General features: G+C 40.9%; 2 protein-coding genes and 2 pseudogenes across 2 annotated transcripts; 2 read left to right on the top strand and 2 right to left on the bottom strand.

Moving 5' to 3' along the window:
* The first annotated feature begins 21,035 nt into the window (after positions 1-21,035).
* STK39 (serine/threonine kinase 39) lies at positions 21,036-330,695 on the top strand. The gene is made up of 18 exons (XM_060016642.1): positions 21,036-21,968; positions 84,991-85,103; positions 100,031-100,139; positions 103,449-103,590; positions 104,788-104,843; positions 129,437-129,546; positions 129,817-129,918; positions 132,338-132,471; positions 140,065-140,113; positions 140,216-140,281; positions 204,691-204,813; positions 204,912-204,941; positions 213,336-213,398; positions 215,142-215,209; positions 269,609-269,661; positions 273,820-273,888; positions 318,006-318,070; positions 329,145-330,695. Exons 1-18 carry the CDS (start codon positions 21,776-21,778, stop codon positions 329,217-329,219), a joined length of 1,620 nt encoding a protein of 539 aa, XP_059872625.1. The 5' UTR covers positions 21,036-21,775; the 3' UTR covers positions 329,220-330,695.
* Positions 330,696-356,987: 26,292 nt separating this feature from the next.
* LOC132428138 (lathosterol oxidase pseudogene) lies at positions 356,988-357,861 on the top strand (annotated as a pseudogene).
* Positions 357,862-448,885: 91,024 nt separating this feature from the next.
* Positions 448,886-450,395, bottom strand: B3GALT1 (beta-1,3-galactosyltransferase 1). The gene has a single exon (XM_060015681.1). The coding sequence runs from the start codon at positions 450,393-450,395 to the stop codon at positions 449,415-449,417; it is 981 nt and encodes a 326-aa protein (XP_059871664.1). The 3' UTR covers positions 448,886-449,414.
* Positions 450,396-545,056: 94,661 nt separating this feature from the next.
* LOC132427876 (coiled-coil domain-containing protein 117-like) lies at positions 545,057-555,180 on the bottom strand (annotated as a pseudogene).
* Between the last annotated feature and the right edge of the window lie 12,457 nt (positions 555,181-567,637).

A 567,637-nucleotide genomic window follows, 5' to 3' on the forward strand; every position in this document is an offset into this window, starting at 1 on the left:
GTGGGATCCTCCCGGACCGGGGCACGAACCCGTGTCCCCTGCATCAGCAGGCGGACTCTCAACCACTGCGCCACCATGGAAGCCCTGGAATTAATTTTTAAATTGAAAATATTTAAAAGTTAATTATATATATGAGGTGGAATACTTAAGCAAACTATTAAAAATTATAGAATATCAATTATGTGGAAATGTTTGAAAATTTTTATTTCAGACATAAGATGTCTGAAATAAAAATTTTAGTTAAATAGAGAATAACTCAAATTATGTAACATTTTGTGTCAATATTTAGAAATTTTATGAGGCATTGTCTTGCAGTAGAATATCACCTACTAATTTTATTCCTTTTTCTGAATTTCAGTGTTTTTCAATTTTTTGACAGTTAATATGTTAATTTTGAATAGAAAAAAAGTGCAATTTATTTATCTATTTATTTATTTATTTACCTATTTAAAGTATAGTTGATTTACAATATTATTTTAGTTTCAGGTGTACAACATAGTGATTCAAAATAATATTATAGATTATACTCCATTTATAGTTATTATAAAATACTGTCTATATTCCCTGTGCTGTACAATGTATCCTTGTAGCTTATTTACTTTGCACATAGTAGTTCGTACCTCTTAAACCCCTACCTTTATCTTGCCACTCCCGCCTTCCTTCTCCCTACTGGTAACCACTAGGTTTCTCTCTATATCTGTGATTCTGTTTCTTTTTTTTTTATATTCACTAGTTCATTGTATTTTTAGATTCCACATATAAGTAATAACATACAATATTTGTCTTTCCCTGTCTAACTTAGTTCGGTAAACGTAATACCCTCCGCATCCATCCATGTTGTTGAAAATGGCAAAATTTCATTCTTTTTAATGGCTGAGTAGTATTCGTGTGTGTGTGTGTGTCATCTTCTTTATCCATTCATCTGTTGATGGACGTGTGTGTGTGTGTGTGTGTGTCATCTTCTTTATCCACTCATCTGTTGATGACAAGTTGCTTCCATATCTTGGATATTGTAAATAATGGTTCAGTGAACATAAGGGTACATATATCTTTTCAAATTAGTGTTTTTGGATATATACCTAGAAGTGGAATTGCTGGATCATAGATTTTTGAGGAAACTCCATACTGTTTTTCACAGTGGCTGCACCAATGTACATTCCCACCAACAGTGTATAAGAGTTCCCTTTCCTCCACATCCTCACCAACATTTGTTATTTGTGTTCTTTTTGATGATAGCCATTCTGACAGGTGTGAGGTGATATCTCATTGTGGTTTTGATTTGCGTTTCCCTGATGATTGGTGATGTTGAGCATGTTTTCATGTGCCTGTTGGCCATCTGTATGTCTTTTTTGGAGAAATGTCTATTTAGGTGTTTCTGCCTATTTTTTGATTGTGTTGTTTGTTTTTGTTATTGAGTTGTATGAGTTTATATATTTTAAATATTAACCCTTTATTGGTCATATCATTTGCAAAGATTTTCTCCCATTCAGTAGGTTTTCTTTTCATTTTGTTGATGGTTTCCTTTGCTGTGGAAAAGTTTTTAAGTTTGATTAGGTCCCATTTGTTTATTTTTGCTTTTGTTTCCATTGACTTAGGAGACAGATCCAAAAAAATATTGCTACAATTTAGGTCAAAGAGTGTTCTGCCTGTGTTTTCTTATAGGAGTTTTATGGTTTCTGGTCTTACATTGAAGTCTTTAATCCATTTTGAGTTTATTTTTGTATTTGGTGTTAGAGAATGTTCTAATTTTATTCTTTTACATGTAGCTGTCCAGTTTTCCCAGCACCACTCATTGAAGAGACTGTCTTTTCTGCATTGTATATTCTTACTGCTTTGTTATAGATTAATTGGCCATAGTGTGTGGTTTTATTTCTGGGCTCTCTATTTTGCTCCATTGATCTATGTGTCTGTTTCTTGTGCCAGAACTATACTGTTTTGATTACTGTAGCCTTGTAATATAGTCTGAAGTCAGGGAGTGTGATATCTCAGCTCCATTTTTTTCTTTCTTAAGATTGTTTTGGCTATTTGGGGTCTTTTGTGTTTTCATACAAATTTTAAAATTATTTGTTCTAGTTTGAGAAGGATAGGTGTTAACTCTTTCTAAATATTTGGTAGAATTTACCTGTGAAGCTATCTCATACTGGACTTTTATTTGTTAAGAGGTTTTTTTTTAAATTACTGATTCAATTTCATTAATGGTAATTGGTCTATTCATATTTTCTATTTCTTCCTCGTTCAGTCTGGGAAGATTTTACATTTCTAGAAGTTTATCTGTTTCTTCCAGATAGTCCATTTTATTGGCATATAATTGTTCATAGTAATCTCTTATAATGCTTTGTATTTTTGTAGTATCACTTGCAACTTCTTTTTTATTTCTGATTTATTGATTTGGTCCCTCTCTCTTTTTTTCTTCATGAGTCCGGCTAAATTTTTATCAATTTTATCTTTTCAAAGAACCAGCTCTTAGTTTCACTGATATTTTCTGCTGTTTTTTTAGTCTCAATTTCATTTATTTCTGCTCTGATCTTTATGATTTCTTTCCTTCTACTAACTTTGAGTTTTGTTTGTTCTTCTTTTTCTAGTTCTTTAGATGTAAGGTTAGGTTGTTTATTTGAGATTTTTCTTATTTCCTGAGGTAAGCTTGTATTGCCATAAACTTTCCTCTTAGAACTGCTTTTAATGCATCCCACAGATTTTGGATTGTTTTGTCTTTGTTTTCATTTGTCTTCAGGTATTTTTTAATTTCTTCTTTGATTTCTTCAGTGATCCATTGGTTGCTTAGTAGCATCTTGTTTAGCCTTCACATGTTTGTGTTTTTTGCAGTTCTTTTCCTTATAGTTGATTTCTAGTCTTATACCACTGTGGTCAGAAAAGATGCTTGATATGATTTCAGTTCTCTTAAATTCACCGAGGCTTGTTTTGTGGCCTAGCAAGTTATCTATCCTGAAGAACGCTGCTTTTGGATGGAATCTTCATACCTATTAAATCCATCATGTCTAGTGTGTGATTTAAGACCAATGTTTCCTTATTGATTTTCTGTATGGGTGATCTGTCCATTGGTTAAGTGGGGTGTTGAAGTCCCTTACTTTTATTGTGTTACTGTCAATTTCTCTCTTTATGTCTGTTAATATTTGCTTTATGTATTTAGATGGTCCAATGTTGGGTGCCTATATATTTACAATTGTTATACCTTCTTCTTGGACTGATCCCTTGATCATCATGTAATGTTCATCTTTGTCTCTTGTAGCAGTCTTTAATTTAAAGTCAATTTTTTCTGATATAAGTATTGTTACCCTGGTTTTTTTTGAGTTCCATTTGCATGGAATTCTTTTTTCTATCCCCTCACTTTCAGTCTGTGTGTGACTTTAGATCTGATGTGAATCACTTGTAGGTAGCATATTTATGAGTCTTTTTTGGATCCATTTAGCCACTCTAAATCTTTTGATTGGAGCATTTAGTTCATTGACATTTAAAATAATTATTGATAGGTATGTACTTATTGTCACTTTAATTGTTTTTGGGTCGTTTTTGTAGTTCTTTTTTGTTCCTTTCATTTTTTTTTTGTTCTCTTTCCTTGTGAATTGATGATTATCTGGTTTTATGTTTGCATTTTTGAGTCCTTTGCCTTTTTTGTGTGTGTATAGATTTTTGGTTTGTGGTTTACCACGAGGTTTATACATAGCCATGTGTGTGTGTGTGTGCATGATTTTAAGGTGCAGATCTCTTAATTTCAAATGCATTTGAACAACTTTGCATTTTTACTCCCCTTCCCTCATGATTACTGTTTTCGACATCATATTTAACATCTATTTGTTTTGGGTATCCCTTAACTGCTTATTATGTATATAGATGATTTTACTACTTTTGTCTTTTAACATTCCTACTAGCTTTGGATATGGTTGATTTCCTACTTTTACTGTATATTTGCCTTTACCAATGAGCTCTTTCCTGCCATAATTTTCATGTTTATAGTTGTGGCCTTTTCTTTTTTTGCTTAGGGAAATTCCTTTAACATTTCCTGTAAAGCTGATTTGTGATGCTGAACTCAGATTTTGCCAGCACCAGTGTCCACATGGTAGAACGAGCTCCCCAAAATGCCTGGCACCAGTATCTGTGTCTCCAGGGTGAGCTCCAGTTGCCTCCTGCCTCTCCAGGAGACTCTCCAAGATCAGCAGGTGGGCTTGACCCAGGCTCCTTTTAAACTACTGCTTCTGTCTTGGATCCCGGAGTGTGTGAGATTTTGTTTGCACTCTTTAAGAGTGGAGTTTCTATTTCTCCCAGCTCTCTGGGTCTCCCAAAAGTAAGTCCTGCTGGCCTTCAAATCCATACATTCTGAGGGCCAGTCTTTCTGGCACAGGAGCACTGGGCTGGGAGCCCAATGTGGGGTTCAAACCCCTCACTCCTTGGGAAGAAACTCTGCAATTGTTATTATTCTCCTCTTTGTGGGTTTCTCATCTCAGGGTGTGGGTCTTTACTATACCATGAGTCCACCCCTCCTACCTGTCTTGTTGTGGTTCCTTCTTTATATATTTAATTGTAGAAGACCTTTTCTGGTAGGTTCTGGTCTTTTTCATCAATAGTTTTTCTGTAAATAGATGTAATTTTGGTATGCCTGTGAGAGGAGGTGAGCTCAGGGTCTTTCTACTCTGCCATTTTGGAAACTTCCCCAGTACTTGCTATTCTTGGAAGGAAGTAATCCAGATATTTGAGGCACTCAGAAAATTTAAACAAGGTTAACTGAGAACAGTATTTAACTTTGCTGCATAACAAATACCCCAAAACTTAGTTTTTAAAACAATAACCATTTATTTAGTTCATGATTCTGTGGATCAGCAATGTGGGCTGGGCTTAGCAGGGTGGCTTTTCTGGCCTCAGCTGAGGTAACTCATATGACTGTGATCAGCTGCCAGATTGACTAGGGGTGGCTGGCTATTGACTCGGGTGTCTTGGCAGTCTTCCATGTTGTTTCTCATCCTCTAGTAGGCTAGCCTAAGTTTGTTCACAAAGTCACTCAGCAAGTGTCCAACAGAGCTAGTAGAAGTGTGCAAGGACTCTCGAGGCCCTGGTGAAATTGGTACACATTTTTTCTGTAGCATTCCATTGGCCAAAGCAAGTTACAAGACCAGCTTCGATACTAGAGGTAAAAAAGAGACTCCACCTGTTAATAAAGTGAGCTGAAAAATCACATCATGTAGCAGTTTAGATAACAGGGGGGGAATAATTTGTGGCCATTTTTGCAAATCTATGATAGTGAACACTAGCCCTTATGTTATAAAAAGATAATATACTGACTGTTAAGGGTATGAATAATATGTAAAGATTTTTAATGGAGACTTTCCTGGTGGTCAATTGGTAAAAAAACCACCTTCCAATGCAGGAGATGTGGGTTTGATCCCTGGTCGGGGAACTAAGATCCCACATGACATGGGGCAACTAAGCCCATACACCGCAGCTACTGAGCCCACGCACCACAACTAGAGAGAGAAAACCCACACACCACAACTACAGAGAAGCCCGTGTGCTACAATGAAGACCCAACACAGCCAAAAGAAAAAGTAATAAATAAATAAAATAAAAGATTTTTAGTGATAAAATTATAAGTAATCAACCAATTCATATGTAATTACTTACAAAAGTTAATAAAATTCTACTTTTATAGTAGTTATTCAACATGGTAAAGCCCATCCACAACTTGCTATTCTTTTTTATATCTGGAAAACCTTAGTCATGCTAAATTTAATGAGCCTGATTCATTTTAGAAAAAAGAAATGTGGGAAGCAAATATAAGAATTCAAAACCAGACAAAAACGTGAAGCAGAGTCTACTTCATTGTCTATATTTACCATATGTATTGAATTTCTGCCAGTTTGCTTTTACCTAGTCATGAGAAATTTTATTCATGAGAAATTTTAATTGACTTGCATTTACATGCACAATGCATACACGTGGGCGCACACACACACACATTCCTATACAAATTCTCCCCCTCCAAAGAGTAAATCTACTCTCTGCACCTCTTTGAAGACAATTAAATGTTTACATACACGACATTGTAACTCACCTATACTCCAATAAAAATTTTAAAAAAAGAAAATTAAAAAAAGAAAAAAAAGTTTACATAGTGTTAGCATGTAGGTGCTGTAGAATTTCTATCCAGTATCTTTTCTCAAGAAAGTCTAGAAAACTATGTAAATAAACATGTGGAAAGTATGTTTTTATATACAGATTTATATATGGTTTAAAAATTTAGAATTTTTAAATCAAGGGTATACTTGGAGATCACCTTCAATCTTAGTTTTATACAGATAACTGAGATCCAGGAAATTAAGTGATTTAATACATTTAATGCTGGTAATTTCTGAATTAAAGGAATAATTGCATGAACTATCTGTAGTAAATATGGTGGATTGGTGCTTAACATCTCTTTTATCTTCCTGTACTGTGTTGTCTGGAAAACGAATAACTATACTTCCTAGCCTCCCTTGCAGCTAGGGTTCTGGATGTGATTTAGGACTGACCAATCAGATGCTTTTGCCACTGTGAGGCATAGGCTGTGCTTCTGCTGCATTTTCTTCCTCCACTGCTGGAAAAAATGATGATGGAAGTGTTTGCTTTTTCTGTGGGAGTATCAGCTAAAGTCCTATTGTTCAAAGAACGCTGCAGTATGCCTTAAGGCAAGGTGTGGACTGTTTGTAGGAGGTGTGCCACAATGCTGGAACCAGGAGTAGTGACATTCCTTGACCATGGCAGGTTGCCTGATCCTGTTGGTTTCCTGATTGTAGTAGTTTCCTGATCTTAAAGTCTTATTAACTATTAAGGTTCTGGAACTGGAGGATCCCTGATTATGAAAGATTCAGCAGCTCCCTTGGTGCCTATGTTAGTTTGCCAGGGCTTCTCTAACAAAGTTCCACAAACTGGGGAAGCTTAAGACAACATAAATGTATTCTTTCACAATTCTGCAGGCTAGAAGTTCAAAATCAGGTTATCAGTAGAGCCATGCTCTATCTGAAGGCTCTAGGGCCAATCCTTCCCTGCCTTTTCTAGTTTCTGGGGGTTGCTGGCAATCCTTGGCATTCCTTGGTTTATAGAGGCATCACTCCAATCTCTGCCTCCAGCTTCAAATGTCCTTTTTTCATGTGTCAGTGTCTCTTCTGTCAGTGTCCTTTTAAGGACACTAGACATTGGATTAAGGCCCACCTTAATCGAGTACAACCTCATCTTAACTTGATTACATCTGCAAGATCCTATTTCCAAATAAGGTCACATTTACAGGTTTCAGGTAAATATGACTTTTGGGGGGATAGTATTCAACCCAGTATAGTGCCTCAACAGTGAAATGTAGCTGTGGCAATCTTTCCTGAAAGTTCAATCCAGACTCAGTCCCTTTATCCCTCCTCCAAAATCTGAAAGTCTTTTAATATCCTGTAAACTAGCTAGAGTGGATTCTATTCTTCGCAAATGAACTCAGACAATATATTTTTGTACATTTTTTCCTTAAGTGTTCCACTGAAGGTTTTTTTTAATCACAGGTGTCAGTAAAAGAAAATTCTTCCTAATTTGAAACCTAAATCTTTCATACTCAGTCCTTTGAAATCTCAAGAGTTTCATTTTTAATTGCTACTTTTGGGTGCATCGACAAAGTCCTAATCAGATACAGATATGGGGAAGAGAACCAGAATTTTTTTTTTTTTTTTTTTGCGGTACGCGGGCCTCTCACTGTTGTGGCCTTTCCCGTTGCAGAGCACAGGCTCCGGACACGCAGGCTCAGCGGCCATGGCTCACGGGCCTAGCCACTCCACGGCATGTGGGATCTTCCCAGACTGGGGCACGAACCCACATCCCCTGCATCGGCAGGCGGACTCTCAACCAGTGCGCCACCAGGGAAGCCCGAGAACCAGGATTTTTTGAGAGACTACTATATGACAGAGACTTTATTAGTTAATTAGGCACTATAATTTGTTATCTGAATTTAACAGAAAAGAAAACTGAGGCCCAGGTAAGAGGCATAACTTTAATAATACTTTGCAGCAAATAAGTGGGAGTCTAATAAATTAAACAATAATGGTTTTTTTTTCTATAATTCTATTGTTCGATGAAGTACTTTATTGGAGAGGGAAAGGGTAGTTGAAGGATTTTAAGTGTCCCTGATTGTTAGATTAACATGGCATAAATAATATAATTATCCAGCAATGGAACCAACTTAAAATAAGAACTTCTAAATCTAAGAGAGTATTGTTTCCTCCAAATAAGTCACATTGGGAGCTATGTAGTGATTTCAAGTATTGCCCCAAGTATTTTGAATGTTTTCTGTTGGAATTACCATTAGAACTGAAGTCACTGTCTTTTGAATATCCTCAATGGCAAGTTTTCTTTCCTTTTTGGGTTGCTTTTTCCCTTTTAGAATGGCACTGATTTTAAAGACTAGTCAAAGGTTGTCCAGAGCAAAGTGTAGTAAATAAAGTGGATGATCAAGCAGTGATTTGTGCAGTGTACAATACCACAGATGTTTTAGAATTTCTGCATAATAAGCTTGCCTGACCGTTTGACCTTGTAGATTAATTCGGCATGGACAATACCATTTATGTTGATGAAACAAATTAACATTGTCTTCATTTGTGATTCAGGCAGGCATACTTTCTTAGATCTTTGGTTTCTTGGACTTTTCCATTCAAGAGTTTGGCATCTTCTTTTCAGGTGATACTTGAAATATCAAGTTTCCTTAGGTTTCTATTGTCCTCAGAAACACATTACTTTGTCCAACTTCTCTTGAAAGGTTAGAATAAATGTCAAGTCTTCTGTGTTTCTGTTCATCACTCCAAATACATGGCAGTCTTCACAGCACCTCTGCTTTGGCTCAGATTTTCTTTTGGAATGAAGCTATTTTTTTTTTTTTTTTGCGGTACGCGGGCCTCTCACTGTTGTGACCTCTCCCGTTGCGGAGCACAGGCTCCGGACGCGCAGGCTCAGCGGCCATGGCTCACGGGCCCAGCCGCTCCGCGGCATGTGGGATCCTCCCGGACCGGGGCACGAACCCGTGTCCCCTGCATCGGCAGGCGGACTCTCAACCACTGCGCCAACAGGGAAGCCTTGGAATGAAACTATTTAATGCTTCTTAAACACACGAAAAGATGCTCAACATCCTCCGAATGAGAGAAACAAAATTAAAGCTACAATCACCCTTTATCCACCTACCAGTGCGCAAAGATCAAGAAGTTTAATAACCACAGTATACTGCAAAAAAAACTTTCATAAATTGTCAGCCAGAGTGTACAACCCCTATGGTATGTAATTTGTCAATATCCTTCCGAGTTAAAAATGCACATACCCTTTGATGTAGCAATCCTAATTCTAGGAAATATCCCATAGGTGTACTTAGACACATGCAATATCATACATATACATGTTATTCACAGCAAACTTATTTATAACAGCAAAAGAGAGCAAAAGTAGAGGTTTGGTTAAATCAGTCGTGGCACATCCATGCAGTGGAATATTAATTAGCTCTCAGGAATTATTATGAAATATTCTAAATCTTGCTTTGAGAGATGGATACACCCTTGTATTCAATTCTCCAAATGTATGAAAATGAATCTTAGCATTTTACTAAGTGCAAATTTTACCCCAGTATAAAAAGAAACATGGACAGCATAGAGCTAGGTTAAAAAAAACAAAAAATTAGGACTCCATGACACCTTTTCCAAGACATTTGCTAAAGTAAAAAAATGGGACTATGGATCAGTATGTATGTTATTATTAGTATAGAAAACAACATATAAATATGGTTGCATAGGCATGGGATATCTCTTGAAGGATGCAAGAACAAGGTAATAGTAGTTGCTTCTAGGAAAGAGAACCACATGGGTGAAAGATAAAGGCAGGAGGGAGATACAGTTTTCACTTTATACCCTTCCTACTTTCAATTTTTATAACTTGTACATCTACTTATGTATTCAAAAGGAAAAAAAATTTTAATGAAGCACTTTCATAATCTAAATTTGTCATCAGCCACTATTCCCATGATTAATTGCTTATCTGAAGGAAAAAACCTGTCAATAGATACATGAACTCTTTGGGCTTCTACTGTGCTACTGTTTTCCACCTCACAATAAACATTCTTGCTATCTTTGAAAAAAATGTTTGTCCCAATAAAATAATATTTTCTTGACATGACATTACCTCCATAAGCTCTTTCTTTTAGTATAGCGAGTACCTCATTTGCTGAATTAAATCCATCTGTGGCAGTATCTGGGCAATACAAAATGGGCCATGCATTTTCATGAGAAAGGAAAAAATAATGGCCTTTCTTTATGCACACAGCTGGTTAAGGCAATGATCGGCTTCCTTTGACAGCCCAGTCACGGGAACACAAAGTGGTAAGCCGGCTATAATGCTCAATATTCAAATAATGTGTGCATTAAATGACTTGAAAATAACACCAAAAACACTGTGATTTTTTTTCTCTTTTTTCAAAACTTTCTTTTATGTTTTAGTGGAATTTTAAAGAGTTAAACTCATGAAAATGAAAACATTATTGGATTGTCTATTGAAATATGTGTCAAAATTCTGTAACATTACCTGGCCTTTTCTAGTCTCTCGAATTGCTTATATATACACCACTCTTCTTTGTATTTAAGGAACAACAGATTTGAAGACTACTTGACTGAACTATCTGCTTCATTGAGCTGTGAAATACTGTCATATAGCTTCTACTTGATTTGGAGACCAAACTAATAAATTATTTATATTGATTATTCAAATTAACGGTTACTTTAGCATTTTTAAAACACAGATTAACAACAGCCATCGTTCACAGAGTATTGTTGCAGGTGCATAAAGGTAGTTTTGGAATTAATATTTATAATATTTGGATGGAGGAATACAGGCACATATGGAATATTTGTCTCTTAACTCAAAATTACCAAAAATTGATGCTTGAAGAAAGAACACTCCACTCTTAGTGATTGTCTCCTGGCTATCTACAGCCTTACCTTCCGGCTTTAAATGGTCTCAAACTGCATAGTACCTCCGTAGGCATTTTTAATTAAAATAAAATTGAAATTTAATTTAATTAATAAAATTTTGTTTAAAAGTTTTAATGTAATAATAGCGAATATGCCTTGTCATATAGGAATATAGTGCTGAGTTTAAGTTTTAGCCTTTGGAGTCAGAGCATGTTTGAATCCTGGTTCTGCTGCAGATAAACTGAGATTAGGGTTCGGTTTGTTATTTAACCATCATGACCTTCAATTTCTCCATCTATAAAAATGCACATAATGTGATCTACCTCAGCAGGTTGTAGGTGAAGATCAGTCAGGAGAATGTATCTAAAAATGCTTAGTGCAGTGTATCCATAAACTATAGCTCTTGTTATTGTTGTAAAAGGAAATGCTTTGAATCATAGACATTCCTGAAAATTATCCTAAAGGAGTATATTATGATTCAATGTTATCTCTGTTATGAGGATTGAATTCTATTCATTCACTCAGTGATTCATTCACATGTGGGGTTCTGAAAGAGAAAGTCATACCAAAGTCTTCTTTATAGCAAAGGAAAAAAAATTTCTTTGTATCAAGAACAAAGCTTTTGTGGGACTTCCCTGGTGGTCCAATGGTTAAGACTCTACGCTCCCAATGGAGGGGGGCTGAGTTCAATCCCTGGTCAGGGAACTAGATCCTGTATGCCATGACTAAAAGATCCCACATGCCGCAACTAAGACCAGGTGCAGCCAAATAAATAAATAAATAAATAAAAAGTATTTTTTTTAAAAAAGAAAAAAGTTTTTGTGGATTAACCTGATTAACTTATAGTAAGAATAGTCTTTCGAGACATCATTTTTAAAAAATTTATGTTATTGAAGTATAGTAAGTCCCCTACATACGAACAAGTTCCATTCGAGAGTGCGTTTGTAAGTCCAATTTGTTCATAAGTCCAACAAAGTTAGCCTGGGTACCCAACTAACACAATCAGCTATATAGTACTGTACTGTAATAGGTTTATAATACTTTTCACACAAATAATACATAAAAAACAAACACAAACAATAAAGAACATTTTTAATCTTACAGTACACTACCTTGAAGAGTACAGTAATACAGTACAACAGCTGGCATACAGGGGCTGGCATCAAGTGAACAGGCATGAAGAGTTACTGACTGGTGGAGGGAGAGGAGGTGGGAGGTGGTAGAGCTGAAAGATCGTCAGCAATAGGAGACGGAGGGCAAGCTGCAATTTCACTCACACCTGACGTTGATAGAATGAATGTTTGCATCTTTGAAAGTTTTCAACTTAAAGGTTCATATGTAGGGGACTTACTGTATAGTGATTTACAATGTTGTGTTAGTTTCTGGTGTACAACAAAGTGATTCCGTTTTATATATATATATATATATATATATATTCTTTTTTGTATTCTTTTCCATTATGGTTTACTACAAGATATTGAGTATAGTTCCCTGTGCTATACAGTAGGACCTTGTTGTTTATCCATCCTGTATATAATTGTTTGCATCTGCTAAACCCAAACTCCCAACCATCCCTCCCCCGCCCCCACCCCCCACCCACCCCGACCTTGGCAACCACAAGTCTGTTCTCTATGTCTGTGAGTCTGTTTCTGTTTTCTGGATAAGTTCATTTGTGTCACATTTTAGATTCTACATATAAGGATATGTAAATACTAAATATCATATAGTATTTGTCTTTCTCTGTCTGACTTACTTCACTTAGTATGATAATCTCTATGTCCATCCATGTTGCTGCAAATGGCATTATTTCATTCTTTTTTATGGCTGAGTAGTATTCCATTTTATATATGTTCCACATCTTCTTTATCATTCGTCTGTCAATGGACATTTAGGTTGTTTCCATGTCAAGGCATCATTTTTGAACCCTTCATATATTTAACACTGTCTGAAGTCAAAGTCATTTTGAGACGATTCCTTTCCATTCTGCTCTTCTCTCCCAGCTTCTGGGGTCTCTCCACCAAACCCAGGCCATCAGAGAATGGTTAAAATAAGACCCTGTGACCCAATAACTTGAATGCTCTAGTTTTGGAGTCTTTGAGTCAAAACTACAGTCATACTCACCTGACCAGTCTCCGTCTCCCAAAACGACAAATTATTTGTTGACATGTCTGTCTGCCCCATTAGATGTTGTTTCTTTGAGAGTAAGGGATGGGGCTCATCCATCTTTCCATCATTCCACAACTCTATGCAGAAAGCTTGCACACAGTAGGTACACAGTTTGTTTCTTTAAAATAATGTACTGAATAATATTTTATTCTAACCATTTCAATGAAAATATTTTTTTTAAATAGTTACTCTTTCAATAGTTCTTATTTCAATTTTCTTATTACAAAAAGACTTAGTCCTTTTTAATGAGTATTTTGCTTTCATTGTCATTTGTTATGTCTAATTCCAGGAAAGCCACCAGTGACCACTGAGATTTTTAAAGCTGTCACCTATCTGGGAGCCCCCCCCCCCCCGACTCAGGTGCTTTTCTAGTTGTGGCTTTCCTGTGTCACAGTAATCTTCTCAGAACTATCACAGTTATTTTCAACTCTGGTTGCACATTAGAATCCCCACGCTGCCCAGTTTCTAGATGCAACTTATTATTTAGTAGAATCTAGGTGACACCCAGGCATGGGAAGTTTTAACAAGCTGGACAGGTGACTCTGATGTCCAAGCAGGTTGAAAACCACCTGGACCACCTATGTTTTACTCTTGGGGGGAGGGGTGACCAAAGTCTGCTCACCCTGGTCTAACCTGAGTGTGAGCTCTATGCCTTTTGAATCATGCTATGCAGAGTCTGCAAAATTCTGCTCCACTGGTCTGATGTGGACTAAAAATGTTTGGCCTGTGCAGTATTATTGTCTTATAATTGTGAAATATTTCAAGCGTACAGAACAGTAGGGTCACTAATGTAATAGAAACTCATGGACCTATCATCTAGTCTAACAAATCTTATCATTTTGCTATATTTATTACAGATTTTTATTAAAGCAATAAAACATTACAGATGCCATAGAAGCTCTTTATGTGCCTCTCCCCTGCCTACCCTCTCAAGGGATCACCACTGCCCAGAATTTGAAGTTTATCGCTCAGGCCCATGTTTCACTATGTATTTATTCAAAGACTGTGTTTAGCATTTTCTTGTTTTGAAACATTACGTATATGGTATCAGATTCTGTGCAGTATTTTATAAAGTCAGGCCAATATTTAAAAATGGAAATATTTCACATAAAATCAGATTTGTTGGCTTCTCCTAAAACAACCAGAAGATCTGGCAGCACTGGGCGAGCTTTCTGGCATGATGGTATACCATGCTGGGCCAACGCTGGTCGGTGTGACACTGTCCCACTGCTCACACTGTGTAGACATATGTGCTTGCACCTGGGCTGTGTCTCCTTGGATGCAGGTCTGGCCCCTGATACTGAACTTCCTTCCGTCATGATTCTTTGCTTTCTTCAAGGCCATTTCTGCCGTCCTCTCCTAACTGCTTAATAGCAAAGGCATCTACCTCTCTAGCTGCCTCTAATATCTACCTCTCCTTCTGCTGTTTTGTTGCATTTTTATTTTATTTTATTTTTTTGCCATGTTGTGTGGCTTGTGGGATCTTAGTTCCCCGACCAGAGATTGAACCCCTGCCATGGCAGTGAAATTGCCGAGTCCTAACCATTGGACCGTCATGAATTCCCTCTTTCGTCTGGTTTTCATTTTCATTTTCTTGCTATTTCCTGCCATTTCTCTTAGAGTTCTTGCCTTTAGCAGCAGTAGGGCATGGGTTTTTTGGTTTTGATTTGTAGACTTTGCCAGTCAATAGTAAGAGAAGTGATTTATTTTGATCAGCAAATCAACCCATCATATGGCATCTCTGGGACCTCTGGTTTGGGCTAGTCTGCTTATTTTAAGTGTTGTTTACATGTTTCAGTAACTTGGGGGCAGCTGGGGTGCTGGAAGATTGGACACTGGATAAAATGGGATTGTATGGGTTATACAATTCTTAAGGGCTGAGATAGTTTTTGTAAGGCCAACTGGCCCGAGGCAGGGGAACGCAATCAGACTCACAGGTTGCATCAGACCGAAACTTTCCGGACCACCCAGTTCCAGAAACTGACCAGGAGACTTTCCGGACCACCCAGTTCCAGGAACTGACCTGGGGACTTTTCCACCCGGCCCAGCCTTCCCGCCTTTCGAGGGGCGGGACTAACGGTCCCAAGACTGGTGCAACCGGCACCGGATATTGCCACGATACCCGAAGAGACCACCAAATAAGGAGTAACCTGCGCCCTCCCGGATTCACCACACCCCTTTCCCTTCTTCCCCTATGAATTCTGCCCAAACCCTCGCCCGGGCGCGCCTTCTCTGGCCCCTTTGTCTCAGATCAGTGAACCTCGCCCGGGAGTGTTCCCAAATAAAGCTTGTTTAAGCTCTCCTCCGTTTCTTGGTGCCGTTCCTTACAGTTTTGTCTTTTATTTTTCTACAGCATTTGGCAAAGTGTCATGCAAATTATAGTCCCTAAAAATGTATTTACTGAATGAAAGAATATTAGTAAGTTAAATTATTAAATGTTTTATTACATACCCCTTATAAACCAGGGCAGCCCCTGACCCTCTTTTGTTTTTCAGAATACAGGTAACTCAACATGCCTCTCTGATAAAGATCTGAGGCTGGCATGGAGGCCGGAGAGGCAGAGATGAAAGAGTGTTCAGGGTTTGTTGATAGTTTTGGTGGGAGGATTTTTTTAATAGAGAGGAAAAGAGAGGCTTTGAGACATCCTTGGTGTTTGGAAAATTTTGAAGTTGAGAAGGGTTGAACAAAAATTTTCAGAAAATGCTGTTTTGTGTAATGAACAGGATTCCTATTTGAGATTCTTCAGTGGAGACAGCAATAAAGAATCAAATTGCTTTTAATTACATTTTTATGTCAGTCTGCCTGGGACAAGACTATCGGGTTTTAGACAGGTTAAAAGACATATATATGCCACAGATTTATGATAATGCCTTTGGATGTTTTAGCAAAGGGCAAGCCTTGCTAAATATGGAGGTCTTCCCTATGCATACAGAGAGTAGGGCTTCTAGTGAGACTTCTATCAGGACCCAAATCATAGTCAGAAACCTCTAAGATAAGTGAAGAGGCATTAATTGTCACCAGAGCAATTTTGTCTGTAACATAAAATGCAATAGAAAGTCAGTTTCAACAGTAGGTTGGGAAATAAATGAAAACACGTGTCTGGAAGTTACAATTCATATAAGTTTAATTCCCTAAATCACATGAATTTAAAAAGCAGTGTCTTTGCAATCATTTAGCTTAAAATAGATTTAAGCCTCTCTTTCCATTTATGGTTGGGAAATAGGCACCAATGACTCCTTAACATTAAATTGTGTTAACCTGAGAAAACTGGATCACACCAGCTCTGGACTTGGGGTAACAGATATCATCAGCTGTGTCAGTGGCAAGCACATGACATCTCTATGGGTAAGCTCATTGTAGGATGCCTGGGTCTTCAAAGTTGGAAAGGTTCATATGTTCTCAAATGCATTTTTCAGATGGACATTTGACATCTGTGCTGAAAATTCATTCAGATATTTACTCTGCACTTTTTTGTGTTTTTTTTCCCCCCACTTAAAATTGGATTAAAAACAAGTTGTAGCGTAAGGTCCAGGGCTTTGGTAGAGTGATGGCTCCAAAGCAGTGGTTATTTCCATTGGTGCTCATTGCTAAATTTGGTCCAAATGAAATGCAGTTGGCTAAAGAACAAATCCCATAATCCCGCAGTATTACTTCCCTAGGGCTGCTGTAACAAAGTACCACAGACTTCAGTGGAGTAAAACAACAGAAATTGATTCTCTCCCAGCCTGGAGGCTAGAAGTCCAAAATCAAGGTATTAGCAGTGTTGGCTCCTACTGGAGGCTCTGAGGGAGAATCTGTGCCATGCCTCTCTCCTAGCTTCTGGTTGCTGCTGGCAATCTTTGGCATCCCTTCACGTGCAGACATATCGCTCCAGTTTCTGCCTCTCTCCTCACATGGCATCCTCCCTGTATCCCTGGGTCCAAATTTCCTCTTCTTGTAGGGATACCGGTCATTGGAATAGGCCCAGCCTAATCTATTTTGACCTAATCTTAACTTGCCAAGACCCTATTTGCAAATAAGGTCACATTCACAAGTGTTGGGGTTTGAGCCTTTGACACGTCTTTTGGGGCGATGCAGTTCAACCTGAGACCACCACCCTTGAGTCCCTCCCAGGAGGAAATTCTGGAGCCACTGCTATACTACTAAAGTGTGTCCCTGTGGGTAAGGTGTGTTACACATACCAACTCATTTCATCTTTACTGCAACCCAGTCATCCTGGGATAATTGTCCCTATTTTAAGAAAACAGAAGCTCAGAGAGTTTGAGCTGCCAACTAGTAAGTGCAGATCAAGTATGTAAATCCAACTATTACAGACTTAAACCCATACCTTTTCTACTATGGCCCTGCCATCACTTTAACTCAAAAAAATTGGGTGCTTGTCTTTGGAAGCAATTGTTGAAATAAATGTTCAGCTCTGTCACAACTTTCCCCTCAAACATAGTTACTAAAACAGGAATTATAAGAGAGTTGAAAATGGGAAATATGGTTATAGATATTCTTCACACCCAAGAACATCTGGCCTTTTCTCACCAGGCAATGGAAGTGACTTTACAATAGATTATAGGTTAGCCATGGGAGAAGGACCACCTGTCAATCAAGAGAACCTCTCATTCCTTCAATAGAAGTATTTCTAAAACACTGTATACATTGTACTTGTGTTCATCTACTTTTTTAATGGATTTGGGCAATTTGACTTTTAAAGGAAACTCATCTGTCATTAAGTTCCATTTTTCTGCTCCTTAAATAATTCTTAAATCTACCCCCTCATCATTATCCTCAATATCATGGCTTTATTCATATACACATTTCTCTAACTTTATTGCAGTGGCTTCCAAATCCGTCTCTCCGCCTCCAGTTTCCTCCCATCTAATCCACCCTTGGCATGGCTGACTCATTCTGATGCTTAAAAGCATGTTTTTATCCATTTAAAAAGTGTGATATTCATTCAACAAATATTTACTGAGGATATTCTGTGGCAGATGTTATTCCAGGCACTGGGATACGGCAATGAACCAAAGGAACAAAAATGCCTGCCCTCAGGGAGCTTATAGTCTGTACAGTTCATGATTGCCATTATTATAAATCTTTCTCTTCTATGTTTTGTTACAAATCTTGGCAGATAGGAATAATGATGAAGACATTGATAAGGGTTTTCATTTTATTGAACATTTACTGTGTCAGCCATTATGTTAAGCTGTTTACATACAAATTATGTTGTAACAACCCATGTCAAAGTTAGGATGCTGATTTTGTGAATGAGGACATTGAGACTCAGAAAGTTAAAGTCAGTCCAAAGTCAGAGATTAAAAAAAAAATTGTTGTTGGTGGTAAGATTTGAATCTGGCACTTTCTTTCTTCAAGGTCTTGGCCACTACACTACACATCTTCTTTTAGATGTTCAAAAGGTTGTACAGGAGGAAAAGCTTTAACTTCTCAAATTTAGTAACTGGAGGCCTGTGAATTAAACTGACAAAAGACAGATTAGCAAGAGGAAAAAACACAGTTTATTTGCATGTGAAATGCACATTTGTGTGGGAGTACTCAGTGATGAATAACTCAAAGGGGTGGTTAGAATTGGGGGCTTATATACCATTTTAACAAAGGGTGATAAATTATGGAAAAGTGACTAGACAAGGAAAAGGGAGTTTGGGCTTCTGGGGGTATGGGTAAGTTGTGGGAAGGTAACTAGGAAACGTATGGGGGAAACTACTGGTAGATAAGAGTTGTTTGTGCAGACTCATCTCAGCACTATCTCCATGATAACATTCCTGGTATGGGAGAGGGGGCACCTTTGCAAATGGAAATTTCCTTTATAAATGGAAATTTCATTTACAAAAGGGCAATTTATGCCATGTTTTTAGGCAGACTGGGGGAGGGAAGAGAACTCTTCCTGTGTCTATTGTGTCTTAATTGCCTTCAGCTCAAAATAATTCTTATGCCAAAGTGGCATATTTGGGGTAGCATATTCTGATCCTCTTCAGGATTTGTGAATAACTAAACTCTATTTAAACTCTTTGTAATGCAAATAACCACTGCAATAATCTGTTTATAAAATGACAATTTTGTATATTCAGTTTACCTAAAGCAGTGATTTGCTCTTCAGAGGACATTTGGCAACATCTGGGGTCCTTTTTGATAGTCATGACTGAGAGCGGGGGTACTACTGGCATCTAGTGAGTTGAGGCCAGGAGAACAGACCTCTACAACACAGAGAATAACCTGGCACAGAATATCAAAACTGCTCAAGTTAAGAAACCCTGACATATAATGAGGTAGTTGTAAACACTTAACAAAATTTGGCCTCTTATTTTTTCTTTCTAATGTTTTAAAGTCTCTGACTAAATGTAAATAAAGATAAATAAAGAATAAAGATATGTATTGAAATAATCGTTGTTTACATTTTAAAGGCTTCCTCCCCTGCCACCTTTCAGTTTAAATTTAGTAATAGGTTTTCAGGGGAAATTGCATATCAGTTAAATACTTTTTAAATACATATATTTCCTAGTTTTAAGTACCACTCTACTCAGTTGTTTATGGAAACATTAACTTAAAATTCGAATCCAATGCTTTTATATAATTTAAAAATATAATTCATGCTCTGTTCTTCATATATAAAAATGATGCCAAAGGCCACTGATAGTAAATGTTCTTTAAACTGATTTACTGGCAGTAGTGATGGGTCTGCACTCAGTCATCAGTTCTTACAAGTCATCATCCTAGGAGCCACTTGGAAAGTAGTCTGCTGGGTACAGATATCTGGTATATGACTACAGAACACTTGTTCTTTGTGGGAAACTAAGTGATCTGTGTTTGATTCAAATCTGTGCTATTGGTCTTGACAACATTATGTTTTCTTATTAAGTTCCAAGAACTTTCCTGGCCTTCACAGTTTCCCGGCCTTCATGGTTTGAAAGTCAAAATATAAATTCATGTGACAAAATGGAAGTCATATTCATTTAATCATTTTTCTTTTCCCTAAAAAACAGTCCTTAAATGTTCTTCGGCTTGGGAGTAGCACTTTAAGAGGTGAACAGTTACAGCATTCCTGTTCCCTATTCTTTCCCCCTTGAAACATCAGAGGCCTAGAATTTATTTGTTCTTGAAGTTGTCTGTTTCTTGACAGACATTAAAATTAATACAGTTTTCAAACACTCCTTCATAAAAGAATGTACAACTTCTCAGTTCAGCATAAATTTCTGTGTGTAGACCAGAGCACAGGAGTTGCTTTACCCCAAGTGTTCCATCATGCTGTGAGAGATTAAGCATACTCACCGTTCGGTTTCCGTCAATATTTTGATTAGACATACAACGTTTCTCCTAATGAATTTCTGGGTTTCATCGGAATTATCTTTAAAAAAAATTTAAGGAGATTTTTGTATATAAACACGGGAGACAAAGTATCACAATCTTTCTGATTTTCTTTTTTTAATATGCTCATTATTCTTATTCAGTAGTCCTTATCATGAAAACGACACAAGATAATTTTGGCCAAATGACCATTATGACCATTGGGTCACTGCACCGTTTCACCTTAAGACAAGGATGGTGCAATCTTGGTCATCTATACCAGGGGAACACACAGAACATTCAGCGTTAAATATGACACCTGTAATTAGGAAGACCTATGGTTATACCATAGCAATTTTAAGGATGAGGTAATTTTGGGAGTGATGAACAGCAGCAATTGTTTCCAACGCAGTTTATTTATGCTGCGGTACAAACTTTGACAACCAGTATGCTCTGTAAAAGAAATGCCTGCTATCTGTTGTCCTAACGGGTTAATGTGGCTTGTTATTAAGGGTCTAAAATTTGAAATAGTGTCCAAAGTTTTCTTACACTTCTTATTCTAGCTGCACAGGCCCTTTCATCACCTCCCTGGGATCCAAGCGGCTTGGAACAAATGAGTAAAGTCTGTGAACAGCCAGAGACCTAAGGAATCATGTTTCACTAAGAAAAAACCAGAAGGGCTGCGATTAGATTAGGCAAGGTGGGGAAAGGGATATTGGCAGGTAGGTGGCCGGAAAGTTACAACTCGGGTTGTTTTTTAACTGGCGTCCTACAAATGGCCGGCGTGTAGGTGTCTCACTCGCTGACTTGTAAATGAACTTCAGGTTCTCTTTACTTGGGGAGACTTCTGAACCTGAGAACCTGGCGGCGGTTCAACGACCCCGTCCTCGGGGTCCCCAGGGGACATCTTCCGGAGAGTCCGACTGTCTGGGGCGAAGGCGCACGGAAAGCAGGGAGTGAGGGGGCGAGGAACGCGGGCCCCGAAAGCTAACCTAACCCGGCCTCGCTCCCCTCCGGTGGAAACTTCCCCGGCCGCAAGCAGGGCGGGAGAGGGCGGCGGGGCGGCGGTTCCCCTCGCGGAGACAGAGAACTGCGCGCGCGAGGCGCGGGGCGCGCGGCGAGCGCGGCGGCCGCCGCCTCCTCCCCTCCCCGCCTCCGGTGGCGCTGCCTCCTCCCTCCGCCCGGCTCGGCCTCCCTTGCTCCCTCCCCTCGTGGCTGGCTCCAGCGGCGGCGTCGGCGGCGGCGGGCGGGGAGGGCGTGCGCCGGTCGAGAGGTGTCGGCGGCGAGGGGAGGGAAGGGAAGTTTCAAGTGGAAGGTCGTCCGCCGGCCGGCGCGTCTTCTCGCTCTCCTCCGGCAGCATCATGGCGGAGCCGAGCGGTTCGCCCGTGCACGTCCAGCAGCCCCAGCAGGCGGCCCCGGTGACACCGGCGGCGGCGGCCCCGGCGGCCGCGACAGCAGCGCCGGCTCCGGTGGCACCCGGGGCCCCAGCCCCGGCGGCGCAGGCGGTCGGCTGGCCCATCTGCAGGGACGCGTACGAGCTGCAGGAGGTTATCGGTCAGTGCTGCGGGCGCGGCGGGGCTGGCTCAGCCTGGGCGCTGAGGCCGGGCGGGAGGCGCGACCTGGGCGGGAGGGGACGCGGGATGCTGGGCTTGCCTCCATGCACGCCCGGGAGGCAGAGCGGTCGGCTTCTGGGCCTACCGGCTTCAACAGCTTTTTTTTTTTTTTTTTTTTTTAATTTATTTGTTCGTTCCGTGAGCGCTGGTGCTGCAGGAGGCGGCGCGGCGGATGTGACTCGCACTGCAGACGAGCCGCATGCTGCAAACTTTTATCTCCCCGATCGCTGGGGCGGCGGAACTGGGGACCCGGCAATGCCGCCGCATTTTCTTCCTCCCGCGCGCCGGGCCCGCAGCCTGTGGTCGGTGGCCACGCGAGCAGGCAGCCGCGGCCGGGGTGGGGTTGCGGGGGCGCCGCCCTCGGCTTCCAGCGCCCCCGCGCCGCGCCTTGGGGGCCGCGTCCTGGGGGACCCAGCGGGCGCAGCCGCGCCTCTGCTCTCCAAGCTCCGCGCCTCGGTCTCCCGTCAGCAGCCTCTCGGCGTGGGTAACCAGGCTACGTAGGAGTTGCGGAGGCCCAGGTTCTTTCCCGAGGCCGGGGAGGATGCTGGCCTCTCTGACAGCCGCTGCTCCACGCCCGCCTCACAGCCCGGCTCTCCGCGCCGCCCGGCGTTCCCGGGTACCCGCCTCTCGGTAGCTGGGCGCGCCGCCTACTGCCCAGCCCGGTCGCCCGTGGAAAGCAGGCACCCTGGCCTTCTGCCCTGCGCCGGGCCGATGCTTCCCTCTGGTCCAAGGCCGAGCTGCAAGAATGAAAGCCAAGGCTGTCGGTGATCTGCTCTCTGCCTTTCGGTGCCTTCTAGTCGGCCCACAAATACCACCTTATCTTACATTTTAAAAACTTGGCAAAGTCGAATGGCAAGAAGCCGGCATTACCTTTCCCTGGGCCAAACACGTGAAGGACCAGGAGAGTTGTGTTGGCCCTTATTGGATCATCTCGTCTGAGAGGCTTGTTAAACCCAGTTAGGGAACCCACCAGGTAAAGTGGGCCCTCAGCTTCTAACCTTACTGGCGCTGGGATGGGATGCTGCCTTCCCATATCTTGATATTTAAGTACGGTGATGAAAAAGGAATTCAGGATATTCCTCTTAAACTTTTTTTTTTCTTTTCATTAAAAAGAATGCTCCACTCCTCCCTTAAAAAAAAATTAAAACAGATACTAAGAATTTCATTAGGTGTTTAAACGAGCCTTTATCATCTGCTGCTGTGTGAATGAAACAGCATAGACTGAAATAAATACTGAAGGGCAGAACCCTAACCCTAACCTAGGTTATAAAAGCTCCAAATAACCTAAAATAAGCATCTGTACATAAAATTCTTTGAAAACCAAGAACTTTCATAACTTTTGGCCAAAGACCCTAAAAGGACGAGTCTTCCTGTCACTGCGTGGATTAAATATTTTCAAGGGCTTCTCAAAGCCTAGAGTATTTAGTGAAAACTCCTTTAACCTGGTAGCTAAGCCCCTTCGTCTTCCCAGTTTTAAGGCCTGCTCTCAACTGGCTTGCCCCCTCTCATATTCTGATTGCATTGATTGTATCCTGAATAGTCAGCTGTCTTAGGACCCGTCTGGCCTTCCATTCCTTGTTGCCTTTCACAGGCTCTTTAAGTGCCCATCTTTGTAGTGAATCTCACTCAGCTTTCAAGGCCAGTGTGAATGTTCTTGAGAAACCTTCTCCTTCTCCCAAGGCAAAGTGTGGTGGCTTCTGCCCCTCTTTTTATATCTCACCGCATGTAACTCCATAATTTTTATGTGGTCAACAAAATCTAAAGGCCTACTATGTCCCAAGCATCGTGCTAGGTACTAGCAATATAGAAATTAATAAAAATTGTCCCTGCCTTCAAGGACTTCCCAAGTAAACGACTCTGTAAGATGTGATGAGTGAGCACTGGTAGAGCACAAAGGAGGGATTGACTGCTAGGAGAAATAAGGAAACAGGGTATTCCACAGAAGACATCTGAGCTGAATTTTGAAGTCTGAGTAAGTTTGTAAGGTGCCTGATTATTTCCATTGCTGCCTTTCCTAGCTAGGAGTTCCTAGCTGTGAACTCTTCCAGGGTCTTATTTCTCCCTCTGTCTCCAGCACATAGGGATGATGCATACAAGTTGAATGATGGTATCAGCCACATAGTTTCCATAGGGTCAGGACCAGCACTTACTTATAATCAATTTATATGCTTATTTTGTTAATTATTAGGGTCAGTATGCAAGCTTTGCTTTTTTAAAACAATGTTCTGAGCTGATCAGTTTTGTCAACTAAACTGAAGAAAATCTTAGTTTAATTAAGGTGAGGGGATTGATTGCAGGGCTTCCTTCTGCTTGCAGTAGCAGCATTGTTAATTATGGTTGGTCCATTTAATTAAAAAGAAATTTACCTGAGGAATTTTCAAGCAGAAACACCTGCTTATTACTTCTACATTGATTTTTGCGCATTCACAGTGTGGAAAGGGCTTTTCTGCATTTAAAATTTATCTCGTAATTTTCCAACTGAAAGAGATGGCCTGTGGGGGGCCCGTGTTGAAGTCAAGTTGCTGGAATAGGGCTTTCCAGGGTCTTAATGTTTATAGGGAATTACAAACCCATTTCCATTTAGCGTTTAATGCTTGTTAAGTAATGAAGAGTGAACTTGCAGTTAAGCACTTCTGCTTAAACATTACACGCAGAAGTTAGTAGTTCAAACATTGGACCAGTTTCGACACGAGTGCGGTTGGACAGCCTTGGCCTCTCCCGGCCACAAGGCAGGTGTCATATGATAGGGCTGCGACAGTGTGAACCGTGACCAGCAGGAGGCTCAGATGTGCCTGAGCAGAAGGCCAAGAGAGGCAAGGTGTTTTAGCTTTGCAGCGTGGCACCGAGCACTTTTTCTTCTTCGTTTCCTTCTGGCAGAGGTTGGGGGTCTCAAGATTAGAGGAGAAGAGGCTTACTAAAGTCCAAACAAAGCAGGTTCAGTTGTTCGACTTCTGTTTTAGAAAAATAAACACAGGATTTTGCAAGTCTAAAAATAAAGTTTTCTCTTTGTTATATTGTTGTTCTTGTGTGGTGAAGGATCAGTGGAGAGTTTGTAATGGTAGTCTGGTTCTAAAGTTTGTGTGCGACCTGGAAATGATGTACAATCTATTGGAGGGAGCTTTATACTTAGGGGTTAACCATGTTATGAAATGATTAAATTCCTTGTTTTAGCCATCAATATGAGTAGATTTCAAATATTTCTGTCTCCTATAGAAATAACTGCTCATGGGAGGTGTTCTAGCTTAATACTCTTCAGCCTCATCAATCCTTGTTCCTCAACCCCCGCCCCCCCCCCCCCCCCCCCGCCATCTCTCAGATTCGCTCTTTAGAAGTATATGGGGCACCCAAAGATATGCTAGTTGAAAAATTAGTTTATTTGTTGGTGGTATTAATATTATCACTTTGATTTGCTAAACAAAGAACAAAAAGTGAATCATGTAAATGTTGACTTGGGCTTCCTTAATCGATTGAACAGCCTCAAGGAACTTTCCTGTCAAAGAGTTATATTCAATGCAGTATCAGTTTCCTTATTAGAATCGGATAGTTCTAGCAGGGTCTGTTATCTTTGTTGGTTTTCCTCTGAGAAACACTAAATAGACCCATGCCTCAGAGCATGTTTGATTTTCTTAGATACTTTTTGCAGGATGAGTCTGTCTGTAGTTTTGCACCTTATTTCTCAGCGTTGCTTCACTTTTATCCTGGGCAGTCATTTAGAGTGATCCAAAAGTACCACCTGCTGCATTTCTGGTTCTAGTCAACAAAAAGAATTTGGTTCCTAGACTCCTAACTGTAGTTTGACAGAGGGGTTCTCAAGTACTCTGTTTTCTCTCCCGGGAGCTTTGTTTAACCATTCCGGTGTATCTTCCCCAGGCACAAGTAATAGGCAACTCTCCAGGTCTTCAAGGAGCAGTAGCCCAGAGCTCTGATCTGTGCTCTCAGAGGTTCTGTGGAGCTCTGTGGTTTAGGGATTAGAACTGGTTTTATAGATGTTCTAGAGGGATCTTGAGGACAGTGGAACCATACTGCGTCACACTCTTTTGCACAGGACCTCAGAGGCCTGGAGCACTGAGTGTGTATTTTAATCTCCCAGACCTTTAAACCGGGCTGCTTTGCTGTTGCTGTCAGTTGTTAATTTGCCTTTTATTTATTTATTTATTTGGCTGCGCTGGGTCTTAGTTGCAGCACGCGGGATCTTTAGTTGGGGCATGCGGGCTCCTTAGTTGTGGCATGTGGGCTCGTAGTTGGGGCATGCATGCGGGATCTAGTTCCCTGACCAGGGATAGAACCTGGGCCCCCTGCGTTGGGAGCGCTGAGTATTAACCACTGGACCACCAGGGAAGTCCCATGTTGGCTTTTTTTTTTTTAGAAGAAACAGAGTCCTGAGATGCTTAGCTTCGCGCAGGTGTTTTGATTTTCATATCGTTTCACTATTTTTTTTTTGTAAAGAGAAAAATGTATATAGAACTGCTCTTTTCGTTTTTTTTCATTATTGTGGTAAAATATACAAATATAGGTAACATAAGACTTACCATTTTAACCATTTTCTAAGTGTACAGTTCGGTGGTGTTAATTAATTCAATAGAAATGCTTTTAAATGTGCTGTTCAAACTAGCATGTGGGAAAAATCTCTGGGTTAAGAGAAGCTAATGTTAGAATTTCTATAATACTTTATGCATTTGCTTTGTGACAGATAAAATTATAAATTTCCCCCTGTCTCTTATAAGTCTGTTGTATCCTCCATTTTTGATGGTGTTGGAGAGTAAATTAAAACGTGGCGGGCTCTGGAGTCAGATGGCCTGGCAGTGGCAGTCGCTGGCCTCGCGACCTTGAGCCAGTTATTTGGAGGTGTCTGTACTCGGTTTCCTCATTTTCGACCTGGAGATGATAACGATAGGGTTGCAGAGAAAGGGAGACTCTGGAGCACTTAGAACAGTGCCTGGCACAGGGCGAGCTCTCCGGGAGTCTGAGCCTGCGCTGCCGTGCGCTGCGCCGGCTGATCAGCTCCGAGTTACCGGCAGAGAATACTGCCCTGACTCTGGCCAGACTGTGGAGCGTCCTGTAGAGTTTCTCTGCTCAATTGGCATCAGGGAGTTTGCAGGAGGGGGAGTTGGCCCGCGAGCCCCCGCCTTTCAGTGGGCGGCGCCTTCCAGTGGGCTGCTGGCGGGGCAGCCTGAGGCCCCTGCGGGGAGGTAGCTGCAGAGACCTGTGGAACAGGACAGCTCGGGGCCTCGGGTGCCAGATGGCCCTCTGACAAGTGGTGAGAGCATCCTGCGGGAAGGTTGCTGGAGGTACGGCCCGTCGCGAAAGGGCTCTGTGAGCAACCTGCTCCGACTGCATTTTTCTCCCACCTCTGCATCCGCCCTGCGGAGGCTGCCGTGCTGGCAGGAAATGCTGCTGACTAAAAGAAATGGTCACAGTGTGCCCCAGCGGGTCAGGGGACGGGGCATTTGTCTGCAGATCAGGTCATCACTGTTGCTCTCCTGTCTCCTTCCTTGCCTTGCTGCTCTTCCCTCTACTTATAAATATTCTCGTCTCCCTCCAATCATTCACAGCAAAAGAGAACAAAACACCGACACTCTCACTACTCCTTCTTCCTCTAGCTCCTGCCTTATCTCTTTCCTTCCCTTCCCAGTGGAGAACCTCCCATCCACTTCTCAGCTCACTGCAATCTGGCGTCTGCCCTCTTGCTAAGAAGCCAAAATTGGAATGTCCACAGTCACCGTGACCTTCTGTGGCTGCAGCCAGTGGACACTGCAGGCTTTCCCTCTCTTCCTCTCTCTGCAGGAGTCGGCACCATCTGCCGTTTCTCCTGCTCCTTCCCCGCGTATCTCTGCTCCAGGATCCACTTCTCTATGGGTCTGAGGCTTCAACCACTGCCTAAAATGCCCAGGGCCTCTCTGGTCTTTGGACTGGTATGAGGGCTGCCTTTTAAACATCTTTGTTTAGATACTTCACAGAACCTCATACTCACAGTGAAACTCACTGCCTCGCCACCTTTGCTTCATCGTAATCCTGCTCCTTCAACGTTCTCCATCTTACACAAGACCCTTGAGTGTGAAGCAGAAACATGCTGCTCAGCCTGCGCTTGCCCGTCTCCCTTCTCTCCCACATCTGATTGGTCCTCAGTCCTAAATACTCTGCGTGCTGGATCCCTTCTCTGATCTGTCTCTCACTCTTCCTCTTGGCCATTGCCAGTTCAGTTCGGGCTCTTATCAGTTCTTAACTTGGATGACTGTAATGACTTCCTGACCAGGTTCCTTGTCTGCAGCCTTGCTTCCAGCTCTAGTGTGCCTTGCTACCAAAGCGATACTGCTGTACCCAAAGTTTTATCAGTTAACCCCAGGCTTAAACGCTTTTAGTGGCTCTTCCATCATCCTTAAGATGAACTCTGAGCAGGTGTTTAAGGCCTTCGGGAATTGTCTCTTGCCTCCCATTCACTGTTTCCCCCCTCTGCCCCACACCCTTTGTCATTTCTATTCTCAGGACAGACTCGCAGCCAGTGGGAACCTTTTTGCAGTTGCTGAAATGCTTCATGCTTTCTCAGCCCCTGCTAGGCAAGTTTTCCCTGTGCTTGGAACACCCTTGCACACCCCTTCCGTTCCATTTTCATGTATTTAACAGAGAACTCCGGTCTCTCCTTTTAAGCGTTACCTTTATTGAAGTATAATATGCACAAGGAAGAGTATACATGTCATAAATGTATAGCTTGATGCGTGTTCATAAACGGAGCCCACCCTGATCCGGTCTCCCTTTTAAGACCCGGAATAAATGATTTCACAGAAACAGCCTCTGCCCCTGAACCGCCTTCCCCTCTGCTCCTCTCTTGTCTCTTTCACCCCCGGTGGTCCTCATACCCTGTGCAGATGGTTTCCCTCCTTGCCCATCCCGGCACTCCTCCTTGAGGACAGGCCTTTGGCCTCCATAGCCCACACCTCCTATTAAAGATTCGCTAAGTGTTTTCTGGATGAAGCTCTGAATTTTAGGGATAAATGCCCTCCCACCCCCTGTGGAAGAGGAACCTTGCCTCGCTTCTGAATATTTGCCTCCTTGGATCCTGAAGATTTAATCTTGCCTGTGGTTAATGATGATGCTTATTCAGTTGCGTTTGGGCCAATCAGCTTAAAGGGCTCTGTAGAAATTAGCTCATTAATCCTCCCAGATCAAGAGTAAGCACTTTGAGTACTTGCACCTGCCTGTGCTGTGCAGGCAGGCAGGCAGCCAGCCAGAGGCCTGGCTTTCCTGAGGTCATTGTTCTGCGAGGTGGCCTCTGCAGATTAAAGGACCCGGAGCTCCCTGCCACAGTCTCTGCGTCCTTTCACTCAGGCATTGCAGAGCAGGGTGGGGGAAGTCCTAGCGCGCCTCTCCTCTTCTTCAGAGCTTTCCTTTCTTGAGTGTACCCATGAGCTCTCTCTTGCTGTTTGTGTAGTTATATATAACCCAACCTTGAAGATCTGTGGGCCTTCTTGCTGTGTAGAAATCAGGACTGTTGAAGAAGATCAGGGATACAGGTGAAACACAGCAGCAGAATATCAGACGGGTGGTTTTCAAAGGTTGATACGATGGCAGGAATTGTATTTTTATAAGTGACAAGGGACTGGGGGGTGATAGGATTGGTGTGGTACATGCTAAGACCATAGAACTGGATCTTTTAAAGTCAAAACCAGTCTAATAGGTATTGTAATTCCTCTGTGGTGTATTTTTGGGAAAGGTTTTTTTCCCCATTAAAAAAAAAAATTCTCCATGTAATCAAGTGAGGTTTTACGTTTTCCTCCAGGACAGTTTTGCTTAAATTATCCCCAAACAACTCCAAGATGGCTGAAGTGATTCAAGTGCTTCAGGTGTTTCTTTTTCCAAATCCGCTGTTCATTGGTCAAGTTTTTGCTGCTAAAGAAGAATTCAGTATGTTAATTAGAAAGGCATTTTAGATTCGGCTTAACTGGAAAGTAGAGGAGAAATAGCAGTCCTTTAGACAATGGATCGGCAGAGCTTTAGTTCAGAATTGATTTACATAAACACTTTGGGAACCTGATGTCAGTAAATGCTGATGTATTTCAAGTTTCTTCCCATTTGCCAAACAAATATTTGGGAATAAACTCTCACTTAAAGCTTTAAAAAACTTCTTGGACATTGAGGAATTAGATGAATTGACCTTTTAAACTAATTGTATATTTTGATGTATGGGAAAACATCATTTTAAGATAGAACTTAAAACATCATTTTAAAATAGTTTTATCTTCAAACTTCTTCCTAGTAAGTGGCATTTAGTATAACTCAGAGGCCTAGTCTGGGTGTTCATTCACTTCTTCGCTCAGGTGAAAATACACATCCTTGTGACATTTATGGGGTCCAGGTTTCCAACGTTTAGTCACTGATGTACCAGAAGAACTACTATGGTAAGTAGAGATGGATGACTTTCTATCATGTGAATGAGATCTTCATTGGGGGAATGTTTTAGAAGCCAGTGACCTGTGACAATTCTGAAACTTCTCACAATCACTCTATTTGATGGTTGAGGTCTTAGAAGAACTTGTGATCTTGTTTTGAACGGTAGCATCAGTTTGTACCGGGGCTTGTAATAAGGGGCATCCCTACTGGTTTCTTTCCTGCTCTGTTTTGTTTGGGGATTGAAAAGGATTCATTTTATGGATTGGTTCCTATTGGCGTATCTTGTGTTGTTGACATTTTACTTTGAATTATTTGGTCTGTCCTTCCTTCTTCCCTCCCTCACTTCATCCTTTCCTCCCTTCCTTTCCTTTCTTCCTTCCTTTGAAATTGGCAATGTCACCAGCCCCTTTCTTAATTATGAGATGACTCAAGAAAGCAGGGGAAGAGAGTGCCCAGGGGTAGGAATGATAGGTCAGTGCTGGCTTTTTAAGGTCAGCTCCTAAGTGAGGAATAGCATAGGAATATAGGGGGATAATGAAATTTAATTTTGGAGGAAACTGAAGAGAAAGTCCATTCCTGTTCCTTTGTTTCTACAACTGAAGATTCTAACAACTTAACTTAATTTGCCTGTGGTCCAGAAGTCCTTAGAATCTCAGGCCGATGCTTCCTACCCGGTTCAGTGTTTCTTTTTTTCCTTATATTTTGGCTGCGTTGGGTCTTCGTTGCTGCGCGGCTTTCTGTAGTTGCGGTGACCAGCGGCTATTCTTTGTTGCGGTACGCCGGCTTCTCCATGCGGTGCTCGGGCCTCTCATTGCCGTGGCTTGTCTTTGTTGTGGAACGTGGACTCTAGGTGTGCGGGCTCAGTAGTTGTGGCTCGTGGGCTCTAGACCGCAGGCTCAGTAGTTGTGGTGCTTGGGCTTGGTTGCTCCCCAGCATGTGGGATCTTCCCGGACCAGGGCTCGCACCTGTGTCCCCTGCATTGGCAGGTGGATTCTTAACCGCTGCGCCACCAGGGAAGTTCCCAGTTCAGTGTTTTCTTCTACTTACATCATGTTGATTCCTCATTGGTGGGAAGGAGGAAGTTAGAAATGTTATCGACTCAGTGAATTTTATAACTACCATTTTAATGAAGTAAATATATATCTTATCTGGGAACATATTTACCGTATAGATTTTATAGTAAAAATCTTTCTTTAGAGGGGTTGAAATGATCTTTATATATCTTTCTTCATTAGAGCATGTTTATTTAACACATAAACCAGGTGATATATAAACATAAAAGTTTCATTTCACCTATCATCTTTTGCCTGGCTGTTAGAATAGACTATAAATATATATTTTTAAAATTAATTAACTTATTTATTTTTGGCTGCGTTGGGTCTTTGTTGCTGCGTGGGCTTTTCTCTAGTTGCGGTGAGCAGGGGCTACTCTTCGTTGCGGTGCGTGGGCTTCTCATTGCGGTGGCTTCTCTTGTTGTGGAGCACGGGCTCTAGGTGTGCAGTTTCAGTAGTTGTGGCTCGCGGGCTCTAGAGCGCAGGCTCAGTAGTTGTGGCGCACAGGCTTAGTTGCTCCGTGGCATGTGGGATCTTCCCGGACCAGGGCTCGAACCCGTGTCCCCTGCATTGGCAGGAGGATTCTTAACCACTGTGCCACCAGGGAAGCCCTAGACTGTATTTTTAATCCTTAGTTAGAACCTGTCAGTGAGGTGGAACCTGTCAGTGTGTGTGTGTGTGAGAGTGTGTGAGTGAGAGAGAGAGAGAGAGAGAGAGGGAAATGGCAAATAAAAGGTTGAGGAGCAGGAAATAGATGTACTTCAGGGCTGATCATTAGCTGGAGCAGAGCTTCTGCACTAGAGCCAGGTCCCTGCTGCCAGGCTGATAACTTTATAGCAGTCAGAGCAGCAACGGCATTCCTAGCAGTGTCTAGTTCTGAGCTGTCCGTAATGGTAGCCACTAGCCACATGTGGCTATTTCAGTTTGAATTAATTAAAATTAAATAAATTTTGGGGTGGAAAGGAATGAAGAGGCAGAGCACAGAGGATGTTTAGGGCAGTGAAACTGTGATACCATATACCAGTGTGATACCATAATGATGGATACGTGTCATACATTTGTCCAAACCCACAGAATGTACAACACAGAGGGTGAGCCCTAACGTAAACAGTGGGCTTTGAATGCCAAGGATGTGTCAGTGTAAGTTCATCAGTTGTAGCAAATGTACCACTCTTTTGGGGGATGTTGGTAATGCTGGAGGCTGTGCATGTGTGGGAGCAGGGGGTACATGGGAAGTCTCTGCCTTCTTCTCAATTTTGCTGTGACCCTAAAACTGCTTTAAAACAATAAAGTCTTTAAAAATGAAATAACATACAGTTCCTGAGTGACACGAGCCACATTTTCAAGTGCAGCCAACTGTGACTACTGCAGCTGAGGAGCTGTATTTTATTTATTTAATTTTAGGTCTGTAACCTGCACTGTCCAGTAAAGTACCTTACTGGATAGTGCGGATACAGATTACTTCCATCACCACAAAAAGTCTTACTGGAGAGGGCTGGATGGTAATTTCTCAGAAATGTTCAGAAACTGACTAAATATTATTATGATGGCTGTAAATATCCCGAGGCTACCTCCTGATAACATGCTAAGGCATCGCCACTGACTTAGAAGTACAAAAGGAGACAAACAGTGCTAACCTGATTAAAAAAAAAAAATTGTTTTCACCCTGTGCTCTATTAGAAAGCGAATTGATTCATATTTTCAGAAGGACAGTTATTTTTTGTGTATGGTGAAACAGATACCCCTGCTGACGTAGAAAGACAGTTTTGAAGTATGAGTTTTTATCTTACTCACTTAACTCATTCTAGGATATTCTTGTGATTACTGTAAACACGGAATCCTCCCGAATGAGATCCAGTATTTTCAGAAGTATCAAAATGTTACATTTCCTTGAGAAATCACTTCAGAGTCTTGGGGCTGGATGTGGTAGACAGAATCACTTCAGTTTATCTTCTTTTATGTAATGAAGTAAGAAAGAACTGACAAAATAGTTTTTTTGGTGAAATTACAAAGACGTTGTGAAATTAACTCCACTTAGAAAAAAAATGATACCTGTGTCAGTTTTAGTCACTTAAATGGTGAGTTTGAATCATGGTCCCTTCTTTTCCCTTGATTTTAAAACATTTCGGTAATTGAGTAATTAAAGGATTTAATAGTTTAGTCTAAGTTATATAACACAAAGCAAATAAAACGTTCAGTATTGAAGTCAGTACCTTAACAGAAATTCAAACTCAGTCATCACTGTTTGGTTAGGACACCTTTTTTGTTAGGAGAGGGAATTAATGACATAGGGGTGGGTGAAAACAAATATCTGTGTAGGGAGATTAACTGGGTTTAATTTTGGGCAATTCAGAAACAGTTTGTACTTTCTTATGTTTAGTGTCCCTAGGGTGACTGGGGCCGCCACAGAGAATGCTTTACTATGTAATCCTTTTTTATTTTTCCTCGTAGATGCCCTTTCAAGTTTCTGGAGTCCTAAATCCAGTGCCTGACCTTCAACAAGGGCCGTTGCGGAAACATTTTTAATATGGCAGTTTGGGTGGCTGAAATAGTACTAGGGGAAGTGTCTCTGTGTGTTTTCAAATTAATGATCATTAGGACAAATTTAAGAATAGTGATATTTTTGGCATAAGTCTAGATCAGGACTAGATTGTATATCTTTACTAAAATAAATTCTCATTGGTTGTTTAAAAAGTGACAGTCTCGGGCTTCCCTGGTGGCGCAGTGGTTGAGAGTCCGCCTGCCGATGCAGGGGACACGGGCTCCTGCCCTGGTCCGGGAGGATCCCACATGCCGTGGAGCAACTAAGCCCGTGAGCCATGGCCGCTGAGCCTGCGCGTCTGGAGCCTGTGCTCCACAACGGGAGAGGCCACAACAGTGAGAGGCCCGCGTACCGCAAAAAAAAAAAAAAAAAAGTGACAGTCTCTAGGGTGAAGAGATAATGAGCCTCTTAGTTCATCTATAGCCATCTTCCTGATTGTTTCCATAGAAGCAGCAAGACTGTTTAAAGGCTATAATTTCATGTCCTACTCTTCAGAGCCCATTAAAAATAGGCAACATAGGCGGCTTTGTAGCTTATATATTTGCTTAAATAGTCTTAAAGACAAAGAGGGTAACTGCTGTGCGGTCACTGGGATAGGTAAACATTGCAGTCAGGCACTTGTTTGGCTTTTGCTTATAGGTTATGGTCCATTTAGCCTCCTGTATTAAGAGTGACATTTTTGGGAGTTCCATGGTGGCCTAGTGGTTAAGGATTCTGGGCTTTCACTGCCATGGCCTGGGTTCAATCTCTGGTTGGGGAAGATCCCACAAGCTGTGTGGCATGGCCAAAAAAGAAGAGTGACATTGTTCTCAGCTATACGTAGTTGTTTAAAAATGAAATATTCTCTTGGAGCTCCTTGGAAGAAAGGGAGTGACAAAAATGTGAAAAGGTGGTATTTATGGGGTCTGACCAACTTTAAAATTAATCATATCAGGACTGATATGCACAAGAAGTATTGTTTCCTTCAAGGGGACATAGTGGAAGGGGGTCCACTTATACTTTATAGCGACATTTTATTTTAAATTAAAAAATTACCCATTTCTATCAGCCCTCTAATGAAGAAACGAGACTGATTTTCTAATGTGACATTAATTTGCTCTTGAGGTATTGCCCAAGCTGTTTTTATCAGTTGTAGCTTGATCAGAATCGTTATTTAGCCTTACACAATGACTCTCGTCTGAACAGTGCTGTTAGTTGTTTAAAGTCAGTTTTGTTTACTGTTATTTTTAATAGATTCTGCATCACTGCTTCACAGAAGTAATGAGATTATCTGGGACTGTGGTTTGCAATTACAACGAGCAATTTGTCTAGAGGCAGGGATAGCAATAGCAAAAGCGGAGGGACTGTGAGGATGTGTAATAGAGGGGTTGGGTGTGAGATTCCAAAACCAGATCTGTGAAGCCAGAGACAAGATGGGATCATTGGAAGACAAAGACTAGCATGAGGCACCAAAAGACGTCGGATCTGAGCAGGAGTGAATAAGATGGAGAGTAAGGACTCAGGGACATTTCCACGTTTTGCAGGGGTTCAGCAAGGGGCCAAGGCAAGTAGGGACAATGTAACTTTTCCCAGAAAGTTTTAGTGGCAGCATCTTGCTGAGGTGGGCCCCTCATTTGAAGCTTTGCCTTCAAGGGAGGTGTCTCTGATGAACAGAAAGGCTCAGTGCTGATGGTCTCTGCGTCAGCTATGTATAGCTGTGTAACAAACCACCCCAAAACTTAATGGCTTAATATAATGACCTTTTTATTTGCTTACAGTTCCATGGGTTGGCAGTTTGGGCTTCACTGGGCAGTTCTGCTGGTCTCGCCTAGGGACAGTCTTTGACCAGCTGGGCTGGGGCTATCTATATTAAGATGGTCTCAACATGTATGTGGTGGTTGGTGCTGGCTGTTGGCTGGCCCTCTCTTTCCGTTGATTCCTCATTCTCAAGCAAGTGTGCCCGTACTTCATCCCTTGGCTGTGTTCCAAGGTAGCTGGAGTGGAGCTGCAAGGACTCTTGAGGCCTGGGCTTGGTGGTGACAAAGCGTCACTGTGTCTCTTTCAGTTGGTCAGAGCACATCACAGGGTAGCTCAGGCTCAGGCGGGAGGGAGATTGATTTTCCTGCTTGCTGGGAGGAACAGTAAAATCACATGGTAAAGGGACATGTGTACAGAGACGGGAGGAATTCTTATTACCATCTTTGCAAACTCTCTACCACACAGCTTTATGTAGCTCAAGGGTGATGAGTACACAATGTTTGTCATTCATTTAACATTCGTTTCTAACTTGTGGTAGGGGAGCTAATTACCTGACTGCCTTACCCCTGATTGTTATAGTGTGGTTGATTACAGGTTTCATAAACTAATTTTTTGTGTGAACCATCCATCAGCATGATTTTGGCTAGAAACGTGGCTTTAGAAATGTATAACTTTCTAAGAAATCTAAACATGTCTTTTCTAATGTAACATTTGAAGGGCAGAGGGGTGTGTGTTGTGTGTGTGTGTGTGTGTGTGTGTGTGTGTGTGTGTGTGTGTAATGCTGATCCTTTTTTAGCCCTGAGGTGTTCTATTCCAGACTGACCTTCTTAAAACTCAAGAGCACCACATTAAAAATATAGATTGTTTGCATGCATATGTAATTGTTTCTCCTGCCTCATAGAAGTCAGTGAAGTAGGTCTATCACAGCTCTAAAAACAACAGATTTTCTATGCATCACTCAGTTTAAAGGTAGATTGTTGCTTAGACAATTATGAAAGTTTCTTTACTTTGAAGTCAATCCAGCAATATTGTACTGCCCGTTTTATAGTCAGTTTTCAAAAAAGAATTGCCAGCCTATTAGGATAAAAATATTAGAAACCCATTAATAGTTATTGACAGAAGTTGCCCATCATATACTAAGGGCAGAAATCATAGAAGGACGGGAGTTGTGCAAGTATACCATTTTTTAAATTGCAATGTCTTTCTGGTAAACGCCCTTACAATATTATATGCTTTTAGATGTGGAAAGAGGGCTGGGTGTTATCTTCATACATATACAGATTTAAATGCTAAGTGGCTTGCTGTTTATTCCAAAGGGGAGACAGATCTGTACATGGATAAAATATGTGAAACCGGTTGGCTCAAACTGCTTTCTCACATTAAGGAAGAAAGGCTGAGAAAAGGATGTTACCAAGACCTCTGAGTTATTAAAAAAAACTCCACTCTAATTTATTTTAAAGTTCCAAAATATCATTCAAGTAATAATAGATGGTCATTATAGAAAGTTTGGATAATACAGGCGGATAAAAAGGGGGGAAAATCACCAGTTACCACCTGGCCCAGGACTAGATGCTATTTGTTTGTTTGTTTGTTTGTTTTGCGGTATGCGGGCCTCTCCCTGCTGTGGCCTCTCCCTGCTGTGGCCTCTCCCGTTGTGGAGCACAGGCTCCGGATGCGCAGGCCCAGCGGCCATGGCTCACGGGCCTAGCCGCTCCGCGGCATGTGGGATCTTCCTGGAACCGGGCATGAACCCGTGTCCCCTCCATCGGCAGGCGGACTCTCAACCACTGCGCCACCAGGGAAGCCCTAGATGCTATTTGAATTTTGCTGGAGGAGTGTAAGTTTAAATGGGATAGGACTGCAGAAAAACATAAATTGATAATTTTGGAAATTAATGCTTTTCAGCATTCCCGGTACTTTCACACTTAATTTGTTTAGAGCAAGAAAAATAAATTAGTCTTAGATTAATACTTGCTTGGCAAAAGTGATTTGTTTTTTGAGAACTTGGTACATACTGAGAGTCAAGCATACTTTATGATTACTGGACAGAGAACTTATGTGTATTTTTTCACACTTAAGTGTTCTTGGAATACATTTACAGTCTAATCTTAATGTCTGTGTTACAGTTCATTTCTTAGAAGTATCTGTTACGCTTTGGCTTTTGTCCTCTATGTGTTATGGATCACCGTATTTGGTACTTGGCTGATGGGAAGTGAAAACATCTTAACAGAAAGTTCTGGGATAGAAGTAAATTAAGAGTGAGTAACTTTCCCGTTGTTTGTGGGTGTGTTTGAGCACAGTAATGACTTTTAGATTTCACATTGACCTTTCATATCAAACCTCGAGCTGGCAGCGAGAATTTTCTAGATTGGTAAGATATCTTTCTGTAGAACTGGCTTTTTGATTTCAGGGACATGTGGGAGAAAGGAATCTCTAGGAATTTAATTTGATGATCTGAATGTTGAGCTTTTCGGTCTTTTAAGGTTGAATTGCATAGCATTTTGAACAAAAGGATGAAATACCTGTTGGCACGACTAGTCTTTATTTTATTAAAAAAGTTTTAAATTACAAAGATATAATAAATACTTTTGTGTCAAATAGGTGAAAATAACAACCCTCAAATTTTCATTCCCCAGCGATACACGCCCAATTGACCATACAGGGTATCCTTCTAGATGTTTTTCTGTGTATAAATATACACATAGATTTTTTCTGAATGTAAATATTGTACATGAAATGTGGTAACTGTGCATCATATTCTACCACTTAACAGATTTTACTTCTACAAGTAATATATATTACATGTATATTTTACTCCTGTGTATTTTTTATATGTATTTGTAGTAAAATATTATAAATATTCACAGCTTTCATTCTAAGTCATTTCTTATAGATCCCCCTCATTTTAAAATATGCCAATTTATTTCTGTTCCGGGTCCATTTCTATTCTGTGGATGTACTTTATTTAACCAGTCCTCTAGTGATTAACTTATTGGTTGTCTCCAGGTTTCCATACTTCTGTGGGATGGATACCCAGAAGTGGGATTGCAGGGACTAGTGGTATTGCCATTTGCACTTTTGCTAGATACTGTGAAAAATCTCCTGCACTTGTTATGTTAATTAATTGCCCTCTTAGTTGCTCCCATTTCTGGTCTTAAAGATAGAAGAGTGTTAGATTGAGATGGCATCTTGCCTTATTCCGTACTTGACCCAGACCTACAATATCTAAGACTAGGAGGAGAAAATGGCGGTGGGTTGGAAAGAGAAAAATAATCACCCAAGTTTAAGAAATCAAAGTTGCATCACTTTATGAACTAAAACAGTGTAAGGTCGTGCAGTTTATTACCATGGACAAATGTATGGAAAGACTTTCTGAATTGGTGAAAAGTCTGGGTTATAGAATGTAACTAAATTGATTAATATACCCATTTGGTTAAAAGGACCCGGGATTCACTAAAATTACCCCCACATCACAGGGCATTCTTTATAAAGGTAGATATGGGGATGGGGAGACAGGAATCTCATCCATCATCCCAGGTTTTGCAGCAGCCCAGGAAAAAACTGAGCCTCTAGGTCTTTGGGAATTGCAGTCAAATATGTTCTCGTGAACCCTGGGAGTGGACAAGACCTCAGCAGCAGGAATTTTTGGATCCTCACTTCCGGATCCTCTAACCTTGTGTGACTTAGCCAGTCACTGTGCGTCTGCTTTTGCTTGTGTCTACCTGTTCCTCTCTTCTGCTGAGTCAGGATTTTGGCTCATTCATAATCCTTACGGCCCTTTCAGCTTCTCTTTTCCTCTTTCCCTTTTAGCCATAGCATCGGCTGCTAATTGCTGGCTGTTTCTCAATCTTAATCCCAAAGATTGAGAATCTAGTTTTTACCAGAGTCCCTGCATAGACACCTCCCAGCCAATGAACTGCTGCCTTAAGCCCAGGTACCCTCCTCGGATAAGGATTTAACATCAGAAGCTCCCATCGGGGAAGGGAACTTGGATGTGGCAGGCACCACAAGTTAGTGTTTAATGTAACATTACTCTTAGATAAGTAACCCGTCTAGAGTGTAATCCTGAGTAATGCACTTTTTTAAAATTAAAAAGTATATACTTATGATATGCTTTAAAAGCAGTTTGTTCATTGAAGTTAGTAAATACTTCCCTGGGAAGCAACCCCCCTTTTCCCATATGGAATGTAAATTTGGAAAAATTGTGCCCTGTCACAGTTGTAAATTGTCTTCAGTTCTGCAATACTGATGCCTGGATCATGAGATATGGTCTTGCCTTTTCTGCTGGACTTGAAAGTGCTACGAAATAGTTCATTCATCCTGTTTATGTAATGATGGTGAAGTTCTGAAAAATATACCTAGAACCCGAAACTCCTGGAACAGCTCATTTTCCTATGTGAATATTTTTTTATCTCAACTGTATCTTTCCTGTGTACATTGAGAAGGGTATCGGGTTCTTCCTAATTTCGTTAGGTGTTTGGCGCTCCAGCGTTTCAGAGGTGAAGAGTTGCTAATATATTTCTCTGGAAGGTTTCTCTAAGCTGTTCTGTTTTCTTCCTGAGGGTTACTATCAAGTATCCACCCACATCCCCTTTTTCTTGTTTTCTTCTCTCCTTAACCCCAGTTTGCTTCTCCTTCAAGTAAAGGCTGGCAGGCTGAATGTTTCAGTGACTCTTGAATTCCTGAGTCCTTCATTTTGGTGCCTATGTCTCCCAGCATCTCAAAGGGCAGTTTCCGTGTTACTTTTAAAAATGAGAACCATGCTCATAAAATGCTGTCTTAGTGTGGTTTCAGATCACTTGAAATGTAATCTGATTTGCGAGGCAGCATTTTAAGCTCCTGTTACCAAAAGGTTTTGATTATCATTTTGTAGGAATTTTTGTTGGGTCAGAGAAAGATGAACAACATATTTTGCCTTTTGAAAGGACACCAAATGGTTTTATTTCATTTGGGGAAGTTTCTTCTGATGGTCTTGAATTCTGTGTTTTAATCTGATTAAAAATGCCTTTTAGCACATAAGCAAAATTAAACATTATTTTATTAAAGTCTGTGCAATGCTCTTTATTATTTTGGAGAAAAATCTCTTAAATACTTTTCTGGTAAGGCCATGCGTAATTTAAAGCTTTCATTTTGACAGCCTGGTCTTAGCTGATAGACATGCTAATCTCTATTTGATTGCTTTGGTGGGGAGTTGGAAATCACTGAGTGCCTGTCTTAGAGTGTGCTTATAACTGTGCTTTCTTTGGGTTTTCATTTTGTGAAATGATAAAGTGAATTTCCCTACATGTTGTTTTAGTATATTTGACTGTTCATCTGATTTCCAGATTTAAATGAAAAGTTTAACCGTTTTCCCTTTTGGTGACATGTCCCTTTGTTTATCCACCCCCCCACACACTTTTTTTTTTTTATTTTATAAATGCTGGTGAACACACATGTATGTGTAGAGGCCCTTTCATCTAGGAAAATGGATTTTTTTGTGTTTTAAGAATTTCCCATTCTTTTCTGTTTTGGTTTAATTTTCATTACATTCTTTTCATTCTCCTTTGGAAGTGCCAAAATGTGGCAGAAATACGATTACATATAGAATATAGGACTATATATCACTTTTTTTCTTAATGTGTATAGAGGGAAGAGAGATATATGGGTGTAAAGTTACATATGACCAAAGAAAAATTAGGGGTGATGCAAGTTATTTGACTCTTGGCGGAGAATTTTATTTAATACCTCCTGAGATATAGTTATCTTTTTTTTTTAATATTTATTTATTTGGTTGTGCTGGGTCAGTTGCGGCAGGTGGACTCCTTAGTTGTGGCTCGCAGGCTCCTTAGTTGCAGCTTCCAGCTCCTTAGTTGTGGCAGGTGGGCTCCTTAGTTGTGGCAGGTGGGCTCCTTAGTTGCAGCTCATGGGCTCCTTAGTTGCAGCATGCAGGCTCCTTAGTTGTGGCATGCTAACTCTTAGTTGTGGCATGCATGTGGGATCTAGTTCCCTGACCAGGGATCGAACCCATGTGAGATTGGAGTCTTAACCACTCTGCTACCAGGAAAGTCCCTGAGATATAGTTATCTGTGGAAAAAAAAAAAAGTCGAGAATTAAAATTCTTGGAGGTTTTTTTCCTTCTATATCATGAAGACTTGAGGACATGTAAAGATGATTCAAGTCGACAGGATGATTCCGATACAAATTTATGGAGTACCCACTGTATGCCAAGGACTGGACCAAGTACTTTACATACTTTATGTCTCATCTTTACCTTATTCCTGCTGGGATTGGTATGATTATCCCAGTTTTATAAATTAGGAAGCAGAGACTTGGGTGATCGCATTACCTTTTGAAGGTCACACAGCTGGATCTGAACCCAGTGATGTCTGATTGTAAAGCCCCTGCCCTTTCCAGGGTTTCCTTTGCCTCCTCTGCTTTTGCTAAGCCATCTGCCTTTAGGATTCTCAAGCTATCAGGACAAGGAGTTAATTTCCAGAAGAAAGGTCGCTTCTTTAAAAGCAGCATCACATGGCATTAAAGCTGGAACTTGGCACATTAGGCCAACTCGGCTTGGAGCCCATTGGCATCATTTACCAGCTTTGTGACTGCGAGGCAGTTCCTGGGCCTCATTGAGCTTCATGGTATTTCATCATCAAAATCAGGACCATCGTATCAGCTTTGCAGGATAATATAATGCATAATAAATAATAATGGTGATGATGATTATCATAATAGTAGTTAGCACTGAGGAGCTGTTATGTGTCAACCCCTGAACTAAACGCTTTTCATAGTTAGTTCATTTAATCCTCACAACAACCCGATGAGGCAGCTTCAGTTACCCCTGTTTGACATAGAAAGTCATCAGTACGTGAAGGCTGTTTTATTTATTTATTGCTGTGTTAGGTTCTTTGTTGCTGTGTGTGGGCTTTCTCTAGTTGTGGCGAGCGGGGGCTGCTCTTCGTTGTGGAGCGTGGGCTTCTCGTGGCGGTGGCTTTTCTTGTTGGGAGCACGGCTCTAGGCGTGCGGGCTTCAGTAGTTGTGGCACGTGGGCTCAGTAGTTGTGGCTTGCGGGCTCTAGAGTTCAGGCTCGGTAGTTGTGGCGCATGGGCTTAGTTGCTCTGCGGCATGTGGGATCTTCCTGGACCAGGGCTTGAAGCTGTGTCCCTGCATTGGCAGGCGGATTCGTTTTCTGTTTTGTTTTGTCTTTTAAACATCTTTATTGGAGTATAATTGCTTCACAATGGTGTGCTAGTCTCTGCTCTGCAACGAAGTGAATCAGCCATACATATACATATATCCCCATATCTCTTCCCTCTTGTGTCTCCCTCCCTCCCACCCTCCCTATCCCACCCCTCTAGGTGGTCACAAAGCACCGAGCTGATCTCCCTCTGCTATGCAGCTGCTTCCTACTAGCTATCAGTTTTACATTTGGTAGTATATATATTATATCCATGCCACTCTCTCATTTTGTCCCAGCTTACCCTTTCCCCTCCCCGTGTCCTCAAGTCCATTCTCTACGTCTGCGTCTTTATTCCCGTCCTGCCACTAGGTTCTTCATGACCATTTTTTTTTTTTTTTTAAGATTCCATATATATCTGTTAGCGTACGTTATTTGTTTTTCTCTTTCTAACTTACTACAGACTCTAGGTCCATCCACCTCACTACAAATAACTCAGTTTCGTTTCTTTTTATGGTGGCAGGCAGATTCTTAACCACTGCACCACCAAGGAAGTCCCAAGGCTGTTTTTATTATTTATATTTTCTTTAAAAAGATTATATTGGAGTATTGTTGATTTACAGTGTTGTGTTAGTTTCAGGTATACAGCAATATTATTTATATTTTCCACAATATTATTTATATTTCCTTTCCATTGGTACGGATAATTGAGTATTCGATAACTTAGAGAATCCACTGTCATTCAATAAACTTTACTTAACACCTGCTGTATGGTTATTAAAATAGGTAGTGATTTTATCTCCAGGCTTTTTATCTTGGTGATAACTGTTTCATATATAACTAATATTTTAACAGGTTTCTTTTGTGTTGTTAAACAGGATTAATCTTACAACTCAAGTACTTATTTAAACATTTCACAGACAGGAAAATCATGGACAGAAGTGCCTATGTTCCGAACCAATTTTTTTTAAAAATAAATTAATTTGTTTAATTTATTTATTTTTGGCTGCGTCGGGTCTTCATTGCGGTGCGCGGGCTTCTCATTGCAGTGGCTTCTCTTGTTGTGGAGCACAGGCTCTAGGCACGCAGGCTTCAGTAGTTCTGGCATGCAGGCTCAGTAGTTGTGGCTTGCGGGCTCTAGAGCGCAGCAGGCTCAGTAGTTGTGGTGCATGGGCTTGGTTGCTCTGTGGCATGTGGAATCTTCCTGGACCAGGGCTCTAACCGTGTCCCCTGCATTGGCAGGCGGATTCTTAACCACTGTGCCACCAGGGAAACCCCCGAACCAATTTTTATGTGTCCTCAAAATAAAGTAATGTCACTATGTTGATAGAAAGGGCTCTGGAGATTATATGAGAGGATGAGGAATCTTTAAAAAATGTCCTCTGCTGTCTGTCCTCCCATCCTTTCTTCTTTATCATACAACATACCCCCAAATTCAATCAATAAATATTTGCATAAAGCAGCAATTCTCATGGCCTGTCATCTACCTAAATCAATGATGGGGTCTTGGGAGGTTTAAAAAAGTTACTAACATTAATGCTGTTGTGTTGACAACTGTAGAGAACACAGAATTTTGGCAGTGGACTCAAATGCATTTCATTATAGAAGAGAGAAAATAGTAGAACTTCGCTCGTGTACTTCCCAACATTGAAACCAGGCTAAAAAATTCAGCCAAAACAGCAGACTGTTAAACATTTAAAAGAAAAGAAAACAAAACAAACCTGTGCAAACATACTACTCTCTAAATATTCCTGTAATACCCTGGAATCTCGTGGCTGGTAGTCAGAGGCCTCGTGTGGGTTAAGAAGGTTGTTCCGCACATACTGAAGAAAGTGGAACGATGGTTCTTAGAACCCAGAGAGGAGGGAAGGGATGAGTCTGTTCTTTAGAAAGACCTGAGCCGATGTGAGCTGGCCGAAGGTCCGAATTTATACACCTCCCTGCTTTTACTTGATCAGAGGGTGGGTTGATTGTCCTCCACCTATTTATTTGGTGTTCGCTGAGCTCCGGTGTGTGCCAGGCATTGCTGCATCTTGGTGGTGTAAAATGGAGCTCCCTTTGGGGTCTGACCTTGAGGAGCTTAGAAGGTCTAGAATATGGGCTTCCCTGGTGGCGCAGTGGTTGAGAGTCCGCCTGCCGATGCAGGGGACGCGGGTTCGTGCCCCGGTCCGGGAAAATCCCACATGCCGCGGAGCGGCTAGGCCCGTGAGCCATGGCCGCTGAGCCTGCGCGTCCGGAGCCTGTGCTCCGCAGTGGGAGAGGCCACAACAGCGAGAGGCCTGCGAACCCCCAAAAAAAGAAGGTCTAGAGGAGAAAACAGACAGGGAACCGATTACACCCCAGTGAGGTCATTCTGTAGTGGACGTGTGTAACTAAGATTCAGAGCTAATCACCTCTTCTCCAAAGTCCTTCTGACTTTACCATCAGCCTGTCATATAGGTATTGTCAGAATTTTAAAGGAAGGGATTTCAAATCCAAGTTGTGAAACTCCTGCCACCTACTGTGTGTTGTAAAGTTTGTTTCAAGGCAGAATTGTGGTGAGAGTTAGGACTAATGTTTCGATGAGATTTGGAAATCCTCTTCATAAAAAGCAATTTCTGAAGTTTATTACTGTCTATACAAACATGGGTTAAATAGTAACATTAGTTGAATATCTGTATATGTAAGTATGTGTATGTATGAATCTGTGTCTGGCTTTTTGATGCGCATGTATTAACATGCTTTTACCTTGTATATAAGCTGTGGACTCTTAGACAATCAGTGTTTAAACTTTCAACAAGGAAGAGAACTAATGAAAAGGAACAATGGTTTTTTTGTTTTTCCAGTAATTACATTTATCATTGTTCTGAAAACTCAACAAACGACCACAGGATGTGAATTTAATCAAGTTGTGCCTTTGAACAAAGATACCCTGGTTGTAGTGGAATTTTTTTACTTCCCATCATCCTGCCCACATGTTCCCTCGCCTCCGAAATCAACAGCAGTTCACTGTGGTTGAACCAACTTAACAAATAATAATTTCAAAAGAAAAAGAAATGGATTTGGGAAGCAAAAGGAACTATTGTTTCTACTCTGTCTCCTAGATCAGCATTTGAAATCAAAGATTTTAACCTTTTACTAGAAAAATATTTTTCTGTGTACGGTGGCCCTCTTTAAAATATACCCCCTTCTTTATAGCCTAGATTTAATTGGAGGTGCTATTTGAGTGAGTGAGGCAGGGTATATCATCTTAATCCCTTCAGTTGCCCACGTGTACAATTATATTATCTTTGACAGTTTAAATAAAAAGTTTTTTATTTTTATTTTTTATCCAGAAGAAACTAAAGCATTTAGTGGAGGAGTATTTAGAGCCAGAACTTTTCCTAGAAATACTGGCTTTCATTTGATGGACTGTTTTTCTTGATCCAGTAGAAATGCCTTGCCTTTGATTTCAGCGTCTCTTTTGGCATTGCCTATACATGTCATCTCCGTGAGAGAAAAAGCTCTGTGTCTGTGTTGTTGGTCTTCAGCACTTCATCAGTACTGTGTTAATAGCTACTCTTCCCAGTACTTTACATGCATATTTTATTTAGTACTCATATCAAGCCAGTGAAAAAACCAAAGCCTTAAGATTACAAAAATTTGCCAAGGACAGATTTGGTTTCTCTTTTTTCAAAGTCCATACTCTTTTTTTTTTTTTTTTTTTGCTGTACGCGGGCCTCTCACTGTTGTGGCCTCTCCCGTTGCGGAGCACAGGCTCCGGACGCGCAGGCTCGGCGGCCATGGCTCACGGGCCTAGCTGCTCCGCGGCATGTGGGATCTTCCCGGACCGGGGCACGAACCCCTGTCCCCTGCATTGGCAGGCGGACTCCCAACCACCGCGCCACCAGGGAAGCCCCGAAGTCCATACTCTTAACCGTCATTGTCATACAGCTTAGAGTGGCTTTCTCTTTGTCCCAGAATTCTCACCAGGTAAGCCAGCTGCACCACTGTCACTTCTCTGCAGAGAGATGCTTTCTTTGGCATTTATTGCTCTTGTTAATTGAGCCGCTTAGTTTCATCCCATTACTTTTTCTCACACTGAAATCTGTTAACAAAGAGAAACATTGATTATCACGATTATTCAGGTACACAAGGAAATGAAGACTGTTCATCTCTTTTCTGCATGAGTACTCCATAGCATGCCATTATGATCTGAGGTGCATTCCATGGTAAGATAAGCAAATAGTGCTTACATGATAAAGTTTAAAGCAAATAAGTCAATCAAAATTAGCAATAGGTAGATAAAAAACTAGATGAAAGCAAGAAAAGCAGGTTAAAGAAACTTGACTTGTCCTCCATCATAACATCAAGGTAAGCGATGGCCTGGAAGGCTGTCTGTGAAGCCTCATCGTTTGAAAGGTTGACTCTAAGAAATAGCTTCTTTTGTTCCTAAGCCTGCATTATTAGGCAGCACTGAGCTTGCCAGGAAAGTAGTCGAGAGACCAGAGTGTTTGTGCATTAAGAGGGGAGTGCTAGCTTGCTACAGACCACTCGGAGAACAGATCAGCGATGGACTAGGTAAGTTTTCTTCTTTAGCTGAGGGCATCTGTCTGATAGACATTGGGTTTGGACAGTGGAAGGACAAACAACCCTCTGTGATCTAGTAGGAGGGAAGTAAAAGAAGCCGCAGGAAAAGCCCTCCCCTCCCGAGGAAGGGGACAAGGGCTATGAGACCTCCTCATCATGGGGTGGGAGGAAGTCCCCCTACTCACGACTTACCTGTGCTCTGTAAGGCAGCTGACCAACAAATTGAGAGTTAAGTGTATATGCCGAGATGTGAACACATTCAAAGTGTCGATTATTTTTTTTTTCACTTAATGGCCGTAAAGAGTCACGTTTGGTTCACCAAGGTGCTTTAGGGACCACATAAGACTGGTAAGAGAGTGGAGAATTTTGCCTGGCCAAGGTAGCAGTGCCTCCCAAGGACTGGTGTTGCCTTCGTGGGTACCTGGGATCATTTGCTCATCTCTTAGACTAATTGGATACCTCTTCTCCCCTAAACAAATAGTACTAGATGGAAAAGGAACAGAGAAAAGCAGTGATCATCCCACATTTCATACTTCTCTGTTTGATTTCACTTTGAAGACAGGGCAGTCGGCGATCATAGCAGGTGATGTCAGTTGCCGTGATGTGTCTCTGCTCCTCTTACTTCCAGCCCTGCTCGTCTGCTCTTTTAGGATTTCATCTTTTTTTTTTTCTTGCATATTATTTAAGCCCCTCCGTGATCTATCTGGTCCTAGTCTGCTTTTTTCAAGTAATCTTTCATTACTCTAGACTTGTACTATTTCCTTCTTCCTGAAAATAAATGGTTAGTCCCACCTTTTTGCCTTTGTTGCTCCTTTGGCTACTTTCTAAGAGTGGTAGCATCCCTGTTATTTTCCGCCTGGTATATAAATTATATGAGTCTTTCAAGGTTCAACCCAAATGCCTATCGCAAACTCTTCATTTATTCAGTTCTTAGGGAAAATCGCCTATAACCAGATAATGCAGCTATGTGGGCATAAAGCTTATTTGCTCTGGTAACTTTTAAATCCTTGAGAATAGGAAACATGTCTGTCCCAGGTTTTATATCCTGAGTAACGTTAAACATGGTTCTTGCCACTTGGCAGGAGCCGGTGGTCATTTGTTGAGTGGCTGCATGAACATCAGTCTTCTGACCTGTTTGTGTCCAGTTCAGGCTTTCTCACCTCCCTTTTAGACCTTTTGGGATCCGTTTTTATTTATTTTACTTTTCTGGGAGTTTGGCGGGAGGAGGAGAAGTCTGTCCTCTGCTCTTGCCTTTGCTCTCTGTGCCTGGAATTACCTCTGGGGAAATGTGACACTTTTTGCTTTTGTCTCAGGCTTTCCAGGCTAATGTGGAGAAGTTTCTCTCAGGTCGGTGGTGTTCTTTAGGTGACTTGTTCTTGCCAACCCTCCTTGGGGAGCCTTCGTTGGGGAGGACGGGGAGGGCAGAGGATGTGGGCACCTCTGCCCTTACCTTGGTACGTGTGGCGTTTCTGTATCCCATGGTCACCGTTTCTGATGGTAGGACTTTGACCTGACCGGTCAGCTTCCCAGGAAAGATGATACATGTTGATACTGTGAAAGTGAACTTTCCCAAGACATTCTTTTGGGAATTTTCAACGCTTTTGTGGTTCTGTGCAAGTCACTTACCTACTTTGGACATCCAGGCCAGGCTGCAGGACCCTCTGTACAAATGAAACAAAATCTTCTGCTGTCCTGTGGGACTTCAGTGATGGACAGCACCAGTGCCGCTGATTCCAGAGAAAGGTTTTGTTGGGCAGAGCACAGGACTCGTCTGCGGTACCCTCTTCCAATTTATGTGGTCTGGTGCTGTGTAAATCCTTTCTTGGTCAGGATTCCCATCAGCAAGAGTAACTTCCATTTATTTCCTCCTTAATGATGACAGTATTATAAGATGTTTATATTATCCCTATACATATTGTATTTCCAAAGTGGAGAGAATTTAAGTGATTTGCTGCTAGTAAGCTTTTTCTAAGTCATGATGCTAGCATGGACTTGACCTTAAAATCAGTAGTTAATGCTTTTTCTTCTTTTTTAATACACATTCGCTTCCTGGACTGGCTTTGATTATCTATCTATCCATCCATCCATCCATCTCCATATCTATATCTATACCTATTCATTGAGTATATTCATGAATATATATATATATTCATTCATTCTATATATGAAGATCGGTAGGAAATTGAACAAGGTAGATCTGTAATGGAACACATTCCCCGTGTGACAAGGAATTCCAATATGTTACTTTCCAGGCTTCCTTTGTGGAAGGTTCTTCTTAGATAAGTGGGAAGAATGGGATGCTTTTGAAGATACTGGTAGAGTGGCAGTGAAACACATCACCTCTTTGGGTTTTGGGAGTTGGTTCAGGCTGGTAAGGAAATGCCTTGTGGTAATACAGCCCGGGCAGGCCTAAGAGAAGTCTCCTTTACCTGACACAGTGCATCTGCTATTGCTGAGAAGCCAGGGCTGGAGCTGACCTCATCCCTCATCCCAGCCAGGTGCTCCACCCTTGGCCACACAGCACCTGGGCTGGCTTTTTAAGGAGACCCTGCTGGGGAAAGCTTCCTGGTCCGGAGAAGGGACGGGCTGTGCAGATAGCTGCCCAGCTGGGGAGGCCTGATGCAGACGTGACTGAGACCTCCTTGGGAGATTGAAGTCCTCTCCTGTTCATGAGCTCATCTGTGGATAAGAGGTGCTGTGGTGGAATGGGCTTTGCCTTTAGAAGGTGGAAAGTACCCAAATGATGCGTTCTTTTGAGTGCAGCTTTAACGTTTCTCAGCCTAAAGACTAAAGACGTATTTCTGTAAGGTTTGCTCAAGCTAAGAATGGTGATTCGCCACTTCATTAGATGGCTCACCTCCCTGAAAAAAGACATTTAGCCTCTTCTCCTGGACTGCCCTGAACCAGGAATTTCTTGCAGGAATTCCAAGGACATCCTTAAACAGCCAAACACAACTTCTGCCTTGGTGTGTAGGCACACTTCTGTTTCTGTCAAAGTAAATCAGGCTGGTAAGTCATAAATTAGGAAAACATTTTGGGACTTGTGTTTATTTATTTAACAAGTAGAATAAATAGCTGGCCTCAGAAAACCCAAAACAAAACAAAAACAAAAATCCAATCTCGGGTCAGTTGACAGAGGATCGTTTTACTGTTTGCCAACAGTGAGGCTGTACCTTCTCTGGGAGGTGGGAAGCCTTTCCTCTGTCGTACTCTGATCTTATTTGCTGTCCCCTTCCATCTTTTGTCACCTTGCTCTTCTTGCCTCTGCCCCATGAGTTGGGTGGGGACATGAAAGCCTAGGAGGGAAGTGCTGGGGGCCCTTTCCTATCTCAACTGTTTATTTCCCTGTCTCTTCTCCCTGTTACAAAGTTTCTCCTTGATTTGCTTTTATCAAGTTTGTGAATGACTCCCTTTGTCAAGCTTATTGGAATGCCCTGTGGGAGGGATGCTATGCAAAAAAATAATTGTATTGCATAACTGCCCAGTCCTTAGAGATGCCAGATAGCCCTTGGCCCCAGAACAGACCCTCCTTGCTGGCAGGTCCTGTGAAAGCAGGACACAGTGTATGTGAGAGGTGGCTCTGTCCTCCACCCAGGTACCACAGGGATGACCTTTACCCCAGCTCTGATAAAAGGCTTATTTTAGGTTTCTAAAATGACTGTCTTTCCTTAGCCCAGAAGGGGGTGTTTTCCTGAGTGTATGTGTGCTTTCCCTGTGTGATTGTTTCCAGCTGCCGTTTCTTCACAAACGTCAAGTTTGTCTTTCCTGTGTCACCTCGAGGCACCTGACGTTTGTGACGAATTATTAAAAAGGGCAGCCTTTTAGTTTATTTTGATGAAAATAAAATCCCAGAGAATTCTGTTCAATACAGTATAATCGAGCAGGTGACATGTTGGTGTTTGGGATTTGGAAAAGCGATCCAGAAAAAAAGTAGAGTTTTTGGCATCGTAGTTGGAAGAGCAAGAAGCTCCAAGGTGAACTTCAGGGATTTGTTACTGACACTGTGTGTATCCTCTGAACTAATTCCAAGCCTTTAAACTTAATACCAAGCAGCCAGGCCAAGGCAGTCACTGGGCTTAGGGAAGGGCCATTTTGAGGCAAAGAATCGTGCAGTGTGCTCCTATCCAGATAACATTTTCCTCCCCCTGTGAAATCAGATTAAATCAACTTCGGTTTGGAGGGTGTGGAAATGGAGGGGGTGTCATTGCACTCTTGGCTGTTTTGTTTTGTGGTAGCAATAGTGATTAGTGGGAGGTACCTAGCTGTGAAGGATGCAGATGAGATAGCTCTAAAAGCTAACATTATTTCAGAATAGGATTTTATTTGGTACAGGCAGTTGCACACCGTGTTTATTATAAACCTTTCTTTATGAAACTTTCATTAATTGGCATGTTCTGTATGCGCAAGGGCAAAATATCATGTATGATGAAGTACAGCAGGTTCAAAGTGTTTGGGTCATGGTACATCCCTAGAGCTCCGAAACAATGACAGAGGATGATACGTCCTAACACAAAGAGAGCTCCAAGATATACACCAGTGGCTAAAAGCATCACATGGCAAAATGAAGAATCGAGGTGAATACCATTTCTTTTTTAAAAAAGAGATGGCAGCAGACCAAGGCAGAATTTGACCCCAGATGAGGAAGGTTCAACCACTCCGAAGTCTGTTCATGGAACACTGTCAGCAGGGCTCTTTTCCAAATTATGCTGTGTCACATTATTTTTTGGCTTTCATTTATGCTTATTCCCCTTACTCATGCCTTTCCCCCTTTGAACCTTTTTGCCTCTGTCTGTTCATCTTTTAATCTGTATATATTCTTGACAAACATGTTGTTTAGCGTTCGTTTCCCTCCCCCGCCCAGGTGAAATTCATGTAAACAAAATGACAGAAACGTCAAATTAGCCCTTTAAGAATGAACAATCCAGTTGCATTTAGTGCATTCACCATGCTGTGTAAGCACCACCTCTGCCTAGTTCCCAAACTTCCATCAACCCGCAATAAAACCCTGGCCCAGTCAGCAGTTACTCTCCGTTCTCCCGTATCCCAGCCCCTAGCAACCACCAGTGTGCTTTTCTCTTTTATTTTCCTTTTCTTGGGGGGCCATGCCGTGTGGCTTGCGGGATCTTAAGTTCCCTGACCAGGAATGGAACCCGGGCCTCGGCAGTGAAAGCACCAAGTCGTAACCACTGGACTGCCAGGGAATTACCCTGCTTTCCATTTCTAAGGCTTTACCTATTCTAGATATTTCATATAAATGAAATTACAGAATACTGTGACCTTTTGTGTGTGTGCATGTATTTTTGAATCAACTTAATTGAGGCTTAATCTACATAAATAAAAGGTGCACATTTCTTAGTGGACCTTATACGTAGTTTGTGTTTGCTTGTTTTGCATCGTTTGCATTTACTGACAGCACCCCCGTTTTGCAGACGAGGACTGAGGCTCAAGGAGGCTATTCCATTGCCCTGCAGCAGCGTTGTGACTGTGGATGGGCCGGCTCCAGAGCCCGTGCTGCTGACCACTGCTGTCCACGGCCTCTCAGCTCTCTTACACGTGCGGTTCCAGAGCTTACGTTTTCTCACGCAACGCGCTGTCTTTCCACACTGACAAAAAGTGGCTCTAAAATATTGCACTGTTTGTTTGTACCGTGGTAGAACTATCTCCCCATTGACGGGATGGATTTTTGGGATGTTTCTATTTTTTGTGTGTCATGAATCATATTGAAAGGACCATTAAGGACTAAAGAAAATTCTAAAGTAATATATGTTTATACATTATGGAAATATAGCCAAGCACGGAGAATAAGTGAAAACAAATATATGAGTTTCCTCAGAGGTAACCACTATAAACATTTTTAAACATAGCTTTCCAATCTCTTTTATGCATTTTTTTTTAGAGGAAAAGCCCTCTAGGAGAAAGGATGATATGTAAATGAAGTTTTATAATAGAAGGTTTACAATATATTATATAGATAGATTTTTTTTGTGGTATGCGGGCCTCTCACTGCTGTGGCCTCTCCCGTTGCGGAGCACAGGCTCCGGACGCGCAGGCTCAGCAGCCATGGCTCACGGGCCCAGCCGCTCCGCGGCATGTGGGATGCCCCCGGACCGGGGCATGAACTCGTGTCCGTTGCATCGGCAGGCGGACTCTCAACCACTGCGCCACCAGGGAAGCCCTAGATAGATCTTTTATATATTGTATATATAGCTCTTTTTATCTAATTAGTAATAGTGAATATTTGCTAAGTGCTTAAAATGTGACAGACTGTTTTAAGTGTTTTCTACCATTTCACAGGAATCACGTAAGGGGTGTTTTGTTATTACAGCACATGAGGAGGTTTATGCATGTTTTAAATTCATATAAAAGGTTTTGTGTTCTAGCTTTTACTATTTTTTACTTTTTTTTTTTTTAAACTCAGCACTATGTTCTTATGGTTAATCTATTTACCTTGCTGTGTTTACCTAGACATCAGTGCCACCTTATCTTTTCCTCTAACTCCATGCACAGGACTGTAGGGCACATCCTGTATGTGCCCTCAAGGACCTGCGGGAGGAGTCGCTGGGACATATGTCCAGGAGCAGGATACACGGATCACGGGAGGGTGTACTCAGACATATAGGCCAAGGCAGATCCTCCTCCAGAATGGCTGTGCTGGAATCTACGCTCCTAGTCTCTCTGTTTTCTATGGTTTCAAAGATATGTGTATAAATGTCTAGAGAAGGGACCAAAAAGATATATACACCACACCGGTGACACTGGGAACACATACAAGTGGACCAGGAGGAAGAGGATGGTCAGAGGGTACCTCAAGCCTTGCTGGTCATGATTTGATATAAGGAGGATGTCTTTGTGTGTAACTTGTCATTATAAGTTACTGCTTAAAAAGTCTGGACACCTGACCTTTACGTAAAGTTTACTGTTGTATTCTATGAATATGTTTGGAATTGTGAATGCATGGATGAAGATTAGTCGTGGCACATGGGATGAGGTCTTTCGCAGCTCGGTGTGTTTTGAGACCTGCTCTGAATAGTTATCCTAGTAGTACCTGTAAACCCTCTTTAGACATTTAATCCAGGCCCCCCACGTCAGGTGGCTCAGAGAGGTGAAGTGATTTTCCCAAGGGCGCAGGGTCAAGACGGTTGGCCAGGTTTGCTGTGGAGAGGTGGTGCTGGGGAGATGGGCCGGAGTAGAAGACTTCTCTCTGGAGGGCTAATGTTTTGAAAATCAAGGTTTGGGAGGAAGTCAGTGCTGCCTGACTGAGGTGGGGAGGGAACATTCTCAAGAACAGTGAGTTTCAGTAACTTCCTTGTCCAAACACTTAACTGAATGAATGTATTAGTTTGGTCTGTTTACTAAGCACAGGGTATTAAGATACTCTTTTCCTTATGAGCGCTTCTCTGTAGAGTGAAGGTGTGTGGCCTTCACGTCGGGATTCGAGCTTCCTTCTTTTCACCTCTTCTGAAGTGGGAGAAACAAGGGTTCCGGATGACTGAAGAGACACTTTTTAAAGGGACCATTCTGGTTCCTCGGGGATATTATTTTCAACTGAGATGCCTCATACTTTCTCAGGAGCCCAAATGCATAGCGAGCAATTGGTCACCTTTTACGTGCAGTTTATCTTCAAGGATTTCTCCAGTGCCTGCCCTGTCACCTTTACCCACACCCTGATCATGGTGCATAACTTGGTTTATAACAGAACCAGTGAATGTTTGTGTCTGAATTTTACTTTCAAAACCAGGAATAGGGATATTGGCACGAATGCACTGTGCAGAAAGAGGAGGTGTTTGCGCACAGCCACAAAGATAGGTGCTTTTCTCCTCTTGCCCGGTGGTAATACTGGTTTCCTCTGAGGAGCTACCTGGGGACAGAAGACAGCATGTTGTGGATGGTGCTTTATGAGGTAGACATAGGTTTACTGCTTACAACTAAGTAAAATAAAAAAGAATATATTGGAAGGCAGATGCAGATACAAAGTCACATCTTTAAGACAGGAATGTTTCCTACCACTACCTGTTGCCCAGAACTCACTGGTTTGGAGGTTAAAGGAACAAGGCATGGTTGAGAAGGCAGAACTGCCAGCTTCTGTGTTCTTCCCAGGGTTGGTGAACTCTGTGTAAACTAGAACAGAAATGACCCTTATGAACAGGTACACATGTGTGGTAAGTACCTGATGGATGTGTGCTGACCAATAAATACTACTATTTCCTCCTTCTGACTCATATAGTTGAAATGAAGGCTAGTCCCTCTGATTGCCGTGTATACTTATGTTGAGCAGGGAAGTTGAGCAATCCTGCTATATTAAGTAACAGTCTGGAGACAAAATAGGTGCAATGGGAGAGATAACAGTTGTGCTTTGCCTTCTGGGTGAATTTAAGTTAAAACCTTCTTATTATCTAGACTTACAGCTACTGAATAATCTTTTGCCCAGAATACTGAAGATGCAAGATTTTTAAGTTAGCTTGAGAGGAACTGAACAGTTTGTTCAGTGAGATTAGATGACCATAGAGAGAACGGGCTGATTAATTACCTTCCCTTTTTTTTTTTTTTTTTTTTTTGCTGTACGCGGACCTCTCACTGTTGTGGCCTCTCCCGTTACGGAGCACAAGCTCTGGACGTGCAAGCTCAGCGGCCACGGCTCTCGGGCCCAGCCGCTCTGCAGCATGTGGGATCTTCCCCGACCGGGGCACGAACCCATGTCCCCTGCATCGGCAGGCGGACTCTCAACCACTGCGCCACCAGGGAAGCCCCTTACCTTTCCTTTTGAACTATATAATTCCTGCTCATGCTTGAGATTTTGATGAGCACATTTTTGCTTTACTTCAGAGAAAGACCAGTGGAATAACAATTAAATTGTATAGCATTTTATATAGATTGCCTTTCAGATGAAAAGAAAACCTACCCCGGTGTTCCCACAGAAAACAAAAAGGAGATGAAAGAATTTTTCCAAGTGCCGATTTTAGATCCTTTATTCAAAGTGCGACAGTTTGCTTAACTGGTAGATAAATAAATGGGAGTGTGTGTCTTGATGTTTCTCTGCAGCTTGTATGATCTGGGAACTGGTAATGAAATTTGCAACACGCCTAAGATAGAAAATTATATGAAACCACGATATATATTTTCTTTCATAGCTGTTCTCTGAGCCAGCATGTGTGGGCCCCTTTCAAGAAGGGGAGGGAGAAAGGGTGATAAATGACCTTTGAAGTGAACTTCTGATACTTGCATTACAATTTTGTGGGTTTAAGCTTTTAATTTTTATAATTGTGGGCGATAGTTGTGAAGAGTTTCCAGTATGTTCTCAGTAGTAGTGTTACGACCCTTAAAAAATGTAGCACATTTATCTGCCTGTTTTATCTGCTCTTTTGAGTTCAGACCTGGCATACCCTTGCAGCATGGTGGTTTGGAGGGGGGGATTGGGATTTTTTTCAATTACATTAGTTTCTTATGGTAGGAGAAAAGTTATATATCTAAGTAGACATTCGGCTTCATGATTGAGTCTTATTCCCCACCCTCCCTCAAAAATGGTCTTTTGGTAGTCTCTTGATAATTTCCATCATTCTTTTAAATGTCTAACTTAACTAAAATTCATTTGATTTTTTTTTTTTGCTTAAGACTTTGATCACCATCAATGAAAATTTATCAAAACTGCTTCAGTGCAGTTTCTTCGTTCATGCCTGGGGATGCAAAGGAAAGGAGCAGAACCTAAGATTTGGGGGGTTAACCAAAACAGAAGGTAGGTGGGCTTCTCCGGGGTTAGGTGGAAGACGGTGGAACATTTGGTTTTAGACGGATTTTTGGTGCCCTTGGGATGTCCACTAAGCTTGTTCTCTCAGGTAAGCTGGGCGAGTGGCGTGGTAGAAGCTTAGTACAACAAAAGCGTATTTCTTGTTCTCAGAGTCTTTGGCGAGTCTGGGAGATGCTCCAGGTCAGCTGTCTTTCCTGCAGCAACTCAGTGATCCAGGCTGCTTCAATCTTGTGGCTCTGTCATCTGATTGCCGCAGGAGGGGAGGGGCTTCGGAAGCTTTCCGGTGCCTCAGCCGTGAAGAGTGACTCGTCACTGCCCACGTTTCATTGGTCCTGCCAGTCACGTGGCCTTGCCTATTGCAAGGTAATGCAGTGCTGTTGCCTTCAGGAAGGAGATACTGGTGAGCCCTCGTAAAGTCTGTCACGTTTGTCTAACTGAGGACGGGGTCTCGGAGGAGAGATTGGAACTAGACATGAGGATTTGAGAGAAGTCATTGTGTGCACTCAAAGGTGTAGCTTTCCATGATGGTTTCTCTGCACGTCGCTTTCTTCATAACCTAGGCTGTATTATGCTGCCCTAGAAAAATATAAAGGTAGCTGTTGCCACTGTCAAGGAAGTCAGGAAGGTTCTGTTGGTCCTTTGTTGATTCCTGTGCTGTGTTTACATTGTCTGCCTCCAAAAGTGTACTTGCACCTTGTCGATTGATCCTTTTGGGTGGTGTGAACTTGTAGGTTAGCGGGTCCTTAAATCTTTTTTTTTTTTTTTTTTTTTTGCGGTACGCGGACCTCTCTCACCTTTGTGGCCTCTCCCGTTGTGGAGCACAGGCTCCGGACGCGCAGGCTCAGCAGCCATGGCTCACGGGCCCAGCCACTCCGCGGTGTGTGGGATCTTCCCGGACCGGGGCACGAACCTGCATCCCCTGCATCGGCAAGCGGACTCTCAACCACTGCGCCACCAGGGAAGCCCAAGGGTCCTTAAATCTTGATGACAACAATTTGTCTTGGCCAGAGCTTAGGTGGTGAGCGGGTGAAAATGCTTATTATTATTCTCAATGGGATTAGGAGAGAGTTTGTGTGTACTCTCATGCATATTAAACATTATGAGGACACTGGCTTTCTACTATCTTTTTTCCCAAGAATGTTCATCACTTGCCCTTGACGTTGGAATGTATGATCATACTTCTGCCACTAAGCCCAAAACGTCCACAGAGAAGGGACCTACTGGGTCAGAGGATGAGCCAGTTTTGGTGGGTGTTTACTACTCTGATTCTTCGTCTCTGATCTTGCCTTACCCACCCCTTTTTCTTCTCAGCAAGTCTTCCTCTTTACTCTTCCCTCCATGGTCTTTGGGAGCAGGCAGACCTACAGTTGGAGCTTGTTCCTGTGACCAGCTGTTTAACATTGGGCAAAATTTACTCTTCAGTCCTCAGTGTTCTTATCTGGAACATGGGGCTAAATGGCTGCCTCATGGGCTTTTTAGTGTTTAGAGATGTATGCAAAATACTACAGCACCTGGTGCATTTAATTGCTCGATAATTGTTAGCTATGTTTAGAATTATTTCCCGTATTTCAAGGCACTCATGAATAATTCCTTCATGAAAGCTTACTTCATTATTTCACCAAGCCGTGGATGTTATTTACTCCATTGATCTGCCAAAGCGCCTGAGATCTCTGCTAACATTTTGTTTTTTTCTTTATGTGTATTCATGTACTGAGACTTAACATGCTGTGGGGCAGTGAGTATCCTTAACTCATTGCTGATTCTGCTGCATTGCCTTCCCTGTGTGGTGCAAGTAATGGGTGCTCAATTAAAGATTAAATTGGCCCAAAATGAGACAGAAGGGGAGAGTTGCTTCCCTAGTTAGCATATATATATATAGATAGATAGATACACACACACACACACACACACAGATGTGTGTATATGTATGTGTATTCTCACTGTTTATGTAACTGAAACTTTAACGTAACAAAAAGGGGGAAAACAAAAGAAATAATGAAAACGCTGCAAATGGCATAAACAGTAATCATAAAGCAGCAGTTCACGACTGCTCAGAGGACAGCTTAATACGACCTTGGTCATTTATGTCGCCGAGAAGGTGGCTTTCATTTCTCTGCTCAGCTGCTTGCAAGGCTCACAGCTTTCTGACTGGTTCTGCCTATGGGAAGTTGTACCCGTTGAGGCAAAAGAGGGGTGTTAAATGAGTCTCTCCTGGGGGCTTCCCTGGTGGCGCAGTGGTTGAGAGTCTGCCTGCCGATGCAGGGGACACGGGTTCGTGCCCCGGTCTGGGAGGATCCCACATGCCACGGAGCGGCTGGGCCCGTGAGCCGTGGCCACTGAGCCTGCGCGTTCGGAGCCTGTGCTCTGCAACTGGAGAGGCCACAACAGTGAGAGGCCCGCCTACCGCAATAAATAAAAAAATTAAAAAAATGAGTCTCTCCTGAAGTCGGAGACTCATTAAGTGAGTGGATTTACCCACTGTTATGCTCGTATTGTAGACCCAACTTGTGTCAGTGGAGTTGGTTTCCTTTCCTCTTAGAGGGGCCTCATTGGTCTTCCTGCCTCTGCCAGGCCATCAGAAGAAGCTTGGAGACGTGTGTGAGTCCCCCCGCCCCTCACTCCCTCAGTACCTCGGATTGATCGCCGTCTTTGAACGCTGGATCCTCCAAGACGTCCTTAAGAAAGCTCTTGTTTTCTCATTCCTTTATTCTCTTCGATAAGTGAGTGGAATGTTGGGGGTCTGCCTTATAGTCTGTAACACCATAAAATGTGAAAGAATGTAGAGCCCGTAGTGTGCGGAGGCAAGTACTCTCATTTTACAGTTAGGGGTCACGTGCTTTGCTCAAAGCCCCCCAGGGAATTGAGAGTTTTGATTTTCGGCTTTTTGCTACGGCACTTGGCGCATCAGGTGTCTCTTTGTGCTTGTGCCAGGAAGTGGGTATTGTACTGTACGCACCCGACAGAGAAACATGGGTAAACATGTCCCCTGTGGGATTTTTGGAGACCAAAGAAGGCCCCTGTGAGGACATTGCTGTCCTGTGTGTTGTGATTGGGATTGTGCTGTGCCTTGGTGTCGAACCAGATGGATGTGACGGGGTTGATAGAATTATATACATTTACAAAGCTGCTTAAAAGGAACTGACTGCTAAAACGCACTTCCTCGTTTCTTGCCTTAATTGTCAACAGTAGGGCTTTTATAGGATTGTCCTCGACTGAGTTGCTTGTTCAAAGATCTGCTACTAAGGGAGTTGAATGTATATATTAAAAAACCCATTACAGTAAAACTTATTATAGTCCATATAATTCTCAATAGTAATTTATTTATTTATTTATAACTTATTTATTTATTTTTGGCTGCATTGGATCTTCGTTGCTGCACGCGGGCTTTCTCTAGTTGCGGCGAGCGCGGGCTGCTCTTTGTTATGGTGCACGGGCTTCTCATTGCGGTGGCTTCTCTTGTTGCGGAGCGCGGGCTCTAGGCGTGCGGGCTTCAGCAGTTGTGGCGTGCGGGCTCAGTAGTTGTGGCTCATGGGCTGTAGAGCGCAGGCTCAGTAGTTGTGGCACACGGGCTTAGTGGCTCAGCAGGTTGTGGGATCTTCCTGGACCAGGGCTCGAACCCGGGTCCCCTGCATTGGCAGGCGGATTCTTAACCACTGTGCCACCAGGGAAGTCCCTTAATAGTAAGTACTTTAAATTTGGCTTCAGAGATTTTATTTTTTTAAACTTTAATATTATAAAGTACATTTTAATTGCAAAACAATGCACGCTCATTGAAGAAAAATTGGAAAATGTAGAAAAGCACAAAGAAGAAAATATGTCACCCGTAATCCTATGGCCAAAAGAGGAAGCAATATTTTGGTGTTTACTGTATATTCATAAAATTGGAATTACATTGTACATATTTTATAACCTGTTATATTAAATATAGTATTAATTTCCCCTTGTCATTACATATTATTCTAAGATAGACATAGGGTTATTTAAAAATTGCTTTCAACATTTTCTCAGGAAAAATTTTCAAACATGCAGCCAAGTTGGAAGAAACATGCAGCAAACCTGGAAGAAATTTACAGCGAATACCTATATGTTCATCACCTATATTTTACCATTAATACTTTACCATACTTTTTTCATCACTTATCCATCCATCCACCCCCTCTCTTCATCCGTCAATCCATCTTACTGCATTTTCCCTGCATTTCAAAGTAAATTTCCGTGCAGTGTATTGCTTTTAACCAAGCTAGTTAACCTTCATAATTGTTTTTGGTTTATACCAATATTCAAAGGAATTTGTATTCTCTGAACACATACAAAGGAAGGCCCGGAAAACTTGCCAAGAGAATTTTGTTGGGTGTAGTGAGAAAGGACATCCAGGGACCTAAAATTTGCCTTGGAATAGGGTGTGTGTCATTAGCATCTGAGGTGGCAAATGAAGAACCAGGAAGAAGGATCTCCTCCTCACTCATCTGCTTTTATGCCTAAAGCTGACTTCAGCATGGGGACAAGGAGAATCTTTAGAGGGTCCAATACTTCTTTCCCTTGTGGTTCTCAATGCTGTCAGAGCCCCCAGTACTTGGTAAATAGCGAAGGTGGATTGACTTGTTGGGAGGAAAAGCACTTCTGCTCCAGTTGGGGCGGTTGACTCCCAGCTGCCCTGTGGCCCCGGGAATGTGCTTTCCTGCTTGCTTCTGCCTAGGGCTCCCTGGGCAGGAGGTTGAGGCCCTGTTGCTCTGCTCTGTAACTGCACTCTCGCTTCTGCTGGGGACAGATTTCCTGCTAGTTTAGGTGGCTTCCTGTTTGAGTGAGAGGTTCTTTCTTCTGTTTTGGCGATGGTGGTGGAATGTTGAGGGCCGGCGTGGGCCGACGACCTAGGTGGCCACAGAAAACACCTCTGGCTCGTATCTCTCCGATGCCTGCTTTTAAAGCTGTATATCCTAAGGGGCCAGACCGGGTGCAGCCACCTTGTTCTGTGTGCAGTTCCCAGCATATAGCACCTTGTGTGCTTAGCCCCTTAATAAATGCTGATAGCCGAGGAGCCTGTCCCTGTTAAACCCTCCAGAATCCCTGTAGTTAGTTCTACTCTGCTAGCACGTGGTACCCGCTCACAAGCATTTTAAGAACACGCATTGGTTCTACCAAGCGTGTCACCTTTTCTTGTGTTTGCAAGTGGCTGTAGGCCCTGGAGAGAGCAGGCTCTGTGCCTCGTCCTTCCCCTTCCTCTTTCCCGTGTTTCACATTCCAGGGTGTTCAGTCTCGGTGTCACGTCAGCGCCGCTGAAAACTATAAGAAGCCTCAGTCCTGCCATTGGTGACAGCTCTCACCTGTTTTTTCTCATAAACCCAACAGCCTTCCTGGGAACTGGGGTCTGTGGAGCCCTGACTTGACATAACTAGGCTGCACACGGCCATTCCCCTTCCCTTATTTTTGTCTTCATCTCTTCCTTATTCTTGTTTTCCTGAGGGCAGTCGATTCTTAGCCGTCTCAGGCACATCATCTGGTTTCTGAATTATCCAGGTTCCTTGATTTTTCCCTCGGGCAATTTCAGTTCTCATTGTCTGGGTTGGCTGGGACCCTGATTGTTGGAAAGAATGTCTAGTTTCTCTTGCGCCCCACCTGCTTTCTCTCCCCTCTAATTCATGGAGATTTGGACCTCTGGAACATTTGTCAGTGTCTTCAGAGATCTTTGGTTGTCCCAGCTGGGGAGGGCTGAGAGAATGCTACTGACCTCTCATGGATAGAGGTCAGGGTTGCTGCTAAACATTCTACGCCATCTAGGGATAAGCCCTTACAAGAAAGAATTATCTGATCTAAAATGCCGATAGTTCAGAGGCTGAGAAACCCTGCCCTAGATTTAAAGGTGCTTTTTGGGAAAATCTTCCCATCGATGGCATTATATGACCTCCATGCCAATATTACACCATCCCCTATCAGAAAGTTCATCTGTACATCCAGCCTAAGTCTCTCTTTTTTTTTTTTTTTTTTTTTTTTTTGCGGTACGCAGGCCTTTCACTGCTGTGGCCTCTCCCATTGCGGAGCACAGGCTCCAGACGCGCAGACTCAGCGGCCATGGCTCATGGGCCCAGCCTGTCCGCGGCACCTGGGATCTTCCAGATCCCAGGTGCCGCGGCCCAGACCGGGGCACGAACCCACGTCCCCTGCATCGTCAGGCGGACTCTCAACCACTGCGCCACCAGGGAAGCCCAGCCTAAGTCTCTTATGCTTCAGTTAGTTGCTCTGAAGTGGAGATGAAAATGTGTGCTCACCGTCTCCTGAGTATGGTCATACTCTCCCAAGCTGATCTCAGTTAACTTTTAAAATTTATCCTCTTATAGCCTCTTTTCTGCCTCTCTTTTTAATCTCTTGAGATGTCTTCCAAATTTTTCAGGTATTCATATTATGTCTCAAATTGTAGTGACCCAATCCAGAGGCAGCATTCTAGCAGTTTGGCCAATACTGCATGCGACGAAAGTGGTTATCTTTGGGGTGGATCTGGTCGAGGTGGGAGGGAAAATCATGACCAACCAGGTAAATGACTGCTAGGAGAGCAAGAAAACAGCTACTTCTCCTGCTCATTAGAGGGAGTCCTTTTCCACATCAGGGAGACCTGGGTAGAAATCTTTACCCTGCCACGTGCAAAAAGCGGGCCACAGGCCTCAGTCTTCTGAGCCATAAAATGGGGATGAAACACTTCAGAGGGTTGTTGGGAGTGTAAAGTGAACGGGACGATGTCTGTACGAATGATCATTAGCTCCTTGGGATAAGTAGGGACTTGGTGTTTTAATTAACTGCGTCCATGGTTTTCGTTGGAGAAGATACTCAAAATTGGGAAATCTACAGAGGTAGTTTGAGTTTGATGGTGGTTTTCAAACTTTATTGTGCAGAAGAGTTCCCAGGGTGCTTGTTCAAGCATGCAGGTCCTCAGGCTACAGCCCCAGAGATTCTATTTGGGAAGTTTGGCCGAGTCTGGGCATTTGTTTTTTTTCAGAGTAACCCAGGTGGTTCTGATGCCGGTGGTGCACAGGTAACACTTGGCGAAATCCTGGCCAGTGGCTACCAGGTGAGCTTGAATGAGGAACCCCCGCCTTCTCAGGAAGCCTGGCTCCAGCTAGTTGGTTTCTGTTTCTCTGGGGCCATTGACAAAGAAGAATGTTTTAGAGCTGTTTCAAGCAGGACAGAACTGTTCTTTGTTCTCGCTTTTAATGGTAACTGGAGGTATCTTTTTTTAATTTTTATTTTATGGAGGTATCTTTTTATTGGATGGTCTCCTCGAACGTTATTTTGACTCAGAGTCCTAAGTCTCGCGGGAACTAGCTCAGGAACCCGGGCTGGGGAAATCTCCTTGACCGTTGGATGATGGAATTGTGATCTGGGGTGGAGAAGGGGCACGTTGGAGGGAGGTGGTGCTTATCCTTAGTGGGGGTTTTGGAAGGCTTTGGGGAAAAAGAAGTGAGCCGTGGACGGGATTCCTCCCGGCTCCAAACTGCATTCCTTTAGGAATGGGATGAAAATGATCACGTTCCATCCATTTGCAAATTGTTCGTATCTAGTTTATCTTTCCTTTCGTTGAGTTATGCCTGGCAATCTAGAATACTGACCACATTAGTATTTTAAAAAGTTTCTTTTTGCAGCCGAGGTTTGAGGAATGGGAGGATGGCTCACTGAGCGGACCCCTGATGACCAGAGTTGCTAAGTCCTGAAATGAATGTTTGTGATTTCCTGACTTAAGGACAAAGTAAACATCCAAGGCATGCCCAGGAATATATTTTAGTGCTTCCCCTGTGCTGCAGCTTCGGGTCTGCGTGTGTTCTCAGATCTCTTTCTGTGGCATATATTCTACCCACACTTTCTGTCAGGCACAGCTTCTGGTTGCCAGCTAAGGTCCGGCCTCTGCAATGTAGGCTGCGACTCCAAAATATTTTAAAAGAAAACCTTGGAAGGAATTTTCATCATTTATTTAATAAATGAAAGTGCTAGGTAGAAATCAGAAGTCAACCAGGGAGTGTAGCTGGAAAATGTAAACCATGTGAGATGTGCCTTTAAAGTTTAAAACCCTTCTTGGAATCCCCTCCTCTCCTTCCCTCAAGAACTCCCTTTAAAGTCCTGTCTGTTGAATTTAATGAGTTTGAAGCTGTGAATATGATTCTTACATGAAAAGTGTATAAGCCAAAGAGTCAGGTTGCTTTGGTTGATATTTTTCAGTCCTGCATATAAGTTGTTTGTTAAATATGTCCTAGTTTCTCTGAGTTAATAGAAGATTGTTTTGTTTGATAATGTTGGGTCCCTGAGCCCATGGCAGGTGGACGTTTCTGTGGATTTTATCATAATAAAACCAAATAGAGGACATATTATTTGTAAACTGGTACAAAAATAAAAGGTGAATGTTCAGTGGTTAAATGGTAGTGAAAAATGAGGAAGAAGGATTTGCTTAACTGAATAGTTTTTTTCCATTCCAAGTTTAACTAGTAGTATCCTTTAAATACATTTGTTTTAGAGTCAGGAATGAGGTTAGGTAGTAGTTGGGTGTGGCAACTCTTTGTAGATTTAAAGTGCGCTGATCTCTAAGACTAATGGTGTGGCATTTAATATTTCCATGGATTTTTTTTTTTTTTTTTGGTCTCGTAAGTCATTGCCTTTTCCCACTTCTTAAATATTTTGATATGGTTTTTGATATGTTTTGATAAAAGCATGGAAATGTTACTTTAAAGTTCAAGAGAGAAACGAAGGTGAATGCAAAATAAACATTATTTTGCTGGCCATATTTGGTCATTTTGGTTCTGGCTGGAGAATGTGAGGAATTGTAATACAGGTCAGATACCATCATGAAACATAATAGGACATCCGGCTACTCTTAAAGCCCAGACATTTCCAAGGCCCTGCTGACAGCTTAATTATTTCAAGCAATATTTGATATGGCTGAATACCAGTTGTCCAAAGAATCTGGACATCCTTTTGGAGTCATTGTCCAGTGTGAGCCCTGGCAGAAGATGTGAAAGTCTGCATGGACATAATGTTGAGATGCAGGGTTCCCATTTCCCTTTTCCCTTTACAAAGGGAATCAGCATAAAGTGGTGCTTCTCCACCAGTGACTTTGAAATAGGATACAGTTTGCAAAACTGAACAACTTCCTCCGTTTTCTAGGATGGAGTTCAGGTTCTCCCAGGATGGGATCTGATGCCTAGATAGCCATCTCTTTTTCTCCTTCAGACATTCTCCTGAAATGATGGGCCTCATGAGTTAAGGATGGTGCATAAAAAGGTGGAAGAGGTGTCCCACTGTGGTCTCTGTGGCCGGTGGGGGTCTTCACAGAGGCTGCTGCTGGCCTCCTTTTAAAGCTGAGAACAAACTTCAGTGGTGTAAGCCTCTTGTCTGCTGAAGGGTATAACCCCTTTAAGGATCAGGGTATCAAAGGATATGGGATTTTTCTTTTAAGCATTTCCTGAAGCTAAAGCCCCTGGAAGCCCCGCCCTGCACCCCTGTGATACTTTTAGCATTGCCTAAAATACGATGCCACAGTGGAGAATCTGGAGGACAGCTGGGAAGCTGGCGATCGGATGAGCATGTTCCACTTTTTTTTAGTCACTCCTCAAGGAGTTAGGAAGCCTTAAAGGGAAGGCACAGCACAGTATTCTCGCTATATATAACATTTATCTCTATGTGTACTTTTTTAATTTAAAAAAATTTTTTTTAGTTTTTATTTTGTTATTGGAGTAGAATTGCTTTACAATGGTGTGTTAGTTTCTGCTGTGCAACGAAGGGAATCAGCTATACATATACATGTGTATAGTTCAGAGTTACCTGCACGTGTTTAAATGTAAACTATTTTAATGTAGTACTATTCTTAAAACATTCAGAGTTGCCTCCTGCAGCATTTCATCTGTGGACTCTTACCTGTAAGTACTCAGCCACCTAGTGAAAGCTAAGACTTCGGCGAAAATTACAGTGCAGAGAGCGTGATGTCTCCTCCAAGTCCATATTCCGTTCGCTTATTTAAAAAAAAAAGTGCACACTCTATGGTGCAGGTTCAGCTAATTTCCTGCTGGGTTGGTGAGTTATTCTTGTATCCTAGGTAAATAATCCTTGAATGAAATTGATGTATTTCTTTTTACTCACTTGGTTTGGCAAATCATTGACAGACAAATGATTTTATTAGCAATTTAATGACTTAACAAATAGAGCAATTTTATAAGAGCCTTGAAGCTTGTGCATTTGGCATTGTTTTAGCGTTTATTTGCGCCAAAGGTGGGTTATCCCTTTGAAATTGTTAGATAAAACAGAGAGAAAGGAGAATTCAAATGCCCACTTTTAGGGTTAAAGGCAATAGTTTATGGTTTAGTAACGTGTCGGGATATTGTGTTGCAACTAATATAATTATAAACATTTTAGAAACGTGAAAAATGTTTATGATCTAATTCACAATGCATTAGCAGAATACAGAGCTATAATTACTGTGACTGTATATGTGAGTGCATAGAAATGTGTGTGTATATATGAATAAGGATTAGAATGTAATATGCAACTATGAAAATAGCTGTATTTGGGTAGTGGGATTTAAGAAAAATTATTTAAAACATTCTTTGTCCTTGTTGTTTAGTATGGTTTAATTCTAAGGAAGGGAGGAAAAAAGCTTTCATTTGACTGGTTTATTTCTTTTAAGACTCTGAAAGTAAAAGAGTGGGACGGAAAAAATGCCTTCAAATACTAAATATTTATATTTCTTCTTTTCGTTTTATAAAGTCTTCTTCATAGGAGTCAGCATCCACAAATATCCATTAGTAAGAGATGACCGAACAATTTGTTTTTTTCCCCGGAACTCTCTCTTGAATGTGTGCAAACACATCCCCCCCCCCCCCCCCCCCCCCCCCGCTTGCTGGCCTCTTCTCACTTAGTAAATGGGAGATGGCAGCAATTTGGTTTTTACATCTCTTTCCCCTGCATCCTCAGCCTTCTTTGCTCTTCCTGTTGGAGGTTGATTGAGCAATGCCTGGTAGCTCAAGCCTTTTAAATGTCATCTGGAGCAAGTAGAATTTATTCTGGTGGACAGACCAGTCCTGGTGGACAAGTTTTGGGAAGGGTGAAGAGAGAATCGAGGCTGTTCGTTAGAAAATTCAGTGATGATTATAGTAGAGGCGATACATACTTAGCTTTAGTACCTCAGTATTTCCCCCCCAGGTAATTTCCAATCCATCAGCTCTCATCCTTGCCCAGATTATCATTAATTTGTGCCCACATATTTATGGCAGCTCCCTAACCAATCTTGCTGCATCTACTCTTTCTCCACATACAACCATACCTCCATAGAGCAGCCAGAGTGAGCTTGATAAAATATGAACCAGATCATCTAATTCTTCTTTTCAAAATCCTCCAAAGCACTTATTTTGGTCCACAAGTCTCTCTCCATATGGTCCCTGCCTACCTGTCTGACCATCCCTTTTTCCATCTGCCTTCTTAGTCAACAAGTTCTGGCTACGCTGCCTTTGTCTGTGTCCCTTGAGCTCTCCAAACTCATCCCTGACTCAGGCCCTTTACACGAGCTGCTCCTCTTCTTGGCACGCTCTGCCCACAGATCTTTGTATGGTGGCTTCTTCTCATCCACCTGATGTCAACACCTTAGCGAAGCTTCCTTGACTGTCACAGCTCCGGGACTCTCCCCACCATTCAATATCACGCACGTCTGTTTTATTTTTTTCACAGCACTTATCGCAAAATAAAATTATTCATAGATTTAAAAAAATCTAGTCCCCACCCCCATTAAAATGTAAACTCTAGGAAGGCAGGCACTTTTTTTGCTCTCTGCCTCCAGAACTTTAAATAGTGCCTGGCATGTACAGGAAGCTCAGTGGAATCTGTTGAATGAATAAACAAGTACATATTCTCGGTCCTTATATGATTATATGACCTATAAATAGAAGTTCTTTTCAGCTCCAAGATACTGTTATTCTTTGCATGTTGAAGGTGTTATTACAATTATTATACATGGTTAGTAGATCAGGCTTTTGGTTACTGCCCCCCCGCCCCCCATTGGTGATGGAGTTGTTATACGTATCTATCCGTTTTGTTCTTACTCGGACGGGATGGGCTGAAGCAACAAAGTGAAGCTAGGTGATACATGAGGAGATGGAATCTGAAACTTGGGCTTTTTCAGGAGTTTGGTCCGCATACCATAGGCCACAGCCCAGAGCCTAGACCTGAAGGCCTGGCCATTATCACCAGCAGGTTTTTATTAAATTATGTGCAGGAGGGGTCATCTTGGTGGTGAACGAGGCGAATGAAGAGGGTAGGTAACTGCCTACTGAGAGCTTAGAGTTCAAGGTAGAAACATTAGTTAACCAAAAACTTGACAGCAAATTAATAAAACTAAATTACTTCCTATCATTTGTCGAGTAAATGAAACAGAAAGGAAATAAAGAAGTTTATCTGTTAAAAGATCAATTTAACAGGTACTTATTAATCCAGTTCAGCCCAGCTGTTAAAAAAGGTAATCAATGAGTGACTACAAGACATATTGAAACTCATGCCATCCTAAGCAGCTCTCCCTAGAATATACATCTGCTTCCAGAGATATGGTCACAGATATGAGGATCTGGGCCTCATGCTGTAAGAAGGTTTCAATTAAACAATATTAATAATGATTCTTTTTCTTGAAGTATCATACTAAGTAATCTGTATATGTTGAATTTAGACATCATATTGCTCTTGTAAAGACTAATTGTTTCATGTGAATGTGACTAGGGGCCTGATATATATTGAATAAAAGCATTTGCAGATGAGTATCCTTAGTTGATTATAGTATTTGAGGAATCATGTTTTCTGGATTAATAAATTTCCAGGTAACTGAAGCCCAACTTAATTTCAACCGTAGTTGCTGGAAATAATTCTAAGTTTAATTACACTTTGTTTACTGAGGCAGGGAAGGAGAATCGTCCTCATCTTTCATTTGTGGTGAATTTCTGAAAATATACCTGAAAAGTAATGAACTTTACATGTTAAGGGGAGAAGTGTTGAATCTTCATTTCTGAAGAGCTAAATACACATAAAATTCCTAAGTGTGGTTCCTTGGAGAAAGGGATTTGCTCCTTCTGGTGTCTTGCAGGCCGGGAGCCCATTCCCCAGGCTGGTCCCTCTGTTTTTTTGGGTTTTTTTAAAATTGAAGTATAGTTGATTTACAATGTTGTATTATTTTCAGGTGTATAGCACAGTGATTCAGTTATATATGTATATGTATGTTTGTATATATATATATGTATATATATGTGTGTGTGTGTATATATATTCTTTTTCAGATTCTTTTCCCTTATAGGTTATTAGAATATTGAGCATAGTTCCCTGTGCTTGATTATCTGTTTTATAGTTCCTTGTTGATTGATTATCTGTTTTACATATAGTAGTGTATATATATTAATCCCAAACCCCTAATTTATCCCAGTGCCCTCACCCCCTACTTCCCCTTTGGTAACCATAAGTTTGTTTGCTATGTCTCTGGGTCTGTTTCTGTATTTGTATCTTTTTTTGTTTGTTTTAGATTCCACATATAAGCAATATCATATGATATTTGTCTCTGTCTGGTTTACTTCACTTAGTATGATAATCTCTAGGTCCATCCACGTTGCTGCGGATGACCTTATTTCATTCTTTTTCATGGCCGAGTAATATTTCATCGTGTATATATGTACCACGTCTTCTTTATCCATTCATCTGTCGATGGACATTTAGGTTGCTTCCATGTCTTGGCTGTTGTAAATAGTGCTGCAGTGAACATTGGGGTGCATGTGTCTTTTTGAATTAGAGTTCTCTCCGGATATATCAAGCTGGTCCCTTTATCCCTGACTCCCCAGTCATCTGCTTTCCCATGCCTCATACCTCCCTCCCCAGTCAGCCATAGGGGGCTAGGAGGTGGGTCAGGCAGTTTCTAAACTTTCTACTCCCTTGTTAGGAGGTAAGTACCAGGAACCTTTGGGGGTGATTTGGGGAAGCTATAACCCCTGTGCTTTAGCAATTCAAAGAGGGGCCCTTGGACCAGCTACATCATACGTGTCACGGGGGAGCCTGCAGAAACATAGAATCTCAGGCCCCACCCCAGACTTACTAATCAGCATCTACATTTTCACAGGATACCCAGATACCTTATGCTATCTGCACATCTTCCAGTTCCTGTATGGTCCTAACACTTTGGCCGCCAGCTTTAAGACCATGGGAGGGAGAGTTCTGAATTCCTGCCAGGCCCCACCGATGGCAATGTGGGATCCTGCAGGAAGACCCACGAGGTAGGGCTGGCGGAGGCAGGGGCTGACAGCTTGCTGCTGCTCCCGTTGGGGCCCTTCGCGGGGCACTTCTTCCTCCTCCTGCTCATACAGCCGTGATCTCAGGCCTGATGGGGTTACCAGGACACTGCTTCCCCTGTGCCTCTTCTTTTCTTCTGTCGTTTCAGACTGCCTGCGGCATCATCCCCCTGCCGCTGGGTGAAAGTGAGGCAAGAGAGAGGCAGGGAAAGCCCTTTCCCCTGTAGGGTTGCCTGTACTTCCTCTTGGATGGTGTAGTTTGGGGGAGGGAGACCAGATAAGCAGGAGTTTGATCATGAGTGAAGTCAGATCAGATGGAGACATAGGGAGGGGTGGGTGGCATTAGCGGGATGGACTTTTTTCCTTCTGTCCTTGAGCTAGGAGACGTTTTTTACTTGCTGCTTCATGGATCTGGTAGCCAAGGATATTTAATTATCAGAGAAGTGGATCTGGAACAATGAATCACTTCCCTGCGTAATTTTCTGTACACCCAGTCATGGTGGTGTAAGAGTTGGTTGTCAGTGCTGGCTACCAGGAGTAGGGTTTAATGGGGTGGAGTTGAGAAGAAGCTGGCGGAAGCTGAGGCTCTGGGGAAGCAGAGGTGATCTCAGGGAGGGCGTTTTTCTGAAGCTTGTAGTAGGTCTAGTTCTAGTTTCCATCCGGGTGTCTGGGATAATCATAGTGTTGATAATATTCACAGTCAGAACATAATTAAACACCTAAGTGCCAGGCATGTTCCTTTATATGATTACATTTGCCTGTATCATCTCATTTAATATTTACAGCTATCCTGTGAGGTGGAGGTGGATACTGTTGCCATTCCCTTTTTGTAATTGAGGAAACTGAGGCACAAATGCCTGAGCAACTTGCCCAAGGTCTCATGGCTGCTGGGGCTGTCTGGCCCCAGGTTCCCACTTGTCATTACTACATGACCAGGAGGAAGTCGAGTGGGCTAGGCCTGGAAGTACAGAGTGAACATTTGGGGAGTGTTAGATGCTAAAAAGGGCTATGATAGAAATTGTGTTTGAAAATAGAGTGAAATGAGAATTAAATAAAAAAAAAAGAGAAAACCTGGCCTTTGTTAGGGGGAGCTTGGAATAGGCCCCATCCTCCTATTGGAGCCAATGCACATCAAACTCCTTTGGCTCCTTATTAAGTGATTGTCTCTAAGCGCTAGACACCTTTCTAGACTCGGCTTGTATATTGGGCTGGTACCCGGCAAACCACGTTCCTCCTTTGCCTGCTGTTCCCTGTTAAGCTCTGCTAATAGAGGGGTGCTGAGGGATTCTGGGAGGCTGGAGGAGGGAGAAAGGACATGCTTCATCCTGCTTGCTTACGGTCCTTATCAGCTTCCTTCCAGAAAGGGTCTTTCACTCTCTAGCAGCAGTTGGTTCCGGTCTGCAGCTTCTTTCTGCATCCTGGAACCAGCCTCCTGACATCCCTCAGAGATGCCATCAGACGGCCTCCCAGCCCCATGTGGACCCTCACTGAGAGGCCCTCCTTGGAGCTCCCGAGGTGTTAGCCCCTGCTCCTCGGACATCTGGGTCCCAGCTCTGCGGGTCTCCTCCTCTAAGCTGTCAAATTCTCATAACCCCAAGCCCCCTCTCTGATTCCCCCGGCTCTAGGAGACATAGCTGCTTCCCGCAGCTACTCTGTGTCACTCGTCTTTTCATTTCTCTAACGCCTGTGGAACAATTCTTTATACTAAATAATATCTGTTACAAGACTTCGTGTAACTGGTTTTCCTGACTGACCTCTGGCTGATAAATTTTCCCAAGACCTGGTGCCCTGGCTGGCGAGGGGGCAGAGAAGCCAACACTCAGGATTTGTGGTTCTCAAATTTAAGCACGTAGGGAAATCGCTGGAGAAGCGTATTAAAGATGCAGATTCCAGGCCTCTATTTGCAACAATTCTGATTCAGTAGGTTGGATATGGGCTCAAGAATCTGCTTTTTAAACAGTTACACACTATACAGAAAATAGATAAACAACAAGGACCTACCATATAGCACAGGGAACGTATTCAATATCTTTTAATAACCTGTAATGGAAAAGAATCTGAAAAATAATACATCTATATAACTGAATCACTTGGCTGTACACCTGAAACGTAAATCAACTGTACTTCAACTAAAAAAATACAATAAAATCAGTATCATAAACAAAACAAGGAATCAGCTTTTTAAACAGACGTCTTAGGTGTTTCTGAGATGAGTTCAGCTATTAATTACTCTGTCTCGCAGGCTTTGAGAAAAATCTGCCCAAACCCAGGGCTTCTCATGGGGACTGTTTCTTAGATCTGAGGCGGTTGGTTGTCTTGGGGCTTAGAAACAGACTTGACTTATTTTTCTTAAACAGGCTTGGGGCTACGGATGTGCTAAGCTTAGACCAGGGGCCCCCAAAGTTGTACTCTGGTCCCTGGTGGCTGAACACCCAACCCTTGCTCAGCGCAGCAAGCTCTGATGCAGTCAGCTGGGAGAAAGGAGTTTTCTGCCCAGTCGTGTGTTGTCCACTTGGCAGGCCTTGCCGTCCAGTGAGGGGGATGCCTTTTTCTTATTCCTACAAAGACAACGTGCATGTGGCTGAGATGGGTAAGTGGAACCGACCTCGATGTGTAGATGCTGGCTCTTCCTTTTGCATTTAGAGCCCTTCCCACTTCCCGGTGGCGTAAGGTTGGAGCAGGAAGGAGCTGGAGACCATCCCCATACCATGTTAAAATACCGTATGAGAACCAGGGCACTCAGCGTCTTTTGGCCTTTGCCAGTGGGTGTATCTGTTTATCTGTGTGAATAGCAATGGACATTCCTTTGTGGAATGTTGGCTTCTATTTGGTTGATTTAATCAGTAAAATGAGTGGGTTTTGCTGGGAGGAGTTGCTACCCCCTCAGAGCAGAACAGGAAGTTTTTCAGTCTTGCCAGATCATGGGGTTTTGAGTTTACAGGGGGTGAGGACTTCAAAGTGACCTTTACTGAGTATAAAAATCCAGTTTGCTCTGTAGGGATGTGTCCCTCCTGCAGTCTAGGGCCTGATGCAGTGTTTCCTAAGATGGATTTGGAGGACTGTCATCGGCTCCTGTCTGTCACATCTCCACATTACCAGGTGTTTGATGTCACCTCTTTGTCATCAAGTGGAATCATTGAAGACCCTACTTTATTTTAGCCTGCCTCATTTTGCACGATTCCTGCATGCTGAGCAGTGGCCAGGGGATTCACTTTTTCAAAACTGAGGGTCCCAACCCATTCTGGTGGGACATTGCTCTTCAGTCTGAGCTTTCCCGTGACACTTGACGACACCAGACTTGAAAGGGATGTTCTACAAACCATAAGTGCCTTCAGGCAGATGGCCTTGCAGGCAGATGGCCTTGCAAGGCTTGTTCCTCCACGTTAACTGCCATGTCTACCAAAAGCTACCTACTTACACACACACACAGTGAGCATACTGAGTAAAAGTGCTCTGCCTCCTTGCCTCCAGGTTATATAGCCTGTTGGGCTGAGATGACTCTGTATAGACCCAGCTTTGGGCACAGCTACACCTCCCTTGTTTACCTTGTCAACCCAGGGAGAGGTGGATGGGAGTTTCATCCACTTAGCAAACAGTTATTGAGGACCTCCTGCGTTCCAGGCAGGGGCCTCAGTGGAAGGGTTGGTTCTAGAGTCATAAGGCTGTGGAGACCAACTCGATGAGCATGTTAAGTGCTGGCATGAGACTGGACTGCGTCCTTAGGGGCAGAGAGGAAGTGACTAACTCTGCCTGGGGCTGTTAAAGAAGGCAGCATCTCAAGTGATTCATAGCTAATCCCTGGGACTGTGTTGTCAAAGCCCCCCACCCCACCCAAATAGGATGATCTTTTTCTTAAACAATAAATACACATTCACGGACAGAGAGATCATATGTTTCACTCCAACTTTTCTGTTGGTCAGCATTAGAATTAGTGTCAGCGTTAGAACTCGAATCTTAGAATAACTATTCTGTTTCAGCTTTAAGGGATCTGACCTTGAAGTGAGTGCTCTTCAGACTACAGCTGTCCCCCTTATCCATGGGGGACGTGTTCTAAGACCCCCAGTAGATGCCTGAAACAGCAGATAGTACTGAACCCTACATATACTATGTTTTTTTTTTCCTGTACATACCTACCTATGATCAGGCTTTACCTGATCGCAGCTTGTGATACCTTGACAGTTGATCTGATAACCTTAGATGGCTACTAAGTGACTTACAAGTGGGATACGCTGGACAAAGGGCCGATTCACGTCCAGGATGGGATGGAGTGGGATCTCATCACACTACTCAGAATGGCACAAACTTTAAACCTTGCAAATTGTTTATTTCTGGAATTTTCCATGTAATGTTTTTCGATCACGGTTGACCTTGGGTAACTAAAATCATGGAAAGCGAAACCACAAAAAAGGGGGGGACGACTGTAATTGTGAAATGTTTTTTAAACTGGCAAGTAATCGTATTTACAGAGTGACTCTTTTATCTACTGTGTATCATTAAGGAAACCAAAAATGTCTAGGAGTAAATCACAGTATCAATCCCATTGAGTTAGACGGAAGTTAGAGTCTGATACTCAGCAGATTCTTATCCCATACATACCACTCCTCTTCAACCAGGTACCTAGACTTTACCTGTATCCCTTAATAATAATTTTCTTTGTGTTAGATAATCCCAGTCCACTTTCCGAGTTTAGTAAGGGTAGTATAGAGCTGTGTTTAAAATTTTTAAAACATATTTAATTGTTGCTTTAGGTGTAGCTTGAGGTCCAAGGTGAGCATATGACATTCATTCCAGTTTGATTCCACACACCAGTTTCCCTGTATCTCCCTTACGATCAGAGCCCCGGGTGACTTTTTGTTTTTCTGTGGTATTATCAGATGGCTCTTGCTGAGTTACACACAAGCCTTGCTTTTCTTTGGTGAGGTCTGTGACCTCTAAAGGTTTTAACAAGCCAGGCTTTCCCAGGGAAGGTAGTTTATCCAGGTCAGTGGTGAAACACAAGTTCATTCACTGAGTGACCATTTCTGTAGTTCACCCTGGTCTTTATGATTTTTTTATAGTAAGCTCTAAATCTGCTCCAACAACCCCAGAAGGAGGCTCTGCTCACTGGTTCTTTTGACCGAGGCAGAAGGACATAACTCAACCAGCTTGGCTGTTACACAAGCCAGGTTGCTTAGGAGGGTCACCTGTTTGTAGCTGCCATGAGAAATGTGGCCTTGCTGTGCCTGGCCTGGTGTATCCTGACAGGCCAGCAGTAGCATCTGTTTTGTAAAAGAATCTGTCCAGCAGATTGCACATAACACCTGTCTCACTGTTTCTGTTCTTTGTGTTTGACTTGAGAGTTTACTGTGCCCGTGTTCCTTCCACATAGAACGCACCAAACGACCGAATAGCTCTGATGGCTTTCTCTTTGTATGAAGTAGCAGGATGCGGTGGATGGCCATGTGGTGACCTGCTGTAAATGAGTGTGGGCCCATGTCCTGAGTATATTCGCGTATTATGTTGAACCATAGGAAATGTGACCATTTTTGATCTAGAAGAATGACAGCTTCGTATGTGTAATCGAATAGATAATTTTAAATTTGTACCTTCAGGTAAGGAAGGGTACACATTTGAAGCCAACTATCAGTCACCCAGGGAGGCAAATACGGCCTGTGGCGAGCTTCTTTTTTTTTTTTTTTAAATATATTTAAAAAATTTCTTTGTTTTATTTATTTATTTTTGGCTGCATTGGATCTTCATTGCGGTACACGGGCTTCTCATTGCAGTGGCTTCTCTTGTTGCAGAGCACGGGCTGTAGGCACACGGGCTTCAGTAGTTGTGGCTCGCGGGCTCCAGAGCACAGGCTTAGTAGTTGTGGCGCACGGGCTTAGTTGCTCCACGGCATGTGGGATCTTCCCGGACCAGGGCTCGAACCCGTGTCCCCTGCATTGGCAGGCGGATTCTTAACCACTGCGCCACCAGGGAAGCCCATATGGCAAGCTTTTATGTGACTTACCATATTTTTATGTTTTTAAACATAAATTGCTAACCTTAATTTAGGAGCTCTCACACAAAATTCTGGATTTTCAGCTTTTCTGCGAGAATCAGAATCTTGCCCCGGTAGGTCAGTGATGTCACATGGCGCCAGTGGACTGAGGCAGAGTGGCAGCTGTGTCCCCGTGGAGCTCACGTGTGTGTCCATTCACGCCCTGGCCAGCTTGTGGTCCTCCTGGGACCTGATTGGCCTCATGAGCTATGAGGTTGGACACATGACATAAATAGGGCACCTCGAGCAAGTTGGGTAAAGAGAGAATTGGAAGAAATCACCAGCTGGACCAAAGTCATCTGTTTTGTTTACTGCATACCAGCAGCCAGCACCTCTAAAAAGAAAGCCTGATACAGCTCTGGACTCTATTCACTGAAAAAGGACAGCTATGCATAATTAAGGAGCTTTCTCAGGTGCTAAGAGATGCACAAACTCTTGTTAAAGTTTCGGCTTGGTGCTCTTCATTTAAGCAGCGTACGATGACAGAATGTGCTTCCCTGGCCACCATTCCTGTCACAGGCTAATGTAATACCTCTCCCGTTTACCTTTTTGCTTTTTAAATCCTGACATTTATGGGAAGGGGTTACTCAACAATCGACCAATTGTCCTAACTTTAACATGAAAGTTCTTGTCGACTCATACGTATTTTAAGAGTTCCAGATATTTATTGTTACACTGTTTGTAATGTGGGGGGAACTGGACATAAAAAAAGTACTCATCAATAAAAGAAGGGCTGAATAAATTGTGGTACATCAAACACCATGAAATACTATGTGGTGTTAACATGACAAATTGACAGGACACCAGCTGACCTGGAGGGATTTCCCTGAGGAGTAATTCTAGCTGAGATTTAATTAGTACTTCCTGTGTGCTAGGCACGGTTCCAAGGGCTTTCCATGTATTAACTCACTGGATCTTCACGGCTGCCCTGTGAACTCGGTGCTATTATTGACATCTTACAAGGGAAGAAACTGAGGCATGGAGATGTTAAGAAGGTTGTCCAAGGACAAGCAGTTAGTATGTAGCAGGGCTAGGCTATGAACTCATGCAATCTGGATGAACAAAGACTTCTTAAAATCATTTTGTTTGGCTAGGTGTCAAAGTACATTTTCAGCGAGAAATGTAGCTATAGGATATTAATTCATAGCTGTTCCTGAATTCTCTGGGTTATTCTCTTATATCTTAGACGCTTAAACTCATCATGCTGTATCAGACCTTAGAAGTCATTTAGTCTTCTGGTTTTCCTGTTTGGCCCACCTGTTCCCCTGCTTTTAAACCAACTGAATCTTCCTGGTGAGCAAAATGAAACTCAGTCCTGACCTGGAGCTACTTTGCCCTCTCTCTTTTCCCCAGTCCATCTCCTTCATGTTACAGATGGAGAAGTGAGTCCCAGAGAGAGAGCCTAACATTTATTGAGTCGATGTTTTCCAGGGATGTGAAACTCATTGTTATTAAGCCTTGCAGGTAGCTTTTATTATGCCGATTAAGGAAACGGAGGTATAGGTAGAAATAGGGCCAGTGTCACAGAGGGAATCAGTATCAGGGTTGGATAGAATCCCTGTCTAACCTTCTTCTCAAGGGTCTTACTGACCTACGACTTGAGAATTACAGAGGCCTTCCAGAGGCCCTTCAGTTGTATCTTGCCTCTTATTGCTGCTGGAATTAATTAGGAAGTTTTTGAGAACTTCTAACTTATATGGCATAATTTAGCATAGGTGACCGTGGGAGAGTGGCTTCAGAACAGACAAGGAAAGCGTTTTGTATTAGTCAGCTTGGGCTGCCATAATAGAATACCTTAAGAATGGGTGCCTTCAACAGCAGGAATTTATTTCTCCCTGTTTTGGAGGCCGGGAAGTCCATGTCAGGGTGCTGGCTGATCTGGCTTCTGATGAGAGCTGGCCTCCCTTCCCTTCCTGTCCTCAGCCACGTGGTGAGGGGCTAGACTTGATGGTCTTTAAGGCTCCCTGCACCTCTAAAGTTGTTCTTGATCTCTCTTAACAGTTGAAGGAAATCTTTGGATTCAAAATAGACTGTTCCAAATTGTCCAATGGGTGGTTAAACCCATTCATGCTGTGACAGTCACCTCAGGTCATAAAGCTTTCATATTTATTCTTTCTAGAGATGAGAAGCTGCCAGTTGTTCTTTAGTCAGCTGTAGTTATAAAGCAGTAACAATCCTCTAGGTGTATGGCTCTAATAAAAGACTTGCCCCAACACTCCCTCCCCCTTTTAAATTTAAAAAATATATTACTATTTTTTAAATTAAAAAAAAGTTTTTTACAATTTTTAAAGATTACTTTCTACTTACAGCTGCTACAAAATATTGACTGTATTCCCCATGTTGTACAGTACATCCTTGAGCCTATCTTTTTTTTTTTTTTTTTTTGCGATACACGGGCCTCTCACTGTTGTGGCCTCTCCCGTTGCGGAGCACAGGCTCTGGACGCACAGGCTCAGCGGCCATGGCTCACAGGCCCAGTGGGATCTTCCTGGACTGGGGCACGAACCTGTGTCCCCTGCATCAGCAGGTGGACTCTCAACCACTGCGCCACCACGGAAGCCCTGTAACATTCTTTATATTAAAGTCTGTTTTATCTCATATGAGTATTGCTACTCCAGCTTTCTTTTGATATCCATTTGCATGGAATATCTTTTTCCATACCCTCACTTTCAGTCTCTGTGTGTCCCTAGGTCTGAAGTGGGTCTCTTGTAGGCAGCATATATATGGGTCTTGTTTTTGTATGCATTCAGCCAATCTATGTCTTTTGGTTGGAGCGTCTAGTCCATTTTCATTTAAGGTAGTTTTCCTATTACCATTTTCTTAATTGTTTTGGGTTTGTTATTGTAAGTCTTTTGCTTCTCTTGTGTTTCCTGCCTAGAGAAGTTCCTTTAGCATTTGTTTTAAAGCTGGTTTGGTGTTGCTGAATTCTCTTAGCTTTTGCTTGTCTGTAAAGGTTTTAACTTCTCCGTTGAATCTGAATGAGATCCTTGCTGGGTGGAGTAACCTTGGTTGTAGGTTTTTCTCTTTCATCACTTTAAATATATCCAGCCACTCCCTTCTGGCTTGCAGAGTGTCTGCTGAAAGATCAGCTGTTAACCTCATGGGAATTCCCTTGTATGTTATTTATTGTTTTTTTCCTTACTGGTTTTAATATTTTTCTTTGTATTTAATTTTTGAAAATTTGATTAATATGTGGTTTGGCATGTTTTTCATTGGATTTATCCTGTATGGGACTCTCTGTGCTTCCTGGGCTTGATTGACTATTTCCTTTCCCACATTAGGGAAGTTTTCAACTGTAATCTCTTCAAATATTTTCTCAGTCCCTTTCTTTCTCTCTTCTTCTTCTGGGACCCCCCCTTATAATTCGAATGTTGGTGGATTTAATGTTTTCCCAGAGGTCTCTGAGACTGTCCTGCATTCTTTTCATTGCTTTTTCTTTATTCTGCTCTGCAGTAGTTATTTCCACTATTTTATCTTCCAGGTCACCAATCTGTTCTTTTGCCTCAGTTTTTCTGCTATTGATTCCTTCTAGAGAATTTTAAATTTCATTTATTGTGTTGTTCATCATTGGTTGTTTGCTCTTTAGTTCTTCTAGTTTCTTGTTAAATGTTTCTTGTATTTTCTCCTTTCTGTTTCCAAGTTGTTTTTTTTTTTTGTGGTCCGCGGGCCTCTCACTGTTGTGGCCTCTCCCGTTGCAGAGCACAGGCTTCGGACGAGCAGGCTCAGTGGCCATGGCTCACGGGACCTGCTGCGCCGCGGCATGTGGGATCTTCCCGGACCGGGACACGAACCCGTGTCCCCTGCCTCGGCAGGCGGACTCTCAACCACTGCGCCACCAGGGAAGCCCTGTTTCCAAGATTTTGGATCATCTTTACTATCATTATTCTGAATTATTTTTCAGGTAGACTGCCTATTTCCTCTTCATTTGTTAGGTCTGGTGGGTTTTTACCTTGCTCCTTCATCTGCTGTGTGTTTCTGTCTTCTCATTTTGCTTATCTTACTGTGTTTGGGGTCTTCTTGTTGCAGGCTGCAGGTTCGTAGTTCCCATTGTTTTTGGTGTCTTCCCCAAGTGGGTAAGGTTGGTTCAGTGGGTTGTGTAGGCTTCCTGGTGGAGGGGACTGGTGCCTGTGTTCTGGTGGATGAGGCTGGATCTTGTCCTTCCTGTGGGCAGGACCACATCTGGTGGTGTGTTTTGGGGTGTCTGTGAACTTATTATGATTTTAGGCAGCATCTCTGCTAATGGGTGGGTTTGTGTTCCTGTCTTGCTAGTTGTTTGACATAGGGTGTCTAGCAGTGTAGCTTGCTAGCCGTTGAGTGGAGTTGGGTCTTAGCGTTGAGATTGAGATCTCTGGGAGAGCTTTTGCCGTTTGATATTACGTGGGTCCGGGAGGTCTCTGGTGGACCAGTGTCCTGAACTCGGCTCTCCTACCTCAGAGTCTCAGGCCTGACTGACACCCGGCTGGAGCACCAAGACTCTGTCAGCCATATGGCTCCAAACTCCGGAGATCCACAGTCAGAGGCCCTCTTTTGCATGTGCTGTCTCTCCCCTTCTGCCATTTTTAATTTTTTAATTAATTGATTGATTTTTCGTTGTGCCAGGTCTTAGTTGCAGCATGTGAATTCTTAGTTGTGGCATGCATGTGCGATGTAGTTCTCTGACCAGGGATCAAAGCTGCGTCCCCTGCATTGGGAGGCGAATTCTTAACCACTGAGCCACCAGGGAAGTCCCTGTCTTTTCATTTTGTCAGTGGTTTCCTTTGCTGTGCAAAAGCCAACTCAACATCCCTTCCCCTTTTTAGAATTCTTCTTTGTGTCCATATTCTTGCGTTTGTCTGTGGAAACCAGAAGGCTTTTATAGTCAAGGGCTTAACTGACTGGGCGTGGTAGTCCCATGTCATGTACACTTATTTTACCGTTTCTGGGAATTTGTTTTCTTCTTTCCTGTTTTGCAGTTTTCCCAATGTGAGAATGTTCTGGGATGTGGATGGAGGATGGAGGGGTGGGATTGGGGGGCGATTTACAACAGGTAGGGCTGAGCTTCCCATCAGCAGCTTGTTAAAGACTTTTGTTGATTTCTCTGCTGGGTACCAGGCCCAGCGCTAACTTGCTACTTATCACTTTCTCTGTGGCTCCCTTCAGTGATGGTCTCTTGTTCTGGAGACCTTGACTGGAAAATACACTCTGCTATCAGCAGGGCTCTTTGTAGTGTTTGGCCCTGGTATCTGGAGCATTCTGGATTGAGCCCAACATGCTGCGATCTGCAGGGCTGGTGAGGTTGATCCAGTGGGACTTGGAGTAACAGCTGATGGAGAAGCAGTGAGGTTAGGGACAGGCAGCCCCTTTTAAACAACCTGTGACAGTGGCGTTTGCTCCTTGCACTGAGCTCTAGAGAGAGTGAGGTTCTCTAGGTCGTTTCTCTTTTCTTAAACCATATAGGGCAGAAAATGTTTTCCTAGGAAGGGCAAAAGAGGGAAGGAAAGGGAGAGGTGCGCTTCTGACTTGTGGGAGGTAGGAAAAAACCATGGACGTTAGAGTCCTGCAGACCTGACTCAGATCCCGGCTCAGGTACTTGTTAACTGTGTGGGCAAGTTTTCCGAGTCCCAGTGTTCTCACATATAAAATGAGGCTAATAACAAAAACTGCACAGGCTTGTAACAAGAATTATGCGAGGAAAATGCCGACTATATAGTGGGTGGTCAGTATCTGTGGAGTTTCTTCCCCAGTGAACACAGGTGGGACTTCCTGGAACAGAAGCCGTGAACTTGGAGACCTGTCTTTGGAGCATTAGGGTGACCTGCTCGGGTCATAGATCAGGGGGCCAGAGCTCATGATGAGACCACAGGGCAGAACTTCAGTGCTTAAACACACCCATTCAGGCGCTTCTTTGGGGTGGGAAAGCCTTGATTTGCACAAGAAGTGTCGTGCCTTTCTCTCACGTGTGTCAGGAAATCTAAAACTGGTCTCCCCTCCTTATTGACAAAAGATCCTCCCTCCTGCCCTTTGGACGAGATTCGGTGACTCATTTGGGAAAGAGTACCCAAAGAAAAACTTGAAGGAGAAAAGTGGACGGTCACATCTGCCCCCTTTTGCACAGTCCCGAGTACAGGCTGTTTCTCTCCTTGGCAGTCTTGCAGGGAGAGGATTTATGTGATGAGAATGAGATTTTTGGTATTCTTTGCAGAATTGAGATGCCTTAACCTGGAGGTCTTTTTGCCCCTACGGAATACAAATCCGTTTAGGAGCTCTTTGTTCTCTGCCACAAATCATTACACGTCTGCAGTTTGCTCTTATAAAATATGGATGCTGACACGACTCTGCCTCTTAGGAATTTGAGTGCATTAGCTAATGATCATGAAACCTTAGAAATGGGAAACGCATATGAATGCTGAGAGCTTTTGTAATTACACATTTGCATCATTTTGCTTGGTATCCTTGAAGAGTCCTGCTTTCAGCATGAGAATACTCAGGTTGATTCCTGTTCTTCTAATTGTAGAGCAAAATTGGAAGACATAAGCTCACAGAGTGCTCAGAGTAGATAATAAGTTGTCACAGCATCTCATGGAAGCCCTGAAGTAGCTCAGGCTGGAGTGGTTTGGTTTGGGCTGAAGGGGGAGAGGAGCTTGAGATACTGTAAAGGCACTGAAATGGGAAGGCATCAGCACGAGACGATGGTAATGGCGTCCACGCAGGGGTGTGCTTAGATGCTTATGTCTCTTATTCTTTTTTAAAATAATTAATTAATTAATTATTTTTGGCAGCATTGGGTCTTCGTTGCTGTGCTCAGGCTTGCTCTAGTTGCGGTGAGCGGGCTTCTCATTGCAGTGGTTTCTGTTGCGGAGCACGGGCTCTAGGTGCACAGGCTTCAGTAGTTGTGGCTTGAGGGTTCCAGAGCACAGGCTCAGTGGTTGTGGCGCACAGGCTTAGTTGCTCCGTGGCATGTGGGATCTTCCCGGACCAGGGCTCGAACCCTGGCAGGGCTCGAAATTGGCAGGCGGATTCTTAACCACTGCTCCACCAGGGAAGCCCTCTCTTATTCTTGTGACATGAGACCCATCACTTTCTCAGCCTTTGTTCTGGGCAGCAGTGAACACCCTGTATTGCAATGGGCTCTTTTTTTTTTTTTTTACACCTTTATTGGGGTATAATTGCTTTACAATGGTGTGTTAGTTTCTGCTTTTTAACAAAGTGAATCAGTTATACATATACATATGTTCCCATACGCAATGGGCTCTTTTGATGTGGGTCACCTTCCTGGATCGTTAAGCCTCTGAAGTGCAGGTACTGTCTTTGTATTCTCTAGAAACATGCAGTTTTTCCTTTTTCTCCTTCATAGAATTATTTTCGGACTTAAGAAACTCTTTAAAAAGATGTCAAATGATAATGTTTTGAATACTTGGAGTAGAAACTTAAAAAAATAGATATTAATTTGTGAAGGGGGTCACAGATAGTAACCAGACAGCGTGCCACTTGATAGCTGATGTTGTTTTTATTTCGTTTCAGGCAGTGGCGCTACAGCTGTGGTGCAGGCTGCTCTATGTAAACCCAGGCAAGAACGTGTAGCAATAAAGCGGATCAACTTGGAAAAATGCCAGACCAGCATGGATGAACTATTAGTAAGTAAAAGTGAAGGGGATACTGCTCGTTGCTTTTCTTAACTCATGGATACATAGAGATGGGCCGGAGAAGCAGGAGAGCAGAGAGCAGAGGCAACTTGGTGTTTTCTCCTGTTCGGACACACTTATTTCTTGGAAAGCAGCCCACATGGCTTTTTTCCCCTTATGATTGTGTTGTGTAATATACAGCTTACTTTGCTTTGACAAACAGAATTTTGCTCGGTCCTCATAATCCCCAGGTGGGGAGGGCCTCAGTGTTAACACTCTTTTTTATGAAATGAGGGAACAGACTCAGATGACCTAAGGTCATGTGATACTGAGTGCAGCGACTCAGATGACCTAAGGTAATGTGATACTGAGTGCAGAGTTAGATGGTGAGCTTCTGGTCCTCAGTCTTGAATCCTGATGCAACTAGGACTTACTCCCTAAACAATTTGCTGGTCATTTTGGCTTTCATAAATTACAAAATCTCCTATAAATTTCAGTTGTTCAAAATACTGCTGGGTAGCTTGCATTCTTATTGGCTAATGACAGGAGTTTATTTTTTGTACAGGGCAACTTGTACTTCTTCTAAATAAAGTACATTACATAAATAACTGGAGCTTGTCGGTGTGGATATGACTGTAGTACCATTGGTTGGTTGAAGGAACATTTGCTTTAGGCTTAGCTGACTCATTATTAAATGAAGAGCTTGGCAAATGGTTATTAGTTGCCCAGCAAACTGTGAAGGGTTTGAGAGTTTAATCTCATAAATATAGTTGTCGATCCACCTGCCAATTTTCTTTTTTTTCCTTTTGGTCGTTTATTTGAGGATAATAGAATACTGCAGTGGAGGAGTTAACTGATTGGTTATCCCAGCACTAATCCCAGGACAAATATTAGTCCAATAGCTCCATACACGCTACCAAGTGTAATGACAGTTGGCTCCCGATGAAGAAGCCTTTTGTTAAAGCCTACATTGGGGGAATGGAATGTCATTAACAAGAGCTTTTTTGTCTTTACTCAGAATATAGCTTTTACTTCAGGCATAATTACAGTACACAACTATAGTATAAATTAAGTACTAGGATAAAGCTGTACTTTTCCAGATCTATTTGGTCTTACATTTCAAATTGGACTACACAAAGCATAGTTTTCACTGGGATTGAAGCAGCAGATTGCCTTCTAAACCTCAGATTAAAGGAAGGCCTTCCACAACTTAATGTTAATTTCCAAAAAAAAAAAACTTTTTTTTTTTTGCATATATTTAAGGCTTTTACTCTCTTCGAAATTTCAACTGTGCTTTGCTCTTACTGAAATTATTACTGCATACTTCTGTTGCTTGTTATCACGGTGACCAATAAAATTGTGCCTTTGTCATCGGACCAGTTTTCAAGATCACTTTCCGGAGTGGAAAAAGCTTTAAACAAACTGTGGAGAGAGCTGTGTCCTGCTTTCGCCACTAACTTGTTTTTCAGTTTTCGTCAAGTTACCTAACGGTTCTGCACGCTTTAAAAAGAGCTGAATCCCAAGATCTCTAAGATCCCATTAGGAGTCCTCAAGTTCTGTGGCTATACAAAGTACACATTAATTTTTAAAAAACCTTGGAGTATACATTTATACTTATGCCCTATTTGGAAATAGCACTCTTGGCCATGACAACTTTGCCCATGACAGTTGTATTTGATCGTGGTGTTCTGTTGGAGGTCTCACAGCCATCTTTTTACCACCAGCAGAATATTTATACAGAATATGTGTAAGGCTTGTGTGTACTTGTATCTGACAGCTCTGAAAGCAGCCTGCTGGGCTGATGCTTTGGTCTCTGGTTCCTACCAAGCTGTCAGTTGCCCAAAGCTTCCGTGTTTTCCCCTTGCTGACTTCTTACCAGCAGTCGGCTGCCAGCGATGATAGCTGTGTAAGGGTCCTAATGGAGGCATGAGGGAGAGACTATCATTCCGGGCCATTTTCTCTATTACCCCGGCACCAGGAACCATAGCTGTGTCATTTGGAGTTGCTCGTAATTTAGCCAGAGCTGTCAGTGTGAGGACTGGTGCTCTTATGGCTTTGTGCTTGGCTCCATTAATCTGAGGTCTTAAGATTTACAAGTTTGCTTATTAGCAGTTAACTTATTTCTTTCATTCTTCCCCCCCTGCACCCCCGTCCCAGCAATGCCCATGTTGTGTTAATGGAGTATAGTGTATGTGCATAATTATCTGTTTTTCATTTTAAAAGATGTATTGATTTGTTGCTCTGATCTTTCCTTAATTTTGAACCTTTGACCTTTCGATGTCTTGCTATTTCTAGGGATGGGGAGAATGGCTCTGGTTGTTTAGGACACAAAACTCCCAGGTCCTTTGCAAACAAAAAGAAATGGAATTTACAGTACAGGCTGCCTAAAGTTGTCAGGCTTCTGTAGCCCAGCTATCGGCCCGTGATTGTGTGGCGCAAAGTTGCTGTAATCCTTTTCGATTTCTAATCCTGCTGCTGCTCGCGCTTTTATTATCTCTGTGGGTTCACATTTTGGCAGTGTTTGGACATCCGGTATCCTAATAATCCTTTAATTCTGTGTGTGTGTGTATTATATACAGGTCAGTGCCTTGTGTCATTTCACAAACTGTCCCCTGTGTTGACTGGAAACCATTGTCCTTAGAAGAAACAATGGCCGCTGGAATCCTTATCTTGTGGGAGTGTTATGTTATAGAAGTCACAGTTATCAGCTATTTGCTGGCTACAGGAACAGCTGCCTCCCCTGTTGAAACTCTCACCTCCCACCCCTACTGTCTGCCCTGTCCCTACCCCGCTGCCCTGACTCCCATAGGTGGGATTTACCCATGGAGGTTGGGTGTGATGGCAGAGAACAGTTTTGGAAAACTGACCCTGGACTCTGCTTCTTTATGTGATGGAGGCTGTCCGAGTTTTCCATGGTCATAGAGTTTGTTCGAGGTTTGACTGAAGAAGATTCGAGTGGTCATGATTTCTTTTCCTTTTTTTAAATTTATTTTTTAATTGCAGTATCATGATTTCTGAAGCAAAGTAATAATCACGGTGTCATCTTCTCTGAGAATGAAGGGAGGAAGAGAAATGTTCAGTGAGATCACTGGTGCTAAACAATTGGTAATTTAAATAAAATTTATGCTGTTGAAATAAGTACTGTAATATCCTCAGAGATACTAATTTATTTGGTGAATACTTGAGTTTCTCCATTGTGCTTAGGCCCGTAAAAAGGATGAGTTTGGGGTATATACATGAGAGGACAAAGGTATACGCTCACTAAAAATTCATTTCATTTTAACAATTAGATTAGAACATCCTAGAGTAAATGTTTTCCTTGGCATCACATGAGTAGCATTTAACCTACTCAGTCTAAACTAATTATTTTTCTATGCATTGTTTTGAATTTTCTTATGTGTTTTTGACTTTGGCTTATACATCCTAATCTTGCTAGGTTTGATGATCTTGGTGGTTAATTTTCCAGGAGCCAAGGGGTTTTACTGGTCTGTTCTATATTCTTAACCATCCCAACCTAGATACTTTGATAATTTCTGAGAGTTGTTCATCCCATGTTTGTTGTTAACCCCATATTTTGTTAATCCCACAGTGTTAAAAATGACTAATTATAATTAGCTTAACACCCTCTGGAAGATATAGTTTTAGAGCAGAATTTGTTCACTCCATAGTTATTAAAACCCTGCTAGATGGTAGGCACTGAGCTAGATGGTGGGAAAGCAAAGAGGGGTCTTTTTTGTTGTGGAGCCCAGGGACTGGCCAGTGAGTCTCTTCATTTTGGTACTGGGTTGGTGAGATGTTTGAGCTAGGAATATCTTTCTGCAGAGTTCCTCTTTATTTGTCTAGAAATGGGTTAGCAGATTGATAGATTCTCTAATGTGTACTCCATTGAGGAAGTTCTTGCTTTCCAGTAGGAACTTAAGGCTTGCTAAGTGGGTCTGACCCACCGTCATGCAGACTAGTATATTCTTGTTGAAGATGGCCTCGAGGTTTCTTGAAAGGCCTTGGTTCTCTGGTTTGTGGTCAACCTCAAAGGTTAGGGATGCTACTCGAGGGCACACTTGGCTTCCGTTAAAATTTATTACGTGGGTGGAGAATTTATTCCATGGTCAGATGACTTTTCTGAAGTCATCTATCTTTTTCAGTCTCTGTTAAACCAGGTGACAGTGAATTCCATAAATGTGACACAGTCCTTCCTTTTATTTATCCTAAATCCCACTTTTTTCAGCCTTCAGGGCACACTCTCCTTTAGTTCTACCCAGGGATTGTTGACCATTTCGGGTCATCATCTCACTTGACTTTATGATTTTTAGATTTTAATCATATCCTTCTCAATTTTTTTTCTCTAGACTAGAATTCTCATATTTTTAGTCTGTCCTTGGTACTGAGTCACAGAAAACTCAGTACCATTTTCTCATTCTTTAATATACATCAGTGCTATCAAATCTTACAGTTTAATTCTTAGGGGCAGGAGTGCTTTACGTGTAGGAAAAACCATGGCCCTGGACTTGGACAAAGTGCTTATTTCTTAAAAAACACCTATGCACCAGTGATGAATGCTGCAATTTGTGGTAGAGGGAAGATTGCTTCCTGGGTCAGAGGGCCTGCATTCTCCACTTGGGTCCTGGACTTGGGATGAATCACTTTCACTTCTGGTGCACAGTCTCCTCATTTGTTCAATAAGGAAGTATACTCGAAGGCAAAAATTTATTTTCACCACCAAAAGTTCTATGATTCTGTGTATTTAAAAATTAATTCTTTTAATGAAATCCCCTTTTAAAATCATTTAAATAGAAACACTAATTACTAGCAAATTATGCTTTATAATTCAGGATGCTTTATAATTCAGGATAGTGTCAAGTCACTCCAGTGTTGTGGTGTAACGGTAAAAATTCACCATAAATTCGTAGATTTGGGTACACAGAGGGCCATCTGTTTCTCCTATGTACATAATGAAAAAATTTCTGTCTTGAAATAGAACAACTCTAGCATTTGCCCTTCTCTTCCTGTATCATCTTATAAAGATATTTTGCTCTCACTGACAGTATTTGTAAGTAAATCGTGCTTACATTGCTCAGAACGAAGCCCTGCTCATTTTGCTTTCTGCTATAGTGCTATTTTATTTATATATTTATTTTTTAATAAATTTCTTTCTTTCTCCTCCCGCCGCCCGGCGCGGGCTTCTGATTGCAGTGGCTTTTCTTGTTGTGGAGCACAGACTCTAGGCACGTGGGCTTCAGTAGCTGTGGCACGTGGGCTCAGTAGTTGTAGCTCACAGGCTCTGGAGTGCAGGATCAGTAGTTGTGGCACATGGGCTTAGTTGCTCCGCAACATGTGGGATCTTCCCAGCCCAGGGCCCGAACCTGTGTCACCTGCATTGGCAGGTGGATTCTTAACCACTGCGCCCCTAGGGAAGTCCCTATTTTATTAATTATTTTGCTTTTCTCTTGATCTGCAGTTCCCTCTGTACTCCCCTTTCTCTACCCCTGACCCTTTACCTTTTCCCCCTCACTCCTTCCATACTTTCCTTCCATTTCTTTAGAGGAATGAATTAGCTATGATTTGTAGGTTATTTTAGAGAATAAAGCTCTAGATATTGACTTTGCCCAATGGTCATTTGAGAGAATAGTTATCTCTTATTATCTGACACAGGCTTCTCTCTTCCTTTTAAAATTAAATTATAGTATTTGGGGACCTCTAAGCAGTTCCTCTAGTCAGAAGGCGTTTTTTCCCTTTTAATTGAGATTTTAAAAAATGAAGAAGAAAATTTCTTCTGGTGCATTTTAACCCAATCTCTGTAATTGTGTTAATACTTTTGCAAATCTTGTTTATTATAGAAAAAAATTTATACCAGTTTGAGGACATCAGCTTAAAAAGCTGGAAGCTATAATGTATGTGTTTTCTCTGTTGTGTCAGTGAAAGTACTTTACATTCTTTTTGAACTGAAGAACTTTCTAATTAGTAAATTAATTATTCATATCCCAGCACATCCCTTGTGATATGTGGTAATAAATTGCATTTGGCTATTTCTTGTAGAATCTTTTGTTCCAAGGGTATAGCGTTAAAATATAAGCCTACTTCACTGAGTGTAGTACTATTTTGAGCATTTCAGTCTCAAGTATTACATTTTATAGTGTCATTTGTCCCTTGCCACTTGGCTTTGTAATTATTTTCATATGATTTGATGTTTGTGCTTACCCAAGTATAGTCCAATTGAGGGCAGAATTAGAAATGAGAAACTTTTGGATAATTTGAGGACGTACCATTTTGTTTTGTTTTGTTTTGTTTTGTTTTTTGCGGTATGCGGGCCTCTCACTGCTGCGGCCTCTCCCGTTGCGGAGCACAGGCTCCGGACGCGCAGGCTCAGCGGCCATGGCTCACGGGAGCGGCATGTGGGATCTTCCCGGACTGGGGCATGAACCCGTGTCCCCTGCATCGGCAGGCGGACTCTCAACCACTGCGCCACCAGGGAAGCCCAGGACGTACCATTTTTAAGAAATTAGAGAATATCACATATGCAAAAGTAACTTATTTTTACAGCTCTAAAGTTACATTAGCTTAGGAATATGTATAATTTGGCTGGAGAAAAATAATTTTCTTTTTGGAACGTTAAATTTAAAAGTTATATCATAGCAGATCCAGATAATAATTAAATATCCTAATTGAATTTACTTTTAAGTATTCTTATACATTTGTTAGAAATGGCTTGCTAAAATGTTTAACATCTCTCTCTTTTTTTTTTTTTCAAAATGTAAACAGAAATTAACATTTCAAGGCCCCTCAGGTTTCTGGACTTACATGTGCTTGGTAACAGAGAGACCCAGTACATACTCATTTTCAGAGTAGGAGAAAACGGGGAAAACATTCCCAGATTGAATGAATACAACTTCAGTTACATCTTTTTTTTTTTTTTTTTAATACTTCACTTTTGCCATCCTCATAAACTTCTGGAAAATGTTATTGCTTGGGTTGAGACAGATGGTTCTGTTCTTTCCTATGTTATTGTCTTTCTTATTTTGGTTTGATTATATTTCCACAATTAATTAAGCTGACTCTGAAAAAGAAGGACTCGGAAACAGGGAGAAGCCTGAAGAGTGTTCAGCGGGGTTTCTGCCTCTGTTCCCTGGCAGAACCCCAGACTGCAGATCATACCCAGGCGTGGGACACGGGAGGCTGCAAAAAAGAAACACACGTTTCACCTCGCACTCTTATCCTTCGGTGATGAAGGCAAAAATAGCAGCAGTGCTGAAAACTGGCCTGGAGGTTTCTAGCAGCATTAATTGGCTGACAAGAAAGATGCTTCGTGTTTCTGTTTTTAACGAAGTCTTCGACTTTTTTTCCCCCAGTATACCCAATCATGGACAGTTAAATGATCAGATAGCAGTTCTTGACAGCTGAGTCTGATTCAGATTCCTGATGGCCAGCTTAAGAGCTTGCAGAACCCATAAGGCATCCTTGTTACTGTTTGCTGAAGAACTTTTTCAGCCAACTCTGAAAGAAAATGGTTCTTCCCCATTGAACTTTGCACATCACTCCTTTACTCTTTGCTTTCTTTCCTCTCCTTGGAAAGAGTTATTTTCTCTTGGTGAAAAATAACTATGGCGGCGACTTTTTCATTTCCAAGCAAAATTCTTTAGTCTTTTGGGGAGCAGTTTTTGCAGAATGACCATCATTCATAACCAAGCAGATAGGCCCTGGGATGGGCATTCTGTTCTGTCGGAAGTAGATGTTTACCCATTGTGATTTCTCTGCTGATTTCAAGGGATTTTCCAGACCTACCTCCAGCTCCCCTGATACTTTACCTTTTACAACTGCTCTCTCTAGTTTTAAATACTTCTCCACAAACACTGATTAAGGCTATCACAAAATTTGTTTCCCTTTTCCTAATTTCTTACAAGTGTTTCCCTGTCTTCAAAACATCTAGACTTCCCCCATTTCTAATCCTGTCTTCATCTGGACTGTACTTGGATAGACAGATACCAAATCATATGAAAATAATTATAAAACTAACTGGTGAGGGACATTGGTTGATTTACTCATAAATAGTACAGGTCAGAATATTTGACTTAACTCTTCCTTGAGTAGGTTTTTTCCTATTGGTACTCTTATTTTAAAAGAGGCAGAAGTTTGCTGCATATGTGGCATTTAATTTTTTGTAATTAAAAAACCCTCACAATGACATTTCTCATGATTGAAAATGACAGTCCAAAAAATACAGTGCTCTTAGGAGAGCTTTGTCATCTTTTCCTTCCAGTTCTTGGCTGACATTTGAAATCATTGAAGTTTATGGGTTTTTTTTTTCTTTTTCTTAAAAAAAAATTCAGCTACTTACAGTATTGGGTTACTTATGAATGTTGATGAGCTTACCCTTCATAATGATGCTGATGTTATGGAAGTGCAAGCCTGACGACGACTTTCTGAAAAGTTTTCAATTAACGCGGTGACCCTCATATCATTTAAGGAATTCTTTAGATGCTTGGAGGGTGTTGCATACATTTTAAAGATGTATTTGGTTATCTCTTGCATTTGGAAATATACGTTTTATTTGATAGTATTTGTGGGTCATATATTTATTTTTCCTTTTTAGATTAAGTTGCAGTGTGGAAATGTGCTTGGGAGGTAGATGTTTCTCTCAGCATTTCATTGAAAGAATGAATGCATCTCAGTGCTTAGCTGGAAAGCAGCGCTTCTCAGCCTTCGCTACACAGTAGAATCACCTGGGAGCTTTTGAAAAATTTCATTCCCAGGCTGTGTCGTAAACCAATTTTACATCAGTGTCTCTGGGGCTGAGATCCAGGCATTGGTATTTTTTAAAGCTCCCGAGGCAGCCAAGGTTGAGAACAAGTACTTCAGAATAAAGTTAGAAGTAGCACCTCCTCAGATTTAACTGCACGTGATGTTGGAACTTGGGTGGGTGTGACTTCTCAACCAAGGCTGAGTAGGATATTTTGCCACCAGTATCAGATAAAGAAGAATTTATTTAAGATTTAGCTAAGGTATTAAAATATGCTAATTTGGTTAAGTATAGTTTACTCTTTTGAATTCAGGATCCATTTAAATCTCTTTCCTTTTAGCACTTTGTGAATCGCATCGTCTTCAGGACAACAGAAACTAGACTTTAACTTTTTCCTAATTCTTCTGTCTCCAAGCTCTTTTTTGTTTCTCTTTGTTCTGAAAGCTTTGCATAATCTGTTTAGACTTCTTAATTTCAAAAGCGTTTGAGGCAGCATACTAGATACATGAAGTATGATAAGGTGGTAGAAATTAAACACAGGATGAGATACTAAGGGAAAACACAGTTGAGGATGTTGTAGAGTTAGGAATGAAGCGAAAAACTCATGGCCCGATGACCTGGACACGTGTTACAGGACACTCCTTGAGCCAGCAGGGCGCAGAGCATGTTCATTATGTGACGTTTCTGTGGGGAAGGGTGAGGGCTGCCGCTAAGGGCTGTCTCTGTGCCTCTGAGACTTCAGTCGGGAACGTGGGACACATGGGGTTAGTGATCAGCGTGGGTATGCTCACACACAAAGAAGGAACTGAGACATCGAGGGACTGACTTTCAACCTTCCTGTCATGTGCTAGGCCTTCTGCAGGGAGTTGTATAGATCTCATTTTGCTTATTTCACAACAGTCCTGTGTAGATGGCATTATTAAGCTTGTATTACAGAAAAGGATTCTGAGGCTCAGAGATGCTGGATGACCTGCGCAGGTAATCAGGCTGTGGTCAGTGGCAAAGCCAAGCTTCCAAGCCAGCTGTGTCTTAGAGTGCAGCCCTTCCGAAGTGGCTCCTGCTGGCTCACATCCCTGTTAATCATGGTTCCTGCTTATTCTCAGTAATAGTAATAGGAGAAAAAAATTTTGGGGGGGGATGGTTAGACAAAGGCCATATAACAATAGTAGAAAGTTGCTCATAAATATTTAAACACAGTTTTGTTTTTTTTTTTTTTAAATTTAAAACTTTCCCGGCTTCCCTGGTGGCGCAGTGGTTGAGAGTCCGCCTGCCGACGCAGGGGACGCGGGTTCATGCCCCGGTCCGGGAGGATCCCACGTGCCGCGGAGCGGCTGGGCCCGTGGGCCATGGCCGTTGGGCCTGCGCGTCCGGAGCCTGTGCTCCGCAACAGGAGGGGCTGCGGCGGTGAGAGGCCTGCCTACCGCAAAAAAACCAAACCAAAACAAAAAAACTTACCAGTTTTTGGGGGTAGTTTTTTTCCTCCCAGCTCATCACATTTTCAGGGTAGGACGCTTTATGTTTTTTTGTGCAGCCAAACCTAGTTTGTCCCATATAAGAGGGATGTGTCATGTCCTGTTTCGGCGAATTCATCCGGGCTGGGCCAGCAGCAGTGTGTGGGTGTCCCTCTTTGATCTGCCTTCAGCCCACATCGCTCCCAGCAGAGATGCTGCTGTGGCTGCCACTTTGGTGTTAGCAGGTGGAAAGGGTTTTTACTCGCTGCCCCATTTTAGGTCGCTTTTCCCACTCTTGTGAAATTTCACTTGTACTGCGTTTCAGGTGAAGCTGCAAGAGCCGATCCAGCTCTTCAAGCCACTGGGAAGCTTAAGTACCGTGCTGTGGCTTGGTTTGGCACTTGATGACATGTCTGAGTCAGATTTCACTAGACTTCCAAGGGAGCCACTGTGTTACATTCCTTGACTATAGTTTTGGCAAATGTGTTGCCTGGGTTTCAGAGTTCTGTGAGTTCTTCCAACTTTGACCTCATGTTTTTCTCTCGCTTTGAATTTTTTACCCTTTCCCGTAGTTGTGAAATTCAAACCACTTTAATCCCACGATCTCCCACATTTCCAGCTTTGCCTCCTACCCCTTTCACGAGGTCTCACTCAGCTAGGCCTCGCCACCGGGCCTGTTCTCCTACCCTTCTTTCCAACCCTGGGGCCTGGGTTGCAGCCAGTCGTCTGTGCTCCTTCCTTTCACATCCCCGCCACCCGAGGGCCTGTCTGCCTGCCTTCTGCCACTTTGTCACTCAAAGTCTGGTTTCTGGACCTGAAGCATCAGCATCAGTTAGAAGCCTCTTAGAGATGCATAATCTCAGCCCCCACCCCAGACCTACTGGATCAGAATATGCATTCTCACAAGGTCTGCAGGTGATCTGTTTGCACATTCAGGTTTGAGCAGCGCTGCTCTAAGTCACACATCTTCCGTAGATTGTGTCCTAATTGAGGGAATAGAGTGTTGGAACCCAGCTATTCTGTAGGAAGAATTGGATAAAAAGAATTCTTTTTTCATCCATTTATTCATCTTTGGGTGATACTTTGGTTACTTTTAGGGATGGAAGGGATGAGTATGTTTGGGGGTAAATGGCTTTGCCTACCCATGTGGGTAAAGTTAAGGCACTGGGAAAAGCTTGGATAATTTAGTTGATAGGCTGTTACCAAGAAAGGATTCATACAGCAACCATCATCACTGTTGAAAGGAAATGGGGAGAGTAGTTCTGTAGAAAGAATATTTGACTCAAGTAATAGTTATATTTTTCAAGTTATAAAAAATATATAAGGGGCTTCCGTGGTGGCGCAGTGGTTGAGAGTTTGCCTGCTGATGCAGGGGACGCGCGTTCATGCCCCGGTCCGGGAGAATCCCACGTGCCGCAGAGTGGCTGGGCCCGTGGGCCATGGCCGCTGGGCCTGCGCGTCCGGAGCCTGTGCTCCACAACGGGAGAGGCCGCAGCGGTGAGTTTCCCATGTACGGGGGGGAAAAAAAAATATATATATATATATATATATATATATATATATGTATACATAATTGTCTTGGCTGGGTGGGGGTCCTCTTTCAGGCTGCAGACTTCTCTCTGCTTCCTCATGTGGTGGAAGGGGTGAGCTGGCTCTCTGAGGTCTCTTTTATAAGGGCACTAATCTCATTTTTGAAGGCTCCACCCTCGTGACCTAATCACCTCCCAAAGGCCCCACTTCCTAATACCATCAGCTTAGGAATTTTGTAGGGACACAAACATGCAGAGCACAGCAAAATTATAAATACATTTGACCCCTGAACAATGCAGGTTTGAACTGTGGAGGTCCTCTTATACTTGTTTTCTTCAATAGTGAATACTATAGTACTACATGACTATGGTTGGTTGAATCTGAGGACATGGAGGAATGAAACCTTGGATACCTAGGGAGGATTTTTGATGAACGAAGGGTCGGCATCCCCTACGTTGTTCAAGGGGAAACTGTATAAAAATTTTGTATCTCTGTAAAAGGCAACTAAGCAAAAGGTTTATATATAAATTAATTTAAGGGTTGGATAGGCCAGTATAACACCTATTTCTTCCTTTTTAAAAGTGTATTTCTACCCCGTTTGTGGAAATATCACTTAATATGGGGGTTCAGTGGTAGCACAGGTCATATCCCAAGGCAGAGTGACCGGTGTTTTTCCCTAAGGCAAGTTTCATCCTGTCATTACACATTAGAGGCTCTACTGCATGGAAAGGCTGTGTGGTAGAATAGGTGGTGTAGGAGTGGGGGATATGGACTCCTGGCCAAGCGGTGAAGAGGGCAGTGAGATTATGAGTGGTCAGACTGATGCAAGTCCCACCTCTCTTCTCAGGACCCACCTCTTCTTTGATCTGCCCTTACTCTGCTCATAGGGGTATATTAGTAGTGGTAGTATCTGTGTCTCTTCTTTTTTTTAATCCTCAGGACTTTTAAATATCCAGCTGGTACCTCTAAGGCCCTGAAATTTGAAGGAATAGAATTTGATAAGTTACATCCATAGGCTATCTAAAACAGTTTCTCCATAGGTTAATTAAAAGAGTTTCTCTCTCTCTCTCTCTCTCCCCCCCCCCCCCCCCCCACACACACACACACACACACAGAGTAGCTCACTGCCATCATCTCAGAGAATCTGATCCTCTAGGTAGGAAGGGATACTGGCCATCTAAATGCAAAGGTCTAAAAAAAACGTCTTTTTCCAGACTCTGACCCGGCTTTGCTTCCATGCAAAAGAATTTCCTTTCATATGAGCACCGGTTGTTGATTGTATGCTTTAATGATTTAAAAGTTTGGTGTTAGAGAGCTAGAAAGGCATTCATTTACATCGGATATAAAATGGTGAGAATGCAGAGCGCACACACTTGGAAGACACATTATTCTCATTTCTGTGAATAACGGGGGCATCTGTTTAAACTGGACCCTACATAGAGCTGCAGGCCTTCAAAGTGGGCCATCCCCACACCGAGCAGATGCTAGCCACTTGAAATAGGAATGCTGGTCAGCGTTCCATTTCTCCTTCAGAAGCGTCTTATGGTATCAAAACCTAACACCAGAAACAGATGGAAACTGGACCTTAGGTTTCAGATCTTCTTCAAAGGACAGGAGATGCTGAATTGAAAAGTGTTAGATATAGAAAACCTGTGATCAGTGAAGGGGATGAGGAAAATGATGAAGGGGAAGTATTGTCATAGAATGCAAGGAAAATAGAAAAATAAGTGATTTTCTTACAAGTTTATCCATGATAAAAAGCACCTAAATAAATGCATGTATTAAGATGTATATATGTGTTATATATCATGGTATTTAGGCCAAGTTAATTGACATGTAGGGTCACCTTAGTAATTTGAGGATTAAAGTAGTACTGGATATATAAAGATAGCAGCTCAAATTGGAATATTCTGGTTGGCAACTTTCAGTTAATGCAAAGTAGACACTCATTGTTGAAAATATTTACAGGATGCACAGATATACTTTTATTTCATCATAAATACATAATGACATAAGTGAGGTTTCTGTGATGACTTAGGTTAGTCATTCTTGTGGCTTTTGGTCAGCACCTTGAAAGTGAGTTACACTGGTCTGGTACCTTTGATTGAGGGTTAGCATTCAACTGACTTTTTTTTTTTTTTGCGGTACGTGGGCCTCTCACTGTTGTGGCCTCTCCCGTTGCGGAGCACAGGCTCCGGACGTGCAGGCTCAGCGGCCATGGCTCACGGGCCCAGCCGCTCCGCGGCATGTGGGATCTTCCCGGACCGGGGCACGAACCCGTGTCCCCAGCATCGGCAGGCGGACTGTCAACCACCGCGCCACCAGGGAAGCCCTCCACTGACATTTTATAGGAGTCATGTGGCGGTAACATAAAACAGCAAACCAAAACCAACATGAGCTTGAGTATTGCAGAAAACTGTGGCTTGTTGAAGTTGCCCATGTGTTTGGTTTCAAAGCTTTGTTGTTTTGTCTTTTGATAAAACTTTTTTCTAAACTGTGACCCACAGAGCATTATTTTCCTGCATTGTTCCTGTGGATTCAACTATGACAGTTTGTCTACTGCAGGACTTCTCAGAGCCTTTGACAGTACTAACATACCCTGTGACGTGACGCCTGTAAACTGAGATGTAGTATCTGATGTTGCCCAAGCTTATTTCGTTTTACCAGCTGCCTCTCCCACCCCCACCTTGCTTTTTTCCTTGATGGAATATCTGCCATGGAAGATAGTTTGGGAAATGGTACTCTAGCATTTTTATAGGTAGTTTTTCATGTACCATCACAGCAGTGCTCAGAAACAAGCAGTTTTGTTGCCCCTTTTTGGATGAGTGAGGAACACCAGGGTTCAGGTTGGCACCAGGACCCAGGTCTCCTAATAGCTCACCAGTCTTTTATCTCTCTGTCGAGGCTTTGGGTTCAGGTAGGAGGCACTTATCACATATGGCTGCTGGGGGGGGTTGTAGAGCTGTGTGCTGATCTGAAGTTCCTCTGTCCTGTGGCTGGTCCTCAGGGCTCTGGGGTCTCCTGTAGAGGCCTTCCTAATTCTAGCAAGTTGATAACGAGGGTGAGAGAGTTAGTTCTCGTGTGGTTTCTGTGAAATAATGGTTTAGGCAGCCCCTTGCCCAGGTGTGCTTTAAGTAGGAAAGTTACCCAGATATTCAACTATGCACTTGTGTCTTGCTTCCTGATTTTCGCCCCATGGTACATGTCATGTTTTGCTTTTTTTATAGAAAGAAATTCAAGCCATGAGTCAGTGCAGCCATCCCAACGTAGTGACCTATTACACCTCTTTTGTGGTAAAAGATGAACTTTGGCTGGTCATGAAATTACTAAGTGGAGGTAAGTGGATTTTGTCATTTTTGTTTGTTTGCTTGTTTTCTTTTTTTCCTTTTGTGCGAGTCAGCATATTGAATAAGACTTTAGATTTGATCCCCTTACTCCCGTATTTATAAGTTTTCTTGGTTTATTCTTTGCCTAGAGAGTAAAGTCCGGATTTCTTCACATTGATATTCAGAGCCTTTCATAATTCAGCTTAACTTGTAGAATATCTGTGTCCTCTTTTACCCCGGCCTTCCAGGTGTGGGTGAGACTCCCCAGATGCCTTCTGCCCTCTGAGGTCTCTGTGTTGTTACTTAGCCCCAGATGTCTGTCTATCCTTCTCCATGTGCCCAAGTCCTAAAAGGCCCCATCCTCTCTGTAGCCACCCCTTACTCTCTTTAGAAAAGTTAACCAATCCTTCCTCTTTAAAGCTTTCATTCTTAACGTTATTCAAGTCTCTAACACACTGTAATGAGTTATTTCAGTGTGGTTTACTAAAGGTCCGTGGTGATGGAAATGTTCTGCGGCTGTGCTATCCAGTTTCTACTAGTGGCTCTTAAACATTTGACATGTGGCTAGTGTTACCCAGGGACTGAATTTCTATTCAATTTTAATTAGCTTACATTTAAATAACCTCAGGTGGCCAGTGGCCTATGGTATTGGACAGTGTAGTTTTAGATTGTGGATTTCATGAAGAAAGCATGTGGGAAGGTGAAGGAACTTTGCCTGCCTAGCCTCAGATCACGGAAGTTAAAAAAGCCACGGACAATTAAATTTATAAGACACTTTCCCATTCCTGTATTTTATCTCTTTTAATCTTTGAACGTCACGCTTTGATAGGGGAGGATAATGATAACGGTTAATTTTCTTGAACACTTCCTCCGTGGCTGGATCCTGTGCCAGGTGATTTACTGACTTTATTTCATTGTAATCTGGACAACACCATTGCATGGCAGGTGCCCTGATCCCTGTGTTTCAGAAAGGACACCAGAGCTCAAGAGAGTTAGGCTGCTTGCCCAAGGCCACACACGTCGTGCCTGTTAGTGCTGGGATCTGGACACGTAAAAGCTACCCTGCGCTGCAAGTATCATCACCTTCATTTTACAGACCCGAAAACTGGAGCTGAGAAAGCCCGAGGGATTCCTTCCTAATACCCAGCATCCCCATACCTCTCAGGTGTTCTCTTTGCAGGGCGTCCCTTCCTGTATATCCATCTTACTGAGACGTGAAGTATGGTTAGGAGTAGAGGAGAACATTTGTTGGTACCTGGACGAAGCCAGAACTGACAGTGCAGGGTTTATTTGGTGGAGCCCATTTTTATCTGCAGACCCAGTTCAGCTAAGGCTAAATCAAGGCAGCATCACAATTAAAAAAATTTTTTTTTTTAGAGAAACTGTCTTGGATGCAGCAGAGGCCCTGCACTGAGATGACGAAGGCATTGTAATCGCCTTGGGTCTGCTTGTGTGGGTCTCGGTAGGGAGCCTGGGAGAGCTTAGTTTGGTTCTGTTTCCAGTCTTGTCAATCCTATTAGTTATTGTTTCCTTGAGTGCTGACTCTGGCTTTTAATTAAAAGGGAGAAGAAAAATGGAAGGAAAAAGGAAGCCCGTTGGAGCCTACCGCAATGTTGAGTGTCAGGACTGCTTCTTGGTTCTGCTGAGGGTGGTGCTGTATTGATAAGATGATCTTAACCTGGCCTCTCCTTGTAGGGGGTCCACTAACGGAGGAAACAAGAAATTCTGGTGACCTGGGGCCCTGTGGATTTTAATTCCTCTCTTTATTTTTATCCCAATTAACCTTTTATAAGCTTGAGAATATCCCCTGTGCCCTTTCCTAAGGACTGGATAGAAAATTTCATTGTCTTTTTAAAAGAATCCAATTTAGTCTCCCCTGGCCCTAGGTAAGAGGAACAGGTTTCCACAGGTAAGGGGAATGTGGGCAGATGTAGCCTTTCGCTCATTTTGCTTTCAGCAGGCCAGAAATGCATGCATGCCTGGTATGGTATATCCTTAAAAAAAAAAATTAAAATGTTTTTGGAAGTATCGTTTTCTAAATGACCCCCAAATCCAAGAGTCAATGAATAAAGAGATGTTTGTTTCTCCCTGAGGGGAAAGGTATGCATTTGTTTTCTTCTATATTATTTTATTACATCAGATCTCTTACTGAGTGGCAGGTGGCTAGCCTGGTGTAGTAATATCTGATGGGGAAACTCAGTCCTCTTAGTTAAATCAGGGAGAGCCTGAGATAGGCTGTTTGGTAACTCTTCAGAAGTGTTGAACCCCCAGGTAATTATGGCTCTTAAAGTGACCGGGAAGTTTGGAATATTAATTAACATGTGTTGAAGCATGAATTCACAGTGCCAAGGATACTAATCTGTTTATAGTAACAAAATACTATGTATTTATTTCTTTATTATTAAACTCTGTACATCACGCCTCAAGTAAATGTAAATGAAGATTGCCTGGAGTCACAGAAGGGAATCTTCTGGTTATAAGCAGGGGTCTAAAGGCAACAGACATTTTTTCTGTCCTCCTACCTGAGGTTAAGGAAAAACTGCGCTTCTTTCTCTCAGCAGTTCCCTGCTGTCTTTTCTCCAGGCCTCTTATTCGTTTCTTTTTCAGTTTAGGCATCCCGAACCCTCTTTTAATCTGTAACCAGTTGCATGTCTACGGAAAAGGGACTAACTGTGAAGTGGCCGTGGACAGTCTTCTGCTTCCTGACCCAGAATCCCTCTCATTAAGTTCAGCTAGATGTGTGCTTGCAAACTTGGATTTAGTGTTTTTCTGGTCACGGGCTACCATGCAATTGTTTGTATGCCTTGGGAATATTTGTGTTAAATAAACAAAGCTATATTTTGTTGTTCTCGTTTAGCTTTTTATTTTTCTAAGGATTTTAAAAAAATATATTATTTATTTATTTATTTAATTTATTTGTGGCTGCATCGGGTCTTAGCTGCGGCACACGGGATCTTCGTTGAGGCATGCGGGGTCTTCATTGTGGCTTCTCTCTAGTTGCGGCGTGTGGGCTTTCTCTTCTAGTTGTGGTGCGCAGGCTCCAGGGCGCGTGGGCTCTTTAGTTTGCGGCACGCGGGCTCTCTCGTTGAGGCGCGCGAGCTCAGTAGTTGTGGCTCTCGGGCTTCGTTGCCCTGCGACATGTGGGATCTCAGTTCCCTGACCAGGGATTGAACCTGCGTCCCCCGCATTGTAAGGCGGATTCTTTACCACTGGACCACCAGGGAAGTCCCTCGTTTAGTTTTTTAAATAAGGAGGACTATTCTGGAAAGGTAATGAAGGTGCTTATACAGTTGTCTAATTCTTCTTTCTGTCCACTTAGGTTCAATGTTGGATATCATAAAATACATCATTAACCGAGGAGAACACAAGAACGGAGTTCTGGAAGAGGCAATAATAGCAACAATTCTTAAAGAGGTTTTGGAAGGCTTAGACTATCTACACAGAAATGGTCAGATTCACAGGTATGACCCCTGCAGAGATGTTTAAATTCAGCTGTTCATATCTTCAGTCCTAGTTAGTAAAGAATGCTAAGGAAACACACCTCACAGGTAGGTATTGACATATCTCTAACTTAGGTAGTTTAAATAGATGGGAACAAAGTACTTAAGAACGAAACAAGAGAACAAGTTTTGATGAATTATATTGGTGTATTGGTTTATCTGCTTTCACTGAGATAGGAGTAGACTACAGAAAGTACTGTGGGGACTCAAAAAAAATCAGTTTACATTTTATACTCATTTGAAGTATACTCATTTGAACTGGATAGCATCTCTAACTTTCTAATGCAGGCGAGAGTGTTCCAAACATTTAATATGTTAATTATTTTTGACATGGTGGTGGAAGAGAAGGAGGGGAGGCACTAATTTCATCTCTTTTGTGGCATAAAATGCTACTTCTTTAAATAGCTAAACAGCATCGCATATGAGTGCCTGATGCTTCAAATGGGTTAGTGCTCCTTGGGCCCTTAGGAATTGTTGCAAGTAAATAACCACTTACCACTAATATAAATATTGCAATTCCCTTGCCCTGAGCTATAAGTGAGCTGTATGTTTAATGGTATCTATTATGTCTTTCAATAATTAGAAAAATATTACTTTAGAAGGCAAACTTATAAATTGTCATTTTTCTTAAGTGTTAAGACTACTCAGCACAACTTCTACATAGTGAAGAAATACGTTACAGAGTATTGTAATTAGTATTTACCATCAGTCTCTCCCCAGAGGAGAGACTGATCAAATCCATTGTTTCAGAGGCTGAGGGGATTGATTGGAAATTGCATCACAGACACATTTAAGTGGAAGTAGAACCGCTTTACATAGACTGGGCTTTAATTCTCGATAAAATGATAGTATTGTGTGTATATGGCAATCTGTAACTCTGTAACATGAAATAATCTACTCATTATCGTTTTAATTAAATCTGGATAATGATATCACATAAACTGTTCGTTACTAAAATCCTAATCATCCCCCAGGAGCAAACTATAAAATCACAATGTACCTTTGTAACTTTTAAAATCTGTGATATAATTTTAATATTTATAAAATAATAATTTTGTCAAACATCTCCATTGTATGATATGTATTAAAGTCTCCCTGAGTGAATATAATGTCTGTACTCCATAATTAAATTCTCTCTTTTTTTTTTTTTTCTAATAGGGATTTAAAAGCTGGTAATATTCTTCTGGGTGAGGATGGCTCAGTACAAATAGCAGGTAAAGCTGGCAAAGATAAAACATTCTTTACCTGTTTACAGAAGTGTTAGGGCTTCAAAGAATGTAGACTTGTTCCTAAGAAATGAACAAATTGCATGTAATCTGTGTTTTTAAATTGAAGTATAGTCGATGTACAACATTATGTAAGTTACAGGTGTACAGTGTAGTGATTCACAATTTTTAAAGGTTATAGTTATTATAAAATATTGGATATATTCCCTATGTTGTACAGTGTATCCTTGTAGCTTATTTTATACATAGTAGTTTGTACCCCTTGTACAGTCCCTCCCCCTTTCCCTCTTCCCCTTGGTGACCACGAGTTTGGTCTCTATATCTGTGAGACTGCTTCTTTTTAGTTATATTCACTAGTTTGTTGTATTTTTTAGATTCCACATATAAGTGATATCACACAGTATTTGTCTGTCTCTGTCTGACTTATTTCACTTAGCATACTACCCTCCAAGCCCATCCATGTTGTTGCAAATGGCAAAATTTCATTCTTTTTAATGGCTGAGTAGTATTCCATTGTATGTACCACTGTATCTGGGCTGCCCTATCATAGAATGTTTCGGTCTGAGGTATAACATGTTTTCCTGCTATTTTAGAATGTGGCCTTTTAATAAAAAACAATTTTACTTTTAATTTTTTTATATTTTCTACCTTCCAGATTGAGTAATGGTGATATTTATATAACTGTAAGAAGCACTTTTGAGAGTTTTTGGTTGAGTTTGAAAGTTTAAAACCATTGTACACGTTAATTTTAAACCTTTTATTTCTCAAGAGGTAGCTGAAAGAATTGTGAACTCTTAAAATCTAGGGCTTATTTTGCTCTTAAATTTGACCCTTCATGGTGATTCTTGACAGTTGATAGGCATGGCAAGGCAGTACAGGTCAAATGAGTGAGAGCCTCAGGCGGGAGCCTTCTACGTGCAGAACCTCTCATTTTGTCAATGCTCCTAGAATAGCCTGAAAGGCCTGGTTCACAATGTAGCCATGTTCATACCAACTCTTGTGTTACGCCCGATCTGGGAAGGTCTGTCTCAGCATCCTCTCAGCCATCATTGCTTTGGGCATTTTTGGCCGAACAGCCCTTCTCCATAGTGGACTGTCCCTGTCATCGCAGGGTGTTCAGCCTTCTGGCTTCCGGGCATTAAATATCACCAGCAGCACGTCCTCTCAACATCCTTGGTGTGAAGATCATCCATCTAGCTTGCGTTGTTGACGAAATGCTGAAGATGTTGAATCAGCCTAACCTGCTTCTATTTGAGTTGGAGTGGAAGAGTCCTACCTTCTAGCATAGGTTTAGGGTCTTTACATGTCTAGTTATTAGAACAAAGTTGATGGCATTTCTTTGTCCCACTCTTGTTTCTAGACAAATCTGAGAATCTGGGGTTATTATTAGAAATGTGAGAGTTCAGCAGAAAACAAACCCACCCTCAACACAAAGGATAAGCCTTGAGTCACCTCTTTGTTTCATTGTTTGCTCCTCTCTCGGTACCAGAGGACCAGTCAGGTGATGATGCCCTGGCCTGGATGGCGAGCGTGATGCTGACCGTAGGCTCTGTATTTAGTTAGGTACACTTACGGGGACCCTTATTGAGTTATTTTTTAAAGAAGAGACAAGGTGTCTTGAAAATACAAAAGGGAAACTGAGAATTTGTTTCAGATCAAATGTTTCTTCCCTAGGGACCTAATAATGGAAGTGTTATCTTGTAATAGTCCTCCCCTTTGAAAAGATAAATTCAGTCAAGTTCGAGACCGCTGGGGAGGCACTTGTTGTGTCAGTTGAGCACAAAGGCTTTGGAATCAAACAGGCCCAATTTACTACCCACTGTGCAACATGGGGCAAGTTATTGCATCTCTAAGCCTCAGTTTCCCCATCTGTGAGATGGTGATGATAATGCCTATCATTCAGGAAGACGTGGATTTCCTGTGCAGCTGTTGAATCATAGGATTCAGACCCCTGTAAGTGCAATGTGCTTTTGGGAGTTACCGAGTGTTCTAGGTAGAGAGGAGATGCCAGTTTGCAGTCGGGAGGTATTTCTATACAGGCATTTTTATTAAATTGTCTAAAAAGATCCTAGAAGAGAGGACCTTAATCTTTAAAACTCCAGTGAAAGGCTTCCCTGGTGGCGCAGTGGTTAAGAATCCGCCTGCCAATGCAGGGGACACGGGTTCGAACCCCGGCCTGGGAAGATCCCGCATGCCGCAGAGCAGCTAAGCCCGTGTGCCACAACTACTGAGCCTATGCTCTAGAGCCCGCGAGCCACAACTACTGAGCCCCCTTGCCACAACTGCTGAAGCCCACGTGCCTAGAGCCCGTGCTCCGCAACAGTAGAAGCCACTGCAATGAGAAGCCCACATACTGCACCAAAGAGTAGCCCCTGCTCACCGCAACTAGAGAAATCCGCGCACAGCAACGAAGAACCAAAGCAGCCAAAAATAAATAAATAAAATAAATAAATTTATTTAAAAAAAAAACACTCCAGTGAATTGGTAATGAATTTTTTAAATTAAAAAAAAATATATATATATATATTTATTTAGGCTACGCCGGGTCTTAGTTGCAGCATGTGGGATCTTTAGCTGTGGCATGTGGACTTCTTAGTTGTGGCATGAGTGCGGGATCTAGTGTCCCAACCAGGGATGGAACCCGGGCCCCCTGCATTGGGAATGCGGAGTCTTACCCACTGGACCACCAGAGAAGACCCTGAATTTTTAATTTTAAAGAAATACACACATTTATACCTATTTTTTTTACTCATAATTTTATATTCTCTGTTTTACAGAGGATCTTCCAAATTGTGTAAGTTTTATGTCCCATGAAGCCTGGATCCACCGTTGCTTACTGTTGTTGCATGAAGTAAATGAATGTGAGAAATGCTTAGTGTGACCCCCAAAGTGGCAATAGACAGGAAAAGACAGTCTAAGCTTATTTATCATGATAGCGATGGAGGTGTCCCAGTTAAATATGGTATATGGTGTATCTTCACTGTGGAAGACCTACCAATGGAGAATGAAAAGTTCTCTGTACACTGACATGAAAAAAAATCACCAGGCTACGTGGTTAAGTGAACACAACAAGGTGAAATACAATGTATATAATATGCCACCTTTTGTGAAAGAAGTGGGGAGAAATAAGAATATATGTATTTATGTGAAGAAACGTTAGAAGGATAATGGCAGTGGGAGCAGGGGTGGACTGCTGAGTATAGACCTTTTATAACATTTTGAATTTTGAACCATGTGGAAGTATGACCTAGTAAAGCAAATGAAAAGAAATGACTCAACAAACTTAATGAACTCGCAATAAGTCAGAGCCATTGTTAAACCTTTTATTGTGGAAGTTATCAAACGTAGCCCAAAGTAGAGAAGAGTAGGAGGAATCCTCTGGTACCCATCACCTGGCTTTGGTCCTCATCAGTCTTTGGCCAATTCTTGATTCACCTCTCTTTCCCCTCCCTGCTTTGGAGGCTCTTATCATTATTGATGCTGACTTTTGTTCTTGAGTCATCTAAGTTAGTGCCTTATGTATGCGTATCTTGTCCTTCCTCTAGAGAGTGGCCTTTATCCCACAGGCTAGGGACATTATGAAGAAAAGACTTCAAGTAAACAACTGAAAGTTTCAAACCGTCCAGCATCAGATAGTCTAGCTGTTAAGAAGATAATCTCTGAGATCAACTGGCTTGGTTGAAATTCCCTGGTTACCACTCAAGCTCTGGGACCTTGGTCAGGTGACTCAACGTCCTAAAGACTCAGTTTCCTTAAAGGGAGATACAGGTATAACCCACTTCATCTTTTTTTGTGAAATCAAATGAGGCTCTTCATATCTAGCAGTCTTATAACAGTGGCTGGCACATTATAGATACACAGAAAATAGCAGCAGCTGCTACTGCTAATCCTATTACCGCTACTCTTTCTACTGTTAACTACCGCTACTACTGTTACTCCAACTGACAGGATCGCACCAACCCCCTCTCGCACTGCCTGGAGGTCATATGTACCTCAAATTTGTCTTGCAGGAGGTTCAGCTCTGAGGAGCTTTATGCGTTATAAAAAGGGGATGCTTATTAATTATGGAACTTGGAAGCTAACTTGTCATTAATCTTGCTCTAAGCTGATAAAAAAGTACAGCTAATTTTCTCTGTTTTGTAATGAAATGATCATTTCTGACTAAAAGGGTCAAAACAGCAGTGAACTGCCTTTGAAATTCAGAGGCAGGTCAGCCCCTGGCTTATTCTACCACCTGCTACTCTGCCAGTCACTCCGTTCCATTATTCTTTTTTTCCTTTTTTTTTTTTTTTTTTGTGGTACACCGGCCTTTCACCGTTGTGGCCTCTCTTGTTGCGGAGCACGGGCCCAGCCGCTCCGCGGCATGTGGGATCTTCCCGGACCGGGGCACGAACCCGTGTCCCCTGCATCGGCAGGTGGACTCTCAACCGCTGCGCCCCCAGGGAAGCCCTCATCCCATTATTCTTGTCAGATTACCGACCCGAGCTCCTTCTCTGGGCCTTCAGGAGCACATTGTGCTTTTCTTTTTTCTCAGTTGGGATCCCCCGAGGTAAGATTTCCCGACTTTTTCTCTCCCTCTCAGGTCTGTGGGTTTTTTCCTCACCCTGGGTGGTGGTGTTGAGTGGAACCAGCTGGTGGGTGCAATGTTTGGCTCCTGGGTTCGGAAGCGCCCGTGCAGGAAGCCACCGCTTGGGTTGTCATGAGGATTAAATGTGTCAGTGTCTGTGGTGCTTAGGACAGTGCCTGGCACATGGTGAGGACTTTATAGACAGCCATTCCGGGCTTTCCTTGGTGTCCTTTTTGTGTGTGCGACTTCATGCTTGTGTAATGACGTTACCCGGAAGCCTCATTTCCGGGTGAGTAATGGTCGGCTATCAGGCGTGTAAGTTTCCACTTTCTGTTGATACATCTCTGGAGCCATTATAGCTTTTCTAGAATTCACAGTGAATGTTCTCCGTGTCCTCTAACCTGAGCATAACATTGAGTTTATACAGTATTTAAATTTTTTGTGTGGTTTTAGCTCTAAAATAAGATTATTGCATTAAAAAGAAACAAAAACATTTGTAATGATTTCTTGGAAGAGCTGGATGCTGCTGCTCTCCCCGTGTTACAGGAGTTTGACTTTCTTAGTCAGGCAGTGGGTCACTGCCTGAAAAACTCGGACCAGGAGTCCTCAGGTCTTTTGCTGGCATCTTGGGTGGGTGAAGTAGGGGAGGAGGGTGGGAGAGTTGAAAGCAGAGACTCACAGCAACAGCAGAGCTAGACCATCTCTTTGTTGCTGTTATATTTGGACAAATAATCCACTGCTTTTACTCAGATTATTTGTATTCTCTTCCTTTCACATCTTTATGCTATCTAGGCTATGTTTTTTGAAATACGAGTTAAACTGGGGAGAACTTTGCATTTATTTCTTTGAATGTAATGTTTGTTTACCTTGAGAGTATTAATACGAGTATTCTTTTAAAAAGAATTTTCTTGCTATTCTAATAGAAAACATAACATTTTTTATTAAAATCACTCACTCTATATGTACATATACGCACACACACATATATGTGCGTGTGCGTGCGCGCGTGCGTGTATTCTCTTTTTCGGAACTTTTTATTAGAAAAGGGAACATTAAGGGGCCAGGTTCAGACCACTAGAAACTCTTGCCTTATTATACAGCCAACAAGTGTGGTGAATAACGCTGGTATGCTTGGTTCTATTTTCAGCAGTTCCAATTCCATGGGTATTATATATATTTTTATTGAGTGTGGCTGTAAAATCAGTACCTAACGTGTATCGAGTGTTTCCTGTGTGCCAGGCCTGGTTCCATGTGCTGAGTGCACCGTGACTCATTCAGCCTCACTGCAGCCCCGTAGGGAGGTGCTCTTATTATGCCTACTTCACACGCTAGAAGCTAAGATACGGAGAAGGGAAGTAAGTGGCCCAGGTCACACGTAGAGTAAGTGGTGGAGTCAGGCTTCAGCTTTGGGCAGTTTGGCTCCAGAGCCTGTGATGCCACGTCTGTGGGTTTTCTGGGAAGACAACCCTAAATCTGGATTTGAGTGATCTCAGTTTTTGGTGGAAGACCAATAGCAATCACTAGCGCTTCTCCATCTCTGCAGATCGATTCTGTTTGGGACCAGGGAAGATATTTAGCACCTTTTCCCTCCTTGCTCACAGCATCACGGGTAAGGTTTTAGGGGATGGGAGAAGCCATCATCTTAGGCATCATCTGGTGCAGGATTAAGCGTGGTAGTGACACCACACTCTTTTCAGACTAAAAAACTTCAGGTTAAATGTAGTGAATTAAAACCTGAGGATTGCCTACTCAGGGTTTAAAAGAAAATGCTTTACTTCTTACTAGATCTTCTGTGCTCAGAAAACCTGTGTGTGTGTGTGTGTGTGTGTGTGTGTGTGTGTGTGACCTCCTGATAATAAACTTGGAGCAGATGCCTAGGTAAGTGTAACAGATTTTGCTACAATATGATAGAAGGAGTGGCTATTTGAATGGCATGCTTTTCCCACGGCCTAGCATTTTCTTTTCCAATATGATGCTCTGTCATAAACTGTCAGGACGAGCTTAGTGCTTTGTCTGGCAAGTGTCTAAGGCTGTTTGTCCAGAATTATGAGAGATGCTATTTTAAAACATTCATATAAAACAGGTCTCTTTGGGGTGGTCACTACAAATATATTTATCTTAGGATTTTTAAAAAATAGTGAACACTCTTAATCTACTCTAAAAATGTTAATTTCAAAACGATTGATTTCTGAAGAACTTTCCAGAAACATACAACTGCATTATGTAAGGTAGATCTGATGCTCATTTTCACTTACTTTTGCCTTTTAGGTGTGTGTATGTGAGTGAATTGTGAATTTCCCATTCCTAGTTTTTCACGACAGAAATCAAATCTGGTTCTAGCTAACTGTGGCAGCCTAGAAATTTAGAAAGTTATCATCACATCTATCTCAGTGTATCTGAGCCCATACATATCAGCTTATGCCCTAGGTTTTTCACTGTCTAAGGCACATTGGTGTGACTTTGGGTAGCATCTCTGTTTTCTGGGAGGGAGATTTTTTCCTTAGTCAGCCTTCAAATGCATTTTCAGCTTTAGTCAGTTTCTTGAATACTGAAAACTCTATGACTAAAATTTCTGCCAGGAAAACTTGCAGCTAGACTTAACTTGCTTCCAGTATTCAGATATTATTCTCAAGGAGCCAGAGGAAAGTGCAAGGTGGTGGAGTTTTTATACCCAGAGCTGCTGGGTTCTTTTGTGTTCCTTCTGTGTTCTTTGGCTTTGGTAAAGTGTATTGGATGGGGGGAGGAAAGGAATATTTCTCATGTTATAGGGAAGAGAGGCTGCTGCTTCAAGCAAGGTGGTTTGGGCTCCCTAGGTGCACCGGAGGCAGCCTCTGATTAGTATAAGAGAGCTCTGAAGCCCATGAGGCATCGGATCAGGAAAGGATGATGTGGCCATATTTAAGGGTGCTTTGGTCTAGAGCATGGGCTCTGACACCTGACTGCTGTGAGTCCAATCCTGGCCCTGTAGCCAAGTTATTCAACTTCCCTGCGCTTCAGTTTCCACATCTGTGCAACGTGAAAATACCAGAGGGTTAAAGGAGCTAACACACATTCCATTTTAGAATTAGTGAGCGCGTGTTGCTTTTGTATTGAAATGGGGTCGTGCCCTTTAATTATGCAAGGTGTCCTAAGATCACAGGGAGGCGGCCGGGAAAGTGAGATTGAAGGCACCTCGTGTGACCGCCTGCCATATCATTTTGCTCTCCCTCTTTCTTTCTTCTTTCCATCCATTTCCTCAGTATCACCGGAGTAAAGAATCTGCAATGCAAATCTCACCATCTGATTACCTGGCCTAAAGTTTAAAACTTGCTGATGGAATAAAGCCCTGGTTCCCTAATGTGGCATATGAAGGCCCTGACTGTTTTTCCAGTCTCGTCTGCCACTGCTTTCTCTTTACTTCTTTGTGATCCCCCTTCTTTACCTGGCTCACTTCTTCTCCTTCACGATTCAGTTCAAGGTGTTCTTTCCTTGAGAAAGCCTTTCCCATCCTTTCCTCTACCACCCCCGTTCTCACTGCATTAAGCACCTTACCCTGGTGGCTTGAAAGTGCCCTTAATACATTCCAACTAGATTGCCTATTACATGATAGTGAAATTGGGTCTCTATGTCCCCCTTTTCCCTCCAGACCGTATATCAAAACTTACCAGCGGTAGAAACCCCATGGTGTTCATCTCAACACTCCCTATTAGTGCCTGGCACGTGGCAGGTGTTCACGACCTTTTGGCCAATGTGATCTGAGCGGTCTCACCGGGCTCTACACCCATATGCATCCATCAGTGATAGGGGTGCTCGTGTGAGTCACAGCTGAAAGTTCAGACAAGCAAGAATATATCACCTTAACAGAGAGGAAGGTGAAAGTATTTAAAATATTTAGGCACATACACTAATGCATACTTTTAAGGCTGAAATAATTTTTTTTTAAATATAATTCAATTTAGTAAATTTCTCCAAACCAGTCTCCAGAAAGTTATGAGACTTACATCAACTAACGCATCTAAACAATTCAGGATATAGTTTCAATTATAATAATAAGTGAATTATCATTCCACGTGAAATGTCCATTTTATTAAGCCTGAAATAGTTTTTTAACAGACACGTTTCAGCTCTGATTTTAGGCAAGCTCTGCCGTAGCCAGCTGGCGATGAAATGATTAATTAAGTCAAGGAAGCGTGGAGCAGAAGCGTGAATTTAAGAGACATTGGGCACACTCAGAAAATAGAGTACAGTGCAAATTAACATCTTGGGAGAGGGTATAAACTGCTTTATAGTGAACCAAAATATGTTTTGAGTTTCAGGAAGTTTGATAGTTATGTGAATTACGGTTTAACAAATTATGCCAAAATTCTCATTTATTCCTTTTTTGGGGGGAGTTAAGTAAATAAAGACAACAAATTAATGTGGCTTCCTGAATTTCGGGATCTAGACAAACGGTACCATTTGGTGAACCCTCTGGTGTGAACCACGTATACAATCAATTCTGGAAACTTAGTTTTCCTTTCCATTTGTATACCATCGGGGAGAAATACTTGGGGAGATTTTCAGCAGCCTCCCATCCTTTAACAGCTGCTAGCAGTTGTTTGAACAGCAGTCTAAGGAAATCTTACTGAGTGAACTCAATGGGGGAGGACCACTTTGCTCTGTATGCCTGCTGGAATCTTTCCTCAGCTGTGCACATTCAGCTGCAGGGGGACAGGGTTGAGCTTCAAGGAAGAGTGCAGGAGGACCCTTCTCCCTCTGTCCGCCCTTCTCCCCTCCCCTGCCCCTTCCTTTCCTCCCTTTCTCTCTCTTCCTCCCTTCCCTTCTTTCTTCCTGTCTTTAATGGCCTGCACTGTCATTATTAAATTAAATTTCATGTATTACCACAAGCTGCTGAGGTCTGGGGAAAACAAGAGTTTTTTTTTTAATTGAAGCTTAGTTGGTGTACAATATCATCTTAGTTTCAGGTGTACAACAAAGTGATTCAGTTATCCATACATATGTACCTGTTTTTTTTTTTTTTCAGATTCTTTTCCCTTATAGGTTATTACAAAATATTGATAGGAGGTCCTTGTTGGTTATATATTTTATATATAGCAGTGTGTATATGTTAATTCCAAACTCCTAATTTATTCCTCCCCATACCCCCTTTCCCCTTTGGTCACCATAAGTTTGTTTTCTAAGTCTGCGGGCCTACTTTTGTTTTGTATAAGTTCATTTGTATCATTTTTTCAAGATTCCACGTATAAGTGATGTCACATGATATTTGTCTTTGTCTAGCTTACTTCACTTAATATGATAATCTCTAGGTGCATCCGTGTTGCTGCAAATGGCATTATTTCATTCTTTTTTATGGCTAAGAGTCCAGTGAATACACACACACACACACACACACACACACACACACACACACACACACACATCTTCTTTATCCATTCATCTGTCCATGGACACTTAGGTTGCTTCCACGTCTTGGCTACGTATATAGTGCTACAATGAACATTGGGGTGCATGTATCTTTTTGAATTATGGTTTTGTTTGGCTGTATGCCCAGAAGTGGGATTGCAGGATCTTTGGGTAGATCTATTTTTAGTTTTTTAAGGACCCTCCATACTGTTCTCCCTAGTGGCTGCACCAGTTTACCTTCCCACCAGCAGTCTAGGAGGGTTCCTTTTTCTCCACACCCTCTCCAGAGTTTTTAGACTGAGAGCAGAGCAGTTCAACTCCGTGCTTTGCTGGCTCATTTTTATTGTTTTCGTTGACTTTTTGTTTCCCAGAACCTTCAATTGTTCTAACAAAAATGGTCCTTCCCTGGTGAAAAGGTGAACGTTAGGTGCTTGGGTTCAATGCCTCTGGGGTGGTTAGTTGACAGATATTTATTGAACATTTACTATGTTCCAGGCACAGTCTCTGAGCTGATCTGTCGTCAGCAATGGAGACTTCGTGTCTGCTGTCCTGGAGTTTACGGCTCAGGTGAAACAGACAGCTATCAACAATTTGCTATGACATTTAATTTAAAATATTTGTAAGTGGAGAGAAATGCATATACCCGAGGAATTTAAGTTAGCCACTCTAGGTCTAGTTTAATATGTTGTCCTGGGGATAAATCTTAAATATGTATTGTACATATGAGTAATTTGGGACTAGGCATTTTTGATCAATAACGTCTCATAAGTTACTGCATGTATCATATGTAGATCAGAGATTTTTAGGAAATTTAAATAGATTTAACATGTATTTACACTCTATGTAATATAATTTAACACTTGATTTCACAGAGTACACTTGAGAACACAGTCATCAAGGATTATCTAGCCCCCAGGTCACTAACTTGCCCTGTGCCCTCCCTCAAGTTCTTTGCTGGCCATGTATCACCTATAAAGTGAGGCTCTTAGGCTCTCCAGTTTCCTTTCAGCTCTAAAAATTGTATAACTGCAGTACAGAAGAACTCTGTAACCCCCATGCCCCCCAACAAACTGCCCTTCTCACAGTCTTCCCTGCTTCTTTTAATGGCAGCTCTATCCTATGTAATAGGGCAGAAATCTAGTGTTCCTGACCCTTCTTCTCTTATACCCCATGTCCTGTCCAATTTGTCAGCAAATGCTATTGTGAACCACGCCTCACCACCTCCCCTGCAGTCATCCTGGTCCGAGCCACCATCATCTCTTCCCTGGATTATTACCGTAGCCTCCTAAGAGGTCCTCTTCTGTCCTTGTCCCTGTGTGCTTAGCTGTTTACACGGCATCCAGAGTGATGCTGTTAAAATAAGCCAGCTTGTATCAGGGCTTTACTCAAAACCTTGTAATGCCTTTCCACCTCAGTCAAAGTCCTAGTGGTGGCCTCCTGGGCCTTACAAGATCTAGCTCCTCCTTAGCTTGTTGACCTCATTTCCTAGCCCTTCCTTTCCCTTACTTTCCTCCAGTCAAACTGGCCTCCTTGCCACTCATGCTCCTGTCTCATGTCCTTTGCATGGCTTGTTCCCTCTACCTGGAATGCTGTACTCGATACCTCACATGTCCCATCAGTGAGGCTTCCATGGATGGCATCCTGTGGTGAATTGCAGTGCCTCTGTCCCATACTCTCCATCCCCTGATCTTTTTATCTTTATTGTACACATTAATGTATTCTACATTAGTGGTTCTCAAGGTGTGATTCTAAATCAGCGGTATCGGCATCACCATAAGAGCTTGATAAAAATGCAAGTTCTTGTCCTCTTCCATCCCTAGTTTCTGCTGAGTCAGAAACTCTGGAGGTGGGGTCCAGCAATCCATATTTTAAGAAGCCCTCTCATGATTCTGATGCACACTAAAGTCTGAGAACCACTGCTGTCTATTGTGCTTCATAATTTTATCCTCCCCACCCCTGTCCCGACTTAAAGTCAGCTCCATGAAGGCAGGGGTTTCTGTTCCTGGTGCTAGAGTTTAGAATGGAAATGGTACTTAGTAAGAGCTGAGGAAATAGTGGTCGAATGAATGAAAGAACATGTGACTATGTAGGAAATTTAAATTAAAAGAATACTGAGCGGGGCTTCCCTGGTGGTGCAGTGGTTGAGAGTCCGCTTGCCGATGCAGGGGACACGGGTTCGTGCCCCGGTCCGGGAGGAACCCACATGCCGCGGAGCGGCTAGGCCCGTGAGCCATGGCCGCTGAGCCTGCGCATCCGGAGCCTGTGCTCCGTAACGAGAGAGGCCACAATGGTGAGAGGCCCGCGTACCGCAAAAAAAAAAAAAAGAAAAAAAAAAAGACTACTGAGTAATAGAGTTTAATGTATGTTCCTCATATTTTAGTGACTCTGCTCAGTGTTAGGAGTTTTAAATATGAGGTTTTCTTTATCACAGATTTAAAAATCTGCAGATCTTCGAAGATTGCGTTATCCCCGACTAATCCTTCTTGAAACTTTGTGCAAATGACGTGAATTGTTGCTTTAAATACTTGTGGCAACTGGAATTGTGCTATTTTAATCATCTCCCGTAGGGACCATCTCTTTAAAAGTGTACAGATAGGTCATTCTGGTTTATTGGAAGCTTCTGATAGTCGAGCTAGTTGCGTGGAGATTTGTATGAAGAAGACCACCTGGAGGTATATGAATATTGCATTGGAAGTTTAGACTCACTAATCTTTGATCTGAGTTGCTTGTGCCAGTCTTTGTGGGTATGGCCAGCCAGGAGCCCCCAGCGACTGCAGAGCACGCCTTTGGCTTCGGAAATGATGATCCCTGTATGATATGCTTACCTAGTGTTCCCCTCGCTCTGCTGTCAGTTCAGCAGAGTCGGTCTTACAGATGACGGTACTGAGGACTGCTGAGTGATTGTGGCCTCGTTGGAGGTCATTCTGAAGGTCATAAAAGCAGATCACGCCAGACCTCCCCAGACTTCGCTTTTTATCCTCGGCTGACTTCCTCGCCATTAGGCTCCCTGCCCCCTCCCCCACCCGCTTCTTCACGCTATGCCTTTTTTTTTTTTTTTTTTGCCGTACGCGGGCCTCTCACTGCTGTGGCCTCTCCCTTCGCGGAGCACAGGCTCCGGACGCTCAGGCTCAGCGGCCATGGCTCACGGGCCTAGCCGCTCCGCGGCATGTGGGATCTTCCCGGACCGGGGCACGAACCCGTGTCCCCTGCATCGGCAGGCGGACTCTCAACCACTGCGCCACCAGGGAAGCCCACGCTATGCCTTTTGACAGCTCAGCGGTCCCGGGGTTCAGTTTCTCAGCTGAAAAATAAGGCAGGTTGACAAGATGTTTTCCGAGGATCAGAAAACAGATCAGTTTGCATCAGAGTGTTTCAGTGTCCCTTCATTAGCCTCACTCACTAAAGGCATTCTCAGTCCTGTGTGAAAGCATTCACAGCAGAGGGTGATCTTGGGCATGGAGCAGAGAGTAAGCCAAGCATCTGTCCTGTGGCTACTTTCACCAGAGCGTCTTTAAAACTATCCCTCCCACTCCCACTGGGGAGCCAGGGAGAATGAGTTTGTGACTTGGGGAGTATCTGTGGCTTTCCTTTGCTCACTGTAATTATCATAGTTGATAGAAAGTTGACCACGAGTGGGCTCTTGGTTGTGTCTGTCTTTAGACTTGAGAAAGCTGGCTCTTGCCTGCACCTGCAGCACACCTGGTCTGGGTTTACTGCTCCAGCCTTCCTGGCCCCCCTTTCTTCTGCTGCTGCCCCGCCAGGTGTGGCCTCTGGCTTCATGTCTCCCAGGAAGTTCACCTGCTTTGGGCTTTGGGGGAGGGTTCAGCGACTCTGACATAGATGGGCAGATTATCGGTAGTTTGCCATTGTCTTAAACTAGTGTTCTCCTTCACGCTGGGGCTAATTGGCTGTATTAGTCAGCAGAACTGTGAGCCAAATGTGAATTGACACCAGCCACCACTTATTCTTCTTCTTGTCTCTTTTAAGCCTGTGTTGTCTTGATTGTGAGAATGGTTGAGGAACTGGCAGCCTGCGTAGCCTCCAAATTTTTACCAAGAATACCTCTGTTGAATTTTTAATATAATTTGTGTGTGTCATTGTGGATCGTTGTTGACTCCATGGACGAAGTACAGATAAGTGCTAAGAGCTCTTCCTGTATAAGTAGAAATGTAGCACATCTGAAGGAACCCTGTTGACGGTAATTTCGAGAGTCTGCCCACATGAAATACCAGCCCTGGGAAGGTTTGCTTCTTTGTGGGTTTGTTTTGTGTGTGTGCTTTGAAAGGTGAAACTCTAGCTTTAGGGAATAAAAAGATGTCTTCTAATTTCTTCTTTTGCCATCAGAAAAGGCCGTGAAATTATTATTCTCTGATGTTTCAAACACGGTCAGGACTGCCTCTCCCTCATTAATAGATGGGAAACGTGGACTTGTGCAGAGCAGCTAGAAGTGACTCCCTAGGGCCCAGGCTCTGGAAATACGGCAGATCCTGTTTTCTGATCCTGAACGCCTTGGACACCGTGCCACATGTGGGTGGGGCTGCAGTCTGTAGAACCAGCCCAGGCCATTGAGACCACTTGCTTACGAGAAGGAATAAATAGAATTGAAAACCAGGAGTCTGATTCAAGGAAAGAAGTTTGGGTAGAAAGCAAGGTTTTTCAGAAAACTCTCTTTGGTTCTATCTGGTCCCTCTTGGGGTCCCTCCCTCCTGAGCAGGACAGGTGGTGTCCCCCACCCCCCCCCATAGTGAGGCGGTGTGTGAATAATTGATTACTAATAGCAGATAAGGTGCCGACATATTTCTTATTGACTTGCCTAAAAATTGAGTGGATTCAGTGTTATCACTTCAATATTATAATGCTATCACCCTCACACAACTGCCTTTCAGAGCTTTCATGAGGGGGAGAGAGAGAGAGAGGTTTAGTGTTACAGATAACCTGTGCTGGGGCTAATGCTTACCCGCAGCCCGGCTCTTCTATGCCCTGGCACCTCCAGTGAGCAGCTCTTACGGACGGACTGTTAATAAGTTTTGTGGTTTTAACTTATGGAAATGTATCATAAAAAGATTTTGTACAAATCTGAGCATTCCCACAGAGGTGTGCCACGTGTGTGAATTTGTCCTGCGTGACACATTAGCATCGCTGGGCCAGACAGTTCTGTGTAGGACATGATTTTCGTTTGTAGTGTTGGCCTTGTACTTACTTGTCATAAAATACATGAATGTGCACTCGACTTTCTCCAAGCCACTCTCTTTCTACTGCTGTGGTTCTCTTCGCCAAAGAGGTGAAGGAGGGAAGCCGTGGAGCTGGCTGTACTTGGAGGTCTTCCGGTCATACTGAATCGTGCCGTGGTGCCTGCTAGGAAGACGGTGCCCTTGAGCAGCGCTTCTTCAGCTGCATTGCGCATCGAATCAGCTGGGGCTCTTGCTATAGTACAGATTCTGTTCACTAGGTCTGGGGTGGGATCCAAGATTCTGTGTTTCTCAGAGGCTCCCAGGTGATGCTCATGCTTCTGGTCTATGGACCCCACTTTGAGTAGCAAGGACCTAGACGAGAATGTTGAAGATACCTCTCTCTCCTATTTTCCTGGAAGTGTATTATTGTTCCATTTTTGGAACATTTATGTAAGCGTAGCCCCAAACAGAACTATTGGCAAACAAGTGAATTAGGCTCTTCTTGTAGTATGTTTTTTTTTTTGCCCCCTTGAGACGCTGGTGCATTTATTTGTTTTGATTTGTGCCCCTGGTATTAAAAGCCATGCTTAATACTGGAACTGTTTAAAACTCCAGAATTGCGCTGTGTGCCGAATCGTTTTCTTGCTGCTTTTTACCAAGCCCATTTGGGAATTGCATCGACTTTGGCCTCTGATGCAGTGGTTAACTGTTAACAGTTAGGGAGTATGAATAAACATGACTGGACTGGGGAAAGACAGGGGATTGTAAAGATTAAAAAGCCTTTGGGTACAAATACCAGAGGGCTTGACCGTCAGGGGATGAAGCAATACGGACGTTTAACAATCTCATGTAGCATCAGTCTGGGGTATACTGTTCCAGGGTTGGTGCAGGAGCCCAGGGTATCACAGAGGTCTTGGGCTCTTTACTACTCTCTGTTCTGCACCTCAGTCATGTCAGGCAGCCCATGTCCCCACGGGCTCCTTTGCTCCCGGCATCACATCCTCATGTGACAGTGTCCCTAACAGGCAGGGGGAGTGGAGAGGAAACCACCCTGGTAGGGTGGTTCTTGTGTTAGGCAGAAAATATCCCCACGAGTGTCTGTACCGTATTCCTCTTGGATCCCATGGGTCAGGACTAGGGCAGACCCTCAGACCATTCACCAGCCCAGGAATCAGACACCATGATTGCCTTAGATCTGTACAGTTAATCCCCCTGGGGCCCGGCACACCAAATCAGGATGCTGGTAGAGATCGGGGTATGGATGTTGGGTAGCAGATCACCAGTGTGTGCTGCCAGGGACTTAATATTATTAGGAAACTACTATATGCATTCTGTGCCCCTCATTTTATAGCTTGTGAAACTGTTGCTCAGGGAAGTGAAGTGGATGAGCGGGGAGTGTAAATGGCATCACACGCAGGCCTGTTCGATTCCAAAGTACCTTCTCGGGGTGGAAATGTGGTTCCTTGCTACTCACTGTGTCCTCCCTCGGTGCCTCTCCTCTCCCCTGTAGCTTCAGGGATCATTGATGGGGACACACTGGGAACGATCAGGACCCCATGGTGTGCCACGTATCCCACACCAAGTGTGTCACTATTTGGCCTCTTACTAGTTATGCCCACACCACTGTTAGAGTAGAGAGAAAACTTCGCCTATGAGTAAAGTGACATTCCTTCAAGAAGGAAACCAGCCTGGTGAACGTTGGCGGCCACTGTGTAGGTCTCGCCACATCCTGCCTTGGCCCGCTGGGCTCTGGGCTCTGCTTCTTGCTCTGGGTTTGCTGAGTTCTGCAGGTACCTGGAGGCGCCGCGTCCTCCTGGAGGACTTGAGGCATCCCCTCTGCCACCTCTGAGTCAGTGCTGCCCTGCGCTCTCTCCTGCCTGGTTTCAGGGGTTCCCAGCAGGCACGAGGCAGTGCTGCCCTTGCCTCCCCACCGTCCTGCCCCTGCAGACTTGCTTCTTATTGCCTGGAGGTCTGATGACACCCTGAAGATGGCAAGCCTCCAGGAGAGTGAAGAGTTGTTCCTGTTTAATTTACAAACAGAAATAAAACAAGCAGTAAAACTGGTAGAAAAGGCTGGGTTTAATTATACATTAAAGAAAAGTAAAATGGAGAAACAAGTGATTAGGTCAGTTAAAAAAGCGAAAAGCACTGTGCTCAAGGATGTGATAATGGGGTAAACATTGCAATCAGAAGGAAAGAATACTGGGAGACTGTTGGCTCCTACATACAGGATGAATTGTGGCCGGGGATTCTGCCTTGTTATTCTTCAGATGCCATGTGGGGAGAGAGTTTGACCAGAGAGGGCTGTGATCAGAACTGTGCTTTAGGAAGAGTAATCTGCATGGAATAAGTCTGGATTGCAGTTGGAGGAGGCATGCCTCTGATTCTGTAATTGCTAAAGCCTTCACTTATCCTGGTCTGTGTCTTTGCTCTCTCACCAAGAAAATCTGGGGGCAGAAAGGACACCTTGAAATTACCAGCAAACAGAAGATGATACCTTAACATAATTCTTCTATTCGTGTTGTTTAGGTCATGTAATAGTCACTCTATTTCAATTAATGTCATATTTTCCCATGTTAGCTCTCACTAGAAGGCTGGCATTGTGTTTGAATCAAAGCTGTGCAAAATCAAAGCGACACCCACGCCGGTTGGACACTACTGTGCCTACGGGGGCGCTGCACCACTGACACACGTTTTACTATAAAAACAACATGAAAAGAACGAAATACGTCATTTAAAGCAAAACAACTGTTCATGCAGTTCCTAACAGAATTAAGAAAATATTTGCTTCTGTTTTATACCCATTATCATAGTTTGCATAATTTAAATCATAATGTGCTTCTCTATAGGCTTCTTCATTCACCAACATTGGATGTATAACATTTTAAGGACACCTGTGAGACTCACGAAGGCCGGATGCTGGCAGCCCTGAAAATGTTTCCTGGGTGTTCAGAAGTACATTTCAGCTTTGCCAGTAAAGTCTTGACTCTCTCATGAGAAAAAAACAACAACTGGGAATCAAACCAAATTATGCAGGGATTGTTTTTGATGATATAAATATGACATTTAGGATTAACCAGAGAACCTCAAGCCAGTTTTTCTATGCTGGGTGATCACAACTTGATCTTTACTCAGGGAAGAGCGTAGGAGTTGTGGAATATTAACCCCATTATTCCTTTTTGTGTTTCCGGTACCTAAGAATACACCGAATTTTCCCAAAAAGGAGCCTGGGGCTATGTGGCTAAAACTCCTCTGTGAAGGACTGTGGATTTCATTCAGACCTTCAGTAACTTGGTATATGGTCCTTGGCAAGTTATTTCATCTTGTTTATTCCTTCCTCTTTTTTAATTCCAGTACTCACTAAATTATCACATTTCATTAAGGATTTGTCTCATGCTTTCGTTTTTCAGAGTCTCTCTTCAAATATAGACCCTGTTGATTTTACTCCTGGGCTATGGCTGTGGTCTTCCTGCTTCTAGCCTTTCTGTTTTCCTGAACATCCCTGCATGATTTCTTGTCCCCAGCTCTCCTCTTGACTAGAGAGAAAGCAACAGTAGTCCAGGGTAGTAACTGGATCAAGTACAGCTTCCTTTACCTGCAACTCAGACTCTGTAGTTGGGCTCCTTGACAGGCTCAGTGCTTCTTCCCTTTTCCAGACCATGGCCTCTGGGAAAGAGAGGCTGCTTCTGGCAGGGAACTACCAGGGGCCCCTGTAGCCACTGTGACTCTCGCTGCCCCAGACCTGCAACCAGCCACTCGGAGGTCTAAAGGATCAGTATCTGTTGCAACCCATTTTGAATATGATTTAGGAAGCTCTGAGCTCTCAAATGTTGGTTCTATTACTCTCTAGCCAAGTATGGAATGGACCTAAGCCATTTTTTTTTTCCATGCACAACTCAGGTTCCCTTTCACAGATATTAGTAGATTTTATAGATGTTTGAGGTAGGTTCGGGTCGGCTAACTCACCTACAGCGTCACTCCCAGGTTTTAAGGAAATCAAGATTCAGACCAAATATTGCCCTTCGTTAGCAAGCAAGAACCCTAGAGATTTCTCCCAGTTTATTCCGTAAGCTCAAGGAGATTCCTGCTCTCTGTCCTTCTAGGTGAATGAAAAATTCACTCGAAGCCGACATGCCAACGTTCCAGATGCAGTTTTCTCGTACACTTGTGCTTGGCATCTAGAATCTAACTAGGCAGAAAACTGGTTAGGGGTTTAGCTTCCTCTTGGGCCTGGCTGGATTCTTTCTTTCTGTTCATGCCAGATGGGGAGTATATCTAAAATATTTTAGCCCCTCTCTGTGTGCTCACTACTTTGACTTTTGCCAGTGAAAGCCTGTTTCTAACATGCATCTTGCCTATCAGCAGGTGACTCTTTTCCCCAACAGTAGTCCCTTTTGGGCATTCACCTGGCTCATACTTATCTATACTTAGATACGGATAACAGAAATACTTCTAGCAGCTGCCTCTGGCATCGTGAATCAAGTGCTGCGAGACCCTTCTAGCGCTGGGCATTCTGGCTCAGAACACCAGTTGACCACCTGGGTTGCAGTACCACAAATATAATATCACACGGTGTATATTGAAGTATTGTAGGTAAATTTTAGACATCATATAACAACACAGTTGGCAGACTAGTTTTGCAGGTTAAATCAGGCAGGCGGAATTGCTTTATCTTGCTTTTCCACTTTTTTTTTTTTTTTTTTAATGAATTTGTTGCCAGCGACAGCAAAAACGAGAGGTTTTACATCAAGATCTCAGTGTTTGGCTTTCTGTGGGAAAATTGGGGCATCTGCAAAAACAGGGCCATTTTCCTCTATGACAGTTTTCTTTTCCAGCCGAACAGCAGAAGCTTGCTTTAGACCTGGGGATGGGCTCCTGGGAAGGGCCCTGCACTTCCTAATGTCCCCCTGTGCTGAGACAGATATCAAGTGCCCTTCACCATTGAGATGGAGCTATTGGTTTGCAGGACCCCCTTCCCTCCTTCTTATTCCTGCCTGGGCCCCTGTAAGTATTTGAGTTTTTGAGCCATGCAGCTGTCAGACAGTTTTTCTTCTTGACGCAACACTTGTGCTTTGCTCGTGCTGCTTCTCTGTCTGGAAGGTCACTTCCTTTTGGGCTCGTCTGTCCAACACTCAACCTCATCTTCAAGGCCAGGTCCAAGGCCCACTTCGAGATGGAGTCTTTCATGGCTATTACAGTCCTAACTCTTCCACTTCTACATGGACAGCAGAGCATAGCGTTTGATTCTACACGTTCTGTTTCATGCCTTCTCCCTCCTTGATGGTAATATTCTTAAGGTCAGGAAGCATGTTCTTCTCGTATTTTATATCTACCACTGTAAAAACGTTCATGCTTATCCCCTCAGCCCAGTTGTAAGGCAGAGAACAGTAGCTTATTGATCTGCCTAACAATTATTATAAAGCCTATTTATCCATGGTAAAAAGAAGTAGAGGGGTGTTATAAATGTGAAAATAATGTAAGAACAGGCATAACCAAGAAGCCTGAAAGGTTAAGTGCCTTGCTGGAGTCACACAGTTGGGGAATAGCTTCGTCTTCAGCCTAACCACCGAGCATCCTGCCTTGGTTCCTTAGGGCTGTGCGATTTCCTGGCAGGTCTGCTACTTGCTAAATCAGGTAGCTGCACCCCAATCGCCTGCAGGTCCTCCACAGGGCTTAGTGTTCACATATCAAAACAAGACAGTTCCCAAAGTCACTTAAATCGTATGCCACAAATGAGGGAAAGGTGATGAGGGTACATCAAACTTAACCATACAAGGCACCAAGAGTCAGGATGCCAAAGATGCTTCTGTCATTTTGTTGTTGTTGTTTTTGCGGTACGCGGTCCTCTCACTGTTGTGGCCTCTCCCGTTGCGGAGCACAGGCTCCAGACGCGCAGGCTCAGCGGCCATGGCTCACGGGCCCAGCCGCTCCGCGGCACGCGGGATCCTCCCAGACCGGGGCACGAACCCGCGTCCCGTGCATCGGCAGGTGGCCTCTCAACCACTGCGCCACCAGGGAAGCCCGCTTCTGTCATTAATAAGGACCAGCAGAGTGTCCTCTGCTGATGGTCCTCCCCTTAGTGGAGGGAACAATGCACTGGGATGATGCCAAGGTTGGAATTTGGGAGTAGTGTTAGATGAGGCGGGAGAGGAAAGGGGAGTCAGATTTGCATGTTGTTCTGAGGGATTCTGACTTTATCCTGGGGGAGCAGGGAGCCTTTAAAGACTTTTAAGGAGCCGTCAGGCCTGTGACATAGAAGTGCCTGGCTGCTGCAGGCTGGTCTGGGGAAAGCAGGGAGGTGGTGACCTCGGAGGCTGCCCCAGGACTCTTGGGCTGGGGAAGGAGAGAACTGGATGGATTCAAAAGATGTGAGAGCCTTTTCGTTACCAGGATGACCGCACTCTTTCTGGTTTGAGATGCAGTTATTCCTTGAGGCTGACTAACTTGATGTGTAGCCTTTGATTCCATGTTGCCAGAGAAATGTTCATGGTTTCTGACCCACACGTATCTGCCTCCACTCCCCTGGGCTGTCTGGAGGTCCCCTTCAGCAATCAAGGGCACTTTTCACTGTTTTCTGCTCTGCCACCTCCACTGCTCTTGTCACATGTAAGCTGTCTCCACAGCATACACCCATCTTCCTGTTTACACAAGCACCCTACAAAGTTCAGTCCAAAAGTTCTCTTTCACAGTACATATAAATCCTTTTCTATATACACTGGCCATACGTATGAGCAAATTGTACATTTATTCTGTAGTCATAGGGTGAGTAGATGTTAGGATTGGTGTTTTCTGCTTCTGGAATTTTTCTTCTGAGCTTTAAAGATGTTTAACCGTCTGTTTAGGAGTTAAAAGTGAGTGTTCTAAGTGGAGTCTGTGAATACAAATGTGAATCAGGAAAATACATTGAAGAGGCATTGTCAATAATGAATTGCAACTATGCATCTCTCTCAGCAGTTTTTGCAGCTTTAAAAGGTGTAATGTAATCAGATGTTTTTGGTTTTTTTTGTTTAATTTTTATTTATTTATTTTTGGCTGCCTTGGGTCTTCATTGCTGCGTGCGGGCTTTGTCTGGTTGCGGCGAGCGGGGGCTACTCTTCTTTGTGGTGCGCGGGCTTCTTACTGTGGTGGCTTCTCTTATTGCGGAGCACGGGCTGTAGGTGCACGGGCTTAGTTGCTCCGCGGCATGTGGGATCTTCCCAGACCAGGGCTCGAACCCGTGTCCCCCTGCATTGGCAGGCGGATTCCCAACCACTGTGCCATTAGGGAAGTCCCATCAGATGGTATTTTTAAGGAATTAAAAACAATTATTGTTAACAATGGATTTTTGTCTAGATTATATCTTTTAGGAAGATATATGTATATTTGGGGTGTAGAGTTGCTTCAACTGCATGGAAAAGAATTTATTTTTCCTTAAAACAACTTTTACCCATATCCTTAATTATTTACAGATGATATGTATTTATTTAATATTATCATGTTACACAATTATTTTAATAAAAACAGAATGTTGGATTCACTGTTAAACTTCTTTTCCGAAATACAAATGAGGTTGAAATTTATATTTTCGAAAGCCTTATCATGTTGTTTCTTCCTCTAGCCAAATATAGTAGATACTTACAAATGATTAAGTTGACCTAGCTCTTCTGTAAGAGAATGAATTTTATCTCCTCCTACCTGAAGGAGACCGTTTCAGTGGTTTCTTTTCAGAAAGCTTGATTTTTCTGACTGTAATGTAAGAGTTCAAATAGAGTTCAGCACATACATGCAAGTTAAATTATATAGCATTTTCAGAATATACTTTTGCTCACTATTAACACGAGAGTAGCAGTTGGAATAAAGACACCCTTTGTCAATTTTTCCTTTGACTTGAAGTTGTAATCCTATTGGGATTTGAGTGAATTTAAACGTAAATAAAATGGAACAGGCAACAGATTTCAACTCGGGGAACTGGTCCCAGTGTTATTGCATAACTTAATAATGTAGATCTAACGCAAATGCTAATATTTGACCTTGGTTTGTACTTGACGCTGTTCTTTGATAATTGCCATCATCCTGGCAGTCACCGAAGGGGGCCAGCAAAGGAGAGTCATGTGAGAGCAGTTTGAAGGGGTCCACACTGCATAATCTGCTGCAGTGTTTTGAGGTGTTGACATCCCTTTTTTATAACTGTTCACCAGCTTTCTATTGAGGTGCCCTTGAGTTGGCTCTTACTGGTAGGTCTGTACTAGCCCTAAGTAGTTGGTAGTTTAACTTACTAACTAATTTTAACCATTAGTAAAACTCTAAGCACAGATGCATGCATTAATAATCACTGGGTATTCCCTCTCTACTTTCACATATACAAACATAATTTTTGCATAAATGCATGCACGTATACAGTATGCTTAATTAATTCATGTCCTCACAAGAAGAACTCCTAATATATAATGGATGTCAAGAAGAGTATTATTTCATTCTACAAACCTTTCCGTCTATATCTATGAAAATTATCCAGAAAGCAAACGTTGAAAAAAAACCCAGTCTTTACTGACTGGGCTTATCCTTTGTGTTGATTGCTACGTGTGGGCAAAACTGGGCATGTTGGCTTTAGGTACCTGGGTTTGTGGATTTGCCATTATGATTTTGGCTAAAGTGTTACTGAGCACTGTTCAAGGAAGGGCATGGGAATGTGGAAGTTGTGTGTTATTCATGCTTTATTTCAAGGAAGAAATCCGCTCCCCAAACATTGATGATGTGGGATTAAAGAGGCTAGAAAATAATCATAATAAAAGAAAACATAAAAAGAAACACATGCTAGTTTTACTACCATTGATGCTATTCTTATAAATGATTTTCTAAAATGAATCTTAGCTAAAAGCTAAGATCCTTTAATTTAGGGCTTTGGAAAGCCCTAAATGTATGTATGTATATTTTTATTGTGGTCTTTTATGGTTAGTTATGACTTGTGATACCTTTTTGGTAGAAAATATAAAAATGATATGCTGAGCTTTTGGACTGGTGAGCTTGCTGACCCATAACCTGTGATGAGGGCGTTCTCTGAAGTGTAGGGCAGGGGTACCCAACCCCCAGGCCACAGACCGCTACCTGCCCACGGCCTGTTAGGAACCCGGCCGCACAGCAGGAGGTGAGGGGCGGGTGGGCAAGTGAGCGAAGCTTCATCTGCCGCTCCCCATTGCTCCGGCTGGCATTACCGCCTGAAGCATCGGCCGTCCCTGCCCCCGGGGAAAAATTGTCTTCCACGAAACCGGTCCCTGGTGCCAAAAAGTTTGGGGAACGCTGGTGTAGGGGATGGCGGGTGGCAGGACTGCCCTGCTGTATGGCTGAGAGAGCTCCACAGTGTTTGGAGCAAGTCATCACCATTGCGAGGCCCATCAGGAAAAGAGATGTTCTTAAAGGCAGAATTTGTAAGCCATAATGTCTTACCTAAAATAAGGGTGATTTTTTTTTTTTTTTCTTTTCAGATTTTGGGGTAAGTGCTTTCTTAGCAACAGGGGGTGATGTTACCCGGAATAAAGTAAGAAAAACATTCGTTGGCACCCCGTGTTGGATGGCCCCTGAAGTCATGGAACAGGTGAAATAAATTAATAAATAAAATAAAAGTGATGTTTTGATTGACATAGTATAGTTGTACAATACATGTCATTAGTACACTAACATTTTGTTCAAATCAATCATTTTACTAGAATGCGTCATGCAAGATTTAATTCCCGATTGCTGGGCCTTAGCAAAGTAATCTCAAGGTTGTGCACACACGGCCGTGGACTTCTGACATAATATGGACCCCGTCATGTATAACATGCCGGCTGTATAACTGTGTTTTTTTCCCTGCTTCCCTTCTTAGGTGAGAGGCTATGACTTCAAGGCTGACATGTGGAGTTTTGGAATAACTGCCATTGAACTCGCCACAGGAGCAGCGCCTTATCACAAATATCCTCCTATGAAAGTAATTGCTCTTGGAAATATTATGTCGGGTTTGAAATATGATTTAACAGAATCCATTCTCTTAAACATAGTCATTTCTCTCTTAGACCCAAGGGGAATTAATGGAGGGGTGCAGCCAAGTTAAATATTAGCTGATGCTCTCAGCGGACAGAATGGGACAAAAGTAGCACAGTTGCCGGCTTTGAAGCTTGCTTTGCGTTCTTAGCACAGAAGAATGTGATCAGATTGGTCGATGGAGGTTGATAGATGAGACAAATGCTGGTCATTACTCTCTCTATCACCGAATACCCCCAGCTCCCCAAGAAAAATCTAAAAATAGATTATAGTGATATCATCTTTACAGATGGATTTCCCAAATTTTCAGGCCTTTTTTTCCCCATGGTCTGTAACATTTCACTCCTGTTCTCATAGTGTCATGTTGGTGACTCATCTGAAATAAGGGAGCCCAGTGTTTTTAGGAACTAACATACATTTGGATACCATTTTTAGATTTTTGTTATTTTATTTTTTTGGAAGTTACCCTTTATTGTTATTATTTTTTAAAATATTTATTTATTTATTTGGCTGCATGGGATCTTAGTTGCGGCCTGCGGGCTCTTCACTTCGTTGCGGTGTGTGCGCAGGCTTCTCTCTAGTTGCAGCACACAGGCTCTCTAGTTGTGGTGCTTAGTTGCCCCTCAGCATGTGGGATCTTAGTTCCCTGACCATGGATGGAACTGGCATCCCCTGCACTGCAAGATGGATTCTTAACCACTGGACCACCAGGGAAGTCCCTATTTTTGTTATTCTTTTAACTAGCCTACATCATTATTTCTCTTAGTTTTGAGGTGGTGGGGTCAGGGCTAATTTACCCAAATGGATTTTGTTTTGTGGCTGAAATAGTGGAATGGAAATTATGAAGGTATTTTACAGAGAATATGGTCCATGTTTGTTTCAACTTTTTCCTAGGAGTTTATCGGGAAAGTTTTAAGAGGATTTAGAAAAAAAAAGACCTGAGGATAAAAAAAAAAGTTAAATGATTTTACTGATTAAAAAGTTAATACGTTCTTATTGTAGAAAATTCGAAGTCCAAATAAGAATAAAGGTGAAAAGTCATCCATAATCTATCTCATCAACCACAGACAATCCCTATTAAAGTTTTAGTGTAGTTATTACACTGTTTTTCTCTCTATATTTATCTACATATTTTTTAAATAGTTAAGATTTGGGGGTTGTGTGTACACACCTGATTTTGTCAGCAGAAAATTTTAAATTGAGGTGTAAACAACTGAAGTGACCTTTTGGGGGAAAAGCACTGAAACAGCGCTGAGGACTTTTCTTTCATCTGGTTTTTCTCTATTATTTTTTTCTTATTTCTTGTTTGCTTTCTTTCCCTACTTTTTAGTGTTTTCCACTTGAATCCAGTCACATTGCTAATTCTAGCCTAAAGTCCTGCAGGACTTTTCTTAAAATCTCACAGATCTCCCACTTTTCTTCGGTTTGCTATTATCCTCCACAAACAATATACTGTCACTTTAATCCTTCATCTGTTCACGCATCTGAAAGCGTTTGAACAGTGTCTTGGCGTGTATAGCATTTGCATAAATTAAGGCTGATGTATGCATTAATGAGTTTTTTTTTCATTTTATAGGTCAATAGTTTGCTACAAATTCTACACTTTTTTTTAAAAAAACAAATAATTTTGACGTTAGTGTGAAAGAATGGAATTTTTTACCTTTTCGATGTGAAACCTGTGTTTTGATTTTGTTTTGTCCCTTTCCAAAAGCAGCATGGACTTTTGTTCTGGTTATGGTTTTTAGTAACTCACTTGTGTCCCAGCTATCTGTCAGTGTCTTACTGTCTCAGTTTTGCCAAGCCTTTGAGCAATTTTCTGTATGTTTTTTCATTTAAAAAAGAAAAAGGGAGACCATGTGTTACCTCTTGGGACGTTGTGGATTTATTTTTAGGGCTGGTAATGTATTACAGAAGCCTTGAGTACAGGCGGTCCCTTCCTTAGTAATAACCTGTATACGTGAACATTCCCTGCTGCTCTGGGCCTCTCTTTTTCTACCCTCCACTGCCCCCTTTCCCAGCCAGAGCACAGCCTGCACTAAGCTGGTGCTGGAGCTATGTGCTCCTGCAGGCCTTGTGAGAGCTAGTTCCCAGGAAGCCCTTGTCCTGGCCCCTTTGGGAGAGCACTCTTAACACATAGAGCAGATTTTGTAAGTTCTGTCAATGGAATAACAAAAAGGTGAAAGGGCACGTGAACAGGTTTGCAAAGGGAACTGAATACTTTGCACACTTTCTAGAAGATGAAAATCATGGGGAAGCACGTTTGTACCTAATCAAGGAGGGTCTTTGAGGCTTTGCTGGAAAATGAAAAACTCAGTTGTAGCAACTGCTGTCCTGAGATCCTGTCTTCCTGTTTGTTTCTGCTGCAGGTGTTGATGTTGACTTTGCAAAATGATCCACCCACTTTAGAAACAGGAGTAGAGGATAAGGAGATGATGAAAAAGTACGGCAAGTCCTTTAGAAAATTACTTTCACTGTGTCTTCAGAAAGATCCCTCCAAAAGGTATGTCAAACTGGGTGGATGAGTGAGTGATCATGACTGGGTGGGGTCCTGACAAAGCTTGGTTTGTGGATGGGGAAGGGCTGTGTGAGGAGTCCTGAAGTTTAGTTCTATCCAGTTCAAGGGAAATCCAGCTCTGGTCCCCAGATTTCCAACCTGTTAGTGGAAGCTTGGGTCCGAAAGGGAGAGAAGTGAGTGAGGACGAGGGAGAGGCAGAGGAAAATTTTCCGTGTTAATAAGATTGGTGGTGCTTGTTAGGTGTGGGCTCCGTCATCAAAGGAAGTGAAGTAAAACAGAAATCAAAAGCAATTGGCAGTGGTGAATTCAGAAGCTGAGCTAATATTCTGCACTGTGTAGGTTGCGCTGACCTCTCAGGATTTGAATATCCTGCCAGCTCCAGTCTAAACCAGGCAGAGCTGTTGCATTTTGCATGAGCTTCCTTTGAGCCGCAGAACAAGTTGTTTGTGCTGTTTAAAAGATTATCAGTAAAGAAGATTAACATTTTTACATTCGAAAGATTAATCGTATAAATAGAAGCAAATGGTTTTAAATTAACTTTAGTATTTCCTCTTTATTCTTGGGTTATTGCCCTGCACTGAGGTATGTCTGTTTTTTTCTGAGTTTTGTTTCTTCTTCTTCATTTCTGTGAGTTTGAAATATCCTGGGTGGTGATAGTAGAGCCCAGTGTCCTTTGTCACTTGAAGGGGAATGTTAAGGACGTGAACTGAGCATACACCTTGGGTGGGGAGAGGCCCTTTGTAGTGCTTGTCTGTGTGCTGCATTGTCCTAACGTAAGGTGAACTTGGATTACACACCTGGAGAGGCTGCTGAGAAGTTACTGGCTACCCTGATCCACCCAGGACTCCAACTTGATACCTAACGTTCTAAAACATAAAAGCTGGCTTCTCTTTTGGAACTTTCTTTTTCAGGGAAGGACCCTGCTTTTCGAAGGATTCCTTTATCCTTAAGTTCTTGATGAAACTTAAGCCTTTTGCCTTCGCACAGCGATCTACTGTTTGAGCAGGCTACCCTTCTCTAGAATAAACATAGTTTCCATTATTATACCTGTTCTCTGTAGGAGCTCTGTTCATTCCTTTACATTTTACTGAATTTGCCTTGAATCTTTTCTATATCAGTTAGTTACCTCTCTCATGGAGCCAGTTTAAAGACTCTTTGCTGTTAAGCATTTTGAAATTATTTATTGTAAAAGGGGTGCAACACTTGCTTGTATTTGGTGTCATCTCCAAGCGTAAGTTTTTAGCATCACCGAGGAGACAGACTTTGATCCTCTAAAGCCCAGTGAGAGAAGAACTTGTTTTCCCCTTTAGAAAGACTGGGTTGTGACTTATGGTCTTTGTGATTCTCAAAATAGTTGAGATTCCACCTAGTGGTGATGTGTAATGCCGCACGATTCCAGCTCTTTCCAAAAAGGATTCTGTAGGTAGAACTGTTAGTGTACTAACTGATAAATATATTTCTTTAGGAGACTTATAATTTGGTCAAAATAAATTAGATTAGACCGTCATACATTATATTTAACAAGCCATCCTTACTTCTCAATAATCTTGAAAGTCTTTCCAGTTTTTATTTATTATATGAGCTCAAATATCAGGTTCCCACCACCCCACCAAACAACAACAATAATAACAGCAAAAGTTTTAGAAGAGAGCCATACAGAATTTATTCGAATTCTCACAACATCTTTCCCTCAGAGTATTCTCTTGGTAACATTATTGATTTACAAAGTATTAATAGGTTAAGAACTTCTGTTAGATAATTTCTGTATAATGTAATCTGTTCTCACTATCGTGCAGTTGTCCTCTATAACAAACAGAGAGTGTCACTGGTGTACAAACTTCCCAGGTGATTTTTTCTTGTAATGAAAAGACACGACGTGGGAAGTTTGGGGAAAAAAGATTCAGGAAATGTGAGAATGGAAAAAAGCAATATTATAATTGTTGAATTATTTATTATACAGGATGCAATTAAAAAATATGTATTCATGACTGAATTAATAAGTAAACATCTAATTGCTGCTCAGGTCTGAAAGAAACCTGTGAGTATTTCTTATCTTCTCTGCCTTTGTTTATATTGTCCAAAGATTTTTTCCTCTTCTCCTGTCCCCCTTCTACCTGTCTTTCAATACTTAGTTCAAAGGCCCCAGGTTCTCAAAGGTACATACATCTGGGTGCGATTCCTAGCCCTACATCATCTGCATGACTTAGTTTCCTTGTCTGTAAAATGGGCCTAATAACACCACGTCATAGGGTTGCTATGACGATGGAGATGATGCCCTTAAAGCAGAGAACAGTGCCGGAGCATTCCTAAGTATTCAGGAAATTGGGGTTGCCATTCATTATTTGCCTTTTCTTCCTGACCAAGTAGAGTTGTTGCAACCTTGAGTTTCCTGCAGTATGTTGATGATATGTCTCTTGTAGCACTTATCACACTGTGTACATTTATTGACTTACATATTCAATTTCCTCATGAGTTTCTGAGTTTTTTAGAAGGAGAATCTGCGCCTCTCATCTTTCTGTCTCTCTTTTTGTCCACAGTGACTGGTCTGTATTACGTACTCAGTGGTATTTCTTGAACACCTGCAAACAATTGGGAGCTTGCAATTTGGGGATGATTTGGACTCATTGAAAAGAGTTTCGGAACCAGACCAGATTGGAGTGGGTTGAGGAGTGAAGGCAAGAGTTTCGATCATTGTATTTATTTCTGTTGCCAGCATATAGATCCTCTGCTTGTAATCTAAAAGCAGTTGACTAGTACTGAAATCCTGGTCTTGCTGAGTACCTTTTTAGCAATGAATGAAAACATATATCACAGGGGAACAGTGACCAGGACAGAATCATTCCTATGCTGGAGCCCTCAAGCTAGCTGAGAAGGAACTGTGCTTTCTGTCAACCTTGAGAGCTCGTGGAACTTTCCTATTGCCTGAGAGCTGGGTGTCAGAGCTGTTTGCCTCATCCAGGTCTGTGCCCTGCATTTGCATAGGTAAAGATTTGCTTATATTTGCACAGCAGAACACTTTGCTATTCTTAAAAAAAAAGAGCCTTAATCTTGGAGGTTATATACTTCATATGGATGACAACTATAAAAGTAACTATCATTTTTTTTGGAGCAACAAAGGGGTGGTTGTTGCATAGATAAATCCACTGGAAACAAATAAAACTTGGAATATTTCTTCTGAGGGAAGGGGTGGGGTGAGAAACGCAGCTCTGCCAGACGTCAATGTATTGTTCTAGAAATTTGCATTTTAATTCCTATTGAAACTGTATCACATTCATCCTGAATCCTTTGAAAATTATTTTAAGTCTCAGTGGACTTTGGTTCATCCATATGTATTGGAATCCTTTAAGGGATTTTCTTCTGAGAATGTTGGTACTTGCAGACTTCCGCATTGTTTTTAAGGATTTAAAATTGAATCATTATTCAAAGTCTGGGCCATCATTTTGGTTGCTGGTATATAGCATTTTAGCATTTCTTGTAAAATGGTGTTTGTGTTTACATTATATTGTATTGCTTGATAATTGGTAGTGGACATGTAAGACAGAATGGTGCTTGCAGAATTCTTTCGTCTGTAGTACTTGGCTAAGAGACAGGCAGCACTGATGGTTCCACATTAACCCTACACTAGTAGTTTCTATAGCATAAGACTAAAACAGACAAAACACGCAAAAACCCTAAAATCAGATGGGCAGCACACATCTTGGCTTCTCTCATACCTTCTAATCACTTTCTTCCCTTCCTCATTCTTTCCACTTCCACTTTTCCGTGCTTTTTATGGAGATAGTTTGGCACATGTAGGATTCAACTCCAAAATTCAACACCTGCTATTTAGTTCTCTGTATAGAGTAGAAATTACCTATTATTTAACATAAATATTAAGCCTGTTAAAAAAAGGAGCGTGGCTTCTTAAACCACTTCTCCTTCCTCATGTCATTGTGTTTCTGTATCTGTTGATGAAGGCTGAGGGTGGAGTCCAAAGGAAAGAGTTTTCTCTGCAGCATGCTTTTCCCCTTTACAGTTTTGGTTACTATAGAAATGACCTTGCTGGGGAAGGGAAAGTATTCCCAGCCCTTTGTCTCCAGGTATGCCTGGCATTTCCCAGCCTTCTCTGTACATGGGTCCTACACTTGACCCTGGGTTGAGGAGGGAGGAGGTGGGGTGCGGAGGAGAGAGGGGGTTGTCTGTGGCCCCCCTCCTCAGTGCCTCCTGTGTACAGACGCATCCCTCGCCTTTTCTTTTTTGTTAGCCTGAGTCTTGTTTTCATTACATCATTCTCCTGCTCTCTACCATATTGAGTAGATACTTAGAGTGCTGACTAACTCTGGCTCCAGAAGCTGTGGTTTGGGGCTCCAATGTCTAGTGGCATCATTTTTACCCCATATTTGATGATAGCATGAAACTGAGCTGTAGCAGTTTTGTGCTCTGTGTTAGGCTTTGGGGATATAACAAATGAATACTGTGTGGTCCCTTTCTTGGAAAGGCTTATAACCTAGTGGGGTGGAGGCAGGGAGATACAGATTATTGCAAAGTGTGGTGGATTGGTGTGTGAGCACCAAGGTGGGAGCAATGAATTCCGCTACTTGTAGGACCTGGGAGAAACACCTCTGAAGACGGATGGCATTTAAATGGGTTCTTGACTGATGAGCAAAGATATGCCAGTTGGTCACAAAACATTCTAAAGCAAGAAAAGCAGTGTGTGCTTTGTCGTGAAAGAGCAAGAGATGGCGGAGACCATCACCGTAGCTGGAGGATAGAGTTCATGTGGGGCGTGATGGGAAATGGGGCTGGAGGAGTCGGGGTCTCAGGCCACTGGAATCCATTAGGAGGGATAAGAAATTGTTTTCGTTTAGAAGCCAGCTAGGGAGCAGTGTGGGTGATTGGTTGGAATGAGAAGAGAGAAGTGGCAGACAGACTCACCGGGAGGCTGTTTCGTAACGCTGTTGACCAGAGGGGATGAGGGTTTCTACCAAAAGAGTGGCCTTGAGTTCCTTCACCATCTTGATTTTCTTCGGTTTCTTTTCTTTTCACTCTAAAAAGTTAAATCTAAGTTATTTTGTATGCCTCTTGGTTTTTAAAATTTGGTTTCATGTGGTAAGGTACCACACATGGTCAGTCCCTTGTGTAATGGTTCCTCTTATATGTTTTCTCAGTAGCCCTCTCCTTTCCCCAAACACAATTCATGTGTTTGAATGTTCTGACCGTCCTCTTCCAGTCTGACAGCACACTCTAACTCTTATCTGCCAGACTGTAAGTTGCTGAGCGTAGTATTTCTGTCTGTCATAGTCATTAGAGTGGGCCTAGCGCCTAACATGATGCCTGACAAACAGCAGATGCTCAGTATATATTTACTGAGAGAATGAAATGATGAGTTTGGAGTAGCTGGAAGCCCAAAACTTTGCCAATCATCACTAAGAGTAGTCTACATTAAAGAGACAACCAAAGTTAAGTCACTTCAGTTATCCTTTTTAGTTCTAGTGCGTGGTAAACAAGGTCCAAAAACAAAGTCCAAGGTACAAATTCATGAATTTGAACGAGCTTACCAAGGGATACGGAACACAAAATGTAAAGCGTGGCCCACCTGTTGTTTAGACCTTTGTTTACTCCAAGCAATTAGCAATTAGGGGCTCTTGGTTGCAGGGCTATGGCGATTTGGGGTTCTTTGTTAGGTACCCCTAACCAGTGTTCCACTTGAAATTGAGGAAAAGAGCAATAACAATTGAAAGAGAAAATTTCTTCGCACAGAAATACGGTTTATGGCCCCTGCAGACTTACACAGTTTGTATACCGTTGCACTTAATGATGTTTCCTAATTCTTTTATACGCGTGGGTTTTGTCCCTGGAAACATTTTAGTGGGGCTTCCTGGTTCAGAGCACTGGTTTCCAATATCTTCAAGTGTGAGGACTCCCTTTAAACTTGGATCCGCTTAACACAATATTCATGATCCCTTTGGCAGTCACTGCCTGAGAGGAGACCTAATGATATTCAGTCATGCTTCCCTCCTCCCTCCCAGTTTTTTATTATGAAAAATTTAAAGCATACAGAAAAGATGCAAAAATTGTAGTGTTTGCTTCTACAACAACACTGAGATTCAGCAGTTATTCACATTTCCCATATCTGCTGTCCCTATTACCCACATTTTATTTGCTGAACAGTTTGAAAATAAGTAACAGATGTAATACCTCAGCTTGCATTCCCTCCAAATACAGACGCGTTCCTACGTAACCACAATGCTTTTCCACACTAAGTAAATGAACAGTCATTTCCTAAAATTGTCCTATACCTGGCACACTCACCTATCTCTATCTCTAAATGTCTCTTGCAGCCTCTCCCCGTCCTGTTCAAATCAGGACTCAGGAGAGGGGCATGTGTTGCGTTTGGTTGTATGTTCCTTTAAGTCTGTTTTAATCGAGAACAGTCCCCTCACGTCTCCCCTTTTCTTCTATGACACCGACTTTTTGAAGAGATCAGCCCAGTTGTCTTGCTGACTGTCCTATCCTCTAGGTATATGTGATTCTTCCTGCATGGCTGCGGGAACTATTGATGAAAGAAGCTGTTCTTTATGGAAGAGTGCCAGTTATTAAACATAGAAGGAATGAGAGAAGTAGAAAATCAGTGTTCTGCCACCTCCAATGAAATAATTATTTAAGGCAAAGATGCTAAAATCATCAGGTGAAAGTTTCTCCGGAACAGGATATTCATATCGTGGCAATGTATCATCCAACAGAATACTTGCCAGTTGCAGTGGCGAAAACTTACCTTTACCGTGGAGAGATCTTGGGCCTGGGGACCACGCGGTTATTAAACTTAGCATCCCTCCCGCTGAAATAACCTATCATTATGTGCCTCCCCCATGCTGCAGTAAGATGTGTGTCATCTACGACATGTTCTTCCCCCAAATGCTTGTGTCAACCTAGCCAAGCCTTCAGACCCAACTTGCGTTTTATGGGAAATACAGTACAGAGAAACAAGTTAAATGACACCACGAGGAAACAATCAGACCAATCCCATAATGCTTTAAGATGAATTTGCATTCTGTTAATCACCATTCTATTAATTACCTTCCCCTGAAAAACAATAGTCCATGGACACTTGAGACCGGGTTACTCGGTGGCCAGACAGAGCTCGTACACATGCTGCATCGTCCCCTTGCAGAAACTTCTGTTCTTGGGGAATCATAGAACACTGTGGACACAGTTTCTTCGATAGGGTCATATCGCAGCTTGTACTGCTTCTTAATAAATACAGGGATTCAGCTCACAGACGTGTCAGTCTGCCACCTTTTAGAAACACTGAATTCACTTAGTGAAGTGTAAGGATGAAGGATGGAAGGTCGATCATGCCCCAGGTATTTCACTTGCAGGAGTTTATGTAGAGGAGGAGTTTTGCAGTAGAGGCGTCTGGAAGGAACCGGAAAATTGGCACCATTTCATTTGGTGCCCGCTTATGAGTAATTTAGTCTGTGGCTTTGCTATTCCTGAAACTGGTCTTCCAGAAAGACTCTAGGATTAACTTGTTTCGTCAAGGCAGTGTCTTTATTGAGCGGTCATTGTTTCAACTCTAATTTATTATTGATCTTTCAGGCCCACAGCAGCAGAACTTTTAAAATGCAAATTCTTCCAGAAAGCCAAGGTAACATGCTTAAAAACCCAAGTAAATCTGCTATTTTGAAATCACTGTGAATTTCAGTGTCTTGTATTTGATGTTAAACTGTTGGGAATATTTGTTTTGCAGAACAGAGAGTACCTGATTGAGAAGCTGCTTACAAGAACACCAGACATAGCCCAAAGAGCCAAAAAGGTAAGTGCTATGAGCCCTCCTGCCGCAGTGGGAGCTGCTCCCCATCCAGGGAAATGGAGCCTACAGAAAAATAGGAAAACGATTTCACATACTCCGGATATGTTATGTAGAGGTTATCTGACCAGCGATTACTCAGATAACTGAGCCTTTTGGTTATCTCAGCCTGCTGCTGTGTGTTTGGGTGTGAAGCTCAAATGACTTCAACTTTCCACTTATCAGCCTGTTTAAGGAAGGTCAGAGGGGAGGGGCTTGTGTTGAGGCTTAAACACTGCAGAGGTAAAATATCTTTGAATATCTTTTGGGGCTGGGGGAGGGGGGGATTTTTTTTTTTTTTTTTTGCGGTACGCGGGCGTCTCACCGCTGTGGCCTCTCCCGTTGCGGAGCACAGGCTCCGGACACGCAGGCCCAGCGGCCATGGCTCACGGGCCCAGCCGCTCCGCGGCATGTGGGATCCTCCCGGACCGGGGCACGAACCCGCGTCCCCTGCATCGGCAGGCGGACTCTCAACCACTGCGCCACCAGGGAAGCCCTGGGGATTTTACTGAAGAGGGACAGTCATTTTAAATCAGTTTGAAATGACAAAACGAAAAACAAAACTTTTTTTGTTTGTTTGTTTGTTTTTTTTACGGTATGCGGGCCTCTCACTGTTGTGGCCTCTCCCGTTGCGGAGCACAGGCTCTGGACGCGCAGGCTCAGCGGCCATGGCTCGGGCCCAGCCGCTCCGCGGCATGTGGGATCTTCCCGGACTGGGGCACGAACCTGTGTCCCCTGCATCGGCAGGCGGACTCTCAACCACTGCGCCACCAGGGAAGCCCAAAACTTTTGTTTTTAATGGTTATTTTAAATATCTGTGGGATATAGGTTCTTTCCTCATAAAAGACCCATGTATTTTTTTGTAGTCTACGCTGTGTGAACTAAATTATGCTAATAATTACCTGAAAAACTTTGCATTCTAGTATTTAGATTTTTTTTTAAGTGGTATGTATGTGTGAGTGTATTTATTTATGTGTTTTTACCCAGAGTTTTATTTATTTGTTATTACAGATTTCATCATGGTATGAAACCTAACAAAATTTAACCTCTGGTTTGGTTTGGCTTAGTTTGATTTGAAAATTATATTACATATTTATAATTTAACATATTGACGTAGTCAACAGATTTAGAAAGAGGAAGCTTCTTTGTTTTTTGTTTTCCTTTTTACAATTAATAGTTACAGGGAAAGGTGATATGAATCTGAGTTGTCTGCTCTGTAAATAAAATTGACAAAGAAATAGGCGTGAGAGATTGCATCTCATCATGCCTAGGTGTGGGTAACTTGGACTGTTAACTTCCAGACATTGCCCTTTCGAAAACATTGGATATGGAACACATTTAGCTGATGCTTTAGAATTGCTTTAAATAGATTTTAAAATAGACTTCAAGAAATGACCCATTCTGTTTGGGTATCGAGCCCCTCTCCTGGACCTGCAGAATCCTTTGGAGTGGGCTAGTTCCCGGGCTGTGGGCCTGGGCCAGGAATGGGGGATTGCTGTGCTGACTGTGCAGCCCTGAGCCACAGTAGGCCTCTGGGACAGCTCAGAGGGAAAAGTGAACCTCTAGCGATGGTCCATCAGAGTGGCACATCCCACGGGGCAGCGCGGAGAAGCTGAAGCTTCAGTTTGAGGCAACAGAAAGTCAAAGTGCCCAACCGAGTGCGAGGGCTCCATCCAGAGGGCTGAAGGAGGTGCCTGGAGCACTTCTCTGGGGTGTCGGAGTCTAGCACTGGGGCCTTTTGATCAGATAACTAAAACGCCAACCAGAGTTGAAGAAAGCTGTTAAGAAAGCCATTGATTTGGACAGTATGTGTCCCCAAAGGACATTGTTTTTGGTTTCCCTCTGATCTCATCCTGTCGCTGTTTCCCGGGAGGAACTTTCCCAGGCCTGCATCCTTCCCAGAGCTCCAACCTCACACCTTCAGCCCCCTGTGCAGTGTTTGCAAACTGTGTGTCTTCCCTCCCAAACCTCATCTCCCTGTGCTGTCTGCTGCTTTCTGAGCCACCCGACCTCAGAGCTCGGGGGTGATTATTAGGCCTCCTTCTTTGTCTTCCCTATCTAAACCCACTCCAAGTCCTCTCCACGTTTCCCTCTGCAACGTTGCTTGGAATGTTTCCTCCTGTTTTTTTTTTGTTTGTTTGTTTTTCTTTTTGTTTTTTGCTGTATGCGGGCCTCCCACTGCTGTGGCCTCTCCCGCTGCGGAGCACAGGCTCCGGACGCGCAGGCTCAGCGGCCATGGCTCACGGGTCCAACCGCTCCGCAGCATGGAGGATCTTCCCGGACCGGGGCACGAACCCGTGTCCCCTGCATCGGCAGGCGAACTCTCAACCACTGCGCCACCAAGGAAGCCCCCTCCTGTTTTTAATTGAACCTTTGCAGTGGATTTCTAACTACTCTCCTCCCCCACCCCATTCCTCCTTAGATACTAGTGCAAGATTAACTTTCTAATCGTGGCGCTTAATTGCTCAAAAGTGGTTGCCAAAATTAAACAAAAACAAAAGGAAATAAATGGGGGAAAAAAAAAAGGTTCCTATCAAATAAAGTCCAAGCCCCTTAGCCTTGAATTCATGACACCATTTCAACTTCCCGGCTTATGCAGTTGACCCTTGAACAACCTGCCAACCCTCTGCACAGTCAAAAATCAGAGAACAGTTTATAGTCGGCCCTCTGTATGTGTGGTTCCTCTGTATCTGCGGATTCAATGAATTGTGGGTTGTGTTGTACTGTAGTATTTACTATTGGAAAAAACCCATGTATAAATGGACTTGTGCTCTCCAAACCCGTGTTGTTCAAGGGTCAACTATATTCTAAACTCCAGCGAAACTTGAACCGTCTATAGTTCTTACTACATAACCCATACTTTCCTTTGAGATTCCATCAATGAGGAATCTGTTCAGGCTCTCACTTTGTTTTCTTTCCTTTTTTTTTTTTTAAATTTAGATTATTTATTACATATTAGTGTGTTGTGCATTCCAGATTCCATTTTGCACGTATCTTAAACCATAAGCAGCCGGAGTTTCGGGAATTATGATTTTCCAAGCGTGTCTTCTGTCCTTTTACTAGCTCCTCAGGGATTGTTTTGGCATCCATCCCTTCAAATGGAAAATGGCCACACATCTGAGAGTCACACAAAGGAGGAAAGGGAGAATATAAATTAGTTCTTTAACCATCTTAGTAGAGAAGACAGGGGCCCATAATAATGCTCTTCTGGCTCTCCAGCTTCATTAAGTTGGCTGTTTTCCTGTCATAATTCTCATTTTAAAGTGCACTTTGGTTATCAGCTATACTTTACTCCTTGCCAGTAGGTTCCGTGGCAGGTACACCGTCCTGGTCAGCATCAGTCAGTGTGTGTCTTGTTCATAGTAAGTGCCCACAAAATGTCTGCTGACTCAATGAACACATGCTTCAGTGGACCAAGGAAAGATCATTTGAAACGCTGTGTGTCTATCACTTGAACCTCCCAAGTGCTTGGCATATACTTGTTCCTAGGCTTCCTGTTAATAATAGGCAGACTGCCCTCATTCCCCTGGACTCGTGATGTTGATAAGCAACCATACTTTCCTTGTTTGAAACTCCTCATTCGGGCTTACTGGCCACTAGGAAGTAAATATTATTTTAATTGCCATGTGCGTTGAAAACCTTTGTGGCGCTATGTCTTTCCTTGTCTTAGGTCCTTACGGTGTTTAGGTAAATTTAATTTAAAAGTTGATACAGGGGAGTCCTCAGTGTTATTTGTGTTATTCACCCTTGGACTTGTCTTGATTGGCACCTGCTCAGCTGTCTCCCTTCCTGTTTGCTGTGGTGCCCACTAGTTGATGGTGCTCTAGTTTCTTGGTGGGCATTTGTTCCTTAGACGATAACTGTCGATGTTGATCCCTTGACTTTGGTCACCTCAATTTGTTGTTTTTAAAACAGGAACAGACAGTTCATTGATACTCCAGTGTTGACGTGACAGCTGGGCCTGTTGACCAAGCTCAGGACATTTAGGCAACCATGTTAGATTTGAAATTTGTTGTCATAAAGCATAGTCTCTGCTTCTCCTCCTTTATGGTAATCAGTATTAAGAGCTATTTTTCAGTAACATGAATAACTCTCATATTTAAGAGGGAGAAGGACTGGTATTGTAGCTGCTCTCAGGAGGGCCTGTGGAGCCCATCGGTGTGGTCTTCTGGTGTGACAGAGACAGAGGCTCATTGTATTCATGTTTGCCCAGGATGTGAAGCATTAGTTGAGAGCCACATAATTCCATGTGGGTATGTGATCTTCCCTGCATCCACAATGACTCCTGTAAATCAGGAAAAAAATAAAACAGGCCAGTGTGGCTTCTCTGGTAATTTAGTGACATAAAATGATTTTTTTTTTGGATGTATTAATTGCAGAAATCAGGGATATTTGTGGGTTTTTTTGTTTCTTTTCTTTTGAAGGTAGCGTATTTGGTCCATTCTGGGTTCTTTTGCTAAAAGGTAGTGTTGTTTAGGGATCATCTTAATTTTCTTTTGCCTTGATTTTTCTGACTGTGAAATAGAAATTCTGTCTGACCCTAGGAATGTGATAAAGGGTAATGGGAGGTTTGATGTTTCTGGACCTCAGCACACTCTGGAACTTGTAAATGAGAGAGTGCTAATAATGACCCGTGAGAACAGGGTGAAGTGCAGCTGTATAACTTCTTTTCAACTTTTCGCTTATCCTTGTGCATGAGAAGAAAAGGCTTCATAGCCATTAGTCCTTCTCATGTGGCTTTTTAGCGGCCTGTCTCCAGCCATCTTTTGAGGTTTGAAAGCTTGACCGCGAGGTGTTCCACCATTTACGCTACTGGAATCACTGGGTAGAGAAGGTGTAAGTCATTCTGTTAGAATCAAATGCAGATTCTTCAGGCTGTGTGCACTTTCTGTAGGAACATCTAAGTGTCCGAGTTGGCTGATGTCTCTGTTTTACGTTAGCAAAATGAACCTTGAGTCACCACACTCACACTCATATCATATACTTTTCTGTGGCTAAAACCCATCGATGCAGGGCAGGGCAGGGGCAAAGGGATGTCTAAATGCCAACCGCTTAGCCAAACGTGTATTGGCCAGAGAAAGGATGAGGTGGGGAAACGTAATACACAGTGTATCTTTTTATTATGGTGGTCTGTGTTTTCATGGGAAGTGGAGTCACTGGAGGATTTTTGGTTTGAATTTTCTTAATTATGAAATTGAGAAGTTAGAAACAGTTAGTGATTATCAGAAGGAGGAAAGGGGTATTGCGTCACTGCTACATTTGGGCGGAACCACTGTGAGTTGGAAAAACTAGGGTGGTATTTGTGGGTACCAGAATTTCTTATATCAGTCTCTAAGATTGCTTTCATATTAAGGACGCAAGGCTGTTGGTTCTTTTTTTTTTGTGGTACGCGGGCCTCTCACTGTTGCGGCCCCTCCCGCCGCGGAGCACAGGCTCCGGACGCGCAGGCTCAGCGGCCATGGCTCACGGGCCCTGTCGCTCCGCAGCATGTGGCATCCTCCCGGACCGGGGCACGAACCCGTGTCCCCGGCATTGGCAGGCGGACTCTCAACCACTGTGCCACCAGGGAAGCCCTGTTGGTTCCTTTTGATCCTCCTGTGTGTGTGCTTAGGAATCAGTAGGTAGGAATATTACAATTCACATTTATTTAATACTTGACATGCATTGATAACTTCTACTGTTTTTACTTTTTGTTTTGAAATAATTTCAGACTTACAAAAATGATACCAAAATAGTACAAACATTTCTGTATATATTTTTCTCACTCTTTTTTTTGGAATGTTTCAAAACTATAGACATGATGACCATTATCTTTAAATATACTTCAGTGTGTATCTTCTAAAAACAAGGACATTCTCTAACATAGCAGTATAATTGTCAAAATCAGGAGATTAACAGTGACAGGATTAATTTTCAGATCTGATACCAATTTTGCCATTGGTCATTTACCTGGTCCAGGATCCAATCCAGAATCATGTAGTTGTTATGTCTCCTTTAGTCTCCTTTAATCTGGAATAGTCTTTCTTTTCCTTTTACAACTGTGACACTTTTGAAGAGTACAGGACAGTTATTTTATAGACTGTCCGTCAGTTTGGGTTTGTCTGATATTTCTTTACGATTAGATTCAGTGTATGCATTTTTGACGGGAATATCTAGGAAGTGATGCCACGTTCCTCTTGGCATATCATGTTGATTTAGTCCTTTACTGGTGATGTTGGCACATGCGGAAGGAGGTATCTGCCAGCTTCTTCACTGTAAACACAATTACCTCTTAATAGGAAGAATTCATTAATGTTACATTCCTTCTTTATATTAAACATTAAAAAGTAAAGTGAATGTCCTGGGTCATTAGTCTTTTTTCAAGGAAACATATCTGCTTGGTGTCATTATGGTTGTACATTCATAGGAGGTTAATGATAGGATTTCCATGATTTCTGAGCAATCTTGCAGACAAGGAACCCTTTGCTAGCGTGTGACGTTCAGATTGAGGTGGGAGGTGGCAATGGTGCTGCTCCAGTCTGCACCGGGTCTGGAAGCAGAAACAGCTGGATTTGTGTCCTTTGTTGGGTGAGCTGCCTAATCTTTCTGATCCTAATCTGTCAAATGGAGCCAAGGACAAGGACGTTGTGCTGCCCTGGGGGTGAGAGATGATCTGCCCAGGGAGTCTGGTGCTGTGTTTGACTCATAGCCAGTGCTCAGTCCAACAGTGGATGCTGTGACTATCATGTAAATAAGGAGAATAATTTTTGCGGGTATAGGAGACAGGCATTTTAGAACTATGTAGTAAAACAGGGAGTGAGGAAAGCGGCCTGGTAGCGGGCAGGTGGGGATGGGTGATGTGGCTGTTTCTCTATTGCTGTTGCTTTGGGTGGAATGGAGTAAGAGCCCATGGAAGCCTACAGAAAGAAGGAAAGAATGACGCTCGTTATTTCATCACCATTGCCTATTCACCTGTCTTCGCGTGTTCTTTTCTGCCCTATCAAAGTACTGACAGTGGGCAAGGGCCAGGGTGGTCCCTCTCTGTAGCAATCCCCTCTACTGGGTGAAGTGCAGGATGTGTGTTTGTAAAGCGCCTAAGAATAGTAAGAATTAAATGCACACAGAGCTGTTATCCTTTCACAGCTTTTAGATTGCTTTCGTATATGCTTCCTTATTTATTTTAAACAACTGTGCTCCAAGACAGGTAGGGCAGGTATTAGTATTATTATTATTTTAAAATTTATTTATTTATTTATGGCTGCATTGGGTCTTCGTTGCTGCGCACGGGCTTTCTCTAGTTGTGGGGAGCGGGGGCTACTCTTCGTTGCGGTGCACAGGCTTCTCATGGCGGTGGCTTCTCTTGTTGCGGAGCACGGGCTCTAGGTGCACAGGCTTCAGTAGTTGCAACACACAAGCTCAGTGGTTGTGGCTCGCAGGCTCTAGAGCAGAGGCTCAGTAGTTGTGGCTCACGGGCTTAGTTGCTCCGCGGCCTGTGGGATCTTCCCGAACCAGAGCTCGAACCCATTTCCCCTGCATTGGCAGACAGATTCTTAACCACTGCACCACCAGAGAAGCCCCAGTTTTTGTAACCTGTTTCACTGCTGCTTGGGGCACCACCTGCTGCTGTTCCTGTTTCTGCTGCTGCTGTAACAGCTGCTACCATTACAACCACTGCTACCAGTAGTGGACATTGAGGTGCAGACAGATAAAGGACACAGTCCAGCCAGTGAAACTCACCTTTCAGTGGGGGACACAGTGCATCACAAGACCTGGAAAATTGAAAGAGTAGCAGAGAATAAATACTTTAGGATATGGGCATAGAATATGTACTACAGGAATGGAAAGGGTCATGGAGCTGGTCAATGGGGGCACCTGGGGAGGGGAGAGAGGGAAACTCATACTTACTGTGGGCCTTCATGCACATGCAAAACACTTGGTTTACATCTATCTCATTACTGAAGACTTATAATAATCAATGAAGTCCTAAGTAATAGGACAGAGGATATCACATGTTAGATTATTAAGACGGGTTAAGAAAAAGCTATGGGGCTTCCCTGGTGGCGCAGTGGTTGAGAGTGCGCCTGCCGATGTAGGGGACACGGGTTCGTGCCCTGGTCCGGGAAGATCCCACGTGCCACGGAGTGGCTAGGCCCGTGAGCCATGGCCACTGAGCCTGCGCGTCTGGAGCCTGTGCTCCGCAACGGGAGAGGCCACAACAGTGAGAGGCCTGTGTACAAAAAAAAATAAAATAAAAAATAAGAAAAAGCTATGAATATTTTGAAATCTGAATAGAAAAGAGCAACCAGGATCATAAATGTCTCCTGGTTTGCAATCCTTCAATTTGCAGGCCTGAAAATTGAGACCTAGGGTGGTTGGGCCCCGACCAAGGTCATGCTGTCATGTAGTGGCTGAATCCGAAGCGAGCCTCCCAGTTTGCTATCATTTAGTTTCTTCCTTTTAGTCGATAAAGAGGGAAAATGACTGAATTTTTGCAAACTTGCTCTGTTTTTCCCTCCTGGAATCTTATAATTAATTTATAAGATATTGAAGGTTATATATTATCAAGAAACCAGAGAAGAAATTAGGTGATGTCAAATGCTTGATGGGTGGATTTTTAGTTTTGTTTCAAGTCTGCCCAGTAGAGGGCAGCAATGGCTTTTAATTCTCTGCGGTTGTGGAACGGGAGCTGAGCAAAAGTTTCCAGCTTGGTTGAAGGTCTCAGGTTCGGTTGGAGTAGAAGGATCCAAAGTATGTTAGGCCCCTACTGAACTACTAGGTACTAGCACCAAGTACTAGGCACCTCAGTCAGTTGGGGTGTTTGTTTGTTTTACTGGGCAGGAGGTTGAAGGGTGATGGTTTAAGTACTTCTTGTTATTACCAATTTCAGTTTTTTTTTTTTTTTTTTTTTTTTGCAGTATGGGGGCCTCTCACTGCTGTGGCCCCTCCCGCCGTGGAGCACAGGCTCCAGACGCGCAGGCTCAGCGGCCATGGCTCATGGGCCCAGCCACTCCGCAGCATGTGGGATCTTCCCGGACCAGGGCACGAACCCACGTCCCCTGCATCAGCAGGCGGACTCTCAACCACTGTGCCACCAGGGAAGCCCACCAATTTCATTTTAAATTACACTTTCTATGAACATATCACAGTAACCTAACATTTATGTTTTACATAGTTCATGTCAGAAAGAAAAATCTCAGTGTTGAAGATATGATTTGAGAGCTTCCAGTATTTTGTGGTCAAACTAATACCGTTCTGGGTGGTGGCAGAAAGTTCCAGAAGGTTCAGTGGTCCCTGCAGTCCTCCTCAGAGCCAGTAAAATAGGGAAGGAGAGAGTCAAAGTGTATATACCTGTGAAGCAGAAGTGAACAGAACTCTGTACCCGTCACCAGGTATGTTATGCGTTTAACAGAAACACTCCTGATGATCCAGGTAGGCCCGAGGGTGCGTGTCCTCTTATTGCTTTGTGTTTCTTTTCCGCTTCCTCTTGTTTAAAAACAACTGTATGTGCTTGGGACTGTATCTTATTGAGGAACTCACATGCTCACAGGGGAGAGGACTAGGGTGGTTGGGGATGTTAGTTTTCCTATTTTAGAGCTGAGGGAACAGTTGGCCAGAGGTTAACATTATTGGTTTAACTGGACAGGTGTTCCCAGAGGGTAAGCTCACTGATGTGTTTGCTATTTTTAAAATTTTAAATGCATTGCTTTTCATCAGTTTAGCGTGCAGAGTTCATAAAGTGATTTTGGTCACTAGGGGGCGCTATCAGAATAGTTCATTTACTCAGTCTCTGTGGACAGGAATTGCTTCCTCGTCTATAAAAACCCTTGCAGCTGTGGATGTCTTCCTTTTGCTCTATGCCTGCTGTAAGGAACTTGAGTGGTGTTTGTGCTGGGGGTGAATTAGGCAGAGGGAAGGATAGAGGAAAGAGCAAGGGGGAAAAAGCATCATAAATCACTTTCAGTTCAGTTGGTGAATTGAATTTAAAAATGCGTATATTCTGGGTAAGTGGCCTCTTTCTGGTGGCATTTGACTTAGAGCAGAAAGGATCCTCTCTGGAAATTGTGATTTGCTAATTCTGGCGGCCCAATTTAGGACGAATGTCTGTATTTTCAGGTTGATGTATTTTTTTTTTTTGCGGTACGCGGGCCTCTCACTGTTGTGGCCTCTCCCGTCGCGGAGCACAGGCTCCGGATGCGCAGGCTCAGCGGCCATGGCCCACGGGTCCAGCCGCTCCGCGGCATGTGGGATCTTCCCAGACCGGGGCACGAACCCGTGTCCCCTGCTTTGGCGGGCGGACTCCCAAGCACTGCCACCATCAGGGAAGCCCTGAGGTATCTTTTAAAGATACCAACTGCTTAAGAGAATGTTTTAAACTTTTACAGATCTCGGAGATCCACTTTTGGAAATTTAAAAATAATGACATACATTCTGAAAATATTGTGAGAGATAGTGTTTGTACAACTTAGTTTGTAGAGAACTGATTGTTTTCTGTTACTGGAAATGAATAGGCAGAATCAGTGGCCTTATTTCCCATCCAGCTGGATTTTTGAGACCTGTGTGTTCAAGTGCATTATGTGCTTCATTTTTGCCTTTGGGAAACTTGCTAACTTTTTCCCAAGCTTGTGTGCCTCACCTAACTTTTGGAAACTTAACTGGCATGTGTGTGCTAGGAGAGGGGCCCTGACTGTCTGCCCATCCGGTATTCACTGAGCATCACTGTTAGCATACAAGGTACTGACTGTCGTTAAGGTGGCTTGTCTTTATTCAGCTTCATAGCTCGCTCTAATGCTAGCATACCATGTTTCTTAAAAGTAAATAAACCACGAAGAATGGAAAGGAATTTGTCTATGGTTGCAGAAAAACTAGGATAAAAACTTAGCAGATGCCTTTTTGATCTTGTCAAAACCGTAATATGATTGATTGTTCCTTCTCCCTGGTTTAAAACCAGTCAGTGGCCTCTTGTCAATTACAGGGTAAGGTTCAAGTTCCTGCTGCTGATAGATTAAGGTCCATGTCACTTGCAGGATAAGGACCACGCAAAGCTCCTGTGATCTGTGTTTGGGCCTCGTCTCCAGCCTTTCATTCATCCACTTGCCACCTCACCCTGGACACACTCCTGTAGAATTACTGATTCTGCTTTCCTACCAATACACTCCTGAAATCCCATGCGTGTTCTCCATGAAGGTGCACGTACTGGTCCCTCTGTTTTGGCTTCTCCCTGAGCTTGTAGCTTTCCAATGCTAGCGCCTCTTCAGTGGAGCTTCCTCGTACCATACCCCGAGCCCTGCACGCCAGACGGTTCATCCGTCCTTCTTTCCTGCTGCTTCTGAAGCTCAGGCATAATTCCCTTGTTGCACGTTACACCGTTGGTAGTTTATTTCCTCGCACTTTTGCCCTCTGTACCAGACTGTGAGCTCCTTGGGTGTAGGAATGGTGTCTTGTTATCCCCCATGTGCCCAGTACCCAGCACAGTGTCTTGGTCAATCCATAAGTACCTCTGGAATTGAAGTTCAGCGAGCAGGGCTGTGAAGTTATGATGACAACTTATGTAGGGGTTGACGTGAGAGCACGAGGGGAGGCAAAGCAAATCTGCTTTTAGTTGTAACGGAGAATTGCTAAGATGTTTTTCGGTTGGTGCTGTGTTCTTGTATTTCAGGTCTAAGACTCAGAGTTTCTCTGATCCCAGGTTTAAAATCCTTTGTTATCTCCAACTTGCTAAGAGTTTTGGGTGAGCCAATTAATTTTATTCATCTTTGCCGCCTTACAAAATAGAATGGTTAGATTTTATTATCTAACAATTGGGCATTATCCACTTTGGATTACTTGGCAGCAAAAATTTTGTCCCTAGCATTCAGCATGTTTCTATGTTGTCATTTTCTTCACCCAGCCAGTATGCATATAAGTTTTCCTGTTACCTGAAGCCACATCTAATTAGGAATATATTTCTAAACTAGATTTAAATTAATTTTCAGTACTCTCTCATTTTGGGTTACCTGTTACTTATCTCTTCATTTAGGGGAAATAATTTAAACTTAACGTTTATATCAAGATCCTGTAAATCTTTAAAACATGTATGACATTTTGGAGAAGGGAAGGATAGAAGAGACAGAAAATAATGGAACTTTTGTACATAATTCAGAAAGGAAGAACTCCATGCCAACGGAAGAAACGCAGATGTTTTGCCCTATTTCCTAGCTACATTATGGTCATTCTGGAAATGTGTTGAGGCCAGCAGAGGGCGTGGTACACATGCCTGAAAATCATGTGTGGTGGGGTAGAGGACTCTGCCCGTTTTATGTTGATCAGATTTGACTGACATAATAGAGGTATGTGGCTCTGTTTTTTAAAAAAAAAAACGGAAGTATTTTTAAAAATTTCTTTTACTTTGAAATTCAGTAGCTTTAAAACAAATTAAAATTCAAGAGGCCCAGTTAAGGTTGCACTTCGTTAGAGGATTTTCTAAGCTTCCCATAAAATTAGTCTCACAAATTCAAATACTGATTTAGAAGGGTGTATAATAACTTTGTAATTTGTTTCTCACATATAGACATACAGAAAGGCAAAGAGCCTTATATTACAACTTACAAAGCAATAACAGAGCTAAGAGATTCAAACAACGGCCCTTAATTTAACCCAAATTTAAAAGACCATTTCAAATTGTTTTGGTTGTTGTACAGCCAGCCTGTTGGCTGATTGTAATTGAATTGGGGAGGAACTGGGAAGGTCCTGTTTTATCCAGATGGGAAAGATCCCTTAGGGGATAAGGACAAAGTTCTGAGGGGGTGGGCTTTCTCTGTGACTTTTTGGAAAGCAAAAGGAGGTAGAGGAAGGAGAGAAAGGAAGAGGAAAATGAGAATCCAAGCCTGGAAAGAGGCGGAACAGGCCTGGAGAGAGGGAGAGGCACATGATCAGGAAGCTGGGATGCACAGAAGTCTGTGACTGAAAGTTATGGCCAAGCTCAGGCTCTGCGACAGGCCCCAGCCTGACCGTGGCTCTACCACTCACTCATGGCATATTCTTGAGCACCAGCTGAACCCTCTGTGCCTCATCTGTGAAATGCAGACTTCCCATTGACCTTCTGGGGTGAAAACCAGAATCCTTAATCAGGCCTCTAGGGCTTGGCATGGTTTAGTCCCTTCCCCACCCTTAGGACTTCTCTCACACTCTCTACCCAGTTTTCCATGTGCCCAGTGGCCCAAGGCTATTACAGGTGCTGCTTTCCCGTGTGTTCGGAAGGGTCAGCCCCTCCATCTTCAGCAGACCTCAATTTCAGCTTAGTCGTTTCTCCAGAAAACAAAATTGGAATCATGCTGTATTTACTGCTCTATGATCTACCTGCATTTTCATTTAAAATATCTGTGGACATTTTTTGTGTCAACAAACATAGATTTACATGATGACTTCGTTTTTCTTTTTTATTAGCAAAAGAGAATAGTTCTTTCTTTTTATTGAAGTATAGTTGATTTACAATATTATATGTTTCAAGTGTGTAGCAACGTGATTCAGATACTTACATATATATATTTCAATTATTTTCCACAAATAGATTTTTTTTTGAATTTCATTTTATTTATTTTTTTATACAGCACGTTCTTATTAGTCATCAGTTGTATACACATCAGTGTATACATGTCAATCCCAATCTCCCAATTCATCACACCACCACCACCACCAACTCCCGCCACTTTCCCCCCTTGGTGTCCATACGTTTGTTCTCTACATCTGTGTATCAATTTCTGCCCTGCAAACCGGTTCATCTGTACCATTTTTCTAGTTTCCACATATATGCATTAATCTGCAATATTTGTTTTTCTCTTTCTGACTTATTTCACTCTGTATGACAGTCTCTAGATTCATCCACGTCTCTACAAATGACCCAATTTCGTTCTTTTTATGGCTGAGTAGTATTCCATTCTGTGTATGTACCACATCTTCTTTATCCATTCGTTTACGGCCATTTAGGTTGCTTCCATGATCTGGTTATTGTAAATAGTGCTGCAGTGAACATTGGGGTGCATGTGTCTTTTTGAATTATGGTTTTCTCTGGGTATATGCCCAGTAGTGGGATTGCTGGGTCATATGGTAATTCTAGTTTTAGTTTTTTAAGAAACCTCTGTACTGTTCTCCATAGTGGCTGTATCAATTTACATTCCCACCAACAGTGCACGAGGATTCCCTTTTCTCCACACCCACTCCAGAATTTGTTGTTTGTAGATTTTCTGATTATGCCCATTCTGACTGGTATGAGGTGACACCTCATTGTAGTTTTGATTTGCATTTCTCTAATAATTAGTGATGTTGAGCAGCTTTTCATGTGCTTCTTGGCCACCTGTATATCCTCCTTGGAGAAATGTCTATTTAGGTCTTCTGCCCATTTTTGGATTGGGTTCTTTGTTTTTTTTAATATTGAGCTGCATGAGCTGTTTATATATTTTGGAGATTAATCCTTTGTCCGTTGATTCGTTTGCAAATATTTTCTCCCATTCTGAGGGTTGTCTGTTCGTCTTGTATGTAGTTTCATTTGCTTTGCAAAAGCTTTTAAGTTTCACTAGGTCCCATTTGTTTATTTTGGTTTTATTTCCATTACTGTAGGAGGTGGATCAAAAAAGATCTTTCTGTGATTTATGTAAAAGAGTGTTCTTCCTGTGTTTTCCTCTAAAGAGTTTTATAGTGTCCAGTCTCACATTTAGGTCTCTAATCCATTTGGAGTTTATTTTTGTGTATGGTGTTAGGGAGTGTTCTAATTTCATTCTTTGACATGTAGCTGTCCAGTTTTCCCAGCACCACTTATTGAAGAGACTGTCTTTTCTCCATCGTATATCCTTGCCTCCTTTGTCATACATTAGTTGACCATACGGGCGTGGGTTTATATCTGGGCTTTCTATCCTGTTCCATTGATCTATATGTCTGTTTTTGTGCCAGTATCATATTGTCTTGATTACTGTAGCTTTGTAGTATAGTCTGAAGTCAGGGAGTCTGATTCCTCCAGCTCCATTTTTTTCCCTCAAGACTGCTTTGGCTATTCGGGGTCTTTTGTGTCTCCATACAAATTTTAAGATTTTTTGTTCTAGTTTTGTAAAAATGCCATTGGTAATTTGATAGGGATTGCATTGAATCTGTAGATTGCTTTGGGTAGTATAGTCATTTTCTCAATATTGATTCTTCCAATCCAAAAACATGGTATATCTCTCCATCTGTTTGTATCATCTTTAACTTCCTTCATCAGTGTCTTATAGTTTTTTGCATACAGGTCTTTTGTCTCCGTAGGTAGGTTTATTCCTAGGCATTTTATTCTTTTTGTTGCAATGGTAAATGGCAATGTTTCTTAATTTCTCTTTCAGATTTTTCATCATTAGTGTATAGGAATGCAAGAGATTTCTGTGCATTAATTTTGTATCCTGCAACTTTACCAAATTCATTGATTAGCTCTAGTAGTTTTCTGGTGGCATCTTTAGGATTCTGTATGTATAGTATCATGTCATCTGCAAACAGTGACAGTTTTACTTCTTCTTTTCCAATTTGTATTTCTTCTCTGATTGCCATGGCTAGGACTTCCAAAACTATGTTGAATAATAGTGGTGAACATGGACATCCTTGTCCTGTTCCTGATCTTACAGGAAATGCTTTCAGTTTTTCACCATTGAGAATGATGTTTCCTGTGGGTTTGTCATATATGGGCTTTATTATGTTGAGGTAGCTTCCCTCTATGCCCTCTTTCTGGAGAGTTTTTATCATAAATCGGTTTTGAATTTTGTCAGAAGCTTATTCTGCATGTATTGAGATGATTATATGGTTTATATTCTTCAGTTTGTTAATATGGTGTATCACAGTGATTGATTTGCATATACTGAAGAATCCTTGCATCCCTGGGATAAATCCCACTTGATCATGGTGTTTGATCCTTTTAATGTGTTGTTGGATTCTGTTTGCTAGTATTTTGTTGAGGATTTTTGCTTCTATATTCATCAGTGATATTGGTCTGGAATTTTGTTTTTTTATAGTATCTTTCTCTGTTTTTGGTATCATGGCGGTGGTGGCCTTGTAGAATGAGCTTGGGAGTGTTCTTTCCTCTGGAAGTTTTTGGAAGAGTTTGAGAAGGATGGGTGTTAGCTCTTCTCTAAATGTTTGATAGAATTCACCTGTGAAGCCATCTGGTTCTCAACTTTTGTTTGTTAGAAGATTTTTAATTACAGTTTCCATTTCATTACTTGTGATTACACAATCATTTTTAATGTCTGTACAATATTCTAGTGTAAGAATGACTACAGTTAATAATAAGTTATTTCTTGATGGACAGTTAGATTGTTTCCAATTTTTAAATTTTATTTTTTTTGAGAATTTGTTGCATTCTTTTTTTATTTTTATATATTGTTTTTGTTTGTTTTCTTCATATGTTTCTTTTTTTAAATTTTTATTTTAAATTGGAGTATAATTGCTTTACAGTGTTGTGTTAGTTTCTGCTGTACAGTGAAGTGCATCAGCTACATATATATATATCCCCTCCCTCTTGGGCCTCCCTCCCACCCCCTCCCATCCTACCCATCTAGGTTCAGAGCACCAAGCTTAGCTTCCCATGCTTTATAGCATGTTCACACCAGCTCTCTATTTTATGCATGGTAGTGTATATATGTCCTAATCTCCCAGTTCGTCCCTCCCTCCCCTTCCCTGCCGTGTCCACATGTCCATTTTCTGTCTGTCTATATTCCTGCCCTGCAAATAGGTTCATCTGTGCCATTTTTTCTAGATTCCACATATATGCGTTAAGAAGCGATATTTATTTTTCTCTTTCTGACTTACCTCACTTAGTATGATCATCTCTAGTTGCATCCATGTTGCTGCAAATGGCATTATTTCAAAATTTTTTATGGCTCAGTTATATTCCATTGTATCTATGTAGCACATTCTCTTTATCCATTCATCTGTTGTTGGACATTTAGGTTTTTTCCATGTCCTGGCTATTGTAAATAGTGCTGCACTGAACACTGGGGTACATGTGTCCTTTAGAATTATGGTTTTCTCAGGGTATATGCCCAGTAGTGGGATTGCTGGGTCAAATGATAGTTCTATTTTTAGTTTTTTAAGGAACCTCCATACTGTTCTCCACAGTGGCTGTATCAATTTACTTTCCCACCAACAGTGCAAGAGGATTCCCTTTTCTCCACACCCTCTCCAGCATTTATTGTTTATAGATCTTTTGCTACTGGCCATTTTGACTGGTGTGAGATGATACCTCATTGTAGTTTTGATTTGCATTTCTCTAGTAGTTAGTGATGTTGAGCATCCTTTCATGTGCCCCTTGACCATCTGTATGTCCTTGGAGAGATGTCTGTTTAGGTCTTCTGCCCATTTTTTGATTGGGTTGTTTGTTTTTTTTGCTGTTGAGCTCCATGAGCTGTTTGTATATTTTGGAGATTAATCCTTTGTCTGTTGCTTCGTTTGCAAATATTTTCCCACATTCTGAGGGTTGTCTTTTCGTCTTGTTTATGGTTTCCTTTGCTACTCCAAAGCTTTTAAGTTTAATTAGGTCCCATTTGTTTATTTTTGCTTTTATTTTCATTACTCTGGGCGGTGGGCCAGAAAAGATCTTGCTGTGTTTTATGTCAGAGTGTTTTTCCTATGTTTTCGTCTAAGAGTTTTATAGTGTCCGGTCTTACATTTAGGTCTTTAATCCATTTGGAGTTTATTTTTGTGTGTGGAGTTAGGTAGTATTCTAAATTCATTCTTTTTCATGTAGCTGCCCAGTTTTCCCAGCATCACTTTCTTTTTCCCTTAACATCTTTATTGGAGTATAATTGCTTTACAATGGTGTGTTAGTTTCTGCTGTATGACAAAGTGAATCAGCTATACATTTACATATATCCCCATATCTCCTCCCTCTTGTATCTCCCTCTCACCCTCCCTATCGCACCCCTCTAGGTGGTCACAAAGCACCGAGCTGATCTCCCTGTGCTATGCAGCTGCTTCCCACTAGCTACCTCTTTTACATTCGGTAGTGTATATGCGTCCATGCCACTCTCTCACTTAGTCCCAGCTGACCCATTCGCCACTACGTCCTCAAGTCCGTTCTGTATGTCTGCGTCTTTATTCCTGTCCTGCCCCTAGATTCTTCAGGACTTTTTTTTTTTAGATTCCATGTATATGTGTTAGCATACGGTATTTGTTTTCCTTAATGACTTACTTCACTCTGTATGACAGTCTCTAGGTCTATCCACGCCTCTGCAAATTACCCAATTTCGTTCTTTTTTATGGCTTAGTAATATTCCAGTGAATACATGTGCCACATCTTCTTTATCCATTCCTCTGTTGATGGACCTTTAGGTTGTTTCCATGTCCTGGCTATTGTAAATAGTGCTGAAACGAACATAGGGGTGCAAATGTCTTTTTGAATTATAGTTTTCTTAGGATATGTGCCCAGGAGTGGGATTGCTGGGTCATATGGTAATTCTATTTTCAGTTTTTTTAAGGAACCTCCATAGTGTTCTCCATAGTGGCTATATCAATTTACATTCTCACCAGCAGCCAGCACCACTTATTGAAGAGGCTGTCTTTTCTCCATTGTATGTTCTTGCCTCCTTTCTCATCAGTTAGGTGACTGTATGTGCATGGGTTTATCTTCGGGCTTTCTCTCCTGTTCCACTGATCTATATTTTTGTTTTTGTGCCAGTACCATACTGTCTTGATTACTATAGCTTTGTAGTATAGTGAAGTCCGGGAGTCTGATTCCTCCAGCTCCGTTTTTTCTCCTCAAGACTTCTTTGGCTATTTGGGTTTTTTTGTGTTTCCCTACAAATTGTAAAATTTTTTGTTCTAATTCTGTGAAGAATGCCATTGGTAATTTGATAGGGATTGCATTGCATCTGTAGATGGCTTTGGGTAGTATAGTCATTTTCGCTGTATTGATTCTTCCAATCCAGGAACATGGTATATTCTTCCATCTGTTTATGTCATCTTGGATTTCTTTTATTAGTGTTTTATAGTTTTCTGAGTACAGGACTTTTGCCTCCTTAGGTAAGTTTATTCCTAGGTATTTTATTGTTTTTGTTGCAGTGGTAAATGGGATTGTTTCCTTAATTTTCACAAATCACTAAAATTAGAAATGAAAAAGGAGAAATTACAACTGACACCGCAGAAATACAAAAGATCGTAAGAGACTACTACCAGCAACTATATGGCAATAAAATGGGCAGCCTTGAAGAAACGGAGAATTTCTTGGAAAGGTACAATTTTCCAAGACTGAACCAGGGAGAATTAGAAAATATAAACAGACCTATCACAGGTAATGGAATTGAGACTGTAATTAAAAATCTTCCCGGACCAGATGGCTTCACAGGGAAATTCTATCAAACATTTAGAGAAGAGCCAGCATCCATCCTTCTCAAACTGTTTCAAAAAATTGCGTAGGAGGAACACTCCCATGTTCGTTCTACGAGGCTACCATCACCCTGATACCAAAACCAGACATTGATATCACAAAAAACGAAAATTACAGACCAGTGTCACTGATGAACATACATGCAAAAATCTTCAACAAAATGCTAGCAAATAGAATCCAACATATGAAAAGAATCATATACCATGATCAAGTGGGTTTTGTCCCAGGAATGCAAGGATTCTTCAATATATACAAATCAATCAATGTGATATACCGTATTAACAAATTAGGGAGTAAAAACCGTATGATCATCTCAATAGATGCAGAAAAAGCTTTTGACAAAATTCACCACGCATTTATGATAAAAACTCTCCAGAAAGTGGGCATAGTGGGAACCTACCTTAATATAATAAAGGCCATATATTACAAACCCACAGCAAAATCATTCTTAGTGGTGAAAAACTGAAAGCATTTGCATTAAGAGTAGGAATAAGACAAGGATGTCCACTCTCACCACTATTATTCAACATAGTTTTGGAAGTTCTAGCCATGACAGTCAGAGAAGAAAAAGAAATAAAAGGAATACACATTGGAAAAGAAGAAGTAAAACTGTCACTGTTTGCAGATGACATGATACTATACATAGAGAATCCTAAAGATGCCATCGGAAAACTACTAGAGGTAGTCAATGAATTTTGTAAAGTTACAGGATACAAAATTAAGGCACAGAAATCTGTTGCATTCCTATACACTAAAAACGAAAGATCAGAAAGAAATTAAGGAAACAATCCCTGTTTCCAGTTTTTTTTAATTTTTCACCGTACTGGAATGAGCATCATTGTATGTGCAGTATTGCATACAGTGTTACCTATTTTGTTAGGGTATGTTCCTTGGGATGGAATTGCTTGGTCAGCTTGGTCAAAGAGTGGATGCCTTATAATTACTGATGTCCCTTGGCTTAGTCATGTCTAAAATGGGAGGCCTTGTATTTCAGATCTTTCCCTGAGTCTCAGGTCTCTCATCTGTGAATAATATATTACACACACACACACACACACACACACACACACACACACACGCACACACAGATGCTTAGCCCAGTGCCTGGCATTTGATATTTAATATTATTACTTACGTATTTTTGGTATTGAAATGTTTTCCACGTACATTTATTTTATTTCACTCTTTCTTAGATCTGCAGTCAGCTATTTTGTAGAGAGTATTGGAGGGCTTCTAGCAATTTTGCAACCTTGAGACATTCACTAACTTTAGGAGAGATTAGAATGTACCATGTACTAAAAGCTGATCGATAGAGAGCCTATTATGGAGGTCCCAGCTTGGGGTCCTAAAGTCTTAAGGCCATTAAAGGTATTTTAGAGAGTGCCATTGGTGGTGAAAAAGCATGACAAGGCCGATTCTTCTGTGGCTTGTTTTTGGATAAGGAATTATTTTCAATGTTAGGACTGGGCTTGAGTGTACAGTTTACGAGGTGTTTTTGCCCATTATTCTGTCACTGTGATCTCTTCTGTCCAGAACAAACAAATGACAAACCAGCTGCCAGCCTGTGCGTAACGATCAAACCATTTTCATTATCCCTTGGTTTATGGTGTTAGTGTGCTCATTATGAGGTCTGATGTCAGTCATTTGTGCTGCACAAGGTGTTGGTCATGCCCAGCATCTACATTCAAAGGGTGGTACTACACAGTTTGGGTACTGAGCTTTTCCTGTTTTTTGTTTGTTTGCTTTTGTTGTATACCAGTGTTCTGGTTCAGGACCAATTACAGCTTTTAAAATTGTAAAATTGTAAACCCCATTTAAAAAAAAAATCATTGTGTGCCATGTTTTAAGTAAAGTTAACCTTGAGATTATACTTCCCATCAACTGCCCTTTGGCTGGCTTTGAACCTTCGGGGTGTCACCCAGCTTCTCTGAGCCTCGATTTTCTCGCCTTCCCAAACTCCGAGGGTTTTGTAAAGTTTCAGTGTGACAGTTTATATCAAATGCTTTTGCAGCATCTGTAACATAACAGGGATTCATAACTGCCTTTGCCTTATCTCCCTTTCCTCATTGTGCATCAGGGAAGGTTTTGTAAGGAAGGAGAGTGTTATTTAAGTGAGCAGGAAGAAGTATTTAAATGTCATGTGAGGATTGTTTTTTATTTTGTCAAGGAAATTAAAGTCTAAGATTAGAGAATTTTATCCCTCTCCTTCCTTCCCTCTTCCTGTCTCTGTAGAGGCCCAGCCGCTAACCCTTGTTCTTCAAATAAAACTATGCTCCTCCTTCTGCCAACACACACAGTCTTACTAGTTTCCTTGAGGACTTCAAATTATTGAAGTTTAGCTAGAACTCTTATTATTTATTCTTGTTTTAATATTAAGATTTTTAGTTTCTTCATTTATTTATGAAGACTTAAGTTATAATTAGAAAGGTTCCCTATTTAATGCATTTTTAACAACTATAATGAGTTTATCTGTTAGAACGAAGTTATAAAGTTTTGTGAAATAAATGATGTCTAATCCAGCCCCTCCACCACTGATGTTTTCTGTAATCGAATGTTACTTCCGTGGGACCCTCCTGCTTTTCTCTTATTTACCACCTCCAGAGATGTTCTCCTGTCCTTTTTCTTTACAGAAGCTTAATAGCTAGTTGTTCTGAAACTTCCTGTGTAGACACCCAGGTCCCTTAACCAGAGATCCACATTCTTAGGTCTGGGGCCATTACCCAGGATGCTGCATTTTTCATAAGCAGGTCAGTTGATAGTTATACAAGGGATCGAGGCAAACCTGGTCTGTCTCCAGGTTTGGAAGGAAATTATATTGCTAAGCACACTTTACAAAAAGTTAATAGTCCTGGTACAAAGCTACTGGGCTAGAGATAAGAAGGCCCCTCTTCTGCAGAGCAGTATCAATCCGCAGAATGGGGAAACAGTGCCAAGAGGAGCCAGAACGAAGATGCAGGCGTAGAAGGACGTGCTTTTACTCCCTCTTGTGAGAACACCAAAATCAGAACCATCTGCTGGACAGTCATCGACAGGAAGACACTGGAACTCACAGTAAAAGATACCCCACATACAAAGACAAAGGAGAAGCCACAATGAGACAGTAGGAGGGGCAGAATCACAGCAAAATCTAATCCCATAAATGCTGGGTGGGTGACTCACAGACTGGAGAACTTATACCACAAAAGTCCACCCACTGGAGTGAAGGTTCTGAGCCCCACATCAGGCTTCCCAACGTTGGGCTACGGCAACGGGAGGAGGAATTCCTAGAGAATCAGACGTTGAAAGCTAGCGGAATTTGATTGCAGGACTTCTACAGGACTGGGGGAAAGAGAGACTCCACTCTTGAAGGGCACACACAAAGTAGTGTGCACATTAGGACCCAGGGGAAGGAGCGGTGACCCCAGGGGATACTGAACGAGAGCTACCTGCTAGTGTTGGAGGGTCTCCTGCAGAGGTGGGGGTGTGTCTGTGGCTCACTGTGGGGACAAGGACACTGGCAGCAGAAGTTCTGGGAACTACTCCTTGGCGTGAGCCCTCCCAGAGTCTGCCATTAGCCCCACGAAAGAGCCCACCCAGGTAGGCTCCAGTGTTGGCCTGCCTCAGGCCAAACAACCAACAGGGAGGGAACCCAGCCCCACCCATCAGCAGTCAAGGGGATTAAAGTTTCACTGAGCTCGGCCCACCGCCAGTCCTCCCATCAGGAAACCTGAACAAACCTCTTAGATAGCCTCATCCACCAGAGGACAGAGAGCAGAAGCAAGAAGAAATACAATCCTGCAGCCTGTGAAACAAAAACCACAATCACAGAAAGATAGACAAGATGAAAAGGCAGAGGGCTATATACCAGATGAAGGAAAAAGATAAAACCCCAGAAAAACAACTAAACGAAGTAGAGATAGGCAACCTTCCAGAAAAAGAATTCAGAATAATGATAGTGAAGATGATCCAGGACCTCAAAAAAGAATGCAGGCAAAGATAGAGAAGATGCAAGAAATGTTTAACAAAGATCTAGAAGAATTAAAGAACAAACAAACAGAGATGAACAATACAATGACTGAAATGAAAAATACACTAGAAGGAATCAATAGCTGAATAACCTGAGGCAGAAGAACAGATAAGTGACCTGGAAGACAGAATGGTGGAATTCACTGCCACAGAACAGAATAAAAAAGACAGAATGAAAAGAAATGAAGACAGCCTAAGAGACCTCTGGGACAACATTAAACTCAACAACATTCACATTATAGGGATCCCAGAAGGAGAAGAGAGAGAGGAAGGACAAGAGGAAATATTTGCAGAGATTATAGTCGAAAACTTCCCTAACATGGGAAAGGAAATAACCACCCAAGTCCAGCAAGCGAAGCGAGTCCCATAGAGGGTAAACCCAAGGAGAAACACGCCGAGACACATAGTAATCAAATTGTCAAAAATTAAAGACAAAGAAAAATTAGTGAAAGCAGCAAGGGAAAAACGACAAATAACACACAAGGGAACTCCCATAAGGTTAACAGCTGATTTTTCAGCAGAAACTACAAGCCAGAGGGGAGTGGCATGATATACTTAAAGTGATGAAAGGGAAGAACCTACAACCAAGATTACTCTACCAGGCAAGGATCTCATTCATATTCGATGGAGAAATCAAAAGCTTTACAGACAAGCAAAAGCTAAGAGAATTCAGCACCACCAAACCAGCTCTACAACAAATGGTAAAGGAAATTCTCTAAGTGGGAAACACAAGAGAAGAAAAGGACCTGCAAAAGCAGACCCAAAACAATTAAGAAAATGGTCATAGGAACATACATATCAATAATTACCTTAAATGTAAATGGATTAAATGCTCCAAACAAAAGACACAGGCTTGCTGAATGGATACAAAAACAGGACCCATTTATATGCTGTCTACAGGAGACCCACTTGAGACCTAGGGACACATACAGACTGAAAGTGAGGGGAAGGAAAAATATATTCCATGCAAATGTAAATCAAAAGAAAGCTGCCGTAGCAATACTCATAGAATAGTATAAAATAGAGTTTAAAATAAAGAATGTTACAAGAGACAAGGAAGGATACTACATAATGATCAACGGATCAGTCCAATAAAAAGATATAACAATTATATATGCACCCAACATAGGAGCACCTCAATACATAAGGCAACGGCTAAGAGCTGTAAAAGAGGAAATCGACAGTAACACAACAATAGTGGGGGACTTCAGCACCTCACTTACACCAACGGAAAGATCATCCAAAATGAAAATAAATAAGGAAACAGAAGCTTTAAATAACACAATAGACAAGATAGATATAATTCATATTTTTAGGACATTCTATCCAAAAAGAGCAGATTACACTTTCTTCTCAAGTGTGCACAGAACATTCTCCAGGATAGATTACATCTTGGGTCACAAATCAAGCCTCAGTAAATTTAAGAAAATTGAAATCATATCAAGCATCTTTTCTGACCCCAACTCCATGAGATGAGAAATGAATTACAGGGAAAAAAACATAAAAAACAAAACACACGGAGGCTAAACACTATGTTATTAAATAAAAGAGATCACTGAAGAAATCAAAGAGGAAATCAAAAACTACCTAGAGACAAATGACAATGAAAACACGATGATCAAAAACCTATGGGATGCAGCAAAAGCAGTTCTAAGAGGGAAGTTTATAGCTATACAAGCCTACCTCAAGAAACAAGAAAAATCTCAAATAAACAATCTAACCTTACACCTAAAGGAACTAGAGAAAGAAGAACAAACAAAAGCCAGTGTTAGCAGAAGGAAAGAAATCATAAGGATCAGAACAGAAATAAATGAAATAGAAACAAAGAAAACAATGGCAAAGATCAATAAGACTAAATGCTGGTTCTTTGAGAAGATAAACAAAATTGATAAACCAATAGCCAGACTCATCAAGAAAAAGAGGGAGAAGACTCAAATCAATAAAATTATAAATGAAAAAGGAGAAGTTACAACAGACACCGCAGAAATACAAAGTATCCTGAGAGATTACTTCCAGCATCTCTATGCCAATAAAATGGACAACCTGGAAGAAATGGACAAATTGTTAGAAAGATATAACCTTCCAAGACTGAACCAGGAAGAAACAGAAAATATGAACAGACCAATGAGAAGTAATGAAATTGAAACTGTGATTAAAAATCTTCCAACAAACAAAAGTCCAGGACCAGATGGCTTCACAGGTGAATTCTATCAAACATTTAGAGAAGAGCTAACACCTATCCTTCTCAAACTCTTCCAAAAAACTGCAGAGGAAGGAACACTCCCAAACTCATCCTATGAGGCCACCATCACCCTGATAACCAAAACCAGACAAAGATACTACAGAAAAAGAAAATTTCAGACCAATATTACTGATGAATATAGATGCAAAACGCCTCAACAAAATACTAGCAAACAGAATCCAACAACACATTAAAAGGATCATACATCATGATCAAGTGGGATTTATCCCAGGGATGCCAGAATTCTTCAGTATACGCAAATCAATCAATGTGATACACCGTATTAACAAATTGAAGAATAAAAACCATATTATCATCTCAATACGTGCAGAAAAAGCTTTTGACAAAATTCAACACCCATTTATGATAAAAATTCTCCAGAAAGTGAGGTAGAAGGATCCTACCTCAATATTATAAAGGCCATATATGACAAACCCACAGGAAACATCATTCTCAGTGGTGAAAAACTGAAAGCATTTCCTATAAGATCAGGAACAAGACAAGTATGTCCACTCTCACCGTTATTATTCAGCATAGTTTTGGAAGTCCTAGCCATGGCAATCAGATAAGAAAAAGAGTTAAAAGCAATACAAATTGGAAAAGGAGAAGTAAAACTGTCACTGTTCACCGATGACATGATACTATACATAGAGAATCCTAAAGATGCCACCAGAAAACTACTAGAGCTAATCAATGGATTTGGTAAAGTTGCAGGATACAGAATTAATGCACAGAAATCTCTTGCATTCCTATACACTAATGATGAAAAATCTGAAAGAAATTAAGGAAAAACTGCTATTTACCATTGCAACAAAAAGAATAAAATGCCTAGGAATAAACCTATCTACGGAGAAAAAAGATCTGTTTGCAGAAAACTATAAGTCACTGTTGAAAGAAATTAAAGATGGGACCAACAGATGGAGAGATATACCATGTTCTTGGATTGGAAGAATCAATATTGAGAAAATGACTATACTACCCAAAGCAATCTACAGATTCAGTGCAATCCCTATCAGACTACCAATGGCATTTTTTATAGAACTAGAACAAAAAATCTTAAAATTTGTTTGGAGAAACAAAAGACCCAGAATAACCAAAGCAGTCTAGAGGGGAAAAAATGGAGCTGGAGGAATCAGACTCCCTGACTTCAGACTATACTACAGCGCTGCAGTAATCAAGACAATTATGGTACAGGCACAAAAACAGAGTCATAGATCAGTGGAAGAAGATAAGAAGCCCAGAGGTAAACCCACTCACCTGTGGTCAACTAATCTATGACAAAGGAGGCAAGGATAGACAATGGAGAGAAGACAGTCTCTTCAATAAGTGGTGCTGGGAAAACTGGACAGCTACATGTAAAAGAATGAAATTAGAACACTCCCTAACACCATACACAAAAATAAACTCAAAATGGATTAGAGACCTAAATGTAAGACCGGACACTATAAAACTCTTAGAGGAAAACACAGGAAGAACACTCTTTGACATAAATCATAGGAAGATCTTTTTTGATCCACCTCATAGAGTAATGGACATAAAAACAAAAATAAACATATGGGACCTAATGAAACTTAAAGGCTTTTGCACAGCAAAAGAAACCATAAACAAGACGAGAAGACAACCCTCAGAATGGGAGAAAATATTTGCAAATGAGTCAACGGAGAAAGGATTAACCTCCAAATATATAAACAACTCATGCAGCTCAATATCAAAAAAACAAACAACCCAACCCCAAAAGGGCAGAAGACCTAAACAGACATTTCTCCAAAGAAGACATACAGATGACCAAGAAGCACATGAAAAGCTGCTCAACATCACTAATTATCAGAGAAATGCAAATCAAAAGTACAGTGAGGTATCACCTCACACCAATTAGAATGGGCTTCACCAGAAAATCTACAAACAACAAATGCTAGAGAGGGTGTGGAGAAAAGGGAACCCTCTTGCACTGTTGGTGGGAATGTAAATTGATACAGCCACTATGGAGAACAGTCTGGAGGTTCTTTAAAAAACTAAAAATAGAATTACCGTATAATCCAGGAATCCCAGTACTGGGCATATACTCAGAGAAAACCATAATTTAAAAAGACTCATGCACCCCTACGTTCATTGCAGCACTATTTACAATAGCCAGGTCACGGAAGCAGCCTCAATGCCCATCGACAGACGAATGGATAAAGAGAATGTGGTACATACATAGAATGGAATATTACTCAGCCATAAAAAGGAACCAAATTGGGTCATTTGTTGAGACGTGGATGGATCTAGAGACTGTCATACAGAGTGAAGTAAGTTCAGAAAGAGAAAAACAATTATCTTACGTTAACACATGTTTGTGGAACCTACAGAAATGGTACAGGTGAACCGGTTTGCAGGGCAGAAATAGAGACACAGATGTAGAGAACAACCATATGGACACCAAGGGGGGGAAGCCGTGCAGCGGTGGGGAGAGTGGTGTGATGAATTGGGAGATTGGGATTGACATGTGTACAGTGATGTGTATAAAATTGAAGACTAAGAAGAACCTGCTTCAAAAAAAAATAAAATTTTAAAATTTTAAAAAGTTAATAGTCCCTTTTCCTAATTGTTTACCCATAATTAAAATGCCTATATTTCATCCGCTGATTTTCTCCTTTTTCCTACCCACCTTTCGGCAGTGTTGTCTTCTCCTCTCTGTCATTTACAATCTGAGCTCCACTGGAGCAGCCTCTCATAGTTGTTGCACATCAGACCTATCTTATCTGCATTCCATCAGCTGCTAGCAGGGCTATACCATGTGAAGTAGGGTTGTGGTATCTTCTTAAACCATGGCTTCGTTTTGTGTTGCATAATAGATCTTATATCCACTATTTAAGTGGGCCTGTCAGTCTTGAGGGTGCTCTGATTTTACTGGCACTATTAATGTAGGCACTTGTTTCTACCATCCCCATAATGCTGGTTTCTTTGGTGCGTAATACTGGAAGGTGTGGGGCAGTCTTACGTGTTCTGGTGGCAGGATGGATGTATGAGCCTTCAGCATACCCTAGTTCAGAGTTGTGCCCAGGACTCCAGAAGTAGCTGATAACCTTGCAACTTGAAAGATGGCTAAAATGTAGATGGTGCCTCTTGGCTTCTGGCAGAGGCAAACACAAATATTTTTTGAAGGAACACTTTCCTCCAAATATAAATAAAACATTAAAAATAAAGAACTAGGGACTTCCCTGGTGGTCCAGTGCTAAAGAATCTGCCTTGCAGTGCAGGGGACGTGGGTTTGATCCCTGGTTAGGGAACTAAGGTCCCACATGCCGCAGGGCAACTAAGTCCACACGCCACAACTACTGAGCTCAGACGCCTCAACTAGAGCCAACGTGCCACAAACTACAGAGCCCACGTGCTCTGGAACCTGCGCGCCACAACTACAGAGCCCACACGCCCTGGAGCCTGTGCGCCACAACTAGAGAAGAGAAAACCGCATGTAACAACTAGAGAGAAGCCCCCGTGCCACAACAAAGAGCCTGTGCGCCCCAGCAAAAGATCCCGCATGCCTCAACAAAGATCCCACATGCCACAACTAGGACCCGATGCAGCCAAAAACAAATAAAATAGATGAATAATAAATAAATCTTAAAAGAAAATAAACAACTAATTTAGGTAGCACCCTCCCAATGAAATTCAGATGTTAGAATTATCTATATTATGCATTCTATTAAAAATCATATATATAATGTTAAAAGAAATAAAAAATAGAGAATCGTAAAAAGGAACAAGCAACACAATATCAAAAGTGACCAGCAGATCTGAAAAAGAAACAGATTTTAGAAATGAATCTTATAACTGTTAATTAAAATAATAAAAATAACAACCAAACAAATAAATAAAGAACATCAGTGGAAGGTCTTAGATGAAAAAATATTTGGTGATTAGACAGATTAGACACGGATGAGAACTGCCAAATTGAAAAAATTACCGAGAATGCAACATGGAGAGATAGGAAGATGAAAATGATCAGACAGAGAGGTTAATAATGTACGGGATAGAATGAGAAATTATGACATAAATCCAGTCATAGCCTCAGAGGAACCCAGAAGATTTGAAAGATAGCAGTCCACAGACAGAGGAAAAGTATTTTGAACCATGAAAATAAATGGAATCTGCACTTTGGTATTTTGAACTAAGATTGCAGAACCCCAGAGATAAAAGGAAGATCTTCAAATGAGCTAGCGAAGTAGAACAGATCACCTATAAGGGAATAATAATAACCCGACCGACAGCAGACACCTCAGTAGGAACAATCAAAGCCTGAAGCCAGAGGAATCAGTTAATATCTTCAAAGTTTTGAGAGAAAATTAAAAATTTCTGAGACTGAAGATGAGATGAAGCCACTTTAAAATGAACAAAAACAGAAAATTTATACTTAATGAACCTACATCGAAGGAACATTCAGGAAGAAGAAAAGTGAAAACGAGGTAAGCATCAAACTTGAACTAGGAAAACAACAATGTTAATATGAAAACAGTAGAAGGAAGGAATGATAAAGACATGAGAAAAAATTAGTGAAATTGGAAACAAAATTATATCACAAACTACAGTTTTAGCAGAGATTAAAAAGAAACTGTAATAATACTATGAATTACTGTATGCCATATATCTAGAGGAGATGGATAAATTCTAAGAAAAATGTCACTGAACAAAATTAAGGTAAGAAAATGAAAAATTGAGAAGTCTTATAGGTTAACAGACTGGACAGATTATTGTTTATTATTTCTATTACCTTAAGTAAATTCTAACAAAGGGTGTATACGAATTTTAAGTAGAAAAACTATAAAACTTATTGGAGGATTTTGAAGAAAACCTAATAAATGGACAGGCAAACCATGCTCATCCATAAGAAGACTCAGTATAATGAAGAAGCCAGTCATCCTCAGGTTGATTGATGGAGTCAGTGCTCTTCCACATCAGATTTTCTACAAAGACTTCTGAGAAACTTTATTCTAAAATTTATTTGAAGAACTAAGGCCCAAGAATATACAATGTAGCTCAATAAGACATTGTGATATTGGGGATAGACAGGTGATCAGTGGAATAAAATAAAGAACTCAGAAACAGACCCTTGGTAAATGACAGAGATGTATTGCAGATCTGAGTGGAAAGAGGGAATAATTAAGTAAATATTTCTGGGACAAGATACACATCCCTATGGAAAACAGTTTTTTTTCTGTCAATACACAAATGTATAACTTCATTCCTGACTAACCAGAAATTTAATGTAAAGGCAAAACTTGAAAACTTTTTGAAAAAGACAACATACTACTTTGGAGCAGGGAAGTTTTTCTTAAAGTAAGATTGGAAAGGTCTATCCATGAAAGAAAAGACTGTCACCTGCATTAAAGTTAAGGACAACTGTTCATCAGAGGGCACCATTAATGTAATAGAAAGACAAACCTCAGGGACTTCTCTGGTGGCACAGTGGTTAAGAATCTGCCTGCCAATGCAGGGTACACGGGTTCGATCCTTGGTCTGGGAAGATCCCACGTGCCGCAGAGCAACTAAGCCTGTGTGCCACAACTACTGAGCCTGCGCTCTAGAGCCGGTGAGCCGCAAGCACTGAGCCCACGTGCTGCAACTGCTGAAACCTGTGTGCCTAGAGCCCGTGCTCTGCAACAAGAGAAGCGAAGCCACGGAAATGAGAAGCCCGTGCACCACAACGAAGAGTAGCCCCCACTTGCTGCAACTGCAGAAATGCTGCGCACAGCAACGAGGACCCAACACAGCCAAAAAACATAAAAAGAAAAAGACAAACCTCAAACTGGGAAACGATATTTTTTTGTTGGTTTTTTTTTTTTTTTTTGCGGTACGCGGGCCTCTCACCGCTGTGGGCTCTCCCGTTGTGGAGCACAAGCTCCGGACGCGCAGGCTCAGCGGCCATGGCTCACGGGCCCAGCCGCTCCGCGGCACGCGGGATCTTCCCAGACCGGGGCTCGAACCCGCGTCCCCTGCATCGGCAGGCGGACTCTCAACCACTGCGCCACCAGGGAAGCCCGGGAAACGATATTTTTAAGACATACACAGACAAGTGATTTTTGTCTAAAATATACAAAAGACTTCTTCAAATCAGTAGAAAAATGAATATAAACACACAAGCAGGCATTTCCCAGATGAATAAATATTAAAAACAAGTGCCCGAGAAACATAGCAAAAGATGCTCAACATCATAAATATTCAACAAAATGTAAACCAGAAAAGCAATGAGGTACTGTTGTATCCCTATTATATCAGCAAAAATTAAGAAGCCTGGTAATTCCATGTTTTGTTCGGGATGTAGACCTACTGCACCTCTTATAAATAGCTGGTGGGAGTGAAAAGTAGTACAACCAATTTGGAAGAGAATGTGGCACCTTCTTATAAAAGTTGTTTCTACGTCCTATAGCCCAGCAATTCTACACTTATGGAATTTATATCCAGAAAACCTTTTGCACACCCATGCCAGGAGACATTTATGAGAATGTTCAGAACAGCTATGCTCGTAATCATAAACACAAGAAAATAACCCATATATTCTTACATAGGAGAATGAATAAATGTTGTCTACATGCACATCAGAATATCATATAACTGTGAAATTGAGCAGCGTAGATGAGTCTCAGAATTTAATATTGAGTGAAAATAGGCAAAATGCAGATGACTAGTCAGAACGATACCATTTTTATAAAACTTAAAAACAAGCAAAACTAAATGATATGTGTAGAGATAGGTATTTGAGATAATATTGTTTTTAAAAAAGAAATAAATGACAGCAAAAGTTTTGTGGTAGTGACCAGGACTGGGACAGGGCAGGAACAAGTGTCAATGTAGCAGTATTTTAAGTTGGATATTATTATTATTATGCGTTATAACTTACATATATGGCACATATGTTCATTTGTATGTATCAAAAATCATATAGCAACAAGATAAAGAGCCAGACAACCTGGGTTCCTGTTAGGGTACTTCTGTTCACTAAAGGTTCAACCATGGACAAGTTACCTAACCTCTTCAAAGATCAGTTTCCTTATCTGAAAAATGAGGTGATAGCAATGGTACTTATATCATTGAGCTGTTGTGATTATTAAATGGGACTCCACTAGGCTCAAGTTAGTACCAAATACAGAGTAAGTGTGTAGTATATTTAGCTTTTATTTCATTATCTTATTCTTAAAACATGATATGTGATGCTAAATACTTCACCTAGAATTAAAGTAGACAGTGTTCCCACACAGAATGCCCTTCTGATCGTACGGCAGAAATGAGATGTTCACAATATGCATAAATAATACATGTTGATTTACTCAGAAGGGTTAATGAGTTTAGTAGAGATTCCTTGACTCTGACAGACCAAAGAAGAGGTCTTCTGGAAGGAGGAGCAACTTTTATGCCCGCTAAGTCTTGTAAATTCTGGAATATTAGCAAAAGTGTTCCATCATTTCTTAAGTACAGCGTGAGAACATTAGAGAAAGGCCGTTTTCCAAAAGTGGGTCACAGGTTCATACACCATGGGGTCAAGACATCCCCAAACAGACATCCCATTGTGCTCTTAGAAGTAGTCACATTTAACTTCAGTGGGTATGAATGGAGCTCAGTAACTCCAGAAGACATTTTATAATGTAAAATGCAATTCCAATTCCAACGGATAATTTAAACTGGCATGTATATTCTGTAGTAAGTAGGATTTTGCCAGGGCTGTTGAAACAGTTGTGCTAGAATTAGAAAGAGAGCATTTAAAATTTGGTTGGTTTGAAAATGTTTTGACTGCACACATTGCGAAGCACTAAACTGGATTCGTCAAGAATGGCATTATTGGTGGAAGAGCGGAAGTCGCTGTATAACGTGGCGTGTTACCCCGAGCGTAGGAAAGTATAAAAATTTTTCTGTGTGGTCACAAGACATATCACCAAGAACAGTGTTATCGTAGCTGTTACCACTCGGTGGATTAATAAGGAATGTGAAAATGTGTAAAATTTCCAATAATGCCCCAATGTTTGGTTATATTTACACATATGTTCATTTTACTATTCAGTGTAACTGTGGCAGAGAAAAGGCCACATATTCCACTAAGCAGTCTGTTACAAAGTTGAACATAGGTACATAGATGTAAAGTGATTTTTTTTTTTAAGGTGAACTAGCGAATCAGTCCAGATTTCCTTTATTTTGTGGCAACTCCCTGATGAGGGATGTTTGAACTAATTCCACATTTAAATGCTTTACAGAGGCTGACAAGCAGGTATGTTGTGTGTACTGTGAATGAAGTATAATTATCCTTCTGTCTTTTAGGACAGGTGCTTTCTTCTTTCAAGTAGGCACATGGTGAGGTGACTCTCTCTGAAAAGCTTCAGATTCCTAAAATCTTTGAAAAGGTTTTCCTATAGCAGGTCCAGTCCAAGACCTATGGGTTTTTAAAAGACCAATTCATCATGTTGTAATTCATCATCTGAAAATTAGACTCAGAAAAAAAGCAAAGTTTAGAATATTTGAGAATAAGACCTGAGGATAAAATCATAGTCACCTCTGAGGTCCAGTTTAATGGCCCTGAAGTTAATTAACAATTATTTAAAAAGTATTTTGTAAGCAGTGACCTTGATGCTAAATAGATGTTTATGGTCAAATAATCAGCTGAGATAGTTTTTTACATTCAAAGCTGTCATATGAGACAACTGCCGTTCTCCAGGTGACTCATATATTGTAAAAAAAAAAAAGATCAAAAACGATTGCTTTAGTTTTTTTTGAGTGAGTTTTGTATTATGTATTACATGTAATTCTGGATTATAGTTTAAGATTCAACCTAGGTGCGACTTAATCCGGGATATAGTCTGTTCTTTTTAAATTTTAGTTCTAACGTAGGTATAGTCAATAGGAGAGGAAGTATTGATAACAACAATAACAGTAACAGGAATAATAACCATGATAGCTAATCTCTATTGAGTTTAAACTAGGCAAATACTGTGCTAAGTGCTTCCCTGAAATCTCACTGAATCATTGCATAATCCTTATAAGGCTGGTACTGTTCTATCTCCATACTGCAGATGAGGGAACTGAGGTGCATAAAATGTGATTTTATGTGGAATCTCACCGCTGGTAAGTGTTAGGGTGGGGATGTGTACAGAGGCAGCCTAGCTCTAAAGCTGATGTTTAAAAAGAGTATGCAGTTCCGCCTCCACACTGAGCATCATTACTTTACAGATATATTGGAGACTTGTTATATCACTGTTTCAATGTCTGTACACTAGGACTGCAAGGCAAGACTGCCTTAAACGAAACCATCATTGTTCTTTAAAAGAAGACGGAATTCTTATCTTGAATTTCATTGCTAAAGTGAGGTTCTGGAATAAACGTAGCCCTTCAGTAGGACACAGCCGATTTCATTTCTCCCAGAATTTGGAGTCATTACTCACACAAAGTTTTGCCCTTTTGGTTATGAAGCCTGCAAACCCTGGCTTTAAAAATTTCGATTAAATGTGTACATCTCCACACAATCCCTCTAAGACATGATTGGTATTTCCTGTATATGTAAGCTCCTCTAGGAAATGGTGTTTGCTTATTTAAAAATTTCCCTTTAATTTTCCAGGTTTTATGGCTGCACTGTGTCAGCGTAAGCTTGCCTTTGAAATCGATTGATAAGCCCAGACCTTTTATTTCTATGCTAATTAGATAACGTCGTATTGTGGGGAGTTTCTGAAGTATGCCCACTGAAACAAGGCGGCCATCTGCCTTTCCGAGGTCTGATCTGTTGACTTCCGTTGTTTTATAAAATGACTTCAAGGTACCTGCGTGGGCTGGATCTGGTTTGCAGTTTGCTGAATCGTTGAGTTATGTTGTCCCTAATGGAGCCCAGGCCTTGTTTTGTTCCCAGAGAGCATCAGGTTGGAGGGAGAGCACAGGAAGCTGTGAAGTTCATCGGAATGAGTAAGGTGGACTGAGTTCTTTTTCTCATATTAATGAGTTTTCTGGCCATAATTAGAGGTTATAATGAAGAAGCACTTTGAAAATCCAACCTACCTACCACTGTCAGACTCACCTTTTAAAAATAGTTTTTCACATGTTTATCTGCCCAGTACAGACACAGATTCTTAGTTTTCACTCATTTTAACCCAGAAAGGCAGCATGTTATACAGTTCTTTGCCTTGGGTTTTTTTCACTGAATATATTTTCATGTGTGTACACAACTTCCCCATTCTTTTGTATTGCTACCTAATATTCTGTTCCAAGGCATATTATAATTTATTTAACCAGTTCCCTATTGTTGGAAATCTGGGTAAGTTTCTAAACTTTTGCTATCACAAGCATTGCTTCATTAATTATTCTTGTATACATGTCATCTTGCACGTATTTAAGTTTTTCTGTAGGTTAAATACTCAAAACTAGAAATGCAGGATCAAAGGGTGTATGTCATGTGGGTAGATATGGCCCAGTCGTCTTCCAAACCGTCATGATTTTTAGACCCCTCACCTCTCATTACTCTGCAGTCAGAATGCTAGGCTTCAGTTAAACTAATTAGGAGCCCTAGTTAGTGGCCCTGGAAAACTTGATAAAGATTTTCACCTATTTTCTGACTTTCTCAAAACATCCTTTCCTTCTATTCCTTCCACTCCACACCTTCACAAATCCTTCCCAAACACACAGGAAACCCTTCTCTCTTATGGGCTCACAGCCTCACAGTTTATGTTGCTTTTCTTTTCTGAATGTTTATGGCGTGTACACACTGTACTCAGTTCGAAAATCCATCTTATACTACTTGCAACTTAATTGCTTCTTTTGCAAGGTCTGGCCTTCCCAGCAGGTTTATCAGCAGGAGGAGGGCTCTTAGCTTTCTTTTTCACATTTTGTATACTTCTTAGTGCCTAGGACAGTGCCATTGTGGGATTCTTTTCTAATCTTCTGAGGAAAACAGATTTATTGTTTTGGTTAAAAACACCTGCTTTTTATGAGGAAAAAAAATGGTACGAAAAAGTGCCAGATATAGAAAAACTCCCTGAACTGTCACTACCCAGAGACAGCTACTCTTTTTTTTTTTTTGCGGTACGTGGGCCTCTCACTGTTGTGGCCTCTCCCATTGCGGAGCACAGGCTCCGGACGCGCAGGCTCAGCGGCCATGGCTCACGGGCCCAGCCGCTCCGCGGCATGTGGGATCTTCCCGGACCGGGGCACGAACCCGTGTCCCCTGCATCGGCAGGCGGACTCTCAACCACTGTGCCACCAGGGAAGCCCCAGAGATAGCTACTCTTGACATGTTGTCACACATCCAGTTCTCTCTTGATGGATAAATATACAGATCTACAGATAGATGTGCACCATTTTACACGTGACCTCACAGTGTTCCAATAATTAAGTACCTTGCTTTTCTTCAATAGAAGATTTAGATCTTTCCCCATGTCAACTGGTATGGTTCTATATAATTTTTAATGGCTATATAGTAGTTGTTTTTACACACACATGGTAGTTCATTTAACCAGTACTGAACTGATTGACCTTTGTGGTTACAGTTTTCTCTCTGAGTCAGCGCATCTGTCAGTACTAGTGTGATGATCTCTTTAGGTAAGGTAAAGTCTTGGAAATGAAAAAACTGTGTTAAAGCATGGGTAAATCTTATGGGATCTAAATAATTACTCATAGAAGAGAAGAAAGTTTAAAGCAGCGTTGAGTACTTTTTCCTAGGCAGCTGTCAAATTCTGATAGTTAGCTGTGGCCTTCAGTACAGCATTCAGTCATCAAAAAGTGTTGTGAAATATTATACATAAATAAAAGGAAAAAAAATCTCAAAGAGGTACTCTAGGAGAAATAACCTTGCATGTATTCGTGAGTGTACAAAAGAATCATTGCTTTCTGCCTTTTATCCTGCAGGGCAGTGACTACCTGTCTTTCTCCTTCCCCAAACTATTTTGGAAAGCTTGTCTAATTTAGAATATTGTAAAAGCATTTTCTCTCCTGCCAAGGTACAGAGAAGAGCAGTGTTTTCTGTTTCTTGGAGAATAGTTTGCTTAGGAAAGTACACAATCTGATAAAAGAGCCTGCAGCTGTGGGCTATTTTGAAGCCTACTTGAAAACACTCTGATATGTTCCTTTACTACTCCACTTTATTTCAGCAAAGATTTGAGATGGTTTACAAAGATGAAAACAATGGGCTAGATAAAATTTATTTGATAGATGAGGAAACGGAGGTAAAGGGAAATGAGGGTAAGAAAGTGCATAGAAAGCACTAACTAAGGATAGTTCACAAAATACACAAGCAAGATGAAATTGCTATCTTCGGCATTGTAGAATAGTTGCACCTGGGCACTTTTGTATGGTTCAAACACAATATTAAGTCATGTGTACTTGCTCGAGAGGGGCCTCAGGTTTGGCCCTGAGCTGGCGTGTGGGGTTGTAGCCTCATCGTTGTTATGATCAGAACACAACCCTCCTACTCAGAAGAAGTCAAATATTCCTGATATTGAGGCCAAAGTGAAAATTCACCTAGAGAGGAGATTTTTAAACAGTGTAAATTCAGGAACCCAGAATATCACAGCTGGAAAGGCCTTAAGAGGCCGTCCTGTTCAACCTTCTTAGGATCGTGTGAGGCCTTGTATTGGCCTTGTAGTTGTGTAGTGCTTTTCAGGGGACTCTGGAGGGAACAGAGTCTGCCTATGACCCGACCTTGAGTCAGTTGCTTCACCTCTCCAATCCACAGTTTCTTTGTGTACCAAATAGGAGTAAAGACTGGTTCTCACCTCATGAGGTTGTCATGAGGATTAAGATAATGCAAGGGAGGGAAATGCAAATGAAAACCAACCACGATGAGCTACTACTTGGTGCCCATGAGGATGGCTGTAACCAGAAAGACAGACGATAAGTGTTAGTGGAGATGTGGAGGAACCAGAGCCCTCATACACTGCTGGTGGGGATGGAAAATGGCAGCTGCTTTGGAAAACGCTCTGGCAGTTCTGCAGAAGGTTAACGTATAAACCAGAAATGCCACTCCTAGGTGTGTACTGAAGAGAAAACACCAGAACTTGTATACAAATATTCATAGCAGCATTATTCGTAAGAGCCCAAAGTGGAAACAACCCAAACGTCATCAACTAATGAATGGAAAAAAGGACAATATATTGCATGATTCTATTTATATGAAATGACCAGAAAAGGCAAATGATTAGAGACAGAAAGTAGATTAGTGGTTGTCTCGGGCTGGAGGCTATGGGGGAAGTAGGGAATAACTGCTAGGGACATGGGGTTTCTTTTGGGAGTGATACAGTTTTTCTAAAATTGATTGTGGTGATGGTTACTCTGTGTCATGTACTCTTTTCTTTTTTAATTTATTTTATTTTTATTTATTTTTGGCTGCATTGGGTCTTTGTTGCTGCTCACGGGCTTTCTCTAGTTGCGGGGAGTGGGGGCTCCTTTGCAGTGTGCGGGCTTCTCATTGCCGTGGCTTCTCTTTTTTTTTTTTTTTTTAACATCTTTATTGGAGTATAATTGTTTTACAATGGTGTGTTACCTTCTGCTTTATAACAAAGTGAATCAATTATGCATATACATATATCCCCATATCTCCTCCCTCTTGCATCTCCCTGCCTCCCACCCACCCTATCCCACCCCTCTAGGTGGTCACAAGGCACCAAGCTGATCTCCCTGTGCTATGTGGCTGCTTCCCACTAGCTATCGATTTTGCATTTGGTAGTGTATATATGTCCATGCCACTCTCTTACTTTGTCCCAGCTTCCTCTTCCCCCTCCCCGTGTCCTCAAGTCCATTCTCTAGTACGTCTGCGTCTTTATTCCCGTCTTGTCCCCAGGTTCTTCATGACCATTTTTTTTAGACTCCATATATATGTGTTAGCATACGGTATTTGCTTTTCTCTTTTTGACTTAATTCACTCTGTATGACCGACTCTAGGTCCATCCACCTCACTACAAATTTTGTTTCTTTTTATGGCACAGTGGCTTCTCTTGTTTTGGATCATGGGCTCTAGGTGCGCGGGCTTCAGTAGTTGTGGCACGCGGGCTCAGTAGTTGTGGTTCACGGTCTCTGGAGCGCAGGCTCAGTAGTTGTGGTGCACGGGCTTAGTTGCTCCGCGGCATGTGGGATCTTCCCGGACCAGGGCTCGAACCCACGTCCCCTGCATTGGCAGGCAGATTCTTAACCACTGCGCCACCAGGGAAACCCCGACATGTACTCTTTTTTTTTTTTTTTTTGCGGTACACGGGCTTCTCACTGTTGTGGCCTCTCTCGTTGCGGAGCACAGGCTCCGGACGCGCAGGCTCAGCCGCCATGGCTCACGGGCCCAGCCGCTGCGCGGCATGTGGGATCCTCCCGGACCAGGTCATGAACCCGTGTCCCCTGCATCGGCAGGCGGACTCTCAACCACTGCGCCACCAGGGAAGCCCCCGACATGTATTCTTTAAATAGGTGAATTGTATTGTAGGTGAATTATATTATTTATGCATATATGTATATACACACAAGAGATAACGCACGACAAAGTTCTTAGTGTAGTGCAATAAGCAGTATACTGAGTAAACACTCAATCAATGTAGCCTTTTCTTTTTCAAACAGATGATGAAACTGAGGCTCAGGGAGGTGAAATGCCTTATCCTAATCAGGTGGCTCCCTTGGCCTAAACCAGAGCCCGGTTCTCCTGCACCTAAATCAGAGTTCTCTCCTTCTTCAGGAGAGCAGCCGTAGAGACCCTATGGTTTCTTCTAAGGAGATCTTGGATTGTTTTGACTTCAGTTGACCTTCATTTGACCTTGAACCTTTCCATCTTGAAAGGATTTTTGAGTTTCCCAATTGTGGATGCAATATAAACTGTGAAAGAGTCAGCAAAATTTTCAGCTAACCATGATAAACTGCTTAAATTGATTCATGGCCCTGCCTGCTATTGACTTCTCAGAGACTGAGTAGCCTGGCTCAGAGTTACCCAGGCACTTGGCTTTTTTTTTTTTTTAAGTTAGTTAATTTATTTATTTTTGGCTGCGTTGGGTCTTCCTTGCTGCGCACGGGCTTTTCTCTAGTTGCGGCGAGCAGGGGGCTACTCTTTGTCGTGATGTGTGGGCTTCTCATTGCAGTGGCTTCTCTTGTTGCAGAGCACAGACTCTAGGTGTGTGGGCTCAGTAGTTGTGGCACACAGGCTCAGTAGTTGTGGCACACGAGGTTAGTTGCTCTGTGGCATGTGGGATTGTCCCGGACCAGGGCTTGAACCCATGTCCCCTGCATTGGCAGGTGGATTCTTAACCACTGCGCCACCAGGGAAGCCCCCAGGCACTTGGCTTTTTAACTTTTTCTCCATGCAGCCTGTGTTTAGCCATTTCACTTTTCAAACTTCTCTCTTGAAATAGGCTGGGCAGTCAAAAGCAATGGAGACCCGTCTCTCGAGTTTTCTCAGTAGCAAATCTGGCATAACTTTTGAAGCTGTAGTTTTGGTGTCAGGTGAAATTTGGGTTTCCCATTACAATTTTTTTTAAAATGTTTATGTCATGGGGTTTTTTTTTGTTTTTTTTTTGGCCGCTGCGTTTAGGAGTTGACTGGTCGTTGTGACATGAAAAAATTATGGAGCTCAGTATCAACCTGATAGTCTCAATCCAGTGAAATTGACAGAGTTTTAGATGATTTGAATTATATCAGTTTGTTGTTGATTAGTGTTAAGGAACATATAAATTATCAATAACTTAAACAATGTGCATGTTTAATTTTGTATAAAGCTTAGGGCTTTAAAGGGTATAGCTGAGGGCTTGACAAATATTACAGTGAAATGGAAACTTTCTGAAAATTAGATTTCAAGAATATTTAGGTTTCCAGAACAGCTTTCCCTTTAGAAGTAGTTGCGGAATAAAGCAGTAAGACCCTTCTTTGGAGCATAAAAGTAACCTCCAAGTAATAAACATGAATAAAAAGTTAACAGAGGTTAACTCTTCACATTAACAACCCCACTTATGTTTGGATTGGTAATTTCACTCTGTAGATGTGAAGGCACACTCTGATATGTTTGGTCACTATTGATTATTATCTATTGGTTATCTACATTTTAAAAATTTATTGAAGTATAGTTGATTTACAATGTATTAATTTCTACTGTACAGCAAAGCGATTGAGTTATACATATATATTCTTTTTCATAGTCTTTTCCTTTATGGTTTATTACAGTATATTGAATATAGTTCTCTGTGCTATAGTAGGACCTTGTTGTTTATCCATTCTGTATATAATAGTTTGCGTCTGTTAATCCCAAACTCCCTCCCAGTGCATCACTCCTCCACCTCCCATCCCCCTTGGCAACCACAAGTCTGTTCTCTATGTCTGTGAGTCTGTTTCTGTTTTGTAGATTAGTTCGTTTGTAACATTTTAGGTTCCACATATAAATGATACCATATGGTATTTGTCTTTCTCTTTCTGACTTATTTCACTTAGTATGATAATCTCTAGGGCCATCCGTGTTGCTGCAAATGACATTATTATTTTTTTTAATGGCTGAGTGATATTCCATTGTGTATATATACCACATCTTCTTTATCCATTCATCTGTCAGTGGACATTTAGGTTGTTTCCATGTCTTGGCTACTGTGAATAGTGCTTCTGTGGACATAGGGGTGCATGCATCTTTTTGAATTATAGTTTAGTCCAGATATATGCCCAGGAGTGGGCTTGCTGGATCATATGGTAATTCTATTTTCAGTTTTCTGAGGAGCCTCCATACTGTTTTCTATAGTGGCTGCACCAGTTTATATTCTTACCAACAGTATAGGAGAGTTCCCTTTTCCCCACACCCGCTCCAGCATTTGTTATTTGTAGACTTTGATGATGGCCATTCTGACCGGTGTGAGGTGGTACCTCACTGTAGTTTTCATTTACATTTCTCTAATAATTACCGATGTTGAACATCTTTTCTTCTGCCTACTGGCCATCTGTATGTCTTCTTCAGACATGTCAGACATGTCTGTGTAGGTCTTCTGCCCACTTTTCGACTGGGTTGTTATTTTGTTGTTGTTGAGTTGTATGAACTGCGCCAATTTACATTCCCTTATTGGTTATCTATTGCTGTGTAATAAATTACCCCAAAACGTAGTGATGTAACCTAGCAGCAGCCATTTTATTATTCTCTCTCATGGTGCTGGGGCATGATAGGCTCAGCCAGGTGCAACTTGATGGGCTATCTCGTGTAGTTGAAGCCATCAGTGACTAATGGCTTCTTGAGGCTGGTTCGCTCACATAGCTGGAAGCAATTGAAGATGGCTGTTGTCCGGGACCTCAGCTGGGACCACGCGTGGCCTCTTCGTGTGGTCTCTCCTCATAGTGACTGGGGTCCAGGACTGAGCTTCCCCAGTGGGCCAGGCAGAAGGTCTATGGCTTTTATGACCTAGCCTTGGAAGCCAGGTAACATTGCTGCTTCTGTGGTTACAGGCTGACCCAGATTCACAAGGAGGGAACATGAACTCTACCCGTCAATGGGATAAGTGTCAATGACGCATTGTAAAAAAGCACATGGGATGGGAAGTCTCATGATCATGTTGAAAAACACCATCTGTGTGGTCAACTCTTTCAGTAAAAGGCAATCATGGGAGGAGGAGACAAGAAATAAAAAGAAGAACCCGAGGGGTTGGTAGTGGTATGGCAACAGTGAGTTGCATACAGCATAAATGAGAGTGGGAGGTAAAGGCGGGAGATGAAATGGTTCAGATGGAGGGATAGGGGAGGCAGGATGGAAGCCCTGGTGCATAGGGTGTCCCTGATGCTTATTGGCCCCACAGTCACAGGGTCTACACCTAAGGATGTGCCCTTGATAGTATCTCAGTCATGAGTACAAGGCATATTAACCCATCCCATTCAGCATCTGGGAGGTGGCAGGCCCACACTCTAGTTGCCGTAATAAGCTGGCCAGGATGGCATGTGGTAAGTACAATAAGTGTAGTATCAGAATCGCCTCGTGATAGATGGGGATTTCCAGTCTTCCTGTAAGGGGAAGTAAAAGATACTAGTAAAGAAATGATCATGCAGACCTCGAATGAGAAAATGGACACTTAACAGTTGTCTGTTCTCATTCCCTGTTTCCTTTGCAACAGATATTTATTTATTTGTTTATTTATTTTGCGGTATGCGGGCCTCTCACTGTTGTGGCCTCTCCCGTTGCGGAGCACAGGCTCCGGATGCGCAGGCTCAGCGGCCGTGGCTTACGGGCCCAGCTGCTCTGCGGCATGTGGGATCTTCCTGGACTAGGGCATGAACCCGTGTCCCCTGCATCGGCAGGCAGACTCTCAACCACTGCGCCACCAGGGAAGCCCCAGATATTTATTTTGATTATTAAAATATGTGCACTTGATAAAAAGGATCAAATATTTATTGGGTGCCTACAGTTTGCTAGGCACTATTCTAGGTTGGGCTATTTGAAGGGTGAAGATGAGTAAATCTAGTGATGACTTTGGATTGTTTTACACAGCTGTTTCAATTACTCTACAGGAATTTTGAGAGAGCATTCTTGTTAGCTTGCTACGAGACCTCCAGGAAATCATTTAGCTTCGCTGAGACTCTCTTTTTCAGACTCTATCTGTAGTGCCCATTTGCACAGCACTTGGAGGTGTTGGAGACATGTTTGGAAAATGAAAAGCACACAGAAGCACTTAATACATGCTGAGTTTAGCACCTGTATAGATTGTGATCCCACCACGTGTTCCAAAGCAGAATCATATGACATAAATTCTGGCATAAGTTCAAGCATTTACTGAGTCTGCCTTCTTTCATTACACTACTCTTGGTTAAACATCCGGAACGTGCCAGAGTACCAGGCTCTGGGGTTCAGGGAAGAACAAGCTGGGCAAAGTGTCTGTTCTGTGGAACCTACCTAAGGAGGATTCCTCTGTGAAAAGGATCCAAAAATGCATATGACTTAGTGAAAAGGTGACAGGGCCACATGAGCACACGTAGCCAACTGTGTGCAGTTTCGGAGGTGGTACTTCTCTTTCAGACAGATACGGTATGGAAGGGGTTTCAACTGGTTAAAAAGCAGTCAGCAATGATGCAGTAGAACTCTGGCATTTTCAAAGAAGTCATCGCTGAGTGCATTGTACTGCCTGAATAGTTTCAGAGTGCTGGAGAAATGGTCTACTTGGTGGTACTTGTCAACTTTAACGCAGGCTGGTGTTCAGAACCCAGGTTTAGTAGGACAAGGACACAGTAGCATGTGTTAAGAAAGGGCCCTACAATAATAAGTTAATAGCTTGTTCTGTCTCCCTTGTGGGTATTTTGGGCACAGTTATATCCTATGCAAGATTTTTTTCTATGCTCACTGATTCAACATAGATATTTATAAGAGTATAATTCAGAATATAAATATAGAAAAGGTCTCATAAGGGAGTTTATCTTTAACTCAGACATTGTATCATTAATACTTTAGATCTCATTATTACATTATAACCTGAGTCCAACATCTTTCTTCCTGTATGGAGGCCTTAGAGGACATTTGCGGCCTGATGCCATCTTCATCCACTCTTTATTAACAGTGTTTATGATGATGAGCTCAAATATCCAAAAACAGTTGTATCGGGCCGGATATTTCTAAGAAAATAGGTAAGTCTACAGCAGGTTTTAAAACTCCACATATTGGGATGTAGTCCACAGTGATTCATTCTCTGAGAATTCTTGAGGCTGAGGATATGCCCAGTTTTTGGTTTTTTCTGGAGAAGTCAGTACAAATCAACCTTTTTTGAACACCTGCCAAGTTTTGGGGTCCTGGCCTAAAAATGGTTTATACATGTTCTCATTTGTCCTCATAATAAGCTGGTGAGGTAGATATTATCACTCGGTTTTGCAGTGAAGAGACAGACACTTAGGGTAAGTATTGGCGTCTAGTGGGTGGTCAAGTTGGAACTTAGCCTCAGATCTCTCTGACGTAAAAGCCCCTTTGTTGGCATCTGCTGTGTTGTACCATCACCTAGAGGAAAAATTCTAATTTCGTCTTCGTTCTTTGCTTTATTTCCCAAATTTTCTATAGTAAATGTGAATCAATTTTATATGCTAGTAATCTCAACCAATACCATTTAAACATGTATCGTAATGCAGTTAGACTAAAAAACATTTTTTTGCGTGTGATGTGAAAAATATAAAACTACATGAATCTGAACATTACACCCCTGTATTTAGCAATTAGATAGGTATTATAATTAATTCTTAAAATAAAATGTAGTAGACATATAAGTATTAAAGTTTCTGCTTCATTTATTTTTCTTGGGAAGATAAAACCTATTGATTTAAGATCTTTACCCCCAGATTCTAAATTGATTTTCTTATTTCATTATCATCGTGTTTAGGGCAAGGACAAGAAAAGCATTTCCTTCCTCTTTGTAGACATTTATGTATACAGAAAGATTATAGGTGATACTTGAGGGAGTTTGATGATTAAAGGAAGAGAGATACCTAAGTGGCTAGAAGACTCAGTAAAGTTTCTGGTAATAGTGGGGATTTGAGCATTTTTCCCCTTTTCTTTCTCGTGCCCCACCACCATAATTTGATTTTAGGAGCAGTTATCAGTACTGTGAGAGACAAATTAATTTAGATAATTAAATCAGCTAATTTTAGGCTGTTTCTTTAATCCCCCCTCCCCACAAATCCATCCTTTTTGGCATGGAGCTAGTTGCAATGGTCCCTTGGAGGTTTTGCCTCATTTGGTCTCGGATAGGACCTGACAAGCTGCATTTTTAACAAATGATCTGGGTAAGTTGTATGATTAGTCATATTTGAGAACTCCTGGGTGAGAGGAAAGCCTGCATGAAGACAAGCAGTAGGAAATGAGATTTTAAAGTTGGGTTGGGTCCAGAGCGTGAAGAGCCTTGAATCAGAAGGCATGGGTCTGGTGGTGCCGTAAGCTGTGGGGAGCCGATGAGGGGCACCTTGTGAGCCAGAAACAGCTGTAGAAGTCAGATTGGAAGCGGTGGAGAGCAGTGGGCAGCCTGAAGGAGGAGCTATCGGCTGGCAGAAGCTGTTAAAGACCTCGAGGCATGAGATAATGAGGGTTTGAACTAGAACCGTGGCAGAGGTATAGGGAGGAAGGGACATGAATAAGCACTATTGAAGTGTCAGAGTTGAAAGAGCCTGGCAACTGATGGAGGTGGAAGGCAAATCGCAGAAGGGAGACAACAGAAAGAGATTGAGGCTGTATGGTTAGCAGGCTGGCAGTTGAGCAGGGAAGAGGGATGCCAGGCTTGTTGGCATCTTACTGGCGTTTGAAGCGCCACTGGGGCTTCCGTTTGAAGGTGTCCTGCAGGGAGACAGAAATGTGGAGCTCAGGAGAGACTGTGACTGCAGGAGCTGTGCTTTAGCAGTTCTCCCCACATAGGTGATTGTGGAAACCATGTGATCAGGTGAGACTGCCAAGGAGGACATTGCAGGGGTGATGGAGAAGGCCTGGGGGAGCAGTTATGGAGCAGGTGGAGGATGGAGAGAAAGAAAGTGCTGTCACAGGAGCCAAGAAGGTGGAAGTGGTCAGCAGTTTTGAATTTTGCAGAGAGGGAAAGGAAAATGAGGTCTTCTCAAAGGACATTGGATTTAGCTCAGTTTTCATAGTAAGGGGAGAAGCTGGACATTCAGATTAATGAGTAAAGAGATGGTGATGAAGTGCAAGTGGGTAATGTTTCAAAGCTTGATGGTGAAGGGCAGGAAGAGACCGTCATAGCTTGGGATGTGAGGAGACTTTGAGGTCACTGGAGACTTGTATATATTCCAGAGCTCCATGTGGAGGAGGCCTGGTGTGTGTCACAGAGGAATCTAGAGGGCAGTGGTTCCAAAGACACTGACTTTTCATGTATCAAGTTCCAGGACTGTGCTAGGGCTCCAGAGGTAAGACTCAGCCTTCATCTGTAAGTATCCCGAGAGAAGGATGAAAGTTGACAGTATGGATTTGAGCCTGGATGACTCAGGGGTGGCAGCCCCACAGACGACGGGAGGACGTGGGCAGGAAACGCCAGTGGAGCATCAGGATCAACGCTCCGATGAAGCGATGCACAGATGCCAGCCCGTGTCGAGGAGGGCGGAGGGCAAGGCGGCCAAGGACTTCATCGAGGACGTGGTGCTTTTGTTGTCCTGGGTAGGATATATGCTCCTTCGCCAGTAGGCAAGGAAGCTTCTTGCAAGTTGGGAGCCAACCTGGGCACATGCTTGGAAATGTATTGGAAGAGCGATTGTCTGTGTGATTGAAGTAGAGGGAAGATACTCGCAGGTGAAGCTGGAGGGGTGGACAAGAGCCGGAACAAAAAATGTCATGTGGGGCTTCCCTGGTGGCGCAGTGGTTGAAAGTCCACCTGCCGATGCAGGGGACACGGGTTAGTGCCCCGGTCCGGGAAGATCCCGCATGCTGCGGAGCGGTTGGGCCTGTGAGCCATGGCCGCTGAGCCTGCACGTCCGGAGCCTGTGCTCCGCAACGGGAGAGGCCACAACAGTGAGAGGCCCGTGTACCGCAAAAAAAAAAAGTCATGTGTCTTGATGAGGAGTTTAGGCTTTTACATTTGCAAGTTGTTGTTTTTCTTGATAGCTTTGGGGAACTGTGAGAAGAATTTAAGCAGAGATGTGCAGTGATGTAGTTTGCCTTTAGGAAGACCGCCCTGGCAGCAGTGTGGAGGATGGCTTGGGGGCAAGGTTGGCGGCAGCAGCCAGGTTGGAACCTAGTGCTTAGTCCAGGCGAGGATCGGTGGGCACTGAAGGTAGAGCAGGCAGAGAACAGGCAGAGGAGACACTTAGGAAGCAGAGTGGGCGGGACTGAGGATTTGAAAGATTTTCATGGGGATGGGAGGTTAAGAGGGAGAGGGAGAGGGAGAGGTTTCAGGAGAAGGTGAGGTTGACTTCCTTTCTGACATCGAGACTGTTCGGAAGGTAGGAAGAAACATTTACTGGGGGAGATGCTGAATGTTTAGAATGTGGTGAGCTTCATGGGATGCCTCTTATCAAGTGGAGAGGAGAGTAGACCAGTGTCCGTGTCAGCAAATCGTGGGAGGGTGTGGCATGGAGACAGAACACTCTCAGCACAGGAGCCATAGCTGAGACCAGTGTATGCAGATGATACCATGGAGTGTGGAGCCCACGCAGACACACACACACACACACACACACACACACACACACACACGCAGAGCCTCTCGACTCAAGAACTAATGATACATTTTCTGAATTTTCTGGGTGCCTTCTAACTTTCCAGTCTTAGCTATCTACAGGTTAGACATTGGACTCTTACTGGCATTAGGTAGAAAAGGAAAAAAAATGATGGCATCCAAATATATTTAGCTTTACTACCAATTAGCAGATGGTATGAGATGTTTGGATCCTTAGAAGAAGAGCGTCAGATCCCACAATAAGACTTGGATTACTTGTAAAACTCATTTATATTTCAACGCGTGCTCCCACCCCACCCCGTCCCCCGGCCCTTACCAAGGACACCAAAGCTCCTTGGTGTTAAAAGGAGCTCCTTGCTCCTTTTTTTTAAAAAAAATTAACCCCATGAGAATATACAACTATGTTCTTTCTTTTATTTTGCTTTTTAAATCGGTGGTTGGACAGATAATTGTCTTTGGCAAATACATGAATTAGAATATATAGTTTTTCGGAATCTTTCACAGGGAAATCTATGTTACTTACTTTGCTGCTCTGGCAATCTCTTCTTAGTACTAAATGAACTAACAAAAATAGAATTTATGGGCCTTTTCAGCATTGAATTGAAACACAGTTGAGACCTTGCCCCAGAAATAAAACTCCTGTCTGGAGCATTTTTATGCTGGAGCCTTCTAAAAATTTATTACTGAGAATTAATTTTCCTGGTGATGTAAAGGAAGTGAGTGTTCTCCCGCTGGAGGTGGTGTTTCTTGTTAGCAATAAGAAAACAATGAGGCTCTTACGGTGTCTTTTTAGTTGAAAAAGCGGCATCTAAGTCAGAGCCTGCTTAAGTGGGTATGATGGCGTGCCTTTTTTTTTTTTTTTTTTTGCGGTACGCGGGCCTGTCACTGCTGTGGCCTCTCCCACTGCGGAGCACAGACTCCGGACGCGCAGGCCCAGCGGCCACAGCCCACGGGCCCAGCCGCTCCGTGGCACACGGGATCCTCCCAGACCGGGGCTCGAACCCGTGTCCCCTGCATCGGCAGGCGGACCCTCAACCACTGCGCCACCAGGGAAGCCCCGACGGCGTGCTTTTTAAGAGAGACCCTAATGAGAACTATTACAGATTTAAGAGTGTGGATCGTATATGGGTCTTGTTTAGATCCTTTTTTGAATAAATAACTGAAAAAGACATTTTTGAGATAGTGGGACAAGATTGAACCTAGACTGATATTTAATTCTACTAAGGAATCATTGGTGATTTTGTTGTTCATGAAAATATCGTGATCGTGTTTTGAAATGTTCTTCTCTATTAGAGATGTGTGCTGAAGTATTTACAGGTAAAATGATATGAAGTCTAAGGATTGCTTTGAGAATACTGAAGCGTGAAGAGTTGGGGTGTAAAGATGAAATCGCAATGGCAGGACAGTTCGTTTAAAAAAAAAAAAGCCTTAACAAAGGCTAAAGTAGGAAAATGTAGAAGCCAGGAACAGGAGGGAGTTGAAGGTCTGCTTCTCACCCCATTTTGACACTCCTGTGGACGCGTGTCGCTCTTTCTGCACATACAGTGGTCATCGTTTTGCCTTTTTGACCCGAGAATCCAGGAATATAGCACCACCGTTAGATTGTGCTGTTGTGATTGTAACACCGCACCATCCGGGACTCGGGCAGTGGTCTGGGCAGTTCCTATCTCATCCTTCTCAGAGGCTTCAGCCCCTTGTGGAAAAATGACCATGCAGGGTATTCCTTGTCCCCTGTTACATTTTTGAAACTTTAGACTGAGTAAGACATGAGATGATAACTTGGGTGGAGTGGTCTGTAAAGACAGACGGAAGGGGATGAGAGTAGAGATTTCAACATGAGGTATGTTTTTGCATAGAGACCTTATGATGTAATTGTTGGCTCTTCTTTCTTATCAGTTCAAATTTGTACTGGAATCAGACTCTTCACACTTTCAAACCAAAGTGTAAGTCAGTGCTGTGTGTGTATTTTTTGTTTTCTAACTAAACCCCCATCTGAAGTCTCTGCCCTTTGCAGACAGCAGGGTAGCGAACTGAGTCCATTACAAAGGGCACACGATTTCAGCTGATCACCACGGACTTGTTTGCTTCTTTGAATTATTCCCAGCACAGTGGGTTGTTAATATGTTGTCTCCGAGGCAGATGGGCCCATCCATTTTGATCACCAGCTTTGCTCTTAATTGACGTTTAGAACTATGCCTTTCGTCTCAAGATCTTCAGATGCTTCGAGGAAAGCCCAGAGTTTCCTTGACACCAGCTGCTGCTTTCCTTAAACAGGAGGAAGAAATTTAGCCCCTCAGCTTCCTCATACGCATCTGTTAAGCATGTCACCACAATGACAGGGTCCATGATGGCAAAGGGTAGTAGCTTTCTGAGGTCGTGATAAAATGCCTTTGAGCTGCAGGTTGAGATATTTTGGTCGAGAACTTTACTGTGTCTGTATGTTTTATCCAAGGATGATTTAACTATCTGTTATGCAGTAGTAGTCTGTATTGGGTGCTGATTCACAGAGCCGGGTTTTCTGTTCACTGCAGCAATTTTCAGGTATGTTCTGGCTCTAGGGATTATGGACGTGAGGAGCTAAAAGGGTTTCAGGATGTCATGGGGATGTCATGACATCCATGTCATGTCAGGATGTCATGCCTTTCCCCCCATATCCCTTCAGCAACCCCATGATGCTGTGTCTGCCGCCCCTGACATCCCTCTCCAGGGGAAATGGTGAGAAAAGGATGGGGAGAAGTTCCCTCCTGGTGCGAGTTTTGCTTTGGCAAAGCTATTTTTTGGGCAGCAAAAAAATGTTATTTATGCATTTAGCAAATATATATTTGTCACCTACTAAATAAAAGATACTCTAAATATATAAGGACTCAGAATAGATTGAACTGTGTCTTACCACCAGGCCACGTGCTTTCCCAGCTCCAGATTTTCTTGCATGCTGGAACATCTTCTTAATATCTTTGGAATTTCGTAGCAAATACCAGATTAACAAAAACAGCAGAATCCATTGCTCTGGACATAATATAGAAGAACACAAACTCATCCACTTGGCTAAGAGAAATGTAAAGGCAGCGCACTGACAAGGACCAGCTCCTGTCAGTACATGTCCTGTGTGTGCAAAAATTTGACGATCATTTCATCGACCAAATAGTGTACTGTAATGGTGAGTCTTCATTCCAGAATTCATTGCATAAAAATCAAACATTAAAAATGTTGGAAATCCTAAATTGTTACACTTGTAGTAAATGCAGGTGCACATAAGTTGATCCCATTGTCACATCAAGGTTTTAGAAGGTTTCATCATTTTCAGTCTTGAGAATTTGTTTGAAAGCTCGTATTTCCATCACTTCCTCCCCTCCTGGAAAAGTCATTGTCTTTGAACATCGTTTAGAAGTAGGAAGTGGTTACTTTTACTTTCTGTTTTATACACTCCCATGTTGTTTGAATTTTTTTTTAAAAAACATATGTGTATCTTTCATTTTTAAATACCTGTTTTCCAACTGATAGCATCATAGATAATAATGATTAAAAATTCAGAAGATACAAAAGTGTGAAGGGGCAGAGGGAACATTTCTTCTCTACTGCTGATGGAGTGAGCAACCCCTAGATTAGTGTTTGATTAATAACTGCGGACGGTAGCGTAGCCAGGTCGACACCTAAACCCAGCCATCACAGTGTGTCTCTCTGCGGCTTGTTAGAATTCTTCTGGTCCTCGTGGTCAGTTCTGCTGCCTGCCTGGAGCTGCGTGCACTTGGCCGTATGCTCTTCTTTCTCGTTCCCACGCCTCCTCCCCCTGCAATTAAGTTAACTTGGTAACTCATTGCTGTATCCAGAGCATCTTTGGCTCTGCTCCACTGCCAAACATTTATTCTCCCTTTTCACCCTTTGGTTTTTCTCATCTGTGTTATTTGTCTTACCAGGACAGAACGTTCCCATTGTTTTCTTTATTAGCTGAAGTCACAGATCAGCTTGGCACCCATTCCAGCAGGAGCTTTCCTTCTCAAAGACGGTAGCTGCAAAATTGGATGCTGCTCTCTTGGCTTCTGGCTGTTGTTATTGTTCTTTGTCACCCTAACTTGGGGAAATGCCATATTGGAGGTTTGATAGGACTCAAACAGAATAAGAAATCTAATTACTTTTTGTTGTGTGCTGCTGCTTCAGAATAGCTCCCTTCCAGCTTCCAGAACATTCTCTCTCACGGCATTGCCCTTTCATGTTGGATTTCCGAAGTTACAAAATTCCATTGTCATTATCTGAAGAGCGACATTTATCAAATTGGATTCTTTCACATTGGAAACTGTTCAAGCATTATAAGAAGTCGCTACAAGTGTGTCCTTCACTGAACTAGCCCGGTGTTTTGAATTGTTATTATTGAATTCTAAGAGTCTTTGTTTCTCTAGAATTTCTTCTAGTTGCCTATAGAACATTTCAATTCTCTCCTTTTACATTCTAGCAAAAGGGAATGCCAAATTTTAGCAGAACCAGATAAGCATTGAATTCCAAGAGGTCAAAAAAAAAAAAGTTAATGCAAATCACTGGCAAAAGTTCCAAGATTTAGCTGTAGCCAGTTATCTGTCATTGATAGAGATGGACTTTTTTCTTCTTGGTATTTTAATGAGTAATAACAGGGTCAGACAGAAAAAAATGTGTAAGTATAAATTAAAATCTGAGGGTTCAGATGCCCAGAAAATCCAGTCAGAAAACACTGACCAAGGAGCAAAGTATGGTAGAGCCTGTCATTTGTCATGGGAAGGGGTATCAAATATGACCTACGAATTTTTAAAGAATTCCTAACTACACAAAAATGGAAATGAAATTCAATAAATAACCTCATCACCATCTTTATTCCGATTATAGCAGCTTCAGACAGTAACAGTCATTTTAATAAGCTTCTGTGGGTCAGGGGTTCGGGATAGTGTTAGCAGGCTGCCCTCTGGTCATGTGCAGCTTCAGTCAGATGGTCAGGCCTTGTCTTCATGGGTTCTCTCTAGGCTGGCAGCATGGAGGCCTCAGGGCCGTCGGACTGCTTATCTAGTGGCTGCAGGCATCTGCTGCCCATATTCCAGTGAGCAAGGTGGAAACGGCATCACCTTTTCTGATGCTTGGTTCTGTCGGTTACAGGCAAGGCACAGACCCACCCAGGTTTAAAGAGAGGACACTGGACTCCGTCTCTTGACAGTGAGGGTGGTAAGATTCTGGAAGAACACGTGAGGCAGGAGGTACTGATATGGGCATCTTTGGAGAGAAGAAGTCTGCCCTGGTCTACCCTCTGGCCACAATAATTCACATCTCTCCCACATGCAAAATACACTCTGCGCTTCCAAAACCCTCCAGAAGTCTCATCCCATTATGGCTTCAGGCTCAGGCTCAAAGTCAAGGGCCTTACCCTCTAATCGTGTGCCTGACACACACCCAGAACACGACAGGATAGGCCTCTTAAAGGTCTGCCCCAAAGAGGGAAAACCAGAGGCACATGGGACCATGACAGTTGTGGAATTTGGCCAGTTGCCTGTTGCCTGTTCCTCTTCCACTGCTCTCTTTGGCTCTTGGTTCCACGCTCTGGGATCTTACTTATACTTTTTAAGTGACCCTTCCTTTTTCAAAAGAAAGAGCCAGGGCTTCCCTGGTGGTGCAGTGGTTGAGAGTCTGCTTGCTGATGCTAGGGGACACGGGTTCGTGCCCCGGTCCGGGAGGATCCCACATGCTGCGGAGCGGCTGGGCCCGTGAGCCATGGCCGCTGAGCCTGCGCGTCTGGAGCCTGTGCCCCGCAACGGGAGAGGCCACAGCAGTGAGAGGCCCGCGTACCGCAAAAAAAAAAAGAAAGAGCCAGTGTTTGCAGCTGAGTAGCCTTCTCAGACTGCTTCCTGCCCCTAAAAGTTTCGGGAGCTGAATGCTCTTTTCATTTTGTACTCTCTCTGTTTTAGTCGAACCTGGCAGTAGTTTCACAGTACAAATGTCTAAAAAACTTTGTGGGTTTTCTTTGACTGTTGATGGGTTCATGCCTTAGACAAGAGCCATGACCTCAAGACGCTTTGTCTACCTTGGGCTCCCTGTGACGCTGAGGGACCACACCCTTAAGATTCTCAGAAGCCTTATTATGTAATATAGAGTTTCTGCAAGGTTTGCTCTTCCGAGCCTTAGAAAGCCTTAGGTCTGTTTGAAAGCGTCCAGAAGGCACCGCCTTAGATCTTTCTGAAGTCTTAACAGAGTGTCACACAGTCACACCCTGGATTTGGTCTTCGCCTTGAAGCCCTGGCTGGGTTTGAGAACTGCTGGGTGTCCGGAGAGGCTGGGGATGAGGAACCATTTTGTATTTAACCGTGTGTCCTTTTCTCTCATCTCTCTCTGCTCACGTTTTATCACAGGCAGCGAGCAGCACCCAGGTGTCCATTCGAGTACCCTGCCTGGAAATCTCTTCAGCTAGATCATTAGGTCCATTTCTGTTCCCGCTTTACCGCAGATATCAGTGTTGCCAAACTCTGTCACTGCACAGCCGGGTCCTCTCATCCTCCAACGTCCAGTAATATTCTCCTCGCTTTCCTTTACGCCCTCACTAACCACCTTCTTAAAACAACAGTCCTTTCATTATCTTCCATTATCTTGCGTGTCAGGAATTCAGGAAGGGCTTGTTCTGATTTGGGGTCAGAGTGGAGCTGAAGCACTTTTGCTAGGAACCCAGGCCACCAAGGAAGCCAGTCTGACTGCCCCGGAGGCTCCTGGGACTGTTGTTGCTTTAAGTCACACAGTTTGAGTGTGATTAGTGACATGTCAGTAGTTCCTGGAACCAGTAACACTACTGTTTTCTTTCTGGCCTTTGTCACCCTGAAGTCCCAGTACGTCTGCTTTCAGGAATCCAGATTGGATCATTCCCCGCACCCCCACCCCCCGTGGCCACTGGAAAGCCTTTCTGCTTTTCAACTGTCTGAATTCTAAGCCCCCTGACTTGGTAGACCACAGAGGGTACAACTCACAGGCCAAAACTATCCCACAGACACATCATTTCTTAGGCTGTGCAGGAGAATTTTATTTTATCTTGATGTACACTTGTTAACATGAAAAAAAATGAAGAGCATTCACATAAAAATCCACTTCTCTGGAAGAATCAGAAGACCTGGCAACACTGGGATACCTTCCTGTGGCAGCAGTCAGCTCGTGCTGGGCACTCCCTTTGGGTGTGTGTGGTGGTGATGAGGTTGGCCCTGTCCAGACCTCCCAGGTCCTCACTGGGTCTGCTTTCCATTTCCTACCTGGCTCCTGCAGGCCTTTGAAGTGGCCATTCTTATTGTACAAGTGTTCCACACAGCTTTCCAGCCTTATTCTTAGCTGTTTCCTTAAACCCAGCCCCTAGACCAGCCCCAGTCCCATGTGACCCAGCCCTGGCACATGAGTCAGCAGAACTCTATAAGTTCATACCTTCCCACTGGGTGGAATAACTTCTCCACTTCCTCTGCCTGGTGAGTTATACAGGTGGTCATCCTCTCTTCTGAGATTTCACAGCGTTTGTATCTCTGTTGTAGCATTCACATTTTCTTGAAATTATTAGCTTAAATGTCTGTCCACCTCTCTGGATTGTGAGCTACTCCAGGATGTAGGCTTTTATTTTATTTGTCTTTTGTCTAGAACTTGTCACCAAGGCAGGTATTAAGTAAGACTTTGTTGACTGACTGAATAAATGATTCTTTGAAAAGGCTAAAGCTAGCTCTCTTCCCTGTAAGAGTATACAGTTCAGTATGTCATCTGTTAAATGTAACACAGAGTAGAATGATATAAAGGTGCAGGCAGAATACCAGTGAAGCTTCTTGGATTGGAAGAAAAGAGGTAAGTAGAGATTGCGGAAGGGCAGATCAGGCCAAGATATGTATGTGATACACATGTAAAAAGGTAGAGTTGTGTAAGTATTTAATTTGTTCAAAACTGTACTGTGGGTGTCTGATGGCATATGGTGGGAAATAAGTCTTGAAAAGGTAATTTGGAGCAAGGGTATGGAGAGACTGGAATATTAAGGAATCTGAACTCATTCTGTAGGCGATAGTGAACTCTTGTTGTTTTTTTTTCTTTTAGAGAAAGTTCTAATCTGTGACTTGTGGCAATATGAAGGAGAAAATAGGCAAGAGTGTAGAGGCCAGAGGATTGATTAGCCGTTCGTTTTAATAGGAGAGACAGGAGATCAGCGTTGAAGGGGACCTGATCCAGCACAATGGTAGCTGAGGAGGTGAAATCTGCAGAATATAGTGTTTGATAGATTTGGCTTGTGAGAAAGGTGATAATATTCATGATAATAGCACCTGTCATGTCTTGAGTGTTTATTTATGTGCCAGGCATCATGTTAGGAACTTTATATGATTGTGCCCTTTGGCCAGAATGACAGGGGTGGGGGAGTTTCAGAGGTCTTTTTTTTTTTTAACCCAAAATGGAATTTTATTTTGAATTGAAAAAATTTATAGGAAATATGTGCCTTGTTATCCAGTGAATGCTTCATGCAGAAACTTTATATGTATATACAAACACACACACACATACATACCCATGCACTGTAGAAATAATACATTTATGTGTGTATTTCTGTTTCTTCTGGGATTAGAAGGTACAGACAGAAATGTCAACTAGGCTGGTAGTTCTCCATCTTTCACCATTTTACTTCTGCCAAATAATCTATCAAATAATCAAGGTTCCAAATTGTTATAAACAAAATGAATGATCTTTCAGTGACATTTACGTTTACCATTGATCTGTTGTCATGTTAATATTTACAGGAGATTTGAGAACCTAGTTTCATGCTTTAACTAGAAGGATCTTTGTTTCCATTTTGCAGAAAAATTAATCAGGTATAAAATTTTTGATCCTGTTTGTAAAATTTATCATGCATTCCTAGATACAAAGGAAGCTTGAAAATACTGTGATACTTTACTTTCCAAATCTAAAGATTAGAAAAAAAAAGTTTTCTGGTCAGTTTGAACTTATGGACATAGGTGAAATAACAGAATATCTACTCATAATAATTTATTAGGATAACTATATATACCTGTTAAATAACTTGCGCAAAACATTTTTATTTAGAAATACACCATTTGTTCTCCTTTCTTACTGTGTATCAAGCAGTATTATTTACGCTCTGACTTGCAGTGTTGGCAGTAACTATCATAAAACCAATGTTTGCATCATCTAACACAGTTTTTCAGAGGACGCCCTTTTCACTTCTATCTACGTTAAAAAAATATATAGCCCTGTGTTTCCTCATGATGCTTTCATAAGAAGTGTTATCCCAAGCCATATGTATCAGTTTGAGAAATGTTAAGATAGTTTCCCCCCTGCTCCCGTACTTATATTGGTATATGTTTGGTATATAAAAATCAATTACTGTGTTGCTTTTAAAGGTGAGATTTGAGAGGCTTGTGTAAGAAAATTGAGATATTTGCCATTGCAAAGGAAAGTAGTTATTTCCAGGAATAACTACTAAGTTCTTGTGAAATGTTGTCAAATTTTAAAATGTTTCCGTGAGCTGAGTCTTAGTGGCGTGCTTGTAAACCTTGAGAACTGCCACTTTGGCAGTAAGAGGGGAGTGCAAATCCTAATTTGTACTATTTTTCTATTTCCATTGTGTAAATACTCCTACCCTGGCCAATTTAAGTGAGCCTTGTGAAGTCAGGTGTCTTGTAAACTTTCTGAAATGCTAACAGTGGGCTCTCCTGAGCTAGCAGGAGCCAGCTGCACCCCGGAAGTGTTAACTAAGACAGGCGACCCTGCAGAAGTGTCGGAGTGAGGCTGGGGTGGAGCATTAATAAATGGGCTGGAGATGGCGAGCTAGAAATTGATCAGATGTTCATATCCAACAGAGCATTTGCAAAACAAGACTAAGAGATGAAGTCTCCAAGGTCATTGACTTCCATGGAGAGAGGGGGCTCTGGAGACTGTGTGTTTTAGGTCACTAGACAACGTCGTCTAGTGAGCTGAGAGCAACCATTTTTGTGTTAAAGACAGAGAACAGCGGGAGACAGAGCAGGACAAGAGAGGAGGAGGAGAAAGGTTACCAACACAGGTTTGGAAAGAGTGTGAAACAACGGAAGAATGGATTTCAGCTGTGTCTGCAGGATCACATTATAGCAACAGAGAGGAGTGCTGAATCACACAGTTGTGACGTTGTTAAATCTTGGGGAGAGAAAGCAGGCAGTTTTCGTGGCCAGATGCGGACAGATAACATTTTGTATGAGACTGAAGATTGAGGAAGTGAGGGCAGCAATCAGAGATGCTCTTTAGAAAAATGTTGACAGTGAGAGGGGAGAGTGATGGAGTGATGGAAGCAGCAGAAACTGAGCCCCCTCCCCGCCCTTTTTGTTGGGGAAAGAAGTATAGGAGATACTTACACATGTTTGTGATGGATGTAGAGGATCCAGAGCCTGGCTGTTTGTGTCTTGAAGGAATGAATGAGTGAATGAATAAATGAGCACAGTAGGAGGCGTTGGTGTTGTAAAGGAAAAGGAATCCATTTTCGTTACACACTGGAGGGAAAGAGGCTCGGGGGGGTGAGGGTGTGAAGACTTTTCTTGGGAATAGAAAGCTTGGGGTATAAGTTGGATGGCCCTGTTGCTCTCAGGGTCGCAGGTGAAGTTATTGGGGTGAGTGGGGTAGGGCGGGATGGGCACTCCTGTGAGTAGCGGCAGCAGGGGATAGCCCTGGAGTCTGGGGTGGGACTTCCAACGCCCTCACTCCCAGCTGCTTGAGCTCCAGCCGGTTGTTTAAATTCCCCTGCGCCTCGGTTTTCCCTCTGAAAAAACGGGGGGAATAAAATGGTTCTCAGCTCCCAGGGCTACTGTGAAGGTTAAATTAGTTAATATGTTTCAAATGCTGAGTCACTTTTGGTACATGAGTAACAGCTGGTATCAAGGGCTGGGGAGGCGGACTTAGACTAACAATGAGCACAACTCCTCAAACCTGAGGGACCAGACTAACAATGAGCACAAGTTCTCAAACCTGAGGGACCATGTGAATCACCGGCGAGCTTGCGAAAAGGAAGATACTGATTTAGTGGGTCTGGGGTGGGGCCCAAGAGTCAGCATTTCTAGGTGATGCTGTTGCTGCTCATCTGGGGACCATGCTTTAGTGGCAGCGTTGTAGCAGGACTGTTGCCCCGACTAGGAGCGGCCAGTGGTCCCCTGTGACATCACCAGGCAGTGTGCCTCCTCTCCATTGGCTCAGGCTGAGCCCAGGCTTTCCTCCAGGTGTGGGGCGGCCAGGAATGGGCACGGGGCCATGGGGAACTAACAAGTGCAGCCTCAAGAGCGTCAGCTGTGGGCTCGAGGCTTTATATGATACGGGAGAAGCCAGGCGGGGTTGATGGAAGAGGCGGAAGCAGACCGAGGGCCTGAGAGCACAGTAAGGCCAGGCAGTAGGCGTGGGACGGAGGTGCCTGAGAGCTGGTGGGCACAGGGGCCAATGCCAGAGTATAAGCTATGGGGACAGGCAAATATTTACTGCTGAAAACTTGGTGAGTCTAATTTTATTTTTTGGTGTTTAATTTCTGATGACTTAGAAGGCTTTTTGTTTGCTTGGCTGTGCCTCAAGGACATTATAAAGGGCAGTTGATTAGAAACAGGTTTCCTACTTCTGGTTAGTAGAATGCCTGAGGAGAGAAAAGTTACTGGGTGTTGCTTCCTGCCATGTCCAGGGTGTCCTTGGTGGGCAGATGTGAGGTGGGTGGGCTCCCCATCTTGGGTTCAGGCTACATACAGTCAGGCACGTAGTTTGTCCGGCAGGTGGAGGGGAGGTGGAGAACAGGATTCCCAGAGATGGGAAAACCATTCCAAGGAGCTCCTGAAATACCACTCCAGGGAGAAGTTATGTGGCAGTGGAAGTAGCTGGCCGGTGCCTTGGGAGGAAGGGCATGCAGTACTGAGACGAATTCTACTAAACTATGGTCAGTATTTCTTTGGGTCACATTCATCCTTTGTTCAGGAGTGTGTTAGAGAAACACACTTGCACTTCTAACATATTTAACCCCTTGTATAGAAAGTGCTTCCGTTGGCTCTCTTGTACGCTCTTGTATACATCCTTCCTCCTGTTCTGGTGTCTGGGGCCAGGTGGCATCCTGAGATACTGTATGGAGGTCCTGGGTCCTGGTATTTATAGACAGCTCCTGTTCGAAGGGGCACCCCTGGGAAGATGAGTCCCGGAACAGATCCAGGGACTGTGTCCCTTGTTGCTGCCGTTCCCTCTCCCTGGCCTCCCCATCCTGGCTCTGCCTCTGACCTGACCCCATGGCCACAAGAACTGGCCGGGGAACCACACCGTTGTTCCCTCTATCTGTCTGGTGGAGCCTGACTTTTTGTGGGAATCAGAACTTCATTTCTTTAATGGATTTTCATAAAAATGCTGTTTCAAGGAAGAGAAGATAATATTACTTTCCTTTTTCAGAGGTATGGTATAAATAGAACTGCTCAATTGTGTTTTATTCCCAGTTTTGGGAATAAATGTTATTGCATGTAAAACTTGGTCTAACCTCGCTACTGCCAGCTCTGACCTGAGGAATTTGTGGGCTTATGAATAGCTCTAGCTGTCACTTGAGCTCATTTCTCTGAGAAGCACTGGGTTATTTTTTTAAATCGCCAACAGAGAAAAAATTTCATTTAACCACCTCTTGGCTTTACTCAGTGAGTGAGCCATTTAATAGAATAAGAGCAACGTAACGGGAATGCAGTCAGAGTTCTGAGGGTGGGTAACCTCCATGCTCATCACGGTAGCGGATGGGGGAGGATAGAAGCTTTTACGCATCTTCTTTTGAAGCATCTATTTTGTAGATTATTCTTCAGTTCCTAAATAAAAACCCCATTTGTTTAAACTATATGAAACTCAGTTGCCTTGGCTCAAGACCTAAAAGCTTCCTGTCATCCCTACAAACTCCCCACAAGGATGTAATTTTGTAAAATTGCTTTCTGGTCTCTTCCGCAGAGGTCAATGTCGCATAAATACACTGTGAAACCTGGGTTTCACATTATGCTGCGAGTTTTTTCCTTTCCAATAAACGGAGACAACAGTCTTAAGGAATAAATTTGTATTCTTTTTCTTGCTACGCTTACACCAGTATTTTATGCTACCTAGATTTTTGAGTGTTCGTTGTCTTAATTTCGACATTTATTTGTTTAATCAATATTTACTACTTAAAGGCCCATCCCACCATTTCTTTCAATGCCTGAGGCTATAATCCTAGACATTTTGCTTTATCTTTCTCTCTTCCAGCAAATAAAACTAAGAGGAGGGACACAGTCAGGGTTATAAAATAAAATAGAAATAGAAGTTGGCCATTTTATTGTCTGTAGTTGGATCCCACTTGAAGAAACAAAACGGACAGCTTTTGTAAACATAGAGCGAGGGGAAAAAACATAAACTAAATTTTAGGGTGTGAAGCTGCACTATCTCTTTTCAGAAAGAGAGATTTCCCTGCTGTGATCTTTTGAATGAGTACTTGAAGAATACTAATTCGTCAACCGTGCTTGGGTTTTACAGTCTGAGTGAAGGTAGAGTTTTTTTCTGTTTATGATCCACAATTTTACTTTTCTTCTCACTTCTTAGTTAATATTAATAGTATGTTTTGTAGTAGATGTGGCTTTAAATGCTTTCTTTTAATGTAGTCATTATCAGATTTTCCTCCGTATTGCTCTCGTCATGATTAGTGTTGCTAAGAAAATAATTAATTTTACTGTATATGTCAACAGAAGATCTCTTCTTTATCCATTTCTTTGTAGCTTTAAAATGAGCAGTCTGTTCTAAAAAATCCTGAAGTGTGTTTCAGCGTCTTTTCTACAGTACCTTGCCAACATCTATAAGCATCATTAAAATCACTGTCATTAAATAGGTCTTTCCAATGACTCAAAATGCAAGTGGAAAAAGTATCTTATGCCAAGCACAGAAGGAGTTTTTACTAAGTGCTAAGTGTTTTGAAGGTGAATTAGTGGAGAAAAAAGCTTTTTAAAAAAAATTGAGCACAACCGTTTGCAATTATGAATAAGAACCTTTTGCTTGTTTTTTAAGTTTCTACGTCGCAGCTCAAGACCAAGTGGTCAGGCTTACTTGTACAGGTTCCACATGGTAATGCCTTCAAATCAAACCCAGCCCCAGGTCTGCATTGTTTATGACTTAACATTGATCCAACATGTGTGAATGATTACTTTACACCTAAATCCTGTGGTATTTCCCTTGGAACTCATGAACTTCCTGTGGTATAAACTGGATAGTTTCTATTATGGAAAATAGTCTTTCTTCATGTCATACTCTTTCAAAGTCTTCACAGGACATTTTTAGACAGCTGGTTTTTCACAGTTACCATTCAGTGGCATAGGAAAACTTGCATTTGAATGGGAATCTGAAGGCTTTTTTTCTTGCCTTCATTTTGCTTTTACACCTGTGTGATATCTTGGGTCACTTGCTGGGCCTTCGTTCTCCCATCTGTAAAGTGAGGGGGTTTGACTAGACAGTCTCCAGGGTCCCTTTCCACTTGCGGTTTCTCTGAATCAGTGGATCACTGGTTGTTATGTTCACGTCATGTTCGCTTGCTACGTTGCTTTGTTTAACCACGTCTCAGACCATGTTTTGCTCTGTATTTTAAATTGAAGTAGAGTTGATTTACAATGTGCCAGTCTCTGCTGTGTAGCAGAGTGACTCAGTTATACACACATATGCATTCCTTTTTCATATTCTTTTCCATTATGGTTTATCACAGGATATTGAATATAGTTCCCTGTGCTATACAGTAGGACCTTGTTGTTTATCCATTCTAAATGTAACCGTTTGCATCTACCAACCCCAAACTCCCAGTCCCTCCCTCTCCCTCCCCCTCTTCCCCCACCTTGGCAACCACAACTCTGTTCTCTGTGGCTATAAGTCATCTCCGTCCATTTTTTAAAGCAAATTACTTTGGTCAGAGGCTCATTATTCTCAGTCATCCGCTCCTTTGAAAAGTTTTGCCTTTTCAACCACAGAGACACGTGGAGAGCATTCCCCGTGGACCACATCTCTACCCTAGCTCAAAAAAATACGAAATAATGGCAGAAAATTGTTATCATCTGTTTAGTTCATCTGACACGGCTGCTGGTTGTCTTGCTGTGTTCCTGGCAATCGTGAAAGGCGTGTTAAGAATAGCCTTGATGTTGTGTTGTTTTGCTCAAGTAGGTTGAGCAGAATCCTGGGAAAATAAGCACGACGTCAGGTTCTGAAAAAGAGCAAGGTGGCAACAGAAGGATATTTGCGTTTTTGATATAGGTTGGAGATGGCTGATGCCCTAGACTAGTATGCTTCTTTAGGCTGCCTGAGTCCCTTGTCTTCCCTTAGTCCTAGTCTCTTGCTTGCATGCATTTCCTTAAGCAGTTTTGAAACCTACCACGTGGATGGACTTTCACGTGTAGTGATTCATACAGTGTTAACTGAAGCCAAAGTGAAAAATGGGCTTGATCCTTCATGGCTGACGTGTGTTGTACTCTTCCAAAATATTTTATTCTACACAGAGTAAAACATTTCAAGAACTTAATATCTTTGGAAAGAGGATGAGTGTAGGAGTCTGGAGGCTGTGTAGTCTTTTGGGGTATTCACTGCTAGTTACCCCTGAATTCATAACCCCTCAGGTTACTTTCAAGGTAAGTGTGTGTTGTGTAACCCAAAGAGCTGCACCCGCAAACACAGGTTGTGTTCAGCTGGTGAAGAATTGGGTGGATTTGTTTTGGTCCAGGTGAGAAGAGTTCCGGGGTCAAGCGGTCACCTTCATAAAACCGAAGACGGTGACTGGGAGTGGAGTGACGACGAGATGGATGAAAAAAGTGAAGAAGGGAAAGCTGCGTTTTCGCAAGAAAAGGTAAAATGACATTGATGATGATTTTCTAACCTGTGTCAATTTTATTTTTGTGTTTTTGGGGGCGTGTGTGTACTAATGAATATGTAATTGTTTTACAGTCACGAAGAGTAAAAGAAGAAAATCCAGAGGTGAGTGGTGGTTATTTATTTAGTTCTTTGCCTCGTCTCCCCCCCAGCCTCCTCCCACAAGTATCAGTCTGATCTCTTTGGGGAAGAACCTTCAAACTTTGTTCTCGTGGTATAGAAAAAAAAGAAAAGGCACATAGGCTTTGCGGGTCTTGATACTGTCTGAGTTACTTTGGAGCTGTGTATATTGGGGCAGATTACTCTCTGAGCCTCAGTTTCCTCCTCTGTCAAATGGGGGTGATCACAATACTTGTAAAATTGCTGTGAGGATTGATAAAATCACATACATGAAGCACTCAGTGGAGTTCTTAGCACAAATTAGTTACTCACTTCATCTTAATTCTTAGGATTACTGTCACTTAGAGAACATACTAGGCATACAGGAAAATGTCTCCTAGATTTTTAGTTTACCATAAAGCAAGATATTAACATGGTTAGGAACTCTAGGTTAAATTTGTTGGTTTTGATTTTTAAATCTCCCAGGTAACTTAGTAGGCAAGGAACAGTCTTTCCTCAGCCTCCCTTTGAGAACTGGTCATCTTTTGATTAACTTCACTTCCTCCACTGGTTAATTATTCTAATGACTAATGATGACTGTAGTTCAAAGGACTTCCTCATTCTCCTAGAGGAAGTTTAAGCGTATTTAAATAGTTCCAAGTATTTTACAAATCTAGTATTTAATGTGTACTTTGATAAATTCTCTTTAAGAAAACAGAAGACTTCGGGCTACAGATGATATCCATCCCAACTTTCTTTTTAAATTTCCTTTTAATTAAATGGAGTAAATCTTATCATTCTGCTTTAAGTGGCAATAACCAGCTGCACCATCTAAGAAGAGAGCATCAGAGCTACAAGCCACTCTTCCCCCTGTCATTCTCCCCCACCCTGGCTCTAGTCTCTTTTCATTCTCATGCCTCCTTGATGGGCCTTTCCTAGGGATTTTTCAGTCTGCCTGCCTCCTACTGGTAACTCTCCTTCAGATCCTGTTTCCTCCTATATTTATCATATGAATTAATCTCTCTATTTCGTACATCAAATATGAGCTTTGATCAAGAAGTTAGAAGGATGGTGGTGTGCTCCACAGTAGGACATGTTGGCTACACACATATCCTGCTGGATTTTTGCAATGATCTTAACCCATTATCATGAACTCTGCCGTCTTCTTGCCCACTGTTTTATCTAGAGTGAAGTGCACATCAAGGTTTTTCATCTATTTCTAAGAGTGACTCTAACTAAAAGTGTCAGTTCTCCTTAGAAATAGAACAAAATAACATGATTCAAGTAGCGTCATTGACTCAGAAATCATTCGTTATTGGTTCACTGCAGGACATTTTCGTTGGAAGATATTCACTGGAATTCTGCCTTACTAGTATAGGCTGATGGCTGTAGGTCTTTCCTCATGAGGATTTGTTAAGTTTATTTTGAGAATATCTTACTCTGTACTCGTTGCAATTGCTCTGATAACTGATCTGTTATTTGGATAATAGCAGTATCTTTCTGGCAAACGTATTTTCTTCGTAGACAGGAAAAAGAGTAGTGTATAGCATGCTGTCAGTTGTTCATCAAACATCCCTGTCAACCTTCTTGAGTGGAATTTGAAAGTCTTAGGCACCTTACTGTATCTAGACTCGCTTGATTTCCCAGTGGCATATGTCTGTTCCCATACTGGCTTATAATTAAGGAAGCATATAGATAAGCTTCTTATTTCTGTGGAAGGATACATTAGTTTGAATGTAAACACTCCCCCCAAACTTTAGGAATCACCAGCTCTCTCTGCTATTACACAGCTTCCCACGCCACTTTATTGTTTTTGTTTTTTGGGGGGTATTTTTCGCAAGGCTGGCATTTCAGCATCCTGAGCTGTGTTCAGAATCTCTTCAGTGTTGGTTCCTGTGTCCTTTCAGCTTTTGATTAAAGTAGCCCCCTGATTTACCAGTCACACCAAGTCACTTTTTGGATGTGAAGCAAAAAATATTTTTTAATCTATTATAAAGGGAATTAAAATGGTTGAATATGTAAATATTCAACAAACATAAAGCATATAAATGATATAAACATAAATTATATATATATATAAATAAATATATATATATATATAATATAAATTATATATATAAAATGTGTGTACTGTGTGCACTGTTTCAGTGGAGGTTAGGGATACATCAGTGAGAAAAACAGAGTGCAATCCCTGTCCTTGTGGGGCTTCCATTCCAATGGGAGTAGATAAACGATATCCAATAGCCTTCATAAGTAAGTAAGTTATGTGGTTTGTTACAATGGAATAGGAGTAATGGAAAAAAATAGAATAGGGTAGAGGGTGAGGTAGTATGGTAGGGGTTTATAATTTTAAAAGGGTTAGTCTGGATAGGCCTTACTGAGAGGCACATAAAGACTTGTAAAAGGGCTTCCCTGGTGGCGCAGTGGTTGAGAGTCCGCCTGCTGATGCAGGGGACATGGGTTCGTGCCCTGGTCCGGGAAGATCCCATATGAGCCATGGCTGCTGAGCGGCCATGAGCCTGTGCTCCGCAACGGGAGAGGCCACAACAGTGAGAGGCCTGCGTACAGCAAAAAAAAAAAAAAAAAAGACTTGTAAAAAGGTATGGGAGAATTAAATAGAAATAACTCTGAAGGACCACTTTTATCCTGCTACCGCTCTTACCCCTATGACTGTCCTATCTTTCCAGAGGTTATAAGTTTGCAATGTTTTCTTCCAGACCTTTCCTGCTCGTTCACATACAAATATGTACATAAAGAAGTCTAGCATATCATTTAAAAAATATAAATGAGATTATAAAAACTATAAAATTTTGCATCTTGCCTTATATCTTGGAAATCTTTCCACAGTAGTTGCTATAGATCTACCTCTTTATTTTTAACCGCTGAGGAGTACTACCTGTCAAAATGGTTTATTTAACCATTTCTTTCTTCTTGAGCATTTAGGTTGCTATTGCAAACTGTATTCCATTAACATTTTTTGTGTACGCACTTAGAGGGGCGCACATATAAATAAAGCATAGGTACATAGAACTGTGATTTACAGAATCTGCTGATTTGGGATTTTTATAGCTGTTATCAAAAGCTGTATCATGTTAAATATCTTATTGTATTTGTCAGTTATACCTCAAAGCTGGGAAAAAAGGCTGTATACAGTCTCAGACAGTATACCTTATACCTTTAAACATCTTTTAAAGGGAAAAGATGTACTAAATGGCACATTGAAATGCCAGTGTGTTTACTTCGTAATAAGCTTTTCAGTAATATGTGTCATTGAAATTGCAGTTGAGATATTTACTTGACTATAAGCCACTAGGTGACTGGGGATAGTATTTTTTTCATGTCCGTGTTCCCTTAGCATCTAGTAGACATGCTATATGTATTTGTTGGTGACATGGAAACCTATGCACTGAGAATCAGACTCTAAACAAGTGCCTGAATAGGTCTGTCATATTTATAAGTAGGTAAGAAGTGGGGGAAGGATCAGAAGACGTTTTATAATCGAGCTGAAGTTCAGAAAAAGTAGTCTTAGTAGTTCCACACTTAAGAGTGAGATGCTGCAATAAAGAAGGGGCATTTTAGAAATGCTTATTTTGTAAGGGGCTATTTGGCTTCCTGGAAGTATAGGCAGAGTGTCCAGGTATTACAGCACTAGTTGGAGAAGACTGAGAAGGCAAGGGTGGGGTATTTGCCAGAGGGACCTTGGGTAGATGTGCCTGGTACAGGACCGTATTTGGAGATGAGAAATTCCAGTGTAAAACGTAAAGTTCCAGAGTTACACCACTTGTCTAATGAGATTCGTAGCCAAACTTAGTGAGAAATTGGTCCTAGTGTGTTCTTAACCTGGTTTTTAAGAAATAGCCTTGCAAAGTATTTGTCACCTACTAGTAATTATTAGTTTGTAATAAGTAAATAATTCATGCTAATTTCATTTATTTAGTATCTTATTCCACTTGGATGGTGGAAGCCAGTGGAGACTAAAGGTTAATAATATAACAATAATAAAGAAGTTAGTTAATTGGACAAATGTTTAATCTGATTTCCCATGGAGCTGCGTTAGGCACTGTGGCATTGTGGGAATTATACAAAAGCACAGAAGAGGGCCTTCTCTCCAGAAGCTGCTCATCTCTTTGGGGGTAGGGCTTGGGAGTGGTATTTGCAAGGACAAATACCAAATAAGTGGTATTTCTTAGGTAGGGTTTCCTAGTTGATACAACATCCTAGCTTATATAAAACCTTTCAATTATTATCTCATTATTGATTTCTTTTTTTTGCTTTATAAAAAATTTTCATTGTTGTGGTTTGATCTTCTTTTTGTTTTTTTTTTTTTTTTGCGGTACGCGGGCCTCTCACTGTTGTGGCCTCTCCCGTTGCGGAACACAGGCTCCAGACGTGCAGGCTCAGCGGCCATGGCTCATGGGCCCTGATCTTCTTTTTGACCAGTGATTTTGGAATCCTTTTGTCAGTCTCCAAAATAATCAGTACACGTCTTATAATTCTTTAAGCAATTTTTATACCTTAATTTTTTATATAAAAGTAAAACTGACTTTATTTTTTATTCGTTTTAAATTTATTTATTTATGGCTGCATTGGGTCTTCGTTGCTGCGTGCAGACTTTCTCTAGTTGCAGCGAGCAGGGGCTACTCTTTGTTGCGGTGCGTGGGCTTCTCATTGAGGTGTCTTCTCTTGTTGCAGATCACAGGCTATAGGTGCGTGGGCTTCAGCAGTTGTGGCTCGTGCTCAGTAGTTGTGGCTCGCGGGCTCTAGAGCGCAGGCTCAGTAGTTGTGACGCACGGGCTCAGTTGCTGCCTGGCATGTGGGAAGTTCCCGGACCAGGGCTCAAACCTGTGTCCCCTTCATTGGCAGGCAGATTCTTAACCACTGCACCACCAGGGAAGCCCTGACTTTATGTTTCAATTCACACTTTCTTTTGGTTTCATTTAAGTGAGGAGGACATTTTCCAAGGCTTCTATTAAGGAACCACTCGGTTTATAGTAGCCCTTCTGTTAGGGGTCATGAAAACATGGTCTGCAATCCTGGCTCCACATCAGAAAAACCAAAGGCTTTAAAAATGTGGATCCCTAGACCCAGCAAATCAAATTGTGATTTGGTGGTTTGGGGTGATGTCCAAGGCAACTCTGATTTTTAAAAAATCTGTTCATGTGATTCTGATACGTGACTAGGATGAAGGACCCACTGACTAGGAAAACCGCACTAGTCGCTCTGAATCCAAAAGCCCAGACTGGAATCCAGGAAGATTGAGTGCTGCAAATACCTGAAGATTTGTTTTAAATACCTGCCTATCAGAAGTCTAAAAAAAAAAAAAAACCCCAAACAAGCAAACAAAAAAACAAAACGACTAAGACATTTCAGAAATCCCTTGGAAAAGTTGTCCTTATTTAATCAAGTGTAATGGTGCCAGGTGGGAAGGTTTGATGACAGAAGCCCTGTAGGGCCCATGACAGGTATATTGAAGAATTTTGTTGTAGGTCTAGGCTAGGTTAATAGTTTCCCAACTCTGATATTTTGTTCTGAGGAGAAAATCCATTTGGTTTGGATTTAGGTTGAGTGTATTTTACCAGAGCTTAGACACAGTGTGAAAGCTAAATTCATTGCTTATGTTACTCAGTGCTATTGCTGGATGATTGTTAAAACTGCCTTTAGCTTTTTGAAATTATTTCTGATGACATTGTGTTTTCCAGACGCCTGTCAGCTCTCATGTTGTCTTATACCCATTTGTAGTTGGAGGCAAAGATTTGATTTCTCCCTCCAAATTGATTGTACTGGATCACAGACGGCTTTTGCTTGATGCTTTTATGATGTCACTTTGTAAAAGGTGTTCTTATTACAGGTGACTGGCTTTCCAACTAGTTGTTGTTAAACTTAGAATCTCCTGTAATTCTGAAAATAAACCTTTTGTTTTGGAGTAATTTTAGGTTTACAGAAAATTTGCAAAGATAGTGTACTCTGTAGGGTTCCTGTACATTCTTCATCCATGCTCTTTTACCGTTAATTTCTTTCGTAGCCCTGACGTGTTTGTCACAACTAAAAACCATCAGTGCTCCATTACTATCCGCTACATCTCAGATTGTATTTGTATTTCATTAGTTTGTCCACTAACATCCTTTTTCTGTCCCAGGATCTAATCCAGGATAACACAGTGCATTTAGCTGCAGTATTTTTAAAAACAGAAAATGAGAAGATTAGATAGAGCACTATGAAAAATTAGAAAGTGGATGTTGTCCCTTTTTTGTCTCTATTCCAAGGTGCTTTCCTCTTTCACTCAGTCCCAGAGGCCTGTCTCCAGGGCCGTGTCCAACATTAATCTGTTATTCTTCTCTTCCCCTGCTATCAAAACACCCATTCTCTCAAGTATCCTTCTTAATAGCAAACTGTTTAAAATTTTTAAAAATTCCAATAGACAAATTTATATTATACTGTTAATGAATGACAGCTGCTTAATGTGTTAGGTTTCTTGTACGTTTTTACATTTAAAAATGCATGCCCAGAAGTCATGCCCTAAACTGGTAGAATGGGGTCCATAATGGTGAAATTTGGCAGACTACAGTTGGTTGTCAAGGAAGATGTTTTGTGCAGGGAACCTCCCTCTCCAGCACTCCTGTCCACTCTGCACATTTCCTGCCCCAGTGGGAGCCGGAGACTGGTTTCTTCATCACGTGCAGGGTTACATCTACACAGTGAGGTTGCACGGTAATAGCTCTCTGTGCCCCTAACTGTCCGGGAGTAAGGGACAGGGCATGAGATGGGCCTCCCCAGGGGAAAGAGAAGTTGTCACCTCTGGTAAATGCCATTAAGAATTTTCCATATTACAAACCTTCTTTGACTAAAGGTAGGATATTCTGTAGGTGATGTGATGTGGCTTTTGGTAGTATCTCAAACCTTAATTAAGAATGAACTTATTAACAAAACGGAAACAGACCTACAGACATAGAAAACATATTTACGGTTACCAAAGGGGAAAGGGGGGGTATAAATGAGGAGTTCGGGATTAGCAGATACACACTACTGTATATAAAACAGGTAAACAACGAGGTGCTACTGTGTAGCACAGGGAACTATATTCAATATCCTGTAATAAACCATAATGGAAAAGAATATGAAAAAATATATATATGTATAACTGACTCACTTTGCTGTACATCAGAAACTAACACAACATTGTAAATCAACTATACTTCAATAAAAAATAAAAAGAAAAAAATTTAAGTTTAAAAAAAAAAAAGGTTGTGGAATCAGTCTGAAAAATTCTTTACAAGAGATCATTTGGGATAGACCAAGGCCCTCTGGCTGGTTAATGAACACAGGTTGTTTGTTCTTCTAACATAGTCATTTCCCCCCAACATTTTAATATGAAAAACTTCCAAAATATTGCAACATTAAAAACATTTTATAGTGAACATCCACCCAGCAATCACCTGGATTCTGCCATTACTATACTTCGTCTCATGCACAGCCATCTATTCATCTGTCGGTCTTTGTTTTTGGATGCAGTTCAAAGGAAACTGCAGACGTGGGTATACTTCCCCTTATTTCTTCATTACTAACAGAGTTATTTTCGCAGAAGCAGAGAGAGTAAGAATTTTACGCTCTTAAACTTTAGAAAACTCTTGCCACAAAGAATTTCTGATGACTTCTGATAATTTTAGAATCGATAGTAAGTTTAGGGAATAATATATATTTTTCATTCTTTGTCAATGTTGCTTGTTTCTCTTTTAGTTTGCCTTTCAAGTTTTGTTCCAGGGCAGAGTTCACAAAAGTAGGGATTGAGGCAGAAATATTTTGGGTATCACATGAGGGTCAGGTTTCCAGCTTGGAGAGAAAAATATAACCTATTACTCTAGCTTTTCTTTTGGGGAAAATGTGTTTTAAAAATCCAGCTACCCTTACATATTTTTGAAATCCAGTGCTGTGAATAAATTGTTCAAAGTAATGATTAAAGGGGCAGGTTGTGCTAATCCTAACATCCTTTCATTAGGGGGCCCTTAACTTGCGATGAAGTTGTGTGACAAGAAAAAAAATGGTCGTTGGGCATCTTTCTGTTATCAGGTTTAAAATATCAAATAGTCCCTGCCTTTTCACTTTAGCTTGGTGGTTCTCTAAAAGCTTAAGGATCACCTGGGGCACTTATTAAAGATACAGATTCTCTTCTGTCTCCATGAAATTCTGAATCATAGGCTGGATGGTGCCCCGGAATCTTTAACGTGTGTCGTAGGTGATCCCAATGCAAGTAGTCAAAGGACCACACGCTGGGAAATGGTGCTTTAAAATTACTTAAATTATTTAAGATTTTTGTCTCTGATAAGTGAGACTTACTGTAACCACACTGAGCTTAACGTCTTATTTTGGTGTTCTTACGTGCTGTAACGGTGGCTCTGTTAACAGATCGCAGTGAACGCCAGCAGCATACCCAAGCAGATACAGTCCCTGTCTGTGCAGGACCCTCAGGTACGTTTCTCTGCCTGTCATTTACGTTGTAGACAGATTTTCTTTTTTCTTTTAACAAAACCTGACATTTTAGAAAGATAGACAATATCAGGGTGGTGCTTCCAAAGCAGGGGCTTGTAGACACTTTTTTAATAAGTATGGAGAAGAGAGGACTGTCACTATTGACTGTGATTTTCAGGGCCTCCAACCTTTAAATGATAGGTTCAAGAGCAAGAATTGATTACCAGACTGCTTTTGAAATTGCTGGTACTGTGTGAAATGAGAAAAGGAAAGAAAATGACTCACCATTCTGCTAGATTCCAGCCACAAAACATTATAATTAATTGATACTTTTCTTTTTTGCTCCTGGTTGGATTTCTAAACTGTTTTTATAATTCTTTTATCACTGAATTTTATGGGCCAATTTATCTCTACAACTCGCCTTGTAAAAATAATAGTCCAGTGACGGTGAATGAATTCATATTAAAAGTTATATGACGGAACACGTGTGCCACGAGTTGTGTCGGGTGCTGATGAAGGATGCTGAGCTATCCAGGGCAGGGGCTGTGGACATAGAACCAGAATGCAGGCCCCCGTTCTGGTTTTGCTGTGTAATTAATAGGCAAGCCCTTCAGCTCTCAAAGTGGTTACACTTTCAAGTATCACCAGCCGGAGGATCACATCTTCCCTCCAAAGCTGCATATTCCATTTAAATGTATTTCTGTTCTACCTGATCTGTATTTTATGAAACAGCTGTATGCAGAGGAGAGAGAGTGATGGGATTTCATGATTGCAGGTTAGACATCTAGTCCTTGACCCTTATCTTTTATACCTGAGGAAGCAGAGATTTGCAGAGGTGAAGTGGCTCAGCCGAGGTTGCACAACTACTTAGAGGCAGAGCCTTTACATTGTATTGGGCAACTCAGTAAAACACCTTGAAGTAAACTGTAGGGATTGGTTGAATGATAAAAGGAAAGGTAGGGGTAACAACAGGTCACAAGGCAAAGAGTAAAGGAAACAGGAAAAGGGATAAGGATACCTAGTAGTAAGTAACATGGTACAGTTTGACTCATTTTCATATACATTATTTTGTTCTCCCAGGAAACTTTTGAGGCAGGTATTATCCCCGTTTTGTAAATGAGAAAACGAGTCCGGAGAATGACTCGCCCACAGTCGCATAGCTGGTCAGCGGCAGAGCCAAGTCCTGACCTAAAATCCGTTATTTTTCTACTCCAGTAGGAATGGCTCATGTCCAGGAATTGGTAGGAGTAGGGAGAGGCTGTGTAGCAGAGGCAGTCATAACTGATGATCTGTGTTCAAGGAAATAGACTCTAGGGGAGAAAGGCGAGAAAGGTAAACTGTGGCCTCACCTACTAGGTTCCTCCATCCTCTGCATCATGAGGTTTAAAGTGCACAACCTTTGTGCGTCACCCAGGCCCAGTCGGTACAGTCCACGGCTCGGGTTGCAAGGTTCCCCTCTAGATGGCTTTCCTTTGGACTTAACTGCTGCTTATACCAGTTGTTCCTAGGGCCCGTCCTCCTACTGAGGCTTTCTGTATGAAACATTTGAATCCACAGTTGTGATGGGAAGTAGACACCATTCTAGTGTTCACACAGAGGTCTTATATGGACGAATAAGACCTGCATGCGTAAAGAGCTAGATTTGAAATTTCCAGGAAGAAAGGGCTCTATGAGTCAAGGGCTATCATGATTTTATGCATGTATTTCCCGAGTTTATAACAGTTTGCTGTTTTGTTTTTAAAGGGCTTACTCAATGCTAGTGAAGACTACAGAGAAGCTTCTTGTGCCGTGAACCTAGTTTTAAGATTAAGGTAAATAATATTGTTTATTTTGCATCACTTTCCCTACGTATAGTACAATATTCTGATCTCCTTCCGTAGCTTTTCATAATATTAGCATAAAATAAAATTGTTACCTTGTTTGATCTCCCCAAATAGCCTGTGGGTGCTGTATTCCCAGGACTAATTGCTCTCTTCTAGTTGCTTCCCCAAGAAGAATAAGAAAGAAAAGCACCATGTGAGTGTATTCGCAGGCTCAGTGTACCCTTCATTAAGTTTTTTTTCCTTGCCTTTTCTTCCTTGGGTTTTTCTTTCTCTTTTTTTTCTTTTCTTTTTTTACGTTAGATCACAGTAAGAGATTTTTAATGAGTTTCTTTCTCACTTCAGCAGTCAGTCTCTGACAGAAATAAACCATGCTTGTACGACAAGTTGCCTGTTCAGAACATTCTTCAGTGACAGGTTTGATCAGCCACTGTGTTGAAATGATAGATATATTATGAAAGAACCCTTAGTCTTCCAGGAAATGGATACAAATATGGTGCCTGACAGTCTAGTCTTTGTATCTAGTGAATGAAAGCTTTCTATTTCAAGGATTTTTAAAAATAAGGTCAATTGAATGTGCATTCTTTGTTAAGAATTTGGAATCTCAAGACAAAAGAAATTTGCTTGAACTTAATTGTAAATAGCTGAACTTACCAGGTCAATCACCGTCACATTTTTTTAAAAAGATTTCTATTCGAGTAGTTGCTTTACAATGTTGTGTTAGTTTCTACTGTACAGCAAAGTGAATCAGCTATACGTATACATATATCCCCTCTTTTTTGGATTTCCTTCCCATTTAGGTCACCACAGAGCACTGAGTAGAGTTCCCTGTCACATTTTTGAAGGCATTTTAAAATATGTTCTCCTTTGACAATTAAACGAATAGAACACATGGCTAATGGGCCTTTTTCAGAGCCATGGCTATAAAAGGTGGATTCATTTTCAAGGTTAGTTTCCAGCCCTCTGAATTATCATAATCTGTCGGGGTAGATTATCTTCGCCATAATCGCCCCTTCCTCCTGATGGTCATTCACAATCTGCAGTGCATTTTCCCATACTTACCGTGGGAACCTCACCGTGACCCTTGGTGCAGTTTAATTCAGAGTTGATTTCCAAGTCAAGATGTGAAATTATTACAAGACTATTTTCCTTCTATTTGAGAGTAACCTTGCTTGTGATTCACAGTTAGTGTATCTAGCAGTCTCCAGAGAATGAAATAGCCCTTTCCCCTTTCGTTTGACTTTGGAAACAGGTACTCCTTTTATTTTTCACTTGTTCATTTATTCACTTATAAATATTCACCGATCTTTCTGAGAAAGCAATTCTGTGCGGGGCTCAGTGTTTGTCTTTGAGACGCAAGGGTGAGCGAGACTACGGAGGTTACAGGCTAGCCCGCTGAGCATGCAGTGTTGGAAGTCACCTTTAGAGCCCAGTCATCCAACCTCCTACTTGACATACGCAGGAGTCTTTTCTTCAGTGCCCCTGCTGGGTATTTACCCAGTCCCCGTGCATACTTCAGTTCACTCTTTTTCTTTGATCACCTCTGTGATACTGAAAAGCTTTAATTGCTATGTCCTCTTGAAGATTTAGCTGACCTTCCTATTCTGGGCTCAAATTCTGACCCTTAGAGCACATATCAGGTTCTCTGGATAAGTCTCCTGAAGAGTGTTAAAATGCATACTTTAAACCTTATTTCCAAATATTGTTTTGCTCTAGGTACTGGGACAATATAAAACAGTTGCCTTCTCTCATTTTTCTGAGAGCCATTTGTTGTTTGCCAGTCTTGCTCTTCTCCTTTCCTAGGCAAAACAGCAAAAGTAACTTTAGCCTTGCTTCTCACAATATAGTTCTATATCCCCCTCACAATCATCCTTGTTTACTCCTATTGACTTTTAGTCTGTATCTGCTTTTGTTACCCTTTTTCTCATGGGCTTAGGTGGTGGTTTTCCTGAGTTCGTGGCTTGGGTCACTAGTCTTAAAAGATTCTCCATGAAGAAAGAGTTCCATGTTCAAATAAGTTAAGAAACAACGGGTAATATCCATCTATTACACATACACACACACACACACACACACACACCTTTTTTTGGAAATCACAAGGAACATTAACATTAAAGGTTCTAAGAAGTTCTGCAGGAGAGGAATTTGTTTAACGTTGTTTACTCTAAGACCTCTTCAACTTCAGAACTCTTTTCATGGTATTATTTTCCAGTTTAACCTTGTCCCTTTTAAATGGAGCACCCATATTTAAATGTAGGTCTCCAGATGTGATCTGAGCAGGCTAGAATACAGTAGTTAGATCATGTGATTTTTTGCAGTTCACACTGTATTTCTCCTAAATAGAGAAATTTATAAATTTCTCCTAAATCAGTCCAAGTTTTCATTGCCTTTTGAAATACCTGTGTACTTTGGTGATGAATTTAGCATGACCCAGCAGTCAAACAAAAACCTCTGATTGTGTTTTTTCCATTTGAAGGGCTACCAAGGCTGACTCTGAACTGCAACTTATGTTTTAAAACTCTGTGCACATCTTAGCATTTGTCACTATAAGAGTGGACCTGGTGGTTTTGACTCATTGCTCGCCCACCGTACATTTCACTCCTGACTGTCAATGTGTTATATTAGTTACAATGTTTGTATATACATCCCTTGTCAATTTGATGACCCTGTCTTTTGCACCTTTATCCAGAACATTGATTATCGTGTTCAACAGTTCAAGTAGGACAGAACCTTCTGGAATCTGTTAGAAACTGCTCACTTTCTGAATGCCTTTCAATAATTAACTAGTATTTTTTGGTATAGTTGCTCAATCAAAAACAAATCCTATTGACTCGACTGCCTTTTAGTCAACATTTAACTGACTATTCAAAAGGCTATCATAACAGGATCCATTAAAAGTATTTCTGAAATTAAGACATATCAATGATATTTTCAAAAAATGGAAGTGGATTTTAGTATAACTTATTTTTAGCAAACACATGTTTATGCCTAATTGCTTATATGCATCTTTTTTGTTGTTCAGTGGTTACAAGGTATTTATTTAAATTCGTGTTTTTTTACATTTAAGAACTCATGAATCTCTCAATATGTTGCTGGACCCCTTTAAGGGCAATCCTTGTACAGTTGTGAACAGTGCAGGGGTTAGGAACACTGACCCCCAGCGAAGTTGAAAATCTGCTTATAACTTTACAGCTGGCCCTCTGTATACACAGTTCCACATCTACAGATTTAACCAGCTGTGGGCTGTGTAGTCCTGTGGTATGTATGTATTGAAAAAAAAATCCACATATAAGTGGGCCTGCACAGTTCAAATCCCTGTTGTTTGCAGGTCAACTGTACTTTAATTTGAGAAATAGCCTTTGAAAGTTAACAGTTAAAAGCTATTAAGTTTTGGGGATCACTCTCTGCTGATATAAACGTAAGCAGCAGCCACTCTCATTCATCCTATAGATATTTATCAAGCACCTACCTTGTGCATGGCACTGTTCTAGGCCCTGTGACGCAATAAGGGAAAAAAACAAAAGACAAATTTCTTGCCCTCCAGGAGCTTACATTCTAGAGGTAGGGAGAGGAGCAATTCAAATACGAGCATTACTGATACGATGTATCAGGTTCTCTGAAGGAAAAGCTTCATCAAGAGGCTAGAAAGTCTGAGGGTGCTGTTCTGTATTAAGGAAGGCGTGTTAGTTTTCTATTGCTATGTAACAAGTTACCACAAATTTCGTGGCTTAAAGTAACATCCATTTATCATCTCATAGCTTCTGTAGGTCAGAAGTCTGGACTCGGCCTACTTGGGTCCTCTGCTGTGGCTCACCAGGCTGCAGTTAAGACCTGCTCACCTGGAGCTTGAGGTCTTCTTTCAGGCTCATTTGGGCGTGGCCAGAATTCAGTTCCTTGCAGTTGTGGACTGAGATCTTTGGCTCCTACAGGCCATCCCACTCCAGACAGTTCACAGCCTGACTTTGCTTTTTTCAGGGGCAGTTGGAGAACATTTCCCCTGCACTCCAAGGGCCCAGTCCCTCTGTTAAAGGTTTTTCACCTAATTAAGCCAGTGTCATCTAGAATAATCTCCCTTTTGATTAAGTCGAAATCAACTGATTTGGAACTTGAATTACATGTGCAAAATCCCTGCACCTTTGTCATAAAACATAACTTAATCACAGGAGTGACAGCCCATCATATTTAAAGGTCCGGGTCACACTCAGGGCAGAGGATTATGTAGGGCGTGTACACCAGGGGACAGGAAGGTTGGAAGCCATCATAGAATTCTACATACCATAAAAGGGCTCTCTAGTTAAAGGGATAGTTGAGCAGACCCCTGACAGAAGTGAGGAACCAAGCCATGAGGTTGCTTGGAGGAAGAAAGTTCTAGGCAGAGCAAACAGTGATTGCAAATATTCTGAGCAGGAAGGATGTTCTAAGTAGTTATAGAAACAGCCAGGGAACCAGTATGGCCAGAGTGGTGGTGGGGGGTGAGGTCTGAAGGTTAGCAGGGGCTGAATCACGTAGGGCCATATAGCCTGTGGTGAAGACCTTGGATTTCACTGTTTGTGGATGGGAAACCGTGGTGGAAGGTTTGTGAGCAGAAGAGTTACAACGTGGAGACTAGGCCATATAGAGACCATTCAGGGTGGAAGCAGAGGGCCCATTGGCTGGCTATTGCCCTGGCGCAAAAAATGATGATGTGACCTGGACCAGGGAGGGAAGTAATGGAGGTGGCAAGCGATTATCAGATTCTGGATGGAGGAGAGAGGACTTAAAAGGTTTGGGCCTGAAAATACAGATGAATGGAGTTGCCATCTTCTGAGATGAGGAGGGCAGTTAGAATCTCAGGTTTGGGCAGAATCAAGAATTCAGTTTTGGACAAGTTCAGTTTGAGTTGTCTAGCGGAAATCTATCTCATGATGTCAAGTAGGCATTCAGGTACACGAGCCTAGATTTCAAAGGAGATACATTTCTGGGTTAGAGAGAGAAATTTGAGAACTGGTGCATACGGTGGTCCTGTAAGTCAAACAGAGGAAGTCTCAAGAAAGGAGGAGTGAAAAGCTGCATCAGTTGTTATCAGTAGATCAAGTACAATGGGATCTGGGAATTCGCCATTGTGTTTGGCAAAATATCAATACATTCTTAACCATTCTTGACCTTGGCAAGAGTTATTTTAGTGGAGTGGTGGGGATAAATGCTTGATAGAATTGGATTCAGGACAGAGTGGTGAGAGAAAGCACAATGTAACAAAGATAGATGACTTGTTAGTATGGATAACTCTTGCTAGAAATTTGCTGTACAGGAGGAGCAAAGAAATGGGGTGTTAGCTCAATGAGAATATGGGATGAAGGGAGGGTTTTTTTTTAAAAGTATTGTTTATTGGAAATGATCCAATAGAGAAGGAAAATGGAATGAAAGACGGGACGTTTGTAAGTCTGATGTCCTCAGGTGGGTGGGAAGGGATGATGCCCAGGTATCCATGTGGAATGTGCCTTAGACAGGAGAATGGATAGATGTCTGACATTGCAGCCGCAGTGATGGAAGAGCAGGCAGAGGTGCAGGGAGCTTGGTGATTTGGGGTATGGGCTTGTGGAAGTCTTCTGTTAATTCTCTTCTCTCAGTAAGGTAAGGAATATCATCATTGAGAGTGAGGAAGGAAAAGATGTTCAAGGTTGGAGAAATGAGGAGATAATTGTGTAGGAGAGCTGGAGAGTCAATTCACCAGGGAGATGTGATAGGATGAACAGGCTTCACCGGTGATCACTTGAGGTTAGGGATTGTGAATTTAAAGTGAACTAGTAGCTTGTTCCCTGAAATGGACATTATCCTGATGTCCCAGAATATAAGTGCGTGTGAGTGTGATCATCATCTAAATGGAAACACAGCATTTAAAAACATTCCTAGAGGGTTCTATGGGCACACCCTCACAGGCCCCAGCTTGAGTCACTTTTTAAATCATGAACAAATACAGGTCATAGAGTTGCCCTCAGTGGTCTCTTGTGTGCGGGGTGGCAGTCTCCTGGCCTCTTCTTTTACCACCAGCACCCCCTCATAGGTCCAGCTTCTCTTAGAACCTTCAACGTTACATGCTCATTGAGTATCAAAATCTGCCATCTGGTGTTGGTCCCTGCCATACAATTTCTGCACACCCCAGTCCCCATGTGCAACCTACTCTGGATCACTTGTACCACCCTGTGTGAGAGGAAGCTGGAAGGTTGTTCTGGCCAGTGTGGATCGGATTTAGGAAATCCATGTGCTGTTTTGTACCCTTTTCATTCATTTCCATCTAGACCACAAGATTCTGACGTATGTATATGGTACATATATAGACACATTTATATACATACGCAAACATATGCATATACACACACACACACAAATATACCCTCACTCTGTCCTTGTGGGTCACTGGTCTAGACAACACGTGGCTATTGGGTGTTAGGAAACAGCGTGCCTGCCTTTCTTATCCCCTGAGGCTATCTGGGCATGACATGTATGTGTATCGTGCTCCACAGGCTAGTGAGTAGACACCGTTTCATGCCAGCATTTCACCGGTTGTTAACTAATGCTGTTTGGATGGCTGCTTTTTCCATCTCTTGGAAAGGTCACTCTGACTTTCTTTTTGAAATAGCATTTTATAGACCTACCTGCTAGGAATATGGCTTCCTTCTCCAAGATGCTGGGTAAACCTCACCTTCATTCTCTAGGTAGGAAACTGGAAAATACTTTTCACAACGCCACCTTCTGAAAAGAAAAGACAAATACATTTTAGCTACAAGTAGTATATTTATTTCTCCACTTCTCATTCTGGTGATCATAGGCAAAAGACTGAGGAGACAAAGGCTAATTTCTTCTTTGAAAAAATATAATATTGCTTTAACTTGCTTTTAAAACTGATCTGTTATATGTAAGGTTGGAGAAAAAGGATTAGACCTTACATCTCCATGTTAAATGCTGAACATAGTTAAAATGTAGTTTTTTCTTTTTCCATGTATGTACTTTTCTGCAAATATTCTCTTGTCCATTGTGTGTATGGTAATGTTGTCGAAAAAAATGAGTGTCATAAATTTAGGTACAAGATAAGGAAATCCTCTACGTCTGAGGAGAAAAATACCAGCTCCCAAGTGAGCCACCTCATAATTTATGTAACTGTCTGTAGATGTTATTACAGTTTCTGGTTTGAGTTAGGCATTGCACAAATATTTTGTCATTAGTATATTTTTCATAAAATAGAATAGTCATATTTGGCATAAAACATGTTTTCTTAGAGTCAGGCTCAGTGATTTGGAAAAATGATAAACTTATCAGTTAAATTGTTAATTCCTTTGTGTTGGGTGCTGTTCACGCTTTGACCGTGCAGCCCGGTGGATTGCAGTTAGTTTAGCTGAAGGCAACTGTGACAGTTATCACACATAGATGCTTTGGTCTATCCCATCAATTTGCTAATAATGACTTTAATTGGTTATTATGTAGGAATATCATTAGACCTTGATGGGCCAATTAAAGACCCTAGACCAACAAAATAGTTTTCCTCTTTGTGGGGGAAGAGGATCTCTGGAGTAGGATATTTATTTTACAAAAATCCTTTAGCATGACAGTATTACTTACTTTGACTTATTACTTTAGTTTCTCTTTTAAAAGGTGAACTTAGATATGGGTAAACTGTAGAGTTAGTAAGTTGTAATTTCATAAAGAAGGCTGAAGCTGCTAAAAACAATGTTGTTTAGCATTAGTTTGCCTGAATTCTAATTCCATGTTATCGTCATTCAGGAGGGATTAGAATTCTTAAATGATTCTCTAGTCTGTAAAATCAGGTTAATTCTCGTCAAGTGGTTGGGGGGCTTGATTCAATTTTCCCCCAAAGGTTAAGTAGTGTAGTCATAGTGACCAATTGTGGCAGTGCTTTTTAGTACATGGTCTTTCCCCCCCCCCCCCCAACAAACTACTTATTTACGGCTTTCTTTGTGCAAGGCTTTGTTGAAAATCCAAAGTTGAATATGACAGGGTCTCTGCACTCGAAGAGCTTACTGTGTAGGCAGATAGATCAGACCCTGCACAAATGACTCTAACACAAGGTAGAAAGTGATAAATGCCATAAGAAGACGGATGAAAAGAAGAGCTCTGGGTAGTTAAAGGAAGGTGAGAGCCCTTGTGTCTGAATGTTATCTTTGGATTACTTGTTCCCATAGTAACCAGTGTTTATTTTTTTCAACACCCACGTTTTGCAAAGAGTAATGGTTGGGTTGAATCCAGGGGCAGTGTCAGGCTGTGGTCTTTGGTACAGGCCTTATCAGACTTAAATGATTCCTGAGAAGACTATGTTTGTTTTTCAGTAGAGTGGTGTGTATTATTATGTAGGTGCCAAGTTATTAGAAATACTGTTCTTTAGTATGAAAAATACTTAGCATTTAATTTTTTGGAATGTTCTCCTCCGGTAATTTCCTTTCCTCTGAGAATTGGAGTCGCTGTTGTACTTCTTGGCTATATTGTGAGTGAGGTCCTTCAGAAAGATGAGGTTCCCACAAGGGACCAGGCACAGCGATAAGCACTGTGTATGCATTTTCGTGTTTAATCATCACAAAACCTCTGCAACGTCGATACTGTTGTTTCTGACATCTCACAGGTGAGAGACTAAGGCGTAAAGTCGTGGGGGTTACTTGTCCAGTACCTTCCAGCTCAGATGAAGCAGAGATGGGTCTTGAACCTGGGTCTGTTGAGCATGCTGGTCCTTGCTGTTTACCACTTGACCCCGTGGCCGTGCTCTGTTCAGTTCCATTCTGAATGCCATTAGAAACCCATGTATTTTTAAGATTGTTACATTTACCTGTCTTCTCACTGACATTTTACCTAAGTATTCTTTTAACAGTGTTTCCTGTTATGCCCATCATTAAATATTATGACAGGAATACCTGAAAATATTATTTTAGAGGAGATACTAAAGTTGATGATGAAAACAGCAGTCAGCATCTGTAGTGTCTTACAACTTTAAAAGCACGGTCACATCACTTGCCTGATTTAATTTTTTTCTTTCATCCTGTGTTTGCTGCTTACAGGTGAAAAAGCAAGATCAGGGATGTTAAGTAACTTTCCTGCAGTCACAGAGATAGTACACTTAGGCTGGAGACTGGGTCTTCTGATGTTAATCCAGTGTTATTGGTGGTGTGGTATAGGTAGATGGTATAAGTAGAGATGATACAGGGTAGTGCAGGGTGTAGATCTTTTGCATTTACAAAATCCTTCTGCCGGTAAACATGCTAAAGGAAGGAAGATTTGTATTCCGAAAAATTTGGTAATGCATGAGAAGCAAAATAGAAGAATTAAAAGCCATTCATTGTGAGATAATGTCATTTTCTTTCTGACAGTGGAGCAAGCAGATGTTTGCAAGTGCAAATACTTTCAGCAATAGGGAATGTATAGAGTTCTGTATTTTCAAGCAATGTATGGTCATCTTAGAAATTTAGAAAATCAAAGTAAATTAAAAGAACAAGAAATAAAATCTTCTATATCTCACTACCCAGAGATACGTCATTACTAGCCTCTTGACAAATATTCTTCTACTCTTTTCTACACTTAGGTTAATAATGTTATAGTATAAATTTTTATTTTTTATTTTTTTATTTTTTGCGGTACGCGGGCCTCTCACTGTTGTGGCCTCTCCCGTTGCGGAGCAACAGGCTCCGGATGCGCAGGCTCAGCGGCCATGGCTCACGGGCCCAGCCGCTCCGCGGCATGTGGGATCTTCCCGGACGGGGGCATGAACCCATGTCCCCTGCATCGGCAGGCGGACTCTCAACCACTGCGCCACCAGGGAAGGCCCTAGTATAAATATTTTATTTCACAAAACACGTAATGTTTTATGGTCTGCTTTATTTAGTAATGTCTTTGATATCTTTTCATATCTTTGAGTATAAATCTACACAGTCCTTTTGGATGGCTTCTTTATATTTTGACTGAGTGTGCCAAAACATGTTACTTTAAAAGTATTATTTGATATTTACGGAATTCCCAGTTTTTCAGTATGGCAGTATATGAAACCTTATATGTGCAAAAATGATGTTTTAAAACTGCCCAGTGGAAAAATCCCCTTTAGCATTGGATTTTGACCTTGATGAAGTGCTCTCAGACTTTGAGAAACCTGGAGATATAAAACGGAGTAAGCCCAGTATCAAAGCACCTGGGGATTCTAGGGGCTGGTTGTGGCACTTGGGCCAGCAAGAGGTGTCACTGTCCATGTGGCAGCTGACACTGCTTCCTTACTCTTCGTTAGGGCTGAGTTCTTAGGCACTGCACTGAGAAGCCATCAAAATGAATGATTCCTGAGTGTAACATGCTAACAACAGTAGAACACAAACACCGAGTTCCATTTTGCAGCCATTCTTTTGGGTTCTTCCCTCCAGTGCATGTTCTTTAAGAAATCCTCCCTTGGCTGCTTGCTGTGAGCAGCCTGGGATTAGAGGAAGTGACGTGTGTGGGACGTAACTGTTGGAGGAGATGACAGACTGCCTTTATTCTCTTAGAGCCTTACACAGTGCCTAGCATGCGATAGACCCTTAATACATGTGTATTGCACAAGTGCCAACGGAATGATTCTTAACTAAAGGCATTTTCCACAAACTTTGAATATCAAGATGCCTCCCAAGATTTGTATGTATGTATGTGGCTAAAGATGTTACAGTAGAACAATAGTTTTTGATGTTATAGTGGAAATGTGTACAAAAAGTACTTCTTTACTAGATTTTCTCTACAGAAATTCCCACGTGAGATAATACTTTAGGTATAATCTATTTTATTTTTTAAAATACATACGGACTCCGTGCTATAAGAATTGCAAGATGGTTTCTGTGGCAGAGATGTGAACAAAGTCATGCTGAAAGAGGATCCTTACAGGAGCATCCTCTGCCCTGCCTACGTATCCAGCTTGGATTACTTCCTGTAGGGTTGTCACCAGCATCCATTGGCCATACCTGCCTCTGGGTCTCAGCACCAGGTCTCAACTTGTGAGTTTTGAAGTGTCGGTGTGTTACGCTTCTTCCTCCAGACTCCTGTCTAGTAGAAGTTTCCCTGTTAAAAAGTCTTCCTGAGTCCTACAGGCAGCTTCAAGGTGGCAGCTGGCGTGTCTCTGTGGAGCTTACCCACAACTGCAGCTCTGTTGCAGAATGTTTTCAGGGCAGCTCTCATCTAACCTCGGAAGGGCAGTGAATCGTGCAGTGTCACGTGACCAGTCACTATCGGTGCCAAGAATAGAACCCCAGAATCAGCCTGCGGAGGGGTTGCCTCCTTGCCGTCCTCTCCCTCATCGTAAGTTCCGCCATGCTCTGGCCAGCAGTCAGTCTTAATTGCTGGACCAATTGTTTGGTCACATTTCTGGGACTTACACGTCTCCCCTGAACTCTTGCATCTTTCTCATGAGCTTTTTTAATGTCATCGAACAGATAGGCATGAAGAGAAAATGTCTTAAAATAGTGGGTACCTTAAGAAGATTTGGTGTCATTTAAGTCAATGTTAATTACCTGAGATACCTTGGCTGGCAATAGCCTGAAATTTTAGCAAACACCTGAGTGTTTTAAGTTATCCTTTCTGTCACTTTGCAGAGTCTGTCTCTTATCCTTTTTTATATTCCACCTTTCCTAGCTGCTGATGACGTAACCTGATGCTCTTAGCATTCTAAGAATTCTCCTCTCCAGTTTTATCACGGAAGGTTTTCTCTTAGGACGCGTCCTCTTGATCAGAGCTGAATAATTCTGAGGTCTGTTTGCAAAGTTATTTCAGTTACCATATTCCTGGAGATAACGAGCGGTGAGATTTCTTCCTCAAAATGTTGAGTCTTGGAAAAGCAACAAGCATATTTCAGTTTGGAGGCTTTCTCTGCATTAACTTTTCTTTCCCCATTGAAACCAGACTCCCTGGAATATACTTTCAACTTTATTTTGCAATTCTCAGAGTGCTAGAAAACGTTGTTCTTCTTGTAAAATTGATACAGTTGTTAACTGGTGGTGTCGTGGGAAGTCTCTGCTGCCCAGTGAAATTCATTGATTGGTCTTTGTATTAGTTTTCTATTGCTGCTGTAATAAATTACCACAAACCTAGTGGCTTAGAACAGCACAAATTTATCATCTTTATTATTTATTCTTATCTTACAGTTCTGTAAGTCAGAAGTCTACATGGGTCTCAATGGGCTAAAAAATCACAGCGTCGGCAGGGCTGTGCCGTTACAGGAGCCTCTAGAGAAGAATATGTTTCCTTGACTTTTTTTTTTTTTAAAGACTTTTTTTTTTTTTTTTTTTTGCGGTACGCGGGCCTCTCACTGTTGTGGCCTCTCCCGTCGCGGAGTACAGGCTCCGGACGCGCAGGCTCAGCGGCCATGGCTCACGGGCCCAGCCGCTCCACGGCATGTGGGATCTTCCCGTACCGGGGCACGAACCCGTGTCCCCTGCATCGGCAGGCGGACTCTCAACCACTGCGCCACCAGGGAAGCCGAAGATTTTATTTTTTAAGAGCAGTTTCAGGTTCAGAGCAAAACTAAGAGGAAGGTGTGGAAGTGTCCCATTTACCCCTGGACCCCACACATGCTCAGCTGCCTTCCCCGTGTACACCCCCAACAGTGTGGTACATCTGTTACAGTCCGGGAGACTACAGTGACATGTCCGTATTCTTCAAAGTCCTGTAGTGTACACTACAGTCCACTCTTGGTGTTGTACATGCTATGATTTTGGACAAATGTATCCACCATTATAGTACCACGAAGAGTGTTTTCACTGCCCTAAAAATCCTCTGGGCTCTGCCTGTTAGCCCCCTCCCACACTCCTGGCAACCACTGATCTTTTTACTGTTTCTGTGGTTTTGCTTTTCCCAGAATGTCATATAGTTGGAATGTGCATTTAAGGTTCCTCCACGTCTTTTCATGATTTGATAGCTCATTTCTTTGTAGCCATGAGCACTGTGCGTTTTCTGTATGTTCCACAGTTGGTTTATCCATTCACCTACTGAAGGACATCTTGGTTGCTTCCAAGTTTGGGCAATTACGAATAAAGGTGTTATAACACATCCACGTGTATGTTTTTGTGTAGACATAAGTTTTTAGTTCCTTTGGGTAAATACCAAGCAGCATGATTGCTGGATCGTATGGTAAGAGTATGCGTAGTTTTGTAAGAAATTGCCAAACTGTCTTCCAAAGTGGCTGCACCATTTTGTGTTCCCACCAGCAATGAATGAGAGTTCCTATTGCTCCACATTCTCACCGGCATTTGGTGCTGTCATTATCAATGTTCCAGATTTTGGCCATTTCTAATGGTGTGTAGTGGTATCTGTGTTTTAATTTACATTTCCCTGATGACATGTGATGTGGAGGATCTTTTCCTATGCTTATTTGCCATCTGTGTATATTCTTTGAAGTGTTTGTTAAAGTCTTCGGCCCATTTTTATTTTTCTTATTGTTGAGCTTCAAGGGTTCTTTGTATATGTTGGACAATAGTCCTTTAGCAGATACATCTTTTGCAAATATCTTCTCCCAGTCTGTGGCTTGTCTTCTCCTTCTCTTGACATTGTCTTCCGCACAGCAGAGGTCTTTAAATTTAGTGAAGTCAGATTATCAATTATTTCTTTCATGGACTGTGCCTTTGGTGTTGTATCTAAATAGGCATCACCATACCCAAGGTCATCTCCAGGATGCAAACTAGTAAGACGATCATCAGGGCTTTCACTTACTCAGAAATTGGAGTTTATTTTTCTTGCTGCTTTCATTTATGTCATTATCCAACATTACTTATGTTTCCTAGGTATTAAGCGGTGGCTGGGAGGGAATTGGTTAACTCGGGGAGTCTTTGCCTTCTCCAGTTCACTCTCATAGACCTGGAGTGTTCTGCAGTGCTTGTTTCACACTGTTTCTCCTTGACTCTGCATCAGCTGACAGTTCACAGAGCATCTGGGCAAGGGCCTGCCTGTTTATAAGATGCTCAGTCACCACAGGTTATCAGTGCTGTCACTAGTTACTCCTTTTGCAAATGGCGATTAAAAAAAAAAAATCATCTTCTCAATAGCATGATGTATTGGGTTGTTTGCTGGAGTTGACGATGTTTAGTCTGAGGGCTGCTGTTGAGACTGTAACATAGGTAAAGGAAGGTGTGTGGCTAGGGGCTGGAGGTGGCCTTTCACAAATGGCTAAGCTTGGCCCAGTGTTTATGAAAGACTATGAAAAACATTAACTTACCTGAACTTAAAAGCATAGTCTGAGAAAGAGGTAGAAAATACTCACTAGATTTTAGGGGACCACAGCAAAATGAAAGCTCGTCACGTGATAAGGCTCTTAATTTAATCAGAATTTCACTGCATAGAGAAACTAGAGATTATCTTCCGAGTTCCCAGCCTCTGGGCCACGTGGAAATCGGACCGTTACACAAATACGGGAACTAGTCTTCTTAAAATTTTTCAGAAAATAAAACTCTATCCTTTCCTCTGATAATCTGCTTAGCTCTGTGAGTTTTCCCAGTGAGGTATGTAGTTAAGTAACTTTAATCTCCAGAAGAAAGTATGAGTTTTGGTGGAGTTTTTAATGCATTTGGACACTGAAGATGCTGGAAAGCACATCTGGCCACAACATATTTATGTAAGTCTTCTTCAGAACCCTCGGCTCCTTTTTATCTGCAGAGGTATGTCTCTTATCAAGGAAGTGGTGGAGGGCTTCTGCCCTGGGTGGTTTCCACTTTCTCCGACACAGGGAGCCCCCAGCACCAGGGGTTGCCCCTCTCACGCCCATTGGTTTGGGGCTCTACCTGTGCTCGTCGTGTGTAAGTCAGAGCCCACTTCGGTGGGTTCTCTGTGATGACTCGTCAATTTCCTGAATGGAGGTTTGCCCACTTGCCAGCTGGTTGCCTTTGTTGTCTGAATGGAGAACCTCTGGGGATTCATTAAAATCAAACTGCACATTTGTCTGGAGTTGGTTCTAGATTTTCATGCAGCGGAGTGGGTACGAGGTCAGCTCGGTGAAAAAGGTATTGGAGTTTTTGTACTTTGATCCATTCTCTTTTTATGGCTTGATTGAACCATTTTGCTCCCTCGCTCAGAGAGGTCTTTCTCTGAGAATGTTCAGATGAAGTATTAGTCCTTTAAAAGGCTTAAAATGAATGTTTACGACCACAGCAAGGACTATACCATTTTAAACTCTTGCGTTGTAAGTCACACCGAGGATCCTCCGCAGGTGGGCCTCTTGCCTGCATTAGGCTACCTGCTGTGTGGCAGGCAAGTGTAGTGTTTGCTCAGAGTTCCCTGAGCAATATGCGAGTAGCTAAGATAAGTCTTTTTCCTTTCTCAAAATATTCTGTCTCCCTCACTACCCCCTCTCAGAAAATCTAGAAGAAAATGAGGAGGTGAAAAAAGCAGGGCTAGAAGATATTTAATAATCCTTCCTTCATTCTTTTTAATCAGATTGTTGAATACTCAGTACCGTCTGGGGTAAAAATGAAAGTTTTACTTTTCTTTCGTCACCATTTTCAAAGGGCTTCGTTGAGTCTTCCTTTGCCATCTTTTAATGGTGTCTTGGGCTGTAGGCCATAATTCTCCGGTGAGCTATGACATAAAAAAGTCAAGTCTAGTTGAAACTTCAGTCTCTATTCAATTTAGCCTTTATGTCTCCTCCCCTCCCCCACTTGTCCCCTCTGGCTGAGTAGGGGACACACTCAGCTCTTTCGCCCATTCCACCCTCCCTTTTCTGCACTGCTTTCTCCTCTCGGTTGTCACTGCTTCGAAAACACTAACTGGCTGCCAGCGTCCTCTTTGGTGGGGACCCTGCTGGGACTCTCTGAAGAGTTCTGATCCAGCCCCTTCTTCCCTTCACCTGGGCGGGTGGGCAGGAGGTCCTCAGGAGTAGGACCGTGGCAGGATGGCTTGGTTTTGACTGCCTTCCCCTTGACTCCTTTGGCAAACCAAGCGTGAGTGTGTATACAGGCTCTACGGCCGCTCCTTCTCTCCACGCTGCTGTGTCTCCCCAGTTCTCTTCTCCTTGCTCAGGGAGTTAGGAGTAGGCTGATAAAGTTGATACATTTGCCCCATAAGCAGATAAACATGTGGAGTGAGATGCCCACCTTTCCTCCTTACAGGCACCTCTGATGTGTTAAGTGATGCTCTGGGAGACTTCTGTAGTTGGCTTGGTATTGGGGCTGTCCCAGCACATTCTCTGGACCAGTAATTCACCATTGAAGATTGTTTGACCTTCTGCACCCACACCCTCGAATTTTGTTCATATAGGTAAGGGTCGAGGGAGTCATAGGTCATGACTGGTGCTAGTAGAGTGATTGTGGTAAGTTATTAATAAGGGTTGGAGTGGCTGACCTCTAATATTTGCAGCACTCTTTAGAATACGTGGTTTCTGATGCCTGTCTGTCCTTGCCTTAGCATCCTGGGAACCAATTCTGGAGTAACAGGAAGAGATCCACTCAATGTCTGCTGATACAGGCATGCATCTCCATGTAGAACTACTTCTGGGCAAGTTACCTAGGGAATATCATGAAACATAACCCTTGGCCTTTGAGGATCATATTACATTTTAATTTAAGGAAATAAAAATAGAAACATAGGAAATATTAAGTAGCTGTATCAGGCATCGTGTGATGAATTGTTCAAATAAATGTAATTGAGGATAAATGGTGCAGTAATTGAGGATAATGGTGCAGTGGTGCAGTGTCCACTGGATTAGCCCACCAAGACCACATCTCTGACCTGTTACAAGGGCTGTGGCAGGGGGTGAGTGAGGAGGTGACTGTGTGGGGTGCCCTCCAGCTGTGCTGTGCAGCCGCTAGCTGTGCTCTACAGACTATGAGGAATGGGAGGAGTGAAAGAGGAAATGTGAAAAGGTACTAATGCACAGTTTTTTTTGTTTTTGTTTGTGGTACGCGGGCCTCTCACTGCTGTGGCTCCTCCCGTTGCGGAGCACAGGCTCCGGATGCGCCGGCTCAGCGGCCATGGCTCACGGGCCCAGCCGCTCTGCGGCATGTGGGATCCTCCCAGACCGGGGCACGAACCCGCGTCCCCTGCCTCGTCAGGCGGACTCCCAACCACTGCGCCACCAGGGAAGCCCCCTAATGCACAGTTTTAAGACTAACTTGATTTAAAAATAAAAAAAGCAAGCTGAATTTTGAAATATTATTACATTCTCGGTTGCAACTTTTTCGGCGGGGGAGAGGGGTCTGTCATACTTGCGAAGGTGCGAATGAGAAATGTACCTTTGAGAACTGCTTTTCCTTTTTAATAGAAATTGCAAGGAGCTTGCTGTTTGCTCACTGCTTTTCTTGCCTGTCTCTGTTACCAGGTGTATTCCTATGCGGTGTACTGATTCATTTTTCACTGTATTTAATTGATAGGGAATGAAAAATGCCCACCCTCTTTGGTAATGGTCCTGCTAAAATTGTCACTGTGCTTGGGTTTTCGGATACGGTTGGTGGTTTTGCCCCCGGTTTGCGGCTTGCTGCATTCTCAGCCTCCTTCCCCCAGTCTGATTTGTCTTCTGTGACCCATGCCCAACATGCTTATCACCTCTCCTTTCACTTGATACAGTCTTCACTGTCCTTCCTAAAAAAGCTGTCACTGGTTTCGCTGAGTCTGCCCCACTACAGTGCAGCAGAGACAGTGTATGAATTCGGGGTGTTGATGGACTTAGTAACATGTACCTTTTACTCTTCCGCTTTCTTTTCTTTTTGTAAGCTCCTGGTCTTTCTGTCCTTTCCTTTTTGTTTCTTAGAGAATTATTAGAGGCTACTCTCTTCATTGTTGTCATCTTTTATATAAAACAGCCTTTGGGTCATATTCCAGTATTGTATCCAGACTACCTTAAAGACAAACCAAGCTGCTGCTCGGTAACCTCTCTAAGCCTAGAATTGAATTTATGACATTCATTAAATCACCATGTTTTAAGGACTCGAGATTTATCTTAGTGGCCTTGGACTTCAAGTTGTGTGTTGAGTGATAAGGAAAAGACATTTTTTTCCCCCTTTTATTCTCTACTGTATTACTACTGTTGAAGCTGGAAGGTTCATTAAGTTTAAGCTTACCTTAAAGGGAGTCTATCTCAGCCATTACCCCGACAATACCCTTGATGTCCTCAATAGTATTTCAGGGACCTTTCCTCTGTCCCTCAAAAGTCAGCTATTATTATTTACTGACATTCCTGCCTAACTCAGAAGAAAGGAGCCACATAAAAATGATACACTTTAAACAGCCTATGGATACATTTAGTGGCCTGTGGAGCTGCTCTCAAGGAAAGTGGAAGGTGGACTGTGGACACCGTCTCTGCACTCGCCCCACGGCCTTGCTCCAGCTTGCCGATAACACCCAGAAAAGAGCGTGTACAGTTGTCTGGAACCCTAATTTTTGTGACTGCTGCCCAGGGGACACCTTCAGATTGTCTGGCTCAGGTAGCCAGCAGGGCTTACACTTGTGGCCCCTCAGAATTGTATATATGTGTATACTTTTAAAAGCTACTGCCTGAGGGTCTGGCTTCCAGTCAGCATGAGCCTAGGTGCTGAGATCCTCCCCTTTGGGACACTGACAGGTCTTGGCACACCCTCAACATCTGGGAGCCATTAAAAATATAATAGACTGCTTGGTCAAGCACAGAGGTTTAAGAGATGAAGAGCCGGGACATGGCTGGGCAAAATAGTTCATCTCCTACTCCTTCAAGATGGCGGAGATGGTTGTTTCATCTTCTGTATACACAGAAAGTCAAGCAACATAAAGAAACAGAGGAATATGTTAATGAAAGAACAAGATAAAACCTCAGTGGGGTACCAAAAACCTCAATGAAATGGAGATAAATTAATTTACCTGATAAAGGGTTTGAAGTAATGGTCATAAAGATGCTTACTGAACTGAGGAGATGAATGGATGAACACAGTGAGAACTTCAACAACGAGACAAAAAATATATGAAGTACCAAGTAGAAGTCCCAGAGTTGACAAATACAATAATTGAACTGAAAAATAGAGTGGGTCAGTAGTAGACTAGATGAAACAGAAGAAAGGACCACTCAAGTCAAAGACAAGGCAGTGGAACTGACCCAATCAGAGCAGCAAAATGAAAAAAGAATGAAAAAATGTGAAGATAGCTTACGGGACTTATGGGGCAACATCATACAGACTAACATTTGCATCATAGGACTCCCAGAAGGAGAAGAGAGAGAAAGGGGCAGAAATCTTATTTGAAGAAATAATGGCTGAAAACTTCTCTAACTTGGAGAAGGAAACAGACATCCAGATTCAGGAAGCCCAGAAAATTTCAAATACCCAAAGAGACCCACACCAAGACATGATACAATTAACTTGTCAAAAGTTAAAGACAAGTTGAAAATATTAAATGCAACAGGAGAAATCAACTTTTTACATACAAAGGAACTCCCATAAGACTCTCAGACGATTTTTCAGCACAAATTTTGCAGGCCATAAGGGAGTGGCACAATTAATTCAAAGTGCTGAAAGAAAAAAAACCTTCCAACCCCAAATAGTCTACCTGACAAAGTTATCATTCAGAACTGAAGGATAGATTAAAAAGTTTACCACCCAAGCAAAAGCTAAAGGAGTTCATCACCACTAAACTGGCTGTATAAGAAATGTATAAGGGACTTGTTTAAGCTGAAAAGAAAGAACACTGTGAACAGTAACAAGAACACATATGAAAGAATAGATCTCTCTGAAAAAAGTAAATATGCATTAAAGGTAGTGGGTTAATTATAAAGCTAGTTTGAAGATTAAAGAAGAAGTAGTTTTTTAAAAAACCCCATGATTACAATAGTTAGAGATTCACAAGATAAAAATGTAAAATGTGAGATCAAAAACATAAAATGTGGTGGGGGAGAGTAAAAATGTTGAGCTTTAGAATGGAATCAATTTTAAATTGTTATTAACTTAAAATAGACTGCTATAAGTTGTTATATGTAAGTCTCATGGTAACCACAAAGCAAAAACCTATACTAAGTACAAATGATCAAGAGAAAGGAATACAAGCATACCATTAAGGAAAGTCATCAAACAACAAAAAAGAGCAAGAGAAGAAATGAACAGAGAGGAGCTACAAAAACAGCTACAAAACAATTAACAAAATGGCAATAAGCACATACCCATCAATAATTACTTTAAGTATAAATGGTCTAAATCCTCCTGTCAAAAGACACAGAGTGATGGAATGGATAAAAAACAAGACTCACCTATATGCTGCCTACAAGAGACACAATTTAGGTGTAAGGAAACACACACACTGAAAGTGAGGGGATGGAAAAAGATACTCCATGCAAATAGAAACCAAAAGAAATCTGGAATAACTATACTTAGACAAAGTAGACTTTAAAATAAAGAAATAAGAAAAGTCTCAAACAGCCTAACTTGACACCACAGAAAACTAGAAAAAGAAGAACAAATAGGCCCAGAGTTAGTAGAAGGAAGGAAATAATAAAGATTAGGGCAGAAATGAATGAAATAGAGACTGAAATGACAATAGAAAAGGTCAATGAAACTAAGAGCTAGTTCTCTAAAAAGAAACAAAACTCACAACCCTCTAGATAGATTCACCAAGAGAAAAGGAGATAGAACTCAAATAAATAAAATCATAAATGAAAGAGGAGACATTACAACTGGTATCAAACAAATATGAAGGATCATAGAGACTACTATGAACAAGTATATGCCAAGAAGTTGGACAACATGGGAGAAATGGATAAATTCCTAGAAACATACAACTTGCCAAGCCTAAATCAAGATGAAATAGAAAATCTGAACAGACCAATTACTAGCAAGGAGATTGAATCAGTAATCAAAAACCTCCCAACATACAGAAGTCCAGGATCAGATTGCTTTGCTGGTGAATTCTACCAAACATTGAAAAAAGAATTAATACCAATCTTTCTTTAAGTCTTCCAAAAAATAAAAGAGAGGGGAATACTTCCAAACATATTTTATGAGGCCAGCATTACCCTGGTACCAAACCCAGAAAAGGATGCCACAAAAAAGAAAATCACAGGCCAGTATTCCTGATGAACATAAATGTAAGAGTCCTCAACAAAATATTAGCAATCTAAATTCAGCAATACATTAATGATCAAGTTGAATTTATCCCAAAGATGCAAGAATGGTTCAACCTCTGCAAATCAGTCAATGTCATATGCCATATTTACAAAAAATAAGTCATATGATCATCTCAGTAGATGCAGCATAGATCTCAGTAAATACAGAAAAAGCATTTGACAGAATTAAACATCCATTTATGATTAAAAAATCTCAACCAAGTGGGTATAGTGGGAACATACCTCAACATAATAAAGGCCATAAAAGACAGGCCCACAGGTAACATCATACTTAACAGTGAAATGCTGAAAGCTTTTTCTCTAAGATCAGGAACAACACAAGGATGTCTACTCTTCCACTTTTATTCAACACCGTATTGGAAGTCCTAGGGAGAACAGTTAGGCAAGAAAAAGGAAATAAAAGGCATTCAAATTGGAAAGGAAGGAGTAAAACTCACTATTTGCAGATGACATGATATATGTAGAAAACTGTAAAGACTCCATCAAAAATTGTTAGAACTAATAAATTCAGTAAAGTTGCAGGATACAAAATCAGTACACTAAAACCTGTTACATTTCTTTATGCTAATAACAAAATGTCAGAAAGAGAAATAAAATCCCATTTATAATTGTATCAAAAAGAATAAAATACCTAGGAATAAATTTAACCAAGGAGGTGAAAGTCCTGTCTATTGAAAAGCACAAGATGTTAATGAAATAGAAGATGCAAATAAATTGAAAGATATCCTGTGCTCATGGATTGGAAGAATTAATATGGTTAAAACGTCTGTACTATCCAAAGCAATATACAAAATCAGTGCAATTCTTATCAAAATTCCAATGATATTTTTCACAAAAATGGAAGAAACAATTCTAAAATTTGTATGGAAGAACAAAAGAACCCAAAGAGCCAAAGCAATCTTGAGAAAGAAGAACAAAGCTGTTGGTATTGTGTTCCCTGATTTCAAATGATCTTACAAAGCTGTCATAATTAAAACAGTATGGTATTGGCATTAAAACAGACCCATAGATCAATGGAACAGGATGGTCAGTTAATTTGCAGCGTACGAGCCAAGAATACATAATGTGGAAAGGACAGTCTTTTCAATACAAAAGCAAGAATAAACAAGTGGAACTATGTCAAACTAAAATGCTTCTGTACAGCAAAGCAAACCATCATCAAAATGAAAAGGCAACCTACTGAATGGGAGAAAATAATTGTAAGTCATACACAGGCATACCTAGTTTTATTTTGCTTTGCTTTATTGTGCTTCACAGATATTGCATTTTTTACAAATTAAAGTTTGTGGCAACCCTGCATTGTCAGATGATGGTTAGCATTTTTTTTAACAATAAAGTCTTCTCTAATTAAGGGAGGTGTATTGCTTTAGACATAATGTTATTGCACACTTAATAGACTACTGTATAAACATAATTTTCATATGCACTGGGAAACCAAAAAATTTGTATGACTTGCTGTATTGCAATATTCACTTTACTGTGGTGGTCTGGAACTGAACCTGCAATATCTCCAAGTTTTGACCATACCTGATGAAGGGCTAATAATATCCAAAATGTACAAAGAACTCATAAAACTCAATAGCAAAAAAAAATCCCGTTAAGAAATGAGCAGAAGAACTGAATAGACAATTATCCAAAGATGTCTTATAGATGGCCAAAAGGTGTGTGAAAAGATGCTAAACATCATCAGTCATTAGGGAAATGCAAACCAAAACCATAATGAGACCAAACCAAAACCAAAATCTTACACCTGTCAGAATGGCTGTTATCCAAAAGACAAGAAATGGCAAGTGTTCTTGAGAATGTTGAGAAGACATTCTTGTGCACTGTTGGTGGGAATGTAAATTGATGCAGCCATTATGGAAAATATCATGGAGCTTCCTCAAAAAATAAAAAAATAGAACTACCATATGATTCATCAATTCCAGTTCTGGGTTTTCATCTGAAGAGAATGAAACTAATAATTCAAAAATATGTATGCACCTCCATATTCATAGCAGCATTTTTTACAGTAGTCAAGATATGAAAACAATCTTCTAAGTGCCCATCAATGGATGAATGGATAAAGAAGATGTGGTATATACATGCAACAGTACATTATTCAGCCATAAAAAGAATGAAATCTTGGTATTTGTGACAACATTTGCGACTTTGAGGGTATTATGCTGAGTGAAAAAGTCAGACAGAAAAAGACAAAGACCACATGATCTTTCTTATAGGTGGAATCTAAAGCAAACAAACAAATAACAAGGTCAAAGATACAGAGAACTGACCGATGGTTGCAAGAGCTGGAGAGGGTTAGAAGTTGATGAACTATGGTTCTGTTTTGTTTTATGGGTTTAAATAAATTGAATGGAAAATTTAAAGATAATGACTTGAGTCAAAGAAGAATAAATAAACAGTGCATTTTAACACGTTGCGGCTTTAAAACAGCCTCTCCAGAGAAAGGTATAAGAATTTTTATAAAATGCTGAGATCCCCATTCTAGGGGATTTCGATACTGGTTAATCTGCACCCTCCTGAGCTCACTTAAAAAATGGAAATTAGAACCCTCTAGTTTTCAAGTATACATAATCTGCCAAAATTACAAGGTCAGAAATTTGGAGAACGTAAAAATCTTCACAAAGTAGTAGGATGTGCTTTTTTTTTTTATTATTATTAAGAAGATGATTTTATTTTGAAATACATGTACACTAAATAAATTCCTCTCAGATACATAAAACAGAACCTAAAAAAATGACAAGAAAAATAAATAGTTGTTGACTTTAACAAATCATCCTCATATAAGATTAAATAAATATCAAATTTATAAATTTTGATAACATGATTAACAGTTTAAATATATGTAATGAATAAATGAATAGAGAATACAAATTTTTTTAATTCAAACAGAAAGTCACAAAAATTATAATCGTACTCATCAGTTCACTCACTCCCATGTAATTTTTTTTATCTTGATCTTTTGTTAGCACTTTTATGAATTCATCAGTTTTCCATTCGAGTTCTGAAAATGCTTATTCATTCAGTTCAGCAATATAGTCAGTTACCAGAAACCTGTACTTGTTGGCGTCTTTTCCATGAATTCCTTGAAGATGAAGCCCTTTTATAGGAACATATTTGCAAAAGCATCAGACTTCACACAGAACTGTCTGTAAATGACAAAAGATTTAAAAATGGCCACGGTTAAAGATTTGATGAAAGTTCATAATAATTCAGTTGACAAGGAAATTTAGTTATTTCTGAGATACACATTTTAAAGTAATAACTAGAATTATGACATAACATTATACCAGAAAATATAAGATTTTTAGAAATTTCATGTAATGTCTGAAACATTATATTAACATTCCATACAAATAACCCAAAGAAACTTTATTATTAGTTGTTTTGTTTGTTTGTTTGTCTATACTGCAGGTTCTTATTGGTCATCAGTTTTATACACATCATTGTATACATGTCAATCCCAATTGCCCAATTCAGCACACCACTATCCCCACCCAGCCATGGTTTTCCCCGCTTGGTGTCCATATGTTTGTTCTCTACATCTGTGTCTCAACTTGTGCCCTGCAAACCAGTTCAACTATACCATTTTTATTTAATATATGATATACGATATTTGTTTTTTTCTTTCTGACTTCACTCTCCATGACAGTCTCTAGATCCATCCACATCTCAACAAATGACTCAATTTCGTTCCTTTTTATGGCTGAGTAATATTCCATTGTATATATGTACCACATCTTCTTATTCCATTCGTCTGTCGATGGGCATTTAGGTTGCTTCCATGACCTGACAGCTGTAAATAGTGCTGCAGTGAACAATGGGGTGCATGTGTCTTTTTGAATTATGGTTTTCTCTGGGTATATGCCCAGTAGTGGGATAGCTGGATCATATGGTAATTCTATTTTTAGTTTTTTAAGAAACCTTCATACTGTTCTCCATAGCGGCTGCATCAATTTACATTCCCACCAGCAGTGCAAGAGGGTTCCCTTTTCTCCACACCCTCTCCAGCATTTGTTGATTATAGATTTTCTGATGACGACCATTCTAACTGGTGTGAGGAGGTACCTCATTGTAGTTTTGATTTGCATTTCTCTAATAATTAGTGATGTTGAGTAGCGTTTCATGTGCTCTTGGCCATCTGTATATCCTCCTTGGAGAAATGTCTATTTAGGTCTTCAGCCCATTTTTGGATTGGGTTGTTTGTTTTTTTAATATTGAGCTGCATGAGATGTTTATATATTTTGGAGATTTAATCCTTTCTCCGTTGATTCGTTTGCAAATACTTTCTCCCATTCTGATGGTTGTCTTGTTTATGATTTCCTTTGCTTTGCAAAAGCTTTGAAGTTTCATTAGGTCCCATTTGTTTATTTTTGCTTTTGTTTCCATTACTCTAGGAGGTGGATCAAAAAATACCTTGCTGTGATTTATGTAAAAGAGTGTTCTTCTTATGTTTTCCTCTAAGAGTTTGATAGTGTCTGGTCTTACGTTTAGGTCTCTAATCCATTTTGAGTTCATTTTTGTGTATGGTGTCAGGGAGTGTTCTAATTTTATTCTTTTACATGTAGCTGTCCAGTTTTCCCAGCACCACTTATTGAAGAGACTGTCTTTTCTCCATTGTATATCCTTGCCTCCTTTGTCTTAGGTTAGTTGACCATAGGTGCGTGGGTTTATATCTGGACTTTCTATCCTGTTCCATTGATGTATGTGTCTGTTTTTGTGCCAGTACCATACTGTCTTGATTACTGTAGCTTTGTAGTGTAGTCTGAAGTCAGGGAGTCTGATTCCTCCAGCTCCGTTTTTTTCCCTCAAGACTGCTTTGGCTATTCGGGGTCCTTTGTGTCTCCATACAAATTTTAAGATTTTTTGTTCTAGCTCTGTAAAAAATGCCATTGGTAATTTGATAGGGATTGCATTGAATCTGTAGATTGCTTTGGGTAGTATAGTCATTTTCTCAGTATTGATTCTTCCAATCCAAGAACATGGTATATCTCTCCATCTGTTTGTATCATCCTTAACTTCCTTCATCAGTGTCTTATAGTTTTCTGCATACCGGTCTTTTGTCTCCCTAGGTAGGTTTATTCCTAGGCATTTTATTATTTTTGCTGCAATGGTAAATGGCAGTGTTTCCTTAATTTCTCTTTCATATTTTTCATCATTAGTGTATAGGAATGCAAGAGATTTCTGTGCATTAATTTTGTATCCTGCAACTTTACCAAATTCATTGATTACCTCTAGTAGTTTTATGGTGGCATGTTTAGGATTCTCTATGTATAGTATCATGTCATCTGCAAACAGTGACAGTTTCACTTTTTCTTTTCCAATATGTGTTCCTTTTTATTTCTTTTTCTTCTCTGATTGCCGTGGCTAGGACTTCCAAAAATATGTTGAATGATAGTGGTGACAGTGGACATCCTTGTCTTTTTCCTGATCTTAGAGGAAATGCTTTCAGTTTTTCACCATTGAGAACGATGTTGGCTGTGGGTGTGTCGTATATGGCCTTTATTATGTTGAGGTAGATTCCCTCCCTGCCCACTTCTGGGCAGTTTTTATCATAAATGGGTGTTAACTTTTGTCAAAAGCTTTTTCTGCATCTATTGAGATGATCATGTGGTTTTTAGTCTTCAACTTGTTAATATGGTGTATCACATTTTTTAATTTGCGTATATTGAAGAATTCTTGCATCTCTGGGATAAATCCCACTTGGTCATGGTGTATGATCCTTTTAATGTGTTGTTGGATGCTGTTTGCTAGTATTTTGTTGAGTATTTTTGCATCTATATTCAGTGATAGTGGTCTGTAATTTTCTTTTTTTGTAGTATCTTTGTCTGGTTTTGGTATCAGGGTGATGGTGGCCTCATAGAATGAGTTTGGGAGTGTTCCTTCCTCTGCAATTTTTTGGAAGAGTTTGAGAAGGATGGGTGTTAGCTCTTCTCTAAATGTTTGATAGAATTCACCTGTGAAGCCATCTGGTCCTGGAGTTTTGCTTGTTGGAAGATTTTTAATCACAGTTTCAATTTCATTACTTGTGATTGGTCTGTTCATATTGTCTATTCCTTCCTGGTTCAATCTTGGAAGGTTATACCTTTCTAAGATTTGTCCATTTCTTCCAGGTTGTCCATTTTATTGGCATAGAGTTGCTTGTAGTAGTCTCTTAGGATGCTTTGTATTTCTGCGGTGTGTGTTGTAACTTCTCCTTTTTCATTCCTAATTCTATTGATTTGAGTCTTCTCCCTCTTTTTCTTGATGAGTCTTGCTAATGGATTATCAATTTTGTTTATCTTCTCAAAGAACCAGCTTTTAGTTTTATTTATTTCTGCTGTTGTTTTCTTTGTTTCTATTTCATTTATTTCTGATCTGATCTTTATGATTTCTTTCCTTCTGCTAACTTTGGGTTTTGTTTGTTCTTCTTTCTCTAGTTCCTTTAGGTGTAAGGTTAGATTGTTTATTTGAGATTTTTCTTATTTCTTGAGGTAGGCCTGTATAGCTATAAACTTCTGTCTTAGAACTGCTGTTGCTGCATCCCATAGGTTTTGGATCGTCGTATTTTCATTGTCATTTATCTCTAGGTATTTTTTGATTTCGTCTGATTTCTTCAGTGATCTCTTGGTTACTTAGTAACGTATTGTTTAGCCTCCATGTGTTTGTGTTTTTTACATTTTTTTCCCTGTAATTGATTTCTAATCTCATAGCGTTGTGGTCAGAAAAAGTGCTTGATATGATTTCAGTTTTCTAAAATTTACTGAGGCTTGATTTGTGACCCCAATGTGATCTATCCTGGAGAATGTTCTGTGTGCACTAGAGAAGAAAGTGTAATCTGCTGTTTTTGAATGGAATATCCTATAAATATCAATTAAATCTATGTGGTCTATTGTGTAATTTAAAACTTCTGTTTATTTATTTATTTTCCTTTTGGATGATCTGTCCTTTGGTGTAAGTGAGGTGTTAAAGTCCCCCACTATTATTGTGTTACTGTCGATTTCCTCTTTTATAGCTGTTAGCAGTTGCCTTATGTATTGAGGTGTTCCTATGTTGGGTGCAGATATATTTATAATTGTTATATCTTCTTCTCGGATTGATCCGTTGATCATTATTAGTGTCCTTCCTTGTCTCTTGTAACATTCTTTATTTTAATGTCTATTTTATCTTATATGAATATTGCTACTCCAGCTTTCTTTTGATTTCCATCTGCATGGAATAGCTTTTTCCATCCCCTCACTTTCAGTTTGTATGTGTCCTTAGGTCTGAAGTGGGTCTCTTTTAGACAGCATATATATGGGACTTGTTTTTGTATCCATTCAGCAAGCCTGTGTCTTTTGGTTGGAGCATTTAATCCATTCACGTTTAAGGTAATTATCGATATGTATGTTCCTATGACCATTTTCTTAATTGCTTTGGGTTTGTTTTTGTAGGTCCTTTTCTTCTGTTGTGTTTCCCACTTAGAGAAATTCCTTTAGCATTTGTTGTAGAGCTGGTTTGGTGATGCTGTGTTCTGTTAGCTTTTGCTTGTCTGTAAAGCTTTTGATTTCTCCATCGAATCTGAATGAGATCCTTGCCGGGTAGAGTAATCTTGGTTGTTAAGTTGTTGCCTTTCATCACTTTTAGTATATCATGCCACTCCCTTCTGGCTTGTAGAGTTTCTGCTGAGAAATCAGCTGTTAACCTTATGGGACTTCCCTTCTATGTTATTTGTCATTTTTCCCTTGCTGCTTTCAATAATTTTTGTCTTTAGTTTTTGCCAGTTTGATTACTGTGTGTCTTGGCATGTTTCTCCTTGGGTTTATCCTATATGGGACTCGCTGCGCTTCCTGGACTTGGGTGGCTATTTCCCTTCCCATGTTAGGGAAGTTTTCAACTATAATCTCTTCCCATGTTAGGGAAGTTTTCAACTATAATCTCTTCAAATATTTTCTCTGGTTCTTTCTCTCTCTTTTCTCCTTCTGTGACCCCTATAATGCAAATGTTGTTGAGTTTAATGTTGTCCCAGAGGTCTCTTAGGCTGTCTTCATTTCCTTTCATCCTTTTTTCTTTAATCTGTTCCGTAGCAGTGAATTTCACTATTCTGTCTTCCAGGTCACTTATCCGTTCTTCTGCCTCTGGTATTCTGCTATTGATGCCTTCTAGTGTAGCTTTCATTTCAGTTATTTTATTGTTCATCTCTGTTTGTTCTTTAATTCTTCTAGGTCTTTGTTAAACATTTCTTGCATCTTCTCGATCTTTGCCTCCATTCTTTTTCCGAGGTCCTGGATCATCTTCACTATCATTATTCTGAATTCTTTTTCTGGAAGGTTGCCTATCTCCACTTCATTTAGTTGTTTTTCTGGGGTTTTATCTTGTTCCTTCATCTGGTATATAGCCTTCTGCCTTTTCATCTTGTCTGTCTTTCTGTGAATGTGGTTTTTGTTCCACAGGCTCCAGGATTGTAATTCTTCTTGCTTCTGCTGTCTGCCCTCTGGTGGATGAGGCTATCTAAGAGGCTTGATGGGAGGGACTGGTGGTGGGTAGACCTGACTGTTGCTCTGGTGGGCAGAGCTCAGTAAAACTTTAATCCACTTTACTGTTGATGGGTGGGGCTGGGTTCCCTCCCTGTTGGTTGTTTGGCCTGAGGCAGGCCAACACTGGAGCCTACCTTTGCTTTTTGGTGCGGCTAATGGCAGACTCTGGGAGGGCTCACACCAAGGAGTACTTCCTAGAACTTCTGCTGCCAGGATCCTTGTCCCCATGGTGAAACAGAGCCACCCCCTGCCTCTGCAGGAGATCCTCCAACAGTAGCAGGTAGGTCTGGTTCAGTCTCTATGGTGTCACTGCTCCTTCCCCTGGGTCCTGATGCGCACACTACTTTGTGTGTGCCCTCCAAGAGTGGAGTCTCTCTTTCCCCCAGTTCTGTCGAAGTCCTGCAATCAATTCCCACTAGGCTTCAATGTCTGATTCTCTAGGAATTCCTCCTCCCGTTGCTGGACCCCCAGGTTGAGAACCCTGACATGGGGCTCAGAACCTTAACTCCAGTGGGTGGACTTCTGTGGTATAAATGTGAGTCACCCACCCAGCAGTTATGGGATTTGATTTTACTGTGATTGCGCCCCTTCTACTGTCTCATTGTGGCTTCTCGTTTCTCTTTGGATGTGGGGTATCTTTTTTGATGAGTTCCGGTGTCTGCCTGTCTATGATTGTCCAGCAGCTAGTTGTGATTCTGGTGTTCTCGCAAGAGGGAGTGAGAGCATGTCCTTCTACTCCGCCATCTTGGTTCATCCTCCAGGATGTGCTTTTGACAGCGGTGGGGGGAGAAACCAGGGAAAGGATTGCAAAAGGACTGTGGTGGTGTTAGCAGTGGCCCGCATCTTTGACGGTGGTGAAAAGTTATTCCTGCTTTGTGCTTTGACTTCATTGTAAGCTCATGTACCCCTTCTTGCTGCCTCACTCTTGCAAGGAGAATTTGCAGGGGAAATCCACATTTGCATTGCTTCCGTGTCTTAAGGTTTAGAAACAGCTGCAACACGACATAATCAAGCAGGGAAATATTGTTTAGTTATATCTAGGGGATTGTTTGTTTGCCTCTTTTCTGTACATACACACTTAATTGCTCCTATTACTATGGTTTATATTCATTTTCAATTAAAATATTAGGACTCCAGATTAGGCTTATCACTATTAGTTATTGGTGAGTGGTTCTTTGCTATCAGTGACTAATACATAGAACTCCTCAGATTAATTCTATTTGCTCAACAATTTTTTTTCTTTTTTTCGTTTTCACCATATGTCAAGCACTGTGCTAGGCAGACAGAAATGAATAAAACAAGCCAAAAGATAAATGGAAACATACTCTGGTTTCTGAGTAGAAAGTGGCCTTTGAGCTATGTTTTGTATTTGTGGTCAGGATTCTGTAGTTGCAGATTGATTAGGTGGAGTTGGGCAGTGGGGGCCAGAGGGGTCGAAAGGGTAATAGCTCTTAACCATTTTCGGGATGGTTATAGACTTAAAAATCAGATGCAAGCTATGGGCTGCTCCCCCCCCCCACCCCAATGTGCATATTTAACAGCATTTTGCATGCAGTTTAAGTGGGTTTGCTGATGCTCAGAAACCCTTCGTAGACGCCACAGGTCTCCTCGATTAGAAAGCAGGGAGCTAGAATTAGAATCCTTATAACCTGTTGTTACTGTTGTTGTTGTCTTTCTGTGAATGTCCAGGCTCCATTGTAACCCCTACCTTTGAACTGTGTTAACCTGAGTTGAAATATGAATTATGTCATAACATATTTGTTTGCTGTTTTGAATGTGCAAAAGGAAGATTGCTCACTTCTACCATAGAGTATAGGCTATGTGCAAATGCGATTTGTAAAGAGAGAACTCTTTGATAGGTAGGTAGGTAGATGATAGATAGATAGCGATAGGTAGGTAGATCGATGGGGTGATATTAACGCAGTGGCAGAACAGATGAATGGACACTGCCATAAGTGTTCAGAAAATAAGTTCTGTGCATTTGACCCCTTTGCAGTTTGAACTGCTTATTGCTCATTGAAACAATTAGGTATTTGTGAAAAATGGAGCAGTGAAGGATGTAAGCACCGATTCAAGCCAGGATGCATGAAGAGAGATTTAAAATCCTCCAGTAAAACCCATGCATTTAAAACACTGAATCCAGGCGCCCGCTGAAGCCCCATAAGCTTCAGTCAGTGGTCTCCACTGTAGGCCTTTGCCCAGGATCCATCCCCATTTGCTCTAGGTCTACTGCTTTCTTCCCTGACTCCATTCCCAGAGTCTTAGGTCGCACTCTGGCTTCTCAACTTACTTTTGGCTGATCTGGTTTTGGTGAGCCCCTTGGACTTCCTTCCTGAGTTGCTTTTGGTTCCTGCCTAATTCTCCCCTCTACTTTCCTCTCTGGATCCGTGTCCTCCTTTGTCAGAGAACAGAAACATCCCACACGGGCCAGTCCCCAGGTTCTCTATAGAAGGAGTGCTGGTGGACTTGGACATGTAATTCATGTAAAATTATGAATAGGCCCATAAGTGCTACATAATATGTTTTGAGAGTATATCTCCTGTTAGAAATGGGGGAGTAAATGTTGTGAGAAAAAAATACTTTTAAATTGTGTCATTTTAAACCAAGCAAGAGTTACTTAACTAGAGGAGCTTTGTGATGTTCATGGAAAACAGCGTATTGAATAGTGACTTGGAAAAGGGGGATTGGTGTCATGTGCCATAGAGATATTTAGAGGTACCAGAACTCAAGTGTTGGTTTAACCACATGATATACACGAATGACTTCTTATTTCTACCTTGCCTTTTTTTCCAGAGAAGACTTGAGATAACTTAAAATAGGAAGACATCAAGTAGGAGAAATAAAATGAAACTAAAATGAGATTTTAAAACTATTTTGAGAGTGGAAAGAGAATTGGACCAGGAACCCAAAGTGATATAATTACAACCATTGAGAGGTAAATTTAGGTCTCAGCTTCTTAGCAACCAGGAAATTATAGTAGTCTATGTAGTTCTCCTTTCCCGATAAAAGTAAACCTGTACCATTAAAAGATTATATAGAGAGGTAAGCTTTTGCTTGAAACTAAATTCAAGAGAAATTAATCTCGTGGTTCTTTCTATAAAGAACCTTGGATAACAGAGCAGAAAACTCGACTCCCTGTATTTTTGCAAAAAGTGCAAGAAGTGTTGTTGAATTGTTTTTTTCTTAGATAGACCCTCCTTATAAGTCAAGGGCTTGTCCTCTTTGAATTACAGCATAAAGTTATCTCTTCAGGGGCTAAACCAGGTTCAGGTTTATATTCTTTCTGCTCATCAGCTCAGAGAGGGCCCTGAGCTTAGGGAAGTTAAGGAGATGCTTTTGGCAGGGAGAGGATAGCAGTTAGTCCAAGTTAAGAGTCTGACAACCGGAGTGCTCCTTTGCAGCGCGTTGTTCAAAGAAAATTCTTATGTATAGATATTAGATGTGCAACTAGCACTGTTGCCATTCTCATAGGAATATTCAAGAAGCTGATTTGTACAGCACCCGTATGGAGGAGTCCTCGTTTGCAAACCTGCTGCAGAGAAGGAACAAAAGGCCTCTAATACTTTCCCCCAAGTATTCAATTTATACCCTGTGATTCTGAACCGTACAATACAGAAGAAGTGTTTTTAACTGGAGCAAAATTATTTCACAAGTAGATGTGATTAATGGCTTCCTCTTCTATAAGCCTAAGGTACATCCTTTAGAACTTTGATTATATTAAATGCTGTGGTTTCAATACATCTCCAAGAGTTTTGCTGGAGGGTCGGAAGGATTGCACACTTTTTATTTTAGCGTTAGCAAATGTTCATCACAAACACTCCATGTTGGTTTTAGAATCCTTTTTTTTTAAACAAAATCAAAAGAATCATCTGCTCTGGGAGGCTCCTAGTAATTTCAATCCTGGCTTCTTCCTACCAAGCAGTAAGCTCCAGGCAGACAAGAACCAGGTCTGTTTTTTTATTTAAATTACATTAAATGCTTAACTAAGCATTCACCTGTGTATATGATTAACATTCACTTTATTTTCTTATTGAGATATAATTAACATACACATTATATTAGTTATAGGTGTGGAGCATAATGATTCAATATTTGTGTTGCAAAATGATCACCCCAGGAAGTCTAGTTAACATCCGTCACCACACATAGTTACAATTTTTTTTCTTGTGATGAGAACTTTCAGGATCTACTCTTATCAACTTTCAGGTATACAATACAGTATTATTAACTTTAGTTATCGAGATTAACTTTAGTCACCATGACTATAGGTCTGTTTTGTTCATCTCTGTATGTTCTGTGCCTCACACATTCCTGCCATTAGAAGAGCTTATTAAAACACTTGTTAAAAGGATAAATGAAGCAGATTCTTACCTTCCTCTATGCTGTGTTAAAAGGGCACGACACCACGAAATTTAAAAACCAAGGCATTATTTAGACGTATTAATGAAAGAGAAATTGGAAAGAATCCCTTCTGAGAGTGAAATCGATGTTAGGTTATATTAGGAGATATACTGTGTTTTCCATTTCGATTATACATAAAATATAAGGGGGCACGTGTATGGGACCTGTGCACCTTTATCAGGTAGCAGCTGCCATGTAATAAAAGAAAGCTCTTTTCACTCAGTTTAATTATTTTGAGATTCACGCGTGTTGCATGTATAAACAGTTCACTCCCTTTTATTGCTGGGTAGTATTTTATTTAATGGATATACCTCACTTTGTTTATTCACTCACCTACTTATGAATATTTGTTTCTCCCCCCCCCTTTTTTTTTTTTTTACTATTATGAATAATGCCGCTATGGACATCCATATACAAATCTTAATGTGGACTATATTTTGATTTCTCTTGGGAAAATACCTAGTTGTAGAACAGTCGGGTCAGATGGTGGGTTTCTGTTTAACTTTTTAAGAAACTGCGAAAACAGTTCTCATAAGTGGATTTTCCATTTTGTACTCCATCAGCAGTATATGTGAGTTCTAGTTCCACTACAGCCCTGCTGTATGGTATGGTCAGTCTTCTAAATTTTAACCATAGGTGCGTAGTGGGATCTCATTATGGTCTTAATTTTCATTCTCTGATTAGGGGCACTGAGCGTCTTTTCATGTGTTTAATAGCCATTTGTATATCTTTTAAAATCTTGTGTCAGTATTTTATTGAATTGTCTTTTTATTACTGAGTTGTAGGAATCCTTTGTATGTCCTGAATATGTCCTCTGACAAATATATGTATTGTGATTATATTCTCTCATACTTTGGCTTGCTTTTTGGTCTCTTAATAGTGTCCTTTAAAAAAAGTTTTAAATCTTGATAAAAAGTTCAATTTATTAATGGTTTGTGCTTTTTGAATAACTGTTTACCTCAAGGTAAAATTCTTACCTCAAGGCTGCAGATATTTTCTTGTTTTTACCCTGTTTTCCTCCAGAAGTTTTATCATTTTAGCTTTTACCGTTAGGTCTGTGGATATTTTAAGTTAATTTTTGTGTATGGTGTAAGGTAAAGGCCAATTCTCATCTTTGTTGTTCTTACAGATAACACAGTTACAGCCTCATTTGTTCGATGAGCTGAACATTTGTCAAAAGTTTATTTGTCATAATAAAAATAATGTTTGGGGGGGGAGGGTTCAAAAGAATAAACTGAAAGATTGTTTCCCATCTAAACCATACACCTACATGTTGGTGTCTTTCTTTCAAGCACTATCTCCCTGCTTGCATATGTGTTTTTAATTATTGCCATAGACATGGCTTTGTAACCTAGCTTCAGGTAACATTCCTCCAATTGTTTTTAGATTATCATCTCAACCTCACTCAAGGATCCCTATTTCACTGTTTTTTTCCATTGGTGACCAAAAATACCTACCTAGTTGTTGCTTTTATTTTTTAAGTTTGAGCTCAGTTCTGCCTTTTCTTTTAAGTCTTTTTTACCCAAATGATGATGAGTTTTTGTAGCACATCATCTCTTTCAAATCTTAGTGGATCGTTTAAAGAGATTTTTTTCCCCCTGCATTATAAAAGTAATACACATTCATTAGAGGAAAATTGAAAAATGCAGAACATTATAAAGAAGAAAATGATTGCCCATCACTCAGAGATAAGCGCAATTAAGGTTTTGGTGTATTTCTTTCTACTTCTTTTACTCTGCACATATATTTTTTTGTTGTTCCAATTATGCTACATATGCAGTTTTGTTTTCTGCTTTTAATACTGCTTTTAATATTACATTAGATCCATTTTCTCATATCATTAAAAATCCTTTACAGACAACATTTTAATAGCTACATAATATTGCATCCTGTGGTTATTCCACTGCAGTTTATTTAACTGTCTCCCTATCATTGGGGATTTAGTTTGGTTCCAGATTTTTGTTGGACCCAAAATGCTGTAAAGACTGGCCTTATACAGAAAACTGTCAACTTTCTCATTTTGTATGTCAAATTCATAGATGTAGAATTGGTAGATCAAGGGGTATTTTTGAAATTTTGTAAACATATTGCCAAACAACCTTCTCAGAAGAGAGTATCAATCTATATTCCCAATAGCAGTGAAAGAAAGTCTAACGGGCTGTATCTTTGCAAGCGTTTCACGCTTTGCTAATTTAATTTGGTAGATTAAAAAAGTAGTAATTGGATTTTTAGTTTGCATTTCTGTTGAGCCAAATCTCAAAATCCCCAGGTAGACAAAGTCAGGGAGGGCATGAAAAGACCATTTGATTGCTATAGGGTGTCCAAGCCCAGTAAAATAACTTACCCCTTTATAAGAAGAAATTGAAATTTCTATTATTACCCTGAAAGAATTCACACCACCTTCCAAAATGTGTTTTAGTCTTAACAGAGCAAGCCTAAGGCTTTCCCTTGAAATTGAAAAGTTTATTAAAATAGCAAAGAAAAGAAATTAGGTTATTCCGAACTTATCTGTTCTTAGCGATTTACCTGCTGAAGTCCAGCGATCGTTGAGTGCTCTCACCTTATCCCTTTAATAACGAAATGTGGAGGAGCAGCTTCTCCATAGCAGTCTCTATGTTCCCTCTCCTTTCCTAACTTTTCCCTAAAAAGACAGTGTGCGTGCTCTTGCCCTCACCCTTCCTCTATAGTGGGCAGTAGGAATCTAGTGGCTAGGTTTCCCTGCGGGCTTTTAGGAAGCAGAAGCAGGGCATCTGTGGGAAGCCCTTGACTTAACGAGTATCCGGGGGTACTGCTCTGCCGAGCGCTCAACCAGACAGAGATACCCAGATAAGCCTGGAACTATATGTCACCCTCTCCCCTTAAAATCTCTGCTCCTGAGCCTGTTGTCTGTTGATATGGGTAGACAGTTTTGCTCCACTTAAGAACTGTAAGCCCAGGGCTTCCCTGGTGGCGCAGTGGTTGAGAGTCCGCCTGCCGATGCAGGGGACGTGGGTTCGTGCCCCGGTCCGGGAAGATCCCACGTGCCGCGGAGCGGCTGGGCCCGTGAGCCATGGCCGCTGAGCCTGAGCGTCCGGAGCTTGTGCTCCTCAACGGGAGAGGCCACAACAGTGAGAGGCCCACGTACCGCAAAAAAAAGAACTGTAAGCCCAGTTTCAGACAGAGCTTAGCAGAGCTCTCCACTGTAGGGCCAGAATCTTTAGGCTTGCCTGATGCCACGGAGAAAACAATACGGCATCTGTTTTCCCACAAAGGCACATGGCGACATGTTTCTGACTCTGATGGAGTCCTGGAGTGTAACCTCCAAATGACTAACAAGCACTGGAATGGGCGAGGGTGGGGAGCCCACTCTGTGAGTCTTGTTCATCCTCTTGCCACCGGGCAGCGAGTCCTTCCCCTGTGCAGCCTTCACAGTACCGCAGTTTTGCTCACGGCACAGTAGCCACACAGATCTGGGCTAATCTCACAGAAAAAATATTCTGAAGTTATGCACTGATCTTTGGTAAACCTGCCCTTGTCTGGTTTTACGTAAGAAACCCGCAAAGGGGTATTGAAATTCCTTAGTCATTTTCTTCCTGGCTTGAGAGATCTGAATTTTCTCTGTGCTTGAGCATTTATTTGCCACTTTATTTTAGGAAATGTGAAGTCTGGGGATGACCTCCGTTCTGTCACCGCTGCCTTCATAGTAGCAGCAGTTCCCTTGCTATTTAAGTGTGTGTGTTTAAGGAGAGGGTGGTAGGGATGGAGAGTAGCAGAATGGGGTAGGCATTTGGAAGGTAAAGAAAGAGGTGTTCCTGGTCCCAACATCTGAGATGGGAATTCTCTTAAGGACAGCACATCAGACACCTTTGATGCACCTCAGCTCGCTCACCTGTAGAGTTTCTCTCCAGCTCTGAATGCTGTGACTGGTCGTAAACCCACTGGGCACAGTCTGTTCATCATTTTGTCTCTGTACGCTCTCTCCTCCCAAGACTCCACGTTGCCTACGTGTGTCCTCTATGTGTATCTGAGTTGAATGAGTGAATTTCTCTGCTTGCCTCATTTAAAACTCACCCAGATACATTTGATCACATCTTCTCAGTTAAATGGCCTGTAAAATATTGTTTGAAGTTGAAAGAATTACATATTTGATGCATATTTTTACTTATGTTATTTTTGTCAGAAGAAAGGGAGGGCGAGGTAAGAAAGGATCAAACTCTTCTCTCTGGTTTGCTTTCAAGAACTCCCCACTAGGATGTTTTAGAATTGCAAAAGTAGTAATATTACTTTATTATTCTAACATTAACAAGAGTTTGTAAGAAAGCATGCTGGTGATCACATGTAAGATAACTGGAGTGAAATGAAATCAAGTCTTTATGCATCCCAAGCAAAGGGAGACCGTCATCACAGGCATCCTTATTTCCAGCTTTTAAAACTCCTCAAGAGTGGGAATCATTTTTTCATCCGTAACCAATCAAAAGCATGAATAACCTTCTGGGCACAGGAGGTTCCCAGAACAAGCTTGAATCATCAACAGCCAACTTTGATACCAACTCCAAGTCTTTCACATACACAGCTGTGTGGCAGCCAGGTTGAGGCCCTAGTTCGTAGGAAGCCTTTCAGGTCATTTTTATTAATGGCCACATCAACGGGCTGGAGGAGATCCGTTTGCTGAGGCGCAGATAAAAATTAGTGTTGTATTTCTTTCCCCCTCCCAGTTGGCTCAGTGGGAGATCCTATTAGTGTTCTAAAAAGTTATATAATTGGCTTGACACCCGCTGCTCACTTGGTGAGCCAAACTGGTTTTTAATGTTGAGAATACAAAACATGGAAGTGTCATCTTCATAACGCGCCATGCTCTCACTGATAGCCGAGAGCGTTTCCGATGACAGATCTGTAATAACGGTGATGATGAGAGTCACAATTAAATAGCACTCTGAGCTTGGAGCACTGTTCCTTCAGGCCTTCCTGAGTCCAAGGAGGCCCTCAGTGGTGGAGAGTATATAATACGAATGACATGTGTGTGCTGTCTCCTGGTGCAAAGGAAAGAAAGTTGTCAGAAATGCTGGTCAAAGCATCTGCAAAATGGGTGCTTTTGTCGTGTCTCCTTCCTCAGGAAATTCCCCTAATCCCACAGACAGGATTGCGTACCTTAGGCATTGTTTCATTCTTCTGCGTGTCTTTCTACCTTCACGTAAACTGTGATCTTTGATTTAACCGAACAAAGTGGAGAATTTAAATTATTCAGAAGAGAAAGAGATATGGGCTGGATTATCAAGAGAATTCTCAGCTCTTCATGGGTTTATTTCACTTTCTGAGGGTTATGGAGGATTCCAAAGCAGGCCCAGTTACCAGTCGCTTTGTCTCCTTCAAAAGCTCAGCTGGAGGGCTTCCCTGGTGGCGCAGTGGTTGAGAGTCCGCCTGCGGATGCGGGGGACGCGGGTTCGTGCCCCGGTCCGGGAAGATCCCACATGCCGCGGAGCGGCTGGGCCCGTGAGCCATGGCCGCTGAGCCTGCGCGTCCGGAGCCTGTGCTCCACAACAGGAGAGGCCACAACAGTGAGAGGCCCACGTACCGCTAAAAAAAAAAAAAAACAAACAAAAGCTCAGCTGGAGAGTGCCAGTCTCCTCCTCCCCATCGATTCAAGCATTATTGGGATTCTTAAGGAGAAATAGAGACTTTTACCCCCCTGAATGAAATCTTCTTATGTATGTTGGGTCTTATGGTTAGAATCTACTGTAGGACTCAGTGGAGGACTGGATACCTATACTACTGCTCAGGTTAGGTGAAGGCATAAGAAGGAACAGATCTCAGGGCAGGGGCTAATAACAGACATAAAGAACTCAATGGCGAAAGAGTGTACTTATTACTACTGTTGTTGATATTTAACGAATACTGACTAGAATGCTTGCTGTGTGCCCGGCCCTCCCATGCCTTCTCTCTGATCCTCCTACGAAGTACTTACTGTTTCTACCTTATTTTACAGAGAGCGATACTAAGACTTGGATAGTTAGGTGAATTGCCAGAAAATGTCATAAGTAGTCAGTGTTGCAAGTCAGTGTTACAGTTGACATGTGAACTCAAGAATGTTGTCTCCAGAATCCAAGCTATGATAGGCTTAGTGGACCAAGCAAGAAAAGTATGTTTTGTGCCCTTTGACTCCCCATGAAACCAACTCAGATTTCAGATAGAGGGTAGGAAAGGACATGAGGTAGAGAAGAAGCCAGTTATAAGGAGACGTGCTCCCTTGCCTTTTTTTACTGAAATACAAATAAGTCTGCTGTTGACATTACAGCAGCCTGAAGCACAGTGCACAGGTGCCGTAGCAGCAGCATTTCCTAACGACTTTTCCGCCACCCAGAGCCTTGGCGCCAGGCAGCTGAGCCCACAGCTCGTATTTAACGTGAGTCTTGTCCAGGTTGAGCCCACCCCCTGGATGCTGACTGTTGGCTCACTGCTCACGACAGATAGCTTCTTGGCCAGAAATCTCTTCAGTATAACAGACCCTGCTTCCCTCTCCCAGATTCATTCCTAACGTGACATCTGCTCTTTTAATCATAGCTCTGGCCCACATAGCTACTTAAATGCCCACAGCCCAGAAGCTCATTTTTTAGGTTATTTGGATATTTACGTAGGGTTGGTTAACTCCATACCTAGGAGTTTTGTCAGGTGTACTTACATTTAATACAATGTCATGCAGCTGGTAAGGAGGAATAGTGTACCATTTGAGTCAGTTTGATATCCTGAATATTTATTGAGAACTTACGTGGCAGACACCATGGGGAAGACATGACATCGCATCACGGCTCCTCTGGCCCATCCTTTGGATTCTGTTCTTTAGCTTAGAACGCCCATGATTGTTCACCTTTACCATCTCTTTATCTTTCTTATGGATATTTAGTGGCTTGCTTAGTTTTGTTATCAACTAATTCTCTGACATTACATTACACTTGACAGATAATCAATGATTATTTTACTTTGCCTCACACCAATGGAAGGAGGCTCTCCTGATATGTTAATCATATTGGAAAGGGCCCCTTGACTTTTCTTTCTGAACCCCTACCCCCTCCCTAGTGTAGCGGCACTTATTTTTTGGACTTCCTTTATGAAAAGCACATCTGTCCACCTTACAGTAAAAAAACAAACAGCAAGTACTTTGCAGGATGTACCGTATAAATATTTCTGTAGAGTGAGAACTCTTCTTTATCCAGCCTGACCTCCTTCATTTTTATTTTTATTTTTATTTTTTGCGGTACGCGGGCCTCTCACTGTTGTGGCCTCTCCCGTTGCGGAGTACAGGCTCCGGACGCGCAGACTCAGCGTCCATGGCTCACGGGCCCAGCCACTCTGCGGCATGTGGGATCTTCCCGGACCGGGGCACGAACCCGTGTCCCCTGCATCGGCAGGCGGGCTCTCAACCACTGCGCTACCAGGGAAGCCCCTTGACCTCCTTTATTGTATTTTTACTTAAGAGATCTAAAAAGCTAAGTCAGTCCCAAAAACTTGTCAAAGATCAACAGACCTGGTTTAAAGATCAGTCACTTAAAAAAAAAAATCGTGAAGGAAATCCTTGGATATATCTTTTCAATCAGTGATTCCAAGATACGGAAAATGTATGAAACCTGCAGTCACGCTAAGTCCTTCACTTTGTGGTGCAGTTACACACGTGGGTGTTGATTAATAAACATTCCCAGCATGTTTTTCAGAATCACTGAATTTTGAGTTATGGCTCCAAATGGTTCCAAGACTCACACATGAAAATCAGTTTTACTATTTGACGATTTGTACAGCATGTGTTTGAACCCTGGCCAACGACTGTTTGGAGCATTTGGAATAAGATATATTACACCAGTCTGCTTTTGAGTCTTGTCCTCAGATATGCCTTTTGTGGAGGAGACAGCGTGGCACCATTGCAGGGTAGCCTCCATGATTCAGCTACGGGTCTTTCCAATTTTGTTGAACTGCGGATACTTGGAATTTTCCAATAAGGACGGTTGGATTTCTGGGTCATCAGTGCCATTTTATTTACTTTCTCTGGGACTGTTGAAGGGATGGTTTCTTCCTGAAACACTGTAATGAGTGCCATACATTAGTGCTCCAGAGGCCAAGAACAAATTTAGTGGTTGCTAAAGTTTATTGTAAATGTTAACTTTTAAAGATTTGCCAGGATCAGATGAGAAGGAAGAAGGCATCACGCGGTGGCTGCGTTTTAAGGGCCACTTTACAGTAATAAGAGTCATGCATTCAAGAGCATCACGGGGGTTTTCAAAAGGACCTCCATGGAAAGCAGATAAGATCAACTACAGATTTCCGTCTTCCTGCTCGTGGCGATCTTCAGATTTAAAAAAGAAAATCAATTTTGTAAAAATACCTGTAAACACTTCCAGGTATTTACCCTCACTTTAAGTCATATCATGCAAATAATGAACTCCTTCACAGCCCTTTGCCTTTTTGGAATATGTTAATCTGAATGAAGCCTCTCACACTCTGCTCTCTGTGCCGTTTCAGCCCTATTAGGTCCAAGAATTGGAGAATCACGTAATGCCAAGTCTCAGAACACAACAAGTGGTTGCTTTTTTTTGGCCTTGAGAGAGGTTTCGAATTTTTTAATTTTTGTTTTCACATTACCCTGAACAAAGGTCCTGTCCTAATCCAGCCTCCTGACAAGTGTGGCCTGATGTACTCTAATATACATTTATTTCCTTCAGATGCCCATCAACAACCTATCAAATGCCTAGTAACAAGATTATTTTCTGTGCAGCTGTGTATTTTATAAAGAGCCATTTGCGGAAGTAATTTCAGAAATGTCCAACTTGAGGATTTATGCTATCTTTGACAAAGGGTCATCCACACTAGCTTGTAAATACATTTAATTGTAGGCCATTTCTCTGAAATGGATCAAAAGGGGAAATATTGCTCAACCTCATTTATCATTAAATATAATTGTCTTCAGATCTTACCTGTGGAAAAACCAAGGAGAACTATGCTTACATTTCTAACCTAGAGGACACTGGAATTAACACTTATTATTCATTAGGCCTTTATAGTTTTCTCCTTCATTGGATGGGTATTTTGTTTTATTTTTATTGAAGTATAATTGACGTGCATTATATTAGTTTCAGGTGTGCAACATAGAGGTTTTTTTTTTTTTTTAATTTATTTTATCTATGGCTGCATCAGCTTTTTATTTATTTATTTATTTATTATTTTTGGCTGTGTTGGGTCTTCGTTTCTGTGCGAGGGCTTTCTCCAGTTGCGGCGAGCAGGGACCACTCTTCATCACGGTGCACGGGCCTCTCACTATCGTGGCCCCTCGTTGCGGAGCACAGGCTCCAGACGTGCAGGCTCAGTAGCTGTGGCTCACGGGCCCAGTTGCTCTGCGGCATGTGGGATCCTCCCAGACCAGGGCTCGAACCTATGTCCCCTGCATTGGCAGGCAGACTCTCAACCACTGCACCACCAGGGAAGCCCCAACAACATAGAGATTTGATATTTGTATATTTTTGTGAAGTGTTCGCCACAGTAACATTTGTCACAGTACATAGTTACAGAATTTTTTTTTCTTGTGATGAGAACTTTTAAGATTTATTCTCATAGCAACTTTCAAATATACAATAGAGTATTATTATTTTAAAAAAATTTTATTGAAGTATAGTTGATTTACTGTGTTGTGTTTCTGGTGTACAGCAAAGTGATTCAGTTATACATATATATGTATTCTTTTTCATTTTTTTAATTATGGTTTATCACAGGATATTGAATACAGTTACCTGTGCTGTACGGTAGGACCTTGTTGTTTATCCATCCTATATACAGTACTTTGCATCTGCTAGTCCCAAACTTCCAAACCAATGCTTCCCCCCTTCCTCCCCCTTGGCAACCACAAGTCTGTTATGTGTGTCTGTGAGTCTGTTTCTGTTCAGATACATTCATTCGTATCATATTTTAGATCCCACATATAAGTGATATATGGTATTTATCTTTCTCTTTCTGCCCTAGTTTGCTGAGGATGACGATCTCTAGGTCCATCCATGTAGCTGAAAATGGCATTCTTCTTCTTCTTAAGACTGAGTAATATTCCATACAATACAGTATAATTAATTATAGTCACCCTGCTGTACATTACAGCCCCATGGCATATTTACTTTATAACTGGAAGTGTGTACCTTTTGATCCCCTTCACCCATTCTCCCCACCACCATCTCTGGTGACCACCAATCTATTCTCTGTGTTCATGAGCTTGGGTTTGTTTTGTTTCTTTGCTTGTTTTGCTAATCTTTAATGTAGCTTTCCCTGGATTCAGTTATACATATAAATCAATAGGAACATTACAAGAATAGGAAAGTTAAAATAAAGCGTGGTTCTTGCTCCTTTTGTGATCCCCTAAGGTTTAAAGACTTCTGTTTTCATCTACTCACTTTACATTTATTGCAACTCTACTAATGTTCTTTTATGGCTGACTCTCTTGATTAGTAGCACAAATTCTTTAAAGCTTTTAAGCAAAAAGTTATCCTTTCTGTGTTCTGAAGCAACAAAGTTTGGTGTTCAGCTCAGCACATGTGCAAGTTCTTGGCCAGACACAGAGCTTCCTTTTGAAGTTCAGACAGCCTGCAGCCCACCTGCCTTATCAGCTAGTTAGCCAGCTCTCATGGGGAGGACATAAGTCAGTCTCCTACAGGTTCACAGCAGAGTGTTACCTCTGCTTCCCATGTGTGTTTTAGCTCACGTGAAAGATCTGTGTTTCATCAGCACACAGACCATCAGACTCCTTCCAGTACTTGCCAGAGTTCAGTCATGAAATCGCCCATTGCAGTACTTGGCAAAGACACTCTGGGGGCATCAGGAAGCTGTCCGCGTAGGCCATTCATTTCTCCAGGTTCTTTGAGCTCCCTCTACTGAGGTAAATCATCAGGAAACAATGTACCTTGGCTATATTATTTCAGCTCCCAGCAGAAATGCCATCATTCAGGTAAGATTTAATATTGTGCCTTCAGCACATGGGAGAAAAAAAATCCCATCTTTTGCACCACATAGTTGAAGACATTTGTATGAAAAAAAGTTTCTGTCTTTTACACCATAGATCTGAAGACGTTACTCAGTGTCCCTGATAAAGGGGCTTTCATAAAAAATGTCTCCGTGATATTAATGCCAAGGGGGGGAAATGTGCCTTGCATGTTTCCTTTTTGGTAAATTAAGAACTGTATCATGCAGTATTTCCTTTTTTCGTCTTAGCTGCAAGCAAACAGAGCTAAGTTCGGTGCGCTGTTGGAGTACTTGACATCTCAAGCATGTGTAATGTTCCCTTTAACTAATTTCTGTTCTTTTCAATAATCAAATGTTTGGTTACATACTTGATTTATTTTGAAAGTACTTGCATCCTTTTTTTGCAAGAATTAAACGAACCAAATCAATAGTTAGCAAGGGAGATGATACTTGGCCATAATAGAGTTTGTAGCATTTGGTGCTTTAAAGAAGTAAGCTTCCATTGTCTTGCAAATTTACTCATTCTGGAACCCTGTAAATACCTTCAGCCCCGCCCACCTCCCCACATACTATATCCAACTGCATAAATACACCTGCCTTAACCTGATGTCTAGAGCCCAGTTGCACATTTATTGAATTCATGTCTTAGGGGTACCTTTATGTTTTTATTGTATAATTGACTTGGCCTGTTGATGCAGGATCCTGATTCATTGAAGAGAGGTTTCCATCACAAAAACATTGATGAGTCTGGGTTTTCTGCAGTAAACCCTAACACACTTCAAACTTTCAGGCACAGATGTTAACAAAGGCTGCTTCTATACTTACATCAGTGGATTATAATCAAGAGGCATACACAAAACCCCTAAGTAAGAAGTGTGCTTAATATTTTTTTCCTGCTACTAAGACACGTGAACTCCGACTCGACTAAGTTTCTGTTCTCACCAGCCCTACACTGCATCTCCCTTTTCCCTGTGGGTGAACATGGGTTCAGTAAATATGTTCGCCGGACATTCTGAATGCTGAAAAGGACTGCTACCCATGAAATATGGTTCCACAGTCTTGACAGGAAGCAGAGCCCTTACACAGGAATCTGTTTGCTCATGATTTACCACAGCTCAGATGTAACACAACTGATTTTGTACTGTGTAGGTCAAACATTATTAAAATTTTACAATTAGGCTCTGAAGAGAATATGACAAAAATGTTACCATTTTAAAATTTCTGGGTGGTAGGTACATGTGTATTTGTTTTGTTACTCTTGGCACTATCCTCTGTGTCTGTCATGATTTTTGAAAGCATGTACTGGAGAAAACCGGACCAGATGTGTGTGTTTAGGTTGGAGAGTGGATCGGGTTGGGGAGAGGGAACAGCTGTATCCTCTTCTTGGCGGGCATGGAGATTTTCAAGAGGTTTCTGTTAAAGAACAAAACCTTAACCTAGTGTGGACTCTTGCCAGATGAAAACTATTGTTTGTAGACAGGAAAGGCGATTATTTATGATAATTTTTTGCATGTGATTTATTCATAGGTGTCAGCCTGGTACAGAGCATCAGAAATCTCTGTATGCAAGGCTCTGCATATGCACCTCTAATTTAAGTGTCTGCTGTGTGAAATCATAGGCAGCCAGATTGTCTGCTCCCTGCGGGCTGCAAATCTAAAAGGGTCCTTCAGCACGCCCCACAGCAGCGGGAGGCTTCAGAGTCCTTAGCCTGTGGTTTTAGTTGCAGAAAAACCTGCAGACAACCAGCACGTAAGGTCACATTTTTTGGTGTGTCAAGATACCTTATTTAAAGGAACCCGTGTCTGTGCGTGTGCAGGTGTGTCCGCTTGCACATATGCATGTGTATGTTTGTCACTGCTCTTGTTTTTTTTTTTCTTTTCTTTTTTTTTGGTTAAAGGGAACAGTATGATATCCTGATCTATTTGACATTGATCATGAGCTATGTGATGCTGCATGGCTTCACGTAGACTAGAATTCTGGATGCTACGAACTTATATACTTTCTAGACTATAGGCATAATCCTGGGTGTCGAGGTATAAGGCTGAGAGGAATTTTCACTTTCACTTTTTAGGACACTCACTGGTCTAAAAGGCTCTTTTGAGGTAAGTCAAATGCAAGGCCAGGGGTTGGAGGGGAGAGGGAGGTATAGGACTCAGTTACTATTCTCACACTCCTGGAGCATGTGGCTTGTGGTACGTGGAGATACATACGTATAGGAGAGCTTTGGTTTCAGGCAGGCCTTTGGGGCACGGTGCTGGTGGGTACAGCGGTGGCTCTCCACCTTTACTTCTGCCATCACATCCATCATACGTGAAACAAATTCCCATCAACAACACTGTCATTGCATGCAGTAATTCTTAACTAGGGGCAGGGGGTTACTGGGGGCAAAAACTTCTTTCTTTAGAGATTGTGCATCCGTCCCCTGCCTGCAGCTTGAGAACCACCAGGTGGAGAATAAAGAGCAGTCATCTAGGAATCTCAGTCCCTGGTTTGGGTGTCCTTTCCGCCACGAGTGGCTACTAAGATAGGGCTGATACCTAGTAGGTGATCAATACGGATTTAGGGAGTGTTGAGTGAATTAACCAGCTGTGTAGCCTTAAGCAAGCCACTTAATCTCTGTGGCTTCTGTTTCCTCACCCGAGGAATGAGGGAAATGGATTAGATGACCTCCAGGGCCCCTTTCAGTTGTAAAATTATATGATTCTGTGATTGGACCTTTACCCCAGAGGAAGATTAATTTGACAGGAGTATGAAGGATGGATAGAGTGAGAGCCAAGAGGTGGGGGATGCTCCTTCCTCTGAATCAGTCTGATATTTCCTTTTATGCCCCTATTTTTAAAGCACGCGTTTACCTTGGGGTCTTCCCGGTGATTTTACGTAGATCCGCTGTCATTCTCTGGGCAGATCGTAAACTCATTCAGGACTGGAACCGTGGCTTTCTGCCCACTTCTGTGTGCCTCAAAACTTAAGGCATCACAATGCCTGTTAGTGGCGTGAGGGAGCCACGTGGTGCTTTCACACAGTTCGTTTAATCTGTGAGGGAAGCTGAGGAAACTGCAGGTGAGGCAGGGGAAGCAGCTGGTGAGGGTCTGAACTGCAAAGTGAGCTTGGATGAGTCCAGGTGAGGCTCCAGCTTTTACGGCAGTCTAGTTAGCTGACTTAAAGACCCCGTTCTGGGAAAGCCCGGGGTGAGGTAAACGTGGCCTGGCCATAGGAAGCTTCTTTTTTCTCTTCCTGATTCTTTTGTCACTGGCCTTACGCTGTAGGTGTCCTTCAACTTATCGCTACGTTGGCATTTTTCACATCTCATGAAGTACAGCAGTTTTCTTCCTGGGCTACACATTCATCTACCAAAGGTCACACCCTGAGTACTAGCTCTCTCACCTTTTGTGGCCCTTTTCGCTTCTGCTGTACATCTTTAGTTTTAGCAGCAGCTTTCTCTGTGTATATCTGCATGGTGCCTGTGAGTGTGGATAAAATACTCTTTGGTCATTAAACCATTTATTCTCATGTGCAGCAGATAATGGTGGTGACCTGCCCTTGGTCAGTAGTAGTGGCGTCTTAGAGAAATGGATGACCTGAGAAACTTGAGGAAGGTATAGCCCACGGGTCATGGCAGGTGGCTGGTCATGGTGGGGAGACGGACAAGAGCAGGTCTCAGAGGGTCATCCTAAGGATTTGGAATCTTGCTTTAAGAATAAGGAGACGGAAATGGAGTTTTTCAGCAAGGGAGTGACCTGACTGGGTTTTCAGGTACAAGCTGACTCTTTCAGGTACAAGCTGACTCTTTCAGGTACAAGCTGACTCTCCTCTCCTCTGGAGACCGTGAGCTTGAATGTGGAGAGACCAGTTAGGAGCCCCTGCAGACTCAGGGCGGGGCTGATAGAGCCTCAGGTAAGGGTTGTGCGCTGGCAAAGACGATGTGTAACGTTTATTAAGTTCTAGATCTAGTCCAGACGTGCTGTTCAGACACCTGCTTTTGGATATATCCTTTACCCTCTCTGAGCCCCCTCCAGTTCCTCATCTGTAAAACAATAGGGGTAATAGTCATCCCTACCTGAAGGGTTGTTTTGAGCATGGAATGAGGTGACACATGTGAAGCCCGAAGCACGTACCAGCAGGTTGTAAATGTTATTAATGATTATTTTCCCCACCTCATAGTTGAGGAAACGGATTCCAGAGGCCAGACAAGCAGCAGGTGGATCTGAGCTCAGACCTCTCTCCACAGTTTCACAGGCTCACCTCCTTAGCACCTCGCTGCCTCCTGTTACGGAGAGGTGTCCTGTGTCTCTTCCTAAACCCGTGGGAAAGGATGTCAGGATGTCAGTTCAGTGCCAAGAGTAGGAAAGAAGCAAGCTGAGTGATGCTCCAGCTGACTCCTAGCCCAACATGTTTGAAAGGTCCCCATCCTGCTCCCGAGAGGGGGAGACGCTCTAGGGGTCCAGGAGTCCCTCTGGACTTCCTTGGACACCAGCAACTTTCCCCTCACCTGGCATGTTGTTGGCTAAGAAAATCCCCTGCTGCTTAGGAGGGAGGGGCCACCTCTGGATCCTGGGAAACACTGTACCTACTGCCCTTACAGGGATCCTGAGTGGTGTTACTCCAACTACATCCTTCAACTTCAGGGCTTGGGGAACTGGTTGACTTTCAGCCTCACTCCAGAGCACCCTGTGATGGAGGATACACAGCGCCAATGGCACTTAGAGTTTATGATGCCCTTTGGCAGTGAGTGGTCTTTGGACTTCTAAGCGTTTTGCTTCCATCTGGTTCTTGGGGGGGGTGCATGCGCCCCCATGTGTTTGTTGGCACGGACTAAGAGACATTCATGTGCAGCTGAGGAATGCAAATAGTTCTGAGCTGGCCTTTTAGTTTGGGAGCCCTCCAAAAGCAGTAACTCTTTCAGGTTGTCTTGACATGGTAAATTAAGAGGTGCAGGAAAGTGCTACATCCTGGAAAATATATACTTCAACTGTCCAGGCCTCCTGCACCTCCACCACCAGGAAGGGTACGTGTTCACTCATGTGTTTGTCGTCACCACCCTCTTAGCCAGAGGCCTCCATTGAGTGTTCACTGTGTCCCTTGCAGATGAATTGAAAGAGCAAAAAGAAAACCCCTACGCATGCCAGTCTGTATCTTGGAACTTCTCACTTTGAATGGACATAGCAAAAAATAAAATTTAACGAAATTAAGCCCCAATCCTGCTTCGTCGTAACCGGGTGGTGCTGAGTAGAGGGTGCCCCCTTTCAGTGGGGAATAAGTTTTCCGGCTGGCGTAGTCCCCACATTTCCCTGGTTTTTGTTTTAAATACACTTTCTGCCATACTCCTTTAACGTTCCTGCAGTAGTGCTTTCAAATTGCTTGTGAGAGTATAAATTGATACAACGTAAATGAAAGGGAATTTGACAGTATCTAGCAAATTGTAAATATATGTATCCTTTGACCAAGCAATTTTCTTCTAGAAAATTTATTTTTATACTCACATATTTGCCACGTGACATAAGAACAAGGTTATTCATTGAAGCATTATTTATAATAGTGAAAGACTAGAAACAATCTATTCATAGACTGGTAACTGGTTAAAGAAGGATATGGCATACAACAGAATACTACGTCGCTATAAACGAGCAGAAAAGAATGAGAAAGCTCTCTGTGAACCTATACGGAGAAATTCCAAGGTATATTATTAAGTTAAATAAAAGGCAAGGTGCAGAGCAGCACATAGAATGCTACTGCCATCTCCCACTTGAATTAAACAGGCTAGAGGGAACTGTATGTGTATTTGCTAGAGCACACGTAGAAAATCTCAGGAAGGACGCACAGAAAGCCTGCAGCATGATTGCCTCTGTGAGGTAGACCAGGAAGATGAGTGACAGCAGTTGAGAGGGCTAGATTGCATGGAATACCCTATTGTACTTTTTGATTTTTAAGCGATTCTTAAGCCATATGATTGTATTACCTATTTTAAGAAAGAAATTTTTCTGCCTGAGCCCTGTAGGCATTTGCGTCTGTGATGCAGTGTATACTCCAATAAGAAATAAGGGATTGTGCCTTACCAAGTTTAAGAGTTGGTTGTTTTGGGACTTTTTTTTAGGATTGAAAGAGTTTTTTTTAATAAGAGTTATTAAAGGTCCCCTGGGTCTTGAAACTGTTGCTCTCAAGTTATTAACGTTTCCTCTGGAAAGTTGCACAGACATAGTGTCTGGCTTTAAATCATACCTATTTTCAGCTTCCCTTACATCAGGAGTATCTTGTGCCATATCAATTAAAGTAAGTGTCCTTTCAATTAAAGGTGTTAAGTATGAGTCCAAAAAAGATTAATTCTTTGTGAAAGGATGACCTTCAGTAGTTAGATCCAATTAGGCAGTTTTCCAACTATATTTCATCCTGATGGGACAAGTCTACTACACACAATGAATCACTGTGATCTTTTCAAAGGTGGGTATTTTAGGTTCAGGGTCATAAAAGAATGACGTGACTAGGCAACCTCCATAACTTGAGCCACCGTTGATGTAGATCAAGATTATGGATGTTGGGTATGTATTACTTCTGTGGGATTGATACGTAAAGAATAAGGATGTGCATCATGATATGTTGGATGTGGTTCTCATACCTCTCCGCTCATGACCTTAGTAGAACAAACTAATTTAGACAAGCCTGATCAAAAGAAAAAGAGGAAAGGAACAATGGCATAAATTATGGTCACACCTAATTCCTTTTCTTTTTTTCTCCTTCTGTCATTTCATTATTAAACACACTATAAATACTTGCTTTCCTAGTGATTATTTTTTCTTTTTGAATTGTTGTCCTAATTCAACCTTTGCTGATGCACAACACACAAAACAAAGGCGTAAACGAATGCTTGCTGATCTTTTTACAGTAGCATGTAAAATGTTGGGGAATATTTGTTTTCACTCAAAAGTTAAAGGGAATCGAACATTTGTATTTGCATTAGGTATTTCCAGTATGGAATTGTTGCTCCTCACTCTGCCACTCATTAACTTTGTAAAACAAAACCATTGAATGTACTCACCAAGAAATGGGAAACAAGTAATACCTGCTTTGTATATTTCAAAGGTTTATTATCAGGATCAGATGAAATCTGGTATCAGTATTTCTCAAAGTGTGGTCCTGTAACCCCCAGGGGGTCCTTGAGACCCTTTCAAGGAGCTTATGAGGTGGAAACTATTTTTATAATATTAAGAAAGTATCGGCCTTTTTCTCTCTCATTGTTTCACATACATACAGTAGAATTTCCAGTAGCTGGCTACATGATATGTGATATTGCAGCAGATTGAATACAAAGGCAAATATAAGAATCCAGCTACCTGAAGACAGACATTACAGAGGTTTACAAAAATAGAAAACAATGCATACTTTTCACTGATTTGTTTTTCTTTTGGAAAGTAAAATAATTTTATGTAAAAAAAATTTTTTTTTTGACATTAACATGTGATGGGCTGATTATTTTCATTTTCAAGTGAATTAATAAATATTTTAAAACTTATCAGTTTTAATTCCTAATACAGTAAGTATTGATAGATACAACCGACATAAACAAAAGTTCCTTAGGGGTCCTTGATACTTTTTAAGAATGTAAAAGAGTCCTAAGACCAAAAAGTTTGAGAACTGCCAACGGATATGAAAACACTGTGTAATGTGTGGTGACATTGTAGTTTATGAAGAAAATTCAGGCAACATGCAGACAGCCCTTCCAGTGCAGGCACTGGTTGCTCACTCCACCTCCAGGGCAGGCTTGCTTTCCCTGGGGTCCAAGATGATCTCTGAACCATCTACAGTTGCCTGCAATTTCACGTGTCGGTCATGTGTCTGCTTTTTTAGTGGGAGCATTCACAATTTTCACAGTTTTCAGATTCTCAGAAGGTCCTGAAAGAAGCACAGCTATAGGAATTGCTAATGTCCGCTAGTTCCCATTCTGTCTTCGAGAGGAGTAACGATAAAGTCGTGGTGCGGACACCCGAGAGGAGATTCTGAGGTTCCAGGCTCTCATGTCGGTAGCCTGGGCTTGGTTGTCTCTGGAGTTCCTGACCCTTTACCTCTCTGGTTGTGGGAGGTATTAGACTTGGGTCAGCTTCTCTAGGCACTGGGAGAAGGGCTTTCTCTCAGTTGGTACCATGCCTTTGTCATCGTTCTGGGCCTCCTCACACTTGGTGTCATAGGATGTGGTAGGACATCAAGAACCACCATCAGGCTATGGACCAAAAAGGGCCCATAGACTGACATCATCAAGATTCGGGCACTGTACCTAGAGACCAGGATATATTACCAGAGTTTTAGAGTATCAGAGGGTTTGATCAGACTTGCCTGGCACTGGAAGGAGGATGTTCAGGGCTTGGTGTTCACACCATCTCTGTCTCTGTCTCTGGCACTCCTGGCAGCTGAGCAAAGGGTTGAATGCATACAGAAATTACTATTTCATATGTCCTACTGCAGTTCCTTAAAAGTTTTATTTAATTAACTTTAATTCTAGCATCTGTCGAGAGTTACTCATAATATTTTAGTGTTCTTATGAGAAAATAAAGCCATTCTGATTATAACTCACGGGCCCTTACTGTTATGTCTTGAAATTAATATGAATGGAAAAATCATGTCTTAGATACTTATTTGTTCCATATTTCCCCAGTGTCATTTGATATTTTGATTGAATGTACATATATGTGTCTATTGTAGTTTTATGTAAGCATTTTAAATTTCTTAAAAGTTTTATATATTCAGTGGGCAATTTCGTAACATTCAGAGGTCCCCCTCTATTTATTTAGATAAAATTTTTAACAACAAAATACACATCTTATTCTGGACATTTTTGTTGTATGATTTAATGTATAGTGCTGTTGTGAAGTTTATCGCTAAGGCTATCTTCCTTGTTTGTTTCACTTTTAAAAATAATTTGAGGGGACTTCTCTGATGGTACAGTGGTTAAGGCTTTGCCTTCCAATGCAGTAGGTGTGGGTTCGACCTCTGGTCGGGGAGCTAAGATCCCACAGGCTTCACGGCCAAAAAACCAAAGCAAAAAACAGAAGCAATATGTGACAAATTCAATAAAAACTTTAAAAATGGTCCACATCAAAAAAAAAAAAACTTAAAAAAAATAATTTGATAAAATACTATTTTCCCAGGAAAAAATATGAAAAATGTATTGAATACTATTTATGCTAGACTAAAAGCTTCTGAAATTTTTAATTATGGAATTAAATTTAAGGTTACTGATTTAGTGTAGATTTTATAAAAGGAGCATTTAGTTTTGGAATTTTGTGATACAATCATGTTTGTATAAGGTAAATTCAATCAGTTAAACAATATCTCCCTTTATTCTTGTCATAACTGCCTCTTCCAGTGGAAGAAGTATCTAGAAGTAACCCAAAACTATTAAATGCTATCTATATGTCAGTAGCATCTTGTAAAAATCGGAATACATTTAGTTTGGTTAAACTCTGCTTCATTAGATTTTAATGTGCTATTTGTTATGTATTTCAGGAACTCCAGAAAGGAACTTAATGATATACGATTTGAGTTTACTCCAGGAAGAGGTAAGCTTTAATTGAAATTATCATTTTATTGCTACCAAGAGCATTTCAGAAATTGATTACTAGCATGTAGTTATAATTTGCTATTCAAAAATGTGTTCTCTAAAAACAAAGGAGGGAAGGAAGGAAGGAAGGATTTGCAATAATTGTGGGGAATCCAAACCGAACCCACTACTGACTGCATGAATTCCAGTGACACGTGCTGCACAGAATATACGCACTTATAAATTACATCTGTGAGCTCAACCATGAAAAGAAGTGCTGGCGTGGTGATTCGGGGCCTAAAGGACATTATGATGAGTGTGATGAGACGCGCGTAGCAGTCTTAATTAGGGTTGAGCAACAAACAGTGACATCAGACCAAAAGGTAGCATACTTTGCCTCTCTGTTGTCGGTTCAGATTACACGAAGCCTGTGCTGAGGAGTATCTGGGCCTCTACTTGCTGCAGGCACCGCTAGGAAACTTGGTAGGAACAGTGCTAGTCTTGCAGCTGAATATAATTTTAGTATTTTGAGTAGTTATTAAAATAGTTTCAAGGCTAGACTGGTTGCTCTTTTAGCGCCTGGATGCCTGGAAGTCATTGAGCCATGTCCTGTTTCTTGGTGTCTCTAGCACCTGGCAGGTGCCTGGTATGCACGAGAATCTCAAGTCATTTTGGTTAATTATTGGATACAGGCTTTGGAGATCACGACATCAGTTGTTAAACAAAAATTGCTCTTTGCACTCTTTAGTGCATAACCAAAACAGTCTAGAGAAGTGAAAAACAGATGCTAATGCTAAGACTGGAGCTGTTGACCTTGATCTCTGGTTTCAGACTTTTATATACATGAAAACAGCTTCGATGTCTCATTAGTCTTATACATTTGAACATATTAATATATGTAAGCTAATAACATTCTCTATTTTATGTATTAGAACTCCACGTAAATTTTTATTCGATTAAATAAATTGTATTTGCTAAAATTTTGAAAACCCGAAACTTTCTAGCTTGATAGCTAGTCAGTCAGTTAACTGCTTGACCTCCCTGCTATTATCAACTGTAAGAAGACACAAACTCAAATGCTTACAGGAGCCAAAGTGAATGGTGGGAACTTCAGAAAACCAAAGAGTTCTGTCTAAATACATTCGGGTTCAGTGCCCACCAAACAAAATATGTTCCTGGGCCATAGGTGGTCAGTCATAGATTCATTGGCCCTGATGTCTAGTCCCCTGTAAACACAAAGATTTCATGATTTCCAGTATATTTGAATTAAACATATCTTTTTACAAAAGAAATGTGAATAAGGCCCTGGTGAATTTGCTAACTGATCTTTCTTTCCGGGGGCAGTCTTTGACAATGTAGAGTCAGTCTGTGAAATTGAACAGTTGCCGGTTGCTGTTATCAAAAAGCTGTTTTGTCATAATATAAAGATATGGAGCAGCCAATACTGTAATAAAATCTAGCAGTTATATAATAAATGTTTCAAGTATAGTAAGTAAAAGAATTCTTATTTTAAGGGTTTCTTTTCATCTGATTGTGTCAGATTGACAGTGGCAATAAGAATCAATTCTAATTTCAAAGGTACCAAGGAAATGAATTTCTGAGTTGAGGATTGCTGGGGATAAGACGGCCTTATCAGCATTACCTGGCCCTTTGTGCTAGCTTTGGCAACCTCATTTGCCATGGTTAGATTCAGAGTCTCTGCTTTTGTGGCCCAGACAGAAACCATAGTGCTTGCTTCCTGATGATAGCTGGCCTTCCCTGGGGAGCGAGCACAGCCGTTTAGTTTCAGAAACACCATAGCTATATCACTGTACCTCTGTGATTACTGATGCTGTCTGCATTTGAGATGTTGTTTGCGCTCGATCTGTGCATGCATACCATATGTACTATGTCTCTGGCGTATACACAGATAAATATATACGTCATTGAGTGTGTAATATGAACATATCAAATATTCTGTCGTCATTTGAGGGCAAGCCCTTTGTGCTTACTATGTTGCTGTAATGATCTAGAAAGCAGGGCGTACGTGATTATGATTATTTAACCCGTTTACACATTAGGAACGTCAAGCAGCTTAAAGAAAAATAAATTACCGATTACCTTCAAGTTTTTGTTCTAAACTATTACTGATATGTTACTTAACTTGCATGAAAAATAACTGCTTAATGGCACACACACAGACAAGGAATATTTCCATTTTGACCAACCAGCACAACCCTTTTGCTATTTTAATATGACTCATTTGGTACCCAAGAGTCCTGAAAATAGTCAGAGGTGCTGTACACTTTGCTCATTTGGGAACGTTAATTTGCTTCCGTACGGCTTTAGTGCTAGCCCTCAATGTGACTTTGTTGATTATTCCATTCTCAACTACTTTCTTTGATTATAGCTCCTTACTCAAGTGTAAGATCTCACTGATACTTTAGAGATGGTGGTAACACATCCAGTTGCTTTTAACCCCTGACTACTCTGTGCCCGGTGTCTACGAGGCAGGCACTTTAATTCAATAGGCTTCTTTTCCTGCAGTTTCTAGTGGCATCCAGGGAGATGGCGATTGTGAGGCTGAATGTTCTAAAGCTACATCATTTTCAGAGTAGAGCCTTTCATTCTGCTACCTTGGGTTCCATGCTATGAGAGGTTTTATCTCTGAGAGAATTTTATAAGGTGTTTCTTGTACTTCTGACAGTTAAGGACAAGGCCCAAGATAAGCCCACCTTTTTTTTTTTTTTAAGCCCACCTTGTATGGAATTTCATTGTTTAGTAAGAGTCCTATGTTTTTCTTTTCCATTTTCTTCATTCCATTTCACTGAATGAGTAAAATGATAGAATACCACAGATTCTCTGAAAGTACAAAGAATATATATCAGCTCTCAAATTTTTATTGGAGATTTAGGAAATAGGGCCATGTATGAGGGAGAAAGAGCACAAGGGTGTAAGCAGCATTTCACGTGACCTTTGGCTGCCTCATCATCATCAATTACCATTTGTTGAGTAATTACTATGAGTCAGACCCTGGGCTAATAAGCACATTAAAGCCCAGTGTGAAAGATAATTATACCTTCAGCTATGTGCTCACGCAGGCGCGCACACACACACACACACACACACACACACACATGCACACACACACACACACACACACACACACACACACACCCTACCTGAGCCCACTTACATAATCACCACATGTGAAACACAGGCTAAGCAGGGAAACCCAGTCTGTGTTGAGGGCAGGCTTCAGCATAGCAAACTGCAATTCAGTTTAGGTGCTTGTTTGATTCAGGAGCTATGCTTTCCCAGTTTCTTCTTATCCAGCTATAGTATGGGCTATTTGTGAGAATATCAGGCTGCCATGGAGACCATGTCATCTCCCTTGTGAAAACATAGGGGTTCATAATGGTTCTTTGAGCACATGGCAATTTATCAATTTCCCTTTACAAAGTCTTCATACAGACTTCTCACTATTGTCGTGTTCGTCTATAACCTCTCAATTAAGTAATTTCAGTTATATTCACTTGCTACAGCCTGTTCAGTCCCATCTTTATGAGATTGCTAACTCCTGTCACTTACCATTGAGAAACTACATTCTTTTATCCAACCACATTTTCTAAGAGAATGAGTCTGTTGCTATCAAATGATCAAAGTCATGTTAAAGGATTTTCTTAATAGCATAAATTTAAAGAGCTCATCTTAATAGTCCAACAAGCTCATAGGCTGTTTGTACCAAATATAAGGTTGTATCAAATGCTACGTCTTCAACGTTTGCCATAAATTCTAACTCAGTAGCTACTAATGATAGAAAAGGATTGATGGTGGCTGGAGTTTACCTTGGCAAGAAAGAAGAGCAGTGTTCATAGGGAACAGTTATGAGCTAACTTCTAGAGGGGCATTTGAGAATAACTCAGATAGTAGACAAAGGGTAATAGTTTTTTGGTTCAACAAAAATGAAACAATAAGTTTGTAAAACCTCTGTTGAATAAAGAGCAGGATGCAAATTGTACGTGGCAAAAGTATTTCACATTTTGCTTCTGATTTTTCCTCCTGATAGAATCTGAATTGTTGAATTGAAACACACATGGATGATTTTTCTAAATGAAAAATCTATATTTTACATTGTACTGGATTTTGGGGTTTTATTGTATGGTTACTGATACACCTTCATTTCACGTTTGGGCAGATACGGCAGACGGCGTTTCTCAGGAGCTCTTCTCTGCTGGCTTAGTCGATGGTCATGATGTAGTTATAGGTAAGTCACTTTTTAATGCATGTAGTGTCATTTTGTTGATACATCAAATGGAAATGCACTTAGAAACAAAAGTTTTCATAAAGGAATAATTCTGTGAATTTCTGAAAATTTCTTGAATTCTTATCTTTTATGTGAAATGGGTATATTTAAGAGTCATATTTAACTTCCTGTTTCAAAAGCTCTTAAATGTAATTCTGTCCCATTTGTCTGGATGTGATTTATCCAATGCAGAACGTCACTTATTGGAGATAAAACAAAGAACCTAGAAGACCGAAACGTCCATGACATAGCAAACCCAAGATACTATAAATTCCATGCAGCAAAGTATGGGAACTTCTGAGGTCCTTTCTCTGAGTTTCTCTATTCTTTTTCCTAGCTCTTAGTAAGGTTCATTCATTATAAAGTTTTAAGGTTGGTTAGGACTTAACGATCATTCAGGCCAGTTCCACCATTGTGTAGACCAGGAAGCGAATTCCTAAAGTGATTCAGTGGTTTGTCCAGGGCCATGCAGCTGGGTTGCGGCAGAACCACCACACTTTGAGACTGTGGCTCTTTCTACTACTTTTAGAATCAAGAAAAGGCTGCGTTGGAACTAGGGGAGCCTGCTAGCTCTAGGCATGCTGACAGGAGCAAGAAATGACTGCTGGCCAAGCAAGGCAGAAAAGCTGTGTAGAGGCAGAAAGTGTCATCTAAGAAAAAGCATAGCCTGATTCTACCTAGGGTGAGGGTGAGGGTGAAGGGCTCCACACTCTTCAGCAAATTCTGAGTTTATGAAGATTTTATAATGTAGCCTATTACTGCATATTGGTAATGAAGACCCTAAGTAATAAGGATGAGTTAATATTAATTATGACATTATGTTCATTATATTGTTAATTATATATAATTATAATAACACTATAATAGTATTATGGTAAAAGTTTCTTTAAAAATATTCAAATCAAAACCAATCCTTGAAATAGCCTGGGCCCCTTAAATGATATGTTTTAACTTTTTAAAAAAATCACATACTTGAAATAATCCTTCCCCCAAAATACTGGAGTGTGTCACTAAGAGGGAGCTTGAGGTAGATATACTTACCCATCAGAATAGTTTGTTCTGGGCTTCCCTGGTGGTGCAGTGGTTGGGAGTCCGCCTGCCGATCTAGGGGGCATGGGGTCGTGCCCAGGTCCGGGAGGATCCCATATGCTGTGGAGCGGCTGGGCCCGTGAGCCATGGCCGCTGGGCCTGTGCATCCAGAGCCTGTGCTCCGCAACGGGAGAGGCCACAACAGTGAGAGGCCCGCGTACCACAAAAAAAAAAAAAAAAAAGGAATAGTTTGTTCTTAGAATCTCTATAATATACATCATTATAAAGTGAATTGTTTGGGCTTCCCTGGTGGCGCAGTGGTTGAGAATCCGCCTGCCGATGCAGGGGACACGGGTTCAAGCCCTGGTCCGGGAAGATGCCACATGCCGCGGAGCAACTAGGCCCGTGCACCACAACTACTGAGCCTGCGCTCTAGAGTCCATGTGCCACAACTGCTGAAGCCCGTGCACCTGGAGCCCATGCTCTGCTACAAGAGAAACCACCGCCATGAGAAGGGTGCGCACCACAGTGAAGAGTAGCCCCCGATCGCTGCAACTAGAGAAAGCCTGCATGCAGCAACGAAGACCCAATACAGCCAAAAGTAAATAAATTTATTAAAAAATAAAGTGAATTGTTTTATGTAAATAAGAGTAACAGGGAGTTTAGTGGGAGATTGGAATTCTGACTAAAGAATTAGTACCTAATATGTTATTGGTATACAAATATTCATAAATGTAGGTACAAAGATATCTTTGTAATTAGAAAAAAGTAAGCTTTTCCTGATTAATTACACATGAAGTGTACACATTGGCCTCACAAGGGAGCTCTGTTTCCTTTGCCAAGTGGTACATGTGTAAAGAGATAGAGACATATTTTAAAGGAAAGGGACATGCACATGGACCTACAGGTGTGTGTATATATTTCCTTGTATATTGTCTTTCATACTTTACTTTAAAACCTTGTGAGGTCCCATGGCCAGCTGAGTTCTTCCCTCAGTTTTCTGATCAAAGTGAGGGGAAGATGAGTAATAAGATCAATTCAACTTTGGCATCTATTGTATCAGTAAGTTCCATCTCAGAATTCTTTATGTTAACAGTTGATAAACGTAGATTCTCTCATTTGAAAAAATGAGCACACACCTCTGTGTCTTAGTTTACCTGAAGAAATAAGGAGAAAAGTTAACGGCTAGATCACGATACCCTGTAAGGTATTGGTATATTTTCCTTAAAGAGAGCTATGGTCCATACCCAAAGCAGCCAGAATTTAAAATTAATTAACAAATAAAAAATAATTTTAAAACACCCACTAATGTCTCCTATTTGGCAAAAAAGTTGAGGAGCACGTGGTCTTTTGATTTGAGGTCATCGTGGCAGGTGGTAGGGCGCAGGAAGAATGAAAGAGATTCGTGGAGAAGTATCAGGTCACATCTTTATTTAAGCATGATCTTGCTTCAGGCCTACCGTCAAATTTAGTGTACTTCTTTTTTCGCCCCAGGCTCAGCTAAGCTAGAGGATTTTGGATTGTTGAGTTTTTTAAAAGTGGAAATTAAGGCATAATTCACATCCAAATTATTGAGTGTGATTTAAATAACCAGAAAGCTTGGGGCTTCCCTGGTGGCGCAGTGGTTGAGAGTCCGCCTGCCGATGCAGGGGACACGGGTTCGTGCGCCGGTCCGGGACGATCCCACATGCCGCGGAGCGGCTGGGCCCGTGAGCCATGGCCGCTGAGCCTGCGCGTCCAGAGCCTGTGCTCTGCAGCGGGAGAGGCCACAACAGTGAGAGACCCGCGTACCGCAAAAAAAAAAATAATAATAAATAAATAACCAGAAAGCTTCTGTTTTTCTATGCTGTATTTATTCTTCCCCAAATTTTTTATTTTGCCTTTTCCCCCTTCTTAGAGCTGAAGTGTAGAGTGTTGGAGTGAGACTGAGCGTGTGCACTTGTGTGCACAGGTGCAGTACTGACCACACCTCACAGGGACAGCTCACCTAAGAGTTACAATGTCTGCATATTTCATTTGATCATCACATTAATTCTATAAGGTAGAAAGGACAGGTTTTAATCAATATTTTATGGACAAAAAAGGGAGGTCAAAAGAAGTTTCTGGGTTATTATAACTTGTCATAGTCCCTGAACTTGGATCTTGTGATTCCAAGCCCAGAGCCTAATCCTGAACCTGACACTCTGTGTACAATTAATCCAATATCTTTAGCCTTGAAGAGGGACCTAGATAATTTTAACTGGTTTCGGTGTCTCTTGGGGGGAAAAAAAAAAAAATAGCTTGCCCTGTTTTTCCTGTATCAGTAGATGATTTATATTCTAACTGTTGACTATTTGATAGACAGGTGAAATGTGTTTAATTCTGTCCCCTCTAACCCCTCTCAGCCCCTCCTGCATCACTTACCTCCCTCTTTACTAGATTTGTCCCGCCAGCACATGGACATGTTTTTGTCTCCCATTCTAAAACCCTCTCTTTACTCCACCTCCCATGACAGCTACTTCTCTTCATGCCCTTGCAACTAAAGTCCTCAAAAGAATTGCCCCTGACTTCAGTTCTTCTTCTACCACTGTCTCTTGAACTCACTCCAGTCAACTTCCTCACTCCACTCAGACTATTTTTTCCAAAGCCATATCTGGGGAAGGCATACCCTTGGTAGATAAAATGGTAAATGCAAAGATAGATGTGGCTGGAGTGGAGTGAGCAAGATGGAGGGAGAGAAGGTACATGATCTGTGAATGACTGCCTGCCACGCTCCTAAATCCAGTGGTTAATTCTCAGTGACCTGTCAGCAGCATTGGGCATAGTGGACAATGCCCTGCTCCATAAGTGTTTTCATTTGGTTTTTAAGACTCCATTCTCTCTTGGTTCTCCCACCTTATTTATGTTTCCTTCTTAGTCTTTTTTTTTTGTTTTGATTTTTTGTTTTTTGCGGTACGCGGGCCTGTCACTGCTGTGGCCTCTCCCGTTGCGGAGCACAGGCTCCGGACGTGCAGGCTCAGCAGCCATGGCTCACGGGCCCAGCCGCTCCGCGGCATGTGGGATCTTCCCGGACCGGGGCACGAACCCGCGTCCCCTGCATCGGCAGGCGGACTCTCAACCACTGTGCCACCAGGGAAGCCCTTTAGTCTTTTTTGTTGGTTCCTCTTCATCTCTCTGACCCAGAAATATTGACATGTCCAAGGACTCTTTCCCTGGATTTCTCCTCTTTAGTCACTCACATCCTTGGTGATACCATCTGGTTTCATGGTATTAATGCCTTCCACTCTCTAACTCCCACATTTGTATCTCCAGCACAGACCTATCCTTTGAATTCCAGACTCATATTCAGCTCTCTTTTTGGCATCTTCACATAGAAGGCTAATCACTGTCCCAGGTTTAATTAACATCTCCAAGAACCAGCCTCTGTTGTTCCTCCCAATCTGCCCCTCCAGCAGCCTTGTACCCTAAGTTGATGTCAGCTCCATCTTTTCAGGTGCATAAGCCCCAAACCTAAGAGTTGTCCTTGACTTTTCTTTCTCTCATAGTCAATATCCAGCCTATCTAAATGTACCCGAGACCCAGCCATTATTCACCATCTCCCATCCTGTTTCAAACCCCTCTCATCTCTCAGTTGAATTATTGCCTTCATCTAGTCACTGGTCTCCCTGCTTATGACTTTGCCTCCTTTCAGCCTATTCTCATCACAGCAGCCAGAGAGATACAAGTAAAACATAAGTCAGATACAAAAGGCCACACATATTATGATTCCATGTATATGAAATGACCACAATATGCAAGTCTGTAGAGTCAGGACATAGAGTAGTGGTTGCCAGGGCCTGAGAGGGACAGGGGGAAGGGGAGTGACTGCTTAGGGGTCTTGGGCTTCCCTTTGCAGTGCTGAAAGCATTCTGGAATTAGAAGTGATCATGGTTGTACAGCCTTGTGACTATACTAAAAACCACTGAATTGTGCCCTTTAAAAGGGTGAGTTTTATGATATATGAATTACATCTCAATAAAAACGTGTGAGCGAGATCACATTAATGCTTTAAGTCAAACTCTAATAGCTCTCCATCCCACAACTCAGTGGCTTACAATCCTCTATATGATCTGTCCCCTGTCATTTCTCAGACCCTTCCCTCTCTTTGGCTCTCCCTCTTCCGCATTTCACCCCAGCCACACTGGCCTTTATACTTGGGATTCTCCTTCCCCAGGTACACCTGGGTATCTCCTAGTGCTTAAATGCTGCCTCTCAAAGGGGCCTTCCCTGCCCGGCTACTTAGAATTGCAACCCGCTCCCAACTCTCTACCCCCATCCTTACTTAAGTACTTTACCTAGTCTCTCCCCATCTAATAGGCTATATTTCATTTATTCATTATTTAACTATATAGGATTTTCCCTTGAGCATGAGTTTCTTGAAGGCCAGGATCTTTGTTTGGTTAAGTGCTATTTTCCCAGTGCCCCAAACTACATTTCATATAGTAGCCACTCAGTAACTTGTTAGAGATAAACAAATACTACCTTGAAATATAGAGATATCTCGTTAACACTTTCTAAAGAAGGCTATTTTAAGTATAGGATTCAATTATTTTAAGAATCTTGCTTTCAAGAGTACAGAATTCGAGTGGCATTTCACAAGTACGAAGTACATTCACTTGACAAAGTTTGCATCAAAAATAGTCCAGTTCAATTGAGAACATTGGCACGTAGAGGTCTGGGTGATTTCTTGTGTGTGTATTTTTTCAGTTTCCATAATATAAAACAGCTAACATTTAAATAGATTAAACATTCCTTTTTTTCCCCCACCAGAATTTCCTCTTGAATCAGAGTAAATGCTTCGGGCAATATAAAAAAAACTGAATAAAGCAATAGTATATGTTACGGTGCAGTGAGTGTTATGACTTTTACTATAATGTGGCAGACAGAATGTTACAAAAAAATTTTTCAGTATCCAGCTTCAGGGTAATCTGCCTTTAGTGCCAGCCTTCACAAAGCAGAATTTAGACTGAAGGAGCAGTTTAGTGACATGGAGTGATTGCTTTCTCACACAAGCAGAGCAGCACAGAAATTAAATGCAGCATTTGTAGACTGAAATCATAAACCCAGTTCAGTTGTGCTTCAATGCAGCACTACCTTAGGCAAGAAACAGAAAATATATCTAGGCCTTGTGTAAATCAGAACTAAGAATGACAAGCCCTCCTGGGTGGGTGTTGGTTTAAAGTAAGTTAACTTTGCAAGATGCAAAACTTGATGCATGTATGAATTTGCTTCTCTTGCCTTGCTGGGATGGCTGACAAATAGACCAGATGTGAGTCCTTGATCCATTTGTTTCAAAGAGGGACCCTCAGTGAGGCAGCAGAGATACTTGGTCCCTTTGCCTCCTAGTTCAGAAACAGCCCATCTGAAGTTTTCTCAGCAGTAGAAGCAGAGAGGAGAGAAAATTAAAAACAAATTCATGTAGAAAAGAAAGCAAAAGTTCTGAATTCTCTTCACGTCTTATGCTACATGATACTTTTGAGTCTCTGTTGAATGAGTGTTAGGACCTCAGCAGTGGAAGGAACGCTGATGAGTGTGTTAAGCTAGCCGGTTACCTCTCCTCCTTCTATCTCCATGGCCCGTTCCAGGGTCCAAGATTTGACAGTGAGTGAATGTGGAAGAGGTAGCCGCTGGCAGCTTCCTTTTGAGAAAGTGCCTACTGACGGCTCTTTGCTGGGTTTTTACACCACCGTTTCCTGGCTTTGTAACATATATCTTTTTTTCTTTTCCCCTTTAGTGGGTTGAGAACCAGATGTTGGAATTTCTGTGTCCTGAGAAGGGAGCTCTGTTTCTGCATTTATTTATACAATTGTCCTTTGAGGGATTTTGTGCCTAGGTAACTAGTTAGCATGGCCCTGGAATCTAATATTAGCTATATATATTCCCATAAGCTCTCTCAGTGGACTTTCGGACATTCTGTTGATGTCCCTGGCATGCTGTTTTCCTGCACATGGAGAATCCTTTTCAAAACCTGTCTGCCCTCAAAGATTCACTGTAAATGCCACCTCCAGGAAGCCTTCTCTGATGCTCACCCCCTCCCTAACGAAATCTAGAGGACAGTTTTTTCTTGGCCTGAACACCAGAGAACTATTTTTACCTTTAGCAACATGTGTCTTTCATCCTTCTCTGCTCCTGGCACCGACCTTCTCTTTGTGAGGAGGTTGAGTGCACCTTTAGGGAAAGGCCTGTTTTCTATTTTTTTGAATCTCTACCATCCTTTCCACACATAGGCACTTAAATATGTTTTTGGATAAATGAATAATTTTAATTCCATTTGGGCAATTTAACACTGGAATAGTTCATGAATTGATGACCTGGGCAACACAAATATTATTGTACCCTCTCAAAACTGAAGAGTAATTCACCATGATTGGTTTCTCTCTCTCTCTTTCTCTCTCTCTCTGCCCACCTTCCCCTTCTTTCTCTCTTTCTTAAGAATTGACTTTTCACATGACTTTTGAGTCTTGCCTCTTGGGTAGGAAATGTGGTTGCTCTCGAAGGCCTTCTGTCTTCCAGTGCTTGCTGGAGTTACAATGTTTGTCTCAGAAGTATAGACTGTGAGATGGCCTGCATCAGAATCTTACCTTGGGTGCGTATTTAAAATGCACATTTCTTTTTTTTTTTACGGTACACAGACCTCTCACTGTTGCGGCCTCTCCCATTGCAGAGCACAGGCTCTGGAAGCGCAGGCTCAGTGGCCATGGCTCACGGGCCCAGCCGCTCCGCGGGATGTGGGATCTTCCCAGACCGGGGCACGAACCCGCGTCCCCTGCATCGGCAGGCAGACTCTCAACCACTGCGCCACCAGGGAAGCCCATAAAATGCACATTTCTTGATTCCAGCCTAGAGTTATAGAATCTGGAGTCTTGAGCATAGAGGGTGGAAATTTGCATTTTTAACAAGCATCCCATGTGATTCTTAAACACAGTAGAATTTTGTGGTTACTTCTTCAGTTCTGCTTGTGGTAAACTTTGGAGACTGTTTTAGCTCATTTTATCATCTGTATCTCCTTTTCAGTCTCACTAATCTCCTTTGCTTTTCTGCCTGGATTCTCTTCTCCCTTTAGGAGTCTCTTTTAAAACTGTGCCAGTTAACTTTTAAAAACTGTGTGTGTATAAATGGTGTAGATGCGTGGAGGAGCCTCATTGGTATAAATTTTTACCATAATGAGTTATTACAGTTTTATTAAAACTATTGTTGCTTGGGGTGCAGTAGGTCTTCCAGGTGGCCTTCACCTTTTATGTTTCTCTACAATGGCAACGTATCTTTAGGCTCCAAAGTATGCAAGCAACAGAATATTTGCTCGTTCGTGAGCATATGGTTGGATGTGTGAAGTGCTTTGTTCCCCCAGCTATAGCCAGGGATATTTAAGTCTGTTGTGAGAGATCCAGGATTTATTGAGCAGCCGCGCACTTTTACAATGCAAGTCTTGGAAAAGAGTGAACATATTCTATCTTACATTCAGTTCAGTGATTATTCTGTGATGTTTATTGATGTTGAAATTCAATGAAGGAAAACTGTCATTAAAAAATAGTGTCTCTGTTAACTAACTGTACTATGATTTTTAAATGGTGGCAGGTAATTTTAAAAAGGAAGAAAATTCGGTAAGCCCTTCCTGGGTTTAGACAGGCTTAGTGTTAGTTAAATGATGTCAATAAGTACAGTCGAGTGATTCCTGATTAAAAGTTGTCTGTATGTTAAGTTTAATAGGCTAGGGAATTAGGGACTATAAGTGGCTTGGGAGAACTATACTGATTACTTTCCTTGTATATATTTACTAGAAATGTTGAACAGTTTGATATGGCGCAGGGTTACCATTTTCAAAAATGTGCCACTGCCCATTTGATTGTAGCTCATTGCTCCTGGTTTTCCAAATACCATTTTTTCTTTAAAAAATCCTTATTGAGGGCTTCCCTGGTGGTGCAGTGGTTGAGAGTCCACCTGCCTATGCAGGGGGCATGGGTTTGTGCCCCAGTCCGGGAAGATCCCATATGCCGCGGAGCGGCTGGGCCCGTGAGCCATGGCCGCTGAGCCTGCGCGTCCGGAGCCTGTGCTCCGCAACGGGAGAGGCCACAACAGTGAGAGGCCCGCGTACCGCAAAAAAAAAAAAAAAAAAAAATCCTTATTGAGGTATTAATGCCTAAGTAGGAAAATTTATTTTTAATTTTAATATGAAAAAATAGTGTACAGAAATTATTTTAAAATATCTACAAGTGGTAGGCTGGACCATCTAATATATATAAAAAATATACCATGCATTAGATGACTGACCATCTTATTCAGCATTTGTACTCTTTGGCAAGGTGGTAGAATCACAGTTTTGCTGTTTAAATATTTAAAGAGCTGTTTGCTCTGTCGAACGCTGGGAGCCAGGCCTGAATAAATATGCAAAGAACAAGCCCGTACACATACACACACTCAGCATTAATTTGGTCAGAGACCTAAAAGTTAATATATTTTTTAAGTTTGTTTAAGTGCAACAGGAAGACAGACTGAAGTAAAATACAATTTTTGTTTTAACAAAGTATCATTTTTATAGTCTTTTTGACCATACTCCTCCTGTCCCCCAAAATTCAAGGAAATTAAACATAAGGAAAGTTTCCCTAGCAAACCAAATCAGAACCCTGAAAGAAGCTGCCTACTCCTATGGCTGAACCCACTGCCAGCCTTAGCCACCCCCTCTGCTTACTTATCTGCAGATTCCAATGGAAAATGACTGACTATCCTGATAAGGGTTGGCAGACTTATTGTTTACAAAGACATCTGATTTGGGGGGTGTGGGGGGTGATTCAAAATTACTTTTCAAAATGTGGGCAAAGGTTATTTCCAGGAAGTTCTAAAAAGCATAAAATCTGTAATTACCCCCAAAGGTGTTCTCAGTTTCTGTATCACATGATTGTGAATCAGTACATCAGTAGACCACACCGTAAGCTCTGATTTTCTAATTAACTTTGTCACTTTTTATTTAGTTAGGAGTTGTGGATCCTCTTTAAAACCACTGATAAAGTTAGACTCCAGTTAAGATCTGTGCTTAATTTCACTTAAGTGAAACAAGAGCTTGCTAGTGGATTAGTTTTAGACATCCACTGTCAGAGTCTTGCTGTTTTCAATTACTTTAAATTGTCCTGTTTTAATTTATGTTAATCTGTCTTGTAAGTCTAGAATCAGATAACGCCTGAGGATTACGTTCAATCCAGCCAAACTTTCTGACTAAAGTATTACCATAAACCCCAAATACCGATCCCTACTTGTACTGAGAATGTCTTTCTGGTGGAAGTAAAGTAGGTTTAATCTGGTGCAGGAAACCTAGTTTTTCTGATATTATATATTTTTCTAACACTACCAAGTATATAGGATTTAAAGGAAATGGCTCTTTTGCTGAACAACCTATTTCATTAGTAGATTGATCTGTTTTGGGCTGTAGTGTGTGTGTGTGTGTGTGTGTGTGTGTGTGTGTGTGTGTGTGTGTGTGTGTGTGTGTGTGTGTGTGTTTACCCACTTCAGAAATCTCTGGCCCATGGAATTTTAACTATTCCATCAATAGTACAATATTGCAGATATAAGTAGATTCTTAGTTGTGCTTGTTAGTACATTGACAAGCAGATCTCTTAATACCAAGCCAAATCTCTGCGGCATTTTTTACTCTATTAGTAAAAAAAAAAGACACTGCCTCCTAATTTCTTCTATAACAGAAAATAAACTTGTAGATCCAATCAAGAACATTTTAAAGCCAAGAAAGAAAATTAGGTCAACATTTTTGACGAAATGTGGGCTTATTATCCTTTTATTTTTGGCTTCATATCCAATTACACTCTTAACCTTGATCCTATATCTTGTATTTGGTTAGCATTTTTCTAAAACAAAGAGTTCCTTCCTGCTGACTCTTAAGAATACCTTCTTCTTAATCCTGCACTACTTACGTTTAGCATCCAAAAGGTGTCTAAGAATGTTTCACCCCAGATTCATTTAAAACAAGGTTAGGCCCTGATTGGTCACATTCTAATAGACACACGCCCATGTCTGAGGAGCCATAGACCCACCCAGCAGGAATCTGTTGTCAGGATATCATTTGAATAGCCGTGGGTGTAAACCCGCAGGCTGGCTCCATGCCCCTTCTGGCCAGAGTACACTATGGCGGAAAGTGAAGAAGAGGCTGTCCATTAGACCTGGCAGACAGGTTTGGGTAGTTTTTTTAAAAATTTTGCCGAATTTTTTAATAGGCAAAGATTAATGCCTTAATCTTCACCCTTAGGGAACTTGGTCAGCCATGAGAAGATTGTTACTTGAAATAAGAATGCCAGATTCAAAGCATCTTTTCAGTAATAGGCCCCCAGGAGGTCTGATTTATAATGGATTTTGAGCCTCCTTACCGGTCTGTGATTGTTAGCCGGGTCTTTAGAAACTCAGTGTGCTCGTGATCCTTTTCTTCATTGGAGGGATGGATCCGGGGTCAGAATTCTGCTGCCAGGTCTCTGCACTTTCTAATCTGTCTGTGATACGCAGGGTCAGAAGGACAGGAGAGACTTCCAAATGGCATAGGCAGTAGCCTTGCTTTCCTCCCCTGTGAGCTGACTGTTCATTCCTCACACAGACTTCTCACTGTTCTGCTTCTAATTCTTGCAGTTGTCAGTGGGACTGATTGATAAGGTGAGAATGGCATACACTGGAAATCTGATATCTAACAGAAAGGTAGAATACAGGTGAGAGGACATGATTTGGACAACACAACTCTTGGGAAGCATAAAATGCCAAAGGTTATCTGACTCATGGGATTCTTGGCCCTGGCACAGTAGACTGGAGCTCTAAGGATTTCTTTAAAACTGAAAAGTTGGGGATTTTTCCTGGTGGCACAGTGGTTTAGAATCCGCCTGCCAATGCAGGGGACACGGGTTCGATCCCTGGTCTGGGAAGATCCCACATGCTGCGGAGCAAGTAAGCCCGTGCACCGCAACGAAGAGTAACCCCCGCTCTCCACAACTAGAGGAAGCGCGCGCACAGCAATGAAGACCTGACGCAGCCAATAAATAAATAATTTAAAAAATAAAAACACATGGAGTTTTAACAAAAAACAAAAAGATGAAAAGTTGGCTTTTTAATTTAGTGCTTGTGAAAATTGTCATTAGGTGAGGAATGGGGATGAGAAATTAACTTGATTTTTTTTTTCAGAATGGATTTTTTTTTTTAACATCATAAATACAGAATTCTGCACTTGAAAGAGCTCTGAACAGTGGGTTTACATGATTCATCTGCAATAATTAAATAGAACAGCTCAGGCTTGTTGGCGTACCCTGAAATATCCATGCAGATCAGATGTCTGCAGACTAAATAGTTCTTAGCCAATAATAACAGATATTCCTCTGGGATATTACTGGGAGTCTCCAAAGGAATGTGTCCCAGGGGTTCTTAAATCGCTCTGTTAGTGCTGGTTACCATGTGGCAGGCTCATTGGCTCCCACTTGTTCCCTGCCCAAGAGACTCTTGAAGAAGCCTCACCAGCGTCACCAGCCAGCATGAGGGCCTGAGTGCTCACCTCAGGGGTGCTGCTTCCAGAAGGCCCCAGGGGCCTTCTTGCGATTCAGCCAGAGTGGTGGTTGCTTTCATGCAGAAGTGGGGAGAAGCGCCTTCTACCACACTTGTCATCCAGGCCCTGAAGCTGCCCTCCTTCATTTACTCCATAAATAAAGCGTCACATCTACGCTGTGCTGGGTACACCAGGTGAACGAAAGAGACGGGGTTCTTGTCCCGCATGAAGCCTCCAGTCTCACAGGAAAGGCAGACATTAAGTCAGTACACAGGTAGAAGTGAAATTACAAATTGTGAGGAGTGTGCAGGAAAAACAATGTGCTACAGAGACAATAACCAGTAGTGGGGGTCTGGGGGTGCTTCTCATTTAGATTCAAGAGCAGAGTGAGCCACTCTGAGGGAGAAATATTTGAGTGAAGTCCTGGATTTAGCCTGGCCATCCTGGGCAGACACACAGCCTGTGCAAAGATGATGAGCTTTGTAAAAGGTGACCAGTGTGGCCAGAAGAGGTGAGCGAGGAGAGGGTGATATGAAATAAAGCCAGGTAGGAGCGAGGGCTGGATAGTGTAGGACCTTGTAAGTAGCCACTAGTCATAACGCCTTGTGAATACCAAGTTCTAGTTGTTCAAGTTCGATTGTCTCTACGTAGGTAAAGTAGAAATCCTGCGCCTTTCTTGCCTTTTTCCTATCAGGGCAAATAAATGCTTTCCTTTAGCCTCATTTATTCTGCCAGGGAATCTAAGCAGTTTACGAAAGTTTGGATCCCTTTGCTGCCTGAACTTGGTGCCCATTTTGACCAAAGTGAGTAGGAACCACAGAAGGAAAGGACAGTAGCCCTGGAGGATTTGAGAAATAAAAACTGAATGGTGTTTCAACATTCTAGGTTCATTTAAGTTTGAGGGCATCAGATAAGTGACTTGGGATTTATTGTTTGGGGATCAGGAGAATTTCAGAGATATCTTCCAGTAATTCTGAATCCAGTTATTCCATCAAAGGGAAATAAGGATTCCTAGAAAAGACAAAACTTGGATATTAATTGCAGACATTTTCTTTATGTTAATTGTAACCAAGGGGCCTTCATGTATATTCCCAAAGAGGATGAAGTATATTTTCCATTTCATAATATTGCCTAATTCTCACACAAATTATGGAGTGGGCTGAGATAGTACTATACATACAGTAGAACTATTATCATTATAATAGAGTACAGAAGACGTAAAATCTTCATGTTCATTGGGTTAAAGAAAACTTGCCATTTCAAGTCCATTAATTGCAGTTGAACTCGGTAAATTTGTTTTCAGGGACTAATACTCTAATACCTAAAGTAGGCTTTCAGGTGGCCTCATGTTCAGAATGCAGGCGTGGTAAAATAACTTCTTGTTTAGCTACCCTTTGTCCTGGTAAACTGGCTATAGAGTTGTGACTGTTTTCTCACAGTGGCGATTTCTAGAGTGTTTATCAACTAGTAAAGCTGTCTGACGGTGCTGGTCATGCCTTTTTTACCCTCTCCCCTTTATTGGCTTTATTCTCTATGGAGTTCTTTCTAGGAAAAAATCTTTTCAAACTTCTGAGAAGTAGAGATAATAAAAACATTAAATGGCATAGAAATTACTATACAAGCTTCCAGGCTCCTTTACCTGACATCTCCTATAATTATTTAAATAACCGATTTCAGATTGGTTATTGGTAAATTTGGGTAAAATCAAATTTTACCTGTCTCTTGAGTGTCTGCTTTCCACAGTCCCTGCTTTTTGTGATTAAGCTCATAAAACATCCTCCATCTTATTGCTTAGACTCTCCAAATCCGAAGCATATAGAGACCGCGTGGTGTAGGGAAGGGAGTGACCGCTTTCGAATTAGACAGATTCGAGTTCAGATCCCAGCTCTGTCAGTTATTAGGTGTGACGTTGGGAAGTTAGTTCTTCTCTCTAGTCTTCAGTTTCTTCTTCACCCATAGAGGGACCCACTTAACTCGTAGAGCTGTTATGAGTGTTACTTGATTACGTGGAGAGGTTGGTGTGATAGCGGGCCCACAGAGGCACTCAGTAAGTTCTTTCCTCTTTCTATTTTGGAGTGAATTCATCTGGCCTCCTATCCACTATGATACTTCTTCTGTGAAATGCCAGTCGGAGAATGTAAGGCAGTCCTGCAGTTTCCCAGAATAAGATGGGAGTTCCTTGGCGGGGGCTGGAGGTAGAAACTCCGCTTTGGGGAGAATGACCGAAACACTGCGGTCTACATAGGGTTCATGAGAGTCACTGTTAGTCACCTCTGCCGCCTCTGTGCTAGCACTGGGAGTTACCTTCCCCCGTTACTGCTCTGGCCCAAGCAGTGCTAGAAAGTGGTGTAAAAACAACAGAATGAACAGTGACACGCAGGAACAGGCAACTAGATAACTGGTCCTACCCAGTTGTTTACTGGAGGTCAGCCTGGTGTGTGACTCTGAGGACACCTCCTTGTTGAGTTTTCTGCCTGCTTCCCTGGGACTGAAGTTTCTCATTCCTACTGCCTGGGAAGACGTCACACACATGTGTACCGGGTGGCCTAAGAAGACAGGTCCAGAGAGAAATGTGAATTCCCTTGTCTCCCTGAAGCTTGCCTTTGAGCTCTATTTCCACAGCAGTGAGCTGCCTCTTTCTCCATCACCTTTTGAGTTATAGTTCCTTCACCAAAGACCTACCTCTTTCTCTGAACTTGGCGGCAGGAATGTCCACCAGCTTCAGGAGGAGTTTACACGCCTGCCTCAAGGAAACACACTGCTTTCTCATGGGCGTGTGGCGGTGTTCATCAGCCTCAGCAGGACAGCCCAAACGGGAGACAGTGCAATAAGCCTGATGCTTCTGCAGAAGGATAGCCAGCCTCCATGAACTTGACCCGCTGAATTAAGTGGTGCTCGCAGTTCCCTCTGTAAAATGCACTGGTGATGCCCAGGGCGTGCCGGCTGCTCACTGCTGGGAGATGACACTCTAGTCTGTCCCCCCAGCGCCACCCCCATGTCAGCTCCCACCAGGGAAGGTCCATGTTTAACAAGAGTTTGTTCCCATGTTTGTTTATGCAGGTTTACTTCTTACTAAAATTATATCATTTAAATAAGTGATAAAAGATTAGTTCCAAAAGTGAGTTGTTTGTTCAAAAAACCAAGTGGGATGCTTGGGGAAATCTATTAATAAAGGCAAATTGTTACCTACATGGGAAAAGAATCTAAAAAAAGGGTGGATATATGTATAACCGATTCACTTTGCTGTACACCAGAAACTAATACAACCTTGTAAATCAACTCTACCTCAATAAAAATTATTTTTTAAAAAGGCAAATTGTTGGGACTTCCCTGGTGGTCCAGTGGTAAAGAATCCACCGTCCAATGCAGAGGATGCGGGTTCGATCCCTGGTGATGGAACTAAGATCCCACATGCCTCGGGGCAACTAAGCCCATGCACCATCACTACTGAGCTCACGCGCCTCAAAGAGAGAGCCCGCGTGCCGCAAACTACAGAGCCCACACACCCTGGAGCCTGCGCGCCACAACTAGAGAGAGAAAGCCCACACACCACAAGTGGAGAGAAGCCCGTATGCTGCAGCTAGAGAGAAACCCAAGCAGACCGCACGCCGTACGAAGAAGATCCCACATGCCTCAACAAAGATCCCGTGTGCCACAACTAAGACCCGATGCAGCCAAAAACAGGGAAAATAAATAAATAAAATAAATATTTTTTTAAAAAACCAAAAAACAATTCATTAAGAAAAAAAGATAAATTGTTAAGCACAAACTGTTATTAAATTCTGTATAGAAAAGATAATTGTAAAAGAAGAGATTTTTTAAATCTAGGATTTTTGTTGTGTGTGTGGTATGCGGGCCTCTCACTGCTGTGGCCTCTCCCATCGCGGAGCACAGGCTCCGGACGTGCAGGCCCAGTGGCCATGGCTCATGGGCCCAGCCGCTCCATGGCATGTGGGATCCTCCCGGACCAGGGCACGAACCCGTGTCCCCTGCATCGGCAGGCGGACTCCCAACCACTGTACCACCAGGGAAGCCCTCTAGGATATTTTAAATGGCCTTGACCCTACATCACAATATTGGTAAAGGAGTGTACATTAATGTGATTTAAGTTAAAACATTAATCTTAAGGTTTATTTGTATCACAGTTTCATGTTTCCCTGCTTAAACTGCCTTTTTACATTAACCAACCAAATACCACTGCCAACTTCGTCATATTATAGTATTTCTTCTGCATCTACACACAGGATTGACTACATAATTTGCACAGCCCAGTGCAAGATGAAAATGCAGGGTCCCTTGTTCTAAAATTAATAAGCTCAAAATGGTGACTGCGGAGCATTAAAACAAGCACAGAGCCCTTCTAAGCCTGGGGTCCTGTGTGTCTGGACGGGCCGAGGGGGCGGGGAAGGAGAGGTGGTCGAGGGGCTTACTAGCTCTCTGACTGTCTCTACTGCTGAGGAGCTTCCCCTGGTGAGAGGCACCATTGTTGTGAATTACTGGTTGGAAGGTCTTTATCCCGAGCCAGATGCAGTCTCTTTAATTTCTGGCCTCTGGAGCAATGCAGAACACATCTAATCCCTTTTTCAAGTATTTATTCAAATATTTAAAACTGCCAAAGCTTCCCCTTATCTCCTTTTCTTAATGAACTTTCTTGGGTGGCAATATCCTTTTTAAAACCGCCTCTATCTCATCTCTCTTGATGCCCTGTAGTTTTTCTGAATCCTCCTGAAGGGTAGTGCCTGTCAGTATTGTATACGCACTCCAAATTCCTAATGCGATAGGGGGGTTGCAGGGCTTGGGGACGCCTCATTTGTGAGGGGAATACTACATTTCAGCTAATGGCATCAAATACTATATGAGAAATTTAAATAAAATAGATGTCATTGTTTTACATTGAACTTCTCAGCCAAAAAACTATTTACTCTATTTTAATTTTTTTCATGTTTTTATTATTATTTCAAATATCCAGAGAAGTCTGTAAATTACTGTAGACGTACGCACTTATCACTGAGATCTCATTGTTTTTGACATGTTTATTGCATGTCACTCCCTTCCTGCATCCCCTTTTAGAATCTTTTTCCCTCCGGATGCTACTTACCCAGTGTGCTCTTATTCTGCGTTTGTACAGTTGATTTTTATGACCTGAAGGCTTTAACTTTGTCTGTTATTAGTTTTCTTTGTTTGGGCCCATACAGGGTCTCTGTAGCTGTGGGAGTTCTAAAATGAACACTCTTTCTGGCATAATTTTTAAGTTTATTTAAATTCTATGAAATGAACCTTGAAAGCATTATGCTAACTGAAGTAACTAGACACAAAAGGTCACATATTATATATGATTCCATTTCATATAAATATCCAGGATAGATAAATCCACAGAGACAGAAAACGGATTAGTGGTTGCCAGGAGATGGGGATGGGGAGTGGCTGCCTAATGGGTGTGGGGTTTTCTTACAGGGAAATGAAAGTGTTTTAGAACTAGATAGAGGTTGTGGTTGCACAACATTTTGAATGTACTAAATACCACCAGATTATTCACTTTAAAAAGAGTTACTTGTTATGTGAATTTCATCTCAATGAAAAAAAAACAGGGCTTCCCTGGTGGCGCAGTGGTTGAGAGCCCGCCTGCCGATGCAGGGGACACGGGTTCGTGTCCAGGTTCGGGAAGATCCCACATGCCGCGGAGCGGCTGGGCCCGTGAGCCATGGCCGCTGAGCCTGCGCGTCCAGAGCCTGTGCTCCGCAGCGAGAGAGGCCACAACAGTGAGGCCCGTGTACCGCAAAGAAAAAAAAAAAAAAAAAGCCCATGAAATGATATTTAAATATTTGCATTGAGCATTGTGTATAAATATTGAAATCAGCAATGTTGATATTTCTTTACTAGTAACTGTATTATGAGTATCATTTACTACACACCTAACCTCAAGTACTGCTTTTTTCTTGGTAGGTGGGAAGATGGTTATTGACGGTGTAGCAATTCTTGTAGATAGTGTTTTAAGAACAAATTATGTTCGTATAATATTTGAGACTGTCATTTCCTTGCGCTCATAGCAATGAAAGTTCTGTCTTTATTAATGTCTTGGGTACTGGTATGTACTCTTGCCATTCACTTAAGCTGTTCACGGGTTGGTGTAAGACTGTATTCCAGAACTGGCAAAAGAAATTGGTTGGGTCAAACCCAGAAGGTTTTCCATTGTGGAGACTCCAAAGGAATCTCTCTCGGATAGTGTGAAAAAATGGCTCCATTTGTATTTAGCCTGTTGACATTCATTTCCAAATAAAATACATCATTCCTGGCAGATTACAGTGTTTTAAGAAACTGATAAGACCAAGGGAATCTTCTTCTCTGTAGTTCTATGTTTTTGTAGGAACAAAATCAGTGCCTATCACTGATTTGCACCCAGAAACCACACTGGGTGAAAATGGACTCTTAACATTTTGAAGAATTTGAATGATTCTCCAGGGGAAAGTGCATTTTCAGTTGGAGTGATTTAAGCTACAAGTAGCAGAAAAGGCTGTTAAAATGGTTTTCACAGAAGGACTCCTAGCTTATACAACTGGAAATGCCTAGAGGAAGGGAAGGTTTCAGGGTTGTTAAGCATCGCAGCAACATCAATCAGGACCTTCCGGTCTTTCCTCTCTTAGCCCGGTTCTCCACAGCTTTGACTTTTATCCCAAGTCACTGTCCTAAGAGGCTGTCCGGGGCAAAAAGTGCTGCATGTTTCCTACTTCACATTTGGCTTTTTGTGGTCCTTACTAAGGAGCAAGAAAGTTTCTCTCTTAGAAGCCCCCAGCAAGCCTTTCCCCCTCTGTCATTGGTCCACATTGGCTTACCATCCATCTGCCCAGCCCTAAACAGGCCCCATGGGGGTGGGGCGCTGAGATACCCATGAACTGATTGTGGGGCATCAGCCAGAGTAGCCACTGCTGGCCCTGTGGTATTCTTGCCCATCTTCTATCTTTTTGTTGTTGTTGTTGTTGCGGTACGTGGGCTTATCCCTGTTGTGGCCTCTCCTGTTGCGGAGCGCAGGCTCAGCGGCCATGGCTCTCGGGCCCAGCCGTTCCGTGCCACGTGGGATATTCCTGGACCGGGGCACAAACCCGTGTCCCCTGCATCAGCAGGCGGACTCTCAACCACTGCGCCACCAGGGAAGCCCCATCTTCTATCTTTTAAAATTGTCTTCTTTTAAACTGTCTACATTCTTGGTGTAGACAAGAAATATTTATCGTGCTGTGTTTAGGTTATGCCATGGTAGCGTAACATATCTTTCAAATGTGCTATTGAGATGTGCTATTTGCAGCCCATTTTCAAAAGCAAGGAATATTAAAGAGGAAGAAGAACCAAAATGTGCCTTCCTTTGTGCTCATATTTCATTGGTGAGCGCCTCATACTTGACAGAAGAGGAGAATCTAGGTTGTGTATGCACCCGTTTTGGGATTCTGCATGCTGTATAGGTTTTTTTTAATAGACAAGCCCTCTTTTCAAGTTGGTGCACACTTGGTGCCTCACTGCTGACTGTGTTGTTTTGTTCCATTTCTTTAACTGCATTTGGTATGCAAAAGCTCAACCTTCATTATGTATTATACACTTTCCCCTGACTTTAAACCATGACGCCTTGTGTTGGAATATGTTAAAAAATAAGTCCCAAACTGTGAAAAACTGATTTTTAAAATTACTTCAGCCTGCATTTTCTATCTCATGTCTTAATTTAATCACAGTTCTTGAGGAAATGAGCCTAGGCAGTCTTAATTGAGTGTCTCTCTGCCTGTGGAATTTTTTTCCTCTGTTGGCATCCCAAAATTGAAATCTGTTGAGCTTCAAGTTTTTACTGCAGAGCCTCGGAACCACATTTTAGTCATTAGTCCATCCCGCATCCTTTTTTCTGCCCCGGCTCCGGTTCCCAGCAGTTCCTTCTGTTTTTTTTTTTTTTTTTTTTCCCTTTGCTCTACTGCAGAGGTTACCACCTAGTGGCCCAGGCTTGGATCTTCCCTACAAATGTATTCTGTCTGGCTTAGACAATGTTATTAAATTGGGGGATCAGTTGCCAACATTTAAATATAGAGAGAGAGTGGACGTAAGGTCCACTTCTGGCTTGTCTTAGAAAAACCAGATCTGAAAACAACTGGCATAAATTCCTAGATGGAAAAATTCTGCCCCCTCCTCTCTGAATGACTCACATGATCTCCCTGGCCCCTGGAGACATCTGAGTTTCTGACCCCTGTAGAGTGCGCCATCCTGTTTTCTTCCTTCATCATAGCATATCGGCTCTGCAGACCTAGATAAAGTTAGCTTAAGAGTAGTTTTCTGAGCAAAATACAGGTACAGTTGTTTCCTCTTGAAGCAGGCTATTGACATAAGGCTCTACAGCTTTTTAAAGCCTCGCATCTCCCTTATAACTCGTTGGAAATCAGCATCATGCTTAGACGTGATCTTGGACCAGAAGAATTCAGTAGGCACCTAATTGGCCAGTTTGGGAAACGATTTAATACCGAACCAGTAGATCATAAAGTCCTACACCATTTCCCGTAAGGGAGGAGGAGCCATCTGTAATCACGAGGATTTACACAGACTTCTCAGGGGGCCAGGCCCTCGGTCGGTCGCAGCCAGTGCCTGCAGGAGCACCCCCTGTAAGAACCCCCACTGTGGGGTCACCCCTCCTGGGATTCTGTCTCCTATACAGATTCCCTGCTCATTCATTAATTCTTTATTGATAGAGCTCAATCAGTATGTGCTCCCCATCTGACATGTAAAACTGCAGCGTGAACTTACATGCCGTACTCCTGTGACTCGGTAATCAGGCGGCAGCAGCAACACATGGTGTTCTTGTTCAACGTTGATTACAGTGTCATCCTAACATCCCCTGATTGCTCTTGAGGATTATAGTTTTGAACTACCTCCAAGACCTCTCCCACCCCCATCAGACAAACTCGTACTGAAACTCTAACTCGCATCCCTTTAGATTATTTTTAGGCAGACTGTCATTTCTTAGGTCACCATTCTCCCACTTCCTAACCAGGAGCTGAATATTCCAACGCTAATGATAGGCTCAGACCAGGCACACAACTTAGAGTAATGCTCTGTTCTTGGCTTTGTTTTTCTAGTCTGATTTAGATGTTTGTCATGGGAAGTTCCATCACTGGAGAAGTGTGTAAGTTGAAGGAAACTCTTATGTTCTCCCAGTAGTGATTTATAACACTTTTATGATTAATAGGATTGTGCAGACCAGCAAGTTTTGAAAGTGTTTATAACATCCACTCAGTAATCCCAGATAGTAAGTGCTTGTTACTTTACCCATCTAGGTAATCTGGGTGGTCCTTACAACTGAAGCTAGTTCCTCTCCATTATTTCACTATGGCATCCCCTCCTAGTCCAGGTTCCTAGGTTTCTGCCACTTGGGACTCTGTTTGGGCACTGTGGCTAGTAATGCCTGGTAAAAGGTAGTTTCTGGAAAATGCTGGGCGTTCAGTGGCTCTGCTGAGAAAGTACACTCATTACTGGACCCAGCTCCATGCACACAGGGTTTTCTTCTGCTTTCTTGACAGGTGTACCTTAGAACACTAGAAGAATAAAATAATATTGAGTGCTTAGTAGATACCAGTAAATATTTGTTGATTTCTTGGATGAATGAATGATCGAGTTCACTGAAGACATACCCGTGTACATGCTATAAAAATGTATGAGGTTCTTCTTTGCTGTTGGGTTGTTTTGGTCTCAGTCAAATTGCCGGCATGTGTCAGCAGCCGAAATTGGGGTCTGCATTTGTACTGTTCAGATTCATGGGCTAAGCCGGATGGGCATCCTGGAGCTTTATGTCTCGGAAACCAGAAGCTGGAAGGCAATCATTTTTTACTACATTACCCAGGCAAGAATGAATTCATCATTTTTATCTCACCATTTCTCATTAAAAGCCTCATGCCCGTATCTCATCTAGAACACTGCCAAATTTCGGACTCTGCTACAGTAAGGATTGAATGTATGTTCGAACAGCGCACTGTGGGCCTATGGCAGATCAACTTTTGGGAAATGGAAAACATATATATTTGACTGACCTCCAGCCAGCCAGAAATAAATCCCCTGTATAATCTTGCCACAATGTCATTTGGTTGTGAACAGGGCGCCTCATTTGTCTTATGAGAGCCTGCATATCAAATGCCAGGGCCCTGCAGTCTTTTCTGCTTCTCTTTTGTAATCCCAGGCAGCTGCATCTTGGATAAGGTGCATTGGTGAAGAGATATAGTTGTCCTCCTTTACTTTGTCATTAGCTGCATTCTTACCTTATTGAAATATATGTTGGATGAGGTTTTGTCTTTTTTTTTTTTAGTTTAGTTTCTAATAACCATTTAGTTGGTGTTTGACCATGTTTCTAATTTGTTCTTAAGGCTTCAACCTATTGCTTCTTTTCAGTTAGACTTGGTATTATATCTCACGTTCAATTCTATTCTAATAGCAGCTAGAAATTATTTAATCTACCATCACTACATTTAAAAATAAGTTCTCTTATGCATCGGCGTGGGCAACTTGGATCATGCTTTTCCTGTTGCCTAACACCCTGTTTACTTACTTATGCTTCTAATGGGTGATTGATGTGTTTTCTTTTTTTAGTTCAGAGTTTCCTGCAATTTAAAAAAGTCCCTGTCCCTAATGTCTGTGATGGAAATAACATTTAATGGGACCAGGTGACTATTTCATTTTTGCTCTTCTAGAAAAAAATACCTGTTTCTGGATATATAAATAGGGATGAAAACTTACAAACAATATCCTTTTGAAGTTTCTTGAATAACCATTCTGCACTTTGGAGTCCAAACCTTCAACTCAGTCCCAGTCACTCCACTACCCACTTGCTGCCTGGCCATCCTTGCCAAGGACCTCTTAGGTGTCGAATTTACCCCCCCTCTCTTCCAGCATTGGTTGAATGTTTAGCATCCTGATTTTGTTTTACTTGTTCTTGCATAAAAAGCAGACAAATTCCCTGAACCAGTTGCTGCTGGTTCTTTAGGGACGATGGACAGGAATGTATTGGGTAGCAAGGGAATTCCACCAGAGGATGGCTATTTAGTGAAGACAATTTACCTGACAGTTCGCTGTAAGGGTCAGTTCCCTGATGTTATTACCAAGCACTGGACTTTCAAAACCACACGCATGATCCTGCGTTCACCACAGTTTTTCTTATTCCTTGTTTTGGAGAATGACTGGCTTTATTGCTTAGAGGATGATCCGTCCATATGGTGGCTCCTTACGATGACTGGGAGTGGGTTCAAAGCCCTGAAGCAGCTAATGAGTGATGGACCATTGGTCACATCCTCAGCCCTGCCCTAGCCTAGTCTCAGCCGTATTAACTAAGGGATGTCAGTGTTGAGGAAGAAAAGTAACAGCTGGGAGTACTTCTCACCCTGGGTCTTTGGGCGTTGAACACTCTGGTCTGAGTATGGTGAGGTCTTCAGTGTGCTCTAGGTGAAAGCCATAGGTTGTTAATTGCACCCTATTTATCAGTGTGGCTGCCCTCACACAGAGCATAAGCAAGCAGTGAAGCTGCCTATCTCCTCACCCCCTCTGCCTGCTAGAGGCATTTTTCTCAATATATACAAATACCACAGTTTTTTTTAGGTGGTTTTAAACACACTCATCTCTCACGAATTTTATGTGTGAATTTCTAAAGATTGTCATTTAATGTAAACTAAATCGACTCTGTTACCATCTTCTATTCAGGCAACACTTTTTTCCCCCTTACATTGACAAGATGAAGCCTTCATCTAAGGAAAAAGTTTTGTTTTGTTTTTCTTAAAGCAGGAAAAAAGACATAGAAACATCAATAACAAAATAATCCTCAAAGCTTACTTTTCTACTACTTTAACTGGGACCAGCTGTCGAGTGTTTTCAGTGTTGAGGCATCTGAAAATTTTTGGCTGAAAGACACTAAGATCAAAAAGATGATGGTATGTTCTGTTGGGAAGTATTAGCCCCAATTCTTTCTAAAACAGTCAAGCTGGAGGACACAGAGGGCTTTGCGATGTGTGTTTTGCTTTGCTGCTTCTCTTGGTTCACTATTTGGATCCCCAAGGGGATCTTCATAGGAGCCTCGTGATTGCTTTGCAGTAGCAAAATTGGCTTTTCGATGAGTTGGAAGCTTCACTGGCGCCTGCTCTTTGATGTAGGGGAGAGGATCCATACGTGAAGGGCACCAATAGTGCTTCTTAAATCCCAGGTTTTAAGTATCTTCAAACAGTAACTGTATGTTTTAAGGAGGTAGCTATCTGAGAGGCAGCACGCACCGTGGCTGTGTACACGAGCTCTGGAGAGCCATATTGCTGGAGTTCAGGTCCTCCCGCCATCCCCTCCCTAGCTGCGTGACCTTGGGCACGCAGTGCTTTCTCTCTCAGTGTCCTCTGTAAAACGGGGCAAATGCTAGTTCCATCCTCACAGGGCAAGCGCCTGCGAGGATTACAAGTTGTTACATATAGAGCATGTTAAATCTCAGGAAACATGTTATCATTAATAATAGTTTAGAAATAGAACCACTTCATTATTCCAGTTTGCAGAATTCCTCAAAGTCAAAATCAGCTCCGGGGCTCGTTCAACCAGTGGTCGCTAGCAATCAGTGAAATTAAAATCTCATTAAAAGGAACACAGGAAGTCATGATTAACTGGGCGTTATTTGGAGGTTTCAGTATTCCCTGGGTGGCTTAGTTGCAGAATGCTCTTTGATTGTGAAAACATCAGGATCTCAGCCAGCTGGGGTTTACCTCTGCCGTGCCCTTCCCAGGACCTGATTAGAAGTTCAGTGATCATCTCCTTAATGATCTGTTCTACTAAATGACTGGACAGTCATGAACAAAATACACCAGTAAGAAAGAGAAATATTATTTACCTTTTGCCTCAGGATTAGCATGTCATATTTTTCTCATGCATGCTCTGCTGCCGTAGAAATTTCTATGAAGAGTGATGTTATCACAGAGTTTACAAAGGCTGCAGTCTGTACGACCTTTCTCTTCTCACAGTTGGCTAATCTAAGTCTGTTAACCCTCTTCTTCACGTCCTAAAAGTATAGGATTATGATAAGCCCGGGGAAGGGAAAGGGAACAGAGGGCTTGTAGTAAAACTACAGTGAGGCTGGGAACTGCATTGTCTTTGCTTGCGGCCCCGTGCCCGCCGTGCCCCCCTTCCCCCCCCCCCCGCCCCCAACCCCGGTCTTTTGAACCTGGAATCGACTTTCATTGCATCTCGCAGCATTTCATTCGATTTCTTCCAGTGGGTAGGAAAAGCCAGGCCTGCCCAGAGTGAATGAGATCTTGCTGCCTTAAACAGCCCCGGAATAAGTAGCACAGACCTGTTTTCCGAGGCTGCACACACAGTCCACAGTCTTGTTTGCTGTTTTCACTGCTGCCAAACATTCTTCTGATTTTTTTTATTCCTTTGTGCATTATTGATGATCATCCCCAAGTCAGCATCTCTTTTCTGGCTCCTCTTGTATTTTGACTGCCTGTGACTCCTCTGAGTCCTCGGTCTCATTACGGCACTCAGCGTGAGCCCCCACTCGCGTCCTCTGACAAACGCAAAGACAATCGGAGGCCTTATTTATATGGATAGTAAGCTACCTGCGCTTCATGACCTCACGGTGTTCCTTTCTTGTCTGTTCCCTTGCCAAAAGTGTTTTGTTCGTCTCCCTCCAGTTTTTGTTCCCCAAATCAATGTGATATCTCTTCGGCTTATTTTTTACCTGCTATCTGTCGTAAAAGTCGAAATCCATTTGTTGTGCTCAGGTAGCTAAGGTTGAAAGACAGCAAGTTGATCTCTTCTCTCTTTATTGGGGACAGGATGGAAATCTGAAATTCAGTTCGTTTTATTATGTTTCATGTACGTGCAAGGAACTTGTGACAGCTGACCCCTTTATAAATGTATAACATCTCTGAAAGGTTGATAATCTTCTCCTTCAGAAGTTCCAATATCATTGCAAGAACCGAAGCAAAAACTTCCGTCGTCGTTTCCCAGATTGCTTTGGGTTGCTGTTTTTAAGCATAAGAATGATTTAGTCCCCCTTCAGTCCTTAGAGACCCAGCACATCCTTCCTGCGGGCTGTCTTATTTCCCCTGGCATTCTTTCAAATAATTTCTGATAACAGCAACAAAAAGTATCTTTTTGATAATTATCTCGACTGGGGTTGGCATTAAAAGCAATGTTCCTGAAGCATACATTTAAGATTATCTCTGCTTTCTCCACCCCAAACAGGGTTGGAATGTCTCATAGATCAGTGTATTGTGCAAGCAGGCAGTGCTGGCTGTGCACATTATAACTGGTGAATTCCAGTCTAGAGAAATATTAGTGGTTTAAAGATTTAGAAAGGCTGTGATTATGGACTCTGTGATATAAGTGTCTGGCATACTCTGTATTTTCTTTCTTCCCCCAAATACTGCATTTTATTTAATGAATAAGATAGAAGTTCAGGCCCATTATAACAATTTTCGATATAAGGTTGTTTTGAAGCTGTTGGATTTTTACGATATTTACTTTTTAAAAGTACCTTCTTAGGGATTATAGTAGGTGCTGAACAAATGTCTTGATACCCCAAAGCATGCAATTTAATATTTATTATTGATAATAGTAATGCACTTGTGGAGTCCTTGAGGCTATGTGTTACTATTTAGACAGCCACTGTTCCCCCTAAATTAATGTCATTTATCCACCAAGAATTCAGTAAGGCTGCTGGTTTCATTAAGATGCGCTACCATGGGAGGGAAGCTCAAGGGGGAGGGGATATGGGGATATCTGTATACATATAACTGATTCACTTTGTTATACAGCAGAAACTAACACACCATTGTAAAGCAATTATGCTCTAATAAAGATGTTAAAAAACAAAAAAGGATGCACTACCATGTCATAAAGTTGTAACTGGTGTGCTATGAAAATGGGTAATGAAGAAGGATCAGAACGTCCTTCTGATGGTAGTCAATCTCAGATGTAGGATAAACAACTTCCTCCCAGTCTTGAATGATGTACAGCAATCCTGCCTGAAGAAGAAAGGCCTGGATGCCCCTTCTCACATCAGGACACGCTGTAAGCTGCTTTTCCACTGACACCTTTATTCATACAGTATTGTGGTAAAACAAACAAATGTACAAACAAAAAATTCCGAACTTCTTCCACCGAAGATTTCTTTTCCCACTCCTGTTTATTTTTTATCTGTTTATAATGATAGCTCTTACTTCTCCATTACCCTGGTGGTAAGAGAACAATATCAGGAAAGAAAAATGAATTCCCTCATAGGGGGTTTCTTATCTGTCCAATTAGGGCAACTAACATAGCGAGATACGGTGATTTCTCAATTAATGAATCGTCTGGAGGAAAAAAGCTCCTCTACGTAAGATTAGTTGCGTTAAAACCCACATCCCTTGCACACAGGCATCTTAGAATATATGAGGCAGAGCTGCCTGCGTGAGAGTACTAAAGTCGGGTATTTTAATGCCCACTTCAATTTCTCTTAACCCAGACAGTGTACTTTATTTATGAACCTCTTTCGCAGTCTATGTGAGAACATCAGTTTCCATGAGCAGTAAATGTGAACACTGCTGTACATGTATAAAGCTTTGCATTTAAAAATGCATTAAAAAGTTGACATATTTAATGATATTTTCAGTTCTAATCAGCGTGTATCACATGCCTGTTAAAATATTTTTCCTTTTACAAAGCCAAACCCAAAGTTTGTATTTCTCCAGACTTTCATAAATAATGAGTGAGTACAGTTAACATCGTTATTACCTGGTGTCATGTTTAAAACCTTGTTCCTACAAGATGAAGTCCACACTCCTTGGTGGACCAGGCGTAGACGACTGGCCCCTGCCAGCTCCTCACCTGTGTCTCCCCTCGTCCCTCAGCCCAGGCTCGCTCCGGGGCACTGGACCACTGCAGTTCGGCGCTCAGCCTTGCTGTGCTCCCTCCCGCCTCTCACGTGCTCTTCCTCTGCCTGGAATGCTCCCGGTCACCTGGCAAACTCCTCCTCTTCTTTCAAGTATCACCTCTTCCTAGAATCCTGCCCAGAACTCTCCAGGCAGTTGGCCTCTGTGCCGTCCTTGCTCTGTATTCCTCCCCGGCCAGCAGCACTCATGTAGCCATTCCTTTATGAATCTGCCCATACACTAAGCAAGGCAAGGTCTGCATTACTCTAGTCTGTACCTCCCCCAAATCTAGCAGGAACACCAGCTTGGGGCACGCACTTTTGTAAGAATGAGTTTACTAGCAGTGCTTATGGTATACAGGCTGGAACACACACCTGCTTTTAAAAAGTCTCGGATTTTAATAGGCAGTAACTTGAATGTTCTCATCCCCAGCTTCTCACACTCCGTGCCCTCCCCCCGCAGCCTTTGCCCTACAACACAGAGGAGCTGAGTTCTCAATAGCCTGTCTCCTCGTGAGCTACTTTCTGATGATGAAATATACATCTGAAGGATCTTTGAGTTAGTACTACTGCTCCCCCCTCCCCCCTCGAGACTCTGGAGGGTTGAAAACAGCAGAAATTAGAGTCCAGAAGGCTCTGAGCTTTCAAGTTGGGATGGGAGCAGGCGCAGGAAAGTAGGAGAACATAGTCCAAGTCGCGTATTATGGTTCAGGGAGAGGAGACCTCTGGGCCTTAGGCTACATATCTAGCATAATTAGAAGGTGGGATAAGCGTGAGCTGTCATACCCAGCCTCCAGCATCTGGGAGACCTAATTTAGGAGGCAGGGACGGGGATGTCTCAAGTTCAGTGTACTATAATCAGAAGGTACACTTGAGGGCTTCCCTGGTGGCGCAGTGGTTGAGAGTCCGCCTGCCGTTGCAGGGGACACGGGTTCGTGCCCCGGTCCGGGAGGATCCCACATGCCGCGGAGCGGCTGGGCCCGTGAGCCATGGCCACTGAGCCTGCGCATCCGGAGCCTGTGCTCTGCAACGGGAGAGGCCACAACAGTGAGAGGCCCACGTACCGCAAAAAAAAAAAAAAAAAAAAAAAAAAAAAGGTACACTTGAATGCCTGAACTCCTTATAGGTTTGGTGAAATTTCGGGAACACAGAGGCTTTACCCCTTCCTTCCACAATAAAGGAGAATAATTCCATCTCCACTCATTTCTGATTACCTAACATTTCCTTACTGTGAAATCTGTCCTATCCATAATGAGAAATCAAGGCTCAGATTTAATTGCAGATTCCTAGAAGAGTTAACATGTTATCTTTGAAAAAAATTACGCCACTAGTTTATTTTCATTCATCCCATCATTAGTTATGTGCACCTTCTTTGAGGCAGACCCTGTGCTGGGTATTGGGTGTACAACAGTGAGCTAAACAGACCTTGTCTCTCTCTCTCCATGCCTCCTTGGCCTTTGCCACTTGGGGAGAGGGAAGAGTTTGTTAAGCACCTAATAAGGTCGAAGAGGTGACTTCTGTGGGATGAGATGGTCATGTACAGTGGAAGGGGGAAGGTCTGATACAACAAGCTTTTATAACTTCATCCTGATCAGCTCTGCTTATCTTCTTCATCTTTGTGGGGGGAAAATATCAGCTTCTGAAAAAATACTTTCTAATCATGGCAACCAGGCACTTTCCAATCTTTCCTTTGTTCATTCGTTTAGTGCCTGCTGGGCACTAGGCCCAGTGCCGGGTACTGACTGGAGATCTACAGGTGATTTGACGGTGTCTGCTTTCAGGGAGCCTCAGTCTAGCTCCCTTGTAATAAGTAGGGCGACCATGTCCTTTATTTTTTAGGCTATGGCCTAACCTAGAGTGAAGACCCAGTCAACCCATGAATTGCTTTGATTTCTTATTATTAAAGAAGAAAATTATTCAACTTTGCTCTGTACCTTTCACTGGCTACTAAACCCTTACGTTAAATGCTTTGGAACATACCACAAGTAAAGAAAGAAACCTCAAGAAGTGAAGACAAAAGAGGTGTCCGTCTCTGGAGCAGTGCCAGGTGATGTGAACAGAAGGCCAGCTCGCTCCTCCTCTGCGTGGGCGGGCCACATGTGTGAGGAATGTTTGTCTTTGGAAGGCTGCCACCACGGTCCAGGCTCAGAGTCCTTCAGATCTCACCGCTGTTTGTGCTCATGCCAGATGGCTCTGCCTCAGTTGGCTGCATTGGCCCATAATTTAAGTAGCATTCCTCATATCAGTGTGTTTACTGTCTCATTAATTTTAACTTTTCCAAAGCTTTTCCCAGTTCAGAAGCTACTGGGTTAAATCTCAAGCTGTGTGCGCCTTATTAATATACGATTATTGGAAAACCTCTTTCTAAAACAGATTAAGGTAAAGCAAGAGTGACAATAAGAAAAAGTCCTATGAAGTTAAGTGTTTTATTTCCCTTTGGCCTGTTTCCTCTGGCTGATGAGAATTTTTCTAAAATGTGTATGATTTTACAAGGTTGTAAAGACAGCTTAAAGACATACACAGACTTAGGTTGTACAGACTTATTTCTGTAAGTGTTTTTGTTTTTAATCAAGGGATTATAGGCACTGAGGGAGACACAAATTGTTTTTAGTCTTACACACATTGGAGAGCAGTCGCCCTTTTGTCTTAGTTTGTCCTTAGTTAATACTTGCTGTGTTACAAGTCTTCCCTCCACGGTGGCTGTGAGATTGTCATCAGAATCCCAGAGTATGTTTTGCCTTCGTGCTTTATACACACGTAGTCTTGTTAATATTTCCAGAATGTGCTCCTGGGTGTAAGACTCTTCTCTTGGAATCCAGACATCTAGATAATTCAGTAAAACCTTTTTGCTGTAGACCTGGAAAGGCTTTTCTTGATGCCTCTAGAAATCAAAGTTGGATGAATTTCCTGTGTCTTCTGCCTTCCATGGTATGATCATTTCCTTCTTTCCTTTAATTCAACTCAGACTTACGACCTACACATTAAAAAAAATCCCTAGTGGAAGAGGGCTGAGGTTTCTGCACTGTACAGGAAGCTCTAGATTTTCCAAGACGTGGGCTGGTACTGCCTGCGCTCTGTCTGATACCTGTATAAATGCTTTTTATTCATTTACTGGATGATCTAGAAGAAGATCTGATAGACACTCTGCAAATCTTACCTCTCAGATGAAGAAATGCCTATGGTTCCTCAACAAAGGCTTTTGATTCTTTTTAGAAAAAGCCTTCGACTTAACCCGGAAAAGCCACACTTGTATTTGTGGAACTCCTAAATACTTTCATTGTCAGAAAGTGGCTGTAACACAACTTCACTAAATATGTACACTTTAAAACTACAGTGAGATTTCACTACACATTAATTAGAATGGCTAAAATTAAAATGACCGATCATACTAAGTGTTGACAAGTGTGTAAGAAATTGGATCTCTCATACACTGCTGGTGGGAGTACAGAAGTGGCACAATCACCTTCCGCAACATTTTGGCAACCGCTTTAAAAGTTAAACATATATCTACCATGTGATTTAGCCTTTCTACTCCTAGGTGTCTGCCCAAGTGAAAGGAGAAAGTATGTCTCTACAAAGACTTGTATTTGAATGTTGATGACGGCTTTATTTGTAACAGCAAACCCTGGAAACAGTCCTAATGTTCATCAAGAAGTGAACGCATAAACAAACTTCCATATACTCATACAATGGAATACTTCTTAGCAATAAAAAGGAAAGAACTTTTGATACCGCTGCAACATGGACGGATTTCAAAATGATGATTATTTCATAACAAAATGAGTACATACTCTAAGACTCCACTGGAATGAAATTTTAGAAAATGCAAACAGCGCGTTTACCGTGACAGAAAACAGAATATTTGTTTCCTGGAGAGAATCAAAAGAGGGGAAGGTGGGGAGAATCATAAAGGGTCTGAGGAAGTTTTGGAGTGTGACGAACATGTTCGTTATCCTGCTTGTGGTGATAGTTTTACTGGCGTATACATGTGTCAAAACTTACCACGTTGTACTCTTTAAATATGTGCAGTTTATTGTATGTCAGTTATACTTCAGCAAGGCTGTTATAAAGAGAAACAAAAGGCCCCACCTCCAAGCTGCCTGCGTTAGTGTAAGAAAAGATGGTAGTGAGCATTTGGAACAGTGATTATTAAGGTTATAAAGGACATGACCCCATAAGAAACTGGTAAAAGGTAAACACCCTTTCTCCAGTAATGTAGTCACAAAATTTTGCCTACAGTTTAGAGGGGTCCACGACTAAAAGCCCCAGGTTAAGACACCTATCGAATTCTTCCTATTTTTGGAAGAACTAAAGCACTTCTCAACAACTGTGTCTCCTAAGCAATAATCCTCTTTTCTTTTCCAAAGCAAATAAATTAATTCTTACCTTCATCTCAGATGAATGCTGGGTATTCTTGGCAAGCACGACTGTAAAGTTTAGCCGTTCTTCATGGTTAACTATAAACGTACTGGCACGTGACCTCCACCAGCTGAATGAGGCTGCAGTTTCATTGATGGTACCATTTCATTGCTTTCAAAATGAACAATAATAACATAATGCTTATTGGACACTTTCATTACCATGCTGCTGTCCAGTTCAGAAAACTCTACCTTAGGCACAGTAAAGGAAATTCAGGATAAAAATGCCAATTTTATTATTATATTTTAGAGGACACGTTGAATGCCAGCCACTTGCGCTATTCCATACTGTTTCAGACTTTCCCATTACGCCAAGATAATAGTAACAAGCTGGAATTTGCCCAAACCTTAAGGAGGACGGCAAGGGCATTTCTGTTTCTTTTATATCCTGTAATCCCTTCCTGCTATATGTAAGTAACACTAATACTCAGCTCTGTTTAAAATTTTGACCTCAAAGGTTGCTTGCTTATAGTACCTGTAACATTCCTAAAATCTCTCCCAACTACTGCTTTTTCTCATCATCCAGGATCCTGATTCTGAGCTAAATGCAAAGAAAAATGTCGTATGACACACTGATTTCCCCCCTTTCCTTGAACATTTTATTTATCGTTTGTACTGTCTTAAAATTTCGTTAATGAAAACGCCTTCTAAGGTGATCTTACCATGTCTGTCCGTGCGTGGAGTCTTAAGGTTTCCCAGGGAAAAGACTCAGAGGCATAGGTTTGCATGCAGGTGGTTTTTCGAGGAGTGCTTTCATGATTGATATCTGTGAGGGCGTAAAGGAAGTAGAATTTTGCAGATGGAGGAATTAAAACTAGGATTCAACCACAGCCAAAGCCTCCGCTAATCCCATGAGGAGCTTTGGATCTGAGCTGACTCTTGCGATTGTCCTGCCTCAAGGCACCAGGGCCTTTTCTGCTGTCGTGGGCAGTCACTGATGCGGGCAGCGTTTGGGGAGAGGGCAAAGACTCGGGGTGAGATAGTACTCTTTGGCAAAGGGAATTCCCAAAGAGGGGCGAGGCTGAGGGTCATGAGCCACCAATAACCCCCACAGATAGGAGGACAGTTGCCTCATTCCCAACGAGAAGATCTGGACAGCACAAAATAGTATTCACTCTGTTCTGCACTGGCGCTGCGTGGACCCACCTGGGAATCATTCCTCCAGGAGTGCTTGGTCTCATTTCCTGGGGGAGAGCTGAAACAGGGAAGGTTAGTGGTGTGACTTTTAGTCCCCACTGTGGCAGCTGGTCTTGAGGTCACAGTGATACTCACCACGTCCATCCTCTACTACCCACTGTAGATTTTCTTTGTCTGGGGACCCCCTATGCTAGTCTGGCTGGTTTACCTGGAGAGTGACCTAGACTCTCCTCTCTGGAAAAAATGAATGCAAAACGGCCAATCTTGGTGGTTCCTTGTAGATGAAATGGGGTGGAGGTAGCAGAGATGAAAAGAAGTAAACCGTTGCACATCTGTATTAATGGCAAAACTGTAGGAAATTGCGGATGGCTTAGACGTAACAGATGACAGAAATAGGTCAAGATAAATCCTGGGTTCCAGTTCAAGATGTTGACACAGGAGGGTCCTGAACTCACCTCCTCCCCACAGACACACTGAATCTGTAGCCACCTGTGGAACAATTTCCGCTGAAAGAAACCCCCAAATTAGCTGAGCGACTGCTTCATATCAGGCAAATGAGAGAAATCCACATTGAAATGGGTAGAAGGGGTGGAGACACAATTTTGCCATGACCCACATTGGGAGGGGACTGAACTCCAAGCTTCTCCCTGAGGAGCAGAGGGTTTGAACCCCACACCTGGCACCCCAGATTTTAAGACCCGCTCCTGAGAGATGAGCCCCCAGACCATCTAGCTTTGAAAGGCTGGTGTCTGCAAGACACACAAGACTATAGTGGACTGAGAAACAGTTGTCAGAGGGCTTACGGGACTCACCGTGGCTACAGCCAGGGCCCAGCATGTGATAATGGATGTTAACTAGATCCCTTGTGGCGATGATTTCATAATATATACATACATCGAAATAATACCTTGTACACCTGAAGCTAATATAGTACTATATGTCAATTATATCTCAGTTTTTTTAAAGACGGCTCATCTTTATTATAGTTGATTTACAATCTTGTGTTAATTTTTGCTGTACAGCAAAGTGATTCAGTTAAACATATATATAAACATTCGTTTTATATTCTTTTCCATCACGGTTTATCACAGGATATTGAGTATAGTTCCCTGTGCTATATAGTACGACCTTGTTGTTTATCCATTCTATATACAATAGTTTGCATCTGTTAATCCCAAACTCCCGGTCTATCCCTCTCCCACTCCACCCCCCATCCCTTGGCAACCACAAGTCTGTTTTCTATATCTGTGAGTCTGTTTGTTTTGTAGATAGGTTCATTTGCGCCATATTTTAGTTTCCACGTATAAGTGATATCATATGGTATTTGTCTTTCTCATTCTGACTGACTTAGTGTGACAGTCTCTAGGTCCATCCATGTTGCTGCAAATGGCATTATTTCATTCCTTTTTTTAGATTTTCATTGGCGTATAGTTGATTTACAATGTTGTGTTAGTTTCAGGTGTATAGCAAAGTCAATCAGTTATACATATATCCACTTTTTCTTTTTAGATTCTTTTCCAATATAGGCCATTATAGAATATTGAGTAGAGCTCCCTGTGCTCTACAGCAGGTTCTTATTAGTTATCTATTTTATATATAGTAGTTTGTGTATGTCAGTCCCAATCTCCCAATTTATCACTCCCTCCCCTTATCCCCTGGTAACTGTAAGTTTGTTTTCTACATCCGTGTCTCTACTTCTGTTTTGTAAATAAGTTCATTTGTACCTTTTTTTTTTTTAGATTTCACGTATAAGTGATATCATATATTTGTCTTTCTGTGTCTGACTTAACTTCACTCAGTATGACAATCTCTAGGTCCATCCATGTTGCTGCAAATGGCATTATTTTGTTCTTCTTTATGGCTGAGTAGTATTCTGTTGTATATATGTACCACATCTTCTTTATCCATTCATCTGTCAATGGACATTTGTTTCCATGTCTTGGCTCTTGTGAATAGTCCTGCAATGAACATGGGGGTGCATGTATCTTTTTGAATTACAGTTTTGTCCAGATATGTGCCCAGGAGTGGGATTGCTGGATCATTCGGTAGTTCTATTCTTAGTTTTTCAAGGACCCTCCATACCGTTTTCCATAGTGGCTGCACCAGCTTACATTCCCACCAACAGTGTGGGAAGGTTCCCTTTTCTCCACACCCTCTCCAGCATTTGTTATCTGTAGACTTTTTGATGATGGCCATTCTGACTGCTGCGAGGTGGTACTTCACTGTAGTTTTGATTTGTATTTCTCTAATACTTAGTGATTGAGCATCTTTTTCATGTGCCTGTTGACAGCCAGTCTTCAAAGTCATGGTTGCCTAGGATACTCAGTATTCATTTGAGATGAGCCAAGAGTTAATTGATTTGCTTTGGGAAAATAAACTAGATTATTTCAGGAGACACATTTGTAGAACTTCTTCTAAGATATGAATAATTCTTCTATAAAAGGATATTAACCTGGGGTTTTTAGAATCTTAGAACCCTCTATATTGACACTATGTGTCAGGCAGTAGCAACATAGCAGTGAACAGACAGACAGAGTTCCTGGACTCATCGAAGCTTATGTGCCTCGTGCGGGGATAAGTGAAAAGCCATATCCAAAACGTCATAAATATATAGCATGTCTGGTGATGACAAGTGCTATGAAAAAACTTCTGGGTAAAGAAGTAGAGAGTGCAGCTGTGGAGGGGTGTTGATAGGGTGGCCAGAGACATGTGAGCAGCAACTTGGAAGGGAGAGCCATGGAGAAGCAGCGTTTCTGGCAGAGGGAATGGCAGGTACAGAGGGTCTCCGGTGGAAGCCTGCTTTGAACACTCAAGGAGCAGCACAGAGGCTATTGTGGTTGGAGTAGGGGCAGCCAGAAAGAATGGTGAGGGATGAGGTCAGACAGGGACCAGGAGACTTGCTCATTGTAGAGACTGTGGTTTTTAGTCTGAGCTGCACCGCTGGCAGGGGGCTTTGAAAAGAGAAGTCACGTGGTCTTATTATATGTTAGAAGGCTCATCGGACTGCTGGGTGGAGGCCAGACTTGAGGGACTGGGATGGGAGCAGGGAGACGATAGGTGATTGTACGAATCTCGACAGGATGATGGTGGCTATACTTGTGTCGTAGCAGTGGAGGTGGTGAGAAATCGTCAGTTTCTGTGTATGTGGATATATGTCACACACACATATATGTCAAAGGTAAACCTTTTGCAGAGGTGGGTAAGATTTTGCCTGGGTTATCAAAGAGTTTAGTGGGGAAATCAGGTCTATAACAGATAATTTCAGCACACAGTGGTAGAGGTGTAGAGGAGAATGGGGGTTACAGAACCCTTCCTGGGGAAATTCGGGGTAGGAAATGACAAAAAGTAAACCAGGGAGGTAGGACCATAGAGGGTCTGTTGGACCACATTAAGAACTTGAGCTTTATCCCAGAGTTGATGGGAACAGTTAAACAGTATTACCTAAGGAGGCAACACGTTCCAATTTATGACTTAAATTCTCCAGGTAACTCAGGTGTGAGAAACAGGGCTCTTGAGAAGTTTAGACTGAAAGCAAGGAAACCGGTTAAGATTCACAGTTGTCCAGGGTAGAGGCAATAAGCTAATGTTTATTATGTACTTGCTATAAATCAAACACTGTTCTAAGAACTTTGTTACTAACTTAATCCTCAAAACAACGCTGTCAGGTAGGCACCATTAATATCCACATTTTACAGATGCATAACTTCAAGCACGAAGAGGCCAAGGAAACTTGCCCAAGTTCATGGGCCACACAGCTCTAAGCAGGAGGATTTGAACACAGGCAGTCTGGCTGGAGAATTCAGGCTGTTGCACACTGTGCTACACTGCATCTCCTGAAGATAAGCGCCAGAGATTAGGGGGAAATAAAAGGGCAAATCTCTTTTATTTTGTCCCAAACTGAATTGTTAATTAGCCCTAATTTTGCATTACTGTTATAGCAGTATCCATAAGAAACTCACTCTCCTAGCCTCTCCTTTTCTCCTTACTTAGAGCTTGGATTCTCTTTTGGCACCCATGTCTCTTTCTTCGCAATTTCATGCTGCCTTTCTGCACCAATGCAACCTACAGAGTGTGTCTTTGAGTAAAACACATTGTGACATTATCGTCGTCAGGTAACCCAGGTCTACGCTTTTGTCTCACCTTAGAATTTCTTACTAGGGGAATACATCAGCCTTGGGGTTCATTTGGTGTGCTTTTCCCCACAGCTTTTGTCTGAGAAGAGCTCAAATTAAATTCAGTCACCTCCATGAGAACATCAGTACTATATGAGATTGTTGTGAAATACGCTGGTGCGTAGGGAGAAAAGTGTATCTTTTGAATGATCACTCAGAATACAAACACAAACTGTAAATAGTCATTATCTAAATGCTACTTTTCCTAACTGTCAAAATGTGCAGAATTGGAGTAGTACAGGGAGACTGTAGAGAAAACAGTGTCTGGAGAATGCCTGACTTAGTTTGCCAGAGAAATGTCCCCTCTGCTGCCTGGCCTCTGGTAGATAAACCCTGGGAGACTCTCTATTTCCTTCTCTGTTTAGATTCAGGAGGGTATTGAGCATCAGCATCTTGTTCCATGTGGTTGTTAATGATATTATTACAGCTTCATAAAGGGCAGTACTTACTGTACATTAGGCCAAATGTTATCCAAAAGAGCAAACAGAGACTTCCAGCCCTGACAGAGATTCAAGCCTGAAGTGTGATGCAGGGACACAAAAATAGCAAGAAACAGGGCTTCCCTGGTGGCGCAGTGGTTGAGAGTCCGCCTGCCGATGCAGGGGACGTGGGTTCGTGCCCCGGTCCGGGAGGATCCCACATGCCGCGGAGCGGCTGGGCCCGTGAGCCATGGCCGCTGAGCCTGCGCGTCCGGAGCCTGTGCTCCGCAAAGGGAGAGGCCACAACAGTGAGAGGCCCGTGTACCGAAAAAAAAAAAAAAAGCAAGAAATAGATGGCTCACACAAAGGTATCATGTACTCCCAGTGGTAGGGCAAGAGGCCCACAGTCCCTGGGGCCTTAGTGAGTGTCACCTGTGTCCTGTGTGGTCAAGAGACAGAGAAAGCACTGAGACCAAAGACAGTGGGCTGTGGAGCACGGAAGGGACAAGTTCAAGGAATAACACAGAGCCTGCATCAGAAACTAGGGGAATGAGTTTTTTTTAACATCTTTTTTGGAGTATAATTGCTTTAAAATAGTGTGTTAGTTTCTGCTTTACAACAAAGTGAATCAGTTATACATATACATATGTTCTCATATCTCTTCCCTCTTGCGTCTCCCTCCCTCCCACCCTCCCATCCCACCCCTCTAGGTGGTCACAAACCACCTAGCTGATCTCCCTGTGCCATGCGGCTGCTTCCCACTAGCTATCCACCGTACGTTTGGTAGTGTATATATGTCCATGCCACTCTCTCACTTTGTCACAGCTTACCCTTTCCCCTCCCCATATCCTCAAGTCCATGCTCTAGTAGGTCTGTGTCTTTATTCCCGTCCTACCCTTAGGCTCTTCATGACATTTTTTTTTTCTTAGATTCCACATATATGTGTTAGCATACGGTATTTGATTTTCTCCTTCTGACTTACTTCACTCTGTATGACAGACTCCAGGTCCATCCACCTCACTACAAATAACTCAATTTCATTTCTTTTTATGGCTGAGTAATATTCCATTGTCTATATGTGCCACATCTTCTTTATCCATCCGATGATGGACACTCAAGTTGCTTCCATGTCCTGGCTATTGTAAACAGAGCTGCAATGAACATTTTGGTACATGACTCTTTTTGAATTATGGTTTTCTCAGGGTATATGCTGAGTAGTGGGATTGCTGGGTTCGTATGGTAGTTCTATTTGTAGTTTTTTAAGGAACCTCCATACTGTTCTCCATAGTGGCTGTACCAATTCACATTCCCACCAACAGTGCAAGAGGGTTCCCTTTTCTCCACACCCTCTCCAGCATTTACTGTTTACAGATTTTTTGATGATGACCATTCTGACTGGTGTGAGATGATATCTCATTGTAGTTTTGATTTGCATTTCTCTAATGATTAATGATGTTGAGCATCTTTCATGTGTTTGTTGACAATCTGTATATCTTCTTTGGAGAAATGTCTATTTAGGTCTTCTGCCCATTTTTGGATTGGGTTGTTTGTTCTTTTGTTATTGAGCTGCGTGAGCTGCTTGTAAATTTTGGAGATTAATCCTTTGTCAGTTGCGTCATTTGCAAATATTTTCTCCCATTCTGAGGGTTGTCTTTTGGTCTTGTTTATGGTTTCCTTTGCTGTGCAAAAGCTTTGAAGTTTCATTAGGTCCCATTTGTTTATTTTTGTTTTTATTTCCATTTCTCTAGGAGGTGGGTCAAAAAGGATCTTGCTGTGATTTATGTCATAGAGTGTTCTGCCTATGTTTTCCTCTAAGAGTTTAATAGTGTCTGGCCTTACATTTAGGTCTTTAATCCATTTTGAGTTTATTTTTGTGTATGCTGTTAGGGAGTGTTCTAATTTCATTCTTTTACATGGAGCTGTCCAGTTTTCCCAGCACCACTTATTGAAGAGGCTGTCTTTTCTCCACTGTATATTCTTGCCTCCTTTATCAAAGGTAAGGTGACCATATGTGCGTGGGTTTATCTCTGGGCTTTCTATCCTGTTCCATTGATCTATCTTTCTGTTTTTGTGCCAGTACCATACTGTCTTGATTACTGTAGCTTTGTAGTGTAGTCTGAAGTCAGGGAGCCTGATTCCTCCAGCTCCATTTTTCGTTCTCAAGATTGCTTTGGCTATTTGGGGTCTTTTGTGTTTCCATACAAATTATGAAACTTCTTGTTCTAGGTGTAAAAAATGCCAGTGGTAGTTTGATAGGAACTGCATTGAATCTGTAGATTGCTTTGGGTAGTAGAATCATTTTCACAATGTCGGTTCTTCCAATCCAAGAACGTGGTCTATCTCTCCATCTATTTTTATCATCTTTAATTTCTTTCATCAGTGTCTTATAATTTTCTGCATACAGGTCTTTTGTCTCCTTAGGTAGGTTTATTCCTAGATATTTTATTCTTTTTGTTGCAGTGGTAAATGGGAGTGTTTTCTTAATTTCACTTTCAGAGTTTTCATCATTAGTGTGTAGGAATGCAAGCGATTTCTGTGCATTAATTTTGTATCCTGCAACTTTACCAGATTCATTGATTAGCTCTAGTAGTTTTCTGGTAGCATCCTTAGGATTCCCTATGTATAGTATCATGTCATCTGCAAACAGTGACAGCTTTACTTCTTCTTTTCCAATTTGGATTCCCTTTATTTCTTTTTCTTCTCTGATTGCTGTGGCTAGAACTTCCAAAACTATGTTGAATAAAGGGGAATGAGTTTTATTTGGGAAAGCCAGGAGGGATCAGAAATGACTTGATGGCCACTGAGTAAGCAGGGTTCAGAAGCCCCATAATTTATTTTTGGAAACTAGGGTATCTTAAAACATTAAGCATATACTTGAGGAGCTCTAAAGTAACAGCCAGCCCTACCCAGCCCTTCCTTCTCAGCTCACGTTCTGGGTAAGGAGCGTTTTTATTTTAGAAATCCGGGTGCAGTCAGGAGAAGGGAGGAAACAGTGACACCCATCTTTTTTAATGAGCATTGCTACTAGAAGAGAAGTTAGCATCACCCTGAATTTTATGTGACATCAGTTAAATGAAGTTATTTTGTAGCACTTTATAACAAATTAGAATCAACGAAATTGAAAATAAGCGTAGCACCTGGGATGAGTAATCAGGTAAGTGGCCAGTTTTGCTATTTTTGCTTTGAGCTGAAGACAGAATTTGAATTTCTAATGTCCCCCGAGGTGTAGGGTTCACAGTTGGGGACATGGTTTCTGGGATGACTGTTTAAGATGCCAGCAGGTCATTGTTGCCCTCCAGGCTACAACTTGCTTGTAGCCATGTTTCTTAGAAATTGGCCCTACCACAGATGCGTGTCCACCAGAGAGAGGGTTGTGAATTAGTGTAGGACGCAGCTCTGCTTTGGGTGGAACATTAGAAAGCAGACTGGAAATAGATGACCAGAACAAGGCAGTAAGTCATCCACATTTACGGGGATGAAAGAACTGAAATTCATGTGAAGACTTTACGGCCACTCGTGAAATCAGCCCAAATCCAAGGAACTATTAGAACACTTTCATGCTTTAAGAAAAGGGTGACTCTGCTCAGTTGCTGCAATTTTCATATAGTCAGAATGCCCTGACACCATCAGTACTGGCTTTAGTGGGCAGGATTTTACAGCAGAGCTTTTCACTCCATGAGCCAATGTTTCTTGTGTAGACTACTAGATGATTTTAGTATCTGAGATAAGTTTAGGAAACTGTGGAGGAGGCCAAAAGAAGATTGAGGTTGGTGGCCCAGGGTCTGTACATGATGTGTGTAAGTTTGCTGCGTGGGCAAAAACGAGGGAGAGAAAAAGATGAGTGGGGGAGACGGGTGTTAACAAAAATGAAACTTTGTTACTAAGATTGGAAGTATTAAGAGGGCAACAGATGAAGATAAAATGGTGCTTGTAATTGTGGTTTATGAAGAGAAGCAGGCCAGGGCTTCCCCTGGTGGCACAGTGGTTAAGAGTCTGCCTGCCAATGCAGGGGACATGGGTTTGAGCCCTGGTCTGGGAAGATCCCACATTGTTGCAGAGCAACTAAGCCCGTGTGCCACAGCTACTGAGCCCGTGTGCCACAACTACTGAAGCCCGCGTGCCTAGAGCCCATGCTCTGCAACAAGAGAAGACACCGCAATGAGAAGCCCATGCGCTGCAGTGAAGAGTAGCTCCCGCTCGCTGCAACTAAAGAAAAGCCCATGCAGCAACAGACCCAACGCAGCCAAAGATAAAATAAATAAAATAAATTTTAAAAATTAAAAAAAAGAGAAACAGGCCATATTGAATATATAATTTTTTTCCCTCCACAGCAGATGGATTAAATGAAACTAATCTGCCGAGAAATTCTTGTGTCTGGGTTGTTTTCAGTCAACCTTAGAGAAAAATAAAATTGGCACAGATTTCTTTCTACTTACAAACTTGCTACTTGAAACACTCTTCTCAAAATATTTATATGTTTACTATTTTCTCCTAAATTGGTTTTCTTTTTCCTTAAAATATTCAGATAACTTTTCAGATGCCTAATTACTGAAGCAGCAGGGGGTTTTCCTCATGAAAAATAAAAATGATGAAGAGGACCTCTCTCCTAATTTCTTCAATATAGTAACTTCACTTTCTTTGACCAATAGTACTTACCTGACGTTCAGGTTTGGTCGTGGAAAGAGAAAGGTGTTAAATTTCCATCGGCATCGCCTGTTGAGGATTCTGTTCATAAACAGTACCCAAAGCAAGAAAGGCTGACTTCTCTGTGACAGCCTCAAATACGTCACGGCGCCACAGAGAGCAGGATGGGGTCTCTGATGAATCTGGCCAATACTAAAAACATAGCTGCACTGTTGAGCTCCAAACGGACAGCCTCTAGTGCTTGACCCTGTTCAGCCAGTTCCTGTGTTGCTCAAGGTGGTACTTCACTGCTTTGACAGATCATCGTGCCCTGAAAGCACTAAAACACATGCCTGAGTCGTAGAGGTTATCCACTGTATTTTGTTGCTTTGATAAAAATGGGTGCAGAGAATTGAGTGAATTTATAGGGACAGGCCTTCGAAATGCTGACCTATTATTTCCAGAGAAATGGGTCGTTGTGATACCCCTCCTCTGCTTTGTACTGCCCTCTCCTGGCTAACAGATCTCTTAATAATGAGTGTTGAGAAAAACCAGGTGGTGGAAACAATGGGGGGCTACTATCATTTCTACTTTCCACTAGAAAGTAATTTCTCATTTTATTGTAGAAAACGTGGGGTCAGTGTATAGTGATTAATTCAGATGTGCTGAAGATGTAGGTTGTGATAGAAAACGTCTTTATGAGAGTAGTTTGGTCATTTGTATGGACTTTGTAATGACTGTGAAAGAGATGATTTTGCAGGTTATTGCATCATTAGTCAGATTTTCTGAATCATTGATGTGAAAATCCAGTTATTGGAAATAATTTGGACGCTTTTTCTCCATGTTTGTATTTTACAGTGGCTGCTAATTTACAGAAGATTGTAGATGATCCCAAAGCTTTAAAAACATTGACATTTAAGTTGGTAAGTGGAAAGTTATGGAACGAAGGTAAATATTTCGCCATGCTGTGCCAATAAGGAATAATATCATTATTAACCTGTCCCGTAATTCTGCTGTTGGTTTTGGGGGTGGGCGTCCGTTTTTGCATTCATCATTTACCTGGTCAACATTTGGGAAGATTTTCTGGGGTGTTTTGTTTTGTTTTGTTTTGTTTTGTTTTTTTGTTTTTTTTTTTTTGTTTTTTTTTTTTGTTTGTTTGTTTTTTTTTGTTTTGTTTTTTAATTGGAATATAGTTGATCTACAGTGTTGTGTTAGTTTCAGGTATACAGCAAAAAGTGAATCAGTTATACATATACATATATCTACTTTATTTTTATTCTTTCCCCATATAGGTCATTATAGGTTATTGAGTAGAGTTCCCTGTGCTACAGAGTAGGTCCTTGTCAGTTATCTATTTTATATATAGTAGTGTGTATATGTCAATGCCAATCTCGCAATTTATCCCTCCCCTCCCTTTCCCCCCTGGTAACCATAAGTTTGTTTTCTACATCTGTGACTCTGTTTTGTAAATAAGTTCATTTGTACCCTTTTTTTATTTTTGGATTCCACATATAAGCGGTATCATATGATATTTGTCTTTCTCTGTCTGACTTACATCACTCAGTATGACAATCTCTAGGTCCATCCATGTTGCTGCAAATGGCATTATTTTGTTCTTTTTATGGCTTGGGAACAGTTTCTGATCGTGACTGGAAAGTTCCTCTCCCATGAGCATAGCTTGTTCTTTTACCATCACATCTTTAATAAGAGTGGCCATTTGAGAAGTCTTGAAGTCTGTACCCTTTTGCTTCCAGTTTGTATGGCAACTTGACCATAAAGACAAAATTAAACTGAGTTTGAAGCAGCACTCTTAAAGCTTTCCTGAAGCAAAAGCCAAGTGGTTCTAACGTTTAAAAATTGAGGCCGATTGTTGTAGAAGTGGTTTAAGTAATTGGAAGCGATTGTAGAACAGCCCTCTGAAGACTAGTGAGCAATGACATAACATTTTAACTCCACATTTCAAATCACGGTAACAGATTCTTGTGGAGAGGAGATATTCCAGCAGTTTTTCTGCACTAGCAGATTTTAAATGTAAGAACTAGAGTAGCCATAGAGATACAGATACTGAGCATTCTGAGGTCCTTGTGAAACTAAGAGATTGTGATCATGGCCAGAAATGGAGAGAAGTCCAAGTAGTCAAAAGTGACGATTTTCCTGAAGGTTTTTGCAAGCAGGATGTTAAATGACTCATTTTTTAAATTATAAATTATTCTTATCAAGGGCCAGTCTTGAATGCTGCAAGCAATTTAAGATCTAGATGACCAACACTTTGTTTTTGCACAACATACGTTGATGGTCTGTCTTTTTTATTTCTCGTGAAAATTTAATGGAAAATGTGCATGGCCAGAAAATGCTAAATGATTCGTTACAGCAAATGTTAACCTGGTGCTAATTAACTTTCTGGGTCTTGCTCCTCAGCTAAATTCAGAGGGCCAGGCTGAGTGATAAAAGAAAAACACAAAGATTTTCACAGAAAGAATTTAGCTGAAGAAATTCATTTTGTTTTGATAACAAAAGAACATTTTAGTCAGACAAAGAGTGAGAAATTAACAAACTGAAAAATTCATCTTCTAGCTTGGGGCTCCTCTGTCACCTCTATTATGTTTCTAATTCACCTGCATCTTCACAAACATGTTTCACTTATATGAGGATATATGGATGAGAAAGATGACACCCTGTGTCTGCATTTCAAGCCAGTAGTAATGTTTCTTCGGTTTTTTTCTACTGCAAAAAAAGAAGTTACAACATACCACCTCCTGAACATTTTCCCAATTTTGAACATGTAAACCTAGAGATAAGAGATTAAAACTTTTATGCTGGTTTATTCCCATTGTCTCTAAACTCGCCTACCTATAAAATAGGAGTAGCAACCCCAGGCCTTTCATAGTACTGAAGGTTTTGTAGAAACATCCACTATACTGTCCCTGTGAAACTAGTTCCCTGGATTCGCTCTCTTGAGTCTGTCCTTCTCATCCCCATTCTCAGCCCCCTAGCGGGATCCTCTTATCTTCCCAAACTGAGCTTCCTGCCTACAACTTGCCAGCCTCCAGCTCTGTTTACTACACTGGGGCTCTAGCCCGCGTAATTCTTCCTTAATTCCAAAATGCCCCAAATACTTGACTGGCTCTCCACTGTCCTCTTCTGAAACTCAAACCCTGATCATGGCTAAAGGAAGTCCTCCCCAATCAGACTTCCTTTTAGGTCCTGCGCCACCTTTCTTTATCCCCCCATTCACTTCTTCCCCTAGTCCTCTCTCCTCCTATTTTCATCAGCTGACCCTTTGTATGTACTCTTCCCTAAAATACCCTTCTCTCCCAACTTCTCCAGGCCTGCTCGCTGTGTCACCAACACCTAGACACGTTCCAGTTTTCTGCCTTAATTTCACTTCTCCAGCAAGCTTTTTTCTGGCATCCGATCTTGGCCTCGGTGCTCCTCCTGTATTCTCTCCCCGAAAGGTTATATTATATTGAAATTGTGTAGAATCTTATTTGTGTCTCTAATAAGTTCAGAGGCTCCAGGCAGGCAGGGACTTCTGTTGGATTCCCTGCACGTAGTAGGTACTTGATCATAATTAATAAAATATATCAGAGCACAAACCTCATTTAGGAAAATTTCTCTCAAAATGCCTTGGCCTTGCCTGCAGAAATAACAAGAATCACTGCTATTTCATGTGCATCCACCGTTTGCGGGCCATTGCATGAGGTGTTTTACCTACTTCAGCTCAGTTAATTTAGTCCTCACGAGCCTCCAAGGTGGTGATGTCATTGGGTCCATTTTATGTCTTGGGAATCAGAGGCTCTGTGAGGTTAACTTGCCCAGGATCAAGCAGTGCAGAAGCTGGGAATTCAACCCTGATCTAGCATCACGGCCCAGAGCTCAACAACTATTCAGTCTTACAGGCGGGACCTTGCAGCCTTATGGTTTTACAGGTTTCTGTTTGTGGATTCACCTTTTGGATGACTAGACACACTTACACTGGTTGAGACCAGATCTCCTTTGTACCTTAAGCAGAGTGAGTAATGTTGGCCTGTCTGGCGAAGGAGACCTGCAGGAGAAGCCGTGCAAGTTTTTCTTTCCCCTTATAGCTTGAGAATGGATCGGAATGTGTGGCATTCTCAGTAAATGGAAATTGATGGCTTTCCCCCCAAAGACAGTTAAAGGTGTTAAATAAAGCCAAACTCAGGAGTGACCTTCTGTTTCTGTCAGTTAACTCTCCATCCATCCCTAGTTAAAACCTGAGAGGGTTTCTTTGTGGCTGTCGGTTGCCAGCCAGTTTGAGACCCATTTGACGGAGCTCATTTGAAGTGCTCCTTGCCTTAATCTTCTGTCGGACACTAATAACATCCTGGTAAAACCATAGAGATCCAATTTGGTTATTTTATTGAAGACTAAAAGATCAAAGTGTTTCGGAAGCATTTTTCCTCCTAAGCGGCTACTGCTTATAGCCCTTCATCTCTCAGCTGTTTATCATTTTAATCTCAGCGCTTTCTTTGCTTTCTAAAGGAGAATGTAAGGGGCCTGAAAATTATCTAAAGAGTAGTAGTTAGTATTGTGGTTCTTCACCTGGCTGCACAGTGGTTTCACTCAAGGAATGGTGGAGACACTTTAAAAAATTACGAATGCCTGCGTCCCGTTCCACATAGCCTAATTTAATTGTTTTTCGTGGAGTCTGGGCTCTGGGAACTTGGAAGGCGCCCCTGATGATTCCAGTGTTTAGCCGAGGCTGGGAAGCATTCTATTTGTAGATGACTCCTTCTCCAATCTCTTTCCTCTCCCAGCTCCCACCACAATGTAGGCTTGAAAAGGCCTCAGGCTTGAAAAGGTGTCTCTTATATATCTGCTTATATAAGAAGGACAGTGGCCTGAGGGGCAAGGATATTGGTTATTTAAAGAAGTACATGTACTTTTTTTCCTCCACCCAATGAGATCTTTAGCTTCCTTTGACAGGTAAGATAATAAGTGAAGTATGATTTCCGTTGTTGACGTGGCTGGGAGCTGGGAGATCAGTAAACCTTCTTAACACTTTCAACAAAGTGGTTCAGGCATAGGCGGCATTTCAGCTCAAGTACTATGTGCTTTGAGTTTGACATATCAGTATGGTTTTATCGTTGTAAGCCTCAAGGCAAGTCTTCATAAATTTTTTTAAGTCATGCTACCTTGCAGTTTTGTAAAGTAGGTAAGTCTTGGCTGCTTTCAGTGTGGGATTTTTAAAATCGTGTTAGTGAAAATGTAAAATATTTAATTTGTTCTTGAAGAAACAACACAAATTGTAAGTACAGTTGACCCCTGAACAGCATGGGTTTGAACTGCACAAATCCAGTTAGACACGAACTTTTTTCAGTAAACACCTACAACAGTACTAACAAGCTGTGATTAGTTGAATTCGCAGATGCAGAGGAACCATGTTTAAGGAGGGCCAAATATAAGTTACATTTGGATTTTCCACTGCTTGGAGGGTTGGAACCCCCAACCCCTGCATTGTTCAAGGGTCAACTGTGCATGTAATTAACATCCAGTTGGTACACATTTACATGAGCCGTACAGATTTTAGTTTCTGAAGTTTAATCACATAGATTGCAGATAACTATACTTCAATTTAAAAAACTGCTGATTTCCAAAGTTGTGTTAATGTCTGCTGTACAGCAGAATGATTCAGTTCTACACATATATACATTCTTTTTTAATGTTCTTTTCCATTATGGCTTATCATAGGATATTGAATATAGTTCCCTGTGCTATTAGAGTAGGACCTTGTTGTTTATCCACTCTATATATAAAAGCTTACATCTGCTAACCCTAACCTCCCACTCCATCCCTCCCCCAACCCCCTTCCCTGTTGGCAACCACCAGACAATTCTCTACGTCCGTGATTCTGTGTCTGTTTTGTAGGTAGGTTCATTTGTGTCATATTTTAGATTCCACATATAAGTCATATCATATGTTATTTGTCTTTCTTTTTCTGACTTCACTTAGTATGATCATCTCTAGTTGCATCCATGTTGCTGCAAATGGCATCATTTCATTCTTTTTTATGGCTGAGTAGTATTCCGTTGTATATATGTACCACATCTTCTTTATCCATTCATCTGTCGATGAATATTTAGGTTGTTACCATGTCTTGGCTATTGTGAATAGTGGTGCTATGAACATAGGGGTGCATGTATCTTTTTGGATTAGAGTTTTGTCCAGATATGTGCCCGGGAGTGGGGTTGCTAGATCGTATGGTAGCTCTATTTTTAGTTTTCTGAGGATCCCCATACTGTTCTCCATAGCGTCTATACCAACTTACATTCCCACCAGCAGTGCAAGAGGGTTCCCTTTTCTCCACACCCTCTCCAGCATTTGTTATTTGTAGACTTTTTAATGATGGCCATTCTGACTGGTGTGAGGTGTTACCTCATTGTATTATAGTTTTGATTTGCATTTCTCTAGTAATTACTGACGGTGAGCAGCAGATAGCAATTTTATAAGCATTGGTAATTAATGACTAAAGAGCCTTATTTCCCGAGGCTGCACAACTAAGGCAACATTCCCCAAAGTACAGGTAAAGCCAGGACTGAAATGATATAAAAACTAGCTGAGAGTATTAAACTTACTCCCCCTGCTGAAACTGTCAGTTCAAGAAGGTCCATGTAGCATAGCAGCTGTCTCCTGTTCAGTGTGAAACAATGGTTCTGCAAAGTGTGGTCCCCAGATGGACAGTGTCAGCTTCACCTGGAAACTTGATAAAAATGTGAATTCTGGGGCCCCATCCCAGGCCTAAGGAATCAGAATGTTGGGGGAATGGGGCACAGGAATCCATGTGTTAACACGCTCTCCACGTGATTCTGATGCTGACGTTTGGGAACCCCCGTTCTAAAGGAAAGGGAGGTTCACACTTTGTGGCACACTAGGGTAGAACAGAGGTTCTCAAACTGCTGAACCTTTGAATCACCTGAGGAGGTCAGAAACTCTCCAGGTGGTGAGGAATCCTTATGATCGATGCTGGACAACCGCATCTTCAACTCCTCCGCAGGATGTGGGCCACACCTGCTGGTGTGTCAGGAGGGATGGGGAAGTGGGGGCTTTCAGGAATCAGTACAGACACTTGAGTGAGAGCAGTGGTGTTACACTATCATGCTACAGTCCTGATAACGGATACATTTTCCTTTGAAGCGGAGTTCTCAAAGTGAGGGTACTGAACTTCTGGGATTCCTTGAAACCATTTTAAGGGACCCTGAGTGTCAAAACTTTTCATAGCAATACTAAGGCGTTACTTGGCCTTTTCCATTGTGTTGACATTTGGTGTAAAAGCCATTGTGGTTAAAGCTACTGATGTTGGCACACATCAAGGCAGGAACATCAAACCGTAGTAGTAGGCATCGTCTTCAAAGCACTCATTCCATCACTCAGCAAGTAAATAAAATTTTAAGAAATAAGTGGACCTGGCTCAAGTCCCCACTTGAGAACACATCTTTTTAGTATTCTGTGTGATGAGGCGGGAAGCATTTCTTCAGTACTGAAGTATGATGGTTGTCTCCAGGAAGAGCACTGGTGAGTTGTTTGAGTTGAGAGCCGAACTAGCCACATTTTTTTTTTCATGGAATATCACTTTTACTTGGAAGAACAACTGACAGACATTGGCTATTCAGACTAGGGATTTGGCAGACTTGTTTTTCGAAATGAACCAAGTAAGCCTGACACTTTAAGGAAAACAACTGACAATATTTGTTGTCGATAAGAAACTTCAGATTTCAAGCAAAAACAGGATTTTAGAAAACTTGTATCTGCCATGGTAAGCTTGAGAGAAACACCCCCCGCCCGACCCCCAGTACTTAAAAGGCATTTCTGATGAGATTGGGGATGGGTAATATTAATAAATATGATTTGTTGATACTGTTTAATGTCAACATTTGGAAGGTTTGCATAGCTCAGTGATGCTAAAACATCATACACAGGTAACAGATCCATTCAAAGGTAAAATAGACCACTGTTTACTATAATAGAGTTATGAAAAGTTGAATGTGATGGTTTCACATTCTACATTGCAACTAAGCTTTAAGAAAATACCACTTGGCAGTCAGCCTCGCAGTGGTCCCCATGGCAGAGAGTGCAGTTGAGAGGAAGATCCGGCCTTCTTCCCTGGGCCCTCCAGGTCCTCCTGCCTCGGGGCCAGCAGGGGAGCTGAGGGGCCCGGGGACAGGCTCAGGGCTGTGTCCCCCGGCGTCCTCTCAATGGCCACCCACTGGCTGGGCCCGGGCCTTGAAGCAGCAGCGAACCTCCCTCCCCCATCCCACCTCCACGACGGAGTGACGGCGACTGTCTGCAGGCTCGCAGCCCATGGAGGCCTCAGCAACTGGAGTATATATGGACACTGCCATTAAGGGTAACCAAATAGTTGATGAGGAGAAGTTTCTTTTTGTAGAAGCATTCAGCTAGCAAATAAGGAAGGAATGATAGAATATCATCATTTTGCAGCCCCTGATGAATGAATGGATCTTGACAATGCTCACCATTGGCCTTATGAAAAGACGTGCTCCTGAATAAAAAGGAACGTGAATCTGAAAAAAAAAAAAGAAAAAAGAAAATACCACTTGGCAAGTTTCGGCATAGTAACAAATGATATCCACAATTATCTGGAAAAGCTATTAAGATACTCTTCCCTTTTCCAACTACCTATTTTGTGAAAGACTGGATTTTCTTTATACACTAGAGCAGTAGAGCAATAGAGTGAATGCAGATGCAGGTGTAAGAAGCCAGCCATCTTCTATTAAGCAAAAGATTAAAGATTTGCAAAAATGGAAGAAGTAGTGCCACTCTTCTCATATTTTTGTTTTGATTATTTATTTTTCATGAAGATTTTATTAGCACACAGTGGGTTTATTTCTATAATGTTTAATGAATCAGTAAATGAATACTTTAGAAATAACTATTTTCTAAGATGGTCAGTAGCAGATAATCTACATAAACATGTTTTATGTTTTAAAATATATTTAGTACTTTAACATTACTAAAAATATTTTTTATTGAAATAGTTGATTTACAACTTTGTGTTAATTTCTGCTATACAGCAAAGTGATACATTCTTTTTTTTTAATATTCTTTTTCCATTATGGTTTTATCATAGGATACTAAATATAATAGTTCCCTGTGCTATACGGTAGGACCTTGTTGTTTCTCCATTTATATCTATAATAACTTTAACCCCAGCCTCCCACTCCATCCTTCCCCCAACCCCCTCCCCCTTGGCAACCACAAGTCTGTTCTCCATGTCCATGGGTTTGTTTCTATTTCGCAGATAGGTTCATTTGTGTCATATTTTAGATTCCACGTAAATGATACCATATGGTATTTGTCTTTCTCCTTCTGATTTACTTAATACGATAATCTCTAGGTCCGTCCATGTTGCTGCAAATGGCATTATGTCATTCTTTTTTATGGCTGAGTATTTCATTGTATATATTGTACCACATCTTCTTCATCCATTCTGTTGATGGACATTTAGGTTGTTTCCATGTCTTGGCTGTTGTGAATAGTGCTATGAACATAGGCGTGCATGTATCTTTTTTGGATTAGTTTCATCTGGATATATGCCCAGGAGTGAGACTGCTGGATCATATGGTAACTCTAGTTTTCTGAGGAACATCCATACTGGCTGCACCAACTTACATTCCCACCAACAGTGTAGGAGGGTTCCCTCTTCTCCACACCCTCTCCAGCATTTGTTATTTTTAGACTTTTTAACGCTGGCCATTCTGACCGGTGTGAGGTGGTGCCTCATTGTAGTTTTGATTTGCATCTCTCTAATAATTAGCGATTGAGCATCTTTTCGTGTGCCTGTTGGCCATCTGTATGTCTTCTTTGGAGAAATGTCAGTTTAGGTCTTCTGCCCATTTTTTGATTGGGTTCTTTGTTTCTCTGTTGTTGAATTGTATGAGCTGTTTGTATAGTTTGGAAATTAAGCCCTTGTCGGTGGCATTGTTTGTTTGCAAATATTTTCTCCCATTCTGTAGATTGTCTTTTCGCTTTGTTTATGGTTTCCTTTGCTGTGCAAAAGCTTGTAAGTTTGGCTCTGTCCCATTTGTTTATAAAAATAATTTTTTTAACATCTCTAAGTCGGTACAATAAATGTAACCCACAGAGACAGAACTGTTTGGAGTTCTTGATAAAGTTTGAGAACTGCTGCGTTAAGGGTTTCTGGTCACTTTTCTCTAGATGCATGTTGCCCTCGTGAGCATTTTGCAAGCCGCCAAGAGGCAAGGACTTGGCCTTAAGAGAGAGCTAGCAAGATAGTTGGAGGAGGGAGGGCTGAGTGCCTTGAAGCAAAGCCAAACCCCCGGCCTGTGCCTCTTTGCCAGGAAACAGAACATAGGACGGGACGCGGGCCCCCTATGCCGTGTACCCACATAATCACTGGTTTGACTGACTACACATTCTCACTTCTGTTACTCTTCACTGGAAGGATTTTAATGTTTTTATTTCTAGCCATTTTAACCTCCTGCTATTCACATTTACAAATTTCTGATGTAGCTTTCAAATGCACTGACGTGCTTCACACTTGCTAGTCTGACCTTTGTCAACAGCAGCAGCAATAGCTTGACCTCAGATGTTTGTCAGTTGTCTACACAGATTGTCTCTGCCCGCATCAGTGGGCTGAGTAAATGACGCTGTTAGCAATAGCGACAAGGAGAGAAGGGAAGGTTTAGGGAAGGATAGGATAGGTTTAGGGAAGGGAGGATAGATCAAGAAACAGAGGTAGTAGAAGGAGAAAATTGGTGGGGTGGTATGGTAAGCATTACAGTATCAGTATGCCTGCTTTGTTCAGTGATAAGGAAAGAAGCACTTCTGACCTTTCTGACCCTGGCAATGCAAACAATGGAAATTGGAAATGGTATTTTACTGAATATCTTAAGTGAAGCTAGAGACATCGTTAGACAGACACAAAGTTTGTTAATATTCCTACTCTTTAGGCTATGGATTTTATTAAGCATAACTGCTCACACTGTTATTTTAAGGATAATTATTTTAAAATATTAAGTTATATGTTCTAATTAGCTGCTTATTTTATTGGAGCAATGCTAAGAGCTTCACCGTGATGATTTTGGAAAGGGCTTCGTACCCTGGGAAACTAATTGTTTCAACAATAATTTAGCAGGCATTAGGCCAAGAAAAGGTTTGTATGGCCCTTTGGTAATTAATTGCCCATTCACAGGCATTCAAACTTCCTTCCTCCCACTCGTAGTACTTACATAATGTCCAGTTGTGATTTTTGTACTACAGAGTGAAGAGGCAACTTAGAATGGTGATCTGAGTACTCTGTGTGCGTGTGTAGGAGAGGGAGGTCAAAAAGAGGAGAATAAGCTGAATTAGGGCCAGTGAAAGCTTTGATGGGCAATGGCTTATTTGCAGTTTCTTTGGATTTTGCAATGATAAAGTATTTGGCACTCTATAACTTGGTAATAAATAATATGTCCTAGATTATTATAAATTGTTTATGGAAAAACTTGTTATGGTACCTTTCCGTGTAAAAATTACACATATTTAAACAACAGTTGTCTGTCATGAGCTGTTCCACTACTTGGTGACCACTTTTTTTTTTGGCCAGTTTGACAAAGGAAGTGATTTTGATAAAAACCAAATTACCCTTGAGTGTGACCTGTTAGATCTCTTCTGCTCACTTTCATAATATTCTTTTAAAAGTAAAGCATATTTAAAAGCATTTTACTTAGTTGTTGAGATTGTGTATGTATGTACCTTCTGCGCAGTCCTGTGGTTCATCGGTGGTTCCAGTGGTGGTGGTTTCACGGGTAACAAATCCCCTCTGTACTGGAGGTCCAGATTTCTCAGGGTCGTTAGCGCCCAGTAGTCACTGAAGAAAGTGATTCTTAGGATGTCTCCTGGAAGAGATGGGACACGTGGCCCCATGAAGACGGTGCTTGGATCTGCCGTCACACGAACAAGTCTGTAAAAAACCAGTAGCAACCAACCAGCACTGAGCGTTTCTTTTTCCCTTTTCAGGCTTCTGGCTGTGATGGGTCGGAGATTCCCGACGAAGTGAAGCTGATTGGGTTTGCTCAGTTGAGTGTCAGCTGATGTCTGTCCCTTGATGTCGCCCTGATCTGCCATGCCTCCCCCTCGCCGTGCCCTCCCCCCAACCTTTCCCTCCCCTGCCACTTCCTCCCACCCCCTAGCAAAATCAGAGGATTGTGAAGAGGCCGGCTTCAACATAACGGGATAAAAAAAGAATTTTTTTAAACTTAACAACACTGAGTTCTGCTTTATTCTATAGCAACCCACAGTACGAGAACAAGCAAACACCACAGCTGCACGACTGTTGCTCATTTTTCCAAAAGCTATTTAATACCCTCAGCAGTCAATTCGGATCTCCCTTACGTGAAAAGAATCTGAAACACACTCAGGTGGTCCTATTTATTGGCAACGAAAGGAATTTTTTTCTATCAGAAGCCTATTTCTTCTCTCATTGTTGTCCTTCCTTTCTGTTATAATACTTTATTGTACATCTGACAATACTGCCTCTTCTGTTGTATTTAGAAATTAATATAAAATTAAGATTTATTAGCCGAACTTGAATTCTAGTTTTAAAACTGACTGTGAATTTTATTTTTCATATATTTATGCATTACACACCTTAGCTAGAAGAAAGAGAAAAACGTTTTTGATTATATATGCTTCTTGCAGTTACTCTCTCGTTATTTAAACAAAAAGTTTCAGGTCTATCTTTGGAGTATTTATAACTTGTGATTTTTTGAAATGACTGAATTAGGAACTAGGATGCTTACTCTTTTTGGTTTGCCTGAAAACCAGTCCACAAGCTGATTGTCTCTTGGGAGAGGGAGGTGCCTTGCAAAAACAAAAAACAAAAAAACTTTCACATTAAGAATGTGCCTGAGGCTGCTTTACTCTGGAATAGTCTCAGATCTAAAATTTCCTCTACATAAAGTGGCATATGTAAGTTTTGCTTCACTGGGACGTTTAGGATATAAAACGTTGCCATTCTATTAGCTTGCTAATTATGTACCCACCTCTGATTTGACATCTCCTGAAGTGATTGATAGGATCTGTCGTTCCAAAGGTGATAAACTTGAACATATACCAGAATCCGTGTTTTACTTGAAATTCTGCAGAATACCCAGATGGAGTGAAAAAATAATAGAAAGGGTTTTGTGCAATGACCAAAAGGTAAAACGCTGTTAAGTTTCAAGAATAAATACTTTCAACCCAAATAGCCCTCTGCTTGACTGTACATTATGGAATAGTAAACCTTAGGATTTTCAAAATTGGAGTCTAAACTTTCAGGGAGGTGGCTCCCAGATGGTAGCATTTGCTCTTTCCTAGCTAACCCTAGATACGGCAGCTCTTTAATGTACTTTAAAAAGCAAATATATATTACTAAGGACAAAAAAGTTATTTATAATTGCCTTGTCATAATTGTTAAGGTGTTCTAGAGCCATTTGCATACAATTTAATGTAATTTCATTCCATTCTATTGTTTACACAACAATTACTCAAAGATGACTGCAAAGGTAAAAGGAAAATAAAAGTGTATTATTGCACAAAGAGGTAGTGTCACATTGTTTCATTCCTCCTCTAGGCAGTGTCTGCATTGCTGCAGTGATATTTAGTGCTTTCATAAAATGCCTAGTGAGAATTAACTGGTGAAAAGTGCCCCGGAGGAAGACCAAGGCATCCATCAGGCATCCGTCCAGTCACAGAAAATCAGGTATGACAATTGCTTGATAAAAGAATGAAAGACAAACATTCACGCTCCATGTAGACAGTCTGTCTTTAAGTCAAAAACCACAGGGCTGCAGGGGACAAGTGAGAAGAATTCCTTCCAACTGCTAAGGCAGGAGTGGTTATAGGACTTGTCCAGGGCCTTTCAGAGCTTCCTGCAGAGCTGGCCTCCTAGGGCCCTGGCTTCCTGACATCCACTGCACAACTTGTGGCCAAAAAACAGTGTAAGAAAAGACCCTCATATTCTTCTCAGAATAAAACGTACATGAGGAACTGTAGCGCTCTCTTTTGCAATATAGTAAAGAATAATGCTATATTTTCTTTACGCCCATATTCCCATATCTTTCCTAATGGTATCTGAGTGAGCTTACATATATTTATATACCAAGATACAGACTTTCAAACACATAAACAAATTAGGATGAAGGGTCAGTAAGATTTGGCTAACAAGATGAATGCAAGTATGAAGTTAGGACACAAGTTCATGATGAGGTCCTGCACCATTGCTAGAGCAGCACACAGATTGGGATTAGAGCTTCCAACACAGCAACAGTGAAGAGGAACACTTTTTTTTTCTCTCAAGGAGAAACACGATTTTTCCTAGTACTAAACCCTGAGATGAAATTCTTCTTGGAAGTTTGAGTTATGTATTCAGAAACTTAAAAACTCTCAAAGCATTGATACATATATCGCAAGTTTTGAACACTTACTTACCCTTTCTAGTACTTTCTGCGGGGGCCCAGATGGGTAGGGTATATGATAGGAAATGCTGGTCAGCCAGGAGCTGAGAGTGTGATCCAAGCAGTTGCTCTCACTTGTGGTCTAGAAAGATAAAACACATTTAAAACTGAGCGGAATGAGTGGGCTACGTTTCCTTTAGGCAATGCTCTGTGACTGTTTCTCCTAATCAATCAGGCTTTTGATTAAACCTGACACATTGTGATTGTGCTCACTGGCAAAGACCTAAACTTCGCTAACACAGATATTTGGACAGCTTCACATGCTGTGACAAACAGGAGGGTTTACATTTCTTCGTAAAATCAAGGCACTCACATCTCATACCTAAATATATACAAAAACTGTCCCACATCCCATGTGTCTCTACTGTGGTCAACTTGCAAAGATCTAAAATAGAAGGAAGTTATCATTATCTTTTTTTTTTTTTTTTTTGTGGTACGCGGGCCTCTCACTGTTGTGGCCTCTCCCATTGCGGAGCACAGGCTCTGGACGCACAGGCTCAGCGGCCATGGCTCACGGGCCCAGCTGCTCCACGGCATGTGGGATCTTCCCGGACTGGGGCACGAACCCGTGTCCCCTACATCGGCAGGCGGACTCTCAACCACTGCGCCACCAGGGAAGCCCCAATATATTGTTCTTGTATGAACAAAATGGTTTTCTGTATATAAGACAGCTTTTAGAGACACCTACAAATCGTGTGTGATGAAAACTTAATTTCTTTTTCCAAATAATTATCTGTGTAAAGTTATAAATTTCCCTATGTGTTGTTACATACATGCTGGTAAATATGGTCTATCTTCATGCCTCTTCTTCATGTGGGAGTAGGGTGAAGTAGCAGTCTTTAGGGGAAGAGCCAAGAATTCTCTCAAAAAACAAATCTAGTCCCATATAGGATCCTAGCATGGGGAATTTTTATATCAGGATTTTCACTCATCTCAACAGTGCACCTGTGGTCTATTTTGTGTTGAGCAATATACCTTCCTGGTGAACCCTCCAAGTTAAATTGGTAAGCAGAATCTACAGTTAAGTAATTAAATTACAGAGATGATGAACATGAGCTAATTAACATTGGAGGACTTCTGCCCAGTTAGGATTTGCATTTGATAGTAAATAATCTTAGGTCTTCTTTTGCCTTAGAGGTGTATTTGATAAGAGAAGCTGTCACTTAGTGAGGCCCATTAAGTTTGTGACAGTACAATCATATGATCAGTTTAAAATATTTATCCATTCATATAGCAGAGAGCATGCTTCTAGCTCATCCAAAAGTGGCTTTAGCCAATTATGATACAATTAAAGGAACTCAAATATATCCCTATTTTTCTGCTGCACACATTTATTGTCTAATTTGTTAGGAAATCCTAGCCCACTTCATACTCTCACCAGGACATTAAGGGGCAGGTTGGGTTTAAGTATAAGTGGTGTGCCAGGGTGGGTGGTACTAGAAACTACCCTTAGGGCCAGAATGTCCCAACCTAGAACTATGTAATGCTTTCTAGGGTTCTAAGTTTCAAGAGGTCTATTACTAGGCCAAATAGGCATAAACAACTGGTTTTCAAGTGACAGTTTCCATTGTATATTGGCATGAACTAAAATTTCAAGTAATGAGCTTTGATCATACGAGAGTGTTTCCTTTAAGCTGATGCAATACTTGCTAGAATTAGCTGCTTAGGATGTGCACTACCAAGAATGAGTAAAATATTTAATGCATATAAAGAGTGGAGACTGTAAAGGCATATTTTAAAAATATTAAGTGACTGACTCCCTCAGGGACCCTAGACACAATATCAACACCCAAAAACACCACATGAAAGGAGCTGGCACTCCACTGGAATAGACACGCCATAAAAAACAGTCAAAAGTACCTGTTTCCAGAAGGTCCCAGTGGTTGCCTCGGTGCTATTTTGCCACAGAGAAAAAGCGTGGTCCAATAACAGTGATGTTTCTTTACCTGTCTTCTTATACCTTGCTCAGCATGTATGGCTGGTTTGGGGACCTAAAAAAAAGGAGAAAAATTTGCACTGTTAGCATACCAGCTACTGTGCATCTATGTCAAACCAATGGATGCTAAGAAAGGTACATAAAACTTCCCCACATGAATTGTAGCATACAAAATGAGCATCATTGGCTGAAGAGGTTTGCTGAACCTGTATAATGCAGCTTATAACTCAAAGGGCAAGGAATATTATTTAAAATTACCATCTTATGCTATTATTTGAATTTGCTACAGAATGAAGACAGGTATTATTGTTTAGGTAAAATGTTCAGTAAACTAATGAGTCTATAATCTGGAAGAAGTAGGATAGCGCCCTTTAAAAAATGGTATAGAGGGCTTCCTTGGTGGTGCAGTGGTTAAGAATCAGCCTGCCAATGCAGGGGACATGGGTTCAATCCCTGGTCCAGGAAGATCCCACATGCCACGGAGCAACTAAACCCATGCACCACAACTACTGAGCCTGCGCTCTAGAGCCCGTGAGCCACAACCACTGAGCCTGCGTGCCACAACTACTGAAGCCTGTGCTCCGCAACGAGAAGCCACCGCAATGAGAAGCCCGTCACCGCAACTAGAGAAAGCCCGTAAGCAGCAGTGAAGACCCAACGCAGCCAAAAATTAAAAACTAAATTTTTTTTTAAATGGTATAAACAACACTCCAGTCCAACCTCCACCCAGATGGACAATTTGGTATTGAACGATTCTGGCAGCAGCGCTTAGATGTGTAAAGTAACATTACGTTCAAAATTAGCAGGTGCTCAGAGTGAGATTGAGTACATTCAGGTAGATTTTTCACATACAAAAGTAGTTTTCTTCTCTCTGCAAACTCTATGGGGTTCTGAAGAAAGAAAGAAGTGAATTAAGAGGAGGAGATCAAGATGGCGGAGTAGGAGGATGCGGAGCTCACCTCCCCGCCATGAACACATCAGAAATACCTCTACATGTGGAGCAATTCTCACTAGAAACAAACTGGAGACTGGCAGAATGACTTATACAACCAAGGCTGTGAGAGAGATCCACACAGAGTCAGGCAGGAAGAGGGGAGAAGCAATCAGGTCAGGACCTGTGCCCCTGGGAGGGGACACAAAAGAGGAGGGGGATTACACAGCCTCAGAGATCGTCCCTGGGGAGTGAGGGGTCTGAACCACATATCAGGCACCCCATCCCTGGGGTCCAACACTGGGAGGAAAAATCCCCTTAGCAGGTTTGAAGGCCAAGGAGACTGACAGCAGGGCTGCCAGAAACCTAGACTACTCTTATGAAAGGTGCATGCATGCTTACTCCCTCAACAAGGCAGTGGAAGCAGATTGAAAATGACCCAGGACTTTGGCTGGTTTTCTGCAACTGCCCCATTGCAGGCCCAAGGCCAAGCTGAGCACCCACCGTGGCCCCTCTTGCTCTGCAGAGCAGCTCCACACTAGGGCAAAGGCTGCTGCAGCTAAGTGCATAGCTGTCAGGGACAGAGTCTGCTCAGACCTGGCAAGGCATCCATCCTGGTGTTCACAGGGGTGAAAGATCAGTGCTCTGACTGGTGCCGGGACCACCCCAGCGCACACTGTGGCCCCTCTTGCTCCACAGCACAGCTCCCCACTAAGGCAAAGGCTGCCACTGCGGAGCAGAGTATGCAGTCGTGGAGGATGGAACCAGCTTGGACCCAGCACTGTAGCTGAACAGGGTGAGGATGGCCATCACTGGCACTTGCAGAGGCAGCAGATTGGGAGTGATCTGGAGCTTTGACTGGTGAGGAACAGTCAAAGCAATGGAACACCCCAGCTCACACCCTGGCCTGCACGGGACACCTACTCCCACAATGCTCCCCTGCAGGGCAAAGGTGCCCATGCTGGGAGGGAAGAGAGCACACACTTAGAGGGAACATTACCTGACCCTCAGGGCTTCTGCTCCAGCAACTTTAGACCCGCCCCCTCCCTCGATAGGGTGATGTTGGCCACTGGGCAGAGGAGAAACCCCCTGTCACACCTGGCTCTAGCTCTAGCCCTCCCCCATCTCTGCCATCTCCAAGTTCCACCTCCTAGCAAGGTGATAGCTGCCAGCACACCTGGAAGAGGAATGTGACTCATGCTCACTTCAGATCCAGCTCACCCACAAAAGCCACTGGGCACATGCAGACTGCATAAGGATACTCCCACACAAGGACACCCCGTCAGGACCAGGATAGGTAACTGTTTCATCTAATTTCATAGAGACAGAGAAAGATAAGCAAAATGAGAAGACAGAGGAGTTTGTTTCAAATAAAAGAACAAGAAAGAAAAAAAACCTGAAAAAAAATGAACGGAACAGAGATTGGGGCTTCCCTGGTGGCGCAGTGGTTAAGAATCCACTGGCCACAGGGGACATGAGTTCAAGCCCTGATCTAGGAAGATCCCACATGCCGTGGAGCAGATAAGCCCATGTGCCACAACTACTGACCCTGCGCTCTACAGCCGGCGAGCCAAAACTACTGAGCCCACATGCCTACAGCCTGTGCTCCACAATAAGCCACCACAATGAGAAGCCCACACACTGCAACGAAGAGTAGCCCCCACTCACCACAACTGGAGAAAGCCCACGCACAGCAACGAAGACCCAGTGCAGCCAAAAATAATTTTTTTTTAAAAAAATGAATGAAACAGATAAATGATTTACCAGATAAAGAGTTCAAAGCATTAATAATAAGATGCTAACTGAACTAGGGAAAAGAATAGATGAACACAGTGTGAATTATAACAAGGAACTAGAAAATAAAAAAGAACCAATCAGAACTGAAGTATATGATAACTGAAGTGAAAAACACACTAGAAGGAATTAACAGCAAACCAACTGATACAGAAGAACATGTAAGTGATCTGGAAGATAAAATAGTGGAAATCACCCAATCAGGATTGCAAAAAGAAAACAAATTTTAAAAATGAAATCAGTTTAAGGAAACTCTGGGACAACATCATGTGTACCAACATTTGCATTATAGGGGTCCCAGAAGGAGAAGAGAGAGAAAAAGGGGTTGAAAATGTATTCAGTGAAATTATGGCTGAAAAGTTCCTGAATCTGAAGAAGGAAGTACATCCAGGTACAGGAAGCAGAGAGAGTCCCAAACAAGATGAATCCAAATAGATCCACACCTAGGCATCAAAATTAAAATGGCAAAAGTTAAAGAGAGAATTCTTAAGACAGCAATAGATAAGCAACGAGTCACATACAAGGGAACCCCCATAAGTCTATGAGATGATTTTTCTGCAGAAACATTGCAGGCCAGACGGGAGTGGCATGACATGTTTAAAATGTGGAAAGGGAAAAACCAACAACCTAGGATAATCTCCTCAGCAAGATTATCATTCAGAATTGAAGGAGAGATAGAGCTCATCGTACTACACCAACCCTAAACGAAATTTTCAAGGGTCTTCTCTAAGTAGAAAAGAAAAGGCTATATAACAAGAAGTTAGAATCTATAAGAAAGGAAAAATCCCACTAGTAAAGGCAAGCACATAGTAACGGCTGTGGATCAACCACTTTAAAAAGCTAGTACAAAGACTGAAAAAGAATTGTAAAATCAACTATAACTACAACAAACAGTTAAAACATAAAGATATGAAATATGACATCCAAAACACAAAATGGGGGGAGGGGAGTAAAAAACAGATCTTTTAGAAAGTATTTGAAATTAAATGACTACCAGTTTAAAACAAATAGATATAGGTATAGGTCAACATGTATGAATTCCATAATAATCACAAATCAAAAATTTACAATAGATACACAAAACCTAAAGAGAAATGAACACTAAGATACCGTTAAAGAAAATCATCAAACCACAAAAGAAGAAACAGAAAAAGAAAAGAACAGAGAAGAACTATGAAACAACCAGGAAACAATTAACAAAATGGCAATGAGTACATATGTATCAATAATCATTTTAATACAGCCACTATGGAGAACAGTATGGAGATTCCTTAAAAAACTAAAACTAGAACTACCATAGGACCAAGAAATCCCACTACTGGGCATATACGCAGAGAAAACTATAATTCAAAAAGACACATGCACCCCAATGTTCATTGCAGCTCTATTTACAATAGCCAGGACATGGAAGCAACCTAAATGTCCATCGACAGATGAATGGTAAAGATGATGTGGCACATATATACAATGGAATATTAGCCATAAAAAGGAACAAAACTGGGTCATTTGTAGAGACGTGGATGAACATAGAGACTGTCTGACCGAGTGAAGTAACTCAGAAAAACGAATATTGTATATTAACGTGTATATGTGGAATCTGAAAAAACTGGTATAGATGATCTTATTTACAAAGCAGAAATAGAGACACAGACATAGAGAACAAACGTATGGATACCAAGGGGGAAAGTGGGGGAGGATGGGATTAATTGGGAGATTGGGATTGACATATATACACTAATATGTATAAAATAGATAACTAAGAAGAACTGTATAAAAACTAAAATTCAAAACTAAAATTCAAAAATAAAATTTGTAAAATGAGGAAAAAAGACATAGAATGGCTGACCAGATTAAAAGACAAAATACATGTATATGCTGCTTACCAGAGAGTCACTTCAGAGCTAAAGGCACACACAGACTGAAAGTGAGAAGATGGAAAAATATATTTCATGCAAACAGAAATGACAAGAAAGCTGTGCCAGCAATACTCATATCAGGTAAAGTAGACTTTACAACAGAGTCTACAACAAAAGACAAAGAAGGGCATTATATAATAATAAAGGGATCAATACAAGAAGGGGATGAAACATTTGTTAATATATATGCACCTACTATAGGAGTACCTAAATATATAAAGCAAATGTTAACAGACATAAAGGGAGAAATTGACAATAATACAATAATTGTAGAGACTTTTAATACCCCACTTACATCAATGGATAGATCAACCAAACAGAAAAGCAATATGGAAACAGTAGTTTTAAATGACACATTAGACTAGTTGGACTCAGTAGATATTTATAGGACATTATATCCAAAAACAACAGAATACACAATCTTTTCAAGTGCATTTGGAATGTTCTCCAGGACATATCACATCCTATGCTACAAAACCAGTCTCAATAAATTTAAGACGATAGAAATTCTATCAAACAGTTTTTTCCTGACCACAATTGTATGAAACTAAAAATCAATTACAGGAAGAAAAATGGGGAAAACACAAGCACATCAAGACTAAACAACATGCTACTAAAATAGATAAACTAATAAGGACCTACTGTATAGCACAGGGAACTCTACTCAATACTCTGTAATGGCCTATTTAAGAATCTAAAAATGAGTGGATGTATGTATATGTATAACTGATTCACTTTGCTATACACTTGAAACTAACACAACATTGTAAATCAACTATACTTCAAAAACAAACAAACACTAGTGGGTAAATGAAGAAATCAAAGAGGAAATAAGAAAATACCTCAAGACAAATGAAAGTAAAAGCACAACTTTCCAAAATCTATGGGGTGCAGCAAAAGCAGTTCTAAGAGGGAAGTTTATAGTGACAACAGGCCTACTTCAAGAAACAAGAAAAATTAGAAATAAACAACCTAACATCTAAAATAATTTTAAAAAGAACAAAGTCCCAAGTCACCAGAAAGAAAATAATAAATTTCAAAGAGAAACTAAATAATATAGAGACAAAAAAAAAAAAAAAAAGAAAGAAAAGAAAAGATCGGTGAAACCAAGAGCTGTGTTTTTTTGGTTTTTTTTTAAGACAAACAAAATTGATAAGGCTTATCAAATAAAACAGAGAGGCTCCAAGTAAGTTAAGAAATAAAAGAGGAAAAAGAGAAAATATCACAAGGATACCAAAAAAAATAAGAATACTACAAACAGTTATATGCCAACAAATTGGATAACCTAGGAAAAAAATGGGTAGATTTCTAGAACCATGCAATCTTCCAAGATTAAATCAGGAAGAAATAGACAATCTGAACAGATCAATCACTAGTAATGAAATTGAATTTGTAATTTTACAAAAACTCCCAGCAAACACAAGTCCAGGACCAGATGGCTTCACAGAGGAACTGTACCAAACATTCAGAAAAGAATTAATACCAATCTTTCTCAAACTCTTCCAAACACATTTTATGAGACCAGCATTACCCTGATACCAAAACCAGATAAGAATGTCACAAAAAAAGAAAATTACAGGTAAATATTCCTGATGAACATAGATGCAAAAGTCCTCAAAGAAATATTAAGCAAACTGAATTAAACAATACATTAAAAGGCTCATACACCATTATCAAGTTGGATTTATCCCAAGGATACAAGAAGGTTCAACCTCCACAAACCAGTCAATGTGACACACCACATTAACAAAGGATTAAAATCATATGATCATTTCAGTTGATGCAGAAAAAGCATTTGACCAAGTTCAACATCCATTTATGATAAAAACTCTCAACAAAGTGGGTATAGTGGGAACGTATCTCAACATAACAAAGGCCATAAAAGACAAGCCTACAGGTAACATCATACTCAAGGTGGAAAGCTGAAAGCTTTTTCTCTAAGATCAGGAACAAGAAAAGGATGTCTACTCGTCACTTTTATTCAATATAAGAGCACTTAGGCAGGAAAAAAAGAAATAAAAGGCATCCAAATTGGAAAGTAAGTAAAACTGTCACTATTTGCAGATGACATGATACTCTATATAAAAAAACCCTAAAGTCGCCATAAAAAAACTATTAGAACAAATGAATTCAGTAAAGTTGCAGGATACAAGATTGACATATAGAAATCTGTTGGTTTTTTTATACACTAATAATGAACTTTCAGAGAAAGCAAAAAAACAGTCCAGTTTGAAATCACATGAAAAAAATAAAATACCTAGGAATATACTTAACCAAGGAAGTGAAAGGCCTATGCTCTGAAAATTATAAAACATTAGTGACAGAAGTTGAAGATGGTACAAAGAAATGGAAAGATATTTTGTGTTCATTGATTGGAAGAATTAATATTGTTAAATGTTCATACTACCCAAAGCAAATTACAGATTTAATGCAATATCTATTAAAATGCCCAGGACATTTTCACAGAACTAGAGAAAATAATCCTAAAATTTATATGGAACCACAAAAGACCACAAATATCCAAAGAAATCTTGAGAAAAAGAACAAAACGGGAGGTATCACACTCCCAGACTTCAGACTACACTACAAAGCTACAGTAATTGAAACAGTATGGTGTTGGCACAAAAACAGACACATAGATCAAGGGGATAGGATAGAGAGCCCAGAAATAAACCCACACACTTAAGGTCAATCTACAACAAAGGAAGCAAGAATATTCAATGGAGAAAAGACAGTGGTGCTGGGAAAACTGGACAGCTATGTGTAAAAGAATGAAATTACAACATTTTCTCACATCATATACAAAAATAAACTCAAAATGGATTAAAGACCTAAATGTAAGACCAGGAACCATAAAACTCCTAGAAAAAAACATAGAACAATCTTTGACATAAACAGTAATATTTCTGGATCTCTTTAAGGTGAAGGAAACAAAAGCAAAAACAAATAAACGGGACCTTGTTAAACTTGAGAGCTTTTGCACAGCAAAAGAAACCATCAACAAAATGAAAAGACAACCTAGTGAATGAGAGAAAAATTTCCAAATGACATGACTGACAAGGGGTTAATATCCAAACTATATATAAAGAGCCCATACAACTAAATATTAAAAAAAAAAAATTAAAAGTGGGCAAAAGACCAGAATCGACATTTTTCTGAAGATATACAGATGGCCAACAGGTACATGTAAAGATGCTCAACATTGCTAGTCAGAGAAATTCAAATCAAAATCACAATGTGATATCACCTCACAGCTGTCAGAGTGGCCATCATCCAAAAGTCTAAAAATTACAAATTTTGGTGAGGATGTGGAGAAAAGGGAACCTTAATATACCATTGGTGGGACTATAAATTTGTGCAACCACTATGGAAAACAACATGGAGGTTCCTCAGAAAACTAAAAATAGAACTAACGTATGATTCAGCAGTTCCACTCCTGGATGCATATCCAAAGAAAATAAAAACACTGATTTGAAAAGATACATGGTCATAGCAGCATTATTTAGAAATAGCCAAGATATGGAAGCAACCTAAGTGTCCATCAATAGTTGAACGGATAAATGGAATATTACTCAGCCATGAAAAAGAGTGAAATTTTGCCATTTGCAACATGGATATGGCATTTGCAATAACACAGATGCATCTGGAGGGTATTATGCTTAGTGAAATAAGTCAGACAGAGAAAGACAGATACTTTATGTTATTACTTATATACGGAATCTAAAGAATAAAACAGATGAATGAATATAACAAAACAGAAATAGACTCACAGATATAGGGAACAAACTAGTGGTTACCACTGGGGAGAGAGAAGGCAGGAGGAGCAAAATAGGGGTAGGGGATTAAGAGGTACAAATAAATACTATGTATAAACTAAAATAAGCTACAAAGATATGTTGTACAGCACAGGGAATACAGCCAATATTTTATAATGACTTTAAATGGAGTACAACCTATAAAAATATTGAATCACTATGTTGTACACCTGAAACTAATATTGTAAATCAACTATACTTCAATAAAAATATAAGTGAGCATATCACATACTGGGTTGCCAATGCTATTCTTGCATATTTTGGAGAAAGCCTGAATTCGGATTCCACACTCTTATTTTCCCATTCTAGAATATTGTATGAAGCTTGGTCATATAATCAAATTTGATTCACACATTAGTCCTGTGATAAAGTGCATTTGTACACTGACAAACAATGTAAGATCTATTTTTTATTGTGGGCTGTAGCCACAAAGTTAACACCCACTGTTTTAAGCTATTTTAAATGTTTGTTCTTGATGTTACTTGCAGCCAAAAGCAATCACTCTGATAAGCACTTTACATCATCTCACTTAATCTTAAGCAACTATTGATTAGGTTTTAGTGAAATAAGTCAGACAGAGAAAAATACTGTATGTTAATCATAATCTTAAACAACTCTATTGATTAAACTTAATTTTAAACATCTCACTTAATCTTAAACAGCTCTATTGATTAGGTTTTAATACCCCATCTTAAAGATGAGAAAACTAAGGCTCAGAAATACTAAGTTGCCCAAGATAATACAGTAAGTATTGGAATATAAAGCAGGAATTTGAATAGAGGTATATCTGGTTCTAAAGCCCACTTTCTTAATCGCTATATCAGACAACCTTCCTACATAATACGAGAGCGCCTTTACTGCAGGTTTGCTCTGGCCCAGGCACTAAACCAAAGACTTTTCCCATCTTACCTTGCTTAAGCCATGCAAGAGCTCTAGGAAATCAGTTTCATTATCCGCCTTTTATAAATGAGGAAATAAATGTACCAAGATCTTCAGTAATCTCTCCAAGGTCAGCCAGGTGGTAAGTGACAGAGGGGAGTTGAACCCAAGTCGGTCCGACTCCAAAGCATTCTCACTATATCCCTTAGAGAGATGCCTAAGGGCAAATTCAGATTTTGTGGGTCCTGAAGTGTATACACTTTGGAGTAGGAAACTCTTAAGTTTTGTGTGCAAAATCATTCATGGAAAATTAGGTACTGAGTCACACAAAGGGACCTGAAGATTATTCCTGGTAATTCTTCCCCTGAGCCATAGATGTTGCACTTGATTTACATTCATGATTTGTACCATAACTAACTTTTATGTTCGTCAGAACCTTTTGTGATGTGGCTTCTGAATCCAGGAAGGTAAGTAATTTTCCCAGGATCAAAGAATCAGAAATAGTTGTTTGAGAAGGGACAGTTTCAGTTTGATTCTTTATCTTAAAGTCTTTAAAAACCCAAAATAAGAAAACAAATTACATTCTTTTTACATTAATAAAATATCAAAACCAAAATGGCTTCTGCTCAGGCTTTGTTGCTGACTGTCAGCATGACCTCACCCAAGTTCTATTCCACTAAGCCTCAGTCTACTCAATTTTATTTATTTATTTGTTTATTTATTTATTTTTGGCTGCTTTGGGTCTTCGTTGCTGCACATGGGCTTTCTCTAGTTGTGGTGAGTGGGGGCTACTCTTCATTGCGGTGCGCAGGCTTTTCTCATTGCGGTGGCTTCTCTTGTTGCAGAGCACAGGCCCTAGGCGCCGGGCTTCAGTAGTTGTTGCATGAGGGCTCAGTAGTTGTGGCTTGTGAGCTCTAGAGTGCAGGCTCAGTAGCTGTGGTGCATGGGCTTAGTTGCTCTGCAGCATGTGGGATCTTCCCAGACCAGGGCTCGAACCCGTGTCCTCTGCATTGGCAGGCAGATTCTTAACCACTGCGCCACCAGGGAAGTCCCTACTCAATTTTAGATTGAGGGGAATTAATTAGTTAATCATTAACTTTGAACATTCTAGGGACCTAATTGAGGCGAGGAACGAATAAACCTCTTGCTGCTTGACTGAACTGGCCATCCATTCAGCTGTAACAGTTGAGCTGTTGGTGGAATTGGGTTTTCAACATTCTAATCAGCTAATTAGGATCTTTTGTTACAGCAAAGAGTCGTGTAGGGAGTCAGGACTCACCTACTGGAAGTTACAAGGATGGTATGTTAATGAAGTTGATTGTGGTGATTATTTCATGACGTATATGTATATCAAAAACGTCAAGTTGTACCCCTTAAATATATACATTGTCAATTACACCTCCATAAAGCTGGGGAGCAAAAAAAGAGGTGGAGGGTCATTGTTCTACAACGCAGCTTTAATGCTTTCTGATTCTTCCCCCGGAGCCTCTTGAGAGCTGATGGGTGGGAAGAGAGCTGGTGGGAAGGAGACAGCACAATCTTCAGGCTGCAGGAAGCATCACTGAGCTCTGGGCACTTTATCTTCATAAGTATTTTCTCTGAATGTTATATTAGCCAGTGGACATGGTCTTAAAATATTTTAAATATCTACATTTCTGGAGCTATACCCTAAGCACGCAGCACTCCGCAGGGGCCATTCCTCCAAGCCCTTTCTTTCTCCACAGAGCTCCCCTTACAGGAAAAGAGGCAGGACGTATGGTGGAAGGAGAGGCAGGGAGGGAGACACCTAACAAATGATTCCAACCACACACCCTGCCAACCCTGAATAACAACAGCCATGGCATCCTTACTGATCCCAGGATCTAAGTCAAAACCAAAGTCTTGAAATTGCATATTCCTAATATTTCTAACATGTTTGTTCTCTGAATAGTTAATATTAAAATTATTAAAAATAGTTACCATTACCTAAAATAGTAACCCAAGTAACCATATTCTAGGTGCTTTTCATACATATTATATCTTCATCTTATAACTATGCCAAGTAGGTATGCCTATGTCCAATTTACAGATAAAAGAAATGAAATTCAGAGAAGTTAAGTAACTTATCCAAGGTCAACAGCTAGTAAATGGCAGTGCCAGAATTTGAACTTGCCTGTATCTTCCTACCACATCACTTTGCCTCTCAGTTAAATCTGCATTTTTCCCTGTATTGCTTAAAATGTTATTTGATTGCCTTTCAATCCAGTAGATTATAAGTTTCTTACAGGGGCTGTTTCAACTGAAGCTTGTAATATTAAATTGTCTGGTACAATTTACACTCAATATGTGTTGGAAAATCCAAAAAAAAAAGTCCATCAGGAGAAATATATTGTTGAAAACCAATGACTGCAGTCAGACCAGCAAAGAATCCAAGCTATAAAAAGTACGAATGGTAGTTGCAGGCTGATCAAGAAAAGGACAGTCTGGCTGGGAAGTAGCATTTTCAGCTGTTCCTCTATGTTGGCAGCCTTTCAAAGCCACACAACTGTTAAATGCATTAGTATAAGGAAGACTGTGATGACACCACAGTCAGCTTTGCAAAATGAATCTAAGAGTGATTGACAGATAAGTAGAATTGAAGTAGCAAATTGCTAAAAAGATCAGCCCAGAACTGTGAAACATAAAATGATACTTCAGTATGGGTTAAAAGAGAAAGAGTTGACTTGTCCATCACTAGAGCCACTTTGGGAGATCAGTCAAGTATTTCTTGAACTTCTCAGAACCAGCAGGGATATTTATACTGAATAAGGTTAAACTTCTCCTTGAAGTGTCACCTGGACAATGCTCACTACCATACAAAGATGATCTTTGAGCCTAAATCGCTTCTGTCTCCTGTATATAGCTCTTTCCCTTCATCAGGAAGATAGGAGACTGGTTTTAAAACAATGATATAATGTTGGGCTCTATATGGTATGGTAGAGCTCTGTAAATTTCAGGAAATAGTTTGGGATTGCCTCTGAAAAAGAGTATCATCAGTGACTGGGCTCCATCTGTACAAGGAGACTTTGCATTTGCTCATGGTAGACATGGCTAATCAATCACAGTTATCTTCATCGAGCCTCAGTATTTTTCAACACAGCAATTCAGACAACCCCGACTAATTAGGCACTTATGAAGTGAGCTAAGCCATGAAAACAAGAGCCTCATGCCTATTTTATTAACAACTTTACACACAAGACTTAGCGTAATTATGCAATAATTGTTGAATGAATGAATGTCATGGCTGACTTATACCAATTCTCTCAAATTTAGACTCATTGAATATACTTCTTAAAAGATCACAGGACTTCGGAATCATCTAATCTAATCTCCTGGCAATCATCCTTGGAACCCAAGCTTTCTAACTCCCAGCATTGTATTTCTTATACTCTATATAAAAAGAATTTCCCTTATTATTAAAGGAGAAAGAGCTTGAAAACAGGAGACCAGACAGTTTTCTGAGTGGGCCAGGGTTTGTGTTTTTGAAGGTTTTAATCAGAGAGAATACGTTAAATGTAAGGTGATACCCAAAATATGACCCCCAGAAACTCCTGGTCTGGAATAAGCACATAAGTACACAGGGACGTAATTTGATAAAGTTTCACCAAATATCCTTGAAGCTTTTAGTTGCAGAGAAACGATTAATTTTTCAACAATGACTGAGCAAGGGAAAGTTCTCTACACCTATGTTCTGTGTTGAAGACTGTTGAGGCTTTGAATTCATTCCTTATTCTTGAGTTTGCAGCTGATGACGATGAGGTGGCTGTATTTGGAAAGCCAACCTCAAAGGAGCCCATTGACCAAAGCCAGTCCAAAATGAGGAAAGAGAGCCAAGTACTCATCTGTGATGACTTTTTCCTCAAACACATTATTCAAAGAGCAGCATTTTGTCCACCTAGCTCAGAACACATGAGGATGAAAGTGTCGATTTCAATATTTTTTCAACTTCCTTTTCTTATATGGATATAAAGCTCTTATTACCTTCTACTGATCTTGAGAAGATAGTTACTGGTCTACAAAAAAAGTTCTTCCATACAAGTTGAATCCTCTGTCTCCCTTTCCCCATTCGTGTTTTGTTCCAAAGACCCCCTTGCTGTCCTGGGAGTAGAAGTGGAGAGCTAAGGATCCTTCAGCTGCCTGAAGATGATGGTTCCCATCATCTCTATGACCTCATCTCTTACTATCCTCCTCTATGCTCTCTTGACTTCAGCCACATTGGCCTCCCTGCTATTTGTTCCTTTAACACACCAGGCACTGCTTTATCCATTCCTTCAGAGACAGGGTTCTCCCAGACCCCCTTGGCTAATTCTCTCTTCCTCTCTAAGTCTTTGCATAAATGTTACTTACTAATGAGGCCTCCCCGAACTCCACATTTAAAATTACAACCTTCAACCCAATTACCTGGCACTCTTAATCCCCCTTGCTCTGCTACTTTTTTCCCCAAAGCACGTATCACCCTCTAACAGTCTATAAAATGTACTTATTAGGTCTAGTATATATTCTCTCATTCTGCCCTCCAAGGTTAAAGATCTTTGTTTACTAATGCATTTAAAACTCCCAGAACAGTAATGAGGATATTATAGGTTCGCAAATACTTGTTGATGAATAAACGAATGAATTCTTAAGAAAAAACTTAGGAAAAGCTGTGAAACAACAGCAACAGCTCAGAGAAGCTAACCAAGGGAGCTCCATCTGGAGCTTTTTATGTTCTCTTTCCACTCAGCCTGAAATTTTACCAATTATAGATTTATTTGACATAAGGGATATTATCTTTTATTTAATATCTTTATTGGAGTATAATTGCTTTACAATGGTGTGTTAGTTTCTGCTTTATAACAAAGTGAACTAGCTATACGTACACATATGTCCCCATATCTCCTCCCTCTTGCGTCTCCCTCCCACCCTCCCTATCCCACCCCTCTAGGTGGTCACAAAGCACCGAGCTGATCTGTGCCATGCGGCTGCTTCCCACTAGCTATCCACCCTACGTTTGGTAGTGTATATATGTCCATGCCACTCTCTCACTTCGTCCCAGCTTACCCTTCCCCCTCCCTGTGTCCTCAAGTCCATTCTCTACGTCTGTGTCTTTATTCCTGTCCTGCCCCTAGGTTCTTCAGAACCATTTTTTTTCTTTGTTAGATTCCATATAAGGCATATTATCTTTTAAAATGCAAATACTGTGGTGTTCATGCTAAGGACTGTCAGTTACTAATACATTATTGTGAATCAGTTTGAGTTCAGTCACTCTCTCCCAGTTTCTAATGGAGACCAGCTTCCCGATGAGGACAAGAATGGTAGAGGAAGCTAGGACATTTTGGAACACAATGACTTTAGGGAGTATGGAAGCCCTCGGTGGGCACCAAAGTGGGTAGGTTTAAGGCAGTATAATAGGGCTCAGCCTCTAGGGATGGGAATCCACATTTACGTATTAATGTTTAGTTTCTGTGATGATCTTTTCAAAAATCCCTCGAAGAAAAGTTTGTTTAGATCAATGACCTCTTCCCTTAAATCAATAAGTTCTGTTGGCCAAGTAGAGCCTACTTCCCAAAATGTGCCCAGCAGGAGCTTGTTTAAAGGAATAAATGGGAACAGGGATGGTCATTTGGTTTCCTGGATCTCTCACTGTGTCTCTCGCCAAGAGGCTAAAAATGCTTATCAGATTTGCTTCATCTAGAAAGAATGGTTCTGTGTTTCCCTTGCAGCTCTCTACAGGCTGGTCCAGCTGATTAGCTATCCAGATTTCACCGCCCAACATTGCGGCACTTCTATAATTTATTTGGCTGCCATGAATAACATAAACATTATAGCCTACACAAACTTCACTTTATGGGTATTTTATGGCTGTTAGATGGTTGACGGTCAAGCTGTTTTCAGAGTCAACACATCAGTCCGTGGTGTCCAGGGGTTTCAGAACCAATCAAAGATCTGAACCAAACAACTTTGGGATAATGGTTGAGGGGCTGTGTGGGGTTGGTATAAGCCGTGGTGTATTGAACTCAAGCTTAAAAGTTTGTGGCCATTAAAGTTATTCATATTCTAAGGCTGCTTAATGAAATCATTTTCCTCCCATCTTTCCTGGATACCAAATGATTATTTGTAGTGCAATTTGAGATTTGAGAAAACAAGAAAGGATAGGATGAGAAAGCTATTGACTCTCAAGGCATTGTGTCCCTGTGAGTCAAATGGAGGGATGTCTTTACAGAAAAGCTGAAAATTCCTCTGCAGATTCTTCTGGATTAAAAGTCTTCTACAATAAATAATATTTACGGAATATTATTTCAGCTGCCATTTATGGAATGTGTACTCCTTGTCAAGCACTGTATATGTAAGGTTGCATTTGATCCTCATGATCGCTCCCTAGAGATGGGTGTTATCTTTGTTCTACAGATGAAAACAAATATCTCATTGGATATCTGCCCAGGCTCCCAAAATAAGGAAGGGGCAGAATCAGAGCCCAAATGAGTGGCTGAGCTAACATGCATGTGCTTCCTCACTTCATTACACTGTCCCCACAGAGGAACCATGAAGGGTATCTGGGTCTCTTGGCACTGTCTAGAGAGAGGATTTCAAGATAGTTGTTTTACACTAGAAATTTCCCCCATTAGAGCATGGAGTCAGCTTTCAGATTGAGAATTCCCTTCATCTTTGTCTTCTTATCAAGCCCTCTGACAAGAAGAGTGGTGTGGACCCCACCTCTTCCTCCCACCTGGGCAACCAGCTGCCCACAGGAAACATACATTCTTCTCTGCTGCTCAGTGCCATAAGCTTCACATGGAGAGGGCTGCAGGTTATACCTGGAGAGTGAAGGCATCAAGAGGGCGACATAGGTCATCCCTGACTGTGCTCCCCGTCACAAGAACAACAACTCTTCGTGAACAAGACAGCACTAAGGGAATCCTAGAACATGGGGGTGAGGCTGAAGCACCCTCCTCCACCACAGAGACCAAGAGATACTGCATTAGAAGGATAAGAGAAGCAGTTACACATGACTGCACTGCCTCTCTCTCGGGCCAGCCCAGCACCCTGCTGAGAAGTCTCCCTGGTGCCTTTGATTCCTCCAATGGGAAAAGAGCACAGGGGTTTCAACCTTCTCTCCCAACACTGCGGGTCACTTTGTGGGAGCCCCTACTCTGGTCTACCCCTTGCGGACTGCAGGGGAATCACTGGGAATCTGAAACTATGATAGAGAAGGGGGAGGGGACTCACAACAACCAGCACTTGGATCTTGGCAGATGGAGCTCATTATCAACCAGCAACTTTGATCACCTGTAGACCCAAGTTGGTGGTCCACTCTGACCAGGGAACCCACTGGGAGGCAGATCTGCCTGCCTCTAGGTCCTCAAATGAGGAATTTTACCATTCGTACAGTCTGGTTTGCCTACACCCATGAAAAAAACCGAGTCATAGCCCCACTCACTGGGGAGAGTGTTGCCTGACCCCATCTGGCCAGAGGGGTTGGTAAGAGCACCTAGGAGCTGGGTAGCCCAGCACTGCTCTAGCTGAGAGGTGAGTGGGAGCCAACTGCCCACAGAGCAAAGCCAATACAGGGAGTTCTTCCACTACGCCCAGGCAGAGGATTCATTCATAGCCAAGGCTGAGGGTGGCTCAACCCCTCGCAACCAGAAAGCCTGCTTGGAAAAAACTGGAGAGGCCTGGAGTGGCCCCTCTCTCTTCTGCCAGACAAGGGAATGGAAACACAGCAGCCCTACCTGCTGTAGAAGGTGTTTCCTGGTCCCATCTGTCAAGAAGGGCTGGTGAGAACACCTGGAGCCTGCATAACCCAGCAAAGTTTGCGCTAAGGGACTGGGAGGCATAGCCAATAATGTGCAGAGCAGAGCCAGTGGCCCTTTTTGGCCCGGGAACTTGGGGCATGGGTTGGCTTAAGGCAACAAATAAAGAGTTTTACCAGTTTTAGAGCTGCTATTCCAACGCTCCTGGGCAGGGAAACAAATTCATAGCCCCACTCATTGCTGAATACCACTCATTGCCTTCAGCCTGCCTAACCAGGAACCTAACTAGAGCACATGGGATGCAGTGTAGCCCATCCAACAGGCCTGTTTACACTGACACTTGAACAGAGAGCATAGCTCATGGCTTTCCCTGTCTGCAGGACAAAACTGGTGACCTAACCTGACCAGGGAATTAAGTGTACATTCTTGCCTGACATGGGTCTCCAAACAATGTGTGTTAGAGGCCCTGGGCCCCATCCTACTGCCCTGCCATAGCAAGGAAGCTAATTTATAGCCCTATCTACTACTGAATATAGTAGTCAGTCCCAACGATCTAGAAAGCCTGACCAGAGAATCCAGGCAAACATGGAGCCCATTCTATAACCTCACTTGAGAACCAAGCCAGCAGTCCTCAACTAATAGGTCCCCATCCCCAGTCAAAGAGCTTGAACAGTTGCCTTGCCCCCAAATAAACCATAATAGCAGGTCCCACCTGCCCAAGAATATTACCAGCAGACACACCCACAACCCAAACTGAGCTGACTAGTGAAAATCTGTCTCTGTCAATGCAAACCTCTAATGTCTAATTACTCAAATGTGCAGCTAATGACATAAGGATTCAAGGGTCACAAAAAATCATGTAAACATGACATCAAAGGAAACAAGTAAAGCTCCAACAACTGCTGCGAAAGAAATGGAGATCTATGAACTTTCAAAGAATTCAGAATAATCCTTTTTTTGTTTGTTTCTTGTTTTTTTTAACATCTTTATTGGAGTATAATTGCTTTACAATGGTGTGTTAGTTTCTGCTTTATAACAAAGTGAATCAGTTATACATATGTTCCCATATCTCTTTCCTCTTGCGTCTCCCTCCCTCCCGCCCTCCCTATCCCACCTCTCTAGGTGGTCACAAAGCACCGAGCTGATCTCCCTGTGCTATGCGGCTGCTTCCCACTAGCTATCTATTCTACGTTTGGTAGTGTATATATGTCCATGCTCTCTCACTTTGTCACAGATTACCCTTCCCCCTCCCCATATCCTCAAGTCCATTCTCTAGTAGGTCTGTGTCTTTATTCCTGTCTTATCCCTAGGTTCTTCGTGACCTTTTTTATTTTTTGCGAACTATAAGAACATGCAGACAGACAACTAAGCAAAATAAGAAAAAAAACGCATGAACAAAACAAGAAGCTGGGCAAAGAAGTAGAAACCATTAAAAAAAAAAAACCCAACAGAAACCCTACAGTTGAAAAATATAATAACTAAACTGAAGAATACAATAAAAAGTTTAAAAAGCAAACTTGAGGGTTTCCCTGGTGGCGCAGTGGTTGAGAATCTGCCTGCCGATGCGGGGGTCATGGGTTCGAGCCCTGGTCTGGGAAGATCCCACATGCCACGGAGCAACTGGGCCCGTGAGCCATGGCCACTGAGCCTGCGCGTCTGGAGCCTGTGCTCCGCAAAAAGGGAGGCCGCGATAGTGAGAGGCCCGCGCACTGCAATGAAGAGTGGACCCCGCTCACCGCAACTGGAGAAAGCCCTCGCGCAGAAACGAAGGCCCAACGCAGCCAAAAATAAATAAATAAATTTATTTAAAAAAAAAAAAAGCAAACTTGAAAATGCAGAACTAGTGAAATAGAGGATAAGGAATTTGAAATTACCTTATCAGAGGAACAAAAAGAAAAATAAAAAAGATGAAGAAAGCCTAAAGGACATATAGGACACAACTGAAAAAACAATATTCACATTATGGGATTTCCAGAAGGAGAAAATAGAAAAGGACAAAACGTATATTTAAAGTAATAATAGCTGAAAACTTCCCAAACCTAGAACCAGAAGCTGGAAGCCTCAGCATGAGATAAGTCCTGAAAACCAATTGGACTGGAGGTCAGTGACACCTACCAGACCACCCACAGTAGTTAGTCTGCCACAAGAGAAGGACCCATGTAGCCCACATAGGGGATATCCCTAGAGCATATACCTCTGGTGACCAGAGGGGAGTGTGCAACTGGTATGTAGCCTACCAGCCACATACGTCTCTTTTATAGGATGTCTCCTATGAAAGGCCACTTCTCCGAGGTCAGGAAATGTAAACCTACCAGATACGTAGAAATAAAAACAGCAATTAGGCAAAATGAGGTAACAGAGGAACATGTTTCAAACGAAGGAACAAGATAAAACCCCAGAACAACAACTAAGTGAAGTGGAAATAGGCAATCTACTCAATAGAGAGTTCAAGGTAATGATCATAAAAGATCAAAGAGCTTGAGAGAAGAATGGATGAACAGAGTAAGAAGTTAGAAGTTTTTAAACAAAGTTAGAAAATATAAAGAAGAACCAAACAGAGATGAATAATACAATAACTGAAATGAGAAGTACACTAGAAGGAATCCATAGTAGATTAAATGATACAGAGGAATGGATCAGTGAGCTGGAAGAGGGAGTAATGGAAATCACTGAAGCCAAACAGAAAAAAGAAAAAAAATAAAAAGAAATGAGGACAGCTTAAGAGACCTTTGGGACAACATCAAGCGTACTAACACTTGCGTTGTAGGGGTCCCAGAAAGAAAAAAGAGAGGCGCAGAGAATATATTTGAAGACATAATAGCTGAAAACTTCCCTAACCTAGAGAAGGAAATAGGCATTCAGGTCCAGAAAGCAGAGAGAGTCCCAAACAGAATCAAGCCAAAGAGGACCATACAAAGACACATTGTCAAAAATTGTAAAAAATTAAAGATAAAGACAGACTATTAACAGCAGCAGGGGAAAGCAACCAAGTTATATATAAGGGAACTCCCATAAGGCTATCAGATGACTTTTCATCACAAACTCAGTACTCCAGAAGGGAGTGGCATGATATATTTAAAGTAATGAAAAGGAAAAACCTACAACCAAAAATACTCTACCCAGCCAGACTTTAAGACTTGAAGGAGAGATCAAAGTTTTACAGGCAAGATAAAGCTAAAAGAGTTCATCACTACTAAATCAGCTTTATAAGAAATATTAAAGGGACTTCTCTAGGCAAAAAAAAAAGGACACAACTAGAAACATGAAAATTACAAAGGAAAAAGCCCATTGGCAAAGGCAAATATACAGTAAAAGGTTATAAATTAACCACATACAAAGCTAGTAGGAAAGTTAAGAGACAAAAGCAGTAAACATCATCTACACATCTGCAATAAGTAGTTAAGGAATACACAAGACAAAATGATGTTGGGAATTCCCTGGAGGTCCAGTGGTTAGGACTCCGCATGTTCACTGCTGGGGCCTGGGTTCAACCCCTGGTTGGGGAACTAAGATCCCGCAAGCTGCCTGCAGCGCGGCCAAGAAAAAACCAAAACAAAACAGAAAGATGTAAAATATTATGTCAAAAACATTCATGGAGGAAGGGGAGTAAAAATGCAGGGTTGTTAAAAGGCCTTTGAAATTGAGAGATATGCAATTTAAAATAATCATGTGTGTATAAAACCTCATGGTAATCACATACCAAAAGTCTATAATACAGAAAAGATAAAGGAATCCAAACATAACACTAGAGGTACCGTAGTCATCAGATCACAAGGGAAGAGAACAAAAGAAGAAACAGACAAAAAAGAACAACCCCCAAACAATGAGCAAAATGGTAATAAGTACATGCTTATCAATAATTACTTTAAATGGACTAAATGCTTCAATCAAAGGAAAGAGTGGCTGAATGGATACAAAGACAAAACCCATATATGTGCTGCCTACAAGAAACTCACATCAGATCTAAAGACATACAGACTGAAAGCAAAGGGATGGAAAAACGTATTTCATGCAAATGGAAATCAAAAGAATGCTGGGGTAGCAATACTTATCAGACAAAATAGACTTTAAAACAAAGACTGTAACAAGAGACAAAGAAGGACATTACATAATGATCAAAGGATCAATACAATGAGACATAACAATTACAAGTGTATATGCAGCCAACATAGGAGCACCTAAATACATAAAATATTAACAGACATAAAGGGATAAATTGGCAGTAACAATAATTGTAGGGGACTTTACCATCCCACTTACAATGGACAGATCATTCAGACCAAAAAAAGAAAAAAATCAATAAGGAAACACTGGCCTTTATATGCCACATTAGACCACGTGGATTTAATAGATCTATATAGACCATTCCAACCAAAAGCAGCTGAATGCAGTTTTTCAATTGCACATGGAACATTCTCTGGGATAAATAACATGCTAGGGCGCAAAAACAAGTCTCAGTAAATTTAAGAAAACTGAAATCATATAAAGCATCTTTACAACCACAATGCTATGAGACTAGAAATCAACTACAAAGAAAAAAAAATTGCAAAAAACAAGTGGAAGCTAAACAACATGCTACTAAACAACCAAGGGAGCACTGAAGAAATCAAAGGAGAAAAAAATAAAAAAATAGCTGGAGACAAATGAAATAAAAAAAAAATCCAAAATCTGTGGGACACAGATCAGAAAAGCAGTTCTAAGAGGCAAGTTTATAGCAATACAAGCCTATATTAGGAAATAAGAAAAATCTCAAACAACCTAACCTTACATCTAAACTAACTAGAAAAAGAACAAACAAAACCCAAAGTTAGCAGAAGGAAAAAAAATCATAAAGATCAGAGCAGAAATAAATGAAACAGAGACTAAAAAACAATAAGAAAGATCAATGAAACTAAGAGTTGGTTCTTTGGTTCCTTAAAAAAATAAAAATAGAGCTACCATATGATCCTGCAATCCCACTCCTGGGCATATATCCAGAGAAAAACATGGTTTGAAAGGATACAGGCACCCCAATGTTCATTGCAGCACTGTTTACGATAGCCAAGACAAGGAAGCAACCTAAATGTCCACCGACAGATGAATGGATAAAGAAGCTGTGGTACATACACACAATGTAATATTACTCAGCCATTAAAAAGAATGAAATAATGCCATTTGCAGCAACATGGATGGACCTGGTGATTATCATACTAAGTGAAGTAAGTCAGAGAAAGACAAATATTGCATAATATCGCTTATAAGCAGAACCTAAAAAAATGATATAAATGAACATATTTACAAAACAGAAACAGATTTACAGACTTAGAGAACAAACTTATGGTTACCAAGGGGGAAGGGTGAGGAGGAGGGTTAGACTGGGAGTGTGGGATTGACATGTACACACTGCTATATTTAAAATAGATGACCAACAAGGACCTACTGTATAGCACAGGGAACTCTGCTCAATATTCTGTAACAACCTAAATCAGAAAAGAATTTGAAACAGAATAGAAACATGTATATATATAACTGAATCACTTTGCAGTACACCTGAAACACAACATTGTTATTCAACTATATCCAACATAAAATAAAAATTAAAAAAATAAAAATGAGTTGGTTTTTTGAAAAGCTAAACAAACCTGATAAACCTTTAGCCAAACTCATCAAGAAAAAAAGGAAGGGGCCCCAAATCAATAAAGTTAGAAATGAAAGAGAAGTTATAACTGACACCACAGAAATATAAAGGATCACAAGAGATTACTGTGAACAGCTATATGTCAATAAAATGGACAATATAGAAGAAATAGATTCGTGGAAATGTACAATCTCCCAATACTGAACCAGAAAGAAAAGGAAAAATATGAACAGACCAATTATCAGTAATAAAACTGAATCAGTAATAAAGAAGCAAAAACTCCCAACAAACAAAAGTCCAGGACCAGATGGCTTCACAGGAGAATTCTATCAAACATTTAGAGAAGAGTTAATACCTATCCTTCTCAAACTATTCCAAAAAATTGCAGAGGAAGGAACACTTCCAAACTTTTTCTATGAGGCTAGCATCACCCTGACACCAAAACCAGACAAAGATATCACACAAAAAGAAATTTACTGTCTAATTACTGATTACTGATGAACATAGATGCAAAAACCCTCAACAAATTAACAAACTGAATCCAACAATATGTTAGAAGGATCATACAATATGATCAAATGGGATTTATCCCAAGAATGCAAGAATGGTTCAATATCTACAATTCATGTGACATATCACATAAAAAATTGAATAAAAGACTAGCCAGAGCAGCTGAAGCCCTGCAGGAACCAAATTGGCAGCTGGCAGTGGACCCTCTCTAGGGCCTAAGATGGATCTTGTACCCAATTGTTTTTTTACACCATACATATATTCGGCCACATGGCCAGAGGATGACATCTTCCGACAAGCTATCAGTCTCCTGATTATAACAAATCTCAGTGCATATAACCTTTATTTCTTCTTTGCAACACTGAGTTATTATTTTGTCTATGATCATTCATTAATGAAACACTCACAATCTTTCAAGAATCAAGTCTATCAAGAGATTATGCACTCTGTCCAGTCAATGCCATGGATCAGCATCCCCAGAGTTTCACTGTTCCTGATAGAGGTTACAGCAAATTGTATGACAGCATAAAGAGTTTCCATACGGCTGGTTTTGACTCATTGCTGTTATCCTGCTCTTTCTCTTTTTCACTGACATGCTGATCTACTGGATTCACAGAGATCTTCATCACAGACTTGTATATAAGTGCTTACACAAACCTCATCACATCTGGAAGATTCTGACTCCATTTACAAGTCATGCTTTTCACCATCTGGCTGGCGTCCTTCAGAGTCTGCCTTGCCACATATACCTTTTTATTTTCCCCTTACACACGGTAGTTTATTTAGGTTTGTATGTCTTGGTCAATATCTGGACAATTTCCATTCATGATGGTGACTTTCATGTTCCCCAAATCTTAAGGCCATTTATTAGTGGCTCAGCTCATCATACAGACAACCACATGCTCTTTGACCATAACTATGGACAGTATTTCACATTGTGGGATAGAGTTGGAGGCTCCTTCAAAAATCCCTCCTCCTTTGAAGGGAATGGACCAATTAGTCATGTGAAGATGACAGAAGAGAGCAAGAGCCATGCAGGAAATGGTTGTAAAAATGAAAAATTATTCAATGTAGAGTTTACAAAGACTGAGTAGATTGTTGCCCAATTATTGAATATTTTTGGTCAAGAAAAATAATCTACATACGTACAGCCAAGAGGCATAGCAAGTGAATAGTATCACTTGAAAATCAGTATTGTGGGTATAGCTGAGTAATGATCATAATGGTAGGTCAAGGGAACATGTCGTGAATACCAAGATTTTAACCTCATGCTTGAAATAATGGACGTTGGTCTAAGGGACAAGTTGTGTCTTTCTAGCCAGCAGATCTGTAATTTGAATAGCTCAAACAATGATTTTTTAAAAGATAGAGGATAAATTATCAAGGGGACTAGGTTATGCCCTTTTGCCTTAATTCATCCATATTCATTAAGTAAAATTCATTGTGCTTAATGGTATCAAGACTAAACACCACAACAAAGAAATATTAATATAAAGATTGTTCCTTGTTTCAGGAATGACTAAGTATTCAGTATTTGTATGATAACGACTACTTGTAGTATTTTGTTCAAGTGGAAACACCGGTGTGAAAAAAATTGTTATATAATGTATTAGCAGCTCGGTGGCCTGATTAATAGCAGGTGTTATAAAATTATCATCTTCCTACACATAGAAAACTTATTTTCTGGAGACGCTGTCAAATATTACATTTTACTGATGAATAAATTGGAATTTTAGAAAATATTAATACTACCATGATTTAATCCAGATCTGGGATTATTTAAAGATTTTGATGGTTACTGTTTTAAACCATTATTTAATAAGTGTAAAATTATGTGACTGAATATATTTACAAAGGGAAATTTGATGCCCAAATAATATATTTGATCCTACTGACTTTTTAACTAAATTGATGCATTTATGTTTCAAAGTTACAATCCTATGATTTTCTATAAAAAGAAATAGTTGCCAAATATTTAGGCCTATCACTGAAGATTAGTTTTGAAATCTTATTTTCCCTCCTCTTTCTTCACTTTTCCCCATTTCCTCTACAAAAAAATTTAACAAATACTTTTATAAAGAAATGTCATGTGTCACAACAAATATGTTGGGAAAACATGGTTTGCAAAGACATTCTATAATCTATTTATGTAAATCAATAAAGTTGATTATGACTGTTTAAAAAATTGAATAAAAATAATACGATCATCTCAATGGATGCAGAAAAAGCCTTTGACAAAATTCAACATTCATTTATGATTAATCCTTTATACCCACTTTGTGAAGAGTTAACACACCTCAATGCAATAAAGGCCATATATGAGAAGTCCACAGCCAACATCATACTCTGATAAAAAGGTGAAAGCATTTCTGCTAAGATCAGGAACAAGACAAGAATGTCCACTCTCCCCACTTTTATTCAGCATAGTATTGGAAGTCCTAGCCACAGAAATCAAATAAGAAAAATGGGAAAGAAAGAAGTAAAATTGTCACTGTTTTCAGATGACATGGTACTATACATAGAAAATCCTAAAGACACCACTGAAAAACTACTAGAGTTCAATGAATTTAGCAAGGTTGCATGACACAAAATTAATATACAGAAATATGTTGCATTTCTGTACACTGATTATGAACTATCAGAAAGACATTTTAAAAAGAGTCCCATTTATCATCATATCAAAAAGAAAAGGATACCTAGGAATAAGTCTAACTAGGGAGATAAAAAGATTTGTACTTGGAAAACTATAAGACACTGTGAAAAAAACTGAAGATGACACAGATGGAAAGATATACCATGTTCATGGACTTGGAGAATTAATACTGTTAAAATGATCATACTTCCCAAGGCAATCTACAGATTCAATGAAATTCCTACCAAAATACTGAACATATCTCACCCAATTAGAATAAATAATTCTAAAATTTGTATGTAAACACAAAAGACCCTGAACAGCCAAAACAATCTTGAGAAAGAAGAACACAGCTAGAGGTATCACATTCCCTGACTTCAGAGTATAATACAAAGCTACGATAATCAAAACAGTATAGTGCTGGAACAAAAACATACACATAGATCAAAGGGAAAGAATAGAGAGCTCATAAATAAACCCACACATTTATGGTTAACTAATCTATGATAAAGGAGGCAAGAATTTACAACGGGGAAAAGACAATCTCTTCAATAAGTGGTGCTGAGAAAACTGAACAGCTACAGGTAAAAGAATGAAATTAGAACATTTCTTCACATCTTATACAAAAATGAACTCAACATGGAGTAAAGTCCTAAAGGTAAGACAAGAAACCATAAAACTCCTAGAAGAAAACATAGGCAGAATACTCCTTGACATAAATCACAGTAATATTTTTTGTTTCCTAAGGCAAAGGAAACTAAAGCAAAAATAAACAAATGGCACCTAATTAAACTTAAAAGCTTTTGCACAGCAAAGGAAACCACTGACAAAATGAAAAACAGCCTACAGACTGGGAGAAAATATTTCCAGGTGATGACTATAACGGGGTTAATACCTAAAATATATAAACAGCTCATACTACTAAATATCAAAAAAGCAAACTCAATCCAAAAATGGGCAGAAGACCTGAATAGACATTTTTCCAAACAAGATGTACTGATTGCTAACAGGCACATGAAAAGATGCTTGACATCACTAATCAGGGAAATGCAAATCAGAACCACAGTGAAATATCACCTCACACCTGTCTCAATGGCTATGATCAAAAAGGACCACAAATAACAAATGTTGATGAGGATGTGGAGAAAAGGGAACCCTTGTCTACTGTTGGTGTGAGTGTAAATTGGTGCAGCCACTATCAAAAACAGTATGGGGGTTCTTCAACAAACTAAAAATAAAACTACTAAATGATGCAGCAATTCCACTCCTGAGTATAGATCAAAAGAAAACAAACACACTAATTTGAAGAGATACATGCACACCAATTTTCACAGCAGCATTATTACAATAGCTAAGACATGAAAGCAACCTGTCTATCAACAGATGGGTGAAGAGGTGAGATATCTATATCTAAATATAGATATATATTAAACACACACACATAGTGGAATGCTATTTAGCCTTAGAAAAAAATGAAATTTTGTCATTTGCAAAAACATGGATGGACCTGAAGGGTATTATGCTTAGTAAAGTAAGTCAGACAAAGAAAGACAAATATTGTATGTTACCACTTACAGTGGAATCTAAAAAATAAAACTAACTAATGAATATAATAAAACAGAAACAAAGTCACAGATTTAGAGAACAAACTGGTGGTGACCAGTGGGGAGAGGGAGGAGTGAGGGCAAAAAAGAGTACGGGGAAAGTGGAAGTGACCCCTGAACCAAGATGGCGGAGTAGGAGGACGTGCTCTCACTCCCTCTTGTGAGAACACCAGAATCACAACTAGCTGCTGGACAATCATTTGACAGGAAGACACTGAAACTCACCAAAAAAGATACCCTACATCCAAAGACAAAGGAGAAGCAACAATGAGATGGTAGGAGGGGCACAATCAAATCCCATAACTGCTGGGTGGGTGACTCACAGACTGGAGGACACTTATACCACAGAAGTCCACCCACTGGAGTGAAGGTTCTGAGCCCCATGCCAGGCTTCCCAACCTGGGGGTCCAGCAACGGGAGGCGGAATTCCTAGAGAATCAGACTTTGAAGGCTAGTGGGATTTGATTGCAGGACTTTAAGAGGACTGAGGGAAACAGAGACTCCACTCTTGGAGGGCACACACAAAGTAGTGTGCACATCGGGACCCAGAGGAAGGAGCAGTGACAACAGGGGAGACTGAACCAGACCTAACTGCTAGTGTTAGAGGGTCTCCTGCACAGGGAGGTGGGGTGGTGGTGGAGGGGATGGCAGTGGCTCACCGTGGGGGCAAGGACACTGGCAGCAGAAGTTATGGGAAGTACTCCTTGGTGTAAGCCCTCCCAGAGTCTGTCATCAGCCCCACCAAAGAGCCCAGGTAGGCTCCAGTGTTGGGTTGCCTCAGGCCAAACAACCAACAGGGAGGAAACCCAGCCCCATCCATCAGCAGTCAAGGGGATTAAAGTTTCACTGAGCTCGGCCCACCAAACAACAGTCAGCTCTACAAACCACCAGTCCCTCCCATCAGGAAACTTGCACAAGCCTCTACAGCCTCATCCACCAGAGGGAAGACAGCAGAAGCAAGAAAAACTACAATCCTGTAGCCTGTCGAACAAAAATCACATTCACAGAAAGATAGACAAGATGAAAAAGGCAGAGGGCTATGTACCAGATGAAGGAACAAGATAAAACCCCAGAAAAACAACTAAATGAAGTCTAGATAGGCAACCTTCCAGAAAAAGAATTCAGAATAATGATAGTGAAGATGATCCAGGACCTCGGTAAAAGAATGGAGGCAAAGATCGAGAAGATGCAAGAAATGTTTAATGAAGACCTAGAAGAATTAAAGAACAAACAAACAGAGATGAACAATAATTGAAATGAAAACTACACTAGAAGGAATCAATAGCAGAATACCTGAGGCAGAAGAACGCATAAGTGACCTGGAAGACAGAATGGTGAAATTCACTGCCGTGGAACAAAGAAAAAAGAATGAAAAGAAATGAAGACACCCTAAGATACCTCTGGGACAATGTTAAATGCAACAACATTCGCATTATACGGGTCCCAGAAGGAGAAGAGAGACAGAAAGGAGCTGAGAAAATATTTGCAGAGATTAGTCGAAACCTTCCCTAACATGGGAAAGGAAATAGCCACCCAAGTCCAGGAAGAGCAGAGAGTCCCATAAGGATAAACCCAAGGAGAAACACACCAGAAACATAGTAATCAAATTGGCAAAACTTAAAGACAAAGAAAAATTATTGAAAGCAGCAAAGGAAAAATGACAAATAATATACAAGGGAAGTCCCATAAAGTTAACAGCTGATTTCTCAGCAGAAACTCAACAAGTCAGAAGGGAGTGGCATGATATACTTAAAGTGATGAAAGGGAACAACCTACAACCAAGATTACTCTATCCGGCAAGGATCTCATTCAGATTCGATGGAGAAATCAAAAGCTTTACAGAAGAGCAAAAGCTGAGAGAATTCAGCACCACCAAACCAGCTCTACAACAAATGCTAAAGGAAATTCTCTAAGTGGGAAACACAAAAGAAGAAAAGGACCAAAACAAACCCAAAACAATTAGGAGAATGGTCATAGGAACATACATATCAATAATTACCTTAAACGTGAATGGATTAAATGCTCCAACCAAAAGACACAGGCTTGCTGAATGGATACAAAACAGTACCCATATATATGCTGTCTACAAGAGACCCACTTCAGACCTAGGGACACATACAGACTGAAAGTGAGGGGATGGAAAAAGATATTCCATGCAAATGGAAATCAGAAGAAAGCTGGAGTAGCAATACTCATAACAGATAAAATGGACTTTAAAATAAAGAATGTTACAAGAGACTAGGAAGGACCCTACATAATGATCAAGGGATCAACCCAAGGAGATATGACAACTGTAAATATATATGCACCCAACATAGGAGCACATCAATACATAAGACAACTGCTAACAGCTATAAAAGAGGAAATCGACAGTAACACAGTAATAGTGGAGGACTTTAACACCTCACTTCCACCAATAGACAGATCATCCGAACAGAAAATTAATAAGGAAACACAAGCTTTAAATGACACAATAGACCAAATAGATTTAACTGATATTTATAGGACATCCCATCCCAAAACAGCAGAGTACACTTTCTTCTCAAGTGTGCATGGAACATTCTCCAGAATAGATCACATCTTGGGTCACAAATCAAGCCTCAGTAAACTTAAGAAAATTGAAATCATATCAAGCATCTTATCTGACCACAACGCTATGAGATTAGAAATGAATTACAGGGTAAAAAACGTAAAAAACACAAACACATGGAGGCTAAACAATACATTACTAAATAAGCAAGCGATCACTGAAGAAATCAAACAGGAAATCAAAAAATACCTAGAGACAAATGACAATGAAAACAATGATGATCCAAAACCTATGGGATGCAGCAAAAGCAGTTCTAAGAGGAAAGTTTATAGCTATACAAGTCTACCTCAAGAAACAAGAAAAATCTCAAATAAACAATCAAAACTTACACCTAAAGGAACTAGAGAAAGAACAACAAACAAACCCAAAGTTTGCAGAAGGAAAGAAATCATAAAGATCATAGCAGAAACAAATGAAATAGCAACAAAGAAAACAATAGCAAAGATCAATAAAACTATAATCTGGTTCTTTGAGAAGAAAAACAAAACTGATAAACCTTTAGCCAGACTCATCAAGAAAAAGAGGGAGAGGACTCAAATCAATAAAATTAGAAATGAAAAAGAAGTTACAACAGACACCACAGAAATACAAAGGATCCTAAGAGACTACTATGAGCAACTCTATGCCAATAAAATGGACAACCTGGAAGAAATGGAAAAATTCTTAGAAAGGTATAACCTTCCAAGACTGAACCAGGAAGAAATAGAAAATATGAACAGACCAATCAGAAGTAATGAAATTGAAACTGTGATTAAAAACCTTCCAACAAAGAAAAGTCCAGGACCAGATGGCTTCACAGGTGAATTCTATCAAACATTAGAGGCGAGCTAACGCCCATCCTTCTCAAACTCTTCCAAAAAATTGCAGAGGAAGGAACACTCCCAAACTCATTATATGAGCCCACCATCACCCTGATACCAAGACCAGACAAAGATACTACAAAAAAAGCAAATTACAGACCAATATTACTTATGAATATAGATGCAAAAATCCTCAACAAAATACTAGCAAACAGAATCCAACAACACATTAAAAGGATCATACACCATGATCAAGTGGGATTTATCCCAGGGATGCAAGGATTCTTCAATATAGGCAAATCAATCAATGTGATACACCATATAAACAAACTGAAGAAGAAAGACCATATGATCATCTCAATACATGCAGAAAAAGCTTTTGACAAAATTCAACACTCATTTATGATAAAAACTCTCCAGAAAGTGGGCATAGAGGGAACTTTCCTCAACATAATAAAGGCCATATACGACAAACCCACAGCAAACATCATTCTCAATGGTGAATAACTGAAAGCATTTCTGCTAAGATCAGGAACAAGGCAAGGAAGTCCAGTCTCACCGCTGTTATTCATACTTTTGGAACTCCTAGTCATGGCAATCAGAGAAGAAAAGAAATATAAGGAATACAAATTGGAAAAGAAGAAGTAAAACTGTCACTGTTTGCAGATGACATGATACTATACATAGAGAATCCTAAAGATGCCATCGGAAAACTACTAGAGGTAGTCAATGAATTCGGTAAAGTTGCAGGATACAAAATTAATGCACAGGGCTTCCCTGGTGGCGCAGTGGTTGACAGTCCTCCTGCCAATGCAGGGGACACGGATTTGTGCCCCGGTCCAGGAAGATCCCACATGCTGCGGAGCGGCTGGGCCCATGAGCCATGGCCACTGAGCCTGCGCGTCCGGAGCCTGTGCTCCGCGATGGGAGAGGCCACAACAGTGAGAGGCCCACGTACCGCAAAAAAAAAAAAAAAAAAAAAAAAAGTACAGGCAAAATTAATGCACAGAAGTCTCTTGCATTCCTATATACTAATGATGAAAAATCTGAAAGAGAAATTAAGGAAACACTCCCATGTACCATTACAACAAAAAGAATAAAATACCTAGGAATAAATACCTAGGGAGATAGATAAAAGACCTGTATGCAGAAAACTATAAGATACTGATGAAAGAAACTAAAGATGATACCAACAGATGGAGAGATATACCATGTTCTTGGATTGGAAGAATCAATATTGTGAAAATGACTATACTACCCAAAGCAATCTACAGATTCAATGCAATCCCTATCAAATTACCAATGGCATTTTTTTACAGAACTAGAACAAAAAATCTTAAAATTTGTATGGAGACACAAAGACCCCGAATTGCCAAAGCAGTCTTGAGGGAAAAAAACGGAGCTGGAGGAATCAGACTCCCTGACTTCAGACTATACTACAAAGCTACAGTAATCAAGACATTATGGTACTGGAACAAAAACAGAGACACAGATCAATGGAACAAGACAGAAAGCCCAGAGATAAACCCATGCACCTATGGTCAACTAACCTATGACAAAGGAGGCAATGATATACAATGGAGAAAAGTCAGTCTCTTCATAAGTGGTGCTGGGAAAACTGGAGAGCTACATGTAAAGGAATGAGATTAGAACACTCCCTAACACCATACACAAAAATAAACTCAGAATGGATAAGAGACCTAAATGTAAGAATGGCCACTATAAAATTCTTAGAGGAAAACATAGGAAGAACACTCTTTGACATAAATGATAGGAAGATCTTTTTTGATCCACCTCCTACAGTAATGGAAATGACAACAAAAATAAACAAATGGGACCTAATGAAACTTAAAAGCTTTTGCACAGGAAAGGAAACCATAAACAAGACAGAAAGACAACCCTCAGAATGGAAGAAAATATTTGCAAACAAATGGATGGACAAAGGATTAATCTCCAAAATATATAACCAGCTCATGCAGTTCAATAGTAAAAAAACAAACAACCCAATCCAAAACTGGGCAGAATACCTTAATAGACATTTCTCCAAAGAAGACATACAGATGGCCAAGAAGCACATGAAAAGCTGTTCAACATCACTAATCATTAGAGAAATGCAAATCAAAACTACAATGAGGTATCACCTCACACCAGTTAGAAAAGGCATCGTCAGACAATCTACAAACAACAAATGCTAGAGAGGGTGTGGAGAAAAGGGAACCCTCTTGCACTGTTGGTGGGAATGTAAATTCATACAGCCACTATGGAGAACCGTATGGAGGTTCCTTAAAAAACTAAAAATAGAATTACCATATGATCCAGCAATCCCACTACTGGGCATATACCCAGAGAAAAACATAATTCCAAAAGACACATGCACCCCAATGTTCATTGCAGCACTATTTACAATAGCCAGGTCGTGGAAGCAACCTAAATGCCCATCGACAGATGAATGGATAAAGAAGTTGTGGTACATATATATAATGGAATATTACTCAGCCATAAAAAGGAACAAAATTGAGTCATTTGTTGAGACGTGGATGGACTCTGTATGACAGAGTGAAGTAAGTGAGAAAGAGAAAAACAAATATCGTATATTAACGCATGTATGTGGAACCTAGGAAAATGGTACAGACAAACCCGTTTCCAGGGCAGAAGTTGAGACATAGATGTAGAGAACAAACGTATGGACACCAAAGGGGGAAAGCAGTGGGGGTGTGGGGATGGTGGTGTGATGAATTGGGCAATTGGGATTGACATGTATACACTGATGTGTATAAAATTGATGACTAATAAGAGCCTGCTGTATAAAAAAATAAATAAAGTAAAATTCAAAAAATTTTTTAAAAAAAGGAAAGAGTATGGGAACAAGAAGTACAAACTACTGTGATTAAAATAAATAAACTACAAGGATATATTGCACAGCACAGGGAATATAGCCAATATTTTATAACTTTAAATGGAGTATAGTCTATAAAATTTTTGAATGACTATGTTGAACACCAGAAACTATTGTGATATTTTTCTATTATGACATTTTAAACTATACCTTGATAAAAAATAAAAGAACATAAATAAAAGTAGCAAAAGGGAGAAGTTACATACAAGGGAACCCCCACAAGGGGTTTCTGCTGAGAAATATGCCAGCATAAGACTACTGGCATATTTCTCAACAGAAAATTTTCAGGCCAGAAGAGAATGGGAAGACAAATACAAAACGTTGAAAGAAAAACACTCACCATGAATTCTATACTCTTTGAAGCTGTCCTTCAGAAATGAAGGAAGGATAAATAGTTTGCCATACAAAAGCTGAGGGAGTTCGTTATCACTAGACCTGTCTTACAAGAAATGGTGAAAGGCAGTTTTGATTGCAAGTAAAAGGATGCTAATTAGTGTCATAAAAACATAAAAAGGTAGCATAAAACTCACTAGTAATGATAAATATATAGTGAAAGTTAGAGTCTACAATATATTAATGGGGGTGTATAATATACTAACAACACTAAAAGTTAAAAATAAATGTAGTAAAAATACCCATAAATACAAAAACCTGTTCTTAGTTTTACAATGTAAAAGTATGTAAATTTTAACAATAATCTAAAATGTGAGGGATAGGAGAAGTAAAAGTGTGAAGTTTAGGAATTCTACTGAAATGAAGTTGTTATCAATTTAAAATAGAGTGTTATAATTTTAAGATATTTTAAGTAATCTTCATGGTAATGACAAAGGAAAAATCAGTAACAATTTCACAAAAGAACAAGATAAAGAAGTCAAAGAATACTGATGCCAAAAGACATCAAAACATGAAAAAAGCAGGGTAAGAAACGAGGAACAATGAATCTACAAAACAACCAGAAGACAACAAAATGGCAATAATAAATTCTTGCCTATCAATAATTACTGTAAACATATTAAATTCTCCAATCAAAAGACACAGAATGGCTGAATGGATAAGAAAACAAGCTCCAAAAATATGCTGCCTTAAAGAGACTCCCTTTAACCATAAAGGCACACACAAACAGAGAGAAGGAATGGAAAAAGACACTCCAAGCAAATGGTAACCCCCCTACTCCCCACAAAAAAGTAGGGGTAGCTATACTTACATCAGACAAAATGGACTTTAAACTAAAAATCATAAAAATAAATAAATAAATAAGAAGGTCATTATCCATTATATAATTTTTTAAAAGTCAATCCATAATGTTATAGCAATTGTAAATATTTGTGCATCCAACACCAAAGTACCAAAATACATACAACAAAAACTAACAAATCTAAAAGGAGAAATAAACATCAATACAATAATAGTTGGAGATTTTAATACTCCACTCTCAACAATGGATAGATCATTCTGATGGAGAACAAGGAAACAGTGTATTTAAACAACAATACAGTCCAAATGACCTAACAGACATATGTAGAACATTCTAGTCAACAGCAGAATTCACATTATTCTTGAGTGCACATGGAACATTTTTTAGGAGAGACCAAATGTTAGGCCATAAAACAATTCTTCAATAAGACTGAAATCATAACAAGAGGAAAACTGGAAAAAATTCACAAATACATGGAAATTAAACACTTTCCTGAACAACCAATGGATCGAAGAAGAAATTAAAGATAGAAAAGTTTGAGACAAATCAAAATGTAAACAAAACATATCAGAACTTATGGGATGCAAAGAAAAGCAGTTCTAAGTGTGAAGTTTATAGCAATAAAAACTTACATTAAGAAGCAAGAATGATCCCAAATAAACAAACTAATTCTATTCCTTAGGAACTTGAAAAATAACAAGCTGAGCCAAAAGTTAGCAGGAGGAAGGAAATAAAGATTAGAGCAGAAATTAAAGAAACAGAGAACAGGAAAATAGAAACTATTAAGCAAACTGAGTTGGTTCTTTGAAAAGAAACAAAACTGACAAACTCTAAGCTGGACTATCCAGGGAAAAAGGAGAGAAGACCCAAATCAAAATTTTAAATGAAAAAGGAGACATTACAACTGATACCACAGAAATACAAAAGATCATAAGATGCTACTGTGAACAAGTATATGCTAACAAACTGGATAATCTAGAAGAAATGGAAAAATTCTTAGAAACATACAACCTACCATGGCTGAATCAGGAATAGAAAATCTGAATAGACCAATTACTAGTAAGGAAATTGAATCAGTAATCTAAAACCTCCCCATGAAGAAAAGCCAAGGGCCAGATTGCTTCACTGGTGAATTTTACTGAACATTTTGAGAATAACTAAGACAAATCCTTCTCAAACTCTTCCAAAAAATTGAAGAGGGAACACTTCCAAACTCATTTTACAAGGCCAGCATTACCCTGATACCAAAGCCAGATAAGGACATTACAAGAAAAGAAAACTACAGCCCAATATCCCTAATGAATGTAGTTGCAAGTATTCTCAACAAAATACTAGCAAAACCAAGTTTAGCAGGCACATTAAAAGGATCATCCACCATGATCAAGTGGAATTTATCCCTGGGATGAAAGGACTGTTCAACATACGTAAATCAATGTGATACATTACGTTAACAGAATGAAAGAAAAGAATCATATGATAATCTCAATGGACAAAGAAAAAGCATTTGATAAAATTCAATATCTATTCATGATAAAAACACTTAACAATTAGGCCTAGAAGGAACATAACTTGACATAATAAAAGACAACAAGTGACAAGCCCACAGCCAATACTATACTCGATGGTGAAAAGTTTAAAGCTTTTCCTCTAAGATCAGGAAAAAGACAAGTGTGCCCACTCTCACCACACCTAATCAACATAGTACTGGAAGTCTTAGCTAGAGCAGTCAGGCAAGAGAAACAAAGGCATCAGAATTAAAAAGGAAGAAGTCAGATTGTCTCTATTTGCAGATGACATGATTTTATATATAGAAAATCCTAAAAACTCCACCAAAAAACTGTTAGAACTAATCAATGAATTTGGTAAGGTTGCAGGATACAAAATTAACATACAAAAATCAGCAGCGTTTCTATACACTAACAATGAATTTTATGAAAAATAAATAAATCCCATTTATAATAGCATTAAAAATAAAATAGTAATAAATTTAACTAAAGAGGTGAAAAATTTCTACTCTGAAAATTACATTTCCATTGATGAAAGAAATAGAAGACACAAATAAATGGAAAGGTATTCATGCTCATGGATTGGAAGATTAATATTGTTGAAATGTCAGTACTACCAAAAGCCACCTGTAGATTCAATGCAATCCCTGGAGTTTGGGATTAAAATATACACACTACTATATACAAATTGGATAACTAACAAGGTCCTACGGTACAGCACAGGGAACTACACTCAATATCTTATAATAACCTATAATGGAAAATAATCTAAATATATATAAATAAAAATTATCTATATATATATGTACATATATCTGAATCACTTTGCTGTACAACTGAAACTAACACAACATTGTAAATCAACTATATTTCAATAAAAGTTAAAAAAATAAGATTCTAATGGCATTTTTTTTACAGAAATAGAAAAAGACACTCCTAAAATTTGTTTAGTACCACCTAAAACCCTGAATAGCCAAAATAATAAGAAAGAAGAACAATGAAGGGGGCATCACACTTCCTGATTTCAAGCTATACTATAAAGCTATAGTAATTAAAATAGTATGGTACTGGGATTAAAAAAAGACAAAGAGACCAATGGAACCGAATCAAGCATATGACTAACAAATTAAGCATAGAAGGAACATATCTCAACATAATAAAGGCCATAAATGACAAGCACCCAGCCAACATCATAAATCATATAAGGCCAACTAATATTTGACAATGGAGCCAAAAATACTCAATGGAGAAAAGAGTCTCTTCAATAAATGGCAGTGGGAAAATAGATTATTCACATGTAAAAGAATCAAACTTGACCCCTATCTTATACCACTCACAACAATTAACTCAAAATGGATGAAATACTTAAATGTAAGAACTGAAATCATGAAACTTCTAGCAGAAAACACAGGAAAAAAGCTCCTTGACATGGGTCTTGTTAATGAATTTTTTGAAGTCATACCTAACGTACAAGCAACAAAAGCAAAAATAAATGCACGGACTACATCAAACTAAAAGGCTTCTGCATACCAAAAGAAACTCTCAACAAAGTGAAAAGACAACCTATGGAATAGGAAAATATTTGCAAACCATGTATCTGTTATTTATAAAATATATAAAGAACTCATACAGTTTAGCAAAAAACCAAGTAATCCAATATAAAAATGGGCAAAAAAAAACCCTCAAAAGACATTTTTTCAAATAAGATATACAAATGGCCAATAGGTACATGAAGGGATGCTCAATATCACTAGTAATTAGGGAATTGCAAATTAAAACCACAATGAGATATCACCTTATGCCTGTTATAATGGTCATTATCAAAAAGACAAGAAACAAATGCTGACGTGGACGTGGAGAAAAGGGAACCCTTGTGTTGGTGGGATTGTAAATTGGTGCAGCCACTTTGGAAAACAGTATGAAGTTTCCTCAAAAAATTAAAAACGGAACTACCATATGATCCAGCAAGTCCACTTCTGGGAACATATCCAAAGGAAATGAGAACACTAACTCAGATATCTGTAATCCCAGGTTCATAGCATTATTTACAACAGCCAAGACATGAAAACAACCTAATGTCCATCAAGGGATGAATGGATAAAGATGATGTGGTATCATATACAATGGAATATTGTTCAGCTATTAAAAAAATGAGCAAATTCTACCATTTGCAACAACATAGATGGATCTTGTAGGCATTATACTAAGTGAAATAAATTAGAGAAAGACAAATACTGTATGATCTCACTTATACAGGAAATCTAAAAACTAACACACCAAACTCATACAAAAAGATCAGAGATCAGACTGGTTATTAGAAGGGACAATGAGGGGTGAGGGGAGGGGGAATTGGAGGAAGTTGATCAAAAGGTATAAACTTCCAGTTACAAGCAAGTACTAGGAATGTAAGCTACAACATGATATAGTTAACACTGCTGTATGATATACAGTATAGGAAATCTGTTCAAAGAGTAGACCCTAAGAGTTCTCATTACCAGGTGAAATTTTTTTCCTTTTGTTGTGTCTATGAGATGATGGATGTTAGACCTATTGTCATCATTTCAAAATCTATGTAAATCAAACTATATTGTACACTTTAAACTTTATACCATGGTACATGTCAATTACTTCCCAATAAAACTGGAAAAAATAGTTGAATAAATAAAAAAGGTGTTTGGTGGGGGACAAAAGGGTTCATATAAAAAATAATTGAATTCACTGGGATGTATATTTCACTAACATAGGAGGAGTAAGATGAGCTTTTTTGGAAATAAAAAGTGTTTATTCTTAGTCTAAGGTAGACTGTTTATCACAAGTTTTGTCTGGCTTTCCTATCAAGACATTATTCTTTTGATAATTTCTAGAGTTGCCTTTCTATCGTCATTTAGCAAAGCACCCTCACCATTCGTCCCTTTTAAGGAATAAAAGGCCAAGCAGATGAGGCAAAGTCTCAGTCTGTTTCCTTCACAAAGTGAAGCTAATGTTTTCTGAAGCAAGAACCCAGAGAGTTGTCATTAGTTGGTAGCACTGATATAGGGTTTAGGCGACTCACGCTGTCTCCTTAAATGTTTTCAGAATACATTAATGTGAATGAACATTACAATTCTGTTGCCAAATGCTTTCAGGGATGTGAAAATGAATAATTTGGGTAAAAATTGGGAAATCTCTCAGATAAATGCTTCTCTTTGATTGAACAGGGACAGGATGTAATTGCCCTAGTGTGCTGTAATTTGGAAGGGCTTCTGGAGAAGATCCATGTCTTTAAAAATTAAGTATATGTTCGACTTTAACGGTAAGCTTTATAAGGATTCATGCCATTGCGTAGTGCAGAAAGGAAGTTGAATTAGAAAGGCTATAAAACAAGACATGAACAAATGAAAAAATAAAGAGTGAAAGTTCTCTTAATTTTTTTCTTTACCCATAAAATGCCCTGGATCTATTTGACTGTTTCTTGAAGAATTTCTTTACTCCATATACTTCTCTTGGTATTATTTATGTGGTACAGCTGCCACAGGGTGTTTTTTTAAAAAAAACTATTAAACACAAGATGTAAAAATCAATCCATAATGAAAACCACAAGAGCCCACAACTCAGAAATGAAGCATATATATTTCCAAGTATTTTAATTTTTCTGAAAAGTCACATAAGTACAATATTTCTCAACTTCAAAAGGCCAAACTAACCAGGTGGTAGTGAAACACTGTTCTCTAGCGAAGGCATTAAGCCTTTTGTCTGTGACAATCCTAAATAGAGAGCGCTGTTCACTCTTATTTTATTCCTACCATCCTAGCCTGGAACTAGGTCTACGTATATTTTGGTGGATATGTACTTTTTGCTTGTATTACAATGTGTACAGCCAACAATTATTTCTATACAGCACCTAAACTGAGTACCAAGAATCCTTGATGTTTTAAAAGAAACTGATATATAGAACTTTAGGAAATAAAGAATGTCTAGCCAGAAAATCTCTCCATTTAACTAAAAGGAACATAAATGTTCAGGATTTTCAGTTTTGATTGAAAGAGTAGGGGAAAGAAAAAAATCTAAACTGGTCCACCATAAAGTCTACCATAAACCTGCTTTTCTGTTCAAAGCATTTTGTTAGAATCGTGCATAAATGGAACTGAAGCTATACATCTGCTTTTTCATCCACAATCTCAATTACCAATATAGAACCGAAGCAAGCTTTGGAGATGACATAGTAATTGAGTTTTTCCAAGCTAATTACGGGCTACGCCAAACAAGTAGACACCCACCAAATATTCATCGATTCCTCCTTTTATTCACCAACAGTGAAAAGAGTCAAACTAAGCTCTTTAAAATGTGTCTTCCCATTTTTTGGCTCTTGCAAATGATAGACACATTATAAGGCCTGAGAGCTCAGATTCAGGAGAATATTTTGACAGAAGTCATGAATCTGAGAAATTCTATGCTCTAGTCCTGTCTGTTCGCATATGGAGAAAGCCGGGCCCAGAGAGGTGAAGCTCAGGGCCTGCATCCCACACAGCTTGGCAGGGGCGGAGCCAAGGCAAGAACTTAAATAATTTTACCTTCAGGCTCATGATCTTCCCACTGTGCCATGCTGCCTTCTCTTTACTGTGACAGGTGTGGCAGCCTTAACTACATTATCCCTCCCATACTACTCCAGTGACTTGCTGGTTTTCTATAAATGCTGAGTCATCTGAGGAATTAGTAAAGGGAATACCTCAATGATACACGGAGGCAGTGTATAATCATGCATCATGTTAACTGTGATTCTTCCAGAGTCCCGAATGATAGACCCTTGAATGAACCCACCAAGGTGACCACTGGTACCTGATCAGTTCACATTTGACACGCTTTTTGTAGCTGACTACATGGTAAACATTTTTCTTTTTCTTTTCTAGCTTTGAGGTATAACTGACAAAAATTATATGTATTTAAGGTCTAGCAACTTGATGTCTTGATATACATATACCTTGTGAAGTGATCTACATGGTAAACTTTTTATGCTGGCTTATAATTTTACAAGGTTCAATCACAAAGAAAATACCTTGTTAAGAAATAATATTGAATCTAAAATGACAGTGCTAGAGTAGCAGAAGAAAAACATTTTACCAGGCACATTCTCATGTATAAAAAGAGTTTATTTTTTTGCTTTGGAAGCTCAGTTATGCTTGTTTAGCATAACATGTTTATAGTGAGAGAGCACTTAATATATTAGCATGTGTCATCCATTACATTCCTGACAGGAAACTGAGCACAGATAAATGGGACCTTAAGGAGACATCCAATTCCTGCATTTATACTTAGTCTGGGAGCCAGAGAAGAGGCAAAGCAATGCACGTAAGTATAAATATGCATGACCAGTAGAGTGGTGTTATTCAGATGACTTTCTGTCATCAACAAGCCAGTTGAACACACACAGACATTAAAGACTTTTTTTTTAACATAGAAGTTTTTTTCCTCCAATGCATCTCTGCCATGTCTGGTTGTTTTCATTGGTTGAGTGGGCAGTTTTCTTAAGCTACTTTACATTCTGTATTAGTTTGCTAGGGTTTCCATAAAATACCACAAACTGGGTGGTTAAACAATAGGTGTTCATTTTCTCGCGGTTCTGGAAGCTAGAAGTCCTAGTTCAGCATGTCAGGAGGGCTAGTTCCTCCTGAGGGCTGTGAGGAGAGGATCTATTTCATGCCTCTCCTAGCTTCAGATAGCTTGCTAGCAATTTCTGCTGCTGCAAAACTCCAATCTTCTTCCTTACTGGGCATGGCCATGGAATGATATTCTGGCCAATGAGATGTGAGCAAAAGCACTGAGAGCAGGTTCTGGGCAATATCCTTAATGAAAGTTGCTTTCTCTCCACTTCCTCTGCCTCCCTTCCCTTCACCTGGAACATGGACATGGTATGAGCCCACTTCAACCTTACATATGAGGGAAACATCCTAGGGCAGTAATACTCAAACTTTATGCTTTCTGGATTCCTTTAAACTCTTAAAAATTGAGGACCTCAAAGAGCTTTAATTTATCTATTGATATTCATGATGCTTGATATGAAGTGAGAACATTTAAATATTTATTTTAAAGCAACCATGAATCCATTACATGTTAATATAAACAAAATTTTTAGTGGAAGATAACACATAAAACAATTCAGTGAAAAGTGTGACATTGTTTTACATTTTTGTAAATCTCTTTAAAGTTTAACAATAGAAGACAGCTAGACTCTCAGTTCTGCATTTAGTTTGTTGTGGCATCACGTATCATGTAACCTGTGGAATATTTCACAGCATACCCATGAGAAAATGAAAATGACAGAAATGCCTTAATATTTTTATAAAAATAAGTTCTTTTGAAAATAAGATCACTGATAAAAGAAATCGAAGATGATGCAATCAGATGGAAAGATACCACATTCACAGACTGGAAGAATATTGTTAAATTGACCAGACTACCCAAGGCAACCTACAGATTCAATGCAATCCCTATCAAAATACCAATGGCGGCAGAGCTTCAAGATGGCAGAAGAGTAAGACGTGGAGATCACCTTCTTCCCCACAAATATATCAGAAATACATATACATGTGGAACAACTCCTACAGAACACCTACTGAACGCTGGCAGAAGACCTCAGACCTCCCAAAAGGCAAGAAACGTCCCCACGTACCTGGGTAGGGCAAAAGAAAAAAGAAAAAACAGAGACAAAAGGATAGGGACGGGGCCTGCACCAGTGGGAGGGAGCCGTGAAGGAGGAAAAGTTTCCACACACTAGGAAGCCCCTTCATGGGTGGAGACTGCGGGTGGCAGAAGCTTCGGAGCCTTGGAGGAGAGCACAGCAATAGGGGTGCGGAGGGCAAAGCGGAGAGATTCCCGCACAGAGGATTGGTGCCTATCAGCACTCACCAGCCTGAGAGGGGGCTGGGAGCTGAGGCTCGGGCTTCGGTAGGATCTGAAGCACCTGCTCCTTTAACCCCGTCCTGTCTGAGCAAAGAACAGACATCCTCAGGTGACCTACACACAGAGGCGGGGCCAAATCCAAAGCTGAAACCTGGGAGCTGTGCGAACAAAGAGAAAGGGAAATCTCTCCCAGCAGCTTCAGGAGCAGTGGATTAAATCTCCACCATCAACTTGATGTACCCGGCATCTGTGGAATACCTGAATAGACAACAAATCATCCCAAATTGAGGAGGTGGACTTTGGGAGCAACGATATAAATATATTTTTTCCTTTTTCTCTTTTTGCGAGTGTGTATGTGTATGCTTCTCTGTGTGATTTTGTCTATATAGCTTTGCTTTTACCATTTGTCCTAGGGTTCTGTCGGTCCATTTTTTTTTTTTTAAGTATAGTTTTTAGCACTTGTTATCATTGCTGGATTTGTTTTTTGGTTTGGTTGCTCTCTTCTTTCTTTCTTTTTTATTACTTAAAAAATATTTTTAATAATTATTTTTTATTTTAATAACTTTATTTTTATTTTATTTTATCTTCTTCCTTCCTTCTTTCTTTTTATTCTCCCTTTCATTCTGAGCTGTATGGATGACAGGCTCTTCATGCTCCAGCCACACATCAAGGCTGTGCCTCTGAGGTGGGAGAGCCAACTTCAGGACACTGGTCCACAAGAGACCTCCCAGCTCCACATAATATCAAACGGCAAAAATCTCCCAGAGATCTCCATCTCAACGCCAAGACCCAGCTCCACTCAACGACCAGCAAGCTACAGTGGTGGAGGCCCTATGCCAAACAACTAGCAAGACAGGAACACAACCCCACCCATTAGCAGAGAGGCTGCCTAAAACCGTTATAAGGCCGCAGACACCCCAAAACACACCACCAGACGTGGACCTGCCCACCAGAAAGACAAGATCCAGCCTCATCCACCAGAACACAGGCACCTGTCCCCTCCACCAGGAAGCCTACACAACCCACTGAACCAACCTTAGCCACTGGGGACAGACACCAAAAACAACGGGAACTACAAACCTGCAGCCTGTGAAATGGAGACCCCAAACACAGTAAGTTAAGCAAAATGTGAAGACAGAGAAACAAACAGAAGATGAAGAAGCAAGGCAAAAACGCACCAGACCTTACAAATGAAGAGGATATAGGCGGTCTACCTGAAAAAGAACTCAGAGTAATGACAGTAAAGATGATCCCAAATCTTGGAAATAGAATGGACAAAATACAAGAAACGTTTAACAAGAACCCAGAACTAAAGAGCAAACAAACAGAGATGGAACAACAGAGTAAATGAAATTAAAAATTCTCTAGAAGGGATCAATAGCAGAACAACTGAGGCAGAAGAACGGATAAGTGACCTGGAAGATAAAAGAGCAGAAACAACTACTGCAGAGCAGAATAAAGAAAAAAGAATGAAAAGAATTAAGGACAGTCTCAGGGACCTCTGGGACAACATTAAATGCACCAACATTCAAATTACAGGGGTCCCAGAAGAAGAAGAGAGAAAGAAAGGGACTGAGAAAATATTTGAAGAGATTATAGTTGAAAACTTCCCTAATAAGGGAAAGGAAATAGTCAATCCCATCCAGGAAGCACAGAGAGTACCATACAGGATAAATCCAAAGAGAAACACGCCAAGACACGTATTAATCAAACTATCAAAAATTAAATACAAAGAAAAAATATTAAAAGCAGCAAGGGAAAAACAACAAATAACACACAAGAGAATCCCCATAAGGTTAACACCTGATCTTTCAGCAGAAACTCTGCAAGCCAGAAGGGAGTGGCAGGACATATTTAAAGTGATGAAGCAGAAAAAGCTAAAACCAAGATTACTCTACCCAGCAAGGATCTCATTCAGATTTGACAGAGAAATTAAAACCTTTACAGACAAACAAAAGCTAAGAGAATTCAGCACCATTACACCAGCTTTACAACAAATGCTAAAGGAACTTCTCTAGGCAAGAAACACAAGAGAGGGAAAAGACCTACAATAATAAACCCCCAAAATTAAGAAAATGGTAATAGGAACATACATATTGATAATTACCTTAAATGAAAATGGATTAAATGCTCCCACCAAAAGACACAGACTGGCTGAATGGATACAAAAACAAAACCCGTATATATGCTGTCTACAAGAGATCCACCTCAGACCTAGAGACACATACAAACTGAAAGTGAGGGGATGGAAAAAGATATTCCATGCAAATGGAAATCAAAAGAAAGCTGGAGTAGCAATTCTCATATTAGACAAAATACACTTTAAAACAAAGACTATTACAAGAGACAAAGAAGGACACTACATAATGATCAAGGGATCAATCCAAGAAGAAGATATAACAAATGTAAATATTTATGCACCCAACATAGGAGCACCTCAATACATAAGGCAAATACTAACAGCCATAAAAAGGGACATCGGCAGTAACACAATCATAGTAGGGGACTTTAACACCCCACTTTCACCAATGAACAGATCATCCAAAATGAAAATAAATAAGCAAACACAAGCTTTAAATGATACATTAAACAAGATGGACTTAATTGATATTTATAGGACATTCCATCCAAAAACAACAGAATACACATTCTTCTCAAGTGCTCATGGAACATTCTCCAGGATACATCATATCTTGGGTCACATATCAAGCCTTTGTCATTTAAGAAAATGAAGAAAATGAAGGAAACGATAGCAAATATCAATAAAACTAACAGCTGGTTCTTTCAAAAGATAAACAAAACTGATAAACCATTAGCCAGACTCATCAAGAAAAAAAGGAAGGGCTTACCTGGTGGCACAGTGGTTGAGAGTCCGCCTGCCGATGCAGGGGACACGGGTTCGTGCCCCGGTCCGGGAAGATCCCACATGCTGCAGAGTGGCTAGGCCCATGAGCCACAACAGTGAGCAGTGAGAGGCCCGTGTACTGCCCAAAACAAAACAAAACAAAACAAAACATGAAAAAAAGGTAAAACACTCAAATCAATAGAATTAGAAATGAAAAAGGAGAAGTAACAACTGGCATTGCAGAAATACAAAGGAACATGAGAGATTACTACAAGCAACTATAAGCCAACAAAATGGACAAACTGGAAGAAACGGACAAATTCTTAGAAATGCACAACCTGCCAAGGCTGAACAGGGAAGAAACAGAAAATATGAACAGACCAATCACAAGCACTGAAATTGAAACTGTGGTTAAAAATCTTCCAACAAACAAAAGCGCAGGACCAGATGGCTTCACAGGCGAATTCTATCAAACATTTAGAGAAGAGCTAACACCTATCCTTCCCAAACTCTTCCAAAATATAGCAGAAGGTGGAACACTCTCAAAATCATTCTACGAGGCCACCATCACCCTAATACCAAAACCAGACAAAGATGTCACAAAGAAAGAAAACTATAGGCCAATATCACTGATGAACATAGTTGCAAAAATCCTCAAGAAAATACTAGCAAACAGAATACAACAGCACATTAAAAAGATCATACACCATGATCAAGTGGGGTTTATCCCAGGAATGCAAAGGTTCTTCAATATATGCAAATCAATCAATGTGATACACCATATTAACAAATTGAAGAAGAAAAACCATATGATCATTTCAACAGATGCAGAGAAAGCTTCTCACAAAACTCAACACCCATTTATGATAAAAACCCTCCAGAAAGTAGGCATAGAGAGAAGTTTCCTCAACATAATAAAGGCCATATATGACAAACCCACAGCCAACATTGTCCTCAATGGTGAAAAACAGAAACCATTTCCACTAAGATCAGGAACAAGACAAGGTTGCCCACTCTCACCACTATTATTCAACATAGTTTTTGAAGTTTTAGCCACAGCAATCAGAGAAGAAAAAGAAATAAAAGGAATCCAAATTGGAAAAGAAGAAGTAAAGGTGTCACTCTTTGCAGTTGACATGATACTATACACAGAGAATCCTAAAGCTGCTACCAGAAAACTACTAGAGCTAATCAATGAATTTGGTAAAGTAACAGAATACAAAATTAATGCACAGAAATCTCTGGCATTCCTATACACTAATGAGGAAAAATCTGAAAGTGAAATTAAGAAAACACTCCCATTTACCATTGCAACAAAAAGAATAAAATATCTAGGAATAAACCTACCTAATGAGACAAAAGACCTGTATGCAGAAAATTGTAAGACACTGATGAAAGAAATTAAAGATGATACAAACAGATGGAGAGATATACCATGTTCTTGGATTGGAAGAATCAACATTGTGAAAACGACTCTACTACACAAAGCAATCTACAGATTCAATGCAATCCCTATCAAACTACCACTGGCATTTTTCACAGAACTAGAACAAAGAATTTCACAATTTGTATGGAAATACAAAAGACTCCAGATAGCAAAAGCAGTCTTGAGAAGGAAACATGGAGCTGGAGGAATCAGGCTCCCTGACTTCAGACTATACTACAAAGCTACAGTTATCAAGACAGTATGGTACTGGCACAAAAACAGAAATATAGATCAATGGAACAGGACAGAAACCCCAGAGATAAACCCACACACATATGGTCACTTTATCTTTGACAAAGGAGGCAAGAATATACAGTGGAGAAAAGACAGCCTCTTCAATAAGTGGTTCTGGGAAAACTGGACAGCTAAATGTAAAAGAATGAAATTAGAACACTCCCTAACAGCATACACAAAAATAAACTCAAAATGGATTAAAGACCTAAATGTAAGGCCAGACACTATCAAACTCTTAGAGGAAAACATAGGCAGAACATATGACATAAATCACAGTAAGATCCCTTTGGACCCACCTCCTAGAGAAATGGAAATAAAAACAAGAATAAACAAATGGGACCTAATGAAACTTAAAAGCTTTTGCACAGCAAACCATAAACAAGTTGAGAAGACAACCCTCAGAACGGGAGAAAATATTTGCAAATGAAGCAACTGACAAAGGATTCATCTCCAAAATTCAAAAGCAGCTCATGCAGCTCAATATCAAAAAAGAAACAACCCAATCCAAAAATGGGCAGAAGGCCTAAAGAGACATTTCTCCAAAGAAGATATACAGATTGCCAACAAACACATGAAAGAATGCTCAACATCATTAATCATTAGAGAAATGCAAATCAAAACTACAATGAGTTACCATCTCCCACTGGTCAGAATGGCCATCATAAAAAATGTACAAACAATAATTGCTGGAGAGGGTGTGGAGAAAAGGCAACCCTATTGCACTGTTGGTGGGAATGTAAATTGATACAGCCACTATGGAGAATTGTATGGAGGTTCCTTAAAAAACTAAAAATAGAACTACCATACGACCCAGCAATCCCATTACTGGGTTATATACCCTGAGAAAACCATAATTCAAAGAGTCATGTGCCAAAATGTTCATTGCAGCTCTATTTACAATAGCCAGGACATGGAAGCAACCTAAATGTCCATCAACAGATGAATGGATATAGAAGATGTGTCACATATATACAATAGAATATTACTCAGCCATAAAAAGAAACGAACCTGAGTTATTTGTAGTGAGGTGGATGGACCTAGAGTCTGTCTTACAGAGTGAAGTAAGTCAGAAAGAGAAAGACAAATACTGTATGCTGACACATATATATGGAATGTAAAAAAAAAAAAAAATGGTCATGAAGAACCTAGTGGCAAGACGGCAGTAAAGATGCAAACCTACTAGAGAATGGACTTGAGGGTACAGGGAGGGGGAAGGGTAAGCTGGGACAAAGTGAGAGAGTGGCATGGACATATATACACTACCAAATGTAAAACAGATAGCTAGTGGGAAGCAGCCGCATAGCACAGGGAGATCAGCTCAGTGCTCTGTGACCAGCTAGAGGGGTGGGATAGGGAGGGTTGGAGGGAGGGAGACGCAAGAGGGAAGAGATATGGGGATATATGTATATGTATAACTGATTCACTTTGTTATAAAGCAGAAACTAACACACCATTGTAAAGCAATTATACTCAATAAAGATGTTTAAAAAAAATACCAATGGCATTTTTCATAGATCTAGAACAAATAATTCTAAAATTTGTACGGAAGCAAAAAAGACTCCTAATAGCCAAAGAAATCTTGAGAAAGAAGAACAGAGTGGAGGAATCATTCTCCTTGGCTTCAGACCATATTACAAACCTACAAAAATTAAAATAGTATGCTACTGGCACAAAACCACATGGATCAATGGAACAGAATAAAGAGTCCAGAAATAAACCCACACACCTATAGTTAATTGATCTTAGACAAAGGAGGCAAGAATACATAATGGGGAAAAGACAGTCTCTTCAATAAGTAGTCTTGGTAAAAGAGGACAGCTACATGTAAAAGAAAGAAATTAGAACATTTTCTCACACCATATACAAAAATATACTCAAGAGGGATTGAAGACCTAAATGTAAGACCAGACACCATAAAACTCCTAGAAGAGAACATAGGCAAAACACTCTGACATAAATTGTAGCCAGTATTTTTTCAATCTGTCTCCTAAGGCAAAAGAAATAAAAGCAAAAATGAACAAATGGAACCTAATTAAACTTGAAAGCTTTTGCACAGCAAAGGAAATCAGCAAAAATACAACCTACTGAATGGGAGAAAATATTTTCAAATGATATGATCAATAAGGGGTTAACATCCAAAATATATAGTCATACAACTCCCTATCAAAAAAACAACCCAGTAAAAAAATGTGTAAAATAGACATTTTTCCAAGGAAGACATACAGATGGCCAATAAGCACATTGAAAGATATTCAGCATCACTAATCAGAGAAACGTGAATCAAAACCACAATGAGATCATCTCACACTTGTCAGAATGGCCATCATCAAAAAGACCACAAATAACAAGTGTTGGTGAGGATGTGGAGAAAAGGGAACCCTAGTACAGTGTTTGTGGGAATGCAAATTTGTGAAGCCACTATGGAAGACAGTATGATGGTTCCTCATAAAAACAAAAATAGAAACTACCAGGAAGATCAATCAAGATGGCAAAGGAGGAAGATGTGGAACTCACCTCTCCGCCCGAGCACATCAAAAATACATCTGTGTGTGGAAAAATTCTCACTGAAAACTAACTAGAAACTGGTCGAGAGACCAAGGCTGTAAGAGCCACACAATCAGGTACAAAGGGAAGAGAAATGATCAGGTCAGAATCTGTGCCCCTGGAAGGGGACTCAGAGCAAAAGTGAGATTACACAGGAGGAGATCCGCCATGGGGAGTGCGTGGTTTGAACCACATATTGGGCACCCCAGTCGGGGTGAAGCTGTTCTGCCTGGCCCAAAACCTTGAGGGTGGTAGAAGGTAATAATACTGAGTGATGTCTGCTCTGGCTCCAAAGGGCCAGAGTGAAGCCACAGGCCCACCCCAGGGAAGAGGCATGAGCCCAGATCCCCTGGGCCTATGTGCTGCTGGGGTGGATCTTGTTTCTGGCCCACAGGGATGCCCTGCTGGGCCTGTAGCCAGACCAATGCCTCGACTGGCCTGAGCAAGGTGACTGGGCGGGACTGGCTGCAGGCCTGGAGAGGGGCGGAGGGAGGTGAGGCTGGGGTACCACTGCTCCTGCAGCCACGCAGGCTCTGCAGCTACCACTCCAGCTGGTAGACGTCCTCCGTGGCCTGGTTGAGTCAGTCAAACTGCCAAGTAGGGCCTCAAACATGGCTTGGAGGCAGGAGGGCTCAGGCTCAGGCTCCTCTCAGGGTCCCGGCTGGCCCAGGCTCATGCTCAGCCCGTCCAGCTGGCTGGAGTTGGTGGAGGTTGAGAGAGGCCCTCTACTGGGTGGGAAGATGAGCCCACCTTGACTGGTTGGAGAGCTGGTGAAACTAACAGGAGGGCTGTGGGAAACCCAAACTCCACTCAAGAGGAATATATGCATGTTTGCTTACTCCTGAGGCAGGGCAGAGAGGCCAGATTGCAAACTGCTGGAGTGGTTGCCCAATTCCCTGCGACCGGCCCTGTGTGTGTGCCCCAGCCTGAGCCCAGTGAACTCTTTAGCCCAACTTATTAAGTCACAGCTCCACACTGGAGCAAGAGCCATCACAACAAAGGAAAGAGCTAGGCCATAAGAGGCAGAGGCCACTCAGACCCAAAGCAGCATCTGAGTAGGGTGGTGGCCGCCATCACTGGCGCTCTCACAGGTAGTGTATCAGAAGCATTCCTGATCTCTGATGGCAGGTGGACCACCACAGGCCGTGCATCAACACATGCTGAGTTCACATGGGCCCTGCCTGCCCTGCAGTGCAGCTCCACACCAGGGTGGGGGTGGCAGATGCTGAGGGGAGAGAGCAGATGTGAGGGACGAAAGAGACTCAGACCCAAGCGTCGTCTGAGCAGGGCTGAGGAAGCTATTATTGGTGCTTGTTCAGGCAGCACACCAAAAGCAGCCTGGACCACTGTCTGTGGACAGACCACCACACCCCACACCCTGTCACAAACTGAGAGCCCTCACAGGGCCCTCTTGCTCTAGCACTGCTCCTGTCAGGGCCAAGGGTGCTGGTGCTGGCATGGAAGACAGCTCACATTTAAAAGGGGCAGAGCCAGCTTGGATATGACCCTCAGGGTTTCTGCTCCAATAATTTGGGATCAGGGCCTGGACCTGCCTCTGACAGGTGATGGACCCTGAGCAGAGGGGAATCCCTGCCTCACACCTGGATCTGGCCCTAGTGCCCCTCCATCTCCAGCCCCACCTCCTACCAAGGTTATAGCTGCCAGCACACCCTGAGGTAAGATGTGACTAGTGTTCATGTCAAATCCAGCTCTCCTACCAAAGCCACTTGGCACAGTCAGATTGTATAGGGCTACTTCCACATAAGGATACCACTTCAAGACTGCAATATTTAACTGTTTTACCTAAATTCATAGAGACAGAGAAAGTTAAACAAAATGAGAAAACAGAGAAACCAGTCTCCATTGAAAGAACAAGAGAAAATTCCAGAAAACATAATGAAACAGAAACCATTTACCAGATAAAGAGTTCAAAGCATTAGTAATAAGGATGCTAACTGAATTAGATGAATACAGTGAGAATTTTAACAAGGAACTAGGAAATATTAAAAAGAACCCATCAGAACTGAAGAACACAATAACTGAAATGAAAAACACACTAGAAGGAATTGATAGCAGACCAAGGGATAAGGAAGAATGCATAAGTGACCTAGAAGATAGAATGGAAATCATCCAATCAGAGCAGCAAAAAGGAAAAAAAAAAATAGTTTAAGAGATCTCTGGGATAACATCAAGCATCCCAACATTCCCATTATAGGGGTCCCAGAAGGAGAAGAGAGAAAGGGGTTGACAAGGTATTTGAGATTATGGCTAAAATCTTCACAAACCTGAAAAAGTATATCCAAGTACAGGAAGCACAGGGGGTCCCAAACAAGATGAACCCAAACAGACCCACATCAAAACATATCATAATTAAAACAGCAATAGTTAGAGAATTCTAAAAGTAGCAAGAGAAAAACCAAAGGCACGTGCAAGGGAACCTCCTAAGGCTATCAGCTGATTTCTCTGTAGAAGCTATGCATGCCAGAAGGGAGTGGTATGATATATTCAAAGTGCTGAAAGGGAAAAATCTGTAACCCAGGATACTCTACCCGGCAAGATCATCATTTAGAATTGAAGGAGAGATAAAGAACTTCTCAGACAAACAAAACTAAGAATTCATCAATACTAAACCTACACTAAAAATATGTTAAATGGTCTTCTTTAAGTGGAAAAGAAAAGGCTATAACAAGAAGTAAGAATCTATAGGAAAGGAAAAATTCTATGAGGAAAGGCAAATATATAGTAAAGGCTGAGGATCAACCACTCAAATTAGCTAGTATGAAGATTAAAAGACAAAAAATTATAAAAGCAACTATAACTGCAACAAACAATGAAGGGATAAACATGAAGATATAAATTATGACATCAAAACACAAAATGTGAAGGAGGGGAGTAAAAAAAATGTAGATAATTTAGAATGTGTTTGAACTTAAATATTTAATTACTTTAAATGTCATTGGACTAAATGTTCCAAAAAACATGGGGTGGCTGATTGGATGAAAAAACAAGACCCATCCATATGCTACTTACAAGACACTTACTTCAGAGCTAAAGACACATACAGGCTGAAAGTGAGGGGATGCAAAAAGATATTTCATGCAAACAGAAATAAGAAACAGGTGTAGTAACACTCATATCAGACAAAATAGCCCTTAAAACAAAGTCTGTAACAAAAGACAAAAAGGGCATTATATAATGACAAAGTGATCAATACAAGAATCAATACAAGGAGAGGATATTATACTCATTAACATATATGCATCCAATAGAGGAACACCTAAATATATAAAGCAAACATTAACAGACACAAAGGGAGAAATTGACAATAATACAATAATAGTAGGGCACTTTAATATCCCACTTACATCAATGGAGAGATCATCCAGAAAAAAAAATTCGGTAAGGAATGGTCTTAAATGACAAAATAGGCCAGTTAGACTTAATAGATATCTACACGACCTTCCATCCCAAACACAGTAGAATACACATTCTTTAAGCGCACACAGGACATTCTCCAGGATAGATGACATGCTAGGCCATGAAACTATTCTTGACAAAGTTGAGAACATAGAAATTATATCAAGCATTTTTTCGACCGCAATGGTATGAAACTATAAGTCAGTTACAGAAAGAAAAATGGGAAAGCACAAACGCGTGGATACTAACAACATTCTACTAAAAAACCAATGGATCAATGATGAAATCAAAGAGGAAATCCAAAAACATCTTGAGACAAATGAAAATGGAAACACAACTTTCCAAAATGTATGCAGCAAAAGCATTTCTAGGAGGGAAGTTTATAGAAATACAGGCCTACCTCAAGAAACAAGAAAAATTTCAAATACACAATCTAAATCTACCATCGAACAAAATTAGAAAAAGAACAAATGAAGCCCAAGGTCAGCAGAAGGAAAGAAATAAGATCAGAGAGGAACTAAATTAAATAGAGACTAAAGAAACAACAGAAAATGATCAATGAAATTAAAAGCTGTTTTTTGGAAAAGATAAACAAAATTGATAAACTTTAGCCAGGCTCATCAAGAAGAAAAGAGAGAGGACCAAGTAAACAAAATAAGAAATGATAGAGGAGAAACAGGAGAAACAATCACCAATACAACAGAGATACAAAAAAATCATAAGAGAATGCTATTCACAGTTATATGCCAACAATTCAAACAACTTAGAAGGAATGGACAAATTTCTAGAAACATACAACCTACCAAGACTGAATCAGAAAGACAATTTGAACTGACAAATCACTAGTAGTGAAATTGAATTTGTAGTTGAAAAAAAAAAAAACTCCCAGCAAAAAAAGTCCAGGACTGGATAGCTCGACAGTGGAACTGTATCAAAGTAGAGCTATTACTATCCTTCTCAAACCGTTCAAAAAATTGAAGAGGACGGATATTCCCAAATTCATTCTACAAGGCCACCATTACCCCAATACCTAAACCAAACAAAGGCACTACTAAAAAAAAAAAAGAAAGAAAAGAAAATCACAGGCCAATATCTTTGATGAATATAGATGCAAACATCCTCAAAATATCAGCAAACTGATTTTATACATATATATGCACACACACTATATATATATATATATATACACACACACACACATACACAAAAGGGATCATGCATCTTGATCAAGTGGGATTTATTTCAGGGATACAGGGATGATTCAATATTCACAAAAATCAACACGATACATCACAATAACAAAAAGGATAAAAATCACATGATCATCTCAATGGATGTAGAAAATGCATTTGACAAAATGCAATATCCATTCATGATAAAAACTCTCAAAAATGGTGTAGAGGGCTTCCCTGGTGGCACAGTGGTTGAGAGTCCGCCTGCCAATGCAGGGGACACAGGTTCATGCCCCAGTCCGGGAGCGGCTGGGCCCGTGAGCCATGGCCGCTGAGCCTGCGCGTCCGGAGCCTGTGCTCCACAATGGGAGAGGCCACAACAGTGAGAGGCCTGCGTGCCGCAAAAAAAAAAAAAAAAAAAATGGTGTAGAGGGAATATATACTGACACAATAAAGGCCATTTATGACAAAACCACAGCTAACATCATACTCAACAGTGAAAAGCTGAAAGCCTTTCCTCTAAAATCAAGAACAAGACAAAAATGTCCACTCTTGCAACTTCTATTTAACGTAGTATTGGAAGTCCAAGCCACAGCAATCAGACAAGAAATAAAAGGCATCCAAACTGGAAGGGAAGAAGTAAAACTGTCACTACTTGTAAATAACATGTTAATATAAAAACCCTAAAGTCTCCACCAAAAAATTATTAGAACGAATAAGTGAATTCTGTAAAGTTGCAGGATACAAGATTAATATACATAAATCTCTTTCTTTTCTATCAACTAATAATGAACTATCAGAAATAGAAAGAAAAAAAACCCAATAACTCTTAAAATTGAATTTAAAAAAAAACCTAGGAATAAACTTAGGAGGTGAGACAACTATACGCTTAAGACTACAAAACATTGATGAAGGAAATTGATGATAAAAAGGGAAAGATATCCCATGTTCTTGGACTGGAAGAATCAATATTATTAAAATGGCCATACCACCCAAAGCAACCTATGGATTTAATGCAATCCCTATCAAAATACCCAGGACATTTTTCACAGAACTAGAATAAATAATCCTAAAATTTATATGGAACAACAAAAGACCCCAAATATCCAAAGCAATCTTGAGAAAAAAAGAACAAAGCTGGCAGTATCATGCTCCCTGACTTCAGAACACACTACAAGTTACAGTGATCAAAACACCATGGTACTGACATAAAACCAGAAATATAGATCCATGGAACAGAATAGAGAGCCCAGAAATAAACCCACACACTTACGGTCAATCAATCTACAACAAAGGAGGCAAGAACATACAATGCAGAAAAGATAGTCACTTTAAAAAGTGGTGCTGAGAAAACTGGATAGCTACATGTAAAAGAATGAGCTTCTTTTAGAGAGTGGATTGAGAGTATTAATGCCTGGATCACAGTCCCTACACTGTAATAGTTACAGAGAACCATGGCACAGAGCACAGCCCAACTCTGCACCCAGAATATTCCTTAGGATGGCTTGTTTTCAGAGCCCTGCCTGCTGGTCTGGACCCTGTCAGAACATTAAGGATCCCTTTAAGTCATTCCCGAAGCTGCCTATAGCTGATCCCATGTTTCCCTCCCCAGAGCCGAATTATCCCACTCTCCACCTCCACACGCTGATGGATCTGAAACAGACAGCACACGTGGCCACATCTCACCTCTTAGTAGGTGGCAGTGGTAAAAGAGTTGCCTCCTCGGGCTGCTTGCCTTATAATCCCACCAAAAGTCCCTGCCGGGCTTCCCTGGTGGTGCAGTGGTTGAGAGTCCACCTGCCGATGCAGGGGACGTGGGTTCGTGCCCCGGTCCGGGAAGATCCCACATGCCGCAGAGCGGCTGGGCCCGTGAGCCATGGCTGCTGAGCCTGCGCATCCGGAGCCTGTGCTCCGCAACGGGAGAGGCCACAACAGTGAGAGGCCCGCCTACTACAAAAAAAAAAAAAAAGTCCCTGCCTCCCAGTCCTGGGAAGGGAACAAGGGGGTCACTGCCCTGGGCTGTGGCCCTTACCTGTGTTCAAGATATCCTCGATGGTTCTTTGAATTTATCATAGTCCTCCTTCCTGCAATCTGGAATGAAATATTAGTGTGCTCAGCAATAGAAAGGATAATAGCCAACACGTACAGATTGTTTACAATGTGCCAGGTACACATTTAAGTGCTTTATATACACGAAGTTGTTTAATCCTCCAAACAACCATTGAAGACAGGTAGTAGTATCATCACCATACAGATGATGGAACTTAAGCACAGGATATTGAATAACTTGCTGATATCGTATATCTAGTAACTGAAGCAGCCTGGATTTAAGCCAGGTCATCTGTCTCCAAAACCCTGCAGTCTTAACCGTAACACTCGACCATCTCAAATATGGTGCCCAGGGTTGAAGCCTGGGCTCTGGAGGATAGCCATTCCCAAGAATGTGAGAAAAAGAGAAGGCAGGGAGGGCTTGATATTATATTCACAGCACCTAATACCCAAACACACAGAACTGGAGAAAAATCAATTTGATTCTCTTTCTGTGCCTTTACAACACATGCCCAAATTCATCGGATCTCTTGTGTCAGAAATAGAATGGAATCAAATACAAGTCTAAAGTGAGGAGTCTGGAGTGCTGGACTATTGGTTTTAAATCAATCAGGAGCTTTCATGTATAACTTGCTGAAAAGCAGGGAGAAGTGTTCCTGGTTCCGGGTTGCTACTGGGCTTCTAATTACCCACTCAGAAAGCAATCTCTCACCAGGGTCAACACCTGGTGCATTCACAGCCTTACTTGTGTGTTCTAAGGAAGATGGCAAAGCCCTCTACTCTCTCTTCACCAAGGAGCTGCCTGATAGCCAGGGTCCTTGAATCTCCAGGTTTTATCAGTAGATGAGATAATTAGGCACAGTTGGTCAAAGGCCACCCATGTGTTTTTCTTCCAGAATGATTCTGAGTTTTTATTTGTGGAATCCATGTTTATGCCTTTGGCAGCCAGGCCAGTTTTCTACATATTTAAAATACCAACTCAAACCTTACCAGCACTGATACCTTTTCGTCCTGCAATAGACAGAATCTCCTTCCTGGGGTCTTCACAGCACCCTGACCATCCTTTAGCACTTACTAAATCACATTATTATTGATTGCTTAAATAACTGGTATTCCACCAGATTATGAGCCTCTCTAAGACAAATGTTACCAAACCAGGTTTGTTTTGCTTGATGAACAGCAAGCCAACACTCTGATACCGAGGTTTGCAAGCGAAGAGAGGGTTTATTCACAAGGCAGCCAAACGAGGAGACAGGAGAATAAACCTCTAATGAGCCTACCCCTAGGCAAGGGGTTTTGCAGGGTAGAAAGAGACTGGGAAAGATTGGGCTGTGATGTTGCCCACGATGGGTTGTGTCAGGCAGAGGGAAAAAGCCAGAGACAGTAAATGTCTTGGTAGGTAGAGGAGAGAAGGGTAAGGGAAGGGGACGGGAGGATTTAAGACAAATTTCCTTACATCATAATTGTCTCTAGAACCAGCCCAGAAGGGAAAAACATATGATTATTCTGCATATCTCATTGATGCATTTTTGGAATCCCGGTGCTTAGTTTAGTATTAATTTTATGTGTAGATATCAGGGTTAGACCAACTAGTCTAATTCTCTTGGAAATGTGGCACCCAATGAACCAAACTGCTGAAGTGTATAATTCAGTGCTTTCAAGGCCAAAGCAAATGCTCCACATTTAGCCTTCTTTTTTCTGAATAAACTAATCAATCCACTGGATGAACCCACATTTCCTTTTCACAGCCAAATCCCAAACAATATGATGATTTTTCAGTTCCCAATGGCAGTTTAGTCTGGACCTGGTTGTGCTATATGACTTGGTGGCTTAGAGGGCACTTCGAGACCCCCGTAACTGCAGAGACCTGGGACAACACAGCACACTGAGCTGCTCTGTGCTGTGGACGGGAGGCTCATTTCTGCAGGACGCCAGACTTCCCACTCCTTATCCACCACCTCCCTTCCACGGTTGTTTGCTTCTCCCCTCCCCTGTGGCTTACCTTCAGGGTCATTTACTCTTCCAAAGCCACCTGCTCCTCCTTGCCTTTGAGTCTCTAGGTGCCAGCTCTCTAAGATCTGACCTCGGGACCTGCCAAATCAGAGCTGGGATGGCTTTTCCCATCTGCAGCAAAAGCCATTTCAAAGCAGACAGAGCGCTGGGCTTCTCATATCTTCCTTGCTGCATGTGTTTGTGGCTGCAAAAACCAATTACTGAAGCTCAGCTGTAAGAAATGAAATGTATTTAGTCACAGGTGAAGTTCATGAACACGGTATTAGCTGCAGAATGTGTGCGGTGGCATCTTTTACAAATGAATGCATATCCTCAATCCTGCTCCTTTTACAAATAAGCCATCTCCAGAGCGATGTTGTTGGCAAAAACAGAAGTAAGTCTAATGGCCTGGCAGCCGCCAAGCTGCTCAGAATAATGAGCTATGGCACATAGCACTTTATCTTCATCTGATTTTTCCCTCTGCTTGTTTATAGCATCTGAAATGCCCATATTCCCTTGGGATCAAACAGGCTTATAGCCCTGCAGGACAAACTCTCCCCTCTACACTTTCCGAGTTAATATTTGAAGCTGTTGAACCAAGAGGAATTGTTGCACAGAGAGAACACAGAAAGCAAATGAGGGCACATTTGGATACCACTCAGACTTTCCCAGCACAAGTCCTGAGAATGACTGTATACTCTCTTCCAATTGCCCCAGAATGATTTGGAAAACCAAACCATCAGATTTAGTTGACCTGTTTACACTAAATACAAACTTTGGTGGAAATACATTTTTTATTGAGAAAGCAACTTGATTTGATAATTTGTGCTTCCACAGAGAAGTTACACCTGGTAGACCCCTCAATATCAACTGTTATTCTAGGTGAAAAGGGAAAGCTTTTTAAAACCAGATCTAAAAAAAAAAAAAAAAAAAAAACCCAGATCTAAAAGGACCTTGAAGAGGCCTTGAGAAGTCAGACTTTTCAGGGTGTTGGCTTATTGTTCAAACCATACAAGAGGTATCTGTACGGGTCACTTAGATCCTCGGTTGAGCCATGGCCTCTGCTAGTGGTGGCTCTCCTTGGTTTGCCTCCCAACAGAAGGCGCGTTGACTTACCAGGCTGAGTGCTGGTTTCCACTGCCAGCTCTCTTATCCATACTGCTGGAGAGTACTAGGTTAATCCTACAATATTATCTAACTGCTTTTAACTCTCTTTTGTTCTCTACTTTCTACTTGGAGCCACTATGAGGTTAAAAAAAAAAAAAGTCTGAAGGAAGCTTAAACTTATCAACAGAGTTTGTTATGAAACTTTGCAAATGCTTGCAGAGAACTTCATCCACTCAGCTCTTCTCACTTTTGGCCAATGCCTCAGTACTTCCTTTACTGGGAGGAAAAAAGTCTACAGTTGTGTGTTTTCTTGTTCACCCTCTGGTCTGTTCAAAATTCTATCTGCATATGAATACGCTGCTCTTTTTTATGATCTCCGGTGGTGTCTAACCCTTCTTTCTCAGACTAATTAGTCAACTTGAGTTCTTAAATCCATACTCTCTTTTTCCTTGGTGCCTTTGCTCCACTACGTTTCTTCTTCCCTGGTACCTTCAGTTTCTACTCCTGCCCTGGCTCCCCTTCCTAACTGCCTGCAGATATGCACACACCCGTGCCTGGGAAGATTTCCCAAGCTATCCGGCTACTTTACTTCTGCTTTTCCCTACCAAGACTCTTGACCAAATGCCACCCAGCCTCCACCTCCAGAAATAGTAATACTAATAAAGAAATGATGTTACCAAACCAGGTTCATCTTACCTGATGCACAGCAAGCCAAAATGCTAAGACACCGAGGTTTGCAGCAGAGCGGGTATATTCACAAGGCAAACCAAGCAAGGAGATGGAGGATACGTCTCAGCTGTGCCTCACGGAAAACAAGGGGTATGCGGTATTTATGGGATAAAGAATAAAGAATCAGGGTGGTCTGAGGCGAGGGGAAGGGCGATTGGGAAAACGGGCAGTAATCATCACTCTGCACAGGCTTAACTATGCTACAAGGCTCTGCCTGTTCGAAAAATGAAGGCGCTTGGCACGCTCTGAGGGTGGAGTTTTCGGCCCTCTGACGTCAAAAGACACTTGCGCATGCCCAGCTGGAGGCTCCGTGGTCCTATCCAGTCTCAACCAGCTCAGCTGGAACTAGACTCAGCTGACTCCAAGCTGCCGGAAAAAAACTTGGACAAACTTTTAATTTTTTTTTTAAACATCTTTATTGGAGTATAATTGCTTTACAATGGTGTGTTAGTTTCTGCTATTGGGCAAACATCTTATTGTTTAGGCTACTTGCCGCTTGGAGGACAAGTCTTTTGTAGATGACCTTGATTCGCGAAGGCAGGTAAAATGAATTTGACTAATGATTACCCACGGTTTCAATGATAAACAACACTTGAGTGCCTCCTCTGTGCCTATACTGTCTTAGAACTGTATACACGTTGTCCTTTAGCCTCACAAAAACCTTATGAGTTAGCTACTATTATTACCATTATTATCTCCATTTTAAAGATGGGGAGATGGAGGCATAAAGGAGTTAAGCATCTTGCACAAGATCACACAGCAAGCTTGGAGCAGAGATGGGACTGAAATCCAGGTAGTCGGCTCTCAGGGCCCACAGTTTACATCACTATCTTCTCTCTTGTTCTGCAAATAGCCCTCTCAGCATTCTGAACCCATATGCAAGAAGCGCACTGACCTCATAAGAGTTGCACCCACTGACATTATCAATTTCTTGTTCTCATCAACCTTTCTGCAGTATCTGATATGGTTGATTTTCTGTTCCCATCTTCGTTTTGACCCTCTCCTCTCGTTTGGCTCTCACAGCACCATACTGTTATAGCTCTTATCCATTCTCTCTGACCTTTCTTTCTCTGTCCTCTTCACTAACTCCATTTTCTGCCCTTAATATATATGAGCATGCCTGAGACGTTGCCACTCTTAATATAAAGTCTCTCACCCCATGCCTTCAACTGTGTCTACTGCCGCTGAATCTTAGTTCTATAGCTTTAGCTCCACTGTCCCTCCTGGCACCAGGCTTGCATTGCCAACTGAATGGTGAACTTTTCCACTAGATTATATCACCTTCACTTCAAATGCACTATGTTAATAGAAGTGAATCATATTTTCTGCAAATTACTAAAGCATTGTTCTTCTCTGTCCTCCACCTCTGCTTTTGTTCAATGGTGCTATTACTCATCTAGTCACTGGGCTTAGAATGTGGATGTCATTTCTGAAGACTCCCTCCTTGTCACCATTTAGCATTACCTACTCAAAATTCAGTCTTTTCAGTTCTTACTTTCCTGATGCTCACAACTTTCTCTTCTATTCTATTGTCTTTCTAATGCCAGCACCCTAGAAGTTGTCCTTATTAGCTAATGCTTGGCCTACAGTTTTAGCCAGTCTCTGACCTTCTTCCCTCTCTTGCTGACCCCAATCTGTATGGCTGGCTGCCAAAATGTCATCAATCCAAAACACTACTTCCATCACATTATAACCCTGCTCATAAATCCAAAGAGGATGCCTATGAGAAAGTCCCACACCCATTAGCCTGGCATTTAATGCCCTCTCTAAGCTGAGCACAGTCTGTCTTTCCAGCTTTCTGCCCTCTACTCCAAGTGGGCTCTGCCTATATCCAAACATATTCAGCACACTGTTGTGTCCACACCTTGGCTCTCCCTTCCTGGGATGATGCCCTTGCTTTTCTCCACAGACTACTAACCTTTCAGGATCCAGCTTCCGTTCTTGTTTCTTCAATCAATATGTTATGACCACATTCTCCTAGAAATGAGCTCCTTCCTCTGCATTCTATAGTAATGATCATCTATGCCATCAATGTAGCACTAAGCATTTCCTGCCTATATTTTCATGTGATAGGCATTTCCTCCCAAACTCTTTTTTTCAAACACACTGTGCAGTTGTTAGAATCTGGGTACTATATTTGGTGTTTTAAAGTCACCGTATTTTAATAATATATTGAGAAGTAGGTATTTTATCTGTACTTTACAGATAAGGAAACTGAGTCTCTGAGAAGTTAAGTAAATTGGCTGAGGAAGCAGCTAACATGAATCTAAGCAGGGATTTTAACCAGGGACTGTGACTCTGGAGCCCATTCTGTTTCTGTTGTACCACACCGTGTCCTTTCAACTGCCTTGAGGGCAATGATCCAATTTTACATCTCTCTGTATACTCCATGCTTCCTAGCACAGCTCTTGAACATACTGCTCAAAACTGTTGCTGTGTGAAAGATGGTGCTGCCAAAAAATTAAAATTTCCTAACATAAAAAGCCCGGGTTCTCCATAGGAGCCCATTGTCAACATGGGAAAGGAGGGGCGTCAGTCTGCCATAACAGCCTCATTGTCAGTCGGGTGTAGCTGCAGCCACAGTGGGTTCTGTGAACTCTGTGGGCATGAACGTGCAGAGGTGGCGCTGAAGTATAAGCCAGTTACTGGCAATCCACTGTGGGCCTGGGGAGGCAGCCCTGTTGGGTTCTCACTCTGGTGGATTTTGGAACAAGGACTGTGTACGTATTCCTGAGTTGATTATCTGTGGGTTCAGGGGACGCAGCTCCCAAGGGTTTATGTGCTGATGGTTTTAAGAGTGTGCATGTGTACCTAAGAGACTTCTGAGCCAATGACTGGAGTCCACAAGTGGAGGTGGCTCCCGAGGACAGCACCAGCAACAGTGATCTTTGTGGGCACACACACCAGGTGGCAGGTGGCATCACAGAATCAGACGTCCTGGTAGACATCTCCTGGGGAAGAACACACACAGTCGCTCCTTTCCCAGCGAGAATGCTCTAGTTCTGCCTACCTCACAATGCAGCTTAGAACCAGACCTGGGGGCTTCTATTCCAACAGCTGGAGAGCAGACCCTGACCCCAACAGGGCTGTGACAACCACAGAGCAGAGAGGAAGCCCTGCCCAACATCCAGTGCAGGCTCTGGTCACCACAACACCAAACATACCCCCTATCAAGGGGACAAGGGCCAGCACACACTAAGGAAAGATGTGGCAAGAATCCGTACCAAAAACAGCCCTCACACCAAAAATACTGGACTCAAGCAGGCTACACAGGGACAGCCCAACATAAAAAACAGCCCTTCAAAACCACGGTTGATAGCTGTTTCTCCTAGATTTATAGAGTCAGAGAAATATAAGAAAAATGAAAAAGCAAAGGAACTATTCCCAACTAAAAGAACAAGAGAAATCCCCTGAAAGGACAAACAATGCTCCAGTCTGAAATGCTGAAAGAATTAAGAAAGGCTATCAATAGAAATGTGGATCACTAACAAGGAACTAGAAACTATAAGGAAAAGCCAATCAAACTCAGACAACTCAACTGCTGAAATGAAAACCGAGTTAAAGACAAGAAATAGCAAACTAAATAATGCAGAAGGATGAATGAGTGATCTGGAAGAAGAATAACAAATCACCCAATCAGAACAGCAGACAGAAAAACAAAAGAAAAAAAATGAAAGCACCATATGAGATCTATAGGATAATACAATGCATGACAATCTATACATAATAGGAATCCCAGAAGGAGAAGAAAGAGAAAAGGGGGTCAAAAATGTATTTGAAGAAATTATGGTTAAAAACTTCCCAAACTTAAAAGAGAAAACAGACATCAAGGTATAGGAAGCACAGAGGGTCCCAAACAAGATGAACCCAAACCAAGACATATTATAATTAAGATGGCAAAAGTTAAAGAGAGAATTCTAAAGGCAGCAAGGGAAAAAGAAAAAGTCAGTTATAAGGGTACCTCCATAAGGCTATCAGCTGATTTCTCTACAGAAACTTTGCAGGCCAGAAAGAAGTGGCAAGATACATTCAAAGTCCTGAGAGGGAAAAACCTGCAACCTAGGATACACTACCCAGCAACATTATCATTTAGAATACGAGAGAGAAAGAACTTCTCAGACAAGTTAAAAACTAAAAGAATATAGCAGTACTAAACCTATCTTAAAAGAAACATTGAAAGGTCTTCTCGAGAGACAAAAGAAGCAAGAATCTATAGGAAAGGGAAAATCAAAACTGGAAAGGTAAATATGTAAAAGGATTGAAGATTGCTTTAAAAAGCCGGTACATAGATTAAAAAACAATCAAAAAATTCTGTGAAAGTAATTATAATTACAATGAGCAGTAAAAGGATAAACATGAAGATATAAAAGAGGACCTCAAAATCACAAAATGTCGGGGAGGGAAGTAAGAGTATATAGATCTTTCAGAATGTGTTTGAGCTTATACGACTACCAGTCTAAAGCAAATAGATATAGTTATGTGTTAACATACTTGAAAATCAGGGTAACCACAAATCAAAAACATACAATAGATTCACAAAAAGAAAGGAACTCAGACATAACACAAAAGAAAACCATCAAACCACAAAAGGAAAAATGAAAAGAAGAAAGGAACAAAGAAGAAATATAAAATCAACTGGAAAACAAGGTCTAAAGTGGCAATAAGTACATACTTATCAATAATTACTTAAATGTTGGGACTTCCCTGGTGGTGCAGTGGTTAAGAATCCGCCTGCCAATGCAGGGGACACAGGTTCAATCCCTGGTCCAGGAAGATCCCATATGCTGCAGAGGAACTAAGCCTGCGAGTCATAACTACTGAGCCCATGTGCCACAACTACTGAGGCCTGCTCACCTAGAGCCCATGCTCTGCAACAAGAGAAGCCCACACACCACAACAAAGAGTAGCCCCCACTCAGTGCAACTAGAGAAAGCCCACACGCAGCAATGAAGACCCAATGCAGCCAAAAATAAATAAATATTTTAAAAAATTACTTAAATGTCAATGGATTAAATGCTCCCATCAAAAGACTCAGAGTGGCAGATTGGATAATGAAACAAGAATCTACAATATGCTGCCTACAGGAGACCCACTTTAGGGCAAGGACACACAGATTGAAAGTGAGGGGATGGACAAAGTTATTTCACACAAATGGAAATGACAAGAAAGTAGGGGTAGAACTACTCGTATCAGACAAAATAGACTTTAAAACAAAGGCCATGAAGAAAGACAAAGAAGGACACTATATCATGATAAAAGGATCAATACAAGAAGAGGATATCGCACTTGTTAACATATATGCACCCAATATAGTGGCACCTAAATACATAAAACAAATACTAACAGATATAAAGGGATAAATCAATTGGAATACAATAATAGTAGGAGACTTTAACACCCCACTGACATCAATGGACAGATCTTCCAGACAGAAAATCAATAAGGCAACAGAGATCCTGAATGACATAATAGAACAGTTAGACTTAATTAATATCTATAGAACACTACATCCAAAAAAACCCAGAATACACATTCTTTTCAAGCACACATGGAACATTCTTTAGGATAGACCACACAGGTCACAAAACATGCCTCAACAAATTTAAGATGATAGAAATTATTTCCAGTGTCTTTTCTGACCAAAACAGCATGACACTAGAAATCAACCATAGAAAGAGAAACGAGAAAAAAATGATTACATGGAGACTAAACAACACGCTACTAAAAAAACCAATGAGTCAATGATGAAATCAAAGAGGAAGTTAAAAAAATACTTAGAGACAAATGACAATGAAAACACAGCCAAACAAAATCTATGGGATTCAGCAAAAGCAGTTCTAAAAGGGAAGTTCATAGCAATACAGGCCTTTCTCAAAAAAACAAGAAAAATCTCAAATAAACAATCTAACCAACCACCTAAAAGAATTAGAAAAAGAAGAAAAAATAAAGCTTAACGTCAGCAGAAGGAAATAATAAAGATTGTAGAGGATATAAAGTAGAGATTAAAAAAATAGAAAAAATCAATACAACTAAGAGCTGGTTTTTTGAAAGGATTAAAAAATTTGACAAACCTCTTGCCAGGCTCATTAAGAACAAAAGAAACTGGACTGAAATAAAACAAGAAATAAAAGAGGAGAAATAACAACTGTTTCTGCAGAAATATAACATACCATAAGAAAATATTATGAACAGTTTATATGCCAACAAAATGGACAACTTAGAAGAAATGGATAAGTTTCTAGAAACATACGACCTGCCAAAACTGAATCAAGAAGGAACAATGTGAACAGACTGAACCCTAGAAGTAAAATAGAATCTGTGGGCTTCCCTGGTGGTGCAGTGGTTAATCCACCTGTCAATGCAGGGGACACAGGTTCAAGCCCTGGTCTGGGAATATCCCACATGCCATGGAGCAACTAAGCCCATGCGCCACAACTACTGAAGCCCACACACCTAGAGCCTATGCTCCACAACAAGAGAATCCACCACAATGAGAAGCCTGCACACCACAACGAAGAACAGCCCCTGCTTGCTGCAACTAGAGAAAGCCCGTGTGCAGCAACGAAGACCCATTGCAGCCAAAAAATAAATAAATTAATTTTTAAAAATTATTAAAAAAATGGAATCTGTAATTAAAAAACAAACAAACAAAAAAACCTCCTTGTAAACAAAAGTCCAGGACTGGATGGCTTCACTGGGGAATTCTACCAAACATACAAAGAACAACTTATAACTCTCCTCAAACTCTTGCAAAAGATTGAAGAGGAAGGCACACTCTCAAAGTCATTCTATGAAGCCACCATCACCCTTACACCAAACCCAGACACAGATACTACCAAAAAAGAAAATTACAGACCAATATCACTGATGAATATAGATGCAAAAATCCTCAGCAAAATATTAGCAAACTGAATCTAACAATACATAAAAAGGATCATACACCATGATCAAGTTAGGTTTATTCCAGGATCACAAGGATGGTACAGTGTACTCAAATCAATCAATGTGATATACCACATCAACAAAAGCAGACAAAAACCACATGATCATCTCAATAGATGCAGAAAAAGCATTTGATAAAATTCAACATCCATTCATGATAAAAACTCTTACTGAAGTGAGTATAGAGGGAACATATCTCAACATAATAAAAGCCATTTATGACAAACCCACAGCCGAAATAATACTCAATGGTGAAAACCTGAAAGCCTTCCCACTAAAATCTGGAACAAGACAAGGATGCCCACTCTCACCACTTCTATTTAACAGAGTATTGGAAGTCCTAGCCATGGTAATCAGACAAGAAAAAGAATTAAAAGGTATCCAAATCAGAAGGGAAGAGGTAAACTTGTCATTATATGCAGATGACCAGTACTCAATGTAGAAAACCATAAAGATTCCACACATAAAATAAACTATTAGAACTGATAAATGAATTCAGCAAGGTAGCAGGATAATAGATAAATATACAGAAATCTGTTGCATTTCTTTACACTAATAATGAGATATCAGAAAGAGAAAGTTAAAAAAATCCCTTTAAAAATCACATTCAAAAATAAAATACCTGGGAATAAACCTAACCAAGGAGGTTAAAGACATATGTTGAGAACTATAAAACACTGATAAAGGAAATCGAATGTTATTCAAGGAAATGGAAAGATATCCCATGTTCTTGGATTAGAAGAATTAATATAGCTAAAATGGCCATACTACCCGAGGCAATCTACAGATTTAATGTGATCCCTATCAAATTACATGACATTTTTCACACAACTAGAACAAATAATACTAAAGTTTATATGGAACAACAAAACAGAATTGCCAAAGCAATCCTCAGGAAACAAAACAAAGCTGGAGGCACGACCCTTCCAGACTTCAGACAATACAACAAAGCTACAGTAATCAAAACAGCATGGTATTTGTACAAAAACAGACATATAGGTATTTTTTGATTTCCTCTTTGATTTCTTCAGTGATCACTTCGTTATTAAGTAGTGTATTGTTTAGCCTCCATGTGTTTGTACGTTTTACAGATTTTTACCTGTAATTGATATCTAGTTTCATAGCATTGTGGTCAGAAAAGATACATGATACAATTTCAATTTTCTTAAATTTACCAAGGCTTGATTTGTGACCCAAGATATGATCTACCCTGGAGAATATTCCATGAGCACTTGAGAAAAATGTGTATTCTGTTGTTTTTGGATGGAATGTCCTATAAATATCAATTAAGTCCATCTTTTTAATGTATCATTTAAAGCTTGTGTTTCCTTATTTATTTTCATTTTGGATGATCTGTCCATTGGTGAAAGTGGGGTGTTAAAGTCCCCTACTATGAATGTGTTACTGTTGATTTCCCCTTTTATGGCTGTTAGTATTTGCCTTATGTATTGAGGTGCTCCTATGTTGGGTACATAAATATTTACAATTGTTATATCTTCTTCTTGGATCGATCCCTTGATCATTATGTAGTGTCCTTCTTTGTCTCTTGTAATAGTCTTTATTTTAAAGTCTATTTTGTCTGATATGAGAATTGCTACTCTAGCTTTCTTTTGATTTCCATTTGCATGGAATAACTTTTTCCATCCCCTCCCTTTCAGTCTGTATGTGTCCCTAGGCCTGAAGTGGGTCTCTTGTAGACAGCATATATATGGGTCTTGTTTTTGTATCCAGTAAGCCAGTCTGTGTCTTTTGGTGGGAGCATTTAATCAAAAAATACCTAGAGGGCTTCCCTGGTGGCGCAGTGGTTGAGAGTCTGCCTGCCGATGCAGGGGACATGGGTACATGCCCTGGTCCGGGAAGATCCCACATGCCACAGAGTAGCTGGGCCTGTGAGCCATGGCTGCTGAGCCTGCACTCTGGAGCCTGTGTTCTGCAACGGGAGAGGCCACAACAGTGAGAGGCCCAGGTACTGCAAAAAAAAAAAAAAAAAAAGACAAAAAAACCCCTAGAAACAAATGACAATGGAGACATGATGACGCAAAACCTGTGGGATGCAGCAAAAGCAGTTATAAGAGGGAAGTTTATAGCAATACAATCCTACCTTAAGAAACAGGAAAAAACTCGAATAGACAACCTAACCTTGCACCTAAACCAATTAGAGAAAGAAGAATAAAAAAAACCCCAAAGTTAGCAGAAGGAAAGAAATCATAAAGATCAGATCACAAATAAATGAAAAAGAAATGAAGGAAACAATAGCAAAGATCAATAAAACTAAAAGCGGGTTCTTTGAGAAGATAAAAAAAATTGATAAACCATTAGCCAGACTCATCAAGAAAGAAAGGGAGAAGACTCAAATCAATAGAATTAGGAATGAAAAAGGAGAAGTAACAACTGACACTGCAGAAATACAAAAGATCATGAGAGATTACTACAAGCAACTCTATGCCAATAAAATGCACAACCTGGAAGAAATGGACAAATTCTTAGAAATGCACAACCTGCCAGGACTGAAGAAATAGAAAATATGAACAGACCAATCACAAGCACTGAAATTGAAACTGTGATTAAAAATCTTCCAACAAACAAGAGCCCAGGACCAGATGGCTTGACAGGTGAATTCTACCAAACATTTAGAGAAGAGCTAATACCTATCCTTCTCAAACTCTTCCAAAATATAGCAGAGGGAGGAACACTCCCAAACTCATTCTCTTTTTTAAAAAATTAATTAATTTACTTTTGGCTATGTTGGGTCTTCATTTCTGTGCGATGGCTTTCTTCAGTTGTGGCGAGCAGGGGCCACTCTTCATTGCAGTGCGCAGGCCTCTCACTGCTGCGGCCTCTCCCATTGTGAAGCACAGGCTCCAGACGCACAGGCTCAGTAGTTGTGGCTCACAGGTTTAGTTGCTCTGCGGCATGTGGGATCTTCCCAGACCAGGGCTTGAACCCATGTCCCCTGCATTGGCAGGCAGATTCCTAACCACTGCGCCACCAGGGAAGCCTCCAAGCTCATTCTACGAGACTACCATCACCCTGATACCCAAACCAGACAAGGATGTCACAAAGAAAGAAAACTACAGGCTAATATCACTGATGAACATAGATGCAAATATCCTCAACAAAATACTAGCAAACAGAATCCAACAGCACATTAAAAGGATCATACGCCATGATCAAGTGGGGTTTATTCCAGGAATGCAAGGATTCTTCAACATACACAAATCAATCAATGTGATACACCATACTAACAAATTGAAGGAGAAAAACCATATGATCATCTCAATAGATGCAGAGAAAGCTTTCGACAAAATTCAACACCCATTTATGATAAAAACCCTGCAGAAAGTAGGCATAGAGGGAACTTTCCTCAACATAATAAAGGCCATATATGACAAACCCACAGCCAACATCATCCTCAATGGTGAATAACTGTAAGCATTTCTGGGATAGGGAGGGTGGGAGGGAGGGAGACGCAAGAGGGAAGAGATATGGGAACATATGTATATGTATAACTGATTCACTTTGTTATAAAGCAGAAACTAACACACCATTGTAAAGCAATTATACTCCAATAAAGATGTAAAGAAAACCCCAAAACAACAACAACAAAAAACCCAGACAGAGAGATCAATGGAACAGAATAGAGAGCCCAGAAATAAACCCACACACCTACAGTCAATTAATCTTTGACAAAGGAGGCAAGAATATGCAATGGAGAAATGACAATCTCTTGAGCAAGTCGTGTTGGGGAAGCTGGACAGCCACATGTAAATCAATGATTTTAGAACACACCCTCACACCATACACAAAAATAAACTCAAAATGGCTTAAAGACTTAACTATGACATGACACCATAAAACTCCTAGAGGCGAATATAGGCAAAACATTCTCTGACATATATTGTAGCAATGTTATCTTATGTCAGGCTCCCAAGGCAATAGAAATAAAAACAAAAATAAACAAATGGGAACTAATCAAACTTATAAGCTTTTGCACAGCTAAAGGAACCATAAACAAAGCAAAAAGACAACCCACAGACTGGGAGAAAATATTTGCAAATGATGCCGCTGACAATGGATTAATTTCCAAAATATACAAATCGCTCATACAACTTAATAACAAAAAAACCAAACAACCCAATCAAAAAATGGGCAGAAGACCTAAATAGACATTTCTCCAAAGAAGAAATATAGATGGCCAACAGGCACATGAAAGGATGCTCAACATTGTTCATTATTAGAGAAATGCAAATCAAAACCTCAATCAGACACCAGTCAGAATGGCTATCATAAAAACATCTCTAAATAATAAGTGCTGGAGAGGGTATGGAGAAAAGGGAGCCCTCCTACACTGCTGGTGTGAATGTAAGTTGGTGCAGCCACTTTGGCAAACAGTATGGAAATTCCTCAAAAAACTAAAAATAGAGTTACCATATGATCCAGCAGTCCCACTTCTGGGCATATATCCAGAAAAGACAAAAGTTCTAATTTGAAAAGATATATGCACTCCAATGTTCATAGCAGTACTATTTACAATAGCCAAGACATGGAAGCAACCTAAATGTCCATTAACAGATGAATGGATAAAGAAGATGTGGCATACACACACACACGCACACATATACACAATGGAATACTACACAGCCATAAAAAAAGAATGAAATAATGCCATTTGCAGCAACACAGGTGAACCTAGAGATTATCATACTAAGTGAAGGAGACAAAGACAAATATTATATGATTTCACTTACATGTGGAATCTAATAAATAGTACAAATGAACTTATTTACAAAACAGAAACAGGCTCACAGGTAAAGAAAACAAATTTATGGTTACCAAAGGGGAATGTGGGGAGGGATTAATTGGGAGTAGGGAATTAACCGATGTTTAAAACTGATAAACAATAAGGATTTACTGTAGGGGACTATATTCAATATTTTGTAATATACTATAATGGAATTGAATTGAAAAATGAAGAATACAGATATATACATATAACCAAATCATTTTGCTGTATACCTGAAACTAACACAATATTGTAAATCAACTATGCTTCCATTAAAAAAGTCATATTAAATTTATTTATTAATTTAGGGAGAATTGATATCTTTAGTTATGATGTTGAATCTTCTATTCAAAAACAAGTTATACTTTTCTATTAGTTCAAAAAAATTTATTTGCTTCTCTCAAGAGAATTCTTAAGTTTTATTAATAGAGATTTTATACATTAATTGTTAACTTCACTTCTAATTATTTTATTTTTAGCTTTAATTTTTGTGTTTAATTTTCAGTTGAAATTATAAATGGGATCTTTACTTCCATTATATTTTGTACCTAGTTCTTCTTTATTATATAAAGGCTGTTAATTTCTGCCTGTTAATTTTATGGTCAGAACTTTTACTGAATCCTCCATTGTTTGTAGGCAATTTTCAGATTATTCTCTTGTATCTTCCAGGTATAAATTATATCATTTATATTTAGTTTTATCTCTCACTGTCCAGTTTTCATACACCTAATTTATTTTTCATCTCTAATTTCATTGTCTAATACATGCAAAAACTCTTAAATTTTAGTGATGATAATGAAGACATTTGTTTTATCTCTAAATTTAATGGGGATGATTTTAGCATTTCTCTATTGGCCTAATGATAGATGTATTTTAACTAGTTAAGGAAATATTCATCTATTTCTAGTTGATTAAGATTCTTCAGCATCACAAATGGACTTTGAAACTTACCAAATGCATTTCCAGAAACTCTAGAGATGATTTTATATGATTTATCCACTCTTAGATTTATTGCTGTAGTGAATTACATAAATAGCTTTCCCAAAACTAAAATTTCTTACATTACTGGAAAAATCTTACTTGGCTAGTATGTCATTTTCTTATAATGTTTAGGTCTGCTAATATTTTATTTTGCATTGATAATCATAAGAGAGATTGACATATAAAGATTTTCATTTTGGAAATTTTTGTTGAATGTCGATATTAATTATTGCATCATAAAAGAAACCACTGAAACTTTTCTTCTTTTCCTATGCTATATAATTATTTGTTATTTCAAAATTTATAAGAAATCCACCACAAAACCATTTGACCTTTGTGTTTTTGGGGGAGTAAGGTAGGGATGGCTCTTTGAAAACGTTCTCTATTTCTTTTATTTAATTGATATGTTTACATATTTTATCTTTACTTAAATATGTTTTGAGACAAAAATTATATTTACTTAGAAAATTATTTAGTTTATCTGGATTTTTAAATTTAGTTGACTGTAATTAAGTAATACTATGTTTTATGATTACTTTAACTATTTCTGTAAATATAATTCTTTCCCCTTTATTATTTCTTACTTTGTGTATTTGTGCTTCCTATTTTTTGATTACATTTGTTATGAGCTTACCTATTTTATATTTCCAAAAACTGGATTCTGTATTTATTAGTTTTATTATTTCTTAATTTATTATTTTCTGTGTTTATCTTTATTGATTTTGTTCTGCTTTCCTTTGATTTATTTTATTTTGTGCTCCTTTTCTAAATTCTTATGTTGGATATTTAGTGGATATTTCTATTAATAGTTATTGAAGTTTTTGCATTTTCTTTTGAGTGCTGCTCTGCGCAATCACACAGATTCTGACATGTAGTCTTTTTTTTTTTCCCCCAGATACCCTAAAACTTGTTTTGGAGTTTTTCTTTTTCCCAACAGTTGGTTAAGAGAAAGTGTTTGAATTTCCATGTAGTTTTCTGGTTTTGGTGTTTGTTTCAAGTTTTAATACACTATGGCCAGTGATTATACTATTTCTAAAAACTTTAGAACATAAAGAGGGTTTTTTATGACTTAATAAGTTTTTATAACCATTCCATAGATTCTTGAAAAGTAGAAATGTTCTGTTTCTTGAATACAGCATTGATGTCCATTTTTATTGTTTTATCATTTGCTCAGTCATGGTCTAAGAGAAATATATTAAACTTTTCTCTTATTAATATACTTCTGCCTTTATCTTCTTTAATTCCTGAAGTTTATGATTTATGAATATTGCTGCCAAGTTACTTGCTTCATAGATATTCATACTTATTACAACCCTATTATGCACCTTTAATATTATAAATACCTGTCTGCTTTGTGCCCTGTTTATTGTTTTTGGTCCTGAATGATACCTTTTCTGATATTGAGATTGTGACCCCTGCTTTCCTTTTTTTGCTCTCCTGTGGTGCCCTAAACTCTTCTTTCATTTTCAACTTGGTTTAGCAATTCCAATTCAATGATTCATCCAATTAAAAAATCCACTTCCTAGAGTAATGGAAATAAAACCAAAAATAAACAAATGGGACCTAATGAAACTTCAAAGCTTTTGCACAGCAAAGGAAACCATAAACAAAACGAAAAGACAACCCTCAGAATGGGGGAAAATATTTGCAAACGAATCAACGGACAAAGGATTAATCTCCAAAATATATAAACAGCTCATGCAGCTCAATATTAAAGAAACAAACAACCCAATCCAAAAATGGGCAGAAGACCTAAATAGACATTTCTCCAAAGAAGACATACAGATGGGCAAGAAGCACACGAAAAGCTGCTCAACATCACTAGTTATTAGAGAACTGCAAATCAAAACTACAATGAGGTATTACCTCACACCAGTTAGAATGGGCATCATCAGAAAATCTACAAACAACAAATGCTGGAGAGGGTGTGGAGAAAAGGGAACCCTCTTGCACTGTTGGTGGGAATGTAAATTGATGCAGCCACTATGGAGAACACTAAGGAAGTTCCTTAAAAAACTAAAAATAGAACTACCATATGATCCAGCCATCCCACTACTGGGCATATACCCAGAGAAAAACATAATTCCAAAAGACACATGCACCCCAATGTTCACTGCAGCACTATTTACAATAGCCAGGTCATGGAAGCAACCTAAATGCCCATCGATAGACGAATGGGTAAAGAAGATGTGGCACATATATACAATGGATTATTACTCAGCCATAAAAAGGAACGAAATTGGGTCATTTGTTGGGACATGGATGGATCTAGAGACTGTCATACAGAGTGAAGTAAGTCAGAAAAAGAAAACCAAATATCGTATATTAATGCATGTATATGGAACCTAGAAAAATGGTACAGATGAACCGGTTTGCAGGGCAGAAGTTGAGACACAGATGTAGAGAACAAACGTATGGACACCAAGGGGGCAAAGCTGTTGGGGGGTGGATGGTGGTGTGATGAATTGGGTGATTGGGATTGACATGTATACACTGATGTGTATAAAATTGATGACTAATAAGAACCTGCTGTATAAAAAAAAAAAATTAAATTAAAAAATTTTTAAAAATCAGTTATTTACAAAGATTCATGTCTAAGAATAATCATTAAAAGAGGAGGTTGATTAAATAAATTATTCTATACTCACAATGTGTAATAACATATGTGCTAAAAGCAGATTGAATAAAAATACTTAATGACAATGATGTTTAAAACATAAAGATATTTTATATGCTTTATAAAATACTTTCTGATAAAGCCAGTTACCAAATAGATTGTGTAGTTTGATCCCAACATAAGTATCCATTCCCATATCTTTAATCATACCTATGTATCTATACAATATAGCTCTATAAAAATTGGACAAGTGTGTATAAAATATTAAGTTATTATATCTAAGTAGGAGTAGTCGTATAGATGGTTTTAATTTTCTTCTTTGTGCTTTTCTATAGTTTCTGAAGTTTTAATATTTACATATTTTTTATAATCTCAAAATATGTGATTTTTTTCCCCTAAAAATGAAGGAAAAAAAAGCTTATTGTCTAATAATTTGACACTAAAATCCTGGCAACAGTTAATGATAGGTCTCCTTATTACCTGCCTTACTCTCCCAGCATTCTGAGTTCTAGAAAGTATCTAGTTTTCCATTAGTTGATTCCTTAAGACTTTGGCATGTAAAGGAAACTCAATCACTGTTCTCTCTCTCTCTGTCTCAGGCTTCCCTCTGCCTGCCTGGAAGGGGGAGGGCTGCCTTAATCCTCTCCTAGGGTCCCCGTTGGCCTTCAGGCCCAGGGCATGTAGCTTTCTTTTACCTACAGGTTTCTGTAGCTGTTAAGAATTCCTCACAGACTAGCTCCCAGAGGAACAGCATGTTCTTTTTCTTCCTTTTATTCATTCACTAGTCTTTGTTTACTTAGGCGACATGAACACTCCTTTGACTAAAAACCTGTCAATTTTGCTTTTCAGCTCCTTCAATGGCTAATTTAACTGGCTCATTAGTGTTTTTAATGTGTGGATTTTTACTAGAATCCCTTGGAGTTTTTGTTGTCCCAGTTGATGTGGAGACACAAGCTGTCATTATAAAGCCTCTTAAGAAATTAAAACCATTTCTCTGAAACAATCTCCATAACGAACTCCCAGGATTTGTGTTTCACATCTCAGGCAGGACTTCTCTCTGATTAGATTCTTCATTTGTAAGCTTCTGAGGTTGAAATGAAGTTTCTTAGAGCCTTGGTTATGTGTCCAACTTGGAGAGGGGTGTCATGAAAGCACTTGCAGTGTATGGTTTTTGTTTTTTTAGTTTGATTTTTGCTTCTCTTTTGCTTTGTTGTTACTGTTGTTTTTAAAGATGTGGCTATTTCCACAAAGGTTTGGGCAATTACATAACCACTGAAGGAGAAGAACTATCTAAAAACAAAACTGGGCAAAACAAAATGCAGTCTCTCAAACTATCAATTTCAACTTCTCACAGTATAATTTGGGACTGAGGTGATATTCAGAGTAAAAACCTATAATTTTGTTTTAAGTGTATTATACTCCTTCCTCTCATTAAATTTCTATATCCAATTCCTCAGTGAGTTCTTAAAGCAAGTAGTGTATTGATTAGGTTTTTATATCAAATCTACTGCTAGACTGAGATAAAACTGACCTAGCTGATAAAACCAAAGACTTCCTTCTTTTTTTTTTCTCATAACCAGGGTCAATCCTAGGAAAAAATGTCAAGTAGGCACAGAGTGTCACTATCTCTCCTCCTGTTTGGGTCCTTCCATGGGGTCCCCAGCAATAAATAAAGTGTCTGTGTTGCCACGGATGATCCCCTAAAGAAAACATTGACCACAGGTTGCATTGGCCTGGCAGATATACTTTATGAGGCCTATACAGAGTTAATAATTGGTAAATGTCACATCAAAATTCAAGTATCAGAATTTCTTAGAAAACTAAAAAATTTGGCCTACAGAACCTAGAGTCTTGCAGAAAAGCAGCTCACTTCTTCTTTTTGATTTATTTTTATTTATTTATTTTGGACAAATAAAGATCGTATATATTTAAGCTATACAATGTGATGTTTGATACATGCATATGTTGCAAAATGATTACCACAATGAAACTAATTACAATACCCATCATCCCCCATAGTTACTTTTGTGTGTGTGTGTGGTAAGAACACTTGAGATCTACTTCATTTTTTCTTAATGTAAGCATTTATCTCTCACTATAAACTTTTCTCTTGGAACTGCTTTTGTTGCATCTCATAAGTTTTGGTATGTTGTGTTTCCATTTCTGTTTGTCTCAAGATATTTTTTATTTGTCACTTCCGACATCTTTGACTCATTGTTTGTTTAGAAGCGTGTTGTTCAGTCTCCATATATTTGTGAATTTTCCATGTTTTCTCCTGTTATTGATTTCTAGTTTCATACCATTGTGGTGGGAAAAGATACATAATATGATTTCAATCAATTTTCTTAAATTTGTTAACTTGTTTTGTAGCCTAACATATTATTTATCCTGGAGAGTGTTTCATGTTCACTTGAGAAGAATGTGTATTCTGCTGCTGGCCTGCAAGGTATGTGTTGAGATATCAGCTGATAGCCTCATGGGGTGTTCTCCTGTATGTGATGAGCTTCTTTTCTTTTTCTTTTTCTTTTTTTTTTTTTTTTTGCGGTACACGGGCCTCTCACTGTTGTGGCCTCTCCCGTTGCAGAGCACAGGCTCCAGACGCGCAGGCTCAGCGGCCATGGCTCATGGGCCCAGCCGCTCCGCGGCATGTGGGATCCTCCTGGACCGGGGCACAAACCCGTGTCCCCTGCATCGGCAGGCGGACTCTCAACCACTGCGCCACCAGGGAAGCCCTGGGCTTCTTTTCTTTCTCTGCTTTCAAGATTCTGTCTTTATTTTTGACAGTTTTATAATAAAGTGCCTCAGTGAAGTCTTCTTTAGGTTGAACTTGATTAGACACTTTTGAGCTTCATACACCTGGATGTCGGTATCATTCCCCATATTTGGGAAGTTTTTGGCCATTACCTCTTTAAAGAAGCTTTCTAACCCTTCCTCTCTCTCCACTATCTGGGACTTCTATAATGTGAACATTGTTTTGCTTGATTGTGTCCCATAAGTTCTATGGGCCTTCTTCAGTCTTTTTCATTCTTTTTTCGTTTTATTCCTCTGACTGCATAATCTCAAATTACCTGTTTTCAAGCTCACTGATTCTTTCTTCTGCTTGAGTCTCCTACTGAAGCTCTCTATTGCATTTTTTTTTTTAGTTCAGTCATTATATTCTTCAGCTCCAAAATTTCTGTTTTGTTATTTTTTATGTTTTCTGTCTCTTTGTTGAACTTCTAATTTGTTCTGATATTGCTTTCCTAATTTTGTTAAATTGTTTATCTGTGTTCTCTTGTAGCTCTCTGAGCTTCTTTTGGAAAATTATTTTGAATTCTTTGTTGGACAATTTGTGGATCTGTATTTTTTGTGGTCCGTTATTGAAAATGTATTGTTTGGTGGTGTTATTTTCCCAGCTCTTCATGATCTCTGTAGCCTTGAGTGGGTGTTTGCACATTTGAGGGAGCAGTCACCTCTTCTAGACTTTAGGGACTGCCTTTGGTAAGGAAAACCTTCCCTGGTGTGTGGGGCCATGCTGGAATGTGCTGCGGCCCTGGGTCTAGTTGTGAAGGGTGGCAAGTATGGGCATGAGTGGTGGCTGTGGGTCTGGGGGGGTATAGTGTCTTGTTGGCTCAGGCAGCTGGGGTCCACAACATCGAATCTGCATTCTGACAAATTCTGAGATGATCCAGATACGGCTGTTCCGGGAGCCACACTTTTTGAGAACCACTGCTTCAAGGTATTATTCCTCTGAGGGTTATTTAGATTTTCATTCATTCATCCATTCATATACTCAATTTTTACTACAAAGTACTTCACTCTACATTGAAGATTCATTACTGATCAAATACATACGGTTCTTAATTGATAATCAGGCAAAATTTTAAACTTTATAATTATATATATATAATTACGGCTGTTACAGTGTTGTGAAGAGTATTCAGTATGGCTTCTTTGAAGAATAACATTAAGCTGATCTATGGATCTAGTCCTAAGTAGGGCTTGGTCAGATTAGGGAGGAGAGGGGACCTTTTTAGGTCATAGGAAGAATGTCTCTGAAGCTAGGCAAAGCAGTCTCCCAGATCTAAATGATGAATCTCTGTTGGGGATTCGAGAGACTATGGGAGATATTTCAGGTTGGGATACTGCCCAGTCATCATTCCAAGGAGCCAGGTGCCTATTCTGATGACTTCTGAGGCTGATTGTTTCTAAAATTGCAGGGAACAGAGCCAGGAGAGAAGGAATTGTCGGTCCTGGCGACCTGATCCATCAGTCCTAATGTAGTGGTCTACACAAGGGAACAGTGGCAAAAGTTATTTTGAGATCCTCCTGTTGTGGGGGAAATCTCAGTGGCATGTTGGCAACTCATCCCAGTTTTTCTCTACTCCAGTTTCTAGGCCTCTGAGCATTGCCAGGAAAAAAAAAAAAAAAAAGAGCAAATTGCAAGATCAGATCATTAAAATTTCAGGCTCAGCTCACCTGAGCCTCTGCCCTGGCTCATCACATAAGCCTTGGATGCCAGTTTCTCCTCACATCTCCAATCTCATCTCCTTCCTCTCACCTATGCCTAGGCCTCCCACATCATCTGCGGATTCTCCTCCTGTGCCATCTGAAAGTATGTATGTATGTATGTATGTATTGTCTCATAGCTCTTTTATCTTATTCTCAGATGTCTAAATATAAAATGCTTTGTTTTTGTCTGCCTTCTATTTCCTTTTCTCCTTTTGCCACCATCTACAAACAAGAATACCTTCTACTTCAAAAATATTTTTCTATATTTCTTCTCAAGTTTCTTCCATAAATACTCCATTTATTCTATTTATACACATAAAATTTATTTGCAACTAGGAATATCCAACTCAGATCTCCAAGCCTTTGTTTTTACTCTTTGAGCGAATGGAATGGTTTTGACATGGTCAACCACTGTTGGCTCTTTTGGAGGCTGATTTGTTTTCTGCCCCTTAATTATTCCTCATAGATTATCTTATGTCTTAATTTTCTAATATAGCAGTCATATGGAATGTTTTTTAAGGCTGTCTTTAGTTCTGAAATATAATAAATTTGCTCTTCTTCCATATAAATTTTTATTGAATCCCCAGGTTTTAATAAACTAATTGTGGTTGTTCTCATAGCATCATCAAAAAAAAAAAAAAAAACCAGACACGTCTTTCACTTTACATTTTACAACTTCTCTTCTCCTTTCAAATTAATTGGACCAATGCTCTTGGCCAACTTCTTTTTATGTGATTTTCTTCTGGATTCTAAATACCTAAAAATGGTTCCTTTTCTAAAAGTGTATCTTACACACTGATTTTAAATATTTAACTTTGGAGGTTACGTTTATGCCCATCCAGATTTTTCCCAAGGTGGTGGAATCCTTGTGCCATTTTTCTTTTATGCAGAAAGCATAGCAGGTCCTTAAATAATTTTCTTCTCACACTTCTTTTGGGAGTACATGCATTTTACACATCTAAACTTGTGCCCTTCCCAATTCATATCCATGCATTCTCTTTCCAATACAGATCTCATGGATCTTCCAGTATTTGACTGATAATCTAAAACTTCATCCAGAAATAAGCTTCCTTGGTTCTGGAGGAGGTGCAAATCCCAGTCCCTAGTCCTCTTGTATCCAGTAAAATTTTCTATCTCTTTTCTCAAATATGACATTTGCCATTTTCTTTTCTCAAGGTCTGATAGCACTGACAGTTTTGAGTTTTGTTTCCTTGTTTGTATTATTTTCCAATTTAGGTAATTTTTATTTATTCGGTTAAGATTTTCTTTAACCTCACTCTTTTGGCTCCTTGAGTTCTAACTCTTTGCCTTATTGAAAATACGGTGTTATTCCCTTCTCCTGTGTTTGAATTTCATTTATAGTCTGCCCTATTATCTCCATTTTCTATGATAGTTTTCTCAATGTTCTTGCCTTTTCTTTCTCCCCCACAAATTTTGAGTGGAGATGTGTCATTATTCTCTGATAACTTGCAATGCATTCATATAATCTTAAATTCTATTACTTTTTTTTAAGTGATTTTAAATAATTAAATAATTAATTAATTATTTTTGGCTGCATTGGGTCTTCATTGCTGTGCATGGGCTTTCTCTAGCTGTGGCGAGTGGGGGCTATTATTTGTTGCAGTGTGCAGGCTTCTCATTGCAGTGGCTTCTCTTGTTGTGGAGCATGGGCTCTAGGCATGCAGCCTTCAGTAGTTGTGGCATGTGGGTTCAGTAGTTGTGGCTTGCAGGCTCTAGAGCATAGGTTCAGTAGTTGTGGCACATGGGCTTAGTTGCTCTGTGGCATGTGGGATCTTCCTGGACTAGGGATTGAACCCGTGTCCCCTGCATTGGCAGGTGTATTCTTAACCACTGTGCCACCAGGGAAGTCCCTATTACTGCTAATCTTTTTCTTTCAGTACACGGGCCTCTCACTGTTGTGGCCTCTCCCGTTGCGGAGCACAGGCTCCAGACGCGCAGGCTCAGCGGCCATGGCTCACGGGCCCAGCCGCTCCATGGCATGTGGGATCTTCCCAGACTGGGGCACGAACCCGTGTCCCCTACATCGGCAGGCGGACTCTCAACCACTGCGCCACCAGGGAAGTCCCTGTTACTGCTAATCTTTATGTTGACATGTTTTGATTCATATTTCTTAAATTCTCAAAAACATGAAAAACATAAAGACTTCTGACTCTTGTCTTCATAGACTAAGGAATTTGGCAAATTCTTATTTCTCCTCAACTTTTTAAAAATGCATTCTTGTGTTTGTTATACTATCTGAACTCTTTCATTTAGATTATTTTCAAATCACTATTTAGTACCGTCTGTCTTCTCTTAATTTCTATTTTTGAAATATGTATTTAGTTATGTAGCCATATAATAACAATTATTTTATTTAACCTTTTTTTTAACATGTTCAGTGCTAACTATCAAGACTTTTTAATCGTGTGTTCAATATTTTTATTCATCTCAAGAACAAACAGAATATATTTTAAATTTTATCAAAGAAGTTCAGTCAAAATACCTGGGAATCTCTTACTGTTAACTTCTCCTAAGAAAGACAACTTACACAGGAATAGATTTTTCACCTCGAAATCTGTACTAGGTGGAAAGAGCACAGATATTCATCGACATGGAGTTAGTTAACTATATACTGGTCCATCAATACAACAAAATGCTATGATACTATTTTTTTAGAAAAGAAACGAAAAGCTCTCTATACATAATATGGAAAGATCTCCAATTTATAACACGGATGAAACGAAAACATCATGGCACACTGCACATCCATGTTCAGAGCAGCACTATTCACAACAATTAAGAGGTGGGAGCAACCCAAAAATCCACCCATGGATTAATAGATAAATGAAATGTGGTATATACATACAGTGGAATATTATTCAGCCTTTAAAGGAAGGAAATTCTTCTATGCTGCAACACAGATGAATCTTGATGATATTAGCTAGTCACAAAATGACACTGTATGATTCTACTTATATGAGGTATCTAAGGTAGTCAAATTCATATAAACAGAAAGTAGAATGGTAGTTGCCTGGCACTGGGTGGGGGGTGAAGAGAGTGGGGAGTTATTTAATGGGTATAGAGTTCAGTTTTGTAAGACGAAAATATTCTGGAGATTGGTTCCACAATAATGTAAATTTTACCTAACACTACTAAACTGTATACTTAGAAATGGTTAAGATGGTAAATGTCATGTCATACGTTTTTTACCACCATATAAAGATCATGGTACAGGGTATGAAAACTTCAAGGTAAAAAAAAATGGGTTCAAAACATAGATATATTTGTAATTACTTGAATATGCACAAACAGTATAACATTCAAAGGAATATATCAATAGTTATAAGTGGGTAGAAGTTTAGAACACGCAGATGTGCGCATAAGCATTGGGAGGGAGATTTTTCACTGGATAGTTGTTTTTATATATTTTTTTAAATCATGAGAATGTATTACTAATTCATTAAAAATATAATGAACAAACCCAAACAGTGAGTAGATAGTGTTGGTGTTTATGTTCACCCAAATCCATCTCCTACTTCATAGTAAGAGAAGTTATGTAACTGATAGGAGGTAATGCTTCTTGAAGCCTCCATTCCCAGGGCCCAAAATGTTTCTTTTTACTGATAAAACCTGTGAACTGACTGTAGTAAGCACAGTAATCACCCCCTTCCTCCTGCAAAGATGTCCTCATCCTACTCTCTGGAACCTGTGACTTTCCATGGCAAGGGGGAATTAAGTTGTGGATGGAATTAAGGTACTCATCAGCTGACTTAAGATAAGGGGTTATTCTGGAGTATCCAGTGGGCTTAATATCATCATAAGGGCTTCTTAAAAGGGGAAGAGAGGCAGGAGAGGGAGTCAGAGAGACATGATGTGAGACTCTACCTGCTGTTGCTGGCTTCGAAGATTGAAGAAGGAGGCCACAATCCAAAGAGTGTGGGAGGCCTCCAGAAGCTGGAAAAGGTGAGGAAATGGATTCTACTCTAGAGTTTCCAGAAGGAACACAGAGCTGCCAACACCGTGATTTTAGCCCAATGAGACCTGGGTAGGACTTCTGACCTACAGGAGTATAAGGTAATAAATTTGTATTTTTTTTCAAGTTTGAACTTTTAAAAATTAATTAATTATTGAAGTATAGTTGATTTACAATGTTGTGTTAGTTTCAGGTGTAGAGCAAAGTGATTCAGAGATAAATCTATTCTTTTTCAGATTCTTTTCCCATATAGGTTATTACAAAATACTGAGTATAGCTCCCTGTGCTAAACCATAGTTCCTTGTTGTTTGTCTATTTTATTTATAGTAGTGTGTATATGTTACTTTTAGGCCACTAAGTCTGTAGTCTTTTGTTACAGCACTCATAGGATACAGTGACTATGGAGTGGGCTGAGGAAACAAAATAATCCAACTCCAACTAGTCTCTCTAAAAACCTAAGTGTTTATTCATTTTATGAATTAAATTGGGATAAAGATGAATAAGAAAAACCCCCCACAGATATTGGCACATCATCATCTATTCTTCAATGTAGGAAAGAAGACTGAAATCAGAGTGATTCTCTTCCTTTAAAAGTAACATATTTTTCTATTTTTCTAATTGTGTGATTTTTCCCTCTCCCTTAATCCTTGAAAAAAAAAAAAAAAAAAAAAACCCAAAACGGTCACTACCCAATCAGCAAATAGAAAATATAAAAGAACAAAACATCACTCTTGAAATTAAACACAAATCAGGACATGCCTAGGTGGGATCTTTTTTTGCACCGAGGTATTTTGCAGTTTTTCCTTGGTGTCAAGCACAATGCTTTAATTCTGAAAACCACATCAAGTAGGAATGATCAGTATCCCCATTTTATTGACGATAAAACCAAAGCTTAAAACAGTTGAGTAATTTTTCCTAGCTAATCAGTTTTGAACCCACATCTGTTGACTCAAGGGCCCACGTTCTTACGCACCAATTATCATGTCCTACTTCCATTCCTCCTGGCTCTTCTTCAGAAGCATTGCCCTTTATATCTTGCTTCTGTGGCCCCTGGCCTCTCCCTATGATATATTTCTCATCCACAGACTTTATCATGTTATCTTTTTCCCTCACATTTGGTCTTTCAAATCATTGATCCCTATTTTTCTAATATTACCTCTACTCTTTACTACTTTCAACATAGATTTTAGTATACTATTGTACTTTTAGTGTCCTTGTGTGTGTGTGCAAGTTTGGCTTTTTTTGAGGCTGATCATTTAAAATAATTCTATACTGACACTTACTTGCTCTTTCATCTCTTGATTCATAGAAACACATAGGAAAATACAAAGTGAAAACACAAAGTAAATGCTTTCTAATTTTTTCCTCTGTTTTCTATGACAGATTCCCCTCCCCTCTTCAAATCTATGGCATCTTTTCACTTCTCTTGGGTTCTATATTCCACAGAAGAGAAGATAGTCCTACAAGTACAAAATGTTAAGAATTAACCATTCCCCCACCTTCCACGTGGAAACTGGTGGCATCCCTCTGGTGGATCTGTACTTGCAGGGACCACCCAGTGCTGATTCTGACCAACGTGATCTAATGCAGCTTTCCTGGACTAAGGAAGCATTGTTTACTGCTTCCTGTTCTTCTGGTTCAGTGCAAAGCAATTTGTCTTTTCATATTAGAAGTTGTTTGAAATTCTTCTCTGGAATTTTCTCAAAAACTTAAGCAGAAGCATGAAAAATACAATCCCCAGAGTGCATTAATCCCTGAAGCTTCCTGTTTATATCCCTTCTTGAAGCCTCCTTCACATGCTACAATGTCATTGATTGCCTGTCTGCTTTTACCATTGCCTAAATGCCCAATAGGACATCTTTAGGGACAAGGAGAAAGAGGGAGTGATGAAGTTTCTATAAGTGGACGCACATTGTGTGTGCATGCTTCACTCTGTTTGTCTTAGCACTTACATCTTTTTTTTGCTCCGGACATGCAGGCTCAGCGGCCATGGCTCACGGGCCCAGCCGCTCTGCGGCATGTGGGATCTTCCCGGACTGGGGCACGAACCCATGTCCCCTGCATTGGCAGGCGGACTCTCAACCACTGCACCACCAGGGAAGCCCAGGACTTACGTCTTTGAGGTAAGGATCCATGTAGGACAAAGGGCATGTGTAGGAGTCTCTTACTCCCTCTCCTCCCCTCCACTCCTCTCTCCTGCAGGAACCTACTGTTATGACTCACAGCGTACAGCATTCTCTTGCCACTGTTATTTTTCTCACCTGACCTCCTCTGGGCTTTGTCTAGTAGAAATTCCTTTCAGAGTATCAAATTGTTGATATTCATTTTTGCTTTTCAGTTGCAACTTTGTAACCTTTCATTGTTATTCCAGTGGGAAAGGTGAGAAGAGTGAATGGGTACCACTCCCGTAACCCAGAAGTCAGCTCCAGGAAGACATTTTTGCTACCTAAGTGCTTCTTGTTTTCATCCTCAGCAGGAGCCATCATCTCTGCATGCTACTTTTCCATCCCTAGCGACTTGCTCTATTTTCTTTTGTCTTCCTCTTCTTTACTTCCTTTCCATTTCTTTCTGAAGCCCACGTAGGCTCTGTCCTCTTACAGCACCAAAGATTTTCTGTGTTCAGGTGGCAACTCTGTTCTGCTCTCTATCGCTTGTCATCTTTAATTGCAGGCCTTTGAAACTGGCACTGGTTGCCTGTCTCCCAGTCAGGACCTTGAGCACTTTGCTTGTATGTAGCCCCCTTTCATCCCAAAGGATGCCTGCAATGTTCTTCCCAGGAGGCCCTGCTGTGACCTTTCCTCCATCTGGACATGCTTTTCCAACTGTAGGTTACACTCAGATGATTTATTGACCCTCATCTGTAACATGTCTTTGATTCCCATATACTCACTAAGAACCCTCTGTGTCCCTAAATGAAAAGCACTTGGCAGGTAGTTAACCTTATCTTCCTTCGCCACAGTTCTATTTCATGCCTGTGTCAGCGAGACCAACTCCTAAACTGTTTGCTCCTTCTACTGAAATCATCCATATGTCACAACTGCTTCTTAACAAGTCACAGAATCATTGATCCTTAGGGTTGAAAAGGATCTTAAAAGTAATTTAGCTATATATAATGACATTGGGATAACATGACATAAAATTAAGCAGTCATGATGTGAAACTAAATATACAATATGACCTTGTGTGTGTGTATGTGTGGTGTACGTGTGTGTGTGTGTGACATCACAATGTTAACAGGTTGTCTCTGGGTGTAGGATTACTGTTGCTTTTAGTCTTCTTTCCTACACTTATTCACATTTTCTTTAATAAGTAATACCAGATTATAGGAAACACTGGAGAATCACTTTTAAAATTCCAAGGGGAAAATTTTTCAGCCTAGAATTCTATACCGATCCAATTAATTATCAATAGCATGCTGAAATGCAGACATGTTAGACATGAAACTACTAAAAAATGTATCTTCAACTTGTCCTTTTAGGAAGCTCAGTGAAAATGATTTATTACAAAACAAGGGAATAAGCCAGTGAAGCAGAAGACATGGGATGTAGGAAACAAAAAACCCAAACCAAAAAATCTTTGAAGAAATAACTAGGAAAGTGGACATGAAAACAGTCATGGAAAGAAATCACCTTAGAAAGAAGAAGAGGCTGAATGGGAGAGCTTGTTATTCTTTTTTCTTCCTTTGGGAGAAATAATTAAGAAGAAATTAGCTCTGATATGTCCCCAGATGTCATTTTCAATGTATAGAGTTATTCACACATTCACTCACGCAGCACCTATTTACTAAGCATATATTATGTGCCATTGCTATGCTAAGCGCTGCTTAGAATAGACAACCAAAAAATCATCTTTTTCTATGTAGCATAAGAAAACAATGGTTAATATCTCCTTTAATTTCCTCCCACAGCCCCATTTTATAAATGAAATCTTCTCTCCTTGTAATAAATAAGGATGTCAAGTTCAGGGGGTTTGCATAACTTTCTTAAGGTTGCCAATTAACAAGTGCCAGGGCTGACATTGAAACAAGGACTTAAAGCCTGTGTTGTCTTTCCTCTGTTCAAAGTTTTCTCTTCTTCTTCTTCTCCTTCTCCTTCTCCTTCTTCTCTCTTCTTCCTCTTCTTCTGGAAAAGAAGTCTCTGCTAGGAAATCCACTTTCTTAGAATTGTATACTTAGCAAAAATGGTGAGGAAAAGAATTTTGAAATCTCTCCTGGCTGGCCACTTTGCAGATGATGTGTCTGGATAAATCTGCACCTGATTGCCTATGACAACCCGCTCCTGTATAGATGGATGCCCAGCAGACGATGCTGCAGCTCGCAGCCTGAATTACTGCCGCACTTCGCAGAATGTCTGCTCAGCGTAACCGCAAATGGAAAATGAACTTGTAAACCATCGTCAGTGATGTAGCTCAAAGACTTGACGTGCTGAAGTGTCTTTAAAGTTGTTGTTCATTACAGAATGCCCTTTTTCAATGGGCAGAATTCATTTTCTCCTCCTTAAGTGTGCTCAGTGAGGGGAAAACGGATTGCGAAAGGAAGATGAAGGTCTGATTTCCTGGTGCCCTGTGTGAAATACATCGTCTCCTTCAAAGCGAGGATCATTCTCTTCCTTCTTCTCCTCACCCCATGACCTCACCCCACTCCACAAAATTCCTTCTCCAACAGTCTGTCACTTTCAGGCAAACTGCTCCAAGGTACCCAAAGTCTGCGTCCAGCTGTGAGAGATTTGCTGGGTGTGGACAGGTGTGCAGTCTCTCTGATGTTAGGTTGGATACAAGCCCTCAACTAACCTCAGGTTTGGTTAGCACAGTGGTTTCAGGTTTCAACTCTGCAAACCAGGACTGCCTTGGTTCTGATCTCAGCTCTATCTCCACCGAGCTCTGTGACTCTGAACAAGCTACGTAATTTCTCTGTGCCTTGACTTAGGAATGATAACAATAGCCCTTTCTTTGTAGGATTTTAATGGGCACTAAGTGAGGTCATGTATGTAAAGCACTATTGGCAAAGCATGTGGGTGATTTGGGGTTTTACCAACTTCCTTTTCACCTGTCTTCCTAGCCTCAAAATCATATGTCCCAGGATTACAAACGAAAGATTCCCACAGTATGATCTGTCTCCATGTAACTGACTCTGGATTCGATAAGCAGTTTTCATTCCCAATCTCTTCTCCCTGATCAGACACTGTGTCCGCTATAGAAATGCACTCAGCTCTGATGCCTCACGTCTGCAGTTCCATGACTCTGCTGGTGCTAAATGCTTAGACTCCAGATACTTCTTTCCTGCCCAAGAGTGAGCGCCTTTCTCTTTCTACAGTTGTTCCTCCCCTGGCACCTCACAAAACCTGCTAACTTAGAAATCTGTGTCAGGATTCCGGCGAAAATTTAATTGGTAACTTTCTCAAAGTTATACATTATTAAGAGGTTCTTAAGGGCCAAACAAGGTTTCCAAAAGGGAAATACTTCCCCTCGAACCCAGAAAATGCAACTAATGCTCTATGTCAGCTGTCTGGGCTACTGTATCTCCAGTCCTGAGCACAAAGGATAATTCCCCCACTTACCAAACCTCCTCCATGCACGTCCAGGGCAAGCCTGAGTCTCCTGCGGTTCACTAATCAGGGATAAGGAGACAAGCCTGTGTCCAGCCTGCTTTTAACCTTCAAGGACGCTGAAAACCAAAACCAGAAAAACCTGTGAAGGAAAAGAAAGCCTACCTTTTCCTTAAAGATTGGGGCAACCCCAGGATCTATCCTAGGTGTGTCTCTGTCTTCCTCCATTTCTCTTTCCTCTCCTCCTCTCTCCTCACTTTACACACATCCACGGCTTAATAACCATCTTTAAATGTGTAGACCTCTGGGAGAGGGGTAGCCCCACCCTCTCCATCCTCTCCGAGGAGGAGGAATGCTCATCTGACGACTGCGCCCTTCCGAGAGTAAGCAGAATCACTGCGTCTTCAAAGACCAGTTCATGGGGTGCCTCTTTCACTGGTTTCTTCCTTTCTCCTGGCTTGGCTATTAAAGACGAATTCGCAATCACTCAGGAGGGGAGGCTCTGGAAACTTGCTCTGTCTCTGCTCTCTGTGCAGCTGCCCTGCTCGGCTGCCCCAGGGCCTGCTGCTTCCAGGTAGACCTGGCCACCCCCTGCTGCTCTTGTTGACTTTCCCTGGACTTCCGTCTTTCTCTTCACCATGCTTGCGTGGGGTAGAGATTCAGCCATCACCCCTTTCTGTCTCAGCCTCTCTCTCCCTCTCCTTTTTCTCTTTCTGCCAGATAGCAGCTGCTGTAGTCAGGGCCTTGTTTGGTTAAGCAACAGGACTTGGGAAATAATGTCCATTTTAAAACAATTTTTTTTGAATTTTTGAATTTTTTTTACACAGTAGGTTCTTATTAGTCATCAATTTTATACATATCAGTGTATACATGGCAATCCCAATCGCCCAATTCATCACACAACCACCACCCACCCCGCTGCTTTCCCCCCTTGGTGTTCATACGTTTGTTCTCTACATCTGTGTTTCAACTTCTGCCCTGCAAACTGGTTCATCTGTACTACTTTTCTAGGTTCCACATACATGTGTTAATATACGATACTTGTTTTTCTCTTTCTGACATACTTCACTCTGTATGACAGTCTCTAGATCCATTCACGTCTCTACAAATGACCCAATTTCATTCCTTTTTATGGCTGCATAGTATTCCATTGCATATATGTACCACAACTTCTTTATCCAGTTGTCTGTCAATGGGCATTTAGGTTGCTTCCATGACCTGGCTATTGTAAATACTGCAGCAATGAACACTGGAGTGCCTGTGTCTTTTGGAATTACGTTTTTCTCTGGGTATATGCCCAGTAGTGGGATTGCTGCGTCACATGGTAGTTCTATTTTTAGTCTTTTAAGGAACTTCTATACTGTTCTCCATAGTGGCTGCATCAATTTACGTTCCCACCAACAGTGCAAGAGGGTTCCCTTTTCTCCACATACTCTCCAGCATTTGTTGTTCGTAGATTTTCTGATGATGCCCATTCTAACTGGTGTGAGGTGATACCTCATTGCAGTTTTGATTTTCATTTCTCAAAAAATTAGTGACGTTGAGCAGCTTTTCATGTGCTTCTTGGCCATCTGTATGTCTTCTTTGGAGAAATGTCTATTTAGGTCTTCTGCTGATTTTTGGATTGGGTTGTTTCTTTTTTTAATATTGAGCTGCATGAGCTGTTTATATATTTTGGAGATCAATCCTCTGTCCGTTGATTCATTTGTAAATATTTTCTCCCATTTTGAGGGTTTTCTTTTCATTTTGTTTATGGTTTCCTTTGCTGTGTAAAAGCTTTTAAGTTTCATTAGGTCCCATTTGTTTATTTTTGTTTTCATTACTATTACTCTAGGAGGTGGATCAAAAAAGATCTTGCTGTGATTTATGTCGAAGAGTGTTCTTCCTATGTTTTCCTCTAAGGAATTTTATAGTGTCCGGTCTTACATTTAGGTCCCTAATCTATTTTGAGTTTATTTTTGTGTATGGTGTTAAGGAGTGATCTAATTTCATTCTTCTACATGTAGCTGTCCAGTTTTCCCAACACCACTTATTGAAGAGACTGTCTTTTCTCCATTGTATGTCCTTGCCTCCTTTGTCATAGACTAGGTGACCATAGGTGGGGGGGGGTTTATCTCTGGGCTTTCTATCTTGTTTCATTGATCTATATTTCTGTTTATGTGCCAGTACCATATTGTCTTGATTACTGTAGCTTTGTAGTATACTCTGAAGTCAGGGAGTCTGATTACTCCAGCTCTGCTTTTTTCCCTCAAGACTGCTTTGGCAATTCAGGGTCTTTTGTGTCTCCATACAAATTTTAAGATTTTTTGTTCTAGCTCCGTAAAAAATGCCATTGGTAATTTGATAGGGATTGCATTGAATCTGTAGATTGCTTTGGGTAGTATAGTCATTTTCACAATATTGATTCTTCCAATCCAAGAACATGGTATATCTATCTCTCCATCTGTTGGTATCATCTTTAATTTCTTTCATCAGTGTCTTATAGTTTTCTGCATACAGGTCTTTGGTCTCCCTAGGTAGGTTTATTCCTAGGTATTTTATTATTTTTGTTGCAGTGGTAAATGGGAGTGTTTCCTTAATTTCTCTTTCAGATTTTTCATCATTAGTATATAGGAATGCAAGAGATTTCTGTGTATTAATTTTGTATCCTGCAACTTTACCAAATTCATTGATTAGCTCTAGTAATTTTCTGGTGGCATCTTTAGGATTCTCTATGTATAGTATCATGTCATCTGCAAACAGTGACACTCTTACTTCTTCTTTTCCGATTTGTATTCCTTTTATTTCTTTTTCTTCTCTGACTGCCGTGGCTAGGACTTCCAAAACTATGTTGAATGATAGTGGTGAGAGTGGACATCCTTGTCTTGTTCCTGATCTTAGAGGAAATGCTTTCAGTTTTTCACCATTGAGAATGATGCTTGCTGTGGGTTTGTCGTATATGGCCTTTATTGAGTTAGGTTCCCTCTTTGTCCATTTTCTGGAGAGTTTTTATCATAAATCGGTGTTGAATTTTGTCAAAAGCTTTTTCTGCATCTATTGAGAAGATCATATGGTTTTTCTTCTTCAATTTGTTAATATGGTGTATCACATTGATTGATTGGCCTATATTGAAGAATCCTTGCATCCCTGGGATAAATCTCACTTGATCATGGTGTATGATCCTTTTAATGTGTTCTTGGATTATGTGTGCTGGTATTTTGTTGAGGCTTTTTGCATCTATATTCAGCAGTGATATTGGTCTGTAATTTTCTTTTTTTGTAGTATCTTTGTCTGGTTTTAGTATCAGGATGATGGTGGCCTCATAGAATGAGTTTGGGAGTGTTCCTTCCTCTGCAATTTTTTGGAAGAGTTTGAGAAGGATGGGTGTTAACTCTTCTCTAAATCTTTGATAGAATTCACTTGTGAAGCCATCTGGTCCTGGACTTTTGTTTGTTGGAAGATTTTAAACCACAGTTTCAATTTCATTACTTGTGATTGGTCTGTTCATATTTTCCATTTCTTCCTGGTTCAGTCTTGGAAGGTTATATCTTTCTGAGAATTTGTCCATTTCTTCCAGGTTGTCTATTTTATTGGCATAGAGCTGCTGGTAGTAGTCTCTTAGGATGCCCTGTATTTCTGCGGTGTCTGTTGTAACTTCTTCTTTTTCATTTCTAATTTTATTGATTTGAGTCCTCTCCCTCTTTTTCTTGATGAGTCTGGCTAATGGTTTATCAATTTTTTTTATCTTCTCAAAGAACTACCTTTAATTTATTGATCTTTGCTATTGTTTCTTTGTTTCTATTTCATTTATTTCTTCTCTGATCTTTATGATTTCTTTCCTTCTGCTAACTTTGGCTTTTGCTTGTTCATCTTTCTCTAGTTTCTTTAGGTGTAACATTAGATTGTTTATTTGAGATTTTTCTTGTTTCTTGAGGTAGCTTGTATTGCTATAAACTTCCCTCTTAGAACTGCTTCTGCTGCATCCCATAGGTTTTGGATTGTTGTGTTTTCATTGTCATTTGTCTCTAGGTATGTTTTGATTTCATCTCTGATTTCTTCAGTGATCTCTTGGTTATTTGGTAACGTATTATTTAGCCTCCATATGTTTGTGTTTTTTTCCCTGTAATTCTAATCTCATAGCGTTGTGGTCAGAAAAGATGCTTGATATGATTTCAATTTTCTTAAATTTACTGAGGCTTGATTTGTGACCCAAGATGTGATCTATCCTGGAGAATGTTCCGTGAGCACTTGAGAAGAAAGTGTAATCTGCTGTTTTTGGATGGAATGTCCTATAAATATCAATTAAATCTATCTGGTCTATTGTGTCATTGAAAGCTTGTGTTTCCTTATTAATTTTCTGTTTGGATGATCTGTACATTGGTGTAAGTGAAGTGTTAAAGTCCCCCACTGTAATTGTGTTATGGTCGATTTCCTCTTTTATAGCTATTAGCAGTTGCCTTATGTATTGAGGTGCTCCTATGTTGGGTGCATATATATTTATAATTGTTATATCTTCTTCTTGGATTGATCCCTTGATCATTATGTAGTGTCCTTCCTGGTCTCTTGTAACATTCTTTATTTTAAAGTCTCTTTTATCTGATATGAGTATTGCTACTCCAGCTTTCTTTTGATTTCCATTTGCATGGTATATCTTTTTCCATCCCCCGACTTTCAGTCTGTATGTGGCCCTAGGTCTGAAGTGGGTCTCTTGTAGACAGCATACAGATGGGTCTTGCTTTTGTATCCATTCAGTGAGCCTGTATCTTTTGGTGGGAGCATTTAATCCACTCACATTTAAGGTAATTATCCATATGTATGTTCCTATGACCATTTTCCTAATTGTTTTGGGTTTGTTTTTGTAGGTCCTTTTCTTCTCTTGTGTTTCCCACTTAAAGAAGTTCCTTTAGCATTTGTTGTAGAGCTGGTTTGGTGGTGCTGAATTCTCTTAGCTTTTGCTTGTCTGTAAAGCTTTTGATTTCTCCATTGAATCTGAATGAGATCCTTACCGGGTAGAGTAATCTTGGTTGTAGGTTGTTCCCTTTCATCACTTGAAGTATATCATGCCACTCCCTTCTGGCTTGTAGAGTTACTGCTGAGAAATCAGCTCTTAACCTTATGGGACTTCCCTTGTACGTTGTCTTTTTTCCCTTGCTGCTTTCAATAATTTTTTCTTTGTCTTTAATTTTTGCCAGTTTGATTACTATGTGTCTCAGTGTGTTTCTCCTTGGGTTTATCCTGTATGGGACTCTCTGTACTTCCTGGACTTGGGTGGCTATTTCATTTCCCATATTAGGGAAGTTTTCAACTATAATCTTTTCAAATATTTTCTCAGGTCCTTTCTCTCTGTCTTCTCCTTCTGAGACCCATATAATGCAAATGTTGTTGCATTTAATGTTGTCCCAGAGGTCTCTTAGGCTGTCTTCATCTCTTTTCATTCTTTTTTCTTTATTCTGTTCCGCAGCAGTGAATTCCACCATTCTGTCTTCCAGGTCACTTATCCGTTCTTCTGCCTCAGGTGTTCTGCTATTGATTCCTTCTAGTGTAGTTTTCATTTCAGTTATTGTATTGTTCATTTCTGTTTGTTTGTTCTTTAATTCTTCTAGGTCTTTGTTAAACATTTCTTGCATCTCTTGATCTTTGCCTCCATTCTTTTTTGAGGTCCTGGATCATCTTCACTATCATTATTCTGAATTCTTTTTCTGGAAGGTTGCCTATCTAGATTTCATTAACTGTTTTTCTGGGGTTTTATCTTGTTCCTTCATCTGGTACACAGCCCTCTGCCTTTTCATCTTGTCTATTTTTCTGTGAACACGGTTTTTGTTCCACACACTGCAGGATTGTAGTTCTTGCTTCTGCCGTCTGCCCCGGGGTGGATGAGGCTATCTAAGTGGCTTGTGCAAGTTTCCTGATGGGAGGGACTGGTGGTGGGTAGAGCTGACTGTTGCTCTGGTGGGCAGAGCTAAGTAAAACTTTAATCTCCTTGACTGCTGATGGATGGAGCTGGGTTCCCTCCTTGTTGGTTGTTTTGCCTGAGGGGACCCAACACTGGAGGCTACCAGGGCTCTTTGGTGGGGCTAATGGCTGACTCTGGGAGGGCTCCCACCAAGGAGTACTTGCCAGAACTTCTGCTGCCAGTGTCCTTGTCCTCACGGTGAGCCACAGCCACCCCCTCCACCCCCCCCCCACATGCAGGAGACCCTCCAACACTAGCAGGTAGGTCTGGTTCAGTCTCCTATGGGGTTACTGCTCCTTCCCCTGGGTCCCGATGCACACACTACTTTGTGTGTCCCCTCCAAGATTGGAGTCTCTGTTTCCCCAAGTCCTGTTGAAGTCCTGCAATCAAATCCCACTAGCCCTCGAAGTTTGATTCTCTTGGAATTCCTCCTCCCATTGCCAGACCCCCAGGTTGGGAAGCCTGACGTGGGGCTCAGAACCTTCACTCCAGTGGGTGGACTTCTGTGGTATAAGTGTTCTCCAGTTTGTGAGTCACCCACCCAGCAGTTATGGGATTTGATTTTATTGTGATTTCGCCCCTCCTACCGTCTCATTGTGGCTTCTCCTTTGTCTTTGGAGGTGGGGTATCTTTTTTGGTGAGTTCCAGTGTCTTCCTGTCGATGATTGTTCAGCAGTTAGTTGTGATTCTGGTGTTCTCGCAGGAGGGAGTGAGAGCATGTCCTTCCACTCAGCCTTCTTGAACCAATCTCTTGTTCTTTTTTTTTTAAGTTTGATTTTCAAATGTACTTTTTACTGCTTTTTCTCTCTCCCTCTGGATCTGATGGATGTTTTCTAGTTGTATCTTGCATGAAACAAAGGGAAAATTATTAGCTTAGAAGAATAAGGTAGTGGAAGCCTCTGTTGTTTTTACTTCCTAGCACGCATTCACTCTTCTCCTGGAAACAGTTATCCAGTTTATCTCTGGGAAGCTACCCTCTTTCCCACCGTCCATTTATATTTGTTGGGTGGAGCTCCCACTCCCTAGAGCAAGTGGCTCAGGCCTGGGCGATCACAGCATTGCACCACCCTGGCCGCAGTGTTTGTTTCAGGGAGAAGAAATCAACGAGACTGTTAGGAAAAGGCTCTTTTCCACTGAACTTGAGATGGGAAGATGTTAGGTTGGAACTTCTGGTGGCCATCATCAGTCACGAAGGGACAGCGTGCCTGAGAATGGAGCCAATACACAGTGGTGTGTTATGATATGGATGGAAAGAGACCTGGGGACTGCGCTACAGGACAAAGCATCCTTGAAGCCAGCTCCACCCTTGAACTTCTCATTTACAACCCAATAAATTCTTTCTTCTTAAGCCAGTTTGGATGAGATCATTGATCAGTTAACCTGGGGAAAATGCCAATTAAAGAAGGGGGGTTCAATTCCAGGCTCTCCAATTCAGTTTACCACACTTTTCATCATTCAGATTTGGGGCTCATACCCACATTAATCGTAAGATGGTGCTGTGACTTTCTTCAGCTATTGTTCCTTGTGCTTTCATCTTCCCTAGCTAATGTTAATGGGGCAGGGTTTGAGTGTTCCTGGATTCCCTGGTGACAGTATCTTCTGGACACAACAAAAATGACATTCCAATTTGGTAATTCTTAGATTCATTTTTTTCTCAGAGCAGACTTTTAGCTCTTACATTAAGATCTATGATCCATTTTGAATTAATTTTTGTGTGTGGTGTGAGGAATCAGTGAGGTAAAATCATTTTTGTTGCCTGAGGATATCTTACTGTTGCAGATCATTTTTTAAAAAGATTATTCTTTCCCTATTGAATTCTCTTGGCACCTTTTTTGAACAACATTAGACCATAAATGTAAGGATTTATTTCTGAACCCTCAATTCTATTCCATTGATCTATATTTCTATCCTTACACAGGTACCCCACCATCTTGATTTACTTTGTAATCAGTTTTGGAATTGGGTGATATAAATCCTTCAGGTTTTTCCTGTTTTTTTTTTTTCCCTTCAAAACTGTCTTGGCTATTCTGGATTCTTTGCTTTTCCATGTAAATCTTAGGATCAGGTTGTCAATTGATAAAAAATTTAAAAACCTGCCGGGATTTTGAATATTGAATCTTCTAATCCATGTACATGGAATGCCTCTCTGGTTTTGTTTTTGTTTTTGTTTTGCAGTACGCGGGCCTCTCACTGTTGTGGCCTCTCCCGTTGTGGAGCACAGGCTCCGGAAGCGCAGGCTCAGTGGCCATGGCTCACGGGCCCAGCAGCTCCGCGGCATGTGGGATCCTCCCGGACTGGGGCACGAACCCGTGTCCCCTGCATTGGCAGGCAGACTCTCAACCACTGCGCCACCAGGGAAGCCCTGCTTCTCTGTTTTTAAAGATCTTCTTGATTTATCTCAGTAATTCATCGTAGTTCTCAGTATACAGATCTTGTACTACTTTTGTTAAATTTATTCCAATAAAAATTTTTTTTGATGTGGACCATTTTTAAAGTCTTTATTGAATTTGTTACAATATTGCCTCCGTTTTATGTTTTGGTTTTTTGGCCGTGAGGCATGTGGGATCTTAGCTCCCCGACCAGGGATCGAATCCACACCCCCTGCTTTGGAAGGCGAAGTCTTAACCACTGGACCACCAGGGAAGTCCCCAAAGTATTCTTTTTGATGCTATTATAAATGAATTGTTTTCTTAATTCCAGTTTTGAATTGTTCAAACCTTATATCTTTTAAAGTAATTAAGAGAAGGACAAATATTTGTACAGGCTGTTAGTAGTTTTCATTTCTTTCTGTAGAAACCCCTTAACATCTGGTACCATTTCCTGTCCTTGAGAAGGACTCGAGTATTCTTGTAAGGCAAGACTGCCAGCAAAGTAGCTCAGTTTTTATTCATCTAGGCATGTTTTTATTTCATCTTTATTTTTTAAGGATAGTTTTGCTAGATATAGATATATTCACTGACTTTTTTAAAAAGAATTTTGAACGTCATTGCACTGTCTTTTGGTCTCCACTGTTTCAGATGAGAAGTCAGCTATTAATAATAGTGTTGTTCCAAAATCTCTCCATTAAAGTCCTGCATTGTCTCTGGTCACACTATCCTTCCCAACCGGAACTGCAACTTTAGGCTAGCAGAGCAACTAACTTAACTTAGCAGAGATGCTGATTACCAATACTGCTACTTTTATAATAGCCTGGTGAAACATGGATTTTCACTTTCTACTCCAAATCAAGTGCGTCCCCTCCAGCAACAAAGCTCTTGCTTTTCATGGCTAGCCTCACCCTGGCAAAATTACTACACTGACTGAACCATCCCAGAAAAGAACGCCAAAGATTCCCTCTGTTCTCGTAATAGAGCTCTAGCAGCTTTTTGTGAACCAACATTCCTCAATTTGTTGGTTGCCTTTAGTCAATTTCCAGAACCCTGAAATGGATGTTTATGAGAATTTGATTGAGCTTTATAGCTGTTTTTTAGAAAAGGATTTGCCAATCTCTTCACTCTACCATAAGCACTGGTTGGGTGATTTGAACTACTATAATTTTACCCACTTATGAATATATTCATATCCTTAATTTTCTTGGACCATTTTGAATCAATAGGAAATATCTGTTGGTCAAAATCATTCCTTTGTAATTGTATAAAGGCTTTAAAATTTTGGTAACTCCCTAATAATCCACTTGTCATAAAACACTCACCATACTCAATAGCAAATTGTCTGTTTGATTATCGTTAACCCTCTCTAAACTGGAAGCTTCATTATGGTAGGGCCTATATCTCTTTTGTTCACTACCTATATTCCAGGACCCAGCACAATCTGGTATATTAGGAGGTGCTTAGACTTACTTTTAAATATTTGCTAAGTAAACAAATAGATTTCCCCAACCCTGTTCCTCGTCTCACGTAGGTGAGGCTGTGCTGAGGTAATAGGGAAGAGCCTAGGAAATGTAAAAACCATTTTAACTAGAATTCTATGGTTAAATATTTAGTCACTGGGGGTCTTCTTTACTTAAGAAAACAGTGCTTTGCTCTCAAAATGAGTGATCGTTTAACTCATTAGAGCTTTATTCTGTGAACCCTCAATGTATCTGAAGGCACTTAGCCTGTAGTTATAATTTTAGGAAGACAGGGCAATAGAATGGAAAAACTAGGACTGGGAATTTTGATTCACCTCTGTCAATAGCTGATTGACAGATACCTGATAACTGATTGAATAACTGATTGAATATCATTCTCTCTGGGCCTCCATTTTCTCATTTAAAAATGGTTTGCAAACATGGCCAAGCAGAAGAATCATCCATCAATGTCGTCCCATTGTTAGAATCCTTGGAGTTGAGGTGTGATCACCTGTATTATTAAAAGCTCCAGTGGTAAGTTTTTTTGTAATCAGCTGGACTGGCAAATGGATGGTGTTTGAGACTCACTGGACTAGATGATCTCAACGGCCCCTTTCAGTCCTGAACTTACTCGCTTCCATTTATCTCAACAAAAGTGAAACTCTCTTTGGGTTATGCACCCAGGGTCACCTCAAACCTCTGTGTGGGAGGGTAAGTCTTTGAAGATGGAGTTTATTTAGGCCAAAGAAAAGACAGCTTCTGGCTTGTTTCTGCATAGTCACACAAAACGTGGGTGCATGTGAAACGGGAATTGGGGAAAGGAAACTTACACCTCTTTTGGCTGAATGACAATTGATATAGGAGGAGAACTGCTAATTATCTAATAAACGAGGCTGGCAGGGTATTTTGATCACTTTATTCTTTTTGAAACTGCAAGTGAGCATCTGCTACTGTCTCTTTCATTTCCCAACTTTTAGAAAAGCAGCCCTTCCCAGCATGAGCTTATTTCAAAATAAACTGAATAAGGCTTTGCGTGTACAGAGGGTGTGCTGGGTACTGTGAACAGGACTCTTCTTAACCAATTCCACAGTCTATTTTCCTGGGAATAGAATAAAATAAACTTTGAGGAAAGTGTGGCAGATAGCTGCCTAGACCGTGTAAATGTTCCTGCTTAAACACAGGCGTTTGATTCCTTTTTGTCTGTGAGAAATAAAGACCCATCTAGGTCCCTAAGAGGGAAGCTGAAATCAATGTAAGGATCTGAAGATGCTGGTGCGCTCTCTGTTGCTAGAACAGTGCTTCCTCTAGATGCCAAAACCTGATATTTGCTGAATTAGGCTTTCACTGGAGAAGCCTAAGTGCATGGTAGAACGGCTGCCCCCAAAGCACCAGAGATGTGCTCTGTTCTGCAAGAGAACCACAGGCTATGTTTCCCTCTTCATGGATGCTAGTGAACTTAGTGCTTTTTCTGATAGGTAGCAATTCTATTTAGAAAGCCAAAAATAATAAACGATTTTCATATACAATTTACTAACCCAGTGATTCTCAGTCTTCTTGGAATGATGAGCCACTTTGACAGAAATGTCTGATAGTAGTAGACATTTTAATTAAATTAAAATACGTTCCCCAGCAGAAATGTAATGTATCCACTAAAAACAACATATACAGAGAGCAGAACAACACACACGAAAAACGTTTATAACTAAGTAACAAAGATAAGATTCCAGATTGCATGGCAAATGTTACTAATAAGTAAAATAGACACAGGAAAATTATTTAAAGGGAACACATAGAATAATAATAACTGCATTAGAATGGTGTGATTAATAGCTGATATTTTTTTCTTTTTCATACTTTCTGTAAGAAGGTTTAAAACATTAAAATCTCACTATGGCTAATTAAGAATAAACACTATTGAATGAAGATCATCTAATGATCTGAGCAGCCACCTATACCTCCCTGTCTTCCCCTTCCCCACACATTCCTTCAGTCAGAGTAACAAAGGAAGAGGCAAGAGTTCATTTATGGGGAAAAAAAGTTGGAGGTTTGAGTTGATTGCAGGCTTAATATGAGTCTAGCTATCCCAAGCTTAGGTGGTTTAGGGATGATGGACCACTGAACACACCTAGACTATTTTTTTTGTGTGTGTGTGTGTGTGCATGCATTTATTTTATTTTATTGTTCTTTTTACATCTTAATTGGAGTATAATTGCTTTACAATGGTGTGTTAGTTTCTGCTTTATAACAAAGTGAATCAGTTATACATATACATATGTTCCCATATCGGATTGTGTATGAGAGCATCTATGTTACAAAGGATACTGACAAATCGTACTGACAAGGGGGAACTGACAAAGGAATGCTGAAAATGTTGCACCACCTGCTCCCTCCGTCTTGCACTTAAGTGGTCATCTATACCTATTCTATTTGAATCCGAACATGACTCTTCAGTCTAATCCAAGCTCCACTGCCACTACCTTGAATACCCCACTACCACTACCTAGTCTGCTTTAAAACCTTTAGGTTACTCCCTATGTTCTACAGCCGCCCCCTTCTAACACTGTGTTTCAGCTATACCTAGCACAATAATTTTTGGCATACGCTAAATAACAATAAATATTTGCTGAATGAAAAAGCACTCCTTTATCAGTTACTGTGTGAATGAGAGAATGAATCAAAGAACTGTCAACTACCATTTTCCAGAGTGGTAGAATAAGGACCTCTGAAAATCTGCTCCTCCATGAAAGCAGTGAGAATATTAGAAAAAACTCTCAACTGTCAAAATGAACTTTATCAGAGCTCTGTAAATTAACTAAAGCCTTGCAACGATCTGAGGAGTGTTTATTTAAGAAATATGGCTGGACCTTTAAAAGAACAGCAAGCTTTGTGGGGTATTAATTTGCCAGTCTTATCCACCTCTCCCTAGCTCTGCAATAGTCTTGAAAACAACTATGGTAGCTGTGGAAACCAGCAGCCCAGAAACCCACGATGCGTTTGGAACTCCCCAAATACCCCATAACCAGAGAGTTGTCACTATTTGGCCAGCAGCCCACAAACCCATGATGCGTTTGGAACTCCCCAAATACCCCATAACCAGAGAGTTGTCACTATTTGACCTGCCTGGCAACTTGCTGATGGGCTCCATTCTCAGGGCTTGCCTTTACTGCAACTGACATGGATCTCACTCTGTGAAAACAGCCCTACCCATAGAGCATTTGTCAAATACAATCAGTGGCAACTGTTTAACATCATAGCTGCCTGAGACAGTGCTACCAGCAGGACTAACAAGAGGCTGACCAAATTCTTCAAAGAAATCCTGGAGAATGAGACGTCCATAGGGGGCTTTGAAAAGTAGTTCTGGCATATTCCTGGGAGTCAAAAAGGCCACGAATATGTACCAGGCTATGTATTTGCCCAGGAAAGACTTAAGAAGGCCTGATGGTCATAACTCTAGCTAACTCAGAATCTCTGTGCAAGCAGAAAGTGAAGCCAAAGGTAGAGTTGTAAACAGCTTTCCAGAGCACTGAAAGCATGGCCAAGCATGCACACATACAGCCCCTTTGCAAAGGCTGGAAAACGTGTTGGTTCAAGGCATTTAAAGAAACCTCTATCCAAAAAAAAATAAAAACCAAAAAAGCGAACCCCAAGAATTTCAAAAGAAAGAAGTCTCTATCTAATCACTAGTTGGCCACTAACCTTACTGAATAGAGACTTCAGTGGCCAATACAACAAAGAATATAGACTTTACAAAGTTAGTCCAGGAAGATCACTAAACAAAGAAATAGTTAATAACTACCACAACAAACAGCAATAATAACAAACCCTGAGGAGGGGAGAGAAATCTAATTTCCAGAACTGGCATATTGTATTATTTAAAATGTCCAGTTTTCAACAAAAAATTATGAGACATACCAAGAAACAGGAAAGTATTACCCATCTGGAGGAACAAAACACTCAATAGAAATTGTCCCTATGGAAGCCCAGATGATGAATACTAGACAAAGTCTTTAAATCAGCTATAATAAATATGTTTAAAGAATCAAAGAAAGCTATGTCTAAAGAAGTAAACTATGAGAACAATGGTTTAATAAATAGAGAATATCAATAAAGAGAGAATAAAATTATAAATAACAGCCAAATATAAATTATTTTCAAGTGCATATGAAAATCTTCCAGGATAGACTATATATGCAGCTACAAAACAGTAAATCACAATAGATTTAAAATAAATGAAATCATTTGAAGTATGTTTGCCAACCATGATGAAACTTAACTGGAGATCAACACTTAGAAAGACATTGGAAAATCTTTAAATATTTGAAAATTAAACAATACGCTTCTAAATAATATATGAGTCCAAAAAATCACAAGGGATATTAGAAAATATTTTGAACTGAATGAAAACAAAAACAAAACATATCAGAATTTATAGGATGCAGCTAATGCAATGGCCTAGGGGAAATATATAACCCAAAGAAGCCTATATCAGAAAAGAAGGTAGGTCTAACATAAATAATCTAAACTTCACCAAAAGAAACTTAAAAGAAAAAAAGACAAAATGAAGCAAAAAACAAACAAAAAAATTAAACCGAAAGTAAGCAGAAGGATAGAAATAATACAGACCAGGGTGGAAATCAATAAAATAGGAAAATAAAAGCAATAGAGAAAAATAAATGAACCCCAAACTTGGTTCTTTGAAAGATCAACACAATTTGGGAGAAGATAAATAATGTCTGCAAAGTTTAAGGTTGGCAATCATTGTTTGATCCATTCTAAAGGAGCTCATCAGCTCTTTCAACATGAAGGGCAATGATCCAGGGAATCTTCCCCTTACCCCAGTGGATTGATACTAGAGGGTATTTGTGACTATAGCATTATATTGGGTGAAGTTCATATTTAGGGAGATTACATGGCATCATCAAATGCATTTCTGAAGGATTTTTATTCTGAGAAGTCCCTCAACTCTCATAATATATGATTGCCCACACCTGCACCTTTCTTTGAATTATGGAAAGGCAATCAAGAACATCAATGAGCAATATTTGACCTGAGTCTTGAAGTTTGGGTAAAACAGAGGTTTGCATTGGGGAGATCATCCCAGACCATGGAGTGGCTACCTTGCTTTAGGAGAGACTTTAAACAAGCACTTACTTTGTATGTAGGTGGAGATCAGTCAAGCTGAGAGGTGCCTCAGCCCTGGTGGGGCGACTGCTGAACGGTCTGGAGATTTCAAACCATGTCCAGTTGCACATGCATAGCTGTGAATACACATTGGGCATGGCTGTTGACTCAGGACAGGGAGCTGGGACAGGTCTGCTTCCTCAAAGCTTTTCAGCAAATTCTATTACCCATTGTGCAATCTGCTTCTCTTAATTTCACAGAAGTACGTTTTCATCTTCAATTATTAAACCTGTTTAAAGTCCTGGTAATCTTCCATTTGTTTGAAGAAACAAAAGTATCAGCACATAATGGAAATTAAACCTACTGTTTCCTGTTTGGGGCTGGGGCTCGAAGACAATATTTGTTGCTATGAGAATGGATTTAGCATTTGAGAGACAAACATGTAGGACTACATATGCATTGCTATATTTCTTTTCTGGTTGACAGACACTAACCTTTATTCTAATGCATTAGGTTTATTCATAATGCTGAATCCACAAACCAAGCTATAAACAATTCTGCCTTGATGATCATGGGATCACAAGTCCTTCTAAAGTGAAGGATCTCCTACTAAGGTAACCAGGGATTAGGAATTCTAAGCATATTCTGATTCTGAGTAACAAAGAAGCTTTAGCTTTTAAAGAATATTGGAAAATCCGCTCCTAAAATGTATAACACTTTGTGCTAACAGTGCATCTGGTTCCTAGTCAGCCTTCAAGGAATATACATTGAGTGAATGGTTGAATCAATGAATATGCCTTCATGGACTTCCATCAACATTCTGCTTCTCCCCAAGGGTAAGGAAGCAAAATGACAGCTTTCTCAACTAAAATTGGTTTTATAGTTTATCAGAAACTTAATGTGAATCTCTTTACATTGACTTTAAACCTAGGTTGCTCTACGTTATACCTGCTTTCTAGTGTGGAGAAAAAAATATCTAACCATCTCTTTCTCTACTTAAAATGTTAGGTATTTCACTTAATATTTAATCCAGGCCCATGGAAATCCAAGCAGGTCTAATTTCTGTGATCCAGTCCATAGCAATCCTACAAAATTTAATGCAAAAGAATGTAGCATTTCTGGTATGGGCATCAGAAATGAGAATAATTTTAAAGCAAAAGTAAGCAAAGCAAAACAAACAAACAAGCAAAAAATCAAGCTGATACACAAGAGAATGTGAACTGACAAACACATTACCTTAGAAAAAAGCACGATTGAAAACTGCCTCTGGGGAGCCTCCCTGCTCCCCTCCTTTTTCTTTACTTCTCTAGCTGCAAGAGAATTTGCTGGAAAATGGATCGAAATCTATGACACTTAGATACTTTTCACAAAAGCAAAAGCGAAAGCGAAAGCAAAAGCAAAGAAGCATTGGTCAACATAAAGTGAAAACAGGCGTGATCCTTCCCCAACCTTCCACCTCACCTGAGTTAACTGCTTTCTCTTCTCTTCCCTTTCTTCCTGCTCTTTGCTCCTGGTCTCCTTTCAAAGTCCTCATTGTCTCTGTTGCTGACTTCTCCTTTGTCACTTTAGAGTCATTTTCTCCTCCCTCCGTTTAACTTGGAAATAAAAAAGCACATGCAAAGCCTTTGCAAAGTGTGCTTGGTGTTCTTGTTGGAAAACATTTATGTGATTTGTGGCTGCATCTGATCTAGGTCGCCTCCAGATTCAAAGCAGAGTTACAGCCCTCCCTCTGAGAAACCTGTAGCCAACCCAAGACATGGCAGTTAAAAGTATCCTTGGATGAGAGTTTCTGCCTGAAAAATCTGCTTCTCTGTTTTTTGCCACTTAATATTAAGTAATTCTGATGGATGTTCTGAACCTATTTCTCTGACTCTTGCCTAGATTCTGAGGCTATTTTCTCAGCTATCTGCATACTCTTTGGGCTGCATATCTGGACTCTGGGTCTTTTTGGTATACTGACTTTCAAGCACTTCAAGCACTGACTGCCCTTTTGGTCTTGGATATAATGCTACGTCTAACCTTTAAAACCAGGGTTTCCCCCTCTTTTGTTTCCAAAATTGCAAATGGAATAGAAAAGAGTATGATATAATGGAAAAAAGCATTTGGACTCCAGTCAAAAGACCTAGAGTTTGAATACTATCTTTCTGGTTACCAATTTTGGACCCAGGAGAAGTCTCTTACTTTGACTCCTGGATTCCTCATCTCCAAAGTGGTACCAATAATAAATGCTGGATTCCTTACTTAGGAGGGACCACCTAGCTTCTGATTCCATGCCAGAAAAACTTCCTTCCTCTCACCCTAAACATTGCTCCTCTGAATGGCCATATTCCAAGATGATGGTTAGGCCACATTTATGCCTGTTTGGGGGTCACTGTTTGTTGGCAGATGACATATGTGTGTGTTTCTCTCTCTGCTGCTTTTCTTCTGTTCCTGTTGTCTCTATGCTCCAGTACCAGGAGCCCTGTAGCCTGGCCGTACGTGCTTTCCTCTTTCTCCTCTACCTGCGGGATAGTATCCTTCTCCTTAGGCTTGGTAAGCATTTGGTGGTTGGTGAGCAGATGAAGCCATCTTTGATCTGGACCTAAGTTATCAGTTGCAACTTGGTTTTAAGATAGAATCCTGTATTGGGCTACTGGGCACTATACCAGCGAAATAATAGTGTGGTATTTTGCTTCCCATTGTTTTTGTTTCTTGGGTGTATTGCTTCCTCTAGGACCTCAACCTTCTCCCATAAGGACTTAGAGAAAAACTATATAAAAGAAGTAAAAAGAATGAGTTTCTAACCTAAGACTATACCAGAGAGTCAAACCTCACTCAATCTTTAACACCTCCCAACAAGTTTTTGTGAAGATTTAGAGGCAATATACACAAAGGCCCCTAGTGCAGTCCATAACAGAGGCTTATTTTTTTTTAAATAAATTGACTTTTTTTTTTTGGCTGCATTGGGTATTCGTTGCTGCACATGGGCTTTCTCTAGTTGCATCGAGCGGGGGCTATTCTTCATTGCGGTGCGTGGGTTTCTCATTGCGGTGGCTTCTCTTGTTGTGGAGCACGGGCTCCAGGCGCGTGGGCTTCAGTAGTTGTGGCTTGCGGGCTCTAGAGCGCAGGCTCAGTAGTTGTGGCGCACGGGTTTAGTTGCTCCGTGCCATGTCGTATCTTCCTGAACCAGGGCTCGAACCCATGTCCCCTGCATTGGCAGGCAGATTCTTAACCACTGCGTCACCAGGGAAGCCCCACAAATGCTTATTGACTGCTGGTACCTTGAATCCTAGAGTCTTGCTACTAAGGGCAGTCCGTGTACGAACAGTATCAGCATTGTCTGAGAGCTTATAAGAAAATAAGAACCTTGGGTTATACCCCGAACTATTAATCTGCATTTTAGCAAGATTCCCAGGTAATCACTAGGCACGTTACCGTCTGAGAAGCATTGCTGTAGAGCATACATGTCCTTCATGCTGGCCTGCGCGCTCCAGTCTCCTGTTTCTCTCCCACACCCATGCTGCCTGTAGCTTGGATGGCCTCCCAGACGGAGGGGCACATTGTTACCAATGGCGTGCTTTCCAGTTAACTCAGATACTTCTGCCGAGGAAGTCTGAAGAGAAGCTTGTAGCGGTGAAGTTACCTTTTCCTAATGGAAATGTGAACTAGCATACGTTGAAGAAACCCATAGAAAGGAAGCACAGGCAGGTACAGAAGCAGAGCTCGTCTGAGTGTGGTTTGAGACAAATCCCCGAGTGCAGAGAGCGCTTGCCTTCTTAATGAGCTCGCAAGTGATGGATGCCTCTCCAGAGGGTCCTTTGCTTCCAAGAGGGGAAAAAGTATAATTGAGCTTATAGATCGTTCTTTCTACTCCACAGAAATGTGTGTGTGAGCTCTGAAGGACAGAAGCTCTATTAAAGTTCCCAGTGAGTTAGATCAGAGTGAGTGGGGTTATAGATTTTTGACTTGCACCTTCTTATTAATATTCATTAGATTTGGATATTATCAAACCAATGGTGGTTTATTTTAAAATTCCTGAATCTTTTACCTGTACTTTCATGTTGTTTAACTATAATCTTAAGATGTGTTGTCTTTTTCTATTGTCTTCCTTTTCAGATTTTTCCTTTTCTTTGTACTAAGTTGTCATAATGGGTTATCCGAAGAAACTTTTTCTAAACAGAACCTTTTTTTAAAGCAAAAGTAAGCAAAGCAAAACAAACAGGCAAAAAAATTAAGTTGATACACAAGAGAATGTGAACTGACAAACACATTACCTTAGAAAAAAGCACGATTGACAACAAACATTAAACATCTATATGGTGGCTACTGAATAAGATGCAAATCTCATGTAAAACAGAAGTTTGGAAACAGATCAGTGATAGCCAGAGGGTAGAGAAGGGGGCTGATTATGAAGAGGTGTCAGAGAATTTGTGGGGGAGGTGATGGAACTGTTCTATGTCTTGACTATGATGGTGGTTACTGGAACATATGCATTTGTTAAAACTAACTGTACACTTCAAAAGGGTAAATTTTAAAGTATGTAAATCATAACAAAATAAGAAAGGGGGGGAAGTTCCAATCTGAAAACAAATTTAAAAAATTACACTGTGTTGCATAAGACGTGGGTGTGTGTGGGTGTATATGTTCTTACCTTTGAGATGCAGCTGTATTGGTTAAGAATATGGCTCTTAGAGCCAGAGGACCTGAGTTCACCCTGGAAGTTATGAAATTCTTTGTTGCCTCAGTTTCCTAATCTGTCAATTGAGGTAACAGCAGCATCTACCTCATGGGGGCTATTGTTAGGAATAAACAACAACAAAGACAATGACAAAACAGGGTAATGGGCACTGAAAATTTAAGGCTTTGCAATGGGAGAAAGTCTCCGATGTTTTCTTTTTCCTCACCTCATGCTCGGTGAGGTCATCTTGTCTCTGCTGAAAAACAGTCTTCATCACAAAACGCCCACACGTAAGTCTTCCCAGCCTGCCATATCAGGCAGCCACTGCTGAGGAAGTGCTCTGGAATAAACCTCAGAGAGAGAATAAATCACCTCTCATGCCAGGCTCCCTCCAGGTGAGGACTGAGGTCATTGCAAGAGGCATAACAAACAGTTGACACAGTGTACCAAACTAATAGATTCTATAAGGAAAACTAAATGGAAAATTCTTCTTGAGTGCTAGGCACCTCTGGCTGAAGAGACAGTGGAGCCTCTGTTATTGTACATGTAGTTGAATCAGTAATACTTGTTCATTCATTTCTTTTTCATTTCACAAAAATGCCTCTTTTAACCAAAGAGGTAAGGGAATATTATCGAGGGCAATTTTTCATGCTCACATAGATTATATTCTGGGACACCTTGCTTTTCTAAACAGCCCCATTTCTGTTTTTTTTTCCTCTCAGCAATGTATTCAATTCTCTTTCAGCAGCATGAATTCATCTGGAAAGCTATAACAATCAATTAAGTAAATGAGAAAATAGAATGCTTGTAATTATGATAATCGAGCTATATATGAAACCCACCCTCTTAGGTCTACTACCCACACATCTTTAAGCAATATATTAATTAAGCTTTGGGTAATTGTTACAATTAGAATCAAGCTTTTATCATTTAAAAAAAAATCACTATGAGAGAGACAAATGAAATAGTTTAAAAATATATGCAGCTGTCGGTTTTTAATGCAATTCATTATCATAACTCTATTGTCATCTCCCTGGTTGCATGGAGACAATTCCAGGATGCTTTACTGATGTGACTTTTCATTGACAAGTGGAGGAATTTCATATGTAGCAGCTTCTTCAGATGTTTTCCTGTTTCTCTAAATCAGCGGTTGGCAAACTTTTCCTGTAAAGGACCAGATAATAAATATTTTAAGCTTGCAGGCCAACAGGCAAAGTTGAAGATACAGGAAAGTACAAATGTTGGAAGTTTCTGTATCGATGGGTTCAAAATATAATAAAATAATAATTAAGTACAATTTTGTTTTTTGCAATACACATCTACTAATGAGAAAAGCAGAATTCTTCCTGTTGGGATAATATTTTGCTTAGTCGGAATTCAACGTTAGTGTCTCCTATCTTTAAGTCATTGCAAATGTTCATTGTGAATCCATTCTTAGAAAGATGTGGTTCAGAGTGTGGTTTGCCAACCCCTGCTCCTGATCAGTGTTCTCAACTTTAAGGGGCAAGAAAATCACGTAAAGGGCTTGTTAAAATAGAACGCTGAGCCACACCCCCAAGTTTCTGGTGGAGCCTAAGAATTTGCGTTTCTAATAAATTCCCACTTGACACTGATGTTCCCCGTCTGAGACCATACTTTTAGAACACTGCTCTTGATGTCGGTCCTTTTAAAAAGTCACATTGAATACAAATCTATTTCATGTTTTCATCGTTCTACTCACGTTTCAGCTTACCTGATGGACTTCACCTTTTGAACTCCGAGGTACAGGGTTAGTAGATCCAAAGTTTAATATCCATTAAAAAGTGAAGACCTATTTAGCTAGATCAGATTGATAATGAAAGGAACTTTTGTCTCTTAAAGAGCTATTAGTCTCTTGCTTGCAAAGTGAGGCATCAGCAATCAGCATCTACTTGTCAGCTGTAAAGAATGCCTGAATAGCACTTTTCCAGTCCCATCAAACTTTTAAAAGAGTATGAAGTATTCCAAAGGATACATGTGGGTGAAACATAAGAATGACACTTTTGCCTTAGATTTGACATATCCTAGTTCACCATACATTATCAGTATAATGCTCTCTGGATTGGAATTTCTTGGCATGTTCACCCATAAAATTCAACACAGAGACTTTCATGAGGCCGCCAAAGGGCAAGGGAGATAATAGTTTCCTAAATCCTGGAGTAGCCCATAGTCTACTAAACCATGTCATCTCTGAGTTGACTGTTAAGTTGCCCTGGGCTCTTGCGGATGAGCTCCAAATGGTTTGAACTGTCACCTATACTGAGGTTATGGGGAAGGTTAATAATACGACAGAGCATCAGCTAATTTCAGTAATCACATCTCACCAAAGAGATCCTTTCAGAAAAGAGCCAAGTGGAAAATATGTTCTCCTTCTGTTTATTTGTCCCAGTGGTTTAAAAAATCAGCTTTAGGGAACCATGATCTTCCTCATGACAGATGGGCTTATACATTAGCATCGTGCTTTCAATCAACAGTTTACACTTCACGAGGAAGGTGAAGAAACTGAATGTAAAGACATTTTCAGCATCTATTTGTCATTTTTCAGTTTTATAACATTGATACAAAAAATAGTATTCTGGTTAGCAGCTTGACTGGCAACCCATGTAACCCTAAGTAGTACTACAAACCTGGAGAGTGCACTTTTACAGACAAGTACGGTGGATGAAATAGTATGTACAATTTTGACAAATAAATACATAAATACAATCATTCATATATAACAATATGCCTAAATTTCAATTATCATCAAGCGTTTCTAGTAAATTACTTCTTTCATTCACAAGTTACTCTGTTGCTTATAAAAACTATCTTCACCTTTACAGAAGAAATGACATAATCAATCCCCCCTAAACCCACATATTAGGAAAGGTAGAAAATGAATCCCAGATGCTTTATGTAAATATTCCATTGTCTTTTGATAGAAGAGCTTTGATTGAAAAAACTCCTTCCTTAGCTTCTCTGTAAAGAGTTTCTTTTCCCCATATCATATCACACAAAGGGGTTTTGTTCTTCTGAGTTTATTCCAAATTGAAAATGACCTTCATTTTTTTATTCTGGTTATTTAAAAATACAATAAAAATACAATAATATATATTGAAACTGGCATTTGCTCCAATACAAGAGACACAAAGCCACGCAAACTAGTCACCAAAGATAAAAAGCTTTTTTTTTTCCCCCAAAATAAAACTTTAAATGAAAATTTAAGAGTACAGACATGAAGTATTGATACCTTTTGTTATCCAAGGCATAATGAACAAAACAGGCAGAGGGACAGTCAGCAGGTTTTTGTAAAAATTGTCTGAATGACTCCTGGTAAAATGCTATCTGAAACACTATTTTATGTCAAAGAAATGATAATCAATTAAAAAATGGCTTAACAAATCACTATTTGGCCAGTGTCATAAAATTAACAAAAGTAGAAAATTAGAGCTTTTTCCTCATCGCTTGACTTAAACGTTTTTGGAACATTCAAAAAACAAAGGGCAAACATGCTTTAGGCTATTGAAACACCGGACAAGTGGCCTTGCCTCACCAAGCTCCATGCAGAAGAAAATGTACATAGCAAGCCGCTTCTAGCAATACGTACAGCTGGGGAGAAGAAAAAAAATGCCTTGAAAAATATATACATATGGTCTTTGATGAATATTTATATGTTTGTCACATGGGTACTATCTAGCATAAAAAAGTTAGGAAATAGTTCTGTAAGACATGATTCTCTGATTTTTGCCCCTTTTAAAGATGAGGGCTCTATTCATAATTTACTCACACACAGACATATAAAACGACTCGCAGATGTACACATATGATGTTTATACTGTGCAATTCCTTGACACCGAAAGTGGCTCGACTGAGCATAAGGTAGACGCAAGATGTTGGTATGACACTGAGCCTTGACTCGACTACATGATTGACAGGCAAACCAAGTTCAAAGTCATGAGACTTTTCCAGCGATTGGAATGCACAGCAGTTGAGAGTTGGGGGTTGGAGGGTGGCTCACCTTATGCTGATCCATCTTTCTCCAGGATACCTAATGCTATTTTCTAATTTAACTCAGCAGTCCTGCTGACTTGAGATGACGACGTATTAAGGGAAGGAAAGGCCTATCTCCTATTGGGTTCTCTTGGGCTGGAGATAAGAGATCCGGTGTTTTCAAGATATAAGCCATGACTTCCATTCGTACATTTCATCTACTTGTTTGCTATCAACTCCTAGGGGGGCTTGCAAAGGTCAGGTTAAAAAAAAAAAAGGTACACTCTTTGAGTTGGGGAGCTTTCTCTGAGTGAAAACAGAAGTTTTCTAATGAATGGTAGAAGTGTGCAATGTGTGGGTTTGCTGAGTGTCTATTCTTCTTCTGCCAGAGGTGGACTAGCTCTACCAGGCCTCAAAGTTCTTACTGAGAATTCAGATCAAATGTTTCCTGAGATCTAAGTTGATGTGATACATTTTGCAAAGCGTGTGCTTCAATGACTGTAATATACCCCCAGCCAGAGGCTCCTCCCCAAAGAAAGGCAGCTGCCTTCCCTTTCAGCAGCCTGAGATATCAAGGCAATTCACGGAAGTAGTAACTTATTCATTGAAACCTGAAGAAATGACAGAGAAATGGAAACTTCTCCAAACACCTAACATATTGAAGGAAAAGTCAAAATCTTAGAAGAATCAGGTGCACTGATAGTTCATATCTGATCTGTATTTTGACAGATATTTTGTTAAGATGATGTTCCTAGTGATGACCATCACTGTAATTATGTAATTATTTTAGCATTTAGCATAATGCATGATACACTGCACTATGTAGCACCTTTTAAACCAAGGATCCCAAAATACTTAGCAAATGTGATTTTCTCTCACAGCACCTGCGAGGTAGGTGTTTTTTCCAGCCGTTTTATAAATGAGCAAACGGAAGCACAGCAAAGTGAGGATGTCTGCTTAAGTGACCCACACGATGACAGCAATAGAACCTGAACCCAAGCTTCCCCACCCTTCCTTCCTATAAACCTCAATAACAGAGCTTGCAGAACACCCCCAAACAGCATTGCTGTTAGAGGTACTTGGATGTTTCAGATGTGAGAGAGATTACATCTATCAACAGCAGGGCTAAATCCTTCAGTAACATCGCTCCCTGTTCAAATAGTTTCTCATGTGCTTTGCAAAGGTACGGAAGGGGCATCTGACACTAGTGCCGAGCTTTTGTTAATTGTAACACACACATAAATTTATATTTTTCTCCATGTGATATACTGTCCTTCTGGCCTCCTACCAACTTATTTCTATACATGTATCTGCCTGAGCCAGAAAGTGTGAAATGTATTTAGTGACATTGTATGGAGGGAAGCAGGTGAGATTACATTTGGCAAAATCTCCTTGGAGGTAATGTTTGTTCTGAAAGAGCAGGAAAAAAAAATTCTCCAGTTTATTTTGTTACGTAGCATTTTATATACATTCTACCCGCTGACCAGGTTTAATCCTTGGATGAGCAAGCAGAGTTGTCTTCCAAACATACAGAATATTTAATTCTCAAGTTTAAATTCCCATTTATTTAACTGCAGCCTCCCTGCCAGTCCTAAGTTCATTTCTTAGTGGAACTGCAAATACTGTACACATTACGTGGCAATATATGTAGAAATTCAATGTAACAGCACACACAATATTAATAATCACATCCAGTGTGTCTCCCTGACTGTGCATTATTTCTGAATTGTTTTTGAAAAAGTGTTATTTACTTATTTACTTTTGCGGAGAGGATATGAAGACATTACCGTGAGTTCTAGTTTCCCAGAACCAGATTTTTATCTCAGATGCACAGTATGTAAATCCTAGCAGTTGTTAGGAAGTTGCTTTTTGAGATAAATGCAATACTTCAGGACCTGAGAATGAAATCTGGTGCTTTTAACGCATGTATTATTTCTATGAGCAGAGCTTAACACGCGTAAATCGGCAATCCAAGAAAGGAACTAGGAGTGGGAAGAAAAACACTTTTTACAAAACCCCTTCACCAGTTCATTTCCTCTGGTGACACCTGTAAAATACCTACACCCTAGGCCTCATTTCTTAAAAAAGAAAAGGAACGTATTTACATTGGTAAAAATCCTAACATCTGAGATGTTTCTTGCTTGACATGTCATTCCAGATTCTGTGCATTTCTTCTGGAGAGATCTGATGCACGGTGATAACTCGGCGATACCTACACAAACTGTAGGCCATTTTCCAGTGATTGAAGCCACTGTTCTGGAAAGGATGGATGCCCAGCTTTCGAAGACACAGTCCCACATATACATCTTCCAGGTGAAGCAGCCTGGTGTGGAGGGAGGTCTTGTAAATGAGTTCAGCCACATCAGCTGAAAAGATATAGCCGGTCCCCGAGCAGAAGGGTGGGTAGTTACTGTCGGGGTACAAATCCCTAGGCATATACCACTTACTGCGGACGTCTCGGATTGGCCCTCCGTTGATGACATAGCCAGTAAAATACCTTCTTCTTGGCTTGGTGGACGGTTTTAGTAGTTTATAAATGAGGTTGTCCATGTTGACAAAAATGTCGCTGTCTGTTTTCATGACGTACTTGGCTTTTGAACAAAAAGTGGCCACCCACCTCATCCCCATTAAGGTTTTGAGGGTAAGGTTATGGTAGGAATCAATGAAGTCCTCCACGATAATGTCGTGAAAGATCTGGCTTTCTTGCTCCACCATCTGATTGAGAACGGGATCAGCGTTCTTGCCCAGGAGGAAGAGAGTGGCTATCTTGATCCCTTTAAAGTTGTTCTCATCCCCCCAGGTCTCTCGGATCGCCTGCCGGGCATCGAATTCTTTATGGGTGGTGCTGATGAGGATAACGAGGAAAGGAATGTTTTTCTCACACTTGTTGGGCTCATTTATAAGAAATTCAAAAGAATGGGGGTTTATAGGTCGAGTTCTTATGTTGCCAAAGGTGAAGTTTTTCCTGGCAACTGTTAGATGGCTGAATGGCTTGGAGCCAGTGTAGGAAGAAGTAGGGCGAGTGACACTCAAGTACCAGAGAGCGCTGGCCCAGCACACGACTGTCAAAACGTATAAACAGGAGACCTTTGAAGCCATTGTCTTGAGAGCACGTCTATTCCCAATATTGAAGAGTATGCCTTCTCGGCATTAGTTTCTTTTCATTTGGTAAAGGTAGCATATTACTAGTAAATCTTAAAGTTCGACAGAGAAGCGTGAGTACAGGACTGTCCATGGGTCTCAGTGGCCGTCTGGCACCTCTGTATTCACTCTACTTTTCTCCAAATCTGATACAAGGGTCCATGTCTCATAAATCTTCCTCTTAACTCTGCAAAATCAAAGTACAGTTGTCATTCAGATTTACTTAGTCATTTCACATCCTCAAATAAACATAATAAGGGTATAAGGATTACCCATGCTGATTAAAATAAACACAGGCATTCATTTCCATCAGTATTGACAACTCCCTGACACAAGCATTCTACCTTTCTTCCCTTGATAGGAGTTGTTTACAGATATTCATAGCTCCATGGTATCAGCAAATACATTATAAACTATAGATGAACCATGAAGGAAACTGAATATTCGTAATTTTAAAAAAGATTCCCCCTCTTCACAAGAGGCCTTCTTTGCAGTTAAATATCAATACTTTCTGATGCTAAAGTCTTCTTTCAACCAGGAAAATGTCACCCATGGCCTCATATCTTCCATTTTTCTCAAGTCTAAGTTTTGGTTTGCTTGATTCTGATGAAGTCATCAGTTCTCAACATCTCCTCGTTTTCTCTAGCCCCGTTCTTGAAAATGTGTCGATCACCACTGGAAAATCTTTGCTGAAATTGTCTTCCTTGGCTTTGACTTAGAAGTAATTCCCAACTTTTCTCACTTTTTTCCTTATTTTGGCTCTCACAAATGTTAGTTCCTCATTCTCAGTTTTCTGTAATGCTTCGTATGGAGAATATCCTTACCCCTCATGCATGGGGACCATGGCCCTGCTGTCCTTCAGAGAGTGGGCAGCATTCATTTTGGAGCTGATCTAAATGGTATCGCTTTTTGTGGTTTTCAGCAATTCACCCTTATGTTCCTTTGGTGAAATTATACTGTCCTCTTTTAATTCTTTTTACTTAGTTACACTTGCCTGTAAACATGGCAGGAGTATAATAAGGGAGACCATTGAGGTTGGGGGCCACAAATTCAACGGAGATGTGACAGAGCACTTTAACTGATGTTCAAATTAAAAAGTTGTCCTTCAGAACCGTAATCCTTTCTAGAACTTCTGCTGCTATCGTGTCAGTCAAAAATATATGCCAGGTTACGACAACCATTCATGTAAAAAATTATCTCTTCCTTCTTAGATCAAAATGTGCAAAATGTGTCTTGGAGGACACAGATAGCAGATAATGGATATCAGTTTCACCAAAGTCTGCTTTAAAGAAAACTAGGCACTTAAATGTATACACTGTGTTGAAAGAATTTAACTGGGATTACAGATTGAAAATCATGTTTCCAAGCACAATAGTCATAATGAAATGAAAAGACATGACGGGCAACAGCAGAGGTAATACACATCTTCTTGTCTAAGCCAAGCACTGACTGTGAATATATGATCCGTATGAGACCAGCCATAACTCAGCGCAGTTATGGTTCTAACTAAATGAGTATTAGAATGGCTTCAAGCAGCATGACTCTAGGCATAGTCAGGCCTTCATCCGACCCATATTAAGTACTCTCTACATATAGGCTCCGGTATCCTTGGCCTTCTGGAGGGAATTTCTGCTCTAAAGATAAAAAGGATGTGCTGTGCAGCAAGCTCTGAAACTTTAAGCAGTAAGCCAAAGGAAGTGTGAGAAATCAGCAACAGAGAGTTTAGAAAAGGGTTTCTCACCTTGGGATACACAGACATCGACTCCATTTGAATGCCAAAGGGACGTGAGTGAGTCTCAAGATGGTACTAGAAACCAAACTTTCTCCACCATTGTCCTAGCCTAGGATCTGATTCTTATGAGCCTACCTTTATCATCATATAGCCCTTGTCACCTCTCACACTTTCCTACTAGACTGCGAGCCACCCATCACTGAACCGTGAAGGGGCTCCCCAAAAGCAGCACCTGGAAGAGGCTTCTACCAAGTTCTCTTCTGGATCCACTAATCAGGCTATCAATCGGGGGTTAAGGGCGTGCTGCAACGTATTGGAAAAACAGAAACAGAACGCACACGCCTCCTCAAGGAACTCACAGTCTAGGAGGAAAGACGTCAAGTGAATGATTAAAACAGTGGGATAAACATTTTCATCATAAGGCTAATGGAGTACATAGGAGAGGTGGGCTGGTGGACAGGGCGTGGGAGAACTAGGGACGGTCCTGCAGACTGTGCAGAGTGCTTCTCCAAAGGGACCATTCTCCTAAATTGCAGTGTGAGTCCCACGCTCCATCCACTCCCAGAGTCTAACAATGAGGTTGCCTTGGGGACAATGCCATGGAAAGTTCATAGAAGTTATCTCAGCTGAATCTTCAAGGACATCTAGGAATTATCGGGATGAGGGTCGGGCATTCCAGGCAGAGGGACCAGCATATGCAAAGGCATAACATGAGAGAGCCTAGTGTGTGCCAGGGCTGTAGAGTAAAGGAAGAAGACAGGGCGATGGGGTGGTGGCTGTGGAGACAGGCAGGGGGCAGATGGTGAGTGGTGCTCAGAAACCATTCTTAGCGAGGAGCTGGTTACCCATCTTTGCAAACTAAAGGGCGTAAGGGAGGATTCTACCTTCCCCAAATCCTGTCCACTGATTTTCAATAGCAGTTCATTTTTCCATATTAAGGATATCTATCTCCCATAGCTCTGTGCCCCAGAAGAATAAGCAAAAATTTGTTTTATCTGATAACTTTCTGTATGGTTTTCCAGGAGAAGGGACTCCATAAACACAGGTAGCTGGGCAATTTAAAAAGAGCTAAAAGAGGGAGAAATATGAGAGGAACAGGTGAGAGCACGAATCAAGTATATGTATTTACAAACCCTTTTCACAGAAGAATGAGCATTCTTCCCTAGACAGCTAACAAACATGATACTTCTTACCATTGTTACTGTAGGTCTCATTTAAAAATGTGTATAGTGCACCAGGCACTGTGCTACGCGCTGTATTCAACGCCATGGATTTTACAGAGTTTCGTTCCTCACGGTTTTACAAGGGAGATATTTTCTCCATTTTACAGATGAGAGAATGGAAACTTAGAGATAATAAGTAGCTTGTTCAAGATCACACAACAGGTGAGTGACCAGGTAAGTAATCATCCCAAGTTTCCTAAGGCCTGTTAGGACAACAGGCAAAATCTTGCATGAGAAAGCCCAGGGTGGAAGGGATTATCTCAGGCTGCTAGTCTCCCAGGATCCGTAGGTTTATTTTCTTAGATGTGTGTCCACTGCTTGAATTTTTTTCTAGTTTTTGGTTTGCTACCCACCGCACTACACCAATTCTGAAGGGATCCTTGGTCATCAAAAAATGATGATTTGCAAAGAGCACATTAAAGCCTGAAGCTGCTGGGGGTGGGGGAGAGCTTTAGAAATTGAAATGGTTCAGAAACACTGCAGTTCCCTTTCTCTGAAGTCCTGCAAAACACACACACACACACACACAGTCACACACAGTCACACACTGAAAGAATCACTCTCTCTATTGACTTATTTTTCAGACGAGAACAAAAGTAGGCACAGTGTTACATCTTGGTCACCAATAAAAGAGAGGATTTGAAATGGGAACAGGAACCAGGCAGAATCTGAAGAGCGGCCAAGGATAATGTGGACCCGCAGCACGGGGTGCTCAGAAACGTCCTTTTTGCTCACAACCAAACAAACTTCTCAGGTGGCCAAACAAGCACAAAAATAGACCTCTGGACCAGAAACAGTAACATAAGTCAAGACAGGAGAGAGCAGCTTGGTGCATTTAATGCTAATGAGTAATTTCATATATGTTGGATTAAGTAGATGGTAATGGGCCAGATGTCCTTGTTTTACTCCTTGAGTAACTGGCTGTGTGGCTTTCTGTGCCTTAGCAGCCTTGGGTATAAAATAAGGGCAAAAGTAACATCTGCTTTACTTCCAAATACGTTAAACGTATTAATTGTCTGAGTTTCCGGGGAAAGAGTGTAATACAGATAGATGGTATTAGGATACAAAGAGCAAGTTCTAATGGGGCGAGGGGATTCTGTCAGTCCATCAGTTCATGATTTGGGATCCAGGCACATACATTGATCAATCCTTCTAGATACATAGGATTGCTGTCAGTTTTTTGGGTTAGTGACTACACTGTACAGATTTTCTTGCTAGAGAACTCTATCTTCTTCCTGGAAAACTCAAAGACAAAGGTGCACCGAAAATCTAAGAAAATTCATCAGCTGAAAAGTTCTGGGGAAGAAGCTGAGTGTCACGCAGCAGAATTCTCCAGAGGGTTCGTTTAGTTTTACAAGATTGAAACAAAAAACCCTGTTTAACAGACACGTTAATGTATCAGTAAAGTAGAAAGCGAAACACAAAACATTTGTTATTCCTTTTAGCAGCCCTACCACAACTGCAGACGCTGATGACACATTAACTTGTCATCCATTAAAGACAAATCCCTCCACACTCTTGCACTGTTGGTGGGAACATAAATTGATACAGCCACTATGGAGAACAGTATGGAGGTTCCTTAAAAAACTGAAAATAGAACTACCACATGACCCAGCAATCCCACTACTGGGCGTATACCCTGAGAAAACCATAATTCAAAAAGAGTCATGTACCAAAATGTTCATTGCAGCTCTATTTACAATAGCCAGGACATGGAAGCAACTTAAGTGTCCATCATCGGATGAATGGATAAAGAAGATGTGGCACATATATACAATGGAATATTACTCAGCCATAAAAAGAAACGAAATTGAGATATTTGTAGTGAGGTGGATGGAGCTAGAGACTGTCATACAGAGTGAAGTAAGTCAGAAAGAGAAAAACAAATACCGTATGCTAACACATATATATGGAATCTAAGAAAAAAAAAAGGTCATGAAGAACCTAGGGGTAAGATGGGAATAAAGACACAGACCTACTAGAGAATGGACTTGAGGATATGGGGAGGGGGAAGGGTAAGCTGGGACAAAGTGAGAGAGTGGCATGGACATATATACACTAACAAACGTAGAATAGATAGCTAGTGGGAAGCAGCCACATAGCACAGGGAGATCAGCTCCGTGCTTTGTGACCACCTAGAGGGGTGGGACAGGGAGGGTGGGAGGGAGGGAGACGCAAGAGGGAAGAGATATGGGAACATATGTATATGTATAACTGATTCACTGTTATAAAGCAGAAACTAACACACCATTGTAAAGCAATTATACTGCAATAAACATGTTAAAAAAAAAAAGAAAGAAACATTCAACTAGAATATTTAAAAGATTCCACCCACCCCCTCCACCCGGGGGCCTTATTGTATTGCAGATTACCTCATTCACAGAACACCTTCGGTAACCATGCACCTTCACCTTTCAGAAAGTTAATGGGGCAGAATTTTCAATTTGAGAAGCACATGTTTCTCCTAGAAATCGCATCCTGGATAGTCTTATTTTGAGTAATTTATTTTTTTAAAAAGCCCCTGAATCTGCTAAAAGTTCTGTTGTATAGCCAGAGGTCAGTCCCAAGAGCAAGTGGGTAGTGTCCCTTGGGTGACCTGTGCATAGTCTGGGTGCCAAGTTCATGTACTTCTCCATCATAGTTCAAGCAGGCACAAGTCGACTCTGATTTCCTAAGCCTCGGTTACCACTGAGTTGGCTTGACAATTATATCAGCTGCCCTACACCCGCGGGCAAGGCTGCAGGGGCCCCAGCAAACGGCCTGTTTCCACTCTGGTGTCTCAAGGAATATAATAGCTTCTTCACTGGTTCATCAGAGATGCACTGAACACCTGTTGACGCCAGGCACTGTTCTACAAGCTGGTTAAGATGGATGGGGAGCTTACTTTCTAGGAGAGGGAGGCAGAAATTAAACACATGATAAATGAATGCAAAAATATGTTCACGTAGAGATAAGTGCCGGGATGTAAATAAAGTGAAGCAATGGAATGGAGACTGAACAGAGGTGGAACGGGGAGGGGCTACTTTAGGTAAATTGGTCTCTCTGAGGGGGTGACACTGGATCTGAGAATAGAAGGTCTTGCTAGTTCTGGTTCAGTCCTTGAGTCTTTCACTAAGTTTATGTTTCTCAGCTTGGATCTTTGGAATTAATGCTTCCTCAGGAGCATCTTTCTGGTTTTTGACCTCTGCCCCTCCCTCGTTTTTTGGATTTTCTTGGCTTCATGTTTCTCGGCTGTGGCCATTCTGCCCACTCCTGCAAATGCCCTCAGCTTCTAGATAGGTAGGTTATCGACTGTCTTAGTTTGCTACGGCTGCCATGACAAAGTAGCACAGAGCGGAAGCTTAAATGACATAAATGCATTGCTTCACAGTCCTAAAGGCTGGAAGTCTGAACAGATGTTGGCAGGGTTGGCTTCTTCTGAGGACTCTGAGGGAGAAATCTGTCCCATGACTCTCTCCTAGCTTCTGAGGGTTTGCTGGCCATCTCTGGTGCTCCCGGCTTGTAGATACATCACCCAGATCTCTGCCTTCATCTTTCCTTGGCGTTCTCCCTGTATGTGTCTCTGTGTCGAAATTTCCCCTTTTTTATAAGGACACCAGTCATATTAGATTAGGGCTCACTCCAATGACCTCATTTAAAAACGCTGCTTCCAAATAAGGTCACAGAAATTCTGAGGTACTGGGGCTGGGACTTCAGTGTATCTTTTCGGAGAGACATAATTCCACCTGTATCAACTACTTTCCTGGGTAGCAACAAAATGAAACACTTTGCTTGACAAGACTTCACTCCTCCACACATTTTATTTTCTTGATTTAAACAGGTAAATCCTTGGGTTTTGGTAAATTAACTTTGAAAGGATGAACAATTTGTAACTAGCATTCAAAGGAGGATGAGACACAAGTGTGAAACGGGACACAAAGTTTGGTTTGCTTTTACATTAAAAAAAGCTAGTTCAGATTATTTTTTAAGATCATGTGAAGAATATGGGACAGTTTATTTATTTTATTCAAGCAGTCCTTTGTTCCTGCCACTTCTCTTTCCTTTGGGCCCCCCCTTAAAAACACTAATTAGTTGAGAAAGCTATGTCAGGGATGTGGCCAATTTTCCAAAAGGTTGGGGCCAACAGTTCTTGAAATACTGACTTGGTTTCCAGAGAATAAGGACAATTCTCCTGGTCAGCTCTAATTACCAGCATTTCTATTATTCTATTTCTATTAGAGCCAATTTTGAATATTCAGAGACCACATGGCACTAAAGAAATGGTCTTAACATTAAAATCCACATAGTAACTTTAAAACCATGGTGTAGAAACATAAACCAGTTGAAAAAAAGAGGAATGAAAAGAAGACAGAAATTCAGAAAGAGAGAGAGAGAGAAAGGACTAACTAAATACTAGTGCTTATGAAATGCTCCTGAAATGAATGAGAAGCTGGCTGTACACACATCGTGGTAGTGAGTAGGGTAAAAGAGATCCCTTCTGAAAAACGTTTTGATCTCCGATGGCTTTCCTCAGAGTTGGTCAATCAGTGAAATCAAAGAATCTTCATTCTGTGGGGAAATCCAGGAACTCAGGCTGCAGCAGAACTAATTGATAAACGAGCCCCGAAGGCCAGAGAGTCTACTCAGCTGCACTGATTTAGCAAATGGTTATCCTGATGCCATACTAGCTGCCTTCCTCTCGCTCTTGTAATTATGTTCTAAATAAGCACAGGAGAGGAAGAAATAAAGCACTGGTCCTTGAAGGCAGAATTTCATAAACCATTATATTATACAGCTTGCTAACTTATTATCTCTTCAACTCACAGAGGGCTGGCCTTTCTCTGAAGTAAGGCCTCTGTGGCTATGGAACGCACCATATGCCCATGAAGTCGAAATCCCTGAATGCTCGTAGAAGTTAAGTGTTCTGACTCCTTTGCCTCAGAAAGACAAAGAACTAATCTGTTTTTTTTAAAAAAATTTAATTATGAAGTCTTTCAAAGAGACCCCATAATTGAACTTACCCAACAGATCATTTGCAACGAGGAAGCGGCAGAAAGCAAAAGGTAATATTCGTCATGACTTGGCAGTTGAAGTCATTTCCTTCTCAAATCTGGAAGAAATTATTTGAACCTTTCTTTCTTCAGTTCAGTATACCTTGAAATTTCTTGAAAAGGCCTTTAAAAATCCCTGCATTCAGAAGAATGGGGCCAGCTTGAAAGAGGAGTGGTTGGGATGAGGATGCCTTTGTATGGGCTTAGGGCTCCTGCTATTCTGAAAGCTACATTCTATTTCACTGCAGAAAAAGAGCACTTCGAATTAGAAGGGAAGATTATAGCTTTCTTCAAATCAATGTGTTGCCCTAGTTCTAGAATTCAGGGAATTTTTAAACATTGCTACAATCCTCTCAGGAAAAAATGAAAATGAGGATATCTCATTATTTTAAATAAATCCTTGGCTTCCTTTCCAGCGATGGATATTGTGTCTTTTTCCCGGACCGGGGCACGAACGCGTGTCCCCTGCATCGGCAGGCGGACTCTCAACCACTGCGCCACCAGGGAAGCCCGATATTGTGTCTTGGACTGCCTTATATGAAGCATGTTTTTAAAGATGGGCAGAGCAATCACTTGTTCAATCATAGGAGCTTGGGAACCTGGTAATGTGGTCGGGCCTTGGATAAGGGCTTCTCTACTGGGAAAGGAAATGCCAGGATGTTTCATTACAGATTTGGAAGAGCATGGGAGGAAAGACATCCTGCTAATATAAACAGCAGCTGGGAGAATTTAAAAATGATGAGCCATGTGATACCAAAAAGAGTTTTCACTTGGCCCATTATTTTGGGGGAAAACTGATTAAAAATGGCTATTTTTAGAAACCAGAAAGATGTTAGTGTATTACTGTCTGAAATTTACAAAGTCTAAGGAGAGCTATTTCTTAGACAGCTCACCACAGAGAGATAATATTATTTTAGGTCAAATTTCAAAGAACGATGTAAGTACCATTTAGCAACTGATAACATAGGGATGAGAATTTGCAATTTTTATTTTCTTTTTTCCCCCTTTTCTAATTTGAATGCCCCTTTATACAATATCACTTAATTGGAATACGTAATAGCCAAAAGTAATTTCATGTAGATGCCCTCAATGGAAATTATTCTGTAGGCAGTCAATCTTATGGCACTGGGAGAACTGGATTCAACTTCCTGATTTTAGTCATTGGTTCTGAACTCAGTGCCTCTCTCTGCCTTGTTTCCTCATCTATCAAATGAGAATGGTAACATCTGGACATACTTTGCAGGGTGAGTGTAAGGATCAAATTTCAAAAATTATTTGAAAGTAATTTGTAAGCTGAACACTGCCACATGAATTAGAAGTATTATCATTGTTAATATAAACACGATAAAGACAAATCCTGAGAGGATCACCTATAAAATGTATCCTGAGCAATGATCTGTCAATGCATCTTGAGTATGTAGTACAAAAGCAGTTTTCTTACTTGTCTGTTGCTCCAAAAAGCTTAGTATTTCCAGTTGAATGTTTGCATAAGAAATTTCAAGGTCATTTTATATTGTCTATATTAAAAAGGTCTTGCACTTTGGCCAAAAAAATGGGGGGTTTATGCAAGTTAGAGGAAACGTCATTATGAGTATTATTATGAGCACTAATGTGATGTAGAATTAAGTCTTCTCAAATAGGACTTAAGAATATGAAAAATCTACCAGATTTAAATAGCCCTTTGAGTAGCATTTACATAGCCATAATTAACATTCTATGGACACCAAGACAGCCTGAAATGGCTACGTCATGATTCTTTTACAGATGCTTAAGACAAAGCCAATACAAGATTCATGATTTTTTTTTCTTCGTAGGATTGTCAAGGTTTTTAATAGAATCTATCAGAAATGTACTATTACGAAGTATCTCACCATGTCAACACTTAACTAAGAGACTTACTAGTTTTCACCATTAGAATTGGCTTTATGAATTGTTCTAGAAATGCACCCGAAGGAACGCCTGGGTGACAATGATGGTTTTGTTTGTCAGAGTAGCTTTTTAACCATGCCCTTTTGTTTCTCAAATCTCTGGTTTTGTACATAATTTTCTTAAATTACTACCTACTGGTCCATCAGATGGAAATGCGGCTGTTTGTTTCATTCTCATTCTCAGTCAACTGCATTGGTTCTTCCCCAGCCTTGCTCCCCACAAGTTGCTGACCAAACACTTGCTCAGCTTCATCCTCATCAGACACTACTTTGTGCCTGGGATTTGTTTGTTTGTTGTTTTTTTTTTTGTAGTACGCGGGCCTCTCACTGTTGTGGCCTCTCCCGTTGCGGAGCACAGGCTCTGGACGCGCAGGCTCAGCGGCCATGGCTCACGGGCCCAGCCGCTCCGCGGCATGTGGGATCCTCCTGGACCGCGGCATGAACCCGAGTCCCCTGCATCGGCAGGCGGACTCTCAACCACTGCGCCACCAGGGAAGCCCTGTGCCTGGGATTTCTATTTCTACACATTCCCTTCTGTTTACAGCTTCCTTTTTGCTAAAGATTCTAATTTCTCCAATGGTTAGACACCCAGCCTGCCAATTTTCATTCTACTGCCGCCTTGAACTCTTCACCACAATCAACCTTACATAGCTCTTGAATCTGTTTGAGGCTACACTGGACTCCTCTAGATTGGATTCCACGGGCAGGGATTACACTATCAATCTCTCCCATGGGCTTTGGGTTCGATTCTCACTTGTGTGTCATTTCTCCATTTACTCTCCCCACTTCATTAACCCCCCACTGTTGCCTGTAATCTTTCTTCTTACTCCTGTGCCTTTAAATATTGGGGGGTAAGGTCTCATTATCAAAGAGACTGAGACAGTTTGTCTTCCGGACAAAGCCCAGGATTGACAGTAGACAGGAAAAGATTCTACTTGTAGCTCTGCCGTGAAATCTCTTTGGAAATGTACTGCCATCGCCACGCCCCGCCCCCGCCAAATCTCTCTTGGTTTAAAAATTGCATTAATCCTCACTGATCAGAAATTCTGCCACTGGTCCATGTACTCTCAACCCCCTCAGTGAAGGTCTCTTCTAGATTCGGTGTTTGCAGCCTCTCTATTCCCACTGGCTCCTCTTTTGTCTTTAGAAGTGCTTATCTGCCCTTGCTTAGAAAAATGACAGGAGTAGCAACAAACCCTTCTCCTGACCCTGGCCTCACATTCAATTAGCATGGTATTTTTCTCCTTCATTTCATAACCGGAGCCTCGAAATGAGTGCTCTTTCCTGCTTTTCTTCATTTCCTCACCTACTTAACTTGCAATTTATCCGCATGCTACGTGATGCCCTCCCTGCTCTCAGCTGCTTCTGATACACTTGGTCCCTCTCTTCTTTCAACTCTTACCTAGGATTCCTTCCTACTCACGTTTCTCTGCTCATCTTTTTCACGGTCCTCTGTGTTCTCTTCTCTTCATCCCTCCTCTGCCTGCTCTTTACACTCTCCAAACCAGTACTCGGCCCTCGTTCCAGTCTCATCAGCACGGGGAGCTCATTCTTTTGAGAAAAGGCTTCCGCTGTCAACTTTCCAACAGCGTTCACTGGAAAGATGGAAGAGAGACCAAGAAACTTTACATCTCTTCCCATTTTCAGCACCCTGTTCTCTCTCTCAGACAGGGTATAAATGTCAACTTGTACCAAAGCAGGGAGACATTTGCCTTCCTCCTGCTTTTTGCTTTCTTTTCCCCTTGTAGACAATATATTTCAGAACACGTGTCCGAGTCCAATTTCTTAAACAGGGAAGTCTGCATCACAGACAAACTCAACAGACATATAGGGCAGGTTTTATTAATGACAACAGAAAGTAAAAAATGATTCTGTGCTTTCTGTTCACCTACATATATGAGAGGTTTTACTTTTCATTATATTTGAGATGTCAGGCTGTTTCTGAAACCGTGAAAATGTTGTAAAGTCCTATTCAGAGCGTGTTTTTACTTGGCCCATTAGAGATGACTTTCCATGAAATTCTGAGGCTATTTTTTGTTTAAGGACTGCATTTTAACAGTCATTTTTCAGTAAGTCACAGACAGATAGTACAGGTGACTTTTCTAAGAGATTTCAAGCTATTTGCTTTCCTTTTCCCTGATTATATAATTTGAAAACCCATCAGACAGTTTTAAAGTTTTGCAGAAGTAGAATTTAGGAAAGGTCTTTAAGTATAATTGGAAACAGGTCAGTTGTGAAAGGAACTAGTCTTGGAAAAAAATCTCACTTGCCATTCTACATTATATTTCTTCAGTCAAAACTGTAACCATTTTCATGACTGGGTAGATTATCATGGCACACCATTATTAAGATTTTTTAAATCATAATTATTTTGAAATAATATTTTAAATAGTAGTTTCTATTTAATCATTGCTTACTATTTGCTAGGACTATATAAAGTGCTTTAACAAATAATATTTGTTCATACAGTTTACATACTTAGAAGACACACCATTGCTTTCCCTGCCTCTACTCACATCTGTGATGTTCTCTATAGTTTACATAAAATCTTGCTAACAATTATAAGAAATAGGCATCCTTGTTCCCATTTTACAGAAGAGGAAACAGACCCAAAGAGATTAAGCAACTTGCTCCACCAGCATCTTATAGCTAGTGAGTGATTAAACCTGGATTTAAACACAAGTCTGTTAAACTGTAATGTGTGGGTCCACACAGTATATTCAGCATTTCACTTTTTACATGGTAGTCAGATTTTAAAAGTGTGTGTTTCTTATTTCCTTTAATAAACAATTATCCATGGAGTAATGTGAGAAATAGGGAAAACTGACTCACAGCTGCTGCAAATATTACCGTGGCTTTAAGGGTCTTTCTGGCCCTGAGATCCTTAGTTACATAACGTAGATGTGTAGTTATCATTTTTAAATGAGAACTGGAGAAAGGATGAAGGACTCATCCCCATTTACAAGGCTACTCCCTTCACCATATTTAGATATGTAGAAAACCAAACCAATAATGATGCTTGGAGCACATGCAATTCTATGTCAAAAGGAACAGTTGCTCTTAAGGGATATTTTAATTAAGCTCTGAAGGCCAGATGAGCTACTCATCCCTGCCATAATGAAGCACTCATTTTTATCTTGTGGAGACTGTCTTGGCATCTGAGGCTCTGTCACTTACTAGCTATGTGTCTGTAATCAAGTAAATTCTCCACTTACAGCAAATTCGGTAGATTAGCTAACTGATTTCCTATTCTAATCCCCCTTTAGCTTTTCTTCCAGGAAATAGGCCAGTTGTAAAAGAAGCTGAAGTCCAGACTAAATTTCCCAGGTCCCTTTACAACTAGGATAAAGGCATATGACCTAATTTCCACCAATCAGAAGCCTCTGGGCAAGATAAAGATGCAGGAGTGAGCAACGGAAGGTGGCAGCGGCTTTCTGGTTATTTGGATTGACTGGAGAGCACATGGAGTGCCAAAGGTATCTGGTTCTTCTGGAACTGCTGTGATGAAATTTCCAGCCTCCAAATGTGAACATCGTAGGGGTGAATAGAGGCAGTGGAAGCAATGAGGCATCCTCTAAAAGAGCTCCAAATAATTGTCAGGCACTGTTTAGGCTGTATTGTTCATGACGCTGCTGTCTGGCTGGTTAGTAACCAAACCTGGGTCTTGCCATCCCAGAGATTCCATGAACTACCTAATACCCTTTGACAAGTTCCTTTCTCAACCTGGGAGAGTGGATACTATTGTTTGTAACTAAGAACCCCAAGCATACACCATTCTACTTCTTTAAGGATAAGATGAGATGGTAATCTACTTTTTAGGCTGGTTGTGAGGTACATGGTAAGCTTTAAAATGGCACATAGGGGCTTCCCTGGTGGTGCAGTGGTTAAGAATCTGCCTGCCAATGCAGGGGACACGGGTTCGATCCCTGGTCCAGGAAGATCCCACATGCCGCGGAGCAACTAAGCCCATGAGCCACAACTACTGAGCCTGCGCTCTAGAGCCCATGAGCCACAACTACTGAGCCCGCGTGCCACAATTACTGAAGCCCATGTGCCCTAGAGCCCGTGCTCTGCAACAAGAGAAGCCACCGCAATGAGAAGCCCGCTCACCTCAACGAAGAGTAGCCCCTGCTCGCCACAACTAGAGAAAGCCCGCGCGCAGCAATGAAGACCCAATGCAGCCATAAATAAATAAATAAATAAATAATTGAATAAGATGTTTTAAAAAATAAAATAAAATGGCATAGAAATTTTAATTTTTGTTATTATTAATTGCTGGCCACTTAAGCTTTGCTGGAGAGAACTACCAACCACCACAAAATAAATAAATAAGTTCCTGCTATACTCACCTTGGAAAATGCTGCATAGTATTGCCCATGTGAGATGCAGCCTTTTGAATTAAGGATTATATTTGAAAACTCTATTATTCTCTCTCCGTGCTATCTAAGAATGTATAGCATATGTCTTTGGACTAGATGTCACTTGGCCCATTTGTTGTGATCTTGCTTAGGGCAAAATACCCTGTATGACAACTGATTATTTCTTTCGGGGAACTGTTGTGCCCCTTTCTCCAAGATGAATTCACTGAAAACCACACAGCCTTCATTTAAAAACAGGACTCCAAAAATACACTCTCAAAAATTGCTGAAAATTCATTTGGTTCTTTGTAATGTGTTAATTTTACTTATATAAATATACATGGCATCGTACATGTACCCACTCTTGAGCCTGGAGACATGCTGACAACTTATTCGCTGTTCTTTTTTTTGGTCCTCAAAAGGACCATTATAGTTTTATTTGCATGTATTTACTCATTATATTTGACAATCCCATGATTAAAATTTATAAATGTTACATTAAATATACAAACTGAAATGAAAATCCCCTACTTTAAAGGAGTTTATAGTTATAGTAACTATAATCTAGAAGAAATAAGAAATAATTAGTTATGCCACTATAACTGAAACAGTTTATTATTGATGAGGATGACTGGGTTAAATTCACGGAAGAGACAACACGACTTAGATTAAAAATTTTTTTTAAATGAAATCTCAATAGGAGAAAAATTGGTTGTCGGGGAGAGACATTCAATGATAAAATGAAAATACTTGCAAAGAAACAAAGGTGTTAAATTGTTTGATTTATTTGGAGAATTGGGAGCTGTCCAGTATAGCAAATTCTTGGATTCATGACAGAGTGTAGTTAAAATTAAGAATGCAGAGGGAGTCCTTGCTCATGAGTATATTTCCTCTCCACCATACCTTTTTATCATTTCTTCATCTTCAATATACTTTCATAACTTTACCATTGATTGTATTTTAGGTTGACTGTTTCTTTATGTCATATGGAAAAACCCCTCAATCCATAGGCTAGTTTCCTCAACTGCTTTTTTTTTTTTTTTTTTTTTCCGGTACGCGGGCCTCTCAGTGTTGTGGCCTCTCCCGTTGCGGAGCACAGACTCCGGACGCACAGGCCCATCGGCCATGGCTCACGGGCCCGGCCGCTCCGCGGCACGTGGGATCCTCCCAGACCGGGGCACAAACCCGTGTCCCCTGCATCAGCAGGCGGACTCTCAACCACTGCGCCACCAGAGAAGCCCCTCCTCAACTACTTTTTAACTGCATCTCTTTGATAAACTGTAACTTCTGTAAGGGCAAAGATTTTATCTGGCTTTATCACTGTTTTATTACTCTCATTATTATGTCTATCTTTATCACTATGTCTAAGCCTAACAGCATAGTGCGAGAAATACTGTAGTTAATAAATAAATAATTGCTGAGTAAATGGCTTCTAGATAGCCATAAACAGCAATCCATCATCCAACAGTAGCATCAACAAGAGCCCTTTGCTGAGATATCATAGATAAGTGGGCCATATTCTACAGCAAGTATTTATGTGATGTGCTGGAAAGATACACCAGAAGGTGCTTTTTGTAGTCTGGGTGTATAACTTTTCCTATGCAGGGCCCTTTTCACAATGCTATTCAAGGCAAATTTTTGCCTCTGATTTAATTCCTGAATTCGTGACTTAGTTATAATGATTCTAGATTAAAAATACATTTTCTGGATGAAAGATAAAGTTTCCGTAGGTGACAATAAAACTCACATACACACAGTAACGCAGCATTAATAAGAAGAGAAATTCAGGAAACACAGAATTTGCAGCTTTTCTGGGTGAATATTTTTCAAAGTTTTTCACGAGTTGTCAACTGTCACATCCTTGAATTATTATTTCCTGAATGTCTTTCTGAACCGATTTTTAATAAATTATCTGGCTTGCTGTTGTGGTGGGTCACTTGTGATCACATCCATCTTGTCCAGTTACAGCGGTAATATGTGTAAACTGGATCTCTAAGGAGTGATAAAGTGATGCAAATAGTGCTTTTCACCTTGGGTTACCATAGCCACAGTCATTATTTGCACCAGCTTCTGTGCTGTGTTCTATGAAATCCCCTAACAAGATGCTTCACCTCATGTCACATCCAAACTACTGATAAGAATACATTCATTGAAAAGTTTGGAACTGACATCATTTCACTGCCAAAATTGCCCTTCCAAAAAATTATCTTCAGAGCTATTGTTAGGTTGATTTTAATATGCTTGCAAATTCTTTATTTATAGAGACCATATGTTGCCGGATTCAAGAGGATAATTTGCATCCTGGGTAATAGGAATGGGGTGAAGAATAACCCTCTAATAACTGGAAAGTTTTCAAGGCATGAAGCACATGCAACAGCAATCATGGGCTCCGTGGTTCCCTGGGCATAGGTCAGTCCCAGAAAACTAGTAGAGAAGTGTTCATGCTTCTGGGTCTCTGGGGAGCTCTAGGGCATGGTTTCTGTGGCAGTTGTCAGAAATCAAGATTATTATTTATTTTCCACTTGGGTCAGAGAGCTAATAAGCAAATAAGTAAATTCCCAATAGGAGTAACATTCTTCTAAGAGGAAGGAGGAGGTTTTTCAAAGTGCTGTCTTATAGGCAGAGTGATTCCAGCATCCTTATTATTTTGAGTTGTGAGATGCTGAAGGGTGGGAACACTGGGTTAAATGAGATTCTTCAGATTTACTCACTGCAGGATGGCTCAGAGCCTTTACTATGATCCTTTCCTTTGGGAATCTCAATACACAGATATAACAAGGCTCACTGAATTCTGTTATTACCAGGAGCTTCTCGGGAACACAGTCTGGGATGCTGTGGCCTATTGGACAGTTTAGATGCTCCATAACTTCCCTTTTGGAATTATGAATGACTATCACCACTTTTTTGTTATAGTATCTCTTGTTGCTTAAAAAAAAAGGTCTAAAAAAAGGCAGACTGGTCACAGCCCTTTGGCTACTTCATGGGGTGAACATAATCCTATTAGAGTATCTATTTTAAAAAACTTCTTGTTAGCCTAGTGCCTTATTACTCTTAATTTTCTTAACTTTTCTCTTTCTAACAGTGTATTTTAAGGCCCTCTTGCTTTGGAGAAGGCTTTTGTTTTAGTAGTACACAAAGGATGCATACTCAAGACAGAAAATGCAGAGGATCAAAATAAACAAAAAGAAGAAAATAAAATCACCCATAATCCTATCAAGCAGATATGAGCACTGTTGACAAGTAGATGTAGATCTTTTATTTGCATTTTAGATATTTTCATTTATAAATATAGGAACACGTTGTGTGGACTTTTTTTTTTTTTTTTTGCAGTACACGGGCCTCTCACTGTTGTGCCCTCTCCCGTTGCGGAGCACGGGCTCCAGACACGCAGGCTCAGCAGCCATGGCTCACGGGCCCAGCCGCTCCGCGGCATGTAGGATCTTCCCGGACCGGGGCACGAACCCGTGTCCCCTGCATCAGCAGGCGGACTCTCAACCACTGCGCCACCAGGGAAGCCCGATGTGGACATTTTAATATGCTTTTTTTCCACTTAGCAAGCAGGATCAACACTTTTGCATGCTATTAGCTACTCTCACGCCACTTCATTTTCAATCACTGCCATATTTCACTTATGTAATCATTCTTCCACTGTTGGATGTTTAGTCTTAACAGGCTTCCTGCTCTTCCCAAGTTTACTCTGTTAGCATTCTCAGAGATTTCAGTGATGTGAATATCAGAACAGATGACAGTGTTCTCGGTTCTATAAAGCCTTGTCCTAGAAACTTCACGTCTCAGTTGCTGTATCAGAGAACAAAGGCACTGACAATGACCTGCCACCTGGAGTCCCTGAAATTATACTCTTGGTGCTACAGATGGTGATAAGGCCCCAGCCCGACTCATCAATCTGCAGCTACAACTTATTCCCAGGCCACTAATACTTCAGAGGGACAATGCAAGCAACTTATGGGTCAAATCCACAGAAGGGCACTAAGTTAACCCTTCTGGCTCCTGGGATGTGGACAGTATGGGATGTGGGGATCTTTAGGATGGCAGCATGAGACAGTTCCCTGTTTTGTTTGAAGTCTTCCAGGCTATTTATCTCAGAGCTTGACCTGGAATGAATGCCCACATCACTTACATCAAAGATAATTCCTTCAGCACCATAGGAACAGTTATGAAAAGGCCGATAACATCATAGCCCAGTAGTCTCTTCAATGAGCCAACTCCAGTAATGAGCGTCAAGTGCTAAGAATTCATATCTGTAGACTGACCACAGAAGTTCTTCCTGGCGTTGACAGGCATGACGTGAGGGAGGCTGGTGGGCTGGATTTCGCTGGTCTAAATGGAACTCTTACTCCATGCATGTTATTTTAGGATGAGACCTTGATTGCCTCTCATCCTTGTTTCCTTAACTGTGAAGCACCTTGAAGTAGTCTTTCATACAAAGGAGGTCAAATTGGACTGGAACTATCTTGGCTCTCTCTACAAGTCAAATGTTTATGAAAATTTGCAGCTACAAACTTTTAGTATTTAATTCCCAGGATTTTGGATTTTGTCAGTAATTTTGAAAAACATTTGTTAAGGGATTTGTACCAGGAGGCAGTATTGTGAAGTGTTAAAACTATAGACAGTATATTGAGATAACCTGAGTTCAAATTCTGCCATTTACTAGCTGTATCACCGTTCTGCAATCATCTCCTCAGCTGGAATACAGGAAAAGTGTGTCTATTTCAGATTCATGAAAATTAAATGAAATAAATATCAGGAAAGCACTCAATATCCATCTTGCACACAGAGATGCTTAATAAATACTATTATGATTAGTTTTAATATTGAAAGAAAATTATAAATATATTTAAATATTTTAATACAACTTATTATCAATAAGGATGCTATTATTAATTGTCTCTACTATGTGTGAGTGCTGTGCTTGTTCCTGGGGGTAAAAAGTTGATTAACATACTTTCCTCTAAGGAGTTGAAGTCTAGAGAGTAGTCACCTGCAGTTTATTTCAATATAGTGCTGTAAGTGATGAAATAAATGGTATACAAGTACGTATGAGATGTGGAGATGCATTGCTCAGTGTAGATGGATATAGGGGAGACTTAGTGGAGCCACATGGCATGGGCAGTGGAATTTTACTTGCAGGGCATCAGCATGAGTTACTGAAATGCTGTGGTTGCTGCTTCCCTCTGGTGCTTTCAACCTGAGCTTAAATCAAAAGAACTGAAGAAACCTCAAGTGTTTTTGTTTTGTTTTGTTTTAACGATTGGCTTTTACTGTCTTACAGAAGGTGTGAGAAAACAAGTCCCTGCTATTCTCTGTACAAAATAACTTTTGAAATATCATATATCTTTATATAGCCTAGTACAGGGAATACATTTTAATTCATTTGGGTTTTTTTTCAGCTTCTTTAATATGTACACCAAACCACATTCTAGTCAAGTGTTTAAAAACCTAGACCAAATCAAGGTAATAGTTTCTGGTGTTTAATTATTTGATTTATTTTATTTTTGGCTGTGTTGGGTCTTCATTGCTGCGTGCGAGCTCTTCTCTGGTTGCGGCGAGCAGGGGCTACTCTTTGTTGCGGTGCGCGGGCTTTCATTGCGGTGGCTCCTCTTACTGTAGAGCACGGGCTCTAGGTGCGCGGGCTCAGTAGTTGTGGCGCACGGGCTCAGTTGCTCTGCAGCATGTGGGATCCTCCCGGACCAGGGCTCGAACCCGTGTCCCCTGCATTGGCAAGCGGACTCTCAACCACTGCGCCACCAGGGAAGCCTGGTTTCTGGTGTTTAATTAAGCAAAAACAAGCCAACCCCCCCCCCCCGCCCCCTACAAAAGACAGTTATATTTTAAAGGAAACATTAGGGTAGGGAAAATTACTTAAATACATTAGCCTTTCATCCTCATTTCCTGTGGTTTCCCTTATTTTTCCTTCTCCCTGAGATACTCTCTTGGCAGCAAATACAGAATCTCAAGATCTGTACTACTGTAGACATTTGGATTTCTTGTGTCTTTGTCGGGGCATTTTACTTTCCTAATTAGGAACGGGGCTTCAGTGGCTACTGGCTAAAAATCAAGCCTGATGTAGCTTCTCACCCACTATTAGGAAAAGGGGGAGGCTGGAACGGGCCTTTGGTCCTCATTAGATGCCTGATACATTTTATTTGTACATTTGCAGAAGCGGCTCAGCGAGTGTGGCAGCGCCACTGTGGCCAGATTTGCTAATTGGAGAATGTGAGAGAGTAGCCATATAATCTCAGGGTCTCCGGGGAATTTGCCAAACTGGAAGTTTAATCCCATCATTGTGTTTCTTATCCTAAAGGCATAGAAAGACACTATCTCCAATTTTTGGTCTCCCTTCAGACACCAATGTGGCTTACAACGATCAAATGTCAGATGCGGATGAACTACAAAAGCCGACCTTGTCTTAAGGGTGAAGACCTTGCGCTGATCCATATTGTGTTCTAACACTGGACAGAGGAGATCGCTCTGGAGTAGCTTTTTTGAAAAGCTTTTTTAAAAAGCTGTTCAAGGAGCTTCTGAGTATCACATAAGTATAGAGTTGACCTTTGAACAATTCAAGGGTGAGGGGTGCTGACCCCCGGGCAAAAGCCAAATCCACGTACTGCTAGCTCTGCCTCCAAAACAAAGGAACCGATAAACAGTTTGGATAGAATCAGGACTCAAACCCTCGTTCTTGTGATTTCACATATCATGACCTCTAATTGAACACAAACGCTTCCACACATTTAATGTAGAAAATACACTATATTTATTGAAAAATACCCACATGTAAGAGCGGACCTGTGCAGTTCAAACCTGTGTTGCTCAAGGGTCAACTGTATTTATCACGTTGTCATTCTCGGTGAATGAATGACAGAATGTAAGGCAGCAGTGGAGTTTCTTGCATAAAAAGGATTTCAACATTTAGTCGCTTCATTTTACGGGGAGAAAGTCTGTAGAGACATGAACCATCTGTGACATAAGTAAAGAACCGGTGGTATCTAAAGCTAGAACTCGGGTCTCTGATTCTGTTAAGAGCCTTGTTATCTTCTGGAAAAGAGGCCACATGGTGCCTTTCAAGGATGGACAAGCCAGGGTAAGTCAGTCTTTCTTTATCTTCCCACCTTGTGCACTAACAAAGGATGCTCACTGAGATGATCATTGTTCAGACAGGGCTGACTCTCTATAAAGAAAAATCTAGGCTCCATTTGAGTGGTGTCTATTTACTGACTTAAAGCTTAAGTTTTCCACTGTGGGTACCAGTGTTTATATGGAAGACTGTTACACCCACTACATCTTCATTAAACAAAATGGAGTCTCCTTTTAGTCTGAGTAGGTATAATGATCCTATGACCCACAAGAACACCATTGCCCTGAACTCATTCTCTCTCTCTCTCTTTTTTTTTTAAATAGTTCTTACCTGTGTTAGAGACTGTTTTTGAAATGGCGACCAGCACACCCTATTTTGTCCAGCAAAGTTCTCTTTTAAGTTAATAATCCACTCCACAAGAGTTCAACTCTTCACGGATACAGAAGTTCAACGTTGAGCTTGTTTTGTTAAAAATTCTGATTTCATCCTTACAGTCCGAATTTCAATGTTGGAAATAGTCTTAAAAGGTGCTTTAAGACAATCATCTACCTCAGGGATAAATCACATCTTAGATATGAATGTATCTGAGGAGGTACAGGAAAAGTTTCCAGAATCCCTTGGGAATTTGTACTAGAATCTGATCATGTTCACTTAAAGATGTCATATTTCATGTACAGACCAGCTATTCCTATAATTTCAGTGTCTATCTTCCAGTTCTACCCTGAGACTTGGTGGGGGATAGTCAAATCAATTCTCTCTCTTTTTTTTTTTTTTTTTGCCGTACGCGGGCCTCTCACTGCTGTGGCCTCTCCCATTGCGGAGCACAGGCTCCGGATGCGCAGGCTCAGCGGCCATGGCTCACGGGTCCAGCTGCTCCGCGGCATGTGGAATCTTCCCGGACCGGGGCACGAACCCGCGTCCCCTGCATCGGCAGGCGGAGTCTCAACCACTGCGCCACCAGGGAAGCCCCAAATCAATTCTCTTTTAGAGTACTTATGTGAGGGTAGATCAGTACCTTCTGGCTCTTCTTTCCCCAGATTAAGACATGCCCTTTTCAATTTGGGGGGAAGAGTTTACACCACACACAGTTGTTCCATGGCTGCCCAGAATTAGTTTTCAATGAGCAAATCAGGAAGTAGCTCTCTTTGGATAGTGTTTTTTTTCTGACTCATTGGCATTGAAACACTTTCAGGATCTTTCTGAATTTAGCTTAAGGAACTGAATTTCCTTGAGAACTTCACTGTATGATGTCCAAGAGTCACTGGTGCTTCTATTTTTGTTTTTGTTAAGTTAATTTCCTAGTCTGGGACTTTTGAGCTCATAACCTCTGCAAGGAGACACAGCCTCTCAGCCGCAGGCTAGGAGGAAGCTGTATTTCAAGGACAAGGAAGCCAGGGAGGGGAAGGGGGAACATGTTTATTTTCACTTTTCACAGACAACAGTGGGAATGAATCTAAACTCTGGCAGGAGACCATTAGGTACCAAACTGCCACTGTCATTTGCATAATGTGTAATCTAAGGTGTTGATTCATCTCTGATAGACAGGCATGTTCAGAGAGGGGAGGTAAAATTACCCATCACCCCTCTGCCTGCCCTTTAGGAAACCAATCACATTCCTTCTCTCCATCAGTTCCACAGAGGCAGGGACCTTTCTGCTCCATTGAACTTGCTTCTTGTCTCTACTTAGCAAACTGACTGATGGTGCTAGCTCTTCCCCTGCCGCTGCTTCTGATGTGCGGCCCCATGCTGCCGAGGGCCGCTGCTCCCTCCACCCAAAGGAAAGGAACAGGAACCGTCATCAACGTAACTGGTTGTTCGGTGTGCATTTTTTTTTATAATACTGTATTCTGTAAAATTGCATCCCATCCTTAAGTGGGACTTACCTTCTGAAAATTGTGGAGAAATGTACATGTTCAGAAAGTGCAGTCCTGTTAAAATTGAACCCTTTGATGTTAACAGAATTGCAGAGTAACTGATTTTAATAGGCTGCTTGTTGAAGGTGGGCATTTGGCATAGAATTTTGGTTTCAGAGACTGGATATATATTTGCATGCTTGTACAGTGGCAAATGCCTTTGTTTTAACAAATGAGTCCTCTCATTTTAATAAAATTTCTTTCATTAAATATTTATCGAGACTTGTACTTTTAAATATACAGTGGTCGAAAGGGAGGCTTTCACAGCTTTGACTTTCACAACCTTGTCTTGTCTTATTTCCACTGTACAGGAATGATGTTGTTTATGATGGGGACCAAGGGTAGGATATTTCTACATCCCTTCCACCATGAACAACTTCTGAACATTTATACAAACATTTATTATGAACATTTTATAAACATTTTTTCTAATTCTCAAACATTTAAGAGGCATTTCCAATTCCTTTTGGTCGAATCATACAAAATTGCCACGTATGTAGCTTACGAAAGGTTGATCCTCAGCAGTTTCATATGGCCCAATGCAACAGCTGTTTAGGAGAGCCAGGATTCAAACTCAAGTCAGGAAGGATCTAAAGCTAGCCTTTCTTCCACCATGCCATGCTGCTGCTTTATTTATTTATATTCCAGGCTGTTTCAAGAATGTAGCCTAATACATACTCCATATAACATGTGGATGATAAATATTTGTTGATTGGCTTTTAAAAAGTGGATTTAGAGGAAGCACCAAAGGTCTATGTTTTGTAACCATTTAGCAAGTGTTAGGTCTCAGTTTTTAACCACGAAACGCTGGGTGGTTATCATGGACTACTAGATACTATCTCAAGTCATTAATCCTCTACTCTCTCTATATGGTACAGTTTATCACTAGTGAGGGGCTCTTCATGGAGCGGGTGAAATCCTACATCTCTGATCTCTCTTCCTTTTGTGTTTTCTCCTGCCGGCAAGGCTTAGCAATTTCACAGGTTTTATGAAATGACTGAGAAAGTACTTAGATAAATCCACCTTCAAAATATCCCTCCTCCTTCTTTCTCACTCTATTAACATCTCCTTTCCACAGTTTCATTTCTTCCATCTCCAACACTTTCTCTTTTCTAGAGATAATACTCTAATCTTTCACCCACAGGTATTTAGCTCAAATCCTTATATTGACCACGTGAAGAATAGATCTGCACATCTTAGAAGAACGCAGGTGGCTGTCATAGTGAGTATGTCCAAAAGATGAGCAAATCAATGACTGCACAATTTATAGTGTAATTACATAGTAATTACTCAATTTGCTTGTGAACACTGAATCCTCTCCATGGGTTTTAAACAGATGTCATAGCAGATGACAGTACCTGTTTCAGGTACTGAAAGCAGAAACAGTACCTGTTTCAGGTACTGAAAGAAGAAATTCTATTAACTGAAGCAGTAGTTAGGCTTATTATCTTCAGGGGTGCTGAATTAAATTGGTAATAGAGGGCACTGTTAGGAAGTATGATTCAGACAGGAGAGGGAGAGTTGTCAAACATGGGAAAGTTCCCATGAGTAAGTGTATCAAATATAGCATCAGCATCTCAAAGGATTGATGAATACTTGGCTTTGGGGTTATGTGACAGTTATCGATAGTAGTGACGGAATTTTGGAGAGAACTTCCCAGGGTATAAAATTATTTCTACCTATTTGATGATCACCAGAATCCAGGATGCAGGTACGAGTGTCCTGAGGCTCAGAGGTCACCCAGGTTCTTACAAGGGGTGTGTAATGGAGCCCAAACCAGAGCCCAGGCTACCTGATTTCCAAGCCACGTCTCTTACCATTGCACCACTGCTCCTTCAAGCGAACAGTTCAGTCAATAAATCAGTTGGACTGTGCATGTGTTTTTAACCAAACTGACTGATCTTTTGACTTGTGAGTTTAAAATCAAAGAGATTAAATCGATTGCTTGTGAAAATACAGATTAAGAAACACTTGTTTATTTTTACATCAAACTCCTGGTTTCAGTAGTATCTATTTTCAAACAGCTACAGTTTGAAATCAATTCTTTATACAACATAGCAGACTGCCAGACATGCACCACTCTTTTCTGCCAATTTTATGCACACACGGGAAAATCACCACTGGTAGCATCATCTTCAAATATGTAGAACAACGTACCCATATCGATATCGATGGTTTCAAATTATGGGCAAGTTTGAAATAAAAGGATGTACAAACTCCTTCATTGAATTTGTGGTAGCATTTTGCTGGTGGCTTGGAAAAACTCGCACACGTCCTTGATTTTCCTCCCTGACCAACGCTTTCCTGTTTTTGAAGCATGAATTGATCCCTATTCCATCTCATTCTAGCTTAATGTATTTCCTCATCCAAATCTGGACAATGGAATGTTTGCCCAACAGCCTGCCCACTGCTGACCCCTGCTCCCTGGTCTGTGAGAAAGGCCTGACCTTAGTGAGGCGCGTAATTCAGGAGGCTGCTCAAGGAGGGAGGGCTCCAGAGAATTCACTGTTGCTGAGTCCCTGAAGGCATTTCCCTGGGGCATGACTTCCAGACACCGGTGGTGATTGGCGAGAGTGATAGGGTTGTCTGACAGTAGGGCTCCCACACAAATGTTAGCCCTGGGCTGGGAAAAGCTGCCTTTTCTCTTTCTGCACAGTTTCTCCTTCATGGAAGATCATCAGTGCTCTCTGGAGATTCCTTTCCCTTTTCCTCTCCTCCCCAAAGACTCCGGGGTGCTTGTAGCCCCTTCTCCTGCCTCCTCCGTATTTTCACCTGAATGATGGCTGCCTCACCCCCACTGCGCTCTCTCCCTGCCCATCCCCTCTCACCCCACTCTCCCCTCTCCTACTGGGGACTTATACCTCTCTTTGGAACACTTCCCCTCCTAGGGCTCCTCTTTCCAACATTTCCTGTCCTATCCTCCCACCTTCCTCCTGAAACCAAGCAGGACCCTGTGGGCCTCCCATTTCTTACTTGTAGGGAATAGACTCCAGCCTCCATGACCTTCCCTGAGTCCCGAAGGGTGGATTGGAAGAGTTGCTAATGAGGGAAGGGAGGGGATGCAGAGACAAGGGAGGAGCAGTCAAGAAACAATAGTGCAGCCTTGGGGCAGGGTTCTGGTTCCTCCTCAAGGGATACACATAACAATACCTTTGAGCTCTTCACAGAACTAAAACCCCCAACAAATGGAAGATGTTAGCATTCTTCATTCCAGCGAAGATCACAGTTTGTTAACCTCGAGAAGCTCATCAGGAGACCACCTAAGGCTGGATTAAAGGAACCAGAGAAGCTGTTCAAGAGACCACCTGAGGCCAGATTACAGGAACCACAGAAACGCATCAGAAGACCACCTGAGGCCAGATGAAAGGACTGCAGGCCCTGCACACACCCTGATCCTTATCAGCAACCCTGCCCTTGAATCATTGCTAGAAAGCTCCTCCTCAAATCCCCCAGGCTGGGACACACAGTTCTTCAGGGCTCGAGCCCACTGTGTCCCCCTTTGCCTGGCAAAGCAATAAAGGTATTCTTCTCTATTGTACGTCACCGAAAACCCTGTCTCCGAGATTCAATTCAGCACCAGTGCACAGAGGCCAAGTTTTCAGCATCACTCCTACACATCTGAGGACTGTTTTCCCAGACTCTCATCATGGCCCATTAACATGCCAAGGCCTGAGTCTCAGCTGAGAGCAGAGGTGGAGATGGGCCAGTGAAGAAGGAAACAAAGGGGGAGGAAAGGCACCCAATGAGACTTGCGGAGAGTGGGGAAAGGGGAGCTCAGAGGCCCTGGGAGTCTGGAAATGAGACCAAGTGGGGACCTGGCTTTTCTCTCCTGCTCCAACTTTATATATAACACTTTCTACATATGTTATATTAGAAATCTAATATTAATACAGTACAATATACATAGATTAATATATTAGAAATAATGAATATAATATTAGAAATAATTTCTGCAACATCTCTGACTTTGTGAGTAAAACATAACAGACACTCGGTAAAGGATGGTTACTACCTTATTGCTTTTTAAGACCCAAAGTGACTCCCATAATTGAATTGGGTTCAAATCAGGGAGCAAAATCCAGTTTTGATAGAAGCAGCACTGTATTCTTGGTAAAAGGTTCTCTATGTTATAATACACAGATTGTGGCAGTCACTTGTGAGGGATGTCACAGGAAATTTATAATAATAGTCACCAAGTGCTGGAATTTGAGTCTGATGATTTTGGAGACAGGTGAGTGTAAATGTAAAGACTTGGATTTCAGTCCTAGTCATATATTAGCCTTAGTCATATATTATTGTGTAAACTCCATCAGCCTCTGTTTTCTAATCTGCAAGATGAAGATTCTATAGAACCAACTGTGCAGGGTTGTTCCTAACTCAAATAGGATCGTATATGCAAAGCTCATGGCACAATGCTTAGCATGTAGTAAGCACGCAATAAAGGCTGTCCATAATTGGGGTTCAATTTATAAAATTAGAGCAGATTCAAGTTTATTCTCATAAAGACACTGATTATACTCACTTGCCTTTGGATTTACTTTCCTGCAAGACAAAAAAGGGGTGTGGTTTGGCTCTCCTGTTGGGGGTGCATGACCCATGAGAAATTCATCTCCTGTGTGGACTGTAACAGAAAAGATATCAGGAACCACTATGGTAACTTTCACATCAACTATGTGACCACTGCCTTTCATATTTCTGGCCATTTCAAATGAAATAGACCATTTTTCTAAAGGGTGGTGTTCATTAATTTATAAGGCAGTTCATCATACACTGGACTTACTTCACTAGGGTCCAAGGGATATTCTGTGCTATTAGGAAGTTAGGAGAAGCCATTTATGTGATCTCAGGTAGATTTTATTGGCGAAGGAGGATTTGTTGACCATTTCATATCATAGGGCATTTTACAAATCCTGGAACTACATGGTTTATGCTAATTTATCTGACCAACATCTATAGAGCACCCACTACTTTCTGGCTCTGGGCTGGGTGCCAGGGAACCAAAGGTGCATCGGACATGTCACAGGCTGTGAGTAAGTATGGGGCCCTGCACATAGCTGAATAAGTGTTGAGGTGACCAGGAAATCAGTCCTTCATCATAAATGCAGTAGAGAGCTAAGAGCAAAGCTACTCGAGGAGGGCAGGGGAGAGAGCAACCACTCTGGGCTGTGACACCTTTGCTTCCTGGAGATGCCTTTTCTGTGCTCAAGGATCCATTTGTGCTGTCTCTCCAGGGCTAAGTGAAATCCACTGAGAATCCCTGCCACAGACAGGGCAACCCCGTGATATGGCCAGCCCTGACCCAACTTCTGCCCTTGGGGACTTCTCTTTCTTTTTAACCTAGGAATTGTATAATGTCCCACTTTCCATTCCAGTCTGCTCAGTGCCTGAGGCTCAGCTTGAGACGGACTTTGGTTACAGTGCATCCAAGGCCATAAACAAACACAGCATCAGAAAAGCCAACTCCTGGGCAGCAGCCCTGCAGTGAAGGGGAAGGGCCAGGTCTGTAGCCAGAGAGAGGGCAGGGTGAGCGCTATTTACAGAACATGTGCCTGGCTCCCGGCTCCTCAGCCGCCATCTGCGCGTGGCAGACGTTGCTTGCTTCTTGTCGCGCACTCAGTCTCCCCTGGGTGCCAGTCTAGGCCAATCCAGCCCCCTAGTCCGGGGGGACTGAGGGCACCTGTGGCCAGGAACACAGCGGCTGAGGAGCTCATCAGATTCCCAGCTGACCATGTGCTCAGCCTTTAGGAGCAGAAGCAGTACAGCCTGTTTTGTTCTCTGTGACTAAATGGACCATCTTGCATCCTGCTTCCTGAAAGCATCATCTGTGTCGTTCCGTGTACCTCACTCGCGGGAGCCTCGTTTCCTCAGCTGTCCTCAATTGTCAGGTGAATGAGCAAACACCTACTTGCAGGGCTGTCTTGAGCAATAAATGAGATGACCTGTGAGGCACCGGGCACAGGAAAGAGGCACAAATTGTATTGGTGTCCGAATTTGACTTCTGTATATTTTGTCAGTTCAGTGCCCTCGAGGCCTGGGGTTGTGCCTCTGAATGTCTAGCATGGTCGTTTTGGTGTGGAGGACACTTGGTAGATGACAGTGTAAAACCATGTGCTTTACTGACCAATATTTCTGTGTGCTACCGGCATCCCTGACTCTCACCCCGTCCCTGAACTTCATCCCTTCTCTGAGCCTCACTTTGTACCAGACCAGCACCTCCTTCCTTACCCTCACCTCATTCCTGACAGGGCATCTCCTAATCAGTTTCCTTGAGGTTCTTTGAGGGTTTGGGACTCAGAGACCTCCACAGGGGCAGAGAGAAGCAACAGGCCCCTGAGCTAGAATGTAGATACCCCGGTACATCCTGGGTCTCCTCTTCCTCAGCTCTGGCTCAGCTGCCTGGGGAGCTGTTCTGGAAGAGAACCATCAATGACCATAGGACACTGGCTCCTGCCCTTCCTGCTAGTTCCTTTTCCCAGGGCTCTGGGGGCCTGAGGGAAAACCTCACTGGTTTTCAGGCATGAGAGGAGCGTGTTGTGAGCCCTGGAGGGCAGACTGGTAGAGTGGGCAGAGCACAAGCCTGGGAGTCAAGGGACGACCCATTCCCAGCTGTGTGACTGAGACCATGCCACTCAGGGAATGTGACTGAGAAATGTAGGAACCAAATGCAGGTGGGCCTGCAACTCTGCCCAGCTGAAGAACGTTCAGAAAAGCCCATCTTGAGGGAAACTGCAGGGCCCCAACCTCTGTCTAAATAAAAAGAAGTGCCTAGGGGCTTGCTTCCCTGGTGGCGCAGTGGTTAAGAATCCGCCTGCCAATGCAGGGGACACGGGTTCGAGTCCTGGTCCGGAAGATCCCACGTGCCGTGGAACAACTAAGCCCGTGCGCCACAACTACTGAGCCTGCACCCTAGAGCCTGTGAGCCACAACTACCGAAGCCCATGTGCCATAACTCCTGAAGCCCGCGTGCCTAGAGCCCGTGCTTCGCAGCAAGAGAAGCCACTGCAGTGAGTAGCCCCCACTCACCACAACTGGAGAAAGTCCGTGCCCAGCAACCAAGACCCAACACAGCCAAAAATAAATAAATAAATAAATAAATAAATAAATAAATAAATGGGGGAAAAAAGAGAGAGAGAGAAGTGCCTAAATTAAGCCTTAGCTTGCAGGACTGAAACAGAAGGAATCACAGGCAAAAGGTAGGAAATGAGCTCTGAATTAGTCACGGCACAAGATCTTTATCAGTATTTCATTTAGAAAGAAAAATAAAACAACGTGCTCCCTCACAGTGGATACTGAATTACAAGCAGGGTAATACATCGAACACCTCAGCACCGTCTAAAGAGATCAGAGAGTGGATCCAAGTGCTATTGCACAGACCCTCTGCCCAAGCCTGGGACTAAGACGGAGGGGCAAATGCACAGTCACCATTTCTCCAGTTGCTACAGGGGCTGGGGTCAAGGGGGCTCTGCTTCCTGAACAACCGCCCTGGGTAGGGCAGAGAAAAGGGGTGATTGCCGTTCAGAAGTGGAAATGAAAAGCGTGTCCTAAGGGAACAAGTATTTACATTGTACTCTGAATATGATAATGTGGAATTAGCAACACGCTTGTCTTCTACTGGTAGCCTCTCTCTGGAAAACTACTTTGGTCCATAGTAGGGAAAAAATAAAACACAAACCTTAAAATTAATACTTATTTAAAGCAAGGAGGTAAAGGATTTGGGAAAATATTTCAAGGGTCCCCAGGCATGAACGGGCACAGGCCTGGAGGAGAGTGAACACCAGGGGAAATTCCAGGTGTGGGTAACAAGAAGGGTTCTGCCGTCCTCTGACTTTCTCTTAACACCCTCCTTGTTCCTTCCCTCCCCTTTCCTTCCCATCTGTCTTCTTCTGTCTCCCCAGCTACTTCCTAGCTTCCAAGAGCCTCCTCAGTCCTGCCTCAGTTGAACAAAGACAATGTTCCATTAGAACCTGAGTAGTTTATCCAAGAAGGAATCCACCTCAAGCTATTGAGGCTGATAATGACACAGCTTTAGGTAACATCTGTATTTTAACACGGAGTCGTTTAGGGCCTTATCAGGAAAGAGTGAAGGAGGGGCTTATTCCACAAGTTCACAAGCCATTCACGTGGCAGGTATCTTCACATGGAGAAAAAAGGATGGGCAAGTTCCAGAATTCTCTGAAGCACTGAAGTGGGACAGCCATCTCCTCCTTCTATAGATCAGGCCCTCATCTGAGATGAGGTCAGGGTTTCTGCTGCATTTGCCTTCCTTACACTGTTGTCTGCTTGTGATGCTTCCTGTCACTTCATGGGAAAAAGACCACGTCTGCCTTAAAAATAAGAGCAAATGCTTATTGAGCACTTACTATGTTCAGTCAGTTTTCTAAGCCCTTTATGTTTTTTAACTGATTCAGTTTTTTACAACCATCAGAGGTGGGTAATTCTGTGCCCATTTTAAAGATAAGTCATGGAGTCCTTGAATAACTTGCCTAAGGCCATAGGGTAAGTAAAAAGCAAAGTTAGGATTTAAACCCAGCTGTCTGGCCCCTGGGCTCAGACTGTAAGCCATGATGTAGACTGTGTTCCTAGCAACTACTACAGAGCCTGAGAAACAATCACTATGTCTGCTTTTCTTGTATATCTCTGTGATGATTAATTTTATGGGTCAACGTGGCTGGACCATGGTGCCCAGATATTTGGTGAAACGTTATTCTGGATGTTCCTGTGAGGGTGTTTTGGATGTGACTTACATTTAAATCAGTGGACTTTGAGTAAAGCAGACTGTTGCCCATAGTGTGCACATGTGTGTGTGTGTGTGTGTGTGTGTGTGTGTGTGTGTGTGTGTGTATGGAGGGGTGGGGCTCATTCAATTAGATGAAGTCCTGAATAGGACAAAAGGCTAATCTTCCTCGAGCCAGAGGGAATTCTCCAGCAGACTTGCTTTTGGACTTGATCTACAATGTTGACTGATCCTTGTTTTTCAGCAGACTGTCTTCAGACTCAAACTGCAAATCTTTCCTGAGTCTCCATCCTGCTGGCTTCCCCTATCAGATTTTGGACTTACAAAGCTTCCACAATCACTTAAGCCAATTCCTTATACCACTCTTCTAATACACACACATCCTATTGTTCTGTTTGTCTTGAGAACCCTGCTTAATATAGCCTCCTTTGCTAACAGGTTCCTCCAGCCTGGGTCCTAGGCCCTCTTTTCTTCTCAGTTTAAGTTTTGCCCATTTTCTAAGCAAATTTCTCCTGCTCTTGGCCTCAGTTGTTATCTATATGCCAATAATTCTTAAATTCACACTCTAGCTCAGACGTGTCTAAGGAGCTCCAGACCCATACATCCAACTGTGTACTTGGTGTGTATTCTTGGATATCTGACGGGCACCTGAATGCAGCATGAACAAAGGTAAGTTCATGATCTTTCACCCCTGATCCTCTTTTAGGGTTCTCTATCTCTGTGAAATGTGCCCGTATCTATCTGAAAGACCAGGAGCCATTCTTAACAGTTCTCTCCCCCTCAGTTCTGTACTTAATCCATCATCATGTCCTGTCAATGTCGCTTCAGAAATTTTTCATACCTTATAACCTCTCTCCATCTCCACTGTCACTGCCATGTCCAACCTATGGGCATTCCTTATCTTGACTCCAATGGTAACTTATCAAGTGGTCTACCTCTGCATTCCAGCCACAATGATCTTTCTAAAAAATAAAGATGATCTTATCATTCTTGGCTACTACCCGTTTGAAACCATTCAATGACCTTCTCTTGTGCTAGGAAGAAGGCCAAGTTCTTAGCGTGGCTACATGGTGGTTCCCAAGGCTCTGCATGGTCTCATCCTGCAGCACTTTCCTCCTTGCTCTCCGTACTCCGTTACTCTTACTTTTTTCAGTTCCTCAAAAATGCTTCATCACCGGTCCTTTGCACATACTGTTTTTATTTTTTAAAATGTGGAACATTATTCCCAACCTCTCAACTCTCGTATCAGGAATCACTTCTAAAGGGAAATTGTATTCCACACACCCTCTCTGTCTGGTCAGAATTTTTGGTTACACAATCTTATAGTATTAATCTAAATTCATAGGAATAATAGCAGCTAGGATTTATTGAATGCTTATCAAGTTCAAGTGTGAAGCACAGTGCTAAAAATTTTACAGTCATTATATTTAAATAATTGTCTAATTAAAACTACAACACAATCTGAGAAGTAGATAATATTATTATTCTCTCTTATAGACGAGGAACCTGAAAACCTGGGTGGGAAGCTGAGTCCAACTTCAGTAGTGTGATGACTTGCTGGCTATGTGGACTGTGTATTTGGAGTGAGCTGGGGGCAAGCCTGTGATTGATCAGAACTGTTAGAGGACTGCCTGGCATATAGAATGTGTTGAATAACCTACTTGTTGATGGAAAGAATGATGAATGTTTGAATGAGTAATGAACTAGGACACATTTTAATATAGGAACTACCTGGGTATCCCTTTCATTCTCTACCCTAAATTGGTCACCTATGAGATTATTTTCAAAATTCTAGACAGCTTCTTGTAAATGAGAAAATGGCATTCCCGATACTAGAGATGTTTTAGAGACCCCTCCACTCTTCATTTTGATGACCATCTGCTCCATTTCCAAATAAGGCATCTATTTAGTTTAACTTTGCTCACAGCGAAGGGTGATTTTTTTCGTTGTTGTTGTTCCAGTCCTTTTGAGGCTTCTGAAATAGAGGGAGTCACACACACACAGACACATGCTTACAAACATGTACACACGGTGGTAGGTATGTCCACACTAGCTGATGTAACAAATAAACCCTAAATTTCCAAGCTTAACATTATAGGTGGTTATTTCTTGTTCAGCCTAATGAGGCTGTTCCTGTTTGGTCAGAAAGCTTTCCACCTGGTGACCCAGGAGCCCCAGCTCCCTCCATCTCTGAGGGCATCAGGCTTCTCTCATGCAGATGTCAACAGGGGACAGCAAGCATGGAGCAACCTACCTCCTAAAAATCCTGGCCCCAAAAGGAAACATGTCACTTCCACTTGTATTCCATTACTAGAAATTCATCCTCTGATCACACCCAACTCATAAGGTAGGCAAGGACATGCTGTCTAGTTATATGCCCAGGAAGAAATCTGAGTAAGTCACCAGCCATGTCTGCCCTACTTCCCATCCCTATAATACAAAGCAGCTAGATGCTATAAGATTAGTGCCCTGGGGTATGGAAGATGGAGCTTAATTTTAATGGTGGACATCTGGAAAGGCCTGCAGAGGAGGGGATTTTGAGTAGATCTTGAAGGATAGTTAAGTTTTTAATAGAAAGAGATCCTAGGCATAACTAACACTGGTACCAAAAATGATGAGGTCTGAAGCCAGGAGGGAGTAAGGCTGTGAGAAAAAATCTGAGAGCCAAGTAGAAATTATTTCAATAATCTTTTTTTTCTTGGTTTTCCTGAACTCCTCCATAACTAATTAAATAACAAACAGAATTACCCCCTCCATCATGAGTATCTTAGTCCGTAATGTGAAGACATGAAATAATTAGAGGGTGTGCTGTGTAAGAATTTTAATGTCACAGAAAACTTCTATTTTTAAGACGGTGCTAATTATACAGGATGAGGCCGAACAAAGGGAAGATGTGCAATTAGTGGAGCACAGCTTATTACAACCAGCTCTGTTTAAAAGCTCTTCTGAACCTAGATATGTAATAAATGTAATAAATCAGGAGTCATCTAGTGTTTACCTTTTAGAGGACAACTCTGGAGATTACAGAACTGCAGGACAGGGCCATTTTACATTTAATTATGGTGATGGTAAAGGTAGACTTTTACACTCTAGACTTTTTCCTCTCTAGCGGTCGAGAGGAAAGAGAAGGGTCTTGAGAGGGAGAAGACCTCTGTTCCTTCTTTGGTCTGCCAGTCATTGGCTGGGTGATCATAACCTTTCTGGGCTACTGCCTCCATGGTATGGGGGTAATAATACAAATGAAAGCACTTAGCACTGAGCCTGAACTATATTAAGGACCCCGTTTTTATTCTAGATCCACTTCCCTTCCCTTCTTCAACTTTTTCTTAGGCAGGATTTCATTCACCTCAATAAAAATCCTTAAGACTTTAAACACTGTACAAGAATGACTGTAATATCAGATGGATGTACTTCCTCTAAGTCCACCAAACTTCAGTAAAGGCAGTTATAGATAGATATATCTATCTATAGATATAGATAGATATAGATAGATATAGATAGATAGATATATCTATCTGAGCAGTGTCAGGGATAAAGAAATATCTAAGTTGTCAAATCCCAGGAGGGTTGACTCAGCTCTTTTTTGCTTCCAAAGAAGATAAACTGCATCTCATGCAATTTGTTTTTCGCTAAGGGGTTCTCATTTTGGTTTCAAAAAAGATCTTCAGTGCAAAAGACAATCTCTCTTACATATACATTAAATGGGCTGTGACGAGTCCTGTGAAAATGTGGGTTTTTCCCTAGATTCTGTTGCTGGAATATTAGAAATTGATATGAAAAGCTGAGAGCTTAAAAATTGCACAATATTACATATTATTCAAATGCAAAATGCTGTGGGCTTCTCATCCCAAGTCTCAGCTCCGCTATGAATGGCCTATATAAACAAGTGCACCTCAGTGCTGACTGAAAGGATAGAGGCCCTCACCTTCTGAGACAGCATTAGGATTGCATTATCATATCAGTAACCCACACGCCAAGTTCTTGATAAAAATGGTCATAATCCAGAGGCGAGAGATAAAACATGAGAGTTTGATTTGTCTAAACAAATCAAAGGCATTTAGAGTCAAGCTACTTAATCTGTCTTAAAGCATTGCCAGGAATATAAATATGAGAATAGCCTCAGAGCCAGAACAGGCAAGAGTTGAGAGAGTAGAAGGAACTCTGAAGATTATTCACTACTTTTTCCTGATTTACTATAATCCAGCCATATTGTAGGTTGGTTGAAGGCACTCTGTTCTTTGAACTCACACAAGTTCCAGGTTAAGGGAGCAACCACATCTCGGACCACAACACTTGTCAGATTGCCACAAGGAAGAGCAACAACACTTCGATGCTCCAGTATGGATGTGACACATATCATTTCTAGACACAACTGATGAGCCAGGTCAGATCCTATACCCCATGGAACCCCACGGAGACCAAGGCAATGCAATCCTATCACATGCCAGGAAAGGGAAGGGAATGGAACCCTTGACTCTCACACCTCCCATAATCACCCTTTAGGAAGCAAGTTCTAGCTCTCCACTGCCTTAGCATCCCTTTTGTTTTCCATAGTGCTTATCCCAATTCTTAATTATATTATTTACTTATTTTCTGTTTTGGTTTTAGTTGTTTTCCTCCATTGAACTATAAGATCTCTAAGAGGAAGGACCATGTCAGCAGGCTAATTCCATGAAACAGCTCTCAAAAATGGTTAATCAACCTAATATATTTAAATACTGAATCTCTTTGTCTTGAATTTGGAGAATCCTTATGGTGATAATGTCATGTCTCTGCCGAGGCCCTTTTTGGCTGGGTGCTGACGCCTCTCCCTCGCTCCTTATCAGGGGATCCTCTCTCCACACCATGGGGAGGGGGGGCAAGGCAAAGATGAACTGGGTATTCCTTCCAATGCTGTTAGCAATTGGGAAACTCTCAACTAAAGCCTCACAGGAATCTCCAAAGGTGGCGAAAACCAACATAACCAATGCACAGTGCTGTAAACTTTGTAAATATTGAAAAGAAGAGAGGACTCTGGTGAATGGGCATTTTGTTGAATTTACTTTTGACAAATTACCTTGCAGGGAATTAGCTCAGAGCTACCTCCTTGCCCTCCACTCACAGTTGTGCTTTATTGTCAAACTGAACCTGGTATTTATTTATTTATTGAAAATGACTCTACTACCCAATGAACCTGGTATTTAGAAGGCACTTAACTGTCCACTTCATGGGCCAGGAAACTGTAGTTTAGAGGGATTAAGTTATTGGCCCGAATCACAGAGGTGACGGTGGGAAAGATAAAAGTATGGTTCAAGTTACCTCTTGTCAGTGTGGTGCTTCACTTCCCGAGCCACACTCCAGGAAGGCTGCGATCATTTTTATAAACTTAGTGTATCATTTAGAGCAAAAAGTTGGTGTATAGAGGAATATTCTGAGTGTTTGTCTTTGCCTTTTATCATTTTAAATAAAAACGTTTTAATGAGTGTTATTTTAGACACTTTTTATAACTATACCATCATTTCCTACATGACATACTACTATTTTCAAGCAAAATGAGAAATAATTGAAGTACAATTGCCTGTGGGACAAGGTTATTTCAGCAAAGAAAATTCAAGAATCCATTAGCTATGACCTTGGAGAAATGGGTTTTTAAATAGGCATTGTCTCAGGCCACCTAAGGCATACTTTAGTTCCTTACTATTTCATTTTAAAAGAGGCTATCATTAAAATCAGTCAAAGGTTTCATGGACACTTGTGAATATGAATTTTTTAAAAAAGACACCTCTTTTAGCTATCAGTTTTTTCCTCCTGTATCATTCAGGAACAATGCATTTATGGTAAGGTTATTTTATGAATCATAGTAGCTAAATATTAATAAAAGAAAAATAAATTTTTTTCTCTACTCATGAGTTCTTAGATGTTGATGTCTGATTTTACAGAATTGCTATTATTTTTCCACAGTGATGGTGTGGTGGCCTACCTAATTGAGCAGTGCGTCCTTCTCCCACCTGTTGGACCAACCTTGCTTGTTCTTCTTCTTACTCCAGGTGCAGGGCACAGAGCATAGTCTCAGCCTGTCTGGTGAGGAGATCTGCAGTGTCTCATGCCAGGAGAAGCTGCTGCTTAGCAAACTGCAGGCTCCTAGGTGGATAAGAAGAAGAAGGAACACTTTAGAAACAATGGAAATTAATCAGACTCTGAGAAATGTAGGCACAAATGCTGTCATTTAGAAAGAAAACTTTGTATTTAGGCTATAAGCACAATATACAGAATGGCAAGTAAGTAAGCATTGAACAGACATTGATCAAATAAAAAAGTAATAAATGAATGAACAAATAAACATCAGAACTGGTCCTAGGATTGCAAACCTATATTCCTACAAGACCAGGCAAGTAGGGTAAGAGAGGAAGCAGACTGGGTGTGAGACAGCAGGGAGTGGTAGACCCATGCTCAACTGGTGAGCACATGTCCCATCTGAAGCGGGCAGCCACAGCTCACGTCTGCCCCACAGACGTGAGCTTCCAATGATGCCATAAGGAAAAACAGGCTCAAAAATGCCATGACTTCAGGTTCTCAAGGGAAGACAGAAACACAGATTTTTAGGTGAAACCTTTTGAATTTATATTATAGAATTCAATTAAACAAAACAAAACTTTGTGCAGGTCAAACAGCAAAAGCCAAAGCCCACCTGAGGGTTAGGTTTAGCTCCTGAGTAGCCATGAGATCTAAGATGTAGGGCAACATCTTTACTTTCCAAGGATGAAGAAGGATCCAGAGGCCTGAAGCCGCGGTGCAAAGACACTCAGCTAATTAGTGGCAGAGCTGGGCTTTCTAGACATGAGCCTCATCCCTTTCATGTACGACTCGTGACCACTCTAAGACTGGCTGAATCTGATCAGACCTGTCTGCATAACAGACTAGAAGCCAATCAGAAGCTGTTTCCAGCTGATCTGACCCTTGGGTCCCAAGCTGTATTTATATAACCCTTCAGAATGACGGGTATAATTCTCTCTTCTCACTATTCATATTATGGAGGGATTTCTGGGTAAAGCCAAGTGACTAAAATATGATGGCCCCTCAGCGTGGCCAGATGTGAAAAGTGGGAGTGAGGGGTATGGGCAGAGGCATGAGTGGGTCGCACTGGATCCACCTGCTGGTTCTAGCGTCTGCTAAAAGTCTGCTCTGTTTATATGACAGGTGGTATTGTGTGATGGTTAAGTGCATGGGATGGGTTTAAATACTGACTCAGCTGCTTGCTGTGACGTAAGCTAAGTTCCATGTGCAAAACGGTGACAACAACAGTACCTGAATCACAGAATTGCACTGAGGTTTAAATGAATCAGTGCATAGAAAGTGCTTAGAATGGTACTTAAAAGGTAGGCACTCAGTAAGTGTTCGCTACAATTTGTAACAAATGCCAACATTTATTGAATGCCTACTGTATGCTAATTTTCTTGCATTTATTATCTATAATCATAGTCAAAACCCACTTTGTTTTATGTTATTACCTTCATTTTAATAATAAGAAAACCATGACCTTGGGAGAGCCAGCTTCTTGTCTAATGTCACTCTGGTATGAGCGGAGCCAAGTGTTTGAACACAGGCCTAATTAGCTTAGCTATTTTCTTAACCCACTTCACTAGCGCTTTCTCAGTGTTCCATTGAAGATACTATTCAGATCTTTAAAGGGAGAGATAATCAACTCTGCTCAAACACTAAATACTTATTAAGTCAAATACGAAAGCAAAGGAGCCTCAAAGCAAACAATCAAAACACTGCAATGCTAGGTATACTTCTGCCTTATGTAAAAATATATTGTTCTAGAATAGGAGGGTGCCGCACGACCATGAATAAGACAAGAGAGCACGTGGTCCATTTTTAGACTGCATCAACCCTCCTTCTTACCCTTTAAAATACTATGGTTCTTAACAGATTATTTGCTTAATGTTGATAAATCAATTTCCATGGAGGTAGCTTTTGGGAAACATGTATTGAATGTCAACACAGGGAAAATAAGACCTGGAAGGTTTCATTCTAGCATATATTTTTTTAAAGTCCTTGCTTTTATAGAATTGTCTATACAAAGAAAGAGTAGAATAAGACATAAACATTTATTAAAGTGTATGAAGCATCTTATATAAAATATTATTGAGTGAAGAAAAGGAAGGAAGCAAGGAATAGAGGAAATGAGCAGTTACGAACGGGCTGCTAACGTGAGCCGGATCCTATACCAGGTACTGTTATTTACATATTAGTATTTACCGAATGAAAAATAATCAAAGTAGGGCCAAAATACAAATGGAAAATGTCTATACAGCTAACTCAGTTTTTCAGGGGCAGATATTTCAGTTTAAACCTTAAATCTTATTTAGGTATAACTCCTTACCTTTACCACTCATTCTGTTTCACTTTTTTAACACAAAATATTTTAAAAGTAATTTTAGCCAAACCAGGGCAGGGAAGGAAGGTGTCTTTTCAATCAAAATCAGTTCTGGGAAAATATAAACTAGGAAACATAGATGCAATTCTTCTCTGCTTTCAGATAAACTTAACATTATCCTAAGAGTTAATGATAGCTATTCTCAGCAATAATATAGAAAATAGGAACGTACTGTACCAGACCAGATGGAAAACATAAGCCACTTTCTTTAGTCTGATTTCTAAAGCACAGTTTCAGTATTTAAGCTAGAGTCATCACAGCTTTCCAGAATATAAAATGCATCCACATCCAAATGCTGGTTTTAGAATATGAAGCAATATTTCAAAGTCAAATAGAAATGAATTTGTTCATTATCTACTCTTTTGGGTAACTGCCATTATTGCTATTTCTCCTTGGGCAGATAACTGAAAATTGACTATATAAATTGTTGTGTTTTTCTGGGAAAAGAGCCTAGATTCAAAATTTGTCACCCACATTTTAATCTAAGTTATAATTTTACCAGGCCTAAAAATTATAGTGGCTCTAGTACATTTTCCTATTACACCTCATAAATATCTTTTCTTCTTTTTTGATTCATGCGGCAAAAAGAAATTTTGCTAGTGCCATTTATTCCGAGGAGTCCATTCATTTCGTTTTGCCTCCACACAAGAGTTAGCTATGAAGTACTTTAGTAACAGAATAGGACAAATAAGATAGTAAAATATTTGGACATGAGATGTAGTTTCTCCAGTTTTGCTACAGCCCTCTTAATGGCAACAAAGGAATTTGCAGTGTGAATCTCTGATGTCAGCAGCTGGCTACATTTGGTCCTGGTGTGTGTATGGTCTGTCTGCAGTCAAGGACTTGAATAAAGACCTACAGAGCAAAACAGAAAGCACCATTTATTAGCTTATCAATATAAGTTCTGTGATTCATTAGGAAACCAGGTAGAGGTAATAGCTTTGTTGATGAATTTAGAAGGGAGAACAGAGGGTTCTCATTCTCTAAGTTTCAATGAAAATGAGCTTAATTTTCCATTTCTCTTGTCATAGGTGGAGTCCCTGGGAAACAGACTTTGAGACCCTGAGACACACAGGCAGAAAGCTGATCGGAGCATGTTCTCAGGAGCAACACCTGTTTTGGGATGAGAGGAGAAGAGGGAAGGGGAGGGAGAGATTGAACTGTGATGCAGTCACAGCAGAGGCCTGAGCCCAGCTCACAGGGGGCTCTGGAGTTGGGTGGGCCTGCACGGGGCCACTGTGTGCTGGAGCTGCCCTCCTGGGCTTGGGCAGAGCTGGCTTTGCACATCTCTTCCCAACTGCGTGGTCAGTGGCATGATGTTGATACTTTGAAATTGGAGGCATGTGTGTGATCTATTTACAACACAGTAACTGGCTAGCGCTAGAAATCAGAGCTTCTGTCCCTACCCACTCCCAAGTCCTCAACCTCTGGACAGCTTGTTGGATAGCAAACCGCCACTTAAGAAAGACTGATTTGCACATCTCTGTGCCCAAATCCATGTGATAAGTTCTTAACTGCACACAGTGCTACTCAGAGGGAATGATATACTATACTCCTAGGTCTTGGATGGCTGTAACTTCTCAAGGCTAGGTTTCTTCTGTTTTACACAGAATATTATTCTAATCCTAGGATTTCTAGCCCTGCTGTGTTGTCAGTCATCTTTATTGTTGCCTTTTTGAAAGAGGCAACCAGCTCCCATGGAAACGGAACCATCCCCATGAGACAGAACGCAGTGGTACAACTGCCAATGTCCAAATGACAAAGTTATCAAAGGAGTAAGCTCTGACAGTGATCAAAGAACATCCTGGGTATAATACTTAGAGTATTATAATCAACTGAAATGATTTTATTTAAAAGTACTGCCATTTTCTTTACTTGTAAATATGGTCTGTCCTAACAGTAGAGTAATAATCACTACAGCATGTCTTTGTTTAATGAAATCATAAAATATTTCTAGAGCCAATTTAGCATGTACACCATAAGGTGGGAGAAGATCTTAAAAACATTAACCAAGCCACACAAAGACTTTGGGTTAAAAAGCATTCCAGTTTTCTAAAAACTAAATTCCAAAGAAGATGAACTAAGCCAATTTCTGTTCGTAAATACCAATATTTTTCGGAAACTCAGAGAGTTAGTATGAGAGAATTCACCATTAGCTGGGGTGGCAGAAAAATTCAGAGGAAACATTCTGAACAAAGCTACACATCTATCAAAGTTATTTCTTCTGGGCTTCCCTGGTGGCGCAGTGGTTGAGAGTCCACCTGCCGAAGCAGGGGACGCGGGTTCGTGCCCCGGTCCGGGAAGATCCCACATGCCGCGGAGCGGCTGGGCCCGTGAGCCATGGCCGCTGAGCCTGCGCGTCCGGAGCCTGTGCTCCACAACGGGAGAGGCCACAACAGTGAGATGCCCCCGTACCACAATAAAAAAAAAAAAAAAAAAGTTATTTCTTCTTTTGAGTCCTTTACTCCACAGAAAAAGACCATAAGGGGAGATTCAAAATTTGACAGAGACAGATTATACAGAAACTTTTCTCAGCTTTGCCCCTTACATCCTACATCCACGTTAACTTTTGGCAATCTAGCAACTGCAAAAACACCACTTAGGCATCCAATTCTGGAAAAAAACCCAGCAGCCATCAAAAGGAGTGGAACTTGTCATGATGTTAGCATATGAGGCTAGAATTAGGAAACTCAGTAAGAAAAGTGTGGATGATTCTGCAATTCAATGATTAAAAAGTAATTCAGTATTGACTATCTCTATTCTATCATCTACCGCATTTCTGTAACAGGCATCAAAGCAGATGGGAAGTGAGGTTTCCAACAAATGGCCTTTCATGGCCTAAAATCATTGGGCGCAAACTCTGTCTTACATATCACAACATAGCACAGGGCGTGGCACAAGGTAGGAGCCTAGTCTTTCTCAAACCTCACTCTTAGGTGAACTGATGAAAGATAGCTTGGGCCACATTTTGATTCTCTAATCAGCTACTTAATTCCTCTCCTATAATATCTATTATTTCACCCAACAAAACTATGTTGAATGTCTTCTATATTGTAGTATTCTAGGAGAAGCTGAAAATATAAAGGAACTCATATAATTCTTGAGACAGACAAAATTCAGCCAATATAGTAATGTAGATATATATTTTTAACATCTTTATTGGAGTATAATTGTTTTACAATGGTGTGTTAGTTTCTGCTGTATAACAGAGTGAATCAGCTATACATATACATACATCCCGATATCTCCTCCCTCTTGCGTCTCCCTCCCACCCTCCCTATCCCACCCCTCTAGGTGGACACAAAGGACCGAGCTGATCTCCCTGTGCTATGGGGCGGCTTCCCACTAGCTATCTATTTTACATTTGGTAGTGTATATATGTCCATGCCACTCTCTCACTTCATCCCAGCTTACCCTTCCCCCTCCCCGTGTCCTCAAGTCCATACGTCTGTGTCTTTTTTCCTGTCTTGCCACGAGGTTCTTCAGACCATTTTTTTTTCTTTAGATTCCATATATATGTGTTAGCATACGGTATTTGATTTTCTCTTTCTGACTTACTTCACTCTGTATGACAGTCTCTAGCTCCATCCACCTCGCTACAAATAAGTCAATTTTGTTTCTTTTTAGGGCTGAGTAATATTCCATTCTATATATGTGCCACATCTTCTTCATCCATTCATCTGTCAATGGACACTTAGGTTGCTTCCATGTCCTGGCTATTGTAAATAGAGCTGCAATGAGCATTGTGGTACCTGTCTCTTTCTGAATTATGGTTTTCTCAGGGTATACGCCCAGTAGTGGGATTGCTGGGTTGTATGGTAATTCTATTTTTAGTTTTTTGGGGAACCTCCATACTCTTCTCCACAGTGGCTGTATCAATTTACATTCCCACCAACAGTGCAAGAGGGTTCCCTTTTCTCCACACCCTCTCCAGCAAGTAATGGAGATATTGAAGCACAGAGGAGAGACCCTGAACTGGAACTGTGTGTGTGTGTCTGTGTCTTGTGTGTGACCAAATGCATTTTTCTCTTAAATGAGGTGTTCAGGGTATTAAAAATTAAGAGCAACAGCTTCACTTGTTCTGACTAAAATATATGAATGCAGCTAATGTTTCCGTAAACAAACAGGTGATATTGTGTGGCCAAAGGGATGTAGTATGGAGCCTTAAAAATAATCTGGCCTAGTTTTCCTGGTTTTAAGCTAGAATACATCTGAGCTAGTCTTTCAACAGTTCAACAATATTTTCATTTTCCTCTTATGTACAATTCACATACTAGGTCCTGGGGATTGAAAGAACAATGAAGAAAATTCAAGTGGCTTTTCAAATATCTGATATGTTATGACCCTTTTAAAAGTTTGGTATAATTTCATGACACTTTTCAAGAATACAAATGTTCTAATTTATGTCTATTTATGAAATTTTAGCCTGTGTAAGTGAGTTGTTTTGCTAATGAGTTTGGTAGAAAATGAATTTATCTTTACAACAAGCAAACACAGAACAATGGAATAGATCCTTGTTTGTGTTTGGCTGTCAAACATTTTAGCTACAGCTAAATGGACGTTTGGATGGCAGAAGCTGATTCTGAAAACTTAAGACCATTCCAGGGCATATGTGCAAAGGAATTCTGCGAAGTTTGCATATTGACTGAGTCAACTGTTGCCTTAGCTGGACATTTCAGGTCATGCACAGCATATCTTGCAAACACTGTTATGGTAAATCATTCCACATAAGCTCGTGGAATTTGAACATGTCTTCTGATTTTGACATAGATTGTCTAGAGCCAGTAAGCAACAATGAGACTTGAATGTGACCCATGTGTGGGCAATTGCTTTGATTTTTTTTTTCTTTTCTTTTTCTACAGGCATTTTATTCTAGATCAGTACTTTTAGAAATGGGTATGGCATCTGCCACTAGAGACAATGGGTGAGAGAACAGGCCAGCATCTGCACAAATATATCACCACCGTTAAAAAACAGCAAAGCAAAACCAACAGCTTAAAATGTACGCCCTATAGACGGCTGAAGGAGCAATAGCATCCCTTAATTCAAAGGGTAGCATCTTGACCTGACATGTACCTGGAGAATGATTCTCCTCCTCACTTAAGTGGTTCTCCTTCATACCCAGGCACATTTGGTGCAGATGCTCACAGCCATATGGACCAGAGAGAGGCATGACAGAGATGCTGCTGCAGCGTCTGTAGAGGGTGGGAGGTTGTGAGGTGGGCACCCACAGAGAAGCCCCCTTTGCCCTAAATGGATCATGCTGAATGGGGATTTCTATATTCCAAGATCAATACGACTTGTTGAAGTGGCCTGGCGAGCAACAGGCCCAGTAGGGGAACAGTGCATCTTTTCCTCTGAAGTACAAAGCTTCACCCTAGGTTTTCACACTAGGTTTTAACTGATGGATACTTAGATGTGAAAAGAAAACGCACATCTGTTACTTCCAAATTGGGCACATTTTCCTCAACAGACCTTCCAAAAGAATGAGGAGTTAAATCTGACACTGTGAAAGTGTTTTCCACATCTTGGCTAAGTTGTGAAAGAAATCAGTTTAGAAATGTCTTGAGTAAACAGGGAATCAGTTAGTACTCATGTTAAAAAAAAAAAACCCACAAGGGGCTTCCCCGGTGGTGCAGTGGTTGAGAGTCCGCCTGCCGATGCAGGGGACATGGGTTCGTGCCCCGGTCTGGGAAGATCCCACATGCCGTGGAGCGGCTGGGCCCATGAGCCATGGCCGCTGAGCCTGCGCGTCCGGAGCCTGTGCTCCGCAAAGGGAGAGGCCACAACAGTGAGAGGCCCGTGTACCGCAAAAAAAAACCCCAAACCAAAAACAAAACACCCCACAAGTCCTTTCATTTGGAAAACAAAGGTAGGGGAAGCCTGTAGACCAATGATCTCACAGAAGGACTAAATCTGAACGTCAGACACTCAAGAAATAATTTTTTTTGTAATTTTTAAAAAATTAAAAAAAAATTTTTTTGGCCACACTATGCAGCATGTGAGATCTTAGTTCCCCGACTGGGGATCAAACCCGTGCCCCCTGCACTGGGAGTGTGGAGTCTTAACCACTGGACTGCCAGGGAAGTCCCATGGCTTTTTAATTGAGCAGGACTCTATGGGGCCTTCCTGGGAAAGACTCCTCCTGCATACCCTCTGCTTTAGCTCCTCTCTGAAGTGCTTGGATAACAGTACCTGGTGCACATTTCCTGAATTGTTTTACAGATGCTAAACCTCCCACCAAGTGGAAGAAATTACTTGATGACTATGAGCATGTAGCCCCCAGACCTGGTGGCTACTGGTGCCTTGATAGTGTTAACCCCTGTGACACTGTCCTGTTACCTCACCATCAACCAATTAGAATTGTGCATGAGCTAATCACATACCCTGGGACACCCCTCCCTCACCTGGCCTTTATAACACTTTGCCTTTTGTTTTTTTAGATTCCACATATAAGCGATACCGTATGATATTTGTCTTCCTCTGTCTGGCTTACTTCACTCAGTATGATAATCTCTAGGTCCATCCATACTGCTGCAAATGGCATTATTGCATTTTTTATGGCTGAGTAATATTCCATACATACCACATCTTCTTTATCCATTCATCTGTCGATGGACATTTAAGTTGGTTCCATGTCTTGGCTACTGTAAGTAGTGCTGCTATGAACATAGGGGTGTATGTATCTTTTTGAATTATGGTTTTCTCCGGATATATGCCCAGGATTGGGTTTGCAGGATCATACGGTAGCTCTAATTTTAGTTTTTTAATGAACCTCCATACTGTTCTCCATAGTAGCTGTGCCAATTTACATTCCTACAAACAGTGTAGGAGGGTTCCTTTTTCTCCACACCCTCTCCAGCATTTATTATTTGTAGACTTTTTGATGATGGCCATTCTGACCAGTGTGAGGTGATACCTCATTGTAGTTTTGACTAAGTGAAGTAAGCCAGACAGAGAGAGACAAACATCATATGATATTGCTTATATGTGGAATCTAAAAAAATGATACAAATGAACTTATATATGAAACAGAAATAGACCCACAGACATAGAAAACAAATCTATGGCTACCAAAGGGGAAAAGCGGGGGAGGGATAAATTAGGAGTTTTGAATTAACATATATACACTACTACACATAAAACAGGTAACCAACAAGGACCTACTGTATAGCCCAGGGAACTATACTCAGTATTTTGTAATAACCTATAAGGGAAAAGAATCTGAAAAAGAATATATATGCATATACGTAACTGAATCATTTTGCTGTACACCTGAAACTAACACAACCTTGTAAATCAACTATACTTCAATAAGAAAAAAATGCTTTGCCGAAACTAATAGGAGAGCTCGGGGTTTTTGAGCAATAGCTGTCCCAGACTCCTTGTACGGCACCCTACAGTAAACGCTGCACTTTCCTTCACCACAATCTGGTGTCAGTAGATTGGCTTTACTGTGTGCCGGTGAACGGGCCCAAGACTGGTTCGGTAACAGCTTACAATTTTTTACAATTACGCTACATGAATACAACTTTATACCTTTACTCTAGTACTTTGATTAATGCTATTATTTTTCAGGTTTTGAGATCTAGACTCCCCTGCTCACTAAGGGTCATGGAAGCCACTTACGTCTCACTCCTTTGACAACAGTATCACCTGGGCTGCTTGGTGGCCCTTCTTTGTTGCCTTGAACTTCTCTGATGTTTAGGTAGCCCTCTCTGGCACTGAGAATACGATGAGTGAGCTACATTTTCATGTTTTCTTCTTGTGTTCTTATTTGTGCCTGATTTCTTCCCAGGAGAAAGCCGTACATTTTAACCAGATAGACATGAGGAAAAGAAACTATTTTTCTCCCCAGATAAGTATCGATGACCTTGGGCAATATGTGCAGAGTTTTCTGGAATTCTATTAAAAATTATCTGATAAGCTGCCTTTGGGTTTCCGTGCTGTTTTCTTTGTACAGGGCGAGAAGTGGGACCTACTAGGCCTAGCAAGCTTAGCTGGATGTTACTTAAACTTTAGGCAATAAACAAAGATGTGCTCTGTAGTGTACAGATGGCTGGAATGATCAATTTTAGAGTGGAAAGTTACATTAAGAATTACCCAGTTCTGCCTATATTCATTAAACTTGGAACAATAGTAGCCCCAAAGATGTGGTACCTTTAAGCAGTCCATCTGTTCTATTAAAATCTTATTGGTCAGACTTCCCTGGTGGCGCAGTGGTTAAGAATCCGCCTGTCAATGCAGGGGACACGGGTTTGAGCCCAGGCCCAGGGAGGATCCCACATGAAGCAGAGCAACTAAGCCAGTGCACCACAACTACTGAGACTGTGCTCTAGAGCCCGCGAGCCACAACTACTGAGCCCGCGTGCCACAACTACTGAAGCCCGCGCTCCTAGAGCCCGTGCTCCGCAACAAGAGAAGCCACCGCAATAAAAAGCCTGTGCACCACAACCAAGAATAGCCCCCCCCTCGCCGCAACTAGAGAAAGCCCGCGCGCAGCAACAAAAACCCAACGCAGTCAAAAATAAATAAATAAATAAATAAATAAATTAAAAAAAAAACAATCCTTCTTGGTCCAGCTTCTAAAAACCAATCAGTCCACTTTTCTGTCTGAGGGAAAATAAGACATTTTGAGAAAAGTCACAAATCAGGGCCACTGTGTGTATACTCTTTGTAATACATGTTCCCCTGGAAAAAAATTGTAATAAATACAAAAGGACCTGAGAAATATGCCTCAATTAGAGTAAAATACACCTCTTTCACTGGGCTAAATGCACACCTGTAACTACCTACTCCTCCATGGAACTGTGATACATGTGACGGAGTGAGAGTGGAAATGAGTCACGCAGAATGTACTTTATTTTTAAAAAAATGTATTCCTTGGGGGAGTTTTAGATAAATGACTGAATGTCATTTCATTTCTGAGGTCTTTGCTCAGGAAGCCAAGTGTGCAGAGCGAAACCATCTGCACAAGGTCAAAGATGGGTGAGCTGCTGCAAGACGCTCCCCCTGCACGAGCCCCCGCCAAAGCCGCAGGCACCAGCTCGTTTCCTCCGCATTGTTACCTGGAAGACGGCAGATACCTGGAATCATGCAGAATCCAACAACGTATGTTCCCAGATCGATAGAGCTGAGCACACTGTGAAATCTCTAGGATGAGAGAAGACACCACATATGCCCACACTGTACCACCGCCACGGCAACAGTTTTTAATTTTTGTAAAGCAATTATCAACTTATGTATAAATGATTACAGTATCTGAGTTCCAAGATCTTTGGAAAAATCTGACGTTGCAATCAAAACATAATTGAGCTATTTCAGAATAGAAAGCCTATTTTCTCCTTAAAACATATAAAGAGCTAAAAATTAAACAATGACCCATTTAGAACAGAATTGCTTCACTGCAATTTTTTAAGGGTACATTTTAAGTGAACGTCCCTGCTTGATGAAAAGTTTCTATAGTTTAATACTGATATTTCCCAGCCTGGGATGTGTGTGTCTCTCTGCATGTGTGTGTTTGTGGGTGTGTTGGGCGGTGGGTGGATGTGGTCAGCAGTGATGAGTTAATTTCCTCAAGTGATCTGATCCGAAAACCCATCGGCAATCATTTGCAGCCTAAATAAATAATGTCTTGTACATATAGGACTATTATTGTTTCAAACGTATGTAAATGCTCTCATAAGAAAAATGCTAATTCATTTTAAAGTGCTGTTGACTTCATTGCAGATTTTTGTTATTACTGGTTTTTAATTCCATGGAATAAAAAACATAGCAATTACCTACGGGCAACTGTAACATTTTAAATGTTAAGAAGGAGTTCTTCTGGAGTAGATGAGCTGAGATAATGTCTTTCAAGAGCTACTGATAAAGTGCTTGTACAGGGACTTAGTAGAGATATACAAATAATGGTGATATGATAGATATAATGGATTTTCGATTATGAATGAGTCACATTATAAGAAGCACTAAGCCATTTGGTTATATTAAGTCTAGATGTTTGGGTCTAGCCCTGAAATAAAACACTTAGAAAACAATTAACAGCTGTTGCCTCTGGGGATAGGAGTGGACTCCTGTGAGCAGCCAGTGCAAAGGCCCTTCTTTTTATTCTCCATACAACTATATTGTTTGAATCGTTTATAACAACCATGAATTCAAACCTTGCTTTTATATTTTAAAGGATATAACTGAATCACTTTGCTGTACAGCAGAAGTTAACACAGCATTGTAAATGAACTATATTTCAATAAAAAAGATAATAAATTAGAAAAAACAAAAATAATTTCAAGAAAAGCAACCACACCAAATAAGATCCACAGTCTCTCTGGAGCTCAGGGAGGTGCTGGCTCCCTCTTCTGTGTATTTATTCTCTTCTACTAGGCTTGGATTAGGAGCCTGAGAATTGCTTCTCATTCTTTATAACTTTGGAGCCTGCTCCCAACTTGACAATCATTTTCACCACATGCTGGGACCTGGGCTGCACACTTCCCATGAGGTCTGAGCTCCCAGGGAGGACTGCAGAGCAAGCTCCGTATCACCACGTCCATGTGTTTGGGGTCTACAGGACTGCGGTATATTCCCACCCAACTGTGTTTTGTTGTGCAGATGCCTACGGATGCAGAGAGAAAGAATGATTCTCGCCTCCTGCCACCAAACATGTGTTGGCACACCCCAGGGAGCATGTGTGAAATCCTACTGTGTCCTACACCAGGAGGAGATTATAGCTGGCTGGTCCATGGTGGCTTCTTTCCACGATAACTCTATGAGAGCTGATATTCAGGGTTAGGGATGTATACAAATCATGTGATATTTAATGTGTTTAGATTCAAAAAGCTGTAGCAAATTCCATGCAACACTTGCTAATATGGTAAGTTAATCTAAAATACTTTAAATTCTGTCCCCAAAAAATGCTGCCATGCTAAATTACCCCAAGTTAAGTAACGTCATGTAGTATTATGGCATGACATTCAGGTAGCTCATTGTAGCCAATAAAAACATTTATATCCTTTAGGGAGATTTCATGGAAAGCAGATGCACTGTATTTTTTTTTTCTAAGGAATTTAGTCCAATTTTAGTAATGCATATGTGAGGTGGATAAAACACTACAAATAAAAGATTCTGGTTTTTATTTTATGCATAAACTAGACCTTGTTATTTTAAGTATAGTACAAGGGAAATGAATTATTTAAATCTAAGGTTCACATTTTCATTTCTGTCTGTCATATCTATATAGATTTTCCTTATTCATTCAAAGGAAGGACAAATAAGATGGGGTGACTTTCCTGATGGATGGTTTTTTTGATTTAGGACCAATATACACTAACTGGCTTTGTTTTCACTATGGTGTATATGTATATATGTACACACAGTATATACTATATATGAGAAATATATATATATATACACACACACAGTTTTTATTACTTAACTTTCAATTCTCTCTGTCTTTCCACACACATACACACACACACAAACATACTCACACACACACACTTATATATTCAGATCAGAATATGACTATATAATCTAGCCAAGCTTGTGCGGACAAAGAATGTCACCTGCCATTTCAGTGAACAAAGGATGTTGAGGCCATCAAGGCTTCAGCCACTGCAGCCACCCCTGATGGTACACCCTGAGGGGAAGTGAGGATGGAGATAAACAGGATATTGGCCCTAGATAGTTAAGGTGCATATCAAAGGAATGATTTCATTAAGCCCAGACTCTTACATCTTCCCATGCATACAATATCACTAAATTCATTAATGTGAGATGTCTGGGTTTTTTTTAGTTAGCAGTAATCTTTTGATGTTCGACTACCTGTTTTTTCCTGTAAAAAACTCCTATATATCTTGGTTCCTCCCTAACCTGTTCAGAACAGTCGAACTACCTGAGAGGTGTATCCCAGGACTATCCCTTTTAGTCCTCTGTAAGGTCCTCGAGTAAAACATAATTCTCAACTTTTAGGTTGTGCATTTTTTTTTTCAGTCAACACATACATTGTCAAGTAGCCAGTGCATCAACTCATTATTCATATGGGTGATTGGCTCTTTCACCTTTTTTCACCTTTCACCTTGATGGATTTTTGTCACATAGAAACAACCCTCAATGAATACATTCAGTGAGTGGCTCTTTTGAAATAGTTTTTCATGTATGGTTTCTAAATTCAGGTCCGGAGAATGCTTCCTTTTTACAAATGCTTTCTCTAGACTACACCTCTCAAAGCTAAGTGAGCTTAGGGCATAAAAGCTGTGCATCTAAACTCTTCATGATCTAGGAGAACTGATCAAGGTCAGGTCTCCTTTACAGAACTGCCTATCCCCAGGCACAAAAACAAGGATCAACAGAATCCTTCCTTTTGGGACCTCAACAGAAACTTCTCTTTTATAAGAGTGAAAAAATAAGCTTAAATAGAGTGTGAGGCCAAGTTATTTCCAGAAAAATTTTCAATACTAAGGAATAATTCCGGAGCCTCAAAGATCTACGGTTAGGTAGGAAAGCTGAGTTGCCGCTATTTTTAGCATATTTACTACTTGCATTTTAGTTTGGAACTCGTATTTACATATTGTTATGTTTTGTTTTGATTTTGCTCTGTTGAGGAGGAGGATTTATTGATATCAGGAGGGTTGTGAATAGGGTGTGGTGATAGTGAGTCACGCGCAGGAAGGTACAGGTGGCAGTTGTCCCTTCCTAAACATCTGATTTAATGGTAAGAAATACTCCAGAGGTTGTTTGATCATGGGAATAATTAACCTTGAGGTTCCAAATTTTAAAAGGCATCACACAAGGATGCCTAGCACTGACGATCCTGGGAGCTGCTTATATGTCCCATGTTTTTCCTTCTGGGCTTCCTGTCTCAATGATTTTATGTCCGTGAAATAAAATAATGGGAAAAAATTCAGCAGGATGGACATAGAGTTAATATTGAAATGCTATCATTTCCTCAGCATGAACTTTTTATACTCAACAAATGTCTGATGAGAAAAGATTTGTATCGGGCCCTATTCTAGGCACTCGGAAACACATTAGTGCACAAAACAGAAAAACACCCCTGCTCTGGTGAAGCTTATGTTCTAGGGGAAGAAACGATATGCATGCACACCTTGTGTATATACACAATGCATTAATAGAACTTTCATTGAAGGCAGACAGAAATTACATTAAAACTAAGAGTCTCTGTCTGCGGGGTCGTGTACACATTTCAGATTTCATAAAGTAATTAAATTGCCCTTTAACATTTGCTTAAACTTTCCCCCTCAATTCTTAATGAGATTACAATCTCTTCACAGTTCGACAAGAGCAGGAACAGGCACAAGGAATAAAGCTATGAAGAGTCATTTAGAGTGTTCTAGAAAGTGTGACTTCTCAAAACTTAAAATCAGGTTTAATGATTTGGATGGAAACAATTGTTCGAGCTCTCTCTTTACATCAGCTGGACCATCACTTTTAGTAAAAGTTAGTAAATTAAAAAAAATCTTCCCAACATATTGTGGTAATTTTTCTTGGTTTCTGAAAATGATGGTCTCTTTTTGAGAGTTTTGATACATTTCATCAACACTGAGACAAATGCTTAGATGTTCCATTCACAGAGAAAACTGTTACAGAATCAAGAGGCTGCATCTAGTACCATGTTAAGGAAGTGATATCTACGGCAACGTAAACTGGAGTGCGTTCACTGAAATCATAGAATTTCAACCCCTTGCAATATTTCTTCACGCAAGAGTGCCTCTAAATAGATGAAAACTCATTTGGCATTCAAAATATCTACTGAAGCCCTACCATGGATCAGATATTGTAATACACACTGGGAAAGGCTAAGTCATGGGTCATATTCTCAAGAAGCCAACAGCAAATAGGGGAGTCAGAAATATAGACAATATAACTATAAATCAGTGTTATAATGATGGCATATTTAAGGTGATGTACAAAAATGGCCAAGACCGTCCTCTATTCCATGGCCTCTCGAAAATGTTCCCGCAATCTCCCTTATCAAGCCTGCTCACTAGAAAAACAGCTTTATTTTTACTAATTTCTGTTTAATGTCTGGCATAATCCATCAGGTTCATTTGTGTTTTACCCTGTTCTCAGAGAAAAAGATAAAATATCTGTTTACAATTTCCTTATAAAACCCTTTGTTTTAAAATCAGAAAATTATTGCAACACAAAAAAAATATTTTAACTGGTGAATTTACTTAAATACCATCTCTTTCCAACAAAGATTTCAGGGGCAGAAAGCAGAAGATATAATCATAAGGCAAATAAAAAAGAAATAGAAAATAGACCCAAGTTATAAGCAGTCAGATAAATTAACTGCAAGAGTTATTGTTACTAATAGCTGGGGGCTTTTTTAGATTTGAATTTGAGCTTCCCGGCAGCCAGTGCAAAGATGAGAAATGTGGCAAGTTAGTTACATAATTAGAAATATAATGACAAGTATAAATATGCCAGTTTTTCAGGGGAGATCAAGTTATTTTGACATTAAATCTAGAACAGCTTTTACATGGAGAGAGAAGATTAAATTATATAATGGCCACTATCCACATATTGAAGCATATTTCACACAACCAGTCCAATAAAATCCAAGGACAAATATTAAAGCAAATTTAGTGAAGGCAGTTCCAGAAGGAAGAAGATCACTATGATATAAACACATGGCTCAGGATATGGATACATGGATAAATCAATTGCCCTCCACTTTCCTCCAAAGCACTCCTTCATCTGGCATTAGAAGTATCTGCATTGCTGACAAGTCAAGATTAATTCTTTGGAAAAAACCTTGGAGAGCTGATTTTCTATAATTCTGCTTGATGGTGGATGGATGGTCTATAAGCTTTGAAATGTAAATCAACCAGTGGTAGGACTGCTAGTTTACGGTGAAAAGATGAGAAAACAAACCAGCCTGGATCCTTGCTTGTACAGGATGTGGAAGACATTCCATCTTAACACAGAAATGAGCTAACGGAATCAGGATTCTCCAGAGACACATGATTGGACTGATTCTAAGACTTTAATAAATATCCCAAACATTAACATAGAACAGACAAAAACTGGTTTTATGGGGGAATTACTTTTAAGACAGATATAACAAATTATTTTAGTTAATTCAGGCAAATAAATGGGCAATTGGGCCAAAAAAATCAATAATGACTCTAAGCAGGACAAAAAGAAAGCAACCCACATGCAAAATAGAGTTCTTCAGAGGCTTTTTTTCCCCCTCTAATTAAAATTTTCAAAAGGGAGCACTGGTTTCATAGGGTCCCAGAATATTCTTCCCCTTAGATTTCTGTTCTAGAGAAATAATATCGAATTGTTTCTTCCTTTCCTTATAATTTTGAATCTCTTTTAATAATCTTTTAACCCTCTTAACCATATATCTGCTACACAGGTTCTTGGGAAAATGCAAATTATAGTTTCCCAGTAGAATTTTAATCCAAATACTCAGAGAAGCAAAGGAAAGCTGAGTTTGGTGGTGGAAACCTGGCTGTGCGATCACAGTGCTCACCAAGACTGCCTCTTAACCAAGTTACCTCTCCCACTTCCCCCATTTATTTGTTCTTGTTCAGAACCCATTGTTTGCAATCAGAAAGCAAGCAAGTACTTGAGGCTCTGAGGTCTATTTTACACCAATCCATATATAATTTCAAAGGTAGAAAAGGAAAGCCATTTCTTCTTTATCTTGATATTGGTAATCGGAGCTCTGTGAGACTATTTACCTTCCATCTGCCACGGAGGCCATGAGATGAAAGCAAGGTGAGAAACAGCACAGTCTTTGATCATTTTGACTTTGTGGAACTGGGTGGCCCAGATGAAAGTTAACAGTTTATCACATATGTGCATCCCCTCTTAAACTTTTTAAAAGAGGTAAATGAAAAGGATTTGTTCAACAAATAGCATGTTAGAAAAACAGTGACAATGAAGTTGACCTTTCTGTTACATCAAAGGGGCCTTACTAAGTGCCTTATGGATAAATTTCAAGGTTGAGGAAAATAACTGCTACACAGCAAAGATTTTGGTTTTTGTTCTTTTTTTCCCTGTTGGCTTATTTAGAGAAGGCTCAAAATTTTAAACTGCCAGTTAAATTGGGTGCCTGTTAAATGAGGGAATTTGCAACATACAGTTTATTAAATGCTCTGGTTAATGTTATACAGAGTATAACAAAGGAGCTGGTACTCCTACTAGGTTTTTTAATGCAAAGGTGAATCAACAGAAAAAAAAAAAGTTTTCTTTTACTTTATTGACTAAGGCAATGTATTCTAGTGTGTATTTCTTTATTAAAAACATCAAATTTAACCAGACTTATCTGAGTAAGACATACATTCATTAGGCTCACTGTAAGGTTTTAGTTTATTCAGTGATAATACAGCTGAAAAAATAATTGAGTTGGACGAGTGTTAAACACAGAAGAACAAATTTCTGTTTCAAGAAACATTAGCAATATTCCTCAGCAGTTAGAGACAGACCTCCAGAATATGAGGAGGACTCAGAGCACTTGAAGTAGCAAAAATTGCATAATACGCCCACTGAGGCTCCGTCTTCCTACTGAAATATCTGGTGGTGGAAACTCCCAAATTCCTCTATTTGGGGGAAATCACGTTTGAAAAATGAGCCAGTTTTGAAGTAAAAAGTGAATCAGCTGAGAGGTAGAGTCTCAGGCTGATTTCTTCATCCTTTCCCCCGTGGGATAAGAGTGAAGGAGCTGTGCTTAAAAGAGGAAAGGAGTTCAAGGAATTGAGAGAGAGAGACAGTCTGTATCCTATAACATCCTAACATTTGAAAAAAAATGAATGAATATCCATCATTCAGATGTTTGTTAACTAGATGCCATGCAGGTCAAACATCAGGTTGGGAGCTGCAGTTTTCAGTTCTAAAAATAAAAAATGATGGACGATGCCTGCTTTATCCTTTGAGTCACCAAAACATCAATCATTTGGGTTATTTATACTGGGGAAAGGTTAGTTCCTACCTGGTCCCCATTCTTTTTGGACTCTTCCTTAGTAACAGGATTTTGCTCCCATCTGTACCCTTCCTATACTCCAGGAAAGGCAGACTCCAGCTCCAAATGAGTCACTGATCTAAGCCACTCCATGGTGGCCTCATTTCCTCTGTCAGTGATTGCGTTATGCGGGCACATTTGATTCAATTCAATGAGACTTGAAAGGAGATTTGCTGAGGGCTTCTGGGAACGGTTTCCTTCACTCTGAGAAAAAGGCATACATCCTCCCTTTTATGCTGCCACACATTAATGTGTCTACACTGTGAGCAAGGAGAGTGGAAAGATGGAGGGAATGGGAATCTGGGTTCCAAAGGACGTGGTTGAATTAACCAATCCTGGGCTTACCTGACTTCCACACGCTTGTGGTTATTAGAGATAAATTCCCTGAAGGCACCTTAACTGATCAATTTCTAGTCCCCTCAACTACACCTTCCATTTCTTTTTCCTCTTCATCCTCCAACCCTATTTACCCTATTTATCTAACCTTCTATCTATCTATCTATCTTTCTACCTACCTACCCAATTACCTACCTATCTACCTACTATTATCTATCTATCTATCGTCTACCTACCTACCTACCTACCATCTATCTATAATTCTGTCCTCCTGTCTTGGTTTTGTTCCTGAAAGTCTTTCTTTTGGGCTCTTACAATAATTGCTAATTGATCTCCCTGTCTGTAGCACTGGTCTCTGGATACTTCCAGCAGACTGCAACCATCCTGCCTTTTCTAGAAGGGAAACTGAATCACATTATTCTCTCACTTAAATTCTTTAGCAGTGTCTTACTATTGGGAATGGTGAATATGAGTCCAAATTATTTTCATGTTTACAAGGTATTCTATAATCTGGTTCTTGCCGAGCTTTCTATCCTGAAATAATCTTTATTAGGTATTGTTTAACTGGCTCCTATTCATCCCTCAAGACGCAGCTAAAAAGCAAGAAGTCCCCTCTGAGGTACTGCTGACCCATTCAGCTCATTGATCACTCCCTCTTTGTGCCACCTCAGTATCTTGCAGGTAACTTTATCAATACTTGTCTCACAATATTCTTTGTATTTGTATACAAATCTCTTGTATTTGTTTGTAAGTCTGCCTTCTTCAATAAGCAACAAACTCCTTGAAGCCAGGGGCTATGCCTTATTTACTTCTAAATCTTTAGTGCTCAACCTAGTGATTTGCTTATACTAGGTGTTTAATAAATATATTGTGATTGATTCTAGAGGGAGGTCTACAGTGCAAAGGTGTGACATTTTAACTCAAGAGAGTTTAATTTTCAGGGTGAGAAATGTATATAACATCTCTTCTACCTTTACCTTGAGCTAATAATGCCTATGTCGTGATATGGGGGAGATCAATGTCATAATAACCAGGATCCCATCAAAGAGATTAAATTATTATTTTTTGATTTGCATTTGTTTTGGAAAATCATTCAGAAGCTATTCAGAAGCCTCTCGGAAGTCATAAGTTACGTTAAATAATGATCAAAGTATGAATTGTTCAACAGATCAATCCGTAAAGAAGTAGTTACTGCATGTACGAGATCCAATGATCCAAAGATCAAAACAATGTAATTTTTATCCCCATTTATAAGGAGAAAATACAATTTTGGCTAAGGGTGTATCATAATGTTCACAGAAACATGGCAGCCTTGATCCACGCTTACTTTATGTGGAGAAAATTTATGGCTTTCTTCACAAAATGCATGAAATGGATTCATTATATGACCCTCTGGGCACATGTGCTCTATATTAGAGGCCTGATCAAATGATCATATTGACAGCAAAGTCAAGTGAGGAAATAAAATTCTATAGCAAAAATTCCTCATTATTATCCTTCAGAGACTGCCCAAGTAGACCCTGTTCAAGGAGAAGGCAGTATACTGAAGCCAGATTTTGGATGTACAAGACTGCTCTGAATTTGCGATCTGCCTAATTTTGACTTGGAAAAGCCTACTGGTTAAAGCATGGCCCCCAGAGTAAGGCTGCCCAGATAGGAATCCTACTACTCACTAGCTGTGTGTCCTTGGTTGAGTTCCTTACCCTCTCTGTGCTTTTGTTTCCCCAAGTGTAAGTGGGGGTGACAATAATGCCTATCTATAGGGCTGTCATGAGGATTTAAATGTGTTAATGTTTGTAAAACACTTAGAACACTGCCTGGCACATAGGAAGTGCTATGCAAGTGTTTGCTGGGTAAACAGTAATTTGTATTCATCTCCTGACACAGTTCCAGCAAATAAAAATCTAAAGTGGAGAGCTTTGCATTTATGCCACATCTACACGAAAGGGCAACTAGAAGAAAATAATGTAATAATGTATCTAGGAAAAAAGGAGGCACTTTGCTCAAGAACTTACTTAGGTCAATACAAATGGTAATCTCAAACCTTTGGCTAGGCATTTTTGTAATGGGAACAGCCATTAAAAGGTAGAAAAATTGCTATTTTAAAAAACTCCTGATAGAATAGGGACTTGCACAATTTGACAGGAAAAGGAGGAACAGAGGGTTGATGGAAGGAGCCAACCAGGCTTTGCACAAGAAGGAGGAGGTGAGAGAGATGGGGTCTTTCCACTGGAAAAATGCTTTTCTTCCTCTGCATCAGTTTTAAATCCTTGCCTCTGAATTTGTGCTTGAAAAGTGTGTGATTGTATGGGTTAGGGTGGGGAGGGGACGGGGGTAGGGATGGGTGGTCCAACAGTTATCCGTTAGAGACTCAAGAATAGGAAAGCTTGGCCATAGCTTATCCAGTGGAGACATCTCAAATGGAACCAGACTCACAGCACTCATCCCGGCCTAATAGTACGAGTGGACGGAGGCATCTAAGTCCACTCCCATCGCCCTAGTTGAGCCCCAGTGGAGTGTTAGTCTAGACCGAACAACTCAGCTTAGAAGAAATATTCCTTCAGAAAATTAGGTGCTAAAATCTCAGTTGAGACCAACTCACTGGGGAGAATTCGATTTCCCGTTTGGTGGGTTGAAACGGTCTTAGTAGATGTGCAAAAGGAAAGGGGGGCAGACCTGAGTGCCAGGGAGCAAGCCTGGGAACCTGAGTGTGCCTCCAAGGGGACAGCTGTGAAAGAACTGATTTCTTCCAGCGCTTTTTATTGTACTAGGAGACAGTCTGATGAAGTATACAGTTAAGAAGGAATCCCCACCTCTTCTGGAATTCTCTTTAAGTATTGCTGACCCCAGAGAAGTCTGAACCACTTGTCCACTCTTGCATGGTGGTGGCTGTGAAGAAAACGAAGGAGTAAAAGGCACAGGGAGGTGGGTCCGCCCCACCTTGGCCCTTCTGTTTGCATCTGTGCAGATCTGGTAACATCTGTGTCTATAATCTCCACGCTGTTAACCACTGGGCACAGAGTGACTTTTTTTTTAAAATTTTTATTGGAGTATAGTGGCTTTACAGTGTTGTGTTAGTTTCTGCTGCACAGCAAAGTGAATCAGCTGTGCACATACATATATCCCCTCTGTTTTGGATTTCTTTCCCATTTAGGTCACCACAGAGCATTGAGGAGAGCTCCCTGTGCCATACAGTAGGTTCTCATTCTTGATCCATGGCGGAGCTGGGAGTTACGGGAGGAGAGGGAATGCAGAGAGGCAGGGATGGAAAACTCTGGAGGGATCTACAATGACATTCACCTTCCTCAATATATACTAGAGGAAAGGGTCTTTTTGATGTTGGGGTAATAATATGTATTATTATCCAATAATAAACAGTTTTCTTTGAAAAGATCTTTTCAATAATAATTGTTATTATTATAATCATCACCATCATTATTATTTGGAATCTGCCATTATTGAGCACTTATGTGCCAGGAACTGTGCCAAAGGCTTTATTTACACTTTCATTTAATCCTTAAAATATTATGCCCATTTTGTTGGTGAGAAAATCAAGACCAGAGAGGTTAAGAAACATACTAGTGTTGTATAGTTACTGACAGAGCCAGGATTAAAACACAGATCAGTCTGACCCCCAAGCCTGTGCTCTTAACATTCTCTACATCCATATATATGTTAGGGTATCAGGCCCATCAGAAGGAAAGCACTATACAACCCAGCCACAAAGACATGGTGATATCTTCTTGAGGCTGAGAAAGAACTAGAAGTTATCCAATGATCTGTCTCCTGATGCATCATAAGAATTGAATAAATTATATGACACGTGAGCTTAATGGCTGGTACCAATTTTAAAAATGTCAGGAAACTCTTTGGCTTGAAAGAAATCAAGGGAGCTGTTACAGGGCTAGAATGATCTGTGTCAGAAGAGACCTGATTATCATTTCAAGTCATCTTTGCGCTTAGACTCTGCACTGGCAAGGGAGCATTGGACCCTCTGGCTGGGAGGAAATGTACATGGGAATATGATATGGGCTGGACTGGGTACGACGCAGTCATGAAATATCATTAATTTTTCTCACATCACTCCCCCAATTCTGTTTTGTTGATTTCCCCCTTCCCTCCCTTGATCATTTTCTTGGGTTCATTTCATAGATCTTTTGGTCATGGTGGGGACATTAGAAGAGTTTCATTTTCAAGTTATAGAGAAGTCAAGTGTCATCTAAATCAAAACTCTAATCTCTCATCCAATATAAAGAAACTATTTCCCAGCTCAGACCTGGCGGGCCACATGGCAGGACTGGGGACATGGGCTTCTGCATTACTACTCCACTTTACTTTTCTACTTTCTCCTCTCCTCTGCACCCCATCACTATGTTGCCCCTGGCTCTGCTAGGGGCAGGAAGGAGGGGAGGGATGAGAGGAAGACCGCAAGGTCTCACCTGAATGGGGCTCCTGTTATCTGGCATCGATATTCTTTGTGATGGCAGATACCCAAATGCTGGCTCTGGCTCATGGGGCAGATTCACGATTTCTTCAGGTGTCTGCCCATCACCTCAGTCCTCACCACCAGGACCCCCTGGCACAACTCATCACTGACACAGGTGACGTACTCTCTACTGATCTCCTCTCAGCTCCCGATCTTTGGGCTCGAGGGAACCTCTTGGGAAAGGTCCTTTAAAGATGGCTCTAGGGGCTTCCCTGGCGCCGCAGTGGTTGAGAATCTGCCTGCTAATGCAGGACACGGGTTCGAGCCCTGGTCTGGGAGGATCCCACATGCGGCGGAGCAACTAAACCCGTGAGCCACAACTACTGAGCCTGCGCGTCTGGAGCCTGTGCTCTGCAACAAGAGAGGCCGTGATAGTGAGAGGCCCGCGCACCGCGATGAAGAGTGGCCCCTGCTTGCCACGACTAGAGAAAGCCCTCGCACAGAAACAAAAGACCCAACACAGCAAAAATAAACAAATTAATTAAAAACAAAAGTACCAATGCCACCGTGGATGTGAGGATTAAATTAGTCAATGCTTTAAAAAAAAAAAAAAAAAAAAGATGGCTCTAGCTCAGCAACATTTAACAACATGCCCTGTTCAGGAAAGGGTGATTAAGGGGGTCACAGAGCTAAGTTCAGTAAACTTCGGCATGCCTCGCTTGGATGGAGAAGTACCTGTCATTGGGATGGTCCATGATTCTTAATGGGTCAGGTTTGAGGCCTCAGCAGAGACTTAAGACAGTGAGAAAAATTAATCTCTTCAAGAGAAATGTGATCAGATACGTAGAACCAGAAAGTTTTCATTTGATTGAGATGGTGGACCTAACTCTCCAGCTTTAGTGTCAGGTAATTTTTTTGACCTCCTTTTTTCAGTTTGTTTACTTCTGATGAGGAAATAGGGACCTCATTTGTTGTAGTAATTATCAATACAGCTATCTTTTTTTTCTCTTTTTACAATTTATTTTTTTAAGAGATAAATGGTGTTTTTTTTTTTTTGTTTGTTTTTGTTTTTGCCGTACGCGGGCCTCTCACTGTTGTGGCCTCTCCCGCTGCGGAGCACAGGATCCGGACGCGCAGGCTCAGCGGCCATGGCTCACGGGCCCAGCCGCTCCACGGCATGTAGGATCTTCCCGGACCGGGGCACGAACCCGTGTCCCCTGCATTGGCAGGCGGACTCTCAACCACTGCGCCACCAGGGAAGCCCTAAATGGTGTTTTTTAATTAATTTTTTTTTGGAGCATAGTTGATTAACAATGTTGTGTTAGTTTCAGTTGTATAGCAAAGTGATTCAGTTATACATATACATGTACCTATTCTTTTTGAAATTCTTTTCCCATTTAGGCTATTACAGAGTATTGAGCAGAGATAACCTGTGCTTGTTGGTTACCTATTTTAAATATTATAGCTATCATGTTTGAGTACTTGCTAGTATATATACTTCATATAAACCCCACAGCAGCCCTATAAGATGGGTGCTCTTATCTCCATGTGACAGATGAGGACATGAATGCCAGGTCACTCACTAAAGGGGACAGTGAGAATGGGGCAAAGCCAGACTTCTCCCCATGCTGGCTCCGAAGTCTGTGGTCTTCTTGATATTTCATATTGCATGTCGAAGGCATGCTGTGGCCACTGATGGTCTCGCAGCTGGCCAAAATACAGACTGGCCAGAGCATAATCACGGGTCAAGGATTTCTTATTTCTAGCTAACTGAATGTACAGCAGTGATTCTCAGCCCTGATTGTACATATAATCATGTGGGAATCTTTAAAAAAAAAAAAAAAAAAAAAAAAGACATGCTTGAGACCCACCCCAAACCAATGAAGTCAGAGTCTCTGGGACCAGGAAGGAGCTTATATATGTATGGGGCCCAAGCTCTCCAGGTGTTTCTAATTGCAGCCAGGGCTGAGAACCACTCATTTCTACAAAGAGATAATGCTTACTTTAAGTACTTGCTGGGTTGTAGGTGAGAATCATGGTCTCTAAGAAACAGACAGGAGGTTTTGACAAAGAAATACCAGCAGAGAATATGAAGTTATTTTGTATATATACGCATATATATACACATAATTTTGTACACTCCTCCAATACATCACTTCTCATAATCATTAAAAAAAAAAGAAATACTAGCAGATACTTATATATAACCAAAAGGGAAGTTATAAAACAGTACATCCTTGATATTTGTTATAAATATTCCATATTCCTAAAGGCCGCTCTGTGCTCATATATGTGATAAAGGAATGAAGATACACATTTAATTATTATATTTATTATCACCTGCCACTTAACTTACTTCAAGTTACCATGTAACTTACTAAAATATTATAACATAGAGAGAAGATTAAAAACAGAAGGAAGTTCTTTCTGGCAACAACCTAAGGTCACATTATTAAATAAGACCTGAACAAGGATAGTAAGAATGCAGCCAACTACCAAATAAACACATTAACTACCAAAGCACCATTCCTTTAAAGAGAATCAAATAATGCTGTAGAACTTCATTACCATTTCCCCATATTTATTTAACTTGATCCTTATAACCTTTCTGTAAGGCAAGTGATGTTGTAACTCCTGTGTAACAGATGAGGAACCCGAGATTCTGTGTGTGGACAACTAACTCAAGGTGGAATTGACAGCTAGGTTTCCCGGCTGAAAATTGTCCTCTTCCCACTAGTGTGCACTAACAGGAATGATCTAGATTCATTCAGAGTAAGAGGCAGACCTGCCATTTGCATCTGCGTTGACTTAATAGCTATAGTGATTCAGAAAAGCTGACTAGTGGGAATGACTGGAAATGAGCAGTGGAAATTGCTTTCAATGTATCACTCATGAATCAATGGTTCTTGCTGATTTGAACAGTTGGAAAAAGTTTACTGATATGAAATTGGAAAAGCAGTTGTAGAAAAGCCCTAGGGCTGAACAGAGCTTTGTCAGCTTTCACAGAGGGCTTTTATCTTCTCATTTGACTTCACGAGCAGTGAGCAGAGTGAACATGGATGTCGTCCCCTAAATGAGAACTCAGCAGCAAGATGAAATCTGAGGTTTGGCCCCTGAATTCATAAGGAAATCTTTACATGAATAATTCTAGATCCAAGCACTCCTGTTAAATGCTCAGTGAAGCATGACATTCAAGGATCTTATGCATTTTGTTCCAATTAGCTAGTTGATTTATTTCAGCAATAGGAAATAAAATATTTCTAATAACATTACGTAAACGAGTGCTCTGTAGTGTTCATCAATGAAAATTATACTATTTATTTGAAAGTCAGCATTCACATGACTTCTTAACTGCAACACAGTTGAGAACCTGATTGGAATGGCACGTGAACTCTTTCTAGAAAACCTAAGAGAAGTCCTGTCCAAGGGGGGAGCTGTGTCACTACCAACTGAAATCTAAAAACAAGGACTAAGGAGAGTAAAAGCTGCACTGGGATGATAACCTGGAACATAAAGCCCTTTTTGGAATCAGCTTCTCTGTTGATTCTCTATCCCAGGCTGTGCATCTGGTGGTTTTCACTCTGTTCTATGCTCCATTGATCCTGATCATTTTCCCACAGGACCCTCACATCTGTTTTTTACAGATCTGGTCTTCTGGCTCAGATTCTTCCTTTGTTTTATTATTCAGGTATGTAATTCTTGACCTTGCCTTATACCAAGTGGTGATCATTACTTAAAGCAAAGTTAGCACTTGCTTTTAGGTAAGGCCAATTATATACTATTTTAATGCATTGACTTCCCCAGGGCCACAGATTTACGTTGATCTTGTGGTATGAGTCGGAAGTGCACATCAAATGAACGGGCAGACTAACACATGTGGTTGGTTTCAATGCTTTTTACACAACAGTAATAAATACTATCTTTAAGTGTTGTACTTTAAAACAGCTTTACACAGGGAAGACATATGGGAACATATGTTTATGTATGACTGATTCACTTTGTTATAAAGCAGAAACTAACACACCATTGTAAAGCAATTATACCCCAATAAAGATGTTAAAAAAAAAAAAAAAACAACAGCTTTACAGTTTTATGGTTTTTTTAAAAAAAAAAAACGAACCCTAAACTACCATAAAAACACAAAGTCCTCATTCACTCCAAGCACTAGTTAGATATGAGAGGGTGGCCTCTTCTCTTGTTATCATTGTTCACATGTGGTTTTCACATTGTCATAGTAACATTTTGTCCTACTGTGCTTGGAATACTGTGTGCTCTCCTTTTAAATATGCATGCATTTTACATAGGCTTTCTAAATATTTCCACAATTCAGATAGTCATAATTTTCACTGTCACAGAGTTTATCATATTAAAGTTCCAAAGTTTGTTTCATCACTCCTAATTGTTGAGCATTTGGGTTGTTTCCAGTTATGTGCTATTACAAATAAGGGGGTTATAAACATTTTTGAACAAGTAAGCTTAAAAGCTACTTTCTTTAGATAATTCTCCAAGGTGGGGAATACCAGCTCAAAGGTCATGATCATTTCATTTAGCTCTTGCAGTGCCTCAATGCTCTCTAAAAATAACATGCTAATTAGCAGTACGTGGACAACTCTATCCTTTTTTACCTCCATGAATGTTTATACTGTCATGAAAAAAAAACGATGTGGCTTCAAAGCTCTGCAAAAGCAATAGGCTATGAACACTGTCTGCAACTAAGTGTGCCCACAGGACTCCTCAGAGGTGCATAAATCTCCTCGTGGTTGGCCACCAACCTGCCGGCCCAGTGACAGGGGCCACCGTGTATGCTAATCACTCAGCCTGTGCACTGGGTGCCGTTGAGCTGGCCTGCTGGAATTCAGTACTCTGGGGACAGCTTGGGGAACAGAGTCAGGGAGCAATAAGTTGGAGTTTGAGAAGGAAACAGGCTAGATAAGGTGGCTTGGAATTCTCCCATTAGTCCCAGCTTAGAACTCCTCATGCCATCTCTGTCATACCCATTTACTATTGGTGGTTACTCCCCAGGCCGACCCTCCCCTGTTGCCATGGCTAATGGTCATGTTATTTCTGCTCTATGCAATCACCAGCCCTGGCTTCTGCCACAGGTTACTGGCCTGGAAAAACTGCTTTTAAATCAAATGAGATGGGGGGTGTCCTTAAGACAGAGGAAGTTAATGACCGCAGAAACTTTGCTGAATTTCATTTCACCTGCCTGCAGGACTTGGCATTTGAAACCACGATTAGCTAGAAGGGAACATTGTTTCTTTGACCTGCCCTCCCCGGAATCTCTGGGGAGCCACCTAGACGGGATCAGAAGGTTTCTTCCCCATCTCCTCTACCTCATGCTAAGCAGTCACCTCACCCTTCCTTAGTATTTGCTCTTAAAGGCATCAGCTCTGTTGGGGATAAGGAAATAAATTCCCAACTAGCTTCATGGTAAGAAAAAGTGTGGAAAATGATTAAACTTTTTTTTTTCCTTTCAGATTCCAGAAAAATAACTGCCACTCTGCTGGTGGAAGCACCACATGGTGTCTCCGAGTCAGGCGTTAGGGGGAGGCGTGAAGGGAGTACGATGGCTCTCGCACCTCACTTGCCTCAAGGAAATAATAATGGCATGGACTCTCAGCTTCTACCACCTTTTCTCACCATGATCAGATGTAGTTAACACGAAGATACATAGAACAATATCCCCTGGTGGGCCACTAACATTTGGCGTTGTTTTCCTCTGTGTAGTTGAGTTCAGTGATTAAACCTCGTTGAAAAAGGTATTACATTTTTTGGACCCTCTTTATTCTTTCTAATCACTTTTCCTTTTCTTTCAAACTTCACTTGTTTCGTATGAGATTGGGGGGGTGGGGGCATAACAGAAGGCAGAAATAGTAACTTTAAAATTGTCTACCTTATTCCCCGTGAGTGCCGACCTGCAGCACACGGCCTGTTTCGTGTTCTCTGCCAGCCACCGCAAATCAAATGTCCCACCAGACTCTATGCCCATACATGAGGGAGAACTCTCCAGTAATCAAAAGAATCATATAGTCCAGAAGCTCTATTATTTAATCTAAAATGTTTCTTTCTTGAATGTATTCTTGTTATTCTCTTTATTCTTACTAACAAGATAATTTCATTATCTTGTAAACATAGCTTTTGAAGGGACTTGGATAGATAATATAATTAGACTCACCTATTTAGGAAGGTTTCACAAATGATTCCAGCTTTTAGAAATTATATTTAGAAAAATACTTGCATACTTTTCTACTAAGAATCTTTTTTATATATAAAAAAGATTTTAGGTCTTTCTTATTTTCTAATATGGATTTAAAAAAATTTATTTAATTTAATTTATTTTTGGCTACACTGGGTCTTCGTTGCGGCACGTGCTTTCTCTAGTTGCGGCACAGGCTTTCTCTAGTTGCGGCGAATAGGGGCTACTCTTCGTTGGGTTGCCTGGGCTTCTCATTGCAGTGGCTTCTCTTGTTGCAGAGCACGGGCTCTAGGCGCATGGGCTTCAGTAGTTGCAGCATGTGGGGCTCAGCAGTTGTGGCGCACGGGCTTAGTTGCTCCGCGGCATGTGGGATCTTCCCGGACCAGGGCTTGAACCCATGTCCCCTGCATTGGCAGGCTGATTCTTAACTTCTGCACCAGGGAAGCCCTCTACTGAGAATCTTAAAGCACATACTCTGTTAAGGTAACTTTCCTTCCAGGAGTCAGGAAGGGTGTATAATTACTTATTTTATTTATGGAATAATTGAGATAACACACTACATTCACTCAGAGGAGGAGATTCTTTCATTGTGTTGTTGTTTTATCTAATACTGCAGTTCTCTGATTCTGAATGTGTATTTTTAATTTTTCTTAACTGGGGTGAAATTCACGTAAGAGAAAATTAACCATTTTAAGTGAACAATGCAGTGGCATTCAGTACATTTACCACGTTGTGCACCACCACCTCTGCTAACTTCCAAAATCTTTTCATCATCACCCCAAAAAGAAACCCTGTACCCACTAAGCAGTCACTCTCCATGCTCCCCACCCTCCAGCCCTTGGAACCACCAAGAACTTTCTGTTTCTATGGATTTACCTATTCTAGAAATTACATATAAGTGGGATTATATGTGACCATCTGTGTGTGGCTTCTTTCACTTAGCATAGTGATGTCGAGGTTGGTCCGTGTTGTAGCATGTATCAGTACTTCATTCCCATGTGTTTTTAACAGCATGCGACTCTAACACTTTCCAGTCTCTAGTGCTTTCAAGCTAATGTTGGCTTGAAAAATAAAAGCAAAGATAACAAATCCATGGGGGTGTATTTCATATTCAACTTCTAGAAAGCCAAAGTATTGTGGAACACACAGATTTACCCAAGAACTGCAGGATGCCTCCCTCCACAACGTGGCATCCCCATTTATTGGGCCATTCCTAGTGTTACTGAAAGAAATGAATAGCCTATAGCCTGTTGGAGAGCTTCAACTTTGAAATGCCTTTAAAAAATTTTTTTTTTATTTGAAAGAACTTTCTTCCATGGTCTTCAGCCATGTGATTTACATACAAGAACATCACAGCTTTTGTAGTTAACTCTGAAAAGCCTTTCCCTGGTCCCTTTTTGTGCATTCTGTCAATGACCATAGAGTGACACCTCCACACTAACTCAGGCTGCCTGTCAGGTATGATAACACCTGCAGAGCTGAAATAGAGTTGAAGTCCATCACTGAAACTTCAGCAGGGATCACTTCTCTGCTTTCAGAAAAGTGGCATTTTGGTAGTGGTAGGAAACAATTCCAGGGGACAGCTATGCTTCTAAAGTATAGCAATTTAGTCAATAAGTCAGGCTTTATCGACAAAGTGTGCATCTGTAAGAGTGTGTCAAGATGTACTAACAAAAAGATGTGAGAGTCCCTGGGAGCTTTATGGGCAGAGAACTACTGTGGGAATTGACTATTTATTGAAAGTGCTTAACAACAGACAGCTGTGTAGAGATGTCATCATAATAGATGTCTTCTCTTTGTGAGTTCTTACAATTTTAGTGGGCCTTTCAGAGTACAGAATGTCTGTCTTCCTTAGAGCACGATTACTAAAGTTGATCGTTGAAAGCAGAGCTCTCAACCTTTTCTATGCCAATACACATACAGGAAAAGATATTAGAGCAGCACATCGGGGTCAATGGTCAAAGCTGATCATGTCTGGAGATGACTGGACCAGGGGTTCTGGTCACTCCGGGCCTCATGAGCCATCCCTAGGGCTCAGAGTTCAGTATTGCAGCACACCAGCTTGGAGGCGCTGATCTAAACCATTGTGTGCAATGCAATATTATCCATAAACATTTGTCATTCGAGACTCTTCCGTCACAGGAAGTCTCTGTTTGCAAAAGCTGCTTTGCAAACTTGATTCTCTGTCTTGAGGTACTGTCTTGAATATGGTGGATGTAACACAGCAAAGATAAAAAATGAACTCTTGTGTGATGTTTTCTTGAGTCTCTTTGAAACTTCCTTGAGATCTGTGATCCATTCAGTGAGACAGACCTTGGCAGTTAGCCAGCAAATAATGGTCCTCACTTTCACATTGACATTTTGATATACATTTTAAAAAGCTGAATGTTTTTAGGATGTGTGATATTAAGTGGAAGGGATTACATATGTGGTAAATTCTTTTAATAGTTTTCCACAATTCTCTGAACAGATGGATCAAACTCTCTCATCCAGTGATTACTCTGAAATTAATAAGTTATGAGTTTGAGTGGCACTGTGAGAACAATACAATATGTGATGCTCTGGTTCTTACTGTTCTTTTTGACGGCTGTTTTCATAAACTGACATTCATATTTGGCCTTGCCTGCTGGGCACTGAACCACAGAGCCCGTGGACACATGAAATGACCAGTACCTACAAATTAGTGAGAGGCACTAATAGCTTCTCTGAGCGTGCATACCAAGGGATTTGTATTTCAACAGTCATTCTCGATGTAGTAGCTATGATCAATAAATACTAACCAACGGAAAAAAAGCATATTGATCAGGGCTAACTGCATCAGAAAAACAGGAAATCACTGTGGATATATTTTATGCAAGTCAGAGCCTTTCCACAATAGAAAGAAAATGGACCTATCACAGCAGGTAACTTAAAGAAATCTGTTGGTCTTAAAATATCTACCAACCTGAAATACTTCTACTACCTTCCTGATGAGTCTGCCATTCCCTTCTCATCATGCAAACCATTAAATTCTGATAATCTACACATGACAAGCAATTCCAAGTGGCTCCAAATGTCCTTCTTCTGCTACGTGGCCTGTTTAAAAAGACTGAAGAAATGTGTGGAGAGAAAGAGAAAAAAAAAAAAAAATAACCTGGACATTGTTGTCCAAATACTTCACCTATGTCTGGCATCTAGTTACATTCAATGAAGGGATGAAAAAGTGAAAGAATGAAAAAAGATGAATTTCTGCTTGGGTAAGTCCCTCTTAAGGCTCTTCTGGACTCTCAGGTGATAGTACACCTGCAGAGATCTAGCCTCCTCCCAATTCTGTGACCAAAATCTTTGCATTTGATGTCTTTGTTAATTGATAGGTGTCCCATCAGGAGATAAAGATGGGTGTAAGAATCAGCCCAGGTACCCTGACTTTCCAAGGAGGTACTAGGGAGTCGCTCTGACTGGCCCACCCCTCATTCTAGCAGAATGGGATAAGTCAGAGAAAATGGTTTGCTTTAACATTTGAATCAATCCCTAAGAATTTCACTCCAAAGGATTTGCCACCCCTCCCATTTGTGCAGGTTGATACTCCTTTATAAGTTCTCTTTTCCTGTGAAAATGTGGTCCACAAGAAACCACAAGGTTCTGCTTATTGAAAGGACATAAATACATAAGTTACTTTCAATGCCAAAGTTGTCTCCAAATCCTAAGGAGGGAAAAAACAAAATATCGAAGTGGCTGTTGGGTCTCTATTTTACCTGCTAATGGAAGAAGCATACAGACTCTTCTCTTTGTGTCCACTATACATAAAACTTAGTTCTGTGTTTCCACACAATTTATGCACTGATGAGGAAGAATGTTCAAGCACTTCAATCCTAGAGGAAAGGAAAAAAAGGACAGGAAGATGAAAAGTATAGGAGAGGAAAGGTGTAGCATGGGTCATAGGGAAACAGAAGAAGAAAATGGACACGGAGTTGATGGAAGGGAGAAGCAGGGAAAGGAAAAGGAGAAAAAAATGCAGAGGTGACAATAGAAGTAAAGGAGAACACAAGAGAGGTGAAGCAAGTAAATGGTGAACTGATTCAGAGTTAAGGAGGAAAAGCTGTTTCCTAGTTTATTATTCAACCACAAATGTACATCCACCAAACGTCTACACTTTTTGTCGTACCTAGCATTGGTATTCAAAACACATGGATTGGATGAACGGATATGTTACAGATCATCCCTAAATTCATGCTTGTTCTAGGCCGGTGGTTTTCAACTTCGGAACTATTGACAATTTGGGCTAGATAATTCTTTGTTGTGGGGACTGACTTGTGCATTATAGGATGTTTAGCGGCATCTCTGGTCTCTAGCCACTACATGTTCCCAGTCAGTTGTGACAGAGGAAAATGTCTTCTGTCATTGCCAAGTATCCCCTGAGGGCAAAATCACCCCTGGTTGAGAACCATTGTTCTAGGCGTATGGACCCAATGGAGTAAATCCACTCAGTGCTTGAAATATACTTGGTAATTAATGACAGTACACTGTTAGAGACATCAAGGTACAAATATGTCATATTGTTTTAATTGTTCTCAGGAGACTGTAAATGTCCTCCTTTGGAGGAATGCTATAACAATATCATAGGAGGTTTTGTTTTTCCTAAAGTGTTTAGTTGGTAGATACGATGATTCATAATGATCATTAGCAATTGGTATACTAATAAATGTCATCAAGTGGCATGTCCATATATGTAGTTTGTTTACTTTTTCATTTTACATCTCTGTTATTACAAAAACTCTATTATAAACTCTATTTTCCCCAAACTCTACTAAACAGTGGGATTATATATTTTTAGTTCCAAGTTAAATCTGGTATGTGCCTGATACTCAGAAAAATTCAATGTGATTTTGTCTCTTACTCTTCTCTCCAGTAGTCACTGGGAAGTTACTACAATCTACTTTTACTCCATATGAGAAGATCATTACTTGATCTTAAAAAACAAAACAAACCAAAAACAAAACAAAAAAACCTTAGCATGTACACAGAGAAGAAACACATATAAGTGGAGACCAGAACTGAAAGACAGAATTCTAAGCATTTTTTTTCAAAGACAAAACAAAGCCAAATAATACCAAACTCAAGGTGCACAATGGCAAGAGGAATTCAGAAAGTTTTTCTAAATGTTACTCCCAATTGTCTTATGATCTAAATCATATTTCTCACTGTAGACCCTCAGATGTTTAGAAAGCAGAAATTGAAGTTATACAATGTCCCATTTCACAGACTAGGAAACCAAGGCAGGGAGCCGATGAAAATAAAATAGATTCTTGTGACATGTTTGTCAAAGAGTATGTCAGATACAGAGAAGCACTGCTGGTTAATCCACATCCAGGCTCTGAATCCAATTTCAACTAAGCTTATGGAGTGCCTTTGATGGGGTCATTGCTGCACCACCTCATTCACCTGTGTTCTCTAATTTACTGCTCAGAAAACCGTGTGTCATCAGTTCTGTCATTCACACTTTAAAGGAGAGGAGACAGGTTTAGTAAGGTAATGTAATTTTCCCATGTTCAAGAAACTCAGTAAATGTCAGAACTGGGATGTGGATAGGGTCTTCTAATTCCAAGGTTACGGATTTTCCTCTAAACCATGCTAATTTCCATGAAGGGATGGTTGCGGGAAGATGGGGTGGAATTTTCCCCACAAAACACCCCCTCACATGGCTTACATGGCCAGAATCCCTCATCTTTCACATCTATGTTCTAGTCATGTGAATGACACAATCCCTAAGATGGGAGAGAGAACATCCAGGTCTGGAGGTGCTGAGCATGACTACAAAAGTCAGAAACATCTCTGTGGAGGTGGGAAAGCATCCTAGATACCTGTCATTGTGTGTGTGTGTGTGTGTGTGTGTGTGTGTGTGTGTGTGTGCCCATATTTACATAACCATCTCTTTGTACAGTTGCCTAACACATTTTCTGATGTTCTTTTTGTACTCTGGTTTCTTTCATTTGGTTACAGACCCCTGAAGGGTAAGGACTCTATTGATTGTTTCTCTTGGGTCTTTCGACAGTACCTAGAGCAGAGCTCTGCCTGTAATAAAAGCACATTTCCTATTATTGTCCGATTTATATAAGACATTGCTGGTTACACAAAGTAATCAGATGTGTAGAAATTGGTAATACACGTAGTGTTATTTCTTCATGTATTTGGGTATGGAAGCATCTCTGTTTAAGTTTCCTAAGATCCCTGTGAACACTATTAAATTAAAAAAAAATCCAATGTTGCATAATCTTATTTATAGTCTAAACAGCAGGAAACTTGGGGAATGCTCGAAATACACTATTTAAAAATTCCTTTTGTTAAACAGTGCTTTAACCAGAGTTAAAATCACTCACTAGGAGAAGAGCCCTTAAAAATTATAAAATAATCGTGCTTAATACTGTATCTCACAGTCTTCCTTTGAAATTGATTATCCTCCTACTTTCGTGTTTTGGTAATCTTATATTCCATGTCACTCATTTATATAATGCTGGGGTCTCATGAGCTAATTAAAAATAATTATTTTCCAAGTATATGTGTTGTAAGTTGAGGGTACAAAATCCAGAAATTATAGAAAAGTGTAAGAAAGAAAAGAGTATCATCTATAGCTCAGGGATAACCACTATATCTCTGGTTTTGGATGGTCTGCCTTTGAGTCTGGTTTTCATATACACATGCATATACAACCCCTCTCCCCTCCTCCACGTGTATATGTGTGTGTGTGTGTGTCTTTGTCTCTCTCTCTGTGTGTATACTTTAAAAAGTAAACTGGAATTATACTCTTTACAGTTTATATATATATATATTTTGTTGTTGCTGTTTTTTTTTGTTTGTTTTTTTTTTGTTTTTGCTGTGCACAGGCCTCTCACTGTTGTGGCCTCTCCCGTTGCGGAGCACAGGCTCCGGACGCGCAGGCTCAGCGGCCATGGCTCACGGGCCCAGCTGCTCCCTGGCATGTGGGATCTTCCCGGACCGGGGCACGAACCCGTGTCCCCTGCATCGGCAGGCGGGCTCCCAACCACTGTGCCACCAGGGAAGCCCAACAGTTTATATTTTTATGTAACATTATATTATGAACGTTTCATCATTTTTTGTAAACACACCTTTTACTGGATAGAAAATATGCCATCATTTGTATATAGTATAATTTAACTAATTTCATACTGTGAACATTTAACTGGCTTAAAATTTTTGTCTCAAATAACAGCATAAAGAATTTCCTTATTCCCAAATCTTTATCTGCATTTATATTTATCTTCCTTCTTATAGAGTTCTAGAACTCACATTATTGGTTAAAAAGGCAGAAACATTAGGTTTTCCAGGAAGGTTAAATTTCCTACTACAAATTGCACATGGGAAGGATTACCTAAAGTAACCTCATCAGCATTAAACAGTATCATTTAAAAATTAGTGCTTTGCAGGGAGATCAGCTCGGTGCTTTGTGACCGCCGGGAGGGGTGGGATAGGGAGGGTGGGAGGGAGGGAGATGCAAGCGGAAAGAGATATGGGAACATATGTATATATATAACTGATTCATTTTGTTGTGAAGCTGAAACTAACATACCATTGTAAAGCAATTATACTCCAATAAAGAAAAAAAAAGAAAATACAGGTAAAATTGACATATCTCTGTCAATGTCAATAAGAAAAAAATATAAGGTAAGCACAAATAAATAATATTAAGAGTTGAAAAAATGTCGTATCTATAGATGTCGCACAGAGAAGAAAAATAAAAAAAAATTAGTGCTTCTGCTCTGAGAGGCAAATGATAATATCCTATTGCTACTTTAATTTGCATTCTTTTGATTGTTAGTGAGTTTGATTTTTAATAAGTTTATTAATGTAATTAAGCAAACTCAGTTCATTAGCTTCAGTTCAAGTTTTAAGAATAAACACAGGGGAGCTACCGAAGCAAATATCGAAAGGATAATGGTTTCTCCGTTTTCATATAGAAAAATAAAACTCTGGGAATGACAATGGCAAGGAAAACCATTCTTCAATCTTTTCAGTAATATTCTCATTTTGATAGATGCTTGCTGGGATCAAGGTATAAGAAAGGTAGGGGACTTTGGCTCTTTAATCCATGTTTATTGTAATGTTAACAGTGAATATTCAAATGATTGTTAGAAAATTTGAACATACTAGGTCACATAGTTGGTTGACTGTAACATGGGATTCTTGAACGAATGAGAAATTACTTTTCCAGTGATTTTATTATCACCTGCTTAACAGCCACATGATGGTTCAACAAATAAACAAATGAACACAAAGTTATGAAAAAATGTCCTGTAAGTCGAGGCATAAACAATAGCCTTTCAATAGTTGAAAAAATGGGACACCATTTCAATTTCAATCTGAAGCACGGATCTTTAAATTGAGTATTCAGAATAGCTAGCTATCAGTTTAACCTTTCAATAAGCTGATGAGCCATACTTCCAGGCGTGGGTTTGGACCTTTTTAGGTCAGAAGCATAAATCTCCTCCAGATTAGTAGATTGGCAAGAATAAACGACCACTTGGACTTGGTTATGGTTTCCCCCTAGTTGTTTTACTTTGGAATCAGCTAATAAGTATGCAAAAGAGTGATGAAAAATCAAAAAAATATATATGATTGGATGTGGTTCCCACTGCCTTTGAAATTCTTTCCAGAAATCCTGAAGTACAGTAGTTTAGCAGCCTATGTGGAGCGAGAAATCTGCCAAAGGAGTCTGGAATTTTGTGCTCACTGAATTTTGTAACTTTCACTTAGGGAAGTTCATGTAGAATTGGAGAGCCCGACTGCTACCATATAGGCAATGTCTTGCTTTTCTGCAGTTAATTTCTTCCTCCTATTTTTCACTTATCATTTGGCCTATATAAGGCCCCAAACCTAACATATGTCTGCTGCTTGTGACTTCTATTATTTCATGCATCTTTTATGCAGTTCTTTGCAGAGCTGATCTAGTTTATAGTAAACCATTTTAAAGTGCCAGTCATGGAGACATATCCATGAGCTATAAATTTAATATCATGAAAATGCATAGTAAATTAGGGCAAGGTAAGTTTGATACTAATGTTTTCCTTAAAAATATATATATGTACCATAAATACATATATGCAAATATTATATATTTGTGTTTATACCTTCAAACATAATATATACAGTATCAAAAGTTGCTTCTAAATGATCTTGTTCTAAAATTCATTCTAAGTGGGTAAAGTTATTGCTCTATGAGCTAAAATTTGTAAATAGATGAATTCATTAATTGATTTGTTCATCCTAAAAATATTTACTGAGTTAAAATTTGCCAACTGCCACATTCATTCACTCATTCATTCATACCTCAACCCAACAATCATTAATTGATTCTCTCCTTAAATCAATGCACTATACCACAGTGAATAGGATATTGTTCTTTCACTAAGAAACTCAGAGGAATTTTTGCTAAAAATGATAGTAGAGGCTCCATATTGTCTCTGCCTAAGGGGTTAAGGCAATGTTTTCTTTTGGCTGGGGAAATTCTGCATTTAGGAAATTAGGAAACATTTGGACAGCTCTATTAAATGATAATTACCTCTTGACAGATATTGATAAAATTTAATCAGTAACACTGAATATGTTTAGATGAGTTTGAGAAGAGTAACATACTTGGTATGATATGCATTTGTAAGTGCTAAAATGTTTAGGATATTAATAAGGAAACATAAAACTAGAGTGACCTTTAATCTTGTAATTGCAAATGGAAATACATATGCGCCTAATCAAAAGGCCTTGTGCTGCGTATCTAAAAGTTAGGTACATTCCTGATTCACTGGGTCTTCAAAATTGAGATTCTATGTCTTAGAGAGCATTTCTATCCATACTTCCACAAGTTGTAAGCCATGCAGGATAAGGTGATAATGGATAGCAGTTAAAAAGAGGCTTTCCAGTTACACAGACTTGAGTTCAAATGCTGAGTTAGTCATTTATTAGTGTGACCTAGGGCAGATATTTAACCTCAGCCTGCAATTTCCTTGTTCATAAAATAATAGCCATTTCACAGGGTTGTTATAATAATTAAATGAGATAATGTACAAAAAGCTTCAGTGACACTTCCTGGCACTGAGCAAATGCTTAAGGCATAGCACTATTATTAGACAAAATGTCATCATGATTTTCTTTTCAGGTCAACTCTCAAAGTAACCAATTTCAAGAGCACCTAAAGATATTGTGTTGGTCTGTGCTTTTAAACTAACTAATCTGGGGGCTTACTTTGTAGCCTGCCAATCAAGCAAAATGATTCTGATTATCCAGTTTACCAACCTAATATCTGGGACTAGAAACTATGCTAGCCTTTTTGATCCCCTCAGTCATCCACTAATGAGCGATTTTACATAGAAAAATCCTTTTAGTTTAATAAAGAGTTGAGATATTAATAAAAGGTAGCATAACTTACATGCACTAAGTTATTGGTAATGATCTGATAAGCAAATCCTAAGCAGAACCATTTTTCTCCCATTTGTATTTAATTATTAGTTAACTTATGGATTGCCAGGTGCTGATTAAAACTGCCCAGCCAAATTCCAAACATGAGTGAGACGGGGACTCTCCCATGAATGCTACACTCCTGGGTTTTCCTTCTGACTACTCCCCATTTTAACGTGGCTCCTTTTCATTCCCTCTACTTGTGTACAGTAAAAGAGTTATTCTAAGAAAACCTGTTGAAAATGGCCACGTGGAACCATCTTAGTCATCTTTGCTAAAAAATCATGCGTACATGAAAGAATATATTCAAACTGCAGATGTGGAATATATTGATTCATAGCATGTTGGAGATTTCAGTTATTCAGAACCAGAGCTATTTGACTGTAAACAGAGACATATTTAGGACTGGATGGAAAAAGAAAAAAGGGAGAAAATAACTTTTTATGGAGTTTCCAGTACATGCCACGTACTACGAAGACACTTTCATATGTTACCACACTTAATTCTCACAAAGACCTTGGAATGCATTATCAGTCCATATTTTTTTTTTTTTTTTTTTTGCGGTATGCGGGCCTCTCACTGTTGTGGCCTCTCCCGTTGCGGAGCACAGGCTCCGGACGCGCAGGCTCAGCGGCCATGGCTCACGGGCCCAGCTGCTCCGCGGCATGTGGGATCTTCCCGGACTGGGGCACGAACCCGTGTCCCCTGCATTGGCAGGCGGGCTCTCAACCACTGTGCCACCAGGGACGCCCATCAGTCCATATTTTTAAGTCAGAAAACTCATCACAGAGAACTAAAGTAAATTCTTTCCCAAGATCATGGAGCCAGAAAGGCATGGGGCTGTAATTTGAACTTAGAACTGATTGAAAGCCTATCCTTCCTGTACTACACAATGCTGAGATAATAGGTTTGCTTCTCCAAGAGGATATATCAGTTCTTAATAAGTGTTTATTGGACACCTAGCTGCTGACAAGGATGGGGTTAGGGTGAGGCACAGTGATGTCACTGGGAGATGTAGCCTTTGACTCAAGGAGCTAAAAATCTAATTGGGCATTTAAAAATTTCTCTGACATCTTAAAATTTCTATGTCCATTTACAATACTCAGAATTCACAGAGTACTTAATGGCCTAATTAAAAGGGGCACTGATATAAAAAATGATACACTTTTTAGTTTAAAACGTAATAGAAAATCTTTGTGACCTTGGATTAGGTAAAGATTTCTTAGATTTAGTACTAATAGCATGATCAATGAAAGACAAAAGCTGATAAATTGGATTTTATCAAGATAAAATTTTTGCTCTGAGAAAGACACTAAGAGGATGAAAAGACCAGCCATACATGGGGAGAAAACATCTCCAAACCACAAACCTAACAAACAACTGATATCCAGAATATCTAAAGAACTCTCAAAACTCAACAATAAACAACTCAATTAAAAATGAACAAAAGATTTGAATGGACATTTGGCTAAAGAGGATATACAAATGGAAAATAAGTACATGAAAAAATACACAATCTCATTAGTCTTTAGGGAAATGCAAATTAAACCCACCATGAGATATCATTGTATCCCTATTAGAATGGCTAAAATAAAAACTAAACTAAACAAACAAGTAAAAAAAAAAAAAAAGGCTGACAATACCATGTGCAAAGGAGGATGTAGATCAAGTGGAACTTTCATGAACTGCTGGTGTAAAAGCCAAATCGTACAGCCATTCTGCAAAACAGTTTAGCAGTTTCCCACAAAGTTAAACATATACTTGTCATATGACCCCCAAAATTCTACTCCTAGGTATTTCAGATGAAATGAAAATCCATGTTCACACAAAACCCTGAATGTACTGTTCATATTTGCCCCAATCTGGCAACAACCCAATGTCCCTCAGCTGAGGAATAGATGAACTGTGGTACATCCATATAGTGGAATACTACTCAGCAATACAAAGGAATAAGCTATTGATACATGCAAGAACATCTATCTATCCATCATATATACTGCATTTGAGTGAACCTCAAATGCATTATGGTAAGCAAAAGAAGACGGACTCAAAGGCTGTATACTGTATGATTCCACTCATGCAATATTCTGGAAATGACAAAACTACAGAGAATAATTCTGTTCTCTATTAAGGATGGGGAACGAGTTCAACTACAAAGGGGTGGCATAATGGGGGTAGAATGATGGAACTATTCTGTATCTTAATCGTGGTGGTTGTTATATGACTCTGCGTTTGTCAAAACTCATAAAAATATATGCCAGAGAGTGGATCTTACTGCATATAACGTTTTAAAAGATGAAAATTAAATTCAAAACAGAGAAAAAAGAAGGCACTGAGATTTAGGAAATTCAGCAACCGATTCTATTCTTTCTTACTTAGTCTTGGAGGAGAGCGGAAGGTACCTGCAGGGGCTGGGGTCTCGATCTAGACTTATTTCTTGAAGTATATCACATCTGTACTCTCCAGGATTTGTGCAGCCTAAAGTGACAATTTACAAGGTCTTGGAGCTCAGAGGCTTTTTTTTTGCCTCTACTGGGGCTGGCCTGGGATCCCCAGAACTGCTAGACTGCCTATCCAACGGGCACACCCTCAGGAGAATCCAACTAACTCAGTGCAATTCCAAATACAATTTTTTTCTCTACTGCCACCTAGCTCTTTAAAGATAGAGTCAACAGAAAAAGTTCTTATATTAGCTAATCCTTTGAAGGTGAGAAAATTAGGCAATTCTGGAAGTATATTACCTTTCTAAGCTGACTAGGGTCCTGTTAAGCAACAATTTCCTAAATGGAATAGCAAATGTAACAAGACTCTAATTTATGATCAAGGCATTAGTAAAAGCAAATAGGATCCAAAGGCACCTTGGCTATTGTTAGAATCTCCACACAATCACTATCAACTACTTCCAAACGTTGCAATTTCCAAATGTCTCTCATATACCTCACGTAACCTTAAGTGCATTTTAAAAGCAGGGAAATTTCAGGTGTCTGGGAGAGTTGCTGGTGACAACACTAAGAAAAAGATGCATTTTATGAATTTATCAGAGGCAAATATCTACCATACACACTGGGAAAAACCTTTATTTTTCCAGGTGTCAGCTTGAGTATCTAACATTTTAATTTATGTTCTGATACCTTTGAGAATAAACGTGTTCCTGTCATCAAAATAATTGCCTTTCCTATGAGTGGAATTTGTAATCGCACCATCATTCCATATCCTCTAACCTAGAGTGGACATGCCACGCAAGTTAGTAGGTTTTCATCAGAGGGTAACGTCGTAAATCCTGAGTGGGGAGGTCCTTTGCCCACCAGTTTTCAGACCATGATGACGATTTCATTTAAGGAAAACAAAACAAAACAAAACAAAACAAAACACCTCCAACCAGATGCAGAGAAACCCAATCCTACTATTCAGAATAAAGATTTTGGTTTCTGGAAGACATGGAGTGAATATATTACTACAGTGTCTACAAGTTTCTTCATATATTTAACAAAGACCTTCCTCGTTAGAGCCATAAAGATTAATAAACTTCTCTCATACAAAAAAGTATCTTTTGAAAAGATACTTTAAATGAAATTTACCTAATTAAGGCCACCTTTAAGTGAATTGTTCATTTTTCTCCTTAACCTGGCAAGTTAGCAGGTATCTAAAGAGACAGCCCAAACGACTATAATATCCCTACTTGCTTTTTCTGGTCTTTGTAAAGCTCAGACTACCAAGGCTTCCCTTGGGGACACCCAAGCAGTCAGTCCACCAGCATGGATCAAGATATGTGTAGAGGGCTTCCCTGGTGGCGCAGTGGTTGAGAGTCCGCCTGCTGATGCAGGGGACACGGGTTCGTGCCCCGGTCCGGGAAGATCCTACATGCCACAGAGCGGCTGGGCCTGTGAGCCATGGCCACTGAGCCTGCGCGTCCGGAGCCTGTGCTCCACAACGGGAGAGGCCACAACAGTGAAAGGCCCACGTACCGCAAAAAAAAAAAAAAAAAAAAAAATCTGTGTAGAAAGCCATTACTTATTTTCATATATTCATGTTCTAATAAATCTGGGGCTGAAGGAAAGCAATACGGGGAGTCTTTCCTTATTTGCATTCATTATTTGCTTTGTTATGTTTTGGTCCCTTCAGCTAATTTGGAATGAATCAAGGAATAATTATTTCTCTTTTTTTTTTCTCAAGAGTATGTTTATCTAGGAATAAAATTATAAAATACATTAAACTCTCAAAATATGTTCATTTGACATATTTATAAAAGCATATTCAAGATGCATAAATAAAAATGAATGCTTTTTTTGTATTTATGCCAACCTAATTTAGGCCTTTATAAAACAATAACAGGGTAGGATTATTTCTGAGACTAACCCAATCATGTCTTTGGGTTTCACTATGCATCTGCATGCGCATGCCTGGGTATGCACTTCCTCCTCAGCTGTGCAGGCAACTGCTACCCAATATTTTAATATTATTAATAACTCTAGTGAAAAGTATCAACTATACTGTAGAATTAAAAGGGAAAATGAGAAGCCAACTTTGAAGTATTATAATCTATTTAGGATTAATTTATGAATATAATAATGGGGACTAATTCTGGTACCCCAATGAAGATTTGGAATTCAGTGACTTAAATGAACCAGAGGAGTTTTGTGAAGGAAAGGGGCACTGGACATTTAATGTAGACTACAAGGCTATTTGGAGCTCTTACACCTAAAAAAGGAAACTTTTCCCTTGTTGTTAAAAACTGAGGTAATTGTACGTATAAATGCAAAGTATCTCTTCTCATAACACTTAAAAATTGAGTCTTTTATATTCTATAACTTTTAAGCTAGAGTGATTTCATTTCAAAAGCATCTCTTCCACTTCCATGTAAATGACTCTTGGCTGCGTTCTATCCCAAACCTTTGGTCTTGTATGAAAACTCATCAGGACTTTGTCTTCAAGGATGTGCTTGCAGCTCATATTTTCCTTTGTTACTCTTAACACTGTTTAGTACCTTTCTTTAGGGGCTAGAGACGAATCCAGTGATCAAAAGCCTTTCTTTCTTTTCTTTTTTTTTTTCCATTAACACAAATACACTAGCTTCTATTTTCATACCTGAATAGTTTACTAGAGTTCTCAAAATGCCTCTGTTGGACATAGACTATTGAGAAGGAAGAACAGATCATAATTTGGCTTCTCTCTTGTCTCAACAGATGCTGTCTACTTTGTTTAAAACATGCAGCTGTTATGTACATTCCAAAATGTTTACTTACTTTTTTATTGATAAGCTTATTAAACCAAAGTTGTTCCTTTATGCCCTTCCTATCACTAGTAATAGAAAAAGGCAACCAAAAGTAGAAAGAAGATATTAGTTTCCCCAATCTTTACTTTTATGAATATTTTCAGCATTTATTTTATATTTCAAGACAAGAGTCTGTAGGGTTGTCCACGTATGATATTTTCATAATACCTAGTATCATTCTGTATACATCCTAGGTTCTTGATAAGTGTTTTTAATTGTTTTAACCATAAATGCAGAATAATTATTATGAAATCTAGAGATCACTTACAGAACATATAGTAGTACTTTCTACGAAGAAAAAATGCATTTTATTAACAGATGTAATTTTACTACATGGCTGATGAGTTTCAGGTTTATTCTTGCCCTCTGGGCAAGAATGATAGCAACTGATTTAAAATCACAGCTCCAAGAGTTCCTTCTGTACTACAAAGCAAGCATTTTGGGGGCAAAAGATGAGTTTTTACAGAAGAAAGAATTTTCCCTTTGGGATCTTACTGGTTTTCTCACTATTTCAATCTTAAGTTAGCTAAATCGAGCCACTTCCGAAATCCTTCACACCAAATGCTCAACCTAAGTTCCTCTCTTGCCTCTCAAGGAAAATGTGGTGGAGTTCATTCTTCACAAAAGAGCCTGGACACATCCCACACTCTACTTGTGAAGGGGCATCAGCCCAATCAGCACATAAATCATTTAGCAAGAAATAGCTGTCTTATTAAATTTAACCTCTTCATTAGGTTTTTTTCAGTTCAGACTTCCTTTATATTCGCAAAGCCATTTCTTTCTTTAAAAATGTCTTAAGACTCCTAGGGCATTGGGTTGACCTGAGAGGCAGAAGAAGTGGCCTGCTCCAGAGGAAAAAGATCCATTTTCATTCCTTTGGAAATTTCTGAAGTTATAATCTCAGCATTGTCAAGGGGATGGTACATTTCCTCTCAAAAGATAATTGCAACTACAAAGGAATGGAGTGGAAGAAGGAACTGTTCTCATCTCAAATGCCATATTCATGATCTAGTAATGTGAATTTCATGTAGTGATAAGTATTGATACTGTTTTAATGGATTTACATGAAGATATTTTAAATCATAATTTTCATTTCAATTAAGTATCAAGTGACATGTTATGCTAAGAACTGTAGAGAATAAAAATAAAACATTTTGAGGGCTTCCCTGGGGGCAAAGTGGTTAAGAATCCACCTGCCAGTGCAGGGGACACGGATTCAGCTCTGGTCCAGGAAGATCCCACATGCTGTGGAGCAACTAAGCCTGTGTGCCACAACTACTGAGCCTGCGCTCTAGAGCCTGTGAGCCGCAACTACTGAGCCCATGTGCCACAACAACAGAAGCCTTCATGCCGCTGAGATTGGTTCAAGATGGCAGAGTAGAAGGACATGCGTGCACTCCCTCTTGCGAGAGCACTGGAATCACAACTAACTGCTGAACAATCATCGACAGGAAGACACTGGAACTCATCAAAAAAGATACCCCACAAAGGAGAAGCCACAATGAGACGGTAGGAGGGGCGAAATCACAATAAAATCAAATCCCATAACTGCTGGGTGGGTGACTCACAAATTGGAGAACACTTATACCACAGAAGTCCACCCACTGGAGTGAAGGTTCTGAGCCCTACGTCAGGCTTCCCAACCTGGGGGTCCAGCAACGGGAGGAGGAATTCCTAGAGAATCAGACTTTGAAGGCTAGTGGGATTTGATTGCAGGACTTTGACAGGACTGGGGGAAACAGAGACTCCACGCTTGGAGGGCACATACGAAGTAGTGTGCGCATCGGGACCCAGGGGAAGAAGCAGTGACCTCATAGGAGACAGGCCTACCTGCTAGTGTTGGAGGGTCTCCTGCAGAGGCGGGGGGTGGTTGTGGCTCACCGTGGGGACAAGGACACTTGCAGCAGAAGTTCTGGGAAGTACTCCTTGGTGTGAACCCTACCAGAGTTCGCCATTAGCCCCACCAAAGATCCGGGAAGGCTCCACTGTTGGGTCACCTCAGGCCAAACAACCAACAGGGAAGGAACCCAGCCCCACCCATCAGCAGACAAACAAAGTTTTACTTAGCTCTGCCCACCAGAACAACACCCAGCTCTACCCACCACCAGTCCCTCCCATCAGAAAACTTGCACAAGCCTCTTAGATAGCCTCTTCCACCAGAGAGCAGACAGCAGAAGCAAGAAGAACTACAATCCTGTAGCCTGTGGAACAAAAACCACATTCACAGAAAGACAGACCAGATGAAAAGGTAGAGGGCTATGTACGAGATGAAGGAAAAAGATAAAACCCCAGAAAAACAACTAAATGAATTGTAGATCGGCAACCTTCCAGAAAAAGAATTCAGAAAAATGAGAGTGAAGATGATCCAGGACCTCAGAAAAAGAATGGAGGCAAAGATCGAGAAGATGCAAGAAATGTCTAACAAATACCTAGAAGAATTAAAGAACAAATAAACAGAGATGAACAATACAATAACTGAAATGAAAAATACACTAGAAGCAATCAACAGCAGAATAACTGAGGCAGAAGAACGGATAAGTGACCTGGAAGACAGAATGGCGGAGTTCACTGCTGCGGAACAGAATAAAGAAAAAAGAATGAAAAGAAATGAAGACAGCCTAAGAGACCTCTGGGACAATGTTAAATGCAACAACATTCACACTATATGGGTCCCAGTAGGAGAAGAGAGAGAGAAACGACCCGAGAAAATATTCGAAGAGATTATAGTTGAAAACTTCCCTAACACGGGAAAGGAAATAACCACCCAAGTACAGGAAGTGCAGAGAGTCCCAGGCAGGATAAACACAAGGAGAAACACAACGAGACGCACAGTAATCAAATTGGCAAAATTAAAGACAAGGGAAAATTATTGAAAGCAACAAGGGTAAAACAACATGTAACATACAAGGGAACTCCCATAAGGTTAACAGCTGATTTCTCAGCAGAAATGCTACAAGCCAGAAGGGAGTGGCATGACATATTTAAAGTGATGAAAGCAAAGAATCTACAGCCAAGATTACTCTACCCAGCAAGGATCTCATTCAGATTCGACGGAGAAATCCAAAGCTTTACAGACAAGCAAAAGCTAAGAGAATTCAGCACCACCAAACCAGCTCTACAAAAAATGCTAGGGGCTTCCCTGGTGGTGCAGTGGTTGGGGGTCCGCCCGCCAATGCAGGGGACGTGGGTTCGTGCCCCAGTCCGGGAGGATCCTGTGTGCCACGGAGCGGCTGGGTGTGTGGGCTGTGGCCGCTGGGCCTGCGCGTCCGGGGCCTGTATTCCATGGTGGGAGGGGCCACAGCAGTGAGAGGACTGCGTGCCGCAAAAAAAGAAAAAAAAAATGCTAAAGGAACTTCTCTAAGTGGGATACACAAGAGAAGAAAAGGACTTACCAAAAAAAAAAAAAAAAAAAAAAAACCAAGACAATTAATAAAATGGTAATAGGAACACACATACCAGTAATTACCTTAAACGTGAATGGATTAAATGCTCCAACCAAAAGACACAGGATCGCTGAATAGACACAACAACAAGACCCATATATATGCTGTCTACAAGAGACCGATTTCAAACCTAGGGACACATACAGACTGAAAGTGAGGGGATGGAAAAAGATATTCCACGCAAATAGAAATCAGAAAAAGGCTGGAGAAGAAGAAGAAGGAAAATAAAGAATGTTACAAGAGACAAGGAAGAACACTACATAATGATCAAGGGATCAATCCAAGAAGAAGATATAACAATTATATATGCACCCAACATAGGAGCACCTCAATACATAAGGCAACTGCTAACAGCTATAAAGGAGGAAATCGACAGTAACACAATAATAGTGGGGGACTTTAACACCTCACTTCCACCAATAGACAGATCATCCAAACAGAAAACTAATAAGGAAAAACAAGCTCTAAATGACACAATAGACCAGATAGATTTAATTGATATGTATAGGACATTCCATCCAAAACCCACAGATTACACTTTCTTCTCAAGTGCGCATGGAACATTCTCCAGTATAGACCATACCCTGGGTCCCAAATCAAGCCTCAGTAAATTTAAGAAAATTGAAATCATATCAAGCATCTTCTCTGACCACAATACTATGAGATTAGAACTGAATTACAGGGAAAAAAATAAAAAACACAAACACATGGAGGCTAAATAATGTTACTAAATAACCAAGAGAACACTGAAGAAATCAAAGAGGAAATCAAAAAATACCTAGAGACAAATGACAATGAAAACACAACGATCCAAAACCTATGGGATGCAGCAGAAGCAGTTCTAAGAGGGAAGTTTATAGCAATACAGTCCTACCTCAAGAAACAAGAAAAATGTCAAATAAACGATCTAACCTTACACCTTAAGGAGCTACATAAAGAAAAACAAACAAAACCCAAAGTTAGTAGAATGAAAGAAATCATAAAGATCAGAGCAGAAATCAATGAAATAGAAACAAAGAAAACAATAGCAAAGATCAATAAAACTAAAAGCTGGTTCTTTGAGAAGATAAACAAAATGATAAAGCATTAGCCAGACTCATCAGTAAAAAGAGGGAAAGGACTCAAATCAATAAAATTAGAAATGAAAAAGAAGTTACAACAGACACCGCAGAAATACAAAGCATCCTAAGAGACTACTGCAAGCAACTCTATGCCAATAAAATGGACAACCTGGAAGAAATGGACAAATTCTTAGATAGGTATAACCTTCCAAGACTGAACCAGGAAGAAATAGAAAATATAAACAGACCAATCACAAGTAATGAAATTGAAACTGTGATTAAAAACCTTCCAACAAAGAAAAGTCCAGGACCAGATGGCTTCACAAGTGAATTCTATCAAACATTTAGAGAAGAGCTAACACCTATCCTTCTCAAACTCCTCCAAAATATAGCAGAGGGAGGAACACTTCCAAACTCATTCTATGAGGCCACGGTCACCCTGATACCAAAACCAGACAAAGATACTACAAAAAAAGAAAATTACAGACCAATATCACTGATGAATATAGATGCAAAAATTCTCAACAAAATATTAGCAAACAGAATCCAACAACACATTAAAAGGATAATACACCATGATCAAGTGGAATTTATCCCAGGGATGCAAGGATTCTTCAATATACGCAAATCAATCAATGTGATACACCATATTAACAAATTGAAGAAGAAAAACCATATGATCATCTCAATAGATGCAGAAAAAGCTTTTGACAAAATTCAACACCCATTTATGATAAAAACTCTCCAGAAAGTGGGCATAGAGGGAACCTACCTCAACACAATAAAGGTCATATATGACAAACCCACAGCAAACATCATTCTCAATGGTGAAAAACTGAAAGCATTTCCTCTAAGATTCGGAACAAGACAAGGATGTCCATGCTCACCACTACTACTGAACGTAGTTTTGGAAGTCCTAGCCATGGCAATCAGAGAAGAAAAAGAAATAAAAGGAATACAAATTGGAAAAGAAGAAGTAAAAGTGTCACTGTTTGCAGATGACATGAATCTATACACAGAGCATCCTAAAGATGCCACCAGAAAACTACTAGAGCTGATCAATGAATTTGGTAAAGTTGTAGGATACAAAATTAATGCACAGAAATCTCTTGGATTCCTATAAACTAATGATGAAAAATCTGAAAGAGGAATTAAGGAAACACTCCCATTTACCACTGCGACAAAAAGAAGAAAATACCTAGGAAGACAAAAAACCTGTATGCAGAAAACTATAAGACACTGATGAAAGAAATTAAAGATGATAGAAACAGAAGGAGAGATATACCATGTTCTTGGATTGGAAGAATCATCACTGTGAAAATGACTATACTACCCAAAGCAATCTACAGATTCAATGCAATCCCTATCAAACTACCAATGGCATTTTTTACAGAACTAGAACAAAATATCTTAAAATTTGGATGGAGACACAAAAGACCCCAAATAGCCATAGCAGTCTTGAGGGGAAAAAAACAGAGCTGGAGGAATCAGACGCCCTGATTTCAGACTATACTACAAAGCTACAGTAATCAAGACAATATGGTACTGGCACAAAAACAGAAATATAGATCAATGAAACAAGATAGAAAGCCCAGAGACAGAAAGTCCATGCATCTATGGTCAACTAATCTATTACAAAGGAGGCAAGGATACACAATGGAGAAAAGAAAGTCTCTTCAATAAGTGGTGCTGGGAAAACTGGACAGCTACATGTAAAAGAATGAAATCAGAACACTCCCTAACACCATACACAAAAATAAACTGAAAATGGATTAGAGACCTAAATGTAAGGCCAGACACTATTAAAATCTTAGAGGAAAACATAGGAAGAACACTTTTTTTTTTTTTTGCGGTACGCGGGCCTCTCACTGTTGTGGCCTCTCCCGTTGTAGAGCACAGGCTCCGGACGTGCAGGCTCAGTGGCCATGGCTCACAGGCCCAGCCGCTCCACGGCATGTGGGATCTTTCCGGACCGGGGCACGAACCTGTGTCCCCTGCATCGGCAGGCGGACTCTCAACCACTGCGCCACCAGGGAAGCCCAAGAACACTCTTTGACATAAATTACAGCAAGATCTTTTTTGATCCACCTCCTAGAGTAATGGAAATAACAACAAAAATAAACAAATGGGACCTAATGAAACTTAAAAGCTTTTGCACAGCAAAGGAAACCATAAAGAAAATAAAACACAATCCTCAGAATGGGAGAAAATATTTGCAAACGAATCAACGGACAAAGGATTAATCTCCAAAATATATAAACAGCTTATGCAGCTCAATATTTAAAAAAACAAACAACCCAATTAAAAAATGGGCAGAAGACCTAAACAGACATTTCTCCAAAGAGGACATACAGATGGCCAAGAAGCACATGAAAAGCTGCTCAACATCACTAATTATTAGAGAAATGCAAATCGAAACTACAATGAGGTATCGCCTCACACCAGTTAGAATGGCCATCATCAGAAAATCTACAAACAACAAACGCTGATAATTTTCCTTTCAAATCTGGACTTCCTCACTCCCTCAAAATTCCAAGTTGATACAACTAACATGTATTTTGTACCTACTATGTGCTAGACATTGTGGTGGGGAGGCATCAATGGACAAGAGGCAGCCTGTTTAGAACTTGGATATTTCATAGACATGAGGGACCATGAGATCTGACCCCATTCTTAAATACCTATAGATTAAATGTCTTGGTTGAATGCATGTGTAGGAGTCAGAGACTTTTGAACCTGTGAAGGTGGGTGAATCAATTTCTTATCTTTATTTCCAGATGTTGAACTTCACTGCTTCGAAAAGACTTGAACCTCTGATGAAAGAACCAGAAGGATGCTTGTGAAATAGCAGGGGTTTCGCTTGCCTTGGCTCGTTACAAATCTATGAAGTCCTGGTTCACTGCCTTGGGTAACCATACAAGATCTCTTTCAAACATCTCTCCTTTCTGTTGCTTCTACTTCCCCTTAAACATCTGGTGGACGATGGAAAAAACCTTGATTTATAGTATCACAAAACAACACCATAAGAATGGGTAAAATTAAATAAATACATATACAGAGAAAAGGTAAATGTGAATCCACTGACTTGAAATGCATTCTTTTTTTCCAAAACACTTAAGAAATTTTACAGAAAACAATAAAATACAGAAACACCAGATTCTCATTTTAACGTAAAACAGCACCTTCCGCAACTTTCCTAGTACTCCACCATTCTTATTACTATTAAAAAACAAAACCAAGTTCCAGATCCAAAATAATTAACGCACCTGCTGGTAAACAGTTTTCTCATGGTTCTAGCCTCCACTCCACTTATTTTTAAAATTTTACAATTGCACCTTTTCAAGAATGAGTAGCAATTTTTATTTGATTAATATCTGTGCGAACTGGACTTAACTTTCTTCGTATTAATTTAGAAAACAAAACCAAACCACACGCACCCTAATCAAGCCCAGAGAAAATATACATTTGTTCATTAAAGCTCACCTGCCTTAGATAATTTTTTCTTTTCACATGTTAGCATAGTAAGCCACTGTTTGATCCATGCGCAAACGCTGTACGAAATGACCAGACCTGTCAATTCCCTAGGGAAACCTTACGGCAAAAGCAAAAGCCTTCCTCTACAAAAGAAAAACAAAGCAGAGGCATGGGGACTGTGGAGACAGCTCAGATGAATAAGCATCACAAGGATGAAGAAGACAATTTTTGTACAAACATATGCAAGATAAAGTTTAAAAAGGAGCATTGAGCATGCATGTTTCCTGCAGAAATAATGATCATGTCAGATAAAAGGACTCGTGAAGCAAGTTCTGCTTAGCTCTTAATTAACAGAATCTTGTTAGTTCTCTGCTACATATACCCGTGGTTTCAGAGCCTTGTTTCAGAGCTCTTCCTTCCTCCTGTTCACTGACCTGGATCCCAGGCCTGCCCAACAATCTCTGTAGAAGACAGTGTTAGTGTGTTTGGGTCCTTCTTTGGAAAGCTGTCACCTCTCCTTCACCTGAACACTGGGATTAACTCCAAATTCCAGGCAGTCACTCCATGCTTTTGAGCTGTAGCAGAATAAACATTTTAGAGTAGGGATTTCTTTAAGGCTACAAACTTTACAAGTTGGTCCCATTAACAAGGACCTAGGGGCAGGAGTTTTTTAAACAGCATGAATCAAACACTTGCACATTTCAACAGAATACAGTTTACATTCATCTCTAAATCTGAGATTAAGAAACTATTAGCTGGTTTCCAACTGGTTTCAATACTGGTTTGCAGTTTGAATAATTTTACTGTGCAGACATTATTTTGTTTAAATATGAAACATCAAATCTTTTCCTGACTATCAAGACAGAAATAAGAGAAAGCAGGAACAACAGGCAGGAGAAGAAACAGTCCAGTTAACAGACCTGTGACTTCTATGCCATCTGTGACAAGGGGAGGGACTTCGGCATGGGTTTCAAAATTGCCTGGGAGCTGTCGCCTAAAGTCACCTCTGCTTGGCACAAACCACGTTTTCTACACAAGGTGTCTGATTCCTACAAAGGCAAAAGAAACCCAGAAAGCAAAACGGAAGGAACTGGGGTGGTCTCCCGTTGTCTGATAAAAGGGCTAATATTACACTCATTTAACAAGTTATAGTGGATATTCTGTAGCACTAAAGGAACTGTCATTTTACTTTGTACTACCGAGTCCTTGCCACGCAGAAGAGCTCTTCCTGAGAAATAAAGAACTTCAATCCTGGTTACCCTCAGAGGACACCTTGAGCCTGGGTAAGGTCCTCAAGATGAAGATTTCCTGCTAGCAGGAAGGTGTTTTCTACTAACATTTTTTTTCTTTTTTTTTTTTTTGTGGTACGCGGGCCTCTCACTGTTGTGGCCTCTCCCGTTGCGGAGCACAGGCTCCGGACACGCAGGCTCAGCGGCCATGGCTCACGGGCCCAGCCGCTCCGCGGCATGTGGGATCTTCCCGGACTGGGGCACGAACCTGTGTCCCCTGCATCGGCAGGCGGACCCTCAACCACCGCACCACCAGGGAAGCCCTCTGCTAACTTTTAGGCTTACTGCACAACAGTTGAAACAACAGGCAAGTTGGCTATCTCAGTAAATCTCAATGTCACTTGCCCATATGTGCTCAGCTAATTATTCAGTCACTGTTTTCTAAATTAACATTAAACAACTCAACTTGCTTTTTTTTAACTACAGAATTTATATGCTGGGCTTAGCTGATACAGCACCGCCCCAGGATTACCTGAGGAATGCTTCTCCCAGAGCCCATTCGCACATGGTTTACCTCACAATCTTTTAAACTATCACTCAAGGTTAATTAAGCTGTAAACATTACTGAATAGCTGGGCTTATCGATTTTGGAAGGGAAACCAAGGAGCATGGTAGCACAAGGCAAAAAAGCCTCGAAGGAAAAACCTTTTCTTTGTATTTTTCGTTGCATTTTCAGAGGCAAAGAGGGGAGGCACAATGCTACTGGCTATTTAATCAATACAGCTACACTGAATTGACAACTGATATACAGGTTTCAGAGCCTCTGTTAAATTCCCCAGCATAGGTTTAAACTACGGCCTTCTTCCTCCTTCCCCCCAATGATATATAGTCACCACTGTAAACAGAGCTCACGTCTACAGATGAAGCTGTGGCTCGACTGCCAGGGTACCCGTAGTAGGAGAGCATCCTACTTTCTTAATGCACCTTTTTCAACTCAAGTATCTGAATGATTTAGACAATGTGACAGATGACTTAGAAGTCATGCTTACACATATAGCTTCTACACTTGACTTTGCAGAATGTACTCCTTATTCCTTTAATAAGCCCCCTAGAAAACTGCTTTTCCCTTGAGACAAGTTTCCTTGGCAAAAAGTTGAATTCAAGAAATGGCTACCCCAAATGAGAGTCCCGTCCCAAATCACAGGTGGAGTATTACACCCATTTCAAAACTTTCAAGTCCCTATACTGTACAGGCAGGCTCATGACTGAACACATAAGCCTTCTAAATTTGACAACTTTAGTGTAGAAACTGGCTTCTAGAGTTCCATCTCTTCTTCTGTGCAAGCAGCTGTCTCCAAACTATTGTAAACAGCCAACCCTGTCTGCGAGGTTCTAAGAACAGTTCAGTTCCTTGAGGGAAGACAGTGCCAGCAGCTGCACACTTAGTTTGGCTCTCTCCTGCGTAGTTCTTAGCATTAGATGACGGCTTTAGCAGAAAGGAGTTCAGGGAAAGGCTTCCAGAGCACAAGCTCCCTGAAGGACAGCTCATGGACTCAATCATTTTCTTTGTAAAGACTTCATCAAATTCCCTCTTCAAACCTGTTTTCATGGTATCAGGAAGGACAAGCCTGGGAAGACGGTTAATATTTCTGTCAGCTTCAAGTTCATCTTCATCAGTTATTCTGTCCTCAATTTCCTGAAGCCTCCTTCGGGCAACTTCACCCTGTGGTTCTCCTGTTGTCTGATTCCTCTCTTCACAAATAACAACTAACATGCCAGGTGCAGAAAGGCCACTAGTGCACGGATTTACTCCATGACCCTCTATATCCTGATGTGCACAAAGAATCCAGTCATTAGGACCAGCACAGAGCTCTACTTCAGTTATAGCCTCTTCTTTCTTACTGGACAATCCTCCTCTCGCTTGTGTTTCTTTCTACGGTGAACTGCGGTGAACTGAAACACATCGGCGCGCCCCGCTCCCACCCGGGCTGCTTGGGGCCCCGACTGCGGGGCCAGCCCGGCGCGTCCGGTCCCAGCGGGAAGGCCCGGCTTAGGAAAGCCGGCGGCGGCCGCAGGAAGTCCGAGCCGCCGCCCGGCGGGAGGCGACTGAAGAGCCCGCAGAGCGCCGCCGTGGCGGGGGAGACGAGGAGGCTTCGCCCGCGGCCCCCCTGAAATGCATTCTTCCAAGCAACACACCTTCAACCTGTCATTGTATTTCTAAGTTTGATAAATGTGCTCCTTTTAAAATTTACATATGCTGCTTCCCCAAGGCAGGAGGACCTGATAATGACAGTAGCAACAATGTTCTGAGGGAAGTGGTGCTTTGTATCAATCCAGAACTATCGTTCGAAAATCTCTCTTTTGCTGCAGAAGAAAAAACTGCTACTGAACTTTTAACTGGAACTTTCTTTATATTACAGAGAGGGTGCTGAAAACAGGCTAAACGATCACTAGATGACCACTGTTTTACTATTTTACGTTATTTTCTACTATTTTTTCATTTGGAAAAGTTATCTAGAGCCTTGGAACAATGTCGCTGAGGAATGCACCACCAACCCGAGGCTGTTCTCAGGGGACTCAAGGTCAAATAGGCACACATAATATTGAATTGTGAAGCACCCTGCTGCACTCCACGTTCAAATATGTGCACCCTAAGTCCTGTCTCCAGTGCATGGAATGAACTCTTTAGACAGCGTTTATACAGTTAAAGACACTGTATCATGAATGCCAAAGACGACGGTGACACCTTTTTTTTTCCTTTTGTAGAATGTTAAATGATCATCCTATGGAATTTATTAAGCATCCCAATTTACAGATGATAAGAAATAAGAGTTATACTTATTAGGTAGCTTAAGAAACTACTGGAGAAGCCAAAGGCACAAGTCTGCTAGTAGAAGATAATTTCTAAATGTCTGAAAAGGAAGATGACAAGAACTGAAATTCAGCATTTCATTTTAATCTCAGAAAAAAAGGGTGACTGTGGTGGTGTGGGCCTGGTTTTTAGCAGGAGCATCTTGTCCTGTTAATGCACAGCAATGTCCTGATTACCTCGTTGTTCATCATATTGCAGGGTAGCAGGTTGGCCTGATGACTGCAGAGGACACGTGCCGCCGTGATAGCCAGCTTCCCGCATTCATCACAATTCTCGTTCCCATACCCAGGGTCCGTATCCTCTCAGTGACTCACAAAAGTGCCACTGTCATCATAATGCCAGGCATGTTAATATTATAAATTGTGACCTCTAGTCCCAAAATAGTTATCTTCATTTATTATGAAAGGGGATCTTCTACTTTCATCAGAAGCTTAAACAAGTATAAGTCTCCCCACTCTGGTCTAAGACTATCACATAGCAACAACAAATCTTTGTGGCTATTACTTTTGTGTTTAATTTTTCGTGTGACATAAACTAAGTACGGCTGTATCCTTCAATGAACTCTCAAGTCCTTCTCTAATGACCTTCTTGGCTATTAATTAGACTTTCAAACTAGTACTTGAGTTCAGAGTCCAGCGATGAGAGAAAAAGTTGAGCTGAATAAATCCAAGAGCACAGTCATGTACTTTTCATACTGTGCTTTCCCAGGAGCCGTTCAACTTAAGTAAACAAACCCTCAAAACGGTGCCTCAGCTGTAATAACACCCTAATAGCCCTAGATGGACACAAAATCAATGCAAATATCTAGACATTTTGAGCTCTCCCATTATAACAGGATATGCATTTTGCAGGATAACAGAGTGGCTTATTACAGATGGGGCTGCCGTTGTCCTGAGGATGCTGGCATGCCTCAGTTTCCCCCACGTGGTTGCTCCTTGCTTTCTGGCGGCTTGGGGAGAAAAGCCAGCAGCTCCGGATAGCACAGTGGAAAGAAACCACCACTGTGCTCCTGGGGTTGAGCCTTGACCCTGCCAACTACTGGCTTGCTCCAAACAGCCAGCTCTCAGTAGGGGCTTCTTTGACCTCTGTTTTCTCCTTTTTTTCCTTTCCGTGATACTTTATGGATACTTTGATTTTCACATTTACATTGCATTAGAAAAATAGATGGTTATCCTTCAGTAAGATTTCCCTGTGTGCCAAGCTAAGTGATTTACGTCCAAATTTATGAATTATAACCTCATGCAAGTTAGTAATACTATCCTCATATTCCAGTTTTACACAAAGCACTAGGCTGTGTGCTGGGCGTTCTTCCCTCCCTGTATATTCCCAGTACAAGGCTGTACTTTGTAAATGAGGAAACTGAGGAAACTGAAACGCAGGGAAGTTAAGGTCACTCAGCTAGTAAATAGACGACCTATGATTTGAACTGATATCCAAAGCCCATACTCTTAGCCATGGTCATCTGCTGCTGCTCTTAGAGGCTTACATATCTGTCTTTTGCTACTAGTCTGCCGGCACCTTGAGAATAGGGACAACATTTTAGTCAATTGTTCTCTCCTTTGTGTCTTGCACAATGTTGGAATTTAGCAATTCTTGTGCTCATCTTTTCAAAAAAGCTATTATTCGCTCTGCCTAAAGCAAAGGCCCAGCCCCCAGAGCCAGTTGGCCATTCAGGAAACATTTTTGGAGGGCTTCTTTTCTGGAGGAAAGGTGCTGCAAGGCTGAGAACCTACCACACCTAACACTTCTCTCTGTACAGAGTACCCACAAGTGCACTGGGCCCAGGTGGACATGTTCGTCTCAGGTAACACAGTTCTCCTGGACCACAGCTGACTGGGTCAGAGATCTGGGCCGGGGCATCTTTAGACCGGCCTGTGGCGTCTGAGCTAAGTTGCTGTGAGAGCTGCGTAATAATGAAACGAATCAAATCCTCTCCTGAAGAGGTCAGATGTGAGACACACAAAGAAGGCACTAATGCCAAGAGACACACAGAAAAAAATCCACTATACAGAGGTTAGGAGATGACAGAAGACCTGACGGAGCTGGAGTTTAGGGAGAGGGCAGAGCAGTGTTGGGGGACAGGAACAGAGGCAGCAAAGGCACCCAGGGGACTGGAGTCACTGCTTGGCTCACCAGAGCTGCTGGTGTGTCCCCAACAATGAGCCTGCTCTCCAGGGAGCACTAGGCTGCAGGCTGCTGAGCCCACCTCCCCAGCTTCCTTCCTTCCTTTGTATCCCTATCACTGAGATCATCTCAGAATGGCTCAGAGCCAGTTGCTGAGGCAGGGAGGGGTGGGACCCAGGCTAAAAAAAAATGATGAAAACACACGATCCCAATCTTTAAGGAGCTATGATCTAATGAGGCAGACAGAGATGGTCATAGGTGATTATAATCCGAGACCAGATATGCTTGGATGGACTGGACTATACATCAAAGGGCTCTCTAAAAGGGGCTCCTGGGACATCGCTACACGCTCTCATTACAGGCCTATTTGACAGAGCTGGGAATGGAGGGAAAGGGTGGAAACTGGGAAGACGAAGAAAGCAAAAACCCATTATAATTCTGCTCCTATTTGAATTCATATACTTCAGTAATTGCCTGCAGTGCTGAAAGAGAGCCTAACCTTTTTGTTAATGTTATCTTTAATAAAAACTCTCTCTTAGTATATTCTGAGTGAGTTTGGTGTTCATTAGGGTGAGGGACAAAGAGCAGATGAGTTACAGCACTGCATCATGAAGACGGAACCTGCCATGACTTGTTCAAGCCTGAGCTGGGGCATTTACTCCTCCCCTTCATCTGAGGGGACTGAAATCATAGCCTGAATTACAAGCTGGCTTTATAATGTGCAGCCTGGATATCCCGGTCCTGGACCTGCCCCACAGTTACAAAGTGAATAGGGGATCAAATCAAGTCAACCACAGGCTGACCTTTGTATGTTCAAGGCCTGGGTAAGAAAGGGGACCCCTCTCTTTTTGTTCAGATTGCGATCAGTCCAGTCCTAAGATTACGATGGAGAAGGCCACATCCTTCCCGAAACTTAACTGGTCATTCTTTTCTAAGCCTGTGACCTAGCTACCTATACAGTCAGAAATTTGAGGTTGCTGAAGGGCAGCTCTGAGAAATAGTGGATCTTGCTTCTCTAGTCTCCTGAGGTCATGGGGGTCGCAGAGTTGGCCTATGTTGTCTGGATGGGTACACTAGGACGCTATTACACACAGCCCATTGTTACACTGAACTGAACGGCCACGAGAGCAAATATGTCCCTCAACCTAACAACAGCTCACATTTTGTGAATGCTAATGGAGTGTCAGGCCCCTTGAAGCCATGTCTTCTTCTTTATCATTTCCTCTGAGGTAGTGGACAACAATTACTATTATCAGTCTGACACTGTAGATGAGGAGAGGGATACTAAAGAAAATAAGTAACTTGACCCAAATAACATGGCCGGTTAGTGGTGAAGACATGGGATTTGAACCCACTCTTTTGGACTTGAGAAGTCCCTCTATTTATTACCCCAATACACTGCTTTCCAAACATCTCAAGGAAGGATTATACTCTCTTACAAAGAGAATGGAGTGAAAGCAATGAGTGTCCAGCTTCTGCAATAATGCCAGTAAATTGGTCAGTCCTTGTGGATGATTTCTACTCAAGCGCCAAGATTTCCTTAGATATCTACATGGTTTCTTTCTCTTTCCACCTCTGGAATTCTCTTGTAGTGATTTTTTTTTTTTTTTCCATCTTTGCAGAGGTTCTCTGGTGGAAACACATCAGCAGAGAGCAGTGATGTGAAATAATTTCTTCCACTGCCCAAGATTAGCTATTCACTAGTTTAGTCCACAAGTAAAGCAGTGCATATTTTAAATGCCATCCTCTGAGTAACCAGAGTCTGCAGTTTCATCCTGCTGAGCCAAAATTAATTAGAGATGAATATCATAATAGAACAGAATTGATCGTAGCATATCACTAAGAAGTGTTGGTCTGTGTTAATTAACATGATTCACCATCAACACTCAGTATATTTATATACAATCAACACAGGTATTTGTCTACATAGACCAATATATTTTTTAGTGGTGGCAGAACTCACCTCAGAAATGATCCACAGATTCAAATGCTTGTCCCTCTGCCTCTACCCAAACCCTGCCCACCACACACACACACAGTGGCGTGGCCTAACTGCCTCCATATTGGCTATTTCAAAACACATTGTATAGCATTTGGAACATATGAATATTTGGAAGCCAAGAAATAGAAAATGTTGGCATAAATGAAGCAGCATCCTGGGGAACCGACTAGAGAAGGATTCCTAGGCAAGTTCAACCTGCCTATAATCTCCCTTTCTCCAAAAGAATCTGAGTATTTCTCTTTTATTTTCATGCAAGCTAATATGCTACACTGCCTGCCATTTCAACAATTAGAAATTCAATAAAAAATAAACAGCCTCTTTTAAAAGACAAATATCTCCCCGAAAGTTAGGGGGCTATCGGTCAATCAAATTTGTCCAAATTTCTTTTTAGCCCATTTATTTCAGACAAACTGCATTTAGGAATGTGAGTTTTGCCTGAGTGTTGGGGAGGGAGGCAGTACGTCTTGTAGCCCAGGCTCATCCTTGACTCCAGGAAAGAGAAAAAATTCTTCTTCTCCCACTCCTCTTCCAGAGGGCTTCATGGGGACATCCAACTTCTACAACTCAACTGGGTAATTTTATCCATTCCCTACTTTAGCTATGTTATGGATTAAAGAGGCTTCTGAGGACTGGCTTGAGTAGTTAACCACTGTGTGAAACATGGTTTCCAGAGGAAACCACGCTCTGAATACTGAACATCTAATAAACCAATATTTGGCACAGACCTGTTTGAAGCTGGGGACTGTGTGTGCGTGGCTTCAGGCTGTCTCTTCCCCCTCCACCCCACAATATACTCATCAGACACTGACTGTTCAAGCATGGAAATGCATGTCAAAACAGACAGCTGGAAGGCATAGCATGGCTCTGTACACAAAGCTGAAACATCTGGATGAACTGTAGACTAACTATGCTATCCAGATGTTTTAAAATAATTAGTAGGGCAGGCAGTACTTTTCTATCATTGACATTTTTACCTTTTTTTTTTTGTATTGAGTAGCCCTAGTCTTTATAACTGCAACGTTCCTTACTAAAACCCGCCTTTATTCCAGAGAGGCAGGGCTTACTGAACTCAGTGGGTGCATTAGGCACTGTGCGGGGATTAATTCTGGGTTCTCTTGTAAGATGCAGACTTGGTGTGGATCAGGAAAAGGGAAGCAAGATGAGTGGCCCGTCTATAAAAATTCCTTTTTATCTTTTTCCTCCCTTTGGCACTCTACTCTGAACCAGAGGCTTGATCTCAGCTCCATTTCAGCTATCTTAAGCCTCTTAACTTTCTGTCCTCTTACGGGTGTCCTGTGAAACCTGATTCAAAAGCAGGATGTACTCTATTGCAGTTTTTCTCAAAATACGATCAAGGGCCACAAGCAGAGAAACTCGCTGGCTGTTTAGTGTGAATGCTGATTCCTAGGTCCTACTTGATCTTCTGACTCAAAGTCTCTGGAGGATATGTCCTGGGAATCTGTCTTTTAAATAAACTCTCCATGTATGTCTAGTGCAAGCTTAAGAGAACTACTGCATTATATAATGCCTTATTCTGATTGTTGCGACTCATGAAACTTTCACTTCAATTTTAGTACCTATAGAATCTAGAAATCTAAGTAATGTAAGAACAGTTATAAATCAAATATCAGGGTGCTTCGAAAAATGTAATGCCAGCAAGTTAGGAACTTGATAATTCATCATAGATACTTGCTCTAGAATCTATTCTGAAGTGTGTTGGGCATTTTTCTCTCTGAAATCTGATTTCCATGTAAGATCAATAAGGGAATATTTATATTGCCGATATGGTGACCATTTATTATTTGATTTTTATAAAATCCTTGCCTCTAAGCAGTTGACATTCAAAACAAATCATTCCTTCATTAGCCATAATAATACCTTATTGCCTCTGTTCTGAAGTATTCATTTTATTTCCATTATCCCTATTGTATAAAACAGGCACAGATCTAGCAGAGCCCAGTTTATCACAGGCAAATTGAATGGAGAGGCTAAGTAAACGCGATCTGCTAGGTTTCCCCCTCAGATTAGCAACCAGAAGAGTTCATCTTCTCTAAGAGCCCCCGGTTGGTCTGTGGGAAGCAGTTTGAGTGAAGAAGGTCTGCAACATGGAGCTACAACTCTTCCAAAATCATGGCTAAGCTAATTTATTACAATTGAACCAATTACCAAGCGAGTTGTTTGGCATCAAGGCAAACCACTTGGTGAGTAAGGAACTTTTCCACATTTTCCTGGGAAGGGCAGAGGGAGACCGTGGGGACAGAGTGCATTTCAGAACCTCCTCAGGAGAGCTGGCTCTGTAGAGACACAGGTGCTCCTGGAAATGAAAAAAGCTTCACGAGACCATTTTTGGTGTCTGAACTCAACTCTCTGCATGGAAAATGGGAGGTTACATGAGTGGCTTACGGACAGCAGATTGTGTGGTTGCGTTTCCCCTGCTGGCAGTGACCCTCTTAGCCTCACATGGCTTCAGACCAACAGCTGGAGCACAATGAAGGACTTGGGGCTCATCAGCTGTTTCTGCAGAGGGACATGGCTCTAGGTATTCCTCAAGGCTGGACAACTGTGAGTGGCCTTTGCTATCACTGTAGTTTCCCTATTTTTTTTCCCCTTACTTAAAATGAGTGCTACTCGGGGCTTCCCTGGTGGTGCGGTGGTTGAGGGTCCGCCTGCCGATGCAGGGGACGCGGGTTCGTGCCCCGGTCCGGGAAGATCCCACATGCCGCGGAGCGGCTGGGGCCGTGAGCCATGGCCGCTGAGCCTGCGCGTCCGGAGCCTGTGCTCCGCGACGGGAGAGGCCACAACAGTGAGAGGCCCGTGTACCGCAAAAAAAAAAAAAAAAAAAAAAGAGTTTTACTCTTTCTTTTTCATGAGAATGTAAATTTCATAAAGAAATAAATGAATCAACTTCAAGATAAAATAAAATAAAATAATATTAAATTAAATTACAAAAAAAGTGTTACTCACATTTCTGAGTTTCAAACTCAAGTATCTAGTTGCATTTGGGTTCTCAGGTTCCATGAAATGGCCCCTCTCTCTAATGCTCTGCATGCAGTAGGACCTCCACTGATGCCAGTGGGCTGCCTGGAATAAGGTTCTTTTCCAGAATCAGCCCTGGAGCCACCAGTAGGTAGATTTTCTAACATGGCTCCAATCCAGCCCCCACTTTGCACATGTAGATTTATCCCGGGAATCAACGGTGCAGAGTATAGTTAGTGCTGCTTGCATTTAGCTATCTCATCTCTCCTGGCTCACTTCTGTTTATCTCAAATTCAGCTTCTCTCCTTCTGTCAGTCACAGCAATTCCCCAAACGTGGTTGGCAAAGAGCTGTGGGACTGAGGTATCAGGCCTGTTGTTTCCAACTCTTGTGAGGTTCTGAGATGAGGTTTGTTTGACTTTCTTTTTAGAGGTTTGTTCACCTAGGAGATGTTAATTTCTCAAAACTGGAATGCACTTATCCTCTCAGGCAAATCTTATCTAGGGAGAAGCCACTAATTGCGAAATTAAACAGTGGTTATTATTTTCCACTGATGGCAAAGCCCGTACTTTATTAAAGAACAAATAGAATATTGCTTTATGGGAAATTTAGAATAAACCTACCCAAATGGTATACACGGGTCTCCTCATGGCTATAAAAGCAATGTGCTTTATGTATTTATGTTTATACAATTAACATCAGGTATTCTTCTTTACTTTCATTTGTAAGTACATTAGTACATTGAAATTTTTGTCATAAAAAGTAGAAATGTTTTATGAGTGTTTAAATATACACATAAAGGTTAAAAGCATTGTTCTCTGTATTTAAAAAAATGCCTACAGTACAATAACTCATCTTGAAATGTCTACGGAACATAATACCTATTATGCTGTTCTTTGTTTCCGCTTTTCATCTTGAAAATGCTTCCATATTCAAGTGAAATTATCACTGCATCTTTAAAAATCTTTTTACAATGTAAAACTTCTTTATGAGTCACAAAAAAGGGGTTAGACAGAGCTTCCCTGGTGGCGCAGTGGTTGAGAGTCCACCTGCCAATGCAGGGGACACGGGTTCGTGCCCCAGTCCGGGAAGATCCCACATGCCATGGAGCGGCTGGGCCCGTGAGCCATGGCCGCTGAGCCTGCACGTCCGGAGCCTGTGCTCCGCAATGGGAGAGGCTACAACAATGAGAGGCCCGCATAGCGCAAAAAAAAAAAAAAAAAGGGTTAGACAATATGACTTTCAGTAGCTAAGACTCTCATGAAACAATGCAGTGTTAGGCATAGTGGCTGATTTTCCCACAGAGGTATAAATCAGACTTTATAATGAAAGAGTTCAGTTCTGGCCCTCGCAGCTTTTGTCCTATGTGAGCACAATACATACATACATACATACTGTCAGCTGCTGCCTAGTTCCTGGGTCTTGATCATCCCCTTTCCCAGCCTTTGCTGTAGTATCTGCAGACATCTACCCAACCTGTGGGTCAGAAACTCGGTCACACATTCCAGCGGTGCCTTAATTAAACCTTGTGATATTCCGGGAATTAGGTTGTCCGAGAAAAACTTGGGTGTCTAAGTTGGCTGCTGAAAACACAAGTTTCCACTTTCTGAACATCTCATCAACCACTCCTTGCTTCCTCCCACGTCTTCACCTCTATCAGCTCCCCCAACACAGATACCTTCTACCAGTCCAACGTGGTGCCTACCAAGTGGTCTATTCTCCCTACTGGGATGGACTCTCTCTGAATTGTCTGCTAGGCTAAGGTCCCATTATCTTGATAACTCCTACTTCCTTAAGGCCTTGGATGGATTCTGATTTGGAATGATCATACTGGCAAGAACAGTCCCTGGTCCAAGCTTCTCGCATGACCAGACTCCCTCCTCTACTCCCACGTCAATGCATTCCACCCAACATTATTAATAACCAGGAGAACATGCTGGGTGGGTATGGCTGCTTCTTTGGCCCAGGTCTTTTCTGGTCCTTTTCTGCCCTTTACTCAAGCACTTGTTGCCTTGGGTTTTGCAAGCCTAGAGCAAGGGTTTGCTGGTGTTAGGACACATTCTAAATAACTCAGCAGTGTCTAAAGGAACCCCAACACTTTCTCTACATGAACATGTAAAGAAAACTATGTGATCGCTATTTTTAGTAATGTGCCAAAATACGGTTCTGGAGGGCTGAAATCTTATAGCAGGGATTAGCAAACTATGGTGCACAGACCAAAACCATGCTGCTCCCTGTTGTTTTAAATAAAGTTATATTTGAACACAACCATGATCATTGCTCATTCATTTATGTGTTGTTTATGTCTGTTTTCACGCTACGTTGGCAGACTTGAGTAGTTGCGACAGAGACTGCATAGCTCACAAAGCGAAAAATAATTACTATCTGACCCTTTATAGAAAAAGTTTACCAAACTCCACCTTATACTCATCCATTACTTCATCTCTCTGTTTGGATCCTAAATAGACTCCTACATGAGGGGCTAGAACCCAGGTACCCAGATACCTACTTTGTTGAATTCTAAGCTATTTTCACCAAAAGGGACAAAACCTATTTCAAATTAGTGACATCTGACTAAAGATATTAGCATATGTGGGGGGAAAACCTGCAAAGCTCAACTCAAAGACTTCTAGAGGAAATTACTTTAAAAAATGCAGCCTAGAGTGAGGCAAACTTGAGATAAATTATTAACAATTATTGTAGTCCAATAGGAATTCAGAAATAGCAATCCCACTCCTTCGTCAGCGTTCTGTTTGCAGTTCATTTACTCTGATCACTCCCTACTGCTAGACAAATTCAGCCTCACTGGATTGGAGAGGGAATTAGCGTTGATTTTCTCCCATTAAATATTACATAGGCATGCTTATAAATGGTTACATCACCAAGGTTTGCAAATAGAGAAGATAAAAAAATTTTTTTTCTTAACTTCATTTGCTAAACTGAACCTGATAGAGAGAAAGCAAAGTTTCTCATGTAAATCGAATGACTGGATATGCTGACATTTTGTTTCACAAAGCAGTGTTTCTACAAGGTTACACACATAACTACTAACATTTAAAATGGCAGAAGGAAGGGGTTTTACACCCTATTGTGCCAAGTTTTATTTTTTCTGCTGTACTGATTACAATAAAGGACTCATCACTGTCAACAGGCAGAGCCTGCTACATTGCTTTTATCAAACGCCAGGAGGTGTAAATACAAACTGTAAAGAGAAAGATCATGACTCACTGTCTGACAGCGAAGCTATTAAACATAATCAAAGACTCAGAGTGAACTCACAGTGCCTTTCAACACATTGCTAAAGAATCCTTTTCACTGTAAAACTAGCATAAAATGTCACAATTCTGACACTGCTGTTGGAGAAACTTGGTTTAAGGCATTTAAAACAACTTCAAGACTTCAAATGAACAGGAGTTACTCACCACAGAATAAGTCACACTGCATTTAGCCTGGACACAAGGCTCCTCAAATTGTAATCAATAACTGATTAAAAGTTGATCTTTCAGGGCATTAAAATCCAAAATTTTAGGATACTTGTTGGTGATTAAAATATGTCGTTGTCGAATGAATGCAGCCTCATATACCTCAACAACAAAATCATTGTTTGCTGTCTCTTACAAAGTACAAGGACAATGATTTATTCTCAGGAAGTCAGTTGGACCATGAGGTAAGGTACATGTTCTATATTGAGAAGTGAAAATCCTGCCCATGGTGTAGGATTCCGGCATCTTGAGTGAAAGGAACAGATGGGCAGGACAGTGGGACATGTAGGTCCAAGAGAACAAACATGACAGTCCCAAAGTTTCCTGAGTGTTACCTGAGTAGAGCCTACCTATTTTCTGCTCATCAGTCCTTTATTTTTTTAAAATTTATTTATTTTTGGCCGCACCGCGTGGCATGTGGGATCTTAGCTCCCTGACCAGGGGTAGAACCCAGGCTCCCTGAAGTGGAAGTGCAAAGTCTTAACCATTGGACTGCCAGGGAAGTCCCTCATCAGTCCTTTAAAGGCATGTGTCTTCAAGGTCAATGTTACAGTACATCGGTCTATGAGAAGGTTGTGATCAAAGGACTTTTATGATTAATCATGTGAGTTCTGCGGGAAGCTTAATCATGACTATTTACATGTTGAAGCTAGACTTCTAAGACCAGCCCTTGGCCAGCCTCACAAAAATACATGCAACGTAGCTCTGTCTGGCTTCTTGGTGGTTTACACGTGCCCTTTGGACTCTAGGTTCAGAAGCATCACCTACTTTTTCACTCGCCTCTCCGTGCACACTTAGCATGGAACCTAGAACACAGCTGTTGCTTACTAAATGCATGAGGCATAAATGACAGCAAGAATGATTCTCATCACTTATTATTAAGCAGTGTGAGAACACAAAGATAGAGATGCTGTCCAAGGAAGACTGGCTTTGGCTGGCAATATCTACTCAGCCCCTGGCCCAATAAGTTTGACTTCAGGCCTTTTGACCATATATTCCACAAAAGTAAGCCACAAACACTGCCACTTATTGTGGGGTCCAGTGTGACTAACTTATAGAACTCTGGCCACACAGCCTGACTTCAATACCTGCCTCTGGCTCCTTCAAATTTGTGGTCCGTTAAGTTTCTCCTTCTGAAATTCTGGATCATAGTTGTTCAACTTCCACATAGCTATCCACATTTTTTAAAATTTTTAAAAAAAATTTTTTGCGGTACGCGGGCCTCTCACTGTTGTGGCCTCTCCTGCTGCGGAGCACAGGCTCCGGACGCACAGGCCCAGCTGCTCCGCGGCACGTGGGATCCTCCCGGACTGGGGCACGAACCCGTGTCCCCTACATCGGCAGGCGGACTTTCAACCACTGCGCCACCAGGGAAGCCCAGCTGTCCACTTTTAACCTTCCTTTAGTTGTGGTGCCTTCTGCTACCTCAACTTAAGAAGTCCCTGCTCTAACTTCTAACACTTTGGCATTTCCCAACCCCTAACGCTACTCTACTATGACAAGGAGGGATTCTGACCCAGAAGGAATAATCTAAGAAAAAGCTTCAGGGAGATATTTTAATTTTTGTTTCCTTCCTTGAAGTTTTATGGATCTTTGAGAATTTCTAGCAAAGGTGGGAGCAGAAGCTCTTTTCATCAATGATGAATTCCCAGGATTTTAACCCTCATCTCAATGGATAACTGGTGGCTTGCCTTAGGTGATCTGCATGAAAGTAACTCTCACCCCGCAACTGCCAATCTTTATAGCAAAGGCTGAATAGGTTATTTATAACCAAAGCGTTGAGTATTATTTAACACCCTCTGTATACCACATTGTGCTTCCTCTGTTCTTCCCAAGGAGCTCACATCATAGTCTACCTTGTACTATATTTATTACTTAATTTTCTTTTTTGTAATGCTTTGGTAGCTACTTGGGGACAGCTCTTTTGTTTTTCATTGTATTGCCCAGAACACTAGCAATAAAACTTGTAAAAACAAAGATACTAGAAATGCTTACTAAATGTGAGAAGAGAAAAAAGAAGCATATGCAAACATATCAAATTCCAGTTTGGTGAAACGAGTATTAAACTATTGGATTAAAATGAGACTTTCGACGAGTTTTTGTGTCTAGTTTTAATAGTCATTATCAGAATTACATACGTGTTCTAAAATCCTGCAAATGCAATAAATAACCTCTTTCTACTCCCTACCCCTCACTTCTTCATGCTTTGATCACCTACAAGTTATTTTCTATTGATGCTTCCCACTCTCCATGATTCTTGCCTAATGTAATCCCAAATGAAATTATGCAGGAGACTGCGTCCCCTGCTCTAAGTTTACGGGGATTTTTTTTCTTCATTAAAAAAATATTCACACTTAGGAGTAAGGATGGGCAAAAATGGGAACTAGGTGAGTTTCTCTTCAGCCTCTTCAACCTCTAGTTGTTCTTTCTCTCTGCCTGAAATGGCTTCCTACTGTTCTTTGGATGTTCTATGACCTCATCTCATTCTGACCCTCTCTCAAACTGAACCTCTCTAGCTCTCCTTACAAAATCTGCTCTCAGCCTACTTCTGCTGGAAAGATTCCAATATATGAATTAGTCACATGATGTTAATCAATGATAGCAGCTTAAGGCATTTTCTGGCTCAGAGGGATTCGCATTTTGATAAGGGTCAATGCCCTAACCCCTAGGATCAAATTGCTAATGGTAGAATTTAATACTTTGGGAATGGCATCAAGGGTTAGAAAGCCTTCCAATCCCATCATATTGACTGCCAGCTCTACAAGTGCAGAGAACATCCACTCCCACAAAGCTGTCCCTCATTATTACCATAAATAATGAAGAAGTTATTTTCTATATAAGTCCAAATGCTAACACTGACACTGCTGAACTCAGTACAGAAGGGAAAAATGTCAACACGGTGGCTCCAAATAATTTTGGATTTGGTGAGAGCGGAAATGAGAAGAAAGGAAAGCAGGAAGGAAGGGGTAAAGACAGGAAAGGAGGACTGTCAACATAGGGAATGAAAGAAATATCTCTTTAATCTGAATGCTATTATATTATTAGATATACAGAATGCATGCATTTTAATGCCACTTCTGAGATCGATTATATGTGTTAATCTAATTTTTTCATAAAATAAAAATGAAATTGATTTACAGTCTGTGGGGAAGGGGGACTTAGACACAACAAATTTGGGGGCTATTAAATGTAATATGTAAAAGCTGAAAAACAAATTTCATAATTGAAGCTCTGTATCTTAAATTAATATACGACAAGGAATACTGACTTTGGCAAACAGATACAACAAGGCTATTTACCAAATTATTATTAATTGAAGTGTATGACCAATCTGTCATTGCTAAGAATAGTGGAAAAGCAGTTCTGTAGTCACGTATTTTTGAAGAAAGTCAATAAGAAATGAATTTGCTCAACTGCAGGAGAATTTAGCTGCATTTGTTGAACTCATGATTTTTTTTTTTGATCTTTTTGAAAAACAATAAATCACACACTCATAGAATATGGTGCTGTCCTTGGGTTAGGTCATGTATACCCTCTTAGAGATATGGTAAAAAAACTTGAGAGGGCTTAGGAGATGATCCCACATCAAATAAATCACTAGGGTGAGTTTTCAAACGCATGTTACTGCACTGACTCTTAAGTTTCTTAGCTGAACTTTGAAACTTGATAAAGATCTCATTTTGGACTTCCCTGGTGGTGCAGTGTTTAAGAACCTACCTGCCAATGCAGGGGACACTGGTTCGAGCCCTGGTCCAGGAAGATCCCACATGCTGCAGAGCAACTAAGCCCATGTGCCACAACTACTGAGCCTGTGCTCTACAGCCCAAGAGCCACAACTACTGAGCCCGCGTGCTGCAACCACTGACTCCCACGCGCCTAGAGCCTGTGCCCCGCAACAAGAGAAGTTACCGCAATGAAAAGCAAGTGCACCACAACAAAGAGTAGCCCCCCGCTCACCGCAACTAGAGAAATCCCTCGCACAGGAATGTAGCGAAAATAAACAATAAATAAAATAAATTAATTTAAAAAATGTCATTTTATTTATCTTTTAAAAAGAAAAATTAATGTAACAATCAGAAAGATGAGCTAAAATTTCTTTTAAAGTGAAAATTTCAGTTAATTGCACAGCATGAATTTTACAGATATTCTAAATAAAACAGAACAAGAAAGATAATGTTTATTAATGTGAGTTACTTAGGAAAGAAATTAATCTGTCCCCTCTATCTTTGAAATGACTCTACCACTTCCTAAATCATCCTTTACTCTACTTCTCTATTTCCATCCTCAACCAATTTATGAGATTTAGCAGATTAGACACAGGTTAAGACTTAGATATGATACAGTTATGTAGATATAAGAAGATACGTTATTAGAGAGAAGAGACATAGCAGATAATATGAGAATATACATATGCACAATTGTTGTCCAGTGAGAGAGACTAGAAATAATAGAGGAGACACAATAATTAAATTCAATATTTGGTTGAAAAATTTTCAGAACTGATGAAAAACATGACTCCACATAAAATAGAAGCACACCATATGCCAACAGAATAGATTTTTAGAAATCCACACCTAGACATGTGGAAAACTGCAGAACACCAAAAATAAAGAGATGGCCAGAGGGAGACACAAAGCAGCTACAAAGGATGAAAACTTGACAGTACTATTATCAACAAAAAACATAAAGGGAGAAATTGACAATAATACAATAATAGCAAGGGACTTTTTTTTTCTTTTTTTAATTTTGGCCATACCATGTGGCATGCGGGAGTTGAGGAAGATGGCGGAAGAGTAAGACGCGGAGATCACCTTCCTCCCCACAGATACATCAGAAATACATCTACACGTGGAACTGCTCCTATAGAACACCCACTGAGCGCTGGCAGAAGACCTCACCTCCCAAAAGGCAAGAAATTCCCCACGTACCTGGGTAGGGCAAAAGAAAAAAGAATAAACAGAGACAAAAGAATAGGGATGGGACCTGCACCAGTGGGAGGGAGCTGTGAAGGAGGAAAGGTTTCCACACACTAGGAAGCCCCTTCGCGGGCGGAGACTGCGGGTGGCTGAGTGGGGAAGCTTCGGAGCCGCAGAGGAGAGCGCAGCCACAGGGGTGCGGAGGGAACAGCGGAGAGATTCCCGCACAGAGGATCAGGGCCGACCAGCACTCACCAGCCCGAGAGGCTTGTCTGCTCACCCGCCGGGGTGGGCGGGGCTGGGAGCTGAGGCTCTGGCTTCGGAGCTTAGATCCCAGGGAGAAGACTGGGGTTGGCTGCATGAACACAGCCTGCAGGGGTTAGTGCGCCACGGCTAGCCGGGAGGGAGTCCGGGAAAAAGTCTGGAGCTGCCGAAGAGGCAAGAGACTTTTTCTTCCCTCTTTGTTTCCTGGTGAGCGAGGAGAGGGGATTAAGAGCGCCACTTAAAGGAGCTCCAGAGATGGGCGCGAGCCGTGATCAGCATGGACCCCAGAGACGGGCATGAGACGCTAGGCTGCTGCTGCTGCCACCAAGAAGCCTGTGTGCGAGCACAGGTCACTCTCCCCACCTCCCTTCCGGGGAGCCTGAGCAGCCCGCCACTGCCAGGGTTCCGGGATCCAGTGACAACTTCCCCGGGAGAACGCATGGCACGCCTCAGGCTGGTGCAACGTCATGCTGGCCTCTGCCGCTGCAGGCTCGCCCCGCATCCGTACCCCTCCCTCCCCGCGGCCTGAGTGAGCCACAGTCCCCGAATCAGTGGCTCCTTTAACCCCGTCCTGTCTGAGCGAAGAACAGACGCCCTCAGGCGACCTACACGCAGAGGCGGGGCCAAATCCAAAGCTGAACCCCAGGAGCTGTGCAAACAAAGAAGAGAAAGGGAAATCTCTCCCAGCAGCCTCAGGAGCAGCGGATTAAATCTCCACAGTCAACTTGATGTACCCTGCACCTGTGGAATACCTGAATAGACAACAAATCATCCCAAATTGAGGAGGTGGACTTTGAGAGCAAGATTTATTATTTTTTCCCCTTTTCCTCTTTTTGTGAGTGTGTATGTATATGCTTCTGTGTGAGATTTTGTCTGTATAGCTTTGCTTTCACCATTTGTTCTGGGGTTCTGTCCATTCGTCTTTTTTTTTTTTTACTTAAAAAATTTTTTTCTTAATAATTATTATTTTAATAACTTTATTTTACTTTATCCCCTCCCTCCCTCTCTCCCTCCCTCCCTCCCTCCCTCTCTCTTTCTTTCTTTCTCTCTTTCTCTCTCTTCCTTTTATTCTGAGCCGTGTGGATGAAAGGCTCTTGGTGCTCCAGCCAGGAGTCAGTGCTGTGCCTCTGAGGTGGGAGAGCCAACTTCATGGTCCACAAGAGACCTCCCAGCTCCACGTAATATCAGACGGCGAAAATCTCCCAGAGATCTCCATCTCAACACCAAGACCCAGCTTCACTCAATGATCAGCAAGCTACAGTGCTGGACACCCTATACCAAACAACTAGCAAGACAGGAACACAACCCCACCCATTAGCAGAGAGGCTGCCTAAAATCATAATAAGGCCACAGACAACCCAAAACACACCACCGGACATGGACCTGCCCACCAGAAAGACAAGATCCAGCCTCATCCACCAGAACACAGGCACTAGTCCCCTCCACCAGGAAGCCTACATAACCCACTGAACCAACTTTAGCCACTGGGGACAGACCAAAAACAACGGGAACTATGAACCTGCAGCCTGCAAAAAGGAGACCCCAAACACAGTAAGATAAGCAAAATAAGAAGACAGAAAAACACACAGCAGATGAAGGAGCAATGTAAAAACCCACCAGACCTAACAAATGAAGAGGAAATAGGCAGTCTACCTGAAAAAGAATTCAGAATAATGATAGTAAAGATATCCAAAATCTTGGAAATAGAACAGAGAAAATGCAAGAAACATTTAACAAGGACCTAGAAGAACTAAAGAGGAAACAAGCAATGATGAACAACACAATAAATGAAATTAAAAATACTCTAGAAGGGATCAATAGCAGAATAACTGAGGCAGAAGAACGGATAAGTGACCTGGAAGATAAAATAGTGGAAATAACTACTGCAGAGAAGAATAAAGAAAAAAGAATGAAAAGAACTGAGGACAGTCTCAGAGACCTCTGGGACAACATTAAACGTACCAACATTTGAATTATAGGGGTCCCAGAAGAAGAAGAGAAAAAGAAAGGGACTGAGAAAATATTTGAAGAGATTATAGTTGAAAACTTCCCTAATATGGGAAAGGAAATAGTTAATCAAGTCCAGAAAGCACATAGAGTCCCATACAGGATAAATCCAAGGAGAAACACGCCAAGACACATATTAATCAAACTATCAAAAATTAAATGCAAAGAAAACATATTAAAAGCAGGAAGGGAAAAACAACAAATAACACACAAGGGAATCCCCATAAGGTTAACAGCTGATCTTTCATCAGAAACCCTGCAATCCAGAAGGGAGTGGCAGGACATATTTAAAGTAATGAAGGAGAAAAATCTACAACCAAGATTACTCTACCCAGCAAGGATCTCATTCAGATTTGATGGAGAAATTAAAACCTTTCCAGACAAGGAAAAGCTGAGAGAGTTCAGCACCACCAAACCAGCTTTACAACAAATGCTAAAGGAACTTCTCTAGGCAAGAGAAGGAAAAGACCTACAATAACAAACCCAAAACAATTAAGAAAATGGGAATAGGAACATACATGTGGCATGCAGGATCCTAGTTCACCAACCAGGGATCGAAACCATGGTCCCTGTAGTGGAAGTGTGGAGTCCTAACCACTGGACTTCCAGGGAATTCCCAATAATAGAGGACTTAACACTCTACTTTCATCAATGGACAGATCATCCAGACAGAAAATCAATGAGGCAACAGTGGATTAAATGATGCAACAGACCAGTTGAACTTAATAGACATCTACAGGACACTACATCCAAAAATAGCAGAATACACATTCTTTTCAACTAAACATGAAATGTTCTCCAGGATAGTTCACATGCAAGGACACAAAAACAAGTCTCAACAAATTTAAGAGGACAGAAATTACAGCAAGCATTTTTTCCAACCTCTATGATATAAAAGAAAAAACAAATTACAGAAATAAAAATGGGAAAATAACAAACACATGGAGACTAAACAACATACTACTAAAAAAACCCAAAAAAACTATGGGTCAATGATGAAAACAAAGAGGAAATTAGAAAACACCTTGAGACACTCCAAAATCTATGGGATGCAGCAAAAGCAGTTCTAAGAGGGAAGTTTATAGCAATACAGGCCTTCCTCAAGAAAGGAAAAAAACTCAAATGAACAATCTAACCTACCACCTAAAGTAATTAGAAAAAGAAGAAGTAAACAGAGCCCCAAATCAGCAGAAGGAAGGAAATAATAAAGATCAGAAAGGAAATAAATAAAATGGAGATAAAAGAAACAATAGAAAATATCAATGACAGCAAGAGTTGGGTTTTTAAAAAGATAAGCAAGTTGATAAATCATTAGCCAGGTTCACCAAGAAGAAAAGAGAGAGGGTACAAATAAACAAAATAAGAAATGAAAGAGGAGAAATAAAAAGTAATATCACAGAGATACAAAAAATTCTAACAGAATGTTATGAACAGTAATATGTCAGCAAATTGGACAACCTAGAAGAAATGAACAAATTTCTAGAAACACACAACCTGCCAAGACTGAATGAAGAAGAAACAGATAATTTGAACAGACTGATGACTAAAAGTGAAATTGAATCTGTAATACAAAAACTCCCAGCAAACAAAAGTTTAGGAGCAGACTGCATCACAGGAGAATTCTACCAAACAGTTAAAGAAGAGCTAATACCTATCTATCTCAAACTATTCCAAAAAACTGAAAAGGACAAAACACTCCCAGATTCATTTTACAAGGCCCCCATCACCCTGACACTAAAAGCAGACAAAGACACTACCAAAAAAAAAAAAAAAAAAAAAAAAATTACAGGCCAATAGCTTTGATGAATACAGATGCAAAACTCCTCAACAAAATATTAGCAAACCACGGCTTCCCTGGTGGCGCAGTGGTTGAGAGTCCGCCTGCTGATGCAGGGGACACAGGTTCGTGCCCCGGTCTGGGAAGATCCTACATGCCGTGGAGCAGCAAGGCCCGTGAGCCATGGCTGCTGAGCCTGCACGTCCAGAGCCTGTGCTCCACAACGGGAGAGGCCACAACAGTGAGAGGCCCGCGTATCGGGAAAAAAAAAAAAAAATTAGCAAACCAAATCCAACAATATACAAAAAGGATCATACACCCTGATCAAGTTGGGTTTATTCCAGGGATGCAAGATTGGTTCAATGTTCCCAAATCAATCAATGTGATATTCCACATTAACAAAAGGAGGGATAAAAATCACCTGATCACCTCAGAAGAAACATTTGACACAATTCAATATCCATTCATGATAAAAACTCTCAAAGATGGTATACAGGGAACATATCTCAACATAAGGGAAATTTACAACAAACCCACAGCTAACATCATACTCAATGGTGATAAGCTGAAAGCCTTTCTTCTAAAATCAGGAACGAGGCAAGGATGCCCACTCTTGTCATTTCTATTTAAAATAATATTGGAGTCATAGCCACAGCAATTAGACATGAAAAAAGAAATAAAAGGCAACCAAATTGGAAGGGAAGAAGTAAAACTGTCACCATTTGCATATGATATGATACTTTTTAAAATATTTATTTATTTATTTTTGGCTTCATTAGGTGTTCATTGCTGCGCATGGGCTTCCTCTAGTTGCAGTGAGCAGAGGCTGCTCTTCGTTGTGGTGCGTTCCTCATTGCAGTTGCTTCTCTTGTTGTGGAGCCGGGGCTTCAGTAGCTGTGGCACACAGGCTCAGCAGTTGTGGCTCATGGGCTCTAGAGTGCAGGGTCAGTAGTTGTGGTGAACAGGCTTAGCTGCTCCGTGGCATGTGGGATCTTCCCAGATCAGGGCTCGAACCTGTGTTCCCTGCATTGGCAGGCAGATTCCTTTTTTTAAATTTATTTTTGGCTGCGTTGGGTCCTCATTGCTGAGTGTGGGCTTTCTCTAGTTGTGGGGAGTGGGGGGCTACTCTTTGTTGTGGTGCGTGGGCTTCTCATTGAGGTGGTTTCTCTTGTTGTGGAGCACAGGCTCTAGGCGTGTGGGCTTCAGTAGTTGTGGCACATGGAAAGTAGTTGTGGCTCGTGGGCCCTAGAGTGCAGGCTCAGTAGTTGTGGTGCATGGGCTTAGTTGCCTCCGTGGCATGCGGGATCTTTCTGGACCAGGGCTTGAACCCGTGTCCCCTGCATTGGCAGGCAGATTCTTAACCACTGCGCCACCAGGGAAGTCCTGACATGATACTTTATATAGAAAACCCTAAAGTCTCCACCAAAAAACTATTAGAATAAATGAATTCAGTAAAGTTGCAGGTTAAAAGATTAATA

The sequence above is a fragment of the Delphinus delphis genome, chromosome 7 (genome assembly GCF_949987515.2).
Source record: "Delphinus delphis chromosome 7, mDelDel1.2, whole genome shotgun sequence".
Taxonomy (NCBI): domain Eukaryota; kingdom Metazoa; phylum Chordata; class Mammalia; order Artiodactyla; family Delphinidae; genus Delphinus; species Delphinus delphis.

Coding starts and splice junctions, on each gene's coding strand:
- STK39 (XM_060016642.1), top strand. CDS start 21,776: ATGGCGGAGCCGAGCGGTTCGCCCGTGCACGTCCAGCAGCCCCAGCAG. Junction 100,140..103,448: donor CATGAAATTACTAAGTGGAG/GTAAGTGGATTT, acceptor CTGTCCACTTAG/GTTCAATGTTGGATATCATA. Junction 132,472..140,064: donor CAGAAAGATCCCTCCAAAAG/GTATGTCAAACT, acceptor TTGATCTTTCAG/GCCCACAGCAGCAGAACTTT.
- B3GALT1 (XM_060015681.1), bottom strand. CDS start 450,395: ATGGCTTCAAAGGTCTCCTGTTTATACGTTTTGACAGTCGTGTGCTGG.